Genomic DNA, 571,157 nt, shown 5'->3' on the forward strand with positions numbered 1-571,157 from the left:
ATGGTCATGTGATGGTCATGTGATGGTTGCGGTGACGGGCAGGGATTGTGTAAGGCCTGCTCTCGACAAAAGCTAAGGGGCGCGTGCGCACACAGATGATTAAACTGTGGGGGAGACAACAGGCCACGTGCCCTGGTTGATGACAACGTGTTGCTCAGAAAACACTGAACCCAGACGTCAGCAGGGACCCCCAGACGGAGGGAAACAGCAGGTTTGCACTGAGAAATACAGAAACCACAGGGAGGCCGCGTCTGCCCAACAGGATGCTGCCGCCCCATTTCCGGCAGCTGCAGTTGAACACGGGTCGATCATACCCGGGGTCTCAGGCATCCACTGGGGGTCTGGGGACATCCCCCCTGCAGGTAAGGGGGTTACTGTGCATCTTTGGAGAAAGGTCTGTCAAGGTCCTTTGCCCATTTTCTGACCAGGTGGTTGCTGAGTTCTAGTTTCTTGAATGCTCTCGATATTAATCCTGAATCGATGTCTGAACTCCGGATACTTCCTCCTGTTCCCTGAGTTGCATTTTCTCTCTCTTGATAGTGTCTTTTGACGCAAATGGTTACTTTTATGGCCTATATTCCTTTCGTCATTATGCTTATGGTTTCATTCAAATCCTTGATAATGTTTACTAGAGGCCCATTGCACAAAATTTGTGCATGGGGGGGGGGCAGTGTCCCTCAGCCCGTCCTGCACCCTCTCCAATCTGGGACCCCTTGGGGGATGTCAGACTGCCAGTTTAGGCCCAATCCCACTACACCAGCAGTCGGACATCCCTATCACAATCCGGGACCGCTGGCTTCTAACCACTTGCCTGCCTGCCTGCCTGATTGACGCCTAACTGCTCCCCTGCAGGCCCGATCGCCCACAACTGCACTCCCCTGCCAGCCTGGTCACCCCCAACTGCACTCCCCTGCCAGCCTGGTCGCCCCCAACTGCCCTCCCCTGCTGTCCTGGTCGCCCCCAACTGCCCTCCCCTGCTGTCCTGATCACCCACAACTGCCCTCCCCTGCTGTCCTGGTCGCCCCCAACTGCCCTCCCCTGCTGTCCTGGTCGCCCCCAACTGCCCTCCCCTGCTGTCCTGGTCGCCCCCAACTGCCCTCCCCTGCTGTCCTGGTCGCCCCCAACTGCCCTCCCCTGCTGTCCTGGTCGCCCCCAACTGCCCTCCCCTGCTGTCCTGGTCGCCCCCAACTGCCCTCCCCTGCTGTCCTGGTCGCCCCCAACTGCCCTCCCCTGCTGGCCGTCTGTGGCAATGTCCTGGTTCCAGGGCGTGACGCCACCTGGGCTTTCATTATGTAGGATAAGAGCTGGTTTAGTGTCTGTCGCAAATGCCATCATATCTGTTTGCTCTTGGTCTGTGTTTATTGACTTGTTTCCTCCCGGATCTGAGTCACAATGGGCAGCAGCTCTTGCCAGGCGCCAGGAGCAGTGCCTTGTTGGGTGTGGCTTTGGTCCCTCCCTTAAAGACGTGGGGGTCTGGCCGAGGTTCCCTGTGGGTCAGACTCGTCCTCCCAAGGCCTGCTTGGAGGTTTGACGACGGTGACCGTCGTGCTGTCTCTCCTCCAAGTCTAACGTCACCGAACTGGAGGAAGATTTGGTGTTTCTGGTCTTTGCCGTGGTCTGAATGTTTGTTTCGCCCAAAGTCATATGTTAACACACTAGCCCAATGTGATGGTCCCGCTAGCAGTGAAATGGCACCAGAATGCTACAGGCGATTGGGCCCGGGTTCAACAGCCTCGGTCCTTGGGTTCTGGCTGAGAAAGAGTTTGGAGCCAAGACTCAATACAAGCAAACGTTTATTGAGAAAGTCACAGAGGTACAAGGCGTGAGCCACGGAAGAAGTGAGCCAGCTGGGCTGGGTGGGCTCAGGAAACAAGTTACAGCAAAAAAGAAGGTGGGGTGGGGGGAGGTTTGGAGCTTAGGAGAGAGAGCACGGGATTGGGGGAGGTCTTCAGGGAGGATCACAATAGAATGTTCACCTACTTTCCAGATGTGTCCTTTCTGGGTTGTGGCCGCCACTGATTGGTTGGTGCCAGGGCAGGAGGTCATATGTCAATGCAGGTTTTCGCCCACCCCCTTGGCCTTGCTGCTTTTCGGGGCCTGGACATTAGCTCTGGGGCTTGCTGCTTACAGCTCATGCCAGGGCTTGTACGGGAGTCGTGTGAGGCTTGTCTCCGGTCCCTTGTTCCTCCCCTAAGGGTGTCTACTCAGGATGAATGACGTTCCAGGGGGAGATCAGGGGAGGGTCCCGCTGCAGGAACAGCTGTATGACAGGGAGGAAAGGTCACTCTGCCCGTTGGGACCCTGGGTGACCGTCCATCCTGGCCGACGCCCTGGCTCTGCTCGTGCCTCACTGCCTGCCACGGGGCCAGGAGGCGTGGCCTGGGAGGTGGTTAGTCCTGAGCATGGAACCCTCTTGGCTGAGATTTAGGCTCTGACGAAAGACTCCAGAGAGCTCCCTCCTCAGCCCTGCGAGGACACGGCTGGAGGGCACGGCTGGAGGGCATGTCTGGCACCAGGAAGAGCACGCCAGGCTGGCATCCGTGATCTCAGACTCCAGCCCCCAGAACTGTGAGCAGATAAATGCCCGCCCTTTAAGTCGCCCAGTTCACGGCCTCTATTATGGCCGCCCGAGCCGACAGAGGAGAAACAGGGCTCACGAAGCAACTGTCGCCCAGGACCAGTGACATCATCTGTGGAGACCAGTGAAGAGGAAAAATGGGGCCTGGCCGGGCAGTTCAGTGGGTTAGAGGGCCGCCTGATGTGCCAGGGTTGCGGGTTCGATCCTGGGTCAGGAGACGTACAAGAGTCAACCAATGAATGCATCAGCAAGCGGAACAACTGAGCCCTCCCTCCTTCTCTCTCTCTCTCTCTCTAAAAGAAAGTCAAGAACAAACATGCATGGCCCCTATTTGAGCTTATGAGCCATTTCAGGACAGTGAGAACTGAGCGTAAGGCCAAGCCTGCGGCCCTTCCGAAGGGAAAGGGGGGAGGGGGGTGTGACTGCCGGGACACATGCCCGCGAAGCTGGCCCTGGCGTCCAGCACTGGCCACACGCCTCCGTTCTGACCACTGGACCGGGACCCTCTGTCAGGGAGGCGAGTTTTGTCTGCTCCCTGCTCTCCACGTAATAAGGGCGTCCATGCAACACTTTCCTTTTGGTTCTGTCTCCGTCTCCTGTCCTCGCACAGAGTCAAGGACAAGAACAGACCCCCCCCCCCCCCCCCCCCCAGCGCCCACGGGAACCAGCTTAGCAGGCACAGCACGTGCGGCCAGGCCGGGAGCAGCGGGAAGAGCAGGCCGACCTTGTGCTGGGAAGAGGGGGCCTCGGGGTGACTCCCAGCAGCCAGCCTGGGCGGGGCAGCGGTAGGCTGTCCGCGCGGGTCACAGCGGGTCCCTGAAGCAGCGCCTCCCGACTGGGTCAGGCTCCTGTGCCCGTGGCCTCGGGGTCTTGGATGACAGCCCAGCAGCTGCCGGTGGGGCGGGAGCAGCAGCAGGGCCCCGCTCAGGGCTCAGGGGGCATCTGCCTGACAGCCAGGCGGGGGAGGGGCGGAGGGGGGGCGGACGCAGTCCCAGCCTCTGCAGCGGAGCCCGAGCACGTCCTCTGAAAAGATGCCAGCAGCCCGGGGGCATCCCGGGGGGCATCCGGGGGGAGAGGCAGGCGGGGAGGGGAGGCGTGGAGCCCGCTCTGCACTCCCGCATTTTGATGCAGATCAGCAGGCGGTGCCCCGCCCCGGTGGAGGCTCAGCTCCCCTTGCTGTGCAGCTGGCTGACCCCGAGGCAAAATGAGCACGAGGACGGGCGGCCATTACCGGCCGCATGACTCGGAGCCCGCGCGCTGGTGGGCTGGAGCCGTATTTTAAAACGCGTGCTTTGCTGTTTACAATGAGCAGAGGCGCTGGACCCCGCAGCCCCGCCTTCTTCCAGCTTCAGGACGGAAGCCGGAATCTGCGGGGGACGCGGGAGGCGTCTGGGCGGCAGCCCCCGCCCCAGGGCCCCACTGCACCATCCACGCCCTCCATCCGCACAGAGCACATCCGGGCAACACAGGCCTGGGCGGCAGGTGGCCCGCTGCATGCTGGGAAGTGTAGTTCTGGGACTCTAGGGGGCATGGAGCAGTGCATTCTGGGGACTGTAGTTTCCACCGGCGCCAGTGGGCTGGGGAGAGGCCTGCCCAGGCCCGCAGGCGGGGCCAGGCCTCCTCTGCTGGCTGTGATGCTCGTCCCTGCAGGCCCACGTGGAGTCCCCGTGCATCCGCCCTGAGCCCGGCTTCCCTTCCTGTCTGATTCCCTTAGATGCCCTTGGTCGCGGGAATGCCCGTGGAGCCGAGGCCACAGGGCGCGGGGTGCAGCTGAGGGCGCGGGGTGCAGCTGAGAGCGTGGGGTGCAGCTGAGGGCGTGGGGTGCAGCTGAGGGCGTGGGGTGCAGCTGAGGGCGTGGGGTGCAGCTGAGAGCATGGAGTCCGGGAGGGGTGGGGTCTGGGAAGGCTTCCCGGAGGGGGCGGCTGTTCACAGGTCGCAGCAGGACTCCGGGTTCTGTGGAGGGTGCGAAGGAAGCACAGGTCCCTGACCTCTGGGGACAATGCAGGGGCTGCAGGCGCAGCTGTCCGGGTCCCACCCAGAGGTCACTCACTGCTCCCCTGGACCCAGGTCTGAGGAGCCGACCGCTCCTCCTCCAGAGACCCACCCACTCCCTCTCCACGCGGGACGCCTCCCACAGGAACGGGCTGGCGTTGGGACTGGGCAGGCCTGGGATTGAGTTCTGGGTCTGCACTCACTGCAGGTCCTGGTAAGACCGGGTGTCGCTAGGCCAGCCTTTCGGACCTCCCCGGCCACCGGTCAGAGGCTAGGCCTTCGCTCCTGCACCAGGGAGTTAATGTGTCTGCCGTGGGGTTGCAGGAACTGTTCTGACAAGGCGTGCGACCCGGAGGGTGTCTGCCGCCGGAGGGCCCGGTGGCTGTCCTTGAACAGGGTCCCAGGGTGGACACAGCAACAGAACAGAAACGTAGCAGACATTCAATGCAACGGACACTCACTTCCAAGCCAGATCGGCCTGCTTGACGTAAACAGGGCCAGGCTCCGTCCGCGCCGCTCGCTGCGTGGAATGAACCTGACCCGGGGCCGGGGCCGGGGCCCGGGCAGGAGACCAACCTTCAGTCGGTCTGGGGTCTGATCTGATGTCGCCATCTGGCTCACCCGTGCCCGCACGGACAGCGCATGCGGCTGGGTTACGATGTTTGCAAACGGGGGGACGTTCTGAGTGGAGACCCCAGCGCTGGCGGTTTCAGAAGCAGCCAGCGCTCCTCGTCCTTCGTGGGGTCCAGGTTTGTCTGCGTCAGGCGCTCCCCCGCGTGCAGCCCGCAGGCTCCACACCGAGATCTCACACAGAAAACGCAGGAAATGCGATAGAAGCCCACGTGGACGAGCTGTCAGTCAGACGCTACCTGGGTCTTAGAAGAATTTATGGCCTTTAATTTAGGGGAGTAAGAATGATCCGCCACCCAATGGTCTGAGTGTAATTGGCTGACGAGGGGGCAGAAAAACAGTATTAAAGGGAAGTGCGTTTAATTTCATCTTGTGCCCTGGCCGGTTTGATTCGGTGGATAGAGCGTCGGCCTGTGGACTGAAGGGTCCCAGGTTCGATTCCCGCCAAGGGCACAAGGCCAGTAGGGGGCGTGCAGGAGGCAGCCAATCAGTAATTCTCATCATTGGTGTTTCTCTCTCTCCCTCTCCCTTCCTCTCTGAGATCAATAAGAATATAATTTCATCTTGTCACCTCCAGCCTTATAAATCCATTTATTCCAAACTGACACTCATGGTTCCTAATGTGAAATTACCTTGTTTTTCCACTTATTTTTTTCTTCTCCCGTCTATTTCTGGGGCCCTTAAACACACCAGGCCTCAGGGAAACGTAGAGCATGGCCGTTTTGGGGGTCGGCCACGATGGAACGTTGCAGTTCATAAAATCCTGTGCCTTTGACATCAACTCACACACCTGGGAACTCTGGCCCCGGTGTGTCCTCCGGGGCCGACACTCGTTAGCACAAACAGGTGTCCTATTTCCACCACGACCTCTTACACCGCGGGTCGCAGCTCTGCTCCCCCCTCGAGGAAACCTTAACGAGTTGCTCGTCAGCTCTGAGAGCAATTAGCCGTCTGCAGTCAGCTGAGTCGCCAGCGGCACCTGGGCCCACAGCGGCCTCGACGCGGCTCTGCCCGGCCAGGTCTCCGGGAGGGCCCGGCCCCGGTGACATGGAATGGGCCAGTCTGTCTCCGTGAGAAGGTGAGAAGCAGGTGGGTGAGGGGCTCCTGGGGGAGGTCCTCTGGGAGGGCAGGCAGCGGCTCCCACGGCAGCGGCCCCTGCAAACCTGCCAGAAGTGCAGGCTCTCCGGCCCACCCCTCGCTGTTGCGACTCGCAGGCCCAGCCCTGCCTCCCCGAGCCCACAGCTGATGCCGCTGGGCATCTACCACCTCCGATGGCCTTTCCCCAGCAGCTTTCTCTGTAGCCTCAGGCTTCGTGGCCTCCGCGCCCTTTTGGCTCCCGTCCTCATCGGCTGCCTCCTGCGCCAGTCACACTGCCATTTGCACGTGGCCGGTCACCTTTGGGTTTGAAGCTGCCGCCTGACGCGGGCATCGGTAGACGTTGTGTGACTGTCCTTACGGTGAGGAGCTTGTCCCGTTAGCATTAACCAGTGGGTGCGGCCGACTCCAGTCGGGGAGCCTCGGAACAGACCCCAAAAGAGCGATGGAGTCAGGGTCCCCAGGCCGTTCCCTGTGCGAACTGGAGGGTCACCGCGCTTCCAGCCCCAGGTTCCCTGGACGCACACGGGGTGACTAGAGCGATGAGAGACATCCCCGCGGGGGACGTGCACTTCGAGGGGGTCACGCCCCGGTGTGAAGTCTGGCGTGAAAACGGCATCTCCCTGCGGCCAAGTCCTCGCACCTGCAGCTCAGGCCCATCCAGACCAGCCCTCCCCCGCGCACTTACTTCCCCCGCCTGCTCTGCAGCTGCTGGGCTGGGAGGACAGGTGTGAGGGATGAGGGCTGTTGGGAGGGGTTGGGGGCCCAGGTGTGAGGGATGAGGGCTGTTGGGAGGGGCTCAGGGGGGCGCTGAGCCCTGCACCAGGAGGGTCCCAGGGTGCCTGTCTGAGGCTGAGGAGCCCCCAGCAGCCTTTGCAGCTGAGCTGAGATCGGCTCACTCCCCTGAGAGCTTATCCGTCAGGACTGAGGTGTTTTTTTCTAAACAGTGACTTTTATTTTTTGTTGTTGTGTTTTTTGTTTTTGTTTTTATTGATTTCAGAGAAGGAGGGAGAGGGAGGGAAAGACAGACACATCAATGATGAGAGAGAATCAGGGATCGGCTGCCTCCTGCACGCCCCCTACTGGGGATCGAGCCTGCAATCCGGCCTGTGCCCTGACCGGGAGTGGAACCTGGGATCCTCCCGTCCACAGGCCGACCCTCTATCCACTGAGCCACCCCGGCCAGGGCCGGACTGCGTGTCACCTGCTGTGTCGGGCACAGGGTTGAGGGTGTGCCCTGTCTCCGGAAGGTCTGCCGAGAGGCAGAGGGACCCCGGCCCGGAGCAGCTCCCCGGGACTCGGGCTGGGGGCGGGGGAGCCAGAGGCAACGGCCAGAATAGAGGGCGCCCCCAGGGAGAAGGGGGCGGACGTTCCGTGCGTTTGATGATATCGGGGGACTCAGAGCGGTGGCTGCTGGGGACTCGGCCGCTGTCTCCCAAACACCTAACCCAGCCCAGGGCTGAGCGGGCGGTGGGGCGGCGCTCCCTCTGCTGACCCGCCTCCACGGGGGTTTCTGGTTGACACGCTCACCCCTCACCACAGGCCGAGTGACGGGTGCCACGGAAGCAGCTCGCTGTCAGGGGGAGGGTTTACTTGCGGAAAAGCTAGGACGTCAGAGCTGCATCTGCCGAGGTGAACGCGCTGGCCATTCCCGTTCAGGCCGACGGGAACAGAGACGGAGTCGCGGCCTCGGGACCCCTGGGCCCCTCCTGAGCGGCCAGGAGCGCGGCCAGCGAGAGCCCTGGACACGGAGCCAGACGGAGACTGGGAGTGCGACCTCGTGGCCGTCCAGGTAAAACCATCCCCCACGTGTAACCCACAAAATCAGCACAAATTCGGTCCCTTGGTGATGGGCTCGCTCTCGGCACGCCCCTCCCCGAGGGCCCAGGCCAGTGGCTGAGCCAGGCCCGTGCCGGTTCCCAGGGTCCACGGCGGGCCAGGGCCTCATCTGGACAGAGGTCCTGGTCACCAAGGGGATGGTTCCTCCGGGGACCGCTCGCTGGCCGAGGGGCTGGCCGGCCTCGTCCATGGGGAGCGGGGATGATGCTCCCAGGAGGGGAGGGTCCCGCCTCCGCCGGTCGGAAAGGGCTCCGTGGGGTGGATCCTGAGCCCCAGAGCTCCGTCCTGACCCGGTGCCAGCAGGGCCCACGCCTCCGGGAGCTGTGCCCACGAGAGCTTGTCCCACTGGAGGTGACGGCACCCCGCCAGCGCCCCCAGGTGCATGGGCACAAAACCTCTTCCTGGTGTCGTTGAAAATGAGGGTTGTGACACAGAGAGCTCAGGCTGGAGAGAAGAAAATGTGGAGGCGGAGGCGGCTGGGACCTGTGACAGGTGCTGCCCGCCACTCCCTCAGCTCCGCCCACAGCGGGAGCCGGGCTGCTCCAGCTCACACAGCCCCCCAGGTGGGCAGGGCTCCCCCACGTTTTAGGAACTGAAACTCGTGGTTTGTGTGTGTGAATGCACATGCACATACATGTATGCACAGGCCCACAGGCATGCAGACACACATGCACATGATGCATACGCACGCACACGCACACATTCACACACATGTGCACACGCATGCAGGCACGCAGACATACATACACATGATGCACACGCACACATTCACACACGTGTGCACACACATGCAGGTATGCAGAAACATGCACACGATGCATACACATGCACAACACACATTCACACACGTGCACACACATGCAGATATGCAGACACACACACACGATGCATACGCATGCACACGCACACACTGACACACATGTGCACACACATGCATATGCACACATGGCAGCCCTCTGTGATGCCGGCCGCGGTGTTGCTCTTCCCCAGCTGTGCTCTGCTGTCCCTGCTCCTCGGGTTGTGACCGGCTCCTTGAAGCCTCTGTCATCCGTGATCCGAGACCAGCGGGCGCTGTGCAGCGGCTGGAGCTCAGGGAGGGGCTGAGCTGAGGCTGCGCTCTGAGCGCCTCTCACCTTCCGCGGAGGCACCGTGTCAAGTCCGGTAAGGACGCCGCGGGCAGCCACCTGCCCTCGGAGCCGAGGCCTCACGCGGGGAAACACGCGCGTGCAGGGTGCACGCAGGGCCCACGGGCCACGGCTCGTCCTCCACCCCCCACCCCGTCTCCAGCTGAAGGGAGTCGGGTGTGAAACAGCCTCGAGGGCTGTGCAGGACGACGCAGCGTGGGGGCTGCCAGATGTGGGGGCGCCGAGGGGGGGGGCCCCGAGCGTGGGCTGCAGGGCCAAGGCCGTGCCCACACTCACGCCCCCACGCGCGGCCTTCCCTCGCCTGCTGAGGGACAGCGGCTGTTCCGCCGGGTTCGGCGACGATGGCTGCAGCTTCTGCGCGTTCCTCGCAGGTCTCGGCACCAACACGCGTGTCCATGTCTCGGCCACGTGCTCGGGCGGCTTCCGCATCCGCGGTGAGTGCGCGTTTCTGCTCCCGCTGCGCCGTCATTTCCAGGAGCCGACGCCCCCCTCTCCCCCCGCTGCCCCCCAGGACGCTCCGGGCCTGACCTGGTGGCGGGGGGAGGGCGGCGGGGGCCCCCCTTCTCCCCGGCGGGTCTGTGCGGGCTTCGGGGTGTCGGCCCGATCTGTGCGGTCGCACCGTTCTCGCGGCTCGGCTCTGCGGGTTCTCCGTCTGCTCGGGGGGCGCCTCTCCTTCTCCCGGAGCCGGTCCTCGCGCCCCGAGGACAGCGGTGTGGCTTCCGTCGCCCTGCGGGGCAGGTCGCTGATCCCGTGGGCGCCAGGGGGCCCTGGGCTCGGGGGGCTCCAGGCGGCTGAGCGAAGGCAGGGGAACCGTGTGCGTGGCAGAGCCGAGGGGGGACGTGGACACGCAGACGCAGCACCGGGCTGGCCCAGGTCGACACGTGTGCACACACATGCACACACGCACACGCACGCACACACATGCATACATGCACGCACGCACACGCACGCACACACATGCATGCACACACGCACACGCACGCACACACACATGCACACACGCACACGCACGCACACACACATGCACACGCGCATGCACGTCTTGTCCACGTTTTTATAATCATGTGGAGAAGCCCTGGTCCCACGGCTTTCTTAAACCTGTGAAGGGAATCCACCCTGGCTGGTGTGCTCAGTGGGTAGAGCGTTGGCCGGTGGACTGAGGGGTCCCGGGTTCGATTTTGGTCCACGGTTGTTGGATTTTGCTTCGGTTGCAGGCTCAGTCCTGGCCCTGGTCGGGGCGCGTGTGGACGGCAACCAATCGATGTGTCCTCGCATCAATGTTTCTCTCTCTGCCTCTCCCCCCTCTTCCACTCTCTCTAAAAAACATCATGGAAAGATCTCCTCACGTGAGGATTAACACAAATTAAAAAAGGGAAATATTTTAGTTTTTGAAATATTTAACTTGAAAGAGAAGTTTGTTTAAAAGGAAGAGCATCCATTGGGCCTCTACATGTGCACACCTCAGTTTGGGGGCCTGGGTTTAGACGGGGCTTCTCTCCTGAGACCGTTAAGGCAGGTGGCCAGCAGTGCAGCCACGAGGAAGGGGTGGGCCGGGCGCCATCTGCACGTCTGCATAGGTGTGGGGTGTGAGGGTGTGGGGTGTGAGGGTGTGGGGTGTGGGGTGTGGGGTGTGACGGGTGTGAGGGTGTGGGGTGTGGGGTGTGAGGGTGTGGGGTGTGGGGTGTGAGGGTGTGGGGTGCGGGGTGTGAGGGTGCGGGGTGCGGGGTGCGGGGTGTGAGGGTGTGGGGTGTGGAGTGTGACGGGTGTGACGGGTGAGGGTGTGGGGTGTGGGGTGCGGGGTGTGACGGGTGTGGGTTGTGGGGTGTGAGGATGTGAGGGTGCAGGGTGCAGGGTGCGGGGTGTGACAGGTGTGGGGTGTGGGGTGCGGGGTGTGACGGGTGTGGGTTGTGGGGTGTGGGGTGTGGGGTGCGGGGTGTGGGGTGCGGGGTGTGATGGGTGTGGGTTGTGGGGTGTGGGGTGCGGGGTGTGACGGTGTGGGTTGTGGGGTGTGGGGTGTGGGGTGGGGGGTGTGACGGGTGTGGGTTGTGGGGTGTGGGGTGTGGGGTGCGGGGTGTGACGGGTGTGGGTTGTGGGGTATGGGTTGTGGGGTGTGGGGTGTGGGTGCGGGGTGTGACGGGTGTGGGTTGTGGGGTGTGGGGTGTGGGGTGTGACGGGTGTGGGTTGTGGGGTGTGGGTTGTGGGGTGTGGGGTGTGGGTGCGGGGTGTGACGGGTGTGGGTTGTGGGGTGTGGGGTGTGGGGTGTGACGGGTGTGGGTTGTGGGGTGTGGGTTGTGGGGTGTGGGGTGTGGGGTGCGGGGTGTGAGGGTGTGGGGTGTGGAGTGTGACGGGTGTGACGGGTGAGGGTGTGGGGTGTGGGGTGCGGGGTGTGACGGGTGTGGGTTGTGGGGTGTGAGGATGTGAGGGTGCAGGGTGCGGGGTGTGACGGGTGTGGGTTGTGGGGTGTGGGTTGTGGGGTGTGGGGTGTGGGGTGTGGGGTGCGGGGTGTGACGGGTGTGGGTTGTGGGGTGTGGGTTGTGGGGTGTGGGGTGTGACGTGTGTGACGGGAGCGACCGGGTGCCGCTCCTGACTCCGAGCCTTGGGCGCTAAGAAAGCCGCGCCTGTGACTGCGAGGGGTTAGGGTGGGCAAACTTTTTGACTCGAGGGCCACAGTGGGTTCTTAAACTGGACCGGAGGCCGGAACAAAAGCATGGATGGAGTGTTTGTGTGAGCTAATATAAATTCAAAGTAAACATCATTACATAAAAGGGTACGGTCTTTTTTTTTTTTCGTTTTATTCATTTCAAACGGGCGGATCCGGCCCGCGGGCCGCAGTTTGCCCACGGCTGGGTTAGGCTCTGAATCTCGCGCAGGAAGCGGCCTAGTTACCCTCCCGGAGCCTCCCCTGCGGACGAGGACGAGACACCCCTGCCCTCGCTCTCCCCAGCTCGCCCGCCGTGAGGACACCGTGACCTGCTCCCCTCAGCCCCGTCCGTGCTCAGGACCTCGCGGGAAGGTAGCCGGGGGCTGGGGTCCTTGTGCGGAGAACACGCACACGGCAGAGGCCACCACACACATGACACACATGGCAGGAAGCACCCAGGGCCTACAGGTTAGACACGACAGCCAAAAGCCTCGTCAGTGACACCCCCCTCCCCCAAATCCTGTAGTGAACACGTCACCCCGACAAAGAGGGGACATGGCATGCGCGCATGGCGGAGGCTGCAGCCGGGGTCCTGGGAGGAAGGTGCGTGAAGAGCGCTGGGAAAGCTGTGATACGGGGGGTGGTGGATGGGAGGCGGGACTCCAGGCAGCTGGGAGTCGAGGGCCCAGGTGTCAGTGCAGCAGTGAGTCCCACTGGTCTCGCTCAGGGTGCGAGCTTGGGTTCACCTAGTGTTTCCCGCATGAGCCAACGAGAAAGCCATGGAATCTCCAGTCTCTCAGTCCTGGCCACAGAGCTGCAGGTGTTTTGTTTTTAAATGTATTTTTATTGATTTCAGGGAGGAAGGGAGAGGGAGAGAGAGAGAGAAACATCAATGATGAGAGAGAATCACTGATCAGCTCCCTCCTGCACGCCCCACACTGGGGACCGAGCCTGCAACCCGGGCCTGTGCCCTGATGGGAATCGAACCCTGACCTCCTGGTTCCTAGGTCGACGCCCAACCACTGAGCCGTGCAGCCGGGCTCCCCAGGAGGTTTTAGACGAGGGTGTGGATACGATTGTCCGGAGTGACTGTCCAGAAAGCAGGTGTCCAGGCCCCAGGGACAGAGGGAGACGGAGGGACACAGGGCGCCTGCAGTTGACACGGGCGCACGTCTGAGTCAGGGTCTCTGTCCCATCGATGCTGCTGATGGAAACACGCTTTTTACACCTAACAGGTCTGCCCAGCAGCTAATCCGATGACGATTTTGGTTGTTTGTGTTTATATATTTAAGTAATTGGCTCATGGGAGATGGTCTTCATACGTAAGCCATGTTTTCCAATGTGTGTTGACCAACCCCCCCCCCCCCCCCCCCCCGTGCACCAACCATCTGCCCCGCCCAGGGTCTGAGCCCAGCCTCACGCTGTCCCTCCACGCTCAGGCTGGGGGTGGGCTTCTGGGCCCAGGACGTCCCGGAACCAGCCGACCTGGTGCTCGGCCGTGCAGCCCGGGCCTCGGAGCGAGCACCCCGGGTGGCAGCACCTTGGAGAGGAGACCCATCCTTACCCCCCTGCCAGCTCCCACCCCTGCTCAGCCAAGGACGCATGTGTGCACGTGTGTGCATGCATGTTTGTGTGTGCACACGCGTGTCCGTGTGTGGGAGTTTTCATGTGTCTAGTGATAGGTGTAGCAGGAAGAAGCTTGGTTTCCGGGACCTGTGATGTGGGCCTTTCTGCAGACAGCACCTGCCCCGTGCACACCCCGAGGTCAGAGGGCAGCGTCGCCCCATCTCCACGCACAGCGCCTTCGGCTTCAACGAAGTTTAGTTTTAATAAAGTTGAAATACAAATGTGGCAATGTTCTATTTCTACCAACTTTATTGAACAGAATCCCGCCCCTGCGACCTGGGAGATACGACAGCGCCCACAGGGCAGGAGCGCGGCCTCAGAGACTAGCTCATCGACGGGGTCACGCTGTCCGAGACGAGGGAGCGTGTGGGCGCGCGATGCCTCCCAGAGCCCGTGTGCACTGCCCTTCCTCAGAGAACCCCACGCATACACCATGAAAGCCCTTAAAAATGGGTTTCCCACGACATGGACCACGACGAGACACCACTGTGTGCTCACGAGGAGGGGCGTGCAGAGTGCTGGCCGCAGTGGTGTTGGCAGGGCCGGGGCCTGGGGCCGGCAGGCGCGGCGGGTGGGCGGGCGGCGTGCACCCCTGTGGGGAACAGTGTGTCCACTCCCCAGCGTGCCAGGCTCACACCTACACCCAGGACGCCGTTCCTGGCATTTCCCCGGAGACACACACAGACACACCTGCCGATACTTAGGTAGGAACGTGCACAGCAACGGACCTGGACTAGCCCAACCTGGGGGCAGGCCCACCGGCCACCGGCCACCCGCCCTGAGCTGTGGATTCTCCTCGGAGCCGAGGCCGCTCCGCATGGAAAGGACCGAGCTGTTGACCGGACGTGGTGAAGCCTCAGTCACTGTGCGGAGAGGAGGCGGCCATGCAGGTACGCGTGAGAGAAGCCGGGCCCCTAAGTGAAGAGGAGGCGGTGAGGGCTGTGTGTGTGTGTGGGGGGGGGGGGGCACAGAAAGAGGAACCAGGAGTGAGAGGGGCTCAGGAGGCGAACACGCTCACTGTCCGGCGGTGGTAGCGGCGGCACGAGCACATGCACACGTTAAAATGGGTCCAATGGTGCCCTGTACGGAGGTGGCCCGTCCCCCTCAGTGACCCTTCATGAGGCTCACGTCCATCTGAGCGAGGGAGACCCCGCTGTCCACACAGCAGCCCGCGTGTGGCGCCTCCCTCAGCGGGATGGCTCCTGGGGTCCAGGCTGCTGCTGGTTGTAATAGGTTAGGATTAGGGTTAGGGGTACAGGTTAGGGCGAGGGTTGGAGGGTAGGGTTAGGGCTAGAGTTAGAAGTTAGGGCTAGAGGTTAGGATTAGTGTTAGAGGTTAGGGTTAGGTTTATAGGTAAGGGTTAGAGTACAGGTTAGGGCTAGGGTTAGAGGTTAGGGTTAAGGCTAGGGTTAGGGTTAGGGCCAGAGTTAGAAGTTAGGGTTAGAGGTTAGATTTAGAGGTTAGGGTTAGGGTTACAGGTTAGGCTTAAGTTTAGGGCTAGGATTAGAGGATAGGGGTAGGGTTCTAGGTTAGGGTTAGGGCTAGGGAAAGGGTTACAGGTTAGCGTTAGGGTTAGGGCTAGGGCTAGGGTTAGGGTTAGAGGTTAGGGTTAGCGTTAGAGGCTAGTGTTAGGGTTTCGGTTAGGTTTAGAAGGTTAGGGTTAGGATTAAGGTTAGATGTTAGGGCTAGGTTTAATGTTAGAGGTTAGCATTGTGGTTAGGGTTATTAGGATTAGGTTTAGTGTTACAGTTTAGAACTCGGGTTAGAGGTTATGGTTAGTGTTACAGGTAAGGGCTAGGGTTAGGCCTAGGGTTAGAGGTTAGGGTTAGTGTTATAGGTTAGGATTAGGGTTACAGGTGAGTGTTAGGGCTAGGGTTAGTGTTAGAGGTTAGGGTTGCATTTAGGGTTACAGGTTAGGACTAGGTTTACAGTTGAGGGTTAGGATTACAGGTTAGGGCTAGGGTTAGATTTTCGGGGTAGGGTTAGTGGTTAGAGGTTAGGGTTAGTGTTAGAGGCTAGGGTTAGGGTTAGGTTTATAAGTTAGGTTTAGGGTTAGGGCTAGGATTAGGGTTAGAAGTTACAGTAAGAGTTAGGGTTAGGGTTAGCTGCTAGGGTTAGGGTTAGCGTTAGGGTTAGGGCTAGGGTTAGAAGATAGGGTTAGGGTTAGGGTTGTGATTAGGGTCATAGGTTAGTGTTAGGTTCAGGTTACAGCCACGGTTAGGGTTAGGATTCAGATGTTACAGTTCATTGGCTCTGTTCTCTGCGAAAATTTGATAAAGTGCATCCAACACCTCGTAATGGTACCCTACTGAACCAAGACAGAAAGCTACTGGGAGGGCACCTCCAGAAACCCTAACCTCGACACTAACCCTAACCCTAACCCTAAAATCTAACTCGAGCTCTAAGCCTCACCCTAATGCTAACCTATAAACCTAACCTATAATCTTAACTCTAAAAAAGTAACAATACCTCTAACCCGAACCATAACCTATAACCCTAAACCTAAACTATAGCCCTAACCCTAACCTATAATCCTAACCAGAACCTATAACATTAACCCTAACCTATAACCCTTACCCTAACCCTAACCCTAACCCTAAGCCTAGCCCTGACCCTAACACTAACACTAACCCTAACCCTAAACTATAACCCTAACCCTAACTCAAACGTATAACTCTAACCCTAACCTATAACCCTAACCCTAACCTAAAACCCTAAACTATAACCCTAACATTAACCCTAACCTATAACCCTAAACCAAACCTATAACTCTAACCTTAACCCTGACATATAACCCTAAACCTAACCCTAACCTATAACCCTAACCCAAACCTATAACCCTAACCCTAACATATAACTCTAACACTAACATATAAACCTAAAACTAACCTATAACCCTAACCCTAACCCTAACTTATAACCCTAACCCTAACATATAATTCTAACCCTAAACTATAACTCGAATATTAACCCTAACCCTAGCATTAACCCTACCCTAACCCTAACCTATAACTCAAACGTTAACCCTAACCCTAGCATTAACCCTAACCCTAACCCTAACAATAGCATCTAACCCTAACCCTAACCTATAACCCTAACACTAACCCTAAGCTATAACCCTAAGCTATAACACTAACCCTAACCTATAACCCTAAACCTACACTATAACCCTAACCCTAACACGAAGCTATAACCCTAAACATAACCCTAACCTATAAGCCTAACACTAATCTATAACCCTAACCCTAAGCTATAACCCTAACCCTAACCATAACGTAAAACCCTAACCCTAGCCATAACCCTAATTTATAACACAAACCCTAACCCTAACCCTAACCATAAGCATAACTTCTAACCCTAACCCTAACCCTAACCATAACCCTAACCCTAACTTATAACCCTAAGCCTACCCTATAACCCTAACACTAACCCGAAGCTATAAACCTAAACATAACCCTAAACCTAACCCTAGCCCTAACCCTAAGCCTAACTCTAACCCTAACTTACCCTAACCCTAACCCTAACCCTAACCCTAGCCATAACACTAACTTATAACCCTAACCCTAACCTATAACCCTAACCCTAACACTAACCTATAACCATAACCCTAACCCTAACCCAAAATCTAGCCTATAACCCTAACCCTAACCTCTAACCCTAACCCTAACCCTAACCTCTAACCCTAACCCTAACCCTAACCCTAATAACCCTAACCCTAACCTATAACCTTAACCCTAACACTAACCTATAACCATAACCCTAACCCTAACCCTAACCCTAATCTAGCCTATAACCCTAACCCTAACCTCTAACCCTAACCCTAACCCTAACCCTAACCCTAACCCTAACCCTAACCACTAACCCTAACCCTAGCTTCTAACCCTAACCCTAACCCTAACCCTAACCCTAACCTCTAACCCTAACCCTAAAGTCTAACTCTAACCCTAACGTCTAAACCTAACCCTAACCCTAACCCTAGGAATAGACTTAACCCTAACCCTAACCCTAAACCTAGCCCTAACCCTAAACTAACCCTAACCCTAATCCTAACCCTAACCCTAACCCTAACCTATAACCCTAATCGTAAGCTATAACCGTAACCCTAAGCTATAACACTAACCCTAAACTATAACCATAACCATAACCCTACCCTATAACCCTAACACTAACCCGAAGCTATAACCCTAAACATAACCCTAACCCTAACCCTAGCCCTAACCCTAATCCTAACCCTAACTTATAACCTTAACAATAACCCTAATCTATAACCCTAACCCTAGCCCTAACCCTAACTTCTAACCCTAACCCTAACCAATAACCCTAACCCTAACCCTAACCTATAACCATAACCCTAACCCTAACCCTAACTTATAACCCTAACCCTAATCTATAACCCTAACCCTAGCCCTAACCCTAACTTCTAACCCTAACCCTAACCTATAACCCTAACCCTAACCCTAACCTATAACCATAACCCTAGCCCTAACCCTAAACTAACCCTAACCCTAACCCTAACCTTAACCCTAACCCTAACATTAACCCTGACCTATAACCCTAATCCTAACCCTAACCCTAACCCTAACTTATAACCCTAACCCTAATCTATAACCCTAACCCTAACTTATAACAATAACCCTAACCCTAACACTAACCTCTAACCCTAACCCTAAAGTCTAATCCTAACCCTAACGTCTAAACCTAACCCTAACCCTAACCCTAGCAATAGACTTAACCCTAACACTAACCCTAAACCTAGCCCTAATCCTAAACTAACCGTAACCCTAACCCTAACCCTAACCCTAACCTTAAACCTGACCTATAACCCTAACCCTAAACCTAACCTATAACCCTAACCCTAAGCACTAACTCTAACCCTAACCTATAACCCTAACCCTACCCTATAACCCTAACTCTAACCCGAAGCTATAACCCTAAACATAACCATAACCCTAACCCTAACCCTAACCTATAACCCTAACCCTAACCCTAACCCTAACCCTAACCCTAACTTATAACCCTGACCCTGACCCTAACCCTAATCTATAACGCTAACCCTAGCCCTAACCCTAACTTATAACCCTAACCCTAACCCTAACCTATAACCCTAACCCTAACCCTAACCCTAACCCTAACCCTAAACCTACCCCTAACTTATAACCCTAACCCTAACCCTAATCTATAACCCTAACCCTAGCCCTAACCCTAACTTATAACACTAACTCTAACCCTAAATCTAGCCTATAACCCTAACCCTAACCTCTAACCCTAACCCTAACCCTAACCCTAACCTCTAACCCTAACCCTAACCCTAACCCTAACCTCTAGCCCTAACCCTAACCCTAACCCTAACCACTAACCCTAACCCAAGCTTCTGATCCTAACCCTAACCCTAACCTCTAACCCTAACCCTAAAGTCTAACCCTAACCCTAACGTCTAAACCTAACCCTAACCCTAACCCTAGCAATAGGCTTAACACTAACCCTAACGCTAAACCTAGCCCTAACCCTAAACCTAACCCTAACCCTGACCTATAACCCTAACCCTAACCCTAACCTATAACCCTAACCCTACCCTATAACCCTAACGCTAACCAATAACCCTAACCATAACAATAACATAAAACCCTAACCCTAGCCCTAACCCTCAATTATGACCCAAACCCAAACCCTAAGCCTAACCTATAACCCTAACCCTAGCTCTAACCCTAACTTATAACCCTAACCCTAAACCTAACCTTAACCTATAACCCTAACCCTAACCCTAACCTATAACCCTAACCCTACCCTATAACCCTAACACTAACCCGAAGCTATAACCCTAAACATAACCCTAACCCTAACCCTAGCCCTAACCCTAAGCCTAACTCTAACCCTAACTTACCCTAACCCTAACCCTAACCCTAGCCATAACCCTAACTTATAACCCTAACCCTAACCCTAACCTATAACCCTAACTATAACCTATAACCATAACCCTAACCCTAACCTCTAACCCTTACCCTAACCCTAATCCTAAGCTATGAACCTAACCCTAACCATAACGTAAAACCCTAACCCCAGCCCTAACCCTAACTTATAACCCTAACCCTAACCCTAATCTATAACCCTAACCCTAGCCCTAACCCTAACTTATAACCCTACCCTAACCTATAACCCTAAACCTAAAGTCTAACCCTAACCCTAACGTCTAAACCTAACCCTAAACCTAACCCTAGCCCTAGGCTTAACCCTAAACCTAACCCTAAACCTAGCCATAACCCTAACCCTAACCCTAACCCTAACCCTAACCCTAACCTATAACTCTAACCCTAACCCTAACCTATAACTATAACCCTAACCATAACCTATAACCCTAACCCTAAACCTAAGCTATAACCCTAAACATAAACCTAACCTATAAGCCTAACCCTAACCTAAAACCATAACCCTAAGCTATAACCCTAACCCTAAACTATAACCCTAACCCTACCCTATAACCCTAACCCTAAGCTATAACCCTAACCCTACCCTATAACCCTAAACCTAAGCTATAACCCTAACCCTAACCATAACGTAAAACCCTAACCCTAGCCCTAACCCTAAATTATAACCCTAACCCTAACCCTAACCTATAACCCTAACCCTAGCCCTAACCCTAACCTATAACCCTAACCCTAACCCTAACCCTAACCCTAACCCTAACCCTAGCCTCTAACCCTAACCCTAACCCAAACCTCTAACCCTAACCCTAACCCTAACCTATAACACTAATCCTACCCTATAACCCTAACCCTAAGCTATAACCCTAACCCTAACCCTAACCCTAACCCTAACCCTAACCCAAACCTCTAACCCTAACCCTAACCTATAACACTAATCCTACCCTATAACCCTAACCCTAAGCTATAACCCTAACCCTAACCTAAAAACCTAACCCTAGCCCTAACCCTAACCTAAAACACTAACCCTAAACAATAACCCTAACCCTAACCTATAAACCTAACCCTAACCTATAACCCTAACCCTAAAGTACAACTCTAACCCTAACCCTAACCTATAACCCTAATGCTAACCTATAACCTGAAACCTAACCTATAACCCTAATCCTAAACTATAACCCTAACACTAACCTATAACCCTAACCCTAACCCTAACCCTAACACTAATCTATAACCCTAAACCTAACCTATAACCCTGACCAATAACCCTAACCCTAACTCATAACTCTAACACTAACCCTAACCTATAACCCTAACCCTAACCTATAACCCTGACCAATAACCCTAACCCTAACCCTAACTTATAACTCTAACACTAACCCTAACCTATAACCCTAACCCTAACCTAAAACCCTAACCCTAACCTATGACCCTAACCCTAACCTATAACCCTAACCCTAACTTATAACCCTAACCCTAACCCTAAGCTATAACCCTAACACCAACCTATAAACCTAACCCTAGCCCTAACCCTAAACTATAACCCTAACCCTAACCTATAACCCTAACCTATAACCCTAACCCTAACCTATAACCCTAACCCTAACATATAACTCTAACCCTAACCCTAACCTATAAGCGTAACCCTAACCCTAACCCATAAACCTAACCCTAGCCCTAACGCTAACCCTAAGCTATAACCCTAACCCTAACCCTAACCCTAACCTATAACCCTAACCCTAACCTATAACACTAACCCTAACCTATAACCCTAACCCTAACGTATAACCCTAACCCTAACTTATAACCCTAACCCTAACCCGAACCCTAACCCTTACCTATAACCCTAACCCTAACCTATAACTCTAACCCTAACCTATAACCCTAAGGTTAACCCTAATCCTAGCCCTAGCCCTAACCCTAACCCTAGCACTGACCCTAACCCTAACCCTAAACTCTAACCCTACTCCTATCCTATAACCCTAACCCTAACCTATAACTCTAACCCTAATCCTAACCTATAACCCTAACCTATAACCCTAACCTTAACCTATAACCCTAACCCTAACCTATAACGCTAACCCTAAGCTATAACACTAACCCAAAGCAATAACCCTAACTCTAACCCTTACCCTAACTTATAACCCTAACCTATAACCCTAACCCTAGCCCTAACCTATAACCCTAACCCTAACCTATAACCCTAACCTATAACCCTAACCCTAACCTATAACCGTAACCCTAACCTATAACCCTAACCCTAACCCTATAAGCCTAACCTGTAACCATAACCCTAACCCTAACCCTAACCCTGAGCCAGTGGTGCCTGCAGCAGGTTCACCCCTCTGTCCAGAGCTGGAAGCCCATCTATTCTTCCTCCTGAGCCAGTGACCTTGGCCGTCTGTGTCCTGGTGTCCAGGTCGTTGTTTTCTTATTGAGAAAGTAACTTGGCTTAAATCAGCCCCACCTGCCAGTTGCTCACGAGCTGTGGCTGGAGCACAAGAAGAGCCCCGCGTCTTGGTGTCACTGCGTCCCACCCAGTGTCTGCGCTACTGGTGACAAACATAGTAGAGGAACGGCAGAGAGCCGCCTGGAGGAAGGACCAGCCCACTGGTCACGCTGCAGCCAGTGCCGATTCCGACTAGGGTGACTGCCTTTGAGACGGACAGGCGTCACATTAGTGCCAGCAACAGGACCTGCCCCTGCGAGTGAGTGATCCTGGGGTTCCCAGTCTCCCCGGGGACCCAGGCCGCACCTGGGACCAGCTGGTGGCCGTGCATGTGCAGAGTGAGTTAGGGGTTCCTCAGCTCCTGGGACATCCAGGCCCTTCTGGTAGGATCCGCAGCCAGAGGAGACTGCCAAGCCTCCCAGCGCCGGAGCAGGCAGCCAGCGCCCACCTGCGGGCCGGCAGCTCGTCCTGGCAGCTGGGGCCTCCACCTGGCTCTGTGTCCCTGCCAGGCAGGGGGAGCTGAGGCACGGGCCGGCTCAGTGTGACCCCAAGGACACAGGCCTGCACAGCGACCTTGGACTCCCCTTTCACCGCCAGCTTCGTTCCTGAGGCCGCCACACGGGGCACACGCACTCAGACCCACACTCCACGCTCACACAGTACATGGTCTGTGCTCCGGGCTCCCTGTGTGCGCCGCCCAGACAGGGAGGACGCCGGGCCTGGTGTCTGTGGGAACAGGCGTTTTCTGCAGCAGGGACTGAGGTGGCTCGCCGTCACTTCCCCCTGGACGTTCAGGGCGACCAGCAGGCTTCTTGCTGCTCCTGGGGCTGGGCAGGAGCCGGGGTGAGGCCATTGGGAAAGCAGCACATGAGCGGTGATGGTGTGAAGACACCTGGCTGGGGTCACAGGACCCAGGGCGAGTCTGGCTGACACAGCCCCGTGCCTCCCGAGTCCGTCTTTAGAGTCCGCACAGGTGACCCTGGGCCACTGGACAGGACAGTGTGGCCTCATTTCCCTTCCTGAACTCGCCCCACAAACTGTCCACCAGGGGAGGCTGTGGTCCTCTCTGACCCCCGTGTCCTCCCTCAACCCCTGTCCCCCCTCACCCCCGTGTCCTTTCTCAACCCTGTCCTCCCTCAACCTGAGTCTCTCCTTACCCCTGTGTCCCCCCTCACCCCCATGTCTCCCCTCACCCATGTCCTCTTCCTGGGGGGACGCTTTCTCTCATCTCTACCTGCCAGTGACCAGCCCCCTCCCCACCCCACCAGGCCCCCCGTCAGGCACAGCTCTCCCACCCTCGGTTGTGTCCTCAGCCGGGTGTTCCTAAACCTTCGTGTTGAACGCACTCACACAATGTCAGGAAGGCACCACGGGAAGGCTGACACAGAGCTGAAGCTTTGAGAACATCACCGTCTCTTATTGCCATGACTTCACAGAAGGTCCTCCACCGCCAAAATGTTGGACAGCAGCACAGCCAGCACGAGATGCTGGTCCCAGGAGATGAGGGCTTCGCAAAGCCCTTGCTGTGCTGGTGCGTCTTTCTCAGTCCACCTTGGGCCCCGGCAGCCAGGTGTGTGCAGACTCCAGCCCTCCGCTTCGAGGCCCAGCTCCCTCCCTCACCGTTGGCTGAGAGAGGACAGGCACCTCCACAGCCACCCGTGCTGACTCACAGAGACCAGCCTTACCCTAAGTCAGTCCACGTTCACGGTGGGATCCGGCCGGGCGGAGCCCGTGTTGTGGGGGCCCTGCCCTCCCACGGGTGCCTGGCCTGTGAGTGCTGGGCCTGGGCATGGCATCGCTCCTTCTACCTGGAGCAGAGGCCGCGACACACCTGGTCTCCTGTGAATGCCTCCCGACAGCTGGCTCCAGACCCTGCAGATGTGTCACCTTCTTAGGGTTAAAGACTCCAATTCTGGTTAAGAAACAGCAAATCTAGAGGAGAGTGATGATGGAGTAAATTAAAATAGACATTTTCACCTTCGGACGCTGCGGGACAGGGCGTGTGAGAGGATTGTTATGCTAGAAACCCCAGACACTCCTGCTGAGCCTCTGAGCTGGGGGCAGGCGCATTGGCCAGAGGGAGTCTGTGCTGGAATCGTCTAGGACAGTGACGGTGAACCTTTTGAGCTCGGCGTGTCAGCATTTTGAAAAACCCTAACTTAACTCTGGTGCCGTGTCACATATAGAAATGTTTTGATATTTGCAACCATAGTAAAACAAAGACATATTTTTGATATTTATTTTATATATTTAAATGCCATTTAACAAAAAAAAAATCAACCAAAAAAATGAGTTCGCGTGTCAGAGGTTCGCCATCACTGGTCTAGGATGCTGTGGAGGGCACTGGGAAAGGCTCCCAGCTAACCCCGAATCAAACCCTGCCCTTGGTCAAAGTCTCACCTTCCCTGGGTACTGATGTTCTTATTTGTAGAACAGAAGCATAGCTCCTTCTCGAGGTGTTCTCATAAAAACCAAGAAGGAAACACACAGGGAAGCAGCACGTGCTCTGTACGTGGAACTTAGATGGACCCCATATCATAACGAAATGCAATGATGACTTCTTTTTAATGACGTGTGTCCCGCAGATACGCAGGTTGAGGAACAGGGACACCTGGGAGGAGGCCTCACGGGGGTAGGGGGGCCCTACATTCAGCCCAGGACACGCTCTGTGTCCGGTGGTGGGATGGAGTCAGGGAGGAGGAGCTGGAGAGGTCAGATGAAGGTCATTTGAAGCTGCAGAGCCTGCCTCCTCTCATTCTGCAGAGGCATGAGAATAAAGGAGCAGCTGAGAGGACTGTGCACAGGGAATGGAGCACAGAGCACCCAGAGCTGCCCCCGGCCACCGCCCATTCCTCGCAAACAGGAGACAAGAATACTTACTGTAGGGAAAACCAGTCAAGTAGAGAAATGTCAGAGGAAAATTGGGGTTGTCTGACCCCCTGGAAGCCCAAAATGTGTTTCCAGGAGGTGACTGGTCACTGTGGTGCAGAGTGATGTCAATCAAGGGGACTGAGGCTCCAACGGCCTTGATTTAGCAACAGAAGTCACTGGGGACCTTCCAGAGGGCATCCAGGTGCAGTGGTGGTGGTGGGGGGGGCTGTAGGAGAGAGCACCTTGTGAGGGACACGGGGCTCCCTGTGCCCCAAGATTCTCCCCTCAGACACATTCACAAAAGACCATCTGTTGATTAAACATTAGGAGATTGTTGTATTTTTAAAAATAATTGTTGCTTTATTCTTTTTCACCTGTTTGTATTGCTGGCCTATAAAAATTAAGAGCAAAAAATAGCACCGACATGCTGTCATAAGGAAATTTAGAATATGAAACCCTAAGTTGGATTTTTCTGATTTTCATCCTTCATTTGTTTCTGGGGTCATGTTGATGGATTTGTGGCGATTGAGCCATCCTTGCATCCCTGGGATAAATCCCACTTGCTCGTGGCGAAGGGTTCCTTTAATGGTGAATTCGGTTTGCTAGCATTTTGTCGAAGAGTTGGCAGGTTCATCAGGGATATTGGCCAGTACAGTAACTTTCTTTTCGTGGTGTCCTTGTTTGGTTTTGATTTCAGGGTAATGCTGGCCTCCTAAAACGAGTTTGCACACATTTTCTCCCTTAACTTTTTGGGAAAAGTTTGAGAAGGATGAGCACTGATTTTTGAAGTGTTCGGCAGCATGCTCCCGTGAAGCTATCTGAAAGGCTGCTGCAAAGGGTTAGAAGCCAGTGGTGCAGAATTCACCTGCAGGACTTCGTTATCAGGCAGGAGGCAGCGAGCACTCCGTGGGCGTGGCCCCATGGTGAGGTCGTGCGCACCGCACTGCCAGCTGAAGGCACCAGGAGACACCTGTAGATGCTGTGGTGGAGGAGCAAGGAGGCTGAGGAGCACAGTCACGAAATAGAACCACCACGATGGGCTCTCCTCTGACGCAGGAAAGCGTCCAGAGCAGTAGTGAGGGGTCCATGTGCCACTTTGGGTGATGGCACAAGAAACCACTGCTCCCCTCAGTACAATCACGGGGGGCAGGGATCGCCTTTGCTGGTGCCCTCGCCCTGTCTCGTGGAAACCTGCTCCCAGGAAGGTCGCTTTCCCAGGGGTCTCTGTTCTCCGAAACCCCAATTCTAACGACCGAATGAAGAAACGGTTCCAATGAGTGGAGCTGGTGGGGAAGGGAGTGACCGAAGAATGACGCCCTGCCTGGATTTGCAAAACCCGTCCAAAGGGACAGCCTCCTGCCCTCCGAGGTCTGGCCCTGCCCGCCCGCGAAACTCAGGCCCGCAGTGGGCAGCGCCTCTGCCACACAGACTGCTGACTCAGGTGGAGCCACACATGCTGGACTGTCGTTTGCCTCAGGTGACTCTGTGAGTATTCCTTCCCGTTTGTGCTCCTGAAAAAGAGACCCCCTACCGGGAGCACAGGCTGGGGCTGAGCTGTGGGCTGGGGGTGGGGCTCAGCCAGGCTGGGAGCCCTGAGTGAGGGTCACTTGCAGCTGCAGCTCAGAGGGGCTGTGTGGTGACGGGCAAACCAGTGCTCTTCCCCAGGTCCCTCCTCACCTGCCGACGCAGGCCACAGTGCTTGGGATGTCTGTTCTGCAGAGTGGGGGTGACGCTCAAGGGGCCGGTGCATGTGGACGTGCTGTGGGGGTGCACGGAGCAACTCTCCCCACAGAGGACACCCCGCCCCCCAAAGTGCAGAGCTTTCTGAACACCCACTTGTCCTTCCAGCGAGGAACCAGAGGTGAGGGAAGTGGGGCTCAGCGGGAAGCAGAGGCAGGTCCCCCGGGGAGGCCTCTCTGGCCGCCGTCCTGTGGCCTGGGGCCCGCACAGCACGGGGCACACAGCTCAGAAGGTTCGGGCTTTAGGGCCGCTGGGGACGTTGCCTCTGCTCCCACCTGGGCACGCTCCCCCCCAGCATCTGGCTTCCCTCCAGGAAGAGCAGCACGTTGAAGCACATCCTGGTCTTGCCCGTCCCTGCAGCTCCCCGCACAGGGACAGCGACCGCCCCTTTGTTAAAACCAGGAACGCTGTCCCCAGGCCGAGCAGAGCGCCTGTCCCAGCCCAGAGAGCGCCGCGTCCCCAGCTGAGACAGGAGCTCCGAGATCCGCTCCTCCCACGAGTGGCGAGGCGTGGGGGTGACAACTGGGTGGGGGGGGGGCTTTACTGCTGCTGGTGTTCTGAGGTCAGGATGGGGCTGGAGCCAGAAGCCCAGGGAGAAAGCAGAGCATTAAGAATAATAAAGATTAAAAAGATGTAGCCTCCGAGCCAGCGGACCAGAGCTAACAGCCCACATAAAGGCGCTCAGTGTGGGATGAGCCGGAGTCTGCCAGGCAGGAGCCGTGCCTGCAGCCGCCATAAATCTCCCTGCGTCTGCCCTGCCGCAGAGCCGGGGCCGGGAGGGGTGCAGACAGCGAGGGGTGGGGGTGGGCAGTGCGTGCGTGTGTGTGCAAGCCTCTGTGGGTGTTTGAGAGAGCGAGAGAGACAGCATGAGAGAGAGAAAGGGGAAGGGAGGGAGGAAAGGAGAGAGAGAGGCTGGGGAGGGAAAGCGAGGCAGGCTCAGCCGGGTCTGGTGGGGACGGGGAGGGTTTATTTCTCTCTTGTGTAACCTGAGATGGCAGCTCTACTTCCCGGTTCCAGCCCACGCATTTATCTTTTAAAATTGCATTTTGCTATAAATCAAGCTTCCACGGGGTGTTTTTCTTCATGTCTGCAGCCTCTATCGAATCTCTCTCCCGGTATCTCCCCCTCTTCCCCGTCTCCCGGTTGCCTCTCACGCTCTCTCAGCCCATGGATCACATCCAGCGGCCCCCTTCTCGCAACTCCTGCTGCAGATAATTTTCCAGGTGACAACCTGCTTCTGCAGGGCTAGAAATCTATCTTCGAGTCCACACACACGCACCGAACACCTGCATTACTGACATGCATTAGTCTCTGTGTTAGCTGCTGTGTGTGTGGTGGTGGTGGTGGTGGGGGGGGGGGTACTAGGAAACAGTAATGGGTTTGCAAACGTGGTGCTCACGGTTTTCTTGACTGAATGGGGTGAGGGAGGAGCTGGGAGTGGGGTTAGGGCAGGAAGTGTGTATAATAGTGTCTGCATAAAATAACTGCATCGGAAGTTTACACTAAAGAAGCACGAGTGGAAGGGAGATTTGGGGGGCGGGCATGAAGACAGAACACCCCTCTAGGCTCCCAGGGCTTGGGCTCCACAGGCACAGCCATCTCCCTGCACCCACCCCTCTTCTTTTGAGTGCTTATTAAGTCCACCATCCATTCACTGGAGATTCAAGTAAATTAATAAAAGAAAGGCATTTTCGTTTTCAAAATCTCAGGGGGACAAGGGTTAGAGTGTTCCCTTCACCATAATTAATTCAGGAAAATAAAGTGCTCCGCCTCTGAGGACGCAGCCCCCGAGTTAGACTTGCTGTTTTTAAACTTATTTTTATTGTTGACTTTGTCACAGATGTCCCCCATCTCCTCCCCTTTCCCACCGCCACCAGCCCGCCCCTCCCCCTGGCCTTCACCACACTGTCGCCTGTGCCCATGGGCTGTGCATATGGGTCCTCTGGCCAATCCCTTCACCTTCTCTCATCCAGGCCCCCACCCCTCCCCTCTGACAGCTGTCAGTCTCTCTGTGTATCCATGCCTCTATTTGCTCGTCAGCTTGCTTTGTGCATTAGATTCCATATAGAAGCGAGTTCATGGGGTATCTGTCTTTCTCTGATGGGCTGATTCTGATAGACTCTCTTCAGCTGAACAGAAATGCCCCGCCCCGCCACGGTGGAGTCAGGACCACGGACAGCTCCAGGAGGCGGGGACAGGACCACGGACAGCTGCAGGCGGGCGTGGGCTCAGGACCACGGACAGCTCCAGGAAAGGCAGCCCGGGGGCGCCTTTCCAGGAGGCGGGGACAGGACCACGGACAGCTGCAGGCGGGCGTGGGCTCAGGACCACGGACAGCTCCAGGAAAGGCAGCCCGGGGGCGCTGTCCGGAGCACAGTGCTGAATCCCAGCTGCCACTTCCTGACTGAGTCAATCAGCCAGGCTGTTTGGTTTCTTAGACTGTGGATGGTAAAGCAACTTCCTGACGGGATGGTTGCCAGGACGAAATGAAATGACCAAGGAGACGTGTCGGGGAGGACCTCAGGACCAGGTCTCGTCGGTGCCAGGAGTGTGCCTGGGCCTCCTGGTGTGACTGCTCTCAATGGCATCGTTAATGTGCTGCCTTCGCGTGTCTGCCTCGGGGGCCAGCCACCTGCCTCCAATGTTAAGCTCCCTGCAGGCAGAGAGGAGGCACACGGAGCTCTCTCCTGGGCCGGGCGCAGCACCCTGTGTTACGGCTCTTTGTGGTGAGAGTTTTTTGATGAGGACGATAAGAGAGTCACAGAGCTTTCCAACCGGGAGGGGGTGAGAGCTCACCAGCCAAAGCTTTCCTCTTTCCATGGGACGAGGCAACGTGTCAGGAGCCTCTCGGGTTGTCCCGTTCAGCTCCGCGTGCTCCCCGATGGCTGTGCAGGGCGGGTCTCCGCCGCTCTCGGTGCAAGGCTGCCAGAGAGTAAATGAATTGAGGGCGGGTGGCGCACGGCGCGCTGACTGTGATTTATTGCAGGGGATGTTATTCTAGGCTGCAATTTGGCAAAAGGCTTCCAAGGAGGACATCCAGACAAGATTTATAGTTAATTCTTTGCAGGGAAGGGTAATGTGAGGTCCAAAGAGCTACAGCAGAAAAGCAGGGATGTAAGAGGGACCAGAGCAGGAGGGGCACAGGGAGGCGATGCCACAGGCCGACTGTGTCCCCCAAATCCACACGTCGAAGTCCCAGTCCCAGTCCCTCAGAACGTGGCTGTATTTGGAGATGGGACTTTAAAGAAGGGGCTGAGTTACTGTGAGGCTGTGAGGTGGGGCGTGGCCCAGCATGGCCAGTGCCCTCATAAGAAAAGGTGGACACAGGGGACACCAGGGATGGGCACCAGGGGAACAGCCACGTGAGGACATGGGGAGGAGATGCTGCCTGCACCCCACGGAGAGAGGCCTCCGGGGAGACCAACCTGGCTGCCGCCACGACGGCACATCCAGCCTCCAGAACCGAGGCCATAAACCCTTTGTTTAAGTTCGCAGCTGGCATGTTTGTTATGGCAGCCTGGGCTGACTGATACACTATAGAGGAGATGGAAGGGAAAGTGAGAACGTCACGCCTTCAGACACACGGGAGAGGCCTCTGCAACACGCCCTGGTGTTGTCTCGGTCCTGCCCCCTCTCTGGCAGGTGACAGCTCAACATTCATCCTTAACAATTAGCCCTGGCTGGTTTGACTCCGTGGTTAGAGCGGCGGCCTGCAGACTGAAGGGTGCAGGTTTGATTCCGGTCAAGGGCACATATCTTGGTTCAGGCTCAATCCTGGCTCATTCTCTCTCGCATTGATGTTTCTCTCTTTCTCTCTCCTCCTCCCTTCCATTCTCTCTCTCTAAAAAAACACCAAAAAACAGAATGGGAACAATATACTCAGGTGAGGATTAACAAAAAAATAAAATAAAGTAACTACCAGAGACTGAGAGGGTGAGCGACAATGAGCGCACAGCGGGTGTGTTTCTGAGCCGGGATCCCACTCAGGATAGTGGGTGTCTCAGGTGACCCGTGTCTTCCCAGAGCACTGCCCAGGAAGGCAGGCACCGGCAGCCAGGCCACGGGGGTGGTGGGGAGGGCAGGTGGCACTGGGGGGCAGGGGTGGCTCTAGAGGCCCAGCTCTGAGACGGCCTGTGTGCCCGTGCGAGGCCTCAGGAGTCGTCTGTAATGATTTGCAGCCCTTCTGCCTGGCCAGTCCTCTCCCTGTCCAGCCCCAGGCTGCTGTCCCTGGTCCTCGGGTCCCTGTCGGTCCTCGGCCCCTGGACCAAGCAGGAGCAGCGGCTGACAGGGGGCAGCTGCCCTGACCGGTCCCTCCTCCTGAGGACAAGGAGCAGCGGCCCCTCCCGTCGGAAGCTGCCGGGGCTCCAGGCTGAGCACCTGCTGGGATGAAAGAGCAGCCCAGCACCAGGGGCTACATGCCGGGAGCCGGTCCATGCTTGCTGTTTCAAGGGACCTGGCATATATGGCATACTGTTCTTGGCACTATGTGTTTTAACCAAGGTCTCCTCTCTGAGAAAGGTTGTTTCCCCAGGTAGGGATTTTCCCCTGAAGTTAGGGAGGGAATAAAACCTCGTAACTAAGTGTTAGGCGGGTAGTTAATCACTTTAACTATGAACAATCATGCTTAAGCTACATAATCTTTACTCCCTGGAATGGAGATAAGAAACGCCCTAACCTTTGTAATAGAGATTGATAGGATTGGAATCAACTGGTATAAATACAGTTGTAAGAAGACAGAACTTAGAACATAGAACTTAGAAGGCAGAACCAGGAGGCACAGAACCTACACAGAACGTTCTCTAGAGACAGAAGAACTTCGCTGGAGAGAACATGGCAAAAGATCCTGGACAGAAACTGGCCTCAGAACCTAGAGACAGAACCTAGGGAGAGAACATGGCAAAAGATCCTGGACTGAACCTGACTACAGAAATTGGCAAGAGAACCTGACTAGAACCTGGTGACTGAACCTGGCTGGAGAACCTGGACAGAACCTGGCTGAAGAACCTAGCGAGGGAACATGGCTACAGAACCTGGCTGGAGAACCTGGAAAACCTAGCAAGAGAACATGGACACAGAATCTGGCTGGAGATCCTAAGCAGAACTTCGCTGGAGATCCAGACCAGAACTTGGCTGGAGATCCTGGCTAGAGATCCTGGCTAGGCTGCTGATCAACTGAACACTGTCTCCGTGTCCATCCTTCTTCGCCGACTCCATCCACACCTTTGGGGACCCCTGGACCTGCTGGGGTTGGACTCCGGCAGCTACAGCTCAGCACCTGTGGTTTGCGCAGCGTCTCAGGCACCTGCAGTGCTGGTCCTGCCGGAGCCGAGGAGGAAACAGACGCCTCATGCCTCCTCTCTCACACCTCCCTTGTGCTCTCAGAACCCGGGCCAGTGCAGCGCGAACTTTCCATCAAGGTGACATTGGCTTAACACAGAAAAATGGCACTTATTTGTTTAAAGGCCAGACAGAGCCCTAGCTGGTGGGGCTCAGTGGATAGAGCGTCGGCCTATGGACTGAAAGGGTCCCGAGTTTGACTCTGGTCAGGGCACAGGCCCGGGTTGCAGGCTCGATCCTCAGTGGGGGGCGTGCAGGAGGCAGCCAGTCCATGATTCTCTCTCATCATGGATGTTTCTATCTCTTCCTCTCCCTGCCTCTCTGAAATCAATAAAAATATATTTTAAAAAAAGAAATTTAAAAATAAAATATTTTAAAAAATGAAAAAAAGAAGAAAGGCCAGAGAACTGATGAAACCAAAAGGCAAATCAAAGCTCCACCGACAAGGTCTTCGCAGAGGGAGCGGCCGGTCCCCTGGGCCAGCGCGGGGCGAGCTGGGACCTAGGCTCAGAGTGGGGCCTCCGGGTGCTGGTTCTGGTGCTGGGCTGGGGCCCAGCCTGGGTTTCCAACAAGCCTCCTGCGCCAGGTGCCAGGGAGGCCACCTCCCCTCGGGCACACGCTCCCTGACAGCCGTCTGCAGGCTCCAGTGTCTGGAGAGGCCGGTAAGGACAGCTCTGGGGTTGAGGAGGCGGCTGTATCCTGGAGTGACCACCCTGACCGTCAGCAGCCAGCGGGGCCCGGTCCCTGGTAGGTTGGGCTTCCCCGTTTCTTCCAGGAAAGAGGCCCTTCCGTGGGCAGCCCCAAGGCACGTGGGTGCCTGGCCCCCAGGGAGAGCCTGAGCGGCCCCTCCCTCCCTGCCTGCTCCTGGTCAGAATGGAGCAGGGCTGTGGGAGGGACTGTGGCCGCTGGAGAAGGCCGCCTTGGACACAGAGCCTCTCGTAAGAGAACCGACCGGAATTAGCTCCACCTCATCCAGAGTCTGAGTCTCACCAGAGCCCAGGAGGCCGGTGGGTGGTGCTGGGCAGGGACCTGGGGGCGGGACTGAGACGCCAGGACTCTGCTGCCTTGTCTCCCCACCCACACTCAGGAATTCTACTTGTATTTTTAAAAATATGTTTTCATTGGTTTCAGAGAGCAAGGGAGAGAGAGGCAGAAACATCAACGATGAGAGAGGATCATGGATCGGCTGCCTCCTGCACACCTCACACTGGGGATCAAGCCTGCAACCCGGGCGTGTGCCCTGACCAGGTATCGGACCATGACCTCCTGGTTCATAGGTCGACACTCAACCACTGAGCCACACCTGCCAGGCAAATGTCTACTTATTTTTCAAATAATTTTCAGAGACAGTCCCCCATTGGCTGGATAACAGCTGTCACCGTGAGTGACTGCATGCGCCCAGGGAGCCGCCGGCACCGGTTCCATCGCTGCAGGAGGCACTGCTGCGTGCTACTTCCTGCCCCAAATATTCTGTTCCCGGCCCTGAAAGGGAAGCTAGAGGGAATATCCTTCCCAGAAGTGCCACATCTTCTGGAACATGGAATTGGAAATCCTGGTGTCTGCTGACCCGAGGGCTGTCCTTCCCTGAGCCCCCTGGCTGGAGCCTGGCCACAGAGGCACAGCCCGCGTGAGCCCGTGCCCAGGATGGAGCCCTGTCCCAGCCAAACGAGGCGGCCGGCTCACGCTGAGGCCCGAGGTGGCGTCTGTGCTGGCAGGGGCTGTGCTGGATCATGGTCTTCAACCCTCCCAGCAGCTTCCCAGCGAGACGGGCTGCAATCCCTGATCTGAGGGGAGCTCTGAGCCGGTCAGCCCACGGCTTCCAGAACCCGCCCTGGGCAGTGGCTGAGCGGGGCCTGGAGCTGGTCGGTGCTTTGCTTCCCTTTCCTCTCCGGACAGAACACCCCGATCCCATCTGGGGTCCTACAGGACCCTCGTGTGTGCTGGCCAGTGTGACCCTCACCCCTGGCAAGGTTCGCACCAACCAGGAAACTCACACTGTCCAGGAGTCATGGCTGCCTGACCTCAGGCCTCGTGAGTTCAGATTGTGGGCTTTGGAGGAGTCTCCAGAGGACAGTGCCTCTCTGGGTGACAAGGCCGTCCCGAGTCTACCCTTGATCCAACCCCCTATAGGGAAGGGTCCCGCCACGAACACCACAGGCACACTCTCTCCTGGGATCTGGTTCTACAAACGTGCCTGCTGCCCACACCCCTCCCCGCCTCTGATAGGGGAACCTAGGGCTAAGGGGTAACACAGGCATGCAGTGGAAAGGGATATTCCGGCCACTCTCACAGGACAGATTGGAATGAGATGCATGGAGTCACGGGTCCTGGTCCCAGGCCAGCCTCTCTCCTCCCCTTCCCTTCCTTCCTGCTGTGGGCACGTGGGCCCCATGGCCAGAGCCTGAGGACCACCTGGCACCACAGAGAAAGGACCAGGGCCTCGTCTCAGAGCACTGATCCTCATGCCCTGAGCAAAGTCAGACAGAAAGTCATCTCAAACGATGGTCTGATATTAAACGTTTTTTTAAAATTTAAATTCTTTATTGTTTAAAGTATTACATAACTCTCCTCTCCCCAGCCACTCCCACCCCCAGCACATGCTCTTTCCCTTCCCCCCACCCCGTCTGTGTCCATTGGTTATGCTCATATGCAAGCATACAAGTCCTGTGGTTGATGTCTTACCGCCTCACCCCCTGCCTTCCCTCATAGGATGGACAGTCTGTTCAATGCATCTATGACTCTGGTTCTATATTTGTTCATCAGTTTACATTGTTCATTATATTCCACAAATGAGTGAGATCATGTGATATTTATCTTTCCCTGACGGGCTTATTTCACTTAGCATAATGCTCCCCAGGTCCATCCACGCTGTTACAAATGGTAAGAATTCCTTCTTTTTTATGGCAGTGTAGTATTCCACTGTGTAGATGTACCACCGTCTTCTAATCCACTCATCTGCTCATGGGTACTTAGGCTGTTTCCAAATCTTTGCTATGGTGAATTGTGCTGCTATGAACATAGGGGTGCATATATCCTTTCTGATGGGTGTTTCTGGTTTCTTGGGATATATTCCTAGAAGTGGGATCACTGGGTCAAATGGCAGTTCCATTTTTAGTTTTTTCAGGAAACTCCATACTGTCTTCCATAGTGGCTGCACCAGTCTGCATTCCCACCAGCAGTGCACCAGTGTTCCTTTTTCTCCGAATCCTCTCCAGCACTTGTCATTTGTTGATTTGTTGATGATAGCCAGTCTGACAGGTGTGAGATGGTACCTCATTGTTGTTTTGATTTGCATCTCTCGGATGATTAGTGACTTTGAGCATGTTTTCATATGTCTCTTGGCTTTCTGAATGTCCTCTTTCGAAAAGTGTCTATTTAGGTCCTTTGCCCATTTTTTGATTGTTTTGTTTATCTTCCTTTTGTTAAGTTGTATGAGTTCCCTATAAATTTTGGAGATTAAACCCTTATTGAAGATAACATTGGCAAATATGTTCTCCCATGCAGTGGGCTTTCTTGTTGTTTTGTTGATGGTTTCTTTTGCTGTTCAGAAGCTTTTTATTTTGATGTAGTCCCATTTCCTCCTTAGTTTCCATTGCCCTAGGAGCTGTATCAGTGAAGATATTGCTACATATGTCGGATATATTGCTGCCTATGAATTCTTCTAAGATTTTTATTGTTTCCCACCTTACATTTAAGTCCTTTATCCATTTTGAGTTTGTTTTTGTGTATGGTGTGAGTTGGTGGTCTAGTTTCATTTTTTGCAAGTATCTGTCCAATTTTCCCAACACCATTTATTGAACAGATGGTCTTGACTCCATTGTATGCTCTTGCCTCCTTTGTCAAATATTAATTGAGCATAATGGCTTGGGTTGATCTCTGGGTTCTCTGTTCTGTTCCATTGGTGTACATGTCTGTTCTTGTGCCAATACCAGTTTTGAGAACAGTGGCTTTGTAATATAGCTTGATATCTGGTATTGTGATCCCTCCTTTTTTTCATGAATAACTTTATTAACTGCTAATGAAAATTAAAACTTCTCTGGGATCTTCTGACAAGATTTTTTCTTTACTCTTAAAGTGCTTTCTATTCAATGAAGCCATCTTTGGAGTTAGTCTTTACTCTCACCTCATCTGTCCTCTTGACTCCAACCTGATATTCCTCCTCTTCTGGTCTGGACCTTCAGATTTTAAAAGTAGCTTCAAGCTGAGAAAAGGTCATTTTTCCACAGTTCAGTTCTCTGAAAAACTTCCACCTCCCACTGAAAGTCATGGTCCAGGAGTGAAGCAATCACACGCTAGAACTCCAGGGCAATTAGAAGTCATTATGAACACTTGCCTTGGTTGACCTTGTTTATCACAAGCCTGAAAATGCAGAGTCCTGAAAAAGGTGGCCTCCCTGTACACACACATGATATTTCAAAAGGAGAGGGCAGTCTGAAGGAGGCAGAGGCTTGATCACCAAACTCAGCACAATGGAAACAAACAATCCTATATAATAAAGAGCTAATATGCAAATGGTCGTCATGCCCTCATGCCTAATGCTGCAATGGCTCAGACATTCAACACTGGGGAGAGAGGAATGTGGACCAGCCAGGCACAAATGAGCTCACGAGAGAGGAATGGGGACCAGCCAGGCTGTAGCCAAGGAGAGGGACAAGCCGCCTGCCCCGCGGTCCAGGGTGCCTGTGGCTGTGGCCTGGGTGAAACTGCCCACCCACAGTCCCCACGGCTGTAGCTGGCCTGGGCGAAGATGGCCCCAGTCTTGGGTGCCTGTGGCCGGCCAGAGGGAGGGAAGCCTGGGTCCCAGGTGCCTGCAATTGGCCAGAGGAGGGAATCCTGGGTCCTGGGTGCAGGGTGAGGTAGAGGTGGTTAGGGGCGATCAGGCCAGTTGGGGAGCAGTTAGGGGAGATCCAGCTGGTAGGGGAGCAGTTAGGGGTGATCAGGCAAGCAGGCAGAGGTGGTTAGGGGTGATCAGGCAGGCAGGCAGGCAGGCAGGCAAGCGGTTAGGAGCCAGCAGTCCTGGATTGTGAGATGCAGTTGGACATCCTCCGAGGGGTCCTGGGTTGGAGAGGGTGCAGGCCGGGCTGAGGGACCTCCCCCACTGTGCATGAATTTCATGCACCAGGCCTCTAGTAATGAATAATGGGCACTAGAATTCAAATTACCCGATGTTTTAAAGAGAGGGGAGGGTCAGTTTTCAATTCCATTTTAACACCACATTACAAAAGAACTATTTTTAAAAATAAAAAAGGATTGAGGGGAAATAAAATAAAATAATTATCTCAACCACTGAATGACCCGTTTGTTCCTGATAAACGTCACTCACATCTTCCTCCTCCATCCCCAGCTCTCTTGGAGCGTGATGGCCAGCAGCTCTCGGGCCTCCAAGAGAAGCCTGAACGAGTTCCTCGGCGCTCCCTGCCTTAGCGTGATTTGTTGAGTTTCTTGAGATGTGTTGTCATTTTCACTTCTTAGCGAATCTCACTGCTGTTCTGCCCAATGACTTTGAGTTTAAGGAAGTCTCCTTCCTTCTGATCCCCCAAGTCCTCAGTGAAGGTTTTGCCCCTTGGTCAGACATGGTGACGGCACTTCACCCGGGGTCTCCACAGCACAGCGGCCTCGGGTAAGCAGTGCCTCGCTCCGCAGTTTACAAATGCATCCCTCTTCCCACAGCACGACAGCGTGGTTGATCCCTCCAGCTTTGTTCTTCTTTTTTAGGATTGCTGCAGCTATTCAGGGCCTTTTTTTTTTATTCCAGATGAATTTTTGGGCGTTTGTTCTAGGTCTTTGAAGTATGCTGTTGGTATTTTAATGGTGATTGCATTGAATCTGTAGATTGCTTTGGGTACTATGGACATTTTAATGATGTTGATTCTTCCAATCCATGAGCATGGTATATTCTTCCATTGATATTAAACTTTTTAAATTGAAGAGCAGTCTATGGTGGGGAGGCATGTCCTAGGCCAGTATCTTCCCTGACAAAGGCCAACTTCCATCTTTACTGAGCCCGTTGTCTTTTTGCACCGAGGATAACACCTGTGAAATGCCAGGGTGACTTGTCACTTCCCTTTTTTCAGGACCCTCCTTGGTCCTGGCTGCGGGTCACAAGATGGGCAGCCACGGGCAGAGGATGAGTCTTTCTCTGGCCTCTCCTGGCCTTGATCAGGGGACAAGGACCTTTGAAGGCCTGGGAAGTAGCAATAAGCAAGGTGGAGCGAATGGCTTAGGTTCACATCTCAGAATGACTAACAAGGCCAGTGCCTCTCCCCTGGGCGTGCTGACAGCTCCCAGAGGCCCGAGGCTGTGGATCGCAGAGAGTGGGTGCTGTGGCCCCAGGTCAGCAGGGCTGGTGCGGTGGTGCCCTCAGGCCCCAGCCCTGGAGACCTGCTGACCCTCCTTCTCGGCTCACCCCTCTCCTGCACCCCAGCCCGACCCACTTCCTCCAGGGGGCCTGCGCCTCTGCCCTGGGAACTGGGCCGCTCACCCAGCACTTTCTACTCCACCAGACCCTGCCCTGTGAGGCTCAGGGAAAGGCTGAGCCTGTCTGATGATTTCTGACCTGAATATGGTGCCTAAAGCCATTTGTTTGTTTAAAAATAGTCGTTGCTATTCATGAGAGGGCCTGTTGGCTACAGAGACAGACTGCCCAGGAGAGGGCTGGGAAGACAGCCTGCGCTGTGAGGGGCGCTGTCCCTGCCGCCATCGCCTTCACCATGTAGCACAGAGACGGAGCCCGCAGAGGGAAGCGGGTGCAGAGCAGGACCAGGCACCACTCCGAGCCGGGCCCCGGCCAGCTTTCCCGCCTCTGCTCTCTGATTCCTCATCTTGTAAAATAACGCGGTGGCTGAATTCTTTCCAGAGACTCTTCCCTCGGACGTGGCGTGATGTGACGGCCACCACCATCCCTTCCAAGCACAAGTGCTGGGCTGTCTTCAGACACCAGGAGTCCCGTTCTGATTGGGCTGTGGGTCCCCCAGCGGCGACACCCTCAGGAGCACCCAGGTCAGCACCTTGTGCGCCTGGAGGTGTGCAGACACCTGACCCTCTCGCCTCCTTCCATCCAAACAACGACATGAAGGAGCAAAGACGGTGCCACCCATCCTGTGGGTAGGAAAACTGAGGCAGAGAAACGGAGTGGCCTCCCCGAGGTCTCTGTGGGGAGCCACCCTCGCTGTAAGTCACCCCACAGTCCTTTCTGCAGGGACATACTCATCAGACAGGCTCCGCCTTTCCCTGAGCCACACGGGGCAGGCGTCTGGTGGAGCGGAAAGTGCTGGGTGAGCGGCCCAGTTCCCAGGGCAGAGGCGCAGGCCCCCTGGAGGAAGTGGGTCAGGCTGGGGTGCAGGAGAGGGGTGAGCCGAGCTGGGGCCTGAGGGCACTGCCATGGGCCCTGGCAGACAGTGACTGCGGACCAGACGGGGTTGCGTATGGAGAGAGAAACTTCTTTACAATAGACCTGGGAGCGAGGCCTACACGGTGGGAACCACAGGGGACACTGTCCCTTTCGTGCTGCAGGCCACACCCTCTCCAGCCTCCGTGGGGGGACTGATGAAGGGGTCACCTCCAAGTGTGTGGATTCTGCTTGTGCCCCCACTGGGCTCAGATGGAAATGGTTTGGGTGTGATGCTCATTGTTAGGACCAAGCCGGGACTGGTGGGCAGAAGCAGAGAATGAGGATATCTCGAGGCAAGAGAGATGCTCCAGGCAAGGAGGGCAAACCCACGCCAGACCTGACCTATTTTGATTGTGATGGAGAGGAGGCTGTGTGGGAGGTGGGGGGGGGGGGGGGGGGTTAGGGAGTCAGGCCACATGCTGAGGGCAGCTCCCGATAAAATGTCCTCAACTCTACGCGCTGCGGACGAAGCCTGGTGGTGACCTTGGCCTGATGGGGAGGCCCAGGGAGCAGGTGGCTGAGGGGTCTGGGCTGCAGGCGTGGCTGGGGCTGAAGAGAGAGCAGCTGAGAGCCTGCCTGGTGCGCACACAGGGAGGGTGTGACTGCTCAGGGTCCAGGAAACTTAAATTCCACGAAACAAGACTTCACTGAATAGGCTGGTGAATTCTAGGATAAACTGAAAGCTTGGATTTTATTCATCTCTACCCAGTTCCTCACCTGTAGTGTGTGTGCTCAATATTGACCACTCATCTCACTAGCCACCCTTAGAAATTTAAGGGGTACCTGTGCACACACAATTTTCTTCATCTATCCACACATCCATACATCCATCCACCCACCATCTGTCTATCATCCATCCATCCACCATCCACCCATCACCATCCATCATCCATCCAACAATCTATCATCTATGCACCATCCATCCATCCACCATCCATCCATCCACCAACCATCCATCCTTCCATCTACCACCCATCCACCATCCATCCATCATCCATCCATCCACCATCCATTCATCCATCCATCCATCCATCCATCCATCATCCATCCACCCATCCATCCATCATCCATCCTTCCATCCACCAATCCACCATCCATTCATCATCCATCCATCCATCCATCCATCCATCTATCCATCATCCATCCACCCATCCACTATCCATCCATCCACCATCTATTCATCCATCCACCATCCATCCATCCATCCATCCATCCATCCACCATCCACCCACCATCCATCCATCCATCCATCATCCATCCATCCACCATCCATTCATCATCCATCCATCCATCCATCCATCCATCCATCCATCCATCCTCCATCCACCATCCATTCATCCATCTACCATCTATCCATCATCCATCCATCCCTCCATCCCTCCATCCATCCACCCATCCCTCCATCATCCATCTACCATCCACCCTTCCATCATCCATCCACTCATACACCAAACAATACAACCAACAAAGTAACCATCCATCCACTCACCCAATCATTCACCGTACAATGTTTATATAGAACCTACACATATCAAGTTATATACTAGGGACTGGAAGATACAACCTGCATAAGGTAGGAGTGACATTAGCTCTCCAAAGTTCACTTTTTCATTGAGTAGACACACGTGGTGCCCACTTCCTCTCTGTATATTCCACGTGGCTTCTGCTCATCATGACTCAGTAATTGCTGCTGCCGATGTAAACCATGCCCCTGCCCTCGAAATGCCGTGGAGCACTTCCCTAGCAGAAAAAGCAGAGCTTCCCCAGAGCTCTTGTCTCCCAGGACGCTCAACTCCTGCTTCGCCTCCTTCGCAGACCCCTGGGTGCCCACCTGCTCTACGAGGCCCTTGAGCGCCAGTGCTTCTGGGGCTCATCTCTGCATCCTCGCCAGCCCATCTGTCTTCTTTAAAATATGTTTTTATTGATTCAGAGAGGAAGGGAGAGGGAGAGAGAGACATCAATGGTGAGAGAGTCACCGATTGGCTGCCTCCTGCCCGCTCCTCACTGGGGATCGAGCCCATAACCCGGGCTTGTGCCCTGACTGGGAATTGAACTGTGACCTTCTCTGGTCCATAGGTCAACACTCAACCACTGAGCCATGCCAGCCGGGCGCCAGCCCATCTCTTCACACGCTGATGAGAACCCTCCCCCTGCACAGCCTTCCTCACCCTGAGGCCGCCCAGGCGCCCGCCGGACGCCCAGACTCACCCCAGGCTCTGGGGCTGCGCAGGACAGCGGTGGGAAGTGGGTGTGGGGTGGAGAGCGCACGGCTGCTGGGAGGACTGGAGCAGGTGCTCACGGAGTAGCTGTCAGGGGGTGGCGATGAGGGACTGTGACAGAGCAGGGTCCTGAGGAAGGAGGACACGTGGGCCTGAAGAGGGAGGCGGACAGACGGAAGCCGCGGGATCCGAGATGCGGCCCGTCTTGCGTCCCGTGTGGGGCGTGAAGGAGGCCTCGGCTGACGGCTCCGACGCTCTGTGCGTGAGGAATCCCGTCTGTTCACTCCGGGGGCTCCTAGCCACGCGGCTCTCAGTGCCACAGTGAGAGCCAGAGCGGCAGCAGCGGCTGTGCCTGCCAGTCTCCTGTCCTGAGTGCCCTTCCTGCACTGGGTCATGTACTGAGGACTTTCCAACGACCTCCCCTCTTTCCTCAGGGGCCCATGAGTCGGTCTCAGCCCTATTCTATTTTGCAGATGAAAAAGGTAAGATTCACAAACGTGAGGCAACGTCCTCAAGCCACAGGATCGGACCTGGTCACACAGAGGGGCCGGCCTGCCTGGTAGTGAGCTCCCTGTCTCGGAGGTGGTCTTGCCTAACACGTGTGAAGACCATAGACCAGAGGTGGAGTAATTTGAGGGAAGTTGGTCGTTTTATCCTCCAAACACTGGACTTGGGCAGGCGGCTCCGGGTCCCGCACCCCTGCCCGGCCTTGCCCCCTGCAGGGAGGTCCCCTGCTCCATCTGCTCATGCCCAGGGGGGTCGGATATAAACTTCCATATAAAACAAGACTCTCTGGCTAAGAGCACAGATAGCAGCCATGGCAATAAAGACAACCATTTGCGTCCTCCTGGCACCTGATGCGAGGGGAGAAATCCTGGTGGGAAGGGGAGCCGTGGGGCTGGGACGAGGTTTTCTCCACGCAGCTCTGCCGCCCGGCCCCCGCCTGCCCTCGAACTCCCCTGGCTCCAGCCGCCCCTGCTTCTCTGGGAAGGCTGGCAGAGCGGCTGACGGTGGCGTGTCCCCCACACTCTGATCCTCGGAGCTGCAGTTCTCCGAGTGCCAGGATGTGGGCCAGGGCGGTGTCTGCGTCAGGTCCAGGGGCAGCTGCTGCTGCAGGCCCAGACCCCGACCTGCCAGCCCACGTGCCGGGAAGGGCCGCTGCCCTGGCCCTCCCCACCCCCTGCACACGTCCGCTGTGAGGAGAGGGGGCTGGTGCTCACACAGGAGGCGCCTGAGTCAGCGTTTCTGATCCCGCCCCAGGAGGAGCAGCCCTGGGCAGCCACTGCCAGCTTGGCTCTTCACCGCCAGCCGCCAGGCCAGCCGGGGGCCCTATGGGCACCCATTCAGAGCTGGGCTTCCAGGGGCGCAGGCAGGTCAGCATAGCGGTGACCAGCTGCCGTTTCCATGGTGATGGTGATGCGCTGTCTGTGACCTCCATTGAGTGGAAGGGAAGATGCAGAGCCTGAGTCACTGGAGGAGGGGCTCTCCGGCAAGGCTCCCGCTGCCTCCGCCCCGTCCAGGGCACAGGGTCCCTGTCCCCGGACTCCCCAATGGCCTGCAGGTTTGGGACGACCCCCTTCCCCTGTCCACACCAAGAACGGGGAGAAGCACAGCAAAGGAAGAGAGGGCTGAATGATGCACTTCCCCCAGGGTGGGGCTGCGCTGGGGGTCTGGAGCCTGGGGGCCCCGTCCCCTGGGTGTGGCCACAGAACAGTCTCCTGTGGGTGGGGGAGGGTCAGGAAGATGAAAGCGGCCTTCGCAGAGGTGTCCTGGGCAAGGGCTGTGGGAGGCGGTGTCCCTGGTTTTGTAAGCCGCCCCCCCCACCTTTTCTCTCCTCTGCCCTGCTCATAGGCAGCACAGCACCCAGCCTGTGGCCTCTGTCTGGGGCTGATCTCACCGCCCTTGGGCCCTGCCTTTTGCCCTACACCCGCCCCAGGTGAGCCAACAGCACAGCCCCCGGGCTCTGTGGGATGCAGCTTCAGGAGTGGGGGACCCTGCAGGAGCCTCGGCTCCCACTTCCGCGGGAGCGTTCCCTGAGGCGATTCCCAGACCTCTGCCCAGAGTGACCGACCGCCTGTGAGGGCAGTTAGGGAAGTCTCAGTGCATAGCAGCCACCAAACAGAAGGCCGTCCTGTCCTCGGAAAGCCAAGCAGGGGAGGGAGGGGTCTCACTGTGGAGGCGAGAGCCAGGACCTCAGGCACCTGCAAGCCCTCCCGGCCAGGGAGCCCTCCCAGGCCGGGGGAGCCCTCCCAGGCTGGGGGAGCCCTCCCAGGTCGGGGGAGCCCTGCTAGGTCCCAGGGAACCCTCCCAGGCCGGGGGAGCCCTGCTAGGTCCCAGGGAACCCTCCCAGGCCGGGGGAGCCCTGCTAGGTCCCAGGGAACCCTCCCAGGCTGGGGGAGCCCTCCCAGGCTGGGGGAGCCCTCCCAGGCCGGGGGAGCCCTGCTAGGTCCCAGGGAACCCTCCCAGGCCTGGGGAGCCCTCCCAGGCTGGGGGAGCCCTCCCAGGCCCCGGGTCCCTCCCAGGTCAGGGGAGCCCTCCCAGGCCCCGGGTCCCTCCCATGCCGGGGGAGCCCTCCTAGGCCAGGGGAGCCCTACCAGGCCAGGGAGCCCTCCTAGGCTGCGGAGCCCTCCTAGGCCGCGGGAGCCCTACCAGGCCGGGGAGCCTCTGTGGGCACCCCATGCGGACTCCTCCTCCCGCTGTGAAGGGAGTGGTCACTAGACTGGCTCCTGGTCCCCAGGACACTGATGTCCATGTTAGCAGCACATGTGACCTTCCATCTAAATTGAACAGAAGCCAGCATTTCAATCTCATTTCCTGTTCAGTTGTGGAGCTCAGGTCTTCCGGTGGGGTCCCCATGGGGCAGGCAGGGCGCGGGCCCGGCCCACCCACCACCCACCCGGCCCAGGGTACCACGCGGGACTCAGGCCTCTGGGGACCGGCTCCATTCCCAGTGGTTTTAATCCCGTTTCTCCCTGACCTGCTGGCTGGGGAAGGGAGGCTGGGCCCGACCACAGAGTGTCAGGGCTCAGGGGGTGTCCCCCCAGCCACGCAGGCAGGCTGGCCAGGCACCTCTGCTCCTGCCCCACCCCTGCCTCAGGGCCCGCCCTGCCCCGCTGTTGGGGGATCTGATTTATTACAGGGACTGAAGGGGTGAGAGCCAGTGTGTCCTTGAACAGGCAGCGGGGTGGGCGGGGCTGAGATGGGCAGAGCCAGGTGGTTCCCGGTCCTGATTCTGGAGCCACATTCCCTGGATGGACTATTGATCGTTTGAAAGGCCCGCTGGTATTCCCACGGCGGGATGTGTCCATTAAATGAATCAATACCACACAGATTAAACCGGAGCGAGGCCGGACATGGGCAAGCTCCCCGCTGAGAGGAGTCCACCGCAGAGCAAACCAGCCCCCATCATGGCCTTTCCCTGCGTGAGGAGAGCAGACAGGGCATCCCTCCGGCCTCAGTCTCCTCACCTGTGAAATGGGTCACGATGGACATGAGTGCAGGGAAGCTCTTTGTTTACAGTGACTCCGAGGCCTCGCTCACCCTTCAGGGCCGAAATGAGGGAGTGAAGGAAGCTCTCGGCGGGTGGGTGGCCAGCGGGCACACAGAGTGGGGGGCCTGGGCGGGCACTGGGCGAGGGCGCAGCGCAGGGCCTGACGGCGGGGAAGACCTGGGTGCTGTCCGGTGGGGGCGGCCTTCCCAGCAGAGGCGGCTGGTTGCAGCCACTGGCCTGACCTCCATGTCTGTCACTAAAGTTCTGTGTCTCCCTCCCTCCCTCAGCGTCAACCGCTCTGCGGCCCTGGCCACTGCCTGCCTCCCTGCCCTGCTGGCCTCACACAGCCCTGGGGACAGCCAGGGAGCTGTGTCCATGCGACTCCATGTGGAAGGTCCGTTTTATTTATTTTTTATTTTAATATATTTTATTGATTTTTTACAGAGAGGAAGGGAGAGAGACAGAGTTAGAAACATCGATGAGAGAGAAACATCGATCAGCTGCCTCCTGCACACTCCCTACTGGGGACGTGCCCGCAACCAAGGTACATGCCCTTGACCAGAATCAAACCTGGGACCTTTCAGTCCGCAGGCCGACGCTCTATCTACTGAGCCACACCGGTTAGGGCCGGAGTGTCCGTTTTAAAGGCAGGGACGGGGCCTGAGGCATTGTTGCCTCGGCAGCAAGGACCCCAATACCTGGGCACAGGAGACTCACACAGTGACTGCCAAAGTGAACACATCGCTACCGAAAGGATAGATGGGAAATAGCAGAGCTGGTAAGTGAGAAGTCATGGGTATGTGGGTAATTAACGTAAAGCGATTATTACTGTACGTTGGCTCAGGGACCCATAGTCAGAGGGGGCGGTGGCTCCTTCTCAGATCGGGGGGCTTACGGATTCCTGTCACATCCAAGCCGCAGGGAACTGGGGGGGGGGGGGGGGGGGGGGGCGGGAATCACACTTGGAATGGCTCTGAGATGTTATCTACCCAGCAGCAGCGAACCTCCCGTGAGCAGGTTGATGGACCTTTACAGGTGTGCACGTCCTGTCCCGTAGCCACCCCCAGCTGAGACCCGAAATGCACCCACCTCCCCGCCACCCCCCCCCACCCCGCCCCCGGCCACACAACAAAGAGAAAAGCTGGCCACCAGCTTCTTCCTAAGGGACACAAACCAGTGCAACGTCGCCAGCAGCTGTGGGCGGGGATTCTCCAGCAGAGGGGCTGGGTGTGAGACCAGCAAAGCTCACCCTTAAAAATGTGTTTCTACTGATGTCAGAGAGGAAGGGAGAGGGGGAGAGAGAGAAACATCAGTGATGAGAGAGAATCACTGATCGGCTGCCTCCTGCACGCCCCACACTGAGGATCGAGCCCACAACCCGCAACCTGGGCATGTTCCCCGAGCGAGAATCAAACCGTGACCTCCTGGGTCATAGGTCGACCACTGAGACACACTGGCCGGGCTTCCGTGATCATTTTGAGACAGACATCAAAAGCGCCATGCGATCTCTCCGCGTGTCTGGGTGCGCTGCATGCTGGCTCATGTCACCGGGGACCCCGAATGCCCGGTGTTTACGGGAATGAACACGAAGCACATTAGGAAGTGGGTCCTGGTGGGAACCTGGACCCACCAGGGATGACCCTCCTGTCACCCTCTGGACAGTCCACGGCCCCCGAAACGGAAACCTCCGTGCTCAGCACCACGTGGCTCAGCTGACCGGGTGGGGGTGGGGGCTGTCGTGGGTACGTGTGGCCGCTGTGATCTCGCACCAGCAGAGGAAATAAATGTCCAACCAGCTTCTGTGTCTTAATTCTTCACTTGCCAGAGCTTTCCAGCTCGGTCCACGAGCAGCGGGGGCGGCTTGCCCTGTGACTGAGCACCGGGTCGCTCTGCCGCCCCCGCTCCACGTGGGGAGATGCAGGCCGTTGGGGAGCTGCAGCTGCGACCTGCTGTGCGGACCCCGGCCACGTGGCCGCATCAGGGACCCAGGGAGGCCGGGCTGCGCTCCCGCCTGGCATCTGGCTGAGTTCCCGCTGGGCCCGAAGCAGTCGCAGAAAGACCCGCTCATGTCCGACCCGCCAGTTCTCCGTCTCTGAACTGCAGCTCCCCCGGCTGCCTGCACGTCCACCCACCCGCCCTGGACGGAGGACAGGGGCCAGCTGGGCTCCGAGGGGCCAGGGACAGAGCCCCTGGCCGCAGGGCTGAGGCTGAGGGCATTGTCACTGGCCGGCCGGAGGCGCGGGGGTGGCAAGGGCAGGCGAATGGGCCTGGATAATTTTAGGTGCTGGTGCAGGTGCTCCGTCTCCTTCCTGCTCTTGTTCCCAGAGAACCACCAGGTTCCCATGTTTATGAGAGTTTGTCTGTTTTATTGATGTCAGAGAGGAAAGGAAGGGAGGGGGAGAGGGAAACACCAATGATGAGAGAATCATGGATCGGCTGCCTCCTGCACACCCCACACTGGGGATCGAGCCCACAACCCGGGCCTGTGCCCTGACTGGGAATGGAACCCTGACCTCCTGGTTCACAGGTGGACACTCATCCACTGAGCCGCCCTTGCTGGGCCTGAGTAATTCTTCCATTCACAGGCATCGCCGCCACCGTGTCCGTATCTGTTCTCTGTGCCCTGCGCCCAGGCAGCACGCCTGTCCTCGCTCCCCTCCACCCTCCTGGCTCAGGGGGCTCCCGCGCCCTGAGGGTCAGGTGTCCGGCCACGGCTGTGCCCCTGACTGTGGGGTCCCAGGAACAGGGGTGACATCTCCCTCACGCCTACTCGCTCCCCACAACAGGCTCGATGCTTTGAGTAGAAATGTGCCCAGTGAACGGGTTCCTTAGATTTCTGTCCTCATTAGTGTTCGCATCGGATTCCTGGTTCTGCCCTTTTTCCATGGAAGGAAGGACGCAGTAGGCATGACTTCGACCAGCTTTCTGGGGGACACACGGGCCTGTTTAGAAATCGCTCTCAGCAAACTCTCCAGGCCTGAGAGCAGTTTCCCTGCTCGGGAAGCGTCAGGGCGCCGCCCGGCCACAGCCAGGGCCCCAGCTCAGAGGGAAGTCCTCCGCCCCACCCCCACTGCCCTTAGGAAAACACTTATGTCAAGAAAAATTAAAGCCCGGCTGGCGGGGCTCAGTGGGTGAGCGTCAGCTTATGAACCAGGAGGTCACAGGTTCAATTCCCGGGCAGGTGCTCCATCCCCGTGGGGGGCGTGCGGGAGGCGGCCAATCCATGATTTCTCATCATTGATGCTTCTCTCTCTCTCCCCCTCTCCCTTCCTCTCTGACATCAATAAAAATATATTAAAAACATTTTTTTAAGATAGGAATTTGCATTGTCAGTCTGAGCTCAGTGGGACTTTTTCATGTTGCATGGATAAGGGGGGAGGTGTTGGTGGGGGGACAGGCCGGCCTGGGCATTCCCAGGACCAGCACAGATGGTTCAAGAGCTGTTAATTATTATCTAACTAGAGGCCCAGTGCACAAATTCATGCACCAGTCCCTTGGACTGGCCTGCGATCGAGGCCTATGTGGGGGCCAGCCAGCTAGGGGGAGGGACCCTGGGTTGTTGGCTGGCTGTTGGCCAGGGGCGAGGTGGAGGGTCTGTGGGAGGTTGGCAGTGGGAGCACACCGACCACCAGGGGGCAGCTCCTGCATTGAGCATCTGCCCCCTAGTGGTCAGTGCACATCATAGCAACTGGTTGACTGGTCCTTCTGGTTGCTCCGCCGTTTGGTTGATTTGCATATTAGCCTTTTATTATATGGAATTGACAGGCTTATCCCAGTGCTGGGTGCTGTGATGGGGAGGGCGGGCTGCACCCCTTTATGAGCCTGACAGCCGTGCAAGAGACAGCGTGAACGCTTACAAAATGACAAATATAAAAGGAGCAGCAGAGGAGAGCATCACACTCGATGCACCAGGAGGAGTCTCTCTGGAGAGACCAGCCGGGTCCTGGGTGGGGCTGGGCTGGGGACGTGCTCGTGACGGGACCGGGGCCAGGGCAGGGTGCCCGGAGTGGCAGGAGGGCTGTTTCTGACTTTTGTGAATGGAGCTGTTCTAGACCTTTGAGTCCAGGTATCGCCTGGACGTGTGTTTATTTTTCCCAGGGTCTGCACAGAGGAGTGACACTGCTGGACTACAGGTAACGCCGTGTTTAAACCTCGAGGCACTGCCCGGCGGCTTTCACAGCGACTGTGGCATTTCATGTTCCTCCCAACAACACGGGAGCTTCTGCCCTCTTCGACTTCGTGTGAACACCTGCTGTTACCTGTCTTTTCTATTCTTTTTCTGAGTAAGTTCTTTTTAGAATTTTATTGGGGTGACATTGGTCAACATGAACATATAGGTTTTGGGGGTGGGTTTCTATGTGACAAGCTCTGCACATGCACCGTGTGCCCCTCACCTAAGCCACACCCCCTCCTGTCACCTCAGGTGACAGCCCCCCCTCCCCCTTCCCTCTGGCAGCCGCCACACTGCAGTTTGTGTCTGAGTTTCAGTTCACATCCCACAGAGGAGCGAAGTCATGGGGCCTTAGCTTTCCTGTCTGACTTATTTCACTCGCATCATGTTCTCCAGGTCCACGGCTTTCTGCTCTGAGTGTGGGTGTGAAGTTATAGGTGACTGTGTCTTGATTTGCATTTCCAAAACGACTCATGAAATGAACTGTTAAACGAACAAACACCCACAACATCAACTCTAGAATAATGCAGCCGCGGCCCCCAGACCTCACGGCACCAGGGCCAAGTCCCAGCGGCTCAAGAACCCAGATGACAGTGTGAAGACAGAACCAGCCCCCCCCCCCCCCCCCCGAAGCCCCTGGCTCCTCCCGGGCACAGAAACGACGGCGCCAGTTCCCACTCACTCCCGCGGCGCTTCTGGTAAAGGTGGTGGCGCACCTCCCTCCGCCCCCGGGGAAGCTAGTGACTTCCTCAGGTCAGCCGCACTCAAACCAGCTGTGACCTGACCCTCACAGACAAGGGCCCAGAGTAGGACGACTCACCGCGGCCACTTCAGTGTCCACCGCGCAGTCGGGACCGGCTTGTTGGGCACCTGAGCTCGCATCCTCGCTGCTGGCCGGCCATGGCGGCACTGGGTGCCCGGCCACGAGACGGGTCCTGCCCGCATCGCGTGCAGACGGGACAGTGTCCGTGCAGGACGGAGCCAACCCCGCCTGGTGCCCCTCAGCCAAAGCAAGGCCATACTTCCTGTTAGAAACACCCGCGGCCTCTCAGACGCGACTGGCAGGAACATGATTGGCAGGAACCTGATTGGCAGGAACGCGATTGGCAGGAACCTGATTGGCAGGAAGGTGATTGGCAGGAACCTGATTGGCAGGAAGGTGATTGGCAGGAAGGTGATTGGCAGGAACGTGATTGGCAGGAAGGTGTCAGGTGCTTCTGCCTAAACCCCTCACAGGTGAAGGGTCAGAGACCAGGACTGGCTTACAGGAAGGGGGGGTGGTACGGGCAGCATCAGGGCTCCTCCAGCAAGAGGGTGGGTAGGCCCTGGCCGTCGTGGTCAGTGGATAGAGCATCAGCCTGTGGACTGAAGGGTCCCGGGTTCGATTCCCGGTCAGGGCACATGCCTGGTTGCAGACTCGATCCCCAGTGTGGGGCGTGCAGGAAGCAGCCGATCCATGATTCTCTCCCATCATTGATGTTTCCATCTCTCTCTCTCTCCCTCTCCCTCCTTCTCTGAAATCAATAAAATAAATAATAATAATAAAAAGAAGTGGGAAAGGATGCTGGGAGTCAGAGCAAAGGTCATGTCGGGCCCCCCCACCCCCAAATACTGATGAGATGTTTTAAATTTATTTCCTTCTTCCCTGGATGTCTAACCTTGAGGAGTGCTTTTTCTGACCCTGAGCCTTTGGGGAGAGCGATGCAACAGGGCGGCTGCGGCTGCCGGCCGGCTCCTCGCCCGCGAGTCTCTCCAAGGCCGTTGCTGATGGCACCATTGTTTCTCATGCGATGCCGGCACTAAGTGTGAAGCTCAGCTGCCAGCACCGAGCCTTCCCCTCCGGACAAGATTGCAAACAGCTTTGCCGCAATCACTGGGCTCCACGTAAGCGTCCTTGTGAGCTGGGCCATGGGTTCGAGTGGGCAGGGCAGAGACGGGCCCCCGAGGCCCCCGAAGAGGTGAGGTCACCAGCGTCACCGTCAGCTACAGAAAAGAATGCACCTGCCCGCGCGGCTCGGGCTGAGCGTCCACCTGTGAGCCAGGAGCTCGCGGCTCGATTCCCGGTCAGGACACAGGCCCGGGCTGCGGGCTCCATCCCCAGGGGGGCGTGCAGGAGGCAGCCGATCCATGATTCTCCCTCATCATTGATGTTTCTCTCTCTCTCCCTCTCCCTTCCTCTCTAACATCAATAAAAATATTTATATATTAAAAAATAAAAATAAGAAAAGCTCACCCCCTCCTCCTGCATTCTCCGCTGGGATCTCAGCCTCACCACTGCTGCCGGGTGGGGCCAGGTGGTCCATCACCTTCAGAGACGAGCTGTGCAGTATGGGGTGTTTACCAGCGCTTACGGCCCCACCCACCTGAATCTATCACACCTCGAGTCTGACCCCCAGAAGTGAGTGCAGACTCCCCCGGGGGACACAACTGGCCCCGATTCAGACCCACAGCTGCAGGAACTCCCAGCTGCCCGGGGGCCCTGCACCTACCGCTAACACAGCCATGTTTTCCCGTCTCTCTCCTCCTCCAGCTAAACACAACATGTCGGGGCCCAGTCTTGTTAAAGGTCACGATGGGGCGTATTTCTGTCCTGTCGCACGGACAGCCGGGTGGAAGCGAAGACTAGAAGAAAGCACAGCATCGATACGAGAGGAACGGTGTACTCGGATCCCTGAGCACGAGGGCCAGGGTCAGAGCACCCAGCAGACCCCGAGCGGCGTCACGGAGCCCTGCCCGTTAGGAAAACAGAAGCACAGAGCGAGAAGAAGCGAGCTACAAGCTCAGGTGCAAGTCCTGAAAATGATATGAATCGCGCCCACTCACACTTCTTTTCTGTTGTTGTTAATCCTCCCCAAGGAGAGTTTCCCCGTTGATTTTTAGAGAGTGGAAGGGAGGGGTAGAGAACGAGAGAAACATCGATATGAGAGAGATGCATCGATTGGTTGCCTCCCACACATGCCGTGACTGCAACCGAGACGTACCCTTGACCGAAATGGCACCTGGGACCCTTCAGTCCTTGGGATGGCGCTCTACCCACTGAGCACACCAGCCAGGGCTGCTCATGCTTCTTGAATGCTCACCACGAGCAATCGGTGCCCGCTGGTCACTTTGGGGGAGACAGAAGGCGAAAAGGCGAAAAGGGAGCGGCCAGAGTATGGGCTGCAGGACGAGCGGGGAAGAGCCGGCTGGAGGCCAGGCCATCAGTCACTCGGATGAGAACACAGCGGGCACGGCGGGAGGTGATGGGAAATACTGGACACTCACGCTCCTAATTCGTTGTACTTTGGGGACACTTTACCCTAGAAAAGTATCACCTAGTTTAAGCCACCAGCACTCATCTTGCTTCAGAGAGAAAGACAGTCACACCACGAGCGTACAGGACAGTTTCCAGCCTCCAGAGCTGAAGGGCCAATTCGGTCGGAAAAAGCCAGTGAAAAGTTTAAGGGGAAAAAAATTGTTAAAAATCAAATACAATTGAGAACATTGCAAAACAGCGAATGTTTTCACAGCCATTTCCCAGAAAGAGGGGCCCCTTTCTCAAAGGGAAGTGCCCCACCTCCGGGCGTGGATGCAGGTTGCCCAGGGCAGGGGCACTGTGGGTGCTCATTTAATAGCCCCGGGCCCGGGCCGCTGAGAGGTGCCACCCCCACACGGCAGGCGAGGAATCCCGGGGATCAGTCATGTGGCCGAGATGATGCACATCTGAAGTGACAGGGACGGGGTTCAAGTCTCCCCGTCTCTGCCCTTAACGCCCCTCCTTTCTCTCAGGGAGCTCTTTATTTATTTACTTATTTATTAAATATATTTTTATTGATTTCAGAGAGGAAGGGAGAAGGAGAAAGAGAGAGATGGAAACATCAATGATGAGAGAGAATCATGGATCGGCTGCCTTCTGCATGCCCCACATTGGGGATCAAGCCCACAACCCGGGCATGTGCCCTGACCAGGAATCGAACCTTGACCTGGTTCATAGGTCGATGCTCAACCCCTGAGCCCCATCGGCCAGGCAGCTTTCTTGTTTACAAATGCACCTGTATTTCTATATGAACTACACCCCTTCAGGGCAGGGGAGACACCTGGAGGAAGCCTACCTTTTAAAATATTCAGTGGAACAAACACGTGTGATAAGGACACCGTTCCGTTGAGACCACCAAGTGATTACCTTCCCCTGGTCCGTCTGAGGGAGGGGAGAGGGACGAGGGACGAGGCCAGCCCATGGACCCACCTCTCAGGCTCTCTCCTCCCTGAAGGTCACCGCCACTCGGACACCTGAGCCTCTGCCGAGTTTAGAGAAAAGTGTACATGGGATGGATCACCCCTGTCCGCGCTTCCCGCTGGCTCCGTGTGCCGACACCGTGTGTGACTCCCCAGGCTGCTGCCCGTGTGTCCATGTGGCTCTGTGTGTCCACGTGGCTCCGTCGGGTGAACACCCCCAGGTTCCGTGTCTGCTCTACTGGGCAGGACGTTTGCAGGGACTCAGTTTGGGGCCAACACACACGGTTCTATGAGCCTCTTGCCCTTTTTTTTTTAATTTCCACCTGAGAATATTCTTTTCATGGCGTTTTAGAGAGAGTAGAAAGGAGGGAGAGGGGAGAGACGGGGAGAGGGGGAGAGAGAAACATCGACCAGTTGCCTCCCACAGGAGTCCCAGCTGGGGACTCAACCTGCAACCCAGGAATCGAATCTAAACCCTTCGGTGCGCAGGCCAATGCTCTAACCACTGAGCAACCGACCAGGCCCGGCCCCTCCCCTTTGTGACGGACATCCGTCCCGTTCGGTGGGAAGTGGGCTTGCTGGCATGTGTGCGAGGTAAGGCAGGCTCTGCTAGATTTCCCAACCGCACAGGGTGGCGCGGTCCTGTCTGCCGTGTGGCTGGCGCTCCCGGAGGTGCCAGGACAGGGCTAGGCTTCCTGCTGCTTGTGGCTGGGTGCCGGGAACCACGTTTCTACAATTAGTGTCCGTGCAGACGCAGCCGTGTGACTGGGCCGCGTTGTAAGTTAGCTGCTTGCCCAGTGTCCAGGCGCCTTGCACCGTCCGCACGAGGCCTCCAGCCCACCCGCCGCTGCCCCCGCCGCCTGCGAGGCGGTTCGTGTCCATTAATTGCTCCATTTCCTCACCACCTGTCTCAGGCGAACGGTGCGGCGGCTGCCAGCACAGGCTGCGACCCCGGAGGGACTGGGTCAAATCTGGCTTTTTCCACTTGGATTTTTAACACCCCTCAGCGTCTCCGTGTGAGCGTGAAGTGAGGACAGTAGGCAGTAACGCCGCACAGCGCTACTGTAGTGACCAATGAGGGAGTATCGGAAACGCCCAACATGCAAGTTTTATACAAAATAAACACTTACTGTGTGTTAGGTGGTGTGGCTTGGTGGGTGGAGCGTCGGCCTGCAGACTGAGGGGTCCTGGGTTCCATTCTGGTCAGGGGTGTGTGCCCGGGTTGCAGGCTCGGTCCCTGGTGGGGGGCGTGTAGGAGGTGGCCGATCAGTGATTCTCTCTCATCACTGATGTTTCTGTCTCTCTTTCCCCCTCCCTTCCTCTCTGAAATCAATAAAAATGAAAAATAAAAAATTTAAATATGAAATTAAGTTTGCTATTATTATTTTGATATTATCTCCATATAAATACTGTGGATATTACATAGTAAGTGCTCACTAAAAGTGGGCTTAATAGAATTACCATTCTATCTCTTAATTTATCAAAGTCAGTCGTTATCTTATAATTTTTGATCAGGGCGTAGCCGTCTCACATCATCCCTGTCTCCCTGCCGACACAGCTGTGTGATCATTTCTATGACGTGAGCAACCATCCATTGCATTCTGCACTGACTGTGCGAGTGTCCCAGCTTCCTGGGCTGCGAGAAGTCCCCGCAGAGTCCGTGGCTGAAAGCCGAGAGGTGCTGCCTCACAGTCCTGGGACCGGGTCCTGGATCCAGGGGTCGGCAGACGCACTCGCCCCACCTTGCCCCGAGGCTCTGGCGGCCAGAGCACCCCTCGGCCTCCCGGGCTTGTAGCCACCTACCTCCCCCCTCTCAGGGTGCCCTCTGTCTGTCTTCTCTTCCTACAAGGACACCTGTCCTATTGGACAGGGCTCACCCGCAGGGCATCTCCAAAGCTTGTTTCCAAATAAGGCTGGAATTCCGTGTACGTTTGCAAACACCAGGCAGGCTCCAGTCCAGGTGATGCGCAAACATCACGCATCTCACCCTCTGCCACCCGGATCCGTGCGACCACCCCCAGTGGACACAAGGGCCCATGGGGCGAGGAGAGGGGACGGCACCCACACTCCCGCTGGGGGTGGCTGGGATCCGCAGGGGCAGCCTGGTCCCAGGCTGACCTGGGGCCTCCACACCACCGAGGCTCAGGACCAGAATCCTCGGTTACCTCCGTGTCCCCGCAACCAATCACCACGTAGCAGGAGGCCCTCCGTTCCCACCTTCCTGTAAACCTTGCGCCTTCTTACACCACTGCCCCCGGAATCACCCAGCTCCCTGCACCCAGCAGGTCACAGCGGACATAGCTCTTCCCGCATTTCCGCACGGCGAGTGTGTGAACAGCACGCAGGGAGAATCTACGCAGCGATTAACAGAAGCTTCTCCTGGCTGTGGTGGCTCAGTGGACTGAGCATCGCCTCGTGGACCAAGAGGTCCTGGGTTTGATTCCCAGTCGGGGCACATGCCAGGTTGCGGGCTTGATCCCCAGTCGGGGGCGTGCAGGAGGCAGCCCACGATGATTCTCTCATCATCGATGTTTCTGTCTCCCTCTCCCTCTCCTTTCCTCTATGAAATCAATAAAAGTATATTTAAAACAACAACAAAAGTGTCAGAGGGTGCGGGTGGCACCGACCGATGCCGGGGGGTGTGTGGTGCCAGGTGCAAGCGACAGGCCCCGCACGTCTGGGCTCCGTAGCTCCCCCGTGACGCACGTGGCAGCCCAGCTGCGGTCTGAACGCTGAGGAGCAGGTGAGATCCAGGGCGCCGGTCTGGATGAGCTCTGTCATCCTGTAGTCAGATATTACAATGAGGCGATCGCTCTCAGGTTCTAACTCGCCTTTAGTAAGAAAAGGCTCCGTCAATAAAGATGCACATTGGTCACATCCTAACACACCGCTGGAGCAGCTCACACCCTCGAGTTGGAGTCGGTGGACAGTGACCCGACGGGGCTGGTGGTTCTGTCTTCACAGGAGCACGTATGTCCGGCTCGTCGACGTGCCCGTGGTACTCTGGGACCCGTTAGGCGCCATGACTTCCTCCGGGTGTTAATGTCGGCCTTCGGGATTCGGCGGGAAATGGCGGATGGACCACGCTTCGCTCGCTGACAGCTGTTCTGAGGGCTGTGTCCTTCCTGCACAGAAGGGGCTCCTGTGGAAACAAGACACGTGTGACCAACAGGAGGAGGAGCCAGTCGCGTATCCTGGCCCTTTATTTTCATTCACGCGCAGTTCCGTGTGCGTGTGCGTGTGCGTGTGCGTAAGCCAGGTCGCAGGCAGGAGAGGACTTGTGCTACTGATGCGAGATGTTCCGATAATCCTGCTTAAAGAGAAATCGGGCCTGGCCTCGTGGCCATCAGCCGAGCAGCATTCCAAGGTTGAGCACACGGATCACGTGAAAAACAAGAAGCAACCGGAAATGGAGGCAACAGCAGAAGTGCTTTGGTCTGGCGCCCAGACAGCCAGTGCGTGGCGTTGTGCGTCCGCCAGCCCGTCTGGCCCTGTTCCATGAGCTGCTGCAGGCGCTGCCCCGAGGGAACGCCATTACCGGTGAGAGAGAGAGAGAGAGAGAGAGAGAGAGAGAGAGAGAGAGAGAGAGAGAGAGAAGGGAGGGGGAGTTTCCATTCGGGAGCCGGCCCCAGGATTCGGGCTGCTTTCCCATTAGAGACATGAACACCGTGTTTCCTTCCCATGAACGTGGACATATGGGCCGACACATGCTCTGTGAGTGGGACAGCGTCTCTGGAAGGAGGTCTGTCCCCGTCCGCCGGGACATATGGGCGCTGAGCTCCTCATTCTGGGCGGCAGCCCGGCAGCACCGCCTGTGGCTGATCCCACGGGATCGCAGGGCGTTTTAAAGGCCCGTGAGGCGCGTCCCATCTAATGCACACTGTGGCCAAGACCTTGGGTCCTCGTCCCCACACGGGGTGAAGGACAGGCCCGTCCTGCAGGCTGATGCTCCAGACGAAACGGCAGGAAGCACGTAAGGGAAGCAGTGCCCAGTGCCTGGCCCACGGCCAACGTCCGGGAGACGTCGGCCACCATCAACCTTGTAATGAAAACCCTCATTATTGGGCGTAAGAACGCCTCCCTGGTCCTCCCTCCCCCTCATCTTTAAGAACCAGCGCTTTTCCTGGCAACATTTCCCTGTCTCTCCGCTCGTCAGCATCTCTGCTGCCTCCTCTCCAGCCGCGGTTACGCGGTTACCGTCACCTCTCACGTGACGGCTCCAGCGCGTCCTAAGGGTCTCCTGGTGCCTCGCCCGTCAGGCTGAGCAGTGCATCCAGAGGGAGCGGCGGGAGACTGAAGCTGGGGAGCCGTGGGGTGCCCCTCGCTGTTGGGGAGAGGGCACCCACCCCGAGGGGACTGTCCCCCGACCAGTTCCCGGGCTCTCTGTCTGATCAGCACCCCCACCTCCCCTCACTCGCTCCTGTGCCTCAGCATTCACCGCTCCCACAGCCTAGACCAGTGGTTCTCAACCTTGGCTGCACATTAGAAGCACCTGGGAATCTTTTTAAAATCCTGATTCCTGGGCCTCGCCCTCCAGAAATGCTGTTTCTTTGTGATGGGGTGAGGCCACAACATTAGTAACAAAGAAACAGAATTTCCGGAGGATGAGGCGCAGAAATCAGGATTTTAAAAAGATTCCCAGGTGATTCTAATGTGCAGCCAAGGTTGAGAACCACTGGCCTAGACCAGTTGTTGGCAAACCGCGGCTCGCGAGCCACATGCAGCTCTTTGGCTTCTTGAGTGTGGTTCTTCCACAAAATACCACGTGCGGGCGCGCATGTACAGTGCGATTGAAACTTCGTGGTCCATGCGCAGAAGTCGGTATTTTGTGGAAGAGCCACACTCAAGGGGCCACAGAGCCACATGTGGCTTGTGAGCCGAGGTTTGCCGACCACTGGTAGACCATGCCCTCCACTCTCCGCCCCTCCATGGTCCACACCTGCTCGGCCTTCAGGTCTCTGCCCACCTGGACCTCCTCCCGGCTTGAGGATATTTTTCCATTGATTTTCAGGGAGAGTGGAAGGGGGAGGGACAGAGAAACACTGAAACATCGATGTGAGAGAAACACATTGATTGGTTGCCACCTGCCCGAGCCCCTACTAGGGTCTGAGCCGGGGAGGAGCCTGCAACCCAGGTAAGTGCCCTTGATGGGAATCGAACCCGGGACCCTTCGGTCCACAGGCTGATGCTCTATCCACTGAGCCACACCAGCTAGGGCTCGAACCACTTCCTGAAAACCAGCCTCCCACTCCCGAGTAACCAGTTTAACAAAAGCCAATCAACAGACAATCCCTTCGCCAGAGGACCAGCTCGCTAGATGGGCCATTCGCCCCGAGGGCTGATTTGGAGAGACACTGGGCAGCTTCTCCACGTGTCTACTTTGTTCCTGCAACGTCCTCTACTTCTGCCCCGGCCCCTCTAGACCCCTCGACAGTCCCAGTCCCGAATCTGTCCCAGGTCAGCTTGTAGGCCCCAGGGGCAGGGCCTACTGGGGACAGAAATGGTGACGGACTCGGGGTGAAGTGCGGGGGACAGGGAGTTACATCCCTTTCAGAGGGGGAAGCAGGTCGAGGAGGAGCAGAGGCACTGGCTTTTTAAGCAAACAACCTGGGCAGCTGGGGGAGCTGAAGCAGGGTCAGGGGACAGGATGAGATTGATTGATAGGTAACTAATGAATCCACCCAGAACAGCCAGAGAAGCTCCTGGATCACAGAGCATTAGTCTTCCAGCCTTTAAAATAGTACACTGTTGGCCCGGCCAGTGTGGCTCGGTGGTTGAGCACTGACCTATGAACCAGGAGGTCATGGTTCGATTCCTGGTCAGGACACAGGCCCAGGTTGCAGGCTCAATCCCCAGTGTGGTGCATGCAGGAGGCAGATCAATGATTCTCTCTCCTCATTGATGTTTCTATCTCTCTCTCCCTCTCCCTTCCTCTCTGAAATCAATAAAATTATATATATACTAGGGGCCCAGCGCACGAAATTGCGCAAGACCTCAGCGTCTGCGGACCCCAGACCCGCCACACTGCGAGACCCATCAATGCACCTCCTGGTGAGTCCAGTAGTTATGGTGTGAGGGTGTCACACCCACTTGCATATTGGCCTTTTATTATATAGGATTTAAAAGTACATTGTGTGTTTTTAAAGGGTTAATCACGCTGCCATGGAGGAGTGTGAATCAGCCGGCGTTTGCTACTCGTGTTTGATCTCTTCTCCGCTCTGCAAGCGCCTCAGACGGTCTCCTTGACCTGCATGTCCTGTAGCCTGCCTAAGTGACGCCCAGGGAGGCGTGGGCGTGTCTGCGTTACCACCATGCGGGGCGCACTGCAGGGTCCCTCAGTCTCACATCCTGCGTCTTTCCTGCTTCGTGCCGTTTTTATTTTAGAAAACCTGTTGTCATATGTTCTGTAGACATGTCTCCCTCGTACACCTTCTTCCGGAGACAGCTCGCCCCCCATGCGTCCTGCATCTGGCATCTGCTCTGGGTCGAGCCTCAGACTCCGGCGCCTTCAGGGAGAGTCCTTCAGGGTCATTTTCTGGCACAAATATTTCCCTCCAGGTGCGTTATTATTGATTTCAGAGAGGAAGGGATAGGGAAATAGAGATAGAAGTATCAATGATGAATCATGGATTGGCTGCCTCCTGCACGCCCCACACTGGGGATCAAGCCCACAACCCAGGCCTGTGCCCTGACCAGGAACTGAACTGTAACCTCCTGGTTCATAGGTCGATGCTCAACCACTGAGTCACACTGGCCCGGCTGAATTGCCTTCTTTTTTTAAAAAAGAATATATTTTTATTATTTCAGAGAGGAAGAGAGAGAAACATCAATGATGAGAGAGAATCATTGATCAGCTGCCCCTGCACACCCCCTACTGGGGATCGAGCCCACAACCCAGGCATGTGCCCTTGACCAGAACTGAACCGGGGACCCTTCAGTCTATAGGCCGATGCTCTATTTACTGAGCCAAACTGGCTAGGGCTGAATTGCCTGCTTTAGTGAAGTTCCCATTCAAAGATTTTCCCCTTTCTTACTGATTTGCAGTCTTTGTGTTTGTTTTCTGGGTGCTATCACTGTCAGTATATGCATTGGAAATACCTTCTCTGTGGTTTATCCGTTTACGCTGTAAATGGTGTCTTTGCATGAGTCGAAGTTTCCTATTTTAATGCAGTTGAATTTATCAATGTTTTCCTTTAGGGCCGGTGCATCTACTGAGTATTCAAGTAGCCGGACTTACCCAGAAGTAATGAATATTCTCTCAGAGAGCATTCCAATTTTCCTTTCGCCTGTAGAAAGGATGTGTGTGTGTGTTAGGAGAAAGGTTGATTTTTATATTTTTTCAAATTGTCCTACAAATATTTTTAGAAATGCCATTCTTTCTACGCTGCAATCGAAGTGTAATCTGTGTCATAAACCTAATGTCCATATTCGCAAACATTTGCTGCTGGACTTTCTATTTGGTTCTTTGCTAGACTTGCCTGTGCCTGGACCAGTTAGAACCTCTTGTGGTTACCACAGCTTTACAATCAGCCCTGACGCTGTAGAGCTGACCCCCCAACCTTGATCTTCACAGTGTGCTGCCTTTCCCGGACCTTACGTGGTTCCACATCACATTGCCTCAGGCTTCTGCAGACTCACACACTCAGATACACACACACACACAAGGCACACTCACACTCAGACACACACACAGTCACACACACACTCAGACATACATACACACACAGACACACACACAAAGACACACTCTCACATACTCAGACACACACTCACAGTCACACACACACACTCACACTCAGACACACACAGAGACACACTCACAGACATATTCTCAAACACACACACTCTCACACAGACACACTCATGCACAGCTGTTGATATTTTGAGACACTCTTAAGTAGTAAATTTGAAGAGGATTAACACCATAGCTAACATTTGCTCTTTCCTTTTTCTCTCCCACTCTAGTACTTTCTCGCTCACTGACTTAGGGTTCCAGCTCACGCATCCTGGCCTCCTCCTCTTGCTGGGCGGGAGGCCGCCCGCCCCCAGTAAGTACTCTGTGCAGGCTGATGCCTGCTCCTCTTGGCTGGGTGTGGGCCTGCGGCCAGGCCTCCAGGTCTCCGGGCAGCAGTGGGGAGGGCCTGTCCCACCGACCCCTTAGTTTCTCAGTGTTCCCTATGGACGCCCAGCTCAGCCGGAGCCTGGAGGGGTCCTCAGTGCTTCCCAGTGCGGGGCTGACCTCGCTGCGAGCCCACTGGTGGGTGGGGATGGCGCTGCCTCAGGTTGGACAGCCTGGAGCGCCGGCCTTCCTGTGAGAGCCATTCCTCCGTGAGGCTCCTCCCGCCAAACTCCAGCCGGTTTGGGGAACCCAGGATGCTCATTTGTTTACAACATAACACCTAAGTGTTGGGTCCCTGGCCAATGACACCCTCTGGCTCTCAGAACTTGTCATCCAGTCAAAATGCAACGGCATGGCACGCGGGCCAACAGCCCTGAAGACCTTAACCTGCTGGGTGGCCCTGTCCACGCCCAGGGCCCAGCTGGAAGGAACATAATACAATAAGAACACCAGAGAGGCATGGCTGGGATTCTCTCCCCGGAGGAGTCTCCCCCCCCCCACCCCCCCCGCACAGGTGGGGCGGGCAGAGTGGGGGCGGGAGGGCAGAACGAGGACAGCCCTCAGGGGCCCTCCCCCTCTACTGCTGCAGGTTAGGAGGCGGAAGCTTGGCTCCCTCCAGCCCGTGGGGGCTACACTGCGTCACAGAGCAACAGTGAAACAATACCCTCAGTGAGTCACCCAGGGCCCAGCCTGTGGGCCCGGGAGGTGTGTGCCGAACTCACAGCTGCTTTTCACAACAAAAGGGAGATGTGCTTTGCTGTTTACAGGGCAGCTCAGAGCTTATGAAACCGGTTCCAGTATGTAATGTGCTTTCTCTTGCCTTCCTTTGTCTTTATGACAACTCGGTGGCAATTAAGAATATATATTACAGCCCTACTGGCTGTGGCTCAGTGGATAGAGCATCAGCCTGCGGACTGCAGGGTCCCGGGTTTGATTTGGGTCAAGGGCACATGCCTGGGATGCAGGCTGGATCCCAGTTGGGGGTGCACAAGAGGCAGCTGATCCATGATTCTCTCTTCACTGATGTTTCTCTCTCTCTCTTCCCCTCTCCCTTCCTCTCTGAAATGCACAAACATATCCTATATAATGAAAGCCTAAGATGCTAAGTGTCCAGTTGTCCATTCAACCAATGAAAGTGTAATACGCTAATGATATGCTAAGGCTGCTCAACTGCTCACTATGATGTGCACTGACCACCGGGGGCAGACAGTGGACTGGTTAACCTGTCACTATGACGTGCACTGACCAGCAGGGGGCAGACACTCCGACCAGTAGGTTAGCTTGCTGCTGGGGTCTGGCCGATTGGGACTGAGCAAGACAGGTTGGACATGCCCTGGAGCCCTCCTGCGGTCCCTCCCCGGCCCTGATCGTGCACCGGTGGGGTCCCTCAGCCTGGCCCGCGCCCTCTCGCAACCTGGGACCCCTTGGGGGACGTTAGAGAGCCGGTTTCGGCCTGACAGCAGAGCAATCAGTCGCTATGACATGCACTGACCATCAGGGGGCAGATGCTCAACGCAGGAGCTGCCCCCTGGTGGTCAGTGAGCCCCCACAGAGGGAGCACCACTCAGCTGGAAGCTGGGCTCATGGATGGGGAGTGCAGCGGCAGTGGCGGAGGCAGGGAGCGGGCCTAGGCCATCAGTCGGATATCCCTGAGGGCTCCTGGACTGCGAGAGGGTGCAGACCAGCTGAGGGACCCCTCCTCCAGTGCACGAATTTCATGCACCGGCCCTCTAGTATTTAAAAAAAAGAATAAATATCACTGGTACTTGGGGACAGGAAATGACGGCCTGAGATCAGGCAGCTGCTGTGGCAGAAACGCGCTCACAGACCCCGTCCCGTTCCCTTCCTGCAGCGTCCCCGGAGGCGGTTCCCATCAGGGCTCCCTCTGCATTCTCTATTTGTCTGCGGTCAGGGCAGCGGACTTCCCGTCTATTAAGTTCATGCTTTGATGATGGGCTCTCTGGTTACAGCATCGGCCTGTCCACTGGGACTGAGAGCAGCGGCTCTGGGAAAGGGCCTGGTTCTGGAAAGCAGCCAGGCTTCCAGTGCCCGGCAGACCCCCACTTCGATTTGATCTTTATCACCAGCAATGAGGAGCCAGTAAAGGCTTTTTAAAAACTCCTCACCCGGGGGTATGTTTTACTGATTTTTCAGAGAGAGAGGAAGAGAAAAGGAGAGAGAAATATCCATTGTTGCCGCCCGTAGGCACCCCGACCAGGGATTGGACCCGGAATCTAGGTATGTGCCCGGTGGGGAATGGAACCTGCCACCTTTTGGTGTGGGGGACGGTGCTCCTACCGGCTGAGCCACCGGGCCAGGGTGGCCAGTCAGGGCCTCAGGGCCGGGCCCCTTGTTGGTGTGAAACATCCCTCCCGTCTCCCGAGTCCAGGTGCTTCGAGGAGGCGGAAGACCTCGGTGGGAGGCCGAGTCCCGGAGGAAACTTCCGCCAGGGGACAGCAGGGAGATGGAGGATGAGGAGCTGGAAAGAAGAAAACGTTCTCCCTGTGGGAAGAGCCGCCACTGCAATGGCCCTGACATCTGAGTTCTGCCGAGAGCTGACATTTTGCCTTGATGCTTATGCTCTCATCTACTCACGTGTATGTGTTTATATCACTTAGGCTTTGCTAGCCTTGTTAGCACTGGTTTTTACCTTTTAAATCTGGTGTTCTTGTCTGGTCTCTGGTGCATGTAAAATACTGATTACAATATTGGCCTATTTCTACTGAATTGTGTTGATTTCTAAACCTGCTGTTTCTCCACTGACCAGTGGAGTCCAGTGAAGGTCACACAAAGGTCAGAGAGGCTCGAAGGGCTGGTACCATCCCTGTTCCCACCAGGCTTTGCAGCTCAGGGAGCTGTGGGGCTGCTCACCCAGGAGCCAGAGATGCTGGGTGGTGTCGCCAGGGGAGGCAGAGCCAGGGCCAGCAGGGTCCTGGGGGCCGTCCACCCTGCGTGCAGGATGATGGCAAACACCCCACGGGAGCCTGGGCGGCCAAGCGCATCCAACAACGCAGTTGGCTTTTTCTTTATCTGAGTGACAGCATCTTGCCATTGCAGGAAAAATATTTAAATAATGTGCAAGCCAATCTGGATCACGTACCTTCTGGAGACACAGAAATCCATTCTGGCCAGAACGAGACTGTGTCTGTAAAGTGAAGGCACATCCCCGTCTCCTGTGTGTGCGTGTGCGCGTTGTGTGCATGTGTGGTGTGTGCGTGTGCACACTCGTGTGTGCATGTGTGCATGGGCGTTCTGTAGTCTGACTTCCCTTTGCCTGTGTGGTGAGCACGGTGTCGTTCCTGATGAGAAATGCAATCATCTGCGATGTTTATGGTACCACCTTCCCTGGCCACCTGCTCTCCGGGGCCCACTGGCCGGTGCACACGCTGCGTTCTCTGTGGCTCTTCCCTCCCGGGTGCCCTTTGGTTTCCAGATGGCCCGTCTCGCGCGCCTCTCAGTGTTTTGAGCGGACCCTCGCCTGCCACATTGCTTCTCCGTGCACTGTAGTTTATAACAGAGTTAAGAGTTGTTGAAAAGCTGAGGAAGTCACGGTGCTGGGCTGAGGCCACGTTTGAGCCCAGCCTCTGACCTCAGCGGGGCTCAGGGGTTGCTCTATGTTCCTGGGTCTGTGTGCGGACAGGACTCCCTGCTGGGAGGTGACGGGTCCTGCACCTGAGCTCTCCCGTCAGGGGCACAGGGACATCCTGGTGCAGAGTCCCGTGCTGTCCACGCTGCGCCCAGGGCCTGAGAGTCGTCCCAGCCAGATTGCCTGTCCACAGCTCACTGTCCTCAATTATTTAAACACTAGAGGCCTGTTGCATGAAATTTGTGCAAGAGTAGGCCTTCCTTCTCCCGGCTGCCGGCACCGGCTTCCCTCTGGCACCTGGGACCCGGGCTTCCCTCACAGCCCTGGCTTTGTCCGGAAGGTCATCCGGAAGGACATCTGATCTAATTAGCATATTACGCTTTTATTATTATAGATGTTGTCTTCTCTCCTATGGACATTGGTCTGGTGTTATCATCCAATCAGGTGATACTTAACAGACATTTTAATGGAGAGAATTCCAATTTCATTCACACCAAGTTGGTTTTGAGCCCTCCCCTATCCCTTTCTCCCCAAGAATTAAACTACATTTGAAACAGAAAAAACCCACAAGACAATCTGGCCCCAAAGCCTAGTTTTGTCTCTGTTTGTCTTTGCTGATTTGATCTCAGAGCAACAGGTTCGAGAACACACCAAGGTAACTCGGACACAACTGCAGTTACGCGCCTCGGGAACGCCCACCGAACACTGACCGTCGCGGTGTTTTCGTTTATTCTAGATGCAGGGACCGGGGTGGACAACCAGGCACGTTCCTGAATGTACTTCATTCTTCTGAGGTGGTCAGACAGTTCCTAGGTTTCCCCCTTGTATAAGGCAGTTCAGCCACAGAGGGATTTTTGTAGTTGACTTTACTTTCCTGTCTCTAAAGCCGATGGACTCACTTGCCACTCTCGGGACTGCCCGCATTCCTGTCTTCTCAAGCACAGTCCTGGTAGGACCAACTGGGAGTCACTGCTGATCCACCCGCCTGCCTCCGCGCCTCCTCTCCACGTGTGGGAAGGAAGATGACGCCTTCACCTATTAGTGTCGTTTTCTCTTTCCCGTCAGTGCTTTCTATGTGGGTGGCAGCAATCACAACATGGGTCTGCACTCTGTCACCTGCGATTCGGAAGCCGACTCGCTGAAGGCCAACCTGCCCGCGCCCCAGTAGACAGCCACGCCTGCCGGGGCAGACGGAAAACCTCCGCTTCTGTGCACCCCCCACCCCAACCCCCATGCGGCTGCCACAAGCTCCTAGTGGGTAGTTCTGATTGCCTGGGTCCCTGACCCTCTGTTATGTGACACACACAGCACACGCTCCCTGGAAAGAATTCTGAATCTGACACACACTGGACTCAAAGGTCTAAAGTCAGGCTTTGAAAGCTGGTGTTTGGAAGTGAGATGAAATCTGGGCTTTTCTCCATGTGATAGTGCAGGATTCACTGGTTTCAGCATAAATGATCAATTGCAGGAAGTTAGTCAAGATCAGAATCTTTTCTGGAGCTGATACAATGCTGACTTTCTGCTCTGGCTGGTGTGATTCCGTGGATAGAGCGTCGGACTGAAAACTGAAGGGTCCCAGGTTCGATTCTGGTCAAGGGCACGTACCTCACTCAGTTGCAGGTTCCCTGGCCCTGGCCGGGGTGTGCGCAGGAGGCAACTGGCCGATGTGTCTCTCTCACATCGATGTTTCTCTCTGTCTCTCCCTCTCCCTTCCACTCTCTCTGAGAGTCAATGAAAAAAATATCCTTGGGTGAAGATTAACAACAACAACAACAAAATGCCAACTTTCCTTCTTTACCTTTTCAGAAAGGGTTAAGTAATTTGAGGAATTTAGAAATTCTAAGATAATAAGGTATTTACTCAATAACGCACACCATTCCCAAGACCTGGTATTTCCCCTTTAACTGACAACCTCACCTTGTTTCACATGAAACAACGCCGGCCCCAAAGCCACCTGCATTCCCCCGAGTCCGGGCGAAGGCCTCCCCAGGAGCAGCTGTGCGGTCAGCGCGGAAAGAAAAAGGAAAACGAAGTTCCCCGCATGGCGGGTGCCTGACCCCGCTGTGGGCCAGGCTTGTGTGAGACGAGGAAGGCAAGTGTTTCCTGGTATCCCCCCCTCCCCGAAGTGCCGCTCAGCAAACCCCACAGCCCCACCTGCTTCCGGAGCCTCCTAACATGTCTTAGCTGGCAGCTGATTCCTCCTAAGGTTTGTCTTTTTTAAAAAATTGATTTCAGCGAGGAAGGGAGAGGGAGAGAGACAGAAACATCAATGATGAGAATCACTGATCGGCTCCTCCTGCACAACCCCTACTGCGGATCAAGCCCACAACCTGGGCCTGTGCCCTGACCGGGAGTCAAACCGTGACTTCATAGGCCGATGCTCAACCACTGAGCCACACTGGCTAGGCTGAGGTTTGTCTTATATAACGCCTTTACCTTAAAGCAGGGATGGGGAACGTCCAGCCGGCGGGCCATATAAGGCTGGCAGAATCATTCGTTCTGGTCCTGCCAAGGCATTAGGGGTGAGTTAATTAAATGCTTGACCCAATCGGGCGGGCCAATTACTAAGCTGTGATTTTGTATGGCCTGCGAATGTCATAAATACCTCAATGGCCTTCGGAAGGAAACGTTCCCCACCCCTGCCTCAGAGTGAGACTCCGTCCAGGGACGTTTAGGGGTGAAAGGTGGCTCTTGGAGATTTAAAAACGAAGGCCCCGAGGAGTGAGTCCGCAATGGCGGCACCAGCCTGAGGGTCGCACGGGAGTAACTGGAGTCAGGTGACCCTGAGCTGACCCAGCAGGTCTCTCCCTCCGCCTCTTAGACGGCTGCTCCGTGTTCTGGGCAGGAACTCGCCTTCCTCCTCCTGTCCGTTCTCCTCTCCGTGCCTTTGGAAGCATACATGTGTGTACGGTGTCTGTTTAGCGTTGCTTCAGTGGCGTTCTCACAGGAGCCTGAGTGAGTGGCGAGTGTGGATTGGACGTGAGCCCTTCCCCAGGGTACAGCTTCATTCTGAATCCACCCCGGTCCCCAGGCCGGGCTCCATCCCGAATCCATCCCGCTGCTTCCTGCAGCTCAGTCACCCTGCGAGGAAGGGGAGGGCTGACATAGCCCAGGTGAATGCTTGATTTCCGTCAGTTTCAGGGCTCATTTCCATTTGTCTTTCACGTGCCAGCGGCTCGCCATCTGCAGAGTCCTCGCTGCTGCTCAGCTCAGAGCCAGGGTTCACTGAGACTGTGGGGTACGTGGCGATCTGCGATGGCAGCGACTCCAGACAACAAAAGGGCCGCAAGCGCCCTGTGCAGTAGAGGGCGTTGGGCTGGGAGGCTTAGCGACGGTGCTCTAAGTAACAGGTACCCTCAGACCAGTCTGAGTGTGTTGCAGGGCTTCCTTTCATTTGTGCAATTATTCGCGACTAGAATATCCAATAATGAGGAAGTAGAAAGGGTATTAGTATCACCTTGTTTCAAGGATGACCTATAAACAGTTCTAAAAAAGTCTGATTTTTCTAAACTGTTTTTATCTACGTAGTGGACTCATCTCATGTGCTTGTCTAACTTGCGGATATTTATGTAACATCCAGTATTTAATAAAAGAGAGAGAGACACACAAAATAACTCGCATAATGTCAGCCACACAGATGACTGTCAGCGAGAGCAAAGCCACGTGCAGCGTGAGGAGGGTCACGTGGGAAGCGTGGGCGGCTTCGAGGAGCAGACGGACCCACTGACCATCAGTGAGGACACAGGGAGCTCAGACTTGGGGAGACAAGGCAGCGGGGTCAGCCCAGAGCTGGGGGAGCCTCCAGAAACCAACGAAGCCCTGACACACCCTGATTCCCTTCTCATGAGACAAAATTAATGCAACGTGTTCAAAATGCAGACATTTGGGGGCATGGAGGCCCTTTTGCAGTATTTTGTATTAGGGACAATGCTTGTGAATTTTGTTGTTGGCGTGCATCTCAGCGGGATTATGTTTTACAAAAGGGCAAAGTATCCTGGGGTCACTTGTAAAATAAAGGTTTTAATTGTGCATGTTTATTATGCTTTGAAAGTTGTAGCCACCTTAGCACAGAGAATTGCACTTTCATATCTGACTAGAGGCCCAGCACCAGGGGTCCCTCGGGCCAAAACTGGCTCTCCAACATGCAGACTGAAGGGTCCTGGATTGCGAGAGGGCGCAGGCCAGGCTGAGGGACCCCACTGGTGCACGATCAGGGCTGGGGAGAGGCCGTGGGAGGGTTCCAGGGCGTGTCCGGCCCCTCTCGCCCAGTCCTGATCAGCCGGACCCCCGCAGCAAGCTAATCTACCCGTCTCAGTGTCTGCCCCCTGGTGGTCAATGCGCATGATAGCGACTGGTCAAATGGTTGAACAGTTGGACACAGCATATTAGGCTTTTATTATATAGGATATCTTTCTATGTTTTTATTTCATTTTTTAAAAATACATTTTTATTGATTTAAGAGAGGAAGGGAGAGGGAGAGAGAAACATCAATGAGGAGAATCATTGATCGGCTCCCTCCTGCACACCTCCTACTGGGGATCAAGCCTGCAACCCAGGCATATGTCCTTGACCAGAATCGAACCCGGGACCCTTCAGGCTGGCCAAACCGGCCAGGGCTTATTTCATTTTTATTGTTTATCACTAGGCTAGAAATATTATGCCAGAGTCATATTTTAGGAGGCAAAGTGAAGGCATTAAAATAAACCTAACCACAGCACCTCCAAAATATATTCCTTTGATATATATATTTTTTTCATTTTTAGAAACTGATTTGCGAGAGAGAAGAAGGGAGGGAGGGAGAGAAACACACAGTGATGCGAGAGAGAAACGGTGCCCGGCTGCTGCCTGGCGGGCCTGGGGACTGAACCCAAACCAGATGTGTACCCGACCAGGAATGGAACGGCCACCTGGACAGGCGTGCAGGCTGGGAACCCCCTTCCTCAGAACCCTGCCCCTGAAGCTTGGGGGCCTCTGGCGGGTGCCTCAGGCTGTCTGTGTGCCTCCTCCCACCCCACTTCCAACTGCTTTCAATTCTGGGTCCCGCCTGGCTGTGGCGTCTGGACGGCTTTGGTCTCTGTGCCCTCAGGGGTGGGGCATTTTAAATCAGCTCTTTGGTCCTTCCCTGGCTCTCCTTTCTCTGTCTCTGTTCCGGGATCACTCCTCGCAGGATCTTCTCATTGTTTTATCCCCTTTCTCCCATTTTCCATCTTTTTGTTTTACTTTATAGGAAATTTCACAAGACTTTCTTACAATGCTTCTATAGGACTTTAAAAATATTTTTTATTGGTTGATATTTCTGGAGAGGGAGATTTGTTGTTCCACTTATTTATGCATCACCGGCTGGTTCGTGGAGGTGCCCTGACTCAGGATGGGACACAGTGAGCTGAGCTATGGGCCGGGCCCTCCTGCAGGACTTTTCATAACATTCTGTCAGATGTTATTGTTCAAGGACACTTTTTGGGTCTTGAATCCCCTTCCTTTTTATATGAATTCTCATTCTTACGTTAGAAATGCATCACCTTCTCTTGTCTTGAAAATACCATTGTTTGAACTCTTCCTCTGTAGTTTATTTCCCAGATCCCTGCGTTTTCCTTTCCTTGTTGGGACCACGCCTGTTTCTGCCTCAGGGGCTCTTCCCTGACCCGAGGTGGAGGCGGGTGGAACAGGGCTTGCGGGCTCCATGCGGGCTCCATGCGGGGCAGGGGGCAGCTGAGCGCTTTCTTAGGAACCCGGACCCAGGACCAGGGTTCTTTCTCTGAGACTCTCATTCTTCTCAGAACGAAGTCCTCCAAGTCCATCTGCCAGGACTCCCAAGGGAAGGCTGGGGTGCCCGCCCATCCTGCCTCCAGGACCCAGTGCAGGCTCCCACCAGCTGTGGGAGGGCCCGCCATCACCTGCGACAAGGAACTGACTCTCCTCCATGACCTTCTAACCTGCGTCTGACCCAGCCCCTGGCGGCCTTGGAGGGCAGGGACCCCTGGCTCCCGGCATCTGGGGGGGGGGGGGGGGTTGGTCTGTACCAAGTTCACACCCTAGGACTGCCAGCAGGCTGGATTGCGCCATCAGGAGCAGGGAAGTGGGCCAGAAACCCACAGCTCCCCTGCTGGCTAAGATGAGGAATTTCTTCTCTTTATTTTTATTGATCAGAGAGGAAGGGAGAGGGAGAGAGAAGCATCAATGATGAGAGAATCATGGATCGCTGCCTCCTGCATGCCCACACTGGGGATCTAGCCCGCAACCTGGGCCTGTGCCCTGACCGGGGATCAAAGGGTGACCTCCTGGTTCCTAGGTCGAATTTCAACCACTGAGCCACGCTATGTTTATTTTTTTAATATTGTTCCTTCCTGCTCTGAACGGCCTTGGTTTTATTCCCATAAAATGTTTGGATCTCCTTTTCAAACAAACGGCCCGCGGAGGTGATTCAAATGGGCTCCAGTGGAGAATGAAGCCGACAGTGCCACTTCTGTGTTCGGGAGCTGATGTGTTTTTCCTGAATCTTCGCTCAGATCTCTTCGTCTTCCAAGAGCATCCCATTGGCTCCTGGGCTGCTGAGAGGCCCGCTCTGTACCCCAACGCCATGTTTAAACTATGAAAATAGGTACATATGATGTCAGACAGAAACGGTAAAACAGGTCTATATATGCCTTTTACTTTGGTGATGACCCATAAAAGTCAACCAAGATGTTCTTATCAAACCCCTGCTTGCTTGCTTGCTTTTTTCCTTCTTCGTGGATTCCTAATGAAATAGAAGCCAGTGGGTCTCTGGTTTATTTCTTTGTTTCCACTCTTACATTATATTTTTAAAAACTTTAACTTTATTGTTGAGAGTATTACAGATGTCCTTTTTTTTTCCTATTGACCCCCATCCACCCATACCTGCCCCTCCCAGGCCTTCACCACAATATTGTCTGTGTCCATGAGTTATGCATATATGCATATACGTTCCTCAGTTCATCTCTCCTCACCCACCACCCACCACCCACCCCTGCCTTCCTGCTGAAATTGGTCAGTCTGTTCCATGCTTCTGTGTCTCTGGATCTCTTTTGTTCATCAGTTTATTTTGTTCATTAGATTCCACATATGAGTGAGATCATGTGACACTTGTATTCTCTGACTGGCTTATTTCACTTAACAAGATACTCTCCAGGTCCCTCCATGCGGTTGCAAAGGGCAAGAGATCCTTCTTTTTTACTGCTGCATAGTATTCCATGGTATAGATGTACCACAGCTTTTTTACCCACTCATCTACTAGTGGGCACTTGGGCTTTTTCCAGATCTTAGCGATTGTAAATTGTGCTGCTATGAACATAGAGGTGCATACATTCTTTATGGTTGGTGTTTGGGTTTCTTCAGATATAGTCCTAGAAGTGGGATCACGGGGTCAAATGGAAGTTCCATACTTAATTTTTTGAGAAGACTCCATATTGTCTTCCATAATGGCTGCACCAGTCTGCATTCCCACCAGCAGTGCACGAGGGTTCCTTTTTCTCCACATCCTTGCCCACACTTGGCGTTTATTGATTTGTTGATGGTAGCCATTCTGTCAGGTGTGAGGTGGTACCTCATTGTTGTTTTGATGTGCATCTCTGATGATTAGTGACTGAGCATGTTTTCATATGTCCCTTGGCCTTCTATGTGTCCTCTTTGGAGAAGTGTCTGTTCAGGTCCTTTGCCCAAGCCCCTGGCTTCTACCAGCATTATCATTATAAACTCATAAGCTAAGAAGTATAAGTCCCCTTTTTCCAAGTAACTAGAATAGTTGTAAGAATGTTAGATGACATAAGGATGAAAAATGTGATATAAAGACTCCAGATACAAAATAATTCAGAGACTGGAGATGAGAAGGCTAGAGATGGTTTAGAAAGACTCATGGGAAGACTTGGGTATTTGTGAATCTAATGGGCCACCATGAGTGAAATGAACAGTACTTGTTTTTATAAACTTTCAGATCCTGTTCTTCCAATTAGGATCTGTATACAACCAGGCAGACTCTGTAAAAAGCATAAGCTGCTATAAAAGCTAACTGTGGGCGCTAGGAACCCCGTTCCTCCAGACTCCGCCAGTGTCTGCTCACATGCGACAGAGTACCAGTCCCAGACCATGCAGAGGCGCGTCCGTGAGACCCAAGGTCATGGCCTGCCCTTTCTCATCCAGCCAGTTCTCCTTGGTTACGCAGCCCCGCCCCTCCCCCTAACTGCGCTCCATCGCGCCTCTTCCCTGCGAGGTGACCCCATTTCTCCCTGCACCTTATTTTTTGTCACCGTTGCTATTGAAGCGCTCTACAGATGTTTTGATGAGTTGAAAACAGATTTCCCGTTTCATATGTATATTTAATAGAATATCCCTTATCTCATATAGGTCTCACGCATAGAGGTGAGTATGGAAGTATTTTACAATAATAATATACTGTACATTCAAACCCTACACTGCTCACTATTTGACCTAATCCTTTAAGTCTTCCTGCATATTCTATTCTGCTTTTGTACAGGCTGCTTTGTCCTTCATGTGAGGGGACTCTCCTTGTGCTGCACACGCAGTCCTGGGCCAGTGGGTGCTCTCCACTCCACAGCGCCCACACCACCGCTCCATGGCGCCCACACCACCGCTCCACGGCGCCCACACCACCGCTCCACGGCGCCCACACCACCGCTGCACAGCGCCCTCCCATCCCAGGGACTGCCTGGTACCAGCCTGGCTGCCCAGGAGCTCGGGCCGGGGCCTTGGACACAGGAGGATGCGGCTCCCATTTTTTCCCACTGACTGCAAATGATCTCTGTTCTTTGCTCCACAGAACATCCGATGTGGTGCCCAATCCGCTGAGAAAGCTGCACAGACGTCATTGGTTCTGTGTGTGTGTGTGTGTGTGTGTGTGTGTGTGTGTGTAGGAGAAAGAGAGAGGGAGAGACAGAGGGGGAGAGAGAGAGAGGGAGAGGGGAGAGAGAGAGGAGAGGGAAAGAGAGAGGTGAGAGGGAGGGGGAGAGGGAGAGGGAGGGGGGAGAGAGAGGGAGGGGGGAGAGGGAGAGGGAGAGGGGGGAGAGAGGAGGGGAGAGGGAGAGAGAGGAGGCTGCAGCCGCCCACATGCCGAGTGGAGCCTCCATTAGGGCAGCTCTATTGATTTCTGATTCTCACTGCAGCTTGGGGCTCGAGTGCAGGAGGAAACAGGATCACATCCCAGTGACAGGAATTACTAACGGCAAACATTAATCTATGCAGTTTCCCATGAAAACCATCTATCTGTTCCTGAAAGGAATAAAAATGGGGGCATTGAAACGGCAAAATGGGAAGATTGTTAAGAGCAGAGTAAACTATGTATAGGAAAGGCAGAGGACAAAGAATTCAGAAAACAAAACCCTGGTTCAAAACAGCAAGCATTTTTATGAGAGATAATAATGGTCTACTTTTCAGAATGCCTTAAAAAACCTGAAAAATTTGACAGAGATATTGAAAAGAATAGTTTCTTTATAGGGTAATCTTAAAGCGATGCCCGAGCATTTTGTGAAAGAAAAAAGAAGCCCAAGACGCATTATTAAATGTGGTTCGATTGCTGCCTCGGCTAGCCAGCCCTCAGCTTTCTATTTCGGAGGCTCTGTGTTGCATAATATCTGGGCTACAGTCGCAGGCGGGTGGCGAGCGTTTGCGACAGAAATAGGTTCCTTCCGCGGCTGCCTTTCAGGGTCCAGCTGGGAGCCTGGGGGGCAGGGGGGAGCTCTCGCCAGGTGTGTGCGGGGTGGGGCAGGACCTCTCCCCCTCCGCACAGGCGTGTCGGCGCGGTCTCCAGGCAGCTTGACTGTATGACCGGCCCTTCTACCCCCAGAGAAAGAGAGAGGTGAGTCCAGCTGCACGATATGGGGCTGTCGGGCAGGCAGTCGGCGTGTAAGCGGCAGAAAACGACAAGCGGGGAACGGTCCATTGCCAGCTCCCCGATCACACACACACACACACACACACACACACACACACACACACACACGGACACACGCTCCCCACCAGCTGGCTGCGGGGAAAGGGCGATACCTTTTAGAAAAACCACCAGAGGCTGTGAGCCATGATTAGCAGGAGCGCTATCGAGCGTGCTTGCCAGACAGCCAGCAGAGCCGGCTCCGTCCCGCCCAGACATGTGCCATTTTCATTTTCATCAGCCATGCAGGATGGCTGCTGATTCATTTTGCGGGATGTCCCCCCGGGAGCCGGGTGGAAGCCGCGCGGCGGCTGCTGGGGCATCAGTGCGGACAGACAGGGAGCGCGGGGACAGCGCAGAGAGAGGCTTCGGCTTGCCGCGCCCCACATGCCAACATGGCCACTGCAGCATCCTCTGTGCACCCAAGTCCATCACAGAACACACAAGAGAAAAAGACAAAACTGTCACATCTCATTGCATTATCCAGCCACGCCCCCAACACACACACACACACACACACACACACACACACAGGCCACAGAATGCCTGGAAATTCTAGTTTTCTTCACGGCCACTGTAAAATGCAATCCCGCCCCCGCCCCCCCCCCTCTATTTTTATTTACCTGGTCACTAGCCGGGGTGGTATACCTGATTTAGCTGGAGACTTTGATTTGTGGGATTGACAACCTTATTATGCAGTGAGCTTATTATTGATATTATTCTGCTCTTGGTTGCCATGGCCACCTTGTGAGACACATTCAATTTTCTCTCTTCCATCATCATTATCCATGAGGCCATCTGTTGTGGAAAATGAATTCAGCCTCATTTGCATGACTGATAAGCAATTTTTTTTTTTATCTATTTAACAGAAGGTCATATGCCGGGGATTTGGAGCTCGTGGAAAAAAAAAGCGGAAAAAAAGCCTCTGGAGGCTGAGTGGGAGCGCGCGCTCGGGGATGTGTGTGGAAGTAAAACAGATCCCGCAGGCCCTGCCGCCAGCCTCGCGCTGCATTTGTCACTCCTGCCCGGCGACATTTTCTCCCTGAGCTAAAACAGGGAGAGCTGCCGCAGTGTGCGCGAAGCCCGAGTCTCTCACTCGTGCTTGGTGCGTGTCTTTTACTTTTTTGTTCTCTGGACTCTGGGCTCTAATAACAATATTCGCTGAAGACAAACAGCAACCCTCCTGCAGCTCCGTGGTAGGCTTTGCTCCTCGTCCTCCCAGCTGGTGGGGGAGCAGGCTTTCTTCTCTCTGGGTGTTTTTCTGAGCAGCACAGTCACCCCAGCTGAGCGTGTCTCCCTCGCGGCGGCTGTGGTCATGTTGTGAGGTATGTGGTCTGCGTTAGGTGGACGCTGTGGACGCGGAGGCAGGGGCTGTGTGACTGTGGAGCGGGCTTTGCTGCAATGCCTATTGTCTGCTCCATTTTCAGGCTCTCTTGCCAGCATGGCTGGGAGCTGCCATGTGCCTGGGCCGGGAGCCGGAGACCCACAGAAGGCTCTTTTTAAGGCAGAATGGGCTTAGGTTGCATGCCTTAACCGTGATGTTGTTGATGCAAAAACTTGCTGCATGGACAGAAGTTGGATGATATGCAGATATTGAAACAAACACTTCCCAGAGACTTTGCTGGATTACTTTCCATTACAAAGAAAACAAGTTGTTTTTGTAGAGCCTGTTGACACAGGAAATATCCCTGATATAATGCCATATTTGCCTAATGGAAAGAAAGCTGACCGACCTGGATTAAATTAACCAACTCAAAGTTTTTAACTATGACCTAAATGAAGTTTATAATAATGAAACCATATTTAATGTATAACAGAAATGTGTCTTTCAGTGCAACTTGAATTTATAAACTAAATATTCAACTGCAAGCTGTAGCTTCAAGGTAAATAAAAATAAGGTAAAATGTATATGTAAACATTCATATGATAGCTATTAAGATATAGAGCTCTAATTTTGAATTTAGTATTAATTTAGCCATGACAATTTTTATACCACTAAAACTATATAACCTATAGGATATTGTTATTTATTCAGACTAAAATATTTTTATAATAAGAGCTTTTTGTGTTTGTATTTTTTACTCAACAAAATTAACTTCCTAGACAAAAGTATAGACTACCATCCTTACAGACACAAGGGAGTCTTTCTAATTGCTCAACTTCATAAAGTGATAACTAGAGGTATGTCTCCATACTTATAAAAATGTGATTATTTTAAGACTAAAAATATTTTTGCCCAATAATCCTTTTTGTAAACTAGTTCTATTTCATCTAAGTTTTCACCTCTCAAGAACTCTGAATCCAGTGTTGACTGTATATTATACATGGAATTTAGTAACACATTGTAGGATAAAGGGAGTTTTTTGTTTTTTAATTGACCTAAAAGGAAGTGTATGATTCTTTCACCTCAAGTGTGACAACTCGGTTGGTTGAAATTCTCCTTGAAGTTGTGCTGGGTAAGACATGTTCTCCATGAAAGACAATAGACCGTGGCTGATACGTTCGTCATAGCTTTTTACTTGATGGCACTTTTTAAAACTCTTGCCACAGTATCGCAGACTTCCCACAAGCAAGAGCAGCTGTTATATAATCCTTCCTTTTTTAAATCAGCCATATTTTTTATATTTCAGCTGGAGTCTTAGGGAAGTAATTTAATTTTCAGTATTCATTTCACACTTAGAAAGTTCAAAACAGGGAAAGCCTGTAGTTTCTGAAGATTACTTAAAATGACATCACTCCTCAGAGGACTGTAGCTGGAGCATCAGCAATGGGATCCCTGGATCCACATTCGAACACAAAACCCAGGATGCTGTCGCCTTGGGCCAGTGCAGGAGCCTTTAGACGGTGAAGCAGAACTGTCAACTCCTGAGAAGCCGGGAGGGAGCATCGCCGACCCCTCCCCCTCCCATAAAGAGTTAATTACCCATCTTGGTCCGACTCTTCCTTCCTCGCTGACACTGGCTGCTGCTAATTCACTGATTAATCTCATTAATGTGATTAGCGTAGGATTTGGAGTTGGTGCCCATTGTTCTGTAGACGGTGCCATTCAGCCCGAGTACTTGCCACCTCATTCAGTTTTGTGCGATTTTTCAAAGGCTGCTTGAGTGAGCTATTGTGAGCCAGGCTCCTCGCCTGTCCCTTCAGCACCGGGAGCTGTCCGCTCTGGCAGCAAGGACCCTCAGCCGCCACTGCCTGCCTCTAGCTGATGGCAGGGTGAGAATGGCTCACTCTCGCGCCTTAATGACTGTCTGCAGGCCGGCAGAAGTAGGAGTAGCTTCCCTGGGCACGCTGGGTGTTTTAAAGATGGTGGCCGAAAAGACATGCCATCTCTAGATCTTTATTTTGCATATGGAATTTTTGCCCTACTTTCCAAATGACCAAACAGAATATGATTTCATTACATGAACTTGCCTATGTCTATAATTGTGAGTAAAACCCTGTAAACACGATGGGGCCATGCTTCTCCAAGGGAATATCTCTGTGTGATGGAGATTCATGTAACCAGTGAAAATGTTTATTTTTGAAAAGATGAGCAAGGATGGTCAAGATGGACCAGTCAGGCAGAAAGTAAACATGCAGCATCAATTTCAACTTCTCTTGAGTCACACTTGCATCGTATAGCCAAACTTAGGCCAATTTTATAAGTTTGTGGTAGAAGCTGAGATTAAGGATGAGGCCCCATAATTTGTGACCATGTACGTGTGGTAAAAAAAAAAAAATCCTAAGGGGATAGGAACACACAATTTCCTTTTGGGTAATACAAGCAGTGTAGCATGATTTTAAGAAAGTAGGGGTATTTTCAATGTACTGTTTTCATTGTTCCTGTCATAGTTTTCACCTACCATTTATATTTTACTCTTGTGAATGTTTATATTTCACACCTTACTATTGAATATGCCCAATTATTTCACTGATGTTTTATGTCTGTTTTCTATGCCAATTTTCAATCAATTAGGGAACATAAATAAAATATTGTGCAACTTCAAAGCTTTTTAAAGTTTTTCTATTTGTTAAATTTATGTATATTTCAAATTTAGAATAATCTGATTATTTGATTTTGATTTTCTTTTAGAAATACTTTACATGTGATAAAAATGCAGTCACTTCTCTGTGAAAAATTACTTTGTTGCCCAATATTTCTAAAGTCACACGTGTGAGCTAGATTCCCAGCTCTACCTGTAAGATACCCTAATTTGAGGGAAAGGTGTGATTTTTAAAAACACACTGGGTCATCTGAAACACTTTGTTTATGTATTATACATTTTTGTGGCTCCATTTTTAACATCAAACTTAAAATTTTACTGATTCTTAAGTATTGTATGTTAACAAGCCCAGGCAGTGGCATAAGGGACTAGGGTGGTGCCTTCCGTGGATGCCACCCTGCTCTGACCTGGAGTGAGGCCCGGCTGGATGGCCCCTTCGGTCCGTGGCTGGAATTTCCAATCAATGACCAGTTTTTCAAATGCATCTGGCACTTTTCCATGAAGTCTACCTGGATGCAAAGCCTACCAGAACCCTGTCTAGGAAGCCAGTGGACGGCAAACTCAGAAAGAGAGACCTCCAGTTTGGCTAAATGTTTATAATTAAATTACCCGATATCGTAATTTAATTGCAACAGTGTTATGCATCTTCTTATTTTAAGGTTCTAAAAATGCCCTCTTCATCATTGTTTTCTTTGGGGGAGGGGGGATGTGTAGCATTCTTTTGAAGGGAGCAATGGAGGATAAGCTTGAATAAAAACTTGAGAATAATTACCACGTTTTTCACCAAGTTAAGTTTTATCTCACTGTAGTCTTCACCATGACATTAACCTACATCCATTTCAAATTACACTAAAGAGATGAGATACCACAAACTTAAAGGCGTATACCTGTCTATAATTTTTAAAATTTTCATTTTTAAGTTGCAGGGGGTAAATCACATCCAAATATCATATGTGGCTGATATAAAAAATACTTTAAATTAGCATATCCCACACATTAGAAATAATGCCCACAACGGCTCTAACTCGCACAAGGCATCACACTAAATGCTCCGCCCTTGTAGTAACTATATGACTTTTCTGGTGCCAGATCAGTTCAGGTGGCAGCTAGACATTTCCCATCACTAGGCTATGTTTCAATGCAACGTGGCCTCAGCTTGGAGTATGCTTTGTGCCCTACCTTCTCTCTCTCTCTCTCTCTCTCTCTCTCTCTCTCTCTCTCTGGTCTGTCTCGGCCCCCGCTCCGTGTCCCTAGCACCTGCATTGTTCCGTGTGCACAATGACTTTCCGATGCCTGTTTCCACAATGAAACTGTTTGAAGCTTTGACATCCTAACGAGTCCTTGGGGCATCTGTAGAAATAATCAGGGGTGGCGGAGGAGACGCACGCCAGGTGTGTGAAACGAGAGGGAGGCACACGTGCTTGCTTATCAGTGGAGCTCTGCTGCCTGGCTATTCCGCTAGAACACCGTCCTAACAGGTATCTCTAAAGAACACCCCTGCTCCCCACGTGGTGAGGCTGGGAAGTTGGGAGGGAGGGAAGTGTTTCAGCCTGAGAGTCAGGGGCATTGTGCTGGAGGATGCGGGCTCCCTGAGCGGCCGCTCGGGCTGCAGTGATCTCGGCAGGGCTGGAGGGGCGGGGGACTGTCACCTCTGGGGGGACCAGCTGCCTGGGCTCCCCAGTGCGGCCAGAGGCTCGGGCTCCAGAACCACCTCTGAAGCCAGGGTCAGGTGTTCCTGGTCCCTGTGGACGCCTGTGTGCTGCCCCTCCCCCTCCCCCCGTCAGCGCTGTGCTCTGTGAAGGCCCCTGTGACCTGTCACCGTGGTGGCTCTGCCCAGGCCCAGGGGCGGATGGAGAGCAGACGTGTGGGGAGAGGGGATCAACACGTGCCACGGACTCTGCGGGGCAGAGACGGCCCTGCGGGCGTGCAGGAATAGGCTGCGGAAAGGGACTTTGCTCGGTGGCCACCAGCTCTCCTCCTAAGGTACCTCTCCTCTGATTTAAAGCTTGCATGTGGTTTTCCCAGTCGCTGCTGCTTCCAGCTCTTCCGGATGACCTCTTGGTACTTCCACACAGAGCTGTCTCCTCGCCTGCCTCGCCCGGCTCTTGTTGGATGACAGATTACACTTCTTAAAATCGCATGGTGGGGCGTGCAAATGAGCCCGCGGCGGGCCCTGCTCTGGGAGCTGCCCCCTTGTGTGCATGGCCGTGAGCGCCGTGGTCTGCGTGCCGCCCAGATTGTTATTAAACACGAGTGCTCACGGCTCCGTCCGGGGAGGGTGGGAGGTGCTAAAGCTGCTGTGACTTACCGCAGCCTTTCTGAGTGGGGAGAGGTCCGAGGGGGGTTTGCAGGGAGTCGCCGCTGGAGTCAAACGTGTATTGCTGGACTCAAGGAGCCATTTATAAATTCAGCTCTTCCTTTAACAGGAAAAATGCTAATGAGAGTCAGACATCTATGGTTCCTTTTGTATTTTTGAAACATAATTTGGTCTTGCCTTTTCAGATACAACTTTTTCTGATTTTTTTCCCCCTTCAAACAATACTAAAAGGTTGATGATGTTGTAACTTTCTTAGGAAAACCGTTCTGTCTTTTGTTTTAAAAGAAAATGAGGAGAAAGGCTCACACTGAGGCAGAAGGTAGTGTGGCTGGCGACCTGAAGGAGGCTGAGTCGCCCCGTTAACCCTTGTGTGACTGCTCTCCCATGAGGGGCAGCAGGGCAGGCTCCAACCTTTTTGTTTGTTTGGAGGCTGAGCGGCAGTCCCAGGTAGAACACCGTGGGTTCAGCTGACTTGGTGAGGTTTCTTTGGCCACAGCGTGAATTTACCATAACATCTGTGACGGGGGGCATGTCTGGAAATGCTGCCTGGCCGGGAGCTGTGAACAGCCTGCCTCTGCTATTTACCATTCTCCTCTATTCCATTAAATACGGCCCTGCACATGATACACATTCTGCTCTAGAGATTTAGGGGCCTGTGGGTACAATGTAAGAGCCATACAGCATGCATCCCAACCCTGCCCGACTGTGTGGCAAGCTATTCAATAAACAGGAAGGCTAGCGATTACCGGCTTAATCCACAGCCGAACCTTGAGAAATATCTAGCTTAGCCACGAAGTTCCCCCCCCAGGCTAGGGTTTGGGGAGATGGATGTGTGTTGTAGCGCTTAGCGGAGGCAGCCCGAGCCAGGGTAAGTCAGCGGCTCACGCTGGTGCTGCGGCCGTGGTCTCCCGGGGAGCCCGGTGCTCACGCAGGGCTGGCCCTGGTCTGCGGCTGCCTGGCCACGGAGCCTCCAGCACGCATGCCCGCCCTCCCTGTCGCTTAGTGGTGTCAACTTATTAATTTCCATCTTCGACTTCAGGCCTGTTAGTTTCCTGTCGGAAAGCATTATGACTTTTGTCCATGTGGCAAAATAATTAGCATACAGATGAGCAGTGGCCGGGTCTGAGCCAAGCGAGGGATGTGCAGTGGGAAGTTGATTGGATGGATGGAGGACAAATGGTGGGCGTGCGGAAGCCGTAGAAGAGTTCCCCAGTCGCCGAGCAGGTGGGAGCCTTTTCTGGGTGAGTCCCTGGGAGGGAAGGCGGGTGGCTGCGGGGGAGAGGCTGGCCTTGCCGGGGCCGGGTCTGCAGGCGCCGTGCTGCCCGGACGGCTTGGGCATGCGATGCTTCAGGTTTCTCTCTGCTGCTCCCTAAGGTAAATATGTCCTGTTCTTGTTGTCTCCGAGCTTGGCTCCCCTTCCCAAGTGGAGCAAAGTTCACCTCCGTGTGGGCAGCCACCGAAGAGCAGCGCTAGCTGGGGGGCAGAGGGTCACCCGTCCTCCCGGACACGGGTCTGAAGTGGAAATGGACTGTGTGGGGAGGATTGCTTTCAGAATCTTACAGCAGCCATTATTCAATGTGTTTAATTAATATTTTCTGGGACAGTGTACCGAGACCAGTAAAATTAGCAAATGTGGGTTCAGTGACAGCCCAGCCATAATTAGTTTGACTGGTGTGTGTTTTTCCTGGCTGGAAGGAGATTTTTGGCTAATTTAACCAGCAACTTGCTGGAGATGGTGAGCGCTGAGCAGAAGTTTCTATGGCTCTGTAGGCTCCACAGACAGGAAACAGGAATTAGCACAGCCTCGGGGACTCAGTGCTGGTGAGAAATGGAGACGGTTTCTACAAAGCAGTCCTGGGAGTGAGAAGTAAGTGTGGACCTGCTGGGCCCACTTTCCCATTGTCATGCACACGTTCCTTACAGAATTCGGTGGCTGTACCAGTGCAATATGGTGTCTGGTCAGTAAACTCCGTCTCGGGGAATTCGCTGATAAGGAGTCGGACCCTGCTCTCCTCAGAAGGGAAGGCTTTCAGTCGAGCTGACCTAATTATTTCGTCGGCTTCTACAGTAGAAATTATTACCCTTTAACTATTCACAGTTTCCTGAATATTGCAGAACATTGGTGTTTATTTGGCTTTTATTTTTAGGCTTTTTTTTTTTTTTAAGGAGTTGCTTTACTTTAGCTGTTGGCTATGCATAATGATAGTGAATCTTTGACAGAAAATGCAACTTTTTGGAGGATCATTTCTTCTGTTTAAAAACACGATGCCTTTGCAGAAAACAAAACAGAAAATCCCTACCTCAATGGCCTAAACCTCAGACAGACGGTGCTGCAAGACATATTAGCCCTTCCTGGGGAGCTTTTTAAACTTGGCTTTCATCGTTTTCTCCCTCAGATCTCAAGTTTCTAAACACTGACATTGATTTTTTTTTTGCATAATAGGTGAATTCTTCATTTTCATATGAATGCATACATATGTACATATACCTAGCCTATTTCATTTCAAAATTTGCTGGTAAACTAGAATGAAAATAAGAAACAATTGAGTTTTTTTAACCCAAATAATATTAAATACCAAAATGTTTTGAGACTGTGCAGTGTGATCCAGAGAAAAGTAAGTTTCCATTATTCTTCTGTTGCTGTATTTCACTGTAGAGTGGAGCCAAGCTCCCTATGATTAAAATAACTCCTTAGTTTTATGATGGGTTGCAAGTTTCTTGGGACAAAATACCAGCATTGTTTTCGGCTCTGTGTGTCCATTTCCCCGAGGAGGGACCCTTTCGTGGTACCTGCCGCGCTGCCTTTGTGCCCGGCTGCCTCTCGGAGGTGCAGCCCAGCTTGTTTTTTTTCAAGGGCCAAAATTATGTCACATTAGTTTCCACTTGAGGAAGTCACTTTATGCTACTACCTGTCACATTAGCTCTCAGGCACTGTTGAGTCGGTGAGGGCTGCCTTCAAAGACAATGAAAGGCCCCAGAATTAGCAGTATGGTGATGTCTACTGGACTGAAAATGTGATTTCTAAGGGGCTTTTTTTTTTTTTTTTTTTTTTTTTTTAGTTTAGCTCTAGGGTTTGAAGATGAACTTTGGAAGGAAAAGCAGGCTTTCATAGCAAATTTTTTAGGCAATCAATGAGATGCCAAAATATGAGTCTAAAATCAGACACTCTTTGATTTACTGGGAAGAGTGGTGGGCATGGAAGTCTGCTGTCTCCTAGGTCTGTTCTGGGCCATGGTGGTCGGGGGTCTCAGCACCTTTCTTAGCGGGGCTCCCAGGGGTGATGCATGAAGATGCGTGTAAATATTTTTGAGTCAAAAGGTCGTTTCACCTTACTGCTTTAAATTTTTGTGCCAGGGTGTGTTTTTTCACCATTGGGAGTCCTACAATGAACCTCTTGGAAGGCTGTGAGTGCATGCAGCATGCGTTTTTAAAATGCAAGTGAACGTGTGTCAGCTGACAGGACCTGACCCGCTGGGTTCATGTGTGTTGCATGTGCTCCTGCTCTGAGACCATTTCTGCACCGTGAACAGAGTGGAAGGAAGTTTATGGCTCCGCGTCCCCCTACTGCCCCTCTGAAGGTGGGCTCAGACAGCGCACGCAGACTATTTCAGAGAGAATCACCCCAAGGCTGGTGGGCATTTGCTTGGGATGTTGTTAAGTGTGGCATGTCAGGCGCAGGTCTCTAAACCAGACAACTCGCAGATGAATGACGCATGGGGCAGGGAGTCTTTTTAGCGCATTGACAAAGATTTTCGTGATAGGATTTCTAGCTCAAACCCTGTTGTGAGCGGTATTTTCCTGCTGTTCTCTCAACCTCGGTTCATCGTGTATTTTAAGGGCCCTCAACAGAGTGGTGCTTTTTAAGTCAGCGTTACCTCCTGATTCCAGAGGCTCCCCACCCCTCAGTCCTAAAAGGGATGGGCAGTTCTTAGCGACTCCCTCCCCATTTTCCCCGATCTCCCCTCCCTGGTACATGGATGCCACCAGCCTGTGCCATCTGAACAGAGGCTGAAAGCACAGAGCATTGTCGCCATGGAACGATGCTAGCCAGACTGGTGTGGAAATAATCGAGTCTGCAGGGCACCCCATAGAGCCATCAAATCAGGTCGGCTCGGGGCCGTGCGCTAGGCTGTGAGCATCAGAAATCACGGCTGCATCTGCTCGTGGACCCTCTGGTTCACGGAAACTCCCACCTGCCTGAGGAATCTGGGCAGGAGCTTTTCAGAAACCGGTTTCCTTCAGGATAAATTTAATACGTCTTGAGGGCCAGGCGCCAGCAAATTGATTCTATCTCTGCACCAAGAAAACTCATAAACATCTGTAAGAACACAGCTTTGCAACAGCCCAGGATGAGGGGGTGCTATTTTGTGAAATGTCCCAAGCCTGCTCCCTGCACACCTAGTGCCAGCGTGGCGTTTTTTAATTAGGAAGTTGATGAAAAAGGGATGGGAGACCACGGACGTGTGGTCCTTTGGCGTCCATCCAGCTGTCTGTCATCTGGTCAGGAAAGTGTGGCTCATTTCCAGTCTCAGGAAATGGGGGGGCGGGGGGGAGAGCATTATGAGGCTGAGGGGTGACGAGGAGGATGTCCTGGATCCGTCCAAGGGCAGTAGCGCTGCCTTCTCTGCAGACAGACTGCTGGCCCCTCCCTCACAGATCACTGGCACTAGGGCACATGGCACAGCTGGATGCATCCCCTGGGGAATTCTGGGGTCTGACTTCTCATTGGTCAATATGATAGGTCACATTTATTGGTATTTTTCGGATTCAGACCTATGTCTGACCTCATGACCAGCAGTTGGGGTGAGGGTGGTAGTTGCAGTTTAACTGCAACTGTTACACAGGGCTGTGCAGCTTCTCTTCAAGAGTAACTGGGTTGTTTCCGTCTGTTGTCGCTGAGGGGAATTCCTTTCTTCCTCAGCTATTTTCAGGGTTTGGAGCCTATTAGCAGAGGAATACAATCTCATGCCTAATTGTAGTGTTCTTATGGCCACTGTGGTGTGACCAAGCCATGTTATGAATTAAACTGCCTGCCCTCACCTTGTCCGAGTGCCTCCCAAACCCAAGCTGAAGAAGCACAAGACCCGCCCGTGAGCCCTGTCCACGTGCTGGGCACACCCTGAACTCCAGGGTCAAGACCAGGGAGATGGCTTCCCCCGGGACTCTCAGCTGATGGGCTGTGGTTCTCTCTTGCTCTCCTGGCTGGGACCTGCTTGCAAATGTACTAACTGTGTTTGGATTCTGCGTGAGGGAGCTCAGGGACACCTAGCTGGGGTCAGTGACAATGATGGGCAGCCTCTGGCTCCCCTTGCCATCTTCTCTAAGAAAAAAATCAAAGCGAGTGACTTAGCTCCTCCTTCATTCCTCACACAACATGCAGTATTGAGCACCCACTGTGTGCAGAGCCAAAAGAGAGAGAACTGAAAATATCTGGCCCACAATGAGCAGGGTGTATATACATGGGGGTGGCTTACAGACGTGAGCACATTACAGAGTTAATAAAGCTACTGTAATCATCATGACCTTCATATCTTTTCCATAGGAACAATTGTAAACCTATTTTTGCTCCACCCTGTATACACATCTATATTTATAGGTTATATGTAAACATATCTTAATTAAATATACATTTAAGTATCATGGATTATATGTAAACATGTAAATAAGTACATGTTTACATATAACCTATAAATATATAATATAGTTAATCTTTTATATATTACATTATACATGTATAACACGTTAAGTTGCCCATGGCATGTTCTATTGCATATAACATGTTATCTACTGTGTATGTCCATAGAATATATGCAAGCATATACTTATTTTATGTATATAGGTTTCTGACTAAGGGTAATCACACATTCCTCCAGACCTACTTTTCTCGCATACATTTCACATAATAGATGAAACCACTTCTGGCTTCATCAGAGTGGGTAACACTGGGTCCCTTTCTTGGGTGACGAATGCTTTAGGGATCACGTGACCATTCTGAGAATGAGCCCTCAATGCATGACACTGTGTAGTCGCATTTCTCTAGTCAGTTAAATACATGTTTGCGTTCACCCTCCTCATGAAATCTGGAGCTGGAACTGCCCACATTGTGAGGGTTTGGACCGGCTCCCGCTCAGTGTCCCCGTGTGCACACTGGCTGTCCCCCATGGCACCGGCGCTGTCACCCGAGAGCGCATGAAACTGCAAACAAAATTCTCTTCTGAGGAAGCATTGTTGGCCAATGTCAAGTGTCTGTTTTGCAATCTCTGGACATGTCAAAACTGCTGGTCCTGGAGAGCCACAGCAGAACGTCAGAGCCCAGCAGGCTGAGCCCTAGACACTGACTGAGGGCGGCCTTCCCGCCACCGGGAAGGTTCTGGGTCCAGTCAGTCACCTCGGACTTCAGTCTGTGACATCAGCAGCTGCCGGATGCAGGCAGCTAATGGGCAGCGCCTCAGTCACCCGCAGACTCCCCATTGGCTGAAGAGACATCAGAAGAAAGAGGAGAATTCAAATTGAAAACTGGTCATGCATTCAGACCATTCAGATGACGCTCAGCCACATTTCCATGAGTCAGAGCTGACTGAACATACCTATCACTCAGAATTAATCATTTTGAGATGAAGTCCTTAAAATATTTTTACTTTTTAAAATCTATTTTTATTGATCTCAGAGAAAAAGGGAGAGGGAGAGAGAGATAGAAATATCAATGATGAAGAGAATCACTGATCAGCTGCCTCCCGCTCGCCAGCCCCCACCAGGGATCCAGCCCACAACCCGGCATGCACCCTGACCGGGAATCGAACCGTGTAAAAGAAAACTTAGGTTAGAATTAGGATGCTGTATACTCTGAGTCTGGGAGTTTAAGTAGCTTAGGCATCAAAAAGCTGCCAGTCTTGGGGGGTGGCAATGGGGGGGATAAGCACACATATGTAATACCTTAATCAATAAATAAAATAAGATAAAGAGTTTAATACGGTTTGATGTTTAAAAAAAGCTGCCAGCCTTTGCATTAAAATGGAAGCTGGGGCTTCATAAAGTCATAGGTGCTGGCTGGTGCTAGGTGCCTGTATGTAACAGGAAAGTCTCACTGTTTGCTCAGATAGACCTCACACTAGTGTTGTGTTCTTGGCATATCTGGTGCTGAGTCAACACCTGGAAGTTTCCGTGGAATTTGTGCTATAAATCTACCAGTATCTGTTGTGGTCCCTTTCACAGTTTTGAGAGCACGAATGGTCCAATTTTTTTAAAGCTAATATGCTGCTACTGGGTTTTGTTAGCTCAAAAACAACCCTTTTCCCTGAGAGACCCACACCCTCAGTGCGAGCCAAGAAATGCGGTGTCCATCCCCAGGGACAAGTTAGCACTCCTGTTTACAAACGGGCTGAGCCACCTGTTCCTCCAGTTTTAAGTTAATGATCAAAACAGTCTCTGATCAAAGGGGCCAGTATGATGGGGAAGACCCCACGTTTATGAGATTACAGGTGACTCCTCATTTATGATGTTAAGTTCTGAATAAGTTAGAATGATTCTCAGCCCCCGACAGATATTCCATAGTGTGGATATCACCAGCCCAGGAGTTAAACGCAGAGTGTCTGCAAGGACAAGCACGGCCAATGATATTTCCATTTGGTTCTTCCCTTCAGAGGCCAACACAGGCAGGTTAAATCATCTGTCGTAGTTTCAAGATATCACTGAAGTGCCAGGGATGCTGGTTGGGCGACCAGCATTAGGAAAATGGGCACATGTACAGGGTGGAGTAAAAATAGGTTTACAGTTGTGAGTCCACGAAACAGTTTATTCTTGTTTATAAATCACTGCATTATTTCCCATATGAACCACTATAAGCCTATTTTCATCCTACCTGTATATTCAGTACCCTATCTGCACACTCTTGCCTGCCCTCCAGTCCACATGCTGTGCCCTTGGCCTTCTTCCCCCGAGTTCTCCTTGCTGGTAACGAGCCGTGTGGCCCATCAACTCTAACTTTTCAGCTTCCTCCTTGTTGTGCTCCTGCAATTTCAGTTGACGAGGGCAGCACCAGGAGGACCACTGAAGACTTCCTTTGCTGATTTGGGGCCCTTCATAGTCAGAACACCCTGGCTGCTGGGACGCTGTAGGGTAGACGGCGTGTCTGCCGCAGGTTCTAATTCCCCAAAGTCTGAAACATGACCAACGACACTGGAAACATCTTTTCCACGTCAACTTCTAAAAGGGGATTTTCACCTAGTAGTATACATTTTGGTTATCCTTTTCCATGTTTCGTCCTTTTTATTTCCTAAGTGAGGTTTTCCATGTGTGTGTAACAGACTGTCACAGGCAGCCCACGCAAAAGCGTCCAGGGTGGAAAGCCCTTCCTCCGAGGTCAGCTCTCCTTGTCATTTGGGATGATGTGGAACAAGCCATCCCCACTCTCCAAGTTTCAGCATCCTTGCTCAAAGTGCGGGAAGAGCTCCATGATTTCTCCCTCCTGGTTCTCATATTACGTGGCTCCGTACCTGCCACCCCAGGTGGGCCTGTTCTGCAGAGCTGCTGTGGTAGGCGGTGCCCTGCCAGAGGGCAGCACCTTGCTCCTGGTGGGGGTTGTTTCGCAGAGAAGAGCAGGAAGCCAGCCTAAGACCAGCAGCCCGGAGAATTTAGAGGAGGTGCTATTTTAGGGGGGGATGCTATGTTTGACTGATGGGTCTAATGACTAAGGTCAGCTGGATTGACGCACAACTCATCTAAGCCAAGGCTTCCTGACCAGCTAGAAAGGTCATTGGACTGTGTGTGAAACATTAACATGAAGCTGAAAACTAACCTCCTCTTAAGCTCTTTTCTCTCGTGATTTTATTTTGTGACTATAATTTTATTTTACTTCAGGCAAGTATTCTATTGTGGCCCCTGTAGTGGGCGTGTTGTCCTGACAGAAGTTACAGGATCCTGTGAAGGCTCTGTGATGGCTGCTTGCATTCTCTCCACTCCACCTGGTTGTACTGGGCCTTCCTCACCTGCCATAACGGAGGCAGATCACGTGTGTGTCACTAAGCTCGATGCTTAAAGAGTATCCCCATGGGCTTTACGTTTCACCCATTCTGCAGGAAGCAGCATTTAGATAGTAGTGACAGCCAGGCTGTGACAGGTTCATAGAAAGTTTGAGCAGCTAAAATTTTTAGCAGTTGAAATCTATTATACAATCCACGTCCTACCTGTGGCCGTCTAAAGCACCCAAAGTGACAAACAAGATCGTGTGGGCACAAATAACCACTGAGCCTTGACCACAAGAACCAACGGTATGTGGTCTTCACCCACTCAGTGAGATGACTTGTCCTCAAAGTGCAGCAAAGTACAGAAGAATGTTGAGCCTGTGGTGGGAACGGGGAGTCAGACAGAATCACGCCCACGGGTGAGGCCAGGCAGCTCCCTTGGTGCCCACCTGAGATGCAGGCTTCTCACTTGAGACGCAGCAGCCTTACCAGCTCGGGGTTACCAAGGAGGCTCCTTTGGGAAAAGTTAAATGAAGATATGTTTTGTTTAATAAAACCACCCACTCTTTCAAGAGCTCCAAATGCAAGATGTAGAACTTTTAAGAATTGGGAATTGCTTCTCACACTCAGACCAGTGGAGAGGGGCAGTAAGAGAATGTAACTGGGATGGCACATGAGGGTGAAGGGGATAGAGAAACACAAGAATGGAGAATGCAGCAGAAAAGAGATTAACGAGAGAAAATCCACAGACAATGAAAGATATGCTTAAGATACAAAACTGGGATATTCCTCATTCAATTTAAAGTGGGATGTTGTAAAGATGGACCAACGAGTAAAATCATACTTTTGCACAATCAAAAGTTCAGTCATGTTAAGTGATAAGTACGCTTATTCTCTTTTATGGAAGTACAAACTATTTATCCTATATAATAAAAGGGTAATATGCAAATTGACCCTAACAGCAGAAGGACTGGGAATGACTGGTCACTATGACACACACTGACACCAGCTCAATGCAGGAGCTGCTCCCTGGTGGTTATTGCACTCCCACAGGGGGAGCTCTGCTCAGCCACAAGCCAGGCTGATGGCTGCCAGCACAGCAGTGGTGGCGGGAGCCTCTTCCGCCTCCTCAGCAGCGCTAAGGATGTCCGACTGCAGCTTAGGCCTGCTCCCTGCTGGCAAGTGGACATCCCCCGAGGGCTCCTGGGCTGCCAGAGGGATGTCTGACTGCCAGCTTAGGCCCGATCTCCTGGGGAGCGGGCCTAAACCAGCAGGTGGACATTCCCTGAGGGGTCCCAGACTGCGAGAGGGTACAGGCCGGGCCGAGGGACCCCCACCCCCAACTGCACAAATTTTTGTGCACCGGGCCTCTAGTATATTATATTAAGAAACAAATGAGAATAGATTAATAGAAAACACCACAATAGTAGATATAATAACCAACACTTGGGTTATATCATGTGAAGCTCACAGGAATCTATAGGCTTTTGGGTACTATTATTATTTCAGTAATCATAAGAGGACCCAGCAGCATGCCTATTGGTGAGTTCAGTTATTAAAGATACAGTATACTGTTTCAGAAAACAACCTCTCATCAGGGGAGAGTGCACTTGGTGGTTCTCCATGTCTGGGTGAGTGCCTCCTCTAGCCGATGACCATAGCCTTAGAAAGACTCAGCACTTACATGGGATGGCTGGGGGCAAGCATTAAGGTGGGTATGAGGCCTATTCCTTGCCCTCAGGAACTGAAAATCTAGTTGAGACCACAAAATATAAATATAAATATCAGAAAGGTAAAATAGCAACCAACAAACAAAAACATTCTCATGGGGGATCAGGGCACCAGAAGACATGTGTGTTCCTTCTGGTTTTTTGCTGACAATGTGTGGAGCACCTGTGTTAAGGACAGGAAGGAGCTGATTCTTGAACAGGGGTGTCATTTGGGTGTGTGGGGAAAAGAGAGGGCATCCTATGTTCATGAAACTGTAGTAAGTGTAATAAAGAAACATGACATCTGGACTGTCACTGTTGTGTGACATCTGAGTGTGGGGTTGCTCATTCTCTCATTGTATCCATGGCCAGCATGTGGTTTCTAGTGGTCCCTGGGAAGTTATGCCTGCAGATAAGTGGAGGAAGTTCCATTTTGGAAACTATTAACAGTTTGCTTTTAAAAAAAGTTTTCAAAAATGCACATCATTTCATTCTATGATCTAGGGGTATATTCTTTTTACTGAATGATTAACAAAAATATTAAAGACATTTAATCTTGTAATCATAATTAATTTAATACGTTTTTCTCAAAAAACAGTGACAAGTATTAAGAAAATAATGGGAATAGTTATTTGCATGGAAATATGCAAGTGGGGATTTCCCTTTTTTACAGAGATGTGTGTCATAGAGATAAATGTGTCGTGAGCTCTATCCCACAGCAAGCGTTGAGCCCAAACATGTTTATGAGATGATGGGTGAGGATAAGTAAGCCATTCAGTTCAGGTTCATCATGGCTTTCCAATGAGCAACAGCTCACTCTTTTGTGTATGATGAAATTTCAACATGAAGTAGAGAATGTATAATACCTCTGAGTAAAAATATGTGATATTTCTCACTTATTTTGTTTCAAGATAGACCAACACCATGTGATGAACCCACACCCTCGATATTCATGCAGTAATAATGGCATTGGCCCCACTCCATGGGCTGCTCCAAGATCAGTTGCACCTTTCCTATACTGGCTCTTTGAGGAAAGATGTCCATCCTTCCATTTTCTTTCTTTATAAAAATATTTTTATTGATTTTAGAGAGAGGAAGGGAGAGCCATAGAGAGAAACATCAGTGATACAGAAACTTTGATTGGCTGCCTCCTGCACGCCCCCTACTGGGGATCGAGTCTGAAAGTTGGACACGTGCCCTGACTGGAAATCAAACCATGACCTCCTGATTCATAGGTTGACGCTCAACCACCGAGCATACTGGCCGGGCTAGGCTTCCACTTTCTTATGAAATTCCTAACTTCCCCCCAAAATGGTTATTGTAAACTAATTTATAAACCTAAATAATGCTTATCTAAAACCTCATTCAGAACATCAGATTTGTTGCCTGCTTTCAGATGCCACTGAAATTAGTCAGGCATTGTTTCTACCGAGCTTCAGGCCCTCTCCAAAGAGCTCAGCCTACAATGACTGTTGTGACCACATCCCAGCAACCAAGGCAGCCAGGCTCAGAAGAGTATGTGCAAAGAGCCTGTGCACTGTTGACTGTGCTCACATTCTAGAATTTCATTTAATACCAACTGAGATTTTTCAGAAAATAATGGGCTAAGTTTTTATCAGCTTTGCTTTTTTAAAAAAATCCTCACCTGAGGATATGTTTTTATTGATTTTTAGAGGGAGACGAAGAGAGACAAAGAGAGAAACATTGATCAGTTACCACCCAAACATGCCCTGATCAGGGATCGAACCTAGGTATGTGCCCTGATCAAGAATAAAATCTGCAGCCCTTTGGTGTATGGGATGATGCTCCAATCAACTGAGCCATCCTCCAAGGGCCATCAGCTTTGTTTTTTTTATAAAATTGCTGTTACTGTGAAAAAGCCTACTACGGAATACAAACCTACTACTTCCTTCTCCCCCTCTCCACTAATGTGTTGAAGGTTGGGAAGGTAGAATATGAACCCTTAGTACATGTATGCTTTGAAAGGAATGTAGAAATGTAAGCAATTTATCACATTCTAAGTTCATTGCTATTCCATTCCTTTGTTTTTCTTCTCAATGCTCCGGCCACCACAATCTGTATTGCTTCTGGTTCATTCATTCTTGTCAAACCATGGCCCCCGAACCATTAGCTGATTCACCAAGTAGCCAAAAACCATTTTCTCTCCGTGCTCTTCCTCCCCCTCCTCCTCCTCCTCCTCCTCCTCCTCCTCCTCCTCCTCCTCCTCCTCCTCCTCCTCCTCCTCGCAGCCTGCCTCTGGCCAGAAACTCCCTCACCCATTTCTCAGGGCCCCACGCATCTGGGAGATGCTCTTGCTGCAGTGAACATGTTTCCTTCTGTCCTTGGTTAACCGAGTACAGACTTTGTCTGTGTCTCTACGTGATCTAAAAATAGGAAGAACGGATAATGGGATGAAATACTCAAAAACGTGACCAGTAGTGAAGATTCCTAGTAAGCCTCAGAAGTGCTGTGTTCTTGGGGAAGGGGAGCAGGGGGTTAACTTCCAGTTCTAGTCCTCAGTGTCCATGGGCAGAAACAACGGGGCTGGAAAGCAAAGGCAGAGGCAGTGGGGAAGGGAACAGTCAGGGTCCGACATGAGTGGGAGCTGGCAGGAAAGGGGTGATCTTACAGGACGGAGTGCTGGCCCTCGCCTCGTGTTCACGCTTCCCGGGAACCCGTTCTTTCCTGAGCTCCCTTTCCGAGCCCCGAGCCCCGGGGGCGAGGCAGGCTCTCTGGAGCCTGGCTGCCACCTCCTCTCCCTGTTGTCCACCCTGAGCTTGTTGCCACCAAGCAGCACCATCTCGCACAGTGAGAAGCTGCAGCCCCTGTAACTGAGCCCCATGATTCACCCACATCCCAGCTGGGACATGAGCTTACTGAGGACCCGCCACTGCAAGGAGATGCGCCAGGCATCCCAAAGAGCTGGCTCATGCCCATTAATCAATGGAGCTGCTGCAGCCTCGCTGCTGGCTGACCTGGTTTAGGAGCCCCAGGCCAGACTCAAGCTCTCTCAGGAGAGGATGTCTGGTCTCCAATCCTTTCACAACGTGACGCCTTAAAGAAGACCTCAGCACCGGGTGGGAGGAGGCACACACTGGGCATTTAACCGTTGAGCTCATTCTGGGTGAGGGCAGAGGGCTTTGTGTTTCCCTGCTTGTTCCCACTCCCATCCAGGGGCCAGGCCTGGCAGGACTGAGGTACTGGGGGGCCTGGCCTCCATTCCAGACTCTCCATTCACATGACTGCAGCCCAAGTGGGGTCGCCAAGCTGTGGGACATGGCAGGTTTGCCCTCATTCCCTAGATGACATCGTCTGGTCCTGTGTCTAACTAAAGGAAAGCGGTTCTAGGGTTCTCAGTGCCCATCTGAGCTCAACGCCACTCACATCTACACCTTGGGATCCCTCCCATGTTACATAAGGAGAATCAGAGAATATTTATTGGATGAGGCGGAGCAGGAACCTGATCGGTGACTGGGCCAGGTCCCTGTAGATGCATCAGCAGGGAAGGCACAGGTTGGACCACATGTGTGTTTGACGTGGTCTGGGAGAAATGGTCACGTGGGAACTGTCTTGGTGCTCATGGCTTGTTGGCTGGGATTTGCCGTCAGTCGCCTTTTCTGATTCCTGTGTGAACTTGGATATGAAAACCTTAAGTTCCTCCCTGGGCATCTGTCATCTGGAAATCAGACCCCACTGGGCATGTTCAGACTAGGGTTCTGAGCACTGTGAGGCCTTATTAGGGGCCGTGAGGCAAGATGAGGGCATTTCGGGGTTGAACCCAGTGGGTATGCTGTGTCCATAGATTGGAAATTCCTTCTTTCTTCTATTTTTTATTTGCTCACTTTTGTCTTTTGGCATTAGGTAGAGGGATTTTGCTGCGAGGCTCCTTCCAGTTGACAGTTGTTCATAAATTATTCTTGCATCCACTCCTTCCACATTCTATCACAGTAGAGGCTGTCTGTGGGTTCTAAGAAAATGAGTCAGATCCACCCTCTGCTCTCAGCAGTTTTGTAGACCCATAGAGAAGAAGAGACAAATTTACAAGCGACTACAATATGGTTTGGGATTTGTACAAGTGGTAAGGAAACAGAAATTAAATGTTAGGGTTTTCTCAAGGGAGGGAGAGAGTCAGGCAAGGCTGGGTAGAATGACATGAAAAGGTTGTATTTGAGACAATCCTTGAAGGACAAGGAGGATCTCAACGGATAATTATAGAAGAGGCAGGGAACATGAGGTGAGAAAATTCCTAGGAATGAGCACACGTGGCATTTTTAGGGGGTGGCTTAGGGGCCCTTGGGGTGGGAGAGTGGGCATTTACAGAGGCGTGGTGGGAGCAGACCTGCAGCATTAGCTGGACCGGCCACGGAGGACCCAGTGTCACACTTCTAAGGGTCTCCACGTGACAGAGCATGACTTTGTTCTCCAGATAATGGGAAATCGCGGAAAGTTTGTGTGTAGCTGAGTGACAAGACCAGAGCTATTCTTTGGGATAATTAACCTGGCAGCCAATCAGGGGCTACTTCCTGCCAATTCCGTGGCTGAAATAGCTCTCCCAACTGTTTCATCCCTCCTTCCTCTCCCGCTGCTCAGAGGAGACTGTCATTATCTTTCTGTGGGACGGGGACAGTAGCCCAAGTGCTGCCCCCCTTCCCCCAACACACACACACACACACACACACACACACACGCTTCACATTCTGTTTTTGGGTTAATTGCTCCAAGCGCAGCTTTGACAGTTTTGTGCTCACAGCACAGGGGCTTCCTATGTCTGCAGACTTACACCAGACACCTTACCCAGCGTTTGAGGTCATCCCCGTTCTCGTTGGCTTTTTGCCTGCACTGTCCTCAGGACTTCAGATGGTCACTGCAAGGGAGGCTACCCTCTGTCCGCCATTCAGAGACAAGTTCCAGTGTACTTTCCCAGAGCCTTCTTCCTTCCAAAAGAAATGCAGCCCTCTTCTCTGCACCTCTACAATGGGCATTGTTAGGGTGTTTGCCATTGATTGCCTTGCCTTTATAGTTGTTCATGTGACCATGGAGGCTCCCCTAGGCTGCGGAATACTGCCTTCGTGTGTGTCTGTTCCCACCCACACCCTGGCGTGATCAGTGCCCAGTAACCCTCAGTTGATGTGAAGAGACTGTGGGAGAGGCCCCTTCTTTATGGCTGTTGGCATAGCCAATACACCATCTTTTGTGGGGACCTTTCAGGTCCCAGATTTTATGTCCTGTTCAATGTGAGGTTCTTTATCCCAAGAGTGGTGGTCATCGCATTCTGGTTGTGGACTGTGTATCTTCGTGTTTGGAAACAGGCATGCTGTCCTTGCGTGGAAAGTTCATGGGGAGCTTCGGTCACATGAATGGATGCGTGCGCCCTCACCGTGTCCCGGAATCACCAAAGGACTCCTGTAAAATGATGCTGCCTCTAAACAGCCTGAATAAAAATTTCATGTCAGAAGTCCAAACTCCAACCTGAGAGCCTTCCACACACTTTATTTTCCTTTATCTACTTATGCGATAAGTGTATTCTATCTCATTTGGACCATCAGAGCCTCTTAAACATAAATAGTTGTGTATCTGCCTCTTGAATTTAAGCAACTGAGAAGGACCCTTGAAAGCCCAGACTCCTTGCTCTCATTCACGGTAATCGATGGGCGCTCTGAGGGATGATGAACCGAACTCCTTTGGAAGGAAAAGGTTTTCCTCCCACGAAGCAGGAGCTAGGAGGAAGCGAGGAGGAGTTTGAGATGCAGGATTTAGGGAGGCTTGCGCTCTCAGAGTCTCTCCCAGGGGAGCCTTTGACTCTTCTTGTCCAGACTCAGGGGTGTCTCTATTCTGACTCTAACAAGAAGGGGGCGCTGGAGTGAAGGGGGCAAACAATGAGCCTCAGTCATCACCGAGAAGTAGGCACCACAGACATCCTGACCAGCTCTGTCCTCAGCAGTGGCATCTGTGCCTATGGCCAGTGGTCGGCAAACTCATTAGTCAACAGAGCCAAATATCAACAGTACAACGATTGAAATTTCTTTTGAGAGCCAAATTTTTTAAACTTAAACTATATAGGTAGGTACATTGTTATTAACTTAATTAGGGTACTCCTAAGGCTTAGGAAGAGCCACACTCAAGGGGCCAAAGAGCTGCATGTGGCTCGTGAGCCGCAGTTTGCTGACCACGGCCTATGGCAATGAAGAATCCTCTATGTTTTATGAGTTTCAAAAACTTAAATTATTTCATCAATTTAAATAGGATGGCTATGCTGGATTAAACTTATTGGGGGGGATATATATTTAGAAATCATACCTCATTTCGGCATATTTTAAACCAAATGTTGGTTGGAGAGATCTATTTTTGCCTCCTGATGTGGGGTGAAGAGTGGGTGTGGTTGGGCATGAACTGTGGCGGAGATGTGGTCTCACACTAGCCTGCAGTTGTTACTGGGATTTGCAATGTTCCTATGTTCTGTCCAAGCTCTGCCTTCATGGTGATGGTTTATAGATGGTTCAGGGGATTGTGATGGAGATATACAACCTCCATAATCAATTTTACCTCACCCCAAACACATGTCTAAATTTCAAATGCCACAGCACAAAGCTCTGCCAGGCCTGCTAGACCACCAGTGACGGACACAAAGCACTACCTGGCTCCATAAACTCCTTCACCGGGAATGAGCCAAAAACGGTTAAAAGATTACAAGTAGAAAAGATGAAGAGGAACTTAGAGCTTATTTTACATAAAAGTGGCGAGGATGAGGAAGGTCATTGGTACAGAAAGCACAGAGAAGCACCATGGAGGCTGAGGACTAAGTTGGCCCGATTCTGTTAACCTACCATCCCCTGCAGAGTGGACCCTCCTCTTACTCCATTGGCTAGTGCTGGGCACACTACTCACTTGACAGTGCTCTAGTCACCTCAACATGCAAGGTCCTTACTCATGAACGTCTTTATTTCCTGCTCACATCTAGACTGTATCTCCTTAGGGCTGTGCCTTCTGCCTGAAAGGCATTAATTTCTACCACAGAGATTTTCCAGTGCCTCACACACGCGAAAGGTGTTCAGCAGATACTGGTTTGATTACTCATTTGGGATATACGTTGTTCATATTGTTAATATTTTGTTAAATCCAATATGGCTATGACAACTGAGTTTACCTTTTGGTGTCTTTTTGTTTCCCGCTTTTATATCATCTCAATTCAAATTTTTGTTCTTGGATAAGAGTGTCCGAGAGATACCGCCGATGAGAAATACAGAAAGGAAGCCTGGCTTGTTGATCCTGCCTATAGCCAGGCGACCATGTCTGCGCTGGGACCCTGGTGTGGCTCAGTGTGAGAGGTCTCCTCTGTGGGACAGTGCTCGGGAGAATTCTTGAAGGGGTATCTTATCCCATACCTCGTTCTTCTGAGAAGTAAAGTGGCAAATATCACTTTCAGTGGTGATTGTGTTTATTGCTCATGCAGCCTGAACTTTGCTCATTTTCAGACAAGCTGGCTTTTGGTTTGGTTTTTACAGTATCCTCTTGGTGTCCAGAGGGAGTAACTTGCTCTCAACATGGAATCCTGTAGGATGCATGTGCCTCTCCAATGAGGCCGGTTGAGAACTGTTCCAACATGGTCCATGTAGCACCCACATGCTTTCTTTCAGCTGAAATAAATCCATGGGCCTGGTGACCCACTGCTCAAGGGTGGGGTCCTTCATCCGCACCCAGCCTGACTAAAGGTGGTGATATTCCTTAAGAAACAGCAGCATTTGATTTTCAAGTTTTAACTACATTGCTCCTTACCACATTTTGGTAAACAAGTCAGTTGATAGGGATCTACTGAGCTCCCCATCTGTGCGGAGAGGTGTCTTGAGGATGTGAAAGAACTGACGTGACAATGGTGAATGCCAAGCACAAGTGCCCCAGGAGAACACAGTTACCACGTTTATCTGCAAGTGCGGACCAAGCAATCAGACTGTTGTCATTCCAGTTTTAGCTTGCCTACTTTTGTGACAGGTCACCTTATATTTCACATTATATCTCCACCTTTAAAGCCTAGCATACCATGTTGACATCATGTTGATCAAGGTTATTGGAAGGATAAAAAAATAAGATAATTTTGTGAAATGTGAAAGGGGTTTTACAAACTCTATGACTAGGATGATGACTATTCTTTTTTCTTTTTTAAAAAATCGTATTTAACTTAGAATTAAGGATTGAGCCCAATTGCTCACTCTCTGGCAAATAGTAGATGCTATTTAAGTGTAAGGTGAATAATTTATGGAATGAATAAAAATAAAGACAGTACTTACAGGAGGGACTTGATGCTAGTTACAATTCAGGGACATTTATGGACATTCCCAAAGTCAGAAGAGATTTTGCACCAAAACAAAAATCTGACCCTTTAAAGCATCCATAGGTTCCTCTCCCAAGGACTTTGTTCAAGCATCAAATCATGATTGCACATCACCACATCTATAATCTAATAATTTTTGGTTTTAGCAAAGTTTTCGATGAGACAAAGGAGCCCATTGAAATGCTTTAACAGTCATAGTGTTTGATCAGGTTTCTACTCTGTGTTCAGTCCCGGCTGTCTGAGCACAGAGCTGTCTATCTTCTCAGGGAGGGAAGAGCCCATTGTTCATTGTGAGCAGACATCAGCTACAGGCATATGCATAAATCAGCATGTTTAGTGGCAGGCACAGTCACTGCGATTTGACATCTCAGTCAAGTTTGTCTTTAAGTCTGGCAAAAATAGAAGTAGAGCAACCCCTCCTCCTCCCCGTTTCAAAGGAAAAGTGGCCCTATGTTTCCAAAGCTCACCTTCTACGGATGAACAAACTCACAGGAAGGAACGAAGCAAGACTGCTTCTGTGGGTTTGTTTTTATCAACTGGTGAAAAACGTTCTGAATATTTAGACAACACTTACTGACTAATAAGTTCAGTAGTCACTCATTTATCCAGTCTACTAAAATTTCAACCTCGTCTGATTCCTGTGTGCAGAATTCATTTCTGCTTCAATATTCTGCCATGCTTTATATTTGTGAAAATGATGGGATTTCCCTGTTTGTGGGTGCATTTTCTGTAATGCTTGTGAAATGTGCTTATGTTAATGTCCTTGAAAGGCCATTGATGGCAGTAGTATTAGCCTATAATGAGTATAACTTTTGGAATAGACAGAAGGACATTTGTAAGCCTGACATGGCTCACATTTTATATCAACAGGACAAAGCTTATACTGTCACATGATATACATTTACAATGTTTTATTTGGTCATGTTTACATGAACTAAGCAGTTGGGCTTAAGTGGTGGCTCTCCATGATGTTTCCATAGCTAACCAACTAAAGGAGCATTCGCCATGGCTGTATTCACTGACCCTTCCATTTTTGTTTTATTCTCCGCTATCACAAAGGGTTGGGAACAGTGCCCAGCACAGAGTAGGGCTCAAACATGTAAGCTGGATATTTGCTAATAAAGTGACGAAGAATAAACTTATCTGCCTACATATGTGAAGTGGGGCATATTAGAATTTGAAAAGTTTTCAATATGTCTGTTTGAAATAAAGTTTTCTGATATATAGAAGAAATGAGACAAAGAGACAGGAGAAAAGACAGACATGGGTGGGCAGAGCCTAGGAAACAGAAAAGGCAGAAAGGCAAGCGAGAGGGGCTGCGCAGAGGGCAGAGGTCACAGACATGGAGCTGCAAATGCCAGTGGTGATACAAATGCCTTCCATGTGTGGCCCTCAGACTGACCTGAAGGGAGAATGAGCATGTGGTCCAGCCCTGCGGCCGTGGCCAGAGGCTCTTCCAGGACAGTGCAGGCAGCGGGCATCCTGGGGAATCAGAGCGTGACTGGTTGGTGCTCACAGAGCAGAAGGCCTGGCCTGGCTCCTAGCCCTTGCTCTGGTTACTACAAGATCCATGGACAGGCGGCTGCTCTAGGCTGTGTGGGGAGGAAAATGAAACTCACAGGAAGTCAGCTGTCTGTGAGAGCTCCAAGAATAACTGCACACATGTGAGAAGGCTCAGCTCCCCCTCGCCCCCAGCAGCACTCAGACAACTCAGAACGTGCAGTTGACAAAATTCCCCTAAACCTTCGTCTTGCAGAGGAAAGAATAGTTTGCTGTTATTTGGAAGATGTGCTTGGCTGATGGTATAGTGTTCTACCTGGGTGCAGGTGACTGTAAATCCCTGGGGGACTTCACACCCTGGCTGAGGGGTGGCTTTGCCAGGAGTGGTGTATGGACAATATCCTATTGCTTGCAACTGATTTCTCAAGCATGAGAGTGATTGTTAGAAGGATTTCTCAAGCGGCTTTAGTAATTCTTTATGAAACAAAGAAATTAGGGATGTCGAATGTTCTATAATAAATAACAGGAATTCACAGGCAATCAGCAGTTAAATACCTTTATGCACACATACACAAATAATTGTGTGCATTTTATATATTTATTTGACTGTTTGAAACATGCCATATCAATTTTACTCCTAGTAATTTGCAAATGGTTGATGTACACAAAGAAGGAACACTTCCATTAAAGAATTTGAATTTCCAAGGTTATTTAAGCCCCTTTCATGTTGCCCCAACAGGAGAGCATGCAGTGTTTCACAATAATGCTTGGACCTCAGGCCAAGTTAGCTCAGACCTCAGACCCAGTTAGCCCTGATCTCACGCAGGTTAGCCCTGACCTCAGGCAGGTTAAACTGCCCCAGCATCCCTCCAAAGTCACAGACACACCAAACAGTACTGATTTCTTCCCTTTGCTTAAAATTAATTAAAAGGATTCACTGCCTCAGCAAGCTGGTGAAAAGTCGTGTAGAGCCAACTATGATTTAGGAATCTGATGAGGGAAAGGTGGTGAGGAATTGGGGAGAGGTTGTGATGGGATCGGCTGTTTAAGAAACCATCTTGAATGAGCCTGTCTAGTCTATGTGTGAGGGAGACTCCACCGGTTTTGAAGAGGTAGATGAGTCAGCATTCAACAAAGCTACAGAGAAACAGATGATAAACTCCTCGGATACTTAACTTTCCACTTTCATTGATAATTATGCTTCCCTTGGAAAGAAATACAGTCGATAGCACCGTTTTTACTTAATTTGCATGGAGAAACGTAGTGGCTGCAATAGGCAGTTTTCCTGGGTCTTCAATGCAGACCCCTGGCTGCCTCCTCCCTCCCACACCCAACACTGAAGCTCTGAGCTGATTGGTGGACACGCACACTTCCAGATTGCAGACACAGACTCCTTCCCCGAGGCCAGCTCTGACCCAGGCATCCTGCCTGCCAAGCCCACAGGCATGGCCTGAGGTCTCCTCCTGCCCTGACAAAGGTGACACTGGGCAGATGCACTGTGAGGAGATTATGGCCGCATCTGTCACCCGTAGAGCCACAATTTCCACATATCATCCTTGGCTGCTCTGCCTCAGTAAGATGTGCTATCTCAGGTGCCCCCAGAAGAACCCAGTGCTTTGGGGTCTGGAGTAAGCCACACCCCTTTTAAATAAACACAGAGCTATCCTGGCCAGAGTGAGAAGTTTTCCCATAGCCCTGTGCATGTGCACAGTATGAACTAACTTCATGGGTCAGCGCAGCCGCACATGACATAGTGTGTGTTGTGATTCTGTGTTAAGATTTTAGAATAATAAAATGATTGATAGCACTCTCATAAACAGCCCCGTTCTCCCAAACACCCACTGCCTTCCTCTACACCTCCCAGTCTTAGACTTTAACATAGATAACGGAATCTAAGGTATTCATTTTTGGAACACAGAAGAGTATTTATCACATTAAGGATTTTTGCTTTTTTTTTTTTTTTTTAAAGGAAAGCCTTTAATTTGAAAGTTTACAAAATTTTGCACTATTATGTTTTCTTTTTTTTCCTTCATTGCAGCTAGCAAATTACTGCAAAGCCATTCTTAAAATTAAATCATGGCTACTGATGAGGATTTCCCTGGTAAATCCCACCCCAGAAAGCGTGTTTCTATTTAAGCTGCATTGCATTATCTCACAACTGATTGTTTATTACATAGGTTTTCACTGGTTTCCTTTTTTTTGTACTTCTATTTTGTCTCTTCAAAAAGAGCTAAGGCCTTTGAGGAAAAGATATCAATTCTCCCAGCATGTCCCATTGCATTTGGTTGTCAGTAGGCACATAATGGTTACCAAAATGTGTGCATGCCAGCTGGTTTGGAAGTCAAGTGTGTCGGTTTATACTTCTGGCCAGAATTAAAAGCTGGGCCTAATCAAAGATAAATCTGGTCCTCACAGCTCATAATTACTAATTACTAGGATACTTGGGGACTAAATATGCTAAAAAGATTTCATGAGTATTTGCTTACCTTAGTTTCCTTCCAGAGTTATCCAGCCAGCCTACCCAAGCTTCCTTTCTCACTTCCGAACTGGAAGGTCATGTAAACATTGACATTGATGTGAACACGAGAGAGAACGAAGCACGCTGGAATGCTTAATGCCTTTTGTGGGGGTAGTGAATAGGTTTTGTTTTTTAAAATTATTATTGTGATAAGAACACTTAAAATGAGATTAACCTCTTTAATTTTTCAGTGCACAGCAGAGTACTGTTAACTAGAGGAACAATGTTGCACAGATCTCCAGAACGTAGGCATCTTGCAAAACCGAACTATGCACAGCACTCACCTCACCCCCGTCCCTGGCACCATCATTCTTCTGTTCTTAAGAGTTTGACTCTTGTAGGTGCTGCATATGAGGGCAATCATACAATGTTTGTCTTTCTTTGTCTGGCTTATTCCACCTAGCCAGGTAGTCACTAATGGCAGGATTTTCTTCCTTTTTTTAAGTCGGAGTAATATTCCTTTGTGTATACATACCACATTTCCTTTATCCATTTATCCGTCCATGGACACTTACTGTTTCCATATCATGGCTATTGTGAGTAATGCTGCAATGAACGTAGGAGTGCAGGTATCTCTTTAGCTCATGATTTCAATTCTTTTGTGTAGATACCAGAAGTGAAATCGCAGAGGACTCACTATACCATTGTCCGCAGAAGCTACACAAACTTATAGTCACATCAACAGTGTACTAGAGTTCTCTTTTCTCACCAACACTTGTTGTTTGTGGACTTATCGATGGTAGTCATTCTGACAAGTGTGAGGTGCTATCTCACTGTGGTTTTAATTTGCATTTCTCTGATGATTAATGCTGTTGGACATCTTTTCACATACCTATCAGCATTTATGTGTCTTCTTTGGAGAAATGTCTATTCATGTCCTTTGCCCAGTTTTTAATTCAGTTATTTCTGTGTGTTTTTTTTTTGTTGTTGTTGTTTTGCTCTTGAGTTGTAGGAATTCCTTATGTATTTTAAATATTAAAGTCAAATAAGATACGTGTTTGCAAATATTTTCTCCCATTGTATAGGTTGCCTTTTCATTATGTTTCATTTGATGTGCAGTAGTTTTTAGTTTGATGTAGCCCCACTTGTCTATTTTTGCTTTTGTTGCTTAATATTATTAAAATGTTCATACCACACAAAACGATCTAAAGCAGCAGTTCTCAACCTGTGGGTCGCGATCCCTTTGGAGGTCTAATGACCCTTTCATAGGGGTCGCCTAAGACCATCCTGTATATCAGATATTTACATTACGATTCATAACAGTAGCAACATTACCGTTATGAAGTAGCAACGAAAATAATTTTATGGTTGGGTCACAACATGAGGAACTGTATTAAAAGGGCCAGAAGGTTGAGAACCACTGATCTAAAGATTCAATGAAATCTCTATCAAAATCCCAATGGCATCTTTTACAATAATAGAACAAACAATCCTAAAATTCACATGGAACCATAAAATACCCTAGAGAGCCAGAGCAATCTTGAGAAAGATCACTTCCTGGTTTAAAAACATATTCCAAAGCTATAGGAATCAAAACAGTATAGTACTGGCATAGCCCGATATCTAGAGCAGTGGCACAGAACAGAGCCCATGAAAAACCCAGGCATATGCTGTCAATTGATTTTTGACAAGGGTGACAAGCATACTCCATGGGGAAAAGACAGTTTTTTCAATCAGCAGTGTTGGGAAAACTGGATATCCACATGCAAAAGAATGAAATTAGATCCTTCTATTACACATGAAATCAACTCGAAATGAATAAAAACTTAAATGTAAGACCTGAAATTAAAACTTTTGGAAGAAAAATAGGTGAAAAGCTCTATGACCTTGGTTCTGGTCATGATTTCTCAGAATAGCTCTGCTTTACTAAAATTTAGGGCCTTTTTTTTTTTTTTTTTTTTTTTTTTTTTTTTTATCTTAGATGACTTATAAAGGCATTGCCTTTATTTTTCTGGCTCCCTTCCTTGCTGGGAAAGTGCTCATATGGTAATAGGGAGGAGGAGGAGGAGGACAATGTTTCATTCTGCCCGAAAGGATGCATTTGTTTTTCTAGAGAAATTCTGAAACCCTCCCTGGAGCTAATGCCTTTATGCACACTGAGTGGTGCCTGTGGCTGCTGGCATGGTGGGAGGGGAGAGCAGAGAGATGTGAAAGTGCCTGAATGTTATGAATTTTAAAACCTGTCTCTGGGGGGAAATTAACAGGAATGTCGTGGCCCATCTGCGGAAAAGCATGCACTTGGTGGAGCCTTTTTCATTGATAAGGGACTGGTGGGTTCCTGTCCAAAGCACTGCCAGGTGACCACACGCTGTGGTGTGTCTGGGACAGTCCAGGTTTATACCCGATGTCCAGGTGTCCTATGCAGTTTGATGTTTGCCCCAAACAAGGTGCCCCAGCCATGTTGCACTATAGTTAGGGCATCCAAATGCAAATTTCAGGATGCTTTTACTTTGAGCCCAGCAAAAAAAATGGCTCAGGAGACAATTCTAGGACACTAGGGTTTTTGCTACTTCACTGAGATGCCTGTGGAAGCAGAGAAACAGAGAAAACCTGCAAAACAATTGTGCCTTGGATATGGGTTGTGTATACTGTGCCTAGCTGGACATGCAGGGAAGCAGATGTTTGCATTATTACTGGTCTGCCCTAAAAGTGTCCACACTGCTCGTGGTTCCAATTGGCCCTAAAGGGTCCTCCAGATTGGTGGGAGCAAGGCTGAGAAGGGGTCCTGGCTCCCCCAATGCTGGCTGCTCCCACCTAAGCAAGGAAAGTTGCTTTCCTTTGCAGCAGGCTGTCGGTTGTGCTTTGAGGAGCCTCCGATGAGGTTAGAAGCCCAGCACACACTGGGTTAGGCATGACGATACTCTAGCCTCTTACTGACCTGCCCATCAGAGATAAGCTTGTTTCTGAGGCCAACCACGGGCTTCCTTCCACAGCCTGAAACACCAAGCCATGCCTTGAGCACAGCAGAGACAGCACATGCATTGCACAGCTGTGTTTGCCTCTGTGCTTGTGTCCCTGCTGATCTCCTTACCTTGACATTGTCGGGTCCTCAAGCCTCTTTTTCACACCCATCTCCCTGTCCTTTTATTCTGGAGTTAATGATGTTAGTGAGACAGCATTTCTAGAAAAAATGAAATGTATCAATGTTGAAATACTGACAAAAAGGTCATGTTCCATCAAAAAAAGCATCCCAATATTCATCAAAAATCTTCTTTAATTTCTTAAACAAAGGGGGAAAACCCTCGAAATGGAAATGTGTCATGAATCATGTCCTTTTTCTCTTTTTTTAATTTTTTTTATTGCTTAAAGTATTACAAAGGGTATTACATGTGTGTCCTTTTTTTCCCCCGCCCTTGACAGTCCCCTGGCCTCCCCTACCCCCCAGTGTCTTATGTCCATTGGTTATGCTTATATGCATGCATACTGTCCTTTCTCTTTTTAAAAAAAATCATCTAGATGGGAATATTAAGTTTACTAAACAGGACAAGATTCTTTTTAAATATACTTTTATCAATTTCAGAGAGGAAAGGATAGAGAGATAGGAACATCAATGATGAGAATCACTGATTGGCTGCCTCCTGCATGCCCCCTACTGGGGATCGAACCTGAAACCCAGGCATGTGCCTTGACTGGAATCAAACCCAGGACCCTTAAGTCCAGTGGTTGCTAACCTTTCGGACCTCACGAACTATCAGTGGTCCGCGGACCACCGGTTGGCAACTGCTGCTTCAGTCCACAGGCCAATGCTCTATCCACTGAGCCAAACCGGTAGAGCCAGAATAAGCACTCTTTATTGGAGAATTGGTCTCTTCTACTAAATAACTTTTTTTCCCCCATTTGCTTTAAAAGGCACAGTTTCCTCTTGCCTCTCAAATAGCTTTTGTTTTGGGAGCAGTGACAGGTCTTTTACTTGTATTTCAGGTGACTTTTATATCAAAGTTTCTTAATCACTCAATGTTCCTTTTGACTGATTCTGGCTTGGTTATAAGCACCTCCTAGAAAAACAGAATAAAATTTTCTATATTTATCTTAGTTTGTAAAATGTAACTCTACCCTTGAATTTCTTGATTCTATGTATTTGGGTTGTCACGCTTTTGAAATAAACTGATGTTGAGGACAGAAAGTTCGTTTTTGTCTCTGTCTCTCTGTTTCTCTCTGTCACTCCGTCTCTCCTGCTCTTTCTCTCTGGCAACATCCACATTTGGCTGACTTTCCCTCCCCCATAATGCAAGGCATCCACGTTCTGGGTAAGCTTGATGCAGTGGCTGGACAGCAGAAGGAACTATCTGATGTTTGTGTTCTTGCTACACATAATTTACCAAATGCATGATACACAACAGATAAAACTGTTTTCAGGATATTCGTGTTCAACGTGGATTGCCATCGTCCTGGTCTCCAGTGCAGCATGATTCAAATTCCTTTTGCCTTCTTATCTTCTCATCTGACTCATACTCAGGCTTCAGAGCTCTGGGCCTGACTTCTGCCCAGTCTATGGTTTCTCTTTTCTGGATTTCACATATATCTACTCCAAAGACCTCAGCACTCATAACATCATAGGCTTTTCTGAGAGTGAGAGATGTGTCATAGATTTCATAGAGTCCAGCACATCTCCAGATTCAGGGATTCTCCCTAAAACATGCCTGGCGGGTATTCATCTGCTGATCCAGTCTTTGCTTGAATGCCTACCATGATGGGGAGTTCATGATGTATAACTGCATTTAGCTGATCTACTCTGTGTTTGCCGATTGCTTCTGTACCTGGAACATCAGCTGCTTGAGGACAGGGACTGTATGAGTAGACACAGATAGAGGCATTGACACAGAGGCACGTGATGTAGATCCTAGGCTACCCAGCAGCGTTGTGCAGATGCGACTGTTTCAACAAGCACTTCATTGCTTTCTTCTGCAAGGTGAATGGTAAAGTGAGCATCAGGTTCCATTTGAGTCACAATGGATTCCATACTCATGATCCCATGTGCAGGGACCCTCGCCCTCCCTAAGAATGAGCTATAACATGAAACATATTTAAGACAATTGGGCCTCATTTGTGAAACGGAGGTAATGCCTAGTCTAAAGGCCGCGTCCCTTCCCTTCTCTCTCCCGGGTTCACGTAGCAATGGGAACACAGCCGCCATCACCCCGCTGGGCCCCGGCCGGCCTCGGGGGCACTGGAGACAGCGCGGCAACAAATCCCACTGCGGAGCGTGGTGTGTGGCACCGCCGGCTGCACCGGCTCGGTCCTCCCGCTCGCACTCCCCCTGAAAGGAAGCCCTGCGCCTGCGCCGCGGACTCTGTTGTGTGGTACCTGGCGGCGCTGGGGGCCGGGCGAGGCCTCTCGTCATCGCAGGGCTCCCTCTCATGATGCGGCGTTCGTGTGCCCGGCGGCCTGGAGCCGCCTCACCGTCACGGCGCGTGACTGAGCCGCCTGGTCCCCGTGGCCGGTTCGGCAGCGCCCGCCGGCCTCACACCCTCCAAGGCACAGCGTCAGCCTCACCCACAGCGGCTCCACGCACTCACCGCCACTTCCGGGAGGCCAGGGCGCCGCCGGAAGTGACGTCCACGCCTGGGCCCCGGCTTCCCGCTCAGGCCCACCGGAAGTAAGTGCCATGCACCGGAAGTGCAGGAGGCGCCTCAGGATGCCGGCGAAGGACGACGAGCGGGAGGCTGGCTGCGCTGAGGCGGCCGAGGCCCCGCATGTCCGTGTCCACTACCCGCCTCCTTGGGCCCGCGGGAGGAGGCGCGGCCCCTCGCGGGCGCTGGGCTGTGTCTCTGCGTCCAGGTGGCGGGCTCGACGCCCGGGCCGGCCTCGCGGTGCGTGTGGCCCGGTGCGCCTGGGCGGCCTCGGGCCTGAGGGCGCTGTCTCGCCGACTTCGCACCTTCGCTCCTCCTCCCCGCCGCTCCGCCTTCTGGTCGTGGAGACCAGGTCTTTGGGCCCTGCGTGCGGACACCGCCGGGTACCATTGGCCCCGCGCATTCCTGCGCGACCCCCGCTCGTCTCTCGGGACGGATGTCCTGTCACAGCGCCGAGGAACAGGTACTGGCAGTTTCCCAGAGTTCGCCCCGGGCCGAGCCTGCGTGCCGCCCTGTGCCCTCAGCGGGGTTTTTATCTGGTTTCCTGTGCGTTTTCGAATGGACTTCAGGGAGTAGGATTGCAGGCCCCACCTGAGGGGAGGCACACACCTGAGGGGCACACATGTGAGGGGAGGCACATACGTGAGGGGCACACCCATGAGGGGCACACCCATGAGGGGCACACACCTGAGGGGAGGCACACACGTGAGGGGCACACCCATGAGGGGCACACACCTGAGGGGAGGCACACACGTGAGGGGCACACCCATGAGGGGCACACACCTGAGGGGAGGCACACGTGAGGGGAGGCACACGTGAGGGGAGGCACACACCTGAACGAGACACACAACTGAGGCTGTGAGGGCAGGAAGTGCGCAGAGGAGACCGGGTGCTCCTCCTCGCTGCGCCCTGCTGTCAGTGCCCCACCGGCTCTTCAGCAGCACCCTTTTTCAAGTTTCAGGAGGCACCCCAGTAAGAGCTAGGAGGCTGCTCACAAAAATACTGAAAAGTGAAAGACGCCAGGTGACAAAGAGGCAGGGCCCTCCCCCACCGCGTGTGGAGTCCTGCCCCGCGGGGACCCTGTCCTAGGAGCGGCACGGAGGCCTCCACACTGAGTGCGCAGACCAGGCCTGGGCCTCAGGGAGGTGGGCCGCCTGCCTCCATCTGAAGGGCGCCTCCCTTCCTGTTCCCTTAGCGACTGTGTCGCCCTTTCCTGTTTCGCCTCCTCAGCGAGGGGACCTTGCTTAGATAAGGCTGGTGTCTCCCCGGGGCTCAGTGTCCTACCTCTCAGCCCCAGAGTCGCCATGTCATCCCTTCGCAGGGTGGGTCCGTGGCCGCCGCATTAAATCTTCAGCGTCCGGGCTCAGGGCTCTTGTGATTTGAGCGCCAACATGTGAACCCATGGCGTATGCACCTCACTGCCCTCAGTCCAGGACACTGTCATCTTAAAAAGGGTGTCAGCTCAAATCAGAAACCGCTGGTTTCAGAGTCAAGAAATAGGAAAACCACCACAGCTTTGTGCTAAAACCCAAGAACATGACCCTTTTCTCTGATTTTTGATCATTCTCACTTCTTGTGTTGCTTCTGTGCCTTGTCCATAGTTTTGAGTTTTACTTCTCAAAGTTTTGCTTAAGTAAAAAGAGAATTTATGTAGAGCTGTATTTTTTAAATCAGGTTTTTTCTTATATTTCCATATTGATTTTTATCTTAGCCCTATAAGGTGACTATGGCAGTCTAATCTTTTCTTTTTATTCCACTAATGGAGGAGCTAGTTGAATTGTAAAGTTCATACTGATAGGAAGTGGCAGAATACCAACTCAAATCTGTTTCTTTAGCTAAATTTTGAGCCCTTCTTTTGAGTCAGTGGTTCTAAGCCTTCCTGCATGTTAGTATCACCCGGGGAGTTTTTAAAGAAGAAGGTAAAAAGGGGTCAACTATATGGTGATGGAATGAAACTAGACTTTGGGTGATGAGCACACAATACAGATTTTGTATTATATAAAGTTGTACACCTGAAATTTATATAATGTCTTCAACCAATGTTATCCCAATAAATTTAATTTAGTATCACCCGGGGAGTTTTTAAAGAAGAAGGTAAAAAGGGGTCAACTATATGGTGATGGAATGAAACTAGACTTTGGGTGATGAGCACACAATACAGATTTTGTATTATATAAAGTTGTACACCTGAAATTTATATAATGTCTTCAACCAATGTTATCCCAATAAATTTAATTTATAAAAGAAGAAATACTGATGCCTGCCTGGGCTTTACTTCCGGCCAATTAAATCCCAGTATCTGCAGGTGGACCTCAGTATGTTTTAAAAGCTCCCCAGGGATTCTAATATGCGTCCAGCGTTGAGAACTACCCTGTTTTCTTCCCTCTCTGTCAGGGCATAGCAACTTTTCTTTTTAATCTTTATTGTTGAAAGTATTACATAAGTCTCCCTTTCCCCCCCTATTGACCTCTTCCAGCCTGCTCATAGCAACTCTTTTTTAAAAAATGAAAGCAGATAAAGTAGAAGCCAGGGCTCCAGACCTGCCCAGCTCAGTCCTGCCCCTGCTTGCCTCCTGGGCACATGAACATTTGTTCAGTCCGGGGTTGGATGTAAGCTGGGGGCACTTAGAGGTAGAGAACATGATTTGATGATAAGTTTTCAAAAGTTCTTCTTTTACTATTGAGGAAATGAGCCCAAGAAAGGGATTCCAGAGTGAGTAGAGGAGCCTTTTTTGCCTGTGTACTGTAATTTGCAATTGGGTGGCTTACATCATGATACTCATGAGTGATTGTGATGATGGGTTGCCAAGGCTTTGTCAGAACAAAAATACCCAGACTCCCATTGGAGATCCTAAACCTGACTTGGGGAGGTCTTCCCCAGGGAGCAAATTTCCTTTCACTGCACACCATCCCTTCTTTCCTCCACCTCCTGGGACCTACCTCCTGGGATCCTGTTGGCACTGGGGTTAGAGTGAGGCTGTGTTTATGACATGATGCAGGTGAGCTTGGGGCTTGGGGATTGCTGACTCTATAGGCAATTAATTGGATCTACATATAAATCTCATTTTCCATCTCAGACAATGCTTAAGAAAGTCACATAATTTCTCAGATATCAAATGCTTTAAAATGTCAGTCATCTGCACACTCCATTTGCAGAGGATTTTCAGTCCTGTGTTCATATATTTGAAGATATTTTGTATTTACCTCATAGTCCAACTTTTTCATAAATTATTTATGGAAATTAGCTCACTAAATTAAACTAGTCTAGCCGGAAAAAAAAACAGCAAATAGTGCATTTTTTTAAAAAAAATTAAGAGTATGAGCAACTAACTACACCATGATGATACTTGAAGTATGGGTGGGAAATAGTATAAGCCTCAAAAATATGTGTATAAATAAACAGAAGATATAAAGAAACAGACTTTTAGGTTAATATGCAAAAAGGATCCAGGCAATCTACCAGCATAAGATAGAATATGCCCTCATTATCCAGGCAGTATCATCTACCAGGATTTCTTCAGGGTTGAGGAACCAAATAGTCACCCTTTTTGATGTTCAGCCTCACTCTTGTCAGTGAAGGATTCTGTCTGCCTGGACAAGTATCCCCATGGGCTCCATCAGGGAATAAGGAATCTCAACTTGCCTCTCTAGTCAAGAGCCACAGAAACCCCCTCAATAACAAAAGAATAAGCCTAGAGCTTATATCAAAGGATAGGAAGTTTTTTAAATATCTTAGGGAAAATAAGTTTTGTTATTCACTAATTTTGATTTAAGAAGCTATCAGTTTTAAAATGAGACCACATCATGTATCTAATGAGAAATCTGATTTCTGTTTTGGGACAGCTATAGAAGAGGCCAAGTAAATATTTTAGTGTGATCTGTGTATCTCCCAGAGAGTTCTGAAAGTCAAGCCTTGAGTTCTGCTATCACTCTGCTTAAGTCTCCCGTGTGTTAAATTCCAAAGTTGATGCTGGTTTATAAAGGTTTAGTTTCATTGATATTATTATTCCCATGGAAAGTTTATCACTTTTCCTCTGTTTAAAAGTGGTGATGTTGATGCATAAATAACTATGATTTTATTGATTTAAAAGACAATATGAAATAACTGTAAATTAACTAGAATTTATATATATAAAAGCCAAGCAACTGGAACGACTGGAACAACTGGAATGACTGGTTGCTGTGACATGCACTGTGGCCAGCCAACTGGCTCGATAAGGGGTGGGGCTGCCTGGCCAACCTCCTGCGGCCCTCCCCCTGGCCGACCCGGCCCCCGATTGGCCCCCCCACCCTGATCGGGGGCAGGGCCGGCCTGGCTGACCTCCTGTAGCCCCTCCCCTTGGCCAGCTGGCCCTGATTGGCCCTTGGGATGGGTCAGCCAGACCCCACCCATGCACAAATTCATACACCAGGCCTCTAGTATTTATATAAATTTAAAACTAACTTCCGGAATTTACTGGATAATTAAAGCTTAATTGCAGAGGTCAGAAATCTTAAAGATTGTCTAACCATCTATTACCCTCATTTTACAAATGAGAAAGTCACTCTGTGTAATTTTGAAATTCTCACTTTTTCCCTCATCTGCAGTGTTGTGATTATTTACATCTTATAGATTATATATATATAAGGCTAATATGCAAAGTGTTCCTTGGGAGTTCCACTGGGAAACCAGGAGTTCGCTCGCTCACTATGATGTGCTCTGACCACCACGAGGTGGTGCGGAGCTAAGGAAGGCCCTGGCCAGCAGCTGGTGAAAGAAGGCCCCAGCTGGCAGCTGGAAGACCCTGATTGGCCCTGATTGCCGACCAGGCCTAGGGACCCTACCTGTGCACAAATTTCTTGCACCAGGCCTCTAGTTTTAAAGTAAAATAAAAAGATTGAGACTGGCCCCTGCTAGTTTAATGGTTATTTAAATCACTTAACTTTGGAGTATTGGTACAGGTTGTAAACCTAGTACTTTGCATTACAGCCAGGATGAAAATGAAAGGAATGGCAAATTTAGAAGAAATAAGTGTGTACACATGTATGCACATGCATACAAATCTGTATGCACAACTATCCTTTCTACTTGATTACATGAGCGTTACTTCTATTTGTTTGCCATAAACTTCTCTTTTTAAGTGGAGTGGACAATCGATCTCAGCAGAGTTGTTTTTGACACCAAGTCTGTTCTTCTGATTAGCCCTTCCTCCCTGCCCTCACTATCTATGCACCCCTCTCTCTATTTTGAAGATAATCATTCAGAGGAGGGAGAAGACGCAAGGCTCTAGGTGTCTTGCATAGTTGTATGCAGTTAGCACTGAGCCACTTTGTTTGCTGTGTCTGTGTCACCATGTGCAGACAACCATGTGGGCCACTTAAAACCATTAAGACCTTTATTTCTGACTTACATTAGGCAAGATAACTCTAACCCAAGTAGAAACTAGATTTACTGTTATTTTCTCTTATAAGTAAGATTCTTAAGGCCTGAAATTCTCAGAAGTATCTTCTAATGGGTTCTTTGTTTTATTTTCCCCATTTACTAGAAATCATCAGAAACTTGATATCTGCATTACTTCATTTAAAAGTGTACATATATTTGATTAGATTTCGAATGATCTAAGATAATCTCCACATTTTAATAATGATTATATTGTCCTGGAAGAGTCATCGACTCTATCTACAAAACAGTCTATTTCTGTATGTGAACCAGAGCATGTCACAAATGTTAGATATTTTCTTTGAAAATAATGAAGAATCTAAAGTTTAAATGTTGGAGGATCTGAGAAAAATGGAGACATAGAAGGAACTCTGAAGTCAGAAAGAGCTGGTCTGAGTACTGTTAACTTTGTTCTAGCTGTGTGTCTCAGCGAGCTACCTCACATCTTGAGCCGATATAACATTTATATTTCCTATCTTTGAGGATTAAGTGAGGTCCTGGGCCCACAGTATCTAATAGATACTGTTAGATACTGGCTTCTCAGTTAGGCATTCAGTAATGGTAGTTATTGTTTGTGCTGTTCTTAATAGGAAGATTCTTTTCTCACTATCATCATACACAGTAGGAAGTGTGACTTTGGGCAGGCTGTGAAGACCCGGAGAGAGAGGGCATTCCAGGTAGAGGTAAGGAATATATGCAAAATGGAAGGCATAGAATTTCATGTTTCATTTTTCCTCCCACAGAATTGCTAAAATTGGAATGAATATGGTTGGTGGTTAGAAAAAGTTGAACTTGTGTTCCAAGGAATTCTTTTCCTTTTCTTCAGTTACCCCAGCTTCCCCTGTAAACCTAGAAAACAGGAAATATCAGAAACATCTTTTTTCCCCTTTCCATCTTTCTTTCTTAATACTGACACAGACTTAGGTAGGCAGTCTGATTTTGAGATCCATATTTGATTCTTCAGGCACAGCGATGTTTGATTCTGGAGTGCTCGCCTGTAGTCCAGAACCTTCTATTGACAACAGTGATTACAACCTGACAAGCAGGCAGTGTCCTGGGCATTTGAGCTCACTCTGACTCATCTCCCTTTGTTGGTCTTTGTAAGCTAGGGACCTAGGGACTTACCCAAGTTTCACACACCTGACCTTGCTCTGTAGTTTTATTAAAGATCAGACTTATTTCAAAAGCACTACAGCTCTGAGGAGAACAGCAGGATGTGTAGCTCCAGACTCTTCCTCAGCTGAAGTGCAGTGAGTACAGTCCTTGTGCACAGCCTCCACTGGCTTAAGGAGAAGAGCTCCCACGTCGGGAAACTGTCCATTTCCATTAAGTCAGAGGAATGTTCTCAGGTCCACTAACCACTTCTTCTGTCCTCTCTTGCAGGGAAGCTCCCTTGGAGGCCTAGGCTGAGGTGCGTGCAGATGCCGCCTGGACATCTGTCTGATCCACGTTAACATTTGAGGAGTCACAGAATGCGGTATGTTCATGCAGATGGGGCCTTGCACTTACTTTAGGATCATAAAGGTTACCTGAAACAAGTAGAAATCAGAATGCTGGATGCCTGATGTTGAATTAGGCCAATTGAGAAAGGGTTCTTTTCTACCAGTATTTCTTGTGTTTGATATTTAGATGCTTCAGTTTTACTTTATTGTTCAGTTTATTAAATATGCACATTAAGCTGATACATCAGCTATGACTTATTCTTATACCTTTACACTGATAAGAACATTGTATGTAATCTAAATGTTTCAGAAAAACAAGTCAAGCTGAGGGCCTTAATCCCAAATTATATTTCTACACAGTGTTTTCAACTTCTTTTTTTATTCCTGATATTTATATGGCTCCTTGTGAATTTCAGACACTTCCACTCAGATTATTTAATTGGGGCCTCATAAAAACTCTAAAAACTAAGTGGTGGGTAGCACCAAAGGAGCATTTGTGTATAACCCTGCATCCGGCATCTCCTCTGTCCATCAGATGGAGCCTGTGACAAACTCGGAGTGTAGAGAGGCAAAAGTGATATTTTTTGAAATCTGTTATTCTTTTGTAAAATTCCTCTTTTCTAAAGATTTATTCATACAGAGGCAAATTGTTAATAATGTTTAGCATGCATTATGTGTTTACTTTGAGTCAGGACCACTTTGTGTGAGTTCCTAACTTTTTCAGTCCTCACTGTACCCTCAAAAAGGAACTTAAGCCGAAACCGGTTTGGCTCAGTGGATAGAGCATCGGCCTGCGGACTGAAAGGTCCCAGGTTCGATTCCGGTCAAGGGCATGTACCTGGGTTGCGGGCATATCCCCAGTAGGAGATGTGCAGGAGGCAGCTGATCGATGTTTCTCTCTCATCGATGTTTCTAACTCTCTATCTCTCTCCCTTCCTCTCTGTAAAAAATCAATAAAATATATTAAAAAAAAAAAGAACTTAAAAAAAAGTAATCTCATAGCATGAGGCTTAAAAGACTAAAATTTTATTTCAGTATATATTACGAATTACCAAGAATTCAGTTCCAAATCTTATACTTTCATTCACTTATTCAGATATTAATTCAGCATATGAAGTACCTACTGTTTAAGCTAGACAATATTGATAGGCAAGTGGATTGGACATAGCCCATGATTTTGAGGTGTGCACCCTTTAGTAAAAGAATCTATACTTACATTGAGTGCTAGATATATAGTATGAAAAGCACTATAACAGATTTGCTTGAAAATATCTCATTATTAGCCATTTGTACAGTGACCATTATTCTTGATGCCTAACATTGAGTATTTCAAGATCCACAATAAATAAAGATTGTATTGTGTTCATTATACTTACCACAGAGTGTACTGTACCAGCACTTCTGGCCCCCACACTACCCAACTTATGAAAAGGAGGGTTGTTTTTGTTTGACTTCCTGAATATTTCTGGAAATGAATAGCCTACTACCCAGCAAATCAACCCATTCCATTATTTTGTGTTAATGGTTGAAATGTTATTCGTAATATTTTTGATATGAGATTATGATTTCATATTATATGCCAATTGTTCCTAACTTTAGCCTCTGGAGAGATTAAAAATGAGATCAATTCAACTCAGCCTATTTCAAGGGATATATTTTAAGAATCTGCTAGGGTCAGAAACTTGTAGCTGCTAAGGGTTAATTTCTTTTTCATAGAATAGCATTTCAAATATTTGATGGTAGTTATGTTTTCCTAAATATATAAGGGAAATAACTTACCCTATTTAAGGTAATTAAACTGCTACCATACTAAACCTGATAAATTTCTATAAAGCAATAAATTTGACTTCAATTTTTTAAAAATATATTTTATTGATTTTTTACAGAGAGGAAGGGAGAGGGATAGAGAGTTAGAAACATCGATGAGAGAGAAACATCGATCAGCTGCCTCCTGCACACCTCCTACTGAGGATGTGCCCGAAACCAAGGTACATGCCCTTGACCGGAATCGAACCTGGGACCTTTCAGTCCGCAGGCTGATGCTCTATCCACTGAGCCAAACTGGTTAGGGCTTGACCTCAGTTTTTTTTTTTTTTAATTTTTTAAATTTTTTTATTTTTTTTATTTTTTTTAGATCTCAGTTTTTGATAACACTCATGGGCTAGTTGAAGAGTTTTTCCCAATTGACCATGAAGACAGAGATGTCCTCCCACCTTTGTGCAGATTACCAATGATTGTGTTAAAATGCAAACAAGTCACTTGCCCCAAACTGTTAGTAATTGTGGTATGTGAGTTTGGTATAAAAGATAAACCTGAAATAATAATGGGGGAACCTGTCCTGGATCTGCCAATTTCAGCAAGCCACTCAATTTCATTAGACTTCAGCTAATTTACCTATAAAATGAAGGTTATAGTAATCTGTGCAAGGACTCTCACTCCAAATTGTAGGTTGGAATCTTGTGTTTGGTGGCCTGGGCTCTAGATTGCATAGCTCTGAGGCCACTCAGGTCGTGGGAATATTCCTTTCACACATGCAGCAAACGTGGTCACAATCATGCATGCTTCTGTGGTAGAACTATGTCCTATGAGGCTGACACTTCTCCTAAGGTAGGAAACATTATCATTCCCATATCAAGGAGGAGAAAGCTGGAAAAGAAGGTTGTGGGACATGTGTGTTACATGCCGTTGAGTTGGCTGTGACTCCTGCTGACCCTATGAATGAGTGATGTCCACAGTGTCCTGTCTTCACAGCCCTGCTCAGCTCCTGTAGACTCATGCCTGTGGCTTCTTTTATGGAGTCAATCCATGTCGTATTTGGTCTCCCTATTTTCTTGCTGCCTTCTATTTTTCCAGCATTAATGTCTTCTCTAAAGAATTCTGCCTTCTCATGATTTGCCTGAAGTAGGACAGTTTCAGTTTATCATTTTTGCCTCCAGAGATGTTTCAGGACTAATTTACTCTAGGACACACTTGTTTGTCCTTGTGGTGGTCCAGGGTGTCCATAAAGCTCTCCTCCAACAACATATTGGAAAGGAATCACTATTTTTCCAACAGCTTTCTTCACTGTCAGATTTTCACATCCATACTCAGTAATTGGGAAGATGAGGGTGTGGATGGTCTTGGTCTTTAACCCCTAGAGTGCCGGGGAGCGCGATTGCGCTCCTCCTGTCTGTCGCCAAAAGTGCCGGGAGCGCTATCACACTCCTCCTGCAGTGTCCAGTTCTAAGTCTGCTTTTATTAGTGATGATGATATTGCTAAATATGTCAATTCTTGCTGTGAAGATGATGATTTTGTGGAAGATATTGAATATGTAACTTCATTTACTTGTGATTCATAATTTTTTTCCTAAACAGCTGTAAAATCAGCAAAAATTCCTTGGCAATTTTAGCATAGTTCCTAGGATATTGGTTGGCACTCAAAGGGTTGATGACACATCTGTGCTCTTGGTGATCTTTCCTAGTTCTTTCATTGCTGCCCTTCTGTACACAAGGTCAAAGTGAAGAGGCAGAGACAGGGTTGAAGTCACCTGATTCTTAGCTGCCCACCTCTGGACTGCTCTGGGGGGTGGGATGGGGTAAAAGACTCACCTACTCCTAACTCTGAACTGCAAGTAGTTTCTGGAACATTTGGTTATCTTAGAGGTAAATATTTATTAACAGGGCAACTTTGATATGCAAAACTATAGAAACAACAAAAACACATTAATCCATAAACATGTGAACTGCACATGAGCATGCGTGTTGCATGCTTGACATCCTTCTTTTCTAAGAGTGTCTTCTCTTTTAGTTCACATGTGTTTAGTTGTTCATTAATATTGTCTTTTTAAATTTTGTGAATGATTATATTTATTATTTCTTTATTTTTCCCTTCCTTAATGCTTATCCTTACTACTTCTTGCAACTTATCTATTTCAAATTCCATAAAATTTACCACATCATTGGTAAATTTTGTTTCATTGGCTTCTTAATTTGTATTCTTGACTTTTTGCTACATGCTGGTTTCTGCTTCTTTAAACATTGTAAGTACATCCAGTAAACAATAGATGCTTACTTAATCTTCACAGTTTATATTCCCTGATTAGAAGAAGTGAGTGGAAAAAAAAAATCAGTGCCCAGAGTCCAGTGTCTGCCAATTTGAGGATATAAATAAAAAACCCTCATAAACATACATCAGCCAAAGGGATGTACAATAAAGGCTTTTACTCAGCTCAAAACTAACTAGCTAATAAACTTGGAGGTACAATTAAATGGGTGGGAAAAGCAACCTGGCCATAGAGCAAGGTGCCAGTAGAAGTTTGAGGAAGAGACTTATTGCCTCCCTCCCTGACTTGCCCTGCCCTTCCTTTCCTCCCTCCCTTCATCCTCTCCTTCCACCTCTCTTTTCCTCTCTCTCCTGCTGCTGCTTCTGTGTTCAGTGCTCAGTCATGACAATAATATGTGAGTTTTGATATGGAAGAAACATTATTTTCCTCTGCACTCTAGACTACAGTCCAATTCAGTAATAGTCCTAAAATATAGGAAAAGTAAATGCTCTTAGCCTTAACATCTCAACCATAGAACAAAGGGAATTAATTTGTCATCTGTGCCCAGACCAGAAACCCTTAGTGGGACTTACAGTCACAACTGTCAAGATATGAAGAAATATTAAATGACTGAGAGGCCTGAAAACAAAGGTGCACTCTGGAGATGGCTTCCTTTTTCTTAACAATCATTTTTAAGTGGCTGGGGTCAAATATGACAGCTGAGATGATCCAGAGCTATCTCCTTCAGCTGATGCCTAAGTCACAGTGATTCTGGGATTGAGTGGTAGGCAACTCAGAGATGGCCTCTGGGGAACCATGTACCTCCCTGAGGGGTGGGTACAGCCCCTAGCTTCCCAAGGCAGTGTAAGGAGTCACTTGTGTCAAGAGCAAGCCAACAGGATATGTGATGAGATTAGAATGAGAATAGGAGAGATATCCTCTGGCATTAGTAAGGTCCTATGTGGTGGCATATGTCTTCCTTCTGCACAACTTGGCTCTCTACCTGAAGGTGGCAATTTGTCCCTTAAATTTCCCTCACCATTCTTAAGTGTTTTCTTTTCCATGAAACTCAGCTATTAAAATACAGTCATAAAAAACATTTCATCTGACTGAAGGTTGGGACCTCATACATCCTATATAATAAAAGCGTAGTATACAAATTGTCCCCTCAACCGAAGTTCTTCCAGGAGTTTGATCAGGGGGTGGGCTGGCCAGGGGAAGGGAGGGAGGCCTCGGTGCTGGCAGGGGGCCAGGGAAGGGAGGGAGTACTCAGCTGGCAGCTGGCAGCTGCTAGGGACCCTAGTTAGAATATAAAGTATCAACTACACTGAGTGGCCAGATTATTATGACCACCCCATCAGTACTTCGTTGGGCCACCTTTTGCCTTTAATACTGCGGCGATTCCTCTTGGCATTGACTCCACGAGATGTTGAAAGGTGATGCGAGGAGTCTGACACCATGCCTGATGAATACCACTGTCCAGTTCTGTGAGATTTGATGGTTGTGGAACCAGCTGCTTCATGGCTCTTTTAACTTCGTTCCACTAATGCTCAATTAGATTGAGATCTGGTGATTGTGGGGGCCACCTAAGCAAGGTAAAGTCTCCCTCATGTTTGTGAAACCACTCCTGCACAATATGAGCACCGTGGCATGGCGCCTTGTCTTGTTGGAAGAAGCCATCTCCATTGGGATACGCCATCAACATGATAGGATGAACTTGATCAGCAACGATACTTAGGTATGTTGTGCTATTCAGACTTTGTTCCACACGAATTAAAGGGCCCAAATCATGCCAGGAAAACATTCCCCAAACCATAGCACTGGCCCCACCAGCTTGAAGGGTTGTACTCATGCATGTGGGGTGCAAGCTTTCATGCTGTTTCCGCCAAATTCTCACTCTACCATCTGCATGATGCAACTGGAAACGTGATTCATCGGACCACATGACTTTTTTCCAATGCTCGACTGTCCAGTCCTTGTGTTCCTGTGCGAATTGGAGACGTTTTATCTTGGTAACTGCAGACAGCAAAGGTGTTCGAACAGGCCTTCGGCTTCCATATCCCATATGATGCAGTGTATGGCTAATTTGTCTACAAACGTCAGGTGGTCATAATAATCTGGCCACTCAGTGTGTTTAACCTATTGAAAGTATCTTCTACATGGCATTAAGGAATTATTGCTAATTTTTAAGGTATGTTAATAGTGTCACGGCTCTCTAAAAACAAAGTTCTTATAATTTAGAGGTGCATCCTGAAAGATTTCTAGATAAAATGATATGATTTCTGGACTTACCTTCAAAATAATGTAGAAGTAATTTTTAAATGATATACAGATGAAATTACATTGGCCAAATGTAACTGATGGGTAAATGGGATTTGTTATACTTTTCTGTCTACTTTTATATTTGTTTAAAGTTTTTCACATTAGAATGTCTTAATGAATGGGAAGTTGCATAACATAGTAACTGAAGAGGCACCTCTAGTCCTAGACTTGCTGGAATAACCCAACCTCTTACCTCTGAAAACTGGGATAAAGTTCCTCTCTGTGCTTCAGTTTCCTGATTTGTAAATGTGGATGATAAGTTAGGACTCCACAAAGTCATTGTGGAGATGGCATACGTTGTCATGTGAACCACCAGGAAGTGCCTCAGGAGTAGCAGAGCCCGACATACGGTCACTCTCACTTGTTAACTTATAGAGGTGGAATTTTGCATTCATTCTCCACTTGGAATTTCTTATATTAGCAGTTGCTTGTAGAAAAATATTTTAATGTTGTATATGAAAGGCGTTTTGGAATTAATAGTTACTTTTCTATTTTAAAATCAAAAGCAGAATTGATTTAATAATTAGTGACTTCTTGTGACTTGTAACATTGAATATATTTCTAAAGGTATTTAAAGAAATGCTATAGAGTAGACTTTTATAACTGCCTAGGAATATATTTTATTTTTTCCTTCAGAACAGTATAGCTTAATGGAGTAGACAGATTAGCTACAACACTGACTGCATCTTGAGTATTTAATTGCTTTTCTTTCTTTTTCTGTTGCAAAGGGTAAATAATTGCACTTTTCTATAGATACACTATTGAATAGCCATTTATATTCTACCCTTATATAACATTTGAGAGGTGGTAACTTTATAGTTTCATAATTAATCCTACAGTGATCTCTTTTTCACATTATTTAAATCCTAATTCATAACTGTTCTAAGGAATCAATATTGAGAATTTGGACAAATGTATTTTCTAAAGAACCCAGTTTTGCTGATAAACAAAATAAAGGTTTTAGAAATATGGAAGTATATAGAACAGTGTATATTCATTATTTTCTCCATTCTTGCCATCTTTTCTCTATGTGAGATCTGTTTTTTCCTTCCTCCAATTTGGGATTCCATGTATAATCTGTGGGAATCCAGTCATCATTTCAATTGGTGAAAGGTGACTAAAGTGGTTTCCACATGGTTTATGTTTGAGCAACTGTGTTGGAGAGATCACTGCCACCTAAGGAGGGATAAGGAAGTGAGCAAAAACCAAGTATCCTGAGAAGTTCATCAAGATGAGATAAGGGCAGACCGAACAGTGAATGCTTGATGCCATTAGCCAGTGCTGAAGAGCTTCCAGGAAGGGGTGTTCATTTGATGGGCAGAGCTGGGAGGGTTTCCTTGAAGGATATGGATTAAACAGGCTTGAGCGTCTGATATGGAGGAAAGAAACAGTCATGAAGAAGAGGAAAAAAGGAAAAATACAAAATGGAAGTAGTGTCCATTGCATACATCTGTAGAGAGATAAGATTCGATGAACTGTCAGTCCAAGGTGTTTATACATAAAATATATCTTTTTTCCCCTATGTCGCTGTGGTATACTTTTGGAGTTCTGTGAAACTATAGTTGTAAGGAGACTTTAAATATATATATATATACACACACACACATATATATGTGCAAAGTGACACTATTAAAGACATCCTGTACTGCAATTTTATAGCCAGTGTTAATGTTTTCTGTGTATTTTAAATATATACTTTAATCACACTAGACCTTTCTCAGATTACTCCCATTAGTCTCAGAAATTACATCAAGCCCAGATCTCCTAGAAACATAAACACTCACAATTTGGAATTGCTGAAAGTAAAAGCTAATGGTTTTCACATGTTAACAGTGATTAAAATACTCCTTTCCCTGGTTCTCCTAAAATTTTTGGAAGAAAATTCAGTTTACTTTGTAATTAAATTACAACATTGGAGCACTTTGAATGTATGTTTTTCTCCCTGCCTCCCTTCCATTTCCTTTCATGCAAATATATGACATGTGTAGAGTCATTTCTCTACACTCATTTCATAATTACTTGGTGAGTGTTCCAAGAGGTCTCTATACCATATTTTTTATTTTAATCGAGAGGCAAAAGGTCTAAAATAACCAAAAAGAACATGAATACCGACTTTCACCAAGAAATATTCTAAAAACGGCACTTTCTGTAACTCCCGCACCTCTCGATATTCACAGAGGTTGTCTTTCTCCGTGTTTTCTCTTGTTAAAACCCAATTTGCTCCTTAGTAATCTTTCAAACTTGCAGCAAAGTGGAGGTTTGGTGCTGCCTCTGCCGAGGCTACTCAGAGCACTGAGCCTGAATGTGCCCTCGCTTGCTCCTGGGGCAGGTCACGGACCAGCATGTTTGTTGTGAGCCCTGATCAGACTCTGGGCAGCTTCCCGCCTCCTCTAGAAACTGGTTCTGGGTCTGATGTGCCAGGAAAGGGACTGAGCCTTAAGAGGTCACTTTCAGGGGAAATGGAAACTTTTCCAAATGAAAACTTGAGTCTTCCTGGCAGGGCACATGTAAATATCTACACAATAAAGTAGCCCCACATTTTGTAGGAATATAATAGGAACTGGAGGGTCTATATAGCAGTCTACTTCCCATATCCTGTTGTTCCAAACACTTTATTGATTAGTTGCCATCTGTATATGATTTTAATCCTATGTGACATCCCTCTTCTCACTGTTTGTGTCCTTTCATTTCATATTTAGCTTTTCCCTCAATGACTAAATATTATCATTTCATTTTACATAATTCATGTCTTTGCTTGAAAAAAATTAATGACCACATTATCTCCAAGAACAGAGTATAAAATAAAACAAAACAATATCATTGCTGTTACAGAGAGTTCATCTTAGTGTGTGTATGTTTGGTAGGACAGACAATAAATATATAAATATATATGATATTAGATGAGGATAAATCTGTGAAGAAAACTGAAGCAGGACAGAGGAAAATTAAGAGTCGGGTCAGGGGAGGCATGGGAGTCTGGCAGGGTCCAGCTGCAGGTGACTCTGGGCTGAGCTTAGAAAGCCATAAGAGGGTGAGCCTGGTGTGGGCAGGAAGTGGGCCAGGCACAGAAAGGAGTGCCTCGAGGCGGGGCCGTGGCTGCAGGTTCAAGAAACAGTAAACTGGGCCGTAGTGGGAGCAGACCAGTAGGTTGTGTACGTGACAAGAGTGAGGGTTTAGCTTCAATTGTGAGTGTGATGGAAAGGTACTAGAAGCTTTTGGGCAGAGGTGATCGAACTGGGTTGGCATTTTAAGGGAATTGCTTTGGTTGCAGGTGGAGAAGAGAGGTGAGTGTGGGAAAGGAAGTGAGTGTGGAGGCTGTTGCAATAACATAAGCAAGAGATGATACTAATTCAGATGAGGGTGGTCATGGTGGAGATGGAAGATGTGGTTGGGAACACATGGAAGGAAGAGCCAGCAGGACTTGCTGATTGAATGGTCATGGACCGTGAGAAAAAAGAGGCATTAAGGATGACTGCAGAACGTTTGCCTGAGCAGAATGGAGGGCCCTTGCTCAGCTGGACAGGGCTGGGCAGTGTGGGCTTTGCAGGGAAGTCAGGAGCTTCATTTCGGACAGGTGAAGTTGAGATGCCATCTGTATTGAATGGAGAAACCAAGCACGTAGCCCAGTTTGCATTTCAGGGGAGACACAGGTTCTAGATGCAAGTTTGTAATTATCGAGATACAGAGGGTAGTGAGGTACAAAGAGTGAGCTCATAAAGAAGATAAGTGCTCCAGAGCTGTAAGGCTCTCCAAGTCAGGGGATTAGGAAGTGCAGAAGCTCCCACCAACAGACCTTGCCAGGCAACGTGGGGATGGAGGGAAGGCCAACTCAGGATGAAGAGAAAAACTGTGGAACGCTGCAGATGGTAGAATAGAGAACACCAAGAATCACCCCTGATTAGGTCACGTCCAGGTCTTGACCAGCCTTGACCACTGCGGTGACTATAGGGATAAGGCTGCCTGGCATGAGAGGAGGAGAAAGAGGAATTGGGGTCAGGGAGCATGAATTGCCTTCTGCAGGAGCTCTGTTGTATAGGTGGCAGGTAATAGAGACACAGTTGGAGATGGACACAGACTCCAGGGAGGTTTGTTTGCATTGTTCTTTGTTTTAAAGAAGGGAAATAACATAGCCTCTGAGCATGCAGATGGGAATGCTGCAGATAAGGGAGAGAAAGGAACCCAGCACACAATCCGAGTAATGGCCCATTGGGTTCCTTCGCAGTGGGAAGGGTCCATTGGCAGTGTCAGGACAGAAGGCTGCCGTGGGGACCTGGGTGTTCATTGGTCATCAATAGAGAGTAGAATGGAACATACAGGAGAGCTTTGAGGAGAGAGAACGCAGTAACCTAGCAAGGAGGGATAGAGGTGAGAGACACTGATGGGATAGGAAGGCCAGCAGCCTGGCAGTCCCAGGGAAAAGGGGCTTGCGATGCATTTGGGAAGAGGAGGAAAGAGAAATGGTGATAGCTGGGACCTGGGATGCTAGAAACAGAGACCATAGCAAAGATACAGCTCTTGGTATGAATGAGGTTTCAAGTATGACTGTGGTGTTGTGTGACTGAGGAAGGGAGAAGAATGAGTGCATTAGAGAGGAGGTCTGGAACTCCAGAGGTGGTGACACAGTCACAGAGAGGGAACAGGTGGCCCAGAGCCTAAAGATGCCTGCAAGAAAGGAGGCTGTGAGGAGGCTGAGCCTGATGGAATGAGGTCCAAAGGAGCTGGGCTTTATTTATCTAAGGATGAGATGCAAAGGTCTGGAAGCAGCAGACACATGCACGCACATGCACATGGAGGCACGGGGTCTCCAAGCAAGGCAGCCCCTATGTGGCTGCACTTCTGCATCATTCTCGCGGGAAGGAAGAAGGGCTGCGGGATTCTTGGCATTGATTAGGAATTTTTGTATTCTAGTAGACATAATGAAGTCAACAAAATGACCAGGAAGGAAAGAAAAATGAAATGGGCCATGCTTCAGCTGATTTTAAAAAGAGGAAGGTTGTTATTAATATGACACGCAGTGCTGTATAGTGCACTCTGTTCTATCTCTTCACCCTTTGAACTGGCCCAGTGGGCGCATGGCCTTGTGTCCTGGCTGAGGTGGCCAGGAGCTCCAGAGCATCCTGGGGCCATGCTGTATTTTCTTTATAAACCGCTTTGCTTGATTGCCTATTGTTTGTAATGTCCCTTTAGTGCTGTACTTAAAGAATGCTTGCATGCATGAGTATCAATTAGGGCGATTGGTTGCAATTTTTTCTCTGCTATTTGCCACCTTTTTGACCTCAGTGTGACTGATCTATAATTAAGTAGATGATTAAATGAGAGGTCTTTCTCTTCCTCTTCATTCCATTCTATGTCAGGCACACAGTAGGACTCAAAGATGTATTTTCAAAGGGAATAAATAGTTGTATGTAACTATATAAGGCACCATGCTAATAACTGAAAAAATGTGATGAAGCAAATACAGGAAGCTCTCAATCTGTTGCCATCTGTACACACACACACACACACACACACACACACACACAGAGAGAGATTTCCAACAGGTGTGTAGATACGATTTCTAGTATAGATTGAAGGCCATAATGCCTTTGGAGGAATTGATAAAGGACTGTATGACTTGGGAGTAGCAACAGATAATTCTAGCTGAGAAGCAAAGAGGATCCAGTTCATGCAAATGGTCCGACTGAGATTCTGCCTTCCTGATTGGAGGAAGGACATTTGGGCAGAAAGTAGTGAGAGCATGAGGAGGATTGGGGCATGCCAGAAACCACAGGTATTATTCAGTGTGCTGAGTTCAGGTACAGAGAAGGGAAGAGAAAGATGACAAATATATAGGTCTCACGTATTGAAGAGCTGTGAATCCAGGCTGAGCGGTAAGGACTCACACTGTGGGGAATAGCTTGCAACTGTTGCTGGAGACTGTTGAGCAAAGGTGAGATGTGGTAGCCCTTGGCTTTGAATAGGTGAATCTGCTGCGATCTGGATGGCACCTTGCGATAAGGAGCTGCACATAGTCCAGGTGAGAAGTAAGAGAGTAGTAAACAAAGACACAGCTGGTAATGGCAGCGACCTGAAACCTGCCTGAATACCAAGCATCCACATTCATGACCTTGTTTAATCTGCACACCTGTTAAGAGATGGGAGCTTTGTTCCTAGTTTTGTGGGGCAGAGAGGAGAGTTGGTGGCAGTGTCACCCAGAGGGTGACCTGTAGCCCTGGGGTAGGACCCCCCTCTTTGTAGCCCACCCAAATCTGCACGTATGTCGAGGTGAGAATGCAAATTTAGAAACATCCATAGCCACCGATACTGATGCGACATTCAGTGCTTGATCACTTTTCCAGAGACTATTCTAAATGTATTTTACAAAATGATAAGTCTAAAATAATTGGAATCAACTTTTGTTTTAAGTCTCATTCTTCACCTGCAGATAGTTTGGGGTGCACCACCTGGTATTTGTTGGGCGACAACACGTTGTTGGACACAGCAGAGCTAACACTGGTCACGAAGCTCTAGTCTAGACACTTGGTCCTTGCTAATGAGAGACAAAACAATGAAGAACTTTTCCATCGTCCTTATGTTTAAGCACAACATACAGTGTCACTGAAAGGAGGCCTGTTCTAGGAGGAGCTTAGAAGGAGTTAGCCAAAGTGTCATTCATTTGCCTTGTGAACGGCCTATTTGTTTCCCCTCTCTTCCCTCCAGATTTATTTTTGAAAAACACCTCCCCAGCCATCAGCTGTCCCTGGGCAGTCACTGTTCTTCCAACATTGCCTGCACACCCTCTCTTCTTTTCCTTTCCTGGTTCAGTCTCCCGCACCTGAATTACTCTCCTTCACTTGGTGACAGGACACAGTTTTCCATGTCCTTAAGGCACTCTTCCTATGCTCTTCTCCCTGGCCGCGCTCCAAATTCCAGTTCCTCCTCCTGCGCATCCTGAGTACACTTGTAGGTCTCAGCTGCAGACGCATGTAGCCCGCAGAGCCAAGGTTCACCCCCTCTAGCAGTGCTCTTACTACTGTACCTTTGGGTTCCAGCTTTAACCCAGCAAGCCGTGTAGGGTTGTGGGTGCTGTCATCATTCCTGCATAGCTGGTGTAAATATTGAAGTCCTAACATGTGAAACCCCCCCAGAACCACTCTAGAGGAGGTGCCATTGGCTGTCTTTGCACCTGGGGAGACTTACTCCCATGGGAGCAGTGTCGTATTTCAGAAGAAGCACAGCTCGGGTAAATCTGAGTTCCAAGCCTTGCGCTGCCACGTATGAACTCTGTGAGCTTTGTCAAGTTGTATAGCTTCCCTGGTAATCCCTTTATTAATCTATAAAGGGGGCATAATACTAGTACCTGCCTGAGAGCTGCTGTGAAGATTAAATGAGACACTGCTTGTAAAGCTTTTAAAATGATTTCTGCAACATAATAAGGTTGTTGAGGGCTAGGCTGAGCTGTTGGTCACTCAGTATGAGAAGCTTTCATCAAACCTCAGCAAACACATGCCTGGAGCTGTGTCCCATGCTTTATCGCCACGTGTGCCCGACACGCCTGCCAGTCCCAGTGCGGCTGCTTCATGCACCACTGCCTCAGCCTGAGGCTCTTCATTGCTCACTGGGGCTTTGTCAACATCTCATGCCCCACCCCTCAACCTCTTTCCCTTCCTTTTTGTTGTTACCACGGTCAAAAGGTAAATGCATTGATTGCTTTCTCTCAGGCCTTAGGATTATTAAATTTAATGCTCACCACTGATGCCCTATGAAGTCTGTACTCTACTACCAATAGTTTACAGACAAGGTGACTTTACTAAAAGGTTAAGTGATGTGCTCATAGCTTTACAGGTGCCAACCCATCCTCCTGAGTGATGAACTTCCTCAGGGGCTGACTTGTCTGAAGTCCTAGAACCCCATGGGGCTCGGTGATTGCTCTCTCTGCCCATGCCTTGAATGCTACCAGCTAGACATGCCTCTTTGATTCCAAGGACTGTCTTACCAAAACAATAGAAGCTCCCATATTTTGAATTTTCTTTGTACCAGGCAATGTACTAAATGTTTCACTTATGTAATCTCATTTAACTCTAATGACAATTTTAAAAGGTAGAAGTTATTATTCCCATTTTCGAATGAAGAAATTAAATTTAGTTTCCCAAGATTTTATACCCATTAAGCGATAGAACAGGAATTTGAATCCAAGTCTGACGGCTTCCAAATGTCATGCTGCTGCTTATTATCTCTTTTTTTAATTTTGTGTTCCCTTTAGCATTTGGTCTGGTATCTTGCACATTAGAAATGCCTTTTTAAAAAGTTTGCCAAACTGATTGGGGTTCACTGGGTTTTGCTGCGTGTAATTCTCTGTGCCCTCATCAAAGCTTTTTCTAAGCTTCTCCAGAGCTTTCATGGCTCACTGCCACCTGAACCCAGTGGGAGCACCGACCTGTCGGTGACATTCAAGGCCTGGCTTCCTCAGATCATCCTGGCACCCACTCTTGTTAGGGTGCCTAGAGGCAGGGTCCTCAGCAGGCATGAGCAGTTCATGCAGGGAAATGGCACCATGGCCTTTATGGTCGCAGGTGAGTGTTGTAAGGAATCTGGAATTAAGCCTATGGAAGTCAACCAGAGCAGAAGGGACGCATGTTGTCTCCTCAGCAGGTTGATGTTATTAGGCTATATGAGCACGGGGCTACGTCCTGGTTTCTTCAACTTTCAACTCTGTGTAAAGTAACGTACAAGGAAGTATCAGGAAGGTGGAGTGGAGGGCTCAGAGCATAGGATTTCTGTTGTGGCCACAGGATGGTGTTTAGACTGAATAAAGGGAAAGGTGTCAGGCCCTGGGCATGCGAGCGGGGCTTCAGGCTGTGGTGAGGAAAGCTGGCAGCACAGATGCTGGGTTTCTACGTCGCTTTATCAGAAGAAGGACACAGGCCTTGTGGGCAGGCTGCTTGAGTCTGAGATCCTGAAACATGGATGAGCACACAGTGTCAGCAGGCCAGGGTCTGAATCCAGACACTGCACTGGAATGAACTTGAGATTCTGAGTAAGGTCTGGGTTCAAATCCTGACCCTACTGCCTACTAGGCAGGGGCCTCTGGCCAACCAAGTTCAAACTTCCTGACCCCGTTTTTTCAAGTAAGAGACAATAATGTAAGATTCATAAGATTGTTGCAAGGATCAAATTATACAGAGTGTGCTCGATGCATAATAGCATTATTCTGACACACAGCCAGCATGTACACATACCGCCCCCTCTACCGTGTGCTTCCTGGGAGTCAGGAGTACTCGAATTCTGGAGGATCTTATCACAAAGAACGGACTAAATCAGTGTCAGGGACCAAAGGGAAAGGTGAAGGGTCTCTTCTGTGCCACCTCCAAGTTCTGGGATGTGAGCTGCTCTCTGCTGTATGTAAAGCACAGGAGGTGGCAATAGTCCTGGTATTGATTTTTGTTGGACTAATCCAGTGAGATGCTTAATATCTGCGTGCAGAGGGCCTTTTAGAAACGTAGTTCACACCACATGCACAGGTTCCTCTGCACCACAGAGCTCGTGCACTGATCTGTTTTTCATGGGGCGACTGGCATCTTGAAACACATGCTGGGATTGGGTTTATATGTGTGTGTGACCCCTTCTTCCTGGGAGTGTGGAGGGAAAATGTGAGGTCTGAAGTAGGACAGGGTGCATGCTCCAGATGAGTCAAAAGCAGTAGGGTTTTGCTTCTATTCCATTTTGTTTTTTCTTTTTAACCCTCACCTGAGGATACATTTTTAAAAAATTATTATTGATTTTAAAGAGAGAGGAAGGGAGAGAGAGAGAGCAAGAGCTCACACGTGCATGCATGCATGAGAGAGAAAGAGAGAGAGCCATCAATTGGTTGCCTTCTGTATGTGTCCCAACCAGGGATCGAACCCACAACCTAGGTATGTGTCCTGACTAGGAATCCAACCCACATCCTTTTGGTGCACGGGATGATGCTCCAATCAACCGAGCCACCAGCCAGGGCTCTCTTCTATTTTCTATATATAATAAACATACTGTTTGCTTAAATACAGGAAGAAGGACTATTCTTGGGAACAGTAATCAGTTCATTGAAAAAAAGGAGTTACATTTGGTCATTCAGGGAAGAATTAAATTGAACTATGCTCTCCAAGGGCAGTAATAGTTCTCATTGAAAAGTTCCAAGTTTCAGTGTGTTTTATATTTGAAAATTTCTTTGTGCTTTTCATTCTGCCTTTTGATAAAAAAATTATTTTGTTTACTTAGTGCTATTTTTTCCTCAAACAAGGGGATTATTTATTACCTATGATATATGTATCTATGCCTGCCTTGTAGGTAGCTCATGAAAATCCTTTCCAACTCACTGAAAATACAAACACCTCTACCCATAACATAACCTATGAAGGGGGAAAAATGCTGTGTTTTAAAAAAAGTGTCTTTAGTTGGATTTGGTCAGAAATTATTTGGTTATTTGGTTTGCTAGAAAAATTAATCAGCAGCAAAGACAATCAGATAAAATGTTACAGTTGCAACTATTGTAATTATTTAATGAAAAGTTTTATTTGGCAGGACATTAAAACAAAATTAGTTTATAAAGAATTTAAGGAAATTAGAGGATGTGGGAAATATATGAATCACTGTAGTCATTCCTTCATTATTTTGCCCTAAAGATTATTTGCCCTTCTTTTTTCATTTCTTCATTCTTCCCACACAAAAAATTATTCAGTGTCCACTGTGTGCTAAATACTGTGCTAGGAGTTGGAATTTTACAGTGAAAGCAAGCAAAAAACAAAAATCACAGCGCTCACAGCCTTCTGTAGCTGCAGTTGAAGGATGGCCCGATCCCATCGGTGGATCCCAGGGTTGCCACCCCTCCACTTTGAGGTGGCTCCATTTTATCACGGAGTACAGCTGCTCACAACCACCCCTGAAGGAAACAGATACTAGCTAGGGTATTTTAAAGGGCTATGAGACAGTGTAGTTGAGTTGTACTCATTTCAATTTGTTTCCATATGATTATTTTTGGAATTTATTTTTGTTCTTTTAAGAAATGAAGAATGTTCTCAGTACATGTTCTCCTTTCTGGCTGGCTCAGAAAAGATCATGGTAATATCTAACATAAATTTCCTGAAGTTTTATTTCAGACTCATCTTACCAAAAGTGTGCCCTAATCAAGCCACTCCCTAAAACATTCAAAGTTGTAAAGATCTCTGCTGTTTTTTATTTGTAGATGTTGTTCTAGTATCTGTACAACTCTCATTCATTCTTACTTAGCTTCTGCCATGAATATGCTGTCTACCTCATTCTGCTGTCCGCCTAACTGGCCAATCAGTCAACACCCCACTGATAACAGTTTTGACGGCTTAGCAGTGGGAGATGATTCCATTTCACACTTAACCAGGAGAGAGGACTCATGCAATGGGTCTTCCAAGCACTTGTTAATTGCCTTATTTGTTCCATTCAAATGACATTGTTTCTCTCTAACATTAGGAGATGATGCAGTTATATTTATTACTCATGATGTTACTTCATCATTTCTGATTTGTCTAAATGACTGTAATCAGATTTATAATGAAAATGAAGAAAAATAGCAAAAGGCAAATTGTATAAGTACATTATAAATACAGTTTTTTGTTTTAATTTTATGATATCCAAGAACAATGAAATGGGAACACATTGCAAAGAGCCATGTTTTTTAAAAAATTGAAACAATAGTTGAAGACCCCATGTTTTGGAAAGACTGCATACACAAATAAGCAAACAAGCCAGCCGAGCGTGGAAGACGGGCAATGAAGTGTGTGATGGGACAGTGCAGATACTGCCTGAGAGTTCCTGGGTGGGGTTCATAATGCGAAGTTTGTCTGAGTAACCGAAGTCCGGGAGCTAAGAAGCAAAATTAGTTCTTAGAAGAATAGGCTGAAATTTTAGGGAGAACGTTGTCAAGGCAAGGCTCCTGAGATTAGTGCCTTTTAGAATTTGGCAGAATTTCCCAACGGAAGTGGTAGGGTCATTGTCCCAGAAGATGTTAAAGTGACACAACAAAAAGAGAACAAGTGCTTTTCCTTTTTTCTCTGGAGCCGGTAAAGGATCTAGTGACAATCTCTATCTCCTTCCTGTTCCTGAAGATGCTGCAGGTGGTCATGCCATATAGACGGGAAAAGGTGTTTCCATGGCAAATGTGGAACAATGAAAAGGAGGGAAGCCAGGCACATTTCTTTTAGGAAAATTAACTAGATCAGATTTGGGGTAAAATGTGAAAAATAATTCTATAGCAAATCAAGTTTCTGTAAGATAGAAAGGTGTAAGATAGAGATTCTGAAGCACTTTGACCAGATACAGAGCACTTAGGCTGGATTTATGATGACTCTTTACTAGTCATTTGAAATTAGAAGCATGACTGGTCTGGAAGATGGGATATAAGAGTAGGTCATGATCATAACATCCAATTTCTGGTTAGAATGCTGACTATTTGATAAAATCTGACATTTGTATTTGAGATATAGTAGTACATCCTAGAGTTGCGGTATGGTAGCGCACACTGAAGTCTGTATATGTTTTTAAAATTTCAGTGTTTGACTCACAAACTTTATCTCAGTCCGTCCTCAGGAAAATTTTGTGAAATGTTATTACTTGAATGCCCATTTTGTGGGTGGTCAGAGGCACAGAGCTAGACAATAATTTACCAGATCACATGCCAATTAAGGAGCCAGGTGTGAGCCCTAATTCCTCTAATTATAAATCCTGTTCTTTTCTGTAGTCTAGTCTCCTGCCAGTTAAGTAGTTTTGACAGTATTAAAGAAAGGAGTAGATACAAAACGTATTGAGAAGGAGCTAGGCAGTGCTTCCACTGGGTATGGATGACATGTAGCCTGGGGTGGGCTCTGCTGCCAGCACCTGTCTGAGGGGAGCTGAGCTGGAGCAAAAGTCACATGATGGCACTTGACTAGTTCCAAATATTTTCCTCATCGGTTAGGTTATTTTCTCTTCATAATATCCTTGGACAATGTTACTAACATCCTTTACTTAATAAAATAAATGAGCTCAGAAATGTTACAGAACTGGACCTAGCACATTCAGCTAGTGAGGTCAGAGGCAGGACAAATCTCATCTAGTCTTGAGGAACCCATCCTTGAGATATGACTGGCATTTCGTGGAAATGATAAGTACTGGCCATATTTCCTTCCCTAAGTTTAGTGGTGGGGCAGAATGTGGATTTTTAAAAATCCTTACCTGAGGATATAGTTAGTGACTTGAGAGAGAGAGAGAGAGAGAGAGAGAGAGAGAGAGAGAGAGAAAGGGAGGGGAGAGAGAGAGAAACATTGATCAGTTGCCTCCTGTATTCATACCTACCTGGGATCAAAGCTGAAACCTAGGTATGTGCCCTGATCAGGAATGGAATCAGCATTCGTTTTGGTGTAGGGCAGGGGTCCTCAAACTACAGCCCGCGGGCCACATGCAAATACAAATATTGTATTTGTTCCCGTTTTGTTTTTTACTTCAAAATAAGATATGTGCAGTGTGCATAGGAATTTGTTCATAGTTTTTTTTTTAAACTATAGTCTGGCCCTCCAACAGTCTGAGGGACAGTGAACTGGCCCCCTGTTTAAAAAGTTTGAGGACCGCTGGTGTAGGGGATGGTGCTCCAACCAACTGGCTGGGGCAAATTATGGCTTATAAAAAGATCTAGAGACTTTAAAAAGATTTAGTTTCCACTTTTAGGATGTATTTCTGATTCTTAATCTTTTGAATATAACACTTTAGAGTGAAACATCAGGTAATAAGGTTATGTAATTCCTCAAATATTAGACCTAAAGGTGAAACGACCCCTGATGTTTGATGCTTCCCTCCAGATTTCTCCTTTTGGGTTAGACTTTTCTTATTCTGATCTCCTCATGAATTTGCCCATATATGGGGCAGCAACTGCCAGGTCTTCCAGACCAAGAGCCCCTTAGGAGTCTGGATGTCTAGGAGGTGGTCCCCTGCAGATTCCAGTGCAGAAGGAACAGACGGAGGAGAGGGTGCCTGGTGCAGGAGAGCTTTCCTCTCGGGAGCTTGTTTTCCAGCCCAGAGGTTTGTGTGACCAGCTGGTGTCCTTAGGAAGACTGGCCCTCTGTGAAGAGAAGGCCTCTTTGGACAACTTCCAGGTGTTTTTCACCTGACTTGAGTCTGAAAAAGAGATTGGATCTGATTCTTAAAATCACAAACTTTCAATTATTGTGAAGACCTGATTCAACATTCAGTAAAGATTTGCAGTTTCTTACTGACTCAAACCTTTTGGTTTTTTTTACAGAGAGGAAGGGGGAGGGATAGCGAGTTAGAAACATCGATGAGAGAGAAACATCGATCAGCTGCCTCTTGCACACCCCCTACTGGGGATGTGCCCACAACCAAGGTACATGCCCTTGTCCGGAATCGAACCCGGGACCCTTGAGTCCACAGGCTGACGCTCTATCCACTGAGCCAAACCGGTCGGGGCAAACCTTTTGGTTTTGTAACTATTACTTTACCATCTCTGTGGTCTGCAAATCAAGAGTCAGCCAATAAACATTTCATATCTGAGCAGTGCTCTGGCATTAATTGGATTAGAAAAATGAACAAGAAGGACATGGCTTCTCAACAGGAACAAAGAGTCAAAAACAGGTGTTTCCTTGTTAGATGAACCAGTAACACTTCTATTTTTATCAATGCCAAAAAGTTTGATCTTTTGGAACATACTTTGCAGGTTCATCCCAACAGAGTAGTTTGTTTTCTTAAGAAATAAAATGATGTAGCAATAATAAATGAACGATGTGTACAAGGTAGAAATCCTAGTTCAGTGGTTTTCGATGTGTAACATTTCACAGAAATCCCGATGTCGTCAGATAACCTGGTGCCTATGCATACCACACTTTTATGGTGTGTGTGTCTGCCAGGGGCGCTCAGCAGGACCTTTCACAACACGGCACCCACAGTGTCCTTGAAGACACAGATAGAGCCACAGCCATGGGCGTGGACATGGAACAGCAGGCCTGGGAAGGACCTTAAGTGCCTTCAGGCCAGCCTCCCTAGTCAGCTATGAAGAGAACTGAGGTCCAGAGAGAGCATGTCTGGCTTGGTTTCTCCCAGCTGTGAATCTTCCAGGTTCCTCCTGCCAAGGAGAGGAGCAGAGGAACCTCCCCAGGATGGTCTGGTCTTGGTGTAACCACCACTCAGACACTGAAAGCCCTGCTGCCTGGGTGAGAGGCTGCTTGCGTGACCGCTCCTCCCAGATTTCCATGCTCTGCCATCATGGGACTGGATGTCCAAAGGGTGGGAGAAGACCAACCCAGGTATTCTCACTGTAAATGATATTTGGAATTTTTACCTTAAACATTTACTTTTTATTAAGACTTTAGAAACAAGGAATGTGTTAAAAAGGACTAGGTTCTGTATTTTTTCTTTGATAGTCCTCCTAACATCTTAACGAAGTGTTTGCTTATGTGGCAGCTTTGGTAAATAAGACCAACAGTATGTTTCAAGAGAAACCTCCTGAGGACCTTTTGATCTAGGGTTAGGCCAGCCATACAGTCTTATTTTTGTTTCTCAGACACTTTATTTGATATATTGAACTTTTCTGTCTGATACCGAATCAGATGAAAGAGTTAGAATGACTGTCACCAAACTGGAGTGTGGGTTTAGGATGGCCTGACTTACATATAGGCGACATCTTCTACACGCACCAACTGTGGAGACTCCGGGGGCTGCCACAGAGACATCATCCTCATAGTCACAAAGAACAGGAGGTAAGAGGCCGTGTGACCCCCACCCAGAGAGACAGCTGAGGGTCTGAAGATGCCATGGACAGGGAAACCAACGGTCCTTCCATATGGGAGCCCCAGACTCACAGTCAGGACTGCAAAGTGCAGGGGCTGCTTTTCTCCTGAGTGAGTTCCCGCCCTGTAGGAAGTGTCAGGAAAGTGTATTCATGTCGTCACGGTGACAGTTCTCCTAAGCAAGTGTTTTCAGTGGGTCCCTTGATGTGTAGCAACATCATCCCCTGGGAACTTGTTAGAAAAGCAAAATCTGAGCCCCACCCCCAAATCCTCAGAGTCAGACACTCTGGGGGCAGGGCTGGCGATCATTTTAATCGTCTTCGTGGGTGAAACCAGGTGATACCTACTGCTTTCAGTCATCTGGGGAGGCAGCCCAGTGTGCCTGTGTGACTGCATGTGTGTGAGAGTGTGTGGACAGAGGGGAGGCGTTTTCACATGCAAATACCCATGAGCAGACACTGCCTGCAGGGACTCCTCCCCTCTGCTCTCCCTCCACATCTGACTGATAGCCTGTTGTCACCTGCTGACCTGGGTGCTATGCCTTTGCTTCTTCTACAGCTTTGGCTGCTTATGTCAGCATCCCCTGACCAAACAGTGCAATTATTTCTCTCTTGCTTTGTAAAATGCATTTTGCACTGTCATGCAAATTATGAGTGCTGCTGATTGTCTGGGGCTTGGTTTCTTTGTACCCTTTAGTCCATGTTCTCAAAGGGAGAGATAGAAACATCAATGATGAGAGAGAATCACTGATTGGCTGGCTCCTGCACACTCCATACTGGGAATTGAGCACATAACCCAGGGATGTGCCCTGACCCGAATCAAACCATGATATCCTGGTTCATAGATCAGTGCTCAACCACTGAGCCATGCCGGCCAGGCTGGACTATGTATCTTAAAGAATGATCAAAAACAGGAGTTGGTGACCTTTATCTGTAAAGAGAAAGATAGTAAATCTTTTTTACTTTGGAGTCATGTGGTCCCCGTCGCAGCTACTCAGCTGTGCTGCTGTAAGCACCAAGAGCATAGACAGTATGTCATTGAATGGGCCTGGTTGTGATCCACAGGCTTTATATACACAACCAGGTGGCATCAGATTTGACCACTGGCTATAGTTTGACAACCCCTTGACCTAACCCCCTGCTACTCTCCTGAGAAATCCCAGTCTGCCTATTGGGTCAGTAACTTTAACTTTCAGATATGATCTTTCAAGCTGGTCATGGTGGCCTAGGGCCTACAGTCCAGTTTGGCCTCCCATCTCTTTGAAGGTCAAATCTCCCTCAGGCAGGCCCATCAGCATTTAGGACACTCCCTGTACCTCTGCGTTTGGAATCTTCTGTCCACCCCTGTGTTTTGTCTTTGGCTGGAGATGGCTTGAGAGAGTTAAAGAGGTGCTTAATAGTAATCTCACAGATGGACGTACCAGAAGGACTTTCTCTTTAGAAAACACACTGACCTTTTACCCTGATACGTTTCTGTGTTTGAGTCTCCACAGCTGCAGAAAAGTATCAGGGAGCAAAGCCATGGTTTTGCCATGAATTAATATACTTTCAGTAAAGGAAAGGGTGTTCTCAACTTTTTAACACTTCAGCTGGCCCTCTTTTCTACATACAGGCTATCACTCCTAGCCCAGACAATCAATTGTTTACATCTTCTAAGTCACCTCAAATCTTTCTGTAAGTGGAGGAGTTAAAAAGCATAATGATAATAAAGAAAATGTAATTGGAAATGTAGAAGTAGGAGAGGATGTGGCCTGTGTAGACTAGGGAAGAGGGAAGGAAAAGGAATATTGATCACGTCCTGAGAGCCGGAGGCAGGGGACCAGGAGGAAGGGAGGAGAGTGCTGGGGGCGCCAGGGCTGGGCTGAGCCCGTAGAGGGCGAGTTCCTTGGACAGAAGGAGGAAGCTGTGATTTTTGTAATGACAACTAAACTTCGTTGAATAAAAAGTGAAACGGGAGATTCCAGTAAGCATTTTCACTAGAAAACAATGAGGATTTCTCATCCTGCAGTACTACTTTATAATCCTGCATCTGTATCACTTTTGTGGGAGTTTAGGACGAAATAACCAAATGATAATAGGAATAATAGTTGAGATTCATTGACCTAAGTGCTAGTAAATGCTTTTGGAAATGTCTATGTATTGACTCACTTGTGAAGAGGGAATGAGGTGTGGAGGCACTCCGGCCGCACTGGGCACTGCCCGGAACACAGAGGCAGCCAGCCCCAGAGGCACTGGCTGCTGAGGAAGTGACTTCCCCTCCAGGACTTCTGCTTCCTCATCGGGTGCTGGGGAAAGGGGACTCTGAAGCCCCGGACCTAGTCTAGACTGCAGAATTGAGGTGATTCCCCAGAATTTACTGAGTCCAATACAAAATTCCATGATCTGTTTAGTGTATTTGGACAAACAGATGCAAAACTGTATGTATGGGTCTAAACATTAGCAAATGGTACCATGACATGCGATTTGGGACACACACAATCCACAGTCTGTGCTGTACCCATGGACATGGCCTCCACTCCTCCTTCCATACTTCTTATATGGAGTTTTCCATTTTGATTATTTTTTATACATAGTGTTGTGTTGCATGTGCATATAGTGTGTTGTGTGTCTGAGTGTCATTATATTTGGAAATTTTCCCCTGGATTGTGTGATCTTTTTACATGAAAGGATGTTTAAAATAAGACTGAGGTGAATTAGTTTGCAGCCTGAAATTAAGGCAAATGTGAGAAGATTGGTGATGGAGAAGCACTTTCACAGTCTGGTTCTTGTAAGGCTCCTGCTTCCCTCACATGAACACAGACTGCCTTCTCTTCTCAGGGCTTAGCCTCTTTGATTCACTTCTCTTCTGCTACCCTGCCTGTTCTTCATATGCACTTTGGCACTATTTTTTACAAATGCATTCCCAGTCCTTCCTTTTAATTGCATCCCTCTTTCCCCCATGGAGCACTAGCTGTGACAGAGTTATCGGTTGGTGATGCCGGGTAATACCATTATAGAAAGATTCCCCACTGTGTAGTGCTCAGTTTTGACTATTATCCAGGAATTTCATATGCTGACTCAGTCAAAAGTCAAAGAATTAAGAAAGTACTTTAGCACTTTCCTCAGCTCCTTCCTGGCAAAGTCGTTATATGAAATGCCAGCATGCTCTGCCCTGTCAGTACGGAACTGTGCTGTTTGCTCTCAGAAATGGAAAGCGTGTTTTTTGGGAACAAGGCCCAAATGCACCAGTTAGGACTGGAGTACTGAGTAGGGGAAGTGGGGAAGCTGATTCTGGTTATACCTATCCTACTGGCAGTTGACATGCTAGCTTTCATTTTTTTCCCTCTTTCAGAGGTGCCATATGGCACAAGCTAGGTTATTTTTATATATATTCTCTCTTTGATTAGCTCTCAAGTTTTGCAGGAAAAGTCACCTTCTAAAGTAAGGCATGGAAATTTGGTTTAAACATTTTTTGAAGACCTTTCAAATGAGGATTTAGGTCATGAGCCTTAAGAATTTTGGCCTGAAGGACAGAATGATCAGAATATAAATATATATTTTAAATTAAAAAAATTTTTTTCCCCTTAGGTGGCAGGATATTCTAGAAAGATTTAGATAGAAGAGGGGGTGGGGAGAGACGGAAGGGATTTTGGAAGTGATCAGGCACCCCAGAGAGAGAACACAGCCAGAAGTCCTCTTGGGGATGAACAGGAGGAAGAAGGACCTTTCTCTTTGCCCTAAGGATGCTGCCATTGCATTGGTGTGCTAGTGATGGGGCAGGACCATGACCCACCCTCAGCTCTGTCCCTTCTCCTGGCATCTCCCATCCAGTCTACCCTAAGAATTTAGAATTCAATTGTAAAATAAAATAAGAATCCCCATGTTTCCAAAAAGGAGTTTGTGCTCATCCCAGGAGATTAGCAAGAGCTGTGCGGTCAGATGGCTGAGAAATTACTTGTGTTCAGAAACAGGCTCTGTAATGGGTGACTGCTAATCTGGAAACTGCAGTATGGGCTGGAATAAGAGTGAAATGGGCAGATCATTTGGACAAAGAGTGGGGTGACGGAGGTGGGTGAGGACTGAGGCACCTCCATCAAACAGTAAATGAGAAAGCCGGAAAGGGTAAGCTGAGGCATGACGGGATTGGGAAACTGTTTTCTCCCAGCCATTTGAACACAAGACAGTAGGAATAAAGTATTTGATAGTAACAGGGACTGACTTTTAGTGTAGATTGTGCCCATGCTAGAAGGGAGGTGACTTTATGCAAATCTCTTCATGTTTTGTGTTCATTGGATGCCTACTATGCTTACCATTGCATTAGATGTGTTATGTTCCCATACTTAACTGGGCCTCCTTATTAGGTGCTCCAAAGAAGTCTTCAGTCAGTCCTGGGTCAGCGTCCTATAAGAATAGGACATTCTTGCAGATGGGTGTATCACTGCTCTCAGACCCTAGTGCAGCCGTGGGCAAACTACGGCCCGCGGGCCGGATCCGGCCTGTTCGGCTGTTCTATCCGGCCCGCGGAGCTGAAAGAGTAGAGGGTTCTCTTGCTCTCCCCTCTGCTCCTTCACCAGCAGCAGTGTTAACATGGCAACGTCGGGAAACACGACCGCAGCTCCTTCTTCTGAGTCCAGTTTAAGAATCCATTGTGGCCCTCGAGTTAAAAAGTTTGCCCACCCCTGCCCTAGTGCATCTGTTATAATTGGGTCAGTTGTTTACCAGTAGTTTGGGATAATCTAATGGGTTAAGCCTTTGTCCAGCATTAATAAAAATGGAGTTATTGTGGTTGGTTAACTTACATATTTCCTTCAATGTCTAAGTTTCTCCTGAATGTACTCTTTGTAACAACCAAACTTGGTAAAAAGGAAACGTGATGGAGAAACCAAGATGGCAGCATAGGTAAACACTGGAAATTGCTGCCTCACACAACCACTTCAAAAATACAACTAAAAGACAAAACGGACATCATCCAAAACCACAGGAAGTCTGGCTGAGTGGAAATTCTACAACTAGAAGGAAAGAGAAAAGCGCACTGAGACTCAGAGGAGGTGTGGGAGTAAAGTGCAGAGATATGGAGGCGCACGTGGAAAGGGCTGGCAACTGAGGACGTGATTGTCTTTTTCAATCGGGAAGGAGACACAAGCTCCTGACTACTCTGAACTCCAGTTCCGGTGAGTCTCTGGGGACCCAGACTCATACAGGGAGAAGCTGGACTGTCTGGCATCGGGCGGAACTCGAGGGCAGCTTTCTCTCAGAGGTGCTTGCAGCGATTACCACGGGACACTGAGACCCGGGGCCTCTTAGGGCAGGACTGAGGAGCAGCCATAGCTGTTTGCTCCGCCCTGTTGATTCCCTGAGACCCTGCCCCACCCAAGCTGTGCCCAGAGGCTTTTGCATATGAATGGCCTGGCCCTTTGCAATCTAAAATTACCTAAAAAACTGCAGCTGGGTCAGAGAGACCCAGAACATCCAAAAGAAGGCCTAAGGTCCCACAACAGCTTGCATTGCTTCACAGCTGGGCCTCATCTGGGCACCTCCAAACCCCAAACAAAGAAGAGGAATCTGCAGATCTCTCTGTAGCTCCTGCTGAGTAGCCTCAGGCAGAGGCTAAATTAGCACCTCCTTAGATCCAAGAGCCAGTATACCCAGTGGTCAGAGTGGGACCACCCAGATTAAAACTCCTCAGATCCATAAGGGATGCACTCAGGAGGCAGACTCAGTGAGCACCAAAGCCACTGAAGCAAATCTTGCCCCAGAAGGGTGTCTCCAGAACAGAAGTTCTCCCACCTTAAACACAGCTGATTCTCAGTCAGTTGGCCTGGAGGTCAATTCCTCCCAGTGATACCTACAACAGTCAAGGCTTAACTACAACAAGACTGTGCACAAAGCCCACAAAGGGGTGCACCAAGAGTGTCCACCTCAGGTAATTGGGGAGGCTGAGCCACTGAGCACTATAGGACACCTAGCACACAAAGCCACTCTATCAACACAGGGAAGCAGCCAAAATGCGGAGACAAAGAAACAGGTCACAAATGACAGAAATGGAGGAAAGCAAACTCCTGGATATAGAGTTCAAAACCACGGTTATAAGGTATTTCAAGAATTTTCTAGAAACCGCCGATAAATTTAGTGAGATCCTCGAGGATATGAGAAAGGACCAACTAGAAATTAAGCATACACTGACTGAAATAAAGAATATTATACAGAGATCCAACAGCAGACTAGAGGATCGCAAAAATTAAGTCAAAGATTTGAAATACGAAGAAGCAAAAAACACCCAACTGGAAAAACAAAAAGAAAAAAGAATCCAAAAATATTAAGATAGTGTAAGGAGCCTCTGGGACAACTTCAAGCATACCAACGTCTGAATTATGGGGTGCCAGAAGAAGAGAGAGAGCAAGATATTGAAAACCTAGTTGAAGAAATAATGACAGAAAACTTCCCCTACCTGGTGAAAGAAATAGACTTCCAAGTCCAGGAAGTTCAGAGAACCCCAAACAAAAGGAATCCAAAGAGGACCACACCAAGACACATCATAATTAAAATGCCAAGAGCAAAAGACAAAGAATCTTAAAAGCAGCAAGAGAAAAACAGTTACCTACAAGGGAGTACCCATATGACTGTCAGCTGATTTCTCAAAGAAACTGCAGGCCAGAAGGGAGTGGCAAGAAATATTCAAAGTGATGAATAGCAAGAACCTACAACCAAGATTACTTTATCCAGCAAAGCTATCATTCAGAATTGAAGGTCAGATAAAGAGCTTCACAGATAAGAAAAAGCTAAAGGAGTACATCACCACCAAACCAGTATTATATGAAATGCTGAAAGGTATCCTTTAAGAAGAGGAAGAAGAAGAAAAAGGTAAAGATACAAATTATGAACACCAAATACACATCTATCAACAAGTGAATCTGAAAATCAAGTGAGTAAAAAATCTGATGAACAGAATAAACTGGTGAATATAATAGAATCGGGCATAGAAAGGGAGTGGACTGACAATTCTCTGGAGAAAAGGGGTGCGGGGGGTGCGGGAAGAGACTGGAAAAAAATCGTACACCTATGAATGAGGACAGTAGGGGGGTGGTAAGGGCAGAGGGGGGGTGGGAACCGGGTGGAGGAGAGCTATGGGGGGGAAAAGAGAACAACTGTAATAATCTGAACAATAAAGATTTAATTTAAAAAAAAAAAAAAGGAAACGTGAGGACCCTTGTTGAGTGGGGTGAGGGCTGAAGTATTGGGGGCATAACCCGATGACAGGCTTCTTGTGGAGGCATGGTGTGGGCCTCCTCCACACCATGGGGGGAGAGGCATCCGTGGAGGAGACCCTGAAAGACTTTTGGGAGGAATGGTCAGTACAAGGGCTGGAGCAAACCATGTGGGAGAGTGGAGCCTGGAGCCGGGAACAAGTCACATGTGTGTCTATTCCTACTGAGTGTGAAATTAACTTACATTATCTTTTTGAAGACAAAAAGAATATAAGCTCATTGTAAGCAAATTATAGAAAATAGAAGTATAAGAGAAAAATAAAAAGCACCTCTAGTTTCACTGTTAGAGATTATTGCATTTAACATATATATTAACATTTACTAGGTTTTTATGGTTTATCTTATAGTATGTTTCTTTCTCATGGCATTAAAAGTACTGTATAAACATTTAAGAGTCTGAAAAATACTTAATTAGTAAAATTACCCTAACTTAACTATTTTCTAATTTTAACATTAGATTTTCCATTTTTTTCAATTATAAATAATGCTAAGATTAATATTTTCTTCAAATTTTTGTACAGTATATTTTCCTGTTAGAGTACAACCTTGGAAAGAATGATTGGGATAGGCTCTATGGATAAAGTACTCAGGTTGATTTTTTTTCAGATCTTTATTCTATTTTCTTTTTAAAATTATCTTTATTGTTGAAAGTATTATAGATGTGTCCCCTTTTTCCACATTGACCCCTTCTAGCCCGCACCCACCCCCTACCCCAGGCCTTCACCACACTATTGTCTGTATCCATGGGTTATGCATATATGCATATAAGTTCTTTGGTTAATCTCTTCCCACCCACCCACCCCCATCTTCCCTCTGAGAATCGATCAGCTTTCTATGCTTCTATGTCTCTGGATCTATTTTATTCATCAGTTTATTTTGTTCTTTAGATTCCACGTATGAGTGAGATCATGTGATACTTGTCTTTCTCTGACTAGCTTATTTCATGTAGCATAATACTCTCCAGCTCCCTCCATGCTGTCGCTAAGGGTAAGAGATCCTTCTTTTTTACTGGTGCATAGTATTCCATGGTGTAGATGTACCACAGCTTTTTATTCACTCATCTGCTGATGGGCACTTGGGCTGTTTCCAGATCTTTACCTGCAGAAGCCAATTGAGACTTACAGTTTTAATGTGTCCAGCCTTCCCCAGACTCAAGAGTCCAGTCTGGTGCCCACCTGGGTATTGTGCCTCCCTTCACATAGATAACTGATGTGAAGGACAATCTGCTGTTAAAGTAATGAGAAAGGTGAGAGTGCTCAGCACAGTAGCTTGCATACAGGAGGCACTCAATAAGTAGCCATTGTTTTTTAGTTCGCACCAGAACTGTCTCTGGAGGACAAGGAGAGCACCTCCTCACATGGGCTGAGAAACTTGTTGCACAGCCAGAAGCGAATTCTCCTTTGTCTGTGAGATGAAAGGTTCCGCTGGGCACATCTCAGTGTTCAACCCATTTCAGCTCCGCTGCCCCTGGCCAGGCCCCCTCACCCCTGGAAAGGGAATAGGAAAGGTGTCTGCATTCCTAGGCTCCTGGCCCCTCCTCTATCCTCACAGCCAGCATCTCCCCACCTCTCTCTACTCTGCTTCCTGCTTCCATTCTTTGTATAGAGATCCTGTGATTACATTGGACCCAACTGGATAATCTCACCGAAAGTCCTTAATATAATCACATGCCAAGTAAGGGAGCGCATGCACAGGCTCTGGGGATTCGGGTGTTGGTGTCTTTGGGAGGGCATTGTTCTGCCCTGTCATCTCTGAAGACCCTGTGACCGTACGCTATGGTGTGTGTTACAAAGACATTTTCATTGCATTAGGAGGTGGCATCGGGGGTTCAAGTTAGTCTAATGATTCCTTTTTGCAAGCTTTTTATATGCATCTTAATTAGGTGCCTATCTTCTGAGTGCTTCAGGAATTCTTTTAATGGTTAAATGTCTAAGTTCATCGACTCAGATCAAGTGATGCTGTTTAATATTCTTTTCATGAACTGATAATTTATAAAATAAATCAATATCAATTAAAATGGCTCATCTACATGGGCTTTGCTCTGATTATTTAAAGCCTATGGGCATCCAACCTTATAAGAATGAGTGCTTGGCGTTTCCATGTTTACTATTGTTCTGAATCTTAAATTGGTTTCTGAAATGTCTGTAGGTGGGAATCTGATGACAATGGAATTGTGGGAATTTGATGAATGTATTTGTAGTTTTCTCTACAGAGTTTCTTCTTGATCTACTGTCAGCCAAGAGTCTTGCAGTGTGTACTGTTTACTATTGCACATGGGAACAAACAAAAACCTGGGAACATTGGGTTTGGGAAAACTGGCTCTCCCCGACAAAGATGGCGGCTGCTCCAGGGCAGTGTTTTCCCAGGTTATGACTTTGTAAAAGAATGAGTTGTGCATCGTTAGATACGGAAACATCCTTGGATAGGAATTTCTTCCTATGTACTGAACACAGGTGATCACAAATAGAAACATATCTGAAATCATAATTCCTGCATTTGTTGAGTATTTTATTATGGAGATTGTTTATTGCTTTGGGGTGTGTCTGAAATGTGGTCATTGAGAACATGGAGCCTGTCAGGACAGTGTTGATCTTGCATGTAGCTTCCTGCTGAGACAGATGCTAACAAAGTGCCAATTATGGTGAATAGCTTTCTGTGATGTGAGCGCTTTTCACTAGGAAATAACTTGAGAGTCATAATTCCACATACTAAAATGTGGAATGTACTGTGCAGATGCCACGAGTGACTTAACTATGTTGCTTGCAGCTCCCACTAGAATAAAAACACACACATTGATTCCACGTAGCCCCATTACAGTGAATCATGCAAGAAAGATGTACATTTGGGTTCCTGAATATTTTACCTTTGTTTGCCTCCTCCTAGGTTCCCCACTTGCTTTCTCCTTGTTAGGATTGGGTGGTGGATGGGTTAGGGGCTGCTCTTATGCCCGACACAACCCCCACCCAGTTGAGTTTTAATTCTTACGTGATCCAAGAAAAGAAGAAGTTTGCACACCCCCATGTTAATGTCTGAGTGCCTTTGTCATTCTTTTTACATTTGTTTCCATTCAATTAAACAAATACAAAGGTAAGATATTCTAGTGAAAAGAACACTGAACCAGGAATTAGAATTAAAGTCTAGTCCTAGCCCTGCCAGCTCTCTAAAATAGTTTCTCCAAGATTTCTAAGACATGAAATATGAGGACTTTTTAAAAATTAGAATTCATTTATTCATTCAAAGATGCTTATTTTACACCTACTACAGTTAGGAATGAACAAGTCATATTAAGTGAGGGCTAAACACTAGTAGGTGCCAGGCACTAAGCCAAATGCTTAATGAATATGATCCCACCCAGTCAGCCTAGTGACTCTGCAAACTAAGTGTGCTGTTACCCTCTGTTTCAAAGGGGCACTCAGAAGGGCACAGCCTGGGCGGGAATGTTGGCCAGGACAATACAGACTGAGGAAAGGAAGAGAGGAGGAAATGGAGCCCTGGAGAAGCTAGCAGCCTGCAGGCCTCGGTGGGAGAACTCGAGTGCACAGCTGCCTGTGCTTGGGCCCCACTCCCCACCAGCACCCTGCACAAGCACAGCTGTCATCCTTAAGCCTAATGAAGGAGCCTAATCATCTCCAAAGCCTGCACAGTCTCCGGAGGTGGTTTTTCCCGTGAGGCAAATGAAGTGAGTGAGTCCCTTCCTCCTCAGGTCATGGCAAGCCACCGTGCACCAGTGTAGTGCTGGTGCTTCAGAAAACTTCATGGCAAACCCAAAAAGTTGGTGTCATACCATCTTACAGGCCCACCTGCTTGGACCAGGAGAAATGGGCGAGGGAGATGGAAGCACTAGCTCCAACCCCAGAGCTCCTGTCCCGTGGAATTCTCCATCCTGGGCTTGCCTCAGTAGCTGCAGGGGCCTGCCAACTGCACGGGGCAGAGTGGCTCCTGGCAGTCCAGTCCCTCACCTGTGGCTTCTGCATCTATGGCTCCTCCCCCCTGTGCTACCACCTGTTTCCCTTCCTCACCCAGCACATCCTGCATCCGCCCTGCAGGCTTCTCGACTGGGAACGGGTCCTCCCCCCACATTTCATGAGGGAGCCAGTCCTTAACAGTTCACACCTGGTGGTGTGTTTGTGCCTGTTCTCTTTCCCAGGGATATTTGCAAAGTAAGCCTTTGCTGTAACTGTGGAATGAAAATGCCCTCTATTGTTAAATGGGTTTGTGGTGTCAATTTTCAGGTAGTCCTGGTTCAGAACCTAAAAAGAGCCACAATAACCAGTTGCTTATTACTTTTATGATCAAACCAAACTAGATTCTAAAGAGCAAAATAAAACAAATAAAAACAGACTAAATGTGAGACCAGGCAAGTTATTGGGGGAGGCAAATAGAAATCCAGCTGTATGGATACTCAAATCAGTTTGTCGTTGTTTCTATTGTTTTTGTTTTTATTGCTTTTCCTCAACAAACCTTGAACATCAGGCAATGCCTCAGCCAGCCTATAATTGTTTATTGAGTTAGTCAATGGTAGATAGGTGGGGGGGGGGGGGGGAGAGAAGGAACTTGATGATAGACAGCTACAGGATGACAGTGAGCTAGAAAGAAAGATACAGAGAGACTGAGATAGGGAAGGAGCTAGACAGACAAAAAATGGGTGTGTGAATGCACAGATGAAAGAAAGGCTGCCTTTGCAGTTCCGCCGCATGGCATATTTCTCTCCTGCTTCATTGCAGCTGTGATTTTTCTCTCATCCAGCTCGCTAGCCTAGGAACTGCTGAATACCAGGCAGGGAATAAAAGCCACGCTCCTCGAGGAGGAGTGGAGAGCCTCACTTCCCATTTCTAAGCAGTGAGAGCACGCAGCTCTGTCCTTGTATCTGGGGAGACTTCAGTGACTTTCTCCACAGACAGTGGTGGCCATGAGCCCTGACTGATCTGTGTGGAAAGGCGACCTCACGTTAACGCTGCAGGGAACAGGGCTCAGAATCTCATGTCTCCACCACAGAACGCACAGGCAGAGAGAGAGCTCTCAGGAGGTGTTGACAAAAATGCTTTTTCTGCCTCTGAGCTCATAACAATATGCAAATAGCTGAGGACCAAATATAAGTCAGAGAAAAATGGCTTTGAGTGGGACCCTCCAGCACAGCAAGCAGCGTCGCTGCAGGATAGCCAGGAGCACGTCAGGCTGTCAGCTCTGCTGCCTGTGGAGCTGCCGACGCCTGGCTGCTGCCGCTGGGAGGGATTTTCCACAGCTCGGCATCTGGGTCAGGCTGGCTTCCCTGTCACATGTCACCTCGAAGCACTCAGCTCTCGGGAGAGATGGACACGAGTGCAGGGAATTTTCCAGTGTTCTCGCCACAAACAATTAGCAACACCCATAAATAGTCGTTGCCAGAACTTTGTGCTTCACATACAGTGGGGTCAGTTCTGAAGGAGCCTATCAGTCCATTCACAGGGAGAGGGAAACGCCCCATGCTCAGCATCCACTCGATGAGTCACTCCCAGACATCAGAGCCGGACGCTAATCCCTGCCAGCAGCTGAGACCCACTTCCCTCAGGAGCCAGTTCTCCTGATCGCTTCTCCGAACACCGTGTTAGTGACACAGCGGCCCGTTCACCCTGGAAAGGGCTGTCAGATGGATCTCGATGCTCCATCTGCTGTCAGGTCAGCACAGATTTGAGATTTAATTTAAAGAGAAACGAGATATTTTGAAGTTAAAGCTATGTTAGGCACATAAATAGTTAAAAATGAAAATAAACAGAATGTCCAGTACAGTACCTTGCTTATTAATGGCAAGAACGTTAAAACAAATTGTTTTTCTCCATAGGAATTTGTAAATCACAGGCTTGTAAGCCTGGTTTCCTGTCTTCACTTAGATAAGGTATCACATTGTAGTGAAGAGACAGGGTTCTAGAGGCCGGTGAGCTGCGTCTCCATTCTGATCCTTCCCCTCCTCGCTGGCATTGTTAAGTAACGTAGTTTCCAGGTGAGCTGAAAATGGGACTAGGGGTAGGCACCTGATTGGGCTGGTGTAAGATTTAGAGATGATGTAGGTAAAATTCTTAATACCGCACCTTTCCTAGAGTGAGCACACATTCATTAAATCAAAGCTCCTTGTATTGTTATCACCATGTATAGACCACAACTATCTGCAGCCAGTTCCTGCTTTGGGAGTGCAGGTTGGTGCAATCTTTGCAGTGATAAATCAAGGTCAACCAGATGCTGAATGTTAATGTCCTTTAACCAGGCAGTTTCATTGATAGAAATGTGTCCTATAGAAACACCTTCACAATACGCCAACATGTATGACTAAGGATGTTTATTGTGCTACACATGTAACAGTGAAACCATGGAAACCACTGCAGTGTTCAAATCCAGGACAAAGGATGGATAACTGTTGATCCATATATATTAAGGGATGCTATGAATTTTAAAAAAAAGAATGAAGCAGATATAGAAATGCTAATAAAGATATCATATGTATATATATAAAAGAGCCCATTCCAAACTTATTGAGTCCATTTGTATAAAAAATAGTCATGTTAAATATGTATCTGTAGTCATATTACATATATGAAATATATATATGCAATAAATACATGGATTATGTCTAATATAGACCTATCTATATATATATTTGTGTATGTATTTGTACATGTAGAGATATTTTGTAAAGAAAGGCATAAAATATACCTAGCTGAGTTCCCAACACGCTGCTTACTGCAGAGAGAGGGGGATGAGTAGCCTAGTGGGGTATTTTGTAAGACTTACATTTTACATCATACCCTCCTTGTGGTCCTTGTTATTAGCTTGCACTTGTCCTATGATTTTTTAATTTTATAGTTAATATGCTCAAAGATCTAGCACAACTTTCAATTTTTTAAAATTATTTATTGAAGAGAGAGGAAGAGAGAGGGAGAGAGAGATAGAAACTTCAGTAATGAGAGAGAACCATTGGTTGTCTGCCTCCTACATGCCCCACACTAGGGATTGAGCCCACAACCAGGCATGTGCCCTGACCAGGAATCGAACCGTGACTTCCTGTTTTACAGGTTGACACTCAACCACTGAGCCACACTGGCCGGGCTACCACAGCTTTCTTGTATTGGTTGGGTAAATATTTAACCCTCACCAGTTACCTTTAAAAGAAAGGGCTAAAATGACAATATATTTTTGTGAATTCTAAGTTATTTGTGGGAAGATTATATGATCCTATATAATAAAAGCTTAATATGCTAAGTGTCTGGTCGGCCGTTCAATCAAAGTGTAATATGCTAATGATATGCTAAGGCTGCTCAACCACTTACTATAATGTGCACTGACCATTAGGGGGCAGACGCTCCTGACTGGTAGGTTAGTTTGCTGCTGGGGTCGGACCGATTAGGACTGAGCGAGACGGATTGGACATGTCCTGGAGCCCTCCCATGGTCCCTCCCCAGCTCGCCAACCTCCCGCATCTCTCCCTGGCCCCTATCATGCACCAGTGGGGTCCTTCGGCCTGGCCTGTGCCTTCTCGCATTCTGGGCTGAGGGACTCCCCCTCCTTGAGTGCACAAATTTCATGCACTGAGCCTCTAGTATATAACATATCTATGCAATATTAAGATTGAAACCTTTTGTGCTAAAGTAAAGTATATAAATGGGGGTTATTTTTATGTTTTATAGAGAAAATGTGTTTCTAGGCTGTAATGTATATTGTTAGCTTAAAGCAATTAAAAGAATTTTTTTCAGCTCAAGAAGCACTTATATAAGGACAAATATCTTATCTGTAAAACTAGAGGCCCGGTGCATGAAATTTGTGCATGGGTAGGGTCCCTAGGCCTGGCTGGCGATCAGGGCCGATCAGGGTGGGCCTTCCTTCCGGCTGCCAGCCGGGGCTTTCCTTTGTTCCACGCTGCCCTCTGATGGTCCACACACATTATAATAAGTGATTGAACTCCTGGTCTCCCAGTTGAACTCCCGAGGGGACACTTTGCATATTAGCCTTTTACCGTATATATATTGATTGATAAGAAAGTTTGGAAAATAAATTCTCTAAGCTTCTGTTCAATTCTAAAATCATCTGTACCTGTGATTTGGGCAAGAAAATCTTATTCTAAGCAGATAACAGTATTCAGACATGTTTGGTATCATTTAGACAGGATACCTATTGATTGGATGAAGCAGTTTCTTTTCAGTTTGACTGTTTAAAATCTAACTGGTGATTTAGCTGTGTTTCTAGTTAAATTATTATTATAAGCCTATTGCACAAATTTTAAATATATTGCCTTTTATGATTGAAAGTCTATGATAGACTTTTGCTTAGTCATGCTCTTGGGCTAATTATGAGGCTAAAATGCCTAAGTTAGACAGCAGGCCTGATATAGAGTATATGTGACAGAACTGCCCCCTTACCCTGTCTGTGACATCTACTGGCAGTTGTATTGTCTCCAGTTGTTTCCCAGGATGTGTCAGGTGTGAGCATCACCAATCTGTGTTCACTCCTGAGCTTTACTAGTCATGACGAGTTGTGTGACACTGGGCAATTTAATGGATGACTCTGGGTGCCTATCTCTCAACTACAAGCTGGAGTTCATAGTGTGTGCCTCTCAGAATGGCTGAGGGATTAAATAGCAAGTATGTGAATCACAGGGTGCAATGTCTGGCAAATGGTAGATGGTCAACAGATGATGATTCTCTTAGTAACTATCTCCAAAACGCAAAATATGAAAGTTATATTTGATAATCAAGTGAAAATGATCCTTTAAAAAGTATAGGATTCATTCATTTGGACTTCACAGGTAACACTGTTTTTTCTAGTTCTAGATCAGCAGTGATGTGGAATCTATTTGAAGTACAATCTGTGAAAAGACAGTGTCTTTGTCCTAGCTCAGACAAACAAGGAGATTAGACCTGGAGCGTCCTTTGCAGACGGCGCTGGCTGGCTTTCCCAATGAGCCTGTGCTCTGGGCACGCCTCTGTGAAGCATGGCAGACAGAGGCTGGCTGTGGCAGGCTGGCCAGGAGCTGAGGTCTGATTAGGCTCCGACTGGCAGCCTGGCTGTCAGCACCTCTCTGTATTAGTCCCTTGATGGACTTGTCACCATCACACATAGTCCCAGCTGCCAGCTGACAGAGGAGCGGAGGCTTGTGGGAAACTTAGGGAGTTTCATTACGGACAATGAAGTTTGAGATGCCAATTAGATACTTAAGTGGAGGTGTCAGGCTGGTCCTCTAGAGTAAAGAGGCAAGTTTCAGTCCAGAATTACACTCTGGGGTCATCGGTGTAGAGATGGTGTTTAATGACATGAGACCAGATGAGATTGGCATAAAAGTAGAGAAGAGGCCTGAGGCTTATGCCCTGCAACACTCCACTGTGAGGACTGAGAAGATGACCCAGCACAAAACTGGGAAGGAGCATCCTTCAGGGAAAGGACCACTGGACAGTGGTTCCCGGAATAGAGAGGAAAATACTTCAAGGAGGAATGTGTGGCCTGTTGTGTCTGGTATTAGTAATAGATGCAGCAAGATGAGGGCCAAGGGTGGCCTGTCATTGAGAATAATTCTAGGACAAAGCAGGTCCTGAGTACTTGGCAAAGTGCACCTGCCCTGCTTATTAACCGTGGAGAAATGATAGGTCAGAGAGGACATGACTTAGTGCTGCCTGGGGAGCAGCAAGGCATCGCTACGGGACTGGGGTCAGCCACCTGGGGAGATGTCAGGAGGCTGTCCCGCAGACACCCAGTTACCAGTTACACAGAGACAGAAATTGTGGGCGAGGAAGGGGTCAGTTGGCCCTGGGCAGTTGCCTTTGGGACAAGAAGGCATTAGATGGATACACTGAAAGGCAAGGGCACAGCTCTGAGCAGGTGTTTAAAACATTTGAGTGTACAATGAAAATGGCTGAAATTTCTAGTCGGCAAATTATATTTCATTCATCTACCTCTATATTTTGTAATGTAATTTATATATACTATACACACTGAATATGCTTCATTATTCATTATTTATGGTGTTTATGAGGCACTGGCAGATGTGCCCCTGGATAGTTCTGATTTTCACAAGTGATGGACAGACCAGCACACTGACAATTAAATATGCAAATAGTCATCATAATAGTTACTAACAGTTTGGGGCACAATGAGTCTGAACAGTAGGTTCTGGCCTCTATTTTGGGGCTCTTTATGCATCAAGACCTCGAGGTACTGGCTCATGGATGTACCTATAAGAAGAATAGATGATGAAAAGACTAGAAGTGGATACAATGGTCAGTTCCTGCTACCTCTCACCTCATCATAGCTCAACATACAGCAGTTATGAACTTGGACTCTGGAGCCAGCCCAGCCCACATTTAAATCCCATTCTCCTCCTTAATCTCTGATTATGGGCAAGATGTTCACTCTGTGTTCTGCAGTGTCCCCATCTGTAAAGCCAGCTAAGGAAACACCCCACTCCCCAGGGGGGTGTGAGGATTACCTGAGCTAGCCTTCCTAACGAGCTCAGCTCGGGGCTGTCACAGAGCAACACGAGGTTCTGGAACCAAACGTGAGTCTTCCTTTCATTTGCAGAGATTTGACCTCCTCCTGATGTTGCTCTTTCGGGACATTTTCCCTCTTAAGCCTCCCTATGGTATTCTTTTCTTTGTTTACATTTGTGTACCTACTAGACACACACTGACCGAGCACCCCTATCAGACTTTGTTTCCACAGGCAACGTAAACCTGAACAAAAAGTCATTGATCACTGGGGGACAGCTGAGCAGGAGCGATGACTTACTCTGGAGAGGTGGACAGGTCATTGACGACGAGACAACTGTCTATACAAACCAGCAGATTAAAATCTGGCCCTGGGCCCCCAGAATCCAGAGGGCTGCTGAGCATTTGTCACCACTGAGCAGTCTTGGCACTGAGCTCACTGGGTTCACCAAGGGCAAGCACGTTCGCTGTTCAGCAAACAAATCACCAGGTCTTGTGATCTCCTACGCACGGCCTCCTTCCTCTGCTCTCCTGTCCCACGGATTGCAGCGAATTAGCCTGTCACTTTGGTGTCTTTAGGTGCATAGGAGAGGAAGCACAAGGCAGTGGATTGGAAAGGGAAAGGACTCCCAAGATCATTGTAAACTATCCAGTCTGTCAGGGCAGGTGGTCAGGTGATCATAGATATCACTTCACCACAACCGCACCTTTTTATCTGAAAGCAAATCTGCTCAGTGAGATTCTCGGTGTCTGTGCTGTGGGCTCCCTCACAGCACGTGTCCCAGGATTTGACACGGGGAAGCTGTGAGGCGGGTGTGGTTCTGTCAAGGCTGTGTGGTGGTTTGTAAGGCAGGGTCTTGGTGGCTGGTGGTGTAGACCTGTTTTCCGAGGGGCATGGAAGGGCTTTATGTCTTTCCCCCATTGGGTGTCTGTGCTGTGCAGTGGTGGGGATGTCAGTCCAGAGACCAGGCACACAAGGACTCAGGTTTTCTTTTCTTGCACTTGGTGAACTGCTGAGCAACTTACTGGGTTCTTCGTCCAGAGTTGTGCCCGTATCAGTCATGGTTGCAGCTACCTCCTCCATCTAAGCCAGCATGGTCTCTCTTGCTAAGTACAACAGCTCTGCGTCCACGCCAGGCATCGCTGGTGCTGACAGCACCACCGCTGGGGTCTGCATCCCTTTTGAATTCTTGTTCCTGCCTTGGCGTTCTGCCTGGAGCCTGAGTTTATTGCCAGTATGTTAGGTCACACCAGCATCACTCCCCTCTCTAGACTTCAGGGTTTTCTCTTCTCTTCCTTCCATCCCTCAGACATACACAGATGTCTCCTCTGAGCCAATGTCTGTGCGTGGGAAAGCCTTTATGCCAACAATATGGGAACACGCAAGGGTCTTTTATGAGGGGTGAACATGTGTGTGCATGTTCATGTGTGATGTGTATTGTATGCATGTATATATGTCTCTGTGGTATGTGTTTCTCTTTGTGTACATATGTGCATGTTTACTTGTTATGTGTACATATTTGTACATGTGTGTATATGATGAAGAGAGGCAAAGTGTGGAGAAGTAACTGCCAACTCAGTCACTGCCCACTGACTGCTATACTTCAGCACAATGACAGGGAATCTAGGCTGCCACCTAGCGCAGTGATGGCGAACCTTTTGAGCTCAGCGTGTCAGCATTTTGAAAAACCCTAACTTAACTCTGGTGCCGTGTCACATATAGAAATTTTTTTATATTTGCAACCATAGTAAAACAAAGACTTATATTTTTGATATTTATTTTATATATTTACATGCCATTTAACAAAGAAAAATCAACCAACAAAATGAGTTCGCGTGTCACCTCTGACACGCGTGTCATAGGTTCGCCATCACTGGACTAGGAGCTCACCTTTGTCATCAGTGGCACAGCTATTTCTTCCTGAGATTTAATTAATCACCTTCTTGGTGTTCTGTAGGGAAAGGTGGCATAGAATGAGATTATCATTTTCAGAATATCTCTGCTTAAATTATGGAAAATTAATTGAGGAAAGTAAATCTAGGGAGACCAGTAATCCCGACCAGAAATGATGACTTATGGCCCAGGAATGTGGTGGTGGTGATTTAGAGCAGAGACAGGAAGGGAGGGTGAGTTGGATGGCATTTGCAGTTGGGCACACTTTTGGCTTATTTAAAAGGAGCAGACTGCCAATTCCTGTCCCTTCCTATGACTCTGGTAGTGAGGGTTGAAGGGCAATTATGGCCCCTTCCCAGATGATACCACCAGTTTTACAGGTTAGCTAGAGAAGGACCTGGTGTTGACTGGTCCAGGAGGTGGGGAGGCCCCCAGGCAAAAACAGATTTCTAGGTTTTGGGGGCTGATTTACCTCATGAGCTAGAGAGAAGATCTGGTTTGAGCAAAGGAAACGGAGAAGAAATCTTTTAACTATATCACACAAAGGTATCATTGATAAAGAAGATTGCCTGAGACAGGACCAGCTGTATAATTTGTGGGGCCCAGTGCAAAATGAAAATGCAGGGCCTCTTGTTTGGACATTTTTAAGAATTTCAGGATGGCAACAGAAGAACCTTAAACCAGATGTTGGGTCCTTCTAAGCATGAGTCTTGTGTGACTGCTCCGTCAGGTACCCATGAAACCAGCCATGGTCTAAGACCTTTCTCGAGGATTTCAAAAATACCCTGATTTATTTTCCTAATGGAAAAGTAGATGTGGCAGGAACAGGATGAGACTCAAGCTGCTTTAATTCTTTTCCATTTCACCTATATACATTTAAAATTAGGAAGGAGTAGTATTATATTACCTAATTCTTTTCCCCATCTCTTCAGGGATATTAATGTTGCATAGTTGACACTGATCCTAACAACCTCTGTCCTTTGCTGTTCATTTGAAAATCTCAGCTGGGGCACCGTCAGTCCTGAATCTGGTCACTGCACACTTGTGTTTGCGTTCCACACCCTGTACAGCAGCAGCTTTGCAGAGTGCCCTCTCCCACTCCAGGACCCCTCGGGGGAAGTTGGAGAGCTGGTTTCGGCCCGATCCCCACAGGCCAGGCCGAGGGACCCCACCTGCCGGAGGGACCCCACCTGCCGGAGGGACCCCACCTGCCGGAGGGACCCTGCTCACTCCGAAGACGCTGGGGAGGAACTGCGGGAGGTTGGCTCCAGGGTGTGTCCAGCCCATCTTGCCCAGTCCCGCCTCGTCAGCCGCCTTCTAGTTAATTTCCTTTCAATGTGCACGAATCCGTGCACCGGGTCACTAGTTTTTAAATAAGGGGAGTGCAATCGACTCTCATACAGGCAAGGAGGGAGACACTCTTCATAGAATGTTTCCTTATAATGAAGCCTGAAGATTTAGTACACGTACAGATTGATAGAATATTCATTGGTTATTTTTCTTTCCAATAGCATGTTTAGATGCATCATTTTCAGAAAGTCCTTTTACAATAACATCACACAGCAAACATACTGGACTGTATCACACCATGCCCACATTAGCCCTGGCACTGTCTGTCTCTATGCCAGTGCCACCTGCATTGATTACTAGAGTTCTTTAATAAGTATTGATACCAGTTTGTGTGAATTCTCCAACTTTGTACTTTTGCAAAATTGCTTTGGCTAACCTAGGTCCTTTTCACTTTCCTGTGTATTTTAGAATCAGCTTGTCAGTTTCTTTAGAAAATAATGGCTAGGATTTTGATTTGAGATTGCATTGAAATGTAATTATAGAACAGTTTGGGAAGAATTGTCAAATTAAAAATATTGGATTTTCTGAACCACAAGCATGATATGTAGACCCTCTTTAATTTCTCTAGAAAAGGTTTTTTAATTTTCTTAGTGTACTGGTCCTGAACCTTATTGTCAAGTCTCTACCTAGGTATTTAACATTTCTGATGCTGTAATAGTTATATTTTAATTTTACCTTCTGAGTGTTCATTGATAGTATAGAGAATTAAAATTGTTTTTTAGTATTAAAGTATATTCTGCAATCTTACTAAACTCACTTATTCATTCTAGTATCTTTTTTTGTGGATTCTATCAATTTTTGACATATACAATCATATCCACAAATACAGTTTTTCTCTTTATCAATCTGTATGCCTTTTTTCCCTTGCCTTTTGCACTGAAAAATGTCCAATATAATGTGAATTAGAAGTGGTAACGGAGGAATCTTGCCTTGTTCCTGATCGTAGGATTATGTTAAGCTGTAGATTTTGTGCAGATACTCTTTACCAGGTTAAAGAAATTGCCTTTTATTCCTGGTCTGTAAGTGTCTTAATAGAAATGCATGTTGGATATTGTCACATGACTTTTCTGCAATTATTGAGATGATAATGTGGATTTGTTTTCTTTTTTAGTTTATTTGTAGTGGGCCTTAGCACAGAGTACTGAATAACTTCATCAAAGTCTAGAATGCAGGGTGGTGGAACTGAGAACTTTGGGAGATGAGTGGAATATCAGCTGTTTGGTGGCCAAAATCAAGATCTTTGTGTTTTAAAATTTGATGACCTTTGCATGACAATGACTTCAAACATGAGTGTATAGTACATATACTAGAGAAATTTTAATCATTAAGACTAGTTAGAGATGGTGGGGAAGTTAAAAGTGAGAAGGAAAAGATAAGTAATGGGTTGGGCCAGGAAGCACATCTTGGGGGAATTTGACACTGACATGGGAATCTGGGACCTCGGTGTCCGAAGTAGAATGCCCGCATTTCTTATGATCCGCAAGATAATGGGTGTAAGAAAGAAGATTTGAACTCATTTATATCAAAATAGCAATGAAATGTTCCTAGTACAAAACATAGATGGGTATGGACACCTCCCCCTCGCGGATGCCATGCATAATGACATCACCGTGTGTCAGCCTGTCATCCTGGTGTCCTGCAGCTGAAGGGGCGTCAGCAGTGCAGGGGCTTGAAATCAGGAACCTCGCACATCTGCTGGTTTTTGGCGTTTTGCTCCGTATTGCAGTTTCTGAGGGCCTCAGTAAATGGGTTTATAAGTTATTCTGCAACATTTTGTAATACTTTGTGGTGAAATGGGACACTGCTGTGAAAATCGTTTGTACTACAAAGATGTCTGTTTGCTTTTATAGCAAGCTTCTAAAGGGGTGGTCAGCCTTAAAGATGAGCTAACTTGTTTACAAAAGGATACATGCTTCTAATTTGTTATTTGTGGATGAGGATAGTGGCTAAAGAAGTATGGTATCAGCAGATATTTTTTGGAAAAATACATATAATTTTACTTGAAGGTAAAGGTGATGTTATAACAATTAGTGAGAATCTCTTTTAAAAGGAACTTGTACTACAGAGAAAGCTTTTGAAAATGGGTGCTCAGGAATGTTGTCATTGTTATGTGATTCCTTAATTTTTCTTAAATGAAACCTATTAAAAATTCGCGGATTTATCCACATAAAAATGTGGAAACAAGACTCGAACAATTTTAAAGACTATCAACCATAATAATTTTAGTGGGTTTTTAATTCATTTGTTTAAAACATATATGTAACACCTTCTTATTGGTTTGCAAGAGCAACTATGGCATTTTTGGATAAATGATTATTTATTAGCTGAATTTCAATTAAAATCTTGGCATAGCCTGTAGAAATAATTGAAAAGTGTCATGATTTAGTTACACTAGCCAGTATAGAAGTGATTCTTCTTCTATTTTAGATGAATGTTTCTTTGAGAGGCATCTTTTCAACTATGACAGGTCTTAAAAGCAAGTATCAATATAAATTGAACTAAGAAATAGAGCTTGAAATTGCTCTATCAGAAAGTGTCAAATAAGATTTTAGAAAATAATAAGTTATATTTGAAGATATTTCTCTCACTTTATAAACATTCTTAACACATTTTAGAAGAAAAAAGATTGATAATATTTATAGATTTAATAAGTAATTTTAAATTTAATTTTATTAATGTGTGTATTCCATAGTTATTATAATGTGTCAGTACATAATGGTGTGTGTGTGTATCATTCACTTTTTTAAAAAATATATTTTTTACTGAAGGAATGCCTAATCAATAAAGTTTAGAAAACCTGCTGCAGACACTGTATGACACAGCACCACCTGCTCGGGGGTAGAGCACTGACAAATGTGAAAGGCCTGCCATGGGCCTGGACTGGGATAGGCATTTGGGTGCATCATCTCATATAATCCTCACCAGAGGTCTGCAGACCAAGTGTCATCACAACTATATTTCATCAGGAACCTTTATTCTTTAAGCATATGTTACAGGTCTGGGCTCACATTTGTAGCAAGTACAGACCTTGAATTCAATCAAACCAAGGTCATGTGGCTGCAGGATTTCTCCTTCCTGCATGAGAGAATGGTGGGTTTTAATATGAGGCATATGGAGAAAGACTTGTTTGGATAATTCTGTTACCCACTCCCTCAAGTTACAGCGCCTAGAGTCACTTCAGCATACTTGGACAGTGACACTGGTTAAATCCTAATAGATGGGAGGTTGGCTGAGTAAGTGAGGCATGGGATGGGGTCAGTCCAGCCTTCCAGTTAGAATGGACAGTGGGAGCGTAAAGTGAGAGGGAATTATAGTCAGGGGCAGGACTGGAGAGGCAGGGCCAGAGCCCGAAGCCCACGGTGTGGCGGGGCCAGTGCTTCACCTGACTCTCCCTCAAGCTGGTGCTTAATATGGTAGTGAGGTATTTTCTGGGCATATGAATGTGCCTCAGGAAGTGTGTGGTCTTTCAGAAAATGTGTGTAAAATTGTGAGTCTCTGCATTTGTGTGTTTTAAAAGAGGAAGCCCATAGTTTTCATCAGATCCTGAGAGAATCTGTGACCAAAAAATAGCCTCAGTCTAGCGTCTATAGCAATTGTCATCACCTCTACAGAGTTTACCCTTTACTGCTCTAGGCTTGGTGCTGAGCAGAACAGACAAAGCCATGCTCTGTTCTGTCACTCAGAACAGCATTCAGCACATGTAACTGGCTAGTTCAGGGGTGGGCAAACTTTTTGACTCGAGGGCCACAATAGGTTCTTAAACTGGACCAGAGGGCCGGAACAAAAGCATGGATGGAGTGTTTGTGTGAACTAACATAAATTCACAGTAAACATCATTACATAAAAGGGTATGGTCTTTTTTTTTTTTTAGTTTTATTCATTTCAAACGGGCCGGATCCGGCCCGCGGGCCGTAGTTTGCCCACGGCTGGGCTAATTGGTCGTGTACTTAGATGTCGAGACTTTATACTAAACATTATATTACACTACACAGATCAGCAAAGCACAAACCTGGCCTGTTTCAGCCTGCCAACCTCGTGAGACATTTCAGGATGTCCTTCTCCTTGACCAAGGCCAGACAGAGGTGGGCAAAGAGATGTCAATTGTCCTCCTCATCAGTGGATTTGGTTTTAAGTTTGTGCTGTGTGTGTGTGTGTGTGTGTGTGTGTGTGAGAGAGAGAGAGAGAGAGAGAGAGAGAGAGAGAGAGAGAGAGAGAGATTATGTGCAATACAGACAGTCCTCATTGATCACAGTTGTTATTTTTATAAAATCACCCTGAACCCTCAATTAGTACATTGTGATCCACTGTTCCTAAGGGAAATACAGGATTGGGTTCCTGTGAGCTTCTGGTCACATTTTTGTCAAGCAATCAATATATAACCTTGTTTTTTGTTTTCTGTTTAAAGACACCTTACTTAATACATGTTGTTGATTCATTAACGTTGAGTTCACAGCCAAGAGCAACTAAGACTTGTGCCTGGATGGGGCTTTCCTAACACATGCATTTTCCACAGCTGCTTACACTTAGGGGCACTAGACAGCCCTTCAGCACTATGCTTGGGGACATTTTAAACAGAGAAATCACCAACAAAGAGCACAGAAATGTGGAAAATATGGCACTAACTAGACCGTGGAAAGGACACATTTACAGCCTGAGAGCGGAGGCAAGAAGGCAGAGTGTCGCCTGTTAAACCGCAGGAGACTTGAATTTTTTGCTGCTCGGTGCATACCCACAAATGACAGAAAGCATGGCGAGTATAGAATTTGGGGTTAGAGGTAATCTTTAGCAAGGAGGCAAATTCACAGAGAACTTGCAAACACGAGCATTGACTGAATTGACTTCAGCGGCTTTATGGAAGATGAATTTCAGAGAGGAAGCATTGCATTTTGTCTGTATAGAGGGATGAATTCAGTGACTTTCTACCCTTTCTGTTACTGTGTTGCCATGTTTGAATTTGATTTTTGAGAACCTGCAATGTTGCAGACATTGAAGAGGACAGAAAGATTCATAAGACACAGGCCCTGCCTTTTAGTTGCTTATTGCCCAGGTGGGATACAGGCATGTAAATAAATTCATTATGGTGTGAAAGGTGGACTAAGTGCCGGCCACATTACGTTTTCTCGCCGGGATCATGGAAGTCTTACTAAAGAACTTCCAAAAGAGCTAGAGTGTTAAGCATGTCCAGGACTTCATTAGGTGAACAGCAAGAAAAGAACCAGGTTAAAAGTGAAAACAGATGTTCACAGGTAGGAAGATGTGACACAGCCCAGTATGTTTTGGAAATTATAAGGACTTTACTGTTGTCATAATGTAAAACATTAGGTAGGAATGGAGGATAAAACATTAGGTGATACCGGAAGTGTGGCGAGAACCACATCAAAGGGCCTTGGTTGACCATCTAAGGATTTGGGACATGAACCTACAGGTGAAGAGAAGGAGGCAGGGAGATACATCATTAGAAATGTGCTTTAGAAAGACAGCCCCAGAGACACCAAGGAGAGTAGTTACTAAATGTAGGCAGTACTAGCGCCTGGACTCTAGAGCACCATGGCACTTTAGGGCAGCATGGGAGAGATTCTTTTTTTATTTTATATATATATATATATATATATATATATATATATATATATATATATATATATATATTTACATATGTGTCCTCATCCCCCATTACCCCCCCGCAACACCCCCTCCCCCACCTATGCCCTCAACCCCCTGTTGTCTGTGTCCATTGGTTAGGCCTATATGCAGGCATACAAGTCCTTTGGTTGATCTCTCCCCCTACCCCCACCCTCCCCTACCTTCCCTCTGAGGTTTGACAGTCTGATCAATGCTTCTCTGTCTCTGGATCTGTTTTTGTTCATCAGTTTATATTGTTCATTATATTCCATAAATGAGTGAGATCATGTCATATTTATCTTTCTCTGACTGGCTGATTTCACTTAGCATAAAAATGGGAGAGATTCCTAACATAGATCTGGCCTAAGCAGGTAATCTAGAAATCTGAGAACAAGTATCATCCAGGTTGGGTTCTCCCTTTAGTGTATCACTTGCATTGTTATATGCATCATTCACAGTTCCCCCTCCTAAAAAAGACATGATGGAATTTAGGGAACATTAATAACCTGTATCTACTAGAATAAAAGAAGAGAGCAGGTTAATATTGCTTAAGTTGCCCACAGTAAGAAATAAGTAAGATAGAATTTAAAGACAAGAAAAAATAATTGCAGTGTTGTTAACTGGTTGTTGTTGGCACTAATTCAATGCCAACAGGAATCCCCAGTTTAGGGTTCAGTGAAGAAGAAAACTTTATTCAGTGTAGAACAGCTCAATTGTGACACAGCATGGCTGTGAGGTGGCCCCAGGGCAAGGCCCCTCTCCAGCTTAACAGCTCTGTTCTGCTCCTTGTCCACTGTGCTCCAGAGAGATATCAGCAGTGTTTTAGCTCCAACTGAGTAAACAAAGTCTTTGGTGGAAAGGGAAAGTGTGCTTTCAGAGCCAGAGGGGAGATGACTTATGTATATGTCAGTCTCCACCCCTGGTCCATGATTGGTCTGTCCTCATGCAAATCAGGACTCCAAATCCTCCCACTCTGATTGGTCCAAAAGACACTTTCCTGATTAGTTAGAATGGAGCTGCTCTGATTAGTTTGAGCTGCACAGCCTTGATTGGAAGGGGAAAGCCTCAGTCCTATTGGTTGAAATAGAATTCCGGGAACTGCTTTACAAGGGCTGGCTCAGGTGGCCAGAGCAGTGCAGGTGGGCAGTTCAGTGCCCGATTAGCCATCAGGACCCCTTCTTAAGTAGGTGCCTTCTTTCTCATGTCCACAGTATGCAGTGTTTTCTATTTCATTTATAAGAATATCTACTTTTAACTATTAGCTTTCAAAAAAAAGCCCTCTATTTTTTACTTCTGAATTAATGACTATGTGCCATTAAATACAGGGTTTCAAAGGATGGTTTTGGAACTATTAATGGCAAAAATAAAATATTGTTCAACAATAGGTTAGATCATTTTTGAGTTGGAATATGTGCCAGCCCATCAGGAGTGCGGATTCCATGTAAGCCTGTCCTGAGGCCATGGACCGTGTCACCTGGTTCCAGAAAGGGCTCTGGCAGCTGTGCCGCGTGCACCAGCGCCACCGTTTATTTCACCCACACACACCTTCTGTTCCACAGCCAGTTTCCAGAATTGTGCTTCACTTTCCCATGTCAGTAGTTGGAGTTACAAGTATCAGGTATCGTATGAGATGCTTATTTTAGGTCACTCCTAGAGGGTAAGGGTGCTCATGCATAGTACACAACCTGCCTGTCTTACTGATCGAATAGTAATGTGCTCTGTTTACTTCTTCAAAGTGCACTGACTTTGAGCAGATCGATGCTCCTGGGACTCTAATCTGCCACTGGCAGGAACTGAACCATGTCACACGCACAAACCTGGTTCCTGTACTGGAGGCTTAGTTTACTAACACAGCAGAACTCGACCACTCTTCTCAGTTGTTACTGGTATTTGAGGGGTTCCTCTTCAGAAGAGGCATCGTTGTGGTAGAGGGCAAAGATTTGACCTTAGAAGGCTCAGACTGTCCTCCATCATTTACTACATAAACATGGGCATGTAGGGGGAGTAATGGCCCCCAAAGATAATGAAATTGTGGACGAAAAATGGGAACCACTCTGAGCTTCATTTATTTTTAGAAGTCCCTCCTGAATGCCTCTGCGCTGCTGCCTCTAATCGGTAATTTGCATAGTGGAAAGCATGTGTGTGCTTTGCCTTCTCCTCAGGCAGCTGAGCAAAGACAACACCTGTAAGTGATGTACTTGCTGGTCAGTTCCCAGGAGGGAAAAGAAAACAGTGCTTGAGACAGAGGAGGGCAGGTGGGTCGGAAAATAGAGCTAAATAAATGAGACCAACACATGGTGGAGGCCGATTCTCATGACAGCGGCGGCTCACTGCCGAGCACATAGCCCGGTACTGTCGGTAACTTGACACACTGAACATGTATTTCCAACTCAGTCACAAGAGTCCCTGGACGGGCGAGGGAGTGCTGCCCTACACAGGCATTCGGGGTTCTGTGCTCTGTCTGTCGTGTGGCTTCCCCGCCCTGCACTGACCTAGTAGATAGAGGAAGCGACTGAGGGCTGGGGTGGAGAGGCTCAGGAGCGGGTGTGGTGGTTGCCCTTCCCTCTGCCACAGCCATTGCTCAGCCTGGGCCCCGCCCTCCCTGCAGGTAGACCATGTGCAGGCAGGGCAGCTCGGGGGCCAGGAAGAAGGGAAGGGCCCGAGCTGGAGCTCTGCTCCACAGTCTGCCTTTAGGCAGTATTCCTGAAAACTCTGTTCCCTGAGGAAATGGACATTTAATAATATCAAATAAAAAAGCGTATTTGCTTTTTAAAACAAAGGATGAACCTTTCATGAGAAGTAGACCCCACTTCCCTGTGTTACTGAGGACACTGTTTGCGAAGATCTCGTTGTGTACGTCTCCCACTCCCCGGACTTCCTCAAGCCACTATGTGTTATAATCCAGATGTTAAAAACCCATTCCGCGAAGACTAAACTTAACCCTCTTCCAGAACCAATCTCACTTCTCTAATCAATGGTATTTCATCTTGTCTCTTCTACAAGGTCTTTTCCTTTTCTATCTTGTTTTATAGTTATTTCTATATATGTATAGACAACATTTTTAAAATTGTGAGTTAAGGAAATATACCCTATTCATAATTTATTTCATAGTAGTGTGCCTTAAATAATGAATAAATAGTGATTGATCTATATATATAAAAGCCTAAGCAACCGTTCTGACCGAATGACAGGTCAACCGGTTGCTATGATGCACACTGACCACCAGGGGGTAGACACTAAACACAGGAGCTTCCCCCGGTGGTCAGTGTGCTCCCACAGCAGGAGTGCCGCTCAGCCAGAAGCTGGGCTCACCACTGGCGAGCACAGCTGCAGTCGTGGGAGCCTCTCCCGCCGCCACAGCAGCAGCGCTACTGAGCGGAGGCTGCAGTGGTAGGCGCAGCGGGGCTGGGGTGAGCGGGAGCGGTGCGGTCCCTGGTCGCCTGCCACTTAGCGCACTGCTACATCCTTTGTACCCGTTACAGTCTCCAGAGAATGGTTGAAGCATGGACACTTGGAGTAACCAGGAGGAGCCCGATGTGGCCACGGGGCTCCTGGAACTCTGCCTCAGGCAGCACTGTAACCGTGGCCACAAGGTGGTGACTGACAATTGGGGTGAAAGTCAGAGATAGATCTGAAGGGTAGGGGTTTGGGCAACAGAGCTCCCCGACCCCACAAGATCCCCACCTTTGTATTGTTCATCTTGGAGCGTCTCTTATTCTGCTCTGAGCAGTGGAACGCATTCAGCATGGCCCAAGGCGTTCACTGGGGGCCTCCCGGTCAGCAAGGCGTGACCCTGGCCGCAGAAGGGACATTTGGAAACATTTCTTCAGGAAGCTGCGGGGAGGAGGACAGACTCCCCACATGACTTCCTGGCGGCTCACAGGGAGGGACATGGAAACTCCCCAGGTACGCGGGCTCCTGACTTCCTTTCAAGTGCACGAATCCGTGCACTGGGCCACTAGTAGGAATATAAGTTACTGTCTTTTTTGGCCTCAATTTCGTCATAGTAAGATAAAGAGTTCCGGCTGGATCACTGTTTCTCAAGCATAACTGTTAACCAGAATCCATGCACAGTCTTAATAATATAGGTAGCTGTGCCTGGCCGAGATTTAAGTAATCCTGATCGCCAAAGCTAGGCCTAAATGTCAGTGTTTTTAAAAATTCTATAGGAAATTGTTTCAGTTGGCATTTACGTTGTATGTTTCTTTATTCTTTTATTTTCAACCTTCTTGTGCCCTTATATTTAAGGTGTGACTCGAAAGCAGCATGGAGTTGGGTTTGTTTTAGTCCACACTAATAATCTGACTGTTAATGTTCTGTTTAGTAATCTCGCATCTCAGTGTAACTATTAAGGAGCTGCCTCCTCCAATTAATATTGTTTCTGTTTTTCTACCTCTTCTATGGTTTTCTTCTGAAATTATATGGATTTGGCATTTTATATTATCCTTACCTCTATTAGCTTATTAGATATACTTTCTTTAACTATTCTTTAATGGTATTCTGAAATTACATGCATTTTTGAGTTATTAAAATTTAATATCAAGTGTTTTCCCACTTTCCAAAAAGTGTTTGTCAGTGTTTTAACTCCCCTAGTTGTGTTATTGTAGGGAAATAATACATATATCATATAAATATGTGTGAAATATAATTATTTTCTTATAAATATATTAAGTCTTATAAGATATTATTATTATTTCATACATTCAATAACTACTTAGATTTTTCCACATATTAATAGTTTGGGTTGATCTTTGTTTCTTCATATATCTTTGAGATATAATCAGATCATTTTTCTTCTAAAAAAATCCCTTAGTGTTTTCCTTAATATGGATATACTGATGACAGATTATTTTGTGCTTTATTTCTCTGAAAATATCCTTTCTTCACTTTCATTTTTTAAGGACTTTTTTTCCACAAGTTTGGTTATTACTTTCATATAGAATTCCACTGTCTTTTTAATTCATTTATTTATTTTTGAGAAGTAGCTGTCAGTACTTGCTAACAATTTTTAAGATTTATTTTTTCTTAGTCTTTGGTTTCCAGCAGTTTTAATGTGAGTGCCTTGGTGTGCTTTTCTTTGTATTTACCTCGTTTGGAATTCTTAGTACTTCAATTTGTGCATTGATGTCTTTCATCACTTTGGAAAATTCTTTTTTTTTAATCCTCACCTAAGAATACGCTTTTATTGATTTTTAGAGAGAGAGGAAGGAAAAGAGAAAAAAACATCGATGTGAGAGAAACATCCCTTTCCTCCTGTACGCACGGGGATCAAACCTGAAACCTGTTGGTGCACGGTCTGACACTCCAACCAACTGAACCACCTGGCCAGGGCACTTTGGAAAATTCTTATCTTAATTTTTCAAATATTGCTTTAGCTCCTCTTTCCCTTTTTGTCTCATATTCCTATTGTGCAATAGAGTTTTTATTAAAAATCATTTTATACATAGATGGCACTGAAGTCTTCTACTTTCAGCCATAACTATGAATGCAGTTGGGGCTGCTGATAGTTTGAGAAATTCTTTAGCTCCGATGTAATCCAGAGGGTGCCGTGTCACCCACAAATCTCTTCAGTGGCCTCCCACAACCTGGGTTCGCTTTTTCTGATCCTCATGTTAATCTGTTCCACCTGCTTTGCTTTCCAGAGCTGATAGCATCACAGAATTTTATGATGTGTCAGCAGCAGACTTCTGATTAGCTATTTTCAGTTCTTACTCTGGTCTTTTCTTAGAACTTGCCAGATATAAGGAGTTTACCAAAGATTAGACTGTACATTGTGTGGATTGATAGCATATCCAGAAGCATCGCAGATAGGACTGTGGCGAGCAAACCTTGTGCATTTGCCTCATTTAATAAAGTCAGAAGGCAGGCCACGGGCAGCAATGTGAGGAGAGCAGCTTCCCAACACCCCGTGCATGGCTGCAGTGTTTTCAAACAGTTAGGCATTTTCATGTTTCTCTTTTGTTGTTGTTTTTTAATTTCTTTATTGTTGAAAGTCTTACAGATGTCTCCCTTTTTTCCCCCATCGACCCCTCCTCCCCACTCTCGCCCCTCTCCGTGCCTTCACCACACTCTTATCTGTGCCCATGGGTTATGCGTAAGTGCATGTAAGTTCTTTGGTTAATCACACTCCCTCCCCCCACCTTCCTTCTGAGAATTGGCAGTCTGTTGCATGTTTCTGTGTCTCTAGATCTATTTTGTTTATAAGTTCATTATGTTCATTAGATTCCACATATAAGTGAGATCATGTGATATTTGTCTTATTTTGCTTAGCATAATAACCATGTTTCTTAATTAGGAAATCTTTTCGGCAAAGGCGTTGCCTTCATCTTCAAAGTCTAGAGAGACAAAATGATTTTCTGATGCAGACACTGACTTTAGTACCTGAAGACAGTGGGAGTATGTTTCTAAGTGGAACTGGCAGCTCGAACTTTGTAACCTATCACGGTAACCAGGCATGGTAGTGTTCACGGACAGGTTTTAAAACCTGACCTATGGATTCTCAAGCCACTTAGCTCCCCAAGGGAGGAGCCCCCTGTGGGCACACCTCTGACTCTGCTCCCATTCTGGAATGCAGTAGATGTCACCTATCCCTGATCTCCGCACTCCCATAGGGAAAACAGACCTTCCTTCACAGAGGAGAACTGTAGAGACTCCGGGACAGGCTCTGTGCTCTGCTGAGCCAGCCACCGCATCGAGATTAGGCGTATGCCGAGGTGTGCCCACTGCTGGTGAGCACAGACATCACTGTGCTGTGTGCATCCAGGAGAGCCAGAACTAACAAGTGACACTGGTTCCAGGATGAAGCAAAGAGAAGCAAAGGCCATAATGGTGACTTGTAGTCATTTTCCTAGAAAGTGTTCCTTACTGTTCCTTATGCCAGTAACTGCTGTATACAGCATAGCGGGGGTGAATTCTAGATTGCATTCTTCCACTAGACCACACTCCAAGTGTGTGTGCTCTGAGTTAATTTCCTCTGAAATGTATTGACAGTATGATATATAGTAATTCAGGCCAGCCCTTTGGTGTAGAAGTGAGATGCTAGTGGGAACAGCGTGGCAGGATACACGCGGAATGGTTTCTGAAGGTGAGCCTTCCATCTCTGGAGCAGGCTGCACCCACCCTGTAGGAGTGGTAGGAAGAGTCAGATCCGCACTCCCTATGAGTGGGCATAACTGGCCCCGACTTCCCTGCAGGCAGGGACAACGTCTGTAGGAACAAGCTCGGGGCCTGGTACAAAGCAGGACTTGAATAAATACTTTAGGATGGAGTTAACAGACTGTGCTGAGACTGTGCCCTGGCACTTGGCCGTGTTGGGGGATGGTGAAAGGTGACTTGATGAAACCTGGGCTCCTATGAATCCTGAAGACTCTTCCTAAATCTGCTTTCAGCTTGAAAGCATGAGAAATGGGAAGTGGGGGTTGGGGGAAAAATCTGAGATGAAGCGTCAGAAGCAGATGCCCAAGTGAGGCTCTAAGCCAGTGATGGAGAACCTGTGACACGCATGTCAGAGGTGACATGCGAACTCATTTTTTTGGTTGATTTTTCTTTGTTAAATGGCATTTAAATATATAAAATAAATATCAAAAATATGTCTTTGTTTTACTATGGTTGCAAATATAAAAAAATTTCTATTTGTGACACGGTGCCAGAGTTAAGTTAGGGTTTTTCTTTTTTTTTAAAAAAAAATATTTTTATTGATTTTTTACAGAGAGGAAGGGAGAGGGATAGAGAGTTAGAAACATTGAAGAGAGAGAAACATTGATCAGCTGCCTCCTGCACACCCCCTACTGGGGATGTGCCCGCAACTAAGGTACATGCCTTTGACTGGAATCGAACCTGGGACCCTTGAATCCGCAGGCCGACGCTCTATCCATTGAGCCAAACCGGTTAGGGCAAGTTAGGGTTTTTCAAAATGCTGACACGCTGAGCTCAAAAGGTTCGCCATCACTGCCCTATGCTTTTGTATCCACATATTCGGCATTTTCTGCTATTTATTTATATGCAGCCGGTTTTAGCCTGTTTACTGAGGCTCTAGCACATGAGGGGCCCTGGCCCAGTCTCCCTGCTCTGAAGCAGGTACACAGCTCACCCCAGCCAGGTTGACATCGGCGGCACTTTGTCTCCACCCAGTGGCCTCTTCCTCCAGAGAAGTGGAAGGCTGCGGCTGCGGCGTGTGAGGGGCTGCTGTGGGACCTTCAGCGTGGATCCCTCCCTCTAGGCTGTTAGTCAGATCAGAGAGCACATCGCAGGATGGCCTCACATTCTCCCAGGGTCTCTGATCCCAGTGAAAATGGATGGTGTTTACTTGACAAACTCAGCTGAGCCCTGCCTGCTGCACCCTTTCTTATGACCTGATTTCTTAGAGGCTGCCCCCTAAAAGGGATCCTAGATGCACAAGGTTCTTAGGCTCTTTCATTCTCACCTCCTTCCTTCCTGAACCATCGACAGAAGCATTCCTTCCACTTTTAGGGTTTCCAGAAGTATCCCACTCATGACATGGCCTTCAGTTGCCAAGAAAGACCTTACTTTAAACATCTTAAACAAATAAGAATCTGCTGTATATTTTAATATGTACAAAGAAGCTTCACAACATTTATTGCGTCATCTCTTCTGGGCTATAACAACCCTGTATTTCATTCACTCGCCATACACCTGCTTATCATACCTTCACTAAGTAAGACACTAGGGAACAAGGTGGGCAAGCCCTGGACTTCTGTGAGTTTTACTCCTATATGAGAAGAGAGGGAATAAAGAACTATTACTAAAGGAAAAATTGCAGGGCTGGTCAGAGAATGGCCATGACCTTTTCCATAGAGAAAGTAGCATGTAGGCATGGATTGGTGTTTCTGGAAGCAGGAAAAGCATGTGCAAAGGCCCCGAGGCAGAATAAAGAAGCGTTTAGTGCGTGTACATGTGAGAAACCACAGAGTCAATGGGTTAGCACAGTGGTTCCCATGGTTTGGTCCCAAAGCTCCTTTATACTCTGTACTGGAGGCCCGATGCATGAAGATTCATGCAAGAATGGGCCTTCCTTCCCCTGGCTGCCAGCACCGCCTTCGCTCCAGAGCTGCCTTTCTGCCTTCGTTCTGGCCTGGAGATACCTTTCCGCCTTTCCATGCTGCTCGGATGCCCAGAGCGGCTGGGCAGTGCAGAATGCCTGCATTGTTGCCATGGCGACGAGGCAAGCATCCTGCCCTGCCCCTGGCTGCTTGGCACCTGCATATGCAAATAGACCTGCCATCTTTGTTGGGTTAATTTGCATGCACACTCCTGATTGGCTGGTGAGCATTGCAAAGGTATGGTCAGTTTGCATCTCTCTCTCTTATTAGTGTAGATTCTCAGTACTTCACTTTGGTTTGCTTTATGAGGCTCACATCTTCCATATTAAATTTGAAACTAGACTTTTCTTAAAATTTATTTATTTTAAAATACAATTTAAAAACTTCCATGTTATTATAACTGTATAATTTATGAAAAAGAACCACATTTTTCATAACAAAGAAAAATTATCAAAAAAAGAAACATTGTTTCACATTTATAAAATCTCTTTAATGCTTTTCTTAATAGAATAGCTAAATTCTCACCTGCATCTGCAATCAACATATTGCATTAAGTTGTTTTGACTAAAACCTAGAAAAATAGTCCAGTTGGATGAGGGACAACCTCACAAACTCATGGGTAGGCCCAGAGGACCCTTCAGTGTGTCTTGAGCCCTACCGTGGGAGTGCTGGCGGAGTGCTGTAAGTAACAAGAGGAAGCCTGGTAGGAGGGTTGCCATTACCACCCCTTGTTAGTGTGAGAAAGTGAGCATGGGGGGCCTCCAGTGCGATAGGACACTCTTCTCCTGGAGGTGGGGAGCACAGTCCAGTGGTCAGAAAGGTCATCTTGGTGCTGGTGCAGGAGGGATTGGAGGAACAGGGAATGGAGTTGGAGAAGCCATTCAGGGAGCTGCTGTTCTTGATGCTGCTGGGAGGCTGGTGGCAGTAACTGAAATTCATTGCCCTCCTTGGAGTTTCAGGGAGTAGACATGCCCACTTACAGGAATGTGTAAAAGAATCTGTGAAGTGATGGCACATTCTGGGGCTTGGTAACCAAGCCTACGAGGGTATGTAGACGCCCATATGTGGCAGGACAACACTTTTGTATTTTAATTTTGCCTTGGAAATGGATTTCAAAAATGGCATCACTCAAATCTTTGACCCACTTGTGTTTGGCCAGCTCATCAGCAGGATGACAGCTTCTCTCTCATTTTCCTGAACCCCTGCCCCTTCCCATAAGCAAAAGCTAAGAACACACAAGCATCTGCCAGCACAGATCCAGGAGAGCAGAACCTGCAGAAGAAGGGATGCATGCGGGCTAGGGGCTCAGACTTCCATCCCACTGCACAGGCTGCAGGCACCGCCGGGCCTGCTTTCTAGGCGTGCCTAAAGATAGGAAACGTGAGGCCGTAAACAAAAAACGTGCATTACGTGCTGCAGGGCTTGTGCGTGACTCCAGTCTGCCTGTGCGCCTGCTCAGAGGTGAGCTCCTGCTCCGTCAGCGGTCTCCGTCCCTGTCCAGGGGGACCACTGCCAACAGCAGGATCTTCTTAGAACTCGAAACAAAACAGTTCTGAGTCATGTTCTGTGGCGGGGCCATCACCATTACAGTGAAATGTTTGCAATACTGAGGAAAAAGCATTTTTGTGTTTAGTTCATGAATAAATATAGATGTTGTAATATAGGGAGGAAATATGTGTGTGTGGTATAAAAGTACATTTGTTTTTAATGTGTAGGCTTTATTCAAAGATGGTTAGGAATTGCAATCAAGTGTCAATATCCCAATCTCTAGAGGATATTTTGAACTAGTATTTGATATTTTAATGTTGATATAAGCACAGTATATACATTTAAATTAAATAAAAATGTTACGCATGATAGATAAAGGGAAAATTTGTCTTAGAACTTGTCTTAGAATGCTCTTAAGTTGACTATAAAATAATAGGAATAAAAACAAAGAAGGCACTCGGTACACTCAGGTAGGGGGCTCTTTGGGGAATGCTGTTCGGAAAAGAAGGAGGCTTTCAGGAGTGGCTCACGGACGGGCAGCTCTGGCCCAGCAGGTGCACTCGTGTTGAATTGCGCGATGGGTGTACCGGGCAGTGTGTGACTTCGGAGACTTATTTTTAGCTGGCTCCCAGGTACTTAGCCCTCCCCCATTCTGCGGTTATTTTTATTCCCTAGAGTGTGTCCCCTCTGCACTGTCGATGCCTCCCGTTCCTTTTCACTGGGCTCAGGTCGGCTTCCTTTCCTCAGTCCATCAATACAGGCCTGATTTGGAGCTGAGCTGTATGATAATCAGCCTTTCAGCAGCCAGCCCCACACTTGCCTCGTAATTAAGGCCTGATGGTTGTGTTGACGGCAAATGGCTTTGTTCTCGAGTCCCCGGCTTGATTGCTGGTTCTCTTCTCACCTGAATTTGACCCATTCTGCATTGTGCCATGATTGCTGCAGTGCCAGTAATTGCAGCCCTGGCGGGTGACATTTCCATGAAGCACACTCTGTTCGGCTCCGGAGGGAACTGGCAGGATTGATGGCTGGGGAAGCTCATCAAACGTGGATTTAGGAAATGCCTGTGAGAAGGTGGGAGCCCATGACCAAATACCAGAGCTTCCCTTTGACATTTGCTTTCACATAAAGGATAGTGCCTGGAACCAGTTCCCCTTCTCTTTGCATCCACAGAAAGACGGCGTTTCGTGACTGTGAATTGCTACTTAGTTCATTAAGTGCAGGTCTAGGTAATACCTTTTTAAAAGAGTCTTGATTTGTTATTTCTCAAAAGGGGAAATTAGAAGCTAATAAAACAGGAAGGGACTTCTCTGCAGTCAGATGAAATAGGATATTTTGTCTATAAAGTGCACTGCTTAAAAAATTTGTGGGTAGCCCTAGCAGGTTTGGCTCAGTGGGTAGGGCGTCAGCTGGTGGACTGGAAGTCTTGGGTTCAATTCCTGTGAAGGACGTGTGTGGGAGGCAACCAATCAATGTGTCTCTCTCACATCGATGTTTCTCTCTCTCTCTCTGTCTCTCCCCCTACCTTTCACTGTCTTTAAAAATCAATGGAAAAATATCCTTGGGTGAGGATTCACAACAACAGCAAAAATTTTGTGTATAACCTTAAATTGTCGCAATTAAATTTCATTTGCATAAAGTAGTAGCATTCACGATTGAAGCAAACATTTAAATCACAGATAGTAAGGTCTCCAGTTGAACTTGGTACTGAGGCATGAAAAGAGCTGCCCTCAGAGGTGGGACACTCATCCAGGATCAGGTCTCCCACGCGCTGGAGGGAGCTCCCGCCTCACCTGGGCCCTCAGTAGGTTACTCTACCATCAGTAGAGTAACCGCCCCAGGCCGCAGGCAGGCGCTCCTGTGCCCGCTGTGTCTGCTCAGTGTACCCTCTCGCTGCTGCCGCCATCACACAGACAGCCTTCACCTCCTGACGGTTCGCTTTGTTTCGACATCACTGGACGTGCCTGAGGAATGGGGGGAGGGACCTCCCTGCTGAGATCTGGGCCAGGACTCGAGAGGCCTTGGATGGGTCACTTACCTGCCCTCACTTCCCATTGTTTTCACCACAGAAGGAAGTCCTAAATATGTGACAGTATAAACTGGTTGTCCTTTCTTTGCTATATATATTTTTTCATTTTCATACAAACTCAAAATGTCTACATTTGTGATTGGGTTTCATTATACAGATGAACTTTAATACTAATTACATGAAAGTATTAGACAAGAATTTTCACAGACTTATTTAAATAAGATAGATATAGCAGCTTGCAGACCGATATGACAGTGGTGGCTGTGTGCACTCACCCTCATTCCCACACCAGTACCGCGGAGAACGGGCTGATGGTCTGTGTGGAAAGGAAAGGCGGGGGGGCGGGGGAGGGTGGGGCGGGGCAGGTGCACCTGGGCCCCTGCTCAGAGGTGCCTGTTGTAAAAGGGACGGGAGTGTTGTGCAAGGCGCCTGAGCAGCACTGCGCAGCGTCGGTCTCTGGTCTCCCACTGCCCCGTCCTCTTGAGACGTGGCCTCAGAGCAGCTGTGCGCAAGGAGTGGCCCCTGGACATGTTTCCCCACGGCCCAGACCTTGGCATGCTGGGTCAGGCGAGCTTGCCTGTGAGGAGCATGGCTCTTCGACGGAGCTGTGCTTCACCTGTTCACCTGTTTATCCAATGCACTTCCTCCTCTGTATGCTGTTCCCTTTGTGCTTCCTGTGAGAATTGGAGAAGCGAGTTCGTGTGTGTGTATTTCCCTATTGGACTTGCCTATGAGTTGATAGAAGAATGAACAGGTCACTTTGCAAGTGTCTGCCTTTCCCCCCTTCAGAGTAGTTTCTAATTGTTTTAACAAACAGTCTAAACAGGTCTTGTTACCGTCTCAGTTCCTGCCACCCTGGGCTGCGCTGGTTCTGGCTGGGCTATCCTGGTGTTTTGGTTGGCAGCCAGGGATTCCCAAAGCTCTCCTCCTTCCCATGGTCCGCAGGGCGAGTTCCACCGCAGACAGTCGAAGTGGAGAGCAGAGCAGCCTCTCTGGCTACTGCAGAGTGTTTAATGTGCCACAATGTTGCGCTTGAATAAGTCTCCCTAAATCCTACATCCAAACCCTTGTAATGGCTACCTTCTGGTGTTCTCCCTTGTGGAAATGAGAGAGAGTAAATGAGTGTGTGTTCATGTGTGTGTGAGGCAGAAAGAGAGAGAACGGGAGGGGTCAAAGTATTAGCTCTCGTAGGACTGCTGTACTTTATAGAGACACATTCTTTAAAACACTAATGTTCAAGGGAATGGTTTCCAGTGCAGTGGTTTGGGGTTGGTGTGGGCACTGGCTTCATGTCCTGAAGTCAAGGTCCTTCCCGAGCTCGCCACGTCCTCGCACAGGCAGTACCTGCCCACCTGCAGACAAGGCCCTGACTGCCCTTCTGCTTGTCTTGGCTCCTGGGTGCAGTCAAGTCAGATGGGGGTGCAGCAAAGGTCATTCCAGACGTGTGTTCCACGGGACCAGTGATGGCGAACCTATGACACGCGTGTCAGAGGTGACACGCGAACTCATTTTTTTGGTTGATTTTTCTTTGTTAAATGGCATTTAAATATATAAAATAAATATCAAAAATATAAGTCTTTGTTTTACTATGGTTGCAAAGATCAAAAAATTTCTATATGTGACACGGCACCAGAGTTAAGTTAGGGTTTTTCAAAATGCTGACATGCCGAGCTCAAAAGGTTCGCCATCACTGCACGGGACACTGGGTGCAGCTGAGCGGGTGGAGCTCTGCACACGTTCAGGCAGGAAACAGATTCTCATCCAGGCTCTGTGACCTGGGGAGGCTCCCTTTCTGAAACCCATTCTCTCTGAAAGCAGAGTTAATAATGCCCCGTGAGCCCTGTCCTCAGGATTGTCTTAAGGGTCAAATGAAAGAATTATCATGAAATCCCTGTCACTTGGGGAAGCAGTTAGTTGGAGGGAGGAACCGTGGCTCAGGTGGCCCCTCATAGGAGCTCTGGTCAATGCCGTGCTGGGGGTCTAGGGAGCCAGCAGGCCCTTCCCAGTCTCTGGCATCTTGATTCAGGGGTCCATCCAAAATGAAGGTCGCTGGACGTGTCCCTCGGCATTAGAACTTTCCAGTTGGAACATGTGGTTCTGGCTTAAGTTGAACTAATGACATATTTAAGTCACACTATACAATCACAGCCCTTGATAGACAGTAATTTGTATATGTTCTAAGAGAGGGGATTGCTGCTCCAATTCTGGTTGTCTATCCAAGGATCCCTGCAATTTTATGCAGTTCAGTGAGCAATTAGTAGGATAATTCAATCCATGAAGTCACAGCATCTCAGAATCAAGAGGAGTTAGAAATACTGTCATGTGCGCCCATACCTTCATCAGGGGCTGGCTCTGCCGCACATGCTCACTCCTAAGTCAGACGACTGGCCCACACCGCTCTGTCCTTGTCTTTCCTGACTCGGGGTGCTGGGGCACAGCCTCATCTGTCACACATGGTGCTGTGGTCTGGATGTGTGGCCCCCCACATTCGAATGCGAAATCCCAGCCCCCCAGGTGAAGGCAGTAAGAGGAGAGGTAGGGCCCTCGGATGGGATCAGTGCCCTTATTCCAGAGACCCTCCCACTGCATGAGGACAAGTGAGACATCTGAGGTCAGAAGTGGGCCCTCACCTGACCAGGCTGGCTCCCTGGCCTAACTGCCAGTCTCCAAACGGCGAGGAATCAATTTCTGTTGTTGATAAGCCACCCAGGCTGTCATGTTTTATTAGAGCAGCTGGAGCAGACTAAGGCGAACAGCTTATATTTTTCCAATTGTCAATACATACTTAGAAGTACATAAGTACCTGCTGGATACCATGAGGAATTCACAGAATAGTAAACATCTTCTGTATGGCTGACAAACTCACAGGGCACTTACTATTATTGCTATTATTAAAATTCACTTGTCAAACTGCCTTTTTTGCCCCTTGTGACAGAAGATGAACAGATACTATCCCTGACTTATAACAGTTACATCTCTTATAACATCTCTTGTAACAGTTACAGAAGCAGCAGCCAACATAAGACACAACTGAAGAGTCAGCCAGCAATGTCAGAGGAAATGTAAACATTGATGTGCATGGTCCATGGTCTGTAAGGACTGGCTGAAGGGTGGCCTGGGCCATAATTCAGAGGTAATGATCTCCTCCTCAGGGCTGGAGTGATCTGGGAAGTCTCTGAATAGATAAGGGTGGGATTTGATACGAGGGCTGAAAAATCGTTGATCTTTAAATAGAAAGAATGATGCAGACCAAAGTGAGAAAGTATCCTCTGTTTATGAGGACAAGAGAAAAATGTAGTGTCTGAAGCTAAAGGTCACATAGGGCAGTGGTGAGACTTAAAACTTGAGATAATTCGTCACCAAGCTTTAAAGGACGTTGATAAGTCAGGATAAAGAGGATCCTTTTATTTTTATTAAATATATTTTTATTTATTTCAGAAAGGAAGGAAGAGGGAGAGCAGATACAAACATCAGTGGTGAGAGAGAATCATTGATCGGCTGCCTCCTGCACATGCCCCCTACTGGAGATGGAGCCTGCAACCCCGGGCATGTGCCCTGACAGGGAATCAAACTGTGACCTCCTGGTTCATAGGGTAAAGCTCAACCACTGAGCCACGCTGGCCGGGCTATAGAGGATGTTTTTAGTTCCAGCTCTGCCTCTTACTAGTTCTTACTAAAGCAATGTTCTCTGAACTTCAGTTTGCTCACCTGTCAAATGGGCATAATTTAAAAGTGTGTGAAACACTTAACTTTGAATTGTGATACATGTGTAAGATGTTACAGTGATACTATTACTGTTGAATTGATTTATTATTGAGCAGTGGTTTGACATAATAGAAGCAGCTTTAAAGATTCTTGTCATAGGATGGGGAGAGGAGGAACAGGATTAGGGGACCAGGTGGGAACGGTGAAGTGAACTCAGCCGGGGTAATTAGGATCCAAACTAATGAGTATGGGAGGAAAGAAAGGGCGGCAGAATGAGGCCTCTGAGTCCTTGATTGGGGTTTGTTTGGACACTGCCTCTTGGAACGTTTTGATTTCAGTAAGAACCACTTGTTTCACAAGTGGGCAGAGGGCACAAGCAGGAAAGCCTTATTGGATGGACCCTCTGTGGCGAAATCTTACAGGGTCCTTCCAGCAGTGGGTACATGAGGATTCATTCCCGAGATCCTAAATTCACACCCATGGCCTCTCGGACAAGGAAGGCCTGTGAGATGTGAACTGCAGAACCGGAAGCCCTGCTCTGTGCTGATGCTGGCCCTCACCCTGAGAAGCCACAAACGCATTCGCCCACGTGCCCTGCAGACCCACGCTGCGCGGTATTAATAAATGAGCTAAAAGTCGTTCTTAGGCTTCTCTGCAGTGGCTTTCACATAGTTGGGGGAGGGGCCTCGTCCTGGACCTGCTCTTAGGTTCCGCGTCACATCTGCAAGTTATTGAGCTTTTCTAGACTTCAGCCCCCGTCTTCTGAGGGCAGGCTACACGACCGTAAGGTTACTTTCATTCTAACATTCAGAGCCTCCAAAAGCTCTTCTGCCTTGTGTGTTTGTTGCTGGGGTTGTGGCTTGGTGATAAATTCTCACTCTTCCTAAGTGCTTGGGCTCACGGCCCACCTGACGAGATAGAGGCTCCGTGGCCCACGCTGCTGGCCGCCCCGGGGCTGGCTCAGCCGCTGGAGGATGGGCACTGGGTGTCCTAAGCAGCCCTTTCCTTTCCTTCCTGACACAGCACTGGCTGGCCTTTGTGTAATTGCCTCCATGTTTAATTGCCTTTCTGTATCATTTTGCTTATTCGGAAGAATATTTCTTAATGAGCTGAGATGATCTAATTGGGCCTCCATGTGAATTCTTGTAGCGTTGCTGATTGGTGTGTGAACAGTCAGCAGACCCCAGAACCAGTTACACATGTGCTCGGAAGCAGGGAATGGTTTGGGTTCTGGAGAGTTCAAGTTGCTTGTGATTACGAGTGACTTTAGAATAGTGGTCGGCAAACTGCAGCTCGCGAGCCACATGCGGCTCTGTGGCCCCTTGAGTTGCGAGCCGCAACTTGCCGACCACTGCTTTAGAACAGTGGTTCTTAACCTTAGCTGCACATTAGAATCACCTGGGAATCTTTAAAATCCTGATTTCTGGGCCTCATCCTCCGGAAATTCTGTTTCTTTGTTACTAATGTTGTGGCCTCACCCCATCACAAAGAAACAGAATTTCCCAGGATGAGGCCCAGGAATCAGGATTTTAAAAAGATTCCCAGGTGCTTCTAATGTGCAGCCAAGGTTGAGAACCACTGCTTTAGAAGGATAATTTTTAGCCTGAATTTATTAATCATTCTTTATAGCAATTGATACAGAATTTCTAAAAATAGTAATAGATATATGAAATGATCATATTTTTCAGTTTGTTTTGTTACATAATTTTACTTTGTCACTAAAATATAAACTATTACCCCTGGCTGGATGGCTCAACATCATCCTTTGCACCAAGGGGGTTGCAGGTTTGATCCTCAGGCAGGGCACATGTGATGTTTCTCTCTCTTTGTCTCTCTCTTTTTCTAAAATCAATGGAAGCATATACTCAGGTGAGGATTAAACACACACACACACACACACACAATTAGAAGTATTCATGGTGAAAAGTGAAAGTTCTTCTTAGTCCTCAGAACCCTCCTTTTCCCAAAGAGAATCTCTGCTAACTATTGGGTGGGGCCCCTTCTGAGCTCTGTCCATGCCCCTTCCTGTGTGCACATGTCAGTGTGCACTACTGTCCGGTGATGCTCTGCACCGTTCACCAGTGGGTGCCTGCAGCTGCTCTGTGCCATGCCTTAGCACTTTGCTCTACATCTTGGTGACTCTGCCCTGGCAAGACATACTCATCAATCGCTGATTATTGATAACTAGAGGCCCAGTGCATGAAAGCTCATGCACTGGAGGGGGGTCCCTCAGCCCAGCCTGCCCCCTTTCACAGGCCAGGAGCCCTCAGGGGCAGGAGGCAACCCGGCGATCAGGGGAAGGCGACGCCCCATCACACCTCTGCTACTGCCACTGCCAGCAGCGCAAGTCTCGGGCGGCCCTGGGCGGCTGGGGGGCTGAGGGGACTGGGGGACTCCGGAGGCAGGCACGCGGGTGGGCCTGGCCTTGCCACGCACCTGCTGCCCCGGTGGGGCTGAGGGGTCTGGGTGCCGCCATCTTGTGGCTGTGGGCCCTGCCATCTTTGAGGGTGGGGCAGTCAATTAGCATATTCCCTCCTCAATGGCTGTGGGTGCCGCCATCTTTGCGACAGCATGAGGGTCAATTAGCATATTCCCTCTTTATTAGATAGGATAATCTTACCATCCACTACGGATGGTTTCATTTTTTATTATGCACAGTATTGCATTGAACAGTTTTATATATGCATCTGTGTACACATGTGACTAAAACATAATTGGCAGATACAGGAACTGGAACTGTTAGGCTAGGGTTACATTTTAAATTGTCGTCCACACTGCAGTTCCCTTACAAGTCGTTCCTTCACCTGCGCACAGCCTGTGTAGAGTGCTGTCACCACCTGTCACCATGCCAGACAGGCTGGAGCCCCCATCCTTCCTCCACATCGCGAGTCCTGGGCACACTCCCTGGAAGCCTGCAGTGGGACCTGGGTTTCTCTTCCTGTGCTGGTTTCAAGAACCAGTGATATGGTGGGTTTGACTCCAGGTCTAAGCTTGGGAATCCGTCGTCATCAGAGGGCAGCTGGAGGATAGATCGTGACGTTTTATCTACAAAAGCTCCAGATTGCACATGGCACTTGCTCTTGTCCTTTATGGTGTCAGTTAACATGTGGAACAAGGGGTTCCTTGCTGAGAGGTTTGGGTGGCACTATGGGAAATACTGAGATTGGAAAGGCCATGTGTGGGAAAGGCTGAACCTTCTTGCTTGTCAAAAATACATCCCAATGCGCTCAGTAATGGCAGTTGTTGGGCAAACTTGTGTGATGGATTAGATTCATAACACAGAGAGGAGAGGTGCTGAGTATTTAGAAATGACATAAGGGGATATTAAAATCCACATACATTCTTCAGATTTTCTACTATTAAGATAGCCTCATTCATTTACTTCTTTGATTATATATTTCCTCATTCTTATCTCTGTCTTCTGAAAATGATTATCTTTCTTTTCTCTGAAAGTCTGAAAGTGGACATGTTGTAATGTCATCACCAGCTGGAAGCTGAGTTATCCTCTCATGAACACATTCTAAAACAAAGACTAAGCCAGGACGAGCGCTCACTAACGCCCATTTCATTTGGCACAAAGGGAAACAGTCCCTCTACTGAAGCAGGAGAGACTGACGAGAGCGTGCTGCGTGCGGGAGGGCACAAACCATCTGCTCTCTCAACCGCCGCTGGTCTCTATTCTGGCAACAGGTATGGAGGGTGGAACCCAGCAGAGTGCCCAGCGGCCGGAACTGCACTGGCGCCGCTGCTGCTGCGCCCCCTTCTGCCCACTGGGCATCCCCGCCTTGGCCACTGCAGCAGCAGGGAGCACAGTCAGCCAGGGCCTGTGGCGGGTCCCGGGGGCTCACCTGACACTCTGCCTGCTCCCTGAGGACCGCCTCCTCACGGTGCCGGGCGAGGAGTGCCGGCTCCTCCTGTTCAGTGTGTCAGTCTGAGGAAGAGGCACTGTCCGAACATGCCCCTCCTGTTCTGCCGGCCTCGTGTAGAACTTCCTAGGGAGAAGGAAGGCAGGAGAGGTCTCGGCTGGTGGATAACCCTGCAGCAGTGACTCCGCATGCCAAGAAGCCACACGCATGTTTCACCTGTGCACATCTCAGGTAATCAGGTCTCTTTGACAATAAGAAATCTCAGGAAACAGAGATGGCAGGGACAGGAATGTCCACAGCCCAGTGTGCTGACACCTGCTGGGAAAGTCCCTGGGAGCCACCTCCTGCTTTGGGGCCTAGGGGAGGGGCCAGTGCTCCGCTGCTCCTGTCGTCAGCAGGGTGCCTGAGAGGCACTGCTGGGCAGCAGGAATGCGTAGAACAATTCCTCCTGCGACTTAGCTGACATTCAGAGCTGTACCTATGACCCACTGTCTAGACCAGAGGTCCTCAAACTTTTTAAACAGGGGGCCAGTTCACTGTCCCTCAGACATCCCACACATGCGCACTGCGGGCCCGGGACGAATCGGCTGCTAAGCAGGACAGGCAGCGGCGGCAAAAACACCCGGCGGCCGGATGTGGCCCGCGGGCCATAGTTTGAGGACCCCTGGTCTAGACAGTCATGGAGAGCTCATCTGAGCAGTTCACAGAGGAGAGGAGCACACTTCCTGTACCGGGTTCCCCAGCCCAGAAGTCACACCAGGCGCCATCACAGGCTTAGAGGACTGTAGGTGTTTTGATATTTTGGAGCTGAAAGGAGTACTTTACATTTTCAACCAGCCCTATTACTATTTGAGAGAAACCTGAACTTCAGAGTGGTTCAATGACTCAGAAAATATTCACACCAATATTGGGTGAGATGGGTCTTGCTAATCTAGAAGTAATGCATAAATACAACTGTCCATATATTTAAACCATTATATTATGTTTTCAAAGTCAATAATGTTGTTTTATATGTAACTGCCTTAGTAGAATCTGGTGGAGAGAGCAGGCATGGATTTCAGAAATTAAAAGTAACAAAAGGCGGGTGGCAGTAAATGTCCCCCAAGCACACACTCATCTTCATGGCCTTACTGTCCAGGTTCGGAGTTCCTGCGCGGCCCAGGCTCCTTTATCTTTAAGGACCAGGGCTCTGAGTTCTGAGCTCTAGTGAGCACAGCTCAAGGCTGAGGATATAGGGGGGTGTTGCTGTTTGTCCTGGATACAAACTCCCTTCTGAACCTAGATCATTTGTGGGGTGAGTGTCTGATAGGAGAAGGTTTGGGGCATTTGCCTTTGTCATGCATAAATTAAATTTGCAAATTATAGTATAAAGAGGAGTACAGCTAGTGTCGAGAAGAATTTCTTGCTGACATTGTGTGCATACATTTTGTGTGCATGTGTGTGCATGCATATGGACGTGTGTGCATGTATGTGTGTGTTTTGAGTATTGGTAGACAGGAAAAGGCCACAGAACACACTGTTCTCCTCAAAAGTGTTCAAGTATAGACGGCTGTGTTTGTTGTAAATAAGTTTACAAATCACAATTTGTATTAAAGGTTTAATATCTATATATATGTATATTTATATATATATTTATATTTATTTATTTATTTATTTTAACCCTTTGAGTGCCAACCAATATCCTAGGAACTATGCTAAAATTGCCAAGGCATTTTTGCTGATTATACAGCAGTTTAGGGAAAAAAGTATGAATCGCAAGTAAATGAAGTTACATATTCAATATCTTCCACAAAATCGTCATCTTCACAGCAAGAATTGACATATTTAGCAATATCATCATCACTAATAAAAGCAGACTTAGAACTGGACATTGCAGGAGGAGCGCAGTAGCGCTCCCAGCACTTTTGGCAAAAGACAGGAGGAGCGCAATCGCGCTCCCCGTCACTCAAGGGGTTAATATACTACTTAATTTTAAATGAGGTATTTCTTTTTTATCTGTATACTTTATTTTTTTCCATCACCATTTATCCCTCCTATACCCTCTTCTACCTCCACCCACTCCCTTTCCCCCCACAGTCACCACACTGTGGTCCATGTCCATGAGTTCTTTCTCTTTTTTTTTTTGCCTTTTTTGCTCAATCACTTAATGTATTTTTAAATGTTACAAAATAATTAATGATTCTAGACTTTGACACAAAACAAATATTAACTCTCATTCTATTTTTCAACTTTGATTTTTTTTCAGGGTAATTTTAAAAGCTTTCTAGCTTCATGTGCATATTTCTGAATTATTCTGGTCTGTATGTGTTTGTTTTGGTAAATCCTTATTAGGAAAATTAATAAAATTTGTTATGGTTGCATTTTATAGGCAGTCTGTGTATTTCATAGGAAATTGTGTGTTATCTTATTTCAAATCTCCCTTGCTAAGCACCCTGAGTATTATCTTCACGGTGAGCTACCACGCAAGAAATGAGGGACAGTGTCTTTTAGAGGATTTATGGTAACGCTGCGACATGGAGCTGATCAGGAACAGCATGGAGAGCCCTCAGGGTCCTTCATTTGCCTGACACACTTCACTGCTGCCCATTAACACTTAGGCTGTTATTGCCGTAGACTCAGTTTAATGAGCATCTCTGAGTTTGGAGGTTTGCACCAGAAACAATAGCTTCAACAACTGAGGCACCTCCTCGCTCCACTTTTTATATCCCAGTTTGTCTTTCCTTTGTAAATACATACATAAATACATAAATAAATAAATAAATAAATAAATAAATAAATCCTCTCTAAGGCAGTATAGTTTGAAATAATCCAGATATTTTATTTTCCAATTAGAACAGTCAGTAGTTCCTAACATTGACACAATATTGCAGAGAACCTTGATAGAAAGTCAAGAAATAAATTCTAATTTACATTAATGAAGATAATGTCTTTTGTTATTGTTCTACTGAAATAAAATGGAGCTAGCATTTGGAGCCACTCTTCTTATCTCCAGATTATAATCTGTTATGAATGAAATAACATTATTTCTAAGAAATAATGACACACCTAAAATATTTCTCACTCATAAATTTTTTTCTTTTTTTAAAAAAAAATATATTTTATTGATTTTTTACAGAGAGGAAGGGAGAGGGATAGAGAGTTAGAAACATCGATCAGCTGCCTCCTGCACACTCCCCACTGGGGATGTGCCTGCAACCAAGGTACATGCCCTTGACCGGAATCGAACCCGGGACCCTTGAGTCTGCAGGCCGATGCTCTGTCCACTGAGCCAAACCGGTTAGGGCATTAAATTTTTTCTTAACTGCATCAAAGTGTTAAAGAAGGCAATAATCTTTAAAGTTGGCTGGTAATGAGTCCATCTGAATATTAAGTGCTCTTAGTTTGAGCATCAAACCTAGATATGTATTTAAAACTGTTAAATATCTTGGATTTCAAAGTAAATTAACTAAATGTTTAGAAGCATTGTCTACTTGTCCATTATGGCCTTTCACATCAGCATTTCTGAGTGAAATCATTGACACATTTCTTAATGTGGTTACTATCTTGAAATGTAACTCTTTATTGTAAGTATAATAGCACAGAGGAGGAAGTTCTGGTCAGTCTCACCTCCCTCAGGTACTTATTATGTTGTTTTGTCCCTTAGAAAATGAACCGGAAGAAGGATTGGTGAAATCACATCCCTTGGCATCTCTGAACTCCCAGCTCTGACCCACTGAGGCAGCCAAGTCTGAGTCAAAGAGCATCCCCAGGCATCGGAGTCAGGTACCTGCCCCCAGCTCTCTGGGGACTGTGCGCAAGGGCCCTCTCCCTGGGCCTCCCCACTCGCTGCTCTGAGTCAGGCCTTTCTTCTCAGCTTCCTGGTGCTTCCTGGCTTCTGGGAGGCAGTTAAGAGTTCTGTTGTGCATCTTCTCCAAACAGATGATTCTCACTAAAAAGAGCCATTTGCAGTTAAATTAGATGATGCATATGTTGTTCCTGCCACCGATGCTCCGTGGAGCAGGAAAGCTGTGCATCCCTAGCACTGTGAGGATCCTTGGGATTGCAGTGGGGAAAATGACACTGGGTCTCACATGGGGCTGTTTTGTGTGGAATCAATGCAAAAGTAGCTGGTTAGCAAAGTTAGTAATTTTAGCAGAGTTTGCTAATTATGTTTTGGAGTGCATATTGGCTCATGTCAAATGATTGCTGCTGTTCCCAGCTGGTATGGCCCAGTGGTTGAGTGTCCCCTTATGAATGAGGAGGTCATGGTTTGATTCCCTGTCAGGGCACATGCCCGGGTTTCGGGCTTGATCCCCAGTGTGGGGAGTACAGGAGGCAGCAGATCCATGATTCTCTCTCATCATTGATGTTTCTATCTCTCTCCCACTTCCTTCCTCACTAAAATCAATATTTTAAAAAAATGATTGCTGCCCAGTCAGGATACTTATAGGGAATCTCAGAGGCTAAAGGTCAACACAATTGTAATGTGACTAAACTCCCCCTCTGCAAAGTCTCGGCTTCTGAGCGTGTGCATGCCACTGACTTTAGAAGCTCTGGCATCTTTCAAGGTTCATTGTGCGGCAGTCATTTACGCGTCTGCTGACTACCCATTTGCTGTCTGATAATAGAAGTACTTGCTGCTACATGGAAACCAGATACGGGGTCGTGTTCCATGTGCTGCAGCCTCGCGGGCACTGCAGTCTTTAGGAGCTGTATGAACCGGTGTGATAGGTCACAGTCGTTCTTACCATGTTCTGTCTCTGCCCCGTCACTGTCCCTGAAGAAAGTCACTGCACTCATTGGTTCAGTTTGGAGAAGGCATTATGTTTGTCATTTCCCTGGAGTTAAAAAAGTAAAGTCTGTTCACATTGGGTGTTAAACTCATACCTGAGTTTAACGTTAGTTAAGTTTCTGAGTTGTAGATGTTTCATATATACAGGCTGTCTTGTTTTGTCCACAATCTCATTCACTTTTAGTAATAAGTTAAAGAATGTAATGGAATATTATAAAAATTCAGTATCTAAATGCAGATTTGTTGCATCGATGTTTCTGGCATGGAGTTAAATTTTCACATTTAAATGGTTACCAACATGGTTTCATATCAAGCATTCAAATACAAATCTCACCATGAATTAAAATAGCAAAACGAAACAATAGGCTAATTTCCAAAGAAAAATTCATGTTTATACTGGATAATCTTGGCCTTGAATAGGCTTCCTAGTTAAGGCATCACATTTGGTTTTCAAGGTGGACAGACAAGTTGAAGTTGTTGAGAGAAATGAAGAGACCTTAAGGCAGGTGTCCTCAAGCTACCGCCCGCGGGCCACATGCAAATACAAATATTGTATTTGTTCCTGTTTTGTTTTTTTACTTCAAAATAAGATATGTGCCGTGTGCATAGGAATTTGTTCATAGTGTTTTTTGAACTATAGTCCGGCCTCCAGCGGTCTGAGGGACAGTGAACTGGCCCCGTTTAAAAAGTCTGAGGAGCCTGCCTTAAGGCCTCGGCCGGCACTCATCTCCTCCTGTTGGCACTCCTGACCGCGCCTGTGCACACAGACCACAGTGTGTCTCTTGAACACCCCAAGCAGGCCCTGGAGGTGGCAGACTCTAGGTGTGGCAGGAACTTGACGGTCCCACAATTACCTTTTAATAACTTTCGTTTTTCCCATAGCTCTGATTTCTGAGTACTTTCTCTCCATTCTTTAAAGATTAGGGTGTGGCCTCAGGCATAATCAATATTTATTTGCTGTATGTCATAAATTAGTCCATGGATGAAATAAAAGGATGGATCTAAAGAAACAGATTAGCATTCCAAAATGGGAATGCTCATGTGTCATAACAGCGCTTCTGGAAACAAAGTATAATCTTCACGTGATCCTCTGCACAGTGAAAACGTGCAAGTCACCATTACTGCCTGGCTCAGGGAGAGCCACCTCTGTAAGGGCAGGTGGTAGATCTCAGCTCTGTGGGCCTGTGGCCTCTGCAGCAGCCCGTCCACGCCCCCATTGTCCCAGCAGCCAGGGACTGGTCCTCTGTACAAGGTCCCAAGAGTGTAAACATCTAAATGAACAGTTCCTGAGTAACCACAGCCATTTTTGGAAAACAGAATGTAACTCTTACTCTCTTTTCAAATCTTATTTCTTGTGCGCTCGCACAATAGAGTCTAAAGTCATCGTCCGCTGGCATGTTGCTCCTGGTCTGTGAGCTGTGTAGTCAGGATTAAGCTGAGACAGAAGGTGCACAGAGCCTATCAGAAAGCTAGAGAGAGCAGGTTTGTCATAGCTCGGAAGTTGGGGCGGCACCCAAGAAACCTGTCATATTGAAAGAAGAGACAAGTTTCTAGTCTTTTCATGCCTCAGCGCTCAGCTGGGACAGGGCTGTGTGGGATGACGAAGGGGAAGGTGGCTTGGGGGCTATAAAGCATGGTGTGCAGGTCCCAGTGAGGCCAGTGAGGAGAACAGTGGAGCCCTTGGCAGCACAGCCTTGAGAGTAGAAAGAAGCTCCACAGCCCGCCTCTCAGAGCCTCAGTTTTCCCGTCTGCACAATAGGAGGACGTTTTCTGCTGCTGAGCGTTGATGAGGAAGGCGTGAAATAAGACACATAACAGAGTGCTTAGTGGCAGGCTTCTTAAATTATAGCTATTGTCATTATTATTCATAAAGAACCAAGATATACTCACTGTGCCATAAAAGATTAATACATAAGTAATCTGATTTACATCTGTGTTATGCTTTCTGCCATTCAAATCAAAGTGCCTCCACTTACCGTGCAGATGTGTAAAAAATGAAGACACGCTCTGTGAACTGATGTAGAAAGATTTCAAGGATATTTTGTTAAAGAAAAAAGCAAGATGCAGAAGAGGAGCAGAAATATGAACACACATATATTTGCCTGTATTTGCATAACATTTCTAGGATAGACAAGAAGCTGATAGAAATGTTTATATGTATAGTAACTATACAGAAACAGGCAGGATTGAGGGGGGATTTTCATTGTTTGTATTCATTTTTAAATTCTTTTTGAACCATGCAAATATAAAAGGAAGGAGGATGGAATTAGGGGAGGGAGGGAAGGAAGAAGGGAGGAAGGGAGGAAGGGAGGAAGGGAGGAAGGAAGGAAGGAAGGAAGGAAGGAAGGAAGGAAGGAAAGAAAAAGGGCGCCAAGGAACTAAGGAAGAAAAGGCAAGGAGGGAAGGAAATGAATAAAAGACAGGAGAGAACATCTCCTACCAGTTTCCCTAGTTAACAGTGCATGAGGACCAGACACAATTACCTTTTAACAGCTTTAGTGTTTCCCATTGCTCTTGTCATATTTCATGCAAGCTCTTCTTTCTAAAATCCTCTAATTAAAATTTGTTTTATAAAATGTAAAATAATAAACTATATCATGGGTTATTCAATAATAGAGTTATAGTTTAGAAGCCAAAGTTTCAAAATTATTAAAAGAGTTTTCTAAAATAACGTTCAGGAAATAACTATGAAATGACAAAAATATGGAAAAAATAGCTTCAGCCATAAAAATAATTTTTAGAATAATAAAGGAAAAGTGATATTATATCTTAGTTATGTTTTATGAAGATCTACAAAGAACATACTGTGAACAGTTGGGGGAGATGTGAATATGGACTGTATATTTTATGATATGATTGAAACAATTAACTTTCTTTTTGTTACAATTACACTCAGGTTATGTAGGAGAATTGGTTTTGTTCCCACCTAGGAGATAAATGTTAAAGGATTTAGGTGTGAGTAACCATGATATCTGCAACCCCCTTTTAATAACTTTAACATTGCGGACGGTTCACGAGAATTCTCGCTTCATATTACACAGTGTTGTACAAAATATCATACTTTAAAAAGATATTAGCTTGTAAGAACATGTAATAACTTCAAAATGCAATGATATTTAATTTTAAAGTGTGCCTTTAACATTTATGTAAAACGTTTTTTGTCCTCGTTCAATAGAAACTTAGCTTAGCCACTGGGTAAAGCTAGCAATAAAACTACTGGTCCGCAGTGTGTTAAGATATCTCCAAATGTTCAGAAAAAAGTGTGTGAGAGATAGGGAAAGGGCGTGAGTGTGTGTGTGAGAGAGGGAGAGAGATCATGTGTGTAGTTATGTGTATCTGTGTAGTGTGTGTGCGTGCATGTGAGTGATTCATGTGCCCCACCCGTACTTGCAGTGTGTATAATATGGCCCATGAAGGCACAAGGTAGCCTTACCACATCTGCTTTTTTAAACATATATTTCTTCACATTCATTTAATGAGGTCACAGATAGAGTGGAATTCAAGAACTCCTTTACCGTTGTAGTGAAGGTAAACTGCCTTTCAGGGGAATTTCCTGAGCCCCGCTCCCAGGGCCCCAGCAGAGACGATCCCATTCGTCAGAGCTCCGTTATGAGCATCCCCTGACCAGCAGTGACCCCCCTTCTGCCCCTTGAGGAAGAGCAGGCCCTGCACATGGAGAGACCTTTCCAAGACAGCATTTATTCATGGCACAACGGCAAATGAATTTTGAGGACAAGGCCCTTTCCACTCTGTGACATTGCCTTGACTTGTTTAGTGCCTAATTAAAGTAAGCCTTATTATACAGGATACTCAGGAGTGATTTGTGTACATGGAGATACATTGGCAAAGGCCGAGATACAAGAATTTCCTCCTGAGAAAAGTGTGTTTGCTCTTCTGAAATTTCATCTATCATCAGTCCACAGCTTATCTGTTTCCTCCACATGCTCTGAAATCATAAGGAAAATGTCAGAATTTTGTGAACACCACATTTCTTTTAATTCATTCTCTCACAGAAAGCGAAGGGATTGTTAGTCGGTTAACACTTCTTGATGGCTACTGCCTGTGAGACACTCCGCTAGGTCTCTGTTACAGGAAAGTAAACAGAAGAGGAACCAGTATTGACTCGTCAGTTACCAGAGTCCGATATTGGGGAGCTCGGCAGGGCTCGGATCCACGAAGGAGAGTCTGTGATACGGTGTGCTTTGCCCCGTGGCGTACAGGCCACAGGCACCCAGCAGGGGCCTAGAGTGAGGCATGAGACTAGAACAAAGGGCAGCCCACACGTGCAGGAAATGAGAGCCTGGGAGGGTGCTCTGCAAGAACCAAGAAAGCAAGACCACAACAGGAAGAAGTGAGAAAAGGGAGAACCGTGAAAGATAAAAAATATGGATCTAATTCCTTGAAGAAACAGAAAAACAAACAAAACCTCTTCCCCTGCATGGCCTTGACCACTCTAACAGCATTGTCACATCGTTATGAGAAACACTAGTTGCCAGATTCCTCGGGAAGGACTAACTTGCGGTCATATCGTCCGTCGTTTCCGTAATAAAGTTCTGTTTCTATGAAACGTAGGTGTTGTCGGGGAGGCACCGAGGCTCCGTCCGCTGCCCTCAGTGTCCGTGGATGAGAGCCCCTGAGGAGCGCATTTATGTCTCTCAGTGAAGGAGACAGGCAGCCGCCGCTCTTCGTACATCTCGGGAATGCATGCCCGGTCACATTCTCTTCTTTCCGTGCGTGTCCCTTCTGTGAGCCCTCGGCAGGTTCAGCCAAACGGATGTGAGAGTCATCTGGCTTGTCTGTGTTGTTTTCGATTATTACTTTTCACTACTACAAGCACAGGGTATACATTCCATTTCAGTTATAAATCTTTACACTCTTTGTCAGAAATATGCAACTAATACAAATAAGTGTACCTTGAGCAGACAGGGTAACAGTTGGCATTCTTAGCAATTGTGAGGTGTAATGAGGTCCCCACTCCCAGAACTTGGAAAGATGGCAAATCAAGTTCCCCAAGCACCTATCAAAGTAGAAATATGCAAAGTCACTGGAGAGTGATGTAATTCGTCCAGTGTCTGTAAAATTTATTATCATCTGAATTAGTCCGGATAGACTAGACTAGCTCACAGGTGAACTTGGACATAAGCTCAGAAAGCTAGTGAGAAAACGTACTTCTTGCTCATACCACAACCTGATGTGGGTTGGGCAGCCCCTTCACTCTGTGGTTTGGCCATCTGGAATTGGTGGTGTTCCAGAAAGTAGAGGGGCCTTGAGAATTACACAGGATGTTTGGGGATGAGCTAAAATGTCATTAGTTGGAAGCCAAATGCCAGATCTCAATCCTGCCTCAAGGGAAGTTGGGAGAAGTCCATACGAGCTACTTGGACCCTTATCAGTATATTCTGTCCTGCCAAGATTCCTCGTCCTGGATGGAGTCTGTCCCCAAAAGTCTTACCAACAGTCTGATCCCTGCAGCCGGGCTGCCTACAGGAAGGGACAGGGAGCTTCCAACCTGAGGCTGCTACCCTCAGACACATTCAGATTGGTTCTTCCCTTAGAAACTGGTCTGTGACCTTGGGACTTGCTTAATCTGAGTCCATGCTGGGTAAACCACCCTGTGTGTGTGTACCTACTTCTGAAACTACACACATGGACACTGACCCTGAACTACTATTTTTCAAAGAGTGGTTCCAGGACCACCTACGTTAGAATCACCCAGGTCAGTGGTTGGCAAACTGCGGCCCCTTGAGTGTGGCTCTTCCACAAAATACCACATGCGGGCACGCACATACAGTGCGATTGAAACTTCGTGGCCACACTCAAGGGGCCAAAGAGCCGCATGTGGCTTGTGAGACGCAGTTTGCCGACCACTGACCTAGGTGCTTTTTTGATATAGATTTGTGATTTCCATTCAACACACTAGTTACATCACGATTTCTAGGAACACGACCTAGCTATGAACATTTTAAACAAATAACCCCACACATTCTTATGCACAGTAATGAAGAGCTACTGCCCTAAATCACAGCCAGTTCACCAAGTCCGTGAGTTCCATCTCGAGCTCTGATGCTGGCTTCCCACCTCAGCCCTGCATTTTCCCACAGGTCCAATGAGCCGGATTCTTTCATGTCTTAACATCTCATCACTTGACCTGGCAAATATGGTTACTCAGCCTTCTCTTAATTTGGGGTGAGGGGCTTTTTACCGTTTTATTATGGAACATTCAACACACGCACAAATGTCGATGAGCCTCACGAATGGCAAAACTTCTTTCCTCTGTATCCCACTCATTCTGCCTCCACCACACATGGCTCACTTTGCAGCAAATCCAAGTTAGTGTATAATCTTGTCTAGAAATACCTCAGTATGGGTCAGACTCCTTCAAAAAAGTCTGAATTATCCAGACAGGATTCAAAGGTCCCAGTTTGTCTCACAAATTTATTTTTATAGTTAATTTGTTTGAATCAGAATCTAAGTGAGGCCCACATGGCGTCTTACTGACATGCGATCCCTCTTTGACCTACGCAGTTTTTCTTCCTTCTCTGCCTCATAACCTGTCGTAAAGCTGGGTCATTTGTCCTGCGGATTTCATTCCTGTGCTGTCATTGAATGTGCTCCTGTGACTCCTGTCCTTCCTGCAAACTGGGGTTTCACCAGAGACCTGGTCAGGTGAGCTGTGGTTTTGTGGGTGTCGTCCTGTCGCGTCCAATGAGAAGGGAGCATGGTGGTGGGATTGGCTCCCTTTCTCTGTGGTACAGTTGACGGCTGGTACCCGTGTTCAGGTTGTCAGCCTGAGCAATTGTTAGAAAGTCACCCCGCAACCTTTTCACCTAATGTTAGCAGTCAGTGAGCTCATTTTCTAAATTCAGTATTTCTCCTGATTTGCAAAATTATATTCTATCATTTCTTCATTTATTAGCTAGAATACTTTTATATAGAAAATGTTCCTTTATCAACTAAAAATATTTTTGCCTAAGAAAGCAAGATAAATGCCTCTTTTCTTTACCCTTTACCCAAATAATCACATCCTTTCTCTTTTGATGAGGATTATAAATTCTAAGACATGAAAAGGTATTTATTACTGCAAAAATGTGATCACTCCCGAGGTGATAAAAAAGACTACGCACACCCTGATGATGATGATGAAATAACAGCCACCTTATTGAGCACTAACGACAGTGTGTGCTGTGTAGTTGGCACGTGTCACCTCACTCGAACCTTCACTACCCCAAGAGGCTGCTGCTGAGATGGCTTCCATCTGCAGAGAGGAATCCGAGGCTGACAGAGGGGTGGCTGCCTCTCCCCACGGTCACACAGCGGTCAAGTGGCAGCCCTGCGTCCGTCCTCGATAGCTCCTATGTGGGTGGTCTAGTCCAGACCGAGGTCCGGTGCCTGAGCACTTCAGACTTCTGAGTTCTGCAGCTTCCTGCATGTTTATGAGGGTAAGGGGAGAATGAAGAAAAATAGTTTCTTCATCAGCTACTCCATGTACGTGTGAGCAGTGAAGGCCGTAGCACCAGGATGGGTCTCAAAGGGTCATCTGATTGCTAACTGGCTGCAGGCTGCGGGCTTTAGTGTAGGAGTTGCTCATGGCGTTTCATTCTTGTAAGAGACACGCTATGCAGGGGACACGCGCACCACTCAGCGTCCTGTGGAGGCTCCTTAGCTGCCAGCCTGTGGTGGTCCTGGCACAGGCATGCCCAAGTGCATGCTGGCCTGATGGGCCATCCTCGAGGCCCCTGCACGTCTGTGGTCTAGTGAGGGGAGCCTGGCGCAGGGCTCACACCATACCTGTGTGAGGATAGCTGACAGGCGTGTCCAAAGCCGCCAGGTGAAAACCTTCTGATGGGATGTGATGCCACCTGTGCATCATCAGCATCCACACCCGTGAACGGGGTCTGGTCGCTTTCTTCCCGAAAGGAGAGGGGCGTGAGAAAGCAGAGCGAGGACTCACTTCAGACCCTAGTTACCGTCCTTTCTGTGTGTTCAGTTCAGGCTGGAAAACAGGCCCACGGTCACCATGCTGACAGCCCTCCCGCTTCCCCCAGCCCTGCCCTGGGCAGAGCGCCTGGCTTTGCCTGGCTTCGGGGGCGGATGTCTCAGGCGCTGTGCACTGTCCCTGCGCTGGCTGTTCCTGAAAGCCAGTTGTCACTCATAGAGGAAGAGGAGGAGGAAGAAGTCCTTTCAGAGAGGCCCCGAGATATGCAGTGTCGTGCATCAGTGCCACCACTGGCCTTTCCCTCCATGTCAGTGTCAGTGCCTTCACATCTGTGTCGGGGCGTGTGTGCATGTGTGTGTGGACAGGAGGTGGGGACGGGAAGCAGAGCCACAACTGATAAAGGCTCGTGTGCTTAAACAGTTCCCAGCGCGAGTCAGGACAGCGCGGAGCCCAGTGGAGGCTGCTGCGCTTGGACGGGCGAGTGTGATGCAGAGCGCACGCAGGGGCACGTTTCTGATGGGTGCCCGCAGGCTTGGTGGGGAGCAGCCCAGGCACGGCAGCCTGGAGCTGCCATTACTGAGGCGGCTTTGTGCCAGCACACTGCTTGATGGCTCCCTGTGAGTCTGCCAAACCTCCCCTGGCAGACTTTGTTCCAGGGAACAATGGCAGGGTTTTAGGAGTTTTTTAAAAATCTGCGGGCACACGCCAAGGTGTATGTAAGATTCGTTCACTGATAACACTCAGCCCTCCTGGCCACGGGCATGGTGTGAGCTGCGTGTTTGCTCACTGCGCTGGCGTGCAGGACAGGCGTGATGTAAGAGAAGTGAGCTTGGCACCTGCCAGTCCACCTGGAACGTGAACGTGGTCTCTGTGAGGAGAGGCCATTGGAGAGAAGAGTGGGAAGGGACGGGGCCCAGAAGCACCATCGGGACCAGGGTGCAGTCCCAGGAGCGAAGTGGCCTTCCTCGGGTGTCCAGGCTTTTGGGGATTGCAGTGCAGAGGATTGCTTTTTCCTTTACCAGCTATAAAATCCCACTCACTACTTTTTGGAGAAAGTTGTCCAAAGTTAAGATTTACCAACTACTCATTAGGTAATTAGTCAATGTCTCATTAATTTCAAGTGCCAACACAGATTATTTTTAAGTTTCCTAGTGATGGAGTTAATAAATCTTAATTAACGTAAATATTATTTAGGCAGAGTGGCTCACTCCACAGGTGCAAGGCCAAGAGACCTACCCGTTAGGAAGGGATCCTTCTTTCTCGACAGTCAGATCACGTGGGGCCCTCCCAGCACAGCACACACGTGGAAGGGGAGCACAGTCCCACCTGGGTGTCTAACTTCTGGTGTCCCACGGAGCCCCTTGAACAAGTAGGACTTGGGCTGTCAGCCAGCATTCTGGACCCTTCCAGGCCGTGTTCCAACCTCACATCTTCTCTCTACTGCCTCGCCCTCCCTCCCTCTTCTCTCACCAACATTGGTCCACCGTTTCCCACCGTTTCTGAATGTGCTAGCCCCAGCTCATCTGCGCTGTCCCCTCCTCCCACCCATTCTCCACCTGGCCTATCACAGCCTGTTTAGAGCCATCTTCCTGTCCTCACGCCACAGTTGGTCTTCCACACACCGCTGTACTCACCAGGCCAACTTCAGCTGAACCACTCCTGTCTCTAGTGCAGTTCTGGTCTCCAAACCCAGTTGACATTTTAAAAACTTTTCTTGATGGGCCTCCACACTGCATCTGGCACAGTTGCCCTCTCTTTAAAGAGATTTCCCACCTGCTCCCTTTCCATCACACCCTCAGCTTCTCCCTGTTTCTCTTCTTACAAGTTGGGCATCCCAGCCTCAAGCTGCTGCGCCCAGCTCTATGCACGCTCCTTAATCTCTTCCACTGTCCCCATTGGAAGTACCACCCGTGTGCACCCAGCTTGCAGACCCAAGACCGTCCTGACTTTGTGCTGCTCAGACCCTCTCCCCCAGTGCCTGTCGTCACCTTTCCTCTGACGGCGCCTCCTCTGCCTTCACTTGGCTAGGAGGTCAGCGTCTTCCAGTGGCAGGAGCATGCAGTGTCCCCTCCAGCGTTTACCATGCCGTGCCTTCTGATTCAGTTCCAAACACCCCCAACCCTGCCCTTCACACCCTGAGTAGATCTCATGGTCTCTCATCTGGAGCACTCCAAGGTCTCCTAACCCGTGCTCCTTGGTTCAACGTTTGTGTTCCTCAAACCTGTCCCCCACCCAATTTTTACAAAAGTCTGTGTAAAACCTGAATTTACCCACTGTCACTCCCTGTTTAAAGTCCCCCAGAGCCTTCACATCACCTGTGGGACTGAATTCTTTAATGTGGTCCGAGGGTTATGACCATCTGGCCCCGTCCCTTTCCAGCTCCCACTTCACACCATGTGCCTCACCTGTCGGGGTTGAGCTGCCTGGGGATCCCTCCAAACATCTGATGTTGCCTGTCATGACTTTGCATTTGCTTTCTGACTTCTGCCTGGAATGGCATTCCCTCTTTAATCTTTATTCCTACTTATCATTTTTAAAGATTATTTATTGATAAATTTTTTAGAGAGAGGAAGGACAAGGGGGGAGAGAGAGAGAGAGAGAGAGAGAGAGAGAGAGAGAGAGAGAGAGAGAGAGAAACATCCATGTGAGAGCGAAACACCGATTGGCTGTCTCCTCCATGCCCCCTACTGGGGATCAAGCCTGCAACCTGGGCATGTGCCCTGACCAGGAGTCGAACCAGCAACCTTTTGGTGCATGGGACAACATCCAGCCAACTGAGCCATACCAGCCAGGCCCTACTCGCCATTTAATCATCAGTCCCCTCCTCCAGGCCCCACCTCTGCTCCCACAGACTGATTTTGTAATCATCTTAACTTTGCCAGCACTTATAGGATCCCTAAGTGGTTTGTTGTTGCTATTGTTGTTTTACTTCTTTTCAGTGCTAGATTACAAGGCTTCGCTAGGGTGGAGAGCAAATCCTATTTTCCGCTTTTGCCCTGAGGTCCATAGTGGGTGCCATGTAGTCGGGATGGCACCGAGCACTGATGCAGAACCCAGTCGTGTGGACTGTGAGGTGGGGACTTCCTCCCTGGCGGTTCCCTCGTGTGAGCAGATGTAAACTGTGTGCACACGGCTGCCTGGACATCTTCATTTCCTCCTCCTGTCCTACGTAGGGCAGTATTGGTCAAAGCAGTGGTCAGCTCTCACTTTGGTTTATGGCTCTACAGGAAAAAATATTAATTTTTTTTTCTTTAAGCCACAAGTGGTTTAGGCACTGAAAAACATTAAAGCTGGTTAAGTTATAATTTCTTCCTTTGAATATATTCAAAGAATAATTTCTACTGAGTCGCCTTGGTCAGGGTAGAGGTTTTTACTTTCAGTTGTAAAGGTATATCCTCAAGGGCACCTTCCAAGACCCTTTGGGATGCCTGAAACCATGATTGTATTGAGCCCCATATATGCTGTACTTTTTCCTGTACATACATACCTGTGATGCAGTTTAATATGTAAATTAGGCACAGTCAGAACTGAACAACAGTCATAAATAGAACAACTATAACAGTTCACTATAATGAAGTCTTGTGAATCAGGTCACTGTCTCAGCCAGGGGTCCCGTTCTGTCTCCCACCACAAATTCAATGCCTTTTTCATGTAATAAGCACCTATCACACACTGTGGCTAATACTTTTGCAGTTGAAGGTGCAACAGCAAAACTAGCACGAATTCCTTTTTTTCTTCGTCCTTTACAGTTTCACGGAGAGAAGGTTCTTTCTCACTGTAGATCTCAGCAGCCTCAGCTTCTGAGTCTCTTCCTTATTAAGGGGAGGACTTCATCTTTCCCTGAAAAGAAGCACTGCCCGGCTTCTCTTGAGGACATTTGAACTGCCAGACACACTGTCTTGTGCTTACAAATAAAGTAAGATGACGTGCCACACAGGCCCTGCCACACAGCAACGGCTGCTCTGATGACTGGGGTACTAGGTGCCTAACCTGCAGAGGGGAGGTTCATGCCCCAGGCGGGATGGAGTGGATGGTGCGTGATTTCATCAGGCTACTCAGAACTGCATGCAACTTAAATTTTATGATTTTTTTCATTTCTGGAATTTTCCATTTAATATTTTCCGGCCACAGTTGACTGCAGTTAACTGAAACCATGGACAGTGAAACCGTGGATAAAGGGGACTAACTATATAGCATTTTCTTTCCTCATAAACTTTATCATCCTGAGACATTAGTTCTTAGAGCTAGGCTTAACATTGCTCTAATTATCTCCCTGTGCTCCTCTCCCTGCACCTGTCCCCATCCCTCCTTCCTTTCTCCTCCTCCTCCCTCCCCTAGGGGCACTGGAGGAAGTGGAGTTAATTTGGGAACTGCACATCAGAAGCCTGGTTGTCTATTTTGCATCTTTAAAAACAAATAAGATTGGAAGTGTTAAGTCGTTAGGATGAAGTAAGGAATTCAAGGTGCTAGAAGGAACGGATATCTTGATGTTACTAGGTTAGTGCTCAAAACAAATCAGCATCGTCATGAACTATGATGCGATTTCTAAGAAAAATGCAGTTGTATCAGCCTCGGTGAGCCTAGTCCAGCCGTGGGCAAACTACGGCCCGCGGGCCGGATCCGACCCGTTTGAAATGAATAAAACTAAAAAAAAAAAAAAAAAAAGACCGTACCCTTTCATGTAATGATGTTTACTGTGAATTTATATGAGTTCACACAAACACTCCCTCCATGCTTTTGTTCCGGCCTCCGGTCCAGTTTAAGAACCCACTGTGGCCCTCGAGTCAGAAAGTTTGCCTCCCCCCCCCCCCCCCCCCGGGCTAGTCTGTTGGCAGAGCGACCACGTAACCTGGATAAAGAAGGAGGCAGCTGCACCTTCTGCTCGGTCCACACTGCCAGTGAAGTGCTTGCTTGTTTCTTTCTAAATCACCTAGCAACCTGCAGTGGTTGGACAGTTAAAATCTGAGTTTAATTTTTACTAATCTTCAGAATGACTGTCTTTGCTTCGTTTTAAAATATGTCACAACGCTAAGATGAAACATAATTTGTCCCCACCTGTGGAGTCATTTCGTCTGCTCCCTGAATGTTTTCTGTTTTGGAGGCACAGCCTAGTCCTGAGGAAAGCAGCCCTCCAAGAGCCCTTAGGGTGTTGGCTCCTCTCAGCTGCTTTTCAGAGGCCTCTTCCCCGGGGGCACCAGAGGCTCCCTGCCCCCCTCCCCCTCCTGTCCCTCTGCCTTCCCTGGGGAGAAGCTCTGCAGGGCTCTGACCTCGCAGGGGAGTGGCTGATGGCAGGCGGTGTCCATAGCCCAGCGGACAAGGCAAGGAAGCAAGCACATTCTAGGCAGGTAGCTGGGAGTGAACTCAGGTGATTAACTTTGATGATACAGAGGTTGAGTTAAAGGCAGTGGATAGGTCGGCGTGGCTCAGTGGTTGGGCGTTGACCTATGAACCGGGAGATCATGGTTTGATTCCCAGTCAGGACACAGGCCCCGGTTGCAGGCTCAGTCCCCACCGTGCAGCGTGCAGGAGGCAGCCGATCTCTCCCTCTCCCTTCCTGTCGGAAATCAATAAAAAAAAATTTTTTTTAAGGCTGTGGACAGGCAGTGAGGACGGGAGGCGAGGGCCTAGATGGGAGATGGTGACATGAACCCAAGCAGTGAACTTGGAGAGGGAACACGCGCAGGTCGAGTTTCAGGTCTGGGGTCTGGGGCCTGCAGCAGGATTTGGGCCCAGATCTCGGGCTGGTTGGGGACAGCACCTGGGCCTGCCACGGGCAGTGGCACCATCAGAGGCTCGCTTCCTCTCTGTCAGCGGGGTGATGGCACCTGCCCTGGGACTGCTGCCGCAGGGAGTGAAGCAGCTGCTGAGGAACGGGCTGGGGACTGACAGCATGCCCTTGAGTGAGAGGCAGTTCCGACCCATCTGACGGCGCAGCCTGAGGGGGAGGGAGCTGGTAAACCAACTGTGAGCAGCTCTGCGGAGTCGGGGCCAGACCCAGGGCTGAGCCTCAGCTGCACTAACACAGCGCGCGTCCTCCGCTCTCCTGACTGCGCCTCCGGGCCATGGTGGTCTCCAAGAGCTGAGCACAGTGCAGTCCATCTGGGCCTCGTCCTCCCCCGGGCTGAGGTCTGCCATCACTCTGCTCGCCAGGTCGGTGAAGACCCTGAGGTTCCCATCGACCCAACCGGCCTCTCTCGGGTAATTGTATGTGATTTTCAATGTTACTAAATTTGCTCCGTTCAGAGTCGAATTAAACAAAAGAAGGGAGAAAGTGCAAGAGGTGGTAGGGAGGGGGGAGCATGCTTAGAGCAAAACTAAGGAGATGAACCGTGAGACTTTGTCCCCCTTGGTTATCACAGCCTCCAGAATAGATCACATTCCTGATGGGAGTGAGGCTGTCCCATCAGATGGAACTCACTGGACCAAGGAGGAGATAGGCTTCCCCTGTCAGCCTGACCTAAGAACGGAGACACAGTCTGTTACTGCTTGAGCGACATCTATGCCACTCAAAACACATATCACAGGACGTGGTCTGGGCACACCACAGACAATAGTCCCCTGCTGGCGGGCCACCTGCTTATCACAGGGTTCAGAAGTCATGCAGTGAAAACCTGCTTCCCATGGTTACCTTGGTATTGTCACCATATTTGACTCTAGAACATTCTCTTTGGTTCGCAGAGCACAGAAGGGAAAGCAGGTGACTGCTCTCGAACCTGGTGCCCCTGGTGCTGGGCTTCTCTCTGTGGTTTCGTCTGGGAACTGAGGGAAACACCTCTTGTGCTCAAGCCCTGTCTCTGTGCCTTTGGTGAGGCAGTCAGCATTAGGCATTCTGCCCGCTCCTCGACATTCCAGGTAATTTATTCAGGCACGAGGCAGAGTGGGATCGCGAGCCCCCGCAGGAGGAGAGAGGTGCAATCCTGCATCCTTTTAAATTGGAGGGCTCCCCACTCCGGCGGCCTCTCTTCAATCACTTCTAACAGAATTCTCTATCTGGCTCTCAAAACTACACACTCAGCTGGCATTTAAAGCTTGCGGTGTCTGGAGTTTTTCCTTGAGGGGGGAAGGCAAAGTGTGTTAAAATTCAAAACTGGAAATCCTTCTAGGAGGCAGGAGACATGGCACCAGATGGGCCTGTGTCTTTCAGTGACAGTGAACTGCTTCTGGCGCAGGGCCTCCCAGGTGGACGGAGCTACCTGCCACGTGCCCAGCTGTCCTTGTCTGGGACACGGCATCTGCTCGCTGGGCCTGTGCTGCCATCTCAGCTCTCGTAGAGGCTGGCAGGCTGTTGGCACGCTGTCGACCTCTGACTGCATGCCCCTAATTCTCTGAGATGTGGAGAACCCAGGTCCCTGTGGAGTCACTTCATGCCACAAGCTAAAATGTTGATGGCAGAATAAGTGGCTTCTGCTGGAAAGGAATTGTGCCTGACTCACTCACCTTTCCAATGCCCCAAGGACAAGCCCAGCCTGGGCCAGGGCTGAAGTGGCCCCTGGTGGCCATGGCATCCTCTGAAGCCCTCCAGGGGCTGGGAGCCCCTCCCTGCACAGGTGCCGCCTGCCCCATTCAGGAGTGTACCCTGAGGCTTCCAGCGTTTGTTGAGCTCTGACACTGTGCAGACTGAGCGCCTGGGCTGAAATGCTGTCTGATTGTATTACTCATTAGCAGCGGAAGGAGGATTTACACTGGAGCACGACTTGGTCATGGAAGGCTCAGCTCCAAAAGCCCTCTGTCTGAGCTTCCAAGGCACTGGATCTTTTCAAGCGTGCTCGCAGCTGGAGTTCAGCTGCAGCTTCCGATAGCTTTTGAATGCTAATAACTGCAGTACCCAGTTGTCACTGAGCCTTACTGCTGAGCAATGCCATCTTGAAGCCTTCACTAGGCTGAAAGGGTTTCTGATGGGGAGCAGCAAATACTCCAGACCCTTTCCTTTCTGCCCAATGAGCAGATTGACTTAGAATTGGACATTTTAGTGCTGGTGGCTGTGGAGGACTTTCAGGGTCACACTGGGCACTGCCCAGAGTTTTGTCACAGAAGCACCAAAGGAAACCATTAAAGGTGATCATGTGTCTAACGTGGTCCATGTTTAAGTGGGTGTTGGCATCTAGGACAAACGAGGGAGGAAAATGAAGAGAGCGGGGAACAGTAGGAAATGTTTACCAGCCGGTCCGCTTGTGCATGCCGGCATTGTCTTTTTTCTTCCTGAATCCCAGCAATAGCCCCTGGACTGGCTAAGCTCGCCCTGAACATGAGGACAGCCCGCAGCACTTACAGATGTGTCTTCTTGCCCATTTAGCTCAGGGGTCAGACATGCCTCTGTGGTGGGCTGAGAAACAGACGAAACCCTGGGCATAACAGACCAGGTGACCCTCCTCATCAGCGTGCACTCCCTGAGCCCATGCGGTGGCTGCTGTCCCTCCCGCTGTCCCGCATGACTCCACCGTGTGTGGATGGTCTGTGTGAGCCTCCATTAGTTCCCTCTGATGCCAGCAAATCCATCACTTGTTTCTTTGATGTTTAGGGGGAAAGAGGCACTAATCTCTAAGCCATATTGCATAATATTTTATAAAAATTATTTGAAAAAATATATTACTCTCTGTGCTTGGCTAGTAGTGCAGTTTTATGAGATTGTATGTAAATTAGGCATCACCAGTCCTGACACCATGGTGCCAAGAACTTCTGTTGACATAAGAAAATCAGCTCATACTTACAGCATATTATCCTCCTCAGTGGTGGGACTGGGCGTAGCACTCAGGTTTCCTTCTTTTCCAAGTAGAGTGTGGACATCGTCTGGACAGCACTTCACATTCCGAAATGACTGTTAGGTAAAATTCTTGTAGGGCATTCTCAGCCTCATTTAAACACTCCTAAGTTGCATAATACAGATTATAGATTATATACTAATGAATATATATTAAATATTACCTAATATCTAAATATTTATATGTTATCCTATTGTACATATAATAAAAATATCTATATATTTACTTAAGGTTTTTTTTGTTTGTCGAGAGAGAGAAAGAGAGAGAGAAACATCCATGTGAGAGAGAAACATCCATCAGTTGCCTCCTGTATGTGGCCCATTCTGGGATTAAACCCAAAACCTAGGTATGTGACCTGACCAGGAATCAAACCCCCAAACTTTTGGTGTAGGGACGATTCTCCAACCAACTGAACCACCTGGCCAGGGCTAAGTTTTTTGTGTTTTTTTAAGTCTTCCCCAAACCACCATTTTAGATCTGCCTTTCTGGCAATAGTTAATTGGGAGGCAAAGGTTTCTCCCCTTCTTTTCTATATCATCTTCTACCCTCTTTATTGTAAAACTGTTATAGCCTCCCTAACTTTTTCTACTTCAGCCTGGCCCTGTGAGGACCCTTTCATCCCACCGGGCAGTACAGTGCAGCAAGTTCAGAAACAACAGGCAGGAAGCCGTGAAGACAGGGCGATTTTTATAGCGGCTTTTATGTGTGGTGCTAGTTAGGTCTCTGTTTCATATACAAAAGGGCTGCGTGTTGAAAGGGCTGTTCAGGAACATGCAGGGGACAGTGGGTTGCCGATTCCGTTTCCCATCTTCAATACCACTTCAGGGCCCAGGTGGCCTGTCAGATCTAGTTTTATTTTTACATAATACTATCCCCAAGGCCTTTTGTTCAATTTGTATACTGCCTATAGTCCAATGAGACCACAACTTCCGAGGTAAGCGCGCGCGTGTGTGTGTGTGTGTGCGCGCGCGCGAATGTGTGCACTTTTGTAAGAAAGCAAATATTAAGGTAACTACTTCTCATGATCAGAACTATTTTATATGTATAATGATTATATTTTCTATCCTATAAATTTTCTATTTTTTTCTAGAAAAGATTTATAGGAATAATTACATAATTACATGATTTATTATAATATTTTGCAGAGTTTGCAGGGCAAGGGAAGTGTGTTATGTCACTGAAATTGTGAATATTAACTTATCCCACACTTAGGTGTCTGCAGCCTCAAGATGCTGGCTAACCAGTAAAAGTCAATTGAAAATTAAAAGTTTTAAAGCATATTATAAATTTCCTCACTCCTTTGGTCTTTGGGAAATTATTTCATTAACTGTAAGTATATGAACATAGGCCATTTCCAGCTTCCAGGGAGATTAAACTCTGTAAGCTCATCAGAAAGCTCCCAAGGAGTTTCCATTCGAGGTGGGACATGCGTCAGATCCCAAACTAGTGAGCACGCTTCCTCCCGACTCCCGGTGTGGATGAGACGCAGTAGGAGAGACTCCGTGTGGCATTTGTATTCTCTAATCTCACCATCAGTCGTACTCTCCAAGTAATCACTGACCACGGATTCGATTACACAAGGAGCAGTCAGTCAATGGAAACTCAAGAGGTGTATTCATTGCTGCGCAGTACACAGTATCGTCTCATCCAGAGGGACTGGCAGCCAGCCCTGCCCAGCATGCAGGAGCATGCAATGGCAGGCTGACCCATAAATCCGATTCCCAGCATCTCCTCTTGAGATGGTCTGCACAGTAGGGGTCAGAGGAGGGATGCTGAAAGGGGTGAGGGAGCAGAGCGAACCTGCTGATTTTCATCCCCCTGGGACTCCTGCTACGCCATTACCCTCACTGACATCTTCTAGGCTGTGGATCCAACCCACAAAACTCTTCTGCTGTGACATCCCCACACATGCTGCCCCTTCTGCTCCTTCCTGCCCCAGTACTGCCCCTTCTAGAATGACTGACCTCTGACCCCACACCAGCCTCAGCAGCTCCACACACATGTTGGAGGGGAACAATCTCTCAACATCTGGCGTGTGAGTGACTGAGACTCCAAATCCTGGGAGAGGGTCCCAAAGCCAAGATGGCGGCATAGGTAAACACCAGAGTTTGCTGCCTCGAACAACCACTTCAAAAATACAACTAAAAGATGGAACGGCCATCATCCAGAACCACAGGAAGGCTGGTTGAGTGGAAATTCTACAACTAGAAGGAAAGAGAAAAGCTTACCGAGACTCAGAGGAGGTGTGGTGCGGAAGTAAAATAGTAAGGTACAGAGGTGCATGCGGAGAGCGCTGGTGGCTGAGGGCGCGGTTGTCGTTTTCAATCAGGAGGGAGTCTCAGGCTCTGAGCTCCAGTTCCGGGAGAGTCTCTGGGGACCCAGACTCATACGGGAGAAGCAGGACTGTCTGGCATCGGTCAGAACTCAAGGGCAGCTTTCTCTCAGAGGGGCTTGCAGCAATTGCTGGGACACTGAGAAGTGGGACCTCTGAGAGCAGCCATAACTGCTAGCACTGCCCTATTGATCCCGTGGGACCCGCCCCGCCCCGCCCCGCCCCGCCCCACCCAAGCCCTGCAGGGAGGCTTTTGCTGGATAGCCTAAGGCAGAGGCTAGATTAGCACCTCCCTAGAGATCCAGGAGCCAGGAAACCCAAAGGTCAGAGTGGGACCATCCAGTTTGCAGCTCGGTGGAACCATAAAGGACACACTCAGGGGGCAGACTCAGTGAGCACCAAAGCCCCATTGAAGCAAGTCTTGCCCCGGAGGGATGTCTCCAGCACAGAAGTTCTCCCACTGCAGACACAGCTGATTCTCACAGCCAATTGGCCTGGAGGTCAGTTCCTCCCAGTGATACCTACAACAATCAAGGCTTAACTACAACAAGACTGTGCACAAAGACCACAAGGGGGTGCACCATAAGTGTCCTCCTCAGGTAATTGGGGAGGCTGAACCACTGGGCCCTAGAGGACACTTAGCACAGAAAACCACTTTATTAACACAGGGAAGCATGAAAAATGCATAGACAAAGAAAAAGGACACAAATCACAGAAATGGAGGAAAGCAAACTACTGGATATAGAGTTCAAAACCACACTTTTAAGGTTTTTCAAGAATTTCTAGAAACTGCTGATAAACTTAATGAGACCTACAAGAAATCTAATGAGACCCTCGAGGTTATGATAAAGGACCAACTAGAAATTAAGCATACACTGACTGAAATAAAGAACATTATACAGACTCCCAACAGCAGACTAGAGGATCGCAAGAATCAAGTCAATGATTTGAAATACGAAGAAGCAAAAAACACCCGACCAGAAAAGCAAAATGAAAAAAGAATCCAAAAATACGAAGATAGTGTAAGGAGTCTCTGGGACAGCTTCAAGTGTACCAACATCCGAATTATAGGGGTGCCAGAAGAAGAGAGAGAGCAAGATATTGAAAACCTATTTGAAGAAATCATGACAGAAAACTTCCCCTACCTGGTGAAAGAAATAGACTTACAAGTCCAGGAAGCGCAGAGAACCCCAAACAAAAGGAATCCAAAGAGGACCACTCCAAGACACATCATAATTAAAATGCCAAGAGCAAAAGACAAAGAGAGAATCTTAAAAGCAGCAAGAGAAAGACAGTTAGTTACCTACAAGGGAGTACCCGTACGACTGTCAGCTGATTTCTCAACAGAAACTTTGCAGGCCAGAAGGGAGTGGCAAGAAATATTCAAAGTGATGAATACCAAGATTACTACAACCAAGATTACTTTATCCAGGAAAGCTATCATTCAGAATTGAAGGTCAGATAAAGAGCTTCACAGATAAGAAAAAGCTAAAGGAGTTCATCACCACCAAACCAGTATTACATGAAATGCTGAAAGGTATCCTTTAAGAAGAGGAAGAAGAAAAAGGTAAAGATACAAATTATGAACACCAAATACACATCTATCAACAAGTGAATCTGAAAATCAAGTGAATAATCTGATGAACAGAATGAACTGGTGATTATAATAGAATCAGGGGCATAGAAAGGGAGTGGACTGCCTATTCTTGGGGGGGAAAGGGGTGAGGGAGATGCGGGAAGAGACTGGACAAAAATCGTGCACCTATGGATGAGGACAGTGGGTGGAGAGTGAGGGAGGAGGTTGGGGTGGGAACTGGGTGGAGGGGAGTTTTGGGGGGTAAAAAGAGGAACAAATGTAATAATCTGAACAATAAAGATTTAATTAAACAAAAAACAAACAAAAAAACAAAACAAAACAAAAAACAAATCCTGGGAGAGGACCGAGACCCTAAAGGAGAAGTGTTGTCCATGGGAATGCTGATCTGGTAAAGGTGCAGGAACCGTAAGCCTGGAGGATGGGACTGTGGGAAGGGGCTGTCCGAGCAGACAGACTACTTCCATCAGGAGTCTGTTCTACAGACCGTCTTCTCTGTGTCTCCAGCACCTTCTGGTTTTCTAAATTCAAAACCCACAACTTTTGTAAAAGGTAAGAGTTTGTGTTTACCTCTGTGCGTCCTCAGCTTGCAGAGCTGTGGGAATGGAGTCTTAGGTCTGCAGTGGAGCAGGGTTCTTTGTAAGATTTTACTGCACACGTAGCCGGGAGCACCTGGTCAGGTGTGGGCATTGGGCTCCCTCCCAGCACAGCCTGGGGAGTCTGTCCTTCATGTTTTCCTTATATTAAAATAAGTGAGCGATGTTCAAGCAAAAGTGTTCTATTAAAATATCTGCAAAGTGATTGATATTTGTAACATGGGGCATATTAGGATTATGAAAAAAGAGTAATGTTAAAAGAAGCTCAGAAAGGGATATTGTATTAATGCATGGCCCAATCTTCCACATACCCACCGCGCCAATGAACGTTTGAGGTCAGTGGCTTGGTTCTTTAGATAAACAATTACAAGTAACAGTACAAGATGCAATGTTAAATCTAGGAAGAGGCGCAGCATTCTGAAATTCAGACTGACAAGAGAGAATGGCGGTCATATCACATTTTGTATTGTGCAAAGAAAGCATAATGATATTAGTTCTGAGCTTTCAAGAAGAAATAGACAAAAATAACCTTTTTATTTTAAAGGAAAGATGTCATTTTCTTATGTTAACTAGAAAGAAGACCTTACATGTTACAATGGAGAAAACCTCTCAGAATTTCAAAGTTAAGAGACGAAGACGGGCTTGGGCTTAGTATAATTTTTAACCCTCCAAAAGTCAGTCACGCAGTGTCCCTGCCTAGAAAGTCGCCATATTTTCAAGGGTTTCTGAGCAAACAACCTTCTGAACTAAGATTTGTTTCCCTGTGGCTCACAGTGGACTTGCCAGCATTTGATGAAAATTGAGTTGCTTGGCTCTAGCTCTTACTTAACTGTCACAGCCTGTGTGACTTACGGTTATTTGTAAAAATCAAGATGGCAACATCCTCAAAGCCTTTGGCTCCATGGCATGTGAGAGGATGTCATTAGCCCTGTAGGGTTGGTACAAGATTTAAGCACTCTCTTCTGATGGTAGTTGTTTCATTGATAGAGAAGGTTTCCTTTAACAGTGATGTCCATGGAAGTATGTCAGCACTCTCTCCTTGCTAAAGCCTTATAGACTTCTCTTGAATTAGGAATTTCAGTCTACAGGTATGTGTGTGTTATAGCAGAAGGAACAAGCGAGATATTTAATTTCTGATGTGAGATATTTCGTCCTAATTTAGTTTACATGATTTATGTTATGCCTTTGTTTAAGGTAGACTAGATGCTCATCTTCGTACTAGTGTTTGGGTCGGTACACCTAACACATGGAGCTGCACTTGCTTCCCACTAGAGTTTGAGCTCCTAGATAAGGAGAACATGCTTATTTTCCATGTGTGTTCCTAGCATGTTCCTGGCAGGCAGACTTGAATCAGTGCATGGCCTGTGCAGTGAATTAAGCACAGTGTACATGCGTCATTGCTCTGCAGGGACTTTAGGAGGCAGGCCTCATGTCTGACCAGCTTCGAGGGAATGTGTGATGTAGTAATACCCAAAAAAGCCTAAAGAGTAAAAATTACATATATTTAAGCACTAAATATATGTAAAATTGAAGGTTTCATAGCCAAAAATGAATAGAGAAAAAGCATGTATTGATTTAGACCAACAAAGAAATAGGTTATGCTGACAGTGGGGGACTCTTTGGTGATTGACTTGCAGGGGCCTCTGGAGGGAGTGGGGCAGGGAGAGGAATCATCTCCCATATCTACACCTCTCAGCAGCTGTTGCTTGGGGCTGAGAGATGCATTTGCCTGTCAAGAAGATTCTCAGCCTGGGTTTGAAGAATTTAATAGTTTCCTGGATATCAGACCTGATCTTGTTGGTGAGACGCAGAAGAATTGAAATTTTTCACTCTTTGGCAACACGTTAACTGTTTCAGACCACAGAGGTGTCTGAACATAGGAAATACAGTTTCTGAAATGATTGCCAAGAGACGTGAATCATGAATTTGCCTTCTGAAATGCACAGGCCACTCTCCTTTGCTCAATAGTCTCATTTTCTTCACCAGAATCTCAGATAGGAGGGCCACAGAAATGAGAGCCAGCGAGGAGCCCTGAGAGAACCACACAGCTGTGAGCAAATGAAACTCGCTCTACTCTCTCTGGACACCTCCTTGTATGCTCTTTCTCTCTGGTCCTTTGGTAACTCATTGATGACTGCATGCTACCACAATATGTAATTAAAGCTTTGTGTGTAGAGTGTAAGGACCTGACATTCTTGTCTATACATTCCTCTATTCATCTATCCATCCACCCATTTATCCTTCCATCATCCAGCCACCCATCCAGCCACTCATCCAGCCACCCATCCAGCCACTCATCCATTATCCATTTATTCTTCCATCATCCATCCATCCATTCTTCCATCATCCAGCCAGCCAGCCAGCCATCCTTCCTTCCTTCCTTCCATCCATCCATCCATCCATCCATCCATCCATCCATGTATCTACACTAATAAAAGACAAAGATGCTAATTGACCGTACATTCGCTATGCCCAAAGCCACGCCCACCAGCCAATCAGAGCGACTATATGCAAATTAACCCAACCAAGATGGTGGCCGGCAGCCACAGAGCTGGAGCAAGCAGGAGGCTTGGTTGCCTGGGCGATGGAGGAAGCCAAGCTTCCTGCCGGCCCTGAGCCGGCTGTGGCTCCGCCCATGGCAACAAAGTTTCAATTATAGAAGCTAAATAAATCCCAGATACCTGCTTCCAGCCAGTCTCCACTGGGAGATTGGGTGGCTGGGGCTGTGGCCAGCCTGCAAACAGTCACCAGCCCCTCACCCAGGATGGCCACACCCTCATGGGGTGAGGGTCCCCACTGGGGGGCTTAGCCAGCCTGAAAACAGCCAGCAGCCCCTCACCCAGTCTGGCCAGGCACCCCAGCAGGACCCCCCACCCTGAAGGGGCTAAGGCTAGCCTGCAAATGGCCCTCAGCCCCTCACCCAGGCTGGCCAGGCACCCCAGCAGAACCCCCAACCCTGAAGGGGCTGTGGCCAGCCTGCAGCCATCAGCCCCTCACCCAGGCTGGCCAGGCACTCCTATATAATAAAAGGGTAATATGCAAACTGACCCAAACAGCAGAACAACTGGGAATGACTGGTCACTATGAAACAGTGACCACCAGGGGGCAGAAGCTCAGTGCAGGAGCTGCCCTCTGGTGTTCAGTGTGTTCCCACGGGGGAGCTCTGCTCAACCACAAGCCAGGCTGACGGCTGCCAGTACAGCGGTGGTGGTGGGAGCCTCTCCCGCCTCCTCAGCAGCACTAAGGGTGTCCGACTGCAGCTTAGGCCTGCTCCCCACTGGCAAGTGGACATCCCCCGAGGGCTCCTGGGCTGCCAGAGGGATGTCTGATTGCCAGCTTAGGCCCAATCCCCCAGGGAGCGGGCCTAAGCCAGCAGGTGGTCATCCCCCGAGGGGTCCCAGACTGCGAGAGGGCACAGGCCGGGCTGAGGGACACCCCCCCCCCCCAAGTGCACAAATTTTTGTGCACCGGGCCTCTAGTAATCAATAAACATATTGCAGGACTTGTATCACATTCTGGGAGAGAATGGTGAAAAGGCAAGAAAGGTCCCTGCCCCTGCCAGGTTAACAGATTAGTAATAAATAATTAGAATAAATTCACAGACGCATGGAAGGGTAAGACCAGGGCACTGAGAGTGTGGGTTGAATGACCCTTTCACAGGGGTCGCCTAAGACCATCAAAAAACACATATACAATTACATATTGTTTTTGTGATTAATCACTATTCTTTAATTATGTTCAATCATGAGGAACTGTATTAAAGGGTCGCGGCATTAGGAAGGTCGAGAACCACTGCTAGCCGGATGGCGGCTAGGATGGGAGGGGAGATATGAGGTGGGGGAGGCCCTCCTCTGAAATCCATGATGAGGAGTTGGACTCTTTAGCCAAGGATGAGGGAAGACAGGATTCCCAGCAAGAGACAGACACAGTCACATTTGTTTTCTAATGATAAGGTCCCAGCTTCCATCTGAGCAGGTGGGTTTAGGGAATAGCCTGGGGATGGCAGGGTCTCTGGGACACTTGCAGCCTCTCCTCTGGAGAAGGGAAGTAGGTGGTCTGGACCAAGGAGGGAGCAGCAAAGACGGAGCCATAATCTGCTGGCAGAGATATTTAAGGGACAGTAACCATGCTACTGTGGAAGCAAGGAGAGTATGATCCCAGGGTTGAGCATGAGCCACTGAAGGGGCAGTGAAGCAAATTACTGACCTGGGGCACACAAGGGCAAGCAGAGGCTTAGAAAAAGGTGGTAAGTTTCGCTTCCAACCATTAAATTTGTGTTTATCATTGCACAAATGCCGGGAAGCCTTCAGCTATCGTGGTGGTGAGAACAGCACTAATAGTTTCCAAGGAAAATGGAGAGTTTTCCTCTACAAATAGATGAATATCGTGATGTAAAATCTAAAGAAATCATTCTTTAGCTCTTAAACTATTTATCTTGTGTTTGTACACTGGGGTATGGTGTGTCCATAGAACGTGTGCATAGTGGAGAGTCAGGGAACGTACCCAGAGAAGCGAGGGGCTGGGCCTCCTGACAAAGGAGTGTGTGTGGGGCTGGGGCCAGACCATCGCCTGTTCTTCTGCTGGATCAGATGAGCACAAGCAGGAAACTTGAGGTGAAAAAGTAATCACCTACTTGTGTCCTTTGAAAATTAAGCATCCTCTATATTGAGACAGGAGCAAAAGAACTTGGCTCTTACATCACCTCACCAAGAAAATCACTGTGTGATTTTGAGTTACTTTGGGTTGTTTCAAAAAAATTAATTTCCTTGGGATTTAACCAAGAGAAATGACTTAAAATTAACAACATAAAAAATAAGCACATTTGAAAATTATGAGTGGAGTGACATTGATTGTTTCAATAGAATTTTTTTTTTGCTAAATTCTCTACTTTATGTGCCTCATTCCACATTTTTCCATAATTTGTGAATGTTGAGTGAAGCTGGGCTTGATTAACACTAATTGTATGTAGAAGGATCTTGCTGCACGTTTTAATGAGCCCACTTAGGACATCACTCTGTACTACATGCTGTGATCTCCTGAAACTTATAGAAGTATCTTTGGAGATAAGCACAATTTGGGTAATGTTAACATGCTAGCTGTCATCCTAAACATTCAAAAAGCATCATCTGGTGTGTTCATTCTGTCCCCAAAAGAGACAGTAGTTACAGGAGGAATGTGAGGCACGAAGGCTTCTCTTCCTTGTTATGACAGTTCTTGTAAATTAGCCATTGTCAGCAAATGTGAAGAAGAGAAATGGGGCTGAGAAGAGGCAGAGGGTGTTTTTAAGCTGAGTTACCAAGAAACCAACTCACTACCCAGCAGGCCACAGACATTTCTGATGACAGTTGAAGCCTTGAAAGGACTTGCTCTTTTTAACCCATGTAGATCTGCAGACTTAGTCTCTTGATGCTACAGAGATTGGCTCCTAAGAGACCTATGGACTCTGCCAAAAAATGACAAGCTATCTCCAGAGTCACATTCCAGAGTCAGAGGCCCTGCATCTAAACTAACAGGTCCCATGCTGGAGACCAGGAAGTCTGGGTGAGCCAGGACATCCAGCCATTATGAAGCACTGTGGCTCCCAGGTGAATTCTGGTCATCACTGCTGCCAGGAGTCTGCCTGTTGCCCCCTATGATGGGGCCAGCTTGCCCTCACCCCCCACATCATAAGCCTAAGTTGTATATTAGCCAAGCTCCTAGCCTCTCATGTAGTTACCAATATGCTTGGTCACCTATTTGCCCAAAGGCACATTTATAAATCTACTCAGCAAGTAAATACTCTCTGTGTAGCCCTCACCAGTAATATGTCATCTTTCATTAAAAAGCAATTTTTAAAAGATAAGGTGACATCTGCACTGAAAATTATGCATCTGCTTGTCTTTGCTTCTTGTAAGCTCATAGCTACGAGCTTAATTGTGTGCTATTATTTATGTGCATCTGTGTGCTGAGACGTCGGCTCAGTAACACCCACCCTGACACTGAGGGACTGACTCCTCAGAATGTGTCTCAGGCCACAGGGGAGCTGCTGGGCTTGTGGGGACTGCTGCCCGTCCTTCTGTGCTCCTTTGAGTCACCAGAGCTTTCACATGAGGACGAGGAGACCCAACATGGTGCTGCCCCCGGGATAGATTGCTCTTGTGAAAGGCGTCTCTTCTCTGCTCAGATAGGACTGTTGGGACACAGATTGCACCTCCTAAGCCTTAACTTTAAAAATATTTAGAGGGGATACAATTTCTCCAAATATTGACTGCTTCTTTTAGCATTTTTAATACTGAAATTCTGTTTGAATTCATGAAAATTGCTTTTAAGGGTGTTTTTTTAATGTGGATTTCTTTTTGAATTTTCAAAAATCTATTTATATATAAGACCCTAATATGCAAATAGACTGAAGGACTGAACAACCGGTCACTATGACATGCGATGACCACCAGGGGGCGCATGCGGAACATGATAGGCGTCGGCCGCAATGGGATGGTGGAGCAGGTGAGTGGGGGCGCCAGACCAAGGCGGGGTGCCGGTCACTATAATTGGGGCAAGCCTCTGGTGGTTACTAAAAATTCTTTGCTCCAGCGCGCCATGGTCCCGCCCAGCGCTTGCACCTGCTGCTGGCACTGGAGCCGCCACTCCCGCTGTTGGCGCCCGGCACCGGCTCCGATTGCTCGGCGCCATCAGTGGTTGCAAGTGGCGGCTGCCGGGCCCAATTGCCCCTCAGGGCTTCTCCATTTGCCCCTGCTTCTGAGGGGTGATTAGGGCAGCAGCCACCGCTCGCACCTGCTGCTGGCCCCAATCGCTCTGCACCGTTAGCAGGTGCAAGCAGGGCTGATGCTGTTAACACATGGAAGCAGCCACAGCAGGAGCTGGGCTGCGGGCAGATAGGGGACCAGGGATCATGGCAGGAGGGGCTGGGCAGGGGTGCAGAAGATGGGCTGAGACCTGCCCCTGTGCCTACGGCAGCCTCGTGGCCCACAGTTCCTTTCAAGGTGCACAAATTTGGGCCCATAGTCTATCTAATAATAGGATAATATGCAAATTGGTTGGGATGCCATCACAATAACAACCGATCAGGCTGCGTGCGTAGCGGGTGGGCAGGGACTTGCAGTTTTGGGGAAGTGATGGCAGCTGCCACTTACCCAGGGCCGGCCCGGGGCTCAGGCAAGCTGCCGGTGGCCACTGTCGCTTGCCCAGGGCCAGCCCCAGGCTCAGGCAAGCTGCCGGTGGCCACTGCCGCTGCAAGGACCCAAGGCTCAGGCAATGAGGGATGGGCAAGGCTCAGGCAAGCTGCAGTGGCTGTGAAGGTCGAGGCTCAGACAGCCTCGCGGCTGGCAGTGGCAGCAGCAGAGGTGTGATGGGGGCATCGCCTTCCCCTGATTGCCGGGTCGCCTCCTCTAGAGGGAGGCCAGAGGCAGCAGCAGCAAGGGGGTGATAGGGGCGGTGCCTTTCCCTGATCAGCCGGTTGCCACCAGCAGAGGGAGACCAGACTGTGGCTTAGGCCCGTTCCCCATGGGGAGTGGGCCTAAGCCGTCAATAGGACATCCCCTGAGGGCTCCCAGACTGTAAGAAGGGGCAGGCTGGGCTGAGGGGACCCCACAGCCCTGTGCACGAATTTTGTGCACCAGGCCTCTAGTAGAATTATAATAAACCAAACCAAGCAAACAAAGCCATATAAAGACAAAGCTAATATTATTCTCTTTATTCTGTCCAAAAGTTCAGATTTACTTGTATCCACCCTCAGATGGATCTATGTCAATATAAATAGGGTGTTTTTTTGTAAACAATGAGGTTGTATTATGACATTCTCTGTAACTTCCTTTGCTTACTTAATCAGATAACATGGACATCGGTTGATCTGATCAGATATCATGGTCTGTGTATTTTCAAAGAAGCAGCAGAGTATTCCGTGGTCTGTGTTAGCTTTAATTCACTCTCTCACTCCCCTGTCGATAGACATTTAGGTTGATTCCAATGTTTGCTGCTCCACAAAGCCCTGCCATAGACACCTTCATGCACTTGTACCTAGATACCTGTGCTTCTGTTTCTGGAGGAGGGATTCAGTTTACTGGGCTATTGGGTCAGTGTGAATATCATTCAAAACTTAATGATGTCAGATTTCTTCAAACAATGTTCTGTTTTTTCACAGTAGATGAGGATGGCATAAGTCTTTTGAATTTTTGCCAATTTCATTGGTGAAAATGCTATATTATTTTAATATGCATTTCTCTAAGTGATAAGAAATCTGAGCATCTTCTATATATCTTTGGCTATTTGTGCTTCCACTTGTGTGACTTGCTGTCTGTTTGTGACTCTTTTTCTACTAGATTCTTTCAAAGTTCAGAATATCTTTCTATTTTAGAAGATATCCACTCTTTTTCTGTCAAATATTTTAATATATTTTTATTGATTTCAGAGAAGGAGAGAAGGAGAGAGAGATGGAAACATCAATAATGAGAGAATCATTTATAGGCTGCCTCCTACATGCCCCACACTGGGGATGGAACCTGCAACCCGGGCATGTGCCCTGACCTGGAATCGAACTGTGACCTCCTGGTTCATAGGTCAACACTCAACCACTGAGCCATGCCGGCCAGGCTCTGTCAAATATTTTAAATATTTTCTCTTAGACAGTCATTTCACTGCTCAGTACATTTATGGTACCTCTTTCCATATAGAAGTTTTTAATTATGTGGCTTATGACCTATATTATTTAAGAAATTCTTTCCTATTTAGAAATAATAGTCACATAAAACTTTACCAGTGTATTTACAGTTCTTTAAGAAATGTCTGTATTTCCAGGCTCAGTGGTTGAGCATCGAACTATGAACCAGGAGGTCATGGTTCGATTCCTGGTCACGGCACATGCCTGGTTTGTGGGCTCGATCCCCAGTGTGGGGCATGCAGGAGGCAGCTGATCAATGATTCTCTCTCTTCCTCTCTGAAACCAGTAAAAATAAAAAATATTAAAAAAAGAAATGTCTGTTTTAATTTAATGTGGAATTTATATTTGTGTGTGTGGTACATTGCTCTCTTTGTTTCCTCCCATGTGGACCAATCCCATGCCCAGGGGATGAGATTAGCCTGACGAACACAGTCCACTCAGACCCCACTCTTTCCCCGGCCCTAGCTCCCACACGCTGGTAGGTGCTCATGTCCCGGGGTATACCACAGCCAGCGTGCAAGGAATCTGCATCTTGCTTTAAAGGTTGTGTTTTGTTTGGACCATTGAGGTTCTTGAGAACTTAGACCCTGTTGTGAATTGCTTTATAACGTGTAGCGTGTTGTACAGATGTTAGGTATTTAGTCCAGGCATCACAGAGGGTGTGGACTTACTGAGCAGATGGCTCTGTGTGCAGACCTGCTACGAGCACAGCTCCGGGCATCGGCTGTGCACTGTGTCCAGCACTGCCCTGGGCACCCCCTGAGTCTTCCTGCGCTCAGCCTCACAGCTCCTCTGAAGGAAGTAGTGTCATTTTTCTCAGGTTACAGATGAATAAACGGAGGCACAGTCAGGTCAGTTCTCCACGATGACATAAGTAGGTGCAGGGAGCCCCGATTCCGGTTGGGACCGTCTGTGGCTGGCTCCCGCACGCGAAGTCCCACCGTGACCGTACAGTGGCCGTCCCAGTGCTGTGGACGGGGTGAGGCTGATGCAGATCCAGACGCAGATGGTCCCAACATCGGTGCCACAACTGCTGGAAGGAGGACATTTACAAAGATAAAGTAGGTCTCCCTTTCCCCTGCTCAGGTGCAGACCCACGGTGTGGCTTCTAGGACCCAGGAGTGGCGTCATGCTCACTGGCTCTTCTCCATTCAGTCTGGGAGGAGGGAGGGTCTGAAAAGGACCTTGAGAAGCAGTCTGCCCTGTCCCATCAGGGGTGGGTGGGCGAGGATGGTGTCCATGAGAGGAGCGGCCGGCGCTGGTAAAAGTGAGAGGGCCCAGTGACAACTGGAACCAAACGGGAACTTGTTCTTTTCTCTACGTGATTTACAGGGAAAAATCGATAAAAATGAATGTGAAGCACAATTATTTTTAATGTTAAATAATTTTAAAGGGTTAAATATAAAATGATAAAAATAAAAAAACTTGAAAACCTGACAGTTATATCAGTGGGACTTGGGGACTTTGTCAGAGGCAGCATCTTGAGTTTCTCCCCAGAAACTGAGTCACCACTTTCCTTGGATGGCCTGGTTGGTTGTGGGGACCACCCCCTGGTGGCTGAGGGTCTGAAACTCAAATTAGCGCTGAGAACTGACTTCAGGTTGGATGGGCCAGCAGGACAGATGAGAGGAGAACACCCTTCCATGTGAGCTCTCAGGAAGCAGAGCTGCGTGAGCACCAGCATTTCCCTGGAGCTGGGCTGGGAGTGCTGCTGTGCTAGTGAGAGGAGAACCCTGCACATTTCCACATGTGCAGGCATGTGTGCACGTGTGTGTGCCTGTGTACATGTGTGTGATGTGCACATGCTTTCCACAAGCAGGGAATGAAGAGCTTGGGTAACCCTTGCTAATGTACAGATTGCTCTATCCGGACAAGGTATATGGCTCAAATGTCCCAAATTCTAGAATTTCAGCATTTTTGTTTAGGTTCCGCCAGCAGTTGGTGTTTGTAAGAACACAGCTTGTCCATGTTTTTCACCAGAGTGGGCAGCACAGCTTCGGGGCGTGACTTAGGGTTAAGACAATGAGAGAAAGGAACAGCTCTGTATTGACCTTACCATTATTTTTTTTTAATAAAAATAAATAACCAAGCCCATAATGGAAAGTTGAATGTAGTGGGAAGAGGAGAAAAGAGAGAGGAAGTACTCTTTCTGAAACAAGTTATGTTATCGTGATGTCATTAGGCCCCTGGCAAGCAGTGTGATGGAGTCCTCCACGTGACTACATGCATCCAGGGACACGAGGTTCCATGGGTGAGGCCCACCCCCAGGCACAGGTGGCAGACTCTGAGCTCCCCTGGGCTGAGTGGGCAGGTGCACAGACCACTTCCTGTCCGGCGCAGGTGAAGGAAGCAGACAGCACAGCCATCAGCGTACATTCCTCCGAGAAAAAGCTTGTGGGCGAGTCTGATGGTTAATAAAACCACATTCACATGAGGCGCACAAGACCTCTGAGTGAGAGCCTCTGACCACAGACGTGTTCCCTTCATTCTGTGTTACAGACACACGCACACATGCACATACACACGTTTCTTTTTTGGGCCTGTCTCTAGCAAGGGACAAGCAAGTAAATGGGCCTCCACTCAGAGCCCATACCCTAAGTGATACCTACATGGTATGCCACACTGCTCCTCCTGATGCATTTAGTATGCTTTTCTTACCGTGTGGAAAAAATGACCATTTAATCCTTGAAACATGTTTTGGAATTCAAAGACGTAATCCAATGTCCTGCACTGAGATAAATTTTTAATATATTCATTACACTAAAGCTGAATTTTTAGTTCTCTTTAATTGCTTAGTGGTTAATGACTCCCCAATAAGATGAGATATTTATGAGTTTTTATCTTATACCACATCTTTCAGAGATTACTATTTATGGTAAAAATTAATTCCTGAGGGCCTGCTCATGTAGGCACACACTGCAATTTAAAGCCCTGTGTTACTGCCCTTGTTACTTGTTCCCAACAGGCTGTCCTCTCACTGCTCTCTGATTTATACCTGGCCCATCACACGCCCTTTCTATTCTATTGGGAAGTGGATCTGTAGTTTCCTGGCATATGAGGCTGTGCTTCTGGGTTTGCATAAAGCTTCAATATAACTGCAAGCCCAACCAGCAGGTAAATATATTATGCTCATCTTCAAATTCTTACCTTAAATGCATGGTTGAATATTTAATCTAATGAATAAACTCACAAACATTTTTTTAATATGTTCTTATTGATTTTTAGAGAGAGAGAAAGGGAGAGAGATAGAGAGATAGAAACATCAATGAGAGAGGGACATCATTGATGGGCTGCTTCCTGCATGGCCCCTGCTGGAGTTCGAGTGTGCAATCGAGGTACATGCCCTTGACCTGAATCGTTGGCCCTTCGGTCCGCAGGCCAACGCTCTATCCACTGAACCAAACTGGCTAGGGCACAATTTTTTTTTTTAAATAAAACCTGGAGGCAACTCAGTACCCTGATACTTGCTCTCAGTTATACACAGAAGTCCTCACTTAGTCTTCTTCTCCCTGAGGTGACTTGTTATTCTCTTTACCGTCTGTATTTTATTATGGGAGTGCCAGTGTTCTAAACTCGATGCACATGTAGAGTACACATTTGATGTCACCTCGTGGTGGTTTATCTGTGTCGGAGAGGGAGTGGTAGCTGATCAGCGATTGCTAAAGTTAGATACTTTTTTGTCTTTTGTCATAGTAATTCTAGTTTCATTTGGGGGAAAAAACAAACAAAAAACAAAACAAAAAAAACACCTCCAAGAAAAAAATAGCTGGAATTACGTTATACTAATTGGCAGTACCTACGGGGCTGTTATTTCATGTAGTATTTAAAATATGAGAAATTTTCAAATATTTCAAATGATAGCCCACCATAAAACCAGGTTTTTAACCATTTTTAGAAATATTAGGGTCTCCTTTTAATTGATCGTATGGCTATTAGGTACCTGAGTAGAGCTTTTTTAGGAATTTCTGAAATCATTTATTTTGATAGCTTTACACAGCCTTATTTACACCTTCAAATAATATTGAATAAATAATAAATTTCTTTTATGTATCAGTGGTTTTGCTTAAGCTCCCTTCAGTTATGCCTTCAATGGGGGTGTGATTATCTGTTATATTATGGATTAATATATTCTAACTTACGCTTGAATTTTTTAAAGTAATTCCTCACATGAAGTATCTTGAAGGAAGTTTGGAACTTGCTGCTTGTAGGGTCCCACTCTATTGTGAGGGATGCTTTGCATCCATAATTTCTATTCTAACTCTTCATGTGGCCTTGGAATGAGATGGGACTCAGAAATCATTATAATTGATTAAATATAGATATAGAACAAAAACTGATAAGTAATTATGTCCATCACATTGTGTGTGTTTACATATATATATATACATACATATATTTGTGTGTTTGTAGACATATATGTAGTATTTTGTCACTGTGTTAAGTTTCTTTTCCAAATGCAAGCAAAATAAACCTAAGAAGATTAGAAGCTTATCACCAGCCCTAGTCATTTTGTCATCTGATTTTCTGTGGTCACTCTGCGTTCCCACTTTCCTGCCCCACTCCTGCTGGTGGGGTGCTGTGTGGGTGTGGTGAGGGGCTTGGAAGGAACACTCTGCTGCACTCTGTTCTGTGGGAGATGCTTCTTGGCTACCAGGTGGACATGCCAAGGAAACAGTTATCCACAGAGTCCGGGCTCAGGACAGGGGCAGGGCTACGTACACATGGAGAGACATGTCCTGTGAACAGTTGAGGGAGACCATCGATTTTCCTGGAGACTGGGTGTTTCCCCAAGGCCCCCTTCAGTGTTGGCGCCCCTGTTTTCCAGCTTCAAGGAATGTGGGCTGTGCAGGGCTCACAGATATGTCCCCTCCCACAGGGACGAGCTGTGGGCATTCCTCCCAGGAGGCGCCTGCAGGAGGACTCTGGGTGAGGCTGCCTCAGCTGTTAGGTGGGGCCACTCGGCTTGGTGACAGTTCCTGGGGCTCCCTCGCTTCCATAGAATTCTCCTGTGGTGAGCACTCAGAGAAGGTGCTAGGAGGGCCGTGCCCAGCGGGCTCTCAGTCAGCGAGGACCAGTCTGTGTGATTAGGACTTTGCAGTCAAAGCCTTCCTACTTATCTGTGATTATTATAATTATCTCTGAGGGACGTTTTGACTTTGGTGAAGTGGAGTGCAGACTCGCAGCAATTAAGAACTGACTGAGGTGAGCTGTGCCCCTTTGCCCTTGTTCTGACCACTGCAGTGTACAGATGGGGACCATAGCAGTGCTGGCAGCAGGGGAGGGAAGGGGAGAAGGCTGCAGCAGGCACAGCCTGGAGGGTTAGCGCCTTCACAGCCATTTGGGATGTACTGGACGGTATTACCAGAAGCATAGCAGGGAGAGCACAGCCCACAAATCTAAGTAGACACACAGATACTCAACATAAAAAATGGAAAACAATGACCCAAAGATTATAGAATCATGTGGTATACATATTTGCATAAGACACAGTAAAAATAATGATAGTGAGGTGAGAAGTACTAAGAAAAATTATGGTGACTTTGTATAGCAGTCTTTGCAGTAATTTAGATCATACTATGCCCAGCTTCAGCCCGTGTTGAAGCAATCCTGCTTTCTAATGTCATTACCAAAGAGTGACTTCCACGGGCTCTGAGCCCCTTCGTGTGGTGAGAGGGAGCAGGGGTGTGGAGGTCTCTGTGCCTCTCCCACCCGGACTCCCTGGGAAGCTCATGGTCCCTGAAGGGAGGGCAGTCCTTTTTGGAGAGAACCCCAGCCACCAGTGGAACAGGAAGAAGTCAGGATGAAGCATACAGGGGAGAGTGGGAGTAGAACAGAGTGGTGTTTTTGTTAAATTGACCCACCGTGAGGCAGGAGCTGGTTGCTGAGCTCATTTCTAAAAGCCTGTTGAACGTCTGGCAGTGCTGAACTTCGCTGTAAGCAGCAGGCTCAAGCCCGCTGTTCCTCCTTGATGCATCTCACGTGCTGGGAGTGTCCCTGTGCCAGGAAGAGCTCCTCAGCCACGCACGTGTACGGCTGTTCATAGCACAGTGGTCCACTGAGTATAGTCACTTTGTGCTTCTGCCAAGCCTCTTGCCGAAACATGGTAAACCTCTGCATGTGTCCACATTCTGAGCACCCAGAATGACAAGCCGTGTGCCATCATGTTGGTAAGAATGAGTCTCATTGCTATTAGCTACTGAAACTTGCAGCAAGCACATTAGACATAGACTCCAGTAAATGTCAAGAGGGTGTGGCCATTATTCAAGAAGGAACTCGATTTCAGAGTTCTGAGAACTGTGTTTCAGGTCAGATGACTGTGTAAGGTCAGGGGCTGAGCCCTTTGGGCAAACACTGTGTAAGCCCCTGGGTCATGGTCAGCCTGGTCCGACTTCCCATGTGTTTTTCTGTTTGTCCCCTTCTGGGGACATGGCTTCCTTCCATTCCTGCTCACAGCTGCTGCCACAGTGCACAGTCTGTTCTGAGAATCCCTCTTCCCTCCAAACTAGCAGTAAACTGAGTGCAGCCATTCATTCTCTCTGAAATCTTCCTCACAAACCCGTTTGGTTTTAAAATATTTTTTTATTGCAGTTGCTGCCAATTACAATAGGTCAAAAAATTAATAAATGGGGAGAAGATGCTATAGATTGAGGATCTTGGTAAAAGACCTCTGTCCTGCTGCTGCCTCGGCTTAGCCCCCAGAAGCTGTCTGAGGTGTTTGGATGCTACTTCTTCCCCAGAGGTGGGCTCCCTGCTCCTGTAATGGGTCAGGTGGTGCCATCTCAGCCTCTGACAGCAGATGGTCTCCATGCCATTACGCACCTCTGCTGCCTTGGCACAAATCTGCCACAGACGGCCTGTAAATGAATGGCACTGCTGTGTGCCAATAAAACTTTATTTACAGAAACAGGCTATGGGCCATATTTGGCTCCTGGGCCATGGTGTGCAGAGCCCGGCTTGACTGCTCGAGAGGAGATTGTGGTTGACATCACCAGCAGGGCCGCATGGGACTGCACCCTCTGCTGGAGCCTGCCTGCCAGCGTAGACTTCATACATTGTGTTGATAGTTCATTTTCTTGTTTGCCACCATTTATTGTTTCTAAACTTCATGCCAGATCCTGGGCTCATGCTTCGTAAGCATGTTTCATACAATGTAGTTCCCACCACGCCGGTGCCAGTAAGAGACATAGTGACCTCTGCTTCACAGGTGAGGGACCTCAGGCTCCTCAAGGTCAGCTCACCTCAGAGAGCAGGGCTGAGCTGGCACCCACCTCTCTGGTGGGCCCTGGCTATGCTCCCAGCCTCCGCAGCTGACCTCTGGGCAGTGGGAGGGGCCTCCTGACATCAGTAGGTCACTGGCTGGAGGAAATGGGCAGGTTTGGGCCACATCACAAGCCCAGCCGTGGCCATACTGCACTTGAAATGGCTGTAAGATATCTGATGCATCAAATGCTCATTTTTGTTTGTTTTCAAGAAACTGAGAGATGTGTTCTGAATACTTAAGTGTAGCTGTTGAAGTCCTGGAGTAATAACATAATATATTTCACTGATAAAGATAGATTTTATTTTAATCAGGGTCTTATTTGTAGAGCATTTAAGGAATATACAGTCCACTTTAAAGGAAAAATGCAGCCATTTACAATAAATCCTTTATCTGGCTCTCTTTAGGATGTCTCCCTATTTAACAAAAAACAAAAACACCGTGAAAAGTTTGCAAAGAGGTGCTCAGTGTCCTTCTCGGGGCTTGACACCGTTGCCTTGAGGGTTTAGATCACTCTCTCGCTGAGCCAGCCACAGGGCTCCTCACTGGGACCCTAGACTCCTCTGTGTTGGTCACCTGACCCAGATCAGAGGATTGGCTCTCAGTTTGAAGGTGTTTAGCTTTGGTTTCAATCAAAGCTAAACAGTCCCTGGTTATCATAATATATCATCCTCTCCTTGAAATAAAAATGCACCACGTGGTATATCTGGCCTAATATTTTCACTGAAATCGTTTATTTTCCCTGAAATAAACAGCATACACAGAATTTATCCCATGTTAACTCTTAGGGCGATTTGTTGGGGTCTTCAGATCTGGCAAGAATCTCTGAACAGTTAGCTCTCCCTACATCTATTCATATTGCAAATACATAAAAGTACAAAAGTGATCCATAAGGAATTCTCAAGAGTGTTGCATGTATTACTTTTAAAAAGATTTGAAAAATCTACAATGAAACTGTTAACTCAACCCCACTGATACAGTCTTCCTTTTAAAAAAAATAGCATCTTATCATAAGAAAGAAGACAAAAATAAGAGTATAATGAACCCATTAAAAAAATTAATCGCTCATGTGCCATAGGCATAAAAGAAGAGGAGAGAAGTGTTATTGCTCCTTCGAAGTTCAGGCTGACAAAGAGGGAGAAACAGGCCTCACGTATCCTGGTGGGTCTGAGGTTCCCTTGATTGCACTCGCTCCAGCCCCAGTGCAGCAACAGCGGCTCCTGGTGCAGGAAACACGCCTCCTTGTCCTGCCCTCATGTGGGTCTGCACCTCCCAGGGCACAGAGGTGGCCCTGAGGCTCCAGACCCTACAGTCCACATCAACATACTTAGTTGCTCCAGCTGCTTTCACATGGGACCTTCTCAAAACTACATTAAATGGCATCTTCTGAAGGTTGAGTCATTCTTGTCTTGGGTATCTACACTAATAAAAGACAAACATGCAAATTGACCATATCTTCGCTACGCCTTAAGCCACGCCCACCAGCCAGTCAAAGCGACTATATGCAAATTAACCCAACCAAGATGGCGGCCGGCAGCCATGGAGCTGGAGCAAGCAGGAGGCTTAGTTGCCCCAATGATGGAGGAAACCAAGCTTCCACCTGCCTCTCCCGGCTCTGAGCTCCACTCAAGCAACAAAGTTTCAATTATAGAAGATAAATAAACCCCAGATACCTGCTTTCAGGGCTGTGGCCACAGAGCTGGAGCAAGCAGGAAGCCAAGCTTCCCTGTCGTGGCCGGCTCTGAGCTCCACTCAAAGCAACAAAGTTTCAATTATAGAAGGTAAATAAATCCCAGAATAAAAAAGAAAAAAGGAGAGGCTGGGAGCTTCTGTTGTTGCCGGCGGGGCTTGGCCAACCTGAAAACGGCCCTCAGCCACTCACCCAGACTGGCCAGGCACCCCAGTGGGGACCCCCCACCCTAAAGGAGTATGGCCAGCCCGCAAATAGCCATCAGCCCCGCACCCAGGCTGGCCGGGCACCCCAGTGGGGACCCCCACCTTGAAGGGGGTGTGACCAGCTGCAAACACCCATCAGCCCCTCACCCAGGCAGGCCAGGCACCCCAGTGGGGACCCCCACCCTGAAGGGGGTGTGACCAGCCTGCAAACAACCATCAGCCCCTCACCCAGGCTGGCCAGGCACCCCAATGGGACCCCTACCTTGATCCAGGACACCCTTCAGGGCAAACCAGCCGGCTCCCACCCATGCACCAGGCCTCTATCCTATATAATAAAAGGGTAATATGCAAACTGACCCAAACAGCAGAACAACTGGGAATGACTGGTCACTATGACACACACTGACCACCAGGGGGCAGAAGCTCAATGCAGGAGCTGCCCCCTGGTGTTCATTGTGTTCCCACAGGGGGAGATCTGCTCAGCCACAGGCCAAGCTGATGGCTGCCAGTACAGCGGTGGTGGTGGGAGCCTCTCCCGCCTCCTCAGCAGCGCTAAGTATGTCCGACTGCAGCTTAGGCCTGCTCCCCGCTGGCAAGTGGACATCCCCCAAGGGCTGCCGGGCTGCCAGAGGGATATCTGATTGCCATCTTAGGCCCAATCCCCTGGGGAGCAAGCCTAAGCCAGCAGGTGGTCATCCCCCGAGGGGCCCAGACTGCAAGAGGGCACAGGCCAGGCTGAAGGACACCTCCCCCCGCCCCCCAAGTGCACAGATTTTTGTGCACCGGGCCTCTAGTAAAATATAATCATCAATGAGTAAAAGTATTTGACATTACAGAATATGAGAAAATAAGTAGTTAATTTTCCAGTAATGAAAGGGACTATGTCTATGATCCAGTGTACTCTTTTTCAGTAATAATATATTGTCTCCAGTTGAAGGATTTTATAATTGGGCTGGACGACCCGAGATTCCATGTGGGAGTGGGAAGCTTCTCCCTTAGGGAGAGCAGTGATTGCTCAGAGACGAGAACTTCGCACGGGTATGAGAAGCCGCAGTAACTCCCCGGCACAGGCTGAGCCTCTCCACTGCCCTCCCACCCAGTCCACCGGGGACCTCACGTCTCCATTCAGGGTCTCCTCGCACTTGAGGGACTGTGCCCAGTGGATTGATGCCCTGGATGGATGTTTCTTAAGTTACACTGAAAGGCTGCAGAGGGGTGAGGTCCACACTGGACAAAGGTCAGGAAGGCAGTGGGCATCAGATACATGAATGCAAAGACGTGAATTCTGTGACATCTGCTTGGGCCCCTGGAAAGCCTGCTTCTTGCCCAGGCTGCTGATGTGGGGTTTCTCTGAGACGTCTTGTCCTCCAAAATTGTCTGCAGGGTCCCCTCCTTAAAATGCCCCTATTTGCATTTTTCCTGCTAGTTCTTCCCTCTTGAGAATATTACTTAATTCTTACTTGAAATGTAAATTTTCTGATTCTGTCTCCAGTGTGGTGCTTGCTCTTACCCACAGGAGGCTCTCCCACCCTCAGCATGTGGTTGATGGAGAGCTGACGCCTCTGTGCGCTGTGCACACGCGATTGCCATGGTGTGGTTTGTCTGCTAGTCGACACCCTTTTTTCTTGTGATTAAATGCATTTTGAGCTTATCAACTATTGTCCCAGCTGTACCTGCTTTGAGGAGATAATGTGGTTTTAATATAACTTGAACAGCACAATTAGTTTTCATTTAATAAAACGTCTTATACTACATTAGTGACTCTCCGGTTGTGTTAGTATTAAAAATGCTAAACTCTCTTAAGAGGATCTCACAAGTGCAACTGAAAGCTACTAATTGCCAAAGACTGATCAGAGGTGACGCCATCATCTGAAGGTTTGGGTGGGCTCCAGGGAGGACCTGCCGGAGCTTACCTTGGACAGGTGCACAGGAACCATTTCCCACTCACAGCGTCTGTAACAGTTGTGTCCCCCTGCCCCCACCCCAACCCAGAGCAGCCAGCACGACAGCCCTGGCCTGGCAAACCAGTGTGAGGTTTGCTCTCCCTCGGGATTCTTGGGAGTGCGTCACGCCAGCTTTTGAAAAAGACTTGAAAACTCTACAGGGAAAATGTTGTCTGATCACTATTATCCCAGCCCCACTGATACAGTCTTGCTTTTAAAGATAAATTAGCATCTTGTAATAAGAAAAACATCCCAAAATACATAGTGAACACATAAAAAAGTAGCTGCTCACATGCCATGAGAGAAGGGGTGGGAGTGGGGTGGCCAGGGAGGCGGGCATCCTGCCTGGGCCCAGCTGTCTCCTGCGTTAATGGGGAGTGTGCTTGTGCCCCCCCCCCAGCCCCCTGTGCACAGCAGAGGCATGGTCAAGGGGTGTGGTGAGGACACTCTGCACGGGGAAGTGGTCCTTTAACCTCACACGCGCACTCAGCCTATCGGATGGCCCCTAGTCGTCTGGCCGGCTGATGGCTATGCCATCACTCAGAGGCCATCCCTGCCCAGGGCCGTGGCCACGTGGTGGACGCGGGGCACCCTGCTGACAGCAGGGACAGTAGGGTGTGCTGCACGGGGGTGCACACCACTGGTCGATGTTACAAGACCCGCAGCATGGCTTTGAGGATAAGAAAGGACTGAGCCCTGCGGGGCCTGGCACGGGCCGGGATAAGCTCCTTTTGGCTGGTGAGGGGTGATTACTTTTTAAAATGGGGTGCCATGTGGAGGCCATTGTGAATATGTTTGTCTTGTGGCTTCGTTGTTGCAGTGATGGGTGAGGCACTTCCACTCCAAACATCTAAATCCTCACGTGGAAGTCGCCACACGCAGAGATTTCTTTGAAAATTAATGGGGAAATGCGCTCCTTCCTCTGGCACATGTGAACATGTGGAGGAATTTTCTGCACCTCCTCTCGGGGATGGTGTCCATAGCAACAGAGGCTCTGCTGTGAGGAATTCTCAATTAGCACAAAGTACACGGAAGCTGGGTATCACGTTTCCGTGCACCGTGTATTCATCTGTACAGGGATTTTAAGGTGTGTGTTTTTTACATTATGACCTTATATGACATTAATATAATTTATTTTTAAGCTGCCCATATTTATCACGCCCGGGATCTCATACTGACTAACATTCAACCGGAAAACTGTGTGAGCTGTTATCACTAGGGGGGATGCAGTTCACCGCCGTCCAGGGAGAAGGACTCCTGAGACGCAGGAACGCTGGGCTCCATCGTGACCCCGTGATGGGCTGTGCGTGCCGGGGCTCAGTGCTCGGGAACTGCCATCTCCCTAGCATGTTCACTGAGTATCTGAATATCCATGTTCCACAACCTCTGTCATCAAAGGGGCGGGCACACGTGTGTGTTGGGAGAGGCAGGGACTGCTGGGAGAACCCTGAAGGGAGGACGTGTGGGTATGCAGGGCTGAGCGTTAGCAGATGAAGACAGACTGGGCAGGAGGGAGATTTCTCATCATGGGTCGCTGTTACTCTCCGGTTTTAAACCATGTAAACAACTTTCCTATAAAAATTTAATTTAAAAATAAATATAGATATGTTTCATCAGTGAGTCTCAGGCTAATGAATAAATTATAATTCTCATGACAGATTTGAGGCGTTATTCAGGCATTTATTGATCGACTACGCCAGTGACGGCGAACCTATGACACGCGAACTCATTTTTTGGGTTGGTTTTTCTTTGTTAAATGGCATTTAAATATATAAAATAAATATCAAAAATATAAGTCTTTGTTTTACTATGGTTGCAAATATCAAAAAATTTCTATATGTGACACGGCACCAGAGTTAAGTTAGGGTTTTTCAAAATGCTGACACGCCGAGCTCAAAACGTTCGCCGTCACTGGCCTACACAATGTCACTCTGCCAGATCTGGCACAGACAGGTCCCTATAGAGCAGACCCAGGCGCTCCCGCAGCATCGCCGTGACTGCACAGGCTCGCACAGCGGTGGTCATGGCCTGCCTGTGGGGACTCGGAGGAAATGGAATGACAGCACCGCGGGGAGGGGCGAGGTTGCCGAGGCCGAGACCGGGAAAGGGCCCGGGGCAGGGTGAAGAGCGTGTGCTGCATCTGTCTGGCCGTCAGGGACCACCGGCACGTCTGGGATGGAGAGGCCTGACCACGAGCTGCTGCGGAGGAAGGTGGTGCTGCTGTCCCTCACAGATGGTGCCGTGAGAGCTGCATCTTACAGGTGAGGGAGCAGGTGGGTCCCGAGTGCATTACAGGAAAAAAATTAATTACGGCTGACATACAGCATTATATTAGTTTCAGGGGCACAGCATAGTGATTAGACATTTATATAACTTAGGAAGCGATCACCCCGATAGGTCTAGTACCCATCTGACACCATGCGTAGTTATTCCAATATTCCAGACTATTTTCCCTGTGCTATCCTTACATCCCGTGATGTGGTTATAACTGGCAATTTGTACTTCTTTGCCCCTTTTCACCCACCTCCCTACCCTCATCCCATCTGACATCACATTCAGTCCTTAACGACCCTATCTATGGATGGCTGGATGGACGACGGGCGGATGGGTTTAATGCCTGGGAGAACTCAAGTTATTCTATAATTAGAATTTCATTCTACATATATTCAAGATGGGCTCCAGGGTTGGACAGCCAGCATGTGGTCACATGGACAGCTCTTGGCACAGGGCTGTCAGGCCTGACCTTCTGGAAACACCAGGCTAGCCTCCCACCCTGTTGGAAATATGCACATAACATACAAAATGCCAGTCAAAGCAGGTGAGGGATCGTGGGATCACAGGGATCCCAAGGCACGTTGCCAGACCCCCATTCTGAAGGTGTGGGACCCTGGCCCTAGAAGCACCTGGTCTAGAAACCAGTCAGGCAGTGAGGGCCATGCTGCAGGTGGGCCCGCGTGCCCAGGGTCACATCTGGGCGCTGTTATATTTACGTTTCTTTTCTTTATTTTCAAAGTGTGGCAAATACATTATTAAATTAGGTCAACATTTAATCTGGTCTTAGTTTCAATGTGGAAACATGAAGCACTATTTTATTTGCACTTCCCTGTATGAGTTTTGAGCCCAGACTTAATTAAAGAGACTAATGAGTGAATGCCAAGGACAGAAAGGGGGCCAGTGGAGGTGATAACCAGAAACAGTCCTATCAGGCAGTCATCATCATATATAATAAAAGGCTGATATGCAAATTATCCCCTCAACCAGGAGTTTGACCAGGAGTTCAACCGGGAAATTGACCAGGGGGCAGGGCCGGCCAGCCAGCCGCCCTCAGCCCCTGCCCCCAGCCAGCCCAGCCCGTTGGGCCCGATCAGCACAGGCCAGCCGGACCTACCCATGCACAAATTCGTGCACTGGGCCTCTAGTATTTTAATACAAGTAAATAAAAATGAGAATTCAATTATCTCTTCTGTGTGTATACAAGTATTCGAACATTGTTTTTTAAAACTCATTTATTATTTCAAGCTCCCATCCTGCTGGGCCCCTTCCCTGCTTTTTCTCAATTATTTTTGTCTAAGTTTTAAATAATAAAACTCCCAGCTCAGCTGCATGGCTCTATGCAGTTGACCTCTAACTGGGGCAGGGGTGGGTTATCCTTTCGCATTAGCTGTCTCTCCAGTGAACGTGGGTTAGTTCCCAGGGGCTCACTTGTTACTGATGAGCATGGCAGCAGGCGGCGAGGAGGAGAGACCCCTGTCGTTGGTGTCAGCAGCTAGAACACCTGGATGTCTGCCCTGCGTGGACCTTGGCCTCCACATCAGCCCCAGCAGGCTTCTCTGGGAATCTCTGTGGAGTCATCTCTCCCAGACTGGCTTCCATAGTGGACCCTTCCCTGTTCTCCAAATGCCCTCAATTGAAAGACTGGAAAAGACTTTCCCGGCTTCTGCAATCAGCCCCTTCTCTGAGACAAAAGCGTGGAGAAGCCTGGTCTCCTGTCTGGTGCTGAGATCTGGCCCAAGTCAGGGTGGAAAAGGCTTTGCACGCTTGACCCACTCGGGAGAGGCCGCTGTTTCTCACTGATCCGGGGTCTTTTCAGTTTCCTTAGGCTCCAGGGTTTCCCGTCTATGCAAACAGGCAAACCCGCCCACTCAGAGCTCCTGGAAGAAAAGAAAATGAAATCATCTGTGTCAGTCAATGAAGATGCCTAGTCTTACTGACATCTGTGAAAATAATAGAACTCCCAACTCAGCTGCATGGCTCTACGCAGGTGACCTCTCGCTGGGGCAGGGGTGGGGGATTAGCGTCTCTCCAGCGAACTTGGGTTCGTTGTAGACGATGGCTGTACTATTTTCCCTCTTTGTTCAGGTATTTTAATCAGAGCTTAAAATGAAGCAAAATGGGTTTTAATGAGTAAATATCTGCACCTCACTTTCTCACACACTACAGAACAATGAGCTTGAAGCCTGGGTAGATGAGGAGTGGGGGTCTACCACTGAGTGTGCGGCACAAGTGCGGGGCGTTGGCCTGGAGACGCTTATTTTCCTTTGCACTCATTTTCCTGAAGAGATTCCATTTTGAGATGTTTGCCAGGAGCCTTTCAGAGGCTTTTATATTTTAGCCGGTGGATTTATAATTTCTTATTCTTACTTTTTTTTCAAAATGAGAAAAAATAAGTGGTTCAAAAGTGGAAACATTCAATGGAAGCAGGACTGACACGCGGCGGTTCAGGATTATCTTGGTGGAAGCAGAGATGATTCCTGATGCACAGGCCACAGGTTGGAACACACGGGGAGGGTCTCGAGATGCTGAGGAAATGAACCGAGCAGGTGTGTGGGCCACGCAGCTGCAGTGACTGACTCAGTAGCGAGAACATTTCAGCCAGAGAACCTGCTGTCAGGGAAGTGACGTGAACAAAAGAGGCAGGTTGCAGAGCTGCATACGGAGCAGGGTGATGGCTGCAGTGCCTCGTCTCTGCCTCCAGGTGGCTGTGCCCTTAGTGGGCGGCCTAGTGGTGCTCACCTTAAGGATTGTGGTCCTCGATGGGCTATTTGCTCTCTGCGGACAGAGCCAGGCCAGCGCCTGGCACACCTCTCGGGAGGTGGGGATGAAGTTTCAGCAGGTCACCCAGCTCCTGGTGCTGTCTCTGCAGACCCTGTGCCCGCCCTCAGAAGCTGCCGTGCTCTTTGTGTCACCGCAGGGAGGAGGTCCCCACAGATGATGTGCGGGACCCTGTTGTCCTGCTGCGCAGCTGAACCCCAGGCCCGTTCCGCTCCTTTTTCCTCGTGGCAACCAAGGCTGTGCGTGTTGTGGGAAGTGGGTGGGCCAGGTCTCTCTGTTGCAGGAGCAGACCTGGACGTGGCTGGATGTTTAGCGGACTCTCTGGCCTCTGCCAGCAGACCCCAAAGCACTGCGCCCAATCCCTGCCCCACCGCCATGAAGGCCTCTTGGTATTGCTAGTGTCCCGGGGAATCCCATCAGCTGCTGGTCTAGAACATGCAGCGCACATGGTTCAGGGCGGTCTGTACACAGCTTATGTGAACTTTACGTGGATTGTGGGGCACACGATGTTAAGACCCAACATGTGTGACTTGAGACAGGTGGACATGGTTTTAGTCTCCACACACGTTCTTTTATGTTCAAACTCTGTAGAAAGTATAAACCATTTATGGTGTTAAAAAGACAATGTTTATTTCCTGAACAGTATGTAAAGTTAAAAGTCCATGAGAAAGGAGGCTCAGGGTCTCCGTAATCAGGCTGTTTATTTATTAGAATACTGCGCCCTCTTGCAGTCCAGGAGCCCGCTGATCAGTCGCCCCACAGAGGGAGGCCCCGCCCACCCTCTGCAGTGCTGCTGCCCGGTAGCCTGGGCCTCCCTCTGCTAGGCGATGGTGGGGCCCCCCGACCAATCACATCGCACCCACCTTGGCTGGCCTGATGCCAGTGGGTGTCATAGCGTGGTCGTCCGGAAGGTCGTTCCACTGTTCAGCCATTCGGTCGATTTGCATATTACGCTTTTATTATTATAGATTATGTGTGCCCGAAGGAGCCCTGGCTCTGTGAAGGCAGGATCCCTGCATTCCATCTCCTGTGTCCGTGAGGCTGTAGGTAAGTGATACCGAGTGTGGACATCACAACCTGCCTCCTTGCTCATTGTGAGGAAGGGCGCCATTGTGCAGGCCTCCGTCAGCTCTGGAGCTCTGGTACAAGCAGTCACCGGGCGTTTGGGTTCTCTTACAACCCTCTGTGGGGTCCTGATGAGATGCAGAGGCACCCACATCTGGTGTTCAGACTCCTTAGAGGTGGAGTCGCATTGCTGCTCAGTCCGGTGTCACAGAGTGCTCCGTCAGGGTCATTGCTCCCGATAAGAGAAGCATTTGCTGTATTCCGTAAAGATGGGCAGAACGGACAACACAGCCCACCTGGACAGTGTGCCAAGCGCGTAAAGGAATGAATTGATGCCAGCGTGAGAAGGAAGCCAGGGCAGGCAGTTCCTGGTGGCAGTGCGCCTAGAAGGGAGCGGAGTGAGAGCAGCCAACAGCACTGACCTGGATGCGCCTTTTCGGCTGAGTGTTCCAGTGCCCACGCTCCTCCCCACCCACCCACCATCCCAGGAGGCAGGCCCCGCTCCAGAGGGAGAGCCCTGAGGGTCCCCCCACTAGGTCCCTCCAGGCACCCTTGGACAATCGGCTTGGAACAATTTAGTGGATAGGAAATGGTGTGAGACAAATATAAATCCTAGTTCAGTATCTTTTTAAAATATGTATTTTTATTCAGAGAGGAAAAGAGAGGGAGAGAGAGATAGAAACATCAATGATGAAAGAGAATCATTGGCTGCCTCCTGCACGCCCCCTACTGGGGATCGAGCCTGCAACCCAGGCATGTGCCCTTGACCGTAATCAAGCCTGTGACCCTTCAGTCCACAGAGCCAAAGGGCTAGGGCCAGCATCTTTTTTTTCTGACCTCATGGTATCAGTTGGGGCTGCAGTCATTACAAGGTTCAGCTGGGACAGAATCCACTTCCCAGCGCACTCAGGAGGCGCTGGCAGGCTTAGTTCTTTGCAGGCTGTTGGAGCAAGGCCTCAGCTCCTTGCTGGCTGTTGGCTGAAGGCGCTGTCTGTTCCTTGCCTAGAAGCCCAGCATAGTAAGCGTGCGAGGAGAGTTGGCGATCCCAGCAAGTGGGCACGCGTAGTGTTTGTATCCTTGTCTGGGAAGGGGCATCCCCTCACTGCTCACCATGTTCCCTTCTTTATCAGCAGCCATTCAGTCTAGTCACACCGAGGACAGGCACTCCCCTTGGTGTGAGCACCTGGAGGTGAGGTCATTGGAGATGCGGCAGACGGATGCCCACCACTTCTTTAAGGACAGGAACACAGCTTTCTGTTCCTGTGAGCCCTGTCACTTCCTCACAAAATGCCCTGTGGGTGTACAGTAGTCCCTCCTGATCCCCAGTTTCACGTTCCTCAGCTTCAGTTACCCGCGGTCACCTGTGGTAGAAAAAAATATTCATTGGAAATCTCCAGAAATAAATCATGTTTTTTTGTTTTGTTTTTTTAAAAAATTTTATTGTTTTTTTACAAAGAGGAAGGGAAAGGGATAGAGAGTCAGAAACATCGATGAGAGAGAAACATCGATCAGCTGCCTCCTGCACACCCCCTACTGGGGATGTGCCCGCAACCCAGGTACATGCCCTTGACCGGAATCGAACCTGGGACCCTTCAGTCTGCAGGCCGACGCTCTATCCACTGAGCCAAACCGGCCAGGGCATAAGTTTTAAGTTGTGTGCTGCTCCGAGTAGTCTGATGAAATCTCCCACCGTGCCCTCTGTCTTCGTGGGGCTGGCAGGAGGTGGCGCTGCAGTGCGGAGCTGCCAGAGGAGCTGGGACGTGCTTCCTCCAGGTGCAGAGGTGTGTGGAAGAGAACAGGGCACGGGAGGGTCAGCACGGGGTCCTGGCACGTGTCCCCACAGGGAGGGCTGGCATGGGGTAGGGGACCAGCGCTTTAGCTTCTTGTTGGTGAACCTGCCTCTCCCTCGCACTTGTGTTTCCTCAATGTCGACACCCCTGGCCCCAGAGCTGCCGCTCCTCTTTCTAGTCCAGCCTGCCCTCCTCCAGAGTGTCCACTCCACTCCTTGCTCTGAACTCTGCAGAACGTTGGGATTTCAGGTTCAGGCTAAACCACCGGCTGTGAGGCGTGACTGCCTCGCAGGAAAGGTGGCCCAGAGTGCAGGGTCGGGTGGAGTTGCTGTTGGGGTGGTGAGATCACGAGCGTCAGGCTGCGTTGTGGGTGAGGCCTGCCATCCAGGAAAGGTAAAGACAGGTGTCAGATCGCTGCTGCTTGTGGCAGTCCCTCACACATACCGGTTCCCAGCTGCAACCATACTGCCTGGCAGGAAATCTCATTGGTTGGCATCAATCAACGATTGCTCCTCAGAGCAGAGCTAGTGAGGATTGGCATCTGTGAGCATCACAGCCTTAAGGTTGAGGAAGTGCCAGCAGTTGGGTATGGCAGATATTTCTTCAAAGCAGTATTCCAACTGGCTTAGAGTTTGTTGTGTGAAAACTCAAAGACAACACCTTCATTACCCCTAAAAGCAATCACGGGGTCATTCCAGCTGGGGTACCATCCAGGACCCCGAGTTCTCATGATGACTCATTGTTGGGGTCCCTGCTGAGCAGTCATTCTCTCTGAGAGGCTCAGTCAGACCACCGGCTGCATACTGATCCGAGGAGGGCAGGGCTGGTTTGCATGGTGCCGGCCACAGCCCGCCCTGAGCTCTTCTGCTGGGCGCTGGGGTCTTGGGCCAGGAGAGAATTCCTAGGGAGGAGGCTGTGGAGTGCGTGCTGCACGGCACATCTGGAAGGCACTGATTTTATTCCTCACCATGAAGTGATCTTCACTTTCCATCCCGAAACCCAGAAAGGGTCCCTTGTTTCATGAAAGATTTAACAAGTCCGAGCCCCATGTGAGCCCGTGCTGTGTGGACAGCACTATGATGGGATGGCTGCATTACCTCTGGAACGCTGGCCCTCACTGGGGACTATTGATTGTGAGTGCCACTGAGCATTTTCACGTGATAATCCTATTAATAGTGATGCTATACTGTCGTATGCTACGTTTGGGGAACATTCTTTTCTGTGATACATTATAAAATGGTGTTAGAGCTATTTCTAAAAGGAAACAAACGTTCTATTGGCAGCAGAGCCCTGGTTAGGATTTCTGACAGGGGTGTCTGCTTCCGCAAGGAACGTGATGACTGATGTAGTATTTATTCACAGCCCCACTATTTGCTGATGTAAAACCTGAAAAAAATGAGAATTTTTTAAAATGGCTCTTTAAAAGATTAACAAGTGAGTTGACTTATCTCAAGGATCTCCACAAAGTTAGACAACACTTGGTTCAGTCCAGCATGATGCTTCCTCTGAAAGCTTGAGAACTGAACCAGGTCCATGGGCCTCGGTTTCTTCATTTGTAACAGAATCCTGGGTACTTACGTAGCAGTTAATGTAATGCTGTGTCATGTATACATGTACGCATGGGAGTGCGTGTGTGAGGGGGGTGTTGACGGTATCACATCCTCACAACAAGCCAGTTAATAGATGCTGTCATCCGTTGACCATCACACACTTTTACATTTGAGGAGATTAAAGGGTAAAGAGGTTGAGAAGCATCTCCAAGCCTCTGAGACTAGACTTCTGGTTTCCTGAATCTTTTCCAGAGACCTCCACTCGTGAAACAGTACAGAGCTCCGTGGGTATTTATATGCAACTCAGTGCTGGGGTGAATGAATGAGTGAATAAGCAAACAAATGGCCAGCAGGAAGCCAGGGAACCATATGCATTAATTTAATTACAAGCAGGTAAGAGCTGCTTGGCCCTAAGGTGCCACCATGTTGAATTCATCAGTGTGACATCAGCACCGTTGAGGAAGCAGCTTGGTCGGGCCACCTGCCGTGGGTCACACGGCGTGTTCCTGAGGGCAGGTGGCAGGTGGGAGGTGAAGATGGAGAACCACTCTCCACTCCTGACACATCCCACGCCCATTGGTGACTTAGAATCCAGCACTGAAGGTGCCACTGACGGAGAAAGAGTCCGCTCCATCCTCTCTCTCTCTCTCTGTGAGGGAGACCCGTATTTTCACGCCTTCATTGAGAGACTTATTTCAGTTCTCAATATAAGTACACGATCCACCCAGGGAGAGTGTGTAACTCGGGGTTTTTGTGTATCCGTAGAGCTGTGCGGTGCTCACCATAAGTCCAGTGTTAGCACTTTTCAGCACCGCCCATGAGCAGTCACTTCCCCCAGCCCATGGGCTCCACTCACCTACTTTCTGTCTCTCTGGATTTGCCTATTTGGGACATGTCACAGAAATGGAATCAACAATGTGAGTTGTTTCTTTGTGTGTGATTGGCTTTTTCATTTAGCAATAGTTTCCAAGGTTTATCCATAGATAACTGTACCAGCGCATCATCCCTTCTTATGGATGAGTAGTGTTACATTGTGTGCATATACTACGTTCATTTATGCATTCATCATTTGATGGAAGTTTAAGTTTTTTCCGTATTTGGGCTATTATGAAAAGTGCTTCTATGAACATATAGGTACAAGTTTATGTGTGGATATGTTTTTATTTCTCTTGGGTGGAAGTGAAATTGTGTCATATGTTAATTCTATGTTTAGCATTGTTTAGAAACTGTCAAGTCTTAACCAAAATAGCTACAATATTTTACATTCTCACATTGCAGTGTATGAGGTTTCTGATTTCTCTACATCCTTACTATCATTTGTTATTTTTCTTTCGTATATATAATTATAATAGCCATCCTAATGGGTGTAAAGTGATACCTCATTGTGGTTTTGATTTATATTTTATCTGATGACCGCTGATGTGTAGCATGTTTTCATGGGATTATTGGTCATTTGTCTGTCTTACAGAGAAATGTCCATTCAGATCCTTTGCTCATTTTTCTATTGGGTTGTCTTTTTAATTTTGCATGAAAGAATGATTTTCATATTCTGGATACAAGTCCTTTGTCTAATGGAAGATTTGTAGTTATTTTCCCCACTCTATGTTGCTTTTTCACCTTCTTGATAGTGTCCTTTGTCACACAAATTTTTAATTCTGATAAAGTTCAACTTATGAATATTTTTGCTTGTATTTTTGGTGGTGGTTTCAAGATACCATTGCCTAGCCCAAGGTCATGGAGTTTTCCTTATATGTATACTTCCATATGAGCACACACCATCCACCTGAGCACTCCCCCACCTCTGTGTTTTATAGTTTTAAGTTCCTGTACTTAAACCTGTGATCCATTCTGAGTCCATTTTTGTATGTGGTGTGATTTGAGAGCCCAGCTTCATTCCTTTGCATGTGGATATTCAGTTGTTCCAGCACCACGAGTGTGATGGATTCTCATGCCTGTACCATGGATCTGCATGTCTGTCCTTGACCAGCACCAAGCTTCCTTGGCTACTGCTTCCTTCTCTTTGTTTCTTCTTGTAATTGGCTTTGGAATCAGGGAGTTTGACCTCTTCAGCTCTGCTTTTTCTTTTCAGGATTGTTTTGCTTATTCTGGATTCTTGATTTTCCATGTGAATCTCAAGAATCAACTTAATTTCATTTAAAAAACAGCTGGGCTGGTGATAGAGTCTGCACTGCATCTATAGATCCTTTGGGGCAGTATTACTCTATTAACAGTATTAAATCTTCTCAGACATGAACATGAACATCTTTTATATCTTGAAACAATATTTTGTAGTTTTTAGTTTATATACCTTGCATTTGTTTCGTTAAATTCTGTACCTTCTGTATATCAAATACAGAAGGCAATGTGTGGCCACTGAGTTCTTGGCTATCTTTTTGTTTAAGTTCTTGGAGTTTTTTTTGTATATTCATGTTTGTTTTTATGCCTGGCTTCCTAGGTGTCATACCTGATCAGTATAAATTAGTAGATGGCTCAGGTTTTCCTAAATACATTGTGTGAATACCTTCTACCCTGTGCCGAGGGAGCTATGTGAGAAGGTGTGCCTTATACTTGAGGCCTTTCACAGAACAGCCCTACCCTCAGTCTCTGCTTGCTCAGGGCTTCAACGTCATCCAGAGGTGAGTGGCTGTGTCTTTCCTGGACATGCACCCAGGAAATTTCTCCAGGGTTTCTCTAGGGTTTCCTTTTAAACTCTTAGTCAGGCTTCTGTTTGCCCATCTGAAATCACAGCCTTAGGCACTGAGTGTTGCAAGCATTTGCTATTGTTTTGGTAATGCCATGAAGGGAGAACAAAGGAACATTGCAAGAGGGAAAAGAAAACATAGGCATAGGAACAAAGAGGCAAGGACAGTGGAGTGTCAGGGGCTGCACTCAGTGAGCATCACCATGTATGTTATCCAAACAAGCAGAGGCCAGAGGTGGAGGCTGGAGAAGCAGCTCAATCACTTGTGGAGAAGCTTGGACAGTGAGCCAAGGAGTGTGGATGGAGGGATGAGTGGGTGGCTAGATGATGGATGGATGGTGGATGGATGGAGTGGATGGGTGGCTAGATGGATGGTGGATGGATGGAGTGGATGGATGGAGTGGATGGATGGAGTGGATGGGTGGGTAGATGGATGGCTAGATGATGGATGGATGGTGGATGGATGGAGTGGATGGGTGGGTAGATGGATGGCTAGATGATGGATGGATGGAGTGGATGGGTGGGTAGATGGATGGTGGATGGATGGAGTGGATGGGTGGGTAGATGGATGGGTAGATGATGGATGGATGGTGGATGGATGGATTGGTTTTTGTAGTCAGTGGGAACCCAGAGAAGGAGTTTAAAATAGGAGAAATTTGATTATAATGTTGATGTCTTTATGGAGGGCAACTTCAAGACGGGTAACATAGAGGTGGGGGAGTGCTCATGTGGATGGTGTGTGCTCATGTCGTTGAGAGAAAATGAGGGCTGGGACTAAGGCAGGAGTGGGGGTACGAAGAAGATGGGATGGTTTGGAGAAATACCCATTAGATCTAGAGAGCGAAGGAGAAGAAAGAGTGACTGTCGCATTGCCTGGATTTGTCCTTTGCAGAACTGAGCCCAGAAAGAGCACCTGCAGTGGGAGGGGCAGTGAGGTAAGGATTAGCTCAGGGGTGAACATGGCGACTGTGAGGAGCTTGGCAGATATCCCAGTAGATCAGTTTAGACATTTGGATTCACAGTGTGAAATGTATTGAAGTACTCAGAACGCACTTGAGAACTGTCCATACAGTAGTGGCAGGCAGAGCCCTGGGAAGTGCGGCCATTGCTCCAGGAGAATGAGACGACCCTCACTCTCTAAGAGGCAGCGGGAGAACCAGCCCCAAAGAGACTCTCAAAAGGGAAATCACCAAACACTGTCTGGGAGCCGGCCCAGGGCAGGTTTCAGAGAATGTGTCATCTGGATGATAATGGTGCTAATCTCCCCAGGGAAGCTTGACACAAACCTCTTTTGAGGAACCGATGCTGTGACCTGGAACCCACATGTTAAAGCCTGCATTTGTGATTCTGTGTATCCATCTTCCTGTCACAACACACGTCTCTGCCTGGAAGTCCCAGATTTATCTCAGAACCAAACAGGACAAACTGAAACCCCCTCCCCTCGGAACCAGCAGCTGCACGGTGTTCTGATCGTTGACACCTGCGTTCTCACTGCCTGTGCCATGTGAGGCTCTGCTACCTCCTGCCTGGGCGGCTGCACTAGCCTCCTTCTAGTCCGCCTTCCTCCAGACCTTCCTCTCCCTGTCAGTTCTTCACACTCCAGCCAGCGTGAATTTCATGATGCAAATTCTGTCACCTCAGATTACACACTGGGAAACCTTCCTTAGGACAAATGTTAAAACACTGTCCCCCTCCCCCTTTTTGGCTGATTCCAGTTTATCCCTGAGGTCTCAACGCAGGTGTTACTTCTTATGGGAAGTCTTTCCTCACCTCGACAACTGAGCAATTGAGCAATTGTCCTTCAGTGTGAGCCCACAGCCTCCTGTGCCGCCTCCACCGTACCAACATCTGTGGTGGTGTGTGGTAGTGGCCCATTTGCAGTAGACCAGTTTCTATTGTATAAATGACTGGCCAGGCTTGCCCACTAGGCAGTGAACTTGTTGAGGTTAGTTGAGCGTCAGCACCTTGCTCCAGTGTTTATCCTCAGGGCCTGGCCTGTAGCAGCCCTGGAGGCTTGGTGGGCATTTGCTTGAATTAATGACTCAGTGATGGTCAAGCATCATCCTAATCTAATTATTAGATTAGATTAGATTAATGGAGATCTGCATGGCAGTTTTATTAACCAGTAGTTTATATTACTATATGCATTTAAAGTAATATAACTACATTTCTCTTAAAACCCTTCAGAAATTCATATTGACTTTTCCCCAAGTAGTCAGGATTCATAAGGTTTTGTGACATATGAACATTTTTATTTCCATGGCATAAGTCATGGCAGGATCAGGATTTTTCTGTGCATTGAATTCTAACATACTACTCTCTTATTTTTTTAAACTTTAGCCCACATCTTTTTTAAAATAGATTTTTATTGATTTCAGAGAGGAAAGGAGAGGGAGAGATAGAAACATCACTGTTGAGAGAATCTTTGATCTACTGCCTCTTGCATGCCCTACACTGGGGATTGAGTCTGCAACCTGGGCATGTGCCCTGATCAGGAATCAAACCAAGACCTCCTGGTTCATAGGTTGACGCTCAACTCCTGAGCCTCGCTGGCCGGGCAGCCCACATCTTCTTATTCCACCAGTATTCATATTAACATCAGTACTGGTACCAGTTATTCTTATGTTGTATGAGGATCATTTCTTACTTTCTAAAGTGTTTGCATTATTTTTGTCTCATTTGATCTTCAAAACAGCTCATTAGGAATGCAGATAAAGTATAACCATAGACATTTACTACACATGGGTGTTGCAACAGGTGGTACATGGCTTTTCCAAGGACACAGTAAGTCATCACATAGGTGAAACCAGTATGTCCGGTGCTCCTTTCATTCATGTAGCTTCTGCCTTTTTCTTAAAACCAATATTTGTATCATTACTTTCCTGCTTTCGTGTTGATGAATTATCATCGTTGATGTGTGGCTGTCTCACTGTGTTAGACTTGAGACGGGTTGGAGGATGTGTGCATCGTGTGGCATAGCTGATACAACAGGGTGCACGTGTCCCACAAAGTTCACAGAGTAAAGAAAATGGGTGCCCATCAACCCCAGAAAGACGCGGGAAGTAAAATATGCCCATATGAGCCGGCTTTCTCCTAGAACTTTTCCAGTGTCCTCGCCACATCCCTTCCGGACTCCCTCCCACCAAGACTGAGCTGCCCGAGTGCTCCTGACACCCAGCACTCCACACCCAGCGGTGGGGGTCACAGTGTGGAGGGTTGGGCGGAAATGGGGTGGTGGGTGGGTTTACTATTAAGGCCCGTCTCTCTTGCTCAAACTAGCTTTTCCCTATCTCTCTTGAAAGATGGTGGAGGTGAGCAGCAGCCTGGGTGGATGTAGAAGGTGGAGTTTCCATTCCTAGAGGGAGGTCTTTTCCTCCTAGTCACCAGCTAGCGCAGAGGTACCTGCTCATCGTTAGTGACTGTTCTCGCCTCCCCTTTCACAGCCCGGACAGGCAGAAAGAACACAGGCATTTGCCTTCAAAACAAAAACCACTCTGAGTATCTCAACCATGAAAAGTAAATCATAATCTCTCAGATGTGATAGATTTGGCCAGTTTAGTAACATTTTAGGAACATCTTCATCCCACGTGAAAATAACATTAGAAAAGAAGACAAAGTGAGCTTTCAGAGCTAACATCAAAGTCAAAAGTTGTTTTCTAAAAATCATCGACTTGATTGTCACCTTCGGCTCAGCTGTGGCCTGGCTGTGTGCCTGCTCCAGGAGCCCTGGAGGGGTTCTCAGAGCCCTTAGAATATGTTGGGGTTTCTCTGATCATTTAAGGTGATTACTTTCACAGAACTAAAGATCTTACCTTCCCAGTGTTGACAGCACTAACATTTTTATTAAAGGTTACATATTTACTTCCTGAGGTTATTTGTACAAACTGCATTTCGTTTGAGAGGCAAAACACTTAGCACTCTGACTTGTATGGCAACTCTACAGGCATGGCCGTGACGGCGATAGGCCAGGGCATGGATTCGAAGTCACTACCTAAAACGTGTCTCAGAAACAGCAGCGTCCTCCAGGGGAGCCACTGTCGATAAACGCCAGCCTTGATCTGATTGGCCACCCTGTCTCCTAGCTGAAGGTGGGACCTACAGAGTGTGGGGGAGGAAAGGTGGAAGGAGCCAAGAGGAGCAAAGGTGCTTCTCTTTGAGTTGCAGTGTTTCAGGAAGTGGAGATTTAGAGATGCATCCTGGTCGTGTGTGTGTGTGTGTGTGTGTGTGTAAAGCTGGGAGGGGTGGGGATGATGATAGGCAATCTATCAATATGGGACCAATAAACACAAGTGTAAACGTCTTCAGTAGAAAAAAGAAACAACTGCGCAAATCATAGAGGAAAATTTGTGCTTCGATGGCAAACTGCATTATTTAGGGCACAGCTTTCTGGATTCTCTGATGGTGATTCTCTGGAGATTCTGCACCTTTCGCTGCCTTTGAGCTGTTTGAGCTGTGGAAGCGGGGGACAGCCCGTGGCGATGCAGAGCAGTTCTTGTCCCATAGGCTTGAAAACACATTGTGTCTGGTGGAAGCTCAACTGACGCTGGATTTGCCAGTTTTGCATCTGTTTGCAAATTTATTTCAGTATTCCTGATCTATTCATGTGTCTGTTCTTGGAATTTCCCTTTGAATGGGTAGTAGCATCTACTTGGTTTCCTCATTAAATAATGAGTTTAAAAAATCTTTAATGTGTGTTCATTTTATATTATATAAGAATCATGATTTTGCCTTATTTTGAAAGTTATCCTTTAACAAAATAGAGAATTTCATCGCATGTGAAAAATACTTGACGTCTTAGTTGACAATAAATTCACTGTAAGTCACGGGTGCAGTATGGTTGTTGCTTTGTTTACTTGGATCTTAAGTACTTAATTTAGAGTCACTATTCCAAGCCACGGTCAACTTGCCTTATTTTTAACCCAGTAACTGATTGATAATTGTTGCTATAAATCATATTTTAAAATCTGGCATAGCAAGCTATTATAATTATCATTTTTAAAAGAACACTTCAATATTCTTGCTAGCTTATTCTAGATGAATTACCCTGTGAGTTTGTCAGAGTCTATAATGTATTCATTTAGGATCTTGGCTTTGCATAAAAATCTATAAATATTTTCTTGGGAATTATTGTCATTTCTGCTGCATTTGGTCTTTTTAATAAGAAGCAATATATACATCTCCAATTATTCTTCTCATTCTTTATTTCTCCCATTAGGGGTTTTAAGTTTAATTTGAATAATTAAATCATTTATGTCTTGAAGTAAACAAATATGCATTTAATGGTTTTAATTGTTTAAAAAAGAATTTTGTTAACCGTTTATTTGAATATTGTGGCTGTTACTATAATTTGATGAGGTTTTAGAAGAACATTTCTTTCTTAATTTTGATTCTATTGTATTCAACAACCAAATATTTTCATCTAAATCATTTCATATTTTATAATGAAAGGTAATGGGGGAAAGTAATTTAATTGGAAAAATTATTTTTCAACAAGCTTTTCTGAAATGTATTTATTTTACTGAAAAGGAAATATCTGTATCTCTGCCTCCGTGGGCCCTATTGGCCATTTTGTGTGCTTCATCTCATCTAAGGTTCATCTGAAGAGCCTTAAGGGTCTCAGAAACTGAAACCAGTGACTAGCTTCATTGTGATTCCCAATTGCATTCGCCTGTGTCACTTGCTGAGGGTCAGCATTCGGAACTTGGATCAGGTGAACTTGAGGGGCTGCCATTTTGTGGTGTGTGTGCAGTAGGGGGGCGCTGGGAGCCTCTGTCATGGACCTGGAGTATCTGCTAGTATTTCAACTGCCCCCACATTACTCCTTCCCTGGGGGGCGAGGGGGTTGTATGGTGAGTAAGAAGTATTCATTCTGTAAAAGACCAACCAACTTTAAAAATACAGAACTTATTGTAAGAAATAAAAAATGTGAATGAAGAAAAAAATAGTTATTCAGGATTTTATGTATTATTGTGTGAAAAGAGATGAAAAACCACCCTAACAATATGTTAAAGTCTCTGCTCTGAGCAAAGACATTGTTAGTCACCTCCAGGAATGTGACAGTAATTATCCTCTTGACATCCCTTGGGCTTTTTACAATAATAATCTATCCTTAAAATGCACAAAAGTATTTCCTGTGCTCCAACCAAAAAAATAAAAGTTGAGTTTACACACAGTTGGTCCCAACTAAAATGTGGTCTAGCATTGCAACTACTAGAACTATCTCCGTGCAATAAATGCATATGTGGGAGTTTTATCAAAAACATTAAAAGTCTCCCCAGCGGGGGAACTGGAAATAGAACGTGATATTTGAGGAGCACTGTTTTTCATAGCAAGTCCTGTAGTGCTATTTGACCCTTAAACTGTGTGTATGTATGGCTTGATGAGATGCGTATTACGTTTTTTAAAAATTGATACTTCCTGTTGTTCATCTTGAGGGCTGATAATGGTAGCCTGGCAGGCCACAGGTGGTCTGGACTCTCAGGGTCTGGGATTCCTGGAGAAGTCTTCCCGGACGGAGCCCTGGAGTCAGGGGGCAGGGGGTGGAGGGGCAGGGGAGGACGGGAGATGCCTCCTGAGTTTTCTCCTTGGAGCAGCAGCCTCCTCCTCCCCCCTTCCTTCGGGTGACCTTGCCTTTGCTGACTGACAGGTGCTCCCTCCCTGGTGACATTGTGTTCCTGCAGCAGTTGACCAATTTCTCGGGGGTTTGCAGGGCTGTTGCAGAGGGTCCATGTTAACAGAGCTGCTAAACACAGCTGTTTCGATGCCTACATTTGAAGCTGGTAAAATAAATAAATTTTTGTTTCCATCAGAACCGCTTTGAGGGCCTACAGATGGGATTCTAGCTGGTGGTGGTTTGGGTGGTAACCAGAGGTCAGCGGGTGCTCAGAGCCTGTCACTCAGCTCGCCCCTTGGGCCATGAGGCTCACATGGCCACTCAGCATTGCTGAACGCTCGTTAGTGCAGAGCCAGGCGCTGTCTGAGCCTGTGTTCATCATGAGCCATTACTGAAAACAGGAAGCGCAAGAAACACTGAAAATAAATACGCATTAGCAAGGAGTGCATTCGCCTGGAAATCCTCCCTAGCAGCTCCGATTTCTTGTATTGCAGGTCACCTGTTTCTCTGACATTTAAAATATGAACTAAGCCCTGGCCAGTGTGGCTCAGTTGGTTGGGCGTCATCTCATGCATCGAGAGGTTGATGGTTTGATTCCCTGTCAGGGCACATGCCTGGGTTGCAGGTTTGATCCCCAGTAGGGGACACAGAGGAAGCAGCTAATGATGTTTCTCTGCCCCCCCCCCTCTTCCTCTCTCTTTAAAAATCAATAAAAATATTTTATTACAAATATATATAAATTAAAAAAATAAGTGGGTACAGGGGATAAATAGGGGGAAAGGGGATATCTGTAATACTTTCAACAATAAAGATAAATTTAAAAACAATAATAATGAAAATTATATCAAAGGTTTTTAACATAATGAGAATAAAGATAACCCAGTTATAATATATATGGAGAAGTACTTACGTGTATCAGCCTGGGGAATTCTGTCTCATCATTTGGAAACAAATTTAGAGGAAAAGCAAAAGGTGGGGAAAAAGAGGGAGTGAAAGAAGGAAAGGAAATAGCAAATCTGTTTTTCTTTAGCCCCAATGCTTTATAGTTTTAACAAATAAAAATTTAAATTATTGAGGTATTTTTTTAAGTTAGCAACTAACATGCTCTAAAACAACGGTTCTCAACCTGTGGGTTGCGACCCCTTTGGGGGTCGAACAACCCTTTCATAGGGGTCGCCTAAGACCATCGGAAAACACATATATAATTACATATTGTTTTTGTGATTAATCACTATGCTTTAATTATGTTCAATTTGTAACAATGAAATTGGGGGTCACCACAACATGAGGAACTGTATTAAAGGGTCGCGGCGTTAGGAAGGTTGAGAACCACTGGTCTAAAGTCTTTTGATGGAAAGGGCTATAGCTTACTTATTGTCTTCATAGTAGAGAAACAAAAATAAAGACACATACGGCAACCTGCTGGTGATACAAGCTGTGTGTGTATGTAGAGACACATACATATGCTTCTCTAATTATCCTCTAAATATTTGATACTTCCTAGACTCAATCACAAAATAACTCCTACACCTAGATTTATAAGAACATGTTTACAGTTTTGTGTAGTTTTTACATCACAGTGACTTAGTTTTCTAAAGGAGTTTTCTATAGTGAATCATTTATCAGAAATGAATTGGTGTGATTCGAGGTGGTGTCTCCACCGCCCCTCCCTGTGGCGTCTGCGTGGGTCTGTCCACTCAGCCTGCTCATCCCGATGCCACTGTCTTCAAGTGCAACCCTCCCTGAGACTCACTGCCCCAACGCAGGAATTTTGTTTCATTACGAATATCAACCCCATTTCTCTACCCTTTATTTTTCTCTAGAGTGACCCACATCGGGTGGAAGAGACAAAAATGTAGCTATCGAATCCAATCAAGTGTTTCTCTCTCTCAAATTACCAACAACATCCCATCAAGAAAAGTTCTGGTGGGTCCCACATCCGTATGGCTACCCGAGGAGACACGTAAAGGTAAGGACCCCATGTCCTGCTCCTGGCTTACATGCCGACAAACGTCTGGTCTATTTACCTTAAAATATCTTACTTTGAAAAAACGTAAAGATGGGTTTGCAAATGGTGGGTTTTTTATTTGCCAAAGAGCACAAAACCCCTTAGTTTTAATAAATAAACTCAACATAAAGTCAGATTTTGTAATCCATTTCTAAACACAGACTCAGGTAGCCTTCTGTTATCCAATGGTGTCACCCAGAAATAACTTCACAGGAAGCCATAGGGGTAGGTCTGTTCACCCTCTGGCCATTGTACAGAAGCCCCTCTAAAATCAGGTCTCTATTTCTACACTTAGTTCTATTTAGGGAACATTTTATCGTGAAGGAAATCAATCAGTCTTTAATTAGGGCCGTGTTTGCATAGCATAAGTCCTCACAGGCTGCTGTCAGTTACTGTTGGTAAACCTCCCTTGGTGCCACTGTAGAACCTGGGAGCCGTGCTCCTTGCAAAACTTCAGGTTATTAAGGTGTTGGTTTAAGATTTGTTTAAATTGTAGTAAAACATGTATAACACAAAATAAACCATTTCAACCATTTTTATGTGTACAGTCCAGTAGTAGCTGTGTGACCATCACCAACATCTATCTCTAGAACTTTCTTATCTTCCAAAATGTCATTCTTCCCCATTAAGCAGTCACTCCATATTTCCTGCTCCCCCATATTCTGGCAGCCTCCATTCTACTTTCTGTCTCCATGAATCTGACAGTTCTAGGGACTTTATGTGAGTGGAATCATACAGTATTTGTGTTTTTGTGGTTGCCTTATTTCACTTAGGATATCTTCAGGGTTCACCATGTTATTGCATGTGTCAGCATGTCCTTCCCTTTAAAGGCTGATAGCGTTCCATTGCCTGGGGGGACCATGTTTTGTTTGTCTCGTCCTCTGTCCATGCACACTGGGGTTGCTTCCACCTGATAGCTGTTTAGACTCACCCTGCTGTGAACATGATGTGCGGGTACCTGTTTTCAGTTTGAGTCCCTGCTTTCAGGACTGAGTATATATCTAGAAGTGGAATTGCTTGATCATATGGTAATTCTATTGTTAATTTTTAAAGGAACTGCCATACTGTTTTCCATAGTGGCTGTACCATTTTACATTTTCACCAACAGTGTACAAGGCTTCCAATTATCTTCACATCCTCACCAACACTTGTTGTTTTCTGTTTTGTTTTGTTTTGTTTTGCATTTAATAGCTATCCTAATGGGCGTAAATTGGTCCCTCACATGGTTTTGATTTGCATTTCCCTGATGATTCGTGATGTTGAACATCTTTTCTTTCACATGCTTTTTGGCCATTTCTCTGTCTTCTTTGGATAACTTTGTGCTCAAATTCTTTGCCTTAACTGAGTTGTTTTATTGTTGTTGTTGAGCTGTAGGGTTTTTATATATATTCTGCATATTAACCCCTCATCAGATATATGATTTATAAGTATTTTCTCCCATTGCATGATTTGCCTTTTCATTCAATGGTAGTGTCCACTGATGCACAAAATTGTTAATTTTGACGCAGTCCAGTGGGTCTAGTTTTATTTTGTTGCCTGTGCTTTTGGTGTCACATTCAACAAATCGCTGCCCAGTCCAGTGCCATGACGATTCTCCTCTATATTTTCTTGCAAGAGTTTTATAATTTTAGCTTTCACATTATGGTGTGATCTATTCTGAGTTATTAGCTGTTATATTTATACTAGAGACCGGGTGCATGAATTCGTGCATGGGTGGGGTCCCTCGGCATGGCCTGCAGGGATTGAGCCGAAACCGCAGCCTGCCGCTCCTGCCTCTGCTCCTGCTCATCCCGGCCCCACTGCGCCTGCCTGATCAGGAGAGGCTTACTCCACCATAGCAGCGCTCACCAGCTGTGAGTCCTGTGTCTGGCGCCAGTCCCAAGGAGGGGGGGGGGGGGGTGGCCGGGATGCAATCGGCCCTTCCACAGATGGTAGGACACCCTTGCCGGCCTGGGATCTGGATCTGTCCCCCTGATGTTCACGCTGGTTGTCAGGAGCCACTTGGCGGCCACGTTTATATTGTTTCTTCCTTGCGGAGCATCTAGGGAGGGGAAGCAGCCATGGTGCCCGAGGCCAACTTCCAGGAGGCCAGTGGCACTGTTGGGATCGTGCCGGCGGCGCCAGTCCCTCAGTGCCTGACCCATTCTCTGGAGATTGGACCTGCAGGACTACTGAGGGAGTGAGTGGCTGCCACCGGGACGGGTCAGTCAGCTGAGTGGCACTCCTTCTGTGGGAGCACACTGACCACCAGGGGACAGCTCCTGCATTGAGTGTCTGCCCCCTGGTGGTCAGTGCACATCATAGCAACTGGGTCGTTCCACCGTTCGGTCACTGCATATTACGCTTTTATTATATAGGATTAGAGGCCTGGTGTACAAATTCGTGTACCAGTGGGGTTCCTTGGCCTGGCCTGCGGGATTAGGCCGAAACTGGCTCTCTGACATCCCTCAAGGGGTCCCGGATTGCAAGAGGGCACAGGCCAGGCAGAACAACCCACCAGTGCACAATCAGGGCCAGGGAGGGGCACGGGAGGTTGACCAGTCGGGGAGGGACCATGGGAGGGCTCCAGGGCATGTCTGGTCTGTCTCACCCAGTCCTGATCAGCCAGACTCCAGCATCAAGCTAACCTACTGGTCGGAGCGCCTGCCCCCTGGAGATCAGTTCATGTCAGCTACTGGTCGACCGGTCAAATGTCTGCCCCCTGGTGGTCATTGCATGACATAGCGAGCAGTTGAGTGGCCTTAGCATATCATTAGCATATTATGCTTTGATTGGTTGAACGGTCAACTGGTTGACTGGACACTTAGCATATTAGGCTTTTATTATATAGGAGGATTTGTGTCACATGGGTATAATGAGAGCTATCAGTGACTGCACCCTGCCACATGCACCAGCTCTCCAGGCATGCACTGCCGTCCCCAAACCTGTGAGTCTGAGTGACGCCTCTTCCTACTTTAGGGGTCGGTCAAGTGAAGATTGGAGGATTTAAGTGACTGTCCTAAGAAGACGTCATGATAAGTAGCCAGGACAGTACCTGGAGCAGACTGGGGTAGTCTACAGCAGGACAGAAATGAACTTTATTTAGGGTCCAAATTTGACACCACCTACTAATTCCAAGTAGTCTTCAGATTTTAGTTGTTAATCCAATCTGTTTCCAAGCTGCATATAAAGATTCAGAAGTTAGCATTCGAATAAGATATGACAAAAATTACACAGCAAAAAGGCTTTGATCACAGCTACCTTTTCCTGTCACAGAGACCAAGGAGTAAATGTACATTGATCACTTTGCATCAGTTTCTCATTCATTCCACACTTTTGAGTACGTATTTTGTGCCAGGAACTCTTCTAGTCTCGGGAGGTAACAAATGGAGAAGCTGTGGTCATTGCCCTCAAAGAATTCACAGACGGAACACACCTCAGGCGTGGGAGCTGGAAGCCCTTTCCCTTCTCTATTGCAGAGTGCGCTCCTGCCCTGGGAGGGGCTCCGTCACCTCTCGCTGCATCAGCAGAGGCCTGGGTGAGATGAGGTAGGAGAACCCAAAGGAGACCTTACCTCTGACTAGGGGGGTCAAAGGTGTCTTTGAAGGGGAGGCGACCTCAGAACTGGACCTTGAAAATGAGTTCATTAGATGGATAAACCTGTAAATGGCTTACGAGGTAGAAGAGAAATACAAAACCCAGAGACTGGAAGAAGCGAGGCACCAGGATATGGATAGCGGGCACTTGGTGCAGCAGGCACGCGGCGTGTGCAGCTCCACCTTAGGACAAAGGACTTACTGCCGAGTGACTGGCGTCTGGTGTGGGGAGGTGTGATGTGTGCTGTGTGCCCCTGGGGCCCACAGCGGAGAGGATAGGGGCTGGTCTGTCTCGGCACTCTCTCAGGTGGGGTCACAGCAGGGTGGTTTACTCAGGGATGGGTACCTGTCTCTGTCCCCATCGGGAGGCCACCTGCCTCCGCTCCTCAGCCCACCTGTCTGTCTCCAGTGCCCAGGGCCATGCACTCAACCATCGGTTCCTGTCCAGCTGCCATCGTGCAGTTGTTCAGACGGGATCCCTAGGCTGCTCTTCTGTGGTCCTGTCTTTAGAAAGCAGCTGAGAATCAGAAATGCTCGGGCGGACGGCCTGTGGCACCAACTGCCATCACCCAGCACCTGCTGATGGTGGCCCAGTCCCACGACCTTCACTCTCCAGGCTTCCTGCTGACTCCCACTGAGCCCATGTGTCCACAGCAGCCTGCCTCCTTTCAGCACCCTCGGTTAGGAAGCACTTACAGGCCTTGCCTCTTGTTGGAGAGAGAGAAGTGCCATAGAACGAGGTTTTGGTTTAGGGCATTTTCTGTCCTAGTGTGTCCCAATCAGCCCCTGTGGTTGCTGAGCCGTGAGCACTGGGGTGTCTGCGGCTGGCACCCCAGGAAGCCCTGCTTCCTCGGACTGGAGCCCAACAAGAGCCACCTTTGCACCCACTGCCATGTTAGACTTGACTTAAAACCAGTAGCTGCTTCCTGGAAAGCTCCATGAATTGCGCTCTGATGGCGACTGTTCTAAAGAAAAGCTGACCATGCCTCCAGAGGAGGAATCTGCGGAATGGCACCAGCTTTATAAATCCGTGCTCCTGATCCATTTGCAACGAATGTATTTAGAACAGCTAACAAGTGTCACTAGGTTCGTCCTGGCACAGCCGGTAACCATTTGTGTGCCTTTGGGCACATCCCATCAAAGTCTTAATTTCCTTTTCCAAAAAGTAGTAATCAAAGGGCTTTATACAGATCACATGAGGTGGGTCACATGAAAAGAACGTAGACGACAAACGATGAAAATAGTAGCCAAATATTAAGTATCCACTAGGTATCAAGCTTGGTTAGAAAAGTGCCACTCAGCATATATAGCATTTAGTCTTCAAAACCCCCATGAAATTGGTGCTATTCTTACCCATAATTTGTATTAGAGGAAATGATGAGCAGAATATAAATGATGTGCCCAGCGTTACAGTTCGTAAGTGACGCAGGTGGGATTCTCCCCGAGGCAGGCATTTTAACTGCCGAGCCAACGTCCTTAACTGCGAGGGCGTGTCTCTACCACGTCTCCAGGGCCCTGTGCAGCCTGTACATATTGTTACTATTGTGTCTGCTCCACATGGGCTTACAGTACATATGATGTGTGTGTATAATGTATTTATATATGTATTTCATATGTAAATACTATAACATAAAAGCATTGTACATAAACGTAGATATATACAGATATATGCACAAATAAAATACAAATACATTTACATGTAAATATATTACTATCACCTGTATATATAAATATGTAATTACAAGTGGATATAAATATGTAAGTCTGTTGTTATATACAAAATATTATAAGGAGTGTCAGGACCAGGAGGCCTGGTGTCCATGTGCTCTTGCTGATCTTGAGCCTCACCGGCAGGTGGGTGGCGCGCTGATCTCTGAGTTATTCAACCTTGTGGTTCTGTGCTTGCCCCGCACGGCTCTGCGGGAGCCTCCTCGCTCAAGGCCGCTGCTTCAGCACTTGCAGGAGGGACGCTGACGGAGTGCTGCGCAGTGATGGATGAGGGCACTCTCCGTCGTTTCACGGGAGATTTGCATGTGCAGCGCTCATGAGTGCTGGGGAGCTTCTTGCATCCACCTTGGGTTCTTCTGTTTCCTTTATGCGTTACCAGTGTTCTTGTTCAAAGTGGCATTTTTTCTGTCGGGCTGGGTGGGTGCGTTACCGCGTGCCGTGCCCTGAAGCTGCCAGTGGCCTTCATTTACAGGAAATGGGCGGCGAGTAGGGTTCTGAACTCACAGGTCTCAGCACCACCTACTTGTGCCATCATCCTGGCAAGTGCAGAGACCCAATTAGTGAGCCGATCCAGCAAGTCTCCGTGTGTCAGTGTACCTGCTGTGAGTGTCATTCTGCTCAGTGATAACAGGGCTGTGTCCCAAAATAGCGGTGGGGGGAGAGGGATGGGAACACTGAGTCCTGGTTGTGAGCTGAATTATTTTTAAAGTGACTAGACACCGATCCTTTTAAAGCGCCAGTCTCCAAAGGACGCTGGGGCTCGGCTCTGGGGGAGGAAGGCTAGACTGGCCCTCCGGGCAGTGGGTCCATGTATAGTATCAGCGTGAGTGTCTGGAGGAGAGTTGGACCCTTCTGAGAGAACGTCTGAAATGCCAGAGCTGCTTGGTTTCAGCTGCAGGAGCGGCAGGGCCTGGCAGAGCCTGTGGGCTGCTCTGGGTTCTGCAAGCGTGCTGTTGCCCGCCATGGTGCCACGGGCAGAGCTCTGGAGTGTGCATTGTTGGAGTCAGGTGATGGTGGTTGGGGTTGGTAGCCTAGGTGCAGAACTCATTCAGGCTGTTGTGGGGGGGGTTGGAAGTCATGACCCTGAGCCGGGAGCAAAGATCTCCAAGGAGTGTGGGACGGTCCTGGGTTTGGGCAACACCGGGGCTTCTGAGTCTTGGATGAGCTGAGACTCAGGCTGGAGCGTTGGAGGGAAAATGAGGGCGTGTGGAGGAGGTGTCCACATGCTCCACGAGAGGGGCTGCCCGGCGCAGGCCAGGAGGGAATGTGCGGGTGGGGTGGGGGCCTCAGAGCTTTGCAGCTCTGGCCCTGAGTTCCAAGAACGATGAGTGAGAAATGGGACCAGACGGGACAAATGCCGCGCAAGGGAGGCTCTGAGCTGGAAGCTGTGGGATGACCTGAGGGCCTGGGGCCGGATGACCTCAAAGCTCAGGGACGGTGGCCGGAGTGGCGGGAGCCAGCATGGGGCCTTTTCTATTTCTGCCAGAGATGATAATTGATAAGAAAATAATAGGCAATGTCACGGATCCCTATTGTAATTGGGCAGTGATTGTCGGGAACATATTAGAACAAAGTCCCTAAGAAAATAGATATGATCAGTGTGACTTGGAGCACAGAAATCATTTAATTGCTTAATAAAATGTAATTTGTATCACTCATGTTATTTTAATTTGTCTTCTCTTTAACTGTTCTTCAAAGTTGACACAAAGATGCAATACTATGGTCTTGCAAACAAAATCTACAAATAAGATGGATGTGAGGGCCCTGACCGGTGTGGCTCAGTGGACAGAGCGTCGGCCTGCGGACGGAAGGGTCCCAGGTTTGATTCCAGTCAAGGGCATGTACCTTGGTTGTGGGCACATCCCCAGTAGGGGGTGTGCAGGAGGCAGCTGATCGATGTTTCCCTCTCATCGATGTTTCTAACTCTCTATCCCTCTCCCTTCCTCTCTGTAAAATATCAATAAAATACATATATATATTTAAGAAAAGATGGATGTGAGGGAAGGTTGAGGTGAGAGCGAGAGGGACGGAGCAGCTGCATGAAACGGCCCCAGAGGCCTGAGCGCGTGTGCACAGCTCCCTGGTCAGGAAGAGCAGCTCTGCAGTCCGCGCTCCGTCCTGTTCGACGGCGCCCGGGTGGCGGCGGGAGGAGGGTGGTTGTTAGGAAAGGTTTCGGCTAGACACAGCCGCACGCCTCCCTTGAAAACCATCTGTTAAGCTGCAAGCTGTAGATACTAGGAACCCAGAGAATTCACGGGAATGACACCAGGGACACGTCACTGCACCCACGAGGGCTGTCGGCAGCTGACCGGGCGGCCACGCTGCCTCAGGCTTCTGCTGCGGGGGGCCGGGGGGGCACCTAGCACTCTGCCCGAGGATCTGTGACCTCAGGGATTCCTCATGTATGCTCACAGCCTGGAGGTTTGTGCTTCCAGGGGTGGAGGAGCCGTGGGAGCCAATGAGCAAGGGGCTTCGTCTGTCAGGTGAGGTGGTGTAGCTTAGGCCGAGGTGTGTCGATGAAGAAAAACAATTTAATACGGATTTTTGAGATAAAGTCACGAAGAATTGTTGATGTGGGGATTGAAAGGAAGGGAGGATGAATGGTGACCCTGAGTCTCTGAGATGAGCAACTGGATGTGTGGGTTCCATTGCCTGGGCCAAGAAGACCCCGGGGACAGAGACTGTGGGCAGAAGTCAGGGAGACCATTCTGGACCCATATGTTCAGAATACACCGGGATGTCTGTGTTAATTCCCCTCAGTGTTGCTAGGACTTTTAAAACGACAGCAGGAGGTGGGGGGGTGGGGGGGGTCGCGGATGTTAAGAGATCAACTGAAGGACTTGTATGCATGCATATAAGCATAACCAATGGATACAAGACACTGGGGGGTAGGGGAGGCCGGGGGAAAGTCAAGGGGGGAAAAAAAGGAGACATATGTAATACTCTTTGTAATACCTTAAGCAATAAAACAAAATTAAAAAAAAAATGACAGCAGGAGAACTTAATTGTTTAATCCCTCTATCTAATCCTGTTTTAACATGGAATTCAGTGGCGTATCTACAGTGATGAAGCTCCTTAGGCAAGAGCCAGACCAGGCCCAGACCCTGTCCCAGGGTCTCACTGCTTAGGTGTGCTCACTGCTTAGGTTCTAAGAATGTTAGTGTGTGGCAGTCCAAAGCCACCGTGCTCTGCATGGCCCTCCCTACCACCTTGTGACTGTCAGTGCGATATCAGGGTGCATCGGGGCACAGGGTCACAGCCCCCCAACAGGCTGCTGGGGCTGCTCACATCACCCGGTCCTTCAGAATGTTCTGAACCGGGGACAGACAGCTGAGACAGTCAGTCATCTTCAGGGGGTTACCTCAGAGTCCCTGCTGCACGTCATCTCTGTGAGAACATGGTGACTCAAATCAATGTTTTTAGCAGGATGAATCCTAGAATTTTAAAAAATGCTAATTCCTCATGTCACCTTCAAATCTTGAAGCTAATTTTCTCCTGGTGCACAAGGGTTCTTCAGTCAGTAGCTCTGCAAACAGATCTGGTGCCAGAGTCCGTTGGGAACTGGTCTCCTGGCCAGGGATTGGGGCCCGTTGAGTCAGGGCCAGTGCCTCTTCCCACGTGGTGTCACGTGACCTCTGGCTGGAGTCCTTGCCTTCTTCCATGTGACTCTGTCCTGAGTGTGTCTCCCAGGCCCCTGCTTCAAGCACGTTGCCCTTGCTTCACCTCACTGTCCCGACTGCTGTGACATCACAGAGACACAGATAACCCTGAGGTCCCAGTGCCCCGGAGCTAATGATGGCAACATGCCAGTCTCCAGATTTATGAAAAATTAACATTGATTCATAAAGCTAAAGGGTCGTTCTGTTGGGTTTTATAGACATGCAGTTGATTGGAGCTGGTAATGAAAAGTACAGTGTTGGCAGCTAACAGCAGGGGAGAAGCTGACCTCCAGTGAGGGTGAGAAGCTGCTTTGTCACTAAGACACGGAGACTTAGTGGGTGGAGGGAACTCCACTGGTCAGGGCCCCTCAGATGGGCTGCCCCCGCCTGTCTCACCTCCCCCACCCCCTGCCGTCTGCTCCCTGGTCCTGGGCCTGAAGCCTGGCCTCTCTGAGCCCCTCCCCCGCTCCTCCATCCATGAGACGCAGACCCCCCAGAGCCCACGCAGAGCCCTGCTCAGCCCTGGTCGGAGGGAAGCACGCCTGGCCCAGCTCTCATGCAGGGAGCCCAGCCAGGGCTTATTCAATCCACTGAGTCTGTGTGCAGGGGGGGGCAGTGGGACCTGCCACCTTATAATGACGAAGCCGGAACCAGACCTTAGACACCTGACAGGCCCAGCGAGTGTTGGCTGAGGCAGGGGAGTGGTCCTTGAGGAGAAGGTCTCGGTGTGGGCTCTGCCGCTTTAAGGCAGGGAGGAGCCTGGTTTTGTTTCTCGCTGCAGCTCTACCGTCTTTATCTAATCAGGCGTGTCATTGATTGGTTTAGATTTTTGTTTTGCTTCATGTATCTTGTTCTGAATATTGGGTTTGAATATAATTGCCACAGGTCACACTACCTTCTTAAAAAATTCATCCAGCATGCAGGTTTGGGAGCAGGGGGTGACCTGAATGTTCTATGCAAATGTATGTAAATATGTGCTGATGTCAGTAGGTGAGTGTGGCATCTGTCACAGCCTCCCAGGTTAGTTCACCAGGAGGCCTGAGCACTGCCACACTCTTGGGACCAGGGGGCATGTCTGTTTCCCTGAGAACAATCACACTGGTGGGCGTTAGAGAGAAATCTGTCTAGACCAGTGGTTCTAACCTTCTGGCCCTTTAAATACAGTTCCTCATGTTGTGACCCAAACATAAAATTATTTTAGTTGCTACTTCATAACTGTCATGTTGCTACTGTTATGAATCGTCATGTAAATATCTGATATGCAGGATGGTCTTAGGCGACCCCTGTGAAAGGGTCGTTCGACCGCCAAGCGGGTCGTGACCCACAGGTTGAGAACCGCTGGTCTAGACGTTTCTTACAGGTGCTGGTTTTATGTTGGTTTCAACTCAGTAAGTACCATGGGGGCCTTTCCTGGGTGAAGTACCATCCCAGGTAAATAAAGCTCAGGCCTAAGGTCCAAGACCTGGTGCTGGCTGAGCTGATGACCACGCAGGCGGAACAGGGCCCCCCAGGCAGGGAGGGAGCCCGCCCCCCAGGATGCTGAGCCCTGTGGAGCCAGGGTTTCCAGAAGTGCAGTGGCCGAGGGGAATGAGTGAAAACCAAGTTGCCAGGGTCCCACCCCTCACCCGCTTCATCCGCAGTGTCTGAGCTTCCTCCATCTTATACGTTGGGTTTCTGTATAAGGTTTACAAATAAAGAAAAAAACATCAGGGGGCACAGGATGGCTTAGACTCTAGTGGAGATGCAGACACAACCGGCCACATCTGATCAGGGAGCGGGTGCTGAGACGGGCTGCCCAGACTCCGGCAGCTCCAGTGGGACCAGGAGGAAGGTGTGAGGAGAATGTGAGTCACTGCAGAGCTGAGACAGAAAGTCTGTAACCCGGCACCTGGCTGCACAGGGAAGAGGGAAGAGCAGGGCCAGGGCGACTTTCTGCTGGAGGAAAGGTGACGGAGGGTTGGTGGCCCTGGTGGAAGTGGGAGTCAGAGTTGGCTGGTGGCAGGAGGGAAGCAACCAGGAGGCATCCCTGGTGTCTGGGCAGGGAGACGAGGCAGATGCCAGAAACGGGGAAAAGATTTGATGAAAAATCAAGCTTGGAGGCAAAGCTGGATGAGTTGTTTAGTTAGAGGTAAAAGTTAAGTTCATGCAGTGAACAGAGTCACCAAGAATGAAAGCAGAGACTCGGGAACAGAATTCTGGGAGCATCTAAATGTGGGGGTAGGAAGAGCAGCTTGAAAATGAGGAGGTGAATTGCACCCCCACAGAAGAAGGGGCTCAGGAGCAGAGAGAGACCGGACACATCAGGGGCCGCGGGGAGAAAGCACGCCTGGGTTTGGGGTTTGGGCACCTTTGGGGAAGTAATTTCAGTAGGACCAGTGGCAGAAGGTAGATACAGTATACTGACTTTTTTATGATAGTCAAGATAAAAAAAATTCAGAATTACGGAAACTGGCATTTGTTGAGAGGGAGTATTTTGAAGTACCTTCTCAGAAGAGTCCACACTTTTCACGTGTAAGGAAAGCAAGCCGGCCAGGAAAATGTTGCCCCGAATTTCTGTTTTAATTGAGAGACTTTAAAATTAGACAGTTTCAAAGGGACCTTCGGCAGCGCATCACGTTAACCCTGTCCCTGCCCATGCCTCTCTTTGAAGGAAGGGCTCCCCTGGAAGGAATGCCCTCGCTCCAGGCTGATTGGAAAGCTTGTGTTGACAGCCTGAGGTAGGTGGCTCAGGCACAGCTCTGGGTCAGAGCCGACTGCCCAGGACTGGTGCTCTGAGGGGGGCGCAGCCCTTCAGGTTCCTCCCGTCGCCTGGTCCCCCGGGTGTGTGCACAGGGAGCAGCCCCACCTGTGGGAGAGGCTCACCCAGTCAGAACTGCTACAGGATGGGAAGGTCCACACAGATTGTGGGTGGAGCTCAGCACAGAGATCTCCCAGGATGGACGGTGCACAGGCCACGTCTAGGCAGCCCTTGGTGACCTGCCCCTGCCCACAGCAAGAGGCCCACCGACAGCCTCCTCAGATCGAAGGCTGTGCAGGGAGGCAGGCGGCTGCTGTCCAGGGCTTGGAGCCTCCACAGATGCCCAGCCCAGCCATGGGAATGCGTCCGCCTCCTGCCTTAGCTCTCCTGAAGGGTCCCTCCCTTCTCCCAGCCAGGTGAGCTGCAGCCCTCCCTCCCACAGGTTAAAACTGCCCAGCTCACTTCCTGTTTTCCTTCTAACCTATGGCCGTGGTTTAGCTCCATTCCTGCTGTCTCCATCCTTCCTTCTGACACTCAAGGACTCCTTACAGCGGCCAGAACACATGACCACTGGCGATGTGTCTCAGTGTCGGATTCCAGCTCCAGCCACCCTCCTCCTCCTCAGGTCATGGGGAGGCTCAGCCTGGGACACAGGAGAATGTGGGAAAGGTTTACTCCTCCTGTGTCACCCCGTTTTCTCCAGAGACAGCTGGAGCGTTTGCAGCGTGCCATCTGAATGGAAAAGAAAGGGCAATTGGAAATGGGCCTAAGACGCCCTCAGCCTGCAAGGCTGGCCAGAGACAGAGAGCCAGGCCTCAGGCTAGGCCGTGGCTGTGACCCTTGACCTTCAACTCCATCCAAATGAAAACCCCCAGTGGAGGTGATTGTCAGTGGCTTTGAAGTAAAAGCCAGGAATGGAGTGAGGAGGGTCACAGAGAGCCCCAGTAGAGACCCTCACCCACAGACTGACTTAGGCAGGGCCTCCGAGGGGTGAGGAGACCCAGCGCTGGTGCCCTAGCTCAGGCTGCGGACGGCGGAGGTTCGTGGTCTCACAGCCTGGAGGGCGAAGTCCATGTCAGAGCCCAGGGTGCCCCGGCAGGTTCCTGCTGAGCGGGAGGGAGCATCTGCTCCCACGCTCGGGCGTCCGGCGTTCCCGAGTCAGTGGCAGCCCTGGCCCGGAGCAGCACCCGTGCTCTTCCTCACTGGTCACAGCGTGCTCTCCCTGCTGTGTGTCTCTGTCCAAAACCCCCTTTTATAAAAGCCCACCCTCGTCTGTATGACCACATCTTACCTTATTTATGGGCAGTGACCTGATTTCGGTCACATTCAGGGTCCTGGGGTTAGGACCTCAACGTGAGAGTTTATGAGACACCCAGTTGTACCGTAATGAGGTCTGGGAAACACGGCGTTTACAGACGTGGTGGCGGCACCGCTGTCCCAGTGCAGGCCTGCTCGCGGTGGTCGTGGAGCTGGTGGCTCGCGGAGTGGGGGGCAGCCTGCCTGGGAGGACATGGTCCCTTCTCAGCGGCGGTGGCACTTTAAGATAAAGCGTCCTGTGTCACTGTTGGTCACGCACGCATGGAAGGTCCATCTTCTGTCGCGTTTGACCAATTGGACCGTGTCAGCTTGCAGGCCGAAAAATGCTATTTTTTGGTGGATAAATAAGGACGGATTTGACCTCACGCGTCGGCATCGTCCGGCATTCCGACCCTGGAGAAGGTCTGATAGATGGACAAGAGGCAACGTCTCTCCGTGCTTGTTCTGCCCCTATTACTTGGTTGGATTTGTGTGTTTTATTTAAAGACTTTAAAATTAATAGTGTGGAATTCTGAATCTGACAAAGAAAAACTGTCCTGTAAAATACAGGGCATTTAGACGTACATGAGAAGATACCCCCAAGCTGAGCTGAAACTGGAGGCGGGCGGGCTCCCCAGTGGGCAGGTGCTCCTCTCCGTGTGGGGAGAAGAAAACCCTCCTGGTTTCCAGGAAGAACAAACAGCACCAGGCACAGGAGCCAGTGGAAACAGGAATTACATCACTTTCACCCCGACTCGGACTTGGAACCCTTTGAAACCCCTCGCCGCACGCACATGGCACCGACACCCACTCTGCGCATCGGCAGCCTGTGATGGCGTGCCCTAAGCTTCCTCTCCCTGGGCGTGCGCACTGGCACGTTCTCGGTCTGCGTCCCGCTCGGCCATCTGGCTTGTCCTTGGGTCGGAGCCCAGGCACCCTCCTTAGAAAAGTCACGTTCCCGAGTGAAGCAGCCCCCTGTGCTGCCCACCCTGTGCCTCTTCCCCCCTGCTGTCCCCCCTGTGCTGCCCACCCTGTGCCTCTCCCCCCGTGCTGCCGGAGCCCCACTGGCCAGCTCCTTGCAGGTGCTCACTCCTTTATCCATCTTCACTTGACTGCTGGTCACAGAGCTAGTCCAGTCCCAGGCAGGTGCTCACCTGGCCCCTGAACAGTGGATCCTAATCCCGAGGGAGACATCTGTCACGCTGAGGAGAGCCCTTTGTGCTGGAGGTAGGAGTCCTGTTCCTTTCGAGGTCAGTCCTCTCGTCTGCGGACAGGAGAGCAGACAGGAGGCACACAGCACGCGTCCGTGTCTAACAAGGCCAGAGGTGGACCGAGGAGGTTTAACATGAAAAGAATAAATATCCAGGTTAAATATCAACGTGTCAAAAAGGCAACAGGCACAGTCAGTCGCTCCCAGAAGAGGAGAGAGAAATGGTAGCAAGGGCAGTAGGTGGGTCAGGCTTGGGGACTGTCCAGCGTGCACCTGCCACCAGGCGGAGGCACCAGCTCACGCTAAGGGGCCACTTGTCCAGTTCTGTTCAGGTTTAAAGGCTGAGAAGCCTGAGGCCTGTGCTGGAGGAGGACATACCAGCAGGAATGTCCACAGGGCAGAATTCGTTTAGAAAACACAGGAAGCGACCTGAATGTCTATCAAGACATTTGATAGTCTTACTAGTTACACAGCCTGTCACAGAATAATAACCCCCAGTTATGCTCCGTTCCTGGGGGCCAGCAGAAGCAGACAAGACCTGCTTCCCAGGAACAGGGAGGGCTGCTGGATTCTGAGGAAGAGGATCCTGATGCCTCTGTCTCTTCACTCAACTATGTCGTTGCCTGTTGTTCGAATGAGAAGTTACAAGGAACGTTGATGTCCTGTTCTAGTGTTATGCTGCTGGTTAAGTGCAGTGTCACTGTGAGTTCCTCTGCGTCATCTCTGAGCATTGCCAGACTTGGTGCACTTGACCTGTGCTCTTGACGAGGCTGTGGTTTAGAACAGCCTGGAGAGGTTTCATCCCATAAGCCACAGGAGCGGGAAGCACTGAGGGAATGAGCCCACCCAGGTGACTTAGCTGGCAGGAGCAAGCCTTCCCAGACAGGGCTGGTCCCAGACAGGACCAACTGAGCAAGGCCTGGGAGACCCTTTTTCAGAGCCGAAAGAGTAGGTTCCAAGTCCAGGAAAAGAATTCTCCAGGGGAACTTCTGTCCATGGGTAGGAGAGAAGGCATTTGATCCTGGAGGAAGCTGAGGGTCCCTGCTGACCACTGCAAAGGGCATGCTCTCTATTTACACTTGTTCCTAATGAGCTGGTGCAATCATTGGTGCTGTGCATTGTTGTTCATGTTTTTCAGATGGAGAAATCAAGGCACAGAGAAATTAAGTGACTTCGCCATAGTCACAGCTGGGGAGGACCAGGATTAGAGCTTAGAGAGAACCCTGCCCCTGGGCCTGTGTCCTGCCCACAGTCACGCTGCCTCCATTCCTAGGAGAGAAGACTTCCTGCAAGGTAAAGCAGGTGCCTTCACCGGGGGGTGTAGGCCCCACCTAGGCGGCACCGCCCGTCTGCACAGCGAGCCGGTGTGCCCTGTGTGCATGTGAGGCCTGCCCGGTGCTCACAGGTCCTGACACAGGTCGACGTCTGGTCTGGACCACCTGTCAGGCTGCTTCCTTACGGAGCCACAGCTGCTGCCCCCTGAACCCTGCATCCTCCCCTTCCCACCTTCTTCCCCCTTATCTCAGTGCCTCTATCTTTCCTCCTTCTTGGCTGCCACCATGAGAGCCTTCCCTGCCCTTCTCTTTGACGGCTACCACCTCTCCCTCTGTGATGGGCACCCACCTGCCTGCAGGTGAAAGAAGAGAGGGCAGCTTTCTTTCTTCCCTAAGCTCTTACCTGTCTCTGCCCCTTTGGGGCCAGTCCTGGGCAGCACCCGTCCACTGCAGAGTCTGTGGAGGTGTCTGTCATCCTACCTTCCTCCTGAAACTTCTCCAAAACGTCCCCTTTGATCTCATTCATGACCCAAATTCAGACAAAGGGGGACAGGAGGGGTTTGAGTGTCATTCAGTCTCACATCCCACCACCTGGTGGGTGGACCCCAGCTAGACAGTGTCACCTATAGGCTTGACCACTTTCCAGGGAGGCCATGTTGCATCCGGTGTCCCCTTCAGAACCCTGTCATCCCACCTCATGCTCCTTCCTCCCCTGCCGCCGCCTTCGGGCACTCGCTCCTCTCTGCCTTCTGGTCCACACTGGTCCTTCGGGGTCTCTTCTGACCCTTCGGATAGCCCTTCCTCTGTGGATATTGTATTTTATCTCCAGTGGCCATAAACGGAGCTCACAGATTATACATGTTATCACTTGCAGACATAAGCTTCTACAGTTTTTCTGTTCTTTATTCTTATAGTACTGTCTGCCCCTTAAAAAATAAGTAAAACATATTTTAAAACACTGAATTTAAAAAATGAACTAGAGTCTAGTTACTAGACAGTCACAAGGATAATTTAAATATTGATATAAATGTCCAGTTCTATTAATAGTTTTCTATGTCAAAACATATTTGAGTCTTTGAATTTTATTTTCTTACTAACACTTCATCAAAATCTCAGTGAGGGGGACGTTAGGGTGGAAATGCTAACACAGACCAGACGGTCTCAGAAGCGTCTCGGGGACCTGCCTGCCCAGGGTCGGAGAGCAGCAGGCACCGCTTGTTCCGGGCAGTTCTCTCCTCGTGCTCATGTGGTCTCTTTATTGTTCGTGTCCCCTGAGGGGTGGGCAGGTCAGGCAGAGGCAGCTGCCGGTTAGGGAAGGCGCCTCGCTGTGGGCTGGGTGGGAGCACACAGCTCTGGGTGGACAGAACGGGGCCAGCCCAGGGATGCGCCTGCAGGGGTCATGACTGCTTGCTGGCTGACCGCCATTGTTTAGTTATATACGGAGAAAATTACCACAGCAAAGTAAGAAAAAAAAGGCTAGCAGAAAATATTTGCAACAGATAAGATGAGCAAGGGGGTTAGATTAATACATTAATACACAAAGAGCTATTTCAAATTAATGAGGACTTTTTAAAAAGAAATAAGCAAAAGGTGGAAATAATAACTGCACAGCAGAGGACATGCAAGAGGCCAAAAAGAAAATACGTTTAACCCACCTCATACTCAGGCAGAGCAATGACGCAGTGACCGGGGGGGATGGGGGGGGTCCCCCAATGGGCAGAATCACGCATTACTAAGAATGCAGCATTTTCACCTGTCTAGCAGTAGTGACAGTGTCGTTCTAAAAACGTAATATGGAAATACGGGTAATGTGTGTGACATTTATGGCACCTTTGTACAGTGGAAGAAAGCAAATACGTGAAATAAAACAACCTGAAATCCATTAGTAGGGGAATTTACAAGAATGGTTCAATAGGTTACAGTGTATGCGTTCTGGGGAATGGCACATATCCATTCAGAAAAGGAGCTTAACACAGGTACTTACCTAGAGAGGTGGCTGTGGTTTGGGCACATGAAAAGCAGCAGCTTAGGAAGAGTGTGTGTGTGGTGGGGCTGCTTCTGTAGACAGTGAGCATCCACAGGGGGAGCGCTCCTGTCTGCCACGTTCTAGGCACAGAGGGCACTGCCCTCGGGACCAGGAGATGGGCTGCTGGAGAGAGGTGGTTGTGACTGCCCTTCTGCCCCTGCACAGCTGCAGTGTCCCAGTGTGCACCCCCCCATACACACACACACACACACACACACACACACACACACACACACACACGACAGACGCTGTTGCAGGTCAGCAGGGACCCGTCTGGATTCTCCATGGTGGAAACGGGCAGATGAGATCACGGCTGTAAATGTGGTGCTAGACAAGGAAGCAAAACAGTGAGGGACATGCACCCAGAGACCATCACAGGGACTCAGTCCTGATGGGTCAGGTGTGAGCTCGGTGGTGTCCAGAGAGATGGAAAGAACTGGCAACAGACAGACAGCTGCAAGGCCCAGAATGTGATAGGCGATTGGATAGAGGAACCAAGACAAGACTTTGAGGTTTCAGACTGAAAGGATGATGGCTGAGAAACACGGGGCCGATGTGGGAGGTGGCAGACTCGCCTCACAGGTGACAGCAGAGGAGGAAGAGCTCTGCCCACGATACAGGCACACACGTGGGAGCGGGATGTACACCAGGCTGCGGGCGTGGAGGCCGAGCAGTCACAGCAGTGAGGCGGGACGGCCCGTGCAGGAGGAAATGCCACGCGTGTGTCTACATGGACGGGAAGGGAGAGGCCTCCTCAGGAAGCAGCTAGAAACGGGGCCCGCAGTGGAAAGGAGCGGAGCGTGTTGGACGCTGGCAGAGGGGTGTCCTGAGTGTGCGGGCACCTGGGGCAGAACTGAGGAGCTGGAGGCGGGGGAGTGGGCGGGGCTTCGGGGACCTTGCTGGGGTGGGAGTGATAGATGCGGGGGCCACTGTGGCCTCTGAACAGATTTAGAAGTGACATCCAGCGGGTGCGGAGTGCCCAAGAGAAGGGGGTTCAGACGCTGTTGGAGGAGAGATGTGAGAGGTCACAGGGAGGAGGGCCAGGTGAGAGGCACAGTGTGAGCCAGCCCAGCCAGAGGGGCGAGGAGCCGCTGTGGGAGGGCTCTGTGGCTGTCGCTCAGCGTGGGGCTCCATCGGAACCAGGCGAGCACCACCCGCCCCAGCCTCAGGGCGGAGCGCGTCGCTGCATCTCCCTTGTCTTTTCTCGCCCCGAATTTCTGTTTTCCCAGTTCAGTTGCTCTTCCTCTCTGAGCACCGACCTCCTCCTCACCAAGCAGCACCGGCTGGGCTGGGCTGGGTCTCTGTCCCTGAGGGTGTGTCACTGCTGCCACCCTCAGTGAGAAGGAAACATCGGAGCAGACACACCAGGGCTTTGTTCCTGTTTGATTTGCCTGATTTTCCCCATTTTCATCCTATGAGGTTGGATAACTGAACTTGGACATTATAAGCCACGAAGCCATGAACTGCACACCTACCCTCTTCTAACTTCACTCCCTTAATAATAATGCCATCCTTTCTCTCCACATAAGTAGGGACAGAACCCTACCTTCTAACATGTTTGCACTGCATTCATTTCACTGAAATGGAAAATTGTCATATTTTGGAAAAGAATTTGGTGACAGTAGTTTTCCTAAGCACTTTTCAAGGACGACTTGTGTAGAATTCCCAAGTCTTTCTGACCTTACAGGCCAATTCTCCTGTGCTGAGAGTAGGCGGGGTCCCGGTCACCTTGGAGACGGTGGTCCACGGGAACGGAGGCGCAGGAAGCTGTGAGCCCTGCGGTCTACACACTGCATTTCGCCAGGAGCGGCTTGGGCTCCTCTGTTCCTCGCTCCCCACGCTCCCTCCAGGCCCCCACTGGGCAAAGGGCGTCAGCGCTCCTCTGCAGTCTGCTGGTCAGGCTGCTGTGAGCGTGAGGGACCAGATGTGAGCCTCGGGAGGGGAAGGCAGGCCTGGCTAATGGACAGGTGCTGTCGCTTCCTGAATCCTGAAGGACCGGCTGCGGGAGGGGAAGGGCGGGGCTCAGGCTCTGACAGGTCCCAGAGGCCCCCCGGACGTGACCCCACGGTGCCCCTGCCTGTTCCTGCCGGAAGGAGAGCAGTTCACAGTGTGCAGGACGCAGGCCAGACAGCTCCTGCTGTCCTAGGAGCCCAAGGACAGCTCCTCCCTGGTCACTGCTGTGGCCTGAGCGCTCCGGGTGGTCAGAGCACAGCCTCCGGGTCTTAAAGGAGCCTCCCGGAATGGGTGAGCTTCTGACGGGCTTAACCTGAGGAAGTGCACATATTTAAAAAATATATTTTAATTGATTTCAGAGAGGAAGAGAGGGAAAGAGATAGAAACATCAGTGATGAGAGAGAATGACTGATGGGCTGCCCCCTACTAGGGATCGAGCCCGCAACCTGGGCCTGTGCCCTGACCGGGAATCGAACCGCGACCTCCTGGTTCTTAGGCCAGCTCTCAACCACGGAGCCACACTGGCTGGACAAGAAGGTGCGCATTTTATTGGGGAGAAAGAGGGAAAATGAAAGGCATGAAATAAATCCTGATTCCACATGCAAAGTTTACATTTTACAAAGTAACTCCCTTGCCCTCTCTTCAGGTTATTCTGGTAGCTTATATTGGTTCAAAAGTAAATGTTTTAAATTCAAGAGTTTTCTTTAAGTATAAAATCATGTAAAATTCCCATGAAAACCTGTCCTTATAAAAAATAAACCCTGGACTTGAAGGAGTGAATGCGTAAGTAGCGCTTTAAGGTGGTTTTTCTAAATGTAAATTGCTGGAGAGACTCAGAAACCAAGCCATGATCGTCGGGTTAACGTTCTCTAGTCTCAGAAAAGATGCGAGCTGATCGGTGAGACCAAGGCTGCTGGGCCATCCTGACCTCCCAGACGCAGGTCCTGCAGCTCTGGCCTCAGAGCCATTGACAGGTCACCTGGTGCTTCTAACAGTCACCAATGGGAGATAGGCCTTCTTTCAAAATGGCAGGCAGGCATGGAGAGGGCAGGTGGGGACGGAGGAGGGCAGGCAGGGATGGAGGGGCAGGCAAGGATGGAGGGGCAGGCAGGGATGGAGGGGCAGGCAAGGATGGAGGAGGAAGGCAGGGATGGAGGAGGCAGGCAGGGATGGAGGGGCAGGCAGGGATGGAGGAGGCAGGCAGGGATGGAGAGGCAGGCAGGGATGGAGGAGGCAGGCAGGGATGGAGGAGGCAGGCAGGGATGGAGGGGCAGGCAGGGATGGAGGAGGCAGGCAGGGATGGAGGAGGCAGGGATGGAGGGGCAGGCAGGGATGGAGGGGCAGGCAGGGATGGAGGAGGCAGGCAGGGATGGAGGAGGCAGGCAGGGATGGAGGGGCAGGCAGGGATGGAGGGGCAGGCAGGGATGGAGGAGGCAGGCAGGGATGGAGGGGCAGGCAGGGATTGAGGAGGCAGGCAGGGATGGAGGGGCAGGCAGGGATGGAGGGGCAGGCAGGGATTGAGGAGGCAGGCAGGGATGGAGGGGCAGGCAGGGATGGAGGGGCAGGCAGGGATGGAGGAGGAGTGATCCCTGAAGAAATGAAACATGTGGGGATGCCCATAGGTGTTAAGTGGCCTCTGACCTAACACTCAGGTGTACACGCTGGGGATGAACACCCTCCCCACAATGCTGACTGAAATGTTTGCTTTCTGCACGATCTGATCCTCTGGCTGTTCTGAAACAACTGTGTAGAAGCAGCATTTAAATCAGCTTCCATCCTTCCTTTTATGGTTTCCTGAGCTGGGGAGAGAGAGAACCATCACTTCCTGGTCTGCTGGTGCTGGTGCTGGTGCTGGCTAGACGTTGTTCTAAGTCACCTCATGACGTCCTCGCAGTAAGGAGGCTGGTTTCCCAGAGCCTGACACTCGGCAGGCTGAGCGATGGCGTAAACAGGGGGACAGCACGGAGCAGCCCCAAGTGGGCCCCACGGTGGTGGGAACTGACATGAGCAAGGGGCCCTTTGGACTGGTGGGGAGTATCATTGATCTAACAAGTGACGAATGGCAGAATCCGCTGTCCATCTGGGAAAAACTAGGTTGTCCCCTATACATAAAAAGCAACGGGCAAAATTTCAAGTAAACTATAAAACAGTTCTTAGTCATATGATCTCTTAGCTAAGGAGGCCAGTGTTGACTGTAACGTCCAGCAAGAAGGGCAGCCTCACTGCCTTTGGTGGGGGAGAGGGGTTCTCTCCTGAGCCACGGCCGGGGCGGCACACGCAGGTGCCCGCACCAGGTGCCCACGCGGGTGTGTGAGCCAGGGGACCGCTTGACAGACAGCCTGTGTCCCTCCTAGAGGTGTGAGCAGCCTGAGCCCTGTGGAAGGAAGGGAACCTCTAACACCGTGGTCGACAAACTGCGGCTCGTGAGCCACATGCGGCTCTCTAGCCCCTTGAGTGTGGCTCTTCCTAAGCCTTAGGAGTCCCCTAATTAAGTTAATAACAATGTACCTACCTATATAGTTTAAGTTTAAAAAATTTGTCTCTCAAAAGAAATTTCAGTCGTTGTACTGTTGATATTTGGCTCTGTTGCCTAATGAGTTTGCCAACCACTGCCTAGCATAACCCCTCAAGGTCTCTGCACAGGTGTCCCTCTGCCTGGGACACCCCCAGCCCCCCACGACTCCCCATACACCAAAACCTGAAACTTGCAATGAAGCTTTTAAACCTGCTCAGGTCTCAGCTCCACCAGGAAGCCTCTGCCCACTCTCCCGGACACGGTGGCCCTCCACGCTCCGCACCCCACGCTGTGCCCCTGCACAATGCGTTAGGCTTTGCTGGCATGGCACCAGGCTTGGGAGTTCTGTGTGTAGACCAGCAGGTTGGAGCGTTGAAGCTGCCCGAGGTGCTGTTGACATCCTGCGGGGCCGCCTGCGCCTGCGCCCACGGCTCCAGACCCCGTGGGGGCCCAGTGACCACGGACAGGGGAGACCACAGGCACTGCCTCGTGCGCATCCTCATTTCCTCCGCTCACATCCTTCTTCCTGGCCTCGCTCTCCCCGACGGCCCAGCGCTCCAGACGTTGGACCAGCCCGGTGACTGTCACCCCCCTCGGTTCTGCTCCCCTCCGTGCTCTGCACCGCGTGACCTTCTGGCTAAAATGTGTTTGTGAGGTGTTCCCGCCCCACCACCTGCTCAGTGGGCGACTGCAGCTGTGTAGCTGCTGGGTCGACTGTGCCCCTCCCTCCGGCCCCAGCCTTTGCCCTCCCTCTCTGCTCCCTCCACCCTTTTCCTGGCACTTATCCGCCTCCTGCCACCTCCTTAACCTGCCGTGGTCCCAGCCACTGGCCTCCCTCACTCATTCATCCAAGCTCTGTCCAGGGTGATACGTAGGCTCAGGTGCAGCCTGTCTTCCTTCCTTCCTTCCTTCCTTCCTTCCTTCCTTCCTTCCTTCCTTCCTTCCTTCCTTCCATGCTTCACCCTGGCTCCTCCTCTTCCGAAATGCTTATTATGTCGAATCTCAGTCTTGTATCTGAACACATCCATCTCCCATGAAAGGACATTAAGCCCATTGAAAGCTTCTGTTGTTTATTACGCGCATTTTTTATTTCCCGATGCCGTACTCGGCACCCAGTGGAGAAGGTGGCGTCTTGTGGCAGCTCTGGCCCCTGGGCAGGGCAGGAAGGTCCCAGGTGGGGCTGAGCAGCTCTGCTCCTGTGGTCAGAGGACCTGCGTCTCCTCTTTGCTGCTCTCCTGGCGGCCCGCCCGGTGCACTGGAGTCCCCCCCATGGGCAGTTTGCGTGTATAGTTATTCACACGCTGCGGAAATACTGGGTGCGCAAACCCTAGCCCTGATCCATCCCTCAGTGTGCTCCTTGGCTTAGAGACGGCATGTGGTGACAGGCCCTGCATGAACTCCCATCGGATGCTTGTGGGCGAGTCAGATCTCCAGGAGAGGCGATGCAGTCCCTTCCTTACAGAGCTGCTGGGCGGGTCCTGCAAGGCAGTGCCTGAGAACACGTCACCATCCCCACAGTGAGACGTATGGGTCACCACGAGCAAAGACCTGTGTCCCTGAGGAGCCTCCTGATGGTTTAGATCAGAGTGGGTAGCAGCAGCACCCAGGAGCTAGGGTACAGTGAGTCGCCCAGGCACATCGTTGTCCTGTGACACCCATTCCTGGACAGACTACACCTCCAGTGAACATTCTTGGTACAAAGTTCAACTCAGAACCAACCCAGATGGTCCTACTCAGTCGTTTACAAGCGAGGATGCAGGCTGCACTCGAGGCTCCTCACAGAGGCAGGGCCTCCCGATTAAGCATCCCTGCGAGATCAAGGTCTGGCCCGTTACTTCCAACGCCTTTGGATTGCCTGATGCTTTCCCCCTGGAGAGGCTGCCTGCACAGAGGGGCACAGGCTCAAACACTGTCCCTACAATGCCAGGGCGCGCGGCACCCTGCTGGCTTCGGCATGTGGGAGAAGGACACTGACCACCTGCTACTCTATCCCCAGATGGAGGTGGACGCCGAGGAGAAGCGTCATCGCACGCGGTCCAAAGGGGTTCGAGGTACGTCCACGCCCCCCGACTCCCTGGAGGCCCCTCGGGGTCACCTTCATGCTGCAGAAGCTGTTGCCTGATGCGCTCTGACCGCTGCCTGCCCCCCTCGGGAATGTTGTGTGGAAGAGGGTGCTGTGGTCGATGACGCCTTGTTATCTGTTTCCCTCTCTCTGCAGTTCCCGTGGAGCCAGCCATCCAGGAGCTGTTCAGGTCAGTGCTCTGTGGGTACATGTGTCCCCATTGGCAGTGTGGGAAGTCCAGGCGTCTCATGCCAGACTGTACGTCCAAGTGCATGGGTCTCCTCACGGCCGCTGCCCTGATGCAGTTGCCTCCCCTGAGACTCACTAATGAAAAGCACCCCTAACCGCCCCTCCAGGTTTGCACTTCCCTGTCCATCTGTGTGGCCCTCCTTCTCTGTCCTGTCACTGACGCTCCCGGTCTAACCGCCTGCGGCATGTGGCACCGTGTAATTCATTCTTTCCCGTTGCAGCTGTCCCACGCCCGGCTGTGATGGCAGCGGCCATGTTAGTGGCAAATATGCAAGACACAGAAGGTAATGCCTGCGTTCTTTCACGTGGTACGTCTCAGGTGACTTAGGGGCCGACCACTGCTGACAGTGGTGGGCAGCTGTTCTTGGAGAGCAATGAGTGCTGTGCTTTCCCTCGGACATGAGCCTGGTCGTTGGTCTCGTACAGGTTCTCAGCACGTGAGCCATTCTTCCTATTTCAGGGGCAAATTTATGGTCATACGTACGACGACATAAATTAAGGCCAGTCTGAAGGCCCTTTGCCATGCACATGGGGACGGCGCTGACATTGAGAGGCTTCTCCTCCCCCGTTTCTCCTGCCGGAGCTGCAGGACATAAATCACAGACGCTAAATCAGAGTGTGGCCTTCAGGTCTCCCTGCAGAGCGTGGCTTCCCTAACGGAACAGTTTGTCCCAGGATGAGAGCCCCCCAGTGCTGGCAGCTGAGGGGCGGTGCCGGGAGGGAAACAGGGCTGGTTGCCCCAGGAGAGTCTGGGCTTTAAAGGGTCATGTTGTCCTCATAAATCCCGGGACTCAGGCGTGTCAGAGGAGGGTGTGGGAGCATCTCAAGGTGGCTAAGTCATGGTTGCTACGGATGCATCACAGCAGAGCCTGTCCGCACCTGAGGCGTGGGTGGTTGGGGGAGGGCGGTTTCCTCTTGGACACTGAGCAGCCCCCTCCCCCTTCCTGTGGGGTTTCCGTTGTGATGAGTGAAGTGTGCACAGGCTGTCACACACTCTGAGCTGTCACCCCACCTGACAGACCATCGGAGACCAGGGCACGGCCGCAGCCCAGATGCCGAAGCAGGTGTGTCCTCGGCAGCCGGGCGACCTCCTCACTTCCACACTCACGTCCGTCCAGCTGAACACGAACTTATGGGTGAAATCAAGCAATTATTTTGAATGTCCTCTTGTAAAATCGGGGAAAGTGACTCCCCGGATTCCCATATAGCATTTAAGGAGGCCGGAGTTTTTAATGAGCATCCATGGTGGAGGATTGTCAGACTTCCGTTATGTATGCACTAAAGGAATAGCAAGGTCTCTTTTTAAGGAAATTTTGTGATTTAAAATATTAAAGTTGATTTATTATATTAGTGTTATTACTGTACGAAAGAGTAAATGATTGAACTACGTGATTTAAATAGTTAAAGAATTTGTGCAATGTATGCAGGAGTGTTTATATAAATCTAATCTAAAAGTCTTAGAAAAACCACCTGGTATTTTCACTGGGAAACAGGTTAGCAAGCCATGAGTGAAATCTCATTTTCCCCTCGTCATCTCTTGATTAGTCACTGGTTAAACTTTATCATACTATTAAAAAATGATTAAATAACAAAAAGTTTTAATTAAGTGTCAGCTAGATATTTCATAATCACAGTTTTACAGGAAAAATTATGACGTTTCCTAAGAATTGTTTCAGACACTCACGTCCCTACCGAGGTGCCCCGTCAGCTGCCATGTGTCCCAGGCAGCCCTCCTGCCTCTGAGACTCCTCCCTGCAGGAGGCCTGGGCTGGGCTGGCATGATCCGAGGGTGGCTCTGGCTCGCGACGGATGCTGACGTGGCGCAGAGCACCGGCCATGCAGGAGCGAGGCAGATGGAATCGTAGGGAGGCTCACAGAAACATCCAGATCGGAGATGTTTCAACAAGTTTTTACCTGACTTTTCTTAATGCTATAATTTTTACCATGAGCCGTTTTGTTTGTCATTGTTAGAATTCCTACTTTTTTAATGGGAATAGTTTATTAGGGATGTAGGGTAGGGGAGAGTGGAGAGCTGCTCCCAGCACAGACACGGGTGCTGTGCCTCCACCCACCACCACCACTTATTTAACGTCATGGGCACCTTCCCCAGCGGTAACCCGAGGGGTGTACAGACCTTGTGTGAGACTCATCACCTCTCACAACTTAGTCACCGGATGCGTTTCCCGCTGTGGAACCTCCTTGAGGTGTCCAGTGAGGCTTTCTCCTTATTTTTTGATGTCTACGTATTACCAGAATGTGTAGCTGAGGGATGACATTTGGTTTCTTAACCTGGAAAGGTGCCCCTTCTTAGGTAAGATGCACCTACGCATCAGTGTCCTTGGACCGTTGCCCATTCCCATTGTGGGAGCTCTGGCTGTAAAAGCCTTCCTTCTGTGGCAGGTCCTTCCACAGGCACGGGCACGTGAACACCTGCCCCACAGGTGTGGCCTTGACCTCTGCTGTCCTGTCTCTGCTGCGTGGGGGCAGCGGCCGCTCCAGATGGCCCAGAGGCAGCCTCCTGGGTTCTCACAAGAGCACCCACACTCCGGTCTTTCCAGGATAAGTTTTTGAATGAATGTCTTTCCGTTAGGGCTACAATTTTATTTTATTCAGTTATCACATTAGTTCATAGACCAGGAAAAGGTGTTATTTTAGTATGTTGAAGTTTTTATTTACTTGAACATGCAAAAAATAATTGGAGGCAGGTATGTGGAATTAACAATATCAAAAATCAAAACAATTTTTAGGAAATTTGATACCAAGTGATAAAATGATGTCTGTCGGTTCTCTTTTTGACTTTATTGAATATATTGGGTCAGTATTGGTTAGTAGGATTATATAAGTTTCAGGTGTACAATTCTATAATTCATCATCTGTATATTGCATGGTGTGCTCACCACCCAGTATCAGTTCTCATTCCAGCATCATATTTTGAACCCCCGACCTTTCTTTTTATCGTAAGGAAATTTCTAAGGGAACCAAACATTGATTGCAGTCTCTGTGCACACTCTTGCTTGTAGGACACACGGTGTAGTCCTTGACAGCTGGTCACTCCGCGTCACTGCGCTGTGGCTGCCGTGGCAGCTGCTGGCATTCATGGCTCACTCGCTCGTTTTCAGTTGAGGCAGGTGGGGCTGTGGGTTTGTAAGAAATTGGCATGGAGGGCAGCGGAGCCTCCTCCTCCAGACATCCCTGTGAAAGGGAGCATAACTTGAAAAAAGGACTTCAGAGTGTAAGATCCTGGTTAAAAAGGCGGGGGGGGGGGGGAGGAGTTAAGGTCCTAATACTTATTTTTTGATGGTCTTGCCTTACTTAAAAAATTGTGTCCTTGCACAAGAGGTAATCTATCATGAATATTTGTGTTAATAGCTCATGGCTAGTTTGAGGTAGCTGATAAACACACATACAACTGTGCAGTTAAAAGTGAGAGGGAGCCCAGCCCATGTGGCTCAGTGGTTGAGCATCGACCCATGAACCAGGAGGTTGCCGGTTGGTTCCCAGTCAGTCAGGGCACATGCTGGGTTGTAGGCTCGATCCCCAGTGTGGGGATCAATGATTCTCTCATTATTGATGTTTTTTTCTCTCTTTCCCTCTCTGAAATCAGTAAAAATATATTTTTTAAAAAGTTAAAGAAAGAAAGTAGGAAAAACATGAGGGAAATTGGAAACCCAGACTGTATCAGGGGTTTTCATGTAGCACAGCATGTAGTTGATCCCCTGGCAGTCGAGGCAGAAATGAGAAAGGAGGGGGTTCCCACACAGAGGCGAGCGCACGCGGCTCCTCAGAGACTTCCTCTGGCCGGGAGGGGAGTGCTTGGATCCCAGCCCCTGGCCGGCAGGGACCCGAGCCCGGCCAGCACTTCTTTGCCCTGAAGTAGGAAGTCAGGCTCAGGCTTTCCATACAGCGAACCCACATGCCCGACACTTATCTTCGGGAACATCGCTGTGTCTCTCACAGGCGGCTGCCTTGTTTCTCACTGCGCCTTCTATCGTCCGCGCATGTGCACGACAGAAACCCAGAAAACCGGCAGTTTGCACTTGGCTGGAAGTCACTCTCCTCCTAGGAGCCAGGCCTCTCTGACCCCCTCTTCTCCAGCCGCATCAGCCACCAGCTGTGCGGTGCTGACACCCCTGCTGAGGTCCTGTGGCTTTTCCTGCACCTGGCCTGCCGGGGGCGCCGCAGCCATGATGTGCCTCCGAGGTGCGGTCCCCTCACAGAGCTTCCTCTGCAGAAACGAAGGAGCTCCCGGTCCTTTCAGTGAGTTTAGTTGTTAGAGGCTCACGTTTGGGAACCAAGCTTCCCGGACCCCTTCGCTCTGCTCCCTGGGTGCCCTGTCCCCAGTGAGCGAGCACTTAGGACCCTCGTGGCTGAAAAGCCGGTTCCCACGCGCCCACAGCCGTTGTCTGGGTGGGTGAGGCAGGAGGTGAGGGAAGGCTTGGAAGCACCTACTGGGAATCTGGGAAGTTGCTGGCCTGCTCTCCCCGACAGCAGTGTTGGCAGGAGGCTCCAGGCACAGTGTGAACGTGGATCCGCGCGAAGCTGCGGCTGCGGAGCTCCGACGCCAGAGCCTGTACCAACGGCCGTCACCAGGAGGGCGTTTTCGGTGACGGCCCCAAACCTAAGCCTGACTCTGTGGAAGGAGGGAGGCGGGCGAAGAGAAGCCGCACGTCCGCTTTGTCTGCCGTTGTTTTAGCTCAGTCCCAGCACCCGGTAGACACCTCGCTCTAATCCAGAGTCTACAGGAGCTGGTACTGCGACGCTGGCTCCCATGGGGACGGTCAGTGTTCTGCCCAGGCTGCTCGTGAACACTGGGCTGAGATGGAAGTTCTAGGACCTGAGTCACAGTGTCGAGTTCTCCTCCTGGGTTGAAGGCGGGCACTGTCTGTGTTGGAAACCAAGTGCAAACTGACGCTGAGAAAGTGGACTCTCTGTGGAAATGAAACTTGTCACCAAAGTAACAGCTTACTGCTCTTTTTTATTGGACAGTCTTTTCTTCTTTCTTTTATTTATTTATATTTTATTTTTATTGATTTTGAGAGAGAAGAAGGGGAGGGGAGAGAGAGAAACATTGACCAGTGCCTCCTGCACACACCCTACCAGGGATCAAACCCACAACCTGGGCATGTGCCCTGACCAGGCATCAAACCAGCAGCCTTTCAGTGCACAGGACGACCCTTAATAACTGAGCCACACCAGCCAGAGAAGCTTATTGTTCTTAGGTTTTTAATTTTCCTAATAAAATTAGAAATTGGAATAATCAAAATGTATTAGTATCTATGATAGGTTACTGTATGTGGAGGCATTTGCACTTCAGCCTTCCTTGTATAATTACTCACATCCTGGAATATGTGAAGTTAACGGATTTCCCTCTTTCTGAACAGTGAGTTTTGTACAAGCCTCTAATCAGAGAAGGACAGATCGAGAGGCCCCAACATGGCCTCATTCTTCACGTCTGTTTGGGACCCTCTGGATTTATTTCTGAAATTCAGTAGATTTCACTTACATTTACTCTTCATTGTGATTTTTTAACTTGTTTCTGTGTTGAGAACAGAGTCCTGATGAAATATTTGACCCAAAATTTAGCTTTAGAGTCTGGCACACTGGATAAGTCCCCGGAAACTGGGTGATGGGCATTGCTATTATTTTAAATCCTCCCAGTTAAAGAAATTCAGAGCCAAATCAATTGATCATGAAACTTTAAAATAAAAAGCTCCAAATGGTAGCTTCCATTTTGATTAGAAAAGTATTGGATTCTCTGGCTTATTGTGCATATTCGTTATTCAGATTTTTCCATTTCTTATACCTTCGCACCCACCAGCGTGATTGCCGTGGCGGCCGCCGCGGGTGAATAATTGCCTGTCTTCACAGGACTTGCTCTGGAGCGGAGGCGGAGGGCCTGCTTCCTGATGTGGGCACGCCTCATTGGGATTCTGCCAGCGGCCGGGGCTGTATTATTCATGCTTGACAGAGAGCTCTCACTGAGAGTCTTGGAACAGAGCCAGGCCCTGGCGGGGGGAGGGGAGCATTGCAACATGCAACTGAGAGGGGCGTCTGTAACCCGAAAGGGGGGAGAGAAAGAGAGGAAGACAGGCAGAAATCAGAAGCCTGTGTTTCCCACTTGCCAGGCTCACATTGGTAGAAATTTCATTTGCATTGAAATAAAATGTCCTGAAAATAATTGCATTTTTTCTAATCACGCTTGAAAGTTTAACACAATTTTCCACATTTAATTGCAGAGCTGATTTTAATTAGTAAGGCCCTGCATGTGAAAAATGAAGATTCACTTGTGTGCACGAAACACAGCACAGTGTCTGCCGACGCTCTAATTAATGTATGGCTGCCATACAACAGGGCGCGCTGTGGGATGTTTATGGAAAATTCTGTGCACGCAGCCACCAGCCAGTCGATCTGTGCTGCACTTCGTGAATCCAAAAGAATACCCTTCATTCTTTATGAGAGTCATTGTGCATGCCATCACCCCATCCATACACTTTACGACATGCCTGTCCTTTTGCTGTTTGTCACTGGTGTTATAAATCAGAGGGGAGGGTGCACATATTTTAACATTAATTTGATAGTTGGCACAGTTGCACATAGAGCACCAATTTCGAGATCTAGGGGCTTATTTATTTGCAGGAAGTGGGGAATTAAAGCAAGTGGGGTTCCCAGACGTGTCATTATTCTGATGCCTTGTTCTTCATCATGTGTGCAGACACGCCACACACAGGCCCAGGCTTTTTGGATTGTGGTGGCAGGTAACCTTTATTGTCACAATAAATCCTCTATTTAAAAAAGAGATTCCTGGCCATTTCCCTAAGAAAACAATTGCTTGCTGCTGGTCTACAGTATGTCTGCACATGGACATGTCTCTGGACACTTTACTTTTATTTTTTTTATTTTTTCAAAATATGTTTTTATTGACTTCAGAGAGGAAGGGAGAGGAAGAGAGATACAGAAACATCAATGATGAGAGAGAATCATTGATTGGCTGCCTCCTGCACGCCCCCTAGTGGGGATTGAGCCCATAACCCCGGGCATGCGCCCTGATCAGGAATTGAAAATTGTGTTAAACTTTCAAGTGTAATCTCCTGGTTCATAGGCTGACGCTCAACCACTAAGCCATGCCAGCCAGGTTGTCTGTGTACTTTAGAATAGAGTGTGACCGAGTCAAGGCATTTAAAACTGCAAAACAAAACATATAATGTATTTCAGGAAATATTCTTAACATTTGATAAAATTAAATATATTTTTCAAATAAGGCCACATTGAAAGACAAGGAACATGGGTATTTCAGATACCTGATGTATAAAAATGCCTTTTCAACGCCCAGAGAATGCACAGCACTAGTTGATGTACATACAGCTGTCGTCTGGGGTTTGACCCACCCATAAAACACACAGTTCATTTGTGACGTGTGCCGTCTGCACTGGGATTGTGGCAGGAACACGGCCGCCACTGCTCAGGTCTGATGTGTGGGGAGAGGGGTCCTGAGGCGGCCATGAGGGGTCGGAGGAGAAGGCCCCACGGGTGACTGCACAGCAGCTGCCAGGCACCTGCAGCCGCTGGCCCTGACCGAACCGCCCTCCCTCGAGTGTGGGTCTCTGCTGGTCTGGTTCTTGCTCCCATGGGCAGGAAGGCTGGCCCAGAGTCAGTGGCTGCCGGGCGGGACTGCGGGCTCCGTCCTCTGAGGATCGTGGGGAGCGTGGACGGGACTGGAAGCGTGAGCCTGTCACACCACCCGGAGTCTGTTCAGGCCTGCACCCCGGCAGCTAGTCAGGACCTGCGTGGTGACCAGCCCTGCAGGCCAGTCCCTCGCTCCGCGTCGCGGGACGTGCACCTGGCCCTTATCCCACACACTCAGGCGGAGAAGAGGAGTGGTCGCAGGGTCCTGGGCCTGTCCTGGCGAGGACATGGTGCTGCCAGTGTCAGGCTCCGCACAGGAGGGAGCCCAGCTCCAGCTCCTCTTCCTGCTGCCAGTGGAGTTGGAAAGGAAACGCCCTCTCCATGTTTTCATCTGAGGAAGTTTCCACGTAAATTAGGTGTTTCCAGTTGCGATGAGTGAAACCTCCTCAGACGGGATGAAGCGATGCAGCGTGGTCTCTCGTGAGCGGGCACCCGCACCAGGCTCTGCTCGGCCACAGGCCCCCATCTTGCAGTCCCTGGCTCCGTGTGCTCACCTCTTCCTGGCAAAGACTGGCCTGGCCTGACAGCTGCCCCCCAACATCCAGAGGAGCCGGAGGGAGCCTTCTAGACGCTCTCGGAAGAGCGAGGCCCTTTGAGAAGCTGCTGTCGCTGTCCTTGGAGCTGCATTCCTGCCAGTCCAACCACCTGACCCGCAGTTACCGTCACCCTGGGCTCAGGCCCAAGCCTGGAGCTGGAGGCTGGTCAGCTTCCCCGAAGGCAGGGGTTCTCCAGTGTCACCTAGAACTTTCCAGAAAGGCGAATTCTGGGCCCAGCCAAGACCTGCTGAATGAGAAGGTGTGGGCGGAGCCCGGCAGCCTGTTTCTACCCCGTACAGGGGACTCTAATGGTCCCCCAGTGGGAGAACCACTGCCCAAAGGAACAGGCCTGTGAGCAAAGGGCAGGTACCTGGTTACATGGGGTCCTCAGGTGACAGGAAGAAGGGGCACTCATTCTAGAAAACAAAGCCCACAGCATGCACAAACCCGGAACCAACACAGGAGCGTGCAGTGACACCCGAAACCTCGCCCCAGAGATGGTTGGTGGCAGACACTACCTCACAGATCTGCTCCAGTCCCTGTCCCCTCGTTACGATCTGACTGTGGCCCAGGAACCTCTACATCCCGTGAATCCAGACTTGGCAGACCCAGAGCTAAACCCGTGCTCCACCTCAGCCTGCAGCCCCAGCCAGGACCCAGGGCTGCACACCCGCTTCGGCCCCGAGGCCTTCAGCGGCCATGGAGGGCGACATCTCACTGGGGACAGTGTCACCTTCCGTTTCACTCTGTTCACACAAGATTATGAGGCCGACAAGGACATGATGAGGAGCACTGCAGTGCTCTCTCTCTGGGGAAAGGAGGGGCAGCCTGGTGTTTTGGGGTCAGGGCTGGGGACCACATTGGGACCCCCAGAGCCCTCATGGGCTCAGGTCACACACACAGGTGAGGTCCAGAGGCTCTGGGCTGCTCAGAGTCGCCCGCCAGGCCCTGCCTAGTGTATGTCCTGAGCCTGAGAAGACCCCTTGGCCAGGAGCACAGGCAACAAAGGGCCAGAACAGCTCCACTGAAGAAAGCCTGGACGTTTGCATCCCTCACCAAGTGGACTGCCTGGCCTCGGCTGGGTCATTAAGATAAACACAGTTTCCTTTCCTGTTAAGGGGAGCATTGAGCTCACCTGTCTCATTCAACTGCTTTTAAAAGACCCACCCCCTGTGCCATAGTAGCCACTCTGTGGTCTGTGAACACCACCTAATAGTGCATCTGACACCGCCAGAGACGAGCTCCGTGTGCAGGGGGCCCATTTCCCAAAACTCTAGGGAGGAGAGAGCATCTCGGAAGAAATCCTCTCCATGAATAACGCATGATGATCAGTGATGTGCTCAGATCACCTGCTCGCCCCTCAGCCAATCCGATGGCTGGTTGTGCTTCTGATTGGACTGCCTGGAGCCCCTAGAGCCAACCTGAGAGCTTCAGACAGGACAGGGAGGGGGAGGGGGAGGCGTGAGCAATGCCATCCATTTATCCATCCTGAGAGCTGCCCAGTCCAACCTTCCCACCCCAGCAGGAAAAAGAGAGCTGAGGGCAGGGAGGCAGAGACTACCACCAGGCGCTGGTCCAGGAGCCAGGTCCCAGCTGTAGTTTGTGCTCCAGGCACAGGCAGGTCAGCGAGTAAATGATGGAGCAGCTACTTGGCACCGGGTCTGAGAGACTCCACCCTTCAAAGGGGCAGAGGGTGTGGGATGCAGACATGGGGTCGGGGTGTCTGGCTTTATCGGACTGACCATACGTGGGACACGGTGATAGGCCAGTCACTGGACTAGGACTGCGGAAGCTTCCGGCTCCTCCTCGCTGCCCTCTCACGATCTCTGCAACGATGACAGCAACCTCATCAGCAGTATCTGCGAGGGGCACAGGACTGCTTGCACACCAGGGCCCCAGACTGTGTTGTCAGTCATCGCAGCTTCCCCACTCCCAGTCCCCTGCCCCTCGCCCAGGCCCCTCTTCTCCAGCCCGTCTGGATGCTGATCAGATTATTACAGTAAGGCCACACACACTGAGTGCTAATGTACTGAACTTTCCCTGGGGTGAGCCTGCTCCTGTCACAGAGCTTCTTAAATCAGCCTGATTGATTTCTAACATAGGGTGGTGCAGGCAGTGGATTTGGGGCTGGGACTCTCACAGAGCCCCTCCCACCCAGGACTCAGCATTACTGTGTTTAGTCCCTGTCTCTGGCCCTGGGCCATTCATGGGCCAGACTCAAGGCACGTGGCACAGGCTGCTGGCCTGCCGCTCATCCCGGAAAGGGAGAAGGATCCTAAGTTTTTTAAACACTTCAGAAAATGAACAAATAAAAAATTTGCTTTACATGTTTTTTCAAGGAATTCTCCCAGGGTGTTTTATTAGCAAGAGAAGCTAAAAGAAATACTGTATGGGTGCAAAGGTGACTTAGGATTAAAGGGGTAGATAAATTCTCATTTTCTTAAATAAGGACTGGAAATTATAAAAAGGAATAATAAGAGGAAAGGGCAGCTTCTGATTAGTGTCTGCTGTGCATGTCGCCGTGCCCACCTTGAGCATCGTGGCGTTTGCCGCAAGCGCGTCACCCCTGCTAGATGTTTGTCTTTGATCTTCATGCACTTTTGCTGCTTCTTGTCTCATATTATAGATGTAAATTTGTATTTGCTTAAATTTTTACTTAACATTATACGTGAGCCTTTTCCGATGTCATTAAATATTTTCATAGCTAACGTCCATCCAGTAGTGATATTGTAATTTACACAATCCTTCTCTTACTGTTGGAAATCAGTTAGGCTTTTACAAGCATCTCCATGTTATCAACCATGTTTCTCTCTCCCTCTCCCTTTCTCTCTCTCTCAAATCAATTTAAAAAACATATTAAAATGGTGTACACCAATCATATATTTATATATGGTCGTATTTCTTTGAGTTGGAATGCTCATGCATCCCTTCCATCCCCACGCTAATTGTGTAAACATCCCAACCTTCAACTACCAGCATTTTAAATATTTAACAATTGAATAATTGCTTACCAACCATAGACAAAGTATCTTGTGCTAGCAGCGGTTCTCAACCTGTGGGTCACGACCCCCTTGGCGGTCGAATGACCCTTTCACAGGGGTCGCCTAAGACCATCCTGCATATCAGATATTTACATGACGATTCATAACAGTAGCAACATTACAGTTATGAAGTAGCAACGAAAATAATTTTATGGTTGGGTCACAACATGAGGAACCGTATTTAAAGGGCCAGAAGGTTGAGAACCACTGTAGAGCATCTGAAAAAGGGGAGTGTCATAGGTATTTGAGAAAGAGCAGGAAATTTTTGGCACTTTGTTTTTATGTGTTTTCTTATGTATTTACCCTCAGGGCAAAGATGTAACTGGTAGAATCATAAATTCTTATATAGCTTGCTTCTCAGTTCTTCCTTCTTAATTATTGTAATTCAGAGTAGTAATACTTGTATAACTTCAGGAGCTTTATGGTGTTCCTGCTATATTAAGTATTACTATATATAGCATTAAACATGACTACAGTAGTAAGCATTGCTACAGTGTTATCACAGTAGTAAGTGTTGCTGCAGTGTTATTACTACAGTATTAGGCGTTGCTAGAGTAATAAGTAATTACTGCAGTATTAAGTGCTGCAGGGTTGTTACCGAAGTATTAAGTGTTGCTGCGGTGATGTTACTGCGGTATTAGGTGCCGCTAGAATAATATATAATTGTGCAGTATTAAGTGTTGTTGCAATACTGGGGTTGCTACAGTATTAAGTGTTGCTGCAGGTACTTAGTACTGCAGTTATAAAGTGGAACAATCTCTTGCTGGTGATGTAGTCACAGCTGCTGCCTCAAGCACCGAATTCTCTGTCTGGGCTAAGCACAGACCAGATAGTCTGTGCTGTGCTCGGAAAGGTGACCTGGCACCTCTCTGAGGGAGAGGGCTGTCAGCTTGCAAACATGCAGAGATTGAAGTGGAAGCTGATGCAGTTGTCAGTGTGACCAGCGCAGTGTGTGTTTCCACCAGTTCTCTCCCTGGACGAGTCCCTTTAAGATAATACGAGTCAGATGCTTCAGACCAGTAAGTCGTCCTCAATAGAAGTGATTTTCCTGGCCCATGTGTTTCTACTGCTATTGTCACCTGGCACAAGAGGCGCTCGCTGTGGGCGGAAAGTGCAGCCCAGTGCTGGCCTCGTGGATGTCCCTTAGCCTCTGGCGTTGGTGTCTTCATTTTCCAGGTGAAGAAGGAGGAGTGACTCCCAAGGCTCTTCTCTGCCCAGGTCCTGATGTTCGGGGACATGGTCTGAGCCCTGCCCCCCAGCAGCTGGCTTGGAGGCATGACCCCTCGGTGGCCCGTAAACCCCCCGAGACTTGTAGCCAACATAGATTCTGTCCCACAGCAGTTTAATGTGCCAGTCTTCCTGCCGAGACGTGGATTGCTGGGGTCATTTCACCGTAACCTGCTCAGCGTCCTCATGTGGAAATGGCAGGGTGTGAATCTCCTTTAGTCAGAAAGGGGACAGCACACACTTTGTTGAAAGCCAGATGCTGATAGAACCAACCCTAAGACAGGTCGGCCCGTGCCACAATGTCAAATATCAGCCAGCCTGGCTGGTGTGGCTCAGTGGGTAGAGTGTCAGCCTGTGGACCAAAGAGTCCCAGGTTCAATTCCAGGCAAGGGCAGGTACCTCGGTTGCAGGCTCCTCCCTGGCCTAGGCTCTGGTCAGGCACGTGCAGGAGGCAACTAATCAATGTTTTTCTCTCTCATGGATATTTCTCTCTTTCCCTCTCTCTTCCACTCTCCCTCAAAAAAAGAAAAAAAAATCAATGGAAAAATATCCTCGGGTGAGGATTAACCAACCAACAAACAAATCAGCCAGAAGGGGTGTTGGCATGTGGGGATTTCGAGTCGTTACTTCTATGGCAGGGCTCCTAGGGCCAAGGAGGAAACAGTTCATTGAGATAAAGTGCACACATGAAAAAGTCAACAATAGGAGGTCTTGACAAAACTGATGCTCAGTGTCTAATGGTGCAGGGTTTGGTTTTGTTTGGTTTTGTCTGTTGTCAAGGTTGTGGGCACCTTTAAAAACATTGTTTTTCGTGTGCTTATTGCCCATTTTTATATCTTCCTTGGAGAATGGTACAGAGTTCTTAAAGGTAGAGGACCCTGAATTCTAGACTGAGCAGGAATGACTTTAGGGAGAAAGCAGAACTTGAGATCCAGCCAGTGCAGTCATGAGTGGATATGGAAGTGTAGGGTGCAGAGACGGAGAGGCAGCCACACGCAGGGTGAGTGTGGCGCGCACAGCCCCTGCGGTGGACGGGGCACCCCCCTTCTTCATGGGCAGCGTTCGCCTGCAGTCACTGGCCCCTCATCGGCAGACGTGATGGTCACAGAGCATGGGTTTAGGAGGGCCCACACTCCCCACACATGTTCCCAAATTGTCTTCCGAGGCTTTGCTTGGACATGTTCCGACCCACTGGTCTCAGCCCAGGACGGATGCAGATCTGAGCAGGCTCCTGAGCCACGGGCTATTTGACACACACAGTGGAGTCTGTCCTGGGGGCTTGGGTGTGGCGGTCACTTGGACAGGAGGACCAGGCACTGGCAGTCAGTGGAGTGGATCGGAGAGGGCAGAACAGGTGTGTGCAGTTTGATTGACAGCTTACACTGATGGACACCGAGGAGCCTTGAGCATCAGAGCCTGTGAGCGGCAGAGGCTCTGAAGTTGGAGACCAGCTCCTCCCAAGCAGCTGAGCATTTGAACCCAGTGATTTACCAAATGCAGGTGACACTCGGGAGTCTTCCTGCTCCGCTCTGCACGTGGCAGCCCCCACGGGAGGCCTGAGCAGCACGCGGGCCATCTTGACATCTGGGGGAAGCAAAGTGTCTGGGTGAGGAAAGACTGCAGCAGAACTCCCAACTCAGAGCTGGATTTGTGCCACTAAAGAAGGATCCCACTGCCCAGCTGAGGAGGGGCATTGAATAACATCACTGAAGAGCAGAGAATCAGCAATGACCGCCTTTCCCAGTGCCTGGGTGATCGGGGTGAAGAGTGGGCCTGGTGCCTGTGCCAGCGAACCACACGGTGCAGGCAGCTTTGATGCAAAGGAGACGTGTCAGACAAGGTCTTGATGAGCTGAGAAGAAGGATACAAGCCATGGAGAGGTGACGAAAGCTCTGTGACCCACAGAGTCATGGGCAGACCCTGGAGGAGCAAAACTACAGACTCCCTGTTACACTTACTGACTCATCACTAGGACAGACACGGGGTGGACACTGAACAAGGCGCTCGCATCCAGCCCGTCCGTGAGAGGAGCGGCTGGCGTGGCTGAGATGTGCAGCTCGCTCTGCAGTGCTGGTGGCCAGGAGGTAATTCAGCATCACCGGGCAGCAGGCTGCGAGGAGCCGGTGTTTCAAGGCCGGATCGTCTCCCGGGGTTGTGGACTCAGATGCTCCCCAAAACACGTAAGAGTCACATAAAAGAAATCTCAGCATTCTGTTTAGTTCATGTGAGAAATGCCTTGTGCACCAGCATTTGTTTTCTTCAGTGTTTTCTGGTCATAAGTGGTCTTTTTTGACTGTATGTTTGTAAGAGAGGTGGCCTCTGGGATTTCAGAGGCCAGTGGCATGGCCTGCATCCTGCTCTCCATCTCCAGCTTCACACCTCCCGCTGCCCAGGCACCTTGCCACGCCATCCTTACATGCAGGTGCGATGGCAACGTCGAGTAGTCCTTGTCCCCTGCACGGAAGTCCGCAGTCCCACAGCCAGTCCCCAGGGTCTGGCCTGCCTCGTGCCCAGCCCCCACCTCCCATCCCCAGCCCACCCGCCTCCTCGTCCTCTGACTCCAGAGCTGTTTCTAGTCTAGTTTCTGAAACCGTCTCCCTTCTTATGTCCATGTGCAACTTCTGTCCTGCGTAAGATGTTTGGAAAGAGCCTCTTCTCCACGCAGCGTGTGTGTCTCCTTCAAAGCCATTCCCAGCGCCACCCTGGCGGGGCCTCCCTGGCTCCTGGACTGGCTGCTCTTGTTTTCATGACAGAGTGCCTGTTTGCATAACATTTATCACGTCGTTCGTTCATCCAACAAACTGTTCGCCGAGTGCCCACCGTGCGGCCGCGTGCAGGCACCAGGGGAGCAGTGAGGAGTGGGTCGAAAGCAGTGGTGCTGGCTTGTCTGAGTCCCCAGGCAGAGGTGCCTGAGGGGGGACTTGGGTCTCTGCCTCTGAGTCTCCAGTGATGCTAAGAGCCCACCCAGAGGAGGTGCCTAGACCATGTGCTGGACGGGCGTGACCGAATGCAGATGTCACCGATACCAGGTCCAGACATAGGCTCGGGGGCCAAGATCCCCTCCCAGAGCTCTGAGTGCGGAGGCCACACGTCTTCGTCTAGACCAGCGGTTCTCAACCTTCCTAACGCCTCGACCCTTTAATACAGTTCCTCATGTTGTGGTGACGCCCAATTCCATTGTTACAAATTGAACATAATTAAAGCATAGTGATTAATCACAAAAACAATATGTAATTACATATGTGTTTTCCGATGGTCTTAGGCGATTCTGTGAAAGGGTTGTTCGACCCCCAAAGGGGTCGCAACCCACAGGTTGAGAACCGCTGGTTTAGACCATGGAGCCTGCCCACAGCCCTCTGGCTTCTCTGTCTCCCCTGCTTCTCCCAGGACAGACATGGGTGTCCAGGAAGAAAGCCGTAACTAGCAACAGCTTTGGAAAACTGCCTTTGTGCCAGGAGAGGCGTGAGCCCTGCTGGAAAGGTCTCACCAGGTTTGGGCCAATGCGAGCAGTTCCGTGGTGACTGCCAGTAACGCCGAGCTCGCTCTGCAGTGCTGGGGGCGGGGCCGGCCTTCAGCACAGTGAGGCTTGTGTGGTTGTGGGTCGCTGTGTCTAGAGATTCATCATGTCTGGAGATTATGCAAATCCGAATCCATGCAATGCTGTTTCATAACATGTCTTTATAGCGGGGGAGTAATTCTTCTTTTCCAGTGCACATCACTGACTGTGTGTGGTCACAGGCTGGTGTCACCCAAGTGCTTCACAGTGCAGCCCTGGGTTTCATAGGAACCTCGGCTGTTATGGGAGCGTAGTACTGAGGGGCTGGGAGGTCAGACCTGATGTTTATGGTAACCAGACAAACCCAAGCCAGGTTTCTTGGTAAAAATCTCACCAGCAGCTTGTGAGATGGCGGTATATGCACGAGCACGGGCGTGCCTGTACCTCTGGCCTCCGTGTGACGCGCTCGTGCTAAACTTTGCTCCCCTGATCAAGGACTCCTGAAGCTCTGCTATTCCAAGACAGTAACCAGGTCTCTCTCCTTCTCTCTCTCTCTCTCTCTCTCTCTCTCTCTCTCTCTCTCTCTCTCTCTCTCTCCCCCCCCCCCCCCAACAGTGTATATGGCTGCCCCTTGGCCAAAAAAAGAAAAACACAGGATAAGCAGCCCCAAGAGCCTGCTCCCAAGAGGAAGCCGTTTGCGGTGAAGGCGGACAGCTCCTCGGTGGACGAGCGCTATGAGAGCGACGGGTCGGATGACACAGACGAGAAGGAGGAGGACGAGGAGGAGGAGGACTCGGAGGATGAGGACGAGCCGAGGGAGGACGAGGAGGAGGACCACGAGGAGGAGGAGGAACTGGAGGAGGAACTGGAGGATGAGGATGATGAGGACGGGGAGGAGGACGAGGAGGACGAGGAGGATGACGAGGACGAGGAGGACGACGAGGAGGAGGAAAACGGTAACCTTAAACCCTAGCAACCCTCCGCGGTGACTTGGGCCCATTCCTCAGCAGGAATTCCTGGTGTTCGTGTTGGTGACACTAGTGATGGCCCCATAAATAGGTCTTTCCTGCCAGTGCTGAGAAGAATGGCCACTTGCCCGTCTAACTTCTGTCGTAAAGAATTCCTCTGACCTGTATCAGATGTTAGATTCTGTTCCACTCAAGTCGTTGCTCAGCTTGGGGGTCACAAAAGCTGGCTGAGATCCTCAGTGTACACATTTGATGAGCTCAGCACTGTATCCAGAAAGTGACGTTCCACACCTGGCTGCTCATTCGGCAAATGCTCAGATGCTCTATCTAGAGGCGCTGTTATTGGCTAAAATAGGGATGTTGGGTGCTTAGTCCACGTGCCTCCTGGGGTGGGCGCTGTGGGACCAGTGGGGCTGCGACGGAGTAGTAGTCTCACCTGTCAATTGCCAGGGCCTTTCTTTAGTGCCTGTCCTGTTGGGACAGAGGAATGAATGGAGCCGTCATCTATGCCCATGTGGAGAGGGTTTCTGCTCTGAAGTGCCGGCGCTGTAGGGGACACACCGTGGGAGCCCGCTTTCCAGGGCCGTGTGTATGTCTGGGGCAGTGTGTTCAAGGTGGCTCTGTTCTGTCTCCAGTTTTCTGTAATTTCCCTCAGAGAAATGCCAAAACCTCTTTCAGAATGAAGGGAATATTTTTTCCTCACGCTTCTTCATCGGGCTTAAAGCCGTTCAGGAAACCGAGTCGGGATGAGCATTTAGATCAGGGGTAAGCGAGTGTCTAGATCAGGGGTGAGCCAGGGGGCGAGCGAGTGTCTAGATCAGGGGTGAGTCAGTTGTTGATCCTTTGGAGTCACAGCAGTTCATTTCAGGAAACCTGAACTTCATGAAACAGTCCAGCTTCTTACAGTGGCCGACAGCCCTTATGAAGACGATTTGCCTCTCCTGTTGACAGAGGTGTCCGGACATACCTGCATGTGCACGTACACACACATTTCATGAATCAAAGTTCCACCTGTGATCATGCAGAGCGTGGGGTGGAGACGCCCTGCCCAGGGGACAAAGCACTTGGTGGATGGAAGCATCCCAGGCCTAAAGAGACAACATTGTCATTAAAGAGACAACAGGGCAGTGTCGGTCTCAGGGTAGGAGCAGTCGCTCTGCAGTAAAAAGGGGAGAGTTGGAGAACAGACCAATTTGGCAAGTTCCTCTGGGCGCTGTTTGAAATGTGTGGTTGGCATGAAATCATGAGTTGTTGGGGCTGACTAATGATTTGTAATTGACCGTGGACCGTTACGAAGGTGGTGGACTATGCTCTTTGGATTCTCATGCTGTTTGGGCAGCAGGGGCATTACGCTGGGAGTCATGGTGTCTGTGTGCGATGATCCGTGTGGGAGAGTTGCATGTGCATCATTGCACCAAGGGTCCCCCCCACCAGGTCTCAGGTGCTACTCTCCGTCTGCTGGAATGAAACTTCCAATTGTAGTTTACTTCGGGTCATATTTTATTTTTTTAATATATTTTTGTTGATTTCAGAAAGGAAAGGAGAGGGAGAGAGATAGAAACATCAGTGATGAGAGAGAAACCCTGATTGGCTGCCTCCTGCACTCCCCCACTGGGGATTGAGCCTGCAACCTGGGCATGTGCCCTGACAGGGAATCAAACTGTCACCTCCTGGTTCATAGGTCATTGCTCAACCACTGAACCATGCTGGCTGGACTGGGTCATCTTATATAATAAAACCCCAATATGCAAATTGACCAAACGTTGGAACATGCACTGACCACGAGGGGACAGACACTCAATGCAGCAGCTGCCCCCTGGTGGTCATTACGCTCCCACAGGGGGAGCGCCACTCAGCCAGAAGCAGGGCTCAGGGCTGGCAAGCACAGCAGCGGTGGCGGGAGTCTCTCCCCCTTCCGCGGCAGCGCTAAGGACCCCTCAGGGGATGTCCACCGAGGGGTCCCAGACTACAAGAGTGCATAGGCCGGGCTGAGGGGCCCCCACCCCCAGTGCATGAATGGTACTTAAATACTCTTTAGTATTTTAAATAATCGACTTTTAAGGTACAAAACAGATCCATTTTGAAAGAGCAGTCAGCATTATTGAAATGGCTTTGCAATGAGACTGTGTAGGGCTTTTTATTCTGACTTAGAGCATCACTGTTTAAAGTCAGAGAGCAAATCAAAACTGATGCCTTTCTTTAGAGAACCAGCACATGGGCAGGACGATGGCTGTGGCAGCACTGTGAGCAGGCAGGGCCAGCACTCAGCAGGGATGGGGCTGGCACCCGAAGCTTACTGGGATGTGGGTTCCCGAAAGCAAATACCCCTTCAGAGATAAATAATCAGTTTCTGGTTCCTGGTTTCAGAACTCAAGCTGCGCATCCTGATCTCCAGGTAAGCGCCTTCTAGAATAATCTATGACATCAACGTTGAGGGATTTGCCAGGAACTACTAAGGGAGGCTCAGTGGTGGAAGGTGTTGCGAGGTTACTACGTGCTGCTGTGGTGAGAATCCCGCTCCCGGCCTCCTCGCAGAGTGTGATCGCGGACTCCCTCTCAGATGCCGCCCCTGCAGCCCCGCATTCCCGGAACGTTCAGATCTCAGGGGATGGCATGGGGCACCTTCCATGGCTCTGTGGCTGCCAGGGCTCCGCAGGGGCCCCAAGTCTCGCTTGATTCCTAGTCCAAGGAAGGTACCCCCCAGCCCCTCGAAGAAATCACTGCAGAACCTGGTTCCTGAGGCGGGTTCCCCTGCCTTCTCTGTTGTGGGGAGCAGTTTCCCCTGGGGGAGCCCCACCAGCAGGTGATCCAAGACCCCACTTAGCCACTGCTACATGGAGCTATTCCAGGGGATGGCACTCCAGCTATTTCATAAACCCCAGGGTCAGAACCTTCCGGAGGACCCTAGACCAAGGGGCCTGGACAACTTTGTTGATAGAATACTCGTTTTTCATGCTCACACTCCGAGCTACGTCTCATTCAGTAAATGAGGCTTTGAAAGGCAGATAGCTGTCAATCTCCTGTTTTGATAGCCTCACTTACCAAATTGCTGTTTTGCCCCACTGCTCCATTCAGCACCAGAAGCACTGTCGGCAGGTGGGACTTCTGCGGGGGTAGCAGTGTCCAGGCGCGAGGTGCGGGGGCTTGCAGGGCCTCTGTGGGTGCTGCATCCTCTCCTGCGCGCTGGGCAGACAGCAAGCATTTGCCTGTAACAACCAGGGGTCTGGGCCGCTGCCTCGACGTCGATCTCTTAGTTCCTTGGTTACACTCATGGTGACCCTTACAGCCCTGGGCCTCCAAGGCCACTGTGCCTTTTGCTTAGCAGCTAGCAGCGCAGACAGCAGCCTGTGTCAGCAGAGAAGCAGAGCCGTCCTGCGGCGGGAGGAGCCTCTGGACCGGACCGTGTGAAGGGCTGGCGCCACGCAGTCCACACACAGCAGGTGGTCCTCTGGCAGGAACCCGGCATCCGGGTGGGGCCGCAGGGCCCAGTGGCGATCACGTCTCATTGTCTCTACCAACAGGCTGCTGTTTCTCGTCATCTGTGTGGCATTTTCCCCTCAGTTATATGTTGAAATGTGGAGTTTGTTGACAGGTTCAAGTAAAACAAGTATATACAAACCAACAGTTGCTGACACTAGCAGCCCACAGATATAGAAGGACGCCCGTTACAACGCCGGGAGGGGTATTTATTTTTATCCCCAGGGCCCTCCAGCATCGCAGCCACAATGAACAAGATGCTGCTGGTAGTGACTGCCTAAGTGGGCGCAGCAGTGGGCCCTGCAGGAGGCAGGCGGGGAGAAGCTGCGTCCCTGTCGGGGGCCTCGTCAGGCACGAAGGTCAGAGGCAGAGGCTGTGCTCGGTGAGCGCTGGGTCCAGGTCGTGGTTCCCTCGCTGCAGAGCTCAGCTGCTTTTCATCCCTTTCTCTCATAAGAACGAGAGGGAAGACTGTCTCAGTGGTCAGGTGACACGAAGTTCACATTTAACTAATTAAGTGATATTCATTGTCCAGTGGCATATCATAGGCTGTTTTTTTGCATGGAAAATTTTATTTTCAGAACATTTTAATGGTCTGAGTGTGCATTTATTAAATAGAAGTTTCCTGGGCATCCTGAAGATAAGAAAGTTACTACTCAGGGGTCCCAGACTTTTCTAAGAGCAGATTTTGGACTCTTGTGATTTGAGAGATACCAGTTAAGTGGCTACTTAATGCCTAGTAAGTTATGGTTTACTTTCATACTCAGCCCACTAAAAAGACAGCACCTTAAATAATAAGAGCACACGTGTGTACCTTAGGAGTCACCCTGCACCTGCCCACAGGAGAGAACCCAGGAGAACAGGGTGACCTGTGCAGGCTGAGCACACTCTTGTTGCCGCCCCCACCACACTGGGTCGTTTCTGACACACGTGCGGACGTGGACACCCTTCTCTCCTGCTGAAGCTCGGGCCGTCTCAGGCAGTTGGCTTTGCAGGACGTGCACGTGACCCCTGGGTTAGACGGGTGGAACTGGAGGCCTCCCGTCCGACAGGCTCACTGGCCTCCGCACGCTCTCAGGATGCGGGGACCTAAGATGTGTGGCGCCTGCCCAGGAGTTTACATCCAAGGGGCAGTGGCGGGAAGGTGCGGATAGTCATGCTGAGAACCTTTTGAAAGGAGGACAGGGTTGCGCTGGGCACGGCAGAGCAAACTGAGTGGTCAGGACGGGAATGTGTGGTGTGGCCTCCGCAGCGTGTCCGTTACCCAGTGTCCTGCGCCCTTCCCTCCCCCGCTGCCATCTTCAGAAGCTCTGGACAGAGCCTGTCCCTCTGGGCCTGGCTGTCCTCACTGCCCGCCCACAAGACGGTCCTGCACATGAGTCCTGCTAATGGGCCATTTCCTCTCTGCAGTAAGTCAAACAAATTCAAGACAAAATCCCCCCTGTATAAATTTCTCCTCACAGAAACAAATTTTTTTAAAAAATTGCAAAATTTCCGGGACACGTTTTCTTTCTAGCAGGACGATGCCCTGGCCCAGGTGATTGAAGTGTCCTGGCGATTTGCAGTCGCTGGGCTTGCCTTTCCGTCAGACAGTGACAGGATGAAGGCGGTGAGGCCGGCCCCTTGCGGGTGTTGTTCTCGTGTTGATGAGCTGCTCATCCTCCCCAGGGTTCTCGGGGCACGTCCCTGAGGAAGGGGCTGTTGAGATGCAGACAGACGGCAGTCAGATGAGCCGCCAGCCTGTGCTGCAGTCGGCGCCACGGCGGTGAGCCTGAGACCCAGGCGGAAACCGATGCGTGGTCCCTGTGCAGGGTTTCCACGGCGAGGGGCAGGGGCGCAGCTGGGAGAAACGATCTCATGACTTTATATATCGGGGTCCTCAGACTTTTTAAACAGGGGGCCAGCTCACTGTCCCTCAGACCGTTGGAGGGCCGGACTATAGTTTAAGAAAAAACTATGAACAAATTCCTATGCACACTGCGGAGGCAAAAACACCCGGCGGGCCGGATTAATGGTTTCGGCGGCCGCATGTGGCCCGCGGGCCGTAGTTTGCGGACCCCTGTTTTATATCTTAACGTTAATCTCTCCCTACACCCATAAAGGCGTGGTTTTAGGGAGTTTAGCACGTGGATGTGGTGAAGTGTATGGCTGTATGACTTCTAATTGAGTAAAGGCAGAATTAGACATTTCTAGATATCAATCTGTGATTTAAAAAAAAACTTCCTTCATGCAAACTAATGTTGTATAATTACAAAATAGAATTATATCTTATATTTTATGAATCATCAGACACTGATACAAGCCAGAAAGCTTGCTGAGAATATAATGTCATGTACATTCAAGATGCAAGGAGCAGGCTTAAATACTGGGGAAAAATCTTTTCTCTATAACAAGAAATCAAAGATGTAGGAGACTAAGTCTGATGTGGTTTCTTCATTTGTTTTTAAGGTCTGTATGAAGGAATACCAGGTTATTTGCCTTGTTTTGTTCATTTGGTTTTTATTCCAGATGCTAGTTGGTCAGCGTTCAGTTTAAAGTCCAGGGACGAGGGGAGTCTTCCCGTGCTGCTCGGACCCTTGTCTTGGGCAAGTCCCTGACTCTCTGGGACCTCACTTGGGCTTCCAAACTAAGGACGGTAACACTTCCCTTCAGTCACCTCCTGGTTTGTTCCGAAGCTTAGAGAAGTCGCCCTCCAGACGAATGCTCTTGCGAGGTGAGCGGCTCAGAGCTGTGAGGCAGCATGGTGGTGGGGCTGCGGCGCCGTCCGCCCGCCATGCACACGCTCCGGCTCCCTGTGAGGCCGTGGTCTGTGCAGCAAATGTCTGACGTATGTTAAGGCTGCATTCATGTGAAGGATGCAGAGCATCATTGCAGCTCATCTCAGAAAGACAGGATGCGTTTCTGTGTCCCCACAGTGCTCTGCGTTCCCTGGGGACGGTCACTAAATAAGCATCGCCCTTTGCCCCATAGAAACACAGAGCAGAGCAGGCAAGAGGACTGAGCACAGGAACATGTGCTGTGTTCTCCGCCGAGGGCAGAGCTGGCGGCATGAGCCCCGGTGGAGGCTGGCAGATGCGAGTTGAACAGGAAAACAAAAGCTCCCAGACACTGAAGACTGGTCGACTGTGTCACCACAGACAGTGTCATGTTTTTGAAGGACCTTTGGAGACAGATGAGATTCTTTCCTATATGACGGGGATGACACACAGCGACTGGAAATGGAGAGCAGGGTCCCAGGTCCCCGAGTTCCCTCCCCAATCAGACACACCTGGTGGGGCAGCCATATCGCTCAGGCCGTGTAAACCGAAGGACCCAGACTGTCACAGACTGTCCCTCTGCTGGACCAGAGATGCTCAGTGCAGACCAGGTAATTTAGAAACTCCCTGAACTCTGCCTGCGTGTGTATGTGTGTGCCTGCGTGTGTGTGGGGGGCGGGGGGGAGAGGGGAGGGAGAGAGAGACAATTGGTTGGCATGTCTCGGTCTGTCTCAGGTGTGTGGACCAGCAACAGCTCGTTGCTGTGGGTAAAGATATAAGGACCTTTTTGTTCGTAAGTCCCCGAGTTTAGAAAGCTGGGTACCTACCAGGCCGTCCAGTTCCCAGATGCCCAAAACTTAGTGAGTAAATGAAATGTCATTCATTCACTTCTCATTCACTTAGAGCCCTAATGAATAGAGTTTAAGAAAGAAACATAACTTACAATTTCTTCATTACAAGTTATCATGCAACTTAGACCCCTTGTGAAAACTGTTGCCTTTCCTTCTGTTTGTGTTTTAGCTTATAAAATCGACAACATTTAAAATGAAGAAGCTAATCTCTTTAAATATTTGTAATGATTTCTCACGCATTCTTTTGACCCCATCAGGCAGAATTCTCCTGCCTCCGAGTGTGGGAGGTTTGACCTCACGGCCATAGATCTTCCTGAGACAGGAGGTGGGATGGTGACACCCAGCTCTCCTCAGGGCAGGAGAGATGAGGGTCCCACACCGGCACACGGAGGGGGATCCACACAGGCACACGGAGGGGGATCCACACCGGCACACGGAGGGGGGTCCACACCGGCACGCGGAGGGGGATCCACACCGACACACGGAGGGGGATCCACACCGGCACGCGGAGGGGGGTCCACACCGACACACGGAGGGGGATCCACACAGGCACACGGAGGGGGATCCACACCGGCACACGGAGAGGGGTCCACACCGACACACGGAGGGGGATCCACACCGGCACACGGAGGGGGGTCCACACCGGCACACGGAGGGGGATCCACACCGGCACACGGGAGGGGGGTCCACACCGGCACACGGAGAGGGATCCACACCGGCACACGGAGGGGGGTCCACACCGGCACAGGGAGGGCCCCATGGGAGCCAGCGGCTTCCCTCGGCCATGCCACAGAGCAGGCCCTGCTATGGGACATGACAGTGGGTGTCGGCCCCCAGCGCTTTTTCCTGGACCGAGTTCATTCATCGGTGCGCTGGGGAAGGTGACTTATGAGTGGGTAGGGGTGAGTAGGTCTCTGACCATCAACAGGGGGACATGGTCCTCAGCCTTGTGATGACGGGGGAGCTGCTGGGAGGCCCAGAGACAGCAGCAGAAACCACCCCCTTCTGGGGACAGATGGGCTGCAGCTACTCCTGGGATGTGAATCCACCAATCACGTTCCCAGTGGGGTTGGCAGGGAGGTCATGAGTTCAGTGCGACCGCTGCCATGCTCCAGGGGCAGCCCTCCCTGTGGGGTAGGGAAAGCGAGGACATGACACAGGTGTTGTCTCTTTCTCACTGTTCCCATGGGTTTTCTTCCTTCCAAGTTCTTTAGGGTGATAGGCTGTGCTTCCTGAGAGCACGCTGAGAGAAACACCATGGAAGTCGTCAACCTTCTCTGACTGATGTCTTCTTTGACCAGGTGATCAGGTGCTTCAGGATGGCACGTGGTTCTCTTGTTCTACTTGTGGCCGGTTCTCCGTAGGGTCAGTGGCTGGCACTGGCTACAAGGTCCCCAGTTACCATCGTGGGGCGGCCATGCGCTGGTCGTCCTGATGCTGCTCCTCTGGTCAAAGCCCATGAATGTGCACTTGCCAAAAGGGAACAGGGCTGATATTTCAGAACTTCACTAGAACAGGTTGCCTACGATTCTTAACAGCATGAGCCCTGGGCCAGGGGCGTCTGTGGTTGGGGTTCCTCCCTCCTGCCGCCCGTTGGGACTGCGTATGTCCTATCCTTGGGGAGATGCTTGGTAGGAATGAGCCAGGAAAGGGACCGCTTTGGCGGCAGACAGTTGGTGATGCTCTATGACTAATGCGTGGCCAATTTGATTTGCTGATGTTTAGACGGATGTGTTAGATGTTTAAGTGTGTGGGCTAGAGAGATGTTTTCTGTCATTAATGTGTCGAAGAACAGATCTGCTCCCAAAGAAGGCCTTCCTGAGGGAATGGCAGGAGCCCATGGAGAACGCCCTGGGCACAGGGGGAGCCCGCGGTCGGCGCCCCTCCTTCCGTCAGCTCACTAAGTGAGCTTCCCACCATCTTCTCAGTCTGGCTTTTTAATCATAGAAACAACAGGTGTGACAGTGCAGCTCCCATACCCAGTCTCAGGGGCGGGAGGGGCCCAGGTAAGAAGGCCTTGACTGCTGCCCGTGTCCACGGTGAGCGGCTGCGCAGCGTGGAAAGAGGTGCATCCAGGTGGCCTGTCAGTGTCAGACAGGACGCACTCCAGATGGAATGTAGCAGTTTGTCGTTTCTAACATGGTCTTTTTTCTACAACAGTTTTCCTAAATACTTTTTTGAGACTGGATGTGACAGTTAGTCACACATTATTTCTACCGGCTCACCCAGCTTCTCCCAAGGCCATGAGAGGTGACTGGCAGTGCTGCATGTCAGGCAGAGGCTGTGCTGGATATGGTTCTGCAGCACCAGCTCCCCTCTGTCCTGCTTTTCACAGGCTCCTGGTCACCGCGGACCTCCTCCCTCCATGCCCACTGAGATACTTGTACAGGATTCTCAGTTCATCAGATTTTGTTTCTGAATCTTACTATGGCCTTCCTGCTGATCATGTGCCTTCTGATAAGTTACCTCCAAGGTGCCACAGTCAGAATAGCTCTTCACTCAGCCCAAACATGTGCTTCTGACCCGAGCGCAGAGTAGGTGTATCCTCTGTGTGAGTCCTCAGGACCCGGGCTTTCCTCGCGCCACCTGAGCACCACTGGGAAGCAAGCCCTTCGAAAGCAGCCACTGCGCACATCTGTTTATGAGCTGACACCAGGGATGCTCATGGACTCTCACAAAGCCCAGTAATGATGAGTGTAACTGTGGCATATCTGGTTTGGGCTGCAAGTACATAAAGCCGATAAAGAAAAGTCATTCTTGCCCTAACCAGTTTGGCTCAGTGGATAGAGTGTCAGCCTGCAGACTCAAGGGTCCCAGGTTCGATTCCAGTCAAGGGCATGTACCTTGGTTGCGGGCACATCCCCAGTAGGGGGTGTGCAGGAGGCAGCTGATCAATGTTTCTCACTCATCGATGTTTCTAACTCTCTATCCCTCTCCCTTCCTCTCTGTAGAAAATCAATAAAATATATTTTTTTAAAAAAGAAAAGTCATTCTCAAAATTTAGGTGCAATGAAAAATTAATATTTTTAAATTGTTTATTTTAAGATTAATGAAGGAAGTCAATAGTGAATGTAAGTGTTTTGAACTGCTCCCGTCGAGCAGTCTGTTTCGCAGTGTCGACACGCAGCGGGACCTCGGGGCTGTGTGGTGTGTAGAGTTGACGGCAATTAGCTTGCTGTCCATGCTGTTGCCGCTAAACTTCACATTCTAGCCTCCACTTCTTTCTTTTCTGTTCTTTTTTGTCCTTTTTTTTTTACTTTCTTTGCAGAAGACCATCAAATGAACTGTCACAGTAGTCGCATAATGCAAGACACAGAAAAAGATGATAATAACAATGATGAGTATGATAACTATGATGAGCTGGTGGCCAAGTCCTTGTTGAATCTTGGCAAGATTGCCGAGGACGCAGCGTACCGGGCCCGCACGGAGTCCGAGATGAACAGCAACACCTCCAATAGTCTGGAAGACGATAGTGACAAAAATGAGAACTTGGGTCGGAAAGGCGAGTTGAGTCTAGACTTAGACAGTGATGTCGTTAGGGAAACAGTGGACTCCCTGAAATTACTAGCACAAGGACATGGTGTGGTGCTGGCGGAGAACATGAACGACAGGAGCTATGCAGACACCATGTCGCAGCAGGACAGTCGGAACATGAACTACGTGATGCTGGGAAAGCCCCTGAACAACGGGCTGGGGGAGAAGCTGGTGGAGGAGAGCGACGAGGAGGTGTGCCTGAGCAGCCTGGAGTGCCTGCGCAACCAGTGCTTCGACCTGGCCCGCAAGCTGAGCGAGACCAGCCCGCAGGACAGGAACCCGCAGCCCAGCCTCAGCGGCCGCCCACACCTCCGGCCAGAGGACGACTTCTCGGGCAGGACGCCGGACAGGAGCTACTCGGACATGATGAACCTGATGAGGCTCGAGGAGCAGCTGAGCCCCAGGTCGAGGACTTTCTCCAGCTGCGCAAAGGAGGACGGGTACCACGAGAGAGATGACGACACGGCCTCCGTCACCTCCGACAGGTCCGAGGAGGTGTTCGACATGACCAAGGGCAACCTGACCCTCCTGGAGAAAGCCATCGCTTTGGAAACGGAGAGGGCGAAAGCCATGCGGGAGAAAATGGCCATGGAGGCCGGCAGGCGGGACAGTATGAGGTCGTATGAGGAGCAGTCGCCAAGACAGCTGCCCGGGGAGGAGAGAAAGCCCAAACCCAGCGACAGCCATGTCAAAAAGCCATACTATGGTAAAGGTAATATTTCTACCTACGTAAGTTCCTCATGAAAGCGTGAGCCTGAGTAAAAGATGTCAATGTGGCCACAATTAAGTGTGCATCCCGGTAAATTGTATCTCTGATGCACAATTCCTAGGGCCGATTCCAGAGTTACAGATTGTGATTATAGTTCTGAAGAGCAAATACAATGTCTGAGAAATACACAATGCAGCTCAGTGTCATATTAGCAGAGCAGATGACGAACAGGATGTTTCCGTGGAAGAGGCATGTCTTGGTGCACGTGGTAGGAACTATCAGGATGAGCTGTGATCTTAAACACGGACCACAGTCTGAGTGGCAAGGGTCTATGCAGCAGTCAGTCGGGGTGAAACGTGCATCTTCTAACATCACGATTTATAAAATTATCATCGAATGACAGTTACCGATAAAACTTCCCCCATAGAAAACATCCCTGAGAGAAATTGAACAGTAACAGAAGGACCGATAACATAAGACAAGGGCAGGCACTGCACATTAATTATCGTAGGTGCTTGGCGGCTGGAGCCATTGGCTGTGCAGGGCGTGTGTGTCCCAGGCTGAGAGCAATAGCAGTTTCCTCATAGAATCACTCCCCTCACTGATCCGGTTCAGTGTGGAAGCAATTGTGGGGTTACTTTATCATAAACAGGCAGAGCCTCCCAGTGTGGAAGTGTTCGTGGGTTTGTGTTTATGAGGTATGTGAGCACATATTTGCATACATCTCTATGTTTAATTACATGCGTATTAGTCACTGTGTTTAATATGTATATTCCAACCTGAGCAATTGACTTCATGTTCGAAATAACTGCTGTGTCCCCTTTCAGAAGGAGGCAGGTTATAACAACCTCGAGTAGACCTTGGGCACTGCAGGTTTCAGTTACAGACACTTAAAACTCAGGAAGCCATTTAAAGAATAAAATTGGTGATTCCTTAAGTCCCTCCAGATGAGCACCAAACAAGATCCTCTGTGTTGTCTGCTATTCTATGCCTTATAAACACAGATCCTCCCCGGGGAGCTGACGGTGAGGTTCAGGAATTTGGTTTGAAAATCAGTTGCTCTGTAAACTTCAAAGGATAGGAAAACCTGCTTTTTCTGCTGTGACATCGTGTGTATTCTCCTCTCAATGTGCACGTAGCCCCACAGCACGTGGCCAGCACTACCCCGGGTCCCCTGGGCACGGCCCGAGCCAGAGGCCTGCGGCTCCTGCCCTGAATCGAGCCCGGTATCGGCTCAGTCATGCGGGTGCAGGCAGAGCCTTGGCAGGTGTGGACGTGAGGAAGGGGTTGTGCTCAGGCCACAGAGTGTCGCTCAGCGGAGCCCCGGGCTGGCTTTGGTGCCGTAAAGACCAAGACGTCGCATGTACATTGTGACTGTAGCGGAGTCCGTTAGAAATGGTGTGTCAGATGTTTGAGAATCATCCCAACAGTTTTAGGAAGAAATAGTGTCTCTGCCATGGGCTTGCTCAGGTGGCCACGCGATAGGTTCTGACCTAGACGTCTGCAGAGTGGACTGTGGTGGGCTCCGCACGGAGCCATGGGCCTTTGGGGCATCCCTCCTCTGGTTTCCGTGGTTCCTTTAAGCCCAGAGTTTCCTGTAGATACGGATTCGTTTTGTTTTGTTATGGTTGCTTTGTATGGTTTTTGTTTTGTGTAAGAAATGGAATTCCAGTGGCTTGCTTCCCCTAGATCAGTGGGGATGGAGAGGGCACGGACAGTAGCGCTGAGATATGCTTTTCCCGGAGCAGGGCGGGCTGGGACTTGGCCTTTCCAGAGGAGCTTGGAGGGCATGGACCTGCCTCTGCCCAGCTGTTCCAGATCTTCTCCCTCAGTCATTGTGTTCCCCACTGTCCCAGTTTCTTGTGAAGTTGCCACAGTTTGTCAGAGCCAAATTAGTGTGGCCAGGCAAGGACCCAGAGCGGGCAAAGAGATGAGTGCCCTGTTTAAAGAGATAGCTTCTCACCAGCACGGCCAGGCAGCCCTCCGGCCAGAGCGTCCAGTCTGTTCTCAGCTCCTCTGCTATTTTATTAAAGATGAAGGGAACGTGCGTACCATTCTCATTTAGACGCAATCTTCTCAAAATGATGTAAATGATAAACCAGTAACCTTTCCAGAATCCTGAGCTAAAACAAAAGAGGTTCATCCTGAAACGCCTTTATCTGCTTCCTAAGCCTCACTGGACAGGTGTAGGAGCAAGCTGAGCCCGGCACTCGAGTCTTTTGGGTATTGCTTCGAGGTTTGCTGTTGAATTGTTGGTCTGTTTGCTTGCTGGGTTGTTCTGTGTTTGCTCCAGTGTTTGCCTTCAAGACGAATTGGGATTGCAAGAAATAAGAAAGCAGGGGGCGTAGTGGTGAAGCGAGTGGCAGCTCCAGCCCGGCTCACACATCGAGAGGAGATTATGCCCGCTGTCTTCCAGCACCTGAGGCCGTCTGAGCCACACTGTGCCCACACATCTGATCTTGACTTCAGAATACTTTCAAAAACTGTGAATGATTTGTTAGGAAATCTTAAGTGTCCTGATGAAAAAGAGACACTTAATTACTAATAATAGTTAAAAGTTGCATTTTGTCCTTTAAAGTCATTTATATCTAGGTTATGACCTTAATCAACATTTTCCTATGAAACTGTTCCTGTGTGCTTTGGTATTTACATTAATTAACGTACACCGATGTTATTATGAAACTGCTTACAAGGCAGTGAAACGCTAGGCTTCGGGATTGCATGTAGGAGACACTCCAGCATGACATCTGAACGCTGACATCACAATAGCCTGTTTTTAGATTTGTTTCTAGTGACTATGATCCCCAGTAGGTCAGGAAGCAGCAGACAGCGTATCTAGGAATCACCAACATCAGCGCTGGTTTTAGAGACTGCAGACCTGGAAGAGCCGCGTTCCACAGAGCAGCGCACTAGCTTACAAGTCAAGGGTCTTTTACGGAAACAGAGGGTGTCGATGTCCCTGCCAGCCCTTGGTCTATTTCCCTTTACATGACGGACTCAAGAAAAAGTCCTTAAGGCTTTTAAAATGTTAAGCCAGGCTTTTTTCTTTATATAAAATGAATACTTTACCAAAAGTAAAACATGTTTCTCACAGTCATGATTGGCTTGATTAATAAACTCTATAATAATAAAAGCATAATATGCTAATTAGACCAGATGTCCTTCCGGATGACCTTCCTGACGAAGCTGGGGCTGCAAGGAAAACCTGGGTCCCCGGGGGCCTTCCAGTGGCCAGAGAGAAGCCCGGGTCCTGAGTGCCAGACAGAAGCTGGTGCCGACAGCTAGGGGAAGGAAGGCCTACTCTTACACAAATTTCATGCATCGGGCCTCTAGTCTACATATATAAAAGCCTAAACAACCTTTATGACCTGATGACCAGCCAGTAGCTATGACACACACTGACCACCAGGGGGCAGACGCTCAATGCAGGAGATGGCCCCTGGTGGTCAGTGCACTCCCACGCCAACCTCCCACAGTCCCTCCCCGCCCCCCACCAGCCGGCCAGCCTCGATCGGCCCTGATCGGGACTGGGCGAGACAGCCCTGATTGTCCCTGATCACTGGCCAGGCCAAGGGACCCCACCCGTGCACGAATTCCTGCACCAGGCCTCTAGTATCAATATAAAAGCACTGGACCCTGGATCAGGTCCTCAGACTCACTGTCTGTTGATAATCTGTGCAGGTGGTTTTCAGAAACCATGCTCTGCACACTCACGGCGCTGTTTAGACTGTTTCTGGAGTTGTTTCTGCATGTTCATGCACTGGGTCCCTCTGGGCATAGAAGTACATGTGAGCAGTATGGCTGCGTTTCTGCCTCGGGCTCCTCCCCCAGCAGCTGCAGAGCCGCTGACCTGCGTGCACGCGTCCATCCCGGGGCCTCCTCAGTCCCGTGCACGCAGAGGAGCCACCGGTGCCCGCGGCCGCGCTGGGGCAGCTCCGAGTGCACGCCCGTCAGGGGGGTCCCGCCTCTGGGTCATTTGCTTGCAGTGCCTTCTGAGAGTTCAGCTTATTTTCAGAAAATCTCTAAATTGACGTGCTACCTGGCAATTTCAACACCAGCAAACCTGTCCCTTATGTTGTCTACAATCAGACACTCCACAAGAAGGCCATCTGCCAAAGGGTGTCTGGATGGCAGGACCCACGGTTGAATTTCACAGCAATTGCACAACCACCACGGGGTGGCTTTGTTCTCTGAGAAGGTCACTGTCTCATTCCGTTGGTTTCTGTGAGCTTATCATGTAACACACGGGAAACAATAGTGCAGTAGGGATAGTCTTGTCTTCTTTTTCACAGAAAGCAAGATATTGTATGCTTCATGATTACACTGTTTAAGGTCAGAAATCACGCCAAGCCAAAGACCTACGCAAAAGCCCAGTGCCACGGCGTCTCCCTGCCACCTGCTTTGTCTCTTTACTCATCAAGGTCTCTTCAGAGTGTGAAGTGAGCACATTGTCGTCAGTGGGTAAAGGATTCACTCTCTTGACACCTGTTGTCGCTTTTAGATCCCTCGAGAGCAGAAAAGAAAGAGAGCAAGTGTCCAACCCCAGGGTGCGATGGAACTGGCCACGTAACTGGGCTGTACCCGCATCACCGCAGCCTGTCCGGATGCCCGCACAAAGATAGGGTCCCTCCGGAAAGTAAGTCTGCCTCACGATCCCGCACACACCGACGGCCCTTCTGTCATCCTCTTGCCTCTGTCATTTCCATCTGTCCTGACGGGCAGCCCCAGTGCAAGTGCACACGGGCCAGCAGGCTCTAGAGCTCACCCTCCGCGGGCAGCGTGTGCTCGTGTCCTTCCTGCGGGACTGGCCCTAGGATGGAGCCCGGCACCCGGCTTCCTCTGCCCCCAGGCAGGCCTGGCCTCCAGGGCGCAGCTCACTGGACCTGCTCCGCAGCCTCAGGCAGACTCCTCAGCAGCGCAGAGCTGAGTGCAGCTGGTCCCACATCCCTCCCAGCTTGAAGCTGTGGGGGCCTTGAGGAAACCCCTTATCTGGACCCATTATGTGTAAATGTCCATCAGTATTTCTATTTGTATTTTATTGCATTTTATCCCAAAAGTCTGTTTCATGTCATAGTTGCCCCACCATTTCCACACAATAAAATCTTAAGTGAGGAGGGTTACAGCAGGTAGGTTTTGATCCCACACATTTATTTTAATCAGTTAGGTTCTGAGAATATGCAATAAATTTTTTAAAAACAACTAAATTTTCTTTAGAAATGAACCAATGTATACATTTTTATCTTTCTCACAACACATGAAGTATTCCAACTATTTTATTTTTTAATATATTTGTATTGATTTCAGAGAGAAAGGGAAAGGGAGAGAGAGATAGAAACATCAATGGTAAGAGAGAATCGTGGATCAGTTGCCTCCCACAGGCCCCACACTAGAGATGAAGCCCACAACCCCAGGCCTGCGCCCTGACCAGGAATCAAACCGTGACCTCCTGGTTCATAGGTCGACACTCAATCACTGAGCCACGCCGGCCCGGCTAAAAACAATTAGAACTGATTGCACAGGGAAATGGCACATTTTCAGAAATGACCTTTGAGTCTAAGACCCTGATCGTGAGTCTCAGGATCTTCCTCATTGTCTGAGACACAGTTTCTAGTGAGGAAAGTGGAGTCACTTGGCTGGAGATGGGACCAGACGATCAGCTGACTGTTTGCAGGGACTTCTGAGGATGGTCCCATTCAGTGGCTGACTTTGGGATACTTGAGGCCCATCTGGCAGAACCCGGAGAAGTTCCCAGGAGCTGAGGCTTAGGACAGGCTTAGCGGGGCCTGTTCAGGGGAGGTATTTTAGAAGGGTTGGGACTCTGTTTTCAGACGGCTGCTGAAAATAATAAGCCTGTTTCCTGCACGTGCCCTGTCAGCAGCCGAGAGCAGGAGTGGGGACCGCGCTGCCCGTGTGTTACATGAGCAGGGAGACAGCATGTGGCCGCAGCAGCTTACCCCCAGCCAGGCCACCGTGCACGCAGCCCGCAGGCAGTGCCAGCGGCTTTTCAGATGAGGAAACCTCGGCGCACGTGCGTCCCTCCTTCCCAGTCAGCACAGGCCTGGCGCGTGGAAGACACTCCATGCTTTTCAAACCAGCGTGAGCAGGTGCGAGCCACTGGGTAGACGCCTGAGCGCGATCCGGGTCCACACACCTGAGTCCCGAGACCTGGTCTGAGCGGCCTCATCCTGGCCAGCCCGCCACCTGGAGCACGGCACACGCTCTGCACTTGGTTTTCCTCATCTGCACAATGAAGCATTAGGGCGAAGCCCTCAGGCCTTACGAGAAAGAGCCACTTGGCGCCGTTTCTCGGTCAGACCCACATTTTCACCTTCAGAATAGAGGATGGGCTTCTCCTCGGGGCTGACGGTCCTCCTGGCTCCACATGCTCCCGGAAGAGCCCAAACGGAGCAGAAACGGGCCGTGTCCTGACAGCCGCAGATGAAGGCCACGCCTGTCACGCCTGCGCCCGGCACAGTGGGGACTCAGCTCTGGCACTGGCCCACTGATCCCTGCCCACATGGATGCGTATCATTCCTTAGAACTCCATGAAGTGGAAACAGTCGCACTCCAGGTGGACTCCCTACAGCGGTCTGTCGCCCCAGTTTGCAACACATGGTGTGAGGAGCAGAGGCCGCCCCACTGAACGAGACCCCGCTCTGTCCTCCAGGAGCCCCCACAGGGCAGGCATGACCTCTAGGGACAGGCTCCGCAGCAGCTGCGGACACGCCCCGACACCAGGGGTGAGGCCTTCCCCAGGGACCTCAGGCCTCACGGCTGTCCCGCTCAGCCTGTCTGTGAGAGAGAGAACCACACATTCTCTGCCCACTGCCGGAGCCGTCCACACAGGAGCCCGGCTGGAGGAGGCGGCAGAGGCACAGGAGGCGGGCAGGCTGGCAGGGCCGGAGGAGGACTCATGGGAGAGGCAGGCGGACTGAGGTGAAGGCAGGGACTGTGCCTGGGAGGGCGATCAGGTGGTGACAGCAGTGACGGGTGTAGGGAGCTGAGGAACAGGGAGACAGTGGATTTGTTTTCTGGAACGGGAAGTGTGGTCTGACGGTCCTGAGGGCTGCGGGGGGAGGTCTGGAGGCTGGAGAAGGTCAGACGCGCAGCTGCTCTGGGTCTGTCCTCTGAGCCGTGCGCGTAGAGATGAGTGGAGTGGCCCAGACAGGAGGCTTAAAGCAAGAGGCACAGGAGCCCGAGGGGAAGATAGCAGAGGGCGAAAGGCAGGCAGAGCGGCGTCGGGCCGAGAGGACGGTGTTCTGCACAGGGGACACCTGTGAAAAGGTCCGGAGAAGGGCGTGAGGACTGCGGGGAAGAGCAGGAGAGACGTGGGCGTCTGTGTGGCCGCTTAGCAGGAGACGCAGGTGCAGGCCGTTAGAGGTCTGAGCCGCGGGCATGCGTGAGGCTGCTTGCATCTCCAAAAGAGACTGTATTGAGAGCTTTTAGCTTGGAAGGAAAATGGTGTGAATTGGAGAGAAGCAGTGTCCTGGGAAGTGGTGTGACGTGACAGCAGGAGGCCAGGAGAGGAGTGAGTGACGGCGGTGACCGGGCGGCAGAGCAGGACCCAGAGGCAGGGAGAGGGCAGGTGCTGCCGTCAGAGGCCCAGGGAGCCGGCCAAGTCCCGGGAAGACAGGTCCCCCGAGGGAGCAGCACAGGCCCCCCCACCGATCACTGCAGACTCGGCTGAGAACTGCAGGGGCAAACCCAGATTTAAGGAGCTGTCCAGAGTGAGGGGTGCGATGTGGCCTGAGTAATAAGGTCCCTGTGCGGCAGCACAGACGCTGTGCACGCTTCAGGGAGAGGGAGGCTGGAGGAAGGAGGTTTGTAGAAAGTAGTCATGGAACTCCTTGGGGCAGACTCTGTTCTTAGGGGGCCTTCCACGCCCACCTCCGTGAGGCAGACCTCACTCCAAGGGATGCTCCCACAGTTCCTGCCGTGTGTTCTCCGGGAGGGGGTAGCCTAGTGTGCTGGGCCAGCAACATGGGTCACTTCTCTTGACTGCCCACCCTCACTTCTCACCCCATCTGCCTTCCCCACCGCCCAGAGCAGTGGCCTGTCCACTGAGGAGCAAGGCTGTGCACACAGCCTGACCGTGGCCATGGCGAGTAGCTGAGCATGCCCCTGACCGCGGGTCACTCCCGGGCCCCATAGTGGGCGACCGAGTCCCCTCGCTGGCCTCCCAGCCCAGCAGCACAGCACTGACTATCCCAGCTCACTCATTTGAAGAAGAATGAAGTGTTCAATTCCTAGGTGGGAAGCCACCATTTAATTCATTTCATTAAAAATAAGACTTGGGGTTCCTGTCACCGTGGCCGCCCTGCCCTCATGACACTGTTTCTGAGGCAGAGGCGTGTGTTGGAACCGTCTGGTCTGCGTGCTGCTGCCTGGCGATCAGGTGCCCAGTGCTTACGTGTGGGGGGCAGATGGGCTGCGCTGGGGACATCCTCACAGCCCGACCTCCAGCCCCCACACAGCGCACCCCGCTCTGCATGCCCCTCAGATGAGCCTTCTCCTCCTTCCCACGTGTTCCCCTGACCATGCCCATCACGAATGTCTGCCGGCCGTCAGTCGTACACAAGCCACTTTGTTAGAATGCGTCCTCTTGTCCCTGGACCGTTGCTGTGTTTTAATGCCACGTGTTTTCTCTGCTCTCCCTGTCAAGTTCTTGCCATGCATGAGAATGTTCTCAAGTGTCCTACTCCGGGCTGCACAGGGCGCGGGCATGTAAATAGCAACAGGAACTCTCACCGAAGGTAAGCACAGCCCCTGCGCCCTGCCTGCAGGGGATCCCCGGGAGCCCCGCCTCTTCCCGCCCTGATGCACCCTCATCCAGAGGATGGAGACTTGGTCCCATCGCACTCGGTGCGTGATGCTCAGACCCCCGGTCACAGATGGGAGGTTTCAATGGTCGCACCCACCTCGGGATGGGGCAGCAGTCCCCCGGGAGGCACCGTCCTCGCTGTGACCTCTGAGGGAACCATGACCATGTGCAACTGGAAGAAACAGTACAGGCTCCCTGTGCCCGTCAGGAGGGACTGGTCCACCCCTCAGACAGGGCGGGACTTGGAATCCAGGAAGGAGCTGGGCTGCCCGGCTCTGCTGGACCCTGCCCGGGGGTGGCATCAGCAGCCTTCCTGGCCCACTGCTGTTTTCCCGCTCACAGCCATGCTTTGCTCTGAGTGAAGTCCAGTTCTCCTTCCTCCTTTGTTCTCACCCCCACTGAGCGGCAGCCCTTCCATCAGGTGCTCCTTGGCCGTAGGCAGAGCGGTTCTGTCCCAGGGTGCCCTGCAGCCTGGTCCCGCACCACACGCCTAACACACCTGTAAGCCTAAATGCTGGGAGCTTCCCTCTAATGCTGGCTTTTCCCACTGGCCAGTGTGGTCACTTGTGTTAAATTTATAATAAATCAGATCACAGCCCCGCCACCCCCAGCCCTTGAAGTGTGCCCTGGGCATGTGCTGCAAAGGAGGCAGCAGTGGGAGTAAGGGTCGTGCTGAGCGTGACTCGAAGCTGCATTTACAGACCAGCTCCTCCGTCAGATCTCACACAGCCCCACGTGCAGGGAGGGAGGCCCACGGTGCCTGTGGTTCGTGGACTGTGCAGTCACACGGGCGGCAGACACCATGGTCTCGGGAAGGAACTGAGCACCCAGCTCCAGAGCCTCTGCCAGCAAGCGGGCCTCGGACTGTCCTGCTGTCCCCCCGTCCCTCTTCAGGGGCACCAGCCACGCCCTGTGGTCAGCAGTGCTTGGGGGTCGGCCCAGACCTCCGTCTCTGGTGCCAGCCAGAGAGCTGCCCTGCCTGGGCCACTAGACGGCCTGCCCCGCGGCCAGTCCCTCCTCCAGACCCAGGGACCGTCCCCGAAGGGAGCCTGGGTCTGACCGACTGGCTTACACTCTCTGGAATGTCTTGGGCCTGGCTGGCTGGCGTGAGAAAGCTTCAGGTGCACTTCACACGGGGCACGCCAGCAGGCAGCACTGTCTGCTGGGGGAGGAAATACCCACTCTCGCGTTCCCACCATCAGGAGAGCAGACAGGTTGGGAAATCACCCCCGCTCCCGCGAGGATGTGGGTTGCTGATCAGGGAGGGGGCGGTGGCTCAGTCGGGGGTGGTGTGTGGAGCCCTCGGGGAGACAGCTGACCCCTTTCTGTGCTTGCAGCCTCTCTGGATGCCCTATTGCTGCAGCGGAGAAGCTGGCAAAGGCCCAGGAAAAGCACCAGAGCTGCGACGTGTCCAAGTCCAGCCCGGCCTCCGACCGGGTGCTCAGGTACAGCTCCGACCAGAGGCCCTCAGACTTTTTAAACGGGGCCAGTTCCCTGTCCCTCAGACACTCCACACATGCGCACTGCGGGCCGGGACGCGTCGGCTGCTAAGCAGGACAGGCAGTGGCGGCAAGAACACCCGGCGGCCGGATGCATGTTTTCGGCGGCCGCATGTGGCCCGCGGGCCGCAGTTTGAGGGCCCCTGGCAGAGTGTGCGGTGCCACGGGTCTGTGCAGGCAGCCCTCCCACCAGCTCGGGCTGTGTAGGAGGCGATGCCAGGCTCTGGCAGGCGGGAAGCTAAGGAGCGCTGTGCTGGGAGCGAGACCCAGCCTCCCCACACACACGGGCCTGGGGGGCAGGAGGTGACGCCGCTCCTGGGCTTCGGGAGGAGCTGGATTCTGGTTTCCTCCCGTCCCTCCTGGCTGAGGCTGGTGGGGCCTTCCCAGCTGATGCTGCCCAAGAGGATGGTCCTACGAGGCTGAGAGGCCAGGCACCACCTGCAGGTGGCGGTAGTGCTTCCTTCCAGCACATCAGTGATGGAGCCCCCTGGCCAGCGTGGAGGCGGCCTGCCTGGGAGCCCGGAGCTGCCCTCCCCTGTCCTCAGACACCCAGTGCAGAGAGGGTGGGCTGACCTGCCCCAAACCTCGTTAGAGGATAAACCAGGAAAGTCCTCAGGCACCCCCAGGCTTAGCCCGCCGTGTATCAAGTTTAGAAAAGAGGGGAGAGGGAGAAACCCACACTCCGCTCACCCTACATCAGCTCGAATGTCTGCCCGTGAGCACCACGCCCACAGCTGCAGGTCCTGCTGCTTAATCCCCAGCTCGCCCGAGGCCGGAGTCAGTGTGTCCACACGGCCGGAGCCGGGCCCTGCCTTGGAGCCAGGGAGGGTGACCGCCTCACTGTGAGAGAAAGACAGCCTCACATTCTCACACACACATGCACTCGCGCACACACATACTTGCACCCACACACACTCATATACACTCACACACACACACTCGCGCGCACACTTCCACACACACACACACTCGCACACACTCACACAACTCACACACATTCCCAGTCTTGCCTTTGTTACCTTGTCCTCTGGGACAGATCATGTGGACGCAGTCACCAGGCAGAGGACACGTCACCTTTGTGGTCTGTTGAGTATGGTTCCCAGTTCAGAGAGGATCTGCCATGGCCGATCCTCTCAACTCAATAGAAAAGTTAAATCCTTTTAGAAAGTAGGAAATATTTAAATAGACAAAACTAAGAAAAACCATCTGTGGTCCTTGTTATGCCCAGATTTCAAGATTCCCAAGAAACCACGCCAGGGAGCCAGTCCGATGCAAAAGCAGAGGGTCTCTATACAAGCTCGCTTGGTCCCCGCCCCCCCCCCCCCCCGCCTCCATTACTGGGTGCAAGAGAGAGCCCCGAGTCCCAAGAGAACAAAGAATTTATAGGGCTTGGGGTCGGGGGGTGGGGCAGGGTGCAGCTAGAGTCTGGTTACACAAAGACGGGGTGGGGGGGCGGGGGGGGGGGGACAGCATACTTTTGGCCTTGGGCTAGTTTCCCCCGCTTTCCCATTGGCCGAGATAAGGGCAGGCTGAGTAACTGATACACCCTGCGGCTTTTTCTTGGAAAGAGGGGTTAAGGACACAGCCATCAGTCCTGCTCTGTCCTTTCAAGGGCCTGCAGCCAGGCCTCGTCTCCGGCTCCGCCCCTCTGCCCCATGGGCACTGCCAGGCGAGGCTGGTCCCTCCCCATCACCCGTGTCCTCCCACAGCGTCCACACACAGAGAGGCTCGCTCAGAGGGTGCGGACGGAGCCAGGAAGGAAGGAAAAGCATTTAAACCTACAATCATTTAAATAATTATGGTTTTTCTAAACCTTTAAATAGATTTCCAGCAGGAATTTAAGACTTGAGTAAGTACATCCAGTCCTGTCCACATTTCTTCTCTCCTCTGCTGGGCCCATCCACCTCCATTTTCTCACCCAGGATTGCCTCGCACTGAGGCCTCTGCCCAGGCTCCTCCGCTGAGCGGCCCAGCCCCGCGGCCTTGCTCACTAGCAGATGGGCAGACTCCCACCTGCCCAGGCAGCAGTCTCCTGCGCTTCCCCAAGACGCGCCTCACCTTCCGAGGGCTTTTCTTTCTGGGACTGTTTGTGCTCACGCCCTGATCATACCCTTAGTGCAGCGGTTCTCAACCTGTGGGTTGCGACCCCTTTGGCGGTCGAACGACCCTTTCACAGGGGTCGCCTAAATACATCCTGCATATCAGATATTTACATTACGATTCATAACAATTGCAACATTACAGTTATGAAGCAGCAACGAAAATAATTTTATGGTTGGGGGTCACCACAACATGAGGAACTGTGTTAAAGGGTGGCGGCATTCGGAAGGTTGAGAACCACTGCCTTAGTGGTTTACCCGTTCTGTAAAGCTGGCTCCAGCTTCTCCGCGGAGATGGAATCTCACAGCCAGAAGAGGCCTCCCTTCCCCAGAATCCCTGCAGCACTGGCTCTTAAAATAGTATCACACACACACACAATAGTGCAGCCAGGGATCTTTGAGGCAAAGTTGGGGGTTTTAGTCATTTATGCAGCCACCCTCCATACTACCTGGCAAATGCCTCAAATAATGGGCATTCAGCTAATCGCTTCCTTGTTTTATTGATTGACAAGTAAATAAGCTAAGTTCATGAAATCAAAGTAAGTGCCTTGGTGATTTGGTAAATAAAGGTGTTAACATGAGGAGAAGTTGAGCGAAGGGAACAACTTTTTTGTACGTCTTAATTTCCAAAAAGAGCTTAAACATTCCACTTATGAGATAGAGAACTAGCTGGACACACACACACAACAAAATGGAATCTTAAATAATTAATAATAATAGAAGGTTCCTCCACTGAAATAATTCACTCTAAAATCTAGGAAAATGAATGGCTCCTAGGTAAAAATATTGAAACTGTAGGCTAATATTTGTCAGAATATATTGCTGCATGTTCCATTTTATTGTCCAGACGTACACATTTGTATCTAGCTTCACTCGGCCTGTGGCCCTATGAGTACTTCTTTAATTTCCTCTTCTTTCCAAGGGAAAATGCCTCCTTAGCTCCCTGCATTTGAGTGTGACTCTCGCTCTTTGCAGAAGAAAACACGTGGACTTGCGGTTCTTCTGTCCTCACACCTGTCTCCTCACCAAGCCCACCACGACAGGAAAAGAGAAGGGAAACGGGAAAGTTAGTTCCGTTTTCGTCGTCTTGTTGCCAGAGTTGACAGTCGGGCGGCTAGCGTATGTGGTGCTGTGTAATGACAGCACCGCAGCTTTTTCTCAGGAAAGCAAGGCATGGTTTCCGTGCCAGGTTCCAGGCCCAAGTGCCACTGAGAGCTAGATGCTCTGGCGTCGGCGTGAGCCCGTCCCCCCGCGGCCCCGAAAAAGCCAGCTGTCGATTGTTTCTTGTTTGCTTACAGGCCAATGTGCTTTGTAAAGCAGCTCGAGATCCCTCACTACGGCTACAGGAACAACGTCCCCACGACCACGCCGCGCTCCAACCTGGCCAAAGAGCTGGAGAAATACTCCAAGACGTCGTTTGAGTACAACAGTTACGACAGCCACACGTACGGCAAGCGGGCCATAGCTCCCAAGGTGCAAACCAGGGACATATCCCCCAAAGGATATGATGGTAGGAGGTGCACACTCTTATACATGAGAGTCACGCTTGCCTTGATGATGTTGTGTTGTGTATATCCATTTCCTACCAGCGGGTCGCGCATGTGGTCACTTGCTGGGCACCAGGAACAGCACGCCACCCTGGGCCTCTTCCTCAGAACCAGAGGCCCATGGTGGGGGCAGGGCTACGGGTGTGGACAGGGCCTCGGCTCCTCTGGCCTGCCGTCACTAAGACCATGTCCTCACCTTCCTAAACGTCCTTTAATTGGTGGCCCAGCTCAGATACCTGGACAGCCGGCAGCAGCGGCCCCCAATCCGTGGCTGTGTGGGGAGGTCTGCACCCCCACCCGCCCCGTGTTCCGACCCTGGGTGCAGAGTCGTCCGAGTGACGTAGAAGTCTGACACTCGGGCGGCTCCCACCCCGGCCAAACCAGAAGCTCAGGTGTTCCCTGCGTGGTGGGATTTTAAAGTCACCACGATTGCTCTGTGCAGCTGAGGGTGGACAGCCTCCGAGGGGGTCCCAGCCCCTCCAGCAGGCTTGGACCTGCTCTCTTCTGCCCTGGGAGCGGGCCTGGGAGAGCCACCTGGTGGGGCCCGGCTGGGTCACGGCCGCACTCTGCCATCGCATCAGGAAAAGCCCGGCTCCTGTCCACCGTGGGCTCGGCCACCGCCAGGGTGTGCCTGGGTCACGTTTATCGTGGTTAGTGGTTGAACAATAGACGGGAAGACCACGCACATATCTTGGCGTTTACTTATCTAACCACAATTCTACTTTAAATTCCAGGATATATGACTTAGTTGGCAAATTTTACTAACTGGCATGTGGGCTGCGTAGCTTGTGGTGACTTAGAAGTCTCTCCTGGCGCTTTCTAGTGAGGCAGGAGACGGGCACGCTCCTCTCTGAGAGACGGAATTCAAATCACAGCACACAGACCGTTTCAGCTGAGTGGTGGGGGTTCTGAAACCGTCTCATAATTCAATATGAGTAGCTACACCTTTTTCAAAGTTATGTTAGTCATTCTTTGCCTTAATAACAATTAATTTGTATAGTGAATAGAGTATTTCTCTGATGCATCAAATATTATCTTTGCATGTATCAATTCTTAATATATAGGAATTAATATAAATGGGGAACAGAAAGTGGTTTACAGTATAATAGAAAATAAGTATTTTTGTTTATTTTGTAATAATTTTCCAATTTCAGTTTTTATTATTTCATTCATTTGATTGCAAATGAAGGATCAAAAGAAATTGAATTCACATAATTAAGGATTCTATTGATATCATTTCCAATTTTGAGAGATCTGATGAGTGCTTTGACTTGTTCATTTTCACCCGCCTCTTTGTCGCTGCTGTTCTCCATGGCCTGAGTCCTTGCCCCCACTGTCCTGGCTGGGCTGGGCGAGAGCGTGGCCGGTAGAGTGCGTCTGGGGTTGCAGTGCCTTCGGTGGGTTAGGAGGCAAACCTGCCTGTCTGTTCTCAGCTCTTCCCTGAGGACTGTGTGCTGTTGGGCACGTTAGTACTGTGTGTCCATTCCTGGAGTCGAGTGGAGGTACCGTTCTGCCTTGCTGGGAAGACCAGGGACAGCTCTAAAGGGCACAAGCATGTTAGTCCCGACATTCTCACCTGCCCAGAAAGGTGCCTGGTGTCAGGACCGAGGCAGAGCCATGCTGTTCAGCCAACCAACAAGAAAACAAGAGCAGAATAAAACTCCACTCTTAGGTCCTCAGTGACTAAGAGAAGAGGAGAGACACCCTTTTAGCAAACATTTACTGAGAAGAGTCAGTGACCCCGTTTCTCTTCCACTAGAGGCGCCTGACAGACTTTGAACGCATGGAGGACAATGCCCGCTAAGGGTGAGGGCTGGGCAGGGCCCAGTGGGTGAGCTGAGAGGAGCCCTCCTGCTCCCGGGCATCGGGCAGTAGGCACCACAGGCGACTGAGGTCTGCGCTCACCTCCAGGAGCGCCCCCGGGGCTCCGTCACGGCTCCTGAGCAGGAGGGAAACGAGCCTGCGGTGGGTGGGCCAGTGTCAGGGCAGGAGCAGAGACGCAGGAGCCTAAACGCAGGGCCTTCCCCGTCTGCTCATCACCCTGAGGTCCCACCTGCTGTGACCAAACACTCAGCACTTGGGCGCAGCCTCCGTGTTCTTCCAGGACCAGGCACGTCCTGACTGCTCTCTGTCTCTGTCCATCTGCCTGTCCACCCATCAACCCGTCCTCTCCCTGGTGGGCACATCTCAGGAGGCACATGCTTGTTTTCCTAGACACCAAGATGCAGCACACTCGCCTGCTCCCACACACACTGCACAGGATGCAGCACACTCACCTGCTTCCACACACACTGCACAGGATGCAGCACACTCACCTGCTCCACACACACTGCACAGGATGCAGCACACTCACCTGCTCCACACACACTGCACAGGATGCAGCACACTCACCTGCTCCCACACACACTGCACAGGATGCAGCACACTCGCCTGCTCCCACACACACTGCACAGGATGCAGCACACTCACCTGCTCCACACACACTGCACAGGATGCAGCACACTCACCTGCTCCCACACACACTGCACATGATGCAGCACACTCGCCTGCTCCACACACACTGCACAGGATGCAGCACACTCACCTGCTCCACACACACTGCACAGGATGCAGCACACTCACCTGCTCCACACACACTGCACAGGATGCAGCACACTCACCTGCTCCACACACACTGCACAGGATGCAGCACACTCACCTGCTCCCACACACACTGCACATGATGCAGCACACTCACCTGCTCCCACACACACTGCACAGGATGCAGCACACTCACCTGCTCCCACACACAGTGTACAGGATGCAGCACACTCACCTGCTCCCACACACACTGCACAGGATGCAGCACACTCACCTGCTCCACACATACTGCACAGAAGCAGGATGTAGCACACTCACCTGCTCCACACACACTGCACACAGCAGGTGGCCATTCCAGGGCCCTGAGGCTCTCACCAGCAGAGCAGGCAACAGGAGGGTCCTGGTGGAAGGTGTTTGGTTTGTTTCCATTTCATTTATTTTTCAATATAAATGTCTTACGGTCGCTCTTTTTCCTGCAAGAGCGCTGACTGCCTGAGGAGTTCCTGCTCCGTGGGGTGTGGCCTGCACACAGCTGTGTCACATGCAGGCGTGGCCCTGCAGTCACAGCGGTATAGCTCTGTCATTCCGTGTCCGCTGGCACCTAGAACATGAACACATTCTATCTGCTGACCAATTGAAAGGGATTTAATTGAACATCACTTTGTTTGCCAAAAGAAAAGCCCAGTGCTTTTTATGGTGAATCAGGTACTCCCATCTGACAAGGTAGGGGCTCCTGGGTGGGGCAGAGGGGCCTGAGCACACCTGGGAGAGGCACCCGCCACCCCACGCCCTGTGGCTCTGCGGTGCCCCCTGGTGTCAGCACAGTGTGGTCCCAGGTCACTGTCACTAGGTTTTGTCAAAGTTTAACAGATAATTATTAGGACGAGGCCTTCATCACCTGAAAGATTTGAAGGATAGAGACTCTTATTTCATTGCAGCGAAACAAAAGAAAAAGTCGATGGCATTTAGTCAAGGGATACGCCTGGCCGCCCAGCTGCTTCTCCCCCCCTCCCCCGCCCCTCCCCCCCCCACCACAGGGTGTGCAGGCCAAGTTGGTCCAGGCCCCTCCCGGCGGAGCCCAGAGGAGCCCCGGTCTAAGCATTCAGTGACGGGGATGCCCTTTACCAAGGGGCTGCGGTGTTTGCGGTGTTTGCCCAGACGCGTGTTGTCCTGCTACTTCTAGAACTTGAATAGCACTCATTCCTGAACAAACGTGCCCTGTTTCTTCTTTATGTGGAGCACATTTTTCCCTGAGCCAGTGGCTAGCCCTCGTCGGGAAGAAAAAAAAACACACCTTAATAGTATTATTTTATTCCTCCCAGAATTTTTCTAACAAATGCGGGGATGACGTAAAACCACAAACTTTCATTCCTGAGAGAGAATCTTGGGCTGCGAGTTGGCTTTGCCACCTCGACGTGCTCTGGGCAGGTCCCGGGCGGCCTCCTGGGACTGTCTCTGGGTCCCTCTGGGCCCAGCCCCGAGCCCTGCTGCCCCGTGGCCTGTGCTGCTGAGATAAGGCACCTTCGCAGGGGACAGGAGGAAGGCCCAGGGCCTGGCCCCGAGGTCGTGAGCACTGGCTCTCGGCGGGGGCGCGGGCAGGATAGAGGTCACTCGCCCGCCGCTGCGCGTGCCTGGTGGGCCCAATGGGGGGAGCCTGGCCCTGGAGGTCAGCTGCGTGTGCAGCGTCTGTGGCTCTGTCGGGCTGGGATGCGCAGCAGTCGGGTGGCCGCCCGCCTCGCCCGTGGCCAGGCGGGAACAGTGAGCAGCGTCTGCGAGGTCAGGACGGCGCGGGCTTCGGTGCGAAGCCGAGAGTTACGGAAGCTCAGTTCTTTCTCCATTTGTGTCTGAATGAGGCGCTTGGGGCAGCTCCATGGCGTTGCCCGTGATGTCCGAGCTTGTGGGCTGTGTGGGTTATTGTCACTCCGTGCAGTTGTGTCTGCTTCTTCCCGCCGGGGAAGCTCTGAGCAGGGCTTCCTTGGGCCTTTAGCACTGACCCACCAGTGACTGTTTGGGGACCACCGTGAGAGCAGGTCAGGCTGCTGTCACAGGGAGGCAGGTGGGACCAGCCGCCGCAGCACAGCTGGCCCCCCGCACCCCATCACTGCGTCCCACTGGACCTCGCACCCACGCAGGGCCCCTGAGCTCACCGGGGAAGAAGGTGTGAGACAGGGTGGCTCTCTGGGGGGGGGGGCTTAGGACACTGCGCGGGGTCTGCCAGCACCTCCAGGTTCACCTCCCAGGAGTCTCATGGCCAGGCTCGGGGAGAGGCCTGGCCCTGGGCGTTAATGCCCCTGCAGTGGTAGTGGGCAGTGCTCGTAAACCTCCAGCAGATGCCTCCGCCCCTGTGCTAGCGGACGTTGGGCACTCAGAGGATGCTGTGCCCAGGAGCCTGTCGGGCTGGCGATGAGCTGGCTGCTCAGAAAGATAACCTGTAGCGAGGCTCCGGGCAGGAGGCGCGGCCATTCCTGTAGGAGGGCGTGTCTGCGCGTCCCCGAGCAGTCATGGTCGCTCTGCTGGTGCATTTACCTGGGGCTCACCCAGTCCAAGGGCGCGCCCCCCTCGGCCATCACCTTCCCCAATGTGGCCCTTTGTGAGAATCACAGGGTGACTCTTCTTGAGGAAGAGGATGTTCAGCTACATTGTCTGGTCTGCACACCCAGCCTGCACGCCACTCCCAAAGCACAGCCCTCACAGGTGGCCCGGTGCAGGACAGTGAGCCCCATGGGCCACCGCAGACCCTCCCGGTGGGAGCGGCCAGTCTCCAAAGGGCTGAGCAGCCAGGTCCCCTCACCCAGTGAGCTGAGCAGCCTGGGTCCCCCATCCAGTGAGCTGAGCAGCCTGGGTCCCCCCCATCCAGTGAGCTGAGCAGCTGGGTCCCCTCACCCACTGAGCTGAGCAGCCTGGGTCCCCTCACCCACTGAGCTGAGCAGCCTGGGTCCCCCAATCCAGTGAGCTGAGCAGCCTGAGTCCCCTCACCCACTGAGCTGAGCAGCCTGGGTCCCCTCACCCACTGAGCTGAGCAGCCTGGGTCCCCCCATCCAGTGAGCTGAGCAGCCTGGGTCCCCTCACCCACTGAGCTGAGCATCCTGGGTCCCCCCCATCCAGTGAGCTGAGCAGCTTGGGTCCCCTCACCCACTGAGCTGAGCATCCTGGGTCCCCCCCATCCAGTGAGCTGAGCAGCTTGGGTCCCCTCACCCACTGAGCTGAGCATCCTGGGTCCCCCCCATCCAGTGAGCTGAGCAGCTTGGGTCCCCTCACCCACTGAGCTGAGCATCCTGGGTCCCCCCCATCCAGTGAGCTGAGCATCCTGGGTCCCCTCACCCACTGAGCTGAGCATCCTGGGTCCCCTCACCCACTGAGCTGAGCAGCCTGGGTCCCCTCACCCACTGAGCTGAGCAGCCTGGGTCCCCTCACCCACTGAGCTGAGCAGCCTGGGTCCCCCCATCCAGTGAGCTGAGCAGCCTGGGTCCCCCCCATCCACTGAGCTGAGCATCCTGGGTCCCCCCATCCAGTGAGCTGAGCAGCTTGGGTCCCCTCATCCACTGAGCTGAGCATCCTGGGTCCCCCCCATCCAGTGAGCTGAGCAGCCTGAGTCCCCTCACCCACTGAGCTGAGCATCCTGGGTCCCCCCCATCCAGTGAGCTGAGCAGCCTGGGTCCCCCCATCCAGTGAGCTGAGCATCCTGGGTCCCCCCCATCCAGTGAGCTGAGCATCCTGGGTCCCCCCCATCCAGTGAGCTGAGCATCCTGGGTCCCCCCCATCCAGTGAGCTGAGCATCCTGGGTCCCCCCATCCAGTGAGCTGAGCATCCTGGGTCCCCCCATCCAGTGAGCTGAGCATCCTGGGTCCCCCCCATCCAGTGAGCTGAGCATCCTGGGTCCCCCCCATCCAGTGAGCTGAGCAGCCTGGGTCCCCCCATCCAGTGAGCTGAGCATCCTGGGTCCCCCCCATCCAGTGAGCTGAGCATCCTGGGTCCCCCCCATCCACTGAGCTGAGCAGCCTGGGTCCCCCCATCCAGTGAGCTGAGCAGCCTGGGTCCCCCCATCCAGTGAGCTGAGCAGCCTGGGACCCCCCATCCAGTGAGCTGAGCAGCCTGGGTCCCCTCACCCACTGAGCTGAGCAGCTGGGTCCCCCCACCCACTGAGCTGAGCAGCTGGGTCCCCCCCACCCACTGAGCTGAGCAGCTGGGTCCCCCCACCCACTGAGCTGAGCAGCTGGGTCCCCCCACCCACTGAGCTGAGCAGCTGGGTCCCCCCACCCACTGAGCTGAGCAGCTGGGTCCCCCCATCCAGTGAGCTGAGCAGCTGGGTCCCCCCATCCAGTGAGCTGAGCAGCTGGGTCCCCTCACCCAGTGACGGATGAGCAGTCCTGCCAGGGAGGCTGCCTCCTGGGCCTCAACCAGGAGGGGAGACACCCTGGTGACTGAGTCCCAGCAGGTGTGAGCCCGTGAGGCACATGCCAGTGCCACTCATGGGAGGGACTGGGCACTATGTCCCCACTGTCCCAGCTGAGCTCAGTCGGTGGCACGTGGTATCCCAGGAGGCAGGCCAGGTGGCTCGCTCCTCATGAGTCAGCCCTTGGCCCCACGCCTCCATGTGATGTGTGTCTACGCGCAGGGCTGGGGTGCGGGTGGAGGGCGCATGACCTGGCGGGTACCCGAGTCACCCTGCCCGTGTCTCCCCAGCGAAGCGGTACTGCAAGGACGCCAGCCCCAGCAGCAGCACCGCCAGCAGCTACGCGCCCAGCAGCAGCAGCAACTTGAGCTGTGGCGGCGGCAGCAGCGCCAGCAGCACCTGCAGCAAGAGCAGCTTCGACTACACACATGACATGGAGGCAGCCCACATGGCAGCCACTGCCATCCTCAACCTGTCCACACGCTGCCGCGAGATGCCGCAGAACCTGTCCACCAAGCCGCAGGACCTGTGTGCCACACGGGTACGCACACCTGCCGGGCAGGCAAGCGGGCCCCGTCCACCCCCGAGGTCACACAGGCCCTTCAGGACACAGGGCAGAAGTTGAGACGCCGTCTCACTGAGCCTCCCTTCTGGGTGACCGCCCAGCTCTGTGGGAGCAGCTTCCCGGCACATGGTCAGGAAGGGGCCAGGTGTCTGCGATTGCTGCACTCACTGCCTGTGTCCCCTGTAAGATCCAGGCTCATTTCTGTAAACAGAGGGACCAGGAATCTGAAGACCCAACATGCCTTGAACTTTCAAATACAAGGGCAGCTGTCAAATAAAAGGCAGGCCTGTCCCCTTGCTGTGCTTCCAGCAAGTCACCCAGAACTAGGGAACAAGGAAAGTGCAAATCCGATGTCCACAGGGGCCAGTCTGGCAGGTACAGCAGCTTGCATCAGCTCAGAGACCAGTCTTTGTGGTGGTTTATCATTTTGATTTTCTGGTCCATGACTCATTGCCTGTGCCCAGGTCAGGAGAGTGGGTTAGATGCAGCCAGGGAGCCGCCTGGCGAGCCCACGAGGGGTGCTCTCAGAGGACCTGTGCACAGGCGGGGGTGGTGCTGCCTCCTCTCTAGGAGCAGAGGTGTCGGAGCCTTGCCTGGAGCTGCTCGCGTGCACATGGCCTCACACCTGCCAGCAGTTCTGAGTGAGGGGAGTCTGTGTGAAGGGGGAGAGGCCAGCAGTGTCATGTTCTATAAATGCGGTTTTATTCGTGTTTTATTCCTCGACTTTGGGAAAGAACCAGGGCACATGGTGTCCGTGGTGGCCAGGGCTGCCCAATGGGAGGCGGCCCCGGAGGAAGTTCTGCAATAAAAAAAGAAAAGACTGTCCCCTCCCATCTTTGTACTGCATTACAATTAAACTACGACTAAGAGAATTGAAGGCAGCATCATGAAGGCCAAGGCAGTATGACAAAGGGCTGAGGCAGAATAACGCTCCAATTTGTCAGGGAACAGCCCAGGGTGGGCCTTATCCAGGCACCTCCCTCTGCCGTGACGCCAGGCGGCAGCAGCAGCTCAGCTCTGGCCGCTGTGTCCCTCTAGCTCTCGCGTGGCCATTCCTCCCCTCTCCTGATTCCCTCCCTCTCTCCTTCACGCGCCCTTCCTTCTCCCCTCTGGAGGGCTGAGCTCTGAAGGATTCCTGATCTGTTTCAAAGCATCTTTTGAAAAGGGAGCTCACCTGGCCCTCTTTGTTAGCCAGTTGACTGCATTGCAGGTTTGCTGGACGCAGAGCAGCCAGGCCCAGTCACGGCCGCGGGCGCTCTGAGCGGCGTGGAAGCCTCTGCCTCCTGGGCCTTGGGTTAGAAAGTGAATCCCCACCTTCCCTCCAGCCCCCCACTCGTGTTTTCTCCTGCTCCGAGGCTTGGACTGTTCAGCAGCAGTGACACCAAAGGAGAATGTTTAAGGATATGTCCACTTTAAGTTTATGTAGTTTCACGATAACTATGTATTCTATACACATTATCATTCTGATCGCTTAATAGGTATTTGAAGTGGAATGGAATGGAAATTGGGCATGTGTTTGATTTTTCCAGAAGCAGAGATGTACTGGGAGAAAGGAAGATGTAGGTAGATAATAGGTGTGATCAATAGATGACAGACAAGGGTAGGTAGATAAGTGATAGACAAATAGACGATGGATAGGTACATAGATGGGGGATGGATGGGTGGATGGATAGATGGGTAGATGAGCGATGGGTCAGAAGACAGGACACAGGCGTGCAGCCTGGGAGCCGGGCAGCGGGAAAGGGTGGAGAACCCACTTCCGCTTCCTCGCCTGGGGCTTCTGTACGTCGGATGGTGAGCAGTTTCTCTTGTGCTCTGTGCTGGCTGGAGGCGGGCTGCCATCGGGGATGGAACGCATGGTTACCTGTCTTTCTGCCGACAGAACCCTGACATGGAGGTGGACGAGAACGGCACGCTGGACCTGAGCATGAACAAGCAGAGGCCGAGGGAGGGCTGCTGCCCGATCCTGACCCCGCTGGAGCCCATGTCCCCGCAGCAGCAGGCCGTGATGAGCAGCCGGTGCTTCCCGCTGGGCGAGGGGGACTGCTGGGACCTGCCCGTGGACTATACCAAGATGAAGCCCCGAAGGGTAGACGAGGACGACTCCAAGGAGATCACTGTAGGTCCCCCCCCTGCCCCCCACACCGAGCCACTGCCTCGGTCCCAGCTGGTGCCCTGGGAAGGCTGTCTCCCTCCTGTGCCCTGTGCCCTGTGCCCTGTAGCTAGTGAGGCTGGCACAGGGCTGTTGGCTCAGGAAGGACTTGGACCAGCATTTGGTGGAACAAACCGCCGGCTTCTCTGGAGGATGGGCTTTGCCTTCTAAACAGTGTGTTTTCTTACAAACAGTTTCTCTGAGAAAATGTGTCTGCAGCAGCCGGCCCCTCTCGGGGACCCGCTGTCTCACGCAGAGGCGCCTCCGCGCAGCTCTGGAGCCAAGGGGGTCTGCTCTCCGAGGACCTGGAGCGCAGAGCAGGCCCAGCCCTGAGGGCCATGTGGCTCCGTCGTCACCTGAGCCTTTATCCACATTTTACCAAAACACCTCTGGCAAGAACCTGTTTTTAAAGTCGTTATAATGTTCAAATTCAGCTTATTAAATAGTTATAATATTCTTTAGACTGAAGAAAGAAATGAAAAACTTGCTTTTTACTGGCCTGACCTTTCTCTCTAGTGTTTTAATCCGAAAAGTCATAACATTTTTCTCTATTCACTGAAAAATGAACATTTATTTTAATGCAGTGGGAAGACCACATGAAAGCAATAGCATCTTCTAGAACAGCGGTTCTCAACCTGTGGGTCACGACCCCTTTGGCGGTCGAATGACCCTTTCACAGGGGTCGCCTAAGACCATCCTGCATATCAGATATTTACATGACGATTCGTAACAGTAGCAACATTAGAGTTATGAAGGAGCCACGAAAATAATGTTATGGTTGGGTCACAACATGAGGAACTGTATTTAAAGGTCCGGAAGGTTGAGAACCACTGTTCTAGAAACACAGAGGTGCAGAGAAAGGAAACACGGGCCATTTATAGGGATTGAGGGAAAGGCATCTTTCTGCAAGGCCCTTCCACCTCAAAGCCTATTGTTCTTATTCTTCAGAATGACTGAGAGCTAAATCCCAGAGCTTCCCTCCGCCTCCGTGTTCAGTCATTAGGGCCACAGAGGAGGCAGTGGGAGCTCCGAACTTACTGTCATTAATATGAAGCCCCCATAAGTGGACAGGAGCCCCGCCAGAAGCGAAAACACCTCCTGTTCAGGAGAACGTCTGCTCAACAGTGCCAGCTATAGGAGTAGCTAGGTCATGACACTTGGACCCACTTTGTATAAAAAAGAAAACGCTGAGAAGGATTTAAAGCTGCATCAGGGCTGAGGGCCCAGGGAGAGTGAGGAGCCAGTGGTTGCTCTGATATCTTAGGTGCAGCCCTGAAGCGTGCAGGCAGCATGGGGATGGAGCGGCCTGTGGAGCAGGCACCCCGCTCCCTTGTGTAGGTGGGACGCTGGGTGAGGCGTCCCTGTGGCCAGACCACTTCTGTCCCTCTTGTGTGTAAGGCCCTGCCAGTGGCAAGCTCCCAGAGTCCCAGTGGTCTAGAGCAGATGAGATATTAAGGGCCAGCCCCAAAGGGAGACTGAACAAATTTCAGTCTGCATTTTCAGAGGGAAAGCGGTAACGCGATTGTAAAGGGAAAGTCGGGAGAGGGGAAGTGGAGGCAGGGCCCGCGGGGACGGGCCTTGGCCTGTGCACTGAGCCGCCCTCGGTGTGGCTGACGCTGTGTTTCGCCTGCAGCCGGAGGACCTGGACCCCTTCCAGGACGCTCTGGAAGACAGAAGGTACCCGGGGGAGGTGACCATCCCGAGCCCCAAGCCCAAGTACCCGCAGTGCAAGGAGAGCAAGAAGGACCTGATAACGTAAGCCTGGCGCGGGCGCCCTGTCCTCGCGCCCTCTATTTGCTACTTTAAAACCGGCTTGTGCGTGCCTTGCCGTTTGAGCATGCGACATCCGCAGCGTGTAGATGTCCCCAGCGGCCAGGGCAGCAGAGCGACCGCCACGTGGCCGCGCGTGTGTTCCCGCGCTCTGGGCCGCGGAGCCGCCGTCCTCATCCAGCCGCGCACCCGCAGCTTCTCCAGGGCGCCAACCCCTTGCAGACATTGCAGCTAAACTGGAAACAATGAAACTTTTTACAAGTTTTTTAAAACATACTTACTATTCTGGCTGTTTTTGTTTTTGTTTGGTGGCAGATGTCCAACACCCAGGTGTGATGGGAGTGGTCATGTGACTGGTAATTACGCCTCACATAGAAGGTGTGCCTTCATTTTCCTCATGGTGGATCCTGTCTTTCCAATTTATTGTTTTCAGCTTACCTCAACAATGCTGTCCAAGTCCCCCGTCGACTGTGTGTGCCCGCGCAGTGCTCCATGTTGACCTGCACCGTGTGCTGATGGGCGTGTTGTGGAGTGTGCTTGATTGGAAAATAAGCTACCTAAATTGGGAAAATTCCTTACATTTCAACCAAAGAGCACACATATTTTTATCTTTTTTAAAAAGTGACTTAACAAACCTGTTTTCTTAAATTTACATGCAGAGTTCATTATAAAAAGTCAACATACAGCACTTGCCCCATTGCTTTTCTGCATTAAACTTTAATTTCAATTTTGTGTGTGTGTGTTCGGAGCGCCAGCTGGTGGAGGCTACTCACGGACTCTCTGGCCTGTCTTACAGTCTGTCGGGCTGCCCGCTGGCTGACAAGAGCATCCGGAGCATGCTGGCCACCAGCTCGCAGGAACTCAAGTAAGACTGACGGCATCGTCCTCCTTTAAAAGCCTGCTCCCTGAGCGGGCACAGACGGAGGTGTCATCCGAAAAGAAAATGTCTTTACGAAGCCACGTGCACAGCAGCGCATGCCTGGGTCCTCGGGATGTAGTCCCTCCCCAGCAGCTCCCTCTGCTCCCCCCTCTCGTCTGTCTCTAGTTCTTTCGGTCGTATCCTTTCTGTCTCCATTTTCCCAAAGCACAGCGTGCTCTCCGGCAGGTGTGCGTGCACAGGGAAGGGAGATTCTGCAGGGTTTCTCAGACTTTTAAGAAAAGACCAAAACTTAAAAGTCAAAAATTGACGTTTTGAGAGTCAGTAGTTCATGTGATTCCTTAACGCTTAGACGTTCACTAGCACTGTGACAGGAAGCTACAGGGTAACAGCCGGCCCCTCAGGTTCCCAGCGGTCAGAGCCACGACTCTCAGACAGCGACTCAGGCCTTCACACACGCGTCCCTCTAGCGGCTGCCTCTCCGGCTCCTCTGTGTCTGTAGTTTTTCTATATTTTAAACGTAATCTGGTCTCCGGCACTTACGCCTCCTTAAGTGCACACAGGTGATGAGCCGTGTCAGTTCCCGGCAGACTGTGGAAGAGGTGGGCGCAGGTACTAGGAAGGGCACCGCGCAACGGGGCTCTCGCTGGAGTGGACGTGGGGTGGACGTGAGGAAACCAGGGGCCCGTGCTGTCCTCAGTGCCCTCGGGCCACACTGCTTGGCTTCCTCCTCGCTAGGAAATGGCTGTGTGGCCCGTTAGAGAAAATGCTGTCTGCAGGCCCTGCGTGATTCCTTCCCAAGACCGCGACCGCTGCGCCGACCAGGCTGTCCGGGTGCGGGGCTCCGTTCACTCGTGTCGTCTCTTACAGGACCCCTGTCCAGGGCCCTAGCGCCGTAGACCACCTGCTCATGTTCAGTGGCCTTCTGAACTAGCCCTCCGGCCACCAGGCTGTTGAAGTCTTCTTCATGGCGTGTAAACAGCAGAGGGCGCCCTCTTCCCAGCGGCCATAAAGCCCGTAGCATCCTCCACAGTGCCTCCCAGTGGACAGGATTAGCAAGAACAGCTCAGCCCGCTGGGTTCCGGCATCTTTTTTCATAGCTTGAAACCATGCTTCTCTCCTGGCCAGGACGTGGGTCACTGCCCCTGGACCTTAGCCAGCGCCTCAGAAGGCACTTCCCTTTGACTCTGTGATGAGGACACTTGGCAGAAGTCTGGCCCGGCTTCAGCCCCACAGGCCGGCTGTGACCGGGACCGTGGCCTTCCCACAGCTCGCACCTAATGCCGCATCTAGACCCAGAGGCCAGAGTAGTGTTCTGCAGGTCTGGTTAGCACTGGTTTGCATCCCTTGACTGTGGGCTTAGAAGTTTCTGTGGATCTGAAGCTCCAGGCTGCCTGCCTCCTCCTGTTTCATCTTGGAAGATGGCGTCCTCGCCATCGGCATCTTCAGAGGGAGGCGCTGCCCTTCCCTCGTCCGCTTCTTCCCCGAGGGCCTCGCCATCCAGAGGGGCTGCCTTCTCCTCATCCGGCTGATCTGACAGCCACACTCGCTCCCAGGCTTGTCTTTGTAACCAGTGCATCTCGTTGGAGTGACTCTTTCTTAGAAACCGAAACGTGACCAGTTTTCTGGATGGTTTGTGTTTATCGTTGGATCTTCGATTAAATGTACACAATAAAGGTGTAATGCTGAAATAAGCAGTTCTCACTGGTCTTTTCCAGCTGTCCGTAGGGCACATGGTTTCCTTTCTCCTTGGAATTGTGATTCTCCCATCCACTGCTCTTACCTGAGTCACAGGCCGCTGTCCATCCGGGAGATCACGCAGCTCCCTCCAAAGAAATCAGGCCCGGCTCTGGTCAGAGCTTCTTCTTCACATGTGTTCTCAAAGCTGCTTCCCTGGTGGAGAGCGTGACCGGCACCGGCCGTGGCACAGCGGCTCCCACGTCTCGTGAGACAGTGGGGCCCCGCTTCCTGCAAAGAGCAGCTCCACGTGCACCTGCTGAGAAAGCACTTCCTGGAGCGGGTCCTCTGGTCCCTTCTCACACTGACGTTACACTAGTTGGCCACTAACCGGACACTCTGGGTCACGGACTGACAACTCTGCCAGATAAACTTTGGGTCTTGGGTCCTCAAACCTCTTAAACACCCCAAGATGACGCCTAGCTCGGTGCTTACCCAGAGCCACACGTTTTGAATATTCTGGAAAAGAAGTCAATAGCGTCATGCCTGATTGTGTACAACATGTAAACGGTGCACATCAGAATGTGACGTGCACATGAGGCCGTTGGCGTCTGGAGCTCCTGCTCTCCGGCCCCTGGTCTGTCTGACAGAGAAAGCCCAGGTCAGTGGCTCAGGGAGGTGGGCACAGCCCAAGGAAAGTGACTCCCAGGAGGCAGGCCAGGGCCACGCAGGCCAGGAGTCCCCGAGGCTGGAGCCCAGCCCCCACACACTTGGGGTGCTGCACGGTGTTCCTCAAGCTGCCTCCCTGGGTGAGGTCCAACCCTGCCGTTCACCAGACCCCAGGCCCAAAAATAGAATAAAACTGTCGCGAGTCAGGGGGGCTGATGACAATGAGGCTTCACGTGAGCTCTGATTCGGAAGGAACTTTCTTCTCTGACCATCTCCCCTGCTCAGACCACCTGAGAGTCGTGACAGGAAAACTTGCAGATCACATGACATGACCGTCAGCCTCTTCCTAAAGACACCATGCCCTCCCGCCTGCTCTCCTCTTCCTTCCAGGTGCGTGAGCACCTGCAGGGATGGGAGACAGAGGGTCTCAGCTACCTTTCCCTTAGGGAGCCAAACAAGCTGACTCCACGCAGCTCTAACAACGGGCCTCCAGTTGGCTTCCTGACTCGTTGCTCTTGTCTTAGGGTGCAGCGCCCCGAGGCCGCACGGGGGCAGCTGCTGCAGGAAGGTCGTGTAGGTGGTCCCGTCGGTCGCTGCTGGGCGTCACCTCCGCGTGTTGGGGCTTTGATTTAACCCGGTGCTGGGCTGCTTGGGGCTCTGCCTTTGGAAAGTTCTCTCCCGTGTCCGTGCTTTCTGGGCATCTGTCCTGTGTTTTTAGCTCAGACGCATGTACCACAGACCTTTCTGAAAACCTGGTTACATCTGTTTTAAAGTAAACTGTAAAAGCTCGAATTCTGAACGTAGGCCAAGATGTTCCTTTCCTCTGAGGCTGCTTATCCCTGGGGCTTCCCAGGCTTATTTCTCAGCTGCAAGAGCGGCTCAGGCTGCGGGAAGATGGTCTGCAAGGGCCTCAGAGGCTTCACTAGTCTCCGGCTCCCGGTGCTTTGGGCGCAGGAGTCGCCGCTGTGGCTGTGGCCTGATTCTCAGACGTAGCCCCCTCCCGTCCCCTTGCTTCACGGTGGACAGCAGTGAGTCCACAGGACCTTGCGAGTTACAGCTGCCCCGACGGAGCCCCGTTTCTCTAACAGACGCGCCTTTCTTTGCCGGAGGGGCGTTGGCCTCGCCGTGCAGGTCGCTCCTGAACAGCAGAGGTTACTGTCGGTCTGGCCTCCACATTGAGTGGGGTGGGGGTGGCATGCAACACTTGCTCTCCCACTTTAAACAGCCCCCCATGGGCCCCTCGCTTCCGTTAGAAAAATCGTTTTGTTCCGCCGCTGGCTCGGTAGCCTGGGAGTGCCTGGTCCATGTGGGACCCGTCTGCAGCCATGAGTGTGTCTGCAGGTGGGAAGTGGGTGCTGGCCGCGGGCTTCCTGGGTGCACCTGGCACCATGCATGTGACCTGGGCCTCAGGCTGCCGCGAGTTAGAGTGCGTGGGAGCCACCCCCACCCCAGGTTCCACGGCTCTGCTGGTCTGACACAGGTCCCTTGAAAGTCCCTCTGCGAAACCCCTGGGAAGGCCCAGGCTCCTTTCACAGATGTGGGAACTGAGGCGCCCAGCTGGTGTGGCTCAGTGGCAGAGCGTCGACCCAGGAACCAAGAGGTCGCCAGTTGGATTCCTGGTCAGGGCACAGGCCCAGGTTGTGGGCTCCATCCCCAGTAGGAGGTGTGCAGGAGGCAGCCAATCGATGATTCTTTCTCATCATTGATGTTTCTATCTCCCGCTCCCTTCCTCTTGCTCTAAAAATGAATAAAAACATTTTTTAAAGGAACTGAGGCTCAGGCAAGACCCACAGACAAGAGTCAGTGACACCTTTTCCACATGGCAAGCTACCTCTTCAAAATTAGTAACGCTTTAGGTGTGCTATTCCGCGGTGGAGAGTAGAGGTTTACAATTACCTGTGGCTCTAACCACACACACGCACACACATGCACACATGCACATACACACACAGGAACACACGCATGCACACATAGGCACAGGCACACATGCATGCACACACACACATGCACACATAGGCACAGACACACATGCATGCACACACATACACACATGCACATACACACAGGTGTGCACACATGCACACATAGGCACCGACACACATGCATGCACACACACAGGCACACACAGGCACGCATAGGCACAGACACACATGCATGCACACACACAGGCACATACACACACAGGCACACATAGGCACAGACACACATGCATGCACACACACACATACACACACGCACATGCACACACACACACACATACACCACTTTTCTGTCCCTGCAGTGCTCAGCATTCGGTCTCAGGCAGGGACCCCCAGGGAGGTGAGCTGGCGTGGGGTCCAATGTGGCTGAGCTGCAGACATGTCCCGCCTGGTGAGTGACGCCTCCTCTGCAGACCCCCCACACACACACACACACTTCATCGTAGGAAGTAAAGGCCAATGTAAAGGACGCCCAGAGTAGGACATGGAGTCGGGCAGAATGTCGTGAAACTTCCCAATCATGAGCTTGAGGGCGACTGCAGTCACACAGACCCCCGGATGGACGTGGAGCAGGCGCCACGCAGAGCTACACCCCACGGTGGTCCACGCGGCCCTGCGGGGGGTGAACCAGGACACCGCCTCCGTGTCTCTGGAGCCCGGCACTGCAGACACTGCGGGGTCAGCCCCTGTGTCCCCTCCCGCCCCGCGGCCGGGGCGCCATGTGGGGCACAGGCGGCAGTGCCCTGCTCCTTCGCTGCTTCACCAGGTCCCAGCTGAGCACCTCCCTTCCTCTCCTCCTTCCAGTAGTTGGGGGGAGCCCCCACCTTTACCGGGCGGGGCCCACAGCATGGGTGGACCTTGCGCCCTCTGCCCACCGACCTGCTGGGCAGAGCCAGGGCCCTGGCTGGAACCGCCTGCCGTGAGCACTACTTACATGGGCCTTGACTTGTAAATTGGAGGTTTCATTCCAGTAAACACTTCACTAATTTACACTTCCCTGGAGCAAAATGAATGAAATTGGAAATAAAGTAGATGTTCCCTTTGGGAAATTATTGACAAGGATTTTGGAGGGCATTTTCCTGGCAGTTTCAGGGCAAGAACCATTCTCTCCAGGTCTCTTCCCTGATTAGCAAACTCAAGGAGTGAAGGGCTGTGTGAGGGCCTGGGGGCGTGGATTCCTGCGCGGCCACCGTCCTGTCCCGTCGCGCTGCGTCTTGGTGCGGCACCCGTGCCCCGAGGAGGGTGGCGTGGTCGTCATGGTGCGGCCTCTATGGGACCAGCGGTCAGGGCGTCCTGCAGCCATGGTCCTCCATGCTCCTTGTGATCTGCATGGAAGCCCCACCTCGGGGCCACTGCTCTGGGCTCCGCACCTGGCAGCAGGGACCCGTGGGAGCCCCGCCCCCGACAGGTACCATGGGGGGTGCGGTGGGGGAAGGTTCTGGAACCTGAAACAGGGGCCCAGCCCCCAGGGGCTGTGAGGACCAGCCAGCCCTGTGGGAGGACGCAGAGACCAGGTGGTGAGGAGGGCCTGGGTCTCACCTGCCACCGGAGGGAGGCACCACGCTGACAGGCGCGCAGACATCTCGCCTCGAAGACGCAGGAGACCCTCGAAGTGCACACCCAGTTCCTCAGTCACCGCACACGTGTGTGCACATCTCCGCAAAGAAAGGGCCTGCTGCCACTCAGCCCTCGCCACCGGCCCTGGAGGGGCCTGGTCCACCGAGCCCAGCACAGGACGGGCCCACACTCGCGCTGCCGCGTCCCTCCGCTGGACACGCATCTCACGCCGCGGTCCCCTGCGGCCTGGCCCTTCCTGCAGCGGCCTGTCCCGGTCACACTGGCGGTTTGCTCACCTGAGCGGCACTGGGACGTGGCCTGGGCCTCCCGCAGCCCTCCTGGCGCATGGCAGCTGGACTGGGAGCCACTGGAGCGAGTTGTTTGCACAGCACGGCCTGGTGAGGAACCGTGAGTTCTGAAGGGAGCGACGTCCCTGAACCAGGACCCTCTGGTTACTGAGGGAATACGGAGCCGGCCACGTCACTGTCCAAGGAGAAAGCCTGGCTGCCCTCAGGTGTCCCCGTGTCAGCTAGCAGCCCGCAGAGCTTGACAGTCTGAGCCAACCTAGCGCCGACCCTACCTCGCAGTCCACCTCTCAAGGAGGCCGTGCCCTGTGCAGCTCAGGCCCTGAGGCTGGTGGGAAGGGGTCGCTGGTCTTCCCACACTTCACACCCGTCCCGGAAAGATGGGTCTTCCCAGCGATCAGAGGAAAGGGGTGCATGCGTCGGGCACATCCTGGCCCCTCCAGCTCCCCGTCCCCTCCTGTCCTGCTGCATACGTCCTGCTGCTCTTCATCCCTACAGCCCAGCCAGGAGGCTGCGAGCGCTCCACCGCCACCTGCCCTGGGACAGCCCTTAGACCAGGGGTAGGGAAGCTTTTTTCTGCAGGGCCATTGGGATATTTATAACATCACTCATGGGCCGTACAAAGTTATCAGCTTAAAAATTAGCTGCTGTATGTGGTCAAACATTTAGTTAACTCAACCCTAATGCCTTGGCAGGGCCAGACCAAATGATGTCGAGGGCCTTATACGGCCCGAGGCCGGACGTCCCCATCTCAGGTCTAGACTGGCGAGCTCCCAGGCCAGACGTCCCAGCCCACAGGCGTTTTGGCAACAGACCTCTGAGCACATGCTCTTCAGAGTTTGTTGACTGCCAAGGGAGTCTAGATCTATCTGTTGGACTTTATATTTTTATTTGTTTTAAATTAAATGTGGGGTGTTTCCAGCATGGTTCCTGACTTAGCTGGGCTCCCATGTGTGGGGCCAGGGCTCCCCCAAGACCCGTGCGTGTCCCCTGCTCGATGTTTGGCACGCAGGACGGTGCCTGGCCCACGGTAGGCACAGGATGACCCTTCGAGGACTTAACTGAACCCTCAGTCATTCTGACGAACCCCGGCTTTCGGAGGGGAGCCTGTGGCTGGTTGGCAGCTCACTGTCAGAATATCCCTACGGCCTCGACCGCATCCTCTCTGTGCACGGGGGCGCCTTCTGCTTTCTCTTCCTTTCACATAATGACAAGGATTTTTTCCATAAAAAAACAAAAATTAAAAAAAACTAGTCCCTGGCTTTTAATTCCCCAGAATAGCCAATAGAGCCAGGTTTTGAGCAAAGTAGGAATAATTTAAACGTTCATCTTTTATTTCATTGCCAGTATTTGAGATGTGTCTATTATTTGTTTGCTTTGGAAAATTATTTTTTAAATCTGGTCAGAATATTTCAATTGCTTTATATTTCAATTGCCTTAATGTTAGAACTCCTCAAGGACCTAAACATGTTTTAAAATCTTTGGGTTTTAGAAATGTGATGTGAGGAAGGCGTGAGTGTCAGAGCGGGCCTCTTCCTGGGTGTGCCGGGCTGCTGCGGCCCCCCTCTCGAGCCAGGAGCTGGGGCCTCCTTCCAGGCCCTGGCCCCAGCCCTGCCCGGCCGCCCTCAGCGGGGGACCTGCCACCCTGCCACCTGCTCAGCCTCTCCAGTTCCAGTCCCCACAGTGGCCCCCCTGACGGCTCGTTATAAAGATTAAATGCGTTAGTGTTTGCAAAGTGCTCAGAGCAGTGGCTGCGGAATCTGAGTGACCCCATGCAGGTCACTAAAAAGGTAATGGGAGCCTTTGTTCATGAAGAACCGGGTCTGGCTGTGGGGGCCGAGCAAGGGTTTCTGCAGAGGTGAGGCTGAGGGCTGGGAGGTGGGGGCTGAGCAAAGGTTTCTGCAGAGGTGAGGCTGAGGGCTGGGCGGCGGGGAGGCCAGGAAGAGAGACAGTCTGTGCCTGGAATGTGAGCCAGCGCCAGGGGCGGGGTGGTGAAGGAAGCCAGACGCCTGGGCTGTGGAAGGGCCAATCAGCAAGGCCCAATGCCTCAGGGTAAGAGGGCTCTGTTCCTGTGTGTCCTCTGGTGATAGGGCGCAGTCCTAGCACCCTCGTGTCCACTTGCAAGTCAAGGTTAAAATCTTCAAATAACAGCGCCCTTCCCCCGTCAGGCTCACACCGGTCTAGGCCCGCTCACAGATCTCAGCCCCAAGTCCTGACGCACCCGTCCTGTCGGCAGCGTGGCCGTCCCCTCCTCCGTCTGCTCTTCCTCTATCTTCCACGCGACCTCAATGCTCCGCGGGGCTCTGTTGCTGTGGCCGGGGCCCCTGAAGTGGGAGCAGTGGAGGCAGACGTTTCTATTCCCTTCGTCGTTGGGGGCGGGCAGGCGGTGCTGGAGATGTTGGGGAGCCCCCCCCCCCCGCTCCTTCCCCTTTTACACATCCAGGCAGCTCTCCTGGCCAACGGCCCGCCCTCCACCTGCTCTCAGGGACACCTGACCCGCGTGTCTGGGTTTCTGCCTCGCTCTGTGGTCAGTCCCTGAGACAAGGGAGCTGGTTCAGACAGCATTTCATTCCGGCTCATCCGAACACTGGCTTTCTGGTGAGGCTGAAGTGCACACTTTGGAGAATGTCTGCCAGACCCCAAATCAAGGCTGTGTGTTCATAATCGACCATCCTGTGCTCAGCACTTACCTGTGGGTTCCATCCAGTGTCTACTTACTGCCCCTTCGCCCATCGCGCTCGGGGAGACTTTGTGATGCGTTGAAATCCTGACTCTCTCAGCAGATGTCTGGGGTTGCGGGCGGGCGGGTAGCAGGCGGGCCAGCCAGCAGGGGTGGCCTGGGAGGACTGGCCACAGAAAGGGCTTCCCGAGGGGACGGGCCATGCGATGCCTGCGTGGGGTCACTCAGATCCCGCAGCCTCTTTGCGCACAGGCGAGACTTCCACCCAGGCTCCCTGACGAGGAGGACGGTGTGGTTCTGTCTCTGATGTGCCGTGGGCTCTAATAAATCCCATGAACAAAACACGTGCATCGCATGAAAACCACGGGAAAGGCCTCTTCCCAGCGCCCCCGCACGGAGTGGCTCCGCCCCCGCGGTGGGAAGCCGCCACCTGTCCACCTGAGGAAGCTGCTGCCTCCCCTGCTTTCCCTGAGGGCTGGGCCCCAGGCAGCTGAGAGGGAGCCGGCGGCGGAGGCGGGGCTGGAGACCGCCCACCAGCCTTGCTCCCTGAGGTCTGGTTCCCTGACATGCAGGTGATCCAAGTCTTAGAGGAAGAGGAAGTTGCGGGGTCAGCGTCACAGGCCAGGCACAGCGCCAGGGAAGTGCAGGTCACCACCTTCCAGCTGACCAGGGAGGCGGAGGGAGGACGGGCCCAGCGCTCTCCTCCGTCCTTGTCCCTCCCGTGTGCAGAGCAGCTTGTCCCTGGTCCATTGTGAGCCTTGTTGTCCTCGGCCTGTGGCTGCGAGGCCCATGGCCATGTCGTGACCTGGAGAGTGTGCTGAGCTGACACGCTCAGCAGTGAGAGGCTGCTGATGGGCTCCAGCATCAGGACACCAGACACCGCGCTCCGCCCAGGCCTGCTTCTTGGCTGACAAGGCAGGGCAGTCCTGTGATGGGCCACACAGAACCGCAGGCTCACCCGCTGTCGCCAGCGCACGGAGAGGAGGTACTGGCAGCACATGAGGCTGATCCGGGTGTGGGACACGGACACAGAAACTGTGGCCAAGCTGCATCCGACTCAGACTCTCCTGGTGGCCCCAGTGGGATTGGGGGGGGGGGGGGCTGGATGCAGGGCAGCCCCTCGGCTCTCAGGGCTCTGAGCCTGGCCCATGAGGCTCTGAGCCCGTGTGCCCACGTCCTGGGGCTCTGAGCCCGTGTGCCCACGTCCTGGGGCTCTGAGCCTGTGTGCCCACGTCCTGGTTCTGGCTGTGCTGTCATCTGGGTGAGAGGTGGTGTGCTGAGCCCCACTCCCTGATGCCCAGACCAGGTTTACGGTTTTCCTGCGCACAGGGATGACTGAGGGAGGAGGTTGCCATGACAACTCACTCCCGCAGCGCCCCTCCCAGTGGCAGGCTGCCTGTGGGCTGCAGGGACTGCCCGGTGCCCCCTTCCTCCCACTGGTGGCACTGCCCTGCCTCTGGCCAACCATGGCCAGGCCCCCCCTCCCCACCCGCCGCTGAGGAGACATGTGAACAAGACCTTCCCGCCAGCCTCCTGGGCACCGAGTTCCAGCTGCGGAGGTTTCTCCTTCCGCCTCTTTCTCCCTTTCTCCAGGAAGCCATGGCTGCCCCCCCTTACGGCTCACACAGGCCACTTCAAACGCGCCTCTTTCCTAAGAAACACATCAGGCGTTAGGCAGTGAGGTTTCTACTAAAATGCTCTCAGATCTGAAGATCAGCTCTGAACTCGCTTTGCATTAAAGATGGATATTAATACTCACGTTCCCCCGCCAGTGACGCCGCTTCTGCTGGAGGCGGCTGGGTGCGCGTGAGTGGAGGACGCGCGTGGCGAAGGCCGGCCCAGTGACCTGAGCCTGTCACTAACGAGTGTGTCTACCTCCAGTCACGCGTGTGGCGCCTGGTGCAGGCGGGAGTGGCAGACAGCACCGCGCAGCCTCAGACCTGCTCTGGGAGAGCCAGCCCAGGGCGCCACCCACCCCTGTGGCCGGGGTCAGGGCCTCCTTCCCACCTGCCGTTCCTGGGCCTCCAGTTCCCGTCTCCCTCTCAGCATCCTGCCTCCTCCGGGCAGATGGGAAGGCCCTAGAGGACAGCCCTTCCCCCCTCCTCTCCCCTCCCTGTCCTCCTGCCCTCCCCCTCCTGCCCTCCCCCTCCTCCCTTCTCCCTGCCCTCCTGCCCTCCCCCTCCTCCCCTCCTCCTTCCCCCCTCCTCTCCCCTCCCTGCCCTCCTGCCCTCCCCCTCCTGCCCTCCCCCTCCTCTCCTCCTTCTTCCCCCCCTCCTCTCCCCTCCCTGCCTCTTGCCCTCCCCAGCCACCTGCCCACCTGAAGTGCTCCCTGGTCCCAGGCTTCTCCTCAGTGGAACTGACTCCAGGACCAGCCCCCAGGTCAGCGCATCCACACCTCGGGGTCAGAGGTGCCCTGACCCCCCTCTGCTCTGTTGCCAGCCCTGCTCATAGGGTAGTCAGGCCGTCCCTGGCTGGTAGGAACAGGAGTCTGCAGAAGCTCATGTCGCTTTCCTGACACCTTCTCCTCTCTCCCACTTATGGCCCGAGAAGCCGCGTGGTCACGAGTGAAGGCGTCCCAGCTGTCGCTCCTCATGGGCACAGCATCCCCCGTCCTGGGCCGTCTCCTCGCCTGCACATGGCCCGTCCCCTCCTGGGCCGGTGTCTAAACCTTGGCCAAACTGTCTGAACTCGTTTACAAATTGGCCAGAAAAACAAGAGGTGAAACGTGATGAGCAGGTTCTGTGGGAGGAGGGAGGCGGTGCCAGGACGCCCCTCACATCTTACTTTCAAACGTCTCCTCTGCAGTCACGGGGCGACACTGGTTAGTCAGGCCGCAGAGGCTTGCGCGGTTCTGGGGCGCATCCCCCACAGCCTGGTCTCCTGTGTCGCCATCTTCTGCCCTCTCTGCCGGCCCCTCCCGCTGGCAGCCGGCACGTTCTCTGCCTGTGCCTGTCCCTCTGCTTGCTTGTCCTGTTGGTCACCTGTTGCTCTGTGTGAACCCACCTGTGAGTGAGACCCGGCTCTGTCCTTGCCGCCGACTTACCTCCCGTAGCAGTGCTCCGTCTCGCCGCCGTGTGGTTGCAAGTGGAGGTATTCCGTCTTTTCTGGGGGGGATGCCACGTGTGTCCGAACCACATCTTCGGTCTCCAACCAGCGTCCACGGACCTGGGTGGGCCCCATGCTTGGCTGCCGTAAATAATGGTGCAGTGAGAGGCTGACAGAGAAGGAAATAAACGGAAAGAATAATATTTTAGAGCCAGGTACTTAGAAACAAGAGGCTAGGGCAAGAAACAGATTTGGGGGAGCAGGAAGAGAGAAGATACAGAGTGGCCCCAAGTGCGAGAAATTGGAGAAAATTCCAGGATCACACGAGTGGCAAATGAGGCGTGGAGTCTTGTAATTTCTCCTGATGAGAATTATAAAGCACTTTCTCACCTGACTGGCGTGGCTCAGGAGTTGAGCGGTGACCTATGGACCAGGAGGTCAGGGTTCGATTCCCATCAGGGCACAGGCCCAGGTTGTGGGCTCCATCCCCAGTGGGGGGCGTGCAGGAGGCAGCCGGTCCAAGGTTCTCTCTCGTCACTGATGTTTCCATCTCTCTCTCCCTCTCCCTTCCTCTCTGAGATCAATAAAAATGTATTAAGAATACTTCCTCTGTGAGACAGAATAGAGCTTCAAAAAATGACAGACCCACAAACACAGCAAAGAGAAAACGCACTGAAAACAGTAACAAACTTCCACTAATGGAGCTCGTGGCCCTGGGACCCTCTCCTGGCCCGGCCCCTGCCTCTCCGGCCGCTGGCTCGCACCCCCAGCTCTGGAGAGCCCGCCTGCTTCCCAGTGCCACAGCCCTCTTCTCCGTGTAACTCAAACTGCTTTAAACCCGGTGGGGACAGAGCTGGAACCGCTGTCCCCGAGTCCCTGTGCGTCCACATCCTCGCCCTCAGGCCCTGAGGTGCAGGGCAGGCTCACTGGGACCGAGAGCGTCCGCAGACCTGTCAGCAGAGCTCGCCCGGTGGGTTGGGTGCCCCTCCGCCCCTTCCCATCTGCCCTTTGGAGCCTGACCTGGCACCACTGCCTGTGAGCAGGGCCCTGTGACCGCAGAGGGGCCATGGGGTGGGCGGACCGCCCGGCTCTGCCCAGTGCAGTCCAGTTGGTTCCCGGTGTCAGGAAACTGGCCTTGTCCGGCCAGCCCTCCGCAGGAGCCCCTCCCGCCCCGTCCCACCCCCTGGGCCCCAGTCAGCAAGCTTTCGGGGACTCACTGTTTCATCCCGACCAGCTGGGCTGGTGGCAGGTGCCTTCTCACGCTCAGAGGCAGGGGCGCTGTGGAAGGCACCCCTTCCCACACCCCTCAGCAGCCCCCAGGGCCAGAGGGAGCCCAGCCACAGCCCCCGCGAGTCTTTAAACCCGTGTCTCACATATAATGTCACTCGCTGCCCAGAGCTCAGCTCAGCGGCCCCAGGTGAGTACCCCCCCCCCCCACCCCGTCCCAGCGTCCCAGCGCGGGTGGGTCTCGCCTGCCGAACCGGAGAGCCGGGGGACGCGCAGGCCGAGTGTCAGTCCCGGGGACAGGAGGTCCGGGGGGGTCCGGTGCCAGCCGGCTGCGCAGTCACCTTGTGTGTTTTTTCTTGCATGGGTCCTCGCGTCACTTCCAATTGGCCTGCGGCTCCCAGCCTTGTTAGCGCCCCTGCTGCTGGCCTGCATGTGCTCCGCAGCAGTTCCCGGGACGCCCCGTAAATGAGGGACGGCAGCATGCGCTAGGTACGTGTGCCCCGCGGAGCTCTCCCGGCCCCGGACGCCGTGCAGGGGCGGCAGCAGAGTGTGGCGACCGGGGCCGAGTAGGCTCCCCACCCCCGCCAGCCAGGCTGCGGCCCACACCGGTGCCCTGGAGGCTGAGAATGAGGGGCTGCATGAGCACGGACGGCCAGGCCCACCCTGGGTCCCGCAGCGCGGACAGAGCAGACCAGACTCGGTCGGGGCTCCCTTGGAGGCCGGAGCCCTGGTCGCTGGCCTGACACACGCCAGGGCCGCACCCCCTCCGGGCACCCGGGGCCCCAGTTGGGGGGCGGGCAGAGGGGGTTCACGTGGGACATGTTAGAGCTGAGCCGATGCTGACCCAAGCCTCCAAGTCAACATTTGCACCTCCTGGCACACACCCTGCTCACCAGGCTTGAGCGGTGCACGCACCCTCCAGGGACTTCGCAGAACGTGCGCTTGCCCTGGTTCACCCCGCACAGCCCGCAGGGGGCCGCAGGGGCCGACTGCGAAGCCCCTTGGCCACCTGCTGCCCCGGCCACAGCCCCCGCGCCCCTCAAACCACAGCTCTGACTTTCTTCCGCGCGATGACCCTTCCGCTCGAGCAGCCTGAGCCTGTTCCACTGTCCCCTGAGTCACCACGTGGCATGTTTAACTGATGCTGAAGGTACTTTTAGAATTCTTTTCCGTGTGTGTGTTTGTTTTTAGTGTAATTTTAAAAGAAAGTACTTAGAGCCAGAAGAGAAAGGTGGGTTTTGTCCACACATTGCGTAATCGAAGGGCAGTCTCCCCCCGGCTCTGCGGGCACAGGGGTGCTGTCCGAGTTGGTGTGTGGTTTTCAGAGCCGTGGGCACCGCAGCCCAGGGGGCACCGCCCCACCCGAGTTCAGGCAGGAGGAGGTGGGAGGGACACAGAGCACACAGGCTGGAAAGTGAGGTCCAGAAGGAGAGAGAGTTCAGTGTCTCACAGGTTGAAACATAACCCCAAGGCTTCGTCTTTCCTTGAGTCTCGGGGAATATGTGTAAGAAACTGGGCAGACGTGAGGCACTAGCGCCTGAGCGACCTGCGTTCTCTCCGGGGAGAGCGCTGTGGAGGAGCCGCATGGAGATCGGGGTGTGAGGGTGTCCCACAAAAAGGTGTGCACACACTTTGAATAATTATGGAGGCAGTTTTTAATTAAAGTACACAATATTCTCAAAATTGAGCTCTCAGCTGTTAAAGTGTGTATACATTTTTTGGAACACCCTGTATTTTTATTTTTTACTTCTCTGTGTTTATTTTTTTTCTTAATTATGTGACCAAAAACATCAAAATTAAAAAATACAATTCTAGAGTTATATCTCTTTAGGCAAAAAAAAAAAAAAAAAAAAAAAGCTTTCGAATTGAACTTTTTATATAAATTGGGCAAAGGCTTTTATATATGAAGCCTGAATCATTCCAATTCACTAATGGATTTTGCTACCATCAACAAGGCTTAATTTTACATTTTTATGACTTATTTGAAACTTGAGGACAGGAAGAAAAAAAATGATACTTTTTCATCTTTTGTGTTTTACTTATTAAGTTCCCTCACTAGCGTGGCCGTGAAAGAAAGGAACAGGAAGCATCGAGGGACCGTTTTCCTGTATGTTTCGGCCCCTGTGCTCAGAGTCAGGGCAGGTGTGCAGTTGTCCCTGTGGGGTCTGGTCAGTGGGTTGGGCGGCTGCACGGACGGACCAGCCCAGACCTGCAAGCACATGGCGGTGCTCGGGCTCTGTGTGCGAGACGTGGCGTTCCCCTTCGTGCTCCAGCCTCTTACCTAACACAGCTGTGGCTCACGTCCTCACGTTGATCTTGGAGGCACGGGGCTGACCCCCCTGGAGGAGGCACCTGGATGTTCTCACGGGTAATTAGGCGGTGATGCGATTTCAGTGGGCGGGCTAACTGTTGGCATTGCTGTCACCCCGTGTCTGGGCTGTGGCTTGTGATGGAGAAGCAGCACAAGTGTAGGTTGCAAGTCTCGCTGAAGGACACCAGAGGCAAGCCCCCGTGTCAGCGGCGCTGTGTGCAGGCTGCGGGCGGGGCGTCGTGGCTCGGTGCAGAGGTAGTGGGTTCTTCTCTGACGGTGAGGAGTGTGTGTCACGACCTCCGTGTCAGGGTGATCAGTGATGGTCCTAGATGGGTCCCAGGAGAACCGGGGTTTTGGTGGCAAATGTGTAGAGGCAGCTGTGAGCAGGCGGCACCCTGAGAGGCTTGGGCCTGGTCTCCGGCGTCTCAGATCTGCCGCCGCAGCAGGAGGAGGGCTGGCTCAGGACACCAGAACTCCAAGCTGTGAGTGGCCCTGCCTTTCCTTTTTAGATTTGGCCCAGATACCGCAAAATTCAAACACATTTAAAACTTTTTTATTATGACTTTTCCATCCCCATTCTTAAATGTCTATACAAGACCAGTGTTTCCAGCCAGATGATAACACATGGTACCCAAAATTCTTTTCTTTCCGTTTTACTGAAACCCTGGGGCAAATGCCACATCACATACCAGGCGTGGTCCGACATGCTTTTGTCTTGAAGTTCTCCATGAGGGCGGGGTGGATGCTCAGATCATCTGTGTGCTTCCTCAGTGGTTTGACCAGTGGTGCCTGTGGCGTGGAAGAGACGAAGCACGTGGAGCGGGCGTTGTACTTAACACACCCTTGTATATAGGAGCTTAAAATAGACTCATGCCATTGTCGTGGCAACGCCCAGCAGCGAGGGGGGCGCTGTATGGCGGGCCCTCCCCGGGCGTCTGACATGCCAGTGTGAGAACCTGTGCCTGCCCGGCAGGCAGTTTCCATAGAAACCAGTCAGCCTCCTCTGCCATTTCGAACCCAAGCCGAGCGGCGCGTGCTGCTGCTGCGTTCTGTCCACGGGATTCGGATCCCGAGCAGCCGCCCCTCCTGGAGGGGACGTGGGCCTGGCTGGGGGAGGCTGGGGGTGCAGAAGGGGTTTGCTCATGGCTTTTGTAGCCGTTACCGGGGGCCCTGGGCGCCTGAGCACCCAACACCCCTTTTGTCAGATGGACAGTCACTTCCTCATTCACCGAGGGAAGAAAACAGAATTTTGAATGTTGAGGTTTCTTAGCTAGGAAATTCACAGGTAGCTCTGAGTTTCAAAAGCCTTACAGTCTTGAACCCCCCCCCCCCCACTCCTTCTCCCTCCTCCCCCCCTCCTTCCGCCCCCCAACCTCCCGCAGCCCCACAGCCAGCAGGGGGCAGGCCAGCTGCCGAACTGGAGACCCTGGAGATAGAAACAGACCTTTTCAGAAAGCAAGGCCTCTTTCTAGGAATGAAAGCTCCAAAAATGAGCCAAATCGGTGTTTTGTTTTTATGGTGATAAAGGCATTTTAAATGCCTCTTTGTTAAATCACACGATGCATTTGTAAATGGCTTAATCACATAGAAATGACTCTGAAACCCTTTTTATAATTAGTCAAACCTGACTTCCATGTGTAGGATTTTGGTTGTAATGCCTCAGTTTAAACTTGAACAGAATAATGTCACTCTCCTGCCGCATAGAGAACAGCATATGAAACAATGTCGACTCGTGTGAAAATGAATAAATTTTAAATAAGTTTTCACTAAGTTCTTAAGTTAGGAAAAATTTAGGATTTTTTTTAAAGCAAAAAGCAAGGCCAAGTGTGTGTTATTGCCAGTGGGAAGATCCCTGCTCCCTGTGCGTTTCCCCTGGAGACTCCTGAGGACCAGCTCCCGTTGGACAGCCTCGAGCTGCAGTGTCCCTCCCGGGGCTCTGGGCTCGCCGTCCAGGAGGCGCCACTGGACAGCACAGCGTCCAGCCATCACTCAGGCAGTGACCACTTGGCCTTGACAGAACAGTCTTGTGACCAGACAGAAACAGCTGCCACCTGGACAGCAGTCGAGTCGGCAATCAGATCTCCGCTGTTTCGATCCTGATTCTGCTTTAACCTCTCATTGCTTCTCACTCTCCTACTTTAAAGGTCCCAACCCCCCCACCCCCCACCCCCGTGCCCACCAGCAACTTCTCTACGCCCCTCACGCTGTCACTCTTTAATTCTGCGACAGCACACGCTATAGCTTAAGCTTGAACCTTCAGGACAATATGGCAGCTACCAATTTCTACACCCTCAGACCTAGACTTGTTTCCTCTCTTGGGGCTAAAGGAGAAGTTGACAGCTTCTAATACCAAATATTGTTGATACATCCAACTGGCAAAAGATGGCATTCCCGGCATTGAATGCAGTCCAGGCTCACGTATCTCCCCTCCACTCCCCACGCTCGTCTGGCTGCGAGGATGTCCGTCTGTGAGCAGGTCATGCACTGGTCCCAGCACCCGTGTCCAGGGAGGCACCCTGAGTGGGAGGCACACCTGATCCCTTAGAACAGCAGTTCTCAACCTGTGGGCCGCGACCCCTTTGGCGGTTGAACGACCCTTTCACAGGGGTCGCCTAAAACCATCCTGCATGTCAGATATTTATATTACGGTTCATCACAGTAGCAACATGACAGTCATGAAGTAGCAATGAACATAGTTTTATGGTTGGGTCACCACATGAGGAACTGCATTTAAAGGGCCGGAAGGTTGAGAACCGCTGCCTTAGAAGCAGTGGGCATCTGTTCAGGATTTAAAATCTGTGATTTGTGTCCTCAGTTTTTACATTTCTGGAGGAACAAATGCAACTGAAATGGCTTAAAGGGAAACTGTCTTTGCAGAACTGTCTGGTTATTCTTGAGAGGGCGTACTTAGGAAGTGATTTGGAGGAGAATCGCTAAAACGTTATCAGCGCTCTCCCCCATAGTGCAAGGCAGTGTGGGAGAGAAGAGTGGACGGCCTGGCTCGGAGGTGAGGCAGAGGCAGTAGGTGCCGGAGCCGATCGAAGCGTCTTAGCTGCCTTGGCCCGGCTGCTCCACGGTCAGCTAATAGTAACAAGGACGTTCAGGTAGATCTGCCTGCCCAGTGGGCCGATAGGTGGAGCTCACCCCAGGGCCAGGGCCGGTTGCTGCCGCCCTGGCATCGGCTGACCAGTTAGGAGCGTGGAGCATTGTGTCCTGGGCCTGGCAGTTTAGACCCCTGGGCACACATGTCTGAGGGAGAGCCTTGCTTCACGTGTGTGCTGGGGTGCTGCCAGGCCTGTGGTGCCCACCTGCAGCGGCTCCAGGGAGGGGGCAGCCGGGTCCTGGAGACAGGGGACAGGCTGCAGCAGCCAAGGGCCACGCTCCAGGCCTGCGTCCCAGGCAGGGGCTGGGCACCAGGGCCCCTGGAGAGTGTCGCTGGGGTGGAAGGAAGAGGCGGCCCAGGCTGGTGTCCACGCAGCCGGAGCCGCGCCGCATGCCCTCCTCACGTGGGAGCGTGCGCTTAAGGGAGCTCGCTTTCTGGAGAAATAAGAAAGTTATTGTCCAGGGGATTTCATTCCTTTCAAGTAAATTGCCCTGTTTGTGTGTTTAATCATAGGTGCCCCACCCCTGGCTGCGACGGCTCTGGGCACATTACCGGCAACTACGCTTCCCATCGAAGGTACGTGGGGCACTGTGCTCCCCTTGAAACCGTCCTTTCTTGTCACCCTCCTGCCGGGACCCTGCTGCCGGCCCTGGCACCCACTGACCCCACTGGTATATGGTCACACAGAGCAGCCGTGCCCTGCGGGCTCACTCAGAGAGCGAGCTCCCCTGGGGCAGCCCAGCCCCTGGCAGAGTTCTCTCTGCAGCTGGCTCCACCCACAACAGCTCTACAGGCAGCGGTAGCGCGTGTCCTTAACTGAGAGAGAAGATCCAGGAAGACCTAAGGCCCCAGAGGACAGTCCCCGTGGGGCAGGCTCTGACACCCTCACAAGTCAGATTGGAGCCCCAGGCTGCACAGTCCTGCCAGCCCAGCCGCAGAGCCAACCCCACAGAACTGCTGAAGCTCACGCGTCACGTGCAGCCACTCCCAGGAGGAGGCAGCGTCCACACGTGGCTCAGAGCGGCCATCCCGGGGAGCAGCCGCCATCGGGGCGAGCGACACTCGGTCCACAGCCTGTGAGCGCCCACTAGGCCGGGCCTGTGCTGGGAGCGGATGAAAGAGGCTTTGGTGCGATGTCGGCACAGGGTGGGCCTCGGCCCTGTGGTGGGTGCGAGAACCTCCTACCGTGTTCAGGGGAACAAGCCAGCGCCAGAAGGACCAGGTCTTTCTGAATGGAGGCCGTCGGGTGAAGGACAGCAGGGCCGCAACTAAACAATGGACAGCAGTGGGCGCTGCCGGCAGCCACTCGCCACAGTTCAGCAGGACGGGGCTGTCCGGCAGCCGAGCCGAGCCTAGCCTTCTGCTTGAGTGCCCCCCCACCCCACCCCCACCCCCCGCAAACAGAGAGTCAGGACACCAGAGGCACGTCCGCCGGCCACACCGCCCACCGCCCTCCAGAGGAAGGTCGTTTGCACAGAGCCGTGGGGCTGGTCGGCGGGTCAGAGGTCAAGCCCTGCAGCCACCCAGTGACCCCACCGGGGGGGGGGGATGCTCGCTGGCCGGCACAGCTTGTTTCCTCGCCAGGTCCTACTGCCACCCCCGGGCTCCTGGGGTCCGCCTGGCGCTGCCCACGTCATGGGCTGGAGAATTCATTGCTGTGGGAGCCACTGCAGGTGCTGAGCAGGTGCTGCTGTGACAGCCGGAGATTCCCCCGACATCACCAGTGCTGCGGCCCCCGCCACGGCCCAGCGTCAGGACCAGCCTCCTTGAGCTGAGCTGGTTCACCAGGCGTCTTAACGGAGAACCTCAGGGTCACCTCCAGAAAGCGTAGCCAGTGTCGGGTCATTGGTTTAGAGCAAATGCAGTAAAACTAGACCTAAAACTCCAGTTAAATGTACAAAGTCAAGCAGACGAGTTGCTGCAGCAGCAACACCCGAATCAACGCGCTCTGAGGACCAGGAGGGACAGGTGGTGGTGCCGCGGGTACAAGCACATGGGGGAGCTGCAGGGAAACGGGGTGTGAGTCCTGCTAAACACGTGGTGGGGAGCTCGGCCTCCAGGACACGTAGGCCAAGTCTGGGAGGCCGGGCGGGCTTTCCGCACAGAGAAGGTGGGTGAGCGACGGACTGAAATGTCCGCTCCCACGGCGCTAGGCCAGCCTCCCACAGCACACATCGGAGTGAAGGGCAACAGCCAGAGGACAGAGCCGGTGCCGGCCAGTGAGGGGCGGGCACGCCTGCGGGAGGCTCTGGGGCAGCTGGACGGGAGGCAGGAAGGGCCTCGGCCTCAGTCCCGGGGGGACAGAAGCCCCCTAACAGGACGGGTTAATTCTGCTCAAGTCCCTGCTCGAGGGTCCCCTGTGGGCCCTGCAGGTCCGCAGAGGAGGGAGAGGGGTGAGCGGCAGAGTCCCCTTCACGTCCATGTGGACGCCCTGACGAAAGAGAATCACGTGTTCGGGAAGGACCGGCAGCCCCATCGGAGAGCTGCCCCTCGGGAGCCTGCGGGGCACTGGAGCCCACGGCTGCCCAGAAGCAGGGCTGCCCCTCCCAGCACACAGCGCCCACAGCTCCCTCGGCTCCCGCGGCCCCCGTGGCTGAGGTGCGGAGGCATGAATTCCCACCTCACTCAAACCAGAGTGACTTTGCTGGGTTTAACTTTGGGCCCTAAAGAAGGAATCACACACACAGACCCACACGGGGAGAAGGCCTGAGGCCCCTGGGCACTGTCTCTGCCCACACCTGGAGGGCCGCCTCGACTCCTTTTGCTCCAGCTGACACGGGGCCTGCTTGCTCTGGGGTGCAGGCGAGGAAGCTGAGACGCGCGGGAGAGAAGGGCCTGTCCTGGGCGCCCCTCCCAGCGTCCTCTCCGAGCCACTGCCCACTGAGCAGATGGTCTCCAGCTGCTGGTTCTGCAGGGCGCTCCATGCTGGGTGGGCAGTGAGCAGCGGGTTTTCATTTCCACGTTTTAAGCAAAAATACAGGAGTCTTTAAATGTTGATCAATGCTTAGTTTTGCTTTTCTGGGGGTTCCGGCGCTCAGTTGGTGGTAGGAAAGTTCTCTAGTTTCCATCAGCATGGAAATCAGCAAGAAGCGAGTCATCTGGACAGAGCCACCGCCTGAGCGCTAAAATGCCGCCCGCCCGTGAGAACAGGCCCCGCGCTGCATTCAGGGCCGGTGCCATTCAGTGAGGGCAGTGCCGGCCGCCACCCCTGCAGGAGGGAGGCTTGGAGAGCACAGAGGGGCTGCGCCCGGAGGACCCAGATTTTGTTTTCGTGCGGGAAGCGGGGCTCTGGAGAGAATGCAGTCAAGGAGCCGAGGCTGGAGGGGGGGCATGCTGACTTCGTGCTTCTCCTCAGCCTTTCAGGGTGCCCGCGAGCCAAGAAGAGCGGCATCCGGATAGCGCAGAGCAAGGAGGACAAGGAAGACCAGGAGCCCATCAGGTGTGCTGCGGGAGGGGCGGGGCCACAGGGCACGTGTGGGGAGCAGGTGAGAGTCGGGGGGAGGACACGCTTTGGGATGTCAATCACCTGCAAGGTCAGATCATTTAAACCCAAACCAAATCGGATGTCTAAGCTGTAGTTGATGTGACAGGTGAATACCCATCAGTTTGATGTTCTGAGTAACTAAGCTGCAAAGCGTCCCTCTTCCCTGGGGCAAAACACAGTCTGTTCGCGGGAAAGGCAGGTTCATGGAAGTAGAGGAAGGTATTGAACGCAGGATCAGGGTGAGCACTGTGCTGGCATCTGGCTCGTGGAATCATGTAGCTACATCCACTCTCAGCAGGACCGAGGCTCCTGGCATGTGGGGCCGGAGAGAGCGTCCGCCCTCCCACTCACCCAGGCCTTTGCCCAGAACCGGCGCCCAGTGAGCCTGGGTCTCAAAAATCCATATGATAAACCTGGTACTGTCTCTGTGAGATTTTAACCTCAGTGTCTTTGCAAAAATTGTTATTAAAAATTAATTAAAATAAAAATTATTAAAATGTATCAAAATAAATAGGCAATGCAAATTATATAGCATTAAAACTTTACTGTTTTAAGAAAAAATGCAGGCCAAACCCACAGCCTGGGGCCTGTGAGGAGCCGTGAGCTCGCCCCAGGTGTCTGCAGCCTGGCTGTGTGCGCGGCCCTTTGCTGTCGCCTTGTGAGAAGTTCCAGAAGCACCATGGCCGCTCGGAGCTGTCACACCAGCCCATCGCTTTCCACGGATTCCCCAGATGTCCGCGTGGCGTGCTCTGTGCTTACCCTGTCCCAAGGGCCTCAGTTAAACCCTCTCTCCCGCTTCCGGAGAACATGGCCAGACAAACAGACGTGCCCCAGCTCCTGAGAGAACACGAGTCTATGAAATAGCCATTTTGAAAAACACCCTGCAGCTTCCCACTGACTTGACATATTTCCTCCATCAAAGCCGTGGTTCTGCCCAACGGTGGAGTCTCATGGGCAGACGCGGGCCCTGGGCGGGTGTCCGCGAGGGTGAAACGCGCCCTCACCCCGCGAGGTGGGGTCGTCCACTCCCGTTTCCCATCTGTGTCTGGCCTGAGAGACGAGTGGAGTCAGGTGATTCTGAGTTGCTGCAGAGCCACCAGCTGTGTGCGGCCAGGCAGGAACGCGTGTCTCCTCTGTCTGCTCTCAGGTGCCCCGTTCCCGGTTGCGACGGCCAGGGCCACATCACCGGGAAGTACGCCTCCCACCGCAGTGCCTCGGGCTGCCCCCTGGCGGCCAAGAGGCAAAAGGACGGGTACCTCAATGGCTCCCAGTTCTCCTGGAAGTCAGTCAAGACGGAGGGCATGTCCTGTCCCACGCCCGGCTGCGATGGCTCCGGGCATGTCAGCGGCAGCTTCCTCACACACCGCAGGTGAGTGCCCCGGCCGGGCCTTCCTGGCGGTTGCAGAGGGCTCAGCACGACAGGTATAAGAGCACATAGCGCCTCAGTTCCCCCCTGTGCTGAGGACCCCGAGGTGGGAAGGAAGGAGACAGGCTCCTGGAAAAGCGCCAGCGTTCCAGCACAGCCACGCTGGGGAGCGGTGTCCAGGGCTCGGGCCAGGGGCCGCAGTAAGAAACACGAGTCTCTGCAGACGCAGTTACTCATGGGCCCCCGGGGATCAAGGCTGCTCTTGGGCACAGAGCCTCGCCTTGAATGCCTGAACCAAAGATAGAGCAGGAAGTTTCTAGAAGAGCCGTCGACCCTTCGTTTTTATTTGCTTCGTGCAAGAGGAACTATATGCAGTCAGATGGCCTTGGACGAAGAGGCCTGTTCTGTTGAATCAAGTGGCCAAGTGGGCTCATTGCAGGAGGCCAGAGGTCAGTGCATCCCTGGCTTTATGTCCTGGCTTCACAGGAACCAGGCTGGGAGGTTGTGAGGAGGAACTGAGGATCCTGCTGGCCCTGCAGACACCATGCTGGGGGGGGGGGGGGTCCAGGCTGTTCCCTTCCCTGCTCTGTCATCCTGGGTGCACACATGGGCACCGTGCAGCCAGGCGCCACCTGCAGAGCCACACCCAGCACGGAGTGCACGGAGCTGAGTGCAGCCACAGGCAGGGCTGTGCTCAGGGATCTACAGCAATGAGCTTCATGTTCTTTAAGATTTTTAAAAATTAAGACAGGAATTCTCAACTACTCAGATAGAAACTTGAAATGGTACCAACGGGGTACATGGGCCCAAGGGCAGGAGGAGACTTCTGCTCCCTGACCTCGTCTCTGCTCCTGTCCAGGCGCAGCTCACCTCTGATGCAGGCAGCCAGTCTCCTCCCAGAAAGTGCCCTGGGGCAGAGGCTGCCTTGGACCTACAGCCTCCAGGTGCACACACCTCCCATCATAGCCCCGCCCACCCTTCCCTCCTCCTGCAAACAGGTCACACTGTTTCCTCCTGCAAACAGGTCACAGTGTTTCCTCTGCAAACAGGTCACAGTGTTTCCCCCGGCAAACAGGTCACAGTGTTCCCTCTGCAAACAGGTCACACTGTTTCCCCTGCAAACAGGTCACAGTGTTTCCTCTGCAAACAGGTCACAGTGTTTCCCCTGCAAACAGGTCACACTGTTTCCCCCTGCAAACAGGTCACACTGTTTCCCTTGCAAACAGGTCACAGTGTTTCCCCTACAAACAGGTCACACTGTTTCCCCCTGCAAACAGGTCACACTGTTTCCCTTGCAAACAGGTCACACTGTTTCCTCCTGCAAACAGGTCACAGTGTTTCCCTGCAAACAGGTGACAGTGTTTCCTCCTGCAAACAGGTCACAGTGTTTCCTCCTGCAAACAGGTCACAGTGTTTCCCGGCAAACAGGTCACAGTGTTTCCCTGCAAACAGGTCACAGTGTTTCCCTGCAAACAGGTCACAGTGTTTCCTCCTGCAAACAGGTCACAGTGTTTTCCTCCTGCAAACAGGTCACAGTGTTTCCTCCTGCAAACAGGTCACAGTGTTTCCCCTGCAAACAGGTCACAGTGTTTCCCTGCAAACAGGTCACAGTGTTCCTCCTGCAAACAGGTCACAGTGTTTCCTCCTGCAAACAGGTCACAGTGTTTCCCCTGCAGACAGGTCACACTGTTTCCCCTGCAAACAGGTCACACTGTTTCCCCTGCATACAGGTCACACTGTTTCCCCTGCAGACAGGTCACAGTGTTTCCCCTGCAGACAGGTCACACTGTTTCCCCTGCAGACAGGTCACAGTGTTTCCCCTGCAGACAGGTCACAGTGTTTCCCATGCAAACAGGTCACAGTGTTTCCCCTGCAAACAGGTCACAGTGTTTCCCCTGCAAACAGGTCACAGTGTTTCCTCCTGCAAACAGGTCACACTGTTTCCTCCTGCAAACAGGTCACAGTGTTTCCCTGCAAACAGGTCACAGTGTTTCCCTGCAAAACAGGTCACAGTGTTTCCCCTGCAAACAGGTCACAGTATTTCCCCTGCAAACAGGTCACAGTGTTTCCCCTGCAAACAGGTCACAGTGTTTCCCCTGCAAACAGGTCCAGTGTTTCCTCCTGCAAACAGGTCACAGTGTTTCCTCCTGCAAACAGGTCACAGTGTTTCCTCATCAAAACAGGTCACAGTGTTTCCCCTGCAGACAGGTCACAGTGTTTCCCCTGCAAACAGGTCACACTGTTTCCCCTGCAGACAGGTCACAGTGTTTCCCCTGCAGACAGGTCACACTGTTTCCCCTGCAGACAGGTCACAGTGTTTCCCCTGCAAACAGGTCACACTGTTTCCCCTGCAGACAGGTCACAGTGTTTCCCCTGCAAACAGGTCACAGTGTTTCCCCTGCAAACAGGTCACAGTGTTTCCCCTGCAAACAGGTCACAGTGTTTCCTCCTGCAAACAGGTCACACTGTTTCCTCCTGCAAACAGGTCACAGTGTTTCCTCCTGCAAACAGGTCACAGTTTTTCCTCCTGCAAACAGGTCACACTGTTTCCTCCTGCAAACAGGTCACAGTGTTTCCCCTGCAAACAGGTCACACTGTTTCCTCCTGCAAACAGGTCACACTCTTTCCCCTGCAAACAGGTCACAGTGTTTCCCCTGCAAACAGGTCACAGTGTTTCCTCCTGCAAACAGGTCACAGTGTTTTCTCCTGCAAACAGGTCACAGTGTTTCCTCCTGCAAACAGGTCACAGTGTTTCCCCTGCAAACAGGTCACAGTGTTTCCCCTGCAGACAGGTCACACTGTTTCCCCTGCAAACAGCTCACACTGTTTCCCCTGCAAACAGGTCACACTGTTTCCCCTGCAGACAGGTCACACTGTTTCCCCTGCAAACAGGTCACACTGTTTCCCTTGCAAACAGGTCACACTGTTTCCTCCTGCAAACAGGTCACAGTGTTTCCCTGCAAACAGGTCACAGTGTTTCCCCTGCAAACAGGTCACAGTGTTTCCTCCTGCAAACAGGTCACAGTGTTTCCTCCTGCAAACAGGTCACAGTGTTTCCTCCTGCAAACAGGTCACAGTGTTTCCCTGCAAACAGGTCACACTGTTTCCCTGCAAACAGGTCACAGTGTTTCCTCCTGCAAACAGGTCACAGTGTTTCCTCCTGCAAACAGGTCACAGTGTTTCCCTGCAAACAGGTCACAGTGTTTCCCTGCAAACAGGTCACAGTGTTTCCTCCTGCAAACAGGTCACAGTGTTTCCTCCTGCAAACAGGTCACAGTGTTTCCCCTGCAAACAGGTCACAGTGTTTCCCTGCAAACAGGTCACAGTGTTTCCTCCTGCAAACAGGTCACAGTGTTTTCTCCTGCAAACAGGTCACAGTGTTTCCTCCTGCAAACAGGTCACAGTGTTTCCCCTGCAGACAGGTCACAGTGTTTCCCCTGCAAACAGGTCACACTGTTTCCCCTGCAGACAGGTCACAGTGTTTCCCCTGCAGACAGGTCACACTGTTTCCCCTGCAAACAGGTCACAGTGTTTCCCCTGCAGACAGGTCACACTGTTTCCCCTGCAGACAGGTCACAGTGTTTCCCTGCAAACAGGTCACAGTGTTTCCCCTGCAAACAGGTCACAGTGTTTCCCCTGCAAACAGGTCACAGTGTTTCCTCCTGCAAACAGGTCACACTGTTTCCTCCTGCAAACAGGTCACAGTGTTTCCTCCTGCAAACAGGTCACAGTGTTTCCTCCTGCAAACAGGTCACAGTGTTTCCCCTGCAAACAGGTCACAGTGTTTCCCCTGCAGACAGGTCACACTGTTTCCCCTGCAGACAGGTCACAGTGTTTCCCTGCAAACAGGTCACAGTGTTTCCCCTGCAAACAGGTCACAGTGTTTCCCTGCAAACAGGTCACAGTGTTTCCCTGCAAACAGGTCACACTGTTTCCCCTGCAAACAGGTCACAGTGTTTCCCCTGCACACAGGTCACAGTGTTTCCCCTGCAAACAGGTCACAGTGTTTCCTCCTGCAAACAGGTCACACTGTTTCCTCCTGCAAACAGGTCACAGTGTTTCCCCTGCAAACAGGTCACACTGTTTCCTCCTGCAAACAGGTCACACTCTTTCCCCTGCAAACAGGTCACAGTGTTTCCCCTGCAAACAGGTCACAGTGTTTCCCCTGCAAACAGGTCACACTGTTTCCCCTGCAAACAGGTCACACTGTTTCCCCTGCAGACAGGTCACACTGTTTCCCCTGCAGACAGGTCACAGTGTTTCCCCTGCAGACAGGTCACACTGTTTCCCCTGCAGACAGGTCACAGTGTTTCCCCTGCAGACAGGTCACAGTGTTTCCCCTGCAGACAGGTCACAGTGTTTCCCCTGCAAACAGGTCACAGTGTTTCCCCTGCAAACAGGTCACAGTGTTTCCTCCTGCAAACAGGTCACACTGTTTCCTCCTGCAAACAGGTCACAGTGTTTCCCTGCAAACAGGTCACAGTGTTTCCCTGCAAACAGGTCACAGTGTTTCCCCTGCAAACAGGTCACAGTATTTCCCCTGCAAACAGGTCACAGTGTTTCCCCTGCAAACAGGTCACAGTGTTTCCCCTGCAAACAGGTCACAGTGTTTCCTCCTGCAAACAGGTCACAGTGTTTCCCCTGCAAACAGGTCACACTGTTTCCCCTGCAAACAGGTCACACTCTTCCCCTGCAAACAGGTCACACTCTTTCCCCTGCAAACAGGTCACAGTGTTTCCCCTGCAAACAGGTCACAGTGTTTCTCCTGCAAACAGGTCACAGTGTTTCTCCTGCAAACAGGTCACAGTGTTTCCCCTGCAAACAGGTCACACTGTTTCCCCTGCAAACAGGTCACACTGTTTCCCTTGCAAACAGGTCACAGTGTTTCCCCTACAAACAGGTCACACTGTTTCCCTTGCAAACAGGTCACACTGTTTCCTCCTGCAAACAGGTCACAGTGTTTCCCTGCAAACAGGTCACAGTGTTTCCCCTGCAAACAGGTCACAGTGTTTCCTCCTGCAAACAGGTCACAGTGTTTCCTCCTGCAAACAGGTCACAGTGTTTCCTCCTGCAAACAGGTCACAGTGTTTCCCTGCAAACAGGTCACAGTGTTTCCCTGCAAACAGGTCACAGTGTTTCCTCCTGCAAACAGGTCACAGTGTTTCCTCCTGCAAACAGGTCACAGTGTTTCCCTGCAAACAGGTCACAGTGTTTCCCTGCAAACAGGTCACAGTGTTTCCTCCTGCAAACAGGTCACAGTGTTTCCTCCTGCAAACAGGTCACAGTGTTTCCCCTGCAAACAGGTCACAGTGTTTCCCTGCAAACAGGTCACAGTGTTTCCTCCTGCAAACAGGTCACAGTGTTTCCTCCTGCAAACAGGTCACAGTGTTTCCTCCTGCAAACAGGTCACAGTGTTTCCCCTGCAGACAGGTCACAGTGTTTCCCCTGCAAACAGGTCACACTGTTTCCCCTGCAGACAGGTCACAGTGTTTCCCCTGCAGACAGGTCACACTGTTTCCCCTGCAGACAGGTCACACTGTTTCCCCTGCAGACAGGTCACACTGTTTCCCCTGCAGACAGGTCACAGTGTTTCCCCTGCAAACAGGTCACAGTGTTTCCCCTGCAAACAGGTCACAGTGTTTCCCCTGCAAAACAGGTCACAGTGTTTCCTCCTGCAAACAGGTCACACGTGTTTCCTCCTGCAAACAGGTCACAGTGTTTCCTCCTGCAAAACAGGTCACAGGTTTCCTCCTGCAAACAGGTCACAGTGTTTCCCCTCAAACAGGTCACAGTGTTTCCCTGCAGACAGGTCACACTGTTTCCCCTGCAGGACAGGTCACAGTGTTTCCCTGCAAACAGGTCACAGTGTTCCCCTGCAAACAGGTCACAGTGTTTCCCTGCAAACAGGTCACAGTGTTTCCCCTGCAAACAGGTCACAGTGTTTCCCCTGCAAACAGGTCACAGTGTTTCCCCTGCAAACAGGTCAACAGTGTTTCCTCCTGCAACAGGTCACACTGTTTCCTCCTGCAAACAGGTCACAGTGTTTCCCCTGCAAACAGGTCACACTGTTTCCTCCTGCAAACAGGTCACACTCTTTCCCCTGCAAACAGGTCACAGTGTTTCCCCTGCAAACAGGTCACAGTGTTTCCTCCTGCAAACAGGTCACAGTGTTTTCTCCTGCAAACAGGTCACAGTGTTTCCTCCTGCAAACAGGTCACAGTGTTTCCCCTGCAACAGGTCACAGTGTTTCCCCTGCAGACAGGTCACACTGTTTCCCCTGCAAACAGCTCACACTGTTTCCCCTGCAAACAGGTCACACTGTTTCCCCTGCAGACAGGTCACACTGTTTTCCCTACAGTCACACTGTTTCCCTGCAACAGGTCACACTGTTTCCCTCGCAAACAGGTCACAGTGTTTCCCTGCAAACAGGTCACAGTGTTTCCCCTGCAAACAGGTCACAGTGTTTTCCTCCTGCCAACAGGTCACAGTGTTTCCTCCTGCAAACAGGTCACAGTGTGTCCTCCTGCAAACAGGTCACAGTGTTTCCTCCTGCAAACAGGTCACAGTGTTTCCCTGCAAACAGGTCCACAGTGTCCCTGCAATAACAGGTCACAGTGTTTCCTCCTGCAAACAGGTCACAGTGTTTTTCCTCCGGCAAACAGGTCACAGTGTTTCCCCTGCAAACAGGTCACAGTGTTTCACTCAAACAGGTCATCAGTGTTTCCTCCTGCAAACAGGTCACAGTGTTTCCTCCTGCAAACAGGTCACAGTGTTTCCCCTGCAAACAAGGTCACAGTGTTTCCCTGCAAAACAGGTCACAGTGTTTTCCTCCTGCAAACAGGTCACAGGTTTCCTCCTGCAAAACGGTCACAGTGTTTCCTCCTGCAAACAGGTCACAGTGTTTTCCCCTGCAGACAGCAAGGTCCACAGTGTTTCCCCTGCAAACAGGTCACACTGTTTCCCCTGCAGACAGGTCACAGTGTTTCCCCTGCAGACAGGTCACACTGTTTCCCCTGCAGACAGGTCACAGTGTTTCCCCTGCAGACAGGTCACACTGTTTCCCCTGCAGACAGGTCACAGTGTTTCCCCTGCAAACAGGTCACAGTGTTTCCCCTGCAAACAGGTCACAGTGTTTCCCCTGCCAAACAGGTCACAGTGTTTCCTCCTGCAAACAGGTCACACGTTTCCTCCTGCAAACAGGTCACAGTGTTTCCTCCTGCAAAACAGGTCACAGTGTTTCCTCCTGCCAAACAGGTCACAGTGTTTCCCCTGCAAAACAGGTCACAGTGTTTCCCCTGCAGACAGGTCACACTGTTTCCCCTGCAGACAGGTCACAGTGTTTCCCTGCAAACAGGTCACAGTGTTTCCCCTGCCAACAGGCACAGTGTTTCCCTGCAACACAGGTCACAGTGTTTCCCTGCAAAAAGGTCACAGGTTTCCCCTGCAAACAGGTCACAGTGTTTCCCCTGCAAACAGGTCACAGTGTTTCCCCTGCAAACAGGTCACAGTGTTTCCTCCTGCAAACAGGTCACACTGTTTCCTCCTGCAAACAGGTCACAGTGTTCCCTGCAAACAGGTCACACTGTTTCCTCCTGCAAACAGGTCACAGTGTTTCCCCTGCAAACAGGTCACAGTGTTTCCCCTGCAAACAGGTCACAGTGTTTCCTCCCTGCAAACGGTCACAGTGTTTCCTCCTGCAAACAGTCACACTGTTTCCCCTGCCAAACAGGTTCACACTGTTTCCCTGCAAACAGTTCACAGTGTTTCCCCTGCAAACAGGTCACAGTGTTTCCCCTGCAAACAGGTCACAGTGTTTCCCCTGCAAACAGGTCACACTGTTTCCCCTTGCAAACAGGTCACACTGTTTCCCCTGCAAACAGGTCACAGTGTTTCCCCTGCAAACAGGTCACAGTGTTTCCCTGCAAACAGGTCACAGTGTTTCCCCTGCAAACAGGTCACAGTGTTTCCTCCTGCCAACAGGTCACAGTGTTTCCCCTGCAAACAGGTCACAGTGTTTCCCCTGCAAACAGGTCCACAGTGTTTTCCCTGCAAACAGGTCACAGTGTTTCCCTGCAAACAGGTCACAGTGTTTCCCCTGCAAACAGGTCACAGTGTTTCCACCGCAAACAGGTCACAGTGTTTCCCCTGCAAACAGGTCACAGTGTTTCCCCTGCAAACAGGTCACAGTGTTTCCTCCTGCAAACAGGTCACAGTGTTTCCTCCTGCAAACAGGTCACAGTGTTTCCTCCTGCAAACAGGTCACAGTGTTTCCCCTGCAAACAGGTCACAGTTGTTTCCTCCTGCAAACAGGTCACAGTGTTTCCTCCTGCAAACAGGTCACAGTGTTTCCTCCTGCAAAACAGGTCACAGTGTTTCCCCTGCAAACAGGTCACAGTGTTTCCCCTGCAAACAGGTCACAGTGTTTCCCCTGCAGACAGGTCACAGTGTTTCCCCTGCAGACAGGTCACAGTGTTTCCCCTGCAGACAGGTCACAGTGTTCCTCCCTGCAAGACAGGTCACAGTGTTTCCCCTGCAACAGGTCACCAGTGTTTCCCTGCCAACAGGTCACAGTGTTTCCCCTGCAAACAGGTCACAGTGTTTCCCCTGCAAACAGGTCACAGTGTTTTCCTCCTGCAAACAGGTCACAGTGTTTCCTCCTGCAAACAGGTCACACAGTGTTTCCTCCTGCAAAACAGGTCACAGTGTTTCCCCTGCAAACAGGTCACAGTGTTTCCCCTGCAAACAGGTCACAGTGTTTCCCCTGCAACCAGGCACACTGTTTTCCCCTGCACAACAGTCACACTGTTTCCCCTGCAAACAGGTCACAGTGTTTCCCCTGCAAACAGGTCACACTTGTTTTCTCCTGCAAACAGGTCACAGTTGTTTCCCTGCAAACAGGTCACAGTGTTTCCCCTGCAAACAGGTCACAGTGTTTCCCCTGCAAACAGGTCACAGTGTTTCCCCGGCAAACAGGTCACAGTGTTTCCTCCTGCCAAACAGGTCACAGTGTTTCCCCTGCAAACAGGTCACAGTGTTTCCCCTGCCACCAGGTCACACTGTTTCCCCTGCAAACAGGTCACACTGTTTCCCTTGCAAACAGGTCACGTGTTTCCTCCTGCAAACAGGTCACAGTGTTTCCTCCTGCAAACAGGTCACACTGTTTTCTCCTGCAAACAGGTCACAGTGTTTCCCCTGCAAACAGGTCACAGTGTTTCCCCCTGCAAACAGGTACACAGTGTTTCCCTGCAAACAGGTCACACTGTTTCCCCTGCAAACAGGTCACACTGTTTCCCCTGCAAACAGGTCACACTGTTTCCCCTGCAGACAGGTCACACTGTTTCCCCTGCAAACAGGTCACACTGTTTCCTCCTGCAAACAGTCACAGTGTTTCCCTGCAAACAGGTCACAGTGTTCCCCTGCAAACAGGTCACAGTGTTTCCTCTGCAAACAGGTCACACTGTTTTCCCTGCAAACAGGTCACAGTGTTTCCTCTGCAAACAGGTCACAGTGTTTCCCCTGCAAACAGGTCACAGTGTTTCCTCCTGCAAACAGGTCACAGTGTTTCCCCTGCAAACAGGTCACAGTGTTTCACCTACAAACAGGTCACACTGTTTCCCCCTGCAAACAGGTCACACTGTTTCCCTTGCAAACAGGTCACACTGTTTCCTCCTTCAAACAGGTCACAGTGTTTCCCCTGCAAACAGGTCACAGTGTTTCCCCTACAAACAGGTCACAGTGTTTCACCTGCAAACAGGTCACAGTGTTCCTCCTGCAAACAGGTCACTCTGTTTCCCCTGCAAACAGGTCACACTGTTTCCTCCTGCAAACAGGTCACACTGTTTCCTCCTGCAAACAGGTCACAGTGTTTCCCCTGCAAACAGGTCACATTGTTTCCCCTGCACACAGGTCACAGTGTGTCCTCCTGCAAACAGGTCACACTGTTTCCTCCTGCAAACAGGTCACAGTGTTTCCCCTGCAAACAGGTCACTGTGTTTCCTCCTGCAAACAGTTCACAGTGTTTCCCCTGCAAACAGGTCACAGTGTTTCCCCTGCAAACAGGTCACAGTGTTTCCTCTGCAAACAGGTCACACTGTTTTCCCTGCAAACAGGTCACAGTGTTTCCTCTGCAAACAGGTCACAGTGTTTCCCCTGCAAACAGGTCACACTGTTTCCTCCTGCAAACAGGTCACAGTGTTTCCACTGCAAACAGGTCACAGTGTTTCCCCTGCAAACAGGTCACAGTGTTACGCCTGCAAACAGGTCACAGTGTTACCCCTGCAAACAGGTCACACTGTTTCCCCTGCAAACAGGTCACAGTGTTTCCCCTGCAAACAGGTCACAGTGTTACCCCTGCAAACAGGTCACACTGTTTCCCCTGCAAACAGGTCACACTGTTTCCCCTGCAAACAGGTCACAGTGTTTCCCCTGCATACAGGTCACAGTGTTTCCTCCTGCAAGCAGGTCACAGTGTTTCCTCCTGCAAACAGGTCACAGTGTTTCCTCTTCAAACAGGTCACAGTGTTTCCCCTGCAAACAGGTCACACTGTTTCCCCTGCATACAGGTCAGAGTGTTTCCCCTGCAAAAAGGTCACAGTGTTTCCACTGCAAAAAGGTCACAGTGTTTCCCCTGCAAACAGGTCACAGTGTTTCCTCTGCAAACAGGTCACAGTGTTTCCCCTGCAAACAGGTCACAGTGTTTCCTTTGCAAACAGGTCACAGTGTTTCTCCTGCAAACAGGTCACAGTGTTTCCCCTGCAAACAGGTCACACTGTTTCCCCTGCAAACAGGTCACAGTGTTTCCTCTGCAAACAGGTCACACTCTTTCCCCTGCAGACAGGTCACAGTGTTTCCCCTGCAAACAGGTCACAGTGTTTCCTCCTGCAAACAGGTCACATTGTTTCCCCTGCAAACAGGTCACAGTGTTTCCTCCTGCAAACAGGTCACAGTGTTTCCTCTGCAAACAGGTCACACTGTTTCCCCTGCAAACAGGTCACAGTGTTTCTCCTGCAAAACAGGTCACAGTGTTTCCCCTGCAAACAGGTCACAGTGTTTCCTCCTGCAAACAGGTCACAGTGTTTCCTCCTGCAAACAGGTCACAGTGTTTCCCCTGCAAACAGTTCACAGTGTTTCCCCTGCAAACAGGTCACAGTGTTTCCCCTGCAAACAGGTCACAGTGTTTCCCCTGCAAACAGGTCACAGTGTTTCCCCTGCAAACAGGTCACAGTGTTTCCCCTGCAAGCAGGTCACAGTGTTTCCCCTGCAAACAGGTCACAGTGTTTCCCCTGCAAACAGGTCACAGTGTTTCCCCTGCAAACAGGTCACAGTGTTTCCCCTGCAAACAGGTCACAGTGTTTCCCATGCAAACAGGACACAGTGTTTCCCCTGCAAACAGGTCACAGTGTTTCCCATGCAAACAGGTCACAGTGTTTCCCCTGCAAACAGGTCACACTGTTTCCCCTGCAAACAGGTCACAGTGTTTCCCCTGCAAACAGGTCACAGTGTTTCCCCTGCAAACAGGTCACAGTGTTTCCCATGCAAACAGGACACAGTGTTTCCCCTGCAAACAGGTCACACTGTTTCCCCTGCAAACAGGTCACACTGTTTCCCCTGCACACAGGTCACAGTGTTTCCCCTGCACACAGGTCACAGTGTTTCCTCTGCAAACAGGTCATAGTGTTTCCTCCTGCAAACAGGTCACAGTGTTTCCCCTGCAAACAAGTCACAGTGTTTCCCCTGCAAACAGGTCACAGTGTGTCAGACATCTGCACAGGGCAGGACTGGCAGATGGTCTGCGTTGTCCTGGGATGGATGACCCACCCACTGGGAGCTCTGCTGCCTCCTCCTCCCCCGCCTCTCCCTGAGGGCTGGGCGCCTTCAAACTGCCAGCCTCCTTTCTAGATGTGGGTGGTGCCAGGACTGGCCTCCTACCACAGACACTACAGGGGCTCCTGCGAACACACCCTAGACACAGTCCTAGAACCAAAATGCTAGTTTACAATGTGACAAGTGGTCGCCAATGCTCTCATTCAAGTCGTCGGCTGGGAGTGCAGTGGGCTTCGTCCATGGCCCGTGGCCTCGCGCTCACTGCTACGCCTGTAAGACCCAGCCCCTGGCTTTGGCGGGCAAGTGTTCAAGGAGCCGTCATTAACGAGACCTACATGTGTCACGACCTGCTCTCCAGGGAGGGGCAGCCCCGTGGGTTGCTCACCCAGCTGCCCCTCCAGGCGGAAGGCCCGGGAGCCTCGGGCCTCAGCGGTGTCTGCAGTGAGCAGGAGGGTGGGTCTGTGCCCCTCTCGGAGCGGCCGTCGTGGCCTCTTTCACCAGGACCACAGGTCCAGGCAGAGGACACCAGTGGGGACTCTGGGTCCAGCTGTTCCCACTGAAGACCCTGAGGATGAGCCCTCAGAGCCCCTTCCCGAGCCCGGCCTGCGGGCCACCGTCACGGAGAGTCGGGAGGGATTTGAATTCACTGCCCCTTGGAGGATGGCTTCCCGCTGGGTCCGTCGGATGCACCTGGGAGCGAGTTCCTGGCACCGCCCTGTGCTGACCGCTGACCGCTGACCGCTGCCCTGAACCAGCTCAGATGCGCTCGCTCTTTCATCAGCGAGTTAGTGTCTGACCATGAGCACTTGGGAGGGAGGAGCTCAGACCCAGCAACTGTCAACTGAATCCCCCGGGGCTGGTGAGAGGGAAAGGCTGCAGGTCACAGCTGGGCTCCCTCCCCGCAGCCCTAGCCACCACCACCCCGGGCGTCCCTGCCAGGCAAGCAGCCACTGTGCTCCCCTGAACTCCCCGAAGCGCGGCCACGCACCGCCTCGCTATCCCCCAGGCCCAGGGCCAACTTGTTAGTGTGCTTGGTCCCGGCCTGAGCCCGCAGGCCCGGCAGCCTGGGCATCCTAAGGCCCCAGCGGTGTCCCCACTGGCACTCAGGAGCCGCCATGCACCTGCTCTCCTCACAGTGGGCCTGCCGGGCGCAGCTCAGGCTCCCCGCAGGCGCCCTCCAGGAACCAGGCCTGAGGAGGCCACTCCAGGGCCACGAGGACCCCGCTGGGCAGATAGCTCTGACTCCAGAGTGTCCGAGTCTCCGTGCCATGGGGTCCCCCCAATAGAATCGCTTCCCCACACGCCCTGCCACTTGCCCTGATTCACCTGCAGGCTCGTAGGCACCCAGCAGCTCTGGTCACACACTGACAACCGAAAGCAGCCTGTGGGACTGGAACACGCCTGGACTAGGAGCACAACGCCAGCTAAGAACTCACTGTGTGCGTCCCTGAGCCGTCCTGACATCCCCACAGATGTGCACTGCACATCTGGGGGCCATAAATAGGTCCTCTTTGCCTCTCCCAGCTTCTGCTGGGGCCAGAAATCGGGGGATTCCTTGGCTGGAGGATGCTTCACCTCAAGTCTCTGCCCGTCGTCACCTGGCCTTGTTCTGTTTGTGCCACATGGCCCTCCTCCTACAGGGACGCCAGTCATCGGCCAGGGCCCCACCGGACCCACCCTCCTCCATCCGGATGCGTTCACGTTCCCAAACACGGTCCCTGTCACGGGTCCCCGTCACTCAGACGTGGGCTGATTGGGGGGCGCAGCCCAGCGAGGACGAACACTAGACCAAGTGCTGACCCTCGTGAGAGACCAGGAGGCGGCTGTGTTGGCCGCTGGAAAGTTCATGGTCAGCGACGGGGGGCTGGCTGCGGCTCCCGACCGCAGGGCCAGCCCCATCCTGCTGCCCCAACGCCTGGCACGGGAGCGTCCATCTTGGGGTTCCCTCTTGTCCCCGATGAGGAGCGGCTCCTGCGGACTCAGCCTCCTTTCCTGGACCCGGGAGCCTGGCCACACAGGCCCAGTTGCCTGGGCCTCCTTCACTGAGGGTGTCATCTGGGGGGGAGGAGGGGAGAGAACCGACGGTGAGGCAGGTCATGGGCAGTCGTGCAAAGGAGGCTGCGTGCACCTGGGTGCGTGTCCTGGGAGCTGAGCACACGGAGCCTGTCTGGGGTGCTCACCCTCTCTCTCCCCACCTCCCTGGCGCTGAGCAGGTGTCCCACCCCCACCCCCACCCCCAGTGGCTCTCAGATGCTTCCTTCCTCCCACGGCAGCGTACACCCTGGGACTTCTGCTCGCCGGCTGTTTTGAGCTGTGGCGTCTCCCGAGGGAAGGCCCTTCAGGGCAGTGTCCAGGGGAAGGCCCGTGGTCCCCGCCTCTCCCCAGGCCCCTGGGTTCCGCCCTGGGGTGCCTGGTGCTGGCGCCAGAGCAGCCGCCTGGGCCAGGCGGGAGGCAGGACGGTTAATGTTGCCCAGAACAGGACGGCCGGACCTGCGGTTCTGTGGCTTGCAGTCCACGCCCAGAGCGTCGGTCAGAGGTTTGCGTGGGGCCTCTGGGCCTCCATTTCAGAACTGCCTCCTGGAAACTTCCTGAAGCTCGCCTAGTGCCCAGGCAGAGACCAATGTGTGGCTTTTCCCCGATCCGCCACCAGATGGCACTGCGCCCTCGCAGGGACCCGCCTGGGAGGCCTGGGCCAGGTGTTCCAGACCTACCCGCCGCCGGCAGGCACCCAGTCACCGCGGGCAGGCGGGGTGGGGCCGCCTGCAGCCTGCTTGCACATCACCCGACTGAAAGCTAAGGGAAGCACAGACCAGTGGGTCCTGCGCCTCAGCGAGGTTTGGGAGCCACTGAGCCCTTTGCTTCTCGCTTTGGCTTCTGTGCGCTCCTGTTTGCGATGCTCTCCCGGCCGGCGCGCTCGGTAACTTAATCCCGGCCCCTGGGTCTCAGGTAGGAACTCACTGGTGGAGGCACCCAGTGTGTGATGTGATTGATCTGCACTCACCGCTGAGCTCTCAGACCTTTGGGTCCCTGAGGACAGAGGACAGGCCTCTGGGTAGGATGGAGAGACCACTAAGGATGCGAACGAGGCGGAGCCTGCAGCCCAGAGGCAGGGCTGCTGGGGTGGGGCCCTGGCCTCGGTCCTGAGGGCGCAGGGCAGACTGGCCCTATGTAGTGACAGACTTGGGGAGAAGGGGGGTCCACTGGGAGGGCGCACTCCCGGCTGCAGGCCGTGTGGCCCAGCGGGGACGGAGAGGCAGAGAGGCGGGAGCTGGGCCTTGCAGAGGGACCCATCTCAGAGGGCTGCTAGGACACAGCTGTGCTGGGAGAGGCGCCCCTCCAGGAGGGTGGCCCATCAGGGAGCACGGGGGGCTCACGGTGGTGCAGGCGCTGAGGCCCAGGGCCCAGCGAGGACAAGCACAGGCACTGAGGGGACGGAGGAGGGGCTGGGGCAGCCTGAGGAGCAGGTCAGCTCAGGAAACAGCCCTGAGACTGGCCACTGGACGGACAGCCCTCAGGTGACTCGCCTGGCCCTCGGCGCCTCCTGCCCCATCTGCTCCTGGAATTCTCTGGGGGTTGCCCTTAGGGATGCAGAGGGCTGGGGCTGGGGCTGGTGACACCCCTCTGGGCTGAGGGCCCGCTGCCCGGTCCCCTGAAAATCTGGAGGCACCATCAGCAAAGTCCAGGGAAGAGCAACAGTTATGGAGACTCCCGACCCAGGGGCAGTCCCTCAGGACCAGCACCGGGCTCTGCGTGAGCCGCGAGCGGCGGAGAGCTCACCCCCCGAGGAAACGCAGGTGTCAGTGTGGGCACCGAGCCCGTCAGGCCAAGAGCGGTCCGCGCCGTCCGTGGTGGTGCATGCACGGCCCGCACAGCACTGAGGAGGACGCACGCACAGTGGTCCATCGGATGTCACTACATGCACACGCGTGTGCAGCTTCCAGTCACGTGCCCCTGGCCCCTGGCCCCTGGCCGTGCGCAGAGGGTCCTGTGAGGAGCCTCGCCCCGCAGGCAGACGAGGGGAGGGAGGCCAGCTGGGCCCGCGCAGGGGCTCCTGGTGCAGAGGACGCACACGGTGAGGAGGAGGCAGGAGACCACGGACCAGCTCAGCACAGGCCAAGCCAAGGGAAGGCAGGCGTCAGAACCAAACCCTCCACTGGGCGACATTGGCACTGGTTTCAAGGCTGTCAGATGAGATCCTGACACTTGGAAGTGGCCTCCTGGGGGTGGGGGGGCAGGGTGTGTGCTTTGCCCTGAGAGGCCTGAGTGTGCAGTGAACTCACTGCCTGCGTCTGCTGTGTTTGCCTTTGGTTCAAATCCCACCTCGTGTCAGTGCCCACTGACCACTGGGGGACCCCAGGCCCCGCTGCCCCCGCCGGTGTCCACATGGCCCTGAGTCACAGCAACCGAAGGAGATGACGCAGTGACTGGCCCCGCTCATAACCGCGTCCACTCCCGAGACCCACGACTAATGCATTTCCCATCTTGTCCCCAGCTTGTCAGGCTGCCCGCGAGCCACGTCAGCCATGAAGAAGGCGAAGCTGTCTGGGGAGCAGATGCTGACCATCCGGCAGCGCGCCAGCAACGGTACCCACCCGCACCGCCCCTGCTGCCCACCCCACACCCACCCCATATCACCCACCACCTACACCCACATCCACACCACTACCACCCACACCACCACCCACCCGCACCGCCCCTGCTTCCCACACCACCACCCACCCCCGTATCACCCACCCCCACATCCACACCACCACCCACCCGGCACCACCCACACCACGACCACCACCCGCACCCACACCACCACCCACACCACGACCACCACCCACACCACGACCACCACCCACACCCACATCACTACCACCACCCACACCACACCCACACCACCACCCACACCCACACCACTACCACCCCCACATCACCCACACCACGACCACCACCCACACCACGACCATCACCCACACCACACCCACACCACCACCACCCACACCCACACCACCACCACCCACACCCACACCACTACCACCACCCATACCACAACCACCACCCACACCACAACCACCACCCACACCACTACCACCACCCACACCCACACCCACACCACTACCACCACCCACACCACGACCACCACCCACACCACGACCACCACCCACACCACTACCACCACCCACACCCACACCACGACCACCTCCCACACCACGACCACCACCCACACCACTACCACCACCCACACTACCACCACCCACACCACGACCACCACCCACACCACGACCACCACCCACACCACGACCACCACCCACACCACTACCACCACCCACACTACCACCACCCACACCACGACCACCACCCACACCACGACCACCACCCACACCACGACCACCACCCACACCACTACCACCACCCACACCACGACCACCACCCACACCACTACCACCACCCACACCCACACCACGACCACCACCCACACCACGACCACCACCCACACCACTACCACCACCCACACCCACACCACGACCACCTCCCACACCACTACCACCACCCACACCACTACCACCACCCACACCACTACCACCACCCACACCACTACCACCACCCACACCCACACCATGACCACCACCCACACCACGACCACCACCCACACCCACACCATGACCACCACCCACACCACGACCACCACCCACACCCACACCACTACCACCACCCACACCATGACCACCACCCACACCACAAGCACCACCCACACCACTACCACCACCCACACTACACCCACACCACGACCACCACCCACCCCATATCACCCACACCCACATTACTACCACCACCCACACCACTACCACCCACACCACCACCCACCCCCACATCACCCACACCACGACCACCACCCACACCACACCCACACCACAACCACCACCCACACCATTACCACCCACATCACTACCACCACCCATACCATACCCACCCGCACCACCCCCTGCTGCCCACACCACACCCCCCCATATCACCCACACCCACACCACCACCACCACCCACACCACTACCACCCCCACATCACCCACACCACGACCACCACCCACACCACGACCACCACCCACACCACTACCACCACCCACATCACTACCACCACCCACCCCCACATCACCCACACCCACACCACTACCACCACCCACACCCACACCACACCCACACCTCACCCACCCACACCCACACCACACCCTCACACCAGCATCCACACCACCCATCCCACATCACCCACACCCATATCACCCACACCACTACCACCACCCACACCCACCCCACCCCAGCTCAGGACTGGCCGCAGTCACAGGTCGGCGCTCGGTCCGCTGGCTTCACCACATCTGAGCACAGTTAGAGACCAAGTGGGACGGACCAGGTCTGTCCCTTAAGATAAAGCCTGTTACCCGGGAGAGTCCTCCCCAAGCACCCATCACCTCACCAGTCACAGCAGTGCCTCAGGAGTCCCACACCCGGGGTTCTAGCGGTTTCTCCCCAAGGCTCCCCTTTGGTGCCTCTGCCCCATCCGGCCTCCCCCAGGACCAGAGTCGGGGCCCCTCCGCTCCGCCTTCTCTCTGAGCCCCCCAGGCCTGGGGTTCCTGATCCGTCTGCAAAGTCCATTCCTCTGAGTGCTGCCACCCCATCAGGCGTGGAGGACGTGCCAGCCTCGGGGACCTGCAGTTCCATCCCTGTGCACTCGCCCACTTGCCAAAAGTGACTTGTAACCCCAACCAGCACTCTGACCCTCAGGACAAGCGCAGAGCCAAGGAAAGTGTGTCCCCGAGCGCGCGCCTGGCCGAGTGAGGTCACCCCCGCGGCTCCGGTCAGTCACCCCGGAGGGTGACCCTCAGTGCTGTCTGCGCACCCCAGCTGATTGTGTCTGGTTTTAGGGCCTTAACTGAAAGGAGGGCAGTGGTTGGGGACAGAAGGACACGCAAACATGACTATTTTCTATCTATATAAAAGGCTAATATGCTAAGTGTCTGACCATCTGACATGTCGCTATGATGCACACTGACCACCAGGGGGCAGACGCTCAATGCAGCAGCTGCCGAGCTGCAGTGACTTGGCAGCAGCGGTTCTCGGGTGATGCACCCCGAAACCAGAGAGGAGGGAGCCCGATTCCTCGTGGGGCACATCAGCCGTGGGCTATGTTGTTGCTGGGGCACTGTCAGTCCTGAATCTGGTCACTGCACACTTGTGTTTGCGTTCCACACCCTGTACAGCAGCAGCTTTGCAGAGCGCCCTCTCCCACTCCGGGACCCCTCGGGGGGGAGTCGGAGAGCCGGTTTCGACCCGATCCCCACAGGCCAGGCCGAGGGACCCCACCTGCCGGAGGGACCCCCCTCACTCTGCAGACGCCGGGGAGGGACCGCAGGAGGTTGGCTCCAGGGCGTGTCCAGCCCATCTTGCCCAGTCCCGCCCCGTCAGCCGCCTTCTAATTAATTTCCTTTCAATGTGCACAAATCCGTGCACCGGGTCACTAGTCTTAAATAAGAAAACTGGGGATTCTCACGTGGTGTTCCCTGAGCAGAGTTATAATGCACTTGGTTTATGTTCGCCGGGGCAGGGATAGAGAATGACGAAGAAATCAAACAGCTGGACGAAGAAATCAAGGAGCTGAACGAGTCCAACTCACAGATGGAGGCCGACATGATCAAGCTCAGGACTCAGGTCAGTCACGCCCCTTCCTGCCCCCTGTGTCCCAGCCCCTTCCTGCCCCCTGTGCTCCAGCCCCTTCCTGCCCCCTGTGCTCCAGCCCCTTCCTGCCCCCTGTGCTCCAGCCCCTTCCTGCCCCCTGTGCTCCAGCCCCTTCCTGCCCCCTGTGCTCCAGCCCCTTCCTGCCCCCTGTGCTCCAGCCCCTTCCTGCCCCCTGGGCTCCAGCCCCTTCCTGCTCCCTGGGCTCCAGCCCCTTCCTGCCCCCTGGGCTCCAGCCCCTTCCACCTGTGCTCCAGCTGCTCCTGCCACCTCAAGGACCAGCACTGGGAGGTGCCCTTTGGCTTTGCTCATTTTCCCTGTGCTTCCCCACATCGGTCTCTGCAGTTTTAGGGGGGGCGTTGCTGGAGCCAGTGGCCATCGGTCACCTGGTTGCTGGTGTTTGTGTGGGATGAGCAGGAAGGCCAACCCCATAAAATGACAGATTCTTAACCTCTGAAGCCTTTTTATTTAAGCAAAGAGATCCTCTCTTTGCATCGGTAGACGTGCCCCTCCCTGTGGGCGGAGCCCAGCTCCCTGTGTCCACACTTTGTGCCTCTCAGATCACCACCATGGAGAGCAGCCTGAAGACCATCGAGGAGGAGAACAAAGTGATCGAGCAGCAGAACGAGTCTCTGCTGCACGAGCTGGCGAACCTGAGCCAGTCGCTAATCCACAGTCTGGCCAACATCCAGCTGCCGCACATGGTAAGTGACTGAGTCTCCTCCCTGCGTGCCCACCTGACCAGCCCCTGACCCACAGTCTCAGACCCAGCTGCTGCCATGGTAAGTGACTGAGTCGGCTCCCGACTGCCCACCTGGCCGGTCCCTGACCCACAGTCTGGCTGACACCCAACTGCCGCCGTGGTAAGTGACTGAGAGTGCAGGCGGCACTGGTGGCTGCCCAGCCACCGGGAGGAGATGTCTGTGGTGACCGCTCGCGGAGACGCCCACCATGGCGCTGCCTGCATAGAGCGCTGGTGGCTGGTCAGGGCGCCCGTAGAGTAAGTGTGCTCCGAGGAGGCCTTTAATACGATGCAGACAGTGGCCTAGGCTGTGATGCTTTTTATGCTAATGTGAATTCCTATGAAGAAAATAAAAGCTGTGTATGAACTACTATTTAATATCTCGTAGGACCCAATCAATGAACAAAATTTTGATGCATACGTGACTACTTTGACGGACATGTATACAAATCAAGATCGTTATCAGAGCCCAGAAAATAAAGCCCTCCTGGAAAATATAAAGCAGGCTGTGAGAGGAATTCAGGTCTGACCAGCTGCTCAGTGACGTAGTGGCGGAACCTGCTAGAAAGGACGCCTGTCGCCCTGCTGCTGCCCCGCCCGAGCGCACCCGTGCGCATGTCTGTCCGAGTGTCCCGCCCAGAGACTCCATGGCCTCACGTCCCGCTCTCACAATAGCACCTGCACATAGTGTGGACACATTCACGTTGCGTACGTTTCACATGAGCGACATAGTGTGGTTCTCCATGTCATGTTCATAGCTGCTAATGTGTGCACATTTGGGGGGATATATATATTTCTGAAGAGGTAAGCTGATCAAAATAGAGTGTACATTCTTTTTAATGCTTAGCGGTTAAATGTTTTAGTATTTTGAACTGAAATGGACAAAAAGAAACGGCTTTGAATGACCATGAGGTGGTGCAGCCACGTTTCAGACATCGTCATTTCACCTCGTGTTGGAGGATTTTATGGAATTTAAGAAGTACATTTTGTGTGCATATTGTTTCATAGCAAGAATTGTTTGCAAAAAAATGCTTTATTTTTGAACAATGCTTGGAAATATTATGTGATTTTTTTGTTTGTTTGTTTTAGGAGGATGGTGTATGGTGGGGGCAATAAGTGAGGTTTTTTGAATTCCAAGGAAATGGCATATGGATTAACTGTAAGAAATGAGATAAGTAATTTGTTGTAAGAACATCAAGCCATGGACACTTGGCAGAAGATGCAAAGCAGCTTACGCAGCACCTTCTGGTTTGCTCCTGAGCGTGGCGTGTGAGACCTGGGAACAGAGCTCCCACAGGGGCTGCAGGAGGCAGCGAAGACTTCTCCCCCCAGTGAACTCCGAGCCATCCTCCCGCGTCCCTGCCTCCACTGGCTCTGCTGCAGGGAGGCCTGGCCAAGGAGTCCGCGCTCACTCCGCTCAGAGCTCACTCACGAGTACTTATTCCCCCTCCACCTTCAACACTGTCATTGCTGTTGTGATTATTTTGCATTTGGGGCATAAAGGGAAAGGACTTGTGAGTCTTCGAGTTACGGGACTGAATTTTCTGCTGGATTCGGTGGCAAAGCTGCTCAGAACCCTCCCTCCCACCGACTCCGGCTTCGGTGAGCCTTTGGCCCCGTTGGGGGCTCACTCCCCAGGCCCTGGAGTCCGGCCTGTGTGGAGGCAGCGGCCACGGAGGGTTGCCAGCGGCTGCCCGAGCTGCCCGAGGACGGGGCCTCCAAGTAGGTGTCCTGGATGTCCTTCAGCACTTTCTCTGTCGCGAGCTCCCCGGACGTGTCTGCCCCCGGAGACCACCGTGTCCCCGGCGACCTGAGACTGACCGGTCTGCCCCGAGGACTCCCGGCCGTATCATGGCATCACTTCCTTCCATGTCTAGATGTCACACAGGAAGTACAAAAGTACTTTAAAATTTTGTTATGAAAAAAAGATGGGTTTTGTAAAAATTAAAAAAATATTTTTAGCAGAACAGGACTTACAGGGTCATTGTCCCCACAACGTGCCAGTCGACTATTTGCACTCACCTGTCCTCTGTGTCCGAGCAGAGGTGTGCAATCCGCGTCCCAGCCTCGCGACGCCGGCCCGGAGGACCCGGGGCCCGCGGGCGGACCCGACGCCGTGCTGAGGGGGCTGCCGGGCCTCCCACAGACTCTGATCCAATGCCCGACCTCGTGGACATGTATATAACCACATCCCAGCGGCACTTTATACGCTCACTGTACACACACTCCATTCTCACGAGGACTCCAGGGACGAGCTGGGAAAAGGTGTGTAACGACTGGGGCTCTGCAGCTGCTCGGGGCCCTCTCTGTTCGCCGTAGTCGTAGCTGCCACGCTCAGAATTGCCTTCGAGAGCTGACGCCAGGGCCGGCGCCTGCTGCCAGGCCCCGGCCGCCGCCGCTGTTCATATCGGCCTCTGCATCCCCGTGTGTCTGCAGCTTCTCGCCATATAGTGATGCTTCTCGTAGAGTAATAGGTAGTCTCGGTTTTGTTATCACCTGTGTACAATGGAAAGGGGTTTTAAGCACAAATCTGCTGCTCACCTAACATTGGTAATAATATCCAATCAAAGTTACCTGTGATGTTATATAGGGGATCACAGTGTCTCATACTAGAATGCTGACCTTTCATATGGAATTATCGTGAGTCATCAGAGTTTATTTATTATAACTTATTGTTCATATTCATTTCTAAGTTAATTTAAGTGACCATTTATTAAGACAGAATTTTGTATAAATATTTATTGTGCTCTGTGGAACTGAAGTTTGATTTATTTTTGTACGACACGGCATGGGTTTGTTGACACTTTAATTTTGCTAAAATGTGTGGAATCACGAGTTGCAGTGATACTTCATTTTTAAATTGTGGACTTTGTACAAACTTTGTCATGCTGATGTTCACACATCTTTCCTCGAAATAAAAGGTGTTGCCACATTTGTAGCACGACGGATCTCCAGCCGGGTCTGTGTCTTCTTTCGGGGCCGCACCATTTGGGTCCCAGGAGGGCACAGGGCCCCAAGGGGTGGCCACATTTGGGGAGGGTTAGCTCCCCCCTGGTGTCACTGCCCCGGCCCAGGACATGTCACGCGTCTCCGTGAGCTCTCTCCCAGGTCAGGGACATTCTGAACAGCACCCACACCCAGGAGGCCGAGGGGCACCCACACCGGCTGTCCGCGGAGGATCCCTCCTGCTCTCCCTCCTCACAGCCCTCGTCCCGCCCTCATTCCAGACCAGCTCAGGTTAGTGCGTCCCAGGACCCCTGCTCTCCGAGGCCGCTCCTCCTGAGGGCTGCCCCGCGGGGACAGTGACCTGCTGCAGCGGCAGGGCCATGGCCCGGGAGGGCTGTGGACACGGGCGCCTTGGGCTGCGCCACAGCCGCTGCGGCTGCCAGGGTGCTTTTTGTTAAATTGTTAACAAGCAGAAGGTGGACCGGTTTCCTCTGTAAACCAAGAGTCATGGGTACCAGACACCTCCTCGGAAATGCAGGCGCTAAAACATCGTCCACGACCCCGAGAAAAGGCGCTAAGATGAAAACGGATGCATGTCGGTGCTGGTGGCCGTGACGGCACCGAGGTCTGAGGCCGGAAGGTATGGAGCCTGGCCAGGCAGCTCCCAGGTCACAGGCGGGGGCATGTGAATGCGGCTCCACCTCCTGCACTTCCTTATGCCAGACGGTACCTTTCCCATGGGAGTGACTATGGAATCCCCCCAGTTTCATAGTTTGAAACCGAAGCCCCAATGGGATGGTAACAGGGGGTGGGGACTTTGGAAGTTGATGAGGGATGGGTGCCCTTGTCCCAGGGGAGCTCAATCTCTCCCCCACCCTCCCCTCAAAAGCAGTGCTACCTATCACCCCACCGCTTCCAGCCAGAATTCAGCAACCCTCCTACCAGCCACCCAGGAGGACACAGTACACACCCCCATCTGCACACCTGGAGGACACACCCGTCAGGCTCACCTGGAGGACTCACCCCCGTCTGCACTCCTGGAGGACACACCTGTCAGGCTCACCTGGAGGACACACCTGTCTGTACACCTGGAGGACTCACCCCCATCTCTGCACCTGGAGGACACACCCCTGTCTGCACACCTGGAGGACTCACCCCCATCTCTGCACCTGGAGGACACACCCCTGTCTGCACACCTGGAGGACACCCCTGTCTGCACACCTGGAGGACACACCTGTCTGCACACCTGGAGGACACACCTGTCTGCACACCTGGAGGACACACCCCCGTCTGCACACCTGGAGGACACACCTGTCTGCACACCTGGAGGACACACCCCCGTCTGCACACCTGGAGGACACACCTGTCTGCACACCTGGAGGACACACCCCCGTCTGCACACCTGGAGGACACACCTGTCTGCACACCTGGAGGACACACCCCCATCTCTACACCTGGAGGACTCACCCCCGTCTGCGCACCTGGATGCCGCCCTCACTGGACACAGGACCATCGGGCGCCTGGATCTTGACCTCCAGCTGCCACCATGGTGAGGAGGAGACTCCGGTTGCTTTGCCGCCTGTGGGTTCTGTTACACGGCCGAGCCGACGGCAGGAATATTAGTGTCACCATCAGCGACGTGCACTTTCTCCTCGGCACAGAGGCCATTTGCTCCGGTTTGGAGAGCTGATGGTGACTTCACACACGGAGTGTCTGTGAGGAAAGTGCCCAAAGTCCTCCAATAACCACAGGCTTTTTGCAATAATAGACAAGTTTCCCTTCATTTTATTATTTTTTTGAGTCCTCACCCAAGGATATTTTTCCCATTGATTTCTAGAGAGAGTGGAAGGGGGGGTAGGAGGGTGGAGAGAGAGAGAGAGACCTCAGTGTGAGAGACACATTGACCGGTCGCCTCCCGCATGCGCCCGGACCGGGGCTGGGAACCTGCCCTTGGCCAGGAATCCACACGAAACGCTCCAGCCCACAGGCGGACGCTCCCGCCGCTGAGCCACCGGCCAGCGCGACACTGTCCCTTTAATGCTCCGGACGTAGAGCCTTCTGTGCAGATGCTCAGACGACTCAGTTTCATAACCGAGTTGGGGTTCAGCTGGGACGGGAAGAGGTTTGGTATAAGCAACAGCCCAGATGTTTTCTTAAAAAACCATTTAACAGAAGTACGTTCCTGAGCAGAGGCATCGAAGGCAGTGAAGAGGGTACTGAGTGTGCAGCAGAAGGTTCTAGAAAATACGAGGCTAATCTGCACGCATCCCCTGTGCCCGGGAGCTGTGCCTGCTGGCACCACCTTCCAGGGTCGTCTTGGCTTGGTCCTCTGAGCATCTCGTGCGGGGCTGCTCCCTGGCCCTGGTGTCCACCATCGCTGTGGCCAGAGCGGTCAGTTGCCACATGAACAGCCAAACTTCACTTCCTCTCCGACCATCGCCATGGGAACCCTGCACTCAGCTCAGAGGCTCACGGACACGCCTCGGCAACCTGCCTGTCGCCGTGACCCCAGCACCAGTGCTTCCCCCTCGGAACGCCGCCTTCTCTGCAGACAGGGCCCTTGCAGGTGGGATTAGTCAAGTTAGGACAGGGCCATCAGGGCCGGCTCATGGGAAGCAGAGAAAAGCCGTGAGGACAGACAGGGAAGTGCCGTGACCAGGAGGCGGAGTCAGCATGACAGCTGAGGGCACCGGGACCAGAGTCCCAGGAGCCGAGAGAGGGGTGGGGTCCCCACCCCACCCCCACCCCACCCCCACCCCCACCACAGCTCTTCACCCAACGCCCTGCACATGGCTGCGTGCCAGTCAGGGGTCTCCAGAGAACAGGAACCACCCCGGCACCCGGATCTTGGATTTCTGGCTTCCGGGCCGGCGGGAGAACAGCAGCTCAGGACACTGGGTGGAGTCACCCACCCCTGGGGCCCCGCCATGGGGCAGGGAGAGTGGGGCCTCACGGGGACCTGCCGGTAAAGGCCCCTCCGGCAGTCAGGCCTGCGAGGGCACTGATCGTCCAAGGGGTGGCCAGGCACAGGACTCTCACTCCCCTCAGTACAGGTGGGGAGACGGGGGCCCAGAGAGGAAGGCCGCTGCCCGGTTGCAGACCTGGTGAGGTGCCTCCCTCTGTCTGTCATGTTCCAAAGCCCAGGTCCGTTTCTGTATAAACCCTCAGAGGCCAAGGGGGAGGAGGACGGGCGGCCTGGACACGGTGAGGAGGGAGCAGGACGTTCCGCCTGCGTCCGGCACTAGCGCTGCAGATGGACGCGGGCGGTCCCCCAGCAGAGCCTGCGGACGCGGGGGCTTGGGGCCGGAGGGCGCCGGAAGCTCTGCGCTTGACCCCAACCTGGTTAGCCAGGCGAGGAGCCACCTCAAGCCCCTCCAGCCGGGGCCACGCGCGGCCAGCAGCAGGGGGTGCAGCTGCCCAGTAGAGGCCTGGGGTCCCCGAGTCCCCGTGGGGGGCACAGGTCAGTGCCTGGCACCTGGTGGCAGCTCCTGCCCCTCCCTGACTGGCTGCAGGTCCGGGCAGGTCGCTCAGAGCCTCCCGCCCGGGTTTTCCATCTGCACCGGGGGCGACCAAGGCCCCGGCACTGCAGGCGGCATAGGCCTCGGGCGCAGGTGTCTCCCTGAGTCTCCAGGCCTCAGGGAGGCGGCTGTGAGGGAACCAGGATGGGGGCGCAGCTCCCTCCACTCATTAACCTTTGCTCCTCTGTTGGTCATCGAACGGCCAAACACGGTCAAGCGGCCTCAGCGCACCTGAAAGGAACGTTCGCTGCCGACGGCAACAGGACTGGGCTGCCCAGCGACGTGGAAAGTGGCCGTGGAGGGACAGGAACATGCCACCTGCGTCTCCGCAGAAAACCCCAAAGGATTCAGGGAGGATCCGATCCCAGAGGTGCGGGGCCTCCACGGGCCTCTAGAGGGCAGACGTGGGCAATAAGGAACAAAGGCCTGGATTCTTTCAGCTCAATGTAAGAGCTCATTACTGACTGCAAATTCTCCCAGGCCCAAATCATCGCAGGGCCCACCCTCTCCCCACCCCCACCCCCACCCCCACCACAGCTCTTCACCCAACGCCCTGCACATGGCTGCGTGCCAGTCAGGGGTCTCCAGAGAACAGCAAGCACTATGGCATGGATGGGTGGGTGAGTGGGTAGACAATGGATGAACGGATGGATGATGGGTTGATGGGCGGATGGGTGGATGGGTGGATGGTGGGTGGATGGGTGGATGGTGGGTGGATGGGTGGATGGTGGGTGGTGGATGGGTGGATGGTGGATGGGTGGATGGGTGGATGGTGGATGGGTGGATGGTGGATGGTGGGTGGTGGATGGGTGGATGGGTGGATGGTGGGTGGATGGGTGGATGGTGGATGGTGGATGGGTGGATGGTGGATGGTGGATGGGTGGATGGTGGATGGGTGGATGGGTGGATGGTGGATGGGTGGATGGTGGATGGGTGGATGGTGGATGGTGGGTGGATGGGTGGATGGGTGGATGGGTGGATGGTAGGTGGATGGGTGGATGGGTGGATGGTGGATGGGTGGATGGTGGATGGGTGGATTGCCGGGAGCCAGTCCATGCTTGCTGTTTCAAGGGACCTGGCATATATGGCATACTGTTTTTAATATGTTTGCTCACCTTCTTGGCACTATGTGTTTTAACCAAGGTCTCTGAGAAAGGTTCTTTCCCCAGGTAGGGATTTTCCCCTGAAGTTAGGGAGGGAATAAAACCTCTTAACTAAGTGCCAGGCGGGTAATTGATCACTTTAACTATGAACAATCATGCTTAAGCTACATAATCTTTACTCCCTGGAATGAAGATAAGAAACGCCCTAACCTTTGGAATAGAGATTGATAGGATTGAATCAACTGGTATAAATACAGTTGTAACTAGACAGCAAGAGTCAGAACTTAGAACACAGAACTAAGAGAGACAGAACCTAGGCACAGAACCTACACAGAACGTTCTCTAGAGACAGAAGAACTTCGCTGGAGAGAACATGGCAAAAGTTCCTGGACAGAAACTGGCCTCAGAACCTAGAGACAGAACCTAGCGAGAGAACATGGCAAAAGATCCTGGACTGAACCTGACTACAGAAATTGGCAAGAGAACCTGACTAGAACCTGGTGACTGAACCTGGCTGGAGAACCTAGCGAGGGAACTTGGCTACAGAACCTGGCTGGAGAACCTGGACTGAACCTGGCTGGAGAACTTGGACAGAACCTGGCAGGAGATCCTAAGCAGAACCTCTCTGGAGATCCTAACCAGAACCTCACTGGAGATCCTGACCAGAACGTGGCTAGAGAACCTTGCTATGATGATCATCTGAACGCCCTCTCCGTGTCATTCCTTCTTCACTAACTCCGTCCACACCTTTGGGGACCCCTGGACCTGCTGGGGTTGGACCCCGGCAGTGGATGGGTGGATGGTGGATGGTGGGTGGATGGGTGGATGGGTGGATGGTGGATGGTGGGTGGATGGGTGGATGGTGGATGGTGGATGGGTGGATGGTGGATGGGTGGATGGGTGGATGGTGGATGGGTGGATGGGTGGATGGTGGATGGTGGGTGGTGGATGGGTGGATGGTGGATGGGTGGATGGTGGATGGTGGGTGGTGGATGGTGGGTGGTGGGTGGATGGTGGATGGGTGGATGGGTGGATGGGTGGATGGTGGATGGTGGATGGTGGGTGGTGGATGGTGGGTGGTGGGTGGATGGTGGATGGGTGGATGGTGGGTGGTGGGTGGTGGGTGGATGGGTGGATGGTGGATGGTGGATGGTGGATGGTGGATGGGTGGATGGTGGATGGTGGGTGGATGGGTGGATGGTGGATGGTGGGTGGTGGGTGGTGGGTGGATGGTGGATGGGTGGATGGGTGGCTGGTGGATGGGCGGATGGGTGGATGGTGGATGGTGGATGGTGGGTGGATGGGTGGATGGTGGATGGTGGATGGTGGGTGGATGGGTGGATGGGTGGATGGTGGGTGGTGGGTGGTGGGTGGATGGTGGATGGGTGGATGGGTGGATGGTGGATGGTGGATGGTGGATGGTGGGTGGATGGGTGGATGGTGGATGGTGGATGGTGGATGGGTGGATGGGTGGATGGTGGAGGGTGGATGGGTGGATGGTGGGTGGTGGGTGGTGGATGGTGGGTGGATGGTGGGTGGATGGGTGGATGGGTGGATGGTGGATGGTGGGTGGATGGGTGGATGGTGGATGGTGGATGGGTGGATGGTGGATGGTGGGTGGATGGGTGGATGGTGGATGGGTGGATGGGTGGATGGGTGGATGGTGGATGGTGGGTGGATGGGTGGATGGGTGGATGGGTGGATGGTGGGTGGTGGGTGGTGGATGGGTGGATGGGTGGATGGTGGGTGGTGGGTGGTGGGTGGTGGGTGGTGGGTGGTGGGTGGATGGTGGATGGTGGATGGGTGGATGGTGGATGGGTGGATGGTGGATGGTGGGTGGTGGGTGGTGGGTGGCTGGTGGATGGGTGGATGGGTGGATGGTGGATGGGTGGATGGTGGATGGTGGATAGATGGTGGGTGGATGGACAATGGATGGATGGATGGGTAGAAGGATAAGTGGATGGACAGGATGTAGGAAGAAAGACTTTAAGGAGTTTGCTTGTGCCGTGGTGGGTGCCGGCAGGGCCCCAACCCCTCAGGCGCCAGCGGACTCACACGCCAGGAGCTGGGCTACTGTCTCGGGGTAGAGTCCCTTCTCTGGGGTTTTCACTCTTACGACCTGACACTGAGGGCTGAGGCCAGACAGTGGAGGGTCTTTCTTCGTTCCCGTGACGGAGAGCTGACCCGCCCGCCTCCCTGACAAAACGCCTCCACACCACCCGGGTCAGTGTCTGCTCTCGGGGTGCCACGCCATGACCCCTAAAATCAGTCACCGCTGGTCAGGGGAGGCAGGTGAACTGAAGAGAGATGCTAACGACCTGCTCAGAGATGTTCGCCTACGGTGTGCAGTGGGCTGAGGGTCCCCCTTAAATGGAGGGGCCCGGACAGGGTCACAGGTCAAAGCTGACCTAGTCTCTGTCCTGCCCGAGGAGGACCCGGTGGACCCGGGAAACACCTGTAAAGTGTCAGAATGCACCTCCCGTGGCTTCACCCAACCGCTGTGGTGACCGGGGTTTGCCTCTGTGACCACAGGGGAGGGACCGGGGTCTGGAGCACCCCAGCCCGCCCTGCACCGGCTCTGCACGCGGTCTCTGCTCCCAGCAGGGCCTGGAGGTGGCAGGGGCAGGAGGTGGGCGGTTAACAGGCCTCGGGGCTCAGGCAGGCTGCCCAGCTGTGTGTGTGTGTGTGTGTGTGTGTGTGACAGAGACGGGGGGGGGGGGGGGGGGGGGGGAGGGAGACAGAGAGAGAGAGAGCGAGGAGAGGGGGAGAGAAAGAGAGAGCGAGGGAGCGCCAGCTTGGAAGCGCGCCTGGAACAGTAACGCTCTGTAAGTTTCATAGAACAACAAACCCCCTCGCACACATGTGGGAACCGCGCTTGGCCGCCGCCTGCAGCTCCCGAGGGCAGATCTGGGGCTGAAACCCTGGCCCCCGGTGCCGGCTGCACACCCGGAGCCCCACGGAGGGAGGGGACGCGGCGTGCGACGTGGGGCCCGAGGTCCTCGCCCCGCCCCGCCCCGCCCCGCCCCGGCCCTGGGGAGGTGGGGGTGGGACGGGAGGAGCCGCGCGCATGTGCGCCGCCGGCGCCCCCCGCCCCCGCCCCCCGCACAGCTGGGACGTAGGCCGCCGAGGGGCGGGCGGGCGGGCGCAGTCCGGAGCCGGCCTGGGAGGCGCGGGGGCCTCCGCGGTCGGCCTGTGCGTCCGAGCGTCCGTGCGCGCCGAGGCCATGGCCGTGCGCCCCGCGCGCCCCTGCCTGCTGGCGCTCCTGCTGTGCGGCGTGCTGGCCGCCGAGGCTCAGAGGCCGGGCGCGGGGTGTCCGAGCCGCTGCCTGTGCTTCCGCAGCACCGTGCGCTGCATGCATCTGCTGCTGGAGGCCGTGCCCGCGGTGGCGCCGCAGACCTCCATCCTGTGAGTGCGGGGCGCGGGGCGAGGGCCGGGGGCGCGGGGCGCGGGGCGCGGGGCCGAGGGCGCAGGAGCCGGGGACTCGGGGTGCGGGGCGCGGGGCCGAGGGCGCGGGACTGGGGGCGCGGGGACGCGCGGCTGGGGGCGCAGGAGCCGGGGGCTCGGGGGTGCGGGGTGCCGGGGGCGCAGACGATCTGCGATCTTGGCCGGAGGAACGTGGAGACCGAGGCGGGAGAGTCGGGTGTTGGGGGCCGGGCGGGCCCGCGGGCTTTTGTCCGCTCTGGCCGGTGGCGCGGAGGGCGGACCTGGGCGCGGAGCGCGGCCTCCAGAGCCGCCTTTGTTCGGAGCCCGGAATCCCCGCGGCCGGGGACGTCGTCGAGGAGCCGGGGAAGCCCCGCGCGCTCCGATCCCCCTCCCGCTGGCTTCTCCGCGCCCGCCTCTCTGTGCGCCTCCGCCCCCCTCCCCCTGCTCCTCCCACTCCTCCTCCGGGAACCTCCCTGGGGATCCTCGGTATCGGGGCGAACCTGGCGGCCAGGACTCCGGGCTGAGCCGCGGGGCTGGTCCTAGGGGTCTGGGCGGCGAGGTCCGAGCGGGTCTCCCGGGCGCCGCGATCGCGCGTGGGCCAGACTTCGCGGGTCGCGGGCGCCGCTGTCCGCCCAGAGTTCGCGCGCGGGCGTCTCCACGGGCCCGACGCCGCGCAGTCCCGCTCGCGCCCCAGAGGCCACATTCCGCTCCCGAACCGGGCGCCCGGGACCCCGAGGGCGCGGCCGGGGCCTGGGGAGCGGCCGGCGGGGGGCGGGGGCCGCGGGCCCGCAGGCGCCCTCACAGTCCGCCCGGCCGCCCGCGGATGCCGCGAATAGTTTCCATGCGCCTGGCCGGGCGGCTTGGCTCCGCGCGGGACCTGCCGCGGCTGCAAAGTTGGAGCGAACGACCCTCCCCCGCGGCGCCCCCTCCGGGTCCGGGCCGGCGTGTTCAGCCCAGAAACCGTCCTGGGTCAGAACCGGCCTCGTGCGGGGCCCGGGCCGAGCGGCTGTGCGTGCGGAACACGCAGCCCTCGGTGGGTCGGGGACACGGGCCGGGAGCCCTCCCCACGGTGGCCGGGGCGCCGCGCTCGACCGGGAGCAGCGCAGCCCGAGCGGGTCCCGGCGTCGGCGAAGGGAAGGCGCCGCGCGCGCACCCACCGCCATCGCGCGTGGGCCAGGCCTGCCCCCGCGTGTCTGGGATTCGGGGGGTGGCAGCGAGCCGGGCGCTTGGCATCCGCTCCGCCTGGCCGAGTGCGGCCAAGTCCCCCAGAACCAGCCGGATGGGGGGCCCGGGGCCCGGGCACAGGTGGCGGGTGCGCCCCGGGGAGAGGGTGTGAGAGGAGGCGGCCCGGGGTCCCTGGGCCCTTATCGACGCCGCTCGCGCAGAAATCGTTCGTGCTCGGTTCCTCCTGTCTCTGCTCTCACGCGCTTTGTTTTTATTAAAATAAAAAACCCTGAGGTGGAGTCGGAATCTGGAAGGTGCCAGGCCTCTCCCTCAGGCTACGCCCTAGCCGAGCCCAGAGCGGGTGGTTTGGACCCGAAGTTCCTTCCGAACTTACTGGTCCGAGACCACCTGCGGCTTGGGTTTGGGTGAGTTTAGGCGCATGGAACGCAAGAAGGGCTCCTCTAGAGGCAGGGCCGCCCCTAATCCCGGGACCGCCCCCCACCCCGGGCATCTGACCCCCATCCTGGGACCCGACTCCCCATCCCGGGACCCACCAGCCTCAGGCTTAGGCTTTGCAACTCCTCCTCCCCGCACAGAGGCACCTTCAACCGGCCTGTCACTCAGCTCAGAAGTTCCCGCTTTGAATATTAAACTGTTCACTAAGGTAGAAGCCGACACCTAACAATAAAGCGCTAATGTCCAAGGACGTGTTCACTGCTCCTCCTGCCTCCTCTCCTGCTGGGCCCCCCCCCTCCCCTCGCCTCCCGCAGCCCCTTCCCTTCTGGGCCTCCACTGCCAGGTGATGGGAACCCCTGTTTGGCAATGAACCATCCCTCCTCCAGGCCAGGCCAGAGCCGCTGAGCACCCCAGACGCCCCCCCCACCCCCCAATCCCGGTGCCAGGAAACCCGGAGCTGGAGGGGCCTGGGGTGTGGACGCCTCAGAGCGACAGGCCCCCCCGCCCAGGCCCCCGGTGCCTGCAGATAGCGGTTCCCACGCCCTCACTCTCTGATCACCTCCTGAGTGTTTGGGGCTGTGCCCTGTTCTGGCTCCCTCCTCCTGGAACACCTGGTCAGTGGGCGCAGGAGTGAGGCCGGCGAAGGGGTGAGAAGGTGTGGCCGGTCCACCCTGTGGGCTCAGGACCCCTGCCCCTCGGCCGTGGACGCCTGTCGCTAGGCCCATGTCCACGCTGGGAGGAGGGCCCAGGGTCCCCGCTTTGTTCCCTGGAGACCAGCCCCTGAGGCCCAGCTTCTCTTGTTCCCCAGCCTCCCTCGGCGTTCCCGCCCCGCGCCCGGCTGGGACACAGGTGGGTGGGGGCAGGAGCGCGGCCCAGGTGGGGCGGGCAGTGGAGGATGCTGGGAGCCGGGAGGGCAGCCTGGCCACAAGGTCAGTGGTGGGAAGGCCGCCTGCCGCCCGGGTCTGCGGACACTGGCCGTGGGGGACGCAGTCTGTAAGCTGGAGCCTTTGGCCGAAGACAAATTCCCGCTTTAAATCCTGTGTGATGGAGTCCAAGCAGCACCCCCACCGCTCACTGCACGGAAAAGCGCCGTGAGGACGTTCAAAATACGAGGGCGCTGGTGCCGGACCCTTCCCCGCCGGCGCCCGAAGCCTCCGTGCCCCACAGTCTCGGCTATCACGGTCCGTCGCCGCTGAAAACGTTGAATGGAAAATTCCAGAAACAAACCGTGTGTATGTTTTGAATTGCAGGCCTTTCGGTCGCCTGTTGAGATCCCACTGTCTCTCCCCGGCCCCCACCCCCACCCCCGCCCCAACCTGACTCACCCCCATCGGCCTCCCTGCAAGGCAGACGCCCGCCCGCCCGCCCGCCCGCCCGTTAGTCACCGCAGCGCTTCTCAGACCAGCTGTTGCGCGGGCGGCACTGTGTTCAGGCTCCCGCACTGTTTTCCTCTCTCGCCCGGAGCCCAGCCCTGAGTGCTGCTGGCGGCGCCGACCCATCGGGCGGGGAACGCTGTGCGAGGTTCACAGAGGCCCCGTGCGCGTAGCTGCGATCACAGACATTGTCGTCTTGTTCTGCTTCTTATTAGTGATTGCTCATCTCTGTGGCACCTGATTGACAAACTAAACCACAGGAATGAATTTGGGGAAAACTTACAGGGTGCGGTCCTGTGGGTGTCACAGGCGTCACTGGGGTCCTGTCCCTGTGGGTAAGGGCCTGCTGTACGGGTTACAGACCGAGGGAGGGACCGAATGTTCCCTCCCGCCGCCCGGGCCAGGTGCCCAGGTGCCCAGGTGCCCGCGTGCTGGGCTCGGAGGGACTGCGGTTCCCGAGCCGCTGTGGGGGCGCCGTCGCCATCGGGAGCAGGGGTGTCTGCGTGGTGAGACCCCACAGCACCGTTTGGAACTGTGTGTCTGGGAGGTTAGACGCTCCCGTGTCGCCGCGTTTCGTGGGGAACCCCTCCCTCCTTCGTGTCCTGAGCCCAGGGGGGGGCTGTGACCCGGGAGCAGGCCAGTCGCTGGGAGTGTGGATCCTGCTGGCCGCCTCCTGCCCGAGGGCCACCCAGACGCGGTTTTGTTTAATTTACAGATTATTGACTTCAGAGAGGAAGGGAGAGGAGAAGAGAGAGACATCGATGATGAGAGAGAATCATGGACCGGCTGCCTCCTGCACACCCCCTACTGGGGGTCGAGCCCACAACCCCAGCTTGTGCCCTGACCGGGAATCAAACCGTGACCTCCTGGTTCATAGGTCGACGCTCAACCACTGCGCCACACTGGCCGGGCCTTCCCTACACAGCCCTGTGACTTGGTTTCCCTGCAGAGTGAGGACGGGCCGCTGTGGGCTCCCCTTGGGCCAGAGCGGCAGCAGGAGAGTGGACAGCGCGTCCTGGGGCTGAGCGGACGGCTGTCTGTCCCTCCCCCCTGGGCCCAGGGCTGCGGCCAGGAGAAAGCAGGGCCTTTGAGTAGAAGTGGGTGCTGGGCAACGGGACAAGGTTCCACATGAAAGTGTCCACACGACTGAGGGTTCCAGACCCCAGTCCGCCTCCCTGGCAGCTAGCTGAGGGCTGGCCCTGCGGCCCTGTGCTGCGCCCACCGGCAAAGGGGAGGTTTTACAGTTATGACCGGGGAGGCACAACAGGTAGAACCTGAAACGGACGCCCGGGAGGCGGGTGTGGGGCCAGTGGGGTCCCCGGCACCGTCGCTGTCAGGGGCCTCGTCTCCCTCGCTGTGCCGACGTGGTGGGGCCAGGCTCCTTGGGTCTGAGAGCCCAGCACACGGTCCGGACCTCGTCCTGCCGCTTGGGGCACACGAAAACGAGTTGTCTTTGAGGCGAGTTTACCTTTATTGGTAAATTTAACTTAAAAGCAGCTAAACTTGCCCGGCCGCGTGGCTCAGTGGTTGAGCGTCGACCTAGGAACCAGGAGGTCACGGTTGGATTCCCAGTCGGGGCACAGGCCCCGTTGGGGGCTCCATCCCCAGTGTGGGGCGTGCAGGAGGCAGCAGATTCATGATTCTCTCCCATCATCGATGTTTCTCTCTCTCTCCCTCTCCCTTCCTCTCTGAAATCAATAAAAAACATCCGTATTTTTAAAAGCAGCTGAACCTGACTGAGCCGGACGCCGTGGCAGTGAGGACACTCCCAGTCTCCCTGGGGTGCCTGCGGGGCCTGGTCCACGCGGGGTCCTGGCTGCGCCGGGAACTGGGCTCGGGGCCTGCACCCCGACACCCTCGCTCGCGTGTCCTGGTGGCAGACGCTCCTCTGTGAGCGGCTCTTGGTGCCGGCGTCCCAGCCCATGCGTCCCGCCCCAGGCACGAGTCCTGCAAAGTAATACCTCCCACAGCTTAAATTCTTTCTTGAGGTTAATTTTGAAAAATACAAGTTACTCTTTTCTTCCCTGAGTCCGTGGTGTCTCTTCAGATGCTACAAAAAGCAGAGCAAATCCTGGGGTGCCCGTCAAACGGCCCCGGGGGTGGGGGCGCGGGGGCGGACGGCAAAGTGGCCGAGTTAGGGAGACTGGTTGTTTCAGAGTTAGGTCCGTGCTCCTGGCTCGGATGAGGGTCCGTTGTCGTAATTTGATCAGTTTCTGGACTTTGTTGCCTCGCTCCTTGGTTTCTCGGTCTCTGAAGGGTAGAGAAATGGGGACACGGATCCCCCAGAACTCACCCAGAGATCTCGGGTGACGAATGGCCAGGCGGCCTCGTGTGTCCCCAGGACGCGCCTCGTCCCCGTGTCGGCCTCCTGGAGACTCAGAGCCAGGTGTGCCCGACCTGACTGCCCACTGACGAAGGGGGCTCATGCCCATCCGCTGCCTCGCCCGGCAGCCCAGCCCTCAGCGCGCTCAGAGCCAGCCGGCCCAGCCGGGCACCTGGTTGGCACCCTCCTGGGGAGCTGTGGGGGCCGCTCTGCAGGACCAGCCACACGGCTGCCGGTCCCCAGTTCTGACCTTTGCACCAATTTCTTTTCGGAGAAACAAAAGCCTCATTGATCACAGTTGACACCGGACGGTTCCCTGCTTGCCCTGCTGTGTGGGTTGTGACCTGTCTTTGCTGCAATCGAGATAATGAGCCCCTGCCGGCCTCAGGCCAGCCGCCCCCCCCCCCCCTTTTCCTCTTTGTTCGGGGCTGGAATGTCTTTGTCTGGTTTTGGCAGATCAGGGAGTCTTGCCTGGCAGACTGAGTGTGGGCCCAGCTGCTCCCCACGTGTCTGGGGGCGCTTCCCGTCTTTGTGGGAAGAAATTAAACTCTAAGGTCAGTTTCTCCAGCGACTGAGGCGGGTCTGGGAGCCGTGGGCAGCGGCTGGGAGCTGGTCGGCCCCCGGCTGTCGGACTGTCATCAGGTTGGTCCTGGGCCTCACCGAGTCCCTAGGGCTGGGCAGGTGGTCTTGGCTCCGTTTCACTGATCTTTGCCAACGCCCGGCAGAGTCAGCTCCGCCTCCTTATCGTCGCCTTCCTTCTGTGCAGAGGCCACAGCCCCCTGGCTGCACACGCACCGGCCAGGGCTCAGCTGGACACGCAGCCCCGGGGTCCCCGCTCCGTCCTGCGACCTCCGGCTCCCGGCTCCCCGGATGCACAGCCCTCCCTTCCGGCCCCGGAAGCTGTGCTCCCCTCACTGGTTTCAGCCTCGGGGATCCTACGCCGTTGACCGAGGGCAGGGCCTTGAGAATGGGGGTTCGCGCAGGGGCCGCTTCCTGGTCGCTTCAGGTCGTTCACAAGCCAGAGTCCCCACTCCCTTCGGGGGGGAGTTTGTAACCCTCACCCGGGGACGTGTCTTCATTGATTTTAGAGAGAAAGGAAGGGGGGCGGGAGGGAGAGAAACATCGACCCATTGCCTCCGTTCTGTGCCCCCACCGGGCCTCGAACCCGCAACCTGGACGTGTGCCCTTCCCGGGCCAGGACGACACTCCAGCCGGCTGAGCCACGTCAGCTGGGGCCGGAGGTAATTTTTAAAACTTTTAGTTCTCCCACAACGACGTGTGGTGAGGAGCAAGTAGCAGTTAGAGCACAGTGAGCGAGTTCCCGCGGCCACGTCGGGATGAACAGGAAATGAGGATCGCGTTTCCCGTCCTCCTCGCGCCCGTGGGCGGCGGGAAGTTTAACTGCAGCTGCAAACGGCCCACGAGTTCCCGCCAGACCCGCCACTGCCCCTCTGTCCTGGGCCCCGTGACCGCTGGGTTCAGCGCCTACTGTGCGCGCAGCACAGGCCACCCGGGTGATGGCAGGTGAAAGACGCTCCCTCCCCGCAGGAGGAACGCTGTTATTTGTGGATTAGAGGCGGGTGTGTGCTCCAGGGGGTGGCCGGTCGCCTGTGCCGCCGTGGGCAGCCTCGGGCCCTGGCCCCGGTCCCAGCCGCGTCTCCGGAGCCGGCTGCTGCTCAGGCGTTCGTCTGGGGCTCGGGCAGGCTGGGGTCTGGTCGCTACAGACGCGGCTGGTGAAGCCGCGAGGGGCCCAAAGGAGAGACTCGGGTGGGACCTTCGTCCTGGGCTTGGAGCCGCGCGGGGAAGCAGGAAGCAGCCGTGTCTCCGAGGCCCCACGCAGGGTGCGTGTCAGGGCCGACTGCCCGGGAGCTGCGAGCAGCCCCCACGCTGCGGGCGGGAGGCCGCGGGCTGGGGGGGCCCTGCGTCGCCCCAGAACGCAGCAAGGACGCCGCCCGCGTTGGTTTTACAACGGGCTTTAATATTTTGTGCTCGTTGAATCTGTTCATGGCAGAAAAGTGCAAAAACGGATAAACACACCAAAAACAGTACCTTCCCATCATGAAAGGAAACTGTTACCATGTGGTCAGATGTGCACACCCGTGCAGTGTGGACGCTCGCGGCGGTGTGAGCGCGTCTCGGCGTCTGCCTGCCTCACGCCCGGTGCTCATCAGCGCTCGCTGTCCCCGGCTCGGCTCCCGTGTTCCTGTCTGTCCTCCCTCCCGTCATCTCTCTGCTGTCACCTGCCTGTCCCCACCTGTGTGTCTCACCCACACCTGTCGTCTCCCATCACCTTCTGTCTCAGACTCTGGTGGTGACTGGCGTCCGGGCCTGTCCGGGGCAGGTGCCGGCGACCCGGTGGCCTGGGCGGGCAGTGGGAGGCCTGCTCCTTCACGGACATGTTCGTCCGGAATTGCGTTTGTTTCACCAGGTTCCTAGGGTGGCTCATTTCCTAGCTTCCGCTTTCCTGCTACTGCGGACGGACGCAGCTGCACTGCGTGTGGTTGTGGGGTGGCTTGAGGGCCCATTTCTGCCACCTGCCCCTCCAGCCAGTGCGACAGGCGCTGGGACTGCCCTGGGTCCAGGCGCCGCCCCCAAGCCTGTCTGAGGGCCGCGGTGGCCCCATCCGTCAGGGCTCCCCCTTCCCCGAGGGTCCCATCTGTAGGTGCCTCTGTGAGTCCTCCGGGCCTGGCCAGGGAGCAGCTGGGACAATGGAAGCTATTGTTTTGTTCTGACCTCTGGGCAGCAGGTTCCAGGGCAGAGGGCAGTGGGCTGTGGGGTGCCGTGGGGTGTGGGGTGCTGAGTGCTGTGGGGTGTGGACTGGCATGGGGGTGGGGTGCAGTGGGCTGTGGGTGTGGACTGGCATGGGGGTGGGGTGCAGTGGGCTGTGGGGTGTGGACTGGCTTGGGGGTGGGGTGCAGTGGGCTGTGGGGTGTGGACTGGCTTGGGGGTGGGGTGCAGTGGGCTGTGGGTCTCGGGGTGCAGGGTTGGCCATGAGCTCACAGGGAGCGGCCTCTGACCCTGAGCGCTGACGGTAATTGAAGCAAATACTTGATACAAACAGGAAACACCACTGGGTCCTCAGTGCCTTTCAGATGCGGTTCCGCACAGACCAGCCCCCGCGTGCGCAGCGCCTGACGTGCCTCTGAGGCCCCCTCTGCGGCCGGGCCGGGTCCCCCCACGTCTGGTCCTGCTTCAGGGCCACGGGTGGAATCCAGTCCCTCAGTGAATCGGGGGGGCATCGCTGGGAGCTCAGATTAGCATTTCTCTTTCTGTGGGAGAAGCAGCACTGCCCAGCCTCACACAGGCGCGTGGGGGGGCGAGGGCGTGGGGGGGGGGGCGCGTGCGTGTCCGGTCCCCTCTCCCCAAACAATCCATGGGAAACGGAAAGCGGCTGCGGCTTCTCCGCTCCTTCCGGGAGGAAAGGCCGTGATTGGCGTCCTTCCTGCCTGCGTTTCTGAGCCTGCAGCCCCCGGGGCAGGACTTTAACTTAAAAATAGCAGCTGGAGCTGCCGTTAGTCATCGTGTTACTTATTCAGACCCGGGGGATGTTTGTGTTGGCATGGCAACCGGAAACCAGATATTAATCCTGAGCGTTTGTTTCCCTGTTTTCTGCGGCCAGAGCCTGTGATCCCGTCTGTCGTCCGACCCAGCCACCCTTGAGTTCCGTCACCGCCCCCACCCCATCCCCCACCCCCATCCCCCCACCCCATCCCCCACCTGCCCATCCCCCCACCCCCCACCCCCCAACCTGCCCATCCCCCCCACCCCCATCCCCCCACCTGCCCATCCCCCCACCCCATCCCCCCACCTGCCCATCCCCCACCCCATCCCCCCACCTGCCCATCCCCCACCTGCCCATCCCCCCACCCCATCCCCCCACCTGCCCATCCCCCACCCCCATCCCCACACCTGCCCATCCCCCCACCCCATCCACCCACCTGCCCATCCCCCCAGCTGCCCATCCCCCCCACCCCCATCCTCCCACCTGCCCATCCCCCCACCCCCCCCACCCCCCTGCCCATCCCCCCACCCCCATCCCCCCACCTGCCCATCCCCCACCCCCATCCCCACACCAGCCCATCCCCCCACCCCCATCCCCCCACCTGCCCATCCCCCACACCCCATCCACCCACCAGCCCATCCCCCCACCCCCATCCCCCCACCTGCCCATCCCCCACACCCCATCCACCCACCAGCCCATCCCCCCACCCCCATCCCCCCACCTGCCCATCCCCCACACCCCATCCACCCACCAGCCCATCCCCCCACACCCCATCCACCCACCAGCCCCTCCCCCCACCCCCATCCACCCACCTGCCCATCCCCCCACCCCATCCACCCACCTGCCCATCCCCCACCCCATCCCCCACCTGCCCATCCCCCACCCCCATCCCCACACCTGCCCATCCCCCCCACCCCATCCCCACACCTGCCCATCCCCCCCGCCCCCATCCCCACACCTGCCCATCCACCCACCTGCCCATCCCCCCACCTGCCCATCCCCCCACCCCCATCCCCACACCTGCCCATCCACCCACCTGCCCATCCCCCCACCTGCCCATCCCCCACCCCCATCCCCACACCTGCCCATCCCCCCACCCCCATCCACCCACCTGCCTATCCCCCCACCCCCATCCCCACACCTGCCCATCCCCCCCACCCCATCCCCCCACCTGCCCATCCCCCCCGCCCCCATCCCCACACCTGCCCATCCACCCACCTGCCCATCCCCCCACCTGCCCATCCCCCACCCCCATCCCCACACCTGCCCATCCCCCCACCCCCATCCACCCACCTGCCTATCCCCCCACCCCCATCCCCACACCTGCCCATCCCCCCCACCCCATCCCCCCACCTGCCCATCCCCCCCGCCCCCATCCCCACACCTGCCCATCCACCCACCTGCCCATCCCCCCACCTGCCCATCCCCCCCACCCCATCCCCCCACCTGCCCATCCCCCCACCCCCATCCACCCACCTGCCCATCCCCCCCGCCCCCATCCCCCCAGCTGCCCATCCCCCCGCCCCCATCCACCCACCTGCCCATCCACCCACCCACCTGCCCATCCATCCCCCCACCCACCAGCCCATGCACCCCCCCACCCACCCACCCACCCACTCACCTGCCCACCCGCCCATCCACTTACCCATCCATCTACCCTTTGATCCATAACCAACTATCCATCCATCCACCCATCCTTTCTTTCATCCAGTCATTCGTGCATCTATTCATTCATCCGTCTGTAGCCACTCCCCACCCCTCCATCCTCCCGTCCACCCGTCCATCTGCCCACCTGCCTGTCATCCTCTCCCTCCCTGGGATCTTGCAGAGCGAGCAGGTGCTGCTACAGACAGACAGCAGACCTTGCTGCCGGGGATCTCACTGCCGGGTCGGCCGGTGGGGCCGTGGGCCTGTCCCTGCGCGGCCGGCCCGCCTCACAGTCAGGGCTGGGCTGGGAGCCGTGCTGCGGGTTAGAGAGACCCCCCCAGAGACCGAGCCTCTTCCCTCCCCAACGCGGACGCGGCCTCGTCCTCCTCCTGAGTCTTAGCGAAGCCTTCTCCCCAGAGGCTCCGGGGCCCGTGTCCACCCGCCTTCCCACCTGCTCCCGAGAAGGAAGCCCGCGGACACGGCGAGCGCGTCTCCCAGGGCCCTCCCTCGCTGCCCTGGAGGCCCCGTCATAGGTTCCCATCGTCCCCTTGGGGAGGGACGCGAGGCCCCCGGTCAGCTGTCCAGCACCCAGCGCAGAGCCGTGGGTGAGCCAGGGAGGCGAGGCCCCAGGTCAGCTGTCCAGCACCCAGCGCAGAGCCGTGGGTGAGCCAGGGACGCGAGGCCCCCGGTCAGCTGTCCAGCACCCAGCGCAGAGCCGTGGGTGAGCCAGGCAGGCGAGGCCCCCGGTCAGCTGTCCAGCACCCAGCGCAGAGCCGTGGGTGAGCCAGGCAGGCGAGGCCGGTGACAGGAACAACCTGTGTTGCCACGAAGAGGTCAGCCCTGGCCGGTGTGGCTCAGTGGATAGAGCGCCGCCTGGGGACTGCAGGGTCCTGGGTTCCATTCTGGCCAAGGGCGTGGACCTCCATTGCAGGCTCCTCCCCGGCCCTGGTCGGGGTGGGCAGATGTTTCTCTCTGCGTCCCCCTCCCTCCACTCTCTCTGAAACAATCAATGGGAAAATACCCTCTGGTGAGAACCCAATAAAAACAACGGAGTGAAGAGGTCCCCGTACGGACCCTCCCAGCGGGCGGCCGGGGGCGGTCCCTCCCTCAGGCCTCTCCTCGCGGCCCTGGGAGCCCTGGAGTGAGTGGATGGGGGGGGGGCACACGCTCACCTGTCAGCCCAGGGGCCGCCGGGCGGGCGGCCGTGCAAACCAGAGACCGAACCAGAGACCGAACCAGAGACCGAACGGACCTGCAGGGTGGTCTGAGGTGAAACCTTGTTAACTGAGAGCAGTTTATGGGGTCGTCAGGGCCCAGGCGACTTCCTGACAAAGGTCAGTCTACCTGAGGAGCCTGTCTGTTGTCTCCTGCATCTCAGACAACAGCCCTTGGAATGTCAGGTGACTCCCCTTCCCCGACCCTCAGGGCACAGCCGTGCACCTGGGCGGAGAGACAGACCCTCTCGTTGCTGTTAATGCTGTTCATTGTTGACTGTTGGCTGTGCAGCACCCACCAGAGTAAAAGAACAGGAAGCGTCTGCTATTTTACTTTCGATCCAATCCCAGAGGCCCCCCCCCCATCTGCCACCCATGGGTTTCCTGTGACCCACCTGCGGCTCCTGTGACTGTAATTTATGAACAATAATGGTACGGAGCTGCCCTTCCCTGGGGCATTACCCTAGTAGATCCCTCACCGGTTGGGCTGCTGCTTCCTTTGAGGAGTCTGTCGCCGGCCACACCTCTGTCCTGTGATAGTGACTGATGGACAGGCTCTGAGCGCCTTCCGGATGCTCCCCTCTCAGCAGGCAGCCTGGCTGCCTTTCTCCTCGGGACGTCAGGGCAGGGTCGGGGCTCCTGGGCCGGATCCCTCGTCCCTGGAGTATCTATTTGGTGTCAGTATTTGTTGATTCTGTTTTATGACCCATTTCCTCCGGAATTGAACACGCGTATGTGGGGCCTTTAGAACGACAATAAGCACAACCAGCCTGGAGTCGGCCCTGGGCCGGGTTTGTGAGCAGGAATGTGCCAGCCGTGGCCGGTCCTGAGTGCCTGCCCAGTGGGGGAACGTGATTTATCCCTCTGTTTTGCTGGACTCCAGGGCATGCTCTGCCCTCGTTAACCCGCTCAGTGCAAATTGTAATATTTGTTATACCAGCCAGTCTCCGTCCCCGCACGCCTGGTGTCTGTGACGTCGCTGGGCCACAGTCCCCAGATGTGTGGTCACATGCTATTCTCGAGGTTTCTGAGAAGGTGGTTTTGGGGGGAGGGAGGGGGCTCCACGTTGAAGCCAGTCCTTTGAGTCAAGCAGGTGAGCATCCCCGGGTGGGGCTCGTCCAATCAGGTGAAGGGCTCAGAGCAAGACCGGCCTCCGTGTGCCTTCAGCACCTGCGGACTCAGCAGCTCTCCCTGCGTCTCCGCCCACAGGCCCGTGGGCCGGCCCTTAGCCAGTGGTTCTAACCTTCTGGCCCTTTAAATACAGTTCCTCATGTTGTGACCCAACCATAAAATTATTTCCGTTGCTACTTCATCACTGTCACGTTGCTACTGTGATGAATCGTCATGTAAATATCTGATATGCAGGATGGTCTTAGGCGGCCCCTGTGAAAGGGTCGTGCGACCGCCAAAGAGGTCTCGACCCACAGGTTGAGAACCGCGGCCTTAGAGGAAGTCAGTCGGTCATAGCCCCCTCCCTCCCCTCCCTCTCTCCACGAGGAATCCTGGTGCCTGTCACGTGGCCTTGTCCCTCCAGGCACAGCCGTTGGTCTGGGTGGGTTGGACCAAGGGCAGCCAGTCCACGTGTGGCCGGCCACTCAGGTCAGCGCCGCCTCCGTCTACGGAACTGTAACCCGGAAGCCTCGACTCGGAGTTCCACACCGACTTCCACAAATAGCCACAGTGTTGCCTCTGAAGATGTAACGTGTTAATCTCATCTCACACCCTGCCAAGTGTCACCTCCCCCAGTCCTGTGCGCACGCGTGTGTGTGTGTGTGTGTGTGTGTGTGTGTGGTTTTATGTGAGGGTTTTAAACCTGCTGCTCTCTCCCTGTTTTATTTTGTTTATTTAAAAAGAGAACAGGTCACCTGCCATAGGATCCCGCACGTTCCGATCTGGGTGCCGCCTGTGTGTGGGGCCAGCCTCTCTCCCTGGGTTCTGGCCTGAGATGCTAGGGGGTCGGCTTTGTGGGTGCTGCCCTGCGCCCCCGGATCTGCGGCTGCCGGGGCCTCGGTTCTGCTCCTTGTGGGAAGGGTCTGATGGACTCTGGGTCCCTCCCTGAGGCGCCTGCCAGCCCTCGGGCACATGAGCCTCTGTCTCTGCCAGTCACTGGGTTGGTCACTGGGTGGGCCTGACCTGTGGGCCCGGTTTCCCAGCCCCCCCCCCCCCCCCCCCCCCCCGCCGGCAGGAGACTCTCTTATTTGGGGATTTCCCGCGTCTCACCCACAGGGCAGATGCGCCCCCCCCCCCCCGCCCCCCGCTGTCGGAGTTCATCAGCGGGAACTCAGGGCGACCGGGGTGGTGGGAAGGCTTTGTCTGTGCAGAGCCCTTGCCCTGCTGATGTGGTCATCGGGCTGGAATCCGCGTCCGCCGAGGCCTGGAATCCGACGGCCCTGGGCTGGCAGCGTGCAGATGGGGCCCAGGCCTCGGGAGGAGAACAAAGGGGCCTTGAGCGCGTGCAGCTGTGGACCCGTCAGCCTTCCCGCTGGGCAGCTGGTGTCAGCCTGGAGGGGGCCGGGGGGGGGGGGGCAGGAGCCCCCAGCCAGGCCCTGTCAGCTCCGCCCCGTGGTCTCCTGGGGGGGGGGGGGGGTGACGCAGGAGGGACGCCTCCTGCTCGGGTTTGCAGGGAAAGGCCCTGTGACGGTCAGGTCTGCCCGGCGGGGCTCAGTGGCTGCCCATCGACCTAGGAACCAGGAGGGCACAGGCCGGGTTGCAGACTTGATCCCCAGTGTGGGGCGTGCAGCTGATGCAGGATTTTCTCTCATCACTGATGTTTCTCTCGCTTTCTCCCTCCCCCTTCCTCTCTGAAAGCAATAAAAATCGTTTTTAAAAAATACCAGATCCTCCTCTGTCACTGCCCTGACCCTCCTCGGACCACCCTGGCCCAGGGGACCTCGGAGTGTGACCAGGGTCGTGGGGAGCAGCGGCTGGTGCGGAGGCCAGAGCCCTTTGATGGGCAGGAATCGCCGTGCCCGCTCAGGTGGGAGGCCAGGCCCCGGGTGTGTGTCCGCAGCCTCGGCCCAGCACTAGGGCTGCCTGCCTCCTACCTGGGCTGTTTACACTGCGGCCTGTGTGGCCTCCAGGCGCTGGCGCTGGCGCTGGACTGAGGACTGGGGACCGTCAGTGAATCGACGAGGCCTAGCCTGTGGGGCCGCACATCCGTCCTGGGGCCGGCGCCATGGGCAGTGCTGTGGGCAGCGCCGTGGGCAGCTCGGTGGGCAGCTCCGTGGGCAGTGCTGTGGGCAGCTCCGTGGGCAGCTCCATGGGCAGCTCTGTGGGCAGCTCCGTGGGCAGCTCCATGGGCAGCTCTGTGGGTAGCGCCGTGGACAGCTCCGTGGGCAGCTCTGTGGGTAGCGCCGTGGGCAGCTCCGTGGGCAGCTCTGTGGGCAGCACTGTGGCAGCTCTGTGGGCAGCTCCGTGGGCAGTGCCATGGCTTCCCGTGAAGACACTCCCTCCTGGGCAGCTGAGTCTTATTTTCATAACAGGAAGATGACAGCTTCCAGCAGAGGCTGCACCGTGGCCACAGGCTCTGACCACCGTGCCCCTGCTGCCCCTCGTTGGACGAGGCTGCGCCATGGCCACAGGCTCTGACCGTCGTGCCCCTGCTGCCCCTCGTTGGACGAGGCTGCACTGTGGCCACAGGCTCTGACCGCCGTGCCCCTGCTGCCCCTCGTTGGACGAGGCTGCGCCGTGGCCACGGGCTCTGACCGCCGTGCCCCTGCTGCCCCTCGTTGGACGAGGCTGCGCCGTGGCCACGGGCTCTGACTGCCGTGCCCCTGCTGCCCCTCGTTGGACGAGGCTGCGCCGTGGCCACAGGCTCTGACCGCCGTGCCCCTGCTGCCCCTCGTTGGACGAGGCTGCGCTGCACCAGCACACTCAGTGAAGAGCAGGTGTCGGGCGTGTCCGTGCGTGGTCTCTGCTCCTCCCTGGGTGTCCCCGAGACCAGAGGGGCCTCCAGTCCCTGTGTCCTCGATTGACCTGCACAGGGGCCTCTGGGACGGAGGAAACTCATGGGGAAGCCGGGTTCGAATCCCGGCGTCCCTGGTGCCTGGAAGCAGGAAAGTGCTGACGTGGAGTTTGAGCCGATGGGAGGCGTGTGAGTGTCCCCAGAGGATCCATGTGCCTGGAGTGACGGCCGATGTTCAATCTGGGGGCGGGGGGGGGGGGGGGAGCGTCACGGGACGGCTCACGTGGCCTGGAACTCGGTGCCTCTGAAACTTACCGCCTGGGAACGGGTGACCCCCCAGGACAGTGGGGCCAGCTCGGTGCTGCCAGCACCCGGCGCCTCCCTCATGGGGACCCTGGGCCCGGCCACCTGTGGCTCCTGGTTTCTCTGGCCCTCGAGCTCTGTCCGCATCAGACATTTTCTTTTTTAAATATATTCTTATTGATGTCAGAGAGGAAAGGAGAGGGAGAGAGACACATCAAGGATGAGAGAGGATCGTGGATGGGCTGCCTCCTGCACGCCCCACAGCCCGGGCCTGTGCCCTGACCAGGAATCGAACTGTGACCTCCTGGTTCACGGGTCGGCGCTCAGCCGCTGAGCCGCACTGGCCGGGCCGGTCCATTTTCAAACGGTTGAAAGACTCGGACGATGAGGAATGCTTCCTGAGGGCGTCGCTTTCTGAGCTGCACACCCACCACCCTGCTGACCCGCCAACGGCAGAGGTTTGGCTGTGACAGAATCCGGTGGCGCCACGGGAGACCTTCCTGCCAGCCGTGGGGACAGGCTGGCCGCAGGGTGGCCGCGGTCTGGGCGCCGGGGGTGGAGCGGGAAGGGTGTGGGTGCTGGAAGGGGTAGCAGAGGGACCTCATTCTGCTTGGAGGAACAGCAGGGCCCCTGGGGTCATGGTGCTTAAATCCAGGAGGGGAGACGACGCCCAGAACAGGGGCCAGTTTATCGCGGGTGCCAGGCCGCCACCTCGTCCCCACGGCCTGTGAGAATCTGGGTGAAGGTACACGGGCAGGAAGCTCAGCCGCTCCGCAGGCCAGGGCGTCCCCCTGGGTTCACACAGACACGGGGTTCGCTCCTGGCTTTGCCCTGACCATTAGGGCCTATCCAATGGGCCCTGTCCATCCAGCCCTGTCCATCTGGCCCTGTCCATCCAGCCCTGTCCATCTAGCCCTGTCCATCTGGCCCTGTCCACCGGCCCTGTCCATCCGGCCCTGTCCATCCAGCCCTGTCCATCTGGCCCTGTCCATCCAGCCCTGTCCATCTAGCCCTGTCCATCTGGCCCTGTCCACCGGCCCTGTCCATCCAGCCCTGTCCATCTGGCCCTGTCCACCGGCCCTGTCCATCCGGCCCTGTCCATCTGGCCCTGTCCACCGGGCCCTGTCCATCAGCCCTGTCCATCTAGCCCTGTCCATCTGGCCCTGTCCACCGGCCCTGTCCATCCAGCCCTGTCCACCGGATCCTGTCCATCAGCCCTGTCCATCTAGCCCTGTCCATCTGGCCCTGTCCACCGGCCCTGTCCATCCGGCCCTGTCCATCCAGCCCTGTCCACTGGGCCCTGTCCACTGGGCTCTGTCCATCTAGCTCTGTCCATCCGGCCCTGTCCACTGGGCTCTTTCCATCTAGCTCTGTCCATCCGGCCCTTTCCACTGGGCTCTGTCCATCTAGCTCTGTCCATCCGGCCCTGTCCACTGGGCTCTGTCCATCTAGCTCTGTCCATCCGGCCCTGTCCACTGGGCTCTGTCCATCTAGCTCTGTCCATCCGGCCCTGTCCACTGGGCTCTGTCCATCTAGCTCTGTCCATCCGGCCCTGTCCATGGGGCCTGTCCATCTAGCTCTGTCCATCCGGCCCTGTCCATGGGGCCTGTCCATCTAGCTCTGTCCATCCGGCCCTGTCCATGGGGCCTGTCCATCTAGCTGTGTCCATCCCGCCCTGTCCATGGGGCCTGTCTGGTTACCACTTCCTGAGAGAGCACACTTGGGGGCATCCAGCAGAGCCCCCCGCCCACCTGTGCCCGTCTCCCTGCCCCCTGAGCACAGGTGGGGAGCCCGTCCCCGAGGCTGCTTGCCGGCAGCCACCATGTGCCCCCCGGTTCCCGTGGTGTCACAGGAAGAAACAGGGCGTGAAGTATGTGTCCAGCGAGCGGCCGCGTTGTCACTCCAAGAACTTTCCCTCTCCCGGCCCTTCTCGCGGCTCCCGGAGCGGCACTGGCCCGTCTGCACCTGGTGGGCCCGGCCACCTCCTGCCGACGCTGGCAGCTCCGTCCGTGAAAGGGAGAGCGGTTAGTTCATGGCTGAGGCGGATCCTGCAGAGAGGCCTCGAGCATGATCACAGCTGGACCTGCCGTGTCCCCAGAGGCCCCGGGCGGCCGCTGGGCGGGGCTGCCGGCCGCCTGGGGGGACGTGGACGGGCCCCTCGGCCCGGCCAGGCCTCTGAGAGTCACACGCTCCTCCTCCGACCCAGCTTCTCCTTTGCTGACCTGCCCTTTGGTTTTTCTAAATCTGAGAAACTTGGATAAAGCAGGCGTGTGGCTGCTCCACGTGTGGGCGATACATGCCTAAGCGTTAGCCATTCCTGACGCAGACCAGGTCCCGAAAGACCAGGGGCAGGAGGCGCGCCAAGACCGGCGGGCGGAGCTCGCTGCCTCTGCGATTCGGGCGGAGTCCTGCTGCTTCTGGGGGGGAGGCAGGGAGCAGCCACACGGGGCCACCGAGCCTCCCCTCCTCACGGGGTCCCCAGTCCTCACGGGGTCCCCAGTCCTCACGGGGCCCCCAGTCCCTTCGTCCACACGGGGCCACCGAGCCTCCCGTCCACACGGGGCCACTGAGCCTCTCATCCACATGGGGCCCCCAGTTCTCATGGGGCCCCCCAGACCTCCAGTCCACATGGGCCCCATACTTTAAAAACCCAGACTACAGAGGCAGAGTATGAGGAAAATGGCTGAGAGTGGAGACAGCACCTGAGACGTGTTGTTGGCAAGGGGCACGCCCGGCGTCCGAGCCCTGACAGACACGCCCGGAGGACAGACCCGCCCGGAGGAGCCGCAGGGCCCCTGGTCCCGGACGGAGACTGCGTCCCGGAGGCTGCTCCTTCCCGTCGGGGGACACGTTCTTCAGGCCGAACAGGACGTGCTGTGCAACTTCGTGTCTGTTGACAAATCATTCTCAGGTTCTAACACGGGAAGGTGAGGGGAAGCGTGCCCCTCGCCGAGAGGAAAGAGCCGCATCGGCCTGTCTTCACGCCGGCCCCACTGACGGCGTGGCCAGATGCCCTTCGTGGCCAGACGCCCTTCGTGGCCAGTGCCGCCCTTCGCCAGTGGCCAGTGCCGCCCTTGTCCCTCTGGCGACTGACTGTTGATGATAAATTAAACCTCACCCAGCTGTGCTGTTGTGACAGGAGACCCGAAGGCCAGAGCCGGGAGGGTGGGCGGGGAACGCGGATCCCTGCGTCCTCTCACCTCCTAACTCGCCGTCTGGCCTGTAATGAATGTTGGTTTTGACATGGAATCGAAACCTGAACTTGGACGCTTCACCCAAACACCACGACCCCAGCTTCTGTTCTTCCTGCTGGCGTTTGCTCTCTGAAGCACTAATGGGAACATTAGCACAGCCGCCCGGAAAGCTCCCTGCCATCCGGCCTCTGCCAGGCTGCTGCACGTAAACAGCACAGGCCAGGGTCTGGGTTCTGGTGTTGTTTGTAATACATATTTTCTTACTAATTTCAGAGAGGAAGGGAGGGAGAGAGAAACATCAATGATGAGAGAATCATGGATCGGCTGCCTCGGGCAGGCCCCCTGGGGTGGAGCCTGCAACCTGGGCCTGTGCCCTGACCCAGAATCGAGCCGTGACCTCCTGGTTCCTGGGTCAACGCTCACCACTGAGCCGTGCCGGCCGGGCCAGGTTCCGGTTTGGAGTCTGGCTCTGGGAACCTGGCTCCGGGCCCAGGGTGGCTGAAGGCTGTGTGCGCCCAGCGGGCTGTGGGCTCTCCCCTCCCTCCCTGCGGTCAGCAGCTGTGCTGGAGGGAGCGTCCAGAGAACTAATCCCGCCAGCACCCCGCTGCTCCACCAGGTCCAGAGCCCAGGCCGGTCCTTTCCGGTCGGCCCCTGGCAGAGGGGCGGCCGCAGGCAGGTCCCCGTCCTGCCCCTGTAGGTTCCTCCTCACCGATTCCTGTCCTCCCTCCCGTCCTCCCCCAACAGCCCCCACATGCACCCCACCTGCCCCACCAGCACCGCCCCTGCCCTGTGTTCCTGTGGTCACTTCCCAGCCAGATAAAGTGGAAGTGGGCCATGGCCTTCACCGTGGTCTTGCCCTAAAATGGTAATTTCTAGGCGTCCTGAGTGGCTTCCCGTGCTGCCCGGGGCCTCTCTGAGCAGCTGCAGCTTCACCCAGACTTTGTCGCCCGTCTGCCTGCGAGGCCCTCGGTGCTGGGCCCTCCCGCCCTCCCGCCCACTGAGCGCTTGGTGACGGCACCGCGGGTGTTTGCAGAGAGCGCGGTGGCTCCCGGGACCTCGCACCGTGGGTTTCTCTGCACCCCCCGTGTTACCGTCGTCGTCGGTGTTCTGTGGGTGAGGGGCCTGCACTTGGGGGAAGATGGACTCCCCGGTTCAGGCAGAAAGGGGCGCAGGGCTGTCCTGGGGCTTCTGGGCTCCGCCCGTGGTTGCAGAGCACGGTGTCGGCTGGGCTCTCACCTTACGCTTGGAACTTTCTAGATTCAGAATTGACTCCAGGCCTCATCACGGCCCACTCCTGCCTGTGCCATGGAGGGACGCCTCAGCTCTCGCTGTCTGTCGGCCGCGGTGGTCAGGAGCCCGGCTGGGGGCCGTGGGCAGGCGCAGAGGACGGCTGTGGCCTCCCTGTCCCCACACTGGGCCCTGAGCCCTTGTGCCCTGGAGAGGGGGCACTGGCACGAGGGGACAAGCTGGGGGCGTGTTTCCGAAATGCTGGTTAATTATTGCGTCTAGGGCAGTTTTCTTTCCGTTAGTGTTGTCGGTGGAAGCCGTTATCAGGTTGTGAAACAGTAATTCCATTGCTAATCGGTTAGCCAAGCACTCTGAGTAGGAAGCAGTGGCTCCCAAGGCCTCATTCTGTGTGTGAGTGTGTGTGTGTGAGTGTGTGTGTGTGAGTGTGTGTGTGTGAGTGTGTGTGTGTGTGAGTGTGTGTGTGAGTGTGTGTGAGTGTGTGTGTATGTGTTTGTGTGTGTGTGTGTGTGTGTGTGAGTGTGTGTGTATGTGTGTTGTGAGTGTGTTGAGTGTGTTGTGTGTGTGAGTGTGTGTGTGTGTGTGAGTGTGTGTGTGTGTGTGTGTGTATGTGTTTGTGTGTGTGTGTGTGTGTGTTGTGTGTGTGTGTGTGTGTGTATGTGTGTTTGTGTGTGTGTTGAGTGTGTGTGTTGTGTGTGTGTGTGTGAGTGTGTATGTGTTGTGTGTTGTTAGTGTGTGTGAGTGAGTGTGTGTGTGTTGTGTGTGTTGTGTGTGTGTGTGTGTGTGTGTGTGTGTGTGTGAGTGTGTGTGTGTGTGTGTGTGTGTGTGTTTGTGTGTATGTGTGTGTGTATGTGTGTTGTGTGTGTGAGTGTGTGTGTGAGTGTGTGTGTGAGTGTGTGTGTGTGTGTGTATGTCTGCGAGGACAGGAGTCGTGGGTTGGCGCCCGCCCTGGTGCCCTCACTGGGACTCGATGGCTCTCTAAGGACTGTCTCCAGAGGAGGCACGTGCTGGGCCACAGGGCGAGACCTGTGATCGTCTCCATTGGACTGTTGGGTGGGTTGGACATGTGAGTAAGGAATTAATTTATCTACGACGTAAAGAAAGCCGTCTTTCTGTGAGTTTGCAAAGACTTTCATCTCGTTAGAATGTTAAGTCTTCATTCGAGTTGGAGGAGGGAACACAGACGTCCGTGCCTCTGCCGGGGGCTCGAGGGCGCAGGGCCAGAGCCCCGCCCGCCCCGCCCGAGGAGGACCCTCAAGCGTCTGCGTTCTGTCCGTCTCAGTGTCCACACGCCACGCGCTCTGGCCCGTCCTGGGCAGTTCAGGGCCTGCCTTTGTCCCAGAAAAGTCAACCGCTGGTCTCCCCAGGCACAGGAGACACGTACCTGTTAGGATGGAACCTGCTTAAACACCTGCTGGGAATGGCAGGTGGAGACCAGGCATTACCTTCTCTTCCCCCCTCGGGCTGAATGGGCTCCGTGGTTCCGAGACGCTCACCGAGGAAATTGTGCACAGTTAGCCACCAACAAGGGCTCCAGCTCAGCACCGTCCTGGAGCGAGCCCTGGGGTTGCACGGTGCGGGAGCCCTGGGGTTGGACGGTGCAAGAGCCCTGGGGTTGGACGGTACAGGAGCCCTGGGGTTGCACGGTGCAGGATCCCTGGGGTTGCACGGTGCGGGAGCCCTGGGGTTGCACGGTGCAGGATCCCTGGGGTTGGACGGTGCGGCAGCCCTGGGGTTGGATGGTGCAAGAGCCCTGGGGTTGGACGGTGCAGGAGCCCTGGGGTTGCACGGTGCGGGACGCACGGTGCGGGAGCCCTGGGGTTGCACGGTGCGGGAGCCCTGGGGTTGCACGGTGCGGGAGCCCTGGGGTTGCACGGTGCACAGATGGAGCAGCTGCGGGCGAGCCTGTGTTCATTTCCCAAAAGTTTGACATTAGGTTTCCAGTGGGTTAACCAGCAGAGGCGGAGGGGGTGGGGGTGTTCGTGTCGTTTCATCTCCCGGGATAATGGCTGGAACCCCGGTAAGGTGACCTCACTCTGCCCCGTGTGAGGCGGCCTCAGCGAGGAGGGCTTCGTCTGCGGGGTGGGCTGCGGGGTGGGCTGCGGGGTGGGCTGCGGGGTGGACTGCGGGTGCCGCTTCCTGGGAGCCCGCTCACTGTTGGTTTGTTGACACACCTGCGGGTGTCCCTCCGGGAGGGAGGGAAGAGAAAGGGGAGCATCGATGTGAGACACCGATTGGCTGCCTCCCGGATGCGCCCGGCCGAGGCCAGGGATCCAACCTGCAACCCAAGTGCTTGACTGGGAATCGAGCCGCAGCCCTGGCGTGCAGGCTGACGGTCTCCCCGCGGGCAGTGCACTTCCTCACGTTCCTGCGGGTGTTTGGACGAGCAGCGCGGGGCGAGCCCGAGTGTCTGACGCACCTCGTCTCCTCTCCTCGCAGGGACCTTCGCTTCAACCGCATCCGAGAGATCCCGCCCGGAGCCTTCAGGAGGCTGAGAAACCTGAACACCTTGTACGTCCCAGCGCCCACGTGGCCAGAGGGAAACAGCGCACACCCGGGTCCTCGCACACCCGGGGTCCTCGCACACCCGGGGTCCTCGCACACCTGGGGTCCTCGCACACCCGGGTTCCTCGCACACCCGGGTCCTCGCACACCCGGGGTCCTCGCACACCCAGGGTCCTTGCACACCCAGGGTCCTCACACACCCGGGATCCTCTTACCCCGGGGTCCTCGCACACCGGGGTCCTCACACACCGGGGTCCTCTTACCCCTGGGGTCCTCGCACACTTGGGGTCCTCGCACACCGGGGTCCTCTTACCCCTGGGGTCCTCGCACACCCGGGGTCCTCACACACCTGCATCCTCGCACACTTGTAGTCCGCTCACACCCGGGGTCCTCGCACACCTGGGGTCCTCACACCTCGCACACCTGTGGTCCGCTCACACCTGCCTTCGCCGCGCGCGGTAAGGCCCCTGTTTCCATGGTGGCCACGTCCTGGCCGAGGTGCAAACCCAGGAGGTAGCTTTTCCAAGGGGCGGGAACGTTTCCCTGGCGCGAGGAGAGTGTGAATCTGACGGAAACCTCCCTTCTCAGGCTCCTCAACAACAATCAGATCAAGAGCATCCCGGCCGGCGCCTTCGAGGACCTGGAGAACCTGAAGTATCTGTAAGTCTCATCAGCGCTTCGCTCCGAGGCGTCTGCCATTCACGGAGGGCTGTTCGCTCCGAGCTCCATGCGTCCCACTGCGAATCCTGTACAAACGCCCCTTTTACGGGGCTCTCATTCGGGAGCGTGACATTTGCAGGGGGAGGGAGGGCGGTGAATGCCTTGTCCTAAGAATAGAGGGCTGTTAATTTGGTGTTTGTCTGCTAAGCCTTAAGGACAGTAGGTTGAGTGAAATTAAAATCCGGGGCCTCGGAAAATCACTCTGGACAGAGTCGTGCCACCACTTGGGGTGGGAGCTGCCGGTGTCCCGGCTGTAAACCAGCAGCTTTCAGGACGGGTGGCTTTCCCGCGAGGCGCACGGCAGCCCTTGGGAGTGTCCCGGCTCCGGGACTTCCCCACCTGCCTCCAGGTGCCGTCACCTCTCCTTGCTCTGCAGTTACATTTGGAAATAGATTGTAGTTGATTTACTAGCGTGGGAGCCATCGGCCCGCCCGCGTGGGTTTGCAGTTTAGGATATGACCTTGGGGAGGCGCTGTTTTCCTGCCTCAGGGACACGGACTGTAAAATTGTAACGAAAAGAAAAACCCACTCCGGGCACATTCCTGGTCTGGCAGGTTAGATGCCTGTGCCACGTGCTTTGGGCAAAAGTATCCTTTTAGAAGTTGGCTCCCTTGTTGATGAGGGATGTACATCACTTTTTGGGGGGGTTATGTTATACGTGAATCTGAGCACCTGTAAGCTACGTCGGTTTTTAACGTCATATTGTTGGTGTTGATGTACATGTTAGAATTGGTGTGTTGTGTTTTTTTTTAAGGATGATCTTTTAAAAATATTTTTAAAATTGATTTCAGAGAGGAAGGGAAAGGGAGAGAGAGATCGAAACGTCAATGACGAGAGAGAATCATGGATCGGCTGCCTCCTGCACGCCCCACACTGGGATCAAGCCCGCATCCTGGGCCTGGGCCCTGACCAGCAATCGAACCCTGACCTCCTGGTTCATAGGTCGACGCTCAGCCACGGAGCCACGCCGGCCGGGCTGGAATACTCTTGACGTTAGATGTCAGTGGCTCTTAACTTCAGAGCTAACTTGAACTCTGTTTATTAAAATACATTTTCCGCAGTGAAGATACTTGAAGTGTGATGTGTAGATGTTTCTCCTCGCCCCTTTTGGCGTAGTGTGTTATTCTTTTAGTTCTTCGTGGCCATCGCTGAGCCTTATTGCTCATTTTTAAAACGCGGGCAGGCCTCCCGTCTAGTCTTGTCACTTCTATTTGTGTGTCTGCTGTTATTTTTATTATTATTGTACGTGCTGTGCGCTCCAGGAGCGAGCTCCGTTCCTTGGAGAGCAGCATCCGCAGAGTGTGTGTAGCGCGTTTTCGTGTCACATTCAGTTTGAACTACTTAAGAGCAATGCCTCATTAACGTTGCAGATATATTTGATGTGAAGGAGTTTGGACACTCGCTTCTCCCTTCCATCTCTTTCCAATGGTCCTTTCAGACCTCGTCCCCTGACCGCTCCCGCTCAGGCCCCTGCTCCAGCTTCTTGCCTCTGTCTTCCCCGAGCGCACCCATGAGGCCGCTGACCTGGGCGCCGGGCGTGGGGGCGGGCGGGGCCCTGGTCAGGAGAGCGAGGACGGGGGACCATGAGCAGGATGGGCCGTGGCGGAAGGGGTCCCGGGGACTCCCCTACCCCTGCGTCCAGGCCCAGCCTCCTTCCCCGGGCCCGAGCCCCGAGCCCCGAGCCCTCACGGAGCGCGTTTGGTGGGCCGGCACTGGTTGAGGGCCGTGTGACTGGCTGCCGTGTCTGGGAAGTCTCCGCAGCGGACTGTTGTGCCGTGGCCCGTCAGCGCCCAGGTGTGTGTCCGCATCTGCTGGGACCCAGTGACTCTGGGAGGCAGAGACCTTCGCGCCCTAGTGCTTCCCGACGGTGGTTTCACTCCGAGACGTGTTTGCAGTTGGTTCTTGGAAGGTGACCCTGTGGAAACCAGCGGCGTCCCAGCGTCTTGACTGACATGCGTTTGCACGTATTAGTTTGGTCCGAGTGTTTTCTGTCTGTCTGTCTGTCCGTCTGTCTGTTTGTTCATCCTCACGGGAGGATACATTTTCATTCATTTTTAGAGAGCGGAAGGGATGGAGGGAGGGGGAGAGGGAGAGAGAAACATCGATGTGAGAGGGGGACACATTGATTGGTTGCCTCCCACATGTGCCTCGATCCGGGCCAGGGATCGAACCTGCAACCCAGGTACCCCCGACCCGTCAGGGTGTGGGCCGGCGCTCTAACCACTGAGCAGCCCGGCCCACGTGGTTATGCACTCCTTCCCGGGATTCCTTACTCTCGCTTTCTTTAAAAAGTATGTGTTTGTATTGATCTCAGAGAGGGAGAGGGAGAGAGAGACAGAAACATCCATGATGAGAGAGAATCGTGGATCGGCTGCCTCCTGCACGCCCCACACGGGATCAAGCCTGCAACCCGGGCATGTTTCCCGACGGGAATCGAGCCCTGACCTCCTGGTTCCTAGGTCAGCGCTCATCACTGAGCCACGCGGGCTGCGCCATCTGCTTCTTTAAAGTGCGTGAACACGTGTCGCCGTGGTGTTCATTTCGTTCTGAAGAAATGCCCAGAGTCCCCTCCTCGGAGCGTAACTCACGCCGGCCCCGGAGGTGCCGCCTGCTGGGCCGGGTGCGAGCTCCGTGCCTGTGCGTGACGTGCGGTGACCCTGCCCGGCGGCCACTCTCCACTGCACAGGGAGGGAACTGAGGCAGGACAGCTCGGCGGCAACCGGGGTCCGACCCACGCTGCCTGGCCCAGGAAGCGGGGCCCAGGCTTGTGGTTTGCGGCGCGGCCACCCGGGCAGACCCGCCCAGAGGGGACGGAGCGTTAGGGGGGCCGCGCGGGGTCTGGTCAGCGGCTGCACCCACGTTGCTCCCTGAAAGGCAGGCAGTCACGTGCTCTGCGAGTGATGTTCAGTGTTGCAGCTTCGGGGGGAATGTCACTTGTCGGGCGGAGTGGGTGGGTGGGAACCCGGTCCCTGGGGGCCGACGGGAAGTCAGCATGCAGGAGAGGGCGGTGAGGTCCGTGCTGCCCGCCTGGCCCTGGGGAGCGCCCGCCCAGGGCAGGAGTCCGAGCCCAGGACTCACCTAGTTCCCACGATGCTCTGGGGCTCCCCGAGGTCCGACCTCGATATAGGAGGGCTGTGCCGGGAGCCGGCCCTGCCGGGACAGGTGGACAGACCCACACGGTTTGTTCTCAAGCCGAAGACTTTCTAAAATAAATATATTTTTATTGATTTCAGAGAGGAAGGGAGAGAGAGAAACATCAATGAAGAGAGAGAATCATTGATCAGCTGCCCCCTGCACACCCCACACTGGGGGTTGAGCCCACAGCCTGGGCATGGGCCCTGACCGGGCGGCGAACCGTGACCTCCTGGTTCCTAGGTCCATGCTCAACTCCTGAGCCACGCCCACCTGGCGCACCTGTCACTTTCCTGAAGAGGCAGGTGTGGTTGGAGCAGCTCCACCTGATGCCCTGTGATTGCCCTTGAACCTGGGGGGGGGGGGGGACGGGGGCGGGAGGAGCCGCGTTCCCGTGTGTCCCGTGTCCCGCCCGCCCTCGAGTCCGCAGTCCCTGTGCAGGGGACGCCGAAGCCGCTAACGCCCCTTTCTTGTTTCAGCTATCTGTACAAGAATGAGATCCAGGCGATTGACAGGCAAGCCTTTCAGGGACTTTCCTCCCTAGAACAACTGTAAGTGGCCCGCATGTGCCCTCTGCTGCTTAGGGAGTTCCGCCTGTGCCCTCACAGGGAACGGACCCTGTGCTGTGTGCATGACGCATGCTGCGCGTGTGGGCGTGGGGCACCTGCATGCCAGGACCCGCGCTGGCCTCCTGCGGCCACGCGACTGTCCGTCCGCCGGCTCCGGCCTGTGCCCGTCACTGGGATACAGACAGTGAGACTGACCGACCCCGTGCCCCTGGTGCCCCCCCGACGTGGATGAGAGACAGATGTGCAAACTGGTTCAAGAGTAGAGGCCCTTCGGGGACGGGGTGGGGCCGTGCGGACGGGGAGCTGCTGTCATTGTCCGTTTCCTGTTTGTGAATCTGAGATGATGTCATTGTGCGGGGAGAACACAGCTTGCACGTGTTCCTAGTTAGTGCACGCGGACGGCTGCTCTCGGGAATTCCTACTTTGCTGCACGGTCAGCAGCTCAGTTCTGAGTAGAATTCCTGGGAAAAGCAGTTTTTCCCGGCGGCCTGGCCGGTCCCGTTTGGCCACTGAGCCGAAGCTGTCCCAGGAGCTCTGCGTTGTCAGTTTTACCCCGGGGACGGGAGGCAGCTGTCGGGCGTGGCAGCCTCACGCCCTGCGAGCGGCCTGGGCTGCCTGAGCGGCTGGCAGGTCCGAGTCCTCTGGGCAGAGCTGGGCTGGGCTCCCTGAACCACACGGGCTCATGCTGCCCAAGAGCATTTACCCCGTGAGCCGGAGCTGGCTGCGGAGGTGCTGCTTGGATTCGGGTTCCGGCAGGCGCTGCCCTGTGATAGAGGCGAGAGCAGGGCGTGGTGACCTGGCTCTGGGCCTGGAGGCCTGAGGTCTGCAGGTCCCCCGGGGGCTGTCCTCACCCTCCGGACTGACTCGGTCACTCTCAGGTGTCCTGGAGAGCTGGCCGGGGAGACCGGGTGCCGGCAGGACAGGGCGCGGACAGGAGGTTGGGACCCTGGAGTTAGTGATCCGGAGACGTAGTGTCTCTGACGGTGGAGGGTGAGTTTTGAGAAACTTCCCTCTGTTTGTGCTCACGACACAGGCCCAGGACCACTGGTGCCCTCACGGCCGCCTGTCCCCAGAGTGTCCGGAAGAACCTGGCGTTTAAGACAGGCGCTTGGTGGGGAGGGTGCCGGGGCCGAGGGCGCGTGGGGCAGGGGACCCTCTTGCTGTGTGGCCAGGAGGGCCTCTGGCAGAAGCACCCAGAAGTGTTTGACTTCAGGAAAAAACACCCCCTTTTCAAAGTGAGAAAAGCAGTGCAGTATGTCCTCGGGTGACGTCGGAGATCCGTTCCTACGGCGACGTGACGCGATTTTCGCCGTAAGGCGGAACCCACCTACGTAAGCACCTGCGTCGCTCACATGGAGCCCAGGCACAGCAGTCATGAAGGGAAACAGTAAACAAAATGTAAAAGAAAGATAACAGTTCCTGACCTTTACTTGCGGTAAATAAATAATAAAAAACATAAAGCACATACGTCGAAATGACTGAACTTTATTTTTTTTTAATAAATAAATGGGAGATGGTGACGTAACCACGAAATGACGTACGTGGAGTCCAGCGTACCCCGAGGACTGCCTGTATTCGGGAAAGTCAGAAGAGGGAGACGCCTTAGATGCAAAGAATGCGAACTCTGGGTGCTCCCTGTAATTATTACGGGACATTCGAGGAAACACGGGATCTCACTGAATTCGGGCCGTTTTCCTTTCGTGATTCCCTGGTAGCTTCTGCAGCTGACGGTGTGGAATCAACAGTGCTCCCCCTCCCCTCCCCCTCCCCTCCCTCCCCCTCCCCTCCCCTCCCCCTCCCCTCCCCTCCCCTCCCCCTCCCCTCCCCCTCCCCTCCCCTCCCCTCCCCTCCCCTCCCCTCCCCTCCCCTCCCCTCCCCTCCCCTCCCCTCCCCTCCCCTCCCCTCCCCTCCCCCGAATCCGTGTGTAAGGAGCGGATGTGATGACGGATTCACACTCCTGTACGGACGCTGACCTTCCTCTGAAAGGTCGGGGATCGTGAGGGGGGATCAGAGCGGTGGGCAGTCACCCGCTCCGTTCCCAGGCGACAGGAGCGCGGCCGGTGTCTGACCAGGGTCACTGGCCATTCGGTCGTACAGAGTCAGCCCCAGGTTGCAGGTGTGTTGAGCCTTCCTAGTTCTAGAATCATCTGTTGACGTATGAATTTGAAATGACTTTAGAAAACAAATTTCGGCTGAAAATCTAGACCTGCGAGAAGTAATTAAAATAATTAAAATTGTTTTTCTTCTTTAACTTCTCTAGATACCTGCACTTCAACCAGATAGAAACCCTGGACCCCGAGTCCTTTCAGCACCTGCCCAAGCTGGAGAGGCTGTAAGCGCTGCGGCTCCTGGCGCGGGGCGGGGGCGGGGCCCGATGGAGCAGGGGCGGGGCCAGGCCAGACAGGAGGGGCGGGGCCTGGTAGGAGGGGCGGGGCCTGATGGAGCTGGGGCGGGGCCAGGCCAGACAGGAGGGGTGGGGCCTGGTAGAAGGGGCGGGGCCAGGCCAGACAGGGAGGGGCGGGGCCAGGCCAGACAGGGAGGGGCGGGGCCTGGTAGGAGGGGCGGGGCCCGATGGAGCGGGGGCGGGGCCAGGCCAGACAGGGAGGGGCAGGGCCAGGCCAGACAGGGAGGGGCGGGGCCTGGTGGGGCGGGGGCGGGGCCGTGGCGGATAGAGGTGAGGTCACTGTCTGCTAAAACACCTGGAAATGCTCTGGGGATAACATCGTCCAGCAGTTCGGAAGCGGGATCAACAGTTTTCTCTTTCTGGGGGAATGAGGATAAAAGTTGACGTCGTTTCTGGACTCGCTCTTCCTTTCGTTTGTGTTGAATAGACGCAGTCGCTGTGATCTAAAAAGCAGATTTATTCGCCTGCTTGTGACCTTTCCTATACACCTAAGACGTGTTTTTAAAAGTAGGTTCTTGTCTCTCCCGACAGGTTTTTACACAACAACCGGATTGCGCATTTGGTCCCGGGGACATTTAACCACTTGGAATCCATGAAAAGACTGTAAGTTGTGCTGTCCCCTCTGCGCTCCCCGTGCCTGGGCCTCCGTCCTGGGTGTGGTGACGTGTGTCTCACCTGCATGTGGCTCAGGAGACAGAACCTACCGGAGGGGACAGACTCCACCCGTTAGAAGGCCCAGGGCGTGTGGCAATTGGCTATGTCTTGTGTGGGCTGATAAGGTATTTTAAAAGCCATTTCAAAGCCTTCGCCTGGATTTTAATTCATGGTGCGTATGTCCCCTGTGGAAGTAAAGTCAGTCTGTGAGGAGCCCTGCTCCGGGTCCATACCTGCCGTTAGGTGGACACGTCCACAAACACGTGACGTGGACTGCGGTTTGCTTGCCCCGTTTCTCAGCCTCCGAAGTAATTTTCTCATCTGAGTCATTTCTTATAATAGACTCAGTCCTGATGGGAAAAGTTGACGTGTGTTTTTGCTTTCGGTTTGGAGGCCGTGTTTCCGGGCATGAGTTATTCAGTACAGCGGACCGCACTGAAGACAGAGACAGACTTTCATCTCCGTTTATTAATGTTTTCCTTTAGGGTAAAGCAGTCACCAGCCAAAGTAAAACACATTCTCGGGGGGAGATGGGATGGTGCTGCACAGTGAAGGGTAAATAGGAGAGAAGCAGAGAACCGGCCAGGGGTTCCGACGGCCCAGGCACGCAGGCCGGTCCACGGGGTGTAGCATATGCTCTGTGTCCAGACTGAGCCAGTCCTTTAACCTTCATCCTCTCCTCTGCCCTGTGTGCTCCCCGACTTGGCTCAATCTACGAAAGCCTAGATTTTGAGGCCTGTTCTCACCCCAGGCGCCAGAGGGGAGCACAGACTTGACGGGCTCCCATCCCTTGTCCCTCACCAGCTGGTCCACCACGCTGCCCCTGGCCTGTCCCACCTACAGAGGACCTGCTATTTTTTTTTTTTAATATATTTTTATTGATTTCAGAGAGGAAGAGAGAGGGAGAGATAGAAACATCAATGACGAGAGAGAATCATTGATTGGCTGCCTCCTGCACGCCCCCTACTGGGGATTGAGCCCGCAACCCTGGGCATGTGCCCTTGACCAGAATCGAACCTGGGACCCTTTGGTCCACAGGCCGATGCTCCGTCCACTGAGCCAAACCAGCTAGGACAAGGACCTGCTATTCCGAGGGGCCGCCGGGTCCGAGGGAGCCAGGCACGTGCCCCCGCGTGTCCATGCCCTCCGGTCCCCGCAGGCTCCCCACCCGAGGGCCCAAGCACAGGGGAGCGGTGTCCTCGTGGGGGACCAAGCTCGAGGTCTCTGCCTGCTGGGCAGCATCTCAGCCCCACCCTGCAGACTCCCCGGACCCTTTGTGTCTCCTCCTGGGGAGCCAGTACATCCCACCATGGGGTCATCAGAGAAATGACCGTCCAGGCAGAGGACCAGTTCTGCCCACGGTTCCTGCGGAGCCTGTGTCCTGGGAAAGACAGGTGGTGGGGGGTGGGAGTGTGACATCACAGGCCTAGGGCTCCCAGGGGGCCTGGGCCTGCAGTGTGGACTCAATGGTGAGGTCACCCCACGCTCCCACACCTGAGCTCTGGGCCCCTGAGAGCCTCCTCGGTGAGCCACGCAGCACCTGCCTGAGCGGGTTCACGATGAGCCCCTCCTGTCCACTCCCCACACCTGTTAGGTAACCAGCAGCCGTGCCACATGGTGGTGCCCCGTCCCGTAGCAGCCACCTCTCACCTGGGGGCCGTGTTGCACTCGCAGTGGACAGTCCCCGGTGGAGGGAACCCCTCCCTGTGCCAGGCAGCACCTTTCAGGAAAACTCCTCCCTGAGATTTGTGCGTTATGAGCTGGATTCAGAAATAAACCCCAGACCCCAGCCCTGGCCCGGCTGGCTCAGCGGATAGAACATCGCCCTGCGGACTGAAGTGTCCTGGGTTCGATTCTGTCCGGGGCACGTCCCTCGGTTGCAGGCTCCGGCCCCGGTCGGGGTGCGTGCAGGAGGCAGCCAATTGATGTGTCTCTCTCACATCGATGTTTCTCTCTCTGCCTCACCCTCTCCCTTCCACGCTCCAAAAAAAATCAATGGAAAAATAGGTGAGGATCAACAAAAAGAATAACAAAGACAGCCCTTTACGAAGCAGCGCTTGGCTGCAGAAGATGCAGGACTTATAAAACGAGAGGACGAGCCCGTCCTGGGTGCAGTCCAGGTGGTGTCGTTCGGGGACGGTGAAGGGCCAGCGAGATGACCTGAGGACAGGCCTGCACGGAGGGCTCCGGGCGGGTCCGGGACTCACTGCTCCTCCTCACAGGCGGCTGGACTCGAACGCGCTGCACTGCGACTGTGAGATCCTGTGGCTGGCGGACCTGCTGAAGGCCTACGCCCGGTCGGGGAACGCGCAGGCAGCGGCCACCTGCGAGTACCCCCGGCGCATCCAGGGCCGGTCGGTGGCCACCATCACCCCCGAAGAGCTGGACTGTGGTGAGTGAGCCGCGGGGGCACGGCCGAGGGTGTGGGCGTGGGCATGAGCGTGGGCGTGGGCATGCCCTGGCCGGTCCCCAAAGTCAAGTCTTGGTGGGGCCTGAGGAGGAGCCTCCGTGCAAAGCCCTGCTCTGTAGTGTCTGTAAGAAGGTATTTCTTTCTTATAAACCTTTATTTAAAAATATTTTTTTATTGATTTTAGAGAGAGAGGACGAGAGAGAGAAACATTGATCAGCTGCCTCCTGCAAGCCCCCTACTGGGGACCCAGCCAGCAACCTGGGCATGTGCCCTGACCGGGAATCGAACCCGTGACCTCCTGGTTCATAGGTCGACACTCAACCACTGAGCCACTGGGCGGGGCTAAAGGCATTTGTTCATAAACTCGCGTTTACTTTGAGGCCCTGCAAAGGCAGAATGGAGCGCACTGCCGGCCTTGCAGGCCACTGGGTGGAGAGGACCCCTGGGCGGGGCCGGAAGGGCCCTGGACGGTGACCTCGTGGGTGGGAGCTGGGTCCCCACCTGACGCCTCACCAGTAGCCACGGAAACGCAGAACCCCACCAGATTGCAGGACGGTCTTCCCGTGAATCCCGAGGAGTCCAGGCTGGTCTTTTCATGTCAGCCCCGGTTTTGGTGCTAAAACGAATTTTTGTCATTGTTTTTCACGCATGAAAGGCAAACCGTGAGCGTGAGCAACCACCGGGCCTGGTAAATGCCGGCTGGTGTCGTGCACTCGCGGGAGCAGCTGCGCGTCCGCATTGCCCTCCTGCCTGCCCACCCGCCCGCCTGCCCGCCTGCCGGGCCCTGAGCACGCGCGGCTGCTGCAGCCGGACGGGCATCGCTTCCTGCTCTTTATGCCCTGAAACGCGGGGTGGGCTGGGGAGGAGGCCGCTGCCCTGAGGCCCGCGGTGGGTGAGGGCGCCTCCCGGGACGTCGGAGACACTGCAGAGACGGCCTCCCCACCGACCGGCTGCCCAGATGCCCCTGACCCTCTGTGATGCTCTCGCTGGGAGGGCGCGATCTGGGGCCGGTTCCTCTCCCGCTGAAGCCCCCACCTCCCCTTGTTGTGCAGAAAGGCCCCGGATCACGTCGGAGCCCCAGGACGCGGACGTCACCTTGGGGAACACTGTGTTCTTCACCTGCAGGGCTGAGGGCAACCCCAAGCCCGAGATCATCTGGCTGCGAAACAAGTGAGGGGCGCTGGCCGGGCGCTGGGGGGGCAGCTCGCCCATCTTGCAGGCCCCCCGTGTCTGCTCCTGGGGAGACGTGTCCAGAGAACTTTCTCATCATTAGTGTCTCTCTCTCACGCTTCCTCTCTGAAATCAATAGAAGCACAAAGTACATAAGTAAATAAGTAAACGAAAGGGAGACGAACACACTGGCTCAAGTCCTTAACGTCTCTGTTTACAAGTGAACCAACTGATGCGAAAAGTTAAAATGGCTGAGCCCCTGCCTGGCATCTGGTGCCGCCTGTGTCGGCCGCCTATGCCGGCCGCCTGCCTCCACCCACCGCCCCCCCTCCCCTGAGCGCCCGCCTCCCCCGTGGGCCTTGCCGGCTTCACCTGAGCCTCTGCCTCACCTGCTGGGTCAAGTGCTTGTGGGAGGGGACGGGCCACATCGGTAAGGATCCTATTTGTGGGCCTGGGTGACGCTGCTCCCGCCCCGGACCCTGGAGAAGGAGATGGTTTCAGTTTCGGGGCTTGTTGCAGGGAGAGGAGTGTGGGGGGGGGCAGGGAGAGGAGAGTGTGGGGGGCAGGGAGAGGAGAGTGGGGGGTGGGGCAGGGCTGCAGCCTGTGGACTGGGCACCGGGTCTGTGTGCCCAGCTCAGGGAGATGCCCCTCCAACGCGGCTCTGCGCTGTCAGTCACGTCATCTGCTCTCAGTAACGTAAACAGTTCTGCCCATTGTCTGGAATGAATTTGCCGGAAACAAAGGAAAAGGTTGTTTCTGTTTCCCCCACTGAGTTCTTTGACTCCCTTTGGGACCCTCCGCTTTGAAAGGTTTACGTCTCTATGGAGAGCACGTGTGAACAATAAACAGACAGTGGGTTAATTAGAGATGCAACAACGGAGGCACTTTTCCCAGAAACGCCCACCAGTCGGGCTGTTGGGAGAGTTCCTGGGAGGCAGCCCCCACCCCCCGCCCTCTGATGCGCCGTGTCCACGGGTCCGGCCCGCGGCTGGGGTAGAGCCTGAGCTGACGGGCGGACGTGCGCTTGCAGCAACGAGCTGAGCATGAAGGCGGATTCCCGCCTGAACCTGCTGGACGACGGGACGCTGATGATCCAGAACACGCGGGAGACGGACCAGGGCGTGTACCAGTGCATGGCCAAGAACGCAGCCGGCGAGGCCAAGACGCAGGAGGTGACCCTCAGGTACTTTGGGTCTCCAGGTACGTGGATGGTCTTGCCCGTGGGGGTCCCTCCCAGGGTTGGTGTCCACCCCTCCCGCCTGCACCCCGGCTGGTGCCGCGGGAACCAGCCTCCTGCCTCTGGCCGAGGCCCCTGCCAGGGGCGCAGTCCCAGGGGAGTCATGACCTTTGCCCTGGCCCACATGGTCCCTAGTCCAGGATGGACACTCAGTGGACAGCCGAGCCGGCGGTGCTGCGGGGCAGCGACCAGAGGGCGCTGGAGAGCTGTCCCCCCACCTCTGACCCTCCCAGTCCCCCTGGTCCTGAGGGGCAGCTGCCCTCTACTCCCGTTTGGCAAGGGGGGTCTCCGTAGTGTTAAGAGTTTGGTTATTGAAAAAGAAGCCAAAATCTGGGTTTTTCTGTAAAATTCCCAGGTGGAAAGTGTTGGCACCGATTTACAAAGACGGTCTTATCAGTGAGGCACAGCTGTGGCCTCAGTCGGTCCGAGTGCCCAGGTCGCAGCCCTGCTCTCCTCGTCATGTTTAACCTGAGAACTTGGGTGGGAGGAGGACTGGCCTGGGAGGACGGTCCAGCCGCCACCTGCTGAGAGGGCACAGCTGCTGGGTGCCCCGTGCCCCCCCCCCCCCGCCAGGCCGGCTGCGTCCGTAACTGCCTCCGGGCGCTGGCCGCCACCTGGGCTCCCCCCTAAACCACCCTAGGGGGTCCCTGGTGAGTGTATTTCCGGCCGCTGTCTGCGGCCTTGCCAGTGTCCCTGAGTGTTTCTTTGTTTAGATTCTCAGCTCTTTAAAACGGGTCTGGTGTTTGCCACATCCCAGCGGAGGGTCTCCTTTCTTGTGAATGAAAGTTCCTGGTATCGGATTTCAGCTCAAAGGGAGGCCCTGCCTCGATCAAAGCCCTTGTCAAACCACTCCCACAAGTGACAAGTCGTAGGGCGCCCAGCGGGCACCTGCTATGGGAACCTCTGGGGCTCCGGGCCCAGGGGAGCGGGGGCTGCAAGTGTGAGGAACAGGGGAACCCCCAGAACAGTGAACAGGGGGAGGCAGCGCTGCAGGAACGTGTCACAGAGCAAAGGAGAGTAAAAACGTCAGCAAGGGGCTGGGTTAGGCAGCCGGCCGCCGAGACAGGCGTGTTTCACCACCTGTGACAGCGGTTCTCAACCTTGGCTGCACGTTAGAATCACCTGGGAATCTTTTTAAAATCCTGATTTCTGGCCTCATCCTCCGGAAATTCTGTTTCTTTGTTACTCATGTTGTGGCCTCACCCCATCACAAAGAAACAGCATTTCCGGAGGACGAGGCCCAGGAATCAGGATTTTAAAAAGATTCCCAGGTGATTCTAGCGTGCAGCCAAGATTGAGAACCACTGGTCTATGAGGTTGTGTCTTCCCCGGGAACAGTAGCCTTATTTGGGGTGCGACTCTGAGCCTGTCAGTCAGGTTCCCTAAAATACTCCTGGAGGGCCTCCCGGGACCCGGGGCGAGGCCCCGGCAGAGGGAATCGGCGTGAGGCAGCCCGTCCACCTGGACCGGGGCCGGCGAGCTGTCCTACGGGCGGGATGGGGCCAGCTGCCTATTTTCCTTAAAATCTGGGAACTACATTTTTACAGGATTGGAAAACCTAAGAGTTGTTAGGATCCGTGGTATTTCAGGATCCATAGTAATTATGTGAATTTCAGATTTCAGTGACCGTACTTATGTTTTACTGGAACATCACCACACTGATTCTTTCACGAGTTGTCTGGCCGCTCTCTGCTGCGGGGCAGAGCTGAGCTGAGATAGCAAAGCCCGCAGAGCCCAGAACACATGCTCCCTGGTCCTTCGCAGACATGGTCCCAGGCTGTGCTGACAGTTCAAATGTTTTTATTGATTTCAGAGAGGAAGCGGGAGAGGGAGAGAGAGATCAGTGATGAGAGAGAATCACCCATTGGCTGCCTCCTGCACGCCCCCCCCCCCCACCCCCCACTGGGGATCGAGCTTGAAACCTGGGCGTGTGCCCTGACTGGTTCACAGGTTGATGCTCAACCACTGAGCCACACCGTCCGGGCTCTGTGACAGTTTATAGGAGTAATTGCAGCCTGACTCCTAAGCCTCCGGGAGTCGCTGAGGCTGGAACGCATCCATTTAACCGGCCCCTTTCGGGAACGTGTAGGGTTTGCCCCCCAAGTCTTTTGCTATCACAGGCCCCTGCCCTTTATCCAAACCGCTGGGCCAGGTGCGGGTTAAATTCAGAACTTTGGGAACTTCTTTCAGAAGGGCCACTCGGCTCCTCCGTAAACATCCCACCTCCGGTGTGAGTAGTCAGCGGAGAAGTGCGGGCGCCGAGTGGCCGCGACCTTTGTAAACAAGTGATGAGGTCATTGGGTCCGGGATCCTGGACGAGGGTGTCGGTCGGAAGAAATAACACAGCGATTGAATGAGACCTTTATTACGTGACGTTTTTTAAAAATATTTTTCTGTTGCTTTCAGAGAGGGAGGGGGAGGGGGAGAGAGAGAGAGAAACATCAATGATGAGAGAGAATCGTTGGCTGGCTGCCTCCTGCACGCCCCACACTGGGGATCGAGCCCGCAACCCAGGCCTGTGCCCTGACGGGGAATCGAACCCGGGACCCTCCAGTCCCCAGGCTGACGCTCTAGCCACGGAGCCAAATCGGCGAGGGCTGTCTCAGTGTAGTTTTAACTTGTGAAACTTACTATTGTAGATGTTCTAACTGGACTTTGAAAACAGTGTTTTACCGATAGGAACCATAGGGAGGCTTAGCCAGAGCGACAGAATGGATTCAGGAAAAGCCAAAACCAGGTTCTCCTGCCTCGTCCTATTGGAGAAGAACTCGCGGCCCCCCCCCCCCCCCACTCATGGGGCCCACTCCTCACGAGACCCAAGGCAGGGGCCGCTTTTATTTTCTGTGCATTTCTTTAAAAAACAACAAAGACGGGAAAATAGGCGATTAAGTCGTGTTTGTTTGACAGCAGCTTAGAGGTCAGTAGACAGAATGAGTCGCACGAACACAGAAAAACAAGCAAACAACAGATGCCGAACTCGAGGGATTAATTCATTGTGTTTCGTTGTGACAGCTCGACCCACTTTTGTAATCCAGCCGCAGAACACGGAGGTGCTGGTCGGGGAGAGCGTCACGCTGGAGTGCAGCGCCACGGGCCACCCGCTGCCCAGGATCGCCTGGACCCGCGGGGACCGCTCGCCCCTGCCCACCGACCCCCGCGTGAGCATCACGCCCTCGGGCGGCCTCTTCATCCAGAACGTGGCGCAGGAGGACAGCGGGGAGTACGCCTGCTTCGCGTCCAACAGCCTGGACAGCATCCACGCCACGGCCTTCATCATCGTCCAGGGTGAGAGTCCCGGGGACCCCCCGCCCCCGCAGCCCTGCCCGTGGGCCCCGGTGCGCCCTCCGCCTGATGCCCGGCAGGAGGGGCCCGTCCCCGGGACCACCTTCGTGTTCGCCTTCGCACTTACGCCTCCACCCGGCTGTGACTTGGAGGACGGGCTGTTTGGGGCTGTTTCCTGGCTGAGATCCCGGCTCCCGGAGCTCTGGCGAGTGCGCGCCGCGGGCGACCACGTGGGGTTTTGTGTGCATGTGTGTGCACGCGTGTGCACAGGCATATTCATCAGGAAGTCCTCGCACATTTTGGAATTTCCCAGGATTGATTCTCGGACACAGGAGGCCCGGGGCTTTAAGATGTGTGCTGTTCGTTTCCAAATTCCTTGACTCAATACTGAATTTATCAGTGTTCGTTGTTGTTCATCCTCACCCAAGGCTGTTTTTTTCCATTGATTTTAGAGAGAGAGGAAGGGAAGGGGAGGGGAAGAGACAGAGAGAGAAACATCGATGTGAGAGAGACATCAATGGTTGCCTGCCACACACACCCCCACGGGGCCGGGGAACCTGCCACCGTGGTACCTGCCCTTGACCAGGAATCGAACCTGTCACCTTTGCTGCACAAGCCGACGCTCTAACCACTGGGCCACTGGCCAGGGCTGAGTCTGTTCGTTTTTATGTAAATTGCAAAGTGGGGCGTTTGGTGGAGCCGTAGGACAAAATAGAAATGGGAATAAGAGAGAAACGAGTCCTTTCCCTGCTCCTCTCTCCGCCCACTTTCCCCGCCTCCACGGAAACCACCGTGAGGTTTGCTAACCTCCTGGCACCTTCTCTGGGCAGGTGCCTGTGGTCATTTGGTGTCGACGTCCTTCGTGTGGCTGATACTCTTATAAAAGTGGAATCACACGGGACACACTGGGGTTACGTTTTTTTCAATAATAACAGACCAGCTCCTGCCCCTGGGCTTCCCTCCTCTTCACCCCAAGTGTCTTCCTGGCCTGCTCAGGCCGGCCGGCAGCAGGCGTCCTGTCACTCAGGGCGGCCCCGCCCATGGGACGCCTCCCCGTCTGCCGCCTCCTTAGGGAAGCTGTCTTCTCACCGCGTGTCCCATCTCGCCCCCGGCAGCTCTCCCTCAGTTCACCGTGACCCCGCAGGACAGAGCTGTGATCGAGGGTCAGACCGTTGATTTCCAGTGCGAGGCCAAGGGATACCCACAGCCCGTCATCGCCTGGACGAAAGGAGGTAGGGCGCACCCCTGGTCCCAGCCGTCACCAGCTCCCCCCCTCGGAACACCGACTCCGAAGCCAGCTGTGTCTTCCTCTGGCCCCCAAGCCCCAGGCTTCTGAGCAGGGCTGAGCGGTGGGTGACCCCGACATGGCCCGGGGGTCTTGCCTTTAATACACACTAATTAGGGTTGAATGAAATGTAATTCAGGGAAGATGAGCTGGAAGACCACAGTGGAATGAATATATATTTTTAAAGTTTTGCTCTCGGTTTAGTCCCCGAGTTCTGCCACTTCCCGTCCTGTACTGAGTGTTGGTTGCGTGGATTCTCTGGGTGGGGCCCAGCCCTCGGTCTCCCGCTGGCCCAGGGGCGACAGCAGCCACGTGCCTTGAGGAGGCAGGGCTTTCCTCAGGGCTGACGGCAGCTGCCTGGGGAGGTGGGGAGGGGAGGGCTGAGCCGGTGCTGCTGCACCTTCAGGGCCTGTCCTGGACTCCAGGGGGGTGACCTGGAGAACCAGCTGGTGACCTCCATCCATCCCTTCGTCCAGAGGGGCCCTTCCCAGGGGTTCCCGGGGCCTCCCTGCTCTCGGCAGGCGAGGCTCAGCCCCAGGTGAGGTGTGAGGACCTTGCTGGGGGTCCAGCCCCTGCCCAGGTCTGTCCTGGCACATGCAGCACGGGACTAGCCTCTTCCCGGGACCCAGGATGGTGTGCACGCCGCCCAAGTCCCCTGCTGTCCTGGCTCCTGCCCGCGTAGCTCTCGTCTCTGGCTCCACCCTCCGGGAACCCTCATGGGAGCAGGGAGCGCGTTCTGTTTGCCCCGGACCTGGCTGCACGGAGCCGGTGCCTCCACGCCCCCCAGGCGGGTTGGGGTGTCTGGGGGGAAGGATCGATTGCTGACCGAGGGCCGGACGATGACCCCGGGCCCTAATCGGGCCAAGACACGTCTGCGATCCTTTGATTTTCTCTAAGTCCTGCTCCGCCTGTAGCTAATGTGTGTCCCTCGCACCCCTCACTGTGTCCGTGACTGACTGGCGCCTCGCCCTGCAGGGAGCCAGCTGTCTGTGGACCGGCGGCACCTGGTGCTGTCGTCGGGGACGCTCCGCATCTCGGCCGTCGCCCTCCATGACCAGGGCCAGTACGAGTGCCAGGCCGTCAATATCATCGGCTCCCAGAGGGTCGTGGCCCAGCTGACCGTGCAGCCCCGAGGTAGGCGGGGACCCTACCCGTGGGCGAGGCCGCGAGGCAGTGACCCTACCCGTGGGCGAGGCCGCGAGGCGGGGACCCTACCCGTGGGCGAGGCCGCGAGGCGGGGACCCTACCCATGGGCGAGGCTGCGAGGCGGGGACCCTACCCGTGGGCGAGGCCGCGAGGCGGGGACCTTACCCGTGGGCGAGGCCGCAAGCGGATGGCAGGAGGCCAGGCTCCTGCACCGGCGCCCACGTCACTCCTGACCCACAGCCACCTCTACCTGATTTGCACAGCTGACCCTTGACCCTGGGTTCCCAAGGGGACTGTCACACGCGCCTCGTTAAGTCTTGCCCTGCAGCCTGCGGTAACGGGTATTTTCCACGGTGCTGGTACTGCTCTCTGATGGGCGACTGTCACAGGGATGGGCCCTTTCCCTGGCTGATGGTGTCACTCTGAAGCAGGCTCGATGGAGCAGCCTTTCCTGGTTATTGCAGCGGCGCTGGGTCTGGTGGCCCCGACCGTGTCCTGGAGTCACGGTTCTGTTTCCCGTTTGCACCCCCCTAGAGCATGCCAGGGCCCCCGTGTTCTCTGTACTCAGAAGGACCTGGTCGCCTGTTGTCTCTAGAAAGGCTCAGGGCAGACGGAGCAGGTGCAGAGCCCAGCCTGCAGGTGCAGACGTGGGGCCCGGCCTTCTCCGAGGCTGGGCTGGCTCTGGGTTTTGGGGTTTGCCCCGCTCAGTCCTGACCGGCCAGGACTCTGGGCGGCCCGTTGGGTTAATTGGGTGAGGACTCCGGAAAGGCCGCCAGGCCCTCACAGCCTCACCCGCGGTGCCTTCCCGCTCATCGGGGCTGGGGTGCAGGGCCTTGGACAGACGGGAGCTCCGTCAGCCTCCCAGTCTGCTTGTGGGTGGGGACATCTCGGTCCCTCCAGCCCCTCCTCTCTGTGCAGACACCCCAGGAGGAGACGGGTGGCCGGCCGAGTGCTCAGTGCCCTGGGCCTGCGCTGACGGAGGGAGGGCGGGGGTTCGAGGTGTCAGCTGTGCGCCTTCCTTCCAGTCACCCCGGTGTTCAGCAGCGTCCCCAGCGACCAGACGGCGGAGGTGGGCTCCAACGTGCAGCTGCCATGCAGCTCTCAGGGCGAGCCCGAGCCCACCATCACCTGGAACAAGGTACCGCGGCGGGCAGGTGCGCGGGGCGGGTGCGGGGACGGCGGGGTAACCCCCACAGCAGGGGAAACCTCCAGATCGTGGGCCCAGGGGGAAGATGTGCTGCTGTCCTCAGTAATAAAACCAAAGGAGGCGACAGCCTGGGGCCGCCCCTTCTCACAGCCTCGCGGCACAAGAGCAGAAAACCTTCCTGTTCGACCCTTGGCCCCGCAGTCAGCAGGGAAGGTTCTTTGGGTTTCATTTCCTCTTGTTTTTATGAAGCCCCGTAGAAAACGCAGCAGAGTTTAAACATACAATCAAGTGCTTAAAGGGCGGGGTGTCTGGGGGATGGGAGGGCCAGAGGCCACTGGGTGCCCGTCCTCCTCGCTTCCTCTCGGCTGGGCTGTCGCTGTCCCAGGAAGCAGTGCCCAGGCCCTGCTCCCTCCCAGGTGCCCGAGTTCACGCTCCTCACTGCCTCTGTCGCACGGGGGCAGCTTTAGGCCCCCCCACCCCCACCCCGTCCTGGAAGATCCCAGGATTGTGGCTGCCGTCCGGATCTTCTCTGGACCTAGGCAGGCACCTCGGACAGTTCACCCCATGGAAGCCGTACTGGGTGGATCAGGTTAACCTCCTCTCCCCATGACGGGTGAACCTGCCCTCGGGCTCCTGACGTGTCCCCCTGTGAGGCCTGACGATGGCCCCTCACCACCCACAGTGGACAACACGGCTCCGCAGTCTCATTCCTGTGACGTCTCCCCCGTTTGCTCCAGGATGGGGTCCAGGTGACAGAAAGCGGCAAGTTTCACATCAGCCCTGAGGGGTTCCTGACCATCCACGACGTGGGGACTGCGGACGCCGGCCGCTACGAGTGTGTGGCGCGGAACACCATCGGGCAGGCCTCGGTCAGCATGGTGCTCAGCGTGAGCGGTAGGTGGCGTGGCCCGTCCTGGCTCCGGCGGCTGGCAGACACCCCACCGCGTGGGTCCAGGCCGCGGGAGGAAGGTGCCGGCTCCCAGCACAAGGCCGGGCCGTGGGGGTGTTAGAAGGTGGTGTGTCGCCCTGGCCGGTGTGGCTCCGTGGATAGAGCGTCAGCCTGCGGACTGGAGGGTCCCGGGTTCGAGTCCGCTCAAGGGCATCTACCTGGGTTGCGGGCACGTCCCCAGTAGGGAGTGTGCAGGAGGCGGCTGGTCGATGTTTCTCTCTCATCGATGTTTCTAACTCTATCCCTCTCCCTTCCTCTCTGTAAAAAATCAATAAAATATATTTTTTAATAAAAGAAGAAGAAGCAGAAGAAGGTGGCGTGTCCACACCCCCAGTTCGCAGAGGCCACCAGGGCGTCCTCGGGAGGTGCAGGGCCCGGCGGCTTGAGCCCCCCCCGCGTCCTCCTGCCCACGAGGCCGCTGTGTCTGACGCACTCGGCGGAGCCGCCCTGCCCTTGGTTTGGTGGTGGGTTTAGCGTCATCCAAACCCCTTCAGGTCCGACAGTACGTCATCATTTGGCCAAACTTCGGAGCTGTTGTTGCCACATTCTCACCCCCCAGAGCTCAGGAGACGGGGCTGCTCTCTGCTCCCAGGGCGTGAACGTCCGAGTGTCCAACACAAACCTCTTCGTCATCCCTGAAGCAGCGGCCCCGTCTCCCTGGGCTCCGGGGTTAAAGAATGCCTCCCCGGCCAGCCAGTGTGTGACATGACAGCTACAGGTTCCCTGTTCCTTTAGGCCAGGGGTGGGGAACGTTCTTCTGCCGAGGCCCACGGGGATATCTGTCACCTCACTCGCAGGCCACACAACATTGTCAGCTTAAAAACGAGCCCGCTGGAATGGGTCATGTGATTCGCTCAGCCCTAACGCCCCTCAGGGCCAGACCAAATGATTTCTCGGACCCCGTGCCGCCTGTGGGCCGGACACTCCCCACCCCTGGCCTAGAGGGTGTGGCGTGACTTCAAAACTGAAAAGCCTGTAACTTCCGTTCTGTCTGAAAGCAGCTTCCAGTAGGGCTGGTGACGAAGTGAGTTGAGCTCCAGTGTGAGAAATAGAAAAGCCCTTGGAACCGTGTGCCTCTGTCTTGATGACGTAGCGTCTAGACGCCGAGTAACTCTTCTAGGGCCCTGGTAACCACGGCTCCGTGTTCTAGTGCCTGACGTCAGCCGAAACGGGGACCCGTTCGTGGCCACATCCATCGTGGAGGCGATCGCAACGGTCGACAGGGCCATAAACTCCACGCGGACACACCTGTTTGACAGGTAGGGCGCGATCTGGCCCGCCTCCCCGACCTGGCCGGCGCGGGGGGGGGGCTCGGGCCATTCTGGTCCAGGGTGGACCAGTTGCCTCATCGGGAGAAAACCTTTCGCTTGAAAACCATCCACAAGGTTGGCATCCACTCCCCGGGGGTTAAGACAACAGGCACGTCCTTTCCAAGTAGAGCCTGGAACATGATTCACAAGCCAAACATTTCTTTAAAATGGCAACACGGGCCCTTGGCTTGTTGCTGAACGATTTGGCAAAAACAACGTATTTCACAAGCCGTTAGGGGACGTGTCCTGTTGCCAATTCCGAGGTGTTTTTTCTGTGTCTGCACTGAAGTCGAATGTTGCTGTTTTCCTCTTGGAACTAATGAACTGTTCGGTTTGGTTTCTCTTGGTTTTGTTTTTCTCTTGCCTTCCACCTGGGAGCAGGCAGGTACGGTCCCCCTAGAGCAGTAGCTGCGGCAGCAGCGAGCGCAGTTCTGTTGTTGGGTGCCGGTGATTTCTGTCTCTGACTGTCCCCTCTTCCCTCCTGCCCCGACCGCACCAGCCGCCCACGCTCCCCTAACGACCTGCTCGCCCTGTTCCGCTACCCGAGGGACCCCTACACCGTGGAGCAGGCGCGCGCCGGCGAGATATTCGAGCGGACGCTGCAGTTGATCCAGGAGCACGTGCAGGGCGGCCTCATGGTCGACCTCAACGGAACCAGTCAGTACCCAGGCTCCTCCCGGCATCTTCCTGGGGAGCAGGTGTCGCACCCCCACCTCGGTGCCTTCTGAGGGGCGTTTCTGTGAAGGGCGCAGTCGGGTGACAGCGAGGGTCCTGTAGGCCCCACCTCGGGTAACAAGGACCCTCTGGGATATGAGCTGGGCGGTCCCTGCCCACTGGCTGTGACCCAAGGTCCCCGGGCACAGGAGGTTTGAGGGAGGACTTTGCAGGACAGCTGCTGTGTAGGTGGCGCTGTGTCTGTGCCACTGTCGGGAAGGGTGTGTGTGGAGCTCCCGCCGCTGTCCTGGGTGATGATGGGTGGCCTGGGTGACTGCCACCCTGGCACTGTGCCCCTGGCACATGGCATTGCCCATCAGTGACAGGAGCCTGTGCCAGGCAGGAGTGCCAGTGGTGCTGTTGGATGGTGGTGACCCGGGTGTTACTGTGCAACAGCGTCGCTCTCACCGGCAGCTCTGCGTTCAGGCTGTGCGTTCAGGGTTGTGCTGCTGGGGATAGCCCCGGAAGCAGCTGACCTGAGGACGCGGTGCCAGGTGATTCGAGATCCTCTGCTCCCAGCTTTCCGGTGGTTTCTACCTTGTCTTTGGGGAGCGTCTTTGCCATCAGGACACAGCGTTATTCGGGACTGAACGCTATTCCTCAGGACAAGTGCGCGCGGTGAGGGAAGGCGTCTGGGACCAGTCTGAGCCCAGTGTCCTGGCGGCCGGCTGTGTGCAGATGCCTCCTGCTTCTCTGTCCTGGGCCCCGGCCCCTCAGGGTCCCTAGGCGACCGCCAGCCTCCGCTCCCAGCACCCGGAGAAGCATCAGAACCCAGCCATTCTGCCCAGAGTCTGTCGGGGCCAGGGCTGGGCAGGGGTGTCTGGAACGATCCCGGAGGGAGGTGGCCGTTGGGGACCAGGTGCCCTGGTGAGAGGGTGCGTCTCGCTGTGAAGGCAGAGGTGACTCACTCAGCCTGGCTGCAGTGGACGCTCACACAGGTGTCCACCTGAGACGTTTACCTGCAGGCCTGCCTGTGTCCTGGTCCTGTGGCCCTGGGAGTGGTACCTTGTGGGGAACAGATTGATTTTCCCCAATAGCAGCACCTTCCAGGCACGGCCCCGCCCCGAAGCGGTCACTTGTCCACCCCTTAGTCTTGGATACTAGCTTTTCTCAGTCAGCAGTTCCACCCATACCCAGTGGTCTGCATTCTGAGGTCGCTTTTATATATTTCTGAAGTGAGCTAGCCGGAAGGGCGTGGCTGAAATGGCAGTTTGCAGCCTCCTTTCGCAGACGTGCTACCTGCGTCTGCAGACAGGTCTGCGTTTTATCGGTGAACGTCCAGACGCTCTGGTCCAAGTTCACGGGCTGCTGTGTCTGCGTCCACCCGGTGCTGGCTGGTGCCCGCCCTCGGCTTGACTGAGGGTCCCTGCAGTGGGGCCGGCCTGGGAGGCAGCCCAGGAGCTACTGCTGACCCCGCGGCCACCGCGCAGTCAGAGGGGCTGCACAGGGAGGCACCTTGGGCCCTGGTGACCTGGGTGGAAGCCGGTGTTCGGTGTTCAGGGCTGAGAATGGAGAGATTTCAGGGGGACTGTGAGTGAGGCAGGCGTGGCAGTGTCCCTGCTGATCTCGGGAAGCACGCCGCCCACCAAGCCTTCCATCCGGGTGAGCGTGGCCCTGGGCGGCTGGATCCCAGTGTCACATCCCCGGCCTGTGGGGTTTCCTCCCGCCGGTTCCTCACCACATCCATGTGAGGGTTTCGAACACGGCCCTTCAACGAGGAGTCTGTGTCTGTCAAGTGTATGAGACTGGGCCTGGGTCCGAGAGATGCTTGAAAGAGGATGCGCTGGTGACGGAGATCTGGCGGTGCCAGCCAGTGTGGGGGAGCGCAGGTGCCGCTGTGAGCGCGCTCGAGATGGGAGCTGTTCTGCTGGCCTTCGCATGCGCCCCTGCGTGCCTGAGCGCGCCCGCCCCACCTGTGTGCTTGAGCGCGCCCCGCCCCCCCTGGTGCCTAAGCGCGCCCCCCTGTGTGTCTGCCCCTGTGTGCCTAAGCGTGCGCCCCTGTGTGCACGCACCTCTGGGCATGAGCTGGCGGGCGTAGCTGTTCCTCGGCCTGGAGCATGCCGGGTGGTGGAGGTGGGAAACCCTCAGGGAGAGTGGTTCCCGCGGCCTGCCCCCTCCCCGCCTCCCCGGAAGCACTGAGGACCCGGAGTCCGTCCGCGGACGTCAGGCACACACGCTGTCCCGTCCTCCCCGCAGGCTACCACTACAACGACCTGGTGTCCCCACAGTACCTGAGCCTCATCGCCAACCTGTCGGGCTGCACGGCGCACCGACGCGTGAACAACTGCTCCGACATGTGCTTCCACCAGAAGTACCGCACGCACGACGGCACCTGCAACAACCTGCAGCACCCGATGTGGGGCGCCTCGCTGACGGCCTTCGAGCGCCTGCTCAAGTCCGTGTACGAGAACGGCTTCAACACGCCACGTGGTGTGACGCCGGGGCGGCTCTACCACGGGCACGCGCTCCCCATGCCGCGCCTGGTGTCCACCACGCTCATCGGCACGGAGGCCATCACGCCGGACGCGCAGTTCACGCACATGCTCATGCAGTGGGGCCAGTTCCTGGACCACGACCTGGACTCCACGGTGGTGGCGCTGAGCCAGGCGCGCTTCTCGGACGGGCAGCACTGCAGCTCCGCCTGCAGCAACGACCCGCCCTGCTTCTCGCTCGCCATCCCGCCCAACGACCCGCGCGTGCGCAACGGCGCGCGCTGCATGTTCTTCGTGCGCTCCAGCCCCGTGTGCGGCAGCGGCATGACCTCGCTGCTCATGAACTCCGTGTACCCGCGCGAGCAGATCAACCAGCTCACCTCCTACATCGACGCCTCCAACGTCTACGGGAGCTCGGAGCACGAGGCGCGCGCCGTGCGCGACCTGGCCAGCCAGCGCGGGCTGCTGCGCCAGGGCATCGTGCAGCGCTCGGGGAAGCCGCTGCTGCCCTTCGCCGCGGGGCCGCCCACCGAGTGCATGCGGGACGAGAGCGAGAGCCCCATCCCCTGCTTCCTGGCCGGCGACCACCGCGCCAACGAGCAGCTGGGCCTCACCAGCATGCACACGCTCTGGTTCCGCGAGCACAACCGCGTGGCCGCCGAGCTGCTGGCGCTGAACCCGCACTGGGACGGCGACACGCTGTACCACGAGGCCCGCAAGATCGTGGGCGCGCAGATGCAGCACATCACCTACCAGCACTGGCTGCCCAAGGTGCTGGGCGAGGTGGGCATGAAGATGCTCGGCGAGTACCGCGGCTACGACCCCGGCGTCAACGCGGGCATCTTCAACGCCTTCGCCACGGCCGCCTTCCGCTTCGGCCACACGCTCATTAACCCGCTGCTCTACCGGCTGGACGAGGCCTTCCAGCCCATCGCGCAGGGCCACGTGCCGCTGCACAAGGCCTTCTTCTCGCCCTTCCGCATCGTCAACGAGGGCGGCATCGACCCGCTGCTGCGCGGCCTGTTCGGGGTGGCGGGGAAGATGCGGGTGCCCTCGCAGCTGCTGAACACGGAGCTCACGGAGCGCCTCTTCTCCATGGCCCACACGGTGGCGCTGGACCTGGCGGCCATCAACATCCAGCGCGGCCGCGACCACGGCATCCCGCCCTACCACGACTTCCGCGTCTACTGCAACCTGTCGGCCGCGCACACCTTCGAGGACCTCAAGAACGAGATCCAGGACCCCGAGGTCCGCGAGAAGCTGCGCCGGTGAGTGCGCGCGCCGGGGGCCGGGGGCCGGGGCCGCTTTTTTATTTTTATTTATTTACTTCTTTTTACTTTTTCCACCTTTTTTTGCTTGTTAATCCTCACACGAGGATATTTTTCTACCGGTTTTTTTTTTTTGGTTTTTTTTTTTTTTTTTTTTTTTTTTTTTAGAGAGAGAGTGGAAAGGAGAGGGAGAGGCAGAAACATCCATGTGAGAGAGAGACATGGACCGGCTGCCTCCTGCACGCCCCCCACTGGGGATCCAGCCTGCAACCGGGCCTGTGCCCTGACCAGGAATCGAACCCCGTGACCTCCTGGGTCATAGGCCGTTGCTCACCACTGAGCCACGCTGGCCGGACTATTATTGTCTTATTTTCCATACAAACGGGGTAAACCTCCTCCTGCCCCATCCTCCATATAAACGAGGAGGCGGGGTTAGGTGCAGCATGAGGAAGCGCTTTAAAGCAGTGGTTCTCAGCCTTCCTAATACCGCAGCCCACAGGTCGAGAACCGCTGCTTTAGAGGCGGACGTTGACGTGTGTAAGGGACGGCCTGAGTAACGTGCGATCATGACGGGCAGGGGCTGTCCTGGGCTGTTGGCTGTGCTTTCCCAGACAAGCCGTTGGGCGCATTTACGGCCTCCCTTGTCGTCCAGGTTGTACGGGTCCCCCCTCAACATCGACCTGTTCCCGGCCCTCATGGTGGAGGACCTGGTGCCCGGCAGCCGCCTGGGGCCCACGCTCATGTGCCTGCTCAGCACGCAGTTCCAGCGCCTGCGGGACGGGGACAGGTGAGCGCGAGGCGAGGGGGGGCTGGGCGTCGGGCACCTTCGGGGACTCGGGCAAGAGGAACCGTGGGCAGTGGCCCTGTGTCCATGCCACGTGCTGGGAGTGAAGGTGGCGTCGCGCCTGGTGCTATTTGTGTGGGTTTTTAATAGACTTCTTTTTTACTGATCTCAGAGAGGAAGGGAGAGGGGGAGAGAAACATCAGTGATGAGAGAGAATCATGGGTCGGCTGCCCCCTGCACACCCCCTACTGGGGAATGAGCCTGCAATCTGGGCCTGTGCCCTGACTGGGAATCGAACCCGGGACCTCTTGGTCCACAGGACGACACTCAGCCCCCTGAGCCGTGCCAGCCGGGCTGTGCTGTTTACTGGTGACCACGCTGGCCGCCGGCCCCTGGCACAGGCAGCAGGGTGAGCCCTGCCCGGCTCAGCCGCCTTCCCTCCCGTGGCTGGTGTGCGGTTTCTGTCCCTCGAAGCACAGTCTGCCGGTGAAACCGCGCCGGGTGCTGAGCCGCTGGAGCTCGGGCGGGATCGCGAGGTGCTGCGTGGTCGCTCGGCCAGTGAGCTCGGCAGGTGGCAGGCGGTCCCTCCTGTCGCCGAGCCGTCCGGCTGGGGCCACGGGCCGTGCGCCGGGCTGAAGGGGCCGGTGCCGCCTCTGGGTCTTTGCTCGGTTGTTTTGCTTTGTTTCGAGCGGGAAGTGCGAGCCGTGTGTTGTCCACCGTCAAGTGGCCCCGGTTAAACCAGGGGCGTCTGCCTCGTTGGGGACGGGGTAGAGGCTGCTGAGTTCGGTCGCTGTGGTTTGAGTCCAGGTTCCCCATCTCGTTCTCCCGGGACACAGGCTGTGGTACGAGAACCCCGGGGTGTTCTCGCCGGCCCAGCTGACGCAGATCAAGCAGACGTCGCTGGCCAGGATCCTGTGCGACAACTCCGACAACATCACGCGTGTGCAGAGGGACGTGTTCCGGGTGGCGGAGTACCCCCACGGCTACAGCAGCTGCGACGACATCCCCAGGGTGGACCTGCGGGTCTGGCAGGACTGCTGTGAAGGTACCTCCCAGCCCTCACGCCCGGCGTGGTGGGCGCCGCGCTCTCTGCCCGTGACGAGACGGCACGCCAGCTGGCGAACGGCGGTGCCAGCAGGGGGTGACGGAGAGCGGGCGCGGCTGAGCCCTCGCTGGCTTAGGCGTGTCTGTGCCGAGGCATCCGTGGAGGATTTTCAATGACGGGCCGTGTTTAGCATGACGGCTCGTGCGACAGCCTCTCTGTGCCTCCTTCAGGTTCATCAGTCGTTAGGTTTTACCTCGTGTTCCGTGTGTTGCTCTTCTTGTGTGTGTACACGTGTCTGCGTGCTGTGTTTATTTTAATTATATTTTCATTGATTTCAGAGAGGAAGGGAGAGAGAAAGAGAGAGAGAAACATCAGTGATGAGAACGAATCCTGATCGGCTGCCCCCCTGCACACCCCACACTGGGGATGGAGCCCGCACCCGGGTTCATAGGTCGGTGCTAACCCCTGAGCCACACCAGCCGGGCTGTGCGTGTGTTTTATGTAAATACTACGTTCCTCGGTGACTGAGGAAGCTGTAGGCGTCGTGCTGCTCCTCGATCATTCACTCAAGTTTTTAGGCCCAAACCCGGGAGATTCTGCGCGGACAGAGCCTTGTTTGCCGCCCAGGGCCACAGGCTCCCTTCCTGCCGTCTGTCACCACTCGCGGCAGCGTCCTGGTCTGACCCCCGGTCGATCTTTCCGTGGCGCCTCCCTCCGCGGGCCTCTCTCCGACCAGACGCGGCCCTGCCCGGGCCTGAGGCTCTGTGGCGAGCAGGGCTGTCGCCAGGTCCCCACGGCCGTGAGGAGCGGGGTTCGTCCCAGGCTAGCGAGCGAGGGACCGGGACGCACTGACTTTGTCCCGAAGTCGGAGCTGCTCGCAGCTAACCCTCCCCCTCCCCAGACTGCAGGACCCGGGGCCAGTTCAGCGCCTTCTCCTACCATTTCCGAGGCCGGCGGTCCCTTGACTTCAGTTACCGGGAGGGCGAGCCCCCCACAGAAGCAGGGCGGACACTGAGGTACGGTGTCCCCGAGGGCCAGAGTGTCCACACCGCGGGCCGGCCCGGGCCCTGGGCGGGGACGTCCCACCAGCCGCCGGCTGGGTCTTGGGCCCCAGACAGCCCAGGTGCCCTGGGGCCTGTGGTGTGAGTGTGTGCGACGCCTCCTGTCTGCTTCCCCGTCTCCCCTCCTGCAGCGTCGGGAAGCCCAGCCAGCGCCCCAGGAACGCCACGGCCGCCTCCTCTGAGCACCCCCAGGCCCTGGGGCCCAGCGACTTCCGGGACTTGGTGCTGGAGATGCAGCAGACCATCACGGACCTCCGGACACAGGTGCCACCCCGCCGTCCCCCCTCTTAGCTCGCGTCTCCCACAGACTCATCTCTGACCCCAGTGTGAACTCTGCAATGCCCTTTACCTGGGGCCAGGGTCTCACTGCCTGCTGGCTCTTCTCCTGGCTTGTCCTGGGCTGGCCACACTGAGTCCCTCGGTTTCCCGCCGATCAGGACCCTCAGTGGGACCCAGGCTCCCGGGCAGGGTCTTGGGGTGACCCCAGTTACCCAGGCAGGGCCTCGGGGTGACCCCAGTTACCCAGGCAGGGCCTCGGGGGTCCCCGGCTCCCAGGGCAGGGCCTCCTTCCAGGGCCCACAGCTGCACCCGCCTGGCTGTAGGCCCCCCGTCCTCCTCTTCCACCTGTGCGACCGGAGTGCCTGAGGCCTGGCGACTTGGGTGCAAGGGGGCTTCAGCCTTCCCCTGAAGCTTCGTTCTTAGGAACCACTAACATTCAGGTGTGGGCACGCCCACCGGAGGCGAAGCGGGCAGGGCCATCCCGAGCTCTGGGAAAAGCCATCAGCTGTCAGGGGAGCTATTTGAGCCCCAGAACATCCTGCAGAGACGTGCCTGCGTCCCTGCCCGTCGCGAGGCGCTGTGTTCCGGGGCGGGCAGGGCGAGGGCCACACTCCCGTGGACTGACCGCGCACACGTTGGCTTTGCAGATAAAGAAACTTGAGTCTCGGCTCAGCACGGCCGAGTGCACCGACGTGGATGGCGAGCCCCACGCGGATGGCGCCCGGTGGAAGCGAGACGTGTGCACCGTCTGTGAATGCCGCGTGAGTACAGCTCTGTCTCGGGGACCCGGGGCCTGGACCACGGACTCGGCTGCAGAGTCCTGAGCCCCCAGTGGGCGGCCGGGTGGTCAGCGAGGCCCCGCTCACCGGTGGGGTCTCCTCCCTCTTCCCTGGGCAGCCAGGGGGGTGCACGCCTGCAGGGACAGTGGGCAGGCGCTGGGGCCCTTTGTGGCCGGGGTGGGGCTGCAGCTGGCCGGGCAGGAAGTTCTGGGAAGACCGCTGGGGGACAGGAAGAACTGAGCGGTCAGACCCGGGCACAGGCTGGAACACGGGGGGAAGCGGGCGTGATGCTCGGGGTCCCCGGAACTGACCGGTCTGGCGCCGTCTCCCTCCAGGACGGGCAGATCACCTGCTTCGTGGAAGCCTGTCAGCCCGCCGGCTGCCCCGCGCCCGTGAGGATCGATGGCGCCTGCTGCCCGGTCTGCCTGAGGGAACCCCCCGGAGTGCAGCCGTAGATCCTCGCGCTCCTCGCAGCTCCGCCAGCGTCCCCCCGGTCCCGTCCCGGCCGGGGCAGGGAGCGCGGGCTGGTGGGCGCCGAGGACGTGCACGGCTCACGGCCATACCCGGGCGTCTCGGACGCCGCACAGGGGCTCAGACTGGAGCGTCCACGGAGCCGGAGACCACGCCGTGGACACGCGGGTGGGAACAGACACGAGTCCTAACTTCATGTTAGATTCTCAGGTTTTATTTAATTTCTTTAATGAAAAAGTGGTGCTACTATTAAACCGCGCAGTTAAGTCATTTAGGCTCCCAGAGTGCTGTCCCCGTCCCACTGCTTCCTCTCGACGGAGAGCCGCTCCGCTTGCCCGGGACGGAGCCTGCGGACCCGCCGCCGGGAGGCACGCACGTTTCAAGAGAACGTCGGCGTTTGGCAGACGGAACAGTCCCTCGGGAGCCTGTCCAGGTGGCACAGGCGCCTGGCACGGAGCCCCGATCCCTTCCCTGGCCTCTGCCATGGTCCACGCACACCAGCAACTCCTCACGGCAGATCCCCGCTCCACACGCGCACCTGCGGCTTCTCCACTCCTGTCCCCGTGACTGAGGCTGCCGGCCGCTTAGAAACAGGCCTGTTTTCCCTAGAACCCTGCTGCCCGGTGGTGGGCCAGGTGTGAAACCCCCTTCGCGGTGGCCACGCCGGGCTCGCGCTCCCCAGGCTGCTCCCGGCCGCCGCACGGAGGGACCGGCCTCCTCCCTGACTCGGCTGTGGGTGCCTTAGAGACAGCGCCCGTACCTCACCGATTCCCAAGCGCCGGAGTGTGTGAAAGCCGACCCGGGGTCCAGTGTTCGACGCGGCAGAGAAATCGTTGCCACTGTGCAGGCCTTTAGGATCCAGTGAAAAGCACCTCGTACCTCAGGGCCGCACTCGCCTTGAGTGACCAAACCCTCCTGTTCTGGTCTGAGTGCAGAGATCTGTGTTCTGGGACGCATGTCCCTGAACACGCAGGTTCTGGCGCTGAGTGGGATCCAGAGAGGGACCCGCCCTTCCCACAGGGACACAGCACCCGCTGTGGGCGTCACGGTGCGGCGTGGGGGCGAGGCTCGCAGCGTCCCGCAGGCAGTGGGCAGTTTCAGAGCTGGTTCCGGTCCAGGGTGGGCCGTAGGCTGCCACGTCCCCGGGGGATGCGGATGGGGAGGGCTTGGCAGACATCCCCATGGGAGCGTAGTCAAAGCTGTAAACGCGGCCGGCTTGACCTCTCGGCCGCGGGTCGGGAGTGGCAGGGAACAGCTGGCGTTGTGGCTCAGGACACGGGCTTCCTTTGAAATATCAAGTCAGATGGAGTCAGGACCTGGGACCAGGGTCTGTAACGAGGAGGAGGAAGCTTGGTTTGGAAGGTGGGTGGTTCTGTAAGCTGCTCGGTGTCAGGCGGCGGCAGACCATCCGCGAGGGTGTTGGCGCCTCAGAGGGTTACCTATGGTTTCGTGGCAGAGGTGACAGGCACGTGAACCGGGGGAGGCCGGCCCACAGGGAAGTCGCAGCTGCAGGTGGCGTGTCTGCGGGTCGAGGTGGAGTCTCGGTGCGTGGGGAGCCGTGGACAGTGCGGACGCGCCGCGGGGGTCGCCGTGGTGGGAAGCGAAGTGTCCATGTGTATTTACTTTCCTAGCTGTTGCAGCAGCCAGATGCCTTGTCTGTGTTCCTTGTAACCAGTTCATTACCAAAGAAACGTTTGCACTATGTAACGATGCCTTTCAGTTCGAATAAACGGGCCGTGTTTTTCCAACGGAGGGTGCACATGTCTGCTTTCACGGGAAGCCATCCTCGCGGCTGCGCCCTGCGGGGTCGGAGCGTGATGCAGAGGCGGCGGTGTCCGGAGAGATTTTAAGCACATTTTCCAGGTATTTGACGTTTAGGGGGAAAATGTATTTTCTGACAGACTTTCAGGAAGTCACCTGATTTGCACAAACTGGGTTTTATGTGACATTTTCTTCTGGTTTTACCATTTCCCGACCTGCTGCAGCCTCGAGGTTCGAGGGTCGAGGAGGATGAGCCGGGACGGTCGCAGCCGCCAGAGGCTTGAGTCGGTCTAAGGTGTAGCCTGTGGTTACAGGGGAGGGGACGTGGTCCCGGGGCTCCGGCACCTGCAGGGGGAGAGCAGGTGGGGGTCGGACCTGACCTGGGCCTGGGGTGGCAGCTGCTGTCCCATGGCCCGTCTGTCCCCACTGGTTCCCGGCTCATTGGCCTCCCTCTCTCTTTGTTAAAAATATATTTTTATGGATTTCAGGGAGGAAGGGAGAGGGAAAGAGAGAGAGAGACACCAATGATGGGAGAGAATCATGGATCGGCTGCCTCCTGCACACCCCACACTGAGGATCGAGCCCAGAACCCAGGCCTGTGCTCTGACTGGGAATCCAACCGTGACCTGGTTCCTAGGTCAACCTCAACCTCTGAGCCACGCCAGCCGGGCAGACTCTGCAGAGGCCCGTCCTCCATGCGTCTGTGGCCACAGTCTGAGTTTCTTGCATCATCGTGACCAGCAGCCCCGAGTGGACCACGTCCTCCCTCCCAGGTGTTCAGCTGGGCCCCCCCTGTGACCTTGTCCAGTTGTCTCTGAGGAAGGAAGCCCCTCCCCTCCCCGCCCCCGGCCACCTCACGGCCTGACAGCTTCCCCGACTGACAGAGGCTCTGAGCGTCGGCCTAATGGTTGGGCTTTTCCGCGGGGGCCGCCTCATCGTCGTCGCACACGCTTTCCTTTTCCACATCTGAGCACAGATTAGTTTCCTGCGAAATGTCGTTTCCAAGGTGCATTTCCAACATGGAACGTATTTTTTAAAATACGATTTTATTGATTTCAGAGAGGAAGGGAGCGGGAGAGAGAGAAGCATCAATGCTGGGAGAGAATCACTGATCGCTGCCTCCTGCACGCCCCCTCACTGGGGATGGAGCCTGCAACCCGGGCCTGTGCCGTGACCGGGAATTGAATGGTGTATAGGTCGACGCTCAACCACTGAGCCACACCAGTCGGGCCAAAATCGGATCTATTTCATGGCTGCTAACCCTCCTTTAAAAGCCTGGATGTCCCAAATCTGGCTGGTGTGGCTCAGTGGATAGAGCACCCGCCTGCAGACCAAAGGGGCCCAGGTTTGATTCTGGTCAAGGGCACACCCTCGGTTGCAGGCTCTTCCCCAGCCCTGGTTGGGGCTCGTGCAGGAGGCAACCAATCGGTGTGTTTCTCTCACATCGATGTTTCTCTCTGTCCCTGTGTCTATCTCTCTCTAAAAATCAATGGCAAAATGTCCTCGGGTGAGGAGTAGCAATAATAATAAAATAGCTGCACGTCACATGCTTCTTAAATCATCTGCGTCCCCGTACACACAGTGGGTTTCTCGTTCTGTCCTCACTTGCAGCACAAACCAGGTCAGGGCCGTGGAGGCTGCAGACAGCTTAGCGCACAGCTGTCCGCGGAGTCGCCCGGAATCTCGAGTGTCTGCTTCGGAAATCTCTGCACCAACAATTAGCTGGGGGAACGGCCACCCCTTCTCATCACTGAGATTCGGAGCAGACACACAGGGAGGGAAGGGGATGCTACGCTCCCGCGTCCCTGGCCCATCTGAGTGCGGCCTGCGGTGTCCCCGCCCCTGGGAACCGGGGTCCACAGCTCCCACCCACTTCGTGGCATCTGGTCTGAGGCTGACAGACCAGCCTCCGTGGAGGCCGGTGGCTGCGAGCGTTTGTCAGTGTGTCACGCGCAGTTGCTGTGACTCGTCCATTAACTAGTTCACCGGCCGCCTCTGTGCGTGTCCTCCCGCCCTTCACAGCACGGCCGCCTCTGTGCGTGTCCTCGGCCGCCTCTGTGCGTGTCCTCGGCTGCCTCTGTGCGTGTCCTCGGCCGCCTCCATGTGCGTGTCCTCGGCCGCCTCTGTGCGTGTCCTCGGCCGCCTCCGTGTGCGTGTCCTCGGCCGCCTCCGTGTGCGTGTCCTCGGCCGCCTCCGTGTGCGTGTCCTCGGCCGCCTCTGTGCGTGTCCTCGGCCGCCTCCGTGTGCGTGTCCTCGGCCGCCTCTGTGTGCGTGTCCTTGGCCGCCTCCGTGTGCGTGTCCTCGGCCGCCTCTGTGCGTGTCCTCGGCCGCCTCCGTGTGCGTGTCCTCGGCCGCCTCCGTGTGCGTGTCCTCGGCCGCCTCTGTACGTGTCCTCGGCCTTCACAGCACGGCCTCTGTGTGGTGTCCTTGGCCGCCTCTGTGTGGTGTCCTCCGGCCTTCACAACACGGCCGGGGAGTCTCCTGACGCTGACCGGTGCCTCCTCCGGGCGGGCCCATGTCCCGGGAAATCGGACTTCCTGCCGTTATAAGTGTCCCCTTTGCTCCACAGGACGTTGGTGGCCCGCAGAGTCCGGGAACCGGAGAGGATGTCCGGTCCCATCACAGTCTTCTGGAACCTTCCACCAGGGCCGGTTGCCATGGGCACGTCTCTGTAGGAGGAGGAGGCCGTGCACCTGGGAGCCTGGAGTCTGGTGTTTCGTTGCTGTGGGAGCAGCTGGAGTTGAGGATCAGCCTGGCCCCCGGAGCTGCTCTGCGGGTTCCTCCCAGAGTCTCCCAGGCTCCTCTCCTCCAGCTGCGGGTGGAAAACCGACCAGCCAGGTGGGGACAGCCCGCGGGCAGCAGCCACGGCCGCACCTCCTTGTCCGCAGGAGATTAAACACCGCTGAGCACAGCGCCTGGGTCAGCTGGGGGCCAGGAGGCAAGAGCAGACGGCGAGGCTACCCCGGGTAGCACTGAGCCTGGGGCCCTGGTCCCTTCGCTGCAGCTGCTCCCGGGAGGCGGGTCCGCGCTCACCCCCCAGGAAAGGCTCCGGACCCACGGAAGAGTCGCAGATACCAAGCGAGGCCAGTGCCCGGCTCAGCCCACGTCCACACAGATGGTCACTGCCCCCGAGTCCTCAAGTCGGGTTAATTTTTAACGACTTTAATCCTCCCATTCACAAGCATGAAGTGTTTCTACATTTATTTTTTACTTCTTTATAATGTTTACTAGAGGCCAGTGCACGAAATTCATGCACGGGTAGCATCCCTAGGCCTATCGGGGCCTTCCAGCTGCTGGCCGGCCCCCTTCCTTTGTTCCGCACCGCCCCCTGGTGGTCAGTCACATCATAGCAAGCGGTCGAACTCCCAAGGGGACAATTTGCGTATCAGCCTTTTATTATATAGGGTGGTCTTTTCTAAAGGTTTTGCACATTTTTCTGACTTATTGTTATGCTGTTGTAAACACTTTTTTAAAAAAATTTACTCCCTAGTTGTGTGTTGTTTGTATATAGAAATGCAATTGAATTTTGGGTGTTGACTTTATATCCAAAAATCCTGATACATTCAGTTACTAATCCTAATAATAGCTCTACAAATGATTCTGTTAGATTTTCTACAGTGACTTTGGGGCGTAAATAGTGACAGTTTGTTTCTTTCCAAGCCTCCCTGGTGCTTGGTGCCGGCGTGGTGGCCGGGCAGGTCTCCCCAGGACGAGGGGCAGGGGGGACGGCCCCGTTGCCCAGCTCGCACAGTAGGTGCTCATATAGCTTGTGGCTCAAGTATTTCTGAATCTAAATATTAAACGAGGGATTATGCTTCTGCCCTGTTAGCACAGCTATAAACGATTCCCTTTGGGGTGTGTGGTTGCACGGTGCGCAGCACGGCTGTCAGGATGCTGAGTGTCCTGTTCAGAGGCCAGGGGACCGGGACCAGGACGAGCCACGGCCGCTCGTCAGCCCCCAGGGACCCGGCTCAGTGGCCGGCTCTCTGTGCCCTGGACCCAGCCCTCCGCCTGATCCCACTGTAGAGCATGGAGGTTGGTCCCGCCGGCGTGGCTCAGTGGTTGAGCATCACCTACGAACCAGGTCACGGTTTGATTCCAGTGGGGGGCGTGCAGGAGGCAGCCGATCAATGATTCTCTTTCATCATTGATGTTTGTCTCTCGCTCCCTCTCCCTCCCTCTCTGAAATAAATAAAAATCTATTTTAAAAAAAGACTAGAGTCTGAGGTCATCTTTTCTAGGAAGATTTCCCTGACCCTCCCACCTGCCTCCCTTCCTTCTTAAAAAAGAATAAAATTTTTTTTTTAAGTGTGAGGTTGTGCCCTAACCGGTTTGGCTCAGTGGATAGAGCATCGGCCTGTGGACTGAAAGGTCCCAGGTTCGATTCCAGTCAAGGGCATGTACCTTGGTTGCAGGCACATCCCCAGTAGGAGATGTGCAGGAGGCAGCTGATCGATGTTTCTCTTTCTCTCTCATCGATGTTTCTGACTCTCTATCCCTCTCCCTTCCTCTCTGTAAAATATTAATAAAATATATGTATATTTTAAAAAGTGTGAGGTTGTCACCAAGCGCCCTTTGCTGTGTTAGCGGGGCTGCCTCGAGGCTGGGGGAGGGGTGTGGGGGAGGGAGAGGCCAGGTCCCCAAGCCCCTTCCCGGGTCTTCCAGGCCCTTCACAGCCTGTCCCACAGCTGCTGACCCTCCGGCTGATCCCCGCCTCCAGCTCTGACTTCAGAGCTGCCCCTGAATGACACCTGCCCCATGGCCACAGATGTGGTGCCCACAGACAATAGAATGTGACAGCAACAGGAAAGCATGAAACTCTACACTTGGGAGCATGGGTGCACCTGGGGTATTACACCGAGTGAAATGAGTGAGTAGGAGAACACACTGTGGATTCTGTGGAATCTGAGGAAAAAATGAAAACAAAACAAACAAAAACTCATAAGCACAGAGAACAGACTGATGGTTGCCAGAGGGAAGGGGGTTGGTGGTTGGGTGAAAACAGTGAAGAGTTAGGCTTTACTGTTAGGGTCAGGGTTAGCTTTTAGGGTTAGGGCTAGGGTTAGGGTTAGATTTCAGTGTTAAGGTGTTGGAAGCCACCCATTGTCTTCACTATCAGAGAATGTAAACAAAGAGCGAAAGCTGGTGAACCTTGAGCCCCTGGCAAGGGCCAGAGCTATGCACCAATTGTTTAGTCAAGACAATGGGGGCTCAAGCAATTTCCTGACCAAATAGTCTCAGAGTAAATCTTTCTAATATTTACTGACCTTTAAGATTGTCTGTTACCAGAATTGCCGGCCTAAGAGCTAGATGTGTATCCAAAATTGAATAAACGGTTGGCAAGGCCTGGGCACCGGTGGAAATCCTTCCACTTGGATTGGGCTTTCCGCCTGGCCCCCCAATTTCCAAATTATTATTTCTTGTCGCTGTCATTTGCACAGCCCTTCTCCAGATCCCGAACCCTGAACCGTGCAGGATGTGGTTCACACATTAAGGTGAGGGTTAGCTGTTAGGGTTAAGGTTAAATTTTAGCATTAGGGTTAGGGTTAGCTTTAGAGTTAAGGTTAGGGTTAGGATTCAACGTTAAGGTTAGGGTTAGGGTTAAGTTTTAGCATTAGGGTTAGGTTTTTACTGTTAGGGTTAGCTTTTAGGGTTAGGGTTAAGTTTCAGCATTAAGGTTTGGGTTAGGGTTAAGTTTTAGCATTAGGGTTAGGTCAGTGGTTCTCAACCTGTGGGTCGCGACCCCTTTGGCGGTCGAACGACCCTTTCACAGGGGTTGCCTAAGACCATCCTGCATATCAGATATTTACATGACGATTCATCACAGTAGCAACAGTACAGTTATGAAGTAGCAACTAAAATAATTTTATGGTTGGGTCACAACATGAGGAACTGTAGTGAAAGGGCCAGAAGATTGAGAACCACTGGGTTAGGTTTTAGGGTTAGGGTTAGGTTTCAGTGTTAAGGTTAGGGTTAGGGTTAGGGTTAGGGTTAGGGTTAGGGTTAGGATTCAACATTAAGGTTAGGGTTAAGTTTTAGCATTAGAGTTAGGTTTTACTGTTAGGGTTAGCTTTTAGAGTTTGGGTTAGGTTTCAGCATTAAGGTTAGGGTTAGAGTTTAGTTTTAGCATTAGGATTAGGTTTTAGCATTAGGGTTATGGTTAGCTTTTAGGGTTAGGGTTAGGATTCAACATTAAGGTTAGGGTTAGGGTTAAGTTTTAGCATTAGGGTTAACTTTAGAGTTAGGGTTAGCTTTTAAGGTTAAGGTTACGGTTAGGTTTTAGCATTAGGATTAGGTTTTAGTATTAGGGTTAGGGTTAGCTTTTAGGGTTAGGTTTTACAGTTACGGTTAAGGTTAGAGTTAGGGTTACGTTTTTGTGTTAGGGTTAGGTTTTCGGTTTAGGTGTTTTTTTTTAATTTTAGAGGAAGGGAGAGGGAGAGATAGAAACATCAATGATGAGAGAATCATGCATCGGCTGCCTCCTGCATGTCCCACACTGGCAATGGAGCCCACAACCCAGGCCTGTGCCCTGACCGCGAACTGTGACCTCCGGGTTCACCGGTCGACTCTAAATCTCTGAGTCACACCGGCCGGGCTTTTCCCACTTTTGAAAGTTCTCAAGTCTGACCTACGTCCTAACGGTGTCAAACACGATGTGTGTATGTACAGTGAGGTGTGAACACCCAGGCAGCCGCCTGCGTCCCAGGTGGACGTGGGGGTGAGGGACCACAGTGGTCACGCTCTCTGACCTGCGGAGGAAGAGCCACTGTGTGAGCCTGGTTCTCCGGTTCCCTCCCCGAGTGACCATCGAGAGAAAACTTCCTTCGTGCAAATAAAATAAACGAACGTCGGCTGTACGCTTTGCTTTTATAGACGCACCAGTGGTTCTCTGAGCCCAGCAGGGCCAGTAAGACATGGACTCAGGCCATCCGTGTACCCCCTGCGGGGCCTGGTTGGGTCTGAGGTTCCCGTGTTGTCTGGGTTTTTAGCCCAAAGACACACCTGCCGTGTGGGCACGGTGATGCCCGGGGACCCGCAGGCCCTGGTCTCTCGCCTGCTCTCCCCCTGGGCGGGGCCCACCCACTGCCTCTCAGTGTGCACTGACACGAAAACGACCGTGTTTTCATTAAAAGTTGCCTTGGCGAACATTTCACCCAGTCTGACGGCATTTTGTATTTTCTGCTGACAGACCGAGAACCTGAGACATTGGTATTTTGCCCTAATTGGGGGCAGACTGTGTTACTTTCCACCCCGCTGTTTGCTGGGGAGCCACCCTGGCAGACGTACGACTCAGGGTAAATATTCCTGACCTCCGGCCTCGCTCTAAGCCGACCGAAATGGGCCAAGTCGCCTGTGGAGAATGCAGAACGTGCAGAATCATCTTTTTCTTTCTAAAGGGATGAAGCTTTAATAATGCTCTTTTCTCCACCACAAGGTACAACCACGTGAAATGCGAACAGAAATGAAAGCTCTCAGACGACTGTGGTGAGAAAAAAGTTAATGATGCCATTTTTAATAAGACCTTTACTTTTGTTTTTCACAATTTGTGTTGCTGCGTGCACAGATCCAGACTGTTCTTTCTCCAAATTAAAAACAAATTCAAAACGATTTAAAGAATATTCCGTTAAAACAAAATTTGACCGTTAGGCCCTAGAGGCGTCTAAAAAAAGACAGACATAAACTCTATCAGCAGTTGTGTTAAAGCTAAATCACCCAGCAGCTTAAATGTTTTACGGACTGATCCTTGTTTTCCTTTCAATCTCAGTGTCGGACCCTGTGTATATGGTAACGGTATCCTCTCATCACAGAAGACTCTCCTGGCGCTGACAGCCGTGAACCGGCCGGACCCGGAGGGGCTGGCGGCTGAGTGACAAGGTGGCGCCGTGTCTCCGGGAAGAAGAGGCAGGTGTGGGAAGAGGCCGGTGGGGACAGGAGGGGACATGATGGGCAGAAGGTAAGGCCCTGGGTCAGGATGCCACGGCCATGCCTGCGCTCCCCACATCGGCCACCAGGTGGCGCCGCCTGCCTGAGTCATGAAGGGAAGGCCAGTCTTGTCCCGGGGACAGCCAGCCTTGGTCCTCCCCCTGGACAGTGCATGCGTCCCGAATGGGTTTATGAGGAGAACAGCAGCCCACGTGGACACTGGGGCTCTGGGGACAGTTTGTCCACTGAGCGGCCAGCGGCTGCCACAGGGTCGCCTGTGACTGTGTGGTCACCTCTCTTTGAACCTTAATTTGCTGTGACGTCAATTCCCTCCACGCGGGGACCCGATGATCCCTCCGCCAGCCAAGGGCGGCACGGTGACCTTCAGGGTGACCTCCAGGGCTGCTCACGGAGCTGTTACCCATGATGGCCACGCGTGGCCCAGTTACACGCTGCCAGGACTCCGAGCCACGACGCTTGGTTATTCCGGGACCCGTGGGCGGGAGGGGGGGGGGATGCTGGCTTCTTACTTGTTCGTTAGCACAGTGTCCGAGGCAGAAGTCCAGCCCCCAGGGACCCACAGACGCAGAAGAGCCGACACCACCCCGTGAGCAGAGGGCACGAGGCTGGCACCGACGGGTCCCTGGTCCTGAGGCCGGCACGGGGCTCAGTGGGAGTGACCCCGACACGCGGAGCCGCCTTCCACTCGCTGACGGGTGGTGACGAGCCGGAGGGTCATCTCAGCCCCTTGGCTCCTCTGCAGACACCAGAGGGGTGGGTGTGGCCGAGTCGTCCTCATCGTCACAGAGCGGCTTCCCAGGAACAATCGTCACAATGTGGGGACACAGACTCCGTCACCGAGGACCTGGGAGAAAGCGTTTCCAGGTGAGGAGGGCAGCAGCTGCTCCTGCAGACGGCGAGCGGCAGCCCCGCGCCCCGTCTTCCTCCAGGTGCGGCTCCCGGAGCAGCGCACCCTGAGGATCACTGTCGGCGCCTCGAGGGAACGTAGAGAATGAGGAGAGAAGGGGCAGATGGGAGAAAACTGAGATAAAGAGATGAGGAAAGGTTGAGAGAATAAGGAGAAAAGCGAGAAATCCAAGAAAATACAGAGAATAAAGAGGGAAACGAGAGATCCAAGAGAACTGAGTGAATGAGGAGAGAAGCGAGAGATGGGGGAATATTGAGAGACTGAGAAGAGTGAGAGATCCAAGAAAATGGAGAGAATGGGGAGAGAAGTCAGAGATGAGGGAAAATGGTGAGAATGTCGAGAAGAGTGAGAGAGCCACGAAAACTGGGAGAATGAGGAGAGAAGTGAGGGAATGGGGAGAGAAGAAATCCGAGAAAATTTAGAGAATGTGTAGAGAAGTGAGACATGAGAGAAAATTGGGAGATTCCTGTGCGCAGAGGGGACGCACACAGCGGGGACTAGCAGCGTGGTCACCAGCCTCCACGGGGAGAACGTGGGCTCCTGGTCCCTGAAGACGGGACTTACCACCTGCAAATCACCGTCCAGGTGGCGGCTGCCAGGACGCAGACCAGCAGGGCGCCCAGCGCGATGGACACCAAGGACGCCTTCGGGAGCCTCCCGGAGTCTGAGTGAGAGCCCACCGGTCAGCAAGCCTGTGGGCCCCAGGCAGTGGCAGCGTGCCTGACCCCGAGCCTGACCTGACCCCGACCCTGAGCCAGACCTGAGCCGGACCTGAGCCGGACCCCGTCCCAAGTCTGCGCCCACCGTGCCTCTGCTGCTTTCCCTTCGCCCTCGCTCTGCCGCTGGCTGTGCACCGTGGTCTTTGCTGGACTTGGGGTTAACCTCAGGCCTGCACGGAGGCCCCGCCCCTCTTCTCCGGAGGGTGGATAAATCTGTCTTTCCCATTAACAAGTATCTGCAGGTTGTTTTTCCTTTACAGGAGCTACCTTACGAATCCCAGGTCTGTGCCTGCGGGCTGTGTGGTCCTGAGCAAGTCGCTCACCCTCTCTGTTCTGTACACGGATAACTCGCTGGGGGTGAGGCAGGCCCAGGGCAGCGCTGGGTCCCGGGGTCAGTCTCGGCCTAAGCAGTCACTGGACGTGCCTTCTCCCTCCCAGCCCCAGAGAGCGTAGCCTCATGGACAAGCAGGCCTCAGCTCCAGCACAGCCAGAGTTGTCAGCCCAGATGTGTAACTCCTGGGCGGGGCCCCCAGGGGTGGGCTCACCTACACAGGTCCGCCCGTCGTCTCCCAGCACGTAGGGCTCCGAGCACTCACACCGGAAGCTGCCCTGGGTGTTCCTGCACCGGGCGGGCGCCTGGCAGGGTGGCCCCCGCTCGTCTTCACACTCATTAATGTCTGCACAGAGCACGGAGGTCAGGACCTGGCTGAGGACCCGGCCACAGCCCCCTTCCACCTCCCTGACCCTGACCCTGAGCCTGACCTGACCCCAAGCCCGAGCCTGAGCCCACCGTGACTCATGTGGGTGGGCCCCTTTCCCAGGGAGCCCGCTGCCCCTCCGTCCCCTCCGGGAAGAGGATGGTCAGCTCGTGGGGGCCTGCGGTCCCTGACCCTGTCCTCGGTGTCCTGCCAACATGGAGCCAGGCCCGGGCACAGCGCCTGACTGTGGGCGGCACTAAGTCTGAACCACTGAAGCCTCCCGTGTGCCAACTTCTGCTCCCGGAGGGTGAGCTGCGGGCGTCACCGGGGGAGTGATAAATGGCGAGAGCCAGGGGGGACGGCCAGCGGCCCCAGGGGGTGTGGGCCGTGAGCCTGCCGCTGCCTCTGGTGGGCGCCTGCCCTCGGGTTCTTCCTGTGGAAACACTTGTTTGATTCTAGAGAAACTAGCTCTGCAGCTTCTTTACCACCCGCCCCCCAGGCTGCCGTCCGTCCTGCCTGCGTCCCCCGCGGGCCCCGGGATGCGCCCACCTGGACGCCTCGTCTGGGAAAGGTGTGCCCCGGGGACAGGTCGGCAGGAGCGGACCATGACCTCCCGGCCACACGGGTGGGGACGCCTGTGCCCGGAGCACCCCCGAGAACAAGGCTCATTTTTAACGCGTCTGAAAGGGCAGGTTTGGGGCAGAGCCACTGAAGGACGCCTGTTGGCGACTGACCTTCGCACACGGGGGGCTGGTCGTCCCGGCCCGGGCGGGAGCAGGCGAGCTGCTGGGGCCCCTGCAGCCGGAACCCGCGCCGGCAGGAGAACACGAGCACACGCCGCCCTGGGGGCCCGCACAGCACGGAGTCCCCGTTTGCCACACGCTTCAGGGGGCCACACACGTCCTCTGGGCCGGGGAGAGGGCGTCAGCTCTGTCACCTCGTCACCTCCCTGGGGCTGCTCCCAGCCCCCCCGGGCCCCCCCCGGGCCCCCCCAGGCTCCGCACGGTCCCCCCAGGCCCTGCACGGTCCCTCAGGCACAGCCCGGCCCCCCAGGCCCCACATGGTCCCCCAGGCCCCGCACAGCCCCTCAGGCACAGCCCGGCCGCCCAGGCCCCACATGGTCCCCCAGGTCCCACACGGCCCCCCAGGCTGCAGGTTCTCTTCCCTCAATGGGAAACCTGCCGCCTCTCCTGCTGTCTCTGCCTGGAGTCCCCACTTTCCTCCACCCTGTGCCCTTGGCTTTGTGTCTCTCCCTGTGGTCAGGGCACAGGCCCGGGTTGTGGGCTCCATCCCCAGTGGGGGGCGTGCAGGAGCAGCCGGTCTATGATTCTCCCTCATCATGGATGTTTCTCTCTCCCTCTCCCTTCCTCTCTGAAATCAATTATAACATTTTTTTTAAATGTGTCATCCAGGTGACAGCTTCTCAACCAGGGGCCTTGGCTCCGCAGGGAGGTCAGCATCCTGCACCCACTGCAGCCATCAGTGTGGGGGGCCCCCGGGGACCAGGCAGGTGGAGGCCAGGGTGGGTGGGGGGCGCGGGGCACCCCGTCCCCCGGAAACCAAGGCTGCGCCCGAGCCGTCACTCCTGTGAGGCCGGGAGCCATGATGGCGCCCCTCGGCACTGACCCAGCCACACGGGCAGCGTCCTCCTCCGGGGAGGGTCCCGGCCGGGGCGTCCTGCCCGCCAGAGGGGACGCCACGAGGATGCGGCCCAGCTCCCTGCTGCTTTCTGCCAACGTGCTGACCGGCAGCCGCTCCTGCGCTGGGGCCTGTGCCCTTAACCAAGGCGGCAGGGGGCTCAGTTACCTGGGGGGGCCTCCCTCCAGGCCTCCAGGCTCAGGCCGGGGATGCCCTCACATGGCGTGAAGTCCTGGGGGAAGGTGGCCGCGCGGAAGGCGTCGGCAGGCACGCGGGAGAGGCCCGTGTTGTCACAGATGACCCGCGACAGGGAGTGCGTCCCCAGCTCCCGCCTCTGCGCTTCCGTGAACACCCCGCCGTGTTCCCACCAAAACCTGCACGGAGGGAGCAGACCGGGGCCACCCTGGTCAGGGCTCCCGTCCAGGACATCATGGCTCTGAGCGAGAGGACGTCCAGGTGTTTCTCCCCAGCGTTACGGGGAGCGAGCCTGCCTGCCACACCCTGCCGAGCCGTGGCCCCGGCCCAGGCCTGGCCGCCTCCTGTGCACCGGGCTGTGGGTGACCGGCCCCGACACCTACCGGTCGCCGTCCCTCAGGGCCTTCATCTGCCTCCCGATGAGGCAGGCGAACAGGGGCCCCGTCCGCGCGCCCGGCAGCAGGTCCTCGGCCAGGCCGCCCAGCCAGACGTCCACGTTGTCCGGGTGCTGGTACAGGCGCATGATCCGGTCGGCGACGCTGCCATTGGCAATGACGCTGCCGAGGTCAGCCTGGGTGTGTAGCCTGGGCAGCCCGCAGAACTCCCGCCAGGCGTTGTACCCTGCACGGGCACAGGGAACAGGGCATTGGGTTGGCCTGGGGCCGGGGGCAGGGACGGCCTGGGGCTGATGGTATGGAGGGGACAGCTGAGGGGAGAGGGGCCCAGAGTGGACCCGAGGGAGGGTGCAGGGGGGACGCCCAGGGCCCGGCCTGAGAAGAGGGGCCGGGCACACCATGGCCGGGAGGTTGGGCCAGCGGGTCAGGCACAGCCCAGGCCGGGGGCCAGGGGGACGGGGACGGGAGGCGTGGATCCTGACCTCCCTGTGACACTGAATCGCGCAGGCCGGCCCTGGGAGGCCCAACGCAGACTCTACAATGGGCCCGGGACACCCAGCCTCCCGGACACCCAGCCTCCCGGACACCCAGCCTCCCAGACACCCAGCCTCCCTGACCCCCTCCCCCCGCTGGGCTCTTCCCTCACAGGGCGCCAGGCCCACAGGGTCCTGTTGTCTAAGAGAGTGAGCGGCTCCTCTGCAGATGGACTAGAGGGAAGGGGGAGGGGGTGAGTGGGAAGTGATCACCAAAGAACTTGTATGCAGATAGGCATCCCCCATGGACACTGACAACAGGGGTGAGGCTCGGGCGGGGAGCAGGGGTGCTAGGGGGTCAATGGGGGAAAGGGGAACATATTAATACTTTCAACAATAAAGCTTTTTAAAAAATAAAAATGAAAGATAAAGAGTGTGAATATCTAAAAACATAAAAAAACAGGAAATATAGTACCAAGGGAAAAAATAAAAAATTAAAATGAATAAAAATAGCCCTAGCTAGTTTGGCTCAGTGGATAGAGCGGCAGCCTGTGGACTGAAGGGTCCCAGGTTCGATTCCTGGTCAGGGCCCATGCCCGGGCTGCGGGTCGATCCCCAGTAGGGTGCGTGCAGGAGGCAGCCAATCAATGACTCTCTCTCATCATTGATGGTTCTGTCTCTCCCTCTCCCTTCCTCTCTGAAATAGAAAGTATATTTAAAACATAAAAATAAATAAAAATGAAAACAATAAAAGCATTTCAGCCCTATAGAGCAACAACAACAACACAACAAGGAGAACAAGGAGACACTACACACCGATTAGAACGGGGAAAAGCCCGCTTCTGGGAAGTGGACAGCGGGTTTGCAGACAGTTACTCCAGACCCGACCCAGGGAGCAGGCCTCCCGTTCGCCCCCAGGCCCAGCCCGGCCCCGGGGGGTGGGGGGGGGCGAGGCGCTCACCTGGCAGCCCGTGGTCCCGGCCCCGCTGCAGGTTCAGCGACGCCAGGTCGAAGGTCCCGGCGGGCGCCAGCACGGAGAGCCTCTCCGTCAGCTCCTCGCTCACCAGCTGGCCCTGCGCCTGCAGCTTGGCCGGCCTGGCCAGGAGGCCCCGCACCAGGGGGTCCACACCTCCTGCAAGCACCCGAGGGCGACGTGTCTCCGGCCAGACCTGAACCACACGCTTTCCTAACCAACGCCCTCGGGGGTCCCCGACTCAGCCCCCGAAGCTTTCCAGTTCTCTCCGACGCCGGCTGTGGGTGCCTGGCCCTGCTGGACCCCGAGCCTGAGGGGACTGATCGGGTGCGGGGTGGTCGGGACTTAGGTCCGAGGGGACCCAGATGTGAGCCCCTCAGATGCTCGAGTGTTTGTTGTTAATCCTCACCCGCGGCTCCTTTTTCCACTGATTTTTAGAGAGTGGGTGGGAGGAAGGAGGGGGAGAGAAGGAGAGACACATCGATTGTTTGCTTCCCCGTGTGCCCTGACCAGAGCCAGGGATCGAGCCCGCAACCGAGGGACGTGCTTTTGATCAGGAATCGAACCCGGGAACCCCCGGTCCACGGGCTCTAACCACTGAGCAACCTGGCCAGGGCAGATGCTCAAGTTTTTTGCTTTATTTTTCTGCAGCAAAAACACTACAGTTGCTGAATTTTAACATCAGTAACAGCGGTGGGGACTTGGCTTGGCTGAGGGAGCCCTGAGGAGTGTGGGGGCGGGCAGCCCTTCACCTCCAAAGCGCCAGCCACCCTTGGGGACCCTGTGGGGACCGGTCAGATCCCCTGGCAGCCTGGCTGCACCCTGGCCTCTCCCACACGCTGTGCCGACCGTTTCCGTGGCGACTGAGCAGGTACAGTGGCGGCCTCATCCTCCTCCCCACAGCCACTCAGAGCCAAGAGCCTTCGGAGCCGGAGAGAAGCTTCCGGACACACAGACAGAGAGAGAACAGGGGGCAGGAAGAAAGGAGGGACCGGGGAGTGTGGAGAACCCAGAAACTGAAGCGGTTTCTAAACTATTCACTTCCACACGTGACCCCACCGTGACCTTCTGAAACCACGTAGCACTGAGCGTGGCCTCCGGACAGTGTTTACGGAAAAGGGCCTCGTTTATCAGGTGGGATATAAAGTCCGATTTCCTTCAGTGTCATTGAAACCACGGGGGGGGGGGGGAGGCAGTGGGCCTGGGACACTTTCCCCTGGAATGCTGAGCTGCAAGGCCTGACACAGGTGTTTCTGAGGCACAGTTAAGCCTTTAAAATCTCCCAGCAGCCCGGCCAGTGTGGGTCAGTGGTGAGCACCGACCTATGATCCAGGAGGTCACGGTCGGATTGGTCAGGGCACAGGCCCGGGTTGTGGGCTCGATCCCCAGCAGGAGGCAGCCAATCAGTGATTCCCTCTCATCATTGATGTTTCTCTCTCTCTCCCTCTCCCTTCCTCTCTGAAGTCAATAAAAATATGTTTAAAATTAAATGGAAAAATAAAAGCTCCGAGCACACGTGCTTTCTCCATAAACACCGATGACTGGCAAGATCCACCCAACTGCCCACGTGAACGGTGGGGCTCGCTGGCACTGAGGGGGCTGCGGTGGGTTCTGTCTCTGAGAGGGAGGGAGGGAGAGAGGAGGGAGGGAGAGGGAGAGAGAGGAGGGGGGCTCGCACCTTCGTTAAGGACCCTCCAGGGGCTGAAGAAGGCGTCGCGCAGCAGCAGCGGGGGCAGGAGCTCCTGGAAGTTGGCGTCCAGCCGCCACACCCGCGGGTGGACCGTGGCATGGCCGAAGCGGAAGGCAGCCGTGGTGAACACGTTGGACACTGTGGGGTCCACGGCGGAGTCGTAGCCCTTGTAGGGGCCCACGTGCTGCCCGAAAGCCTGGGGGCCCAGGATTTGGGGGACGTAATCCCGCAAGGTGATGATCTGTGGGAAAGGAGCAATGGGAGTCTCTGAGGGGGTGAGAGAGGAGGAGGGGAAGCGGGAGGGGCCGGGGGGGCAGCAGGGCTGGTCCGTCTCAGGGAAGGAGCAATGGGAGTCTCTGAGGGGGGATGAGAGAGGAGGAGGGGGCCGGGGGGCCGGGGGGGGCAGCAGGGCTGGTCCGTCTCAGGGAAGGAGCAATGGGAGTCTCTGAGGGGGGATGAGAGAGGAGGAGGGGGCCGGGGGGCCGGGGGGGCAGCAGGGCTGGTCCGTCTCAGGGAAGGAGCAATGGGAGTCTCTGAGGGGGGATGAGAGAGGAGGAGGGGGCCGGGGGGCCGGGGGGGGCAGCAGGGCTGGTCCGTCTCAGGGAAGGAGCAATGGGAGTCTCTGAGGGGGGATGAGAGAGGAGGAGGGGGCCGGGGGGCCGGGGGGGCAGCAGGGCTGGTCCGTCTCAGGGAAGGAGCAATGGGAGTCTCTGAGGGGGGATGAGAGAGGAGGAGGGGGCCGGGGGGCCGGGGGGGCAGCAGGGCTGGTCCGTCTCAGGGAAGGAGAAATGGGAGTCTCTGAGGGGGGATGAGAGAGGAGGAGGGGGCCGGGGGGCCGGGGGGGCAGCAGGGCTGGTCCGTCTCAGGGAAGGAGAAATGGGAGTCTCTGAGGGGGGATGAGAGAGGAGGAGGGGGCCGGGGGAGGCAGCAGGGCTGGTCCGTCTCAGGGAAGGAGGGTCTCCCTGCCCAGCCCGGGCTCAGAGGTGTCCGGGGAGGGACCACGCCGCCCAGGTATGGACACAGGTGAGCAGGTGCAGCACCAACCATCCGACAGTCTCGGAGCTCCGCATCGATGGGCTGGGCGGATGTCAGAGCCGCCCCACTCCCTCTGGGGCAGGACAGGACAGGAGACGCCAGGCCACCTTGGGCCTCAGCACTGACTGGCCGGGAGGTCTGCCGCCCACGGGCTCCTCACACACGTGACAGACTTCCGTCCAAACCGCCTTCTCCCCTCGCGCCCACTCCCCCTGTGGGCGCGGCAATAGCTCCTGCACCCACAGCGAACATCCAATCTTCAGGGACCTGGCACCCGGAGCTCAGGACGCAGACCAGCCCGTGACCCCAGGAGGTCGGCAGCCCCCACCCCCACCCGGGCTGCTTCCTTAGCTGCAAAAGCCTCTTCCACAGAGTTTTTAAAAATTGATTTAAAAAATTATTTTTATTGATTTCAAAGAGGAAGAACGAGGGAGAGAGCTCCCGCCTGCTATTCCAGCACCTGTGCCATTCACCACATGTACAGCCACCACACACACACATACACACACACACACACATACATGTGCCACTCACATTCACACACTACGTTCCACCTACACGCATGCATACCCACATGTACACACATACACTCACCACGTGCATACATACCATACACACACCACACGTATGCAGAGCCACATCCCCATTCACACCCACAACACAACACAACACACACATATACATACTCGTACCACATACACACCACACCACAGGCCCACTGGCAGGAGGAAAGTCTGGAAAGTCTTAAATCACAGGCGGTGGAAGGCGGGAAGAACAAGTTGCACACGGAACACAACAGCAATCCTCTGATTCCACCTCAACCACCATAAATGAGGAAAGGACTAAGACTCCTATTCCACTTGTGATTCACAGCCTCACGCACATTGTTTTTCTCTATCTTCTCCATTGATTCAAAGCATAAGCTACCAAAGGCCCTGCTGCCCAGGTGGCTCAGGGTCGCCAGGACCCACTGAGTTAAACCCTAAAGCTCTGGGCGCCAGGAACCAGCGGGCGGACTGAACCTGCTCCTGCCGGACTCCTGGTCACATGTCAGCCCCCCCCTCCCCCAGGGGATGAGAGTGCAGACCGGGCAGCCAGCCCTCAGGAAGCTGCGGGGTAACCTGGTGTGGGGCGTCCACGCAGCTTGCCCCCCTCCCGGAGCACCCACGTGGCTTCACGCACCCGCCCTGGGCTCCGGAGGGCACTGGCGCACCTGGTGCAGGGCGCCCACCACCTTGCACACCCGCCCAGGGGCACCCCCGTGGCCTCGCGCACCCGCCCAGGGGCACCCACGCAGCTTGCCCCCCCCCCCCCGGGGCGCCCACGTGGCCTCGCGCACCCGCCGGGGCTCCGGAGGGCACTGGCACACCTGGTGCAGGGCGCCCACCACCTTGCGCGCCTCCTGGTAGGCAGAGTCCGCGCTCCAGTGCGGGTTGAGGGCCTTGAGGGCGGCCGCCAGGCGGTTGTGCTCTCGCAGCCACAGCGTGTGCAGGGCCGTCAGGGCGGGGACCTCGCTGGCCCGGCTGTCCCCCGCCAGGAAGCAGGGCGTGCGGCCGGGGGCGCCGGGCTCAGGGGAACAGGCCCGGGGCGCGCGGGGCGAGACGAAGGGCAGGTGGGCGCGGCCGTGGTCGTGGTGGCGCTGGTTGACCCGCAGCAGCCCCTCCGCGCTGGTCCAGTTCCGCAGCTGCTGCTCGGCGGCCGGGGAGCTGCCGTACACGGTGGACGCGTCCAGGAAGGAGGTCAGCCCGTTCATCTGCTGCCGCGGGTTCCCCGGGGACAGGCTGCCCAACAGGACGCCCTGGGCCCCGCTGCCGCAGGCGGCCGTTGAGCGGTAGAAGGGCAGGCAGGCGGCGCCGGCGGCCTGGGCGGCGGAGGCGGGGAGCTGTGGGAGACGGGGAGGCGCGGTCACCTGGGGTCCCGGCACCCCTGCAGGACCCTGGGAACACCCGGTACCTGGATGGGGAAGCAGGGGCCCCGGTTCTCGCAGGCCCGCGGGCAGGCGCTGGGGCTCTGCGGCGTGAAGGCGATGTCGTGGGCGATGTACTGCCCCCAGGCCACCAGCAGGTCCGAGTACTGGCCATCCTCCCGCACCGCCTCGTTGGCAACGTGGAGGACCTGCCGTGTCACCTCCCGGACCTGGAGAGAAAGGGATCCGCGGGTCAGGCCGGACTGGCAGGGGTCTGTCTGGGGGGGGGGGGGGGGCTCACTGGCTGGGATGAGCCAGCACCTGACTACCACATGTCTGACATCTGAACAGGCCTGGCTTCCCCTGTGACAAAGGCCTTAGGACCCCGCCCCCCCCCCCCCCCCAGGAGGCAGGTAGGCCTTTAACCTGCGGTCCCCTCGCTACCGGGTGACGTCAGTTCCTCTGCCACAAGGGGCCCCACCCGCAGGGGAGAGGGGGAGGGGGAAGGGACCCCACAGACACCCGCACACAGCCCGCCACCTCCCCCCGGGCTTAGGGACAGGTCATGGAGCCTAACCCTAACGCAGGTCACGCAGTGTCGGGCACTGACCGGGGGCAGGGGAACCCCGTTGTATAAGAAGTGGGGGTTCCAGCCTCGGGGCTCACTGATGCCGTCTTCGTAGGTGGGCGGCAGCCACCGGGCCAGGGCCGTGTTGGAGGCGCCCCACCGGGGATGGTCTCTATGGAGACAACGGTGCCCAGGTGAGTGGGGAGGGGCGGGAGGAGGAGGGAGGAGGCAGCAGGTCCACCTACAAGAAACCATCCTCAAGGGAAGCCCCCGGGCAGGCTCCCCCAGGCCCTGGCTCAATGCCTCCTCCAGCCAGACTCACCACGGCCTCCAGCCAGACTCACACCACGGCCTCCAGCCGGCCTCACACCAGGGCCTCCAGCCGGCCTCACACCACGGCCTCCAGACAGACTCACACCAGGGGGGCCACCGAGTGAACGGGCCCCTGGAGGCGCATGGATCTGGATCCTCTCACGTTCCAGGTTCCAGGTTCCAGGTTCCAGGTGTGCCCTTCCCTCAGCCCAGGACACACCTTCCCACCTTCCAACAGCCCTTCCGGCTCAGGTGCCCCTCACACTGCGGCCGCACAGGCGGGGGTGGGGGGTGGCCCCCCCTGAAGGACAGAGACTTGGGGGGCTCCCACAAAGATGCAGTTTGGGAAGTTGCTGGTGCTCGTCCCTCAGGCGCCCACCCCGCCCGGGGCTGTGCCTGCTCCTGCCTCACATGTGCACGCTCAGTGCGAAGGGGCTGCGAGAAGAGGTCGGGGAACTGCTGAACCACCTCAGCTCAGAAGCGAGGTGGCGGGCGGGACCTTTGCTCTCTGCCTCTCAGCACCCAGGGTGGTCTTTGTCTACATTTGAGTCCCGGCCTCTCCCAGGCAGGGCCTGTCTGTGTGCCTGTCGCAGGGAGGAACCTCGCGTCCTCCTGCTGGTCCCGTCTCAGGCCCGATCCGCGAGTGGGGCCTGCCCGCAGCACGAGGCTGAGGCCCGCTCCCCGCCTATCACGCACCCTGCTCATTCCTCCGCGTTCCTGGTCACCCTGTGTGACCCTTTCCCCACCCCCACCCTAGGGTGTGGGGTCCCAGAGGCCCTGCCATTTGGACACAGGACCATGTGGAAGGCAGCGCCGGCCAGACGGGCGTTCAGACGACGTGTAAAGATGGGTGAGGGGCCAGGACAGAGGCCGGGAGGGAGTCAGCTTCCAATCCAAACCGCAGGTCAGGGTGACGAGGTACCTGTTGTTGCAGGCTCCCGTGACGAGCCGGTACTTGTCGGCCAGGCAGGTGTCCGGACACTGTGGGGGCAGCATGTGGGGCAGGCACCCCGACACGTTGGCAATGGTGCTCAGCAGCTCCTCCGACAGAGCATCTGGGGAACACCTGGGCGTAAACCATCTGTGAGGCCACGCCCGCTGGCCCAGCTCCTGCCCGTGGGCTCCGGGGCCTGGGTCCCACATAATAATCCTCCCGCTCAACCCCCAAGAGCATCCCCACTGCTCAGAAGACAGGCTTTTAAATTTTATTTTCTTCTGATCTTTCAGAAAAGCAGGTCTCAAGAGCTCTGAGCCCGGGGAAGGCCAGTTCTCGGGGTGACCAGGACCTCGCTGGGCATGTCTTCGATGGCACACGGCACAGGGGAGGCCTGTGTCCAGCCACGCGATGCTTCAGTGGACGGCGACCACCTGGTATCTGCCCTCCCCGCCTAAATCCTGCCGGGCCAAGTCCTCTGACGAGATGGGTGTGTCCGTCTACAAAACCTTCCTGCTCCTTCCTGCTGATGCTGCTGAATGTTCCAGGTCAGGACCCCAGAAAACAGGCTCTTTCGTTTTTGTGGGTTTTTCTTTTGCCAATTCTATTGCTGTTTGTTCACAAATTAACTTTGAGCTGGTTCTCCAAATCCAATTTGAATAGGAGAGAAACAGCTCATCCTCAGACGAACAAAAACAGAAGATCATGTTTTACCAACTGCTGGGTTAGTCCTGCGTGTGAGTAGGAGTCATGCCTTCCTGGGGCCCCGCCCGGCCCCTGAAGCAGGGGTACTCCTGGCTGGCACTCCCGGGGGGACCGGGACCCCTCCGAGCGCTCGCTCACCTGTTGGAGGCTGTGACTGCTTCCGGTGAGCCCTTCTGCTCATCGCCCACACGGGCGTCTCCGTGAGCTCTGCCAATCGGGAAATGGCTTGGCTTGTTGGTTCAGGGCGTTTGGGCAAAGACAGAAGCCGAGATGGAGAAATGATGTCTCTTTTCTTGAGGTTTCTATGGCACAAAGGGGAGATATAAAGTCTACTGCTTCTTGCCCAGCTGGTGTTCCCAGGAGCGTCGACCTATGAAGCAGGAGGTCACGGTTCCATTCCTGGTTGGGGCACATGCCCAGGTTGTGGCTCGATCCCAGTGTAGAGGCAGCCGATCCGTGATTCTCTCTCATCATTGATGTTTCTATCGCTCTCTCCCTCGCCCTTCCTCTCTGAACAAATTTTTAAAAAAGAGAGAGAACATGGGCAGATTTAGTCCCACAGCCCTGGTGAACTTCGGCTCTATCCCAGCAGCCGTAACCCTGTCTCCGCAGCTGGTGCCTAATTCTTGGGAGAGAAACCGCCCACCCGTCAGGACTTCCAATCCCCCCTCCCCCGCCCCCAGGCCGGGATCGGTCATTGGCCGGGCGATGGCTATGCTTGGCTCTGTTTTGCTAGAGAAAGACTGGGAGACTGAATAGTGCTTCCTCCGGTTGCCTCCACAGACGGTGGTAAGTGCATTAGTCCATGTGAGCTCCGGTTCTGAATTTGCAAAACGGAGACTCTGGGCCAGTTTGGAGGTGGTTGTGAGATGAAACTCGGGAAACAGGTGAAGGTGTCACAGGACCAGGCACATCGGGCCGGGCATGGCCAGTCCCCTCCGTGGGCGCGGACGTACCTCTCCCTCGTGCTGTAGGTGGCCGTGTCCTCCAGGCGCCGGCTCTCCTCCAAAACGCTGAGCGCGTGCGAGTCCTCGGACTTCCCTGTGGAACCAGTGCCACCCTCAGCGCAGCATGAACAGCCAGCACCACATCCTATCAGCCTCTCCGTGGTGCAGCTGTGGCCGCTTGCAGCTGGGCCCCTGCCCGTCTTCCCACCTTAACCTGTGGCAGCTTGTCGCCGGCAGAGCGCCAGTGCCCGGGCACCAGGACGGGGCCCACTGCATTGGCCTCAGGTGGGTGCAGTGGGCTGTGCCTTTTTCTCACTGGCCCCGGCCGCCACGATTCTCTACAGCCTTTTCTGAATATTTTTGTTGCCTGAACCAGTAATACAGAAAATTCATGGTAATATTTGCCTTTTAACTTGTGCTTTTTTTTTTTTAAATCCTCACCAGAGGATATTTTTCAATTGGTTTTTAGAGAGAGTGGAAGAGAGAGGGAAAGAAATATGAATGTGAGAGAAATACATCGATTCGGTGCCTCCTGCACGAGCTCCCACCAGGGCCCTGGCTGGGAGGAGTCTGCAATCAAGGCCTGTGCCCTTGACCAGGATCGAACCCGAGACCCCGCGGTCCACAGGCCGGCACTCTATCCACTGAGCCAAACTGGCCAGGACTTAGCCTGTGCTTTTAACGAAAGGTAAACCACTCCAATGTGCCCGCAGCTTCCAGTGAAAAGACGCCCACTTTGTTTTATCTTTCAGTCCTTGGGATGGCCAGGAAGCGCCAGGTCTGGTGTTTGTCGTCCAAATTCACGGCTGACCTTCCGTCGCCCGGTTTGAGGGCGGCAGGAGGTGGGGCCTCATGAACAGGGTCCAGGCCTCGACAGCAGAGACCCGGGGCCTCCCGTGGCGTCTGTGGACCAGGACGCGGCCCTCGTTAGACCCCAGGTCCGCGGCGCCTGGACTGGACTTCAGCCTCCAGAGCTGCGAGAAGTGAGCATCTGCTGGCGGGGAGTCCGGGGCACATGGTCCGCAATGTTGCAAACCCATTTCCAAGTTAAAATGCGAGGCTCCAAGTAAAGGATACGGAGTTCAAGGAACTGGAATGAATTTGTCAACTTTTCCCTTTTTAAACAAAGGCTTCCTGCTTCTCCCCTCTGCAGGCCACGCCTCTCCCTGCAGGCCACGCCCCTCCCTGCAGGCCACGCCTCTCCCTGCTGGCCACGCCTCCCCTCTACAGGCCACTCCTCTCTGCTGGCCACGCCTCCCCCTGCTGGCCACGCCTCTGCTTCCTGCTGTTCATCGTCTGCATCTTATTTTCTTTCATCCGCAGGACTTTCTGCTTTGGTCACCAGGTCTGGTGATGCAACACCCTGATTCCCGGAGGGCACCACATAAGTTACTTAACGGAAGGGACTTTACGGCAAAGGACCAAGCAGATGCTCCCAAACGCTCTCCTGCTCCAAGTACCTGAGCAGGTAAATGGACGTCTGTCGAGCACTCCTGGGAAAATCGGTTCTTTTCCAGAAGGAGCTGTTCTAATTCTGTGAAACTCATGAATGGCTCTTCTTTTTCTGGGAAGGGAGAGAACCCGCGGGCCTCCCACCTGCCTCTGAGCCCCAGTGCCCTCTGCTCTGGAATGGAGGGCGGGGACTTTGCCGGGTCCTCAGACCCCACCCATCTGTCACTTACCCCAGAGGGCCTGGCCCCTCAGGACCGGGAAGAACAGGAGGCTGCAGGCCACGGCAAGCGTGACGCCCAGGGCGGCCGGCGCGCTCATTCTACAACCAAGTGAAGAGACACACGCGCAGGGCTGGGTCCCCAGGGGCTGCCTTTTGGGGCAACTTGTAGGCAGGCCCTCTGTCGGCTGACCCTTCCTGTCCCCACACGGCGGCAGGTTCCCAGAGGCTGGCGTGGGCAGCGGAGGACCCAAGTCCCTCCCTGAGAGGGAGGACCGCCCGCCCCGCAGGCTGAGCCGCCGCAGGGTCCTCATGACCCGAGAAGGAACCTGGCAGACTGGCAGCAGCAGTCAGCGGAGCAGCTCAGTGACGCCGGCCCTTGTTTCATGCTGACGTCCAATTGTGCAAAGTTACCGGGAGGAAGTCTGGGAATAAAATAACTCTGCTTCCCGTAACACCTCTATGCACAAAAAACGACTATAGGACTTCAGCCATTATAAACCCTAAAGGCACAGGAATTTCACAGCTTTCTCTCTCCTGCTCATGAAATGATCTCAGAATCACAAAGCAGACCCACACCCATCATTTCTGTGCCCCACACCGCGTCTCCCTCATCCGGGCTTCCTGGCGCTTCCTGGATGGGATGCGTCTGGTCTGGAGTTAACTGACCGGCACCCGAGCAGAGGTCGGAGGTCATGGAGACCTCCCCAGAGTCACCCTATGGCCCACATCACAGCCCCCCCGGGCTCCCGCACACATTCCCATGGTGCATTTCTCCCAGCAAATGGAAGCAGCACGTCTTACAGGCTGACCTCCTCTCCTCTTCTGAGCCCGGAGGTGAGCGTGAGGACCGGGAGCGCCCGTGGCAGCAGCTGCTCGGAGCCATGAACCTCAGCCACGTCTGCTCCGGGGCCTGGCTGCTCCCCTATAAGCTGGCTCTGCGCTCCGGCGCCCGCTCAAGTGGCCGCGCTGAGTGGCCCGTCCCTGGGGCGACCAGAGTCCGGCCGGTGTCCTTGCCAGGCCTCTATGGGCCGAAAGGCGGAGCCTCTGGCCACGCTTCAGGAGAAAGGAAAAGAAAACACGTTGAGGAAGAAAGCAGCTGAGCCGACCACAACTCCTGGCCCTCCTCTCTCGCTCTCCTGAGCTGCCGCTAATGGAAAAGAGGGCTGGACGCTCGCTCGGCCAGCTGAAGGGGCTGCCCCGGGACCAGGCGAGGACCCGCAAAGCTGGCCGTTCCCTACTCAGTGTCCCAGCCTCGTCTCCGCTCCCTGGGGTGACGTTTGCCGGGAAGGCTGTCTGCCCCATTCCCACCTCATCTGAGGTTTCCTGTGAAATCGCTTCCTCCTCCTCTCCTTCCCTCTCTTGTCAGGAGTCAGTGGAGCATAAGGAGGCTGCCTCCCAGAGGGAGAGGTGAGGTGAAGTTCTACAACAGGACACAGAGGCCCCCAATCTCAGCCACAGGCTGGGCAGCCCCCCAATCTCAGACCACAGGCTGGGCAGCCCCCCAATCTCAGCCACAGGATGGGCAGCATAACACTGTCACCATCAGCATTGAAAAGGTCCCTCCGCAGGGGACAGCGAGCTTGGAGGGAGCTGCCCCACCCGCCCAGCGGGGTTACACTTGTGCTGTTGATAAACAGTGAAAAACCAGCCAGAATCAAAACTTGGATTTTTTTCTGTAATTGGACCTTTTAATGGGCCAGCTCTGGTCACGGGAATGTGTGGTCCCAGGTGCCGACACGGAGTGTGTCTGTGATGGAGGGACATCCTGCCACTCTGTGAGGAGCTGGGGCCCCTGGGGACCGGTCACCCTGGTGGGAGTTTGGGTTAGAAATGACAATACTGAGGTTTGGGAGGAGAGAGCCAGGTGGCCGGCAGGGCCGGGGGGAGGGCCTGGTTCTGGGCCTTGGGATTGCGTCACCACCCTCAGGCAGGCCCCCCAGGGAGGCAGGGAGGGAGGGCAGGGCCCCAGGTCCCAGCCAGGCCTCCGTCCTGGAGATCTCGCTGCCAGACTCCACGAGGGGAGGTGAGGGTGGGGTGGAGAAGGGACCAGGCACCAGGAGTCCCTTCTCGACTTGAGTTAGATGCTGGGAATGTTACCCAAAGGCTTTCCTATCAAAACTCAACTTAAGCCCGGCCAGGGTGGCTCAGTGGTTGAGCGTTAACTTAACCAGGATGACCTATGAGCCAGGAGGTCACGGTTGGATTCCTGGTCAGGGCACATGCCCGGGTTGCAGGCTCCATCCCAGTGTGGGGCGTGCAGGAGGCAGCCGATCCATGATTCTCTCTCAGCATTGATGTTTCTATCTCTCTCCCTCTTCTTTTCTCTTCTTTTCTCTCTGAAATCAATAAAAATACATTTTAAAAAATATTTGCTTTAAAAACGATAATAAGACAAGGAACTCGTGGTCTGACGACCATCCCAGGGCCAGTCTGCAGAGGGGAGTGAGGCGCGAGCTCGTGTCCGGGGAAGCAGCACATGTCACCTCAGCACCCCACGCCTCCCCCGCAGCCCTGAGCCCCGCCCACTGGCCTGCCACCCGCCCCTTCGCTGAGCCAGGGTGAGTGACAGCCCAGGAGCCCCCCTGTCGTGTCTGTTCTGGGACCACGTGGAGCTTCCCGCCTGTGACCCACGAGGACATCCTGGCATCAGAGCTGTGATGTGACTGCGCTGATGCAAGTAGCTTGTTGCTTCAGGACAAGTGCCCACAGCCAGGCACACACGCAGCCTCCGACCACACACGTGGCACCCCTGTGAGCACACCCTGCACACGGGACACGGGTCCGTGGTCAGGTGGCCCCGCCAGCGGCAGCAGGATGTCCTGTGACTGCTGGACCGTGACCGCCCTCTGCGGTCCACTGGGCCCTCGAGCCGGTTGCACGCTCACGAGAGGGTTCAGAACATCAGCAGAAGCAGCAGAAAGCACTGGAATAATGGGGCCCCGGCCCCAACTCTGCACATTCATTAGCTGCCTTTTTTTTTTTAATTGATTTCAGAGAGGAAGGGAGAGGGAGAGAGTCAAAGATGAGAACCATTGATCAGCTGCCTCCTGCTCACCCCCCACTAGGGATTGAGCCTGCAACCGAGGTAGTGCCCTTGACTGGAATCGAACCTGGGACCCTTCAGTCCACACGCAGAGGCTCTATCCACTGAACCACACCAGCCAGGGCTCACTCGCTGACAAAGATTCAGGCAACTCACCTCGGTGCCACCTGGGGGTCGGACCAAAGCAAACTGCCTTTCCGGAAGGTGAATTGCCGAGGGACGACGCTAGCGATGCCAGGCGGGCTCTTCGCTCCAGGCTTGTTCCGGGACCTGAGGACCTCGCTCCTGTGTCGTGTGCTGAGAGCATCGGCGTTTGGTGAGACAGGAACGAAGCACCAGAGGACTTTCCCGAGACGCCTGTGCTGGCTGACCACGTCTCAAGGACGAGCTGGAAGATTGAAAAGAAAGCGCCGTTGGAAACGGAAATAAAGAGAATGCGTTGGCTTTTTGAGGAGCTCACACCAGGATCGTCTGCTGTCCCGTCTGTGACAGGCCCAGGCGTGCGCTTCTGAAAGCCCAGGTTGCCCTCAGGTGTGTGTGAAAGCCCAGTCACACGGCTTTTCTCAACCTTCAGAGCAAATACCACGGCTTCCAGTCGGGCCCCGACAGCTGCTTCCCCACAAGGCCCGCCCCCCCTCCCCCCCTCCCCCCTCCCCCCCCTCCCCCACCCCTCCCTTGCGCTGGGTCCGTGTGGCCCTGGGATTGGAAACGCCTGTGCTGACGGGAACTTCTCTCTGGACGTGTTTGTCCGAGTTGACATGGGACAAAGGCCCCAGGGAAACAAAACAGAACAAACAGTGCACATTTAATGTTGATTTGAGCAAATTTCAGTTTGAGAGAATATATGTTCTCTTTCTAGGCAGTTTGGGGCTTTGTGATGACAGTTAAGAGTCTAAAAACAAAGGCCTAATTTAGAACACAATCCAGTTGAAATGTTTTCCACAGCTCAGAAAGGTAGATTTAGTCTTGGGTTCCACACATGCTCATTGAAGGCCTCTTCAGGGCCAAGCTCTGTGCTGGACGGGTGTGAACATGAGGCTGGGGTCTCCCTGGGTTTACGGAAGGTGCCGTGTACTCAGGAAGGCAGGCACCCCAGTCACTTCCTCGCAGGTGATATGCCTCCCCTTAAGGTCCCAGGCACGAGCCTTGGGAACCTGGGATCAGGTGCCTGACCATCTGACATGACGAGGAGGACAATCGGGGGGCGGGGGGGAGCAGGGAGTGATGGGGAGAGGACAGGCTTCTGGCTGACACGGCAGCTGGAAGCCTCCAAGATGTGTCGGTTTTGTTTCCTGTTCTGTCCAAGAAAAGCCTGGCAAATATTAGCAGTCAAAAATGTTTGTAAGCAGATGGGTAGATGGGTGCGTGGGTGGGTGAATGGAAGGATGGATGGATGGATGGATGGATGGATGGATGGATGGATGGATGAGTGGATGGGTGAGTGGATGGATGGGTGGGTGGATGGATGGGTGGGTGAGTAGGTGGGTGGGTGGGTGGATGGATGGACAGATGGGTAGGTGAGTAGATGAATGGGTAGGTGGATGGATGGATGGATGGATGGATGGATGGATGGGTGGATGGATGGTGAGAGAGTGGGTGAATGGATGGTAGATTATGGATGGACAGACAGATAGATGGATAGATGGGTGGGTGGGTGGGTGGGTGGATGAATAGATTGGTGGGTAGATGGATGGATGGATGAGTGGGTGAGTAGGTGGGTGGGTGGGTGGATGGATGGAGGGAGAGAGGGATAAAGAAAGGGAGAGAGAACACTGCTGACAGGACACCTCGGCTCCCCCCTGCAGGGCACCCTACGCGATGCTTCTAAAGCTTGAATTTTCCCCCCACAAGGCCGCATGATTAGAAAGCCATCTATTTACCTTTTTTTTTTTTTTTTTTTTTTTTTTGGTAAAAGACAAAAGGCATTTTAAAAGTATCTCCTTTAGGCTTAGTCATGAATGATTGATTTGCCAAGACATGAAGAAAGCTCTACGTGGGGCTCATTCAATTCTCAGATAAAATTAACTGAACAAACTCGCCTGCAGTGAGTCCACATCAGTCTCCCCAAGATGGGAAGGAAATGACATCCTCCTTGCTCAGCTCGGAGGGGCTCTCACATCATAACAGAGCTTCGAAGGCACATGCACAGGACAGTGGCAGATATTTTGGGTTGTTAAGTAATTGCTGGTTACAGCTCCGTGCGTTTTCTGTGACCCAGTGGGCCCCCCTACCCCCCACCAATGTTTAATAACACTTCAAAGATAAGTTTTCTAACCGTAAGAGGGTTGGCTACTGTAATAAGGACGGAAATAAACATGAAGGTGGGTCCGGGCTGGGCCAGGTGGCCACGGCAGGGACAGCTCACCTCGCCGGGCGGACACGGAAGTTGTGTAGCTGTCTTTCTCCTCAGTGGTGACCAGCATTTGCCGTCTCGAGTGTTTTGTTCATCGGTTGTCCCTGGAGTGGACCAACATGGTCCCAAAATTCCTCCATCAGCGGCTGGGGGAGTTACCTGCAGTGACCGCCTATGAGGGGCCCCTTAGACGGTGCCTGTACTACTCCATCATGAACAATTAGGAAAGGCGTCGCCCTAGCTGGTTTGGCTCAGTGCATAGAGCATCGGCCTGCGGACTGAGGGGCCTGGGCTCGATTCCGGGCCAGGGCACAGGCCCGGGCTGCAGGCTCGATCGCCAGTGGGGGGCGTGCAGGAGGCAGACGATTAGTGATTCTCATCATTGATGTTTCTATCTCTCCCTCTCCCTTCCTCTGAAATCAATGAAAAAATATATATTTTTAAAAAGGAGCCATGTGCATTCCTATTGATTCAATTCAGTGGCGATGTACTGAGCACTGGCCGTGCTGGACATATTGTGTATACAGTAAACTCTCGAGTTACAGGTGGGGGGAAAGCCTGCTTGACCAGCACGGGGTGCTGAACTCCGCCTTCTCTCTCACGTTCGTGAATGTGGCCGAGACAGCACAGCCGTGCACTGAATGGAGCTGCTCTGTGGGCCTGACTCTAAGTCAGTGGTTCTCAACCTTCCTGATGACGCGACCCTTTAATACAGTTCTTCATGTGGTGGCCCCCAACCATAAAATTATTTTCGTTGCTACTTCATAACTGTAATTTTGCTACTGTTATGAATCATAATGTAAATATCTGATATGCAGGATGGATTTTCATTGTTACAAATTGAACATAATTAAAGCATAGTGATTCATCACAAAAACAATATGTAATTATAGATGTGTTTTCCGATGGTCTTAGGCGACCCCTGTGAAAGGGTCATTCGACCCCCAAAGGGGTCGCGACCCACAGGTTGAGAACCACTGCTCTAAGTATATTTAATGGCACACGTTCTGGTCATGTTCCCTGCAGGTCCCACCCACAGGTCAAGGCCATTTCCCACTAGAATATGTGCCCACGTGGACGAAAGGGGCCACGTGCTGACCTGACCAGCTCAGGGGAGGCCTGCGTGGCGGCCTTGCAAACTCAGAGACCTACAGTCACCACGAAGGGGGTCTGAGAGGAAAACTTGTTTGTTTTTTTTAACTAAAAGCAGTTTCTGGTGGGGAGTCATGTCCTAAGGCAGTATTTTCCCCATAAGGGTTAATCCTCACCTTCACTAGGCCTGTTGTCTTTTTGCATCTAAGATAACATGGCTGATGAACATGCCTCTGCAAAAACAAAGTAATTTTCCTTCTTCCCCACCCTTCAAGCACAAGGCCCCTCATTGTTATTGAGTTCGTTGTTGACTGTGAACGACCGGGCACCCACCCAAGTTAAAAGGAGTGTCTATCATTCACTCTTCACCCACTCCCAGAGGTTCTCCGGAATCTACACCCACGCATTTCATGGAACTGACTTAAATCTCCTCGACTGTAATTTATAAAACAAGGTGAAACCTGCTTCCTGGCGACTGTGGACAGTTTGGCTCACATAAACGCACACAAATTCTTTAAGGTTTGAGTGTTTCTCAGTGAACACAACGCCACTGTCTGCCGGTGGGTTTGGTGGCTGAAACTTGTTTAAAGTGAGTCCGTCCAGAACATCACCCAGTGGGTGCTGGGGTGGCAAAGCCTCCCAAGGGGGGGTGTGTGTCTATTCCTGGGGGTGACAGGCCCGTGGACGGGTGACCAGAGGAGCACAGCGAAGAGCCACACGGAGCCAACACCTCCTACATCCACGCAGTCCGTCAGACACGCTGGAAGCTTCCAGAGGCTTCCGGCCGTGAGAGCCACTCACAGGCTCACTGAAGCCAAGTACCCGTGACGCTCTGTGCTGGTTTGATCTACTTGCAAAATGAGAAAACAAAACAACAACCTTCCCTTTTTTTAAGACCACCACCGTGTTCCAGAACATTCTGTTTCTTCCAAGAAGCCAGGGGCCCAGGTGAGTGAGCACAGATTAGTCCACATTTGGCTGTGCCCAGAGCACTCTGCAGTCTGCGCTCAGAGAGGCGCGGTGGTATTTGATAGGACGCTGGTCATCGGCTCTGATTGTGTGCAGATCAGGGCTTACCTCACCCAGCCCTGAGGTCCCACACCCAGGCCCCTGGCTCGCAGGATTCCTGCTCAGCAAATTCTTCTTTAAAACAAAAGGTAAACTATACACTTTTTCCTTATTTTACTTTTTCCATCACCATTTATCCCCCCTACACCCTCTTCCACCTCCATCCACCCTCCTCCCCCAGCTCAGTAAATTCGTATTTGAATTTAATGTCTTTGATGCTGACCACCTAAGGTCAGCAAGCTTTAGGAAAGTGACTCGTCATTCTTTATCGGCATTTCATAAAGACGGGCTGAGCATCTGAAGAGACGCTCACCGACGAGGACACACCGATGCCAAGAGACACATGAAAAGATGCTCAACGACACTAGTCGCCAGAGAGCTGCCGAGAACCACAGCGAGGTGCCACCTCACACCTGTCAGAACCGCCACCGTCAATAAACCAACAAACAGCAGGTGCAGCGAGGATGTGGAGAAAAGGGAGCCCTCGTGCTCTGCTGGTGGGAGGGCGTGCGGCACAGCCCTGGAGGAAAGCAGTATGGAGGTGCCACAGACTAAGTCATTCCACTGCTGGGCATTTACCCAAAGAAAAGGTATATGCACCCCTATGTTCACTGCAGCATTATCTGCAACAGCCAAGATATGGAAGCAACCTCGGTGCCCATCAATAGGTGAGTGCATAAGGAAGCGGTACTTATGTACAACGGGACATTACACAGCAACAAAAAAGAATGGAATCTTACCGTTTCAATGACATGGACGGACCTAGCCAAGTGCCATGTGATTTCCCTTATACGTTGAATCTAAAAAAAACACAAGACAATGATGAAGCAACAAAACAGAAGCAGGCTCATGGATGTGGAGCTGATGGCTGCCAAAGGGGAGGGGGAACGTGAAAAAGAAAAATAATAGACAGGCCGACAGAAAACAATTTAAAACAACAACTACAAATCCTGGGCACGACAGAACAAACGAGAGTGCGAGGCCCTGGGAGCCGCCTGAGGTCGGGAGGAAAGGAGACTCACCGGACGGGACCCCACAGTGTCCGCAGGGGCCCAGGCTGAGGCACTGTCGGCCTCGAGTGAAGCTGTGACACTGTGTTAGTGTCCATGAAAGGGACTTCGGTCTCTATGTGACATGATCAGTGTCAGAGACGTTGTCGGTTTTCCCCCAGGTGAGGCCTGCTCTCCACAGCCATCCACTCTACCGACGGTGTACAGACAGTCCGTCCTAATCCAGCCGGGGGTATCACCTGAACGCTGTGTGGACGCAAAGGGGCCACATCCTCACCTGACAGCTCAGGGGAGGCCTGTGTGGTGGTTTTGCAAACTCGGAGACCTAAAGTAACCACACAGGATGGTCTGAAATTAAAACTTTACCCCAAAGCAATCATGGTGTGTTGTCACATCCTAGGCTGGCATCTTCTGTGACAAAGGTCAATCTTAACCTTAACTGAGCCTATTGTCTTTTTGCATCGACAATATCCTTGGAAGGTCAAAGTAATTTTTCTTTTTCCAGACTCCTCAGGGCACAGGCACTGGCTCTGCGAGACCACAAATCTCCTCATTGTTATTGAGTTAATTGTTGACTGTTAACTATCCTGCGTTCACCTAAAAGAAGTGTGTGTCTATCATTTCACTCTTTATCCAACCCCAGAGGTCTACCCCCTCCCCTTTGCTTTCTCCCGCCTCCCTAATCTATCACCTGCCGGGGTCCAACCCCAGCAGGTCCAGGGGTCCCCAAAGGCGTGGACGGAGTCGGCGGAGAAGGAAGGACACGGAGACAGTGTTCAGTTGATCAGCAGCCTAGCCAGGATCTCCAGCCAGGATCTCCAGCCAGGATCTCCAGCCAAGTTCTAGTCTGGATCTCCAGAGAGGTTCTGCTTAGGATCTCCATCCAGGTTCTGTGTCCATGTTCTCTTGCTAGGTTCTCCAGCCAGGTTCTGTAGCCATGTTCCCTAACTAGGTTGTTCAGCCAGGTTCTGTCCAGGTTCTCCAGCCAGGTTCAGTCACCAGGTTCTAGTCAGGTTCTCTTGCCAATTTCTGTAGTCAGGTTCAGTCCAGGATCTTTTGCCATGTTCTCTCCAGCGAAGTTCTTCTGTCTGTAGGTTCTGTGTAGGTTCTGTCTTCTAAGTTCTGTGTGTAGGTTCTGTCTTCTAAGTTCTGTGTTCTAAGTTCTGTGTTCTAAGTTCTGTGTTCTAAGTTCTGTGTTCTAAGTTCTGTATTCTAAGTTCTGTGTGTTGCTGTCTTGTTACATCTGTATTTATACCAGTTGATTCAATCCTATCAATCTCTATTACAAAGGTTAGGGCGTTTCTTATCTCCATTCCAGGGAGTAAAGATTATGTAGCTTAAGCATGATTGTTCATAGTTAAAGTGATTAATTACCCGCCTGGCACTTAGTTAAGAGGTTTTATTCCCTCCCTAACTTCAGGGGAAAATCCCTACCTGGGGAAACAACCTTTCTCAGAGACCTTGGTTAAAACACATAGTGCCAAGAAGGTGAGCAAACATATTAAGAACAGTATGCCATATATGCCAGGTCCCTTGAAACAGCAAGCATGGACCGGCTCCCGGCAATCACCCATGGATTTCAGGTAAATCACATCTCCTCCTGTGACTGTAATTTATAAAAATAGGTGAAAAACCGCCATTCTCCGGAGCATTATCCCAATCCATTGAGATTCTGCTTCCCAGCGATTGTCCACAGTTTGGATCAAATAAACGCACAAAAATTCTTTACAGGTTTGTATGTTTTTTACGTTAACATGATCATGTGAACACGGGTTTGGCTGTGCCAGCAGGAGGGAGTGGTCATGTGACTGTGCGGGCGTGGCCACGTGAACAGCTGGAAGTGCGCGCGGGAACAAGGAGGCGGGGCCGCGTGGACACAGACAGAGCACCATGTAGGACACAAGGATGGACCTGACTGTGCTAACGTCCGATAGCAGGCAGCTGTCTCTAGAACCGTGGGATACCCCGGGCTTCCGCTGGAGAAACTCCTGGGTGTTTTCAGTGAAATGAGGACACACAGGCTTCTATTGACCTTTTCGCAAAGTCACGCTTGGCGTCTCTTCACATCCACGAAGTCAGGAGGCGCTTGTTGACACTGGCCAACCACCGTGACCGGTTCTGTGCGCCCGTGTGCGGTGACGGCTCTGCCATGCTGCATCGGCACAGCCCGGGCCAACCAGGCCCTGCTCCTCCCGGCTCCTCATGCTTGGTGTTGCCATGTGAAAGCTGGAAACGTCTCCTTCTGGGTGGATAAGAGACTGGGGTCTGAAGACTTTAATGCGAGTTTTTGGGCAGATAAGTTATAACATGAAGGCGTGACCAGGCGTCACACAGCAGTGAGGTCCTCGGGGGAGGAGGGGGGCGTGTTCTCCCAGGGGGCGGACGCCTGGACACCACTGGGCTTCAACACACCCCAGGGCGCCCCGAGGTGGGGGGACGGGGACCTCTTAAGTCTTACTGTGGTCTACACTTACTATTGGGCACCAAGAAAATATATACCCTTTTCCCCCACAACCTAACTCAGCATTTTCTATTTGGTCGCTGCCACAATACAAATACATCTTCTAGCCCTGGCTGGTGTAGCTCAGTGGATAGAGCGGCGGCCTGTGGACTGAAGGGTCTGGGGTTCGATTCCAGTCAAGGGCACATGCCTGGGTTGTGGGCTCGATCCCCAGTGAGGCGTATGCAGGAGGCAGCCAATCCATGATTCTCTCTCATCATTGATGTTTCTATCTCTCTCTCTCCTTCTCCTTTCCTCTCTGAAATCAATAAAAAATATTTTTAAAAAAATAAAAAATAAATAAAACAAAATCAATGGGGAAAAAATGTTCTCCGGTGAGGATTAACAAAAACAACAATAATAATAATAACCTATAAATGATGCATTACTTAATGACACTGTAACTCATTTGTCATGTTTGATACAAAAATTGACTCCCATCCCCACAGTCCTGCTGCTCATAGCCCAGCTCACCCCTGGCTCCGCCTCCTCCTGGGTGCAGGGGAGGGGACCCCCCCACCCCAGGAAGCACTTCCTCTCCAGGGAGAGGGAAGCGGGGGGGGGGGGGGGGCGCTCGGTCCCCTGTCACTCCGTGGAAGGAAACCCGGGTGTGGCCAGCGAGGGACATGGTGCGTGGGGGCTCACCCCTCGCAGGGCTTGGAGGGACGCAGGGATGTGGCGATTCACGGGCCAGGGCCCCAGCCACAGCCGCGCCTGCGCCCTGTGGGACCGTCCCTCTAACGAGGATTTCCGTGGCTGGAAACAGGAAGGACTTTATGGTATCACAACAGTAGGCTCGTTATAAAGCCACAGAGCTCCAATGCTGGGCGGCAAAGCTTCGTCTCTTAAGAAAATAATTTAATTCTCGTCCTTGACCGAGCGCTCAGCTGCTGCCCGGGGGCTTCCTGCTGAGGCCCTGGCTGCGCGCAAAGCCGGGGTCCAGGAGGCAACCTTGGCCGCGAGGAAGGCGTGGACGCAGTGCAGGACGGCCGTGAGGTCCTGGAACTCCAGCTCCTGCAGGAAAGACCGAGCAAAACGTCTGGGTGTGAGCATTAGGGACACGTGGCCACAGCCAACCAGGCCTCTCCGCTGCCGCTCGGGTGACTCAGGCCCCAGGACACAGGAAAGGAGGCAGGTGGGTGTATGTGTGTGTGCAGGTGTGTGTGAGTGCGTGCAGATGTGTGTGCAAGTGTGTGCATGCAGGTATTTATGTGTATAGGTGTACAGGTGTGTGTGGAGGGACTGTAGGTGCAGGTGTGTGTGTGTGTGCATCCATGTGTGTGGGTGTGCATGCAGGTATGTGTGTGGTTGACTGTGCATGCAGTTGTATGTATGCGTGTGCAGGTGTGTGGGTGTGTGTGCATGTGTGTGCATGCAGGTGTGCATACAGGTGTGCGCGCGTGCGTGCAGGTGTGTGTGTAGGTGTGCAGTTGTGTGTGGGCAGGCGTGTGCATGTGCAGGTGTGTGGGATGTGCATATGTGTGTGCATGTGTGTGTGTGCATGCAGGTGTGCGTGTGGGTGTGTGTGTGTAGGTGTGCAGGTGTGTGAGTGTATGCAGGTGTGGGTGTGGGTGGGCAAGCTTTTGCCCGTCTCTGTGCTATGAGGTGGGCGGCTGGTGCAGAGGGAGCTGCATCCTTACCTTCGTCTCAACCTGTCGGGTGTGGAGGTGCTGGAAGAGCAGCTTGAGGCGGGCCTTCCCGTCGTCGGACGACCCCCGCAGCTGGGAGAACCTAAAGCTCCAGAGGATGGTCTGCGAGGGAACGAGGGAACCAGAGATCGGAAACCAGAGCCCACGTGTCGTTACCTCAATTCCCACATCGAGTCGTCTACATAAAGAACGCAGACACTGGCTTCTCTACACCGGGCAGGTGATAGCTCACCAGATTCCCGCCTTCCCACCCTCCGGCCACAGAACGGTCCTCACACGGCTTTCTCTCCGACCCTCCCTGCCGGGAGCCAGTCCATGCTTGCTGTTTCAAGGGACCTGGCATATATGGCATACTGTTCTTAATATGTTTGCTCACCTTCTTGGCACTATGTGTTTTAACCAAGGTCTCTGAGAAAGGTTGTTTCCCCAGGTAGGGATTTTCCCCTGAAGTTAGGGAGGGAATAAAACCTCTTAACTAAGTGCCAGGTGGGTAATTAATCACTTTAACTATGAACAATCATGCTTAAGCTACATAATCTTTACTCCCTGGAATGGAGATAAGAAACGCCCTAACCTTTGTAATAGAGATTGATAGGATTGAATCAACTGGTATAAATACAGATGAAACAAGACAGCAACACACAGAACTTAGAACACAGAACTTAGAACACAGAACTTAGAACACAGAAGTTAGAACACAGAACTTAGAACACAGAACTAAGAAGACAGAACCTACACAGAACCTACAGACAGAAGAACTTCGCTGGAGAGAACATGGCAAAAGATCCTGGACTGAACCTGACTACAGAAATTGGCAAGAGAACCTGACTAGAACCTGGTGACTGAACCTGGCTGGAGAACCTGGACAGAACCTGGCTGGAGAACCTGGAGAACCTAGCAAGAGAACATGGACACAGAACCTGGCTGGAGATCCTAAGCAGAACTTCGCTGGAGATCCAGACCAGAACTTGGCTGGAGATCCTGGCTAGAGATCCTGGCTAGGCTGCTGATCAACTGAACGCTGTCTCTGTGTCATTCCTTCTTCGCCGACTCCATTCCTTCTTCGCCGACTCCATCCACACCTTTGGGGACCCCTGGACCTGCTGGGGTTGGACCCCGGCACCTCCCCTCCGGCCCAGGATGCTGGTCCCACCCCTTGTGCCCTTCACCTGTGTCCTGCTGTCGCAGCAGGTGAATCCTGAGGCGAAGTCCACGGTGAAGCGCAGCGCGTCTCCCCGCCAGCTGCACGGGTAGGTCTTAGACTAGAAAACAGTGTTGGTTTTGAGAAACATCCTCTAATAAAGTGTTAATATTCTTCGGGGCGCTGCACCCCCAGGCTCAGAAACGGCTTTCAGTCTTAACGTGCAGACCACAGGGAGTGGAGGTGGAGCCCACGCGACGTGGAACCGGAGACGGCAAACACTGCCCCCTCCCTGACCAACAGCCCAGCGCGCCCCGCGCCTCAGGGAGTGTGAGCGTGGGAGCCCCTGCCTGCTGCGTGGGCCTCCCGCTGCTCACGAAGGCCCGCTGTGGAGCGTCCACTTTTCCTCCGTGTCCCAGCCGCCTCCGGACAGACAGATGGTCGGGGCCCAGCACCCGGTCCAGGGGACCCAGACGTGGCTTCCTCTTGGGAAAACTCTGGGGAGCAGTGGGTGTAACAGCCGAGCATCCCAAAGCCAAACCCAGGACCTGGGCCCTCACGCTGATGGGGAGCAGCAGCCTCAGCTGACATGTGAGCTCCAGACCAGACGCTGAGATGCCGTCTGTCCGCAGGGCACATGGCGTCAGAACTTGAACATGAGAGCACATGGGGCACGTGCTCTCTGTCCCTCTGTCTGTCTCTGCCTCTCTCTCCTCTCTCTCTCTCTCTCTCTCTCTCTCTCTCTCTCTCTCTCTCTCTCTCTCTCTCTCTCTCCCTGTCTCTCTCCTTCTCTCTCTGCCTCACACTCGCGCGCACGTGGGCACACTTCAACCAAGTCAGGCGAAAGCCCAGAAATGCAGAGGTCTGTGCTTTACTGCTGTGTGCTCCCTGCGTCTAACCAAGCTGCTGACCCGAGGCCAGGGGCACGGAGGTCCTGCCAGCACCTCCTCACAAACCTCCGCGATGAGCCTGCGGAGGGTGTTCCTGCTCCAGGACTCGGCCCGGGTCCGAGAGGAGGGCCCACGGCCTCTGGGCACAGCTGCCCCATCTGAGTGCCCGATGGAGGCCGCGCACATTCTTTCAGTCTTCCCTCACTCTGCAGGCTGCGTCACTGCGGGTCACATTCATGCATGTCACCCGCTGCCCTCTGTCCCCCGTCTCTGTTCCCTGTCCCTCTGTCCCCTGCCGAGCTCCCACCTCAGTCACTGGACGTCCCACGGACGTGCATGAAAGGCCCACACCCACCCCACTTTCCTTAAGGCCTCCTGGTACTTGCTCAGCACCCTGAGCAGAAACATCATCCTGAGATGATGACTCAGACGGGAATGCTCAGCTTTCACGGAATTTTCCAGGCGTGGATCAAAACATGCACACGGAGTGTCACCTGCACATGGACCATCACATGCTCATGGATTGTCACATGCACATGGATTGTCACATGCACACAGATCACCACACATGTGGATCGTCACATGCACACAGGTTATCACATGCACACAGATCCACGGGCCTCTGGGCACAGCTGCCCCATCGCACACGCAGGTTGTCACACACAGATTGTCACACACACACACAGGTTGTCACATGCACACGGATTGTTACACACGCGGATCATCACGCACACAGATTGTCACACGCACACAGGTTGTCACACGCACTCTGCCTGAGTGTTGCCAGGCCTGGTCCCTTCCCTGGGAGCTGCGGTCACTCCCCCCTGCCCTCCACACCGCCCAGCAGGTGGCTCTCTGGAAGGACGCCTCCCACGCGGCCAGCTCGCTGCCTAGCTCCACGGTGAAGCGGTGGCTCTGGCCTCAGCAGACCAGGACACTGAAGCTGTGCAGCCCTGGGTCCTGGGCATCTGGGTCCTGGAGGCCCGGGCACAGGTGCGCTTGCTGCCAGCAGTCCCCCGGGGACCAGAACTGAGACAGAGGGGTGGAATGTGGGGACAGAGGCGGTCCCAGGCAGCAGCTCGGGGAGGGGTGTCTGCTCAGCCTGGAGGGCATGCTGCTGAGAGCTGGGCAGGGGGTAGGCCACCCCCGGGGCAAGGCCAGAAGCAGTGCTCTTCAGCCGTGCACAGGGCCCTACGCAAACCTCTGCAGGGACGTGTGTCCCACTCCTCGCTGTCTGTATGCACCTTCACTGGAAACACTGGTAACTGCACTTCTTACTCTACATCCAACTTTAAAGGTAAGACTCCTGGGACTCCCGGGCTCACATTTAACAAGAAACAGCAAACAGCTAAGCCCTCGCCTCTGCCTGAGGCCCCGCGGGGCCACCGGGCTCCTCCTCACGCCTCCTATTGTCCCAGTGGAGACTTCACGGCTTAGAACACATCCCTCTCCCTGGCTCTCCCTGTCCCTCTGTCTCCCTAGATGCAGGCCCGTCTCAGCGCTCTGGCTCACCCACTCACACCATCGAGCCCTCACTGGGTACGGCCTGGAGACTGTCCCTATGAGACCAGGGTCCTTGTGACCCTGATGAAACCCAGCTCGGAGCCCTGGTTCTATAAGCCCCCTCTCCCCCGACCTCCTCCCCTCTCTCCACCCCTCGCAGACCCAGTCTCTCCCCAGATCAGCAGCCCTTTCCCTCCCCACCCCTGAGGCAGCAGCAGACCTGACTGGGGTCAGGGGGTCGGGATCTCTGCGGCTAAAGATGACACCTAAGTCACGTGTGAGCTCCTGAGCTCTCGGTGGAACTGGCTACTTTCCCACGAAACCCGACGGGGGACGCCTGAGCTGACCTCAGAGCTGTGCTCGAGGCCTGGAGAAACTATTCACTGACCCTACTTCACCTGCAGGCAGTCGGCTCACAGCCCCATCCACGTGTCTTGTGATTTCGACACATGGTTTATGCATGTGTTATGTGCATGTGGTACATGTGTACATGTGTAAGCACATGCAGGTTGTATGCATGGTACACGTGCCCATGTGCATGCGGCGTGCACATGGTATATATATGCGCGTGGCACACCTGCATGTGGGCATGCATGTGGCACCCATGCTGCATGTACACACGTGCGCATGTGGTGCGTGCAGTGGCATGTGTGATACAAGTGCCCATGTGCATGTGTGTTATGTGTGTGCCTGGCGCATGTGCACGACACATAGTACATGTATGTGTCATGCATGGTACGCATGCACACGTGTGTGCATGGGAGGGGGTGGAGCCACAGATCCTTCACTGCAAGCTGGGACCGATAGTTGCTGAACTGAGGGTCAAGACTGACAGCCAAGGAAGAACTCTTGGCGAGTGTTTACGGGGCGATGCCGCGGACAGGGCGGCAGGCCCAGTTGCGGTCGGGGAGCTGGGCTCGTCCTCGGGAGCAGGTCTGAGGCCGCCGACGGCAGACCTTCCTTTGCCAACGACTAGCTGCTGACCTGTGCCGCTGACCTCCCGGAGCCTCATGCTTTGACCTACAGGTTTGAGTCACAGATGCGGATGCCACGGCTTTCCGTGACGCACAGGCCCAACCCCCGCACACGGGCCCTCAGTCATGCTAGCACACGTCTATTCACAGAGGCCAGGCTGAGGCCGGGCAGCTCTGGGCCCGACCTCACCACCCAGCTGACCAGCTTCCCGACAGCCAGCAGCCACGGTCCAGCTGACCCCCGTGAGCGCCCTCGCCCTTCCCAGACACACACCTCCGCCCCCCTCCCCCCGCCCCCCAGGCTTGCTTCGCCTTTTTAAAAGAAGGCGCCTTTTTAAAGCAGAAGGGCCTTTTTAAAATCCTCACCTGAGGGTATTTTTTCTATTGCTTTTTAGAGAGAGTGGAAGGGAGGAAGGGAGGGAGGGAGGGAGGGAGAGAGGGAGAGACATGGATGTGAGGAAGACACATCGACTGGTTGCCTCCCGCACAAGCCCTGACTGGGCCAGGATGGAACCTGTGCCCTGTGAGCCCCCGCTCCCCTCCTTCTGTGCGCCCCGCGGCGTCTCACACGGTGCAGCCAATGGCAGACACTCACCTCATGGGCTTTGAACAGCACCTCCCAGAGGCTGTAGGTCTTTTCTGCGCACGCCCAGTCCCGCGTGCTCACCTGCAGGAAAGGAAACGCACACACGTCTTCGCATCCTCAGCAAAACAGACAGCACACAACACAAGCCGCTGGAAAGGCAGTGCGGGAGGGGGCGGCCGTGGTGAGGGACCGGGTGGGAGACCACCCCCACGGCGCGCACTGTAACCACGGTACTCTCCTCGTCAGCGATGCCTCAGTGACGTGGGGAAGTTTTCAGTGCCTCCAGGAGAGGAACGTGCTGGTGCAGAGGAACATGCCACTGAAACCCTCGCAACAGTGACTCGGGCGGCAGCAGGTGGTCGGCACGTAGGCCTGTGGTGGCCGTGGACACTGGTGAGAGGGCGGGGGCGTGGGCGCCTGTGAGGTGTGCACAGTCTGACACAAGAACGTGCTAACGTACAAACTTACCTGTTACAAACGGGTATAATTTTGAGAATTCATTTGGGGTCCCTTTCAGATTAAAGGTCTTTTTAGGTTAAATTTAAGAGAATGTATATTACAAAATATATATAGTAGGACATAACATATATATACTAGAGAATAAATGAAAAGTGCGAAGCTGGCGAGCGGACAGCGGTGTGGTGACCCGGAGGCTCTGACGCGGGTCGGCCCGTCCGGAGGGTGCGATGGAGAAGCAGGGAGCGGGCACAGGGATCCTGATTCTTATTTTACGTGAAGTTACTGCTCTTTGTTAAAAAGCAGGCGGTGTGAGACCGCGCGGGCCAGGGCCGCAGCACCACCTCGGAGAGAGGCAGAGCGTCGGGGTGTTTGCGAATGTTCCCCCGGCGTGTGCAGTGCTCCTGATGGTTTTAGGGCAGTGATGGCGAACCTGTGACACGCGTGTCAGAGGTGACACGTGTGTCAGAGGTGACACGCCAACTCATTTTTTTTGTTGACTTTTCTTTGTTAAATGGCATTTAAATATATAAAATAAATATCAAAAATATGTGTTTGTTTTACTATGGTTGCAAATATCAAAAAATGTCTATATGTGACTCGGCACCAGAGTTAAGTTAGGGTTTTTCAAAACGCTGACACGCCGAGCTCACAAGGTTCGCCATCACTGTTTTAGGAAAACAACTCCAGGGTAAAAGCCCGACACCTTTAAGGAGGAGAGGCAGCCGTGGGGAGAGGGCGGCGCGTGGGTCGAGAGCTGTGGTTACAGAGCAGACGCACATTCAAGCACCACTTCGGCTACAAAAAATTCCTCATTTTGCAAACCAGACGCTCCAGGACATCATTTCCTTAAACCAGAGAGTCTCTGGCCAGGAAGCGAACGTGAACGATCCTCGCTCTGTCTCCCAGGACGCAGCTCCTTTGCGGAAAGGGGTGAACACACTGCGTTTCCCCGGTAACAATGGCTGGTCGCATCCTATGCTATCCGGCCACTCGACCGCTTACAGCAGAACGTAAGCTACCGGGTGCAGCACGCTGGCGTCTTCCAGTGACTGCGGAGAGCCACTCTGTAGCCCCGAGTGATTCCGGTGACCCTACTGGGTACAGAGTTGTCTGCTGTGTCTTCCGTCTACAAACCTGCCGTCAAATGGTTTATTTCCAGGTACATTTTTTAATGACATCTTGCCTCGTTGACATTCTTAAAATTGCTCTTCATATTTCTTGCATATTCACAGGCAACTCCTCTATAATTTATGTGAATGCCATGAGGTGCTATAACATTTATTTCATACGGTTATTTTAACACCTTTTAATGGTGTTTGAAAACATGAGCAGCTGAAACATTATTTCTCAGATTCCAATTCGCAAATAAGAAATGGATACTCTAGCCGCTGACGGAGGGGCCTGGGTGAACCCCATGATGGCGGCATCTTTCGTGGAAACCTGGGGTGATCCCCCCACCCGGCTTCCTGGCTCAGGATAAACACAGGCCCCCAACCCCGACTCCATTCCCTTCTCCCCTCCCTTTTCCCTCTCTTCCTTCAGCACCACGCCTTTCCCTCACCTGACGGAGCTCAGAAACCACCCTGGGACACAAGACTTTGTCTTTTAGTTTTTCCTAAATTATTTACCACAAACTCTCTGGGCCTTTTCCCATTTAAATATCCGACACCAAGTGTTGAAACAGCTCCACGAATGCGGCCGAAGCTTCAGGAGCAAGGGCCACTGCCCCTGTGGTGCCTCCTCCAGGCTTAGGGCCCGAGGACACCAGGTCTCGCTGTTTAGTTCTCACGCTCAGACTCCAGGGGTGAAGTTGCCTTGGCTGATACACTTCTAGGCTGGGTGCCCAGGCTGAGGAAATGGCGTTGGAAGGAATTGGAAAGGAAGATTGCAAACTGTAGTGTGCAGCATTACATTTATATGATGGCCTGACTAAATCAGGATGTTTATTTTGTAAATGTTTTTATTGCTTTCAGAGAGGAAGGGAGAGGGGGAGAGAGAGAAACATCAGTGATGAGAGAGAATAATGGATCGGCTGCCTCCTGCACGCCCAACACTGGGGATGGAGCCCACAACCCGGGCATGTGCCCTTGAGCAGGAATCGAACCGTAACTGCAACCACTGAGCCACGCCAACTGGGCCAGGCTGTTTAATAAAACTTGGATGGCCCTAGCTGGTTTGGCTCAGTGGATAGAGTGTTGGCCTGCAAACTGCAAGGTCCCAGGTTTGATTCTGGTCAAGGGCACAGGCCCAGGTTGTGGGCTCGACCCCCAGTGGGAGACCTGCAGGAGGCAGCCAATCCATGATTCTCTCTCATCATTGATGTTTCTATCTCTCTCTCTCCCTCTTCCTTCCCCTCTGAAATCAATAAACATATATTTAAAAACAAACAAACTTGGATGATCTGAGGGAGACATAGCTTTTAAATTCCGGCATTTGGCCATAACCTAGAAATGTGTGAGGAGAAGGGGTCTGTCTGCTTGTCTATGTCCTGGACTCTTTGGCACATAACTGATGCTCTAGGACAGTGACGGCGAACCTTCTGAGCTCGGCGTGTCAGCATTTTGAAAAACCCTAACTTAACTCTGGTGCCGTGTCACATAGAGAAACTTTTTGATCTTTGCAACCACAGTAAAACAAAGACTTATATTTTTGATATTTATTTTATATATTTAAATGCCATTTAACAAAGAAAAATCAACCAAAAAAATGAGTTCGCGTGTCACCTCTGACACGCGTGTCATAGGTTTGCCATCACTGCTCTAGGACATGGGCCTTCCATGTCCCCACCCCCAAATCCGCAGAAGCAGGAACATGCTGGACCATCTTAGCGGCTGTTTGAACCGAAATAAGTGGGTTAACAGATTTAGAGAAAGAAAAGCCCATGACCCCAAGCAGAACCCCCCTCCCCCAGCCACGTGGGGACGAGGACAAGGGCACGGCCCCTCCTTCTCCTCCAGGTGCCCCCAGCCCCTCCTCCGGGTCTCGTGGATCCTCACTGTCCTCACGGGGGGGGGGGGGGGGGGGAGCTGAAGACGCAGACCGAGGAGCCCTTCAGGGCCAGGAACTTGGGTGTGAAGGTCGGAGAGCAGTCGGCATCTTCAAGCCTCTCGTTGACCCAACCCATGTGCACGACCTGCAGCAGGACACCATCAGCCACACTGTCACGTCTGGAAGGACAAACACGCCGTCCACCAGGACAAACACGCCACCCGCCGGGACACCCCCACCCTCTGGGACACCCCCACCCTCCGGGGCACCCTCACACGCCGGGACACCCCCACAGGCCAGGACACCCCCATCCGCTGGGACACCCACAACCACAGACTGGGGGACCAGGACCTCTAGGTCAGTCTCCAGTCTCCAAACCTGACACGCATGTGGACACCTGAGTGAACACCCAGGGCTGCAACATACTGAGTTTCATACATAAAAATATCAGGCCAGGGACTGTCCAAACGGAGCCTCTGCCACGTGAGGCTGGTGGACACCGTGCGTGAGTTGTGGCCATTATTCTGAGCCGGTACATGCTCACTGCTCTGAGCAGCACTCCTCCCAGCCGTGGGCCCACTGCCCAGTTTCTCCTCCAATCCCTGTCCCCCTCCCCTCCCCCTCCCCCTCCCCCCCACCCCGGAGCTGGGCTGAGCTCCCCTCCTGGACTGGTCAGTGGTGCAGGGCACACGTCCAGCTGGAGTTGTCTACTGAGGAGCGAACGAGAAGCTCCTGTCCCAGCCGAGGCAGCGGCACAGACGCTTCATCATCGGGATGTCCGCAGTTTGGATGTGGACTTGCTGGAAGCCCACGTGCAGTGTAATTCCGTCCGGATTAATCGGCAGGGAACACATTATAGCTTAGCTCCCGCTGGAAACATCGGCTGATTTATGAATCTTTTCAGATATATGCAGTTCATAAATAATTTTAAGGGAAACTAATTTTATCTCCTACATTATTTCTCCTACATTAGAAATAATGGTCCCAATACATGTACATTATACTTTTATGAGCACCTGCCTGATTGTACCGCCATCATGAAATCAGAACCCATAACTATGATGATAAAGAAGCCCATTTCCACTGATCTTCCTGGTGGCATTTCTGTGGAAACTCTTCTTGCTTCTCCTCACATGGAGAGACCACGGGGACTCGGCCCACGGGGAGCAGACCTGCCCGCAGCGCTGTTCCCACCACATGAGCCGCAGCGCAGTCACCCTGATGACCAGGACCCGCCTCAGACTGAGGTGTCCTGTCGTTTTCCCATCAAAACTTCCAGATCAGATGCCAACAACGAAAGAGGCTACTTTCGCGATTCGCACAAACAACCCAAACCCACCTGGTCCCTCGGAGAACAGCACTTGTTGGCCATTTTCAGCTGCGGAGAGAGGGAGGCAGGGTCAGGACAACCAGCACATTGGTGCCTGAGTTTCCAGCCTAATTAATGCCTGGCTAATTAATGCCTGGCTAATGAACTGCCTGTGTATGTGTGAGGACAGGAGAGAGGGAACCACGTGAAGTACCCAAATGTCTGATTAACCCACACTCTTGAGCTAGGAAACACTTATGACTTTATCTTAAACTGTTTTTAATCAGAGATTTGAAATGTTAAAAAAAAAGTACACGTTCTTCTGTTTAACGTTACAGCCAGTTATTTCTGGTTAATATAAATGCAGAACCTCGTAACTATTTGTGTGGGTGAAAAGAAAACGGCGGGTGGAATCTCGGCTCACCCTCTGTAGCATCAGGTCATGGATGTTTGTGGCCACGGCACTCAGCCAGTCGGTGGTCTCCTGGGCCGTGGAGAACTGCAGCATCCCTGAGCGGACCCCAAGCGCCAGCACATTGAAGGCGTGGGGCCTGCAGGAGAACAAGAACGGGATGCGGTGAGGAGGGCAGAGGAGAAACGTCATCTCAGACCCCGGCCCGGGGCCGCCGCTCCAGCCCCCTCAAAATCATCAGTCACCATGGAAAGACAGTGACCACGGTGGTCAGACCATGATCACGTTTCAGGGTTTTATGTGGTCAGACCACTGACATGCTCCACGGTCTTACATGGTCAGACCACTGACACGATTCAGGATCTTACATGGTCAGGCCACAGACATGTTCCATGGTCTTATGTGGTCAGACCACTGACACACTCCACAGTCTTATGTGGTCAGACCACTGACACGCTCCACGGTCTTATGTGGTCAGACCACTGACACAATTCAGGATCTTACATGGTCAGACCACTGGCACACTCCACGGTCTTATGTGGTCAGACCACTGGCACACTCCACGGTCTTATGTGGTCAGACCACTGACACGATTCAGGATCTTACGTGGTCAGACCATTGACACGCTCCACGGTCTTACATGGTCAGACCACTGACATGCTCCACAGTCTTACGTGGTCAGACCACTGACACGATTCGGGGTCTTACGTGGTCAGGCCACTGACACGATTCAGGATCTTACGTGGTCAGGCCACGGGCATGTTTTCAGGATCTTACATAGACTTACTAAAGTTAAGTTTAAAATGTTGAAATTCTCATCAACAGCTATTTCTAATTCAATAAAAATCTGGAAGGCAATTCATATAGGAAATAACGTTGCTCTAGTAGAAATTTCGGAGTGATTGTCCTGGTGCGTCCTTAGTAATCATTCTTTGGGAACCATTTACTGAGGCTTTTAAAGCTGCTGACACGGTGACAACAGGCAAGTCTAGCATCAGCTCGGCATCGCGGATGCTGTGACCACACGTACATTTGTTACAACCGAGCTCGCGAAGTCGGTGCTCCCGCCTTTTCTCCCTGAAAGTCACCTGCCTGCAGCCTACCTCCCACGGGAATAACCGTCTCTGGTTAAATAGGCTTCCCCAGTAGCACAGCCTTCCTCAACTATTACTCACACGGGCTCCTGTGGACTCAGGTGGGGAACCCCAGATTCCTATGCTGAAGCCCTGACCCCCGTGTGGTGTCCTTGAAGACAGGGCCTCTAAGGGAAGAGTTAAGGTGAAGTGAGGGCCCAAGGGTCCAGATCTAATGGGACCAGAGTCTTTATGAGAAGAGGCACTGAAACGCCTGGATGATGGGAAACCAACGACCTCAATTCATTCCCACTTTCCACAGAAGGGAAGACACACAGGATTCACGAAACAGAAGAGAAGAGAGAAAACCAATGTGAACAAGGTCTGGTTCTTAAAAAGATCGGCAAGATTGACAAACCTGAGCCAGATTTACCAAACAAGGAAAAGAAGGAAGACTCAAACGCAAGACAAGAAGCGGAAGAGGAGGTGGGTCTACCGACGTCCGAGCGAGGAGGGCGACAAAGGGTTTCTGTGGACAGCTGTGGCCCGGTCCACGCGAAACTTCCGTGAACTGGGAAAATCCTAGAGAGACGAACTGCTGAACCGCGTCTGGAAGACATCTGAGCGGACAGTGTTACAGCGAAGAGTCTGAATAACCAAGAAACTAACCACAAGAGAAGCGGGGCCCCGAGGGCTTTGCTGCCAAATCCCACCAGACGTTCAGTTATCCACAAACTCTGCCCGAGACACAACCCAGCGCCCGTGAGTCGGCGCCTGTTCCGGCTGTTTCCCCACAGGCGCCTCCGCCAGAAGACGGTCCCACGCACCAGGTCGGGACAGTAAGCCTGGTCCAGGGATGACTCAGAACAGGAGGACGTGTGCGGGGGTCAGCTCTTCCCACTCGGGCCACGGGCACACACCTTAACGTCTCCGTTCCGGCCTGGGACCTGGAGATGCGGGCTATAGACAGAGGAACTGACCAGGAGTCTAGCCAGCGCTTCTCATATTTTGGCTCATTAGCTATGGGTGAGGAAGGTGATGGTGGAGCCTGTGCAAAATAAATGAGAACCAGGGTCACAGAGTCAGTCAGGGAGCGAGGACACGGACCAGCACCCCGAGCACGCCACCCAAATCTACACGCGGTAACTGCCGACAAAGCACAGGCAGCTCTCTCACAGAGCGAGAAAGACACCAGGCACTTCTACCTGAACTTAAACTGCTTCCTCTCTGTTATTTTTTTAAAACAAAATATTGCATAAAAGAGATAAAAGTCGAGAAGAAAAGTCAAATTGGGAGGGAAGTGGGAGTTGACAGGTGCCTGCCCAGGAGGCCTGGGGAGACCACACCCACTTGACAGGTCAATTTAGAGGCAGCTCAAGCCCAAGACACAGCACACGCTAACAGAGACCATGTCCTATTGGAGCCTGGTGCCGAGATATGGCCTACTAACTGGCGGTGCAGGCCCACTGCGTGGCCAGTGGCTGGGGCAGAGGGTGACCCAGGGGATGGAGGGAGGGTCCCTCCTCAGGCCACCTGGGAGCCAGGACGTTGAGAATGTGAACGAGCCCCGTGAGCCACCACAGGACCAGACACAACACCCCGCAGGTGCCGATGAACCGTGGATCGCAAATGGGCCCAGGTGGGAGGGCGCCCCCTGCATGGCCCAGACAGCCCCGCTTGGGGAAGCACCACTTTTTATTTATGTGTTTTTTTTTTCCAGTGGACACGCTTCTTAAAGGACTGGGATGCGTCTGGGATGGCGGGGCTGCAGTCGTCCTGGGGCCCCGTCTCTAGAGGGGACACCCACCTGCCTGCCTCCGGAGCTTCACACTCAGTAACTCTCTGCAAGAGACACGATGGGATATTCGCCCCCAACAAGAACTCGATGGACGCACCCCTAAGCCAGTGTCGCCCGATTGGTGTCCAAACACAGCTGCCTGGGAGCAGCACTCGGCCCCAGGGCACCCGCCCACCGGAGCCCGACTCAGTGACCACAGGCGTCGGACTCTGAAGTCCCCACAGGCCACAGCCCACCCCACCCTGCTCTCCCTGACACATGCTCTGCTCTCGGGATGGGCTCAGCCTCTCAGTGAAATATTTATACTTATTACATAAACATGTATTTATATGCATAATCCTATCTAATAAAAGAGAAACATGGTAATTAGCGTACGACTGCTACCCTTCCCATTGGCTAATCAGCAAGATATGCAAATTAACTGCCAGCCAAGATGGCGGCCGGCAGCCAGGCAGCTTGAAACTAACATGAGGCTTGCTTGCTTCAGTGACGGAGGACTCCAATGTTCCCCACCTGCCTTGCCGGCCTCTGAGCCTGCAGTTTGAAACATTGTTACAAATATAGAAGCTAAACAAAACCCCGGAAACCTGCTTTCAGCAAGCCCGGGATCTCAGAGCTGGAGTTGATACAGAGTTTCGATTATAGAACGCAAACAAACCAGATACCTGATTTCAGAGCTGGAGCCAGAGCTAAAGCTGGCCCAGAATGAAAAAAAAAAAGGAGCAGTTGGGAGCTTCAGTCAGCCTGAAAACAGCCTTCAGCCCCTCACCCAGACTTGCCAGGCACCCCAGTGGGGACCCCCACCGTGAACGGTGTGTGACCAGCTGCAAACAGCCATCATCCCCTCATCCAGGCTGGCCAGGCACCCCAGTGGGGACCCCCACCCTGAAGGGTGTGTGACCAGATGCAAACAGCCATCATCCCCTCACCCTGGCTGGCCAGGCACCCCAGTGGGGACCCCCACCCTGATCCAGGACACCCTTCAGGGCAAACCAGCCAGCCCCACCCATGCACCAGGCCTCTATCCTATATAGTAAAAGGGTAATATGCCTCCCGGCACCGGGATCAGCAGAGCCATGAGGCCTCCTGGCACCGGGATCAGCGTGACGGGGGGCAGCGCCCAAACCCCCTGATTGCCCTGCGGCTCTGTGTGTGACAGGGGGCGGGGCCACAACCTCCCTATCCGCCCTGCTCTGTTCGTGTCAGGGGAAGGCACCCCAACCCCCTGATCAGCCCTGCTCTGTGCCTGATAGGGGGGAGCTCCCCAACCCCCTGATCACCCTGTAGCTCTGTGTGTGACAGGGTGTGGCACCCCAACCCCCTGATTGGCCCTGCTCTGTGTGTGACAAGGTGCGGCGCCCCAACCGCCTCCCCCACCCCACGGGCCCTGCTCTGTGTGTGACGGGGTAGAGCCATAACCTCCCTATCGGCCCAGCCCTGAGTGTGACAGGGGGCGGTGCCTCAACTCCCCTATCGGCCCTACTCTGTGAGTGATAGAGGGTGGCGCCCCCAACCCCCTGATCGGCCCTGCTCTGTGCATGACAGGGGGGAGCTCCCCAACCCCCTGACTGACCCTGCTCTGTGCGTGACAGGGTACGGAGCCCCAACCCCCCTGATGGGCCCTGCTCTGTGCGTGACAGGGTATGGAGCCCCAACTCCCCTGATGGGCCCTGCTCTGTGCGTGACAGGGGGCAGCGCCCCAACCCCCTGATTGGCCCTGCTCTGTGCATGACAGGGTACAAAGCCCCAACCCCCCTGATGGGCCCTGCTCTGTGCGTGACAGGGGGTGGTGCCGCAACCTCCCCATCGACCCTGCCTTGAGTGTGACAGAGGGCGGTGCCCCAACCCCCCAATCGGCCCTACCCTGAGCGTGACTGAGGGTGGCATCGCAACCTCCCAATCTGCCCTGCTCTGTGCATGACGGGGTGGCGCCCCAACTCCCCAATCGGCCCTGCTCTGAGCCCGACTAGGGGCTGCACCTAGGGATTGGGCCTGCCCTCTGCCACCCGGGAGCAGACCTAAGCCAGCAGGTCGTTATCTCCCGAGGGGTCCCAGACTGTGAGAGGGCACAGGCCGGGCTGAGGGCCCCCCCTCCCCCCCGAGTGCACAAACTTTTGTGCACCAGGCCTCTAGTCTATAATAATAAAAGCGTAATATGCTAATTAGACTGGACAGTCAGACGACATTTCAGACGAAGCTGGGGCTGCGTGGGTCGAGCCCTTTGCACAAAATTTGTGCATTGGGCCTCTAATGTTATAAATAAAAAATAAATACACGACAAGTATATATAATCCTATATAATAAAAGCCTAATATGCAAATTGTCTCCTCAACCGGGAGTTCGACTGCTTGCTATGACATGCACTGACAACGAGGGGGCGGCGTGGAACATGGTGGGTGTCAGCAACGAGGCGCTGCTGGCCCCAATGGGCCCCGAGGAGAGTGGGAGCAGGTGGCATCAGGTCAAGGCAAGTGCAAGCGGGGTCCGATCACCCAGCAGACAGCGACCAGCAGCCATGGTGGGGGGCAGGGCCACCGCCCGGCTCCCAGGTGCTGAGGGAGCTGGGCAGGAGCCCGATCGCCTTGCTGAACACTGCGTAGATGGTGACCAGCGGTGGCAGCAGCGGAGCGGGGCTGTTGCCCAGCTCCCAGGCACTGAGGAAGCTGGGCGGGGGCCTGATGACTCAGGTGGAGGGTGGCGAATGGGGGCCCAGGGGCCCAGGGGCTTCCCAGGGCCCAGAGGTCAGCTAGGACCTACCCTTCCACGCGAGACGTTCCCGCTTTGATCGCCAGCCAGGCCCAGGGACCGCACCCGTGCATGAATTTTGTGCAGTGGGCCTCTAGTCTATATATATAAAAGCCTAAGTGACTGTTCAACGATTCGACTGGTAGCTATGACGCGCACTGAACACCAGGAGGCAGACGCTCAACGCACAGACATGAAAACATGGAGCAGACTGATGAATCTCAGAGGGAAGCGGGGAGAGGGAGGGTGGGAAGAGATTAACCAAAGATCTTATATGCATATTAGAGGCCTGGTGCACGGATGTGTGCACCAGTGGGGTCCCTCGGCCTGGCCTGCGAGGATCGGGCCGAACCCGTATACCAGGCCTCTGACATCCCCTGAGGGGTCCTGTATTGCGAGAGGGAACAGGCCAGGCTGAGGGACCCCACTGGTGCACGAATCCATGCACCAGGCCTCTAGTTATATATAAATATTATGTATATAAAGGACATATATCCTTAATGAAAAGGGCTGGTTCACTCACACAGACCTGGGCTCAAACCTTGCTACTTATCTTTGCTACTTTTGTTTGGGGACCTAGAGTTAACCAGAAGGTTGCCTGTTCAATCCTCGTCATCTCCAGTAGGGGTTATACAGGAGGCAGCCAATGGATGTTTCTCTCTCTCCCTCTCCCTTCCTCGCTAAAATCAATAAAAATATATTGAAAAAGATAAAAGTGAACCTTAGGAAAGCAATGTTTATATGTTCTCCAATAGTATCATATCTATCAATTTTTAATCAAACGTGTTTCTCACTAAAATACTATTTTTGTGTGTTTTTCTCCTCCAAAGAACAGCACTTAAAGGCTCAATTAGTCATCAAATATTAATTATTACCAAGGGAAAAGGTCTGTTCTGAAATGTTTTTCTGCAGCTAAATTAAGACCTACATCTCAGCGTTATGGGGTGAGATCTTAGCATTTCACAGAAAACATGTAAATAATTTTTCTACTTAAATTTGGCAAGTTTTCTGTGGAAATGCTTAGTTTATTTTAAAGCATAAATTTTGTGAAATTAGCTCACTAGCTACTAGTAAATTATTTAAGTTGCATAAATTTTTTAATATCACAGCAATACAATTAGTACAAGCAAATGAACTTATCTGACAACAGGTTATTGTTATGTTCCTCACACTGAAATCATGAGGCTGGAAAAACAGGATTAGACTCTTCAACTCCTCCCAGGGGCTGAGAATCGGGCCTGCTTAGGGGCCAACCGGGGCCTCGAGGATCAATAAATAAAATGTAGTGCAGTCACACAAATACCAGGTAGCAGAATATATATATGTCAAGCCCACACACAACATTTGTGGATCTGAAAAACGTAATAGCACAGAAAACTGCCTCCCAGGAGGCCAGGGCAGGGTGTTTCCTAGAGCTCAAGATGAAGACGCAGACCAGGAACATACCAACGTGGGTGGTAAAATGGAAGAGAGGGATGTACAGGGACTGTTTGGGGGGAGACACAATATTATTACACAGGACTGAGCAGGTCCACAGCGACAGGACACCCTAATGCAACCTTAGAATCAATTCAGTGAGCAGAGAGTTCGTTCTTAGCATTTCCTGCACAGAGAAAATTATAGGAGAGGAAAATTACTTTGCCAAATGCTTTTTTCTGCATCGACTGATATGATTACATGATTTTTATCCCTTAATTTTATGTTGTATCCCATTGATTTGTGGAGATTGAACCGTCCTTGCATATTGGGAATGAAGCCCACGTGATCATGGTGTATGATCCTTTCATGTGTTGCTGAATTCAGTGTGATAGTATTTTTGTGGATGATATTTGCCTCTATGTTCACCAGGAATGATGGCCTGCCATTTTCTTTCTGTGGCTTTGATTCCGGTGAGAGTCCTTGAGGAACAAGAGGGCGGATGCCAAGGGAGCGTTAATGCCACCAGTCGCGGCAAGAGAAAGAGCGTGCCCTTCCCAGTCGATCTAAATTACACCCAAAATCCCTGTCATACTTGGTGTGGGAACTAATCACAGGTTTTTAAAATTGATCACAAGAAAAATACAAGCAGAGAGAGGATGGAAAAATAGTGAATTAGGAGGGGGTGAGAGCCTGAGCCTACGGATGACAAAGATTCATCATAAACGCTCAGTAACTAAGTCATGTCAGTATTGACATCGTCAGACAACATGCCCAGGTCTCAGCGACAAGCCCACAGACCAGGGGGTATGTTACGTGGTCACCGCGATGATCACAGGCCACTCAGAAAACAGACAACTGTTACCCACAACCATGAATCTGACCCCAGCCTCTCACGTATTTTACGGGACTATCTCTCTCATGCTTTAGAGACTTACAGTGAAAAAAACGAGCTTTATGGCTATTTAGGAGAAAATATACGCAGACATCTTTATGCGTTTAGGATAAGAAAGGATTTCTTTAAGAAGTTCCTAAAAACACAAACTGGGATGGGAAGAAAGGGGTCCCGTTGGCTCCTGTGAAATTCTATGGATGAAAAGACACTGCAAACGCAGCACAGCCACACCTGCAACCGGTGGGAAGAGACCTTCGGCTCACAGAACACTGACTCCGAGCTCGAGGGGGAGTTCCAGGGCATCACCCTTCCCTGTAAACCATCAGAAGTGAGAACCGCATCTCACAGAAGAGAAGCCAAAGGGAAACGCGGGGAACAAAGGGCAATCACATCCATCCTGATTGACGTGAAACTGACCCCTGTGGACAGCCCCGTCCACCCGTGAACTTCAAAATGTTCGTCCCTCAATACCCAGCATGGGGGGTGGGGAGACCAGGCTTGCGGGGCCGCCGGGCAGGAGAGTGGGCTGGATGCGTGGGCAGCGATGCCCTCGTTGTTGTGGAAATAAACGCAGAGGCGTCAGCACCCAGGCACCCCACCTGTGTCCACGGCCGACAGTGTTCATTTGTGAGCGAGATCACGTGGCCCCGACTTCCATCACCAAACCAACCCAGAAGGCAAATGTCAAATGTCCATCGGCGATCGATGATCAATACATAAAATGTAGGGCACTCACACAGATACCAGCTAGCAGAATATATATATGTCAAGCCCACACACATTTGTGGATCTGAAAAACATCATAAAAAGCACAGAAGACTGTGCCCCCCGGAGGCCAGGGCAGGATGTTTCCTAGAGCTCAAGATGAGGAGACTGCGTTTCAGGGGCACATCCATTGGAGAGGCCCCCGCTTTATCAAGGCTGAGAAATGCCAGATGTGGGCGCGGGTGCTCCCTGGGCGAGCCCGACGGAGACAGGGTGCAGGGGTGACGTGCGGAAGGCGCATGAGCCGGCGGCAATGGTCTAATTACCGAACATCGGTGAGCGTTCACGGGCGCCCAGTTTATGATTCTGTTTCATGACTCACAGAGACACTAAATACAATGTTTAAGTATGAGGAACTCTATTAAAAGGTTAAAATGAAAAGTCTGACAACGTATTCCACAAACAGCGTCTTTCTCTCCCGCTCCACCCGCAAGTCAGAGCTGGCCCTTCTGAGGGAGCCGCTGGACCCGACGTCCGGTAAAGCCTCCCTCACACATGGACAGGGTCCTGCTCTGACTGCCCGGCTGGGTGCGTAACGGGCGAGAGGGAGCTGCCCGGGGCCTCCCACGGGGAGACAGGACTGGCCACACCTCCCGGCAGGTGGACGGCAGGACCTGCCTCCGGGCTCTGCTCCTTCAGAAACCCTTGCCCTCACCTTCCCCTCCTGCCCCTCACGAGCTGCCAGGAGCCTAAACGCCCACTGTGCACTCACAGGCGCCCCCATCAGGATAAAAGCCAGTGAGCGGCTCCCTAAATCCAGGGGTTTCCTCTGACAGGGTCACAGGCAGGGTGGGCCCAGGGAGGGTTTGCTTTGTTTGTTTTCTTATTCCTCACCTCAGGATATTTTCCCATTGATTTTTAGAGAGAGGGAAAGACAGAGAGAAATATCGATGTGAGAGAACCACTTCGATTGGTTGCCTCCTGCACGGACCCCCACCAGGGCCCAGGCCAGGGAGGCGCCTGCTACTGGGGTATGTGTCCTTGACCAGAATCGAACCCAGGACCTTTCTGTCCGCAGGCCGATGCTCTATCCACTGAGCCAAACCCACTAGGGCCATGGGGGGGGTTAATTCTGCCCCTAGCACGTCCGCGGCAGGCTGGCCCGTAATGAGGTGTAAGGAGAGCTGCTTACTGTGTTGCTGGGGTTCCCGTTCAGGTGCAGGCCGCTGTCGAAGAGCGGGGAGGAGGCCCCACTGCCGTGGCCACTGGGGGACTCGGGGGACCCTGCGAACAGAACAGAGACGGGTCCGCACAGTGCTCAGGATGAACCCACTGCGACCACACACGGCCCTGTCCCCCCAGGGCCTCCCCGAGGACAGGACGCCTGCCCCTGTGAAAAGTGCCCTCCGCCTCACTGCCCAGGACGACGCCACAAGGGCTGGACCCGCTGCCAAATCTAAGGGGGTGGCGCCTATAATTTCACACCATCATGGGGGCTGCAGAGAGTCCGTGGTCCTGGCCGAGTGCATGGTCCTGAGCGAGTGCGTGGTCCTGAGGGAGTGTGTGGTCCTGGCCGGGTCCATGGTCCTGGCCGGGTCCGTGGTCCTGGCCGGGTCCGTGGTCCTGGCCGAGTGCGTGGTCCTGGCCGAGTCCGTGGTTCTGACAGCTACAAGTCTATGACGGGCCTTCCTCGCTGGAGCACCGTCCATCCATGTGCAACACAGACCACTTGCCTGCCTGGCTGGGAGGCACCTGGGAAAGTTTCCTGCTACATTCTTCCTACACCAGGTTTCTCAAGGCCCCAGAGGGATTATAAACACACACTGTGTCTCTAAGTATGTGCCATGTGGGTGGACACAGACACATGGCCACAGGCAGCCGCCTTGAGAAAGGACAGCTCACTCATCGGCAGCGTGACCTTCAAGTCTGTGGAGGCAAACACAGACGCCTAGGGACGCGTCCCCCGGGCCGGTCTGTCCTTCTCTGCACATGTGGGCGCCACATCCTGGGGACACGTGCTGGGTGGGCAGTGGGGCTCCAGGTGCAAGGGCGCCCCTTTACCTAGTGGCAGCTTCAGAAACGATGGCGCTTCCCGGAGGAACTCCACTGTGATGGTCACCTCGCTGCCAGCATTTCTCAGGAGGTGCACCTGCCGGGAAAGCAAAGAGTCACTCTTTCACCCGGCGCACCCGGCAGGAGCGACACCAGATCCTCCACGTGCGCCTGCTTCTCCAGTCCTGAGGGCGGGGGTTACCCCCCAGGACAGAAGCCTCAGACACACAGGCCTGCCCGATCTGCCCAGGGGCTTGCGGGCGCATGGAGTCATCCCTGGGAGACACCGCGCAGCCAGCTGGGCCATGTTCTCACTTCCTCGCCTTCATCTGAGCCAACAAGCAGCCGGTGCTGCCTCCCCAGTGCCCTCCGGGAGGCGGACGAGAACCTCACAGAGGAGACACGCAGCCTGGGGGTCACGGAGCGTGTCCTCGTCCTGTGTGCCAGCCACACACGTGGACATGCGCAGAAGTGCACTGTGGAGGCCGGCCACCCACACCGCACCCTAGCCTCCACATCCTGCCCGGGAACGAGGGGCCCCCATCCTGCCCGGAACAAGGGACCCCCATTCTGCCCGGAACAAGGGACCCCCCCCATCCTGCCCGGGAACAAGGGACCCCCCATCCTGCCTGGGAACGAGGGGCCCCCCATCCTGCCTGGGAACGAGGGGCCCCTCCTCTGGCCGCTATTTGCCTCCACACCCTCTCCTCTGAAATGAGGGACTGGACCACCAGACAATCAGTTTCCACATTTCACATGTTGTAAACACTTTCAGCTCCAGAAGTCAGGATCCCACAACTTTCTCTGCTCCCACTGATTTGATGATCACGGAGCTTACACTCAAAGTAGCACTTGATCCTGAAATTGGTTTTTAAGTAGCTAATAGTATTCCATCTCTTAAAAACAGATGAAAGGCCTGACCGGTGTGGCTCAGTGGTTGAGTGTCGACCTATGAACCAGGAGGTCATTGCTTGATTCCCGGTCAGGGCACAGGCCCGGGTTGTGGGCTTGATCCCCAGTGTGGGGCATGCAGGAGGCAGCTGAGCCATGAGTCTCTCTCATCATCGATGTTTCTCCCTCTCTCCCTCTCCCTTCCTCTCTGAAATCAATAAAAGTATATTTAAAAAAACAAAACACAGATGAAGGAGCCAAAGAAAATTCACATGACTAGTTTACTTATTTAAAACTCCTCCATGTAAAACACTTACTATTTTAGTTCCTTTCCGTGATTTATTAAAATTCGAGATTTTCAACTAATGCGCTCTCTTCTGTCAAGACCAATATCAGGCCTGTGTTATCTCCAAGTGCCTCTGAAATTTTCATATTCTTAAAATATAAGGAACAGTCATTAGTGGGGACTTGACAACACTGTGTGTGAAGCTAGTCATCGCGTTTGCATGGTGTTATTATCTGAGCAACGCGGGGTTTTGTCCATGCGGCTGAACCCACACGCATCTTCTGTGTTAGCGTCCACTTTTGGGTTAGATCCCAGGTTTCCTTTGCTGCATGCGATCCTGTTTGCCAAGGGCACCGTGGGGTTACTGTAAACGTGTCTGATGTGTATGGTGCACAGGTAGGGGTTCTACGACCCTGAGCAATGTTCTTTGTCAACTGCTCAGTGACCCTTGTGCTTGGAATCCCAGCAAAGGGGGGAGCGCTGTGCCTCCCTTTACAAATCCTGTCCCGTCTGTACCCACGCTTCAGGACTGAGGGTGGCTCGGGCTGGGGTGCTCCAACCTCTGGGGAGGCTGGTCTGCTGCTCAGGGGGCCTTTCTGATGAGGAAGATCATGGGGGGACTGAGTACTTGTTAAATGGATTGAAATTCAAGGACATGAAACCAGGTCCCTGACCAGATAGGAGGCGCCTGAGAGCAGGAGAGCTGACAGGGAATGGGGGCGGGGGGGGGGGGGGGGACAGGCTAGGGCTGAATGTTGGCTCCGTCCTGTGACAACCTCGCCGACTCACCATGTCTGTCAGCGTCCGGTTCTGAAGTTCCGTGTCTGAAGTGTAAGTTTAGGGACAAGAACAGGACGAAAGAACATCTGGTCAACAGAACAAGAGACAGAGCAGAACACTCACCGCTTCCTCGTGGGTGGCGTTCTCTACATGGATGCCGTTAACCTGACAGACGACAAATGGAGAGTTTTGAGGAGGAGGGTTGATGGCGACAAGTCCAAAACAAAAGCACAGCAAAGCTAGGGCTGCAGGGGAGCTACTGGCCTGCAGGATGGAGTCTCCTGTGAACAGCATCCCTGTCTGGTCGGCTGCAAAGGCACAAAGGGGCAGTGTCAACAGGAAGTCAGTGACCTCGTGTTTGTCACAACTGCTGTGAAGGCTTAGAGTGTGTGTCACATGTGTCAGTGTGTGCACATGTGAGTGCAGGTGTCACGTGTGCAAATGTGAACATGTGTGTGAGTGTGAGCCATGTATGTGTGCATATGAGTGTGTTGGTGCATGCACATGTGAGTGTGTACATGTATATGAGTGTGCATGCACATGTGAGTGTCACCTGTGGGAATGTGTGAATGCATGGGAATGTGAGCATGTGTGAAAATGTGGCTGCAGGTGTGCGTGTGAATGTATGTACATGTGTGAGTATGGGTGTGAATGCATGTATGTGTGCATCTGTGAGCATGTGAGCATGTATGCTGTCCATTGTGTGTTCATGTGTGTGCGTGGGTGTGGCTCCCAAGCTGCCCCGCCCTAAGCTGCCCAGATGGCGGACTTTAAGCCCAGGACGAGAGTTACTTTCCAGACGCAGGCATGTGTGACGTGGACACAATGCCTCCTCCTCCAGTGGGAGGGTCTGCTGATGGGAGCGGCTGACCCCATTTCTCATCACGTCGACACCAACACGACACAGGAACCCGCAGCTGCTGAGCAGGGTCCCTTCCCGGCCGCTTTACTTCCAGGCCATGCCCCTCCCTCACCCTCCGCAGGGTCAGCGTCTGGAGGCGTGATGTCACTCACGGCAGAGACCTGACCGCCGACTTCTCCCACCATCCATTCGCCTCACTGCCTGACGAGGCCTCAGATCCCCCCACCCGCCCTGCTCGCTCAAACGCCGGATCTGCGGCGCCTTCCAAGGGGCGGGACGCTGCCTGTGAGCTGGGCGCTCTCAGGCCTGCGTGGCCCGTGGAGATGGACAAGGGCAGTGGGGTCAGGAAGGAAATAAGATACAGCCACAGAAATAAGTGCAGGTAAACCGCCTCCAGAGTAAGCAGGTGCTGAGTTTTCATTCTAAGTAGCACAGCCCGCCCCCCCACCCCGGAGCTGTCGATGCAGCACAGGAGTGTTGGCTGCTGTTACCTGCCTGGTCTTTGAATATCTTTGATATGATGACAGGGACTCCGTGCTCGGCACCGCCCTGGAAGACAGAGGAGGCGGTCACAGTCCCGCCAAGAGGCCACGGAGGCACACGGGGCGGGAGGCACGTGTCGTACCTTTACGCTCAGGCCCAGGCCACCCACGGGCTGTCTGCGAAGCGTCACGGTTCTGTGCTTCAAACAACGTAGAAAACAAACCAAGTTGAGGCTAAAACGCACAATCAGAGCGAACGCCAAGTGCACGCGGGCTTCCTCAGTCCAACTGCAGGACTGGTCACGCAGCGACGGTGCTCACACGACAGTGACGACCCCGCTTCAAATCTGCGTCTGCGGCGGCGCGTCCAGAACAGAAGAGACAAACCAGGCCCTGTGCCGTGCAATCCCTGCCAGGCGGGCGCCTCACCACCGTCCCCGAGGATGAGCCCCAGTGGACAACCAACCCCCGCTCCCCAGGGCAACCGGGCAGGCCACGGGCCGACTCCATCCATAATGAGTCTCTCTCATCGCTGATGTTTCTCTCCCTCTCTCTCTCTTCCTCTCTCTTTCTCCAAAGTCAATAAAACATATTAACATATATAATATAATAAACAACATGTTAACACTGTATATTGTTATTAATATTAATACATATTAGAATTAGTATATAAAAATTACATATAAATTATATATAATAACATGCAACCTACAATAACATGCTTATATATACATATAAACAGAGGCAGCGGCCCTTCACGACCGCCCTGAGCGGCGGCGTTCGGCGGCTCCGTGTGCTGAGCCCCCTGGCTCACCTGGACGCCATGGGCAGACTGGGCGCTGGCTGGCGGCACTTACGTTTGCACCAGGGCTGCTCCCACTGACACAGACGACACCCTGCCTCTGCAGTGTCAGCACCTCCCCGGTCAGCCTCAGCCGGACGGCGGAGGCATTTCCAGACGCCTCGTCGAGCAGCAAGGTAAAGCCTGTTTTCATCTGCAGACACAAAGTGGGACAAACGGCAGTGAGGCGCCCACACTCCAGGCCCAGGGGCCCAGCACCCCGGGGTGGGGGGCTGGAGAGCAGGCAGCGCCGCCCCCGGGAGCAGCTCAGAGCCTCGGGAGAGGCGGGCGGGCCGTGGATGTGGACGGAGCCGGGGAGGACTTGGGAGAGATGCGTCCCAGTCGCACTGGATCCAGAAAAGCAGCCGCGTCTGTGCTGAAGGAGACAGACCTGCTTCCCCTCTCCCGTGACAGACACACACAGGTCCTGTACCGCGACCCTCCGTCCTGCCCTCCCCCGGCTTCTCCAGGTCCCCTCCACCTGCCAGTCACTGAGACCCCAGCCCAGGCCCCACCACAGCTGCGCGGTGTGGCCTCCGCCCTCCTGCAGAGGGAGCTGCACATGCCCCTGTGTGTGAGCCGCCCCAACAAACCTCCACCGCTGCACGCCATCCACGGCTCCAGTTGTGTTATCCCTTCCAAACACCCCTTCCCATGTATTAGACACACCTACGCATACACACAAGCACACACACGTAGACACACAAACATGCATGACCACACACACGCACAAACACACGTGGACACACACAGCCGCACATGTGGGGTGTGCATGCATAAACACACTTGCACATATATTCATGCAGTCACACATGCAGTTCACACACGCACACAATTCACACACGCACAAACATAAGTAAATGCCCACATGCACACACGAGCACACGACGATGCAGCACATACATCAATGTGCCATGGTCAGGGCAGGAACACAGCCCCACGTGACAGACTGCGCCCATTCGGAGGATCGACCTCACCCCCTGGCCTCAGTTTCCTGATGTGCCACGTAAGGGAGTTCCATCCTTGCGGACGACACAGGGAGTGACCGGGATGGTAAAGCCCTGCGGGTGGGGGGGAACCCCACTGCAGCCCGTGCACCCCCGTCCCGGCTGGGAGCCAGGGCTTGGTGCAGTCCCCTGCCGCCTGCAAACGCTGACAGCTCCCTTCCCTCCTCGGACAGCCCTGCACACCCCCTTCCCCGGCTCCGTGCCCTCCCGCCCCAGCAGGTGGCTGTTCCATTCCGGCCATGCCCCCCTCCCTCTGCAGGCAGCTGTGATCCCCAGGGGCACGGGGCACATGTCCTAACGTTATTTGCAGAGCAATACACATGTGCATTCTACAAGACATCGTCCTATAACACATACCCCCAGAGACAATAAAGCAAAGCACCGAAAGGCACTTCCCTGTCCTGTTCTGAGCTCTGCTTCTCAGAAGAACCTGGTTGGACGTCCGAGCACCATCCTTTCCCCCGTCCACTGTCCCTTCCTGACAAGGAAGCCGGTGATGTCTGCCCACCTCAACACCATGATTCTGTGAGACAGTGAGGGTCATGACCAGGAGCGACACCCGGGCTCCTGTGGGGCCCCACCGAAGACGTCATCGCCCAGCGGGGTCCCGCGTCCCTATAGCATCAGCGCCCAGAAGCGCGCTTCCCACTGAAGTTCTGAGGACCAGCCACCAGGAGGCAGCTTCTCGCCTGACTGTTCACAGGGCTGTAAACTGCCTGTGGGATGAGCGCCCCAATTCTGCGATGCGGCCACTGGAGTGACCTTTCCCATTTACCCGACGCACGGCTGTCTCCTGACTTTCACCCACAAGCCCGAGGGAACTGGTGGTCCACAGTGTGTCCTACGTGTGACAGACGCACACGCAGCAGCTGGCCGAGGGCAGAGGTCACGCTAGCCATGCCCGTGCCTCTGTACCCGCATGTACAAGTGGGCACAGCTTCGGAACGCCGATTGTTCTCAAAGGAAAGTTGGGGAAACCAGTTCCTTTCCCTGGTAAGTAGCTCTAAGCCTACTTCATATTCAAGCCACCTCACACGAGATGAAGACTTGTGTGTGAATTTAAAAAGAAAATTCAAGGAAAGGAGAAGCCTGGGTTTTGCTTAGGGCTCCGCCCACACAGGCCAGTGACTGCCAAATCCATGGAAAGACAGCAATTCGGGCTCAGAGCTGGTGGCTCAGTGAGGAGCCCAGGGGTCCCACTGGGGATGCGGGTGTCTGCACATGCATGTGACGTGTGCACGACGTGTGGGTCTGCATGTGCGTGTGTTTGTGTGTGCCCATGTGAGCGCATGTGTGGCTCTGGTGGGTAGAAAAGGGGTGAGGGGTGAAGGACACTGGACACAGGGAACCAGACAGGACACGGAAGGTGCCCATGTCTGGCCGTCACTGCGCCGTGATGGCGTGTGCGTCCAAGGGGGTCACAGCTACTGGCACTTGTTCAGGAGCCTGGTCCAGGGCCACGCGTCCTCGTCAGATGCAAACTCTCTGGGTGTGGAAAGCTGAGCCGCAGGAGACCAGGCAGCACCTGATAAAACTCACGTTCGACGAGCAGCCTGGGGGGCGTCGGAATCTGACCGGCAGGAAGGCGCCCAGATGCAAACTTCAGCCCTGAAAGCCTGAGCGCGGCGGCCAGCCTCCTTCGCCACATGGCACGTACACTCACCCCTGAGTTCTGCGGCGCACCAACAATTGTGTCTTTGGCTGATCTGACAAAAAAGGGCAGACTGTGATTCATTCAGACCAGAATGGCTATTGTTGTTCTTTATTTGACAATCTGAGGGAAAGAGGCCAGTGCCCTGACTAAGGTCAGGTGTGGCATGTTTTACAAATTCTTTCATCCTGGGAAAGTCATACAGAAAATCACACACACACACCAGAAGCCCTGCTCCTGCGGGGCTGACTGGCGCTTAGAAAGCCAGGGGCCGAGAGGGGCTCCGGCGTGGAGTGCATCAGCGGGACGCGGGTCTGGTCGGTGACGTTCTATCCCTCAGTATCTCACCCTTCGCCTTTCGAGAAAAACGAAGTATTTTTGTGTGATGTCACATACTAACACAGGCTTTCACCACATCCCTTACTTCTATTTACTACAAGACAGTAACACCAGGTCTGCCCCTCGTCGCACTTCGCCAGACGGCTCTGGCGGGCTCCCGTGTGGGATGAGCTGCTGGTAGAGAAGTGAGCTTTGCAGGAATTGTGTTCTTGCTAAAGTGGGTGATAAACCAGAACTTCTTTTTGTCATCGATTTAATTATGAAACACAGGATAAAAACGGGGGATTAGCATCCAAAATATGTTGTTTTTCCCCATTTTGGCAGAGTCCCGACGACTCAGAAACATGATGTGTCCTTATGGTCACGCCTTCCTCGCAGATCTGTAGGCGGCAAACATTTCCCGGGAATTACTCGTCACCAGATGCTGTGCGTTTCTCGAGGAGGCTGTTTCTTCTGTCCTGGTGTTTACTATGCAAATCGTCTCCCCGAATCTGCTCACTGATAAAGAGGAACCTCAGACTGAGCTGTAATTGAAAGCTCGGTCCAACACATTGGACGCAGTAACATGCGGTTAAGAGTCTACGCTAACTAGAAAGGAGGCTAATCTGACTTGTCTGTACTTGCAAGCTTTTCACTTAAATCGACAAGCTCCATGAAAACCGCAGATGCCTCCACGGACTCTAAGATTACAAAATGAGCGGATGTTAAAGGGTGTCTGTTAGGAATTCTGAGTAATGATGTATCTACTTCTTAGCCCCAAAGTGACATGATACTTTCATAGTTATGTAATCGAATATAATTTCAATGCAATTACTGTCTCTGTGGAATCGTCAGCAGTGACTTTGTTAAAAGGGGCAGCACTCCGTGGGCACCCGATGGATAGAAAGTTACACGTGTGACATTAGAGTTAAGATCTTTCCGTGGAAAGTCACTTAGCACATTTGCGTGACCTGGGACTGATCTGCTCCTCTTCTTGCAGTTTCGTGACAGGGAACTACCTCTGAAGAGGAGAGCAGCCCTGGCCGGTTTGGCTTGTGGATGGAGCGTCGGCTGGGCCCTGGTCGGGCACGTACGGGAGGCAACCAATCGATGTTTCTCTCACATCAATGTTTCTCTTTGTCTTTCCCCCTCCCTTCCACTCTCCCTGAAAATCAACGGAAAAATATCCTCAGAGGAGAATTAACCAAAATAAATAAATAAAAATAAAGAGAACACATCCTTAGCGGCAAAACAATGGGCTCCTTCCAGGAGAAACGTGTGAAGAGACATTAGCAACGAAACTGTTCTGGGCCCGACCGGGTTCACGTGAAAACAGCCGTGGGTCCTGGCGGCTTCCTCTGGGAGGACGAGATCCCACACGCGGCTCCTGGGCATCCGGCCTGGGCCTCCGTCCGGGGGTCCCGTCTCGTCCAGTTCCCAGCACGGAGCCTGGCTCCCAGCAGGAGCTCAGACACGCCTGTGTGTGCACATTCATGACCAAGGACGCGATTCTAGCACCAGGAGGTCCCCAGCGCCAGGGAAAGCCTCCGGGCCGAGGAACCGGGGCCCCGCCCAGGCAGCGGGTCCCCCAGCGTTCCCACCCACAGGCAGAGCCCGGGGTTTCTCTCCTGCTACAGGGACCGGGACAACTTCAGGACTCAAACCAGATGCGAATTCCCTTCGTCAGAACCATGTGAGGCTGTGCTGGCCCGCACAGTGGACCTGTTCCCTAGCTCACCTGGGTCTCACCGCCCCCGGGGAAGGTCTGCGGGGTCATTTCATAGAGTGAACACGGAAGGTCATTACAGTGTGAAAATTCAAACGGATGGAGCCATTTGCTGAAGTATAATTATCTGAAATCATGAAGGGTAATAATATTCACCAGGAAGTATAATTATCTGAATCATTAAGGATAATAATATTCCACAGGACAAAATTATGTTTTACCATGAACAGTTATGTTGATTTGTAAAATGGATATTGAAATGTACCTGTTATAAAAATATAAAGATACTATTTTATCCAAACCCAAAATAGCTAATCGCCAACATAAAATTCTCAGGAGAAAAGCCAAAAAAGGGACTTACTCCCTCTTAGTCACAGAATGCATACCTTCCATTCAGATAAATATTTATTGATTCAACTGGTATGTACAGGGTGTCCCCACAACACATCCACACTTCAAATAAGTATTCATTCCAATGGTCTAAATCTGAAAAGAAAGAAACAGCCATGAAGCTATCAGAAAACAGCGTGTGCACATTTTGGGGGACACCCTGTAGGTACCCGCTACGAAGTGCCAGGCATGTAACTGACTCCGTCTCAGCTTCTGAAAGAAAGGGCGAGTCCCACTCACTCACAGGCAGCGCTGACAGAGACGAGTCCAGGGGACTAGCCCGGATCTAAGCCACGGCGTCCCGGACAGCGCCGGGTTCCGCAGCGGGAGGGGGTGAACAGCTGCCAGGGAGGGGCTGGCTGTGACAGGGACTAGAAACGAGCTGGCTCGGCTGTGGGGCAGGGGTGAGGGCGGGGTGGACGTGGAGGCAGAGGAAGCAGCACATGCAAAGGCCCAGCCAGCGGAAGGAACGCCCGTGCATCGGGAGTTTGACGCAGCCATGGCCTGGATGGTGGCATAAGCATGTGGGTGATGCTGGCATCCTGACATATGAACACGGGAGAAAACCCGGTTTCAGGATTGAGGCTGCGATGCTGGTTTTGGAAATGGGAGTTCATCGGCCAAGCAGGAGGCAGACGCGGGGGTCTGAGCCGAGTGGCCAAGGCCCAGCGGGGCGTCTGGGTGGATGGGGGGCAGGGAACGATGTAAACCAGAGGAGGGAGGACACCTGGCTACAAGTGTGGAAAGAGGAGAACGTACAACAGAAGCTCCGTGTGCTCCGAGATCCTGGGGAGGAAGGAGAGGAAGAGGCGGGCTTGTGGGTGGGCCAGGCAGGTCTGTGGTCTGGGCAGGGGTGGAGGCTGGAGGTGGAAGCAGGTGGCGGCAGCGACCAGGTGCTCAGAGCTCCGGGCACAGCCTGGGAGGGACAGACCCCAGGAAAGGGGCCAATACGCCCACTTCACAGTAAGGGAACTGGATGCAAATGTGTTCATTTATTCGTCTCACTCAACTCAGCATCTCCTCCTCCCACCCCAGTTACAGAGCAGCTAAATGTCTTCATGTGTAGCTCATGGAATGTGTTTCTTCCCTGGAATATACTTAAGTATTGCCTCCTGCACAAGTCCGACCAGGGCCCTGGCCTGGGAGGAGCCTGCAACCAAGGTATGTGTCCTTGACCAGAATCGCACCTGGGACCCTTCGGTCTGTAGGCCGACACTCTATCCACTGAGCCAAACCAGACAGGGCTGTTCCCCACATTAAAACAAGGGAGTATTGTTTGTGATGTCACAGACCTCACCAGAAATCCCACCACTGAAATCGAAGACGAGTCAGCAAGGACGAGAAACGTGTCCCCAAAGCGTAAGACCAACGGACAGCACGTCGCCCAGGAGACCAGGGAGTGTCTCCTACAACCACACGCCCTCACTAGGACAGCACACCCCTGCCTCAGGCCCTTCAATGCTTCCAGCCCCTTCCACGGAAGCAGCTTAGTCAAAATCCGAAAATGCGCTCAGTACAAATCCAACCTACACGCAGGACACGCTGCAGGGACGGCTCTCCACCAGTGGCTCCACCACGGGAATGCAGATGGCCAGGCACACGGGCGTATGGGCTCCCTTAACTCAGCAGCATGTGGAACAGGGAACAGCCACCACGGGGGGAAAGACATTCCTATGCCGAACAAGAGACATTTAAATCTGCCCAAATTCCCATTATTCACACAAGCAGCCATTGTTCAGAATGTGTTGTATTTTTTATATCAGAAAAAAAATATTTGACTAGAAATATACTGGGTCTTAAACAGCTTTCTTTGATATCACTTTTCTAATTAGAAGCACTAAGCTCTCTTTCTTAACTGAAATGATTATGTGACTATGCAAATTTAATGATGTCACGGAGAGTGACTAATAAGAAAATGAGTCTAGACCCCAATCATTCAAGTAAAAATGAACAGCCAGGAGAGGTTCATAGGACGTCAATATACAGGGCCATTTTTCAGCTATTTAAGCTGTGACTGTAGCTACAGATGTTCATGTTTTTAAAGACAGATGTGCGAACAGGATACTTAACAGATTCGTTTTCAATAACCGGGAACCTGAACCTTCCCATCCACTGGAGTTCAAGGGTGGTGCATTAAGCACCCAGCATTTCTGAAAACAAAAAGTTATTCTTGCTCTTCCCATGCTGTGTCATTATTCTAATCCTTGGTGTCCGATGCTGATAAAACTTCTTGCAAATACAGGTCACGCAGGTTGTATCATACAGTCAAGGCTCTCCTATGTCCACAGCAGCACAGTTTACCATAGCTAAGATTTGGAAACAGCCTAAGTGCCCTCAGCAGATGAGTGGGTTAAAAACTATGGTACATCCACACAATGGAATACTACCCTGCTGTAAAAAAAGAAAGAAATTTCACCATTTGCAACAGCACAGAGGGACCTGGGGAGCATTATGCTAAGCGAGATAAGCCAGTCCGAGAAAGATAAATATCGCATGACCTCACTCATTTGTGGAATATAATGAACAAAATAAACTGATGAAAAAAATAGATCCAGAGACTTAGAAGCATGGAACAGGCTGTCAAACCTCAGAGGGAAGCGGGGAGTAAGAGATGAACCAAAGGACGTGCGTATATACGCATAACCAACGGACACAGACAATTGGGGGGAGGGGACATGTGCTGGGGGGCGGCGGGGAGAGGTCAATGCGGGAAAAGGAGACATGTAAAACTTTCAACAATAAATAATTAAATATATACATATACATATACATTTTAAAAAGAAAGACTGCAGGCTACAGAAAATAAATTAAGAAAAATTTAAAAACAAAAACAAGATTTGGGAACCAAGATGGCGGCATAGGTTAACGCCGGAGTTTGCTGCCTTGAGCAACTACTTCAAAAGTGAAACTAAAAAACGGAACGGACATCACCCAGAACCACAGGAACGCTGGCTGAGTGGAAGTCCTACAACTAGGAGGAAAGAGAAACGCATACGGACACTCAGAGGAGGCGCAGTGCTGAAGTCAAATTCTGAGGTGCGGAGTGCGTGGAGCGGGCTGGCCGGCGGAGGGTGCGGTTGGCGTTTTCAATCGGGAGGGAGTCGCAGACTCTGAGCTCCAGATACAGGCGAGTCTTTAGGGACCCAGACTCAAACGGGGGAAGCGGGACTGTCTGGCTTCGGTCAGAGCGAGTGCAGCTTTCTCTCCGAGGTTTGCAGCGGTTGCTGGGACTCAGAGAGGCAGAGCCCCTGGGGACAGGACTGAGAGCCGCCATAACTGCTCTCTCCGGCCCACCCTGTTGATCCTGTGCGACCCACCCAGCCCCGCCCAAGCCCTGCACAGAGGCATTTGCCAGATAGCCTCAGGCAAAGGCTAGATTAGCACCTCCCTAGAGGACAGAAGTTCTCTCACTGCAGACACAGCTGATTCTCACAGCCACTTGGCCTGGAGGTCAAACCCTCCCTGGTATTAGCTACAACAATCAAGGTTTAACTATAAGACTGCGCACAAAGACCACTAGGGGGTGCACCAAGGAAGCATAACAAAATGCGGAGACAAAGAAACAGGACAAAATTGTCAATGGAAGATATAGAGTTCAGAACCACACTTTTAAGGTCTCTCAAGAACTGTTTAGAAGCCGCCGATAAACTTAATGAGATCTACAAGAAAACTAATGAGACCCTCGATGTTATATTGGGGAACCAACTAGAAATTAAGCATACACGGACTGAAATAACGAATATTATACAGACTCCCGACAGCAGACCAGAGGAGCGCAAGAATCAAGTCAATGATTTGAAATGCGAGGAAGCAAAAAACACCCAACCGGAAAAGCAAAATGAAAAAAGAATCCGAAAATACGAGGATAGTGTAAGGAGCCTCTGGGACAGCTTCAAGCGTACCAACATCAGAATTATAGGGGTGCCAGAAGATGAGAGAGAGCAAGATATTGAAAACCTATTTGAAGAAATAATGACAGAAAACTTCCCCCACCTGGTGAAAGAAATGGACTTACAGGTCCAAGAAGCGCGGAGAACCCCAAACAAAAGGAATCCAAAGAGGACCACACCAAGACACATCATCATTAAAATGCCAAGAGCAAAAGATAAAGAGAGAATCTTAAAAACAGCAAGAGAAAGAAACTCAGTTACCTACAAGGGAATACCCATACGACTGTCAGCTGATTTCTCAACAGAAACTTTGCAGGCCAGAAGGGAGTGGCAAGAAATATTCAAAGTGATGAATACCAAGAACCTACAACCAAGATTACTTTATCCAGCAAAGCTGTCATTCAGAATTGAAGGTCAGATAAAGAGCTTCACAGATAAGGAAAAGCTAAAGGAGTTCATCACCACCAAACCAGTATTATATGAAATGCTGAAAGGTATCCTTTAAGAAGAGGAAGAAGAAGAAAAAGGTAAAGATACAAATTATGAACACCAAATACACATCTATCAACAAGTGAATCTAAGAATCAAGTGAATAAATCATCTGATGAACAGAATGAACTGGTGATTATAATAGAATCAGAGGCATAGAAAGGGAATGGACTATTCTTGGGGGGGAAAGGGGTGTGGGAGATGCGGGAAGAGACTGGACAAAAATCGTGCACCTATGGATGAGGACATTGGGTGGGGAGTGAGGGCGGAGGGTGGGGCGGGAACTGTGAGGAGGGGAGTTATGGGGAGGAAAAATGAGGAACAAATGTAATAATCTGAACAATAAAGATTTAATTAAAAATAAAAAAATAAAAAAACCCCAAAAACAAAAAACCCACCAGCAGCACGAACCCCATCCTGCAGCCGAGGGGCGGCCAGCGCCCCCTGGCGGCGCGCTCCAGAGCCAGCGCCCACGGAGTCCACAGTCGCTCACGGAGCGTATTGGGGGGCCTTGCCGTTCATTTCTTTGTAAAAACTGGAGTGACTGCCAACACGCATCCGCGCGGTGAGTTCCGCGCGGGACAAACCCGCTGCAACCACAGGAGGACAGCGAGACCTTTCCCGCCGGGAGCGCTCCTTTCCAAACCCAAGCAGCGCTTTCTGCCCTCAGCCGCTCCGCGCCCTCAGCGGCAGCTGCTTCCAACGGCACCGGCCCGTCCCCAGGGGAGCCGCCCCCGCACCGCGGGCTCAGCTGCAAAGGCTTGAACAGACCGGCTGCCCACGGTGCCGGCGAGGGTGCTGCGGCCCATGCGGGTGGGAACGGACGGAGGGGCACCGCCTGTGCACAGGTGAGTGTGTGAGTGTGTGTGTGCGCGCGCGCGTGTGTGAGTGTGAGTGTGTGCTCTCTACGCCCGGCTGAGAGGCATGTGACAAACAGCACCTTGCAGGAAGCTCCCCACCTGCCGGGGTCTGGGCACTGTCACTCAGGCCCCGCGGGGGTGGGTGGGTGGGGGTCACCGCGGCGGCAGGAACTCGGTTCTTTCCTAACTGCCTCCAGGACACGGGCTGCGGGTGGCAACTTGACCGTTTCCACCAACTTTTCACGGAGGTCTGAGCCGCATGTCGGCTCTTCCTCACGCAAGTTCAGTTATTTCAAAATGGGGGGTGGGGGGCAGACAAGAAGAGACGCGGAAGCCGGTGCTAGGAGCCCCGAGTTCCTGGCCGGGAAGGCGCCCGCGACCCTCCAGGTGGCACCTCCGCACCCGGCCCGCCAGGCGGTGGCCCCGGGACGCTCACAGAGAAACGGGGGCGAACCCAGACCCCAGCTCCGCAGAGCCAGCGCCCCGCGCTGCCCGGGGGCGCGGGTGAGGGGGGGCGCGGGACAAAAGGGGGCCCCACGTCAGGAGAGGCGCGGAGGGCTCCCTCACCCGTACGGGCACCGGCAGGCGGCTCGGGGGCCCGCGGGAGGCGGCCGGGGGCGTGGGTTTGTCGCCATCATCACCTCCCACGCGGCGGGGCCGCGCTCCGGGCCGGGCGAGCTCAGTCCTGGGCCCCGCGCGAGCACCCACCTGCCCCGCGGGCGCAGCGTTCGCGTCCCACTCGGCTGCGGCTCCCGCTCGGCTGCCCGCGGCGGAAGGGGGCCCAGAGCTCCGCCCCCCGCCCGCCAGCTCCGCCCCCGCCAGCTCCGCCCCCGCCAGCTCCGCCCCTCCCCGAGCTCCGCCCACCAATCGCGAGCACCAGCCCCGCGTGCGCAGCGTTCGCGTCCCATTCGACTGCGGCTCCCGCTCGGCTGCCCGAGGCGGAAGGGGGCCAAAGCACTGCTCCCCGCCCGCCAGCTCCGCCCCCGCCCCGCCCGCCAACCGCGAGCCCCGCCCCCTCCCTGAGCCCCGCCTACCGCCCCGGGAGGAGGGGCGCGCTCCCCAGGTGCGGGCGGGCTCGCCGAGCGGGGCCTGGGGCGCCTGGAGGCCTGTGGGCGGTGGACTAGGCCCGCTGTCGGGGAGCTGCGGGTGGAGGAGCGCAGAAGCCCCTTTCCTCGCCACCCGCGCGCCCCTCAGCGTCAGCTCACACCAGGGCCGCTGCTGGGCACGCGCTGGGCTCCGCGTCCCCGGGCGCTGCCAGCTGCGAGCTGGTTCCCCTTCTGCTCTGAGCCCAGAGGGATCCCAGGACGGCAGGACAAGGTCGTGCACACTCAAGTCGGCCTAACTTACATGTGAGTGAAGCTGGCGGGGATAAGTCTCAGGAAATAAGCCCAGAAGCACAGGCTACCCCCGCCACGAAGCAGCACCCGTTTCCCTCCGTGTCCGAATCCTGGGTCGAGCCCCGCCCCCTGCTCTGTGAACAGCACGCCAGCTCGCCCCCCGACCCTCCAAGGCCAGGAGCAGCCCCTATCGTCACAGCCGTCATCATCAAACAGCAACTGCAAGGAAGTCAGTGAAGTTTGCAGCCTTAGTCGAATTCAAGCCGTTGCTGATAGAAACATGAGTATCTGGATTTACTGCCCATCAGACCCCGAGGGAGAGAACCTGACACAAAGCCCAGCAGGACCGAGTCCCCGTTATCTAGGGCTCAGCTAGGGGCATCCACTGTCATTCATGCCCGACTGCAACCGAGTCAGCCAGCCACGGCATAATTCTAAACTGTACATCGCAGACTCATAATGCAATTGTATCCATGACAGTTGGCTCTGATTCTTAAAAACGTCTATTTAAGGCCAAGGCAGAGGAGGCTGCACACACCCAGGACGGAGGCTGGAGGCCAGAGGCCATCACAAGAGCTGTGTCCGGGTGTGACCTGTGACCACCTCCTGCAGGCAGCTCTCCCTCCCAGAGAAGTTGCCTGCCCACGAGTCCTCGCCCCTCCCTCCATCCACAGAGACACCAGGACCACGAGGCCATAGGCTCAGTGTCCTGTGAGCCCAGCTCCCGTGTGATGGTCCCTCTCAGGCTGAGGACACAGGAGGGAGGGAGGGAATAAGGGAGGGAGGGAGAAGGGAGGCCTAGAGGTGATTTTCGTGGCAGGAGGGGAAGCTGTGATGCTGTGGCCGTGGCGACCTGCAGCTTCCTCACCAGACTGCTGAGCACATGGCACTGGTCCAGCCCCAAGCCTGGACCCTGGAGAGAGGAGGCTTCACGGGGCGTTTGCCAAATAACGCAGCCACAGGATGGGAGACGGGGCGAGGTTCACCCTGAATGTAATCCTCCCAATGAACTGCAAAGTGAACACCAGCTCTGTGAGCTTGCAGTGCCGATGGACGAGGAACAGAAAACTCACGGTGCATCTTCAGGGATCACTTCAAATATAACCTGTGTTCAGAACACTTCCCTGCCGTGGAAACGCGCGAGAAGCTTCAGGATCCCCAGACGCTGGCACTAAGCTGTGAGCCTGAGCACAGAGGCCCGTTTGGAAGACACCGTGCTGGTATCACCACTGCAAGGATTTAAGAGCGTTAGAGCACAGTGCGTCCATTTCCTCCCCCGAGAATAAAAGCGAGCTCTTCCCCAAATAAGTTACTCTGCAGGCGGAAAATGAGCGTCTGTCATCGCTGCCATCTCAGGCATTGCTCTGCAATCCCCGCCTTCTCTGGGCTGAAGTTGTTTTAAACAAATGAGCTGTGGGCCGCACCTCCTGCTGAATGGGATGGGCAGTCGGAGTTCTTTTCAGCAAATAAAGTCATGATCCCTCTATTCAGGCCCGGAGGCGAGTGCCAGATGGGGCTCAGCCGCTGGCACTAAATGTAAGGTTATTCCTCTGCCCTCCTGCCCTTCTGGGATGTGGGTTTCAGCCCCACAGGAAGATGGATGCTTTCTGAACACACGGGTTAAAGAACCCAGTCTCTCTGAAGTCACTGAGCTTTCTGTTTGCCGGGCCAGGAAGGGCATGAGACAACCCCCGACCCTGGGCATGTCTCCCAGGCCCGCCTGGAAGCCGCTCAATCGCCTGTCCCCTCTTGGGGAGGGGAGGGTAATAATTTACCTCTTTGCCTGCGTTCTACCTGCAATGCGCTCCCCTGGGAGGTCAGTGTGGGGGAATGTTCCTGGGGAAGAGCAGCCTGGGTCTCCGAGCCCCTGAGGGAAGAACTGCTCTCCAGAGCCCTCCTGGCTCCATCACCGCTTCCCGGCCTCTGGTTTTCCCTGTCATGGCCTCTCCCAGGCTGTCCTGCCTGCAGCTGCACCTGCCACCAGACCCTCACGGTTTATCTGCACTGCCTCCTGTTCCGTCTGAAATGGTCTGGTCGACCAGCTGCCTCGCCTGTGATGGCTTCTGTCATCCACAGCCACGCATGGGCATCCGTGACCAAGAGCCCTTTTGATGTTGTATCTACAAAGACATCCCAATACCCACGGTCATCTCGGTTTTATCCTATGCTATCTGCTTGGAGTTTGTAATTTTGCGTTTCACATTTAGGTCTATGATCCATTTTGAGTTAATTCTGTGCCGGGTGTGAGGTCTGTGTCTAGCTTTATTTTTGTAAGAAGCTATCCAGTTTTTCCGGCTCCCGTGGCTAAAGGGACTGTCCTTTCTCCGTTGTGCTGCCTCTGCGCCTGTCAAAGATCAAGTGACTGTATTTATGGGGTCTGCTCGGGCTTTCTGCTCTGTCCCATTGCTCTGCTTGTCCATCATTTCACCAACAACCGCACCCCCCCCCCCCCCCCCCCCCCCCCGGTCACGGCAGCTTTATAATAAGTCAAGATCCCGAGTGTCAGGCCCTCCACTCTGTTCTCCTCCTTCAATACTGTGCTGGCCCCTCTGGGCACGTGGCTTCTCTCCATAGAAACTTCAGAATCATTCTGTCGATAGCCACAAACCAACTTGCTTGAATCTGGTTGGATTGCATTGAATCTATAGGTCGAGTTGGGAAGAACGGACATCTGGTCAATATTGAGTCGCCTCCCCAGGAACATGGACCATCTTTGCATCCATTCAGGTCGTCTCTGACTCTTTTCATGAGTGAGGGGGTTTTCCTTACATTTATTTTGTACATTTCTTAGTCTTAGGTCTCAGCGTTTCTCCTTATTTGGGTGCTTATGCCCATGGCGTTGGGTTGTTAATTTCAGATTTCAGTGGTTCCCGCTGGTGTGTAGGAAAGTGATGGCTTTTGTGCATTAAGTGTGAGCCCTGCAGCCCGTGCTGTAGCCATGTCAGTTCCAGGAGATTGTTGTTCTTGAGTCTTTGGCATTTCTACACAAATAGGCATATCTTCTGTGAGGAAAGACAGTTTATTTCTTCCTTCCCAAACTGCACAACAACTCTTACTATTTTGATAGCTAACTTTTAATTGCCAGGATCCGATTGTTAGATCTGATGATGATCACGTCTGATTATTAGAGGAGTAAGAGCTGTTTCCAGCAGGAAGAGGACGGGGGTGGCCCAGAGGGTCAGGCAGGAGCCAGGCGGGTCAGTCACAGACCCTGCTTACCAGGCTGGGAAGGGAGTGGCTGCGCTGGGAGGCGGGCATGGAAGCGTTGGGGTGGAGGATATCCTGTCGTGACTGCTGGTGGGGAGCTCCGGAGAGACAGACCTACGAATGTTTGTGAGCTCTCTCACCTTGGTGACTCCTGTTACCAGTCATTATTCCTTCAGCGTATCTGAAATGCAGGTAAGATTAAATCTTATATTCAAAGTTAGAAACCTTTACAACCATCAATTAATATATTTCTCTGCATGTTGGCCTTGAATAGAAATTCGAGGCAGAAATAATGCTGACAATTTTATTAACCGATGTCACTCCAGTAAATTCAATAAAAAAGAAATAATGCTGAGAAATCCATCCCATTAAAAAGAAAGAGCAATTACTGAAAAATTACCATTATCCTAGTGAAAATGGAGTGCCAGCGCACATTCCTCCCATCAATTATGACCCATTAAGTCCTAGGAAGTAATCTGGAAATGACCGCACTGCATCAGCGGTCCCATAGTCTTCTAAACTATAAGGCGTGCCCTTTGACCCCTAGTCACTCTGATGGGCTATGTGACCTGGTGGGCATGCTCTCAAAGATAATCTGGGGGGGAAAATATAAAAAGAACATAAAATTTCCTGTGATTAATGTCAATTCTCTTAAAATTTCATAATGTCTATTTCAAAATGTCTCAGAATTAACCCTCCAGAGCCAGGCTTTCTTCTCGTGTTAAGAACTTGCTCTCACTGTGACCTTGTTTCTACCTGAGCTGTGTTTCATTCCTGTGACGTCCCCACTGCTCACAGAGCTGCAGGACCAAACTTTGCTTGAACGTGTGCCGTCTGGGCTGCCTCCGTGTCACACGCCCTCCGTTAAGTCCGCATCTCCAGCTGCCACAGAACTTGTTGAAAAGCCCGGGGTATCTGGGGAGGGTGCGGGGAGAGGCGGGGAGAGAACCGTGAAGAGAGGGAGCCTGCCCTGGACGTGAAGGCACCCATGGGGATAGCAGCTGGGATGCCCAGCCTGACAGAGATGGATGTGGGGACCTGTCCACTGAACACTAGTAACAATCGATAACTTTCATCCTGTCACTGACTTGTCATAACTTCGCATCATTGTCATCATTATGGCCCAGCATGTGTCTCTGCCTGTGAACGGAACCGTGACCTCCTTGGTTCATAGGTCGATGCTCAACCACTGAGCCACGCCAGCTGGACAACATACATGAACATTAAATACATATGACTAATGAAAGAAAAACTTGAGAAGGTGGCATATTGTGATTCCAACTATGCGACGTTCTGGAAAAGGCAATACTATGGAGATAATAAAAATGAGTGGTTAGCAGGGGTGAGGGAAGGAGGGATGGGCAGGCAGAGCACAGTATGTTCAGGGCAGGGAAACCATTTGTGATGCTATAATGATGTCATCATACATTTGTCTAAACCCATAGAATGTGCAACACCGTGACCCCTCACTCACACCATGGACTCTGGGTGACGAGGCGTCAGTGCAGGCTCCTCAGCTGTAACAAATGTCCTACTGGTGGGGATGCTGATGGAGGGAGGCTGTGCCTGTGTGGAGCTGGGGCCACATGAGAAATCTCTATACACTCCCCTCTATTTTGCCGTGAACCTTCTCTAAAATACGTAGTATATAATCTTAATAAAAAATTCTATGCTGTATAGAGTATAACCCACCGATTCTACCTGCCTGTGGAGAGAAATCCTCACAGTGTGCATGGAACACCTGTTTATGTATTTAAATATTATTCATGAGAGAGGCAAATTTGAAGGGCACAATTATAGCATCAAGAACCGTCACTTCCAGCTAGATTAGAGGCCGTGGCTGCTGAAGCTGGCGTAGGTGGGCCCTTACTGAGGAGTTTATGAGGGACAGTCAGCTGACGAGCAGATGAGGTCACGACGAGGAGCCGAGTCCTGAGGAATTGCTGTCATCGCGCCTGCTGCCGAGTCGCGCCCGGAGATTCTTGGATTAATGATCTGTCATTTTCTGTAAACACGCATCTCCAACCCATGAACCCACAAGTATTGCATGAAAATTCCATTAAGTAGGGAATGCATTTCATGTGTGTTGATATCATGTCTAAAAATAGCAAGGGGCCAGTTCAAAAACGCAGGGGTTCCGACCACCATTGACAGAATACATTCCTTTTTCCATCAGTCAGGTTACATGAACCCAGACGTCGGTCGGCATGGAGGGGCTGAGCAGACGGAGCACACGGCCTGTCCGGCTGGCCTCCCCACCCAGGAATCTGCGAGTGTGGCTTCTTCATTTAGGACGTGGCCACTCTGAACTGAGAACATGAAATCTCTCCAAACATCCATGTAAGCCTGCGTCCAAACCTCAGGGTCTCATGCTCCTTAAAGTCCGACTTTAGCTCACACTTAGCAAACCAATGGATACCCTAACTTCTGTTAACCAGTTAACTACCACACGTCCAAAACGGAAACCATCCCCGCATGCCACGATATTTTGAATTTAATTAAAAAATCAATTTGCAATGAATATTATGAAAATAAATATATTACAATTCGGGTGTTCTTGAATATTTTCAGCTGAAAATTCTCATGAAAAATGACTTTAAAGTTGGTCAGCGCTGCCACTTAGGGAAAACAGTTTTCTTTTTTAATAGATGCACATGGCATGTGGGGAAGGTCCGTCGCTTGCGTCTTCAGACACTCATGGCGTACAATGGGTTAAATTTTACACTTCTCAGCTTCTCTATGAAAACCCACAAGCCCACCCTGACCTGGCTGGTTTGGCTCAGTGGATAGAGCGGCGGCCTGCGGACTGAAGGGTCCCAGGTTCGATTCCGGCCAAGGGCATGTACCTTGGTTGCGGGCACATTCCCAGCAGGGGGTGTGCAGGAGGGAGCTGATCGATGTTTCTCTCTCATCGATGTTTCTAACTCTCTATTCCTCTCTGTAAAAAGACAATTAAAATACATTAAAAAAAAGAAAAAGAAGACCCATGAGCCCTTTAAAACATAGGTTTGGGTGGGATCCAGGACTTCAGGAAGAGGAAAGAATTCAGTGGCTGCCCTGGAAGAGAACTCAGAAAACAAACTCACGACGGGAGTTTTGGTGTTTTTGAACTAAATTCCGGGCTGTCCTTGGAATTAAGGCAGAGACAGAGTACAGCTTCCCGAACATGCAAAGGAAAGCATCTATAAAGAGACCTGGAGTCAAAGCACGCTGACATAAACCCAGTCAGTTTGACTGACCTCGAATGTGGCATCTTACAAATTATAAGGAACTTTTCAGGGAAACACAAAGTAATAAAAAGACAAGGCCACAAAACACGGTGTAAACTAAAGCCAATTATTACGTTTCCTGTCCCAGTGGGCACAGGTGAGGTGGTGAGGCCACCAGGGGACTCCCAGGTTGCTCTCGTAAAGGGGCGGATTCTTATGCTCAAACTTGATTAAATTCCACCGGTTCACACACAGCTACTGATACAGGACAGGCAGGAGCTGAGGGACAACCCACAGCTCAGAACCAGGCTCAGACAGCACAGGTTTGGGAAATAGCAAATAGGGTATTTGAAATAACTGAGATGAGTATATTGAGGGCTCTCATAAAAAGGGCAACATTCAAGAACAGATCAGTGATATAAGCAGAGATGGAAACTAAGAAAGAAAAGGAAGGAACTGCTTAAATCAAAAACTCTCTAATGGAATGGAAACCTTTGATAGCTCATGTGATTAAATTCCATAAAATATTATTCATTGTCTTATAGACTTGAATGTCAGTTATTTTTTAAATATATTTTTATTGACTTTAGAGAGAGGAAGAAAGAGGGAGAGCGAGAGAAACACCAATGACAGAGAAACATCGATCAGCTGCCTCCTGCATGCCCCTACTGGGGATCAAGCCTGCAACTAAGCTACATGCCCTTGACTACAATAGAACCTGGGACCCTTCAGTCTGAGGGCCAACACTCTATCCACTGAGCCGTATTGGTTAGGGCTAAATGTCAGTTAATTTTAACACAATTACCTACCTCCATAGCTTTTATTTCTTCCAATATGTGTTTCATGTGGGGTCTGCTTAAAGGTCATTTTTATTTCTTTTCATTAAAGCCTGATTATGATATTCTCTCACTTTTTGTCTGTCTATAATGGGCTTGTTCTTTTTTAAAAGCCATATATATACACACAAACACACACACACGTACACATATTTTTATTGATTTCCGAGAGGAAGGGAGAGGGAAAGACAGAAACACCAATGATGAAAGAGAATCACTGATCGGCTGCCTCCTGCACACCCCATACTGGGGATCAAGTCCGCAACTTGGGCATGTGCCTGTGACCCAGGAATCAAACCCGGGACCCTTCAGTTGGCAGGCTGACACTCCATCCACTGAGCAAAACCAACTGGGCTGGCCTTGTTCTTTCTTCGTAAGTCCCAGGAGATTTCCAGAGGGTGGAGTTCAAGGTCAGTAGCTATTTCTCTCAGCACTTTACAAATGTGATTCCATGGTCCTTGATTCTGAGATTACAGCTGGGAAAGTAGTGTCTCGATTCTGTGAAATGTGCCTTAAAAATGACCTGTTGCACTTCCCGCTATAAATAGCTTACTTCTCTTTTCATTCCTGTGCTGTAGTGCACCTGAGATTAGTTTTTTCTTTATTTATGCTCCCCAGGTTTTATTGCTCATCTGAATCTTTGACTTGGTAGGATATATTGTTTTGAAAAATTGGTATATTTTCTTTAAGTATGACTTGGCCTTTTTCCCCTTTTCTCTCTCAGACTCCAAACACAGTTTGTTCTTCCATGCTTTATTATATTACTTTATCACCCTTTCATCTTTCATATTCTTCTTGACCAATGTGTTGAGACTGAAAGTTTTCTTCTGATTTAACTGCCAGTGCACAAATCTCACCTGTCACCAAATGCTCCCTTCAACTCACCTGTAAGAGCCTGCAGGTTCTTAATTTTAGAAATTGTTTTCACCAGAATTTCCAAATTTTATTCTCTGCAGTTAAAATTCTCCATCTTGTCAACTAATCTCTTGGAAGTATTTTATTTTTTCTAAATCAGTGTCTGGTAACCAGCATCCAAAGCTCCTGCCATTTGATTGCAGTCTTGGTTAAATTTGTTTTTAAGCCATGAATGTTGTCTCCTGTGTGTTAGCAAACATCTGAGAAACATACAATCCTATATAATAAAAGAGTAGTATGCAAACTGTCCCCTTAACTGGGAGTTGTCCGGGAGTTCAACCAGGGCGTGGGGCCGGCCGGGGGGTGAGGGAGGCGGGGGAGGAGGAAGTACCTGGCAGTCACTAGGGACCCTGCCAGTGCACACATTTCGTGCGCTAGGCCTCTAGGCTATATAAATAATGTTAGAGAAAATTTGGGACTCTGGGTGGCATCGTCTTTCCCCAAAGAGGAGTCACTTGTGACCGGCGGGTGGCTGGTCAGAGGCGGGTCATGGGCTGAGGTTGGTCTACAGTGCTGCCGTCTTTGCATGCGACCTGCTCTCCTTCCTGGTCACCTGACGTCTGGGGCGCATCAGGTACCCTTCATTAGTGGGTCCTGAGTTCAAATTTGTGTCCCTTCAGGTTCTGAAGATTTAAAAATTATTTTCAGAATTTCTCAACCACTTTGACTACGTTTCACTCAGCTTCTCCTGGTACGTGATCAAACTCACGAAAGGAAGAGCAGCCCCCATCTGTCCTGCTCCATTTTCCCTTCTTTGGGGGACCTTCCTCACTGCCTTTCCGTTCTCTGGTATCTGTCAGTTTTGGCTTCCGCACTGTGTTTTACGCAGGTTCCCAGGTGTTTTGTCTGCAGTGAGCAGTGGAAGTCCTCCTCAGCTCTGCATGCCCTCTGGTTAGGAAAAGCCTCCGGGGACAGCGATGTGGGTGAGGACCTCGGCAGGACAGGAGCAGACCTCCCCAGGCACCTGGAGCTGCTCTGCAGCCCTTCCTTCCATGCACAGCTGCCTGTCAGCCGATGGAGCCACCTGTCAGTGATGGGCAGCATGCAGGGCACCTGTTGTGCCACCACTTCCTCCTGCTCATGTGCTGCTCTCTACAGAGATCATGACATGGGTCCAGGATTTACACAGATGTGTCCGTGGTTTCCTGCATCTACTGTTCCTCCTAGGATGGCACTGCCAAACAGATGAGTCCTATCTGCAATCCTGTGCACTCCCCTGTGCACACCCTTCGCCACGGCTCCTTGTCGCAGAGCCTGGCCAGCGCCGGTCTGTGAGTCACGTCATTGCAGACACAGTCACTGTTCTCCAGCCTTGAACCGCCCTCACCGGCTAGAGAGGCCAGTGTGCAGCTTCGGGAGGAGCTGGGGACCAGGTGCTCCCGCTCAGGCCAACGGGAGCCCAAGTGCCCCAGACAACCCCTCTCCACGTCTCTCTGGCGGTAGAAGATGGCAAGTAAAAAAGACTTCTTATAAAATGCTGGATATTCTTTGTGATAGATTTCCAAGGCAGAAAATAGAAACGTATTAGAAAAGTGGGCCTGGCCAGAGGAAAGATCCAGTTCTAGCCCTGTCCACATTCCGAACTGCCTCTGATTTTACGCCCGAGGGAGTTTAAAATTAGCCACACACACCTCAGTGAAAAGCAAGTGTGTAAGTGAAACAAAATAAGAAATTCTACTACTGTATAAGTAACTGGAATTCCATTACACAATAGATTAGAGAGAAGAAAGTGCAGATTCCGTAATATAAACAGAGGTGCCTGTGCAGGGTGTGCTCGTCCTGGGCAAGGACGGAGAGCAGCGTGAAGCGACTGCTGCAGGTCAAGCTCCCGCGGAACAGTTCGCTGCAGCCTCTTTTAAAAACAAATGCTCCTCGTGGCTGCGGAGATATTGTTAGGATGGCTACACCCTTAAAAGGATGAAACTGACGTTGGTCTAAATAGACAGGATGAAGGAAATAAAGTATAGGCTCTCATAAGTTCTACTGGACAGAGTAATTCTTAAATCAAGAGAATTTCTTAACCTCATGCCTATGCTGTTCAGTGTTAGACAATCTTGGTAAAGGTAATTATGAAGTTACATTAAACAGCTTGTAGTGAAAGAAATCGCAGGAGAGAAACACAATAGGAACATACTTGATGAAGAGGAGGCTGGCCTTCTTCTACGGAGGGACAGCGATGAGACACTGCGCACCCAGGGCCAGCCTTCTGCCCTCACCACGCCACACCCCTCGCGGGGGTGTCTGGATGCTTTCCTCGGGCCTCTGTGAACGAAGACGGTTTCCACAGACAGAACCGTGTCCTGTGTGTGTCTGTCTCCTTTACAGAAAGAGAAACCTGAACCTGGCAAGTTAAAAAATCAAGAAATTTACATCTTCCGTAAAAAGACCTATTTATTAGGCAAACGCAATCTCCAGTCAGAGAAGACTTGTGTCAGCAGCTGGTTGCTTTAATAGAGCAGAAACACCCACACTAGGCAAAGTAATTGGAGCTGCACAGCCACACTGACTGGGCCTGAACCAGCTGCAGATCCTCAGACAAAATGTTTCTGGCCTTTAAACCTTTTCAAGATGCAATATTCAACGCGCAATGCAGTGCAGAAAGGCGGGCTATGACACCTCCCAGAGTGAAATACCAGTGCTGTGTTGTGTGGTTGTCCATGGCTGACGCACACTTCTACCTGAGCAGGATGAGTGGGAAGCAGAAGGAATGTTGTCTGTGCATTAAAAAGAAGAGGGCCGGGGAGAGATGGGTTGGGACATTATAGAAGCAGTAACAGTTATCACTTATTAAGCAAAAGCATTCACTCGGCACAATGCACGGCCTTTAGGGCATATTATCACAAATCCTAGAAACCACCCATCAGAAAGGCATTATTAGCCACTTTTACACACAATAAACTAAGACTTGGGCAATTAAAAAATAATAACCAACCCCAGGCCACGCTGCTGTGAGGGAAATCGTTCATGTTCAAATCCAGTTTTCTCTCATCTAAAATCCGTTTTCCCAGAGCCGCCTTCCAAACACGTGCTGGAAACTCTGTCCTCAGCACCTGTGCTCACCTCCTCCATTGATAACATATTGTTACTGATTCAATGTCCCCGAAGAAGACAGGGACTACACTTGTTTCCCCAAATTCTTCTTTCTCCTTTTGCATGAAAGGTCTTTGTCTAGAAACAGAAAGTTTTGCAGTCACAGCAGTTGATTATGTGTTGTCCTTGGGGTCTCTATACAAATACTAGAGGCCTGGTGCATGGATTCATACACTGGTGGGGTCCCTCAGCGTGGCCTGCGGGGATTGGGCCAAAACCGGCAGTCCAACGCCGCCTGCCCTCCTGCTCATCCTGGCTCCACTGCGCCTGCTGCGGGCTCATGCCCAGTCAGTCCCGATTGGGAGAGGCCTGCGCCACCACCCTGCATCTGGCGCCCGTGGGTCAGCTGAGCAGCGCTCCTGATGTGGGGGCGCACTGGCCACCAGAGAGCAGCTCCTGCCTTGAGCGTCTGCCCCCTGGTGGTCAATGTGTGTCATAGTGACCGGTCGTTCAGGCTTTTATATATACAGACTAGAGGTCCAATGCATGAATTCATGCACGAGTGGGGTCCCTCAGGGTGGCCTACAGGGATCAGGCCCCAGCTCATGCCCCCAGCCTCACAGCCCCGCAGCCCATCTGGCACCCCACCATGGCCTGGCGCTGCCCCTTCACCTGCTCCACCATCCCGCCTGTGGGGCGATCGGTCGGGGCGGTCGGGGCCGGGCCCCCTGCCGCCACTGCCACTGATCGCTGTCTGCGGGGCAATCGGTGGGGCGATTGGGCCCCCCTCACATCTGCCTTGGCCTGGCGCTGCCTACCCATCTGCTCCACCATCCCGCCGCAGTTCCGCTCTCATCGCGGCCCATCAGGACTGGCAGCACCGGCACTGCTAGCCCTGCATCGCCGACGCCCACCATGTTCCACGCCACCCCCTGGTGGTCAGCGCACCTCATAGCGAGCGGTCGAACTCCCAGTCGAGGGGACAATTTGCATATCAGGCTCTTATATAGGATAGACAACACCCCACAACATTTTCATCACTAGTTACTAAATGAGCTGTCAGACAGGCTCATCAGTTCATTCACACTGCAATCGTCTCCACAGATAACACATGACTAATGCCCTGGAGAGGCTCAGATCAGACAGGCAGAACGTAAATCCCACCAAATCGGCACAGCGCAGTGTGGCCATGCAGTCACAAACTCCTCTGTGAGCACAAGGGTAGAGAAGCACTGACAGAATGTGTTTTTACTGATTTCAGGGAGGAAGGGAGGGAGGGAGGGAGGAACATCAATGATGAGAGAGAATCATGCATCGGCTGCCTCCTGCACGCCCCCTACTGGGGATCAAGCCTGCAATCCAGGCCTGTGCCCTTGACCTGAATCCAACCCGGGACCCTTCAGTCCACAGACCAACACTCTATCCACTGAGCCACACCAGCTAGGGCTGCACTGATAGAATATTGAAAAAATAAAGTGGAAATGAGGTATTAAATTGTTGGGTTTTATCTCTAAAGCTTTTATTATCCATGATTATGGATTTTTCACAAACACATTTTAAAGTAACTTTTTAAAGGCAATCTAATAAAGAACCCCCAAAATAACACATTTAGCTATTACATGGTATACAATTTTCTCACCTAAAATCCAATGGTGTTGACTAAAACCTCTCAGTTCAACAGGTACGAATATATGAAAACTCATTCTGTTGCAAACATCATGGAAAAGGTGTTCCGGTTCCCACAGTGCGGGACCTGGGACCGGCCTCGTGCTGCCACCTGCTGGTGACCCCGTTAAACTGCGGCTCAGCGGTGAGCCTGTGGACGCCCCGACCCCCCCAATCCCGGGCCTGAGCGCCTCTCCAGGGACCGGGGGCGCCGCTGAGGGTCAGTCACCTCCCGGGCGGAAGTCGGAAGAGAACAAGGGTCAGCTTTGCGGGAAACAGTCTGCACTGCACGTGCGGGGGCACTTGGATCTTTCCGGATCTTTCCACTCAGGTGCAGGGAACACTGTGCCTGACTTTGGGAAACGGGAAAACCTATTATCGAAAATTAGGAGGACACTGAGCTCAAAGGGGCGGCCGTGACGATAGAGCCAAAGGGCGGAGAAGGCCGCGGGCGGGGCAGGAACCCGACGGAACCCTACACCCCAAACGGGAGGCCGGAGAGCGAACCCGGCGCTCCCTCCGCCCGCGAGCACGAGCACGCGCCCGCCCTACGCCGCCGTAAAGTCCAACGAGGGGACCGCGGGGCCTGGCTGTCGGACCCGGGGACCCGCATGTCCGCGTGTGGGCGGGAGCGGCGGCTGGAGGCCGGGCCGGAGCGGGCAGCCCGGCCCCCTCCGTTTCTCCCAGGAAAAGACCATGAACTCGCAGGCCCTGGACGCCACACCGGGCACCCGGGCGGCCCGCGGCTCCGAGCGCTGCGCTCGGTGGGAGGGAGGACGGGCCGCGCGCACAGACCGGGACGGAGGCACCGTCAGGCCAGCACAGGCCGCCTCTGGCAGCGGCGCCGCGCTCCGCCCGGGGAAGGCCGCCGGGAACCGCAGCCCCCGCCCTGGCGGCACCGCGACTCGGACCGGCTCTGCGCGCTGCCCGGCGCCCCGCCCGGCGTCCTGCTGGGAGGGCGCCCGGGACCGACGGCGACGCTCCGCGGGCCCAGCGGCACCCCTGTGCTCACGTCACCGCCACGAGATACCGCGAGATGTGCGCTCGGACCGCGTTCACAGGGGACGCCCGCCCCCTTCGGGTCTCGCGACACACGAGACCCCGGGAGGGGCGACGCGAGAGGCACACCTGCGGGTAGTCGGGCGGGCTCAGCCTGACGGCGGCGGCGAGGGCGGGTGCTTTGGGCACGATGCCGTCCGCCTTCTCAGTCACCTCCTTCCCCGACAGCATTCCCGCCGTCATCACGGTAACTTGGCCAGTTCGGTGCCGGCGGTCGGAGCTGCCCGAACTTCCCAACGTCCGCCATGGCGTTGGGGGCGGGGCCTGAGCGTGTGGGGGACGGTGTTGGTGGAGCGTCCGGGGCGGGGCCTGAGCAATGAGGGCGGGGCTTGTGGGAGGGGCGGGGCCTGAGCCGTGAGGGCGGGGCTTGTGGGAGGGGAGGGGCGTGGGCGGAGGGGCGCGGAGCTGCTCTCCCCCTGCCCTGCCTCCCGGAAGTGTGGTGCCCGCCCGCACTCCTGGTGTCCCTCGCTCTGGACCTTCGGACGCGAGTGGGTGGACGTAGCTTGCGGCCAGCTTACCTGCCCGGCTGCATGGTCCTGCCGGCCCGGCGTGCGGGAGGGCGGCCGCACTGGGCCTGAAGGCTTCGGGCTCAGTCCGGGGTGGGGGGGGGGCCGGGGGGCGGGGGGGGGGCTGGTCTGCAGCCGGGTCGGGGCAGGGCGTGGATCCGAGCACAGGGGGGCATCGGGCCGTGGGGTGAGGACCTGGCCAGCGTGGAGTTGCGCAGACCTGGGCTCGCAGCACTGTTTGCAGGCTGGGGCAGGGCGAAAGGAAAAGCAAGTCTTGCCGTAGGGATGGCTCGGATTTCTCAAGGCCTTAATCCTGGGTTAGGGGCTTGAAATAGGGGTCTTGAGGGAGAGTAACCAAGTGCATCTCCTGAACAAGCCACTAACTTCCTCCTCCCTCCTGGGACAGTGACCCTTAGGGTCCACTCGTCTCACAGTGTGACAGCTCCACAAACCCCAGGGCCGGCCAGGAGGCCACCCCTCTGTGCTCCAGCATTAGACCCTGAATTCCTCTCCGGACCCTGGGGCCATGGTAGCCACGGAGGGGTCCCGGTTCCCTCCTTCCCTTCCCGCACCCTCCCCCTCTTCTGTGAGGCCCGGGGTCGGGGGCCTCTGGACGCCTTGCGCAGTAGCCCCAGAAGTAAGTCCTCAGGAGTGAGGGGTCACTGACTCCCCACTGACCCTGGAGACTGAGGCCTGGCCCCGAGGGAGTTGATGTTGACGAGTGTCCAATGGTGTGTCCACAGCAGATAGACTGGACGGAGCCCTGGCTCCTCGGCCTGGTCGTCTTCCACGCGCTCTGCCTGCTGCTCACCTGTGTGTCCTCCCGGCGATACGAACTGCAGGTCGGGCACTTCCTGTGCCTCGGTGAGTGGAATGGACAGAGCTGCGTGTTGCATCTTGCGTGTTCTCAGCATGTAGCGTGTTCTCAGCATGTAGCGTGTTCCCGGGGCCCAGCCCTTCTGTCTGAGGCTCTACTCTTAGTCTCAGGGCTCGCCCGGATTTCTCTCTCGGGAATTCCAGAGGTGACGTGAATTTGTGGCTATTGTATTTGAAAGGAATCTACTGAGCACCTGCCTTACCAGGGAGGGGTCGGGACCAGTTGCACAAGACGAGTCAGGGTTAGTGAGATGCTGATTCTTGACAAGCTTCCCCGTGGGCGAGCGCCGGGCTGCTCGCCCTGGCAGGGAGGGTGCGAACTGGGAAGGACACGTGCACAAATCAGCGTCCCTGCGGCTGGGGCCCCTGCTGCCCTGGCTTGGCCCCCAATGCTGCTGCTCACAGGCGGCCCCTGTTGGCGGAATCGCGAGGTCCGGGCTCCGCGGCTCTAGGCCCTGCTGCCCAGCGTCCCGTTGGCCTGACCTGTGCCTGGGGCATGAGGAGACGGGGCAAATAGCCAGCGCGGTGGCTCTTGGTTTTCGGGCAGAAGACTGAGTGTTGCTGAACCGCTGTGCATGGTTTCACTGAGACGTGGAGACTGACGTGTGTGGACCTGGTTTCCTTTCCGTTAAAGGGTGTGTCCTGACGTTTCACAGTTTTATAATTGTTACCTGACGTTATATCTAAAGGAGAAATTCCACTTCTCCTCAAACTCTTGCTGTCTTGTGTTTACACTGAGCATGCATCTGTAGAGGATGTTTCCACAATGACCAATGGTCAGTCACGCAGGTTCTAACACGGTTTCTCTTGCAGTAACCTTGGTCTATTCTGCCGAGTACATCAATGAAGTGGCCGCCATGAACTGGAGGTGAGCCCGGTCGGGGCAGGTCGCTGTCCGGCTTCTGCCTTTTGGAACGAGCACCTGCATGCAGCACAGCAGCCTCCGCTCGGACAGGTTTAGGCTGGGGCGCGCTCCTTACACATTCCTCCTGGCAGTGCCAGCTGCAAACTGGGTGATGCTGGCCATGACCTCGAGGGAGAGAGAGGTCAGGGGCTGTTGACACTGATGTTAGCGGCAGAGTAAGGAAGTGGCCTGATGGGGTTGGTGCGCGTGGGCCGAGTGGAGAGCACGCTGCAGCCTCTCCCCTCCCGGGACCACGTCCAGTGCCGGGGCCTCAGCTCCGCCTCCGGACGCCAGGGTCTGGCCGTGTAGGACCCGAGGGCCATCATCGGGGGAGGGTTCTGCCTTCGTGACGGAGACCTCCAGCAGCCTCACGCTAAGTAGAGCACGTCATTTAAAACGGTTGCGCTATGCCAAGTGATTTTAAATTTTTCTTGAAACAGGTCGTTTTCGAAATACCAGTATTTCGACTCGAGGGGGATGTTCATTTCCCTGGTGTTTTCGGCGCCGCTGCTCCTCAACGCCATGATCATTGTGGTGCGTACTTACGCCTGCTGCGCCCTCGCTTTCCCTCTGTACGTGTCCCCAGTGTGAACGCTCTCCAAACTCCCGCTTTCAGATCATGTGGGTCCGGAAGACGCTGACTGTGATGGCCGACCTCAAGGCCCTGCAGCAGCAGGTGAAGGAGCGGAGGAAGAGGAGGAAGGAGGAGTAGAGGTGCAGCGGCCGCGGCGTTCCTGGAGCTGTCCCGTCGCCGTCTTGAGAACTAAGTGCTGGCGTGGCCGGCCCGTCCCAGCAGCCACCGTCGTTTGTAAAGATGGCTTTCACCGCGACACTACTTTGTCTGCAGCTAATTATGCTCAGGTTGGCTCTGCGGTCGGTTATGTGACCTGGGTTCCTGCAGGAGTTACGACGTGTAATAATCATCCCCCACAAGTCACAGCGTCCAGGCTGTTACCTCGGTCGCCGGTGACCGGACACGCAGTGCCAGGTGGTCACGAGGCCCCGGCACGAAGCCCCGGGTGGTGGACGGAGCTGGGCCTTTGTGGAGCCGGCTCTCGGAGGAGTCACGTAGCCAGCTGGGAGCTGGTCCAGCCGCAGCACGAGTTGAAAGTCCCTGTCGCTACAGTGCAATGCTGGTGGGACGAAGGCACCGGCATTGGTGGGCCAGGGGTTCTTCACAGGCCGCTGCCCGGCTTTCTCCACCGGCAGAGAGTAGCGAGGCCACGGCCACAGCTGAGGCCCCGGGGTCTTCGGGGCCTTGGAGGTCAGCACAGTGGCCCCGCACAGACCGGACACTCGGGTCCTCATAAGCCCCTGGTATGAAGCTAAGTGTCCACACGTCTCAGCCCCTCTCCACACACTCCGGGGGGATAAGGCCCCCGCAGTGCCGTCAGCCGCTGAGCGCCTGGGTGATTATTGACAGCAGGTGCCCCTTCAGAACAGTGTCACTCACGTCACAAACTAGCGGATTTGAAATAAAAAACCAACACAGCAGCCACCCACGCTGTAGAACACTCTCCCGTGTGTTCAAAACAAACACCCGCGGGCTGTGTCCTGGACGAGCCTCCAGTTACACTGAACAGATAGCACTGAGCTAAGCAGTTCCCAGCGTGGCGGTGATTGGTGTTAACTCCATACAAAACGGTCAGGCTGATGCACACGCCTGGGCACTGTCACGTGTCACCGCTTTCGCAGGTCCCCTGGTTCGCTCCCAGCGCGGTTGGCCCCAGGCGTGTGACACTGAGTGGTCACCGGCAGGGTGGGCGTCCTCCATCAGCCCCCAGATGGCCTTACCCCAATGACAGCAGTGCCGAGGCAGAAACGGGGACCTTGAACGGGACCCTGGGAGCGAGGTCCTGACCGGACGCTACGTCTCAGCATCCTGGACCCTTCCCGCGAGGCCGGGCCCTGGGAACGGGCTCTGTCCTGGGACGAAGCAGAACGGGGCTCCTTTGCTGCTCCTTTACGGTTTGATTCCCTGTCAGGGCACAGGCCTGGGTCTCCGGCTCAATCCCTAGTGGGGGGCGTGCAGGAGGCAGCCCATCAATGATTCCCTCCCTCTCTGAAATCAATAAAGATACATTTTAAAAAAGAACTCAGTTTATACTTGGCATGTAATATGAAGATTCACAACTTTGGAATATATTTAGTAGACATTTGTGGAATTTTGTCTTTAATTTCTTTTAGCATAACATTCAGCCTCCATCCACACTGCACTTGCCTTTGAAGTGAAGCTGATGATTGGCTGGAGTTGGGCTGGTGACCAGGGACCAGGAGAGATGCTCACTCCCTGGAATCTCTGCCCCGAGCGGGGGGACTAAGATTCCTGGGACTTCGGGCCTTTCCTGGTCCCAGGGTTTCATCAGGGGCGAGGGGAGCCAGGTGAGAGAATGGCTGCCAAGGGTCCTGCCCTCTCCGTCCCGTGATTCCTGTCTACTGGCTCCAACAGGAAGCAGAACAGTAGGCAGGGAGGTGGCGGGCCCTGTGCTGCTTGTAACTGCGATCAGAGGAGGGCGTCCTGGCTCCATCGCCATCTGTTCTCGTAGCAGCAGGAGTTAGAGGAGAGGGCCCCAGAACACGGGCTGTTTCTGCGGCTCCAGCAAATGAAAGAAACAGACGTCTGTTGTAGGAATCCCGTCCTCAGGCACAGACCCACCCACCTCAGGCTCGGGCCAGACTGGGTTTTCACGACAGCGACCAGTGAGCTGCGTAATGGGCAAAGCTAAAGAAAAAAGCTGCTGTCACTTGGGATTTTCCCAAGATTCAACTTCAAAAAATAAGGTGAAGGCTGGTGGGGGTCTTTGTGTCCCAATATCCCCGCTAAGAAAACCCCAGTTTCCAGGAAGTGGACGGTAGGTGGCGCCCAAACTGCAGTTTCCAGCCACGTGCACGTCCAGCTGGTTTGGTTTTCACTGGCTTCAGACCCTTCCTGGCAGCATCTCCACGCTGAGGAGGCCCTGCTGTCCGAGGGCCCCGCCTGCCTCCCCGCCCAGTGGCCGCCCCTCTGGGAAGAGGGCTGGACCTGCCCTGTGACGGCCCGGGTCACAGACCAGCGGCCCCTCCTCCCCAAGGCTCTGCTGTCCAGGAGCCGCGTGGTCCCAGGGACGTGACGTTATCATTTTGCATGAAATCCCTGTAAGGCCTGCAAAGCCTTTCCTTCCACTTGTAGAAAAGCCATCTCACAACCCAGAGCTGGGGAGACACGGCTGCAAGGCCGGAGGGGGTGCAGGTCCACGGGCGGCTCCCCCTCCCCCCAACCTGTCCCCCGCCCCCTCGCTCCCGTGTGAGTCCCGAGTGCAAGCCCTGGACGGCCCCACGGGCCTCGGGGTGGGAGAGACACATGCGATTTCATTGACTTCACATTAACGTTGATTATTGCAACTCTAATTTTCAGCTCGTGCTAAATGCAGGTCCTTTGCTGGGGCAGGTGTGGGGTGAGGCCAGGGTCTCCCATGGCAAAGGGCCACTCGGATAAGCAGGCGAGTGTCTTCCCCTGAGAACATGGGCTCACCTCCAGGTACCAGGTGCGGGATGCAGCCCCCCGGGTACCAGGTGCGGGATGCGGCCCCCCGGGTACCAGGTGCGGGATGCGGCCCCCCGGGTACCAGGTGCGGGATGCGGCCCCCCGGGTACCAGGTGCGGGATGCGGCCCCCCGGGTACCAGGTGCGGGATGCGGCCCCCCGGGTACCAGGTGCGGGATGCGGCCCCCCGGGTACCAGGTGCGGGATGCGGCCCCCCGGGTACCAGGTGCGGGATGCGGCCCCCCGGGTACCAGGTGAGGGATGCGGCCCCCCGGGTACCAGGTGCGGGATGCGGCCCCCCGGGTACCAGGTGAGGGATGCGGCCCCCCGGGTACCAGGTGAGGGATGCAGCCCCCAGGTAACAGGTGAGGGATATAGCCTCACAGAGAATGCAGCAGCAGCCGTTGCATCTGGAGTCCGTCTCCTGCCTGGCCCCCTGGCCCCCCGGCCCCACCGAGAGGAGCATGGAGTCGTGACATCAGCCTCTGATGGGCGAGCTCCTCACTCAAAAGAAAGCAGACCCACTCCCTCTGTCACATCGCTTTAAAGCCGCGGCGGCCAAGCAGCCCGAGCACCCAGCATGTGGCACTGATCTAGGCTATGACGGCTCCATCGCTGGCCCTGCCTCATTGGCAGCGTCTGACGACGCCCACCCCTCCGTGCAAATACCTGGATCCGTTCCAGATCACTCCCAGGTCCTGGGCCCTGAGACGCGTTACCACACGCCGAGCACCAGATGCTCTGAGGACTTACTGTGCTAAGTTCCCGGTTTGGGGCCGCACAGGCCCGAGGATGGAGAGCTGTAGCAAAAGGGATTCCGTAGACCCAGCGAGGAAGCCGTCCGTGCTGGTGCACAGACGGTGCCTGAAGTCCCAGGCGTCCTGGGAGCCTGCGGGGCAGAGCCGTCATCGATCGCGAGCATGGACACCATCCAGGCTGCTGCCCTCCGCCAGCTGCAGCCCAGCGTCAGCTCTGGCTTCCGGCGGAGTCCTGGCTGCCATTCACCGGTGGAGTCTCATGGACCGTCATGGAGGAAGCTCCAAGCGTCCTCCCTCCTGGTCCCCAGCCTGGGGGCAGTGAACACGCCCTCAGGGTTCAGTCCCCATTCACACCGCCAGCTGTCACTGCTCCTGTGACCAGCATCGACCTGTGGTCAGAAGCCTGAGCCTGGGGGTCTGCACTGGGGCACCCGGGACCGCAGGCCCTGCAGCCCCCAGGATCCAAGTGGGACCACGCTGCTGGGACATCCAGGGCCAGTGACATGGCTGCAGCCGAGGCCCACGAAGCCACCAGGACGTCTTACTTGACACCTCCTTGCCTCCCCACACACCTATGGGAGTGCCTGGCCCCTGACCAGTCACCAAGGCAGCCCTCCCACCCGCCCTCCCCCTGACCTCGGGCCCTGGGTCGCTGTGGACAGCATTGGGCTCTGGGTGCCAGGTAGCCAGGTCATTTTGGTCACGTGACATTCGCAGGTCACGGCGGCTTCTCCACATCGTCATCGTCCCCATTCCTGGTCCCAGCCGGCCTGAGCCTGGCCTCTACCCACACAGAGGGAAGACCGTCTCCCATGCCCGGGACGCCCCTGGGCTGTCCCAGAACAGGCAGGGCACCCGCTCCCACCACAGGGTGCCTGTCCCACCTGGGACAGAGCCAGGGCGGCGGGCCCTGCAGCACCGTCCAGGCAGTGTGGGACCGCCACAGCCTGTGGCCCGTCCTCGTGACTCTGCATGGTGTGGGGTGATGGGATGGGGCAAGACGGGCCGGACACGCCCTGGAGCCAACCTCCCGCGGTCCCTCCCCTGCTGCTGCACCTGGTGTGGCACTGTGGCTCGAAGGGTGTCTGTGGAGTGAGCAGGTCCCTCCGGAAGGTGGGGTCCCTTGGACTGGCCTGTGGGGATCAGGATTAAAGTAGCTCCCCGACATCCCCTGAGGGGTCCTGGAGTGCAAGAGGGTGATTCTCAGGTGACACACCCTGGAATGGGGCTCCCCCCTCTCTGGTTCCAGGGTGTATCACCGGAGAACGAGAACCGCCGCTGCAAGTCCCAGCGGCTCAGCAGCTCCTGCGTTGAGCATCTGCTCCCTGGTGGTCAGTGCACGTCACAGCTACCGGTCGGATAGTCAGACGGTAGCTTAGCCTTTTATAGATATAGATATAGATATAGATATAGATATAGATATAGATATAGATATAGATATAGATATAGATATAGATATAGATATAGATATAGATATATATGATATAGATATAGATATAGATATATAGATAGATATAGATATAGATAGATATAGATATAGATATAGATATAGATATATAGATATAGATATAGATATAGATATAGATATAGATATAGATATATAGATATGCACAGCCCATGGACATGGGCAGTGGGGGGCAGAAAGACCTGGGGGTGGGACGTGGGTGGGTAAGGGCTGGGTGGAGGGGGGTGGGGGGGGTTGGGAGACATCTGTAATACTATCAACAATACATACATATATTGTTGCACTCACAGGGTGCACTAGCAAACGCAGGGGCGTGAGGGTGGGGGAGTGGTTCTCTTGCCACGAAGACAGATGTGCTTGGCCCAGAGCCCACATTAGCAACTGCGAATGACAGCCGTATTGATTGCCGGCCGCGTGGTTTCTGAGAGCTGAGATGGCACCCGAGGTATGCGTTCCTCCAATTGACTGCAGGTGTGCTGTGCTTAACGCATTAAAGATGCACTTCAGAGTCATTTCGAAAGATTACCTCATTGATGTGGGCGAAAGGTTGCCAGGAAGTGCGGGCTGCGGGGGCCGGGCCCACCCTCACCTGTGGCCTGTGCGGCCCCCGAGGCGGCCCAGCTGGAATTTTGGTAAGAACATCTCTTAGCGCATCTGTAACCCCCTATTTGCTGGCCCCAGGTCAGCTCCAATCCCCCCTCTAAAGATGATTTTTGCCATATTCACACGAGGAGAGATGCCACAGTTGCAGTCCATCAATCTGTGTGTGAAACGCACAGGTATTCTCTCCTCGCTGTGCTTTTCACACGAAGAAGAGTGTTCCAAGCACTTACGCCTGAACTAGGTTTTGGTGTTTCTCAGGGACACAGACGCGGGCGCCCGGGAAATGCCACTTCCTTCGAAGTTAACTCTTAGGAGGCTCCAGGAGCCTGGACCGGTAGCTCAGGAAAGAGCAATTACCCCGAGAGACCACCGAGTCCTCTCTGTGGACGTCAGCTCCCACACGTACAGCTGCAGCTCAGAGCTGTCTTATGAGTATAAACGTCTTCAGTTTCATAATTAGGGATAAAGCAAGTTCTTTCAGGATGGAAGCCTTCACATTGTGCATCGCTCATGGCCAGTGGGACCTGCTTTGCATGGATGCCGGCAAGCCTCGCGCCTCAGGAGTTGCTCTGTGGTACGGCTACTGTGGAATACGACGCTGCTGGAAAAAAGAAGGATCTCTGACCATTGCCACAGCACGGAGGGACCTGGAGAGCATGGTGCTGAGAGAGATAAGCCCGTCGGAGAAAGACAAGTGTCACATGGCCTCACTCACATGTGGAACCTAATGAACAAAATAAACTGATGAACAAAGTAGATCCAGAGACACAGAAGCATCGAACAGACTGTTGACCCTCAGAGGGAAGGCAGGGCGGGCGGGTGGGAAGAGAGCCACCCATGAACTTGTGTGCGTATATGCATCACCCACGGACACAGACACTGGGGTGGTGAGGGCCTGAGGGGGAGCGGGCTGGAGAGGTTAACGGGGTAAAAAGAGGACGAATGCAATACTTCCAACAATAAAGATTTTTTTAAAAAAGCTCTCTTCCCCGGCGCTGCCTACGGAGGTGGCAGCCATCTCCTACTCGGCACCATGTCTGCCCTCAGACCCCTCGTGAAACCCAAGATTGTCAAAAAGAGGACCCAGTCAGACCGATGTGTCAAGATTAAGCGGAACTGGCGGGAACCCAGAGGCACTGACAAGAGGGGGCGTAGAAGACCCAGGGGCCAGATCCTGATGCCCAATGCTGGTTATGGAGCAACAAGAAAACAGCACAGGCTGCCAGTGGCTCCCAGAGGCTTCTGGTCCATAACGTCAAGGAGCCCGAAGCACTGCTGACGTGCACAGTCTCACTGAGCTGATTGCTCACAGCGTCTCCCCAAAGACCCGCACAGCCACTGGGGGAGGAGCAGCCCAGCTGCCATCAGACCACCAGCCCCAACGCCAGGCTGCTCAGCGAAAGAGTGAATAGACAGACTGTGTGCACATTGTATTCGTGTTAATAAAACCATACAATTCTGAAAAAAAAAAAAAAAAAAACAGAAGTTGCCCTGACTTTCTGAGCAGTGGTTTCTCAATTGTGACGTTAACTGCAAAGAGAGGCATTGAACCGGCTGCCCTTTGTTGTAAGAGCTGATGGGATGGCCCACAGGTCTCGGCCAGGGGGCCTGGGGTGCTCTACACATGGACCCGCGTTCTCCCAGACAGACAGAGGGAGGCTCTGCCAGCGCCCCTCCCCCGTCCCCCCTTCACCCCTCCCCATCCCCCACCCTCTACCCCACCTCCCAGCACCTTTTACCTCCACGGGGAGTTGCCTGGTGGCGGGGAAAACCCCCTCCCATTGGAATCTGGTGTCAGAGTCAGAAATATAAGTGGCATTTGTTTTATTTCATACATTTCACGTTTATCTGTTCCGTCACCCCATCACTACAGGTCTCGTTATTACCATACACAGCGTTAGAGGAAGACGCTGGCCCAGAGAGAGGGGAGCGGAGCCGAGTTGGCTGTGCGGGACCGTGAGATGGGCAGGGACAGGCAGCCAGTGTGTGTGCGGGAGGGGGATGGGGGGCGGGGCGCCAGCGAGTAAGAAACTGCAAGAAAAGACGGGGCGGGGGGGGGGGGGGGGGGCGGGGTGAAAATCCAGTGCGCGCAGCAGTTTTCCCCAAGTCACCATGGAAACGACAGATCCCCATCAGCTCATTTTAGGGACTTACCTCAAGTATCGTGAGTGTCAATCATGCTTTGACGTGTGAGGACGAAGGAGCCCAGCTGGTAACCCCAGTGCTCCCCCCGAGGAAAGGCTGTCGCCCACCGAGTCCGGGCGTGGCACCCGCTGGGTGTCTCCTGGGCACGGCCTCCGCTTCTCTGAATCGGGCTGAAGAGAATTTAAACTCGTTATACAAACCACACACGGAAGTAAACGCCCATCTAACCGACCACGGAACAGACAGGTGGACGGTCATTCGTCCCCAGCTGTGCGAATGCGGTCAGACGGCCGCGCCCAGTGCAGCCGCTGAGCCCCGCAGCCACGGCCCCGCTGCCCCATCGCTGCCGCGGACCCCAAGGCCCAGGAATGTCTCCTTAAGGCGACGGCCCCCAGTTTCGAGCCCTTTAATTAATTGTTGATTTGTTAATCCTCACCCGAGGATATTTTTCCATTGATTTTTAGAGAGCGTGGAAGAGAGAGGGGCAGACAGAAACACCGATGTGAGAGGGACACATGGATTGGTTGCCTCCTGCACGCGCCCAACCAGGGCCCAGGCCGGGGAGGAGCCTGCAACTGAGGTTCGTGCCCTTGACCAGAATCGAACCCGGGACCTTTGGTCTGCAGACTGATGCTCTACCCACTGAGCAACACCGGCCGGGGATCCTTCAAGGCTTTTTAATGTGTGTTTTCAAATCTAAAGGCCGTTCTTCCTCCAGTGTCTGAGCAGTGGGGTCGGATGGACAGAATGGGAGCTGGAACCTTCCGTTTCGAGTCAGCTCAGATTTGAAAACGCATTATTTATCAGGGTCATTACAATATGTCTTATTGGGTTACAGCCATTCGACCTTTACAGACGAGTTGATTCATTTCTGTATAAATGAATCAGCCACAACTCAGGATTCATCTTATTACGTAACTATGTTAAAGAATCAGCTCATTTCCCTTCCTCTCGTCTCTAGTTTTTGTCTGAAACATGGAAATGAACAACGGCGAAGTTCAGGACCAGAACGTGACCTCCATGCGTCATAGACGCCCCTCCCGGATCCAACCCGGACGACATGAGCAGAGGGCACGGAGGAAACGCCAATTGAATCCTCGTCGTCGCCGCGGACACGCACAGGCCTCCAGACCCGAAGGGCTAGTGGCTGTGGCCACAGGCGCTCATGGGCAAGAGGCCAGTTCACCGTGGTCACAGCTCAGCTGCTGGCAAGCTGACCTGGGTCCCACGTTTCCACGTGAAGTAGATGTGTCAGCAGGAAGGCATGACCCAGGCCAGGCCGCGGCCACCTGACCTAGCACAGATCAAAATGCATTAAACTGGCCCTGGCCAGTGTGGCTCAGTGGATAGAGCGTCGGCCTGCAGCCCAAAGGGTCCCGGGTTCGATTCTGGTCAGGCTCATGCAGGAGGCAACCAATCGATGTGTTTCTCTCACATCGATGTTTCTCTCTGTCTTTCCCTCTGTTCCATCAGCACAACCTGGAGCCTAAAAGGAGACCAACTTCCACCTTTTCAGACACACGTCCAGCTGGGACCCATGGCATCGAGTTACAGCGAATCAGGACGGTCTCTGCGTCAGGGCGGGAGCGAACATCCACACACGGTCAGTGCCGGGCCTTGGAGTGGGCGCCCTCGGCAAACAGCACATTTACGTCACGCGGAACGGAGGCTCTCAGGGGAGGATGTGGGTCCGAGGGCGGGACTCACAAAGGCGCCGCCTAAGAGCCTGCGGACAGTCCGTCCGGTCAGGCTCCGCGCCCTCCTGAGGCTCCCTGGCCACCTTGTCTGGCGGAAACGTCCCTTCACCAGGAGGGACCTGTTGGGGGAAGCGCCTTCCTCTGTCGGGCGGCTCAGTGTGGGCACCTCCAGCCCGGCTGCCGACTGGCCCTGGGTCCTCGCCCATCACTTACCCCTGCATCCGGAGCAGGCAGGACCTGCTTGCATCTTGGCGGCTTTGAGTTTAAGTTCACCCTTAATTTCCTACCTTTTCATGAGGGGCCCCCCACCATTTCAGGCAAAAGGGGGTGGGATGTGTGTTGCAGCAACATGCGCGGGGCCACGGCTCTCCTGGCCACGGAGCCGGTCCAGCCCTCCCACCAGACTCTGCCTGTCGGCTCGCAGGGCAGGTGGGAACCTCGCCGGAGATTTCCGAGATAACAGAGTGCCTCCTTCTCCCAAATACGATTTAAAACACGCGGGAAAGAAACAAACAAAACCAGGCAGAAAACCCAGGGGCCACCAGGGAGCCCAACGGCCTTCTTGTCGTGGTGACCTCGCCAGTAATTTTGCACGAAACCCAATTCTGCCACGTGTTTGAGAGGAGCCGGCTCAGGGATCTGCAGACATCCCCACAGTGAACCCCACACGAGAGCAACCTTGAGAGGACAGAAACGCGAGGGCGATTTGTTTCTTGCCAGTGTTTTGAGGCAGATTTCCAATTAGCGACATTTATGGGTGTTTCTGTTCCTGGGTCTGCACCTCCTGGGTCAGAACCAGCAGGGCCCAGGGAAGGGCAGGCGTTGGGGACAGTATTTGGTTTATTGTGTTAAAGGACAGTCTCCCCTCCTCCCATCGACCTCCCAGCCTCCGGCATTCGCCCAGCGGCTGGCAAGCCAGGCGATGGGGCCACGGAAAACTGCCCCCACTGCAGGAGGAGATGGGACCCTTCCTTTAAAAGATGAGAGCCCTAAAGAACCACAGTCCTTTCCAACTCCACCCACAACGGAGGGGAACACACCACTTCTAATCAGTATGCAAATTTAAAGTCTTCCATTTAAAAGGGACTCTTTCAAACCTTTCATCAAATGCAAAAGCTCTAATCGTTTTCAGGAAAGCAGAACAGCCAGGCCTGACGAAGCACAGGCCCTGTGTGCACCCTGATTGCTTCCAGAACCGAACGCTCCAGCTGTCTCCGCAGAGGGGAGACCTTTAGGGAAAAGAAAAAAGAAAGGATCGAGCCACAATCCCCCTCCTGCGTGGGACCCCCTGCCCCAGGGCACCTTGCCCACTGACCTGGCCTCCTGTCTCTCACAGAAGAGGGGAGGGGGGAGGGCAGGGGGCACAGGTGAGGTGCCTGTGCAGCAGGTGACTCCACCTCTGTCCTCAGCTGGAGTCTGAGAGGAGGGCCCCAGAGCAGCGGGTCCCAGGGCAGCGGGTCCCAGAGCAGCGGGTGTCCCAGAACAGCGGGTGTCCCAGGGCAGCGGGTCCCAGAGCAGCGGGTGTCCCAGAACAGCGGGTGTCCCAGGGCAGTGTGTCCCAGGGCAGCGGGTGTCCCAGGGCAGCGGGTCCCAGAGCAGCGGGTGTCCCAGAACAGCGGGTGTCCCAGGGCAGCGGGTCCCAGAGCAGCGGGTGTCCCAGAACAGCGGGTGTCCCAGGGCAGCGGGTCCCAGGGCAGCGGGTCCCAGAGCAGCGGGTGTCCCAGAGCAGCGGGTGTCCCAGGGCAGCGGGTGTCCCAGAGCAGCGGGTCCCAGGGCAGCGGGTCCCAGAGCAGCGGGTGTCCCAGAGCAGTGGGTCCCAGAGCAGCGGGTGTCCCAGAACAGCGGGTGTCCCAGGGCAGCGGGTCCCAGGGCAGCGGGTCCCAGAACAGCGGGTCCCAGAGCAGCGGGTGTCCCAGAGCAGTGGGTGTCCCAGGGCAGCGGGTGTCCCAGAGCAGCGGGTGTCCCAGAACAGCGGGTGTCCCAGAGCAGCGGGTGTCCCAGAACAGCGGGTGTCCCAGAGCAGCGGGTGTCCCAGAACAGCGGGTGTCCCAGGGCAGCGGGTCCCAGGGCAGCGGGTGTCCCAGAACAGCGGGTGTCCCAGAACAGTGGGTGTCCCAGGGCAGCGGGTCCCAGAACAGCGGGTGTCCCAGAGCAGCGGGTGTCCCAGAACAGCGGGTGTCCCAGGGCAGCGGGTCCCAGGGCAGCGGGTGTCCCAGAACAGCGGGTGTCCCAGAACAGTGGGTGTCCCAGGGCAGCGGGTCCCAGAACAGCGGGTCCCAGAACAGCGGGTCCCAGAGCAGCGGGTGTCCCAGAGCAGTGGGTGTCCCAGGGCAGCGGGTCCCAGAACAGCGGGTCCCAGAACAGCGGGTCCCAGAGCAGCGGGTGTCCCAGAGCAGCGGGTCCCAGGGCAGCGGGTCCCAGAGCAGCGGGTGTCCCAGAGCAGCGGGTGTCCCAGAGCAGCGGGTCCCAGAACAGCGGGTCCCAGAACAGCGGGTCCCAGAGCAGTGGGTGTCCCAGAGCAGTGGGTGTCCCAGGGCAGCGGGTCCCAGAACAGCGGGTCCCAGAACAGCGGGTCCCAGAGCAGCGGGTGTCCCAGAGCAGCGGGTCCCAGGGCAGCGGGTCCCAGAGCAGCGGGTGTCCCAGCGCAGCGGGTGTCCCAGAGCAGCGGGTCCCAGGGCAGCGGGTCCCAGAGCAGCGGGTGTCTCAGAGCAGCGGGTCCCAGGGCAGCGGGTCCCAGAGCAGCGGGTGTCACAGAGCAGCGGGTCCCAGGGCAGCGGGTCCCAGAGCAGCGGGTGTCCCAGAGCAGCGGGTCCCAGGGCAGCGGGTCCCAGAGCAGCGGGTGTCTCAGAGCAGCGGGTCCCAGGGCAGCGGGTCCCAGAGCAGCGGGTGTCCCAGGGCAGTGTGTCCCAGGGCAGCGGGTCCCAGAGCAGCGGGTGTCCCAGGGCAGCGGGTCCCAGAGCAGCGGGTATCCCAGAGCAGCGGGTCCCAGAACAGCGGGTCCCAGAGCAGCGGGTGTCCCAGAGCAGCGGGTGTCCCAGAGCAGCGGGTCCCAGGGCAGCGGGTCCCAGAGCAGCGGGTGTCTCAGAGCAGCGGGTCCCAGGGCAGCGGGTCCCAGAGCAGCGGGTGTCCCAGGGCAGTGTGTCCCAGGGCAGCGGGTCCCAGAGCAGCGGGTGTCCCAGGGCAGCGGGTCCCAGGGCAGCGGGTCCCAGAACACCGGGTGTCCCAGGGCAGCGGGCCCCAGGGCAGCGGGTCCCAGAGCAGCGGGTGTCCCAGGGCAGCGGGCCCCAGAGCAGTGGGTGTCCCAGGGCAGCGGGTCCCAGAGCAGTGGGTGTCCCAGGGCAGCGGGTCCCAGAGCAGCGGGTCCCAGAACAGCGGGTCCCAGGGCAGCGGGTGTCCCAGGGCAGCGGGTCCCAGGGCAGCAGGTCCCGGGCAGTGGGTGTCCCAGGGCAGCGGGTCCCAGGGCAGCAGGTCCCGGGCAGCGGGTCCCAGAGCAGCGGGTGTCCCAGGGCAGCGGGTGTCCCAGCTCCGAGTCACCCCCCTCTGCGGACACCTCACTCTCACCTCAGCCCCCAAAACTTTACACATTTTCCCTCGACCCCCATCACCCATGAACTGCAGTCCTACAGGGTGTTCTCTGTGTCTTCCTCAGGCTCTAACTCCTCGGGGCACAGACGCCTGTCGGCCACTCTGTAGTCCCTCTCGTACTTTAGAAACATTATCTATACCAACTAGCGCAGTGACGGCGAACCTTTTGAGCTCGGTGTGCCAGCATTCTGAAAAACCCTAACTTAACTCTGGTGCCGTGTCACATACAGAATTTTTTTGATCTTTGCAACCATAGTAAAACAAAGACTTATATTTTTGATATTTATTTTATATATTTAAAGGCCATTTAACAAAGAAAAATCAACCAAAAAAATGAGTTCGTGTGTCACCTGACACGCGTGTCATAGGTTCGCCATCACTGAACTAGCATGTACTATCATTCTATTCTCCAAGCCACTTAATATGTAGGATTTAAGAGCAAGAAAGCTGCCTTAAAGAAGGAAGGGAGGAAGGAAGGGAGGAAGGGAGGGAGGGAGGGAGGAAGGGAGGAAGGGAGGAAGGGGGGAAGGGAGGAAGGAAGGGGAAAAAAGAAAGAAAGATGAAAGAAAGAAAGAAAGAAAGAAAGAAAGAAAGGAAGGAAGGAAGAAAGATAAAAAGAAAGAAAGAGAGAGAGGGAGAGAGAGAGAGAAAGAAGAAAGAGGAAAGAGCGAGAGAGAGAGAGTGAGAGAGAGAGAGCCCCGGCCTGGGCACAAGGTGATCAGGAAGGTCACTGAGAGAAAGGAACCAACCGCTGCGGGCCGCGAGGGGAGGGCGGGCAGGACGAGGAAACGCTCCGCAGAGACCAGGCCGTATCACAGCTGGAGGTTTTGAGGTGACACCACAAACGAATTCCATGTAAAACAACTAGACTGACAGCCCCGAGGCCTTGTCTCTGTCCCTGGAACCCTCAGGGGCCGCAGCCACGCAGGAGGGAGCTCACAGTGGAGGGAAGTGGGTTGACGTCACACTGGGCTCTCCTAAAGGTGATGCCTTCTGCCGCTCTCCCGGACAGAGGAGAAGGAACCCGCCACTGGGGGAGGGCTCAGACTTTACCACATTTCTGCAGACGTCAGGGACGTGGATGCGCTGTTACAAGAGTGCACCAACTGCAACCGCGTTTGTACTGTCAATACCTTTTCTTCTTGTGAAGCAATTTTCACTCTAGAAAATTAGGAGAATAATTTTCCTGAAATGATTGTACACATTTTAGCAATTATTAGTACATATCTTCCCATGGGCCCTTTAAAAGCTCATCTTGGCCCTAACCGGTTTGGCTCAGTGGATAGAGCAGACTTGAGAGTCCCAGGTTCGATGCCGGTCAAGGGCATGTGCCTTGGTTGCGGGCACATCCCCAGTAGGAGTGTGCAGGAGGCAGCTGATCGATGTTTCTAACTCTCTATCCCTGTCCCTTCCTCTCTGTAAAAAATCAATAAAATATATTAAAAAAAAAAAAAGCTCATCTTGGACATCCCACCAATAGACACACAGGTTGCCATGGCCTCTCCTTCACCAGCTGGGGGTCAGGCCTCCCTTTTATTCCAAAGTGAGGTGGAGGTGAGGGAGGTCACAGAGGTGAGCGAGGTCACGGAGGTGAGCGAGGCCGCGGAGGTGAGCGAGGCCACGGAGGGGAGCGAGGCCGCGGAGGTGAGCGAGGCCGCGGAGGTGAGCGAGGTCGCGGAGGTGAGCGAGGCCGCGGAGGTGAGCGAGGCCGCGGAGGTGAGCGAGGTCGTGGAGGGGAGCGAGGCCGCGGAGGGGAGCGAGGTCACGGAGGGGAGCGAGGCCACGGAGGTGAGTGAGGTCACGGAGGTGAGTGAGGCCGTGGAGGTGAGTGAGGTCACGGAGGTGAGCGAGGCCGTGGAGGTGAGCGAGGTCGCCGAGGACCGTGTCCCTTATCACAGATGATGACTCCATAACTGTCGAGCTGTCGATAGAAATGGGCTGAAGCCCAAAGTAAAATCAGTCAAAAGCCTACCCCCATGCAGGTCAGCCGTTCTTCCAAAGACGCCAGAACTGGTGAGTAACCAAGCAGGGAACCCGAGACCCGTGGCTCCGCCTCGAGTGCTCAGAGGGTCTGTGCCTCAAGGTGCCTCCAGCCCCGGGCAGAGGTCTGAGCGGAGGCTGTGTGGGCACAGCCCGCGGTGTCTGTCCGCTCCTCGGTGCGGCAGCCCCACTGACCCCCTCTCCCTCGGCCTCATCGCAGTCCAGGCACGAGGTCAGGGGGGCACGAGGTCAGGGTGCAGCCCTCTCCTGTGGCTGCAGCCTCTGCCTCAGTCTCCCCAGAGCTGGAAACGTCAGTCCTCGGGCTACGATGACGCCCGTCCTCCGGCCCAGCGAGGCCGCGTCCGTCACAGGCAGAGCTGGAATCTCTCGTGAGCGCCTCTGGCCGAGGCTGCGGGAATAAATAGCCGATCAGCGTGGCCTGGGTGTATTTTTGCTTCGCCAGCTGCGCGCCGATGAATGCCGTGCCAGCTGCCTGTGCCCAGGGCGTGCGAACAATGTGGACACGAGCAGAGCGGAGTCAGACGCTGTGCAAGCTCATTCAGAGGCTCCGCGTGGGCAGCTGTGACGCTGACGACAGCCACGGACACGCGGCTGGGGGTGGGCGTGGGCGCGGACGGATGGACGGATGCCGCGCTGAGTCGGCAGAGCCGAGAGCCGTGAGCCTGCACTCGGTCACTCCTGCACCGAAAGCCGTTTCCCACACTCCTGGGACAAAGTGACGGGGACCGTGACCTCGTTTTTAGGAACAAGGTGACCATGGGCCTCCTTCCTGTTTCTGGGAGGCACGGAGCCTGGACGGCCACAGGGGACGGGACCTGAGAACCTTGTCGTCTCTTGTCCAGCAGACGGTTTTGTCCCTTAGTCTGTGGATTATGTGTCTGTGTGTGTGCACGTGTGTGTACATGTGTCCGTGTGTGTGCACGTGTGTGTGTACAGGGGTGGGCAAAGCAGGTTTATGTTGTGAGTCTGTGAAAGGTTATTCTTGTATTATATTTATTAATACATTTATTGTATTATTTATTTGTGTTATTTGTAAGCCTACCTTTGCCCACCCCTGTATAACACGTGTGTACATACTGTATCTATGAAATAATCAGTTCTCACGGAGCTCTCTTCCTTTATATTTAATTTTTTAAAGAAGTTTTAGGTTCACAGCAAAATTGAGGACAATTTTGGGTGAAAATCTCTGGTAGAGAGCAGAAAGCACTCAAAGTCACAGAAAATCACTTTTGAAGGAGAGGAAAGAGCTCAGAAAGGTGTTTGAGAATGAGGGGCCCCATGTCCCCCTTGGCCCCCCATGCACAGCCTCCCCTACTGTCAACGTCCCCCGAGAGGGTGCACGTGTTGCAGCCGATGAACCTACATGGACACGCCACCACCCCAAGTCCATGGTGGAGAGGAAGGGTCCCTCTTGGTGGTGCCCGTGCTCTGGGTTTGGACGGATGTGTAATGACACGCACCCACATTGTGGAGTCATAGTTAGTGTTTCACAGAGAGGAGCAGGACCAAGCTACCAGACGCTGGGAGGCAGAGGGACAGGCCCTGCTGCGGCCTCTCGTCCTGGAGGCCGTGTCGCGTCCTGGTGTCGGCCTCTCCTCCCCTGAGTGAATCCCGCTTCTGCTAAACCAGCCGCAGAGAGCCCTGCTGTGGGTCGCCAGGCACATCAGTGGGGGCCCCTGTGCTGGCCTCGCTGGGACCCCCACAGCAGGTGGGCGCTCACTGGCTACGGAAGCTGATCCTAAGCTGCTCAGCCCAAGCACCCCGAGCCTGAGTCTCGGGCCCTGGAGGCCGCCTGCCCGGGCCTGTGGGCGGCCGCGGCTCGCTCCCCGCCTGGAGAGGCCGACGGAGCGTGCGTTTTATTTTCTTGTTGCTGCCCAGGTCCTTGCTGACCTCACTGACCTTCAGAGCCGGGACACAGCTGACCCCTGGGTGGCAGCCCTCACGCCCACTCAGCCAGGGCAGCACCTGTGCGTGGAGACCAGGCTCGGGCACCGGCTGCTGGTGGCCGGGCCACTGGACATTCGAGGCCTGGACCTCCCAGAGCCTGGGGGCTCGCCTCACCCCAGCCCCGTCCAGCCCTCGTGCCCCGTCCTGCCGTCCACGAGCTGGCCTGCGGGGAACAGAGGCTCAGCTCATCACGGCAGCTTGGGTATCATGACCGGTTCCGACTGGAGACTTCTCATAGGTCAAGTGCAGGAAAGAGAGCTGACCTTATTTTAGAAACACAATGTTTCCAACTTCTAAAGGTCCCATCAATATTCAAGTATGACTCTCCAGGACATAACGGAATTAACAAGCTGAGGGCCGGTGAGTCACTGAGTGAGTCATGGAGGGACCCGGGCAGAAGCTGGGACGGTCTTAATGCGATCAGGTGCGGCCTGTCTCCGAGGCCAGAGTGTGACCGAACCATCTTGGCTTTTACCAAGGTCCCCACGGCCAGCCCGGCCCGCGGCACGGGACCCCTCCCACGGCGACCCAGAGGGAAGGCGGAGCTCGCGACCCCCACAGACAGGCTCTGAAGGAACCACCTTTCCTCAGAGCCGTCTGAGCCCCGAGCCACGGCCTCGCTGATGCCTCTGAAATGAAGGGCGTTGCTCTGTCTCTAACGATTTCAGAAACTACGGTCTTTGTTTCGGAAATAAGACATACCCACCGAGTGTGCCCCCTGCGATTCAGGTCTGTGGTCTGGGGTTGCGTGGTCGTAAGTACAGTTCTTTGGCCACAAAGCTCCAAAGTCAGGGCTTACTTCCTGCCTTCGGGGCGTGAACACACTCCCCGTGCCCCTCGCAGCGGCGGCGGCCTGTCCCCCGGGACGACACCCACAGTCCGGTCCGTCCCCTTCCGGGCGGCTCACGGCCGTGAATGGCTTTTGGTGAGAAATCAGCAACACGAGAAGCGCAGTCAGCGTCTCGCTCCCATCACACGGCCTCAGGGTGCACAGGCCCCCGATGCTGCAATAACCCCCGGGAGGCACCCGGGACGCCCGACACCCCGAGAGCGAGGCGTTCGGGAAGAGCTGGCGCCCGGCGCGCAGATGGGGTGCTCGCTCAGCCTTCACCCGGGGTCCCCAGTGCAGGGTCCACAGTGACCCACACGCCAGGAACTTCACAGGAAAATTCCTTTACGTTTGGCAAGAGAGCGACAGGAAGAGAAATTCAATTACTGCTGTTAACTAAAAAATTGCATAAGTTTCTCATCTATTCATGTTTTTATGCAATTTCCTAGGAACCCCGGGGGCAGAGACTGTCTCCTTTAAAATCAAATTTGGCAATTACTTGAGCAAACACTGGATTTTTCTGGGAGGGATGAGGCGAAGCACCGACCGTCGTGAGTTTGGGGCCCTGACGCTCCGAGGCGGCGGGGGGGGGGGGGGGGGGGGCAGGCGGGGGGGCGGGGGGGCAGGCGGGGGGGGGCAAGCGGGGGGCGCACAGAGCTTCCGGATCAGCCCGGCTCCCGGCAGCCGCCGTGCCCCACGGGCTGGGTACCTCCGACGCCTCCAGTATCACCGGTCCATTGCGTACTATTTCTCACGCGACATGAGCAGCCTGGCACCCGTGCCATCAGCGCAGGGATGTGCTGCTGTCTAATGGCGGCCATAGGCCTGGGCGGCTCCTCGGGGCTCAAAAAATCACAGTGACTCACCCAGGGTCCCTGCGTGAGCCGGATTCCAGCTCTCACCTCTGAGGATGCGGATCAATTAAGCTCTGCTTGTTATCAGAAGTTTTGATTTGGCCCCGGCCAGTTTGTCTCAGTGGCTAGAGCATCGGCCTGCAGACTGAAGGGTTCCGGGTTAGATTCCCAGTCAAGGGCACAGGCCCCGGTTGTGGGCTTGATCCCCAGTGTGGGGCGTGCAGGACGCAGCCGGTCCATGACTCGCTCTCATCATTGATGTTTCTTTCTCCCTCTCCCTCTCCCTTCCTCTCTGAAATCAATTTTGATTGTGAATGTTAAAGAAGTTAAAACAGTTAAAAGTATCCACGCCAGCCCCTGTGACCGGCTCCCTGCGGCGTGTGTGGCTGACCAGCTCTCGGGAGGGGACGGGGCGTGCTCACCCCGAGTCAGGTCGGCCTTCGGTGTCCTGGCCGGCAGACCCTTCGAAAGCACAGCGCGGCTTCGTGTGTCGGGTGAGCGTGGGCCTGAGTGAGACTCCCCCTCACCGAACGTTCGCCCTGCAGTGACGCAGCGTCGCTCGCGCCTGACTGCTCCCCGGGAAGGAGGTGACCGTCTCAGGCACTAAACCTCTCGTCCGCTTTCCCAGCCCGAGCCCTGGGCCAAATCAGATCCACGAGGCAGAAACCCGCGGCTGCCAGCTGGCGTGGGGAGGACGTGGACCAGGGCCCGGTGGGCCAGCGACAAGCCCAGTCAACTCAGCCCCGTCCTCCCCGAAACTGGGCACCCGGAGCGGGGCCCCCAGCGTGGGGGGGCGTTTGGCGAGGACGGGACTGGGCTGAGGGCCTAGGACTGCGCAGATGCTGTCCTGTCGCTAATTGAAACCAGACTCCCCCAGGCTGTGCTCCCGCGGCTGTCGGGGCGTCCACGGCCCCCGGGTGCTGGTCAGCGCGCCCTGGTCAGCGCGGGCGCGGTCGGGTCTCTAACTCGGGGGAGGGGCTCTCAGACGGCTGCCCAGTCCAGATAGACTGGAGCGGGAGCCCCCGGCGGTGCCGCTGTCCCTCGTCCCACCCAAGAGCAAACCCGGCTCCCGGCCCTGCCCCACGTCAACGGGACCTGCCGAGGCTTGTCCCCGCCGGGGTTTCTGCCAAACCGCCCGGGCCGCCTCCTGTTTGTCTGGCAAGGCCCCCCCGCCCCAACAACAGCGTAAACACAAACCCAACCATCAGACCAAACCACCGTCCTCCTCTCTGTTCTGGGTGATGTTTCTCTCTTTCTTTTAAAGATTGTTTTAAACATCGATTTTAGAGAAAGGAAGGGAGGAGGAGGAGAGAAAGGAGCATGGATGGGCTGCCTCCTGCACGCCCCCTACTGGGCATGCAGCCTGCAACTCGGGCATGTGCCCCGGCTGGGAATCAAACCCACAACCTTTCAGTGCCCAGGACGACGCCAACCAGCCGAGCACACGGGCCAGGCTCAGGGGGATCTTTCTAGAGACGCCCCCCCACGCTATGTCTTTACACCCGGCCCACTGTTCCTGTCAGGGGGTGCCCAGGCCTCCCACGCGTGGCTGAGTTCCAGCCCTCCAGCCCCTTGAAGTCCCTCACACCCCAGCTCACTTCCCGAACCCTAGCGTCCCTCCCGAACCCCGAGAATTCCCTCCGGAACCCCGAGCGTCACTCCCAGGCCCAACCCACGGGGCCTGGACCCCCAGGAAGAAAGGCCGCCCTGACCACCTCGGCTCCTGTGTGTGTTCCTGTCTCCCCTGGAGCTCGAGGACCGAGAGGGTCCCCACATTTCCCGACGCCCATCCTGCTCTCGGGAAAGCTGGGTGGACCCTGACAGCACTGCCCGCTGTCCTCCCTCCGGCCCGCAGCCCACCCCAGGGCCGGCCTTCACGGAGCTGTGTTAGGCCATAGGACTGAGCGCTTCCAGACGAACTTGCATGTTAAGAGAATCTTTAGCAAAGGACGGACAGAAATACAAACCAAAGCAAAAGAAGAGAAGATGAGCTGCTGACACCACCAGGCTGAGCAGCTGGAGAGAGCCCTGCCCTCCCCTACCTGCCCTCCCCACCCCCCCACCCCCCATCCTCCCCTGTCTGCCCCAACCTCCCGTCCTCTCCTACCTGCCCCCCCCCGCCCTCCCCTATCTGCCCCAACCTCCCGCCCTCCCCTACCTGCCTCAACGCCCCCCATAGCGTCCCCCCTTCCCCCACCTGCAGCAGCTGCCCACCCAGCCCTGAGCTCCAAACTCAGACCTCATCCAGGCTCCGAAGAAGAGATGAGAACAAGGAACATCTCTACGTGAGACGCCCGGGGGCTGGGTCTGGGTGCTCCGCGCTCGGTCCCGTGTGGGAGGTGACTAACTGGGGAGCGTGTCGGCAGGAACACAGTGGCTCCACCTTCTTTTCTCCCCAGCAGATGCCCTGGCGGGTGCTTTCCGATGCCACGGATCCCGTGTTACCGGCAGGTGCACGTGCTTGCCGCCTGCCCTCGCCGCTGACAGCCCGGCTGGCATTGGGCTCACCTGGGCCTCACAACAACCTCCCCGTCCACCCCCACAGACCTTTCTGTGGAGGGAGCCCCGCCTTCCCCGCCCTCCCGGGGCAGCTGTGACCTCCAGGCCCTGGTGGGAACTCGATTCCCAGCTCCGTACCAGCTGTGTCCAGAGGAAACCCGACCCAGGTGTTGGGCACAGAAAGCGAGTCTGGAGGGGAGCGCAGGTGAGCTCCGCTGAGAATTGGTTTCTGGATGGGGTTGTCCGGCTCTGCTCGGTCCCTGCGTTCCACGGTCTTAGGGCAGAGTTCTGGGTCGGGGTTCCCCCAAAAGCAAGACGGTGAGGAGTGGCTCCTTTAAGAAACAAAGACCAGCCCCATTCATGGGGACGAAACAAACACCGTTCACCCCTTTCCGAGCTTCTGCCTTGTTCTGATGTCCAGGTTGTGCGAGGGTCAGTGAGCGAAGAAAGCAGAGGAGGTGAGGGAGGGGGAGGCACTCGGTTACGGATCCGATTAGCCAGAAAGAGGGGGCCACAGCAGACACCGCGGCCGAGCAGGCGATTCGGGTGCAAGTTAAGCTGCTCCGTGAGCGAGGGGCTGAGGATGCAATAACTGCATGTGGGCAAGTGGGTTTCAGCTGGATGGAGCTGTGACTACAACGTGCGACTTTTTATTGTGATTATCAACTGCTGCTCACGTTCGTTAAAACACAGCCTGTCGACATGGGATGAAAAACAAGCCCCAACTGCATCGCTTTAAAAATAGAGGCCTTGTTTACCAGGCGCGGGGGCCACCGCGGTGCACACGGCTGTGTGTTCCAGGCGTGCGTTTCTGTGATGCAGCAGCCGAGTGTTCACTGGTGTTTCCACCAGAGTCAAGTCTCCTTCCGTCACCACATGTTTGGCCCCTTTCCCTTCCCTCCCCCACCCCTTCCCTCTGTCACGCACACTGTGGTCTGTGTCTCTGAGGCTTTGCTTGTTTGTCTATCCCGTTGGTTGCTTTCTGCTTTATAATCCAAGTATCAGCGGAATCGTGTGGTTCTTCTTTTCCCGCTGACTTGTTTTCTTCGCATGATCCTATCAGATCCGTTCCTGTTGTGTTTCGCCCTGTCTGGTGGCTGAGATTCCGTTGAATAGACGCACCACCTCTTCTCCATCCAGTCATCGATCGAAGGACACGTGGTTGTCTCCGTCTTGGCCACCGTGAGTGACGCTGCAGTGGACACAGGTGCACACGTCTTTATAAAGAAATGTTTCAAATTTCCACGCCGATGCCCAGAGGAGGGGTGGGGGTCACAGGTGGCTCAGGCGACATCCTTGAGGGCCCTCTGCACAGCTTCCTCCCGGCCGCCCCAGTTTCCATCCCCCGCAGTCACGAGGGTCCCTTTGCTCCACATCCTCCAAAGATACACTTTTAACATAAAGACAAAGATGGTTCCGAGTGAAAGATGGAACCATGCGTTTACGAATCCCAGGTTATGAGGAGCTGTGGCCGGTGCCGTAGAAGCAGGCCAGGCAGACGCAGGGACAGCAGTACCGCCAGGGCTGAAAGGCCTTTCACAACAAGGAGCCAACTTGCTGAGAAAACATGATAATTACAAGCATGTGTGCACCTTCCACAGAGCTGGAGAATGTGTGAAGCAGAACATGACTGAGTTAAAAAGATAAATACACAGACCCACTGGTTGAATCGGAGAAGCTGTCACTCACAGCTCAGCCACCGAGAGGACAATTACACAAGAGTCACGAGGGACACAAAACGCCCGAACAAGGCGGCCGAGCACGTTGGCATAATTAACATTCACAGAAAATATGATCGACAAACCAGAAAGCACTTTTGTCCGTTGCACCTGAGCATTTTCTGAGCCCACTGCCTGTTGTACCGGTAAGCAAGTCTCGATGCAGTCAAGGGACTGGACTCATAGTATGTTCTTCACACAGAATATTCCACTTAAAGTTATTAATAAGAAGCTATTCAAATATGTGAGCGTCAAACCCTGCGTTTCTAAGTAACTCATGGATCAAAAGAGAAAACACAGGAAATTAGACAGTATTTCCAGGTTAAAAATAATGAAAACACCACATATTGAAATGTGTCGGAGGCAGCTGATCAATGATTCTCATCATTGATGTTTCTTTCTCTGCCTCTCCCTTCCTCTACGAAATCAATCAATCAATATATATAAAAAATACGCCTTTCAAAGAACAAACAAACAACCGAAGCATCCTTGGAACAAGTGAATGGGCAAAGAAGACTGATGCGGATTATTATTACAAGCTCAGCGGTGAGAACGGACAATATGAAAACACTCTATTTTGTTAAGAAATTAGTGATGAATGACTGTTAATCAGCACATATTCCACTTCCTTCTTCACTGACTTCAAACTCTACTTTCTAAATATATTCTTTGCTCATTTTACTTCCTTCAAATCTCCAAAGTAACGCTGCTATTTTTCTGTCAATTTTCCTGTCTCCTTTTTCTCTCACCAGCGGAGGCTTCTGTGAGCTCTAAGGGGATGGAGCTCTGACTCATTAAAATGACTGCACTGCACCAGCCCTCACACAGCCGGACCCCTGACGCCGTGAGGGCCAGAGGTCGCCCCAGAGTCCCCGGGACGGTGACTGAGGCCGCCTGAAAACCAGGCTTGAATTATGCATTGCTTATTCAAAAATCCCTCGTGGAGAGAGGAGGACTGCAAAGCCCATCAATTGTACGTGAACATTAGACATTTTTATAGTCTGCCTCCTCTCAGCTCTGCGCTGCTGCCTGTGAATGGCTGTCTTTAAAGCCCTGGTGCTCCTGTCCGCCTTGTTCCACGCTCTGCAGGCCACAGCCTCGGAGGCAGACACAGACGGGCAGCACTGGACGGAAAGGTGCCTGTAAACGGGGGAGAGGGAACGATTTCCCCGGGACCCCCTGGTGGCATCGTTGTTTTTCTTTCCTATGTTTTTATTGACTTTATTTGAGTTAAACCAACCTCTTGCAACCTAGATATTAAAGATTTTTTTAATGGTCTGATTTCTATTTTATTTACTTATTTTTTTAAATCCTCACCCTAGAAATCAATGTTTTTCATTCATTTGAGAGAGAGAGAGAGAGAGAGCGAGCGAGAGAGAGAAACACCAGTCGGTTTCCTCCTGCACGTGCCCTGACCAGGGATCGAACTTGCAACCTTTCGGTGCATGGGACGACGTTCCAACCAAATGAGCCACCCGCCAGGGTGGGTTTCATTTTATACGAGAGGCCAGTGCACAAATTCGTGCACGGGTGGGGTCTGCCGCCCCGTTCGGGCGATCAGGCCAGGTCGGCTGGGGGGAGGGGACACAGGAGGTTGGCTGGCCAGCCCTGCCCCCGGGTCGAACTCCCAGTTGAGGGGACACTTTGCATATTAGCCTTTTATTACATAGGATTGGACATGTGATAGATGTTACGTGTGAACTGTACGTCTCCAACCGGCTTCACATCTGGGAGACGGCGTCTCAGCAACGCCTGTGCCCTGAGCTCTCTCTCGAGGGCTGAGAGGCAGGAGGAGCCGCCTGCGTAACCGGCTTCCCAGGCCCTCAGCGACGGCAGGTGCACGGACATCCGGGAAGCTCTCTCTTCATGGGTTCGAGGTGCTGAGCCTGTTACAGTCCCAGGTGGCAGGCAGGCGGGCACCGAGCCCAGAGGGGCTGCTGGAAACCACGCCCATTGGCATCACCTGATTACACTGGGAATGGCTTATGTCAGTGATGGCGAACCTATGACACGCGTGTCAGAGGTAACACACAAACTCATTTTTTTGGTTGATTTTTCTTTGTTAAATGGCATTTAAATATATAAAATAAATATCAAAAATATGTCTTTGTCTTACTATGGTTGCAAATATCAACATATTTCTGTATGTGACACGGCACCAGAGTTAAATTAGGGTTTTTCAAAATGCTGACATGCCGAGCTCAGAAGGTTCGCCATCGCTGGTTTATGTGTTTGTTCACTGCCCGCCGTGTGCTATGAAGTGTTTCCCAGCAACGAGGCCACCACGGCCCAGCGGTGCCCCCGTGGAGCCCACGCCCAATGCAGACGTGGGATAACCAGGCGCCGGACAGGTAAAGGCACAGGTGCGGTGTGCAAGGCGGGCAGCCTCCCTGGGGAGGTGACATCTGGGCGGAGACAGCACATTTCAGGTGGAGGGACCTCCGTGCACAGGCCTGAGGGGGACACGGGCCACACGAGCCAAGGACGGCCCGGAGCCAGCGTGGCTGGAGCGATAGTCGCCACATGAGCCGAGTCCTTGGGTCCGCAGGGTGGTCTGAGCGTGTGGGAGCTCCGCCTCCGTGTGACTGTGGTGGGAATGCGGGTGCGGTCACCATGGAAACAGTATGGAGGCTCCTCAGACAGGAACAGAACTGCCTTATGGCCCAGCAATCCTTCTTTTGAGTCTTTATCCAAAAAGATGCCTGTGCCTCCCAGCTCACAGCAGCCAAGGTACGGACACAGCCTAGTGCCCGTCGACAGAGGAAGAGTCGAGAAGAACATGATTCAGCCATAAAAAGGTGAAAACCGGCCCTTTGTGACGAGAGGGATCATACGCGAGGGTGCCAGGCCAAGTGGCATAAATCACACAGGAAAGGAAAAAACAAACACGTTTCACTCACACGCGGAACATAAAGCAAAAACAAATGAACAAATAAACCCAAACCGAACGCTTGGACACAGGCAGCGTGGTGTGAGCAGGGGGCGGGAAGGCCAGGCCTGTGGGGTGGACACAGGTGAGCACGCAGCACGGTACCCGGAGAGCAGAGGATAATGTCCACCTGGGACTAATATGACGTCATTAGCCAACGTTACCTCAGTTTGAAAAAAGAAAGAAAAATGATCACCCTCCAGCCAAAATCACAGCTCGGCAGAGAAGCCGATATTTATTTCTGGTTGAAGAGCTTGTTTTCTAAAGCGCAGTCCATACAATGAAATTTGTGTGGGGATAGCTTTTCAGGTGAAAATGGCCTGCAATTTTTTTATTCCAACAACAGGTGTTTTTTGCCGTTGTTGCTAATCCTCACCCGAGGATATTTTTCCATTGATTTTGGGGAGAGGGGATGAGGGAGGGAGAGACAGAGAGGAACATCGATGCGAGAGAAACACATCGTTTCGTTGCCTCCTGCACACGCCCGGCCAGGGCAGAGGGGTGGGGGCTGGGGAGGAGCCTGCAGCCGAGGTCCGTGACCCTGACCGGAATGGAACCTGGGACCCTTTGGTTCGCAGGCTGGTGCCCTGTCCACTGAGCCACACCAGCCAATGCCCAACAACAGTTTTCCATGCACTGGCAGGTTGATATCGCTTCGGGGGGAGGGGGTTGAATCTGCTGGCGTCCCGGAAAGCCTGCCTCGTGGGCTAAGAAGCGGACGTTAAAAGCCACAATCTCAGAAAGAGGGCGGCCCTGCGATGCTGGGCGCAGACGTCCCTCGTGCTCTTCAGATTTACAGTTTGGGGCTTCAGTGCTGAAGGGTGTTTCATTTCCAGCAGCCACCTGTGAGTAATTCCTCCCCGTTTAATACGCTGACAGCACAGCAACGCAGCACTGACGACTGGGAGGAAGCGGGCGGAGGTGAGAAGGTCGCATCCCGGGACCCGGGTCCCTGGGGCTCATAGGACGTGGAGCGAGATCGGAGGCGACCACACTGTTTTCCTCGAAGCCTCAGGAAATGTACTGTCACATTTCTTTTCTGTGAAAGTGAGCAGACGCTGGGTTCTAACTGGGCTGTTGAGACTCGTAGCGGTTTGCCCGGCTTTACCTGAGCCTGGGAGGGGGCCTCACACAACACGCTCCGTGCGGAATCATTTTAATACAGTTTCTTACAGTCAACAATTTGTTTGTTTAATGCAAATTAAATATGCACAGGGTTTGTCAACTTCACACTTTAAACCTCTCCAGAAGGAAATGTAAACTCACACCGAGAGTCGGTGTGGGGAGGGCAGGGGCCAGGGCGGTGTGAGGTGAGGGCAGCGTCAGATCAACCTGTAAGTCCAGCCAGTTTGCTCTTAAACAAAATCCCCCGAGTTACGGGAATAACACCAGGCAGGGGTCCGAGCAGACCCAGGGGAACATCAGCGCCCCCCCCCCCCCCCCCCGCCGCTTACCTGCCTCGGGGCTTCCGATCCGTAGCTCGTAGGGCGAGCTCATTGTGCAGAAGCAGCCAGAGAACGAGACAGAGCTACAGTGACGGCCAGTGGGTGCACCTCACACAGCACAAAGGCCCCGTCCTCTGCCCCTTCCATCCCGCCCCGCCCCGTCAGTGGTCAGGGTCTGTGCACACAATAGGCTCGAGCTGAGTACACGTGATCATTGCGTGTATTTAAAACCCACCTGGAAACAGCCCAAGGGGCCATCAGCAGACGGGTGGAGAAAACAGCTGTGGTGCAGCTACACTGGGAATACTGTGCAGCTGTGAAAAAGAAGGCTCTCTTGCCCTTTGCGACAGCATGGAGGGACCTGGAGAGTATCACGCTAAGCAAAATAAGCCGGTCAGAGAGACACGATCTCATTCACATGTGGAATCTAATGAACAAAATAAACCGACAAACAAAATAGATCCAGAGACACAGAAGCACAGAAGCCTGATTGATTCTCAGAGGGAAAGGGATGGGGAGGGAAGAGATTAACCACATATGCATCACCCACAGACTCAGACAATAGTGGGGTGAGGCCTGGGAGGGAGCAGGGGTCGATGGGGGGAAAGGAGACATCTGTAATATTTTCAACAATAAAGATACATTTAAAAATAAATAAAAATGGAAATTGTAAAACAAAACAGGAATCCATCCCAAAGAGAATTGTCCAGCTTTCTCTTTCTGAAGAATCTGTCCATTTCACACTGTTGGCTCTGGTTACACCCAGCTTCTCGGCTCTGTGTGCCGGAGGGAAGGAGCTTGACGCCCTCCTCAGAAACGGGGAAGCGGCGTGTCCGGGGCCGGAAACTGCCCATGAGCCGGCCGAGCACAGGCCGAGCCTGGACACAAGCAGCTGCCAACGTCTCAGTGGTCGCACGGGCCTGGGTGCCCCTCACTTCCTCAGAGAGCCCGAGTCCCCCGGGCGGGGTCCCACTGGCGGAAGAAGCGATTTTAAAGCGAACTAGAGCATTCCATAAGAAACTACTCCACGTCAATTATCACTCAAAGCGCCCGTAGCCGGATGGCACTGTCTCGAAGTCTGGGAATGTCTAGCATATGAGCATTTTACTTAATCGGTTCCATTCTTTAGTCATTTTTGAAGCAAGAAGTGGATGAATAAACAAGCGAAAAACGGCCTGACTGCTGGCACGGCTGATGCAGAGATAAAGGGGCTGCTCCCAGCCTCACGGGTCCAGGTCCCGGGAAGACGGGCACACGGCTCCTGAGGCAGAAAACCCATGTGGTCGTCCTCTTTGACTTGTCACTAGACCCGGAAACGTGGAAAGGAGCCTGGCCGGTGTGGCTCAGTGGTTGAGTGTCGACCTATGAACCAGAAGGTCACGGGTCGATTGCCAGTCAGGGCACATGCCCGGGTGTGGGCTCCATCCCCAGTGGGGGGCGTGCAGGAGGCAGCTGATCCATGATTCTCTCTCATCATTGATGTTTCTCTCTCTCCCTCTCCCTCCCTCTCTGATCAATAAAAGTATATTTAAAAGAAAATGAGAATCACAGAATGAAGTCACACGGAGAAACGACCTGACAGATATGGATTCCGAGAGACAACCGAGGCATCCGGCTGAGCACGGGGAAGTCTGGGGGCAGACGAGATCCCGGGAGTTAGAGTGACTCAGACAGAGGAAAGCAGAGACCCAACCCAGCAGTGCGAGGGCCCAGGGACATCTTCACGTTTTGGCATCTGAATAGTATCTTTCTCCATCGCCACATTTCCCTTAACCTTTCTTGCTGGGGTCCTGCCCCAGCAGGCCCAGGGGTCCCCAAAGGTGTGGACGGAGTTGGCGAAGAAGAAAGGACACGGAGGCAGCATTCAGTTGATCAGCAGCCTAGCCAGGATCTCCAGCCAGGATCTCCAGCCAAGTTCTGGTCTGGATCTCCAGAGAGGTTCTGCTTAGGATCTCCAGCCAGGTTCTGTGTCCATGTTCTCTTGCTAGGTTCTCCAGGTTCTCCAGCCAGGTTCTGTAGCCATGTTCCCTTGCTAGGTTCTCCAGCCAGGTTCTGTCCAGGTTCTCCAGCCAGGTTCAGTTACCAGGTTCTAGTCAGGTTCTCTTGCCAATTTCTGTAGTCAGGTTCAGTCCAGGATCTTTTGCCATGTTCTCTCGCTAGGTTCTGTCTCTAGGTTCTGAGGCCAGTTTCTGTCCAGGAACTTTTGCCATGTTCTCTCCAGCGAAGTTCTTCTGTCTCTAGAGAACGTTCTGTGTAGGTTCTGTGCCTAGGTTCTGTCTCTCTTGGTTCCGTATTCTAAGTTCTGTGTAGGTTCTGTCTTCTTAGTTCTGCCTTCTAAGTTCTGTGTCTTGCTGTCTTATTACATCTGTATTTATACCAGTTGATTCAATCCTATCAATCTCTATTACAAAGGTTAGGGCGTTTCTTATCTTCATTCCAGGGAGTAAACATTATGTAGCTTAAGCATGATTGTTTGTAGTTAAAGTGATTAATTACCCACCTGGCACTAGTTAAGAGGTTTTATCCCCTCCCTGACTTCAGGGAAAAAATCCCTACCTGGGGAAACAACCTTTCTCAGAGAGGAGACCTTGGTTAAAACACATAGTGCCAAGAAGGTGAGCAAACATATTAAGAACAGTATGCCATATATGCCAGGTCCCTTGAAACAGCAAGCATGGACCGGCTCCCGGCACTTTCTCCCATATTTTGACCATATTGTCATATAAATGGTATTTCCCCCCTCGGATCACAATAACTCCCCAGCACATGCGGCTGCAGGGGCCCTGTGTCTATAACAGGATTGACCGTGGCGTCTCTGCGAGCCCCTGCCAACATCGCCACGAGTCACGGGAGGAAACAGTCGGCCCCGGAAGGAGACCTGGGTCGGGGACCACAGGATGCAGAGTTCCGATTGGTGTTATTGGGGGACTCTGGAGTCTCGCCGTGGTTTGACTCTCTGTTGAGCCAGATGCTGATAGGATATGGAATGAGCTTACATGATGGGGAGGCAGACGTCAGCACAGACCGGCTACTCCAGAGCGAAGTGGAGCAGCATGCACTCCCTGATCAATCATCTCCTTTCTGTTTCTTCCCATCGTCCCGGGCCCCTGGACAGAGGACGATGAGGCGGTGGGTACCGTGGGTGTGCAGGGGGAGGTGAGTCAGAGCCCCGCCCACCCACTGTGCCACAATCCTCACCTCTCCCCACCTCCAGGGCTGGGCACCCCACACCCACTTATACCCTTTTCTTTGTCTCCAAAGAACCGTTTCTGCTTTTAACAATAGCAACAAGGCAGGAGCTCGCTTCCAGAAAATGCTTTTTGGAGCATCTTCCCTCCCTTGTTCTCTGGAGCCTTTTCTGGCCCCGTGGATGCTGCTGGGAAGGGTGGACCTAACGGGTAAGGAGCGTCGGTGTCGGATGAAAGGGTGAGATGGGAACAGGACTGACTGTGCCCACTGCCGGGAAGTCTCCGCCTCACTCCCACCCCCCACAGAAACTCCGGCCTCCTTCCCACCCACGAAGTCCACCCCGGCCCCCACCCTGGGCCCGGAGCATGTGATGAGGGGGCGACAGGTTACTCTCTAGTTCAGAGATGGTGAACCTATGACACGTGTGTCACGGTGACACACCAACTCATTTTTTGGTTGATTTTTCTTTGTTAAATGGCATTTAAATATATAAAATAAATATCAAAAATATGTCTTTGTTTTACTATGGTTGCAAAGATAAAAACATTTCTGTATGTGACACGGCACCAGAGTGAAGTTAGGGTTTTTCAAAACGCTGACACGCCGAGCTCAGAAGGTTCGGTCCAGGTGCCCCCGCAGCTCGCAGGCGCCCCTTCCCCCGGAGATGCTCCACACGCGCTGCAGCCGGGGCGCAGGGACGGAGGGCTGCGGGGACGCGAGGTCCGTGCGCTGCGATGGCTGCTGTCATTTCACACCGGGACACGGTCACTCCACGAGGGACTCGCCCACAGCGAGAAGCCCACGTGCCGGGTCCACAGGCTCGGAAACTACGGTCGGGTGACCCCACTCGAGCCAGCTGCTCGGGGCCCAGGCCAAGGGGTTCACTCTGGGCTCCCGCCCGCCCGCGTTGGGGTCCGAGGGGAAGAGCGAAGCCCATCCCCGCTGTCGGGCTCTCCCTCCTGAAGGCTGTTGTGCTGCCCAGTGAGCGTGGGTGTCGGGGAGACGGGAGGGGGGTGGGGGGTCTGGGCCACGGACACACTGAGGTCAAACCCTCCTTGGACGGCCGGTCTCCTGGGTGTGGGACGTGGTCTCTCGGCGGAGCCTTGCGGGCGGGGGTGGGGCTTCGTGGGCGGAGGGCAGGGCCTCGTGGATGTTGGGTGTGGCCTCGTGGGTGTGGGCGGGGCCTCATGGACTCGTGAGGGCGGGATGGACGCTTGAGTGATGGGATCCCAGGGGAGCCGAGGAATCCTCCCAAGCGCTTGGCGGCCCCTGCGTCTCCTACAGGTTCCTGTCTCTGCAGAGCGAGGCCCAGGACCTGCCGCCTGCGCCCCGAGAGCTGGTGACGGGGTCACACCTGCGCCCTGCACCTCCTGCCTCCGTTCAGGCTGAACAGCTCCTGCCGTAAAGTATTTCATTTCCTGTGGCTTCTTCCCAGTAAAACATCAAAATGCTGTATGAATTCATTGTGATCATCTGTATGGTGGAAAAAGAAACCTTCAGTGGGAAAGAAAATGGTTTCTGAGAAACAGGGAGGGTGTTCCCTGGAGAACAAGCGAAGGAATTAGAGCAACAGCCTCTTAACGAAGGGTCACCTGAAACTGCGTGGGGCGGACCAGCACGAGCTGGGCCAGCGGACACAGCGGCCGTCCTGGGCGTGGAGGAGGACCCAGGTACAGAGTCCGCTGTGCTGGGGAGGAAAGCAGGGAGCGTTGGGGTGCAGGGGCCACCCCACTCGGACTGGGGGATCGGGAGGGATTCGGGAGGGATTCGGAGGAGTGTGAGGTGTCTGCCTCTTACACCTGTGAGTGGCACCGCAACCACCAATCCAGGCCCCGGAGAGGCGCAGGTTTGGATAAACACCCCCCCCCCCTCTCCCCTCTCCCCGAGTACTGTTACTTTAAGAAAATCAGAATAAGGCCCTGGCCGGTTTGGCTCAGTGGACAGAGCATCGGCATTCATGTTTCTCTCCGTCTTGCCCTCTCTCTTCCACTCTCTAAAATTCAATGGAAAAATATCCTCAGGTGAGGATTAACAAAATTAAAAAAAGGAAAATCAGAGTAAGCAGGAATATTTGCCCAGGACAGTGTGAGAGCAGAGGGCAGGGCTAACTGCTATGATTGGCTAAGAACAGGGTGTCAGGTAAGTAAGTTTCTGTTCAAACAGAATAAATGCGACCATGCGTTATTCGGCAAAACAAGTAGATCCTGGGAACAACAGGAACAGGCACTAATGCAGAGAGTTAGTGTGAACTCGTATTTGCTGAGAAATCAGTGCAAATGTTTACTCAAGGAGATGATCTAGCTTTCCCTCAGTGTCCCCACCCCCTCACGTTAAAGGTACTGCCACCCAGCTGCCAGGCTATCCGTGTCATTGTGTGTGGGTGCATGAGAGTGTGAGAGTGAATGTATGTGAGTGCATGTGTGTCTGTGAGTGAAAGTGTGTACGTGCGTGCGTGTGTGTGCAGAACACCTGACGGGCGCTTGTGCAATGAACGGGCCCTATGTCTCCGCTGGTTCCCTTCTGTCTCTAGTGCAGGAAGCCCGCGCTCTTCCTTTCCACACGGTTCCCTCCCAGGCTGTGACATTCGGCTCAGATTGGACTGTTCGTACACGTCTGAGCTGTCACTCAGGCCTGGAGTCTGGCATGTTGGCAAGTTCATAAGTAACCCGTTCTCTGCCCGTCCGCGTTGGCGCTGGCCCAGGTCACCCGACCGGGCCCCCTCGGCCTCAGGCCCCGGCTGAGCTCTGAACCATCACCCGTCCGAGTAGGGGCCTGTCTCGCTCTCACCCGCCTCCCGCTGTTGCCCAGCGGCTTTGCAGGGTCTGAGGGCGGGAAGGCCTAGGCCTGCATGTGCTGGTTGTGAAAGAAGCACATTGTGGATTCTGAGGAGTCAGGTTTCCAAACCGGGCGAGCGGTGCAGGTGCTCGCGACCTTGAGTGGCAGGTTTCAACTCACTTCCTCTTGGGGAAGTCGGCCCGGAGGTGAGAAGGTGACGGGACATAAGTGACAGGGAACTTGGCTTTCCCTCCGGTCTGCCATCCAACACCGTGTGGCCTCAGGCAAGGAACTGAACCTCAGTGTCAATGTCAGTGCCGACCCGCCCTTCCTCCGGCACCTGTGACACCTGGGGAAGCACCGTGAGAGAGGCAGCCGTGCTCCCTGCCTCCCGCCTCCCCGGCCTGCAGAGTGGCCCCTCCACGCAGCCGCCAGCCCACTTGGACGGCTGGGAAGCCCAAGGGTCTCCGTCCTGAAACCCAGAGTCCCCCCGGCCCCCAGCCATCAAGGGTACTGGCAACACAGCGACGCTTTCCAAAAGCAGCTCCCGCCGTGTGAAGGCCGAGGCGGGCCCTGGGGGGGCAGCCTGGGCGCTCCATGCTCCCGCAGTGTTTCTCCCTCTACCCGTGGCTGCGACTGAGCTGGTCACTGCAACCCCATCTCTAGTCCCTGCCTGCCCAGCAAGGGTAATCCACGACCCTGCATCATGCCCCCCCGGAGGCCTGCCCCCTCCCACCTTCCTCACTGCGCACCTTCCTCCTGTCCCTGTCACTCGCTCACCAAAATCCTTACCTCATGGTGAGTCACCCCCTCCACCCCAGGCTCATCCACAGGCTAGCCACACGTCTCCATGGCTCCCCAGGCACAGAACCCCCAAATCTCCATGTCCCTCAGGGCCGGGACCTTGTGCTGGCTGCTTTCCTTTCTGTCTCAAAGGTGTCACAGACGTTCATTCAGGGTGCAGGCGGCGAGCCCACACCTGCCTCCACACCTCCTGCTGGCTATCCCCTGAACCATCCATCTTTCTCATCCCCTGGACACACCTGCTCTCTTCCTTTCTACACGGAAAAGCAAAGAGCAGCCAGAGTTGGGAAGTAGGTGAACAGGCCAAGGAGTGACATGCAGGTGACTGAGCAGGATTTGTGCAAAGCCGTACAGAGAAGCTCAGGACCAGCCGCAGGGCTCAACATCTCGGGAAGGCTGCAGGTCAGAGTTCAGGGTCACAGGGTCAGGGTCTCGGATGAGGAGCTGGGGGATGGAGAGGGTCCCAGACCTGAGACTATTATTGGGGTGGAGCAGGTTGGCTGAGTCATTGCAGCTGCCAATGGGGGCTGCTGGAAGCTGCCTGCTCTGTGTCTGTCTCCTGGGCTACAGTGAGGCCCTGCATGTGGGCCCACAATCACCTCTGTCAGCATGGGGGCGGGGGTGGGGGGGCAGGCACAGCTTCTTCCTCTCACGCTCTCCCCGTGGGCCCCCGGCTGGCGCACGAACCGTTTTAGTCACAGCCCCGGAAATGCACATCCTCATCAGTGACGACCCACCCAGCCGTTTCCCTGGATGTTAGAGGTTAAGGGACAGCCTCAGTCCTACTCACAATGCATAGTAGGTAGGAAAGCGGAGAAAGAAAAGCAAACATGGACTGTATGTCAGTGAGCGAGGGATGAAGGAGGGCCCCAGGTGCGTTAGAATAAGGGGACATGAGCCCTCTCTGAGAAGACAGGCAAGCAGCGCTGGGCAGGCGAGCAGGCCTGTGGGTGGGGCGGGCGGGGCAGCAACCAGGTCTGACCTCTTCACTGCAGGACACACCCGGGTCACAGGCAGAGATTAAAATAACTTCAAGTTATACAGAAACATCTTGGTGTGGACCAAAATAGTCTTTTTCCTAAAGTAAGAAAATGAGCCCAATAGTTTTATTTTTAAAAAATATTAATTTTATTGGTTTCAGAGAGGAAGGGAGAAACACCAATGATGAGAGAGAATCATTGATAGGCTGCCTCCTGCAACCCCACATGGGACTGAGCCCACAACCTGGGCGTGTGCCCTGACCAGGAATGGAACCGTGACCTCCTGGTCCATAGGTCGACGCTCAGCCACTGAGCCGCCCGGCCGGGCTGTTTTTATACTCAAGAAGTGCTCACTGCAAGGGGCTGGCATGTCACTGAGGACGGTGATGCTGGAGAACCTTGCTCCCCAGAAGCACCTGTTCATGGAGAAGGGGTCAGGGCGCTGCTGTCCTGGGGGACAGTTCTCAGGAGTGGGGGGGGGGGGGTGGTGGAGAGACTTGCTCTATTCTTAGCAGACCTTCCAGGCCCGGACAAGAGAAATTACCCTTTCAAATGCGCGTGGTGACGGTCACGGAGACTGTCACAAAGAAACAAAAAACATCTTTGAAAACGGGAAGATTTTGCATCTATTCACAGCCACATGCCCACACAACCCAAAATACCCACAGGATCAGCTTGATTAAGGGGGCGGAGCGCACGCTGAACAACCTTAAACAAAATCGTTGGGCGCAGGAAGTCCCAGTTCCGCCGCCGCCTTCACAGCCTGACTGAGCCTCGGAGCAGAGCACAGGCCTGGGGAGCGGCCGAGACGCACAGATGCTCCCGCGCACCACCATCCGTGGACACCTCGTGGGTCTGAGCGTCTAGTGACTGTGAGATCACCGAGAATGTAGCTGGAAAAAATAGCCAAGGGAAATTTAGAGACACTGTGCAGTAGCTATGTTTTGCATTTTGGAGGAATTTAGAAATTTCACTATATTCAGTAACAAGCCTAATAAGCATAGTGGTTAACAGACATTTTTATTTTGAAAACTAAATTATCACTTTTCATTTTTAAAATGTCTTGAAAGTTTTGGTAATCTGGTAATACTTCCTATATACAGAAAATACTTCCTATATACAGAAAATACTTTTAATATACTTTTATTGATTTCAGAGAGGAAGGGAGAGGGAGAAAGACAACATCAATGAGAGAGAATCATTGCTCTGCTGCCTCCTGTACGCCCCCCCCCCCCCCCCCCCCCCCCCCCCGGCCAGGGGATGGAGCCCGCAACCTGGGCATGTGTTCTGACCTGGAATCGAACCCTCACCTGCTGGTTCATAGGTGAGCCACGCCATCTGGGCTAAAAGCATCTACTTCTTACAGTTTCAGTATAATGGTTTTTAAATGTCATGTCCACTGATTATCAATCTAGTATCATCTACACTAATAAAAGAGAAAAATGGTAATTGGCGTACGGCGATATCGTTTTCATTGGCTAATCAGGGCTATATGCAAATTAACTGCCAACTAAGATTGGCAGTTAACTGCCAACAAGATGGCGGCTAATTTGCATATGTAGGCACAATGCAGGGAGGCTAAAGGGAAAGCAGGAAGAAGCCCCCTGCCACTGACAGTGATCTGAAACCCAGGGGGGAGGTAAGAGCTGGGGGGCAGGGCAAAGGCGGCCCCGGGGCCGCCTTTGCCCTACCCCCCAGCCATGATCGGAGCATCAGGTGCCTTTGCCACCCTGGTCAGTGATAGCAGGAAGTAGGGGTGGAGCCAGCGATGGGAGCTGGGCACGGTCGAAGCTGGCAGTCCCAGGAGCTAGGGGTCCCTTGCCTGGGCCTAAAGCGAAGCCCACGATTGCGGCGCCCCCCCACTGCCACTGCAGGTCCCCGCTGCCCGGGCTGGACACCTAGGCCAGAGGCGTTAGGCCTGGGCAGGGGCGGAGCCTGCAACCGCGGGGAGCTGGGGGTCCCCTGCCCAGGCCTGACACCTCTGCCGGAGGCCTCAGGCCTGGTCAAGGGGCCGATCCGGTGATTGGTGATCGGAGGGTGATGAGGGTCAACTCCTCTGGCTGAGGCATCAGGCCTGGGCGGGGGCCAGAGCCAGTGATCGGGGGGAGATGGGGGTCCCCTGTCCAAGCCTGACACCTCTGGCGGAGGCGTCAGGCCTGGGCAAGGGGCCGATCAGGCGATCGGAGGGTGATGGGGGTCAACGCCTGAGGGCTCCCAGTATGTGAGAGTGGGCAGGCTGGGCTGAGGGACACTCCCCCCACACACACACCCAGTGCACGAATTTCGTGCACCGGGTCCCTAGTATTAATATAAACTGATTATAATAGCATTAGCATTTGTTAGGTTCTGCAGAGAAGCAGAACCAACAGGAGACATATACACACGTATATGTAAATGTTTCCTGTGTGTGTATGTGTTGTGTGTAATTGACCCAGGTGATATGGGGGCTCAGAAGGCCCAAATCGCAGTCTGATGGCCTGAGAATCAGGGGAAGTGGTGGCGAGAGCTCCATCCACATCTGATGGCCAGAGGCTCAGCTCTCACTCACCTTCAGTGCCAGGCAGAGAGCAGACCTCCTCCTCCTGCTCATTCTATGAGGCTCCCTGGAGATGGGATGAGGCCATGAACTGTGGAGGGTGAGCTGTACTCAGTCCACTGATTTCATCTTAATCTCACCCAGAAACTCCCGGACACACATTTGACCACATACCATGCCCCCTGGGGTCCGGTCAAGCTGACATAAGATGTACCATCACAATGGGCATACGAGTTACTACTTTTAACCCAAATGGATAATGAAGTATTCCTTGAAGTTTGCCAGTGACTGTTCCATTCTCTTCATGCTGCTCTGTCACCCATGCCTCTGTCCACTGCCTGGCTCTTCATGCTCTGGCCGGAGGTGGTCTGGGCTTTCTGAGCTCCCGGGACTGCAGACCGCTGCCCTCCATGCGCCTCAGCACATCAGCAGGGCTCTCACGTGATAACGGGTTTACAACAGAAAGAGCTGCAGGTCGCAGACACCAGTTAAGAAGTCTCTACAGAAACCAAAGGCTGAAAGGGAAGACAAAAGCGAAGGTCAGCAGAGGAAGTTTGGCCTCTGACACCATTGCTGCAGCAGACAGCGCACATGCCCTCCTCCTGGCCAGGTAAACGCAACCACACGCTGAAGGACTACTGACCTCAGTTACTTTAATCCAGTACATCATGTCCATCTTCCAATAAAAAACTACAAGGCAGGTTGTTAGGCAAAAAGCATCATCTGAAGAGACAAAGCAAACGTCAGAATCAGCCATGATGATCAGACCACAGATTCCAAACAACTAGGATTTGTATTCCACTAATGGCAAAAGTGGACAACACATAAGAAGAGATGGGTAATATAAACAGAGAAACGGAAACTAAGAAAGCACAGAAAGGACATCCAGAAATTCAAAACACTGTAATAGAAATGAAAAATGTCTTGAGAGGATCATCTGTAGACTGAACGTGGCCAATGAAAGAACCAGCGAGCTCAAAAATATGTCAAGAGAAACTTCTCTAACTAAAATGTAAAGAGAAAATAAAAAGAACAGAATGGCCAAGAACTGTCAGACAATTACAAAAAGTGTAACATATACGTAATGGGAATACTAGAAGAAGAAAGAAAGGAACAGAAAAATATAAACTAATAATGTCTAACTGAGAAGTTTTCAAAATTAAAGACAGACACCAAACCACAGATCCAGGAAGCTCAGAGAGCACCACACAGGATAAATACCCACACCTAGCATATCATAGTCAACCTTCAGAAAACCAAACACAGAGGGTGTGGGGTGTGGGGAGTGGGGATCCACCTCACCTAGAGAGGAACAAAATAAGAATGACATCAGACTTGGATTCACAAACCACACAAGCAAGAAGAAAACGGAGGAAGATATTTAAAGTGTTGAGAGAAAAGTCAGTCAAGAATTTTGTAGCCAGCAAACACATCCTTTGAAAGTGAAGGAGAAATAAAGACCTCCTCAGACAAACAACGGATTTGATTCCCACAGTTCTGCCCTCTGAGGAACATTGAAAGAAGTTCTGCAGAGAGAAGGAGGTTATATAGGCCTGAACCTTGGATCTGCATAAAGAAAGGGCGTTCGAGAAGGAATAAATGAGGGGCATGTAGGGTAGTGACACTGTAATGATGGATACATGACATTGTATTTGTCAAAACTCATAAGCTGTATGGGCAGAATGAACCCTAGCATAACTGTGGGTGGATTTTAGTGGATTTTTAACATGTGTTGGTAGTAACTCACCAAATGTTGTGTCTGTCACTAATGCGACCTTTTAAGAGAGAAACTTTGGATCAGGGGTGAGAAGGGGTAGAGGGAAGCTGCCATTGCTTTCTGATCAATTTTTCTGGAAACGTAAGGTGCGCTAAGAAATGACGTCGATGGCCCTGGCTTGTGTGGCTCAGTGGACAGAGCATTGGCCTGTGGACTCAAGGGTCCCAGATTCGATTCTGGTCAAGGGCACAGGCCTGGGTTGCAGGCTTGATCCCCAGGAGGGGGTGTGCAGGAGGCAGCCGATCCATGTCTCTCTCATCACTGATGTTTCTCTATCTCTCTCTCCCTCTCCCTTTCTCTCTGAAATCAATAAAATATATTTAATAAAATAAAGTCTATTAATGAAAAAAACTAAATGGCAACGAATGAGGCGCATCTCAACTGGCCTCCAAACAAATTACATCAGGTGAATCCCCCAAGCAATGGCCATCCCGGACAACGCTACACGACTGTGTCTTCAAGAGAAAGGATTTACGTTCCAGCATCATTTTTCCTGTCAATACTCATTGTGTGCTTCTGTGTCTGTGTTCCCATGCAGACGTGGACACATGTGCGTGATGCAGGTCCAGTGTCCTGGGGGAAAGTGAGCTGTGTGGTATGTCAGAGTGACCTTTCTGGAGGATGTCGGGAGGCAGACAGGGCTGACGTTGGGTAGGGTGTGAAGCCTGCATCTTCCCACTGGTGCGCGTGCGCATGTCTCTGCTGCCAGGGAAGTAGCCAAGGGGTCTGGTGGAACATTTGGTGATTATTAGACGTCACAGCTAAGTTATAAATTTGGCGCTGTCCCTTCCTGCGATGCCAGATGGGGCTCAGATACGTACCTCCTTGCTGCCCGCACTGTACTGCTACCGCCCTGTTACATTTTATTAACTCCAAAAATTGCCTTGAAGAGCATAAATCATGAACGCACCCAGAAAGGGATCCAAGCTGTTTCATCTTATACTTGGAGTCAAAGGCAATTAAGGATAAATACTCTCTTTCTATGGGAATGAAGAAAATCTAGGTTGGGGGTCTTTTCAGACTATAAGGTGAACCCCCAAAGTGAAGGAAAAACGAGTTTAAAGCACAATGGCTTTTCCACTGCATTCCTTACATCTTTGCAAACAGCGTGTAGCCATTTCAAGAACCATCGGACCACACGAACCCAAGTACCACAGAACCACATGGACCACAGAACCACATGGACCCCAGTACCACAAAACCACATGGACCACAGAACCACACGAACCACAGTACCACAGGACCGCAGAACCACATGGGCCCCAGGCCCACAGAACCACACGGACCACAGAACCCCATGGACCTCAAAATCACATGGACCAAGGACCACAAACC

The 571,157-nt window shown here is 53.2% G+C and overlaps 5 protein-coding genes and 1 long non-coding RNA gene across 19 annotated transcripts; 3 read left to right on the plus strand and 3 right to left on the minus strand.

The window, feature by feature from the left end:
* Positions 1-75,836: 75,836 nt before the first annotated feature.
* On the plus strand, positions 75,837-377,494 carry MYT1L (myelin transcription factor 1 like). 10 transcript variants are annotated; one of them, XM_036335449.1, is made up of 25 exons: positions 75,837-76,274; positions 116,634-116,727; positions 189,136-189,254; positions 251,825-251,970; positions 267,353-267,507; positions 275,979-276,033; positions 276,201-276,234; positions 276,515-276,577; positions 292,892-293,232; positions 303,594-304,571; positions 309,070-309,204; positions 313,231-313,321; positions 314,727-314,834; positions 318,286-318,497; positions 325,798-326,048; positions 327,955-328,191; positions 329,858-329,979; positions 330,791-330,859; positions 349,938-350,000; positions 352,780-352,863; positions 354,056-354,277; positions 370,590-370,681; positions 373,677-373,780; positions 374,365-374,508; positions 374,935-377,494. In XM_036335449.1, the coding sequence occupies exons 6-25, from the start codon at positions 275,979-275,981 to the stop codon at positions 375,073-375,075; spliced, it is 3,546 nt and encodes a 1,181-aa protein (XP_036191342.1). In that variant the 5' UTR covers positions 75,837-76,274; positions 116,634-116,727; positions 189,136-189,254; positions 251,825-251,970; positions 267,353-267,507; the 3' UTR covers positions 375,076-377,494. The 10 variants fall into 10 exon arrangements, with proteins under 10 accessions (XP_036191342.1, XP_036191348.1, XP_036191346.1 ...); XM_036335455.1 differs by having other exon boundaries at positions 375,636-377,494; XM_036335453.1 differs by having other exon boundaries at positions 303,594-304,565.
* Positions 377,495-385,250: 7,756 nt separating this feature from the next.
* On the plus strand, positions 385,251-440,362 carry PXDN (peroxidasin). 2 transcript variants are annotated; one of them, XM_036335447.1, is made up of 23 exons: positions 385,251-385,518; positions 408,301-408,372; positions 408,955-409,026; positions 412,698-412,769; positions 415,048-415,119; positions 415,723-415,794; positions 418,068-418,237; positions 419,308-419,425; positions 420,456-420,625; positions 423,675-423,947; positions 425,060-425,176; positions 426,205-426,363; positions 427,401-427,513; positions 428,260-428,416; positions 429,622-429,730; positions 430,281-430,438; positions 432,692-434,195; positions 434,848-434,982; positions 435,816-436,024; positions 436,926-437,040; positions 437,217-437,349; positions 438,012-438,125; positions 438,479-440,362. In XM_036335447.1, exons 1-23 carry the CDS (start codon positions 385,337-385,339, stop codon positions 438,596-438,598), a joined length of 4,416 nt encoding a protein of 1,471 aa, XP_036191340.1. In that variant the 5' UTR covers positions 385,251-385,336; the 3' UTR covers positions 438,599-440,362. The 2 variants fall into 2 exon arrangements, with proteins under 2 accessions (XP_036191340.1, XP_036191341.1); XM_036335448.1 differs by lacking the exon at positions 412,698-412,769.
* Positions 440,363-447,861: 7,499 nt separating this feature from the next.
* On the minus strand, positions 447,862-469,748 carry TPO (thyroid peroxidase). Of its 2 annotated transcripts, XM_036335459.1 has the most exons (17): positions 469,495-469,748; positions 467,286-467,517; positions 464,097-465,139; positions 462,424-462,508; positions 461,606-461,769; positions 460,751-460,883; positions 459,559-459,688; positions 458,996-459,178; positions 458,412-458,924; positions 455,996-456,248; positions 454,306-454,476; positions 452,860-453,097; positions 452,450-452,655; positions 451,378-451,548; positions 450,491-450,622; positions 449,791-449,890; positions 447,862-449,163 (listed from the first exon to the last, which is right to left on the minus strand). In XM_036335459.1, the coding sequence occupies exons 3-17, from the start codon at positions 464,395-464,397 to the stop codon at positions 449,100-449,102; spliced, it is 2,844 nt and encodes a 947-aa protein (XP_036191352.1). In that variant the 5' UTR covers positions 464,398-465,139; positions 467,286-467,517; positions 469,495-469,748; the 3' UTR covers positions 447,862-449,099. The 2 variants fall into 2 exon arrangements, with proteins under 2 accessions (XP_036191352.1, XP_036191353.1); XM_036335460.1 differs by lacking the exons at positions 447,862-449,163; positions 449,791-449,890; positions 462,424-462,508; ... (1 more) ...; positions 467,286-467,517; positions 469,495-469,748 and having other exon boundaries at positions 450,508-451,548; positions 460,751-460,894; positions 461,606-461,715.
* Positions 469,749-475,430: 5,682 nt separating this feature from the next.
* Positions 475,431-513,006, minus strand: SNTG2 (syntrophin gamma 2). The gene is given in 18 exon segments (XM_036335464.1): positions 475,431-476,094; positions 476,097-476,166; positions 476,793-476,903; positions 477,971-478,063; positions 481,905-481,977; positions 485,372-485,487; positions 486,682-486,720; positions 487,076-487,202; positions 489,057-489,184; positions 496,888-496,979; positions 497,757-497,844; positions 499,828-499,869; positions 499,969-500,012; positions 501,058-501,115; positions 501,192-501,248; positions 501,906-502,043; positions 504,422-504,602; positions 512,788-513,006. Coding segments are annotated over 18 exon segments (1,587 nt in total). The 5' UTR covers positions 512,859-513,006; the 3' UTR covers positions 475,431-476,035.
* Positions 513,007-524,097: 11,091 nt separating this feature from the next.
* Positions 524,098-527,432, minus strand: LOC118669329. Its single transcript, XR_004971959.1, has 2 exons — positions 526,394-527,432; positions 524,098-524,438 (listed from the first exon to the last, which is right to left on the minus strand). It is a non-coding gene; the product is annotated as an uncharacterized LOC118669329 (long non-coding RNA).
* Positions 527,433-527,463: 31 nt separating this feature from the next.
* TMEM18 (transmembrane protein 18) lies at positions 527,464-531,874 on the plus strand. 3 transcript variants are annotated; one of them, XM_036335463.1, is made up of 5 exons: positions 527,464-527,665; positions 528,731-528,848; positions 529,674-529,728; positions 530,205-530,298; positions 530,381-531,869. In XM_036335463.1, the coding sequence occupies exons 1-5, from the start codon at positions 527,609-527,611 to the stop codon at positions 530,474-530,476; spliced, it is 420 nt and encodes a 139-aa protein (XP_036191356.1). In that variant the 5' UTR covers positions 527,464-527,608; the 3' UTR covers positions 530,477-531,869. The 3 variants fall into 3 exon arrangements, with proteins under 3 accessions (XP_036191356.1, XP_036191354.1, XP_036191355.1); XM_036335461.1 differs by having other exon boundaries at positions 527,594-527,665; positions 528,728-528,848; positions 530,381-531,874; XM_036335462.1 differs by lacking the exon at positions 527,464-527,665 and adding an exon at positions 528,120-528,621 and having other exon boundaries at positions 528,728-528,848; positions 530,381-531,871.
* The last annotated feature ends 39,283 nt before the right edge of the window (positions 531,875-571,157 follow it).

Source organism: Myotis myotis, unplaced genomic scaffold (genome assembly GCF_014108235.1).
Source record: "Myotis myotis isolate mMyoMyo1 unplaced genomic scaffold, mMyoMyo1.p scaffold_m19_p_14, whole genome shotgun sequence".
Lineage (NCBI taxonomy): Eukaryota > Metazoa > Chordata > Mammalia > Chiroptera > Vespertilionidae > Myotis > Myotis myotis.

Coding starts and splice junctions, on each gene's coding strand:
- TPO (XM_036335459.1), bottom strand. CDS start 464,397: ATGAGGACCCTGCGGCGGCTCAGCCTGCGGGGCGGGCGGTCCTCCCTC. Junction 462,509..464,096: donor GAGGGGCCAGGCCCTCTGGG/GTAAGTGACAGA, acceptor CTGGTTCCACAG/GGAAGTCCGAGGACTCGCAC. Junction 459,179..459,558: donor ACGGGGTTCCCCTGCCCCCG/GTCAGTGCCCGA, acceptor CTTTCTCTCCAG/GTCCGGGAGGTGACACGGCA.
- MYT1L (XM_036335449.1), top strand. CDS start 275,979: ATGGAGGTGGACGCCGAGGAGAAGCGTCATCGCACGCGGTCCAAAGGG. Junction 309,205..313,230: donor AGATAGGGTCCCTCCGGAAA/GTAAGTCTGCCT, acceptor CTCCCTGTCAAG/TTCTTGCCATGCATGAGAAT. Junction 352,864..354,055: donor GAAGACCAGGAGCCCATCAG/GTGTGCTGCGGG, acceptor GTCTGCTCTCAG/GTGCCCCGTTCCCGGTTGCG.
- TMEM18 (XM_036335462.1), top strand. CDS start 528,511: ATGGTAGCCACGGAGGGGTCCCGGTTCCCTCCTTCCCTTCCCGCACCC. Junction 528,849..529,673: donor CGGGCACTTCCTGTGCCTCG/GTGAGTGGAATG, acceptor TTTCTCTTGCAG/TAACCTTGGTCTATTCTGCC. Junction 529,729..530,204: donor GTGGCCGCCATGAACTGGAG/GTGAGCCCGGTC, acceptor TTCTTGAAACAG/GTCGTTTTCGAAATACCAGT.
- PXDN (XM_036335447.1), top strand. CDS start 385,337: ATGGCCGTGCGCCCCGCGCGCCCCTGCCTGCTGGCGCTCCTGCTGTGC. Junction 408,373..408,954: donor CTGAGAAACCTGAACACCTT/GTACGTCCCAGC, acceptor CTCCCTTCTCAG/GCTCCTCAACAACAATCAGA. Junction 415,795..418,067: donor TTGGAATCCATGAAAAGACT/GTAAGTTGTGCT, acceptor TCCTCCTCACAG/GCGGCTGGACTCGAACGCGC.